Genomic DNA, 576,716 nt, shown 5'->3' with positions numbered 1-576,716 from the left:
ATCCTGCTGAAAACTTAGGAAAACTGTTGATCACTGATCTGAACTACCTTTACAGTGGGGCTTAATGGTGGCTTGTAGACAGATTGCTTTCAGAAGCATGAGGTGGTCACCAAGGTTACCATGTTTGGCACATGCAACATTTTTACATCAAACCATTTCTGTGGTTTAAAGAAATATCTTCTGCTTAGCAAAGCAGATAGATTGATTAATAAAATGGCAGCATCAGTTTATTACACTCCCCTTTACAAAAAGCACAATCAGCAAAAAGGTAGAACATCCAACACAAGGAACTGTAAACTAGTTGATATTTATTATATATCTTTTAACTGTAATATGATCATAAACAACATAAAGAAAGGTGTTTGATAGCATTGTTAAACATTGCTGGTACAATTGTTCCTGTTATATTTTAAATTTAAACCACATTGTGTTGTTTTATTTTTAAATATCGGTGTTAATGCCGTTAGACGTATAACTAAAGGTTATCATAGGGTAAGAATTTCCTACAAGTTTTGGTTTTGCCCCTTCTCAATTAAGATTTGTGGCTTCTTATGCTCAATGAATGATCGCTTCAAAGCCCAAAGACATGATGTAAATGGAAGCTCAGAGCAACTGAGGCAAAAACAGTCATTTTTACAAATTGCTTGTAAGACAAGTTTTGGTAATATTATGACCATTTTCTTTGGTTGTTCTGACATGTAGACCTCAGATGTTTTCACACCCAGCTGGTGAGCTCTGTAGGTGTATCAAGCCACTGAGAGTCATGTTACACACCAACGAGCAGAACTCATGCAACAGAAAAACGATTCATACTACTGATTTTGTATAGTTTGAGGCACTGTACATTAATTAGCAGTTAATTCTGATGATCATAGTTATGTCAATATGCCTCAGTACGATCTGTAATGTTGTCACTCGTTCTAATTAATATTTTACTCTCAGTTGGTAATCAGATGATGCATGCAGTACATGTCTAGAATAAGATCTGGAGGGGAAAAAATTCATAAAAACTGAGAAACAAAAAAAGTGTTAAAAAGGCATAAAATTACAAGCAATTCAGTTTCTTGACAAATTCTCATTCCTGATTGCACTTCCTTGTTTTTCTCCTCCTGCGCCTGAATAATACATGCTCTTAATGCTACATTAACTCCAGAATCTACTGAAATTCTTTAATTCTCCTCCAGTTTATTATCCTGTAAAGCAATTTGATGCTTTGATTTTCATTAGAATGAATGAAAATGCAACTGCAGTCTATATATTAATGGGTTTGAAGAAGACAAAACTTTAATTGAGGACAATTTGACAAAGTGTGTGTGTGCTACAGTTGAATAAAACAGGAGTTTAAACACAAATGTAGTCCAGCTCAGAGGGCTCTATAGGAGTGATGCCCGGCAGCCATTTTTATTTAGGAGCACTGATCCAGGGCAAAATTCTGCCTCTGTGATTTGGATGTTTATTGTTTATATAACTCTCTTTGTGATAAAGAACATAATTTTTATGAGCATACTACATTAAAGTGCACATCAGAGTGAATAAAGGTTTCTAGTGACAGAAGACAAAAGAGCAAAACATGGTTGAAGTAAGCTGTACAAGTTGGCCAATCTGTTACACTATTTGCTTTTATTTCCTGTACTCAAACAAACCATCTGTGAAATTAAATTTGCTGATACAATGAAATTTATAAGATGAATGCAAAATAAAAGATGTTGACAAAAATTTCATAGACAATATGTACTTTCCACATCATATGACAACCACAAACTTCAGTGGTTCTTTTTGGGAAACAATGTGACAGAAGAAAAAAAAATAATGTGTCCTAGTAGGAGTGGAATATAAAAATCTGAAAAGTGTAGTAGTGATATGTAATTTCCCATCTGAGTGAGCTCTGAGTAGAACCACTTCTTGCTATTTCTACAGCTCCAAGTCCATTTGTTTCTCCCAACTTTACTATACATAAATAGCTCCAGCTCAGTCGAATTAAAAGGAAAAAGTATCTGAAGGTCAATTTTTAGGTCTTGCAAAAGATTCTCAACTGGATTTATGCTTGGACTTGGACTCAACTATTGTAACACATGAACTTGTTTTAATACCGACCATTCTGAAAACCTAAATCATCTATCATTTTCTTTGCACTTCACATAAATGGGAAAGTTCAAGAACACATATACTTCTGTAAGGTGCTACATGTTGTTACAGTTTTCAGATGGTTTTCTCCTGAAATTTCTTAGAATATGGAACAAATTCTAATCTAATTATCAGTTTACCAGCTGACTACAGTTTGTGATAACTGTTTTGGCTTTTTTTTTCTATCTCTAAAAGATACTGTACAATCATTATGCTGCATAAAACAGAGCAATTAAAATTTTAAAAGCAACTACAAAGTCGCACTGAATTGTGAGTATTCTTTGTAACATCTCAGGTGTTTCATTACAGAGACTAAATTCACAAGAAATAGAAGAGAATAGTGCTATTCGTTCTTAGCCTGCACACAAATTATCTTAAACTGCATGATATTACCAATGCATAATAGTGGCAGAGAGAAAAATCTTGTTTTGATCAAATGAATCCAGGAGAGTATTGTGGCAGCATCAGGCGCCAGATGGAAGATGGAGCCACGATGGCACATACAAACAACATCAAATGAGAGCAATGACATGCTTCTTTTAACTCCCTCCTCTCAATAAGAATCGTTCATCAGGGAGAACCATCCCCTCTGGAATGTGTGATTGGAAATAGGGGGACTTTAAATCCCCGTCCCGGACACTCCACTGATCGTCAACACACCACTGGTCTGGGGCACCACTGGTGTGGAGCTGAACCGCTGAACCAGATGCCTCCATCTAGCCAGACTTCCCCATTTTTCTGTTGTTTAATAATAATAGTAAATACCAACAAATGCATGGAACCCCAAATCAGGCAGGCACATCACAATTTCACTGAGGCAGTGAGGCATCCCGAACCTGCATCAATTTGGAGAGATAGCATGAAGAGCTCCAAGATGAAACAGATGCAGGGCAACTAGTTTATGTGTGTGTGTCAGATGTATACATAAGCTAAAATAGGTGATAGTGTTCTCTCACAAGGTACAAGCTAACCTTTGCAAGGCAACAATCCAACTTTGTGATGGCCTTTCCTGCGATGACACGCATGGAAAAATCACAAGATTCAGATGGCATTCAGCCTCTTGCTCCTTATCTTAACGCCATTTCCTCCCTGTTATTATGACGGTAGCAGACAGAGAAGGAAACACAGAGCTCACCTTTGTTCTCATGATGCAGAAGGGAGCAAAAAGATGGATGTAAGTGTTACGCAGCCTGCATGAGAACCTGGGTTGCATAATTTTGCTGTAGTATGCGTGTCATAAATATGACTGATAGCGGTAGGCACACTGTTGAATTACATTTACATATAGATTTACAATCCCATCAACACATAATGAGCCTGGAGGTTCATGTGAGTACTAATGCTTGCACAGTTTCTGGGCTAATGTTTGAGCATTAAAGAGGGAGAATTACTGGTAAAAGGATGAGAAACAGCGTAAACGTTTCTGTCTGAAGAAAAATGTGACACAAAGTAAAACTTGTCCTTTTTGACAAGGGAGTTGTCTAATAATGTAATTTATTGTAATTCTGTGAGCAAAAGTTTAATATTTGGTGACAATTCCTTTGTAAAAAAATAGAGCTAAATACATGCTTTTTAAATTTTTCTTTTATAGGACCATGACAGCAGAGAGGTCCAATACAACTATTCACTTCTGTTTTAATTTTTATGTCAATAATTACACTGATTAGTGATAATATTATGATGAGAGGTGAAATGACTTACACGGATTGTCTCTTCATTATGGCACCTGATAGTGGTTGGGACGCAGCTGTGCTCATGAGTTGACATTAGCTTGGCAGAGTTTTAGATTTTCAGGCCATATGTGTGAAACTATGCATGATGGTCTGGTGAGGCAAGTCATTTTTAAACAATGATTTTCATTTTTTTTTTTTTTTTATCATAGTGATTCTGATCCCAACTTGGAAGCTTGGGCTTACAAGATGAGGCATGTATTTAAATAGAATAAAACAAGAAAATTATTTAAAAAGCTATCCAGTGGATCAAGAATCAAAACCAACTATGCTCAAACTCTAGTCAATAAGTGGAAATGAGGAATCCTGTTGAAACCAGGTCACAGTCAGGAAGACCAAAAAAAAATTCTGTCACAACTGTGAGGAAGAATGAACTGATAATATATTGACCCAAACTCCAACCATGAGTGAAAAAAATGTTTTCGGTGTTATCATTTATAGATTCTGAAAAATGGTCAGTTGAATCAGATAAAGAATCTGTAGAGGGAGAGGACAATGTGAGTGATGGCAACCTCAAAGAATTGGAGCTCATCACCATCAAGGGGTGTTGAATTAGCAGTGGAAACATGCAAAAAGTCAGTAAACTGCATATTTTAGATTACTGATGTCTACGGTATCCATACACATTTTAGAAACCTTTCTCTTACCACTGAATTTCAATAATCATTCATGTTCTATTCTGACTGCAACCTATCTGTGATTTCATCTTAATCATGTCATGTGATTTTCCCCAACTTAATTCACCTTACATAATTGTGGTGTTCTGACAAAACAAGAACACCACAATTCTTTAAAAGAATTCATATGTCAATGTGTAATGAAAAAAAAATCTCTTGATAAGCATTATTCCAGTTAAATAACTAAACAATTTTGTTTTATCCTTTGAAGACTAATATTTAACATAAAAAGTTTTCATGGAGTTAGCCAGCCTGTGGAAAATTGCAAAACACAAAAAAACTTTTAAAATGTAATAAACATTACAACTTAGCTGATTTTCTTAGCACAATTAACTACTCTTTTTTACAAAAGTTTAGGTAGAGTGTTGATTTCTATTTTAAGTTTTATCCCAGAGTGCTTCAGAAGCTAAATAGTAAATATGACAATTTCCGTACTGTAGATTCCTGCTAGGAACTTGTGTGTAGTTTCTTCATCGGACGGTTTTTCAGTGGACTTATTTTCAGTCCGGGAAACCGGAAGTTGTGTGCCTGTCTCCTTCTGGCTGAGAGCAAATGAGTTGCTGTAAAGACTCCAGTCTATCTGTAAAGGTGAGCTGCTGATTCAAAACTCTGGTTATAAAACATACTGTACGGTTGATATGAGTTGTGAAGCTGTAGCTTTTTCTTTAAACTTGGTTTTATTGAGTGTTTGAGTTGAAGTGCTCCTTTGTTTACATCCGACCGGCTACATGAGTACACGTGCACAGAGCGCAATGGCACGTGCTAATAGCTAACAGCTGTCAGAAAAAAGCAGAAAATTGAAAATACTCAGATATACATGGCATGATTTATGTGTTTATTTTATTTTTTTAGGACTGTCGTCATTTTCAAACAGGCTAATACGTTAGTAAGAATAAGAAAGGCGGTGCTTTAGCCTGCTAGCATGTTGTTAACCACTCGAAGTGGAAGCCACATTCAAACTAGCTCCATTCACGTCTACTAAAACAGTCATAGTTCATCTCAATAGCTGTACGATGGCCTTTTTGCTCATTGTGTCTCTCTTTGTTGATTATGTTTTAATGAAAAGTTATAACTTAGTTAACCCTCACATTCTAGAAGACCAGTTGCCTAAAGCATCATCTTTTCTGCTATTCATTCTCGTGTTTTATTTGGCTTGCACAGCAAATTACTTAATTAAAAGCAAAGCATTAGTGGATCTTTCAAATGATACTAATGTATGGAGTTGAAAAATAAGAAGGTTAAAGTATTCTAAAATGTGACATTCTATTTTATAATACTTGAAAGCAATTTGAAATCAGAGGTAAACTTTCATTTGAGACCAATTAAAGTGATGTAATTTCTTCATAATGTATGCCTACTGTAACAGTATTTTTACATTTAATGTTCCCTTGAACTGGACATTCCAACTTTTGCACCTCCTACTCAATAATAGAAGCTAAGTTTGTTTCATAAAGGTAGTCAGAAGGTACATTTGTTCATAAATGTTCATTTGTTCATATTTAAGTTCCATAGGAGCTGTAAGATGCATATCTGTGGGGCACAACTGATGATTAACTCTACACAGAAGTAAAAAATGTAAAAACTTTTTACATAAAATAGAAAATAAATGGAAGAAATATATACAAAAGAAATGATAAAGGAGAAAATAATAAGACCGATAAGGATTATTTAGCCCCTCCTGGATGTCCACTCACAATGTCTGTTTTGTTTATGCTTATTTTCTGTGTTTAATTGTTAATGCTTAGATACAAAGTACAAGAATCAGTTGTGATGACCTGAATGAAGTTGCCCACCCCCCTTCTTCAAATCAGACAAAAATTATGTCAAACATTTGGACTATGTTTGTGCTGGATTATGCAGCAAAACTTTTTGTTTGTGCGGTTGTCATTATAAAGATGTTAAGAAATGTTTCCTGAGGTCATTGAAGGTCAACTCCCCATCCCCACCTTATCAAATCAGACAAATTTAGTGTCAATCAACTCAACTACATTTGTGCAGCAAAAATGTTTATTACTGCTGTAGAGCTTTTGAGTACACTACATTTGTCTGAAAAACATCGTTGGTAGTTTGTAACTTTCCGGTCCCTGTGAGCTGCTGAACTTTCAACACATAACTGTCGCCCCTTACCAGGCGGTAAGACTCTTCTTTCTGACCCTCTAATCCCTGGTGGCCGGCTTGTGACCATGTACCGTGGCGTTTATGCAGTGTGCGCGGCCTGGGGGCCAATCATCTCCAGCCATCATGGCACAGACACGCAGGACTGGAGAAAGCAATGGGCCGGTGCTCTTTCCATGTCCACTCTGTGTATGTGTGACTGTGTTGTAGCGTGTGTGTGTGTGTGTGTGTGTGTGTGTGTGAGAGAGAGCTACAGAGATTTAAAAATATTAACAGCACAGTGTCTTACAGATTGTAATTAGAAGAATTACCAGTTTCTGACACAGTCATTCAGAACCAGGTGAGGATTTTGTCTTTGTTGTGTCTGAAATCAGCACCAGCCTGACGATGGATTTGGACCCATTACTGCTTTCTATCAGAACAAATCTGATGAGGAAGACTACAAGTTAAAGTCTTAGAGCAGCTAATCCACCCTGTCTCAGCCTTACTAACAAGGTCTTCTGGTTTCAGAACCAGAAGTTAGTGTCCTCAAAATTCTCCTTAAGTGTGTGTGAGCATGGCTGTGTAACAAATTTTGCTGGACAATAAATTGTTTTGGAAGTTATTGTGATAAATAAAAATGTTGTATTTGAGACCATTTTCAAGTAATATCCTGCTAATGGCACAATAATGCATTATCAAAAATAAATAAACTTAAATTTCTGACAAACATTTAACACTGGAATTGAAAGACATTTTAAATATCCAAATTAAGTAAAGAACAACAAATAAAATGGATTCTGTGAACAAAATTGCCTTTCAAAAAAGGAGCTAGTTGAGACCAAAGAACCAGATTGAAGTCTTTTGTCATCTAGTCTCTGGCAGGAAGAGAGAGAGATGGGAGAAAAATAATCATGCAAATGGAAATTATTGAGCTGGTTTTAATTCACCCATCAACCCATCCATTATCTAACACGCTTATCCTTGTGGGGTCAACGAGAGAGAGAGGCGAGGGACATTCTGGATAGGTTGCCAGTCCATTTCAAGTCAACACGCACGCACACACATATGCACATACACACTTGGGGATAATTTAGAGAGACCAATTAACCTAAAAGTGATGTTTTGGACTGTGGGAGGGAGAACATGCAAACTCCCTGCAGAAAGACCCCGGGCTGGGATTGTGCTACCAACTGTGCCATTGTGAAAACCCGGTTTTAATTTATCGGCTGTGTAGCTAATATGCTATGTAGCCAATATAACACTTGGCTATATTTTTTGTAACCTTCCAGCTCTTGTAATCTCATCTGCATTTATGATTTCTACTTGGTCAGAGCGCAGTTGGTGGGAGCTTTTCTTCATGGGTTTATGACAGAAATGTTTTTGAAAGAGGTATGAGTTGGTGGGAAGATGGATGCAACTGAATCTAGGGTAAACCTGGAAGGAAGCAGCAAGACTTGAGATTGGAGCAAAGATTCACATTCCAACAACTATAAACATATCACCAGAGCTTCAGTGGAATGGTGTAGATCATGGGTGGGCACTCCTGGTCCAGGAGGTCCGGTGTCCTGCAACTCTTAAATGTCTCCCTGGTCCAACACACCTGAATCCAACAGCTGAATCACCTCCCAAGTGCAGTCAGGTTCTCCAGAGTCCTGCTAATAACCTCATTATTTGACTCAGTTGTATTGAAGTAGAGATACATCTAAAAGTTGCAGGAGACCGGCCCTCCAGGACCAGGATTGCCCACCCCTGGTGTAGATCATATGTTTGAACAACAGGAATCTGAAGACATTTTAATTATAATAATTTTCTCTGACTCATTTGAAGTAATAGGAATGTTGTTATTGTCATGCCTTTAATAATATCTACATTTTCTTTGGTTTTTCTTTTCACAGCAGCTTTGGCCTCTGACTCCCCAGGTGTGACTGTTCTCCTTGGGCTGTGCTGCGTTCATGTGCGTGTCTGTTTTGATTGGCCTTTGGGGTAATGTACAGTGCCTATCAGGACCGTGAGGAGTTGGAGGACAACCTCTATCAAGAGGATGGCGACTCAGACGTGTCAGAGGCCAACAGTGAGCTGGAGTTCCACCTCTACAGCCAGCTCCACTACTCCTCAAATGCTGGGGAGCTGGACGAGCCACAGCCTGGAGCAGAGGAAGAGAACAACAGACAGGAAAGCCAGGAAGGTGGTGCACTTGAAAAAACTACAGACGAAGACACAAAACTGAGATGTACAAAGCAGAGCAACCCCAGATCCTCTACTGATGACCATTTAAAGACAAAGAAGGATGCAAAAAAGAAAAGATGCAAAATTGAGCCAAAAATTCCAAAGCTGTTGTCGTCGCGCTTTGAGGAGGTTATTGTGATCGACTCCAGCCCGGGCGTCATCTCTATCTCTGACAATGACAGTGATGATGAAGATGATGCAAGTGTTTGTGCTCTAAAGGTTAAAGGTTCACAGACCCTGCAGACATCCACTCCTGCACAACAGGTAGAGGAAATAGTAAGATACAGTGCAACATGCATTCTTACATTACACTTAAGACAAGAAGGGGATATTTCATCCTTTTTCGAGGTTTTCCTTTTCAATGTGTTCAGGTTAGTAGCTCAAGTGAAATGTGTGTAAAAAAAAGATAAAAAAAACAGGAAATGCAGCAAAACGATAACTAACATGTCGTTAGCTGTCGAGATGTTAGTTGTGGTGCCTAACATGAACAAAATGTTTCTTTGTTTTTAATGGTAGTCAGAACTGTCATGTCGGATCTTAGCCAATTTTTACCTCATTGATGTGAGACATGTGCCATAAATCTGCACCAGGAAAAGTCAGACGTGGTAAATGTGGATATAAACAATGTCTGGTCAAGCAGGGCTGGAAATTAGCTTCCAGGTGAAGAAGCTTTCTCCCATTGCCCGTTTCGAAGAACAGCGAAAGGGGCGTTTGACTGCAAACCAGGAATGTGTGTACAACTATATTATAAACACTTCAAAATCAGACAAAACTTGTTGCATTGGCTGATAATTAATAAAATCTGGAAGACTTGTTCTCCCAGCTTCATTTGTTACTTTGAATGCAGGATTTAACCGCAAATGGGTGTAAAGAGACACTTAAATGTATAAATCAATTGAATAATACAATTACACTTAAATTCACCAGAAAACATGAGCTGTAAACAGTATAAACTGATATTAGTAAAGTCATCTAGTGAAAAATTCAACCAACTCATCATACTTTTGACTTTACCTCCATGAAACGTCATTGAAACATTCCTGGCAAATGAAAAAAGTATCGCCCCCCACTGGGGCTTTTTCTGAGGTAAATAACGACCTTGGATATTTCCTGCTTCCTGATCAAGGGTAAAAACATTAATACATTAAAAGAAATGGCCCTGTGCATTAAATATTTACATTCCATTGAAACAGAAAGTCATGGATTTGTAATTGAAACTTTGTAGATATTCTGACCAGCTTAAAATGTTAAATATAAATTACACAATTGGCTCTAGCTAGTTTGTTAATATAAATGATCAAATGTGAGTTTTCTTTCCTCACTTAATAAATGTAGATTAGACTTTTTTGCTCAAGCAGTTTTAAAATAAAATTATGCTACTGCAATTTAAAAAAATGATTTTAAGGATTTTTACACATCCAGGGGTAATAATAAATGTGTAGGAGGCAGTAGAAAGGAACGTGCAACTTTAATAAAATAAAAGAAATCATTAAGGAATTTGCCCAGGAGTTAAAGTTTATTTTATTTTTTTTAATGTAATCCACTAACATTGTGTTCCTCTATTTGAACATTACTGTGGTGAATTGACATTTCTATTTAATGTCTGATTGCAGAATGGTGTCTAATGCCCTGATCCCATTTATTTGTCATTTTTCTGGTTATTTAGAAATCCCAGAAAAGAAAAGGGAGTCTCTTTGTTCCAGTGGCCGTTCTGTCCAGCAGCTCCGAATTCTCTGAGTCCGAGTCTGAATCAGAATCGTTGGATTCGTCTGATGTGGACAATCTGGAGAACTGGATGATCCTGGGTCAGGGGAGGCAGGACGGAGACCAGTCCATCTCACTCAATGTGGAAGGAGGGTCTTACAGCAGCAGCACAGGTGGGCCTTTTTTTATCATCTACTGTCTAAAGTGGGTTTCTTGATCAAACTTCAAACATTTTGATCCGTTTCTGTGCACCTGAATATGTTTGACCAGGGAAATGAAACCACTGAGTAATTCTGTATGGCTCAAATAATCCAGAATTACCTCGTCTACCTGCTGCACGTTGATAAGGAGCGGGCACAGCAGAAACCCTGTCTGCGAACAATCTGTGTGAATGCATGTTTGTATGTGCACCATCTGTGTCGGCATGTTTACAAACTTGTAAGCTCTTAACATTCCTGGCACCGACTGCGCCATCGCTCGCCTCTCCGATGCATCTTTAAGTATGCTTGTGCGCGTCTGGTGTTAATATGTGTCTGCGTGTGTGTGTGAAAATATTTGTGTTTATAAGATATTCCTGCTTTAATCAGCATGCATGTGTACATCCACGTGGATACCAACAGTCATAACGCTAATGCCAAAAACAAACAAACGGAAAAACACAACGCAGGAAAGGGAGCGGAGGGAGGAGAGGTGGGAGTAATCAGAAACTGAATAAAAATGTTCCCCTGCAAATCTCCTCAGATCTACACATTATCTTAACCTGCAGCCTCAGCAGCCTCTCCAGCTCTTCCTCTGCACCCTCCTCATCCTCCCCCCCTCCTCCTCCTACCTAACGCTCTCCCATCTCATTCTTTTATCCTATTTTCTCACTATTGTGCTCCTGCTCTCCCTTTTCTCTGTGTCTCCCTCACCATTTCGTCCTCATTTGAATTTCCCTGGGCTGATGTTTCTGCAAGAGTGCTCACTGCCTCCTCGACACACAACTGGGTTGAAGGAGGGGGTCTGGAGCTGGTGGGAAGGCTGCAGGTTTTGGCCTGGATTTTGGAAGGAAAGGAGGATTTTAGGTCTCTGTCTTTCTGCCTCTCGTCTGGCTTCTCTCTGTGATCTTTGGAGCTTGACCTCATGTCTGCACATTGGGGGTCATGGGTGTGGTGTGGAAGGAGACTTAAAGTGAGTGGATGGGGGAGGGCTTTGTCACAAAAAAAAAAAAAACGAAATAAAGGGAAGGAAATTAAGGGACGAGCCTCAGTAGTCCTGAACTGTGCCCCCAATTCTTCACTGCTGACTAATTCAAAGTCGGTCTGGGGTATATTGTATCTTCGGCCTTAAAAAAAGTGTGTTTTCTTATTGTTAACAATGATTTTACTTGGGCAAAGATTTTGATAATATTTGTGTTCTAGGAAGCTGCAGTCTTTCATAACCATAATCACACTCACTCTTGTTTACTTCCAGCCAGTCGTGCTGTAGTGAATACTCTCTGATGTCCAAAGTGTGCAGTGATCCTTTAAAAGAAGATTATTAAGGATGTTTATGAAACGATACAGCAATACTTGCTAAAAGCTGCTTGGCCTTTTTTCCACTGTCAACAGTAGGAATTATTTTCCAACAATGAATTTCATAGTTTTTCACCTGGTGCCCATCATTTTTTCTTCTGATGGTTAAATATCTTTGGGACTTAATTGTATTGATTTAGTTATATATTTCTGGATATTCATTGGATCTGCTGCTCTTGTAAAAGACATTGAAATTATATGTATGAATTGGCACTACATAAACAAACTGATAACAAAATATGAAATCATTAGGCTTGGTCACAAATACAACAGAGATAATTAAAATTGGTATAGAAACATAATAGTTCTATCGCAGGCCATTTTGACTCACCAAGGACCAAAAGGAGTATTGAATTACCCTTTTTTGTGCCTACTTTATATTTGTCTTTTACATTTTTTTTTTTTTTTACAAACAAACAAATTGTTCTTTATTGGCAGCAGGATAAAAGTGTTGAATCCATCTTTCAGTCACCCGAGTGGCAGTGGAAGGGGTACAACAGAACCACCTGTTTTTTTATCATTATTATTGGCATTTGAGTTAAAATGCCATCTTTGATGATGGCTCTTTTTTTTTATTTCTTTTACATTTTCCATGATTATAATGTTGATTAAAATAACTGCTCAGTCATTTGGTGTTATAAACCACTGGGGAAGAAACACTTCAGATCAATTCAGCTGTAATTTATAAAACATGAATTAAAAAAAGTGTCTTCTCAGAGTCTTTACAGGACAAACTGGTCCAATTCATATCCAGATATATTATGGAATCAAATTAGGATCACATTCGGTTCAAAACAATCATTTCATTCCAATACGATCCAGTCATTTAATCAGTTTCTGATCCATTTATATACAGCCCCATTTACTCCAGTACAGTGGAGATCATGACTGGGAAAAATGGAAATATTTCAGCTAATCTCATTAAACAGATTTTAGACAGATTATTGTGTGGATTAAATAATTATATATGATAACAGCTTTAAATTTATCCTAAACCAGACATGTGGTTATTGAATAAGACCAAACCAAGAACTAAAACTGCTACACTTTTGTAGTTCTTGCAAATGAAATAAAGGCGCCAAGTTAACAAACTATTTTCTAAAAAATCTGCATTTGGTTGGGGATAATCCCGTCCTAATGTGTTGAACCCAAGAATAATAGATTTTCAAATAGAACAGATTAAATTTATTGTCCCTGCAGTGAAATTGTGCTGCACCACAGATGCTTTTAGCTTTGGGTTACTTCATAAAAATGGCAACAGCGGCTACGTTTTCAAGAAGGTCCAATGTTTATTTTAAATTCAAATGTCCTGAATGTAACAGCCAGTAAAAATAGACATTTGAGCTTAGCAAAATATTAAACATAAATATTTTACAACAAAACATTTTACATGTTAAAAAATGTCTTTGATTTAGTGAAAGACCAATTAATGAGAATTAACATACAGCAGCAGGCATGGACACGTGTTGCATTTTTCTGCCACACAAACGGGGAAAATTATTATGAATTAGTGAGATTATATCTATACTCTAAATAATGATCCCCAAACATGATTGATTATTGCTTTTTCTAAAATTGACTCTAAACTGTCCAGTTTTGTAGTTATTATGAAATTTTCTTCATATAATTTCTGTTGTAAAGTAGCCTATTTAAGGTACTCAGTGACAGATTTATAGAGGAAAATATGGGGTTAAATTTTAATAATTCGTATTGTCACATTTGCTGCTATTATAATAAATAACAGTACATTTTGTGACTGAAACTATTGGGTTTTGTCCTGTTTCAGAGCAGAATTTTGAGGTTGCTAGATTCTTCTTTTGAGGATTTCTTTGTCCAAAAATAAATCATTTCAGAGGAGAAGAGACAGTTTTTCTTCTCTGATATGGCTTGTTTGATTTACAGTGTGACTATATGGCTTTGCACCCATGATTATTTTTTATGCCATGCTGAGAGTTGACTTTTGCTTACATGTATTGGTGACAGGTTCGCACAACAGTGACTAATGGTGTTTTGTACGCCTAAAGCCCATCTCAGCGCTACCATCAAATTGCATTCACTACACTTAGTCTCCCGCTCTGGCCTGTGGAGATTGAATCCGTTCATCCTCTTTCTCATTCTCTCTCTCTCTGTTTCCTACATGGTGACACTTCAGATACTTTTACAGTCAAAGCCTTTATTCCTTCAAGCCAGTTCTGTTTGTGTCGAAGGCCTTGACATACATGCACTCATGACTCGTGTGATTATCTGTCAGCGGGGCAGCTGTTGGTAGGTGGTTCTATGAAAACATGGTTGATTAAAAATGAAAAAAATCCAGTGAAAGGGGCCGAGTTAGGGCCGTCTGACCTTCCAGCAGCAACCGGACAGAACAAAAAAAATGTGAAACAGGGTTTCCCGAAATCCAGTTCAGTGCCTCTCCCGCCCAGAAAAGGTGTGCGCTTATGTCCCCGTGAAAGAAAGCGGGGTGTAGGCGGGCTGTGCTGCAGCTCAACTTGAATCATAAGTGGTTAAACTTCACTCAGTGGTCACACTTTTTTTTCCTCCCACAATTTTCTTTGCTTTTTTCTTGGTCCCCTCTGTCTTGGTCATTGCACACCAAACTTTGTTTGAGGCTTAGAGAATCAGCTATGGCTCACTATCAGGGTGGCCGATCTCATCAGACTGCTCCTGAACGTGTGTGTGTGTGTGTGTGTGTGTGCAAGTGCTGCGAAGAAAGTCTAGCTGAACTTGGAGAGGAGTGTTTGTAACAGGAGGACAAAGGTAGGTTCTCTCTGCTCTCCTCTTCTGTCCTTTCTTCTTTTTCTACTTCCTTCTTCTGTCTATTTCTCATTTCTTTTCTTCTTGAGTACTCTTCTTTCTTCTTCTCTCCTTTTCTTCGTCTCTTCTCTCTCCTTTTCTCTTGTCTTCTTCTCTATTTCTTCCCATGTCGTATATGTAAATGACTGCCCAGTTTGCTGCAGCAGTGGGCCTGTGTGAGCCTGAGACCCATGCTGGATGTGTCCATGTTGAGGTCACATGCCAGTATACAGAATGTGAATATGGATGTAGCTGGCTCCGCTCTGTGTTTATGGCTCTGATTGTGCATATATATTTGTGTGTGTGCGAGAGAGAGCGAGCGTGTCTATGCACAGGGCACTGGGATTGTAAAAATGCGATTACAGTGGCATGCTGGGTATTGTGCTAGGTGTCAGTGTGCCTGAGTGTGCGTTTGTGATGTGTGGGTGCGTGGGTGGGCGGGCAGAGGCTGCAGAAGGGAGACATGGATAGGATCAGCTCTTATCTAGGCTGCCCAGTGCCACACGAGGTGTAACGCCACACCCACGGCACCACACAGTGTGTTTGAACAGGCACACACACGCATACACTGTTGAAATCGCTGTGCCATAGTTTGACTTGTGTTATCCAGTTTTTACAGAAGAAATGCAAATCCGACGAGATTACTGTGAACAACTAATTTTAGAGCTAAAATAAATTGTAAAGATTTAATTGAAAATGTGATTCTTTCAGATTTTAATTTAAAAATGTTAAGTTTTTGGTTGAACAATCATGAAGTGTAATGGCAGCAGGAATTTAGGGATTTTTAATGAATTTCTATAGAAATGTTGACTAAGCTGCTCTACTTGCTGTATTTTTCTAACAATGTAACTCAAAATCTGGCATTTCAGTGGATCATTTTAGATTTTATTTGTGCTCAGATTTATTGTCAATTTTATTTTGCATGTTATGTTGATTAAGTTCAGTTCAGTTCTGGTCATTTATTGATTCCTCAGATTTTATCTAAAAAGAAATGGACAAGGATAACTGTAGAAATCCCTTATTGATGGAAGGGAAAAAAATATGTTCCAGACAAACATACATACATAATCAATGCATAAATAAACAGAAAGTGCAGTATCACTTGTTCTCATCATGTGGCTTAGTTTTATTTTTAATTTATTTGAAGGTGATTTGAGAACAGAAAAGCTAAAGTAAAGTCATAGATTTGTTCTGTCCAGGTGCTTCAGTGTCTCCAACAGGCCTGTACTTCTGGATGTGCAAAGCAATGTGCAGCTTTGTTTGTTGCTCCTCTCCGTTTGTGGCTGATGGTTCTGTTTGTATCTACTGACCTTCTGTGACTCCTTACAAAACCACAGATCTGGATGCAGAGCTGTGTTTTCTGATGCAGTGAAACGACACTTTGTTGTGTTTTTCTGTTTCAGATTTGTAATGCGCCGGTAACATTTCAAGTGGTTTGTGTGACGCTGTCAGCCACAGCAGTTGAAACTTGACTGATTTTCAACTTGACTGGATTTGATAACATTTATTTTGAGGATTTGAATAATTATAAATATTTATTATGGACTAAGAATTGCTTATTAATAGTACAAGGGGGGTAAAATTATAATTTTCTAATTCCTATTTTTCAAAGCAGAGTTATCCTTAAATTATCGCAGCTTTAAACTGTTGTGGATGTTTTGGCTGCAGCTGCGTCTGACCCGCTGCAGAACGTCTCGGGTGTCTGATGCTGATATACGAATAGTTTATTTATACCACATTTATCTACATCTGGATGGGACAAGTCATCCTGTCTGAAAGTAATTTCTGTCAAAATAATCTATGAAAATTTCTCAATTTATTTTTTTCTTGGAAACTTTGACTAAAAACACCCACGGACATCTGTGGTTGTGGCTGCAGGTGCTCATTTGTTTTAACTCGGCTGTTTGTTCTTCAGCGTGAGTAAAGGCTCGCATTTAAATATAATCCAGCAGAAAATACTCACCGCACACACACATGCATAATCAACATCAGTTTTTAAAGCACTAAAGCTCAGTGCATGGATGTCATATTGCTTTTTAATATAAGTCAGATGCAGGTTTGTTTTTATATTTGCTTTATTTTTTTTTAAATATAAAATGTTAAATATATCACATTTTCCCCCCTCTATGTTTTTAGGTTTAATGTTTTGTGTTACTGAGATAAGAGGATATTTTTCTAGCGAAACTAAAGGTTGGATGTGTTGTGTGTGTTGGAGTGTGAAGGTGTGTGCATCTTAAGACAAAACTGTGGATACGTGTGTGAGCCGGTGTGAGCCTCACCACGCCTGAGGTGAGCCCAATAACCGTGGCCTGGCCCAGAGGAACGCCGTTTCACTGTCTTTAGCTCTGAACACAGCAGGAACACCGTTCCAAATTAAATATGGGCTGAGTATTTTTTTTTTTTGGGGGGGATTTTTTTCCCCGTAATATTTTGCTGGTGTATTTTTTGTTTTAAAAGTCAAAGTCAAAAGTTTCAGAGTCCGTAACAGCCCCTGTTGTATATTCGACTAATTCAAAGACAAAAAGGAGTCGGGTGGATTATTCAGATGAATAAAAAAACGACGAACGAATCTTGCATAATAATATACGACAGAGTGTAGGCATTCAGCTAGCATAGCTCTTTTCTGGGAAAAAAAAACTCCTCAATTACTCTTCTTCGTCTAACCTCAAGTTCTTCTGCTAGTTCTAAAGCATCATGGGATATAGAGTCCATTCTGTTAAAGGCCCACAAATAGTCAGTTTTGAACCAGATACTAACTATAAAATGCTAACTAGATTTATGAAATAACTGCAACTAAAATAGTTACCTGATATTAAATTATAATATCCCAAATAATAAGTCCTAAACAAATCCTAGTTAAACCCAAAACAAATTCTAAACAGGCCCTTTCACATCTATAGCAGATGACTGTGTGTTTCTTAGTCGCTCTAGCCTGGAGGTAGGTGTAATAAATGGAGGTCCGCTGGGCCTCTACTGTAGTTAAACGTGTCTGTGTGCGATGAGGTGGCTGGTGGGAAGAAAAGGAAATCCCTGTCTTTTTCTTGAACCTTTATTTAAGCAGAATATCCCATGAGGATGACATTTTTAGAGTTTGTTTTTACTCCTCTGAACAAAAACCTGCACTAGACATCGTGCCCTCGAGCTACAGGATAAAACAGCCTAAAAGCATCACATGATTAAATCTAACTTCTCAACCTCAACACCTTAACCCCTCGTTGATAGGAATGCATCTCATATTTATGTACTTGTCTTTGACCTGACGTTGTCCCTCCATCTTTTCGCTCCCTGGTGGATTTTACTAACCAGTCTTTTCCTTTGGAAGGAGTCTAAGAGAAGGAAGGGAGAGAGGAAGAGAGGGTGGGGGACAAAATGTCAATTACAATTACCAATAATAATCATTATAATTAAGCAGTCACTTAATAGGAAATCAAATTATAGTGGAGCTAACAGTAGGACAGAGGATGGTCCCTTGGGACTGTATTAATTTCTGGTCTTTTCTTTGACTGCAGAACTTTGCCTTTATTGTCTTTCTTTGATTTTTTTTTTCTTTTCTTTTTTGGACTGGGAGGGGTTGTCGAGAGGGCTTTATTAACTGGTAGCCTAGGGTGGTGGTATTTTGGGGGGTTGGGGAGAGGGGTTGTGTATTAATATTAATAAGTTTTTGGGATGAGAAGCAGGAGGAAGAGGTGTGAGCGGAGGAGGGGTGACGGGGGGGGCCAAGGCAGTAATAGATCCACAAAATCTCCCCTGCTCTCTGCCCGTCCTTCCACTCCACCTCCAGTCTCTCACTTTTCTGCTCTCGTCTTCCTCTGGCGGTGCCATCGTGGGCGTAAAGGAGACCAGTTTAACAGTCAACAGGATAAGAGGGAGAACGTCTAGCTCACAAACATGCTAGGGGTTCGTCTTTGCCTCGGTATGCAAAGGGTGGCCTAATAATAGCTGGCCAGTGTTTTTCACAAAGTCCCAGCGGATGGCTGTTTGTGTGTGTGTGTGTATGTATGTGTGAGAGAGAGATTCTTGGCACACATTTACACAAGTGTAGCAGTTGTTTCTCTCCAGAGACTCTCGCCGGTGTGTATGTGGCCATTCCTAGGCTTCTCCCTGCGTCTCTTAATTAAGGCACTCCTCAGACAGAGACCAGCTGGGCCAGGTCTGGCCTCACTGGCACTTACTATAATTTTAGGCAGTCTTGTACTTGCCTCATCTTCTTCTTATGCTTACTTTCTATTCACCTGTTCTTTTCTGTTGGGGATTTGTTTGGCCCTTGTTTGTCTTATTGATTGAATTTGGGGGTTTTTAGCCTGTTTTATGGAGTCTTGTAGTCGTCTATTGGTGCTGGTGTCTATACTGAGAGGTTTGCCGTTTTCAACTCATGTATTTTCAATTACAATGTTTTTTTATTAGGATCTGGTAGAATATTAGGTAACATTTCTAATTAACTGCATGCAGGTGTTTAGCAACCTCTTAAATCATAAAACGGTTACTTTAGGATATTTCTACATTTTATTCAGTTAAGTTTTGCCTTATTAAAAGGTTTAAAGTCTTAGATGACCAACTCAATCTGAATGTTTGATTCTTCCTTGATTCCTTCATCCATAATCTGAACAGAATCCATTGACAAGAAGTAGGCTCTGGTCTTATTCCTGCTGCTGTGCCAGGCTTGGAGTGTCAGGATTTGTTCTGTTACCATTTTGTGGCCTTTAAAGTATTTTCGTCCAAAAACTTCTGTTCCATTTTTGTCTGTATGTTTTGTCTTTTGACAGAGGCTTAACGTCTCTAATACTGAATACCATTTTCTAGGGTAAACACAAATAATTAAGAAGCTGTTTAATGGAAAAGGTTTTTATTTTGTTTTTTTTAAAGAATGAGGCAAAATGTCTGCAACTCATTTAGGCTGCTAAGGAGTGAGAGTGAGACTTTCAGCTGATAACAGGAAGGCAGGTCATATATGAGTAAACTTGCTCTGTTTTGTAATTTTGAGCTCTCTGTCAGAGTGCATGGTGGATTTAGAAATCCTTGTTAAGTCAAAGACCTGCATTCTCCGAGGGACTATTCCGATGTTTCGGTAGCGCTAGTTGTGTCTGACGTTATAAGGTGCTAAAAACAGTTTAAAATGCAAACCTTGTAATTACTTTGTCTTTGTTTTAAAATGTTAAAATCCAGTTTTACATTGATTTCGCCCTCTTTCTCTGTCACACAAATATAAATATGTGATGCACGCTCAGGGCTTAAATGAAAACAAGTTAGTTTGCTGCTTTTTTGTCTTCCTATATTTTCTAAGAGAAATCTGGATTGTCCAAAATATGTATTAGTACATCAAAGTGCTAATACTTTGGGCTGTGCTAATAATAAGGGCTGATAAAAAGTAGTGCATTTTATCAGCCCTTAAAATGCACTACTTCTACTTTCTATACATGTTGAGGAAGCACAATAGTATCACAATCATTGTATCCTTGTAAAATCTACATATACTTTATTTTATTTTATATTTTATTATATCTTTGTGATCATTTATACACAGTACACTAGCAGTAAATCTACTATGTGGGATAAAGATGTACCAAAAAACCTTTAGATGTACTCAATGTTCAGATGTAGATTAAGTAGACCTGACTAAGCATGAGAAAATTTAATTGGCTATACTTTGAACCAATTTTATTAATTATGCTAAAAGCATCAAAATATATCAAGCTAGACATTTCTCTGTTTTTGCTAATTTTAGTCTTGTGACAATTGGTCATAAATAGAAGAAAGATATCAACAAATTCTAGTTATGTGCACCAAACCACATTATTCATTCTTGCAATAACATATTTCAACTTTAGATTGCTTTTGTATACTTTATGTTGATTAACAGCGATATCAAATGTAATTTATTAGAGCACTTAATGAGAATATATTAACTGGTAAATTCCCACCTCTGGATTGGGTTTCACTGCCTTTTAGAAACATGGGGTTTGGAGCTGAGAAGAGACGAGGGATGAAAGGGGTTCAGCCGAATTCTTTTCTCTGTATCGGAAAGACAAACTCTCCTTGCAAATCTGTTTAACTGGTTTAACTCATGAATTCAGCCGAAGTCTTCGCTCATGCTTGCGATCCTGTGTGCATGCACTCCTGTGCATTAGCACACCCTGGCCGCCCCTTTATCCGGGGGATTATGGTTAAATGAAATGCTGAGATTCTGGCGGCAGGTGCCCTGATAAAGCCAAAGTCAGCGCTGGGAAAGAAATTTAATTATTGGGGGATAAAATCAGAACGAATGAGATAGTTACTGAGTCGTTGGGGAGTTTAGTCATTGATATTTTTGCACAGCCTTCCAGACAACACGCAGAGTTCATCACACACTTAATGTGAGGCGGATTTTGTGTGTCTGCGTTGGAGCGTGTGCATGCACCGTGAGCCTTTCCAACTTTAAAAGGTTTTAGTGAAAGCTCAAACTTCATTTGGCTTATGTATAGTCTTAACATACTGCTTTTTTAAATAAGCTGCAAAAATAAAAAGCTGGATTGATGTAATCACCTTTGCTGCTTATGGTAGCCAGTTTACATGCTACCAAGTTTAAATTTATCATAAGACTCATCTAGTTTTCATCTGGCGATATTGATTAAATTTTTTTGTGTATGTATACACATATTTTATCTCTTTTGATTTTTCTTGATTTAAAGCAGTTCAAGTAGTTTAGCCACCTGCTTGAAATAAGTCAAATTATCTACAGTTAGATTTAAAAAAATATGTTTTAAGTTTCTGGCAATATAAAACCTATATTACCAAAAAAGTCTAAAAGTCCAAAATCAAATAAATATAAAGTAATAATTCTACACTTGAATCTGAATACGCTGCTCTTATTTTGAAAATCCTGCTTTTATTTTGAAGGCCACACCCTTTGTTTCCTATGTAAGCACCCTCATACATTCCCCAGCAATATGTAATTGTAAACCAGCTGTGCAGCAGAGATCGGTGAGATGAAAGTTACCCTAAAAACATCAATTCGTGCTAATAAAAAGACCTTTACAGTTCTGAGAAAGCCGTTGAATTAATTAGAAATATAAAAGTGGTTTGCTAAGTCTGTTTAAAAAAAAAATACAGGGCTGTTAATGATTAGACTAATTATGCAGGAAAATAAGAGGCCATGCTTGTTTGGCAATTGTTTCAGTAAAAATGCATATTTTATTTCTTAGATGCGATCCCTGCTGTTGTTAGAAGAAGTTAAAAATATTTAGTTTAATGTATGCAGCTCTGGAAAACAAGAAGACCATTGTAAAACTATCAAGTTTTCATATTTTACTAGTTATAGTTATGTTTGAGTAAAGTGACTAATTTTAATCTATTAACAACATTTCTTTCAAATTCCAAATGAGCCTTTTTTGTCACCTATTTTTTTTTTTTTGCCATAAAGATCAATGTTTCTTTTTTGTTTTGTTTTTTTAAAGAAAATGCTCTTTGAAATCCTCAGATGACACAAGGAAAACACATTTGTATTCATCGTTTTAACAAAATGCAACACCTGAGATGAGTTCAGAAATCACTTTTTGGTGGAATAGCCCTAATTTTTTGATCACGTCAGTGATGCATCTGCACATTGTTGTTGGGTTCAGGTGATTGCCTCATCAAAGCCCTGATGAGCAGAGCGGTGTTTGATTTGGACTCAGAGACTGGGACCGAGTCGCTCTCATAGATCTATTTGTAAAAATGCTGAATTTGGAACAAAATTTGCAGTGACCTTTTTTTTGTTCAGAGCTGCGTATTTGGAATAATTTTGTTCATCCAACAAGCCGGTCCTCAACAACAGTCACAGTGGCTTATGCAACCCTGATCTTATGAAAACTGCATTTTAAGTCTTTTTTCTTTTTCTTTTTTATGATTCCAGAGATTGTATTCATTGGAAAGTCACCACAATTAATATTTTTTCCCCCCCAAGAAGAGAAAAAAAAAAAACTACAAACATTGCATGTAAAAATCTAAATTATGAAAACAAACCCTAGAGAAAATGACAAGCTATTAAATTCAAACTAAATTAGAACATAATTATTTAAATTTATATATCTAAATTGATTTTGACTGAAATGATACTTTTTAGAGTTTTGAGAGATTTTAGGAGAGGGTATTTTTCTGGATTAGTATAAAAAAATCAATATTTTTTTAAAATACTTTGCATTTTGCAGCACAGTCTGTAACAGAATCATAAAAAATACATTTGTGCGATCTGGATGTGCAACCTAAAATAGCACTGATTATTGTTTTCCAGTTTTGTAGGAATCTGTTAAAATCGCCCGAGAACAAACAGCCGTTTGTAATCTTACAGGAATAGTTCTGTGTAAACAGATTAGCGTTTGCGTCGTTGTGTGCGGGCGTGCAGGTGAGAGCGTTTCTGTCCTCTTTGAGTGCAGACTGATCAATAGCAATTGGGTTGAGTGTCTCAGACCTGCTTCTTGCCTTTGAACCGCAGGCCTTTTGTAGGCTGACGCGGGGCCAGAAGAGAAAAGGGGACAAGAGGGAAAAGAAAAGGGGGAGATGGGGAGAAAATGGAAGATGTTTGCAAGTCGACGAGCATGACTGACTCCGTCAGCCAAAACTCCGGATATTTATTCAGTATTACTCACTAATCTAAAAAAAGAAAATCCTTGTTTTTTTGAGTCCCCTCTTTCCATTTCAGTCGTATTCAGGGAAGAGGAGAGTCTCTCTGTGGGAAAGTGTGTGTGAGTTTCTAAAAGGAGGAATGCCGTTAGGTGATCTTTTAAATTGGCTGTGATAGTACCCTTCTAAGTCTTTATGATGCATTAACAGGCTTGTCTCCTCGCTCCCTCTTGTTTACAAACACAAACACTCCCAGAGTATCTCTCCAGCACTATCCTTCTTTATTCCGTCTCTTTTATGACTTCCACAAAAGCAGCTTGTATTGAGCGAGCTTTGAAGCTCCTCTGGTATTAGCGGGAAGGCATTAGGCATAAACTCAAAGGTATATTAAAGCAACGGCCCTGTTGTTCATATAAACACACCAATTCAATTTGGCATGCCCCACGGGGAATGGGATTTCAGCAGCTTCCGAGAGCGGCAGCAGAAACATGAGGAGGAGGGGAGAGAGAGGCAGCGGTGAGGTAAGACAAGTAGATGTGGTATGAAGGGATCTCGGAGAAGTGCAGAAGCAGGAAAGGGGAGAAAGGGAAACGAGGAGGAGGGAGGAAAGGGAGAGAGGATAGGGCTGCAATGCAGAGATTAGCATACTGGAGGAGCATTGTGATTTATAATTTTTGTTGCATTGAATCTCATAATGGTTGGTTGTGTTTGTATAGTGCCTTGAAAAAGTATTAATATCCCTGGATCCTTTTTTAACTTTTGATAATAGAAGAATGTTATTTGGATTTCATGTTAGACAAACATAATTATTAAGTGGATGGGAAATGATACATGTTGAGAAAATAATTTTAGCTGGAAGGCGATCCTCTCTCCAGGACGCAGCCTCTTAACAGAATCATTCCCACAGCATGATGCTGCTACCAACCTTTTTTCACCATGGGGATTGTGCTTTCAGTGTGATGTACAGTGTAAGTTTTCTGCTACTGCTTTGCATTTTGGATAAAAACTCGTTTTTAATCTAACCAAAGCCTCTTCTATATTTACTCTGGGCTGTTCACAAACTATTGATTGGTGAATTAGTTTGTATTTCTCTTAATTCATAAATGCTGCCACTCTTTCATAAATGCCAGAGTTGTAAATTGTGGTAGACTTGTCAACATTGTATTCAGTTGTTCAATTGTGGTTTGAATCTCTTCAGCTATTTCAGAGTTACGTGGAGAACTTTGTTGTTTCTTCTTATTTTGCCTTACTTTAGTAGAGGTGGGGAGGAATATCTTGGTCATTTGGGAGTTGTGTCAAATACGTTTTCCATTTGGAAAAAAATGAACACTTTGCAAGAGATCCAAAAGAAATAGTTTCCTGCCTCTCTCCACCTGTTTGTGTTTCAGGCTGAGAATGAATTACATCCAGGCGGACTCTATTAACTAATTAGGGGACTTTTGAAGGTAGTTGGCTGAACTGAATTTTATTTGTGGAGAAACAAGACTTTTCAGAATTTTATTTGTAAACTAAGGTGGATGTATCACTTTTTTCACTTAACATTTATGAACCACTCTTGGTTCTACTTAAAAAACCCCAACAAAAAACAAGTTGACTCCTTCGGTCATTAAAACGGCGGCTTTAAAGTGTGGGAGTTGTATCACCATTTTTTTGAGGTTTTGAAACTACAATGTACAACTTTTTAACACTGTGGTATATCTAGATGCTTAAGCCTACAGCACACACACACTCACACACCCACCCAGCCACACACACACACACACACACACACACACACACACACCCAGAGACGCACACACACAGTCCAAAATCTTCATTCATGATGGGACTGCCAGCGTCTGCAGTGTGGTTCTCTTCTGCACGCTTGGACAGAGCGCACTGTGGGAAAACCCTGCATTTATATTATGCAGTCCAAGTTCAGATGGGCTTGTCAGGAAAGCTGCTGTTTTTATTACCTGTCAGAGGGGGAAAAAAAAAAACAGTGGATGGATGCAAAAGAGGGGAGCAAATTAAACGACACTAAATGAGACCCCCTATCTCTCTGCTCTCATGCCATTCCTCCCTGTGCCGCTGACACATGCAGACTCTGACAGCACGCTGTTGTTCAGCTCTATCTGTGGGCTTCCTTCAACTGGGGTTTATCTGTCAGTCAGATGTGGCAATTATTTTGTTCGTCACCAAGTTACATCTTTAGCCGGTTTGGAATCAGCTGAGCCAGGCGCTGGCTCTTGGGTGGGAAAAGAGGTCTCAGGTTCTTATTGAATGAATTTGATGCTGATTTGACATCTATAAATGAATCAAAGCATGAAAATGTGCATTAATATGTTCTTAAAGATGATTTATGCATCATTTGAGAAAGTGAGGGAAGACCTCGGTGTTTCCTCCCATTACTTCCCCACCCAGCAAAGGCTCTCCCCCTTCCCACCCCTTTCAGCCAGGCATAACCTCTGCCATCTGCCCACTCCCCTCCTCTTACCATCTTCCTCCCGTTTTCCGTCTCCTCTTCTTTTCTTCCTCCTCCCCCTGGACCTCTCAACACCTCCCTCCTCCCTCTGTTCATTTAGGATCTTTATGAAGGCCTTTTTGCTTGCATTCAGTGGAATATTAACTCTTGTTTTTAGAGATTTGTGTTGCTGTGACACAAAATGGAAGAATGAAGGATGCTGGCAAAAATCGTTCATCCAATCCAAAAATCCAATCCTTCATCAAAAGTAATCCATTACTTTTATTGAAAGTAATGGATTACCACTTTTATCACAAAAGTGGTAATCCATTTTGTAACAACTTCTAGGTGTTACAAAATAGATTACCACTTTCTTTCTCATATAATTTTCTACAATATTAGAGGGTGAATAATAACAAAGCACTGTAGTTCACATCTAATACAGAGGTGGGAGATGTAGCAAAAATATAGTTTTTAATCATGATTCTTCATGTAAAAGCATAGTTCCTAACCACAAAATGCATAAGAACATATAGAGAAAAGAACGTATCTGAAATGATTAGTTTGTGCAAGTTTGCTAACTTCTGATAAGCAAGATATGAAGATATGAAAAATTAGTGTGTGGAAATTTATCATTGCTATCATCTCAGTACTTGTCATTGTTTCATCACTTATAATCATCCTAACACACGGTTAATAATTACAGTATTCAGCTCAAACAAACAGTGGACCCAGCATTCATACTCTTATGCTTCATAAGGTGACAAGAAGCTGTTAGCAATTTACTTTATATACAAACACACAGACTCATAACTCTTTATTGTAAATGTCTGAAAGGAAGTTGCCTGAGATCTTTTAACTTTATGCTATAAAACAGCATAAAGTTAACAAACTGGTAAAAATGGTTTTTTTTCTGTCCTGCTGAATGTAAGCAGGTCTTCAGCTTCAATGATATTACCAAAGCTGGTAACAATCTAAGCAAACGAACTGGAACATCCTTATGAGTGCAAACAGAAGCTGAAAGTCAACTTACTTAGCATCAGATGCTAGTGGCTGCTGAAGGCTAATGAGTCAGACTTTTAAAAAGGTTTCCAGGGATTATTTTTTGTTTTATGATTTTGTGTTTTGAAGACATTGTACTTTTATATAAAACTCAAAGACTTGGTTTAGGTAAGTTGTATTAATATTCAAGGATTTTATGAATACAACCAATATTTAAGTATTTGAAATTCTTTGGGAACACCATGGAGTTATCAATTTACACCTGCTGATGTATTAGACTACCTGTTAATAAAACTGCACCCAAACTGACAGCAGCCCATGGCCCACATCTTCGTAATCCTGAGCATAAAGTCTAAACTACAGCTAAATAATGGTTGGTTCTCTTTGCTGATTAAAATATTCGGTCTGGATACATTGAAATTTTATTTTTATTCTTTAACAAAAATGTAAGACTGATTTCAGTGTAATTTTCCTGACTGTCGATAGCTAGTTTTATTCCTAGTGGTTTTAGAAGAGTTAAGGTATGAATTAACACTCCCTAGAACATGATCACTGAGACTGTTTGTTGTAAATGTTAACTGTGTCAATACAAGATGAAGTTTAACATGTCAACTTCAAATTATTTAGTTTAAAAATGGAAAAATTATGTTTTACAGTGACTGACCTCTCACACATGTGGAGTGACACCTCCTTTGCTCCCAATATAAATAATTCAGGACCACTCACAACAGGAGGGCTGCATGAAATATATGTTTTGCTGGTTTTATCTGTTTTAGTTTTAATATAGGGCACTTAAAATGAATACCAACAGTTTAAAGCTTTAAAGCCTCTGATGAACAGTAGTCAGTGACAAAACTCTATTTCTTTAAAGTTAAGAGGTGTATTTAAAAAAAGAAAAGCAAAGTGGAGTAGTGGCAAGATTTGCATTAAAATATGATTTTAAATGTTTGCCCCTGGTTATTTTCTTACATTGTGACTGTTAAATGTTGCACAAAGTTCAAACTGGTATTTGCAAAGTGCAAAGGACAGCTGAATGATTCATAAACTGTATTTGAACGAAGCGATAAAAGAGCCATATTGGGTGCCCCTCTTCTAATCCTCTATTGTTCGTTGTCTGTCCCCCGTCCCACAGAGGGGCTGCTCTAATTAAAGACTAATAATTGTATTGTTTTTTTCAAGCCTATTGAGACAGAGATTCTGCTCTTCAATCATTCTCTCCCTCCCATGTACCCTGGCCATGGAGGGCTATCTCTCTGGATGAAGTCTTAAAAACATGCTGTGAATAACTCTTTGGGTGTGTGTTTTTGCAGTTGTGTATGTGTGTCTGCTGGGGGGAGGAGGGAAAGGAGGAATGAAATGGGTAAATCTAAATTAAAACTTTAAAGCATCATTATTTAATTACCCCAAAGGCTGTGGATTTGAAGGATTGAAGGGTGGCTTTGTGTGTGTGTGTGTATTTGCTCACGCAAACATGTGCTGCTATCCAGGATTATTTCACTTTTTCAATTTGCCTTTTTTGCTCAAAGTGTGTGTGTGTGTGTGTGTGAACCTGTGTTATTGGTTATTGGTTGCCCAATCCCATTGCCCCCTCCTTCACCTCCATCCTGCACACACGTACATGCAGACACACATGCTGAAGCGCCGCCAGATAAAAAGGCATTATGGTAAATTCCACTTAATGACAAATTTTTAATTTGGGGAACAGGGCCTGGTGAATGGAGCTTAATTACCGGGGTCAAAGATCCCTCGGAAAAATAACCCTCTCGACGTGCCCAACCTGCCCGATAATGGAGCGCTCTGCAAAATGGTTTAGATTAACCAGCTCCGTTTATCTCGCCTCCTGCAATCCCCCCCCCACCTCCTCCTCCTCTGTATAATAACAAAAATAACAATCATGAAAATTCTATCTGCCTCCCAGCCCCCATCAGCCCGCTCCCCTCTCTCGCCTCTCTGCCCTCCCGCCCTCTGCCTGGCTCACTCCCGCAGGAGGAAATTTATCAAAATGAAATTGAGGTTGCAACTCAGTGGTTTTATTAAAATATATTTCCCCCTCACAGATGACAACAGACTGCATATTTGTGTTTTGGTGCCAAAGACAAAAGGGACAGCAAGAAAAAATGTGGTCATTGTTTTTAATGGAGGCATTTTGTCAACAAAAAGAATTACTTAAATAATAAAATGTACACACTTGTTGATTATTGGCTGTTTGGCCAGCTCACCAAATGATATGAAGCTCCACTCTGACCTTCTTTTACAAATAGAAGCTTGGCGTAAAACCCTGTGCTATATTGTTTTGTCATTTGGAAAAGTGAAAATAACTAAAATAAATAAATAAGTTCAAACTATTGCTCCAACACCGCACTTTTTCTGAGCTATAGATTCAGAAAATCCTTAATTTTACCAATGCTATTTTCTTCTAGAAGAAAGTATCAAAATAATTGCTGTATTTTTATACTATTTAGCATCATGTGTAAAGTTTTCTGGGTTGTATTAAAAGGTGTAAAACATATAATCTCCATGATGGTTTGTGAAGAGGACATATAAAAACACTGCAATTTCTCTGTGACACTAAGAGTGAGATGTCTTGAGAAAAGATTGTGCAGATAACAGGAAGGCTCAATGGTGAACAGGAAAGTTTCTCTTTTTTTGGAGATTTTGGTGGCTGTTTGAAAAGCTAAAGTTTTAGTAATGATCTACAATTCACTATAAAATACACACATACATCTGTTTTAGAAATGCTAAATGTGATAAATATGTCATAGCTCATCTGAAGCAGTGGGTACACCATGTTCAGACTAAAAAAGAGCTTTTCAACAACCTGCTTCCTGTTGTATTAGATCAGTGTGATCTAATTTTGTTCAACTACTGACTGTTTCATGCATTTTTTACTGTCACATAATATATCAGGGAACATCTGAGCATCTTTAAGGTATGTAAATGAGTTATATGGTTGGTCAGATCATCTGTGAACTACTTGTTCTAAGCCTGTCTTAATTAATGTCAGACCTGGGAGTATGCCATTAAAAATGTCTTGAAAATGATGAAGTGTTTTACATGTTTCAGAGAACACATTGTTGAATCTGTCCTGAATGGGTTAATAAAAAACTCTGATTATCAGCAGACTGATGATAATGTTTGTGTTTCAGATTAATAATCATTGCTAAGCGGATATTAAAAAGACACAGTGACTTCCTGTCTTCCATCAGACCTGCAGATATGTGCTGGCCTGGCTCTGGGTAACATTAACTCTGGTGTATGTGCGCACACACAAGTGCACACATGACACCACTTTTACTTTTCTTGGCATTCTTTGGTCCCTGTTGTTGTGTACCCTGATTGGACCGTGTGGTTGCCATGCGGTTGCCAGGCCGCGCCCCTGCTGTGTGGTAATTGGTGTCTGTGGTGTTGCCGCGTGGCGGCGGAGGTTTGACTGACGGCTTTGGCCACCTGCCCTGCCCTGGCTGCCAACATGGTGCGGAAGGGGGTGAAGAGGAAAAGGAGGAGGTGGCACGGGCGAGCAGAGGGTGAGCGCTTGACATGTCACAGGGGGAAGCATGGTGGGGGATGAGGGGATGCTTACATATCACATCATTAAAGATGAGGTGCACTGAAGTATGTTGTTTGATGTACACAAGGTGGAAATTAGATTGCAAAGTCATACATAAAAAACCCCACTGACCTGGGTGAAGGTATTGCTTCTCACAATAGTCATCCAAAAACAAAAAGTGGCTGAAATTCTTGAAATATTTAAATTTATCAGAAAAAAAAGTGCATCTGTTTCAATATTATATTTGATATGATCATGGCTAGATTATGTCAAATTAAGCTTGTTTTTGGTAGCTGAAAGAAATGAAGGGCAGTTGCCATAACAGATGGTGTATAAAGAAATGTAACAACTTGGGTTTAAGTTCGGAAATGTCCACTTTGCTTTATTTTAATTACTATGTAAGAATAATAATAATTATTGCACATGTTTATGGCCAAAAAAAGGGGAAAAAAAACAACTTGAGAATGTGGTGAGGCCCTTTAAGTACTATGTGTCAATTTATAGGTTTAATCTGATTTGTTGTGTGTTTTAAACTTAAAGAGCTCTATGTTTTTGAAACTGAAGCAATAATAGAGATATTCTTTTGTTTGGTTTCTTCAAGACAGCTACTGGTATTACAGTTAACGGAGGTTTTGAAAAGTTACTTTAAAAACTGCTAAAGTTATTTAAACTGTTCTTATGGTGCCATATTGACAGGTTTCTCTTGATCTACCCCACCCAGTGTTGTGCACTGCTGGTCAGTTTGCTGAATGTAGGCTACTAAACTTTTGTGTATTTTACCAATGCTTTGGATATGTTCCTGATTATGAGTATAGTTGGACTGGTATATTGTGGAAACTAGTCTTAGTACCACAAGCTACATGCAAGAATGGCCGTAAATCAAGACTGCAGGATGGCTACCTGCACTGCCTACCTAATTAATCAGCTAATATCAGCTTGCTAAATCTCTGTGTTAATCTTTAAAGAGCTTGACTGTAAAGTGTTAATATATGCTGTGCAGTAGGTACTTAGAAACTACTAAATTTAGCGGCTGTTTGTTCATTTTTAAGTAAATTGTAAATCATGCATCAAGATCAAAATGGCTAAACTAACGTGTTGTAGAATTCAAATGAAACAATCTACTTCAGGAACTTTAGGAATATGTACATCACTTTTGTTTTTAATGCTTAGATCATTTGACACTTTTAGATTTTTAAAAAATATTGAGATACATTGAAGGCGTTAGACATGTGAAACAACATGAGTGTCAGTGCTTCTGTGTTGATGTGCCACACCAAACTCCAGGCACAACATTACAACACTACTATGACATATTTTTTTGAAATTCAGGTTAATTTTAAGCTTTCTTTCTTTTTTTATTATTACCAAATTGTCTTGGATGTAAATATTTGACTCACTGATGCAATCTTTCCTTTGCCAGGTTCAACTCCAGACTGGATGTCAATATTTGATAATATTATTTAACTTTATTTCAAAGGGCCATGCATTCATTTTCTGCATCCTAATAATATTTTGTCCAGCTACATGCTTTCTACCTGCCCTTGATGTCTGCAAGGTATCCTTGATGGGAAATCTCACAGAGATATTGATACAATACGAAAGTGAGAGAAATGTTGCAGAATTGGAATTGATGTTGTACATTAAATGTTTAACAATATCATGAGTCCATGCTTGCCTGATATTGTGTGGCTCTACTTTGTTCTCAAACAAAAGTGTGAATGAAAAGCATTATTATACAGACACTGTAATTATGTGTCAAGTATGCAGAGAAGTTAAGAGTCAAAAGGACAAATGTCCAAATAAATGGACTTCATTCTGTGACAGAACTACTACATCACAGAACATTGACACTTTACAAATTTTTGTTATTCTTGCATTGTTTTTTTTTCTTTGTTTTGCATAGTTAAACTAATCTTAATATTAAACGATGACCTCTGTGAGCATACAAATAATGATTTCACTCACTAAACTCACTATTGTATTATATATGATATTAATAAATACCTCTCAAACTTTGCTACCCTTAGCAGCACCAATTGCCATCAAGAACGTTACATCGCTGTAGTGACATTTTGGCTCACTCTTTTTTTTGCAGCATCTTAGGCAGATTTCAATCTGGGCTTTGACTAGACCACTTCATGTTTTATTTAGTCATTTATTTTGAGACCTTCCGAGTTGGCTTTGCCAATGTGCTTTGGACACACTTCATTACCAAAATGCACCAACTAGTGGCTGGACAATCTCCTTCAGGATGCACTACTAACGGGCAGAGTACATGGTTCCATCACACATCACGGGTAGTCCAGGTTCAGAAGCAAAGTAGCCCCAGATCAAGTTTTGATTCTAGATGTGACATCCTTTACTTAAAATACAGCGGTAGGTTTATGATGTATGCAAAAAAAAATCCTGTTTTGTCTCATCAGAATGTTTATCTAAATGTGAGACAGGTCTTTCTGCTCTATTTGGTCAGCAATTGTTTTCTCATTTGAACTCTGCCATTGAGGCCATTTTGCCCAGTTACTTTCTCAGTTTTAAAGAAGGAACAGTGATCTGATCTTAGGCATGTGAGGTCAGTAGTGCTTTATCTGCTTGGCTTCGATTTCTTAGTGGACGTACTTGATGTGTCATTAATGCATTTTTGTAGCTGTCCCTTCTGGAAAGGTTCACAACTGTTTCTTGTTTTCTCCATCTGAGCCTTAGTACAGCCTTGTAATCATATCTATATCCTAGTAGATGTCAATATCTTTGACTCTTATGTGTTTAATTTCTTTTTATCTGTGTGTTTAGGTTTCTGGCATCCTTTAGCCTACTTTGTGTGGTCAGACGGTTTCTATTTAAAAGATTTCTTGATTGTACTTGTCTTGCAGTAATCAGGGCTGGCTGTGATAAATGATTAACCAAACTGTGTGGTTCATCACAGTTGGAAGATGATTTTAGTCTTTCACACACGACCAGTTGATTTCAGATGTTGTTGTCCCTAATGAACAAAATTGAGAAGTGTTATTTTGTATTTTCTCATCTTATTTTTTTAATCTAGTATTTAAATTTGTTTGATCTTAAACACATCAGTGACAATAAATCAAAATCAAAAGAAATCTGGAAGGATTCACATACTTTTTTTTGACTGCACTGTAGCTGCTTTGTCCATAACCTCCTGAATGTTTTCAGATGCTTCTGCCCCCTTTTCTCTGTTACTCAGCTTTCATGTTCTTCATCTTCTCCTGTCCCCTCTTCATCTTCTCATTGTTTTCATCTCACTTGCTCAGTTTTACGCTGATGTTCCTTATGTTTTACTCTCTTTTGCTGTGTTTCAATCTCACTGCAGGGAAGCCTGTATGGCAAGAGGTGCTGTCCCAGAAGAAATGCTTTTTTTTTGTGCTCATACACAGACACACACGCCCACACACCCTCACCATTGTCATGTATGCCGTTGCTAATCCTGCCCTGTCGCTTCAGTATCAAACATAACCTATGTTTGGGGTGAAAGGCCGCTGTTTTACTTCTCGTGTGTGTGTGTTTGTGTGTGTGTATGAACGCATACTGACTGGTGGATTAATGAGCCTGGGCGGATTGGCTTGCTGTGCCTGGTTAAGTGCTGGGACAAGAGAGTGGGAATCCAATCCAGGCCTCGGATTTGGTTTAAATGAAGGCCGATTTTAGGCAACAACAAACTGAACATAGACGGTCGGTCTCTGCCTCGTCCTTGGTTTATCAGACTTAAACCATCCTGTCTGAACCTTATCCTATTTGTGTGTGCGCATCACCCCAGGAGACCCGGGTGTTCATGGTTCATTAGCCACACGTACACTTCCGTTCTGCTCTTGCTGGTAAAAGGGACAGATTCACACCCACACATACGCGCACACACACTCAATTCCTCTGTTTTGTTTTGTTCTGCCGGCTCTGATGAACAGGCACGCAGCTTCCTCCCCTCTCCTCCTCGTCTTCTAGTAATCAGGGTACCTCTGAGACAGACAGGTAGCATCTGTCGCCTTCTCTCCCCTGATCCGGCCCTCCCTCCGTTTCTCAGTCTCCCTCTCTTCCATGCCATTGTGTTGCATTACCCTTGACAATGGAATGATGATATAATGAATGAGTTGTCCTCCAGAAATAGTCAGCCGAAGTCCCAGAAAGTGGAGTGAATTGGACTTTTTCTCAAATTTCTACCAGGTGACTCAGGTGCTGTTTGGCACACTGATGTCAGATGGCGATGGCAGCCACCTTGACATCAAAGATCGTTGGGCGTACACCTCGTAGTTGGGTGCTAGGAGTGCCTCCCCATTAGATCTGTTGAAATTGAGCAGTTGCGGTCGACACGGCGGAGGCCTCTCCTGAGTCTGTTCAGCTGCTCGAAGAAGCTGCTGCCATCTGCTTTTTCAGCTCCAGACTCCTTCATATCCGCCAGGCCACGATGGAACGAGGCTGTGATGGTTGGGTTTTGAACAGGGCCTCCGGGGTGATTAGCATATTTTCACCCTGTGTACAGACAACAGACCAACCCACCCACCCTCTCCTTTCCTTTCCTCTCCTTCACCCCTCCACCCATGTGTTTGATTCCTCGGCCGTGACAAAGAGCTTCACCCTTTATCTACGTGTGTGTGTGTTGGCTCGGTGAGATGGGGGTGGCCTTTAGATTAAGGGAAAGCTTCCTGCTCTTTATTTGGGGAGTCCCCCTGGGAGACGCCTTGGGAACAACTTTCGTTGAGTCACTAACGCCTACTTACATTCACACATACACGCCTGCACTTCAGCACACACACACACGCGCGGCCCCCACACACACACACACACAACCACACACCTTTCACCCCTCTTTTTTTCAGCTGCCCATTGACTGGGTACTGGTTGTTGTGTAACACCAGCTAAGCGTGCAAAGAGACATACACATGTCCCACAGAGGCCCCCTAGTCTGCTCACAGTATCCCAGCATTGGGAGACCTCTTTGCTCTCTCCTCAATGTAAACTCACAATCACTAACTGGAAGAAAATATCTTACTTTGCTGTGACAATAAAAGTAAAAACAGATGCACCTTTGTAGATATTTAAAAAACTAAAGTGAACTTCTGCTGAAATTACACATAAGCACCTTTATTGAGCTGGCAAATGCTGGGAGGTACACTTTGCATCAAGCCCACTTGGGTGAAAATTTATGAATTTTATTGGGGAACTATAAAGATGTAAAACAGTCAAGTCAGTTTTTGAAACTGAAATGATTAAACAATAGAGTCCTGAACATTTCTATATAAAATCGAGCTAAAACCACAATAGCCACAGGATCGTCTCAATAAATTGGAACCTCATCCAGTCCTTTATTTGTGATTAATTAAATTCATAAAGTGAAACTACTATATCAGAAAGCTTTATTATAAAGTAATGTGTTTTAAGCCTTTATGTCTGTTCAATTTGAAGATGTTGGCCTACAGCTAATACAGTTGAAATTCAGTTTCACCGAATATTAGAATACAAATGGAGAAAGGCTTTTTCTTAGAGTTAGGTTGTGAAGTTAAAACAGACCAAATTTCTTTTGTTTTGGGTCAGTTACCAAAATAATTTCTATTTACTAAATGCCACAACAGCAAGAGAAAGAATGGGCCAGAGGTTTATATAATGTCTTCAGAATCAGAGGTTTAGATCCATTTCCTCAGTATTGGGTAAACGGCATGACTTAGCTTTTGAGTTTTCTTCCTCAAGCTAATCACAATAGTTTATTTGAGTTCTGGCTCATTCCTCAGGACGTCAGGGCTTTGTGATGGTCACACCAGAACATTGACTTTGTCGTCATTAAGCCACTTTGTAACCACTTTAGCTGTATGTTTAGGATTATTATCCATATGGAAGTTCCATTTATGCCCAAGCTTCAACTTCCTGTGGGCTGTTTTAATTTGTTCCTTCAATATTTCTACATAATGTTCTTTCCATTTGACCCCACCTATTTAATTAATGACCAGGTCCTTCTGCAACATAGCACCCCCATAGCATAATGCTGCCACCCCCATACTTTACAGTTAGGATGGTACAAGCATCCCTGTTTTTCCTCCATATTTAGCAATGGTTGTTATAGTCAAACAGTTTCACTTTACTTTCCTCAGACTGCAGAAAAGTCTCCAAAAATTAAGATTTTTGTTGCTGTGTGCATTGGCAAACGGCAGTCTGGCTTATTGAATATTGTTGAATCATAAATCTTGGTTTGATTTGTGATATGTATCTTTTGCAGCTTGATTATTTTTAAAGAATAAGAATAGGTCTACATAAGAACATGTAAGAGATAGCACATCATTCACAGCCCTCAGAGCCTTTTCTAAATTGAGCCATTTAGGAAAGATAAGGCACTTTTATTGGCTTTGCATATTTTCAGAAATAAGGCAAAGTTCTTCACATGATCAAAAGCAAAATAAAACAACAACCAAAACACAAATAGAGCAAAGCAATAACATGATAAAAAACAAACTGCAGTTGATAATCTAGTTATAATTAATCAAATATAACTATTAAAAAATTTATTTTAGCTTAGATTTAAAGGAAGTCAGTGTTTTGGCAGTTTTTTGGAAGTTTGTTTCAGATTAGTGGAGCATGAAGACTGAATGATGCTTCTCCAAGTTTGGTCCTGGGGATGCAGTGTAGAATTCCTCCAGGAGTCCTGAGTGCAACAACAGGTCTTCAATGTATTTTGGTTCAAAGTCATTCAGTAATTTATCAACCATTTTTAGTGAGAACATGAGCAGCAACGTTCTGGATCACCTGCAGCTGATTGGTTGGTTTTTTAGGGGGATTTGTGAAGACACTCTTGCAGTAATCAATTAGATTAAAGCCAAACACATGCATGAGTTTCTCTAGATGTCATTGGGGACATTATTCCTTTAATTCTAGAAATGTTCTTCAGGTGATAAAAAGCTGACTTTTTAATTGGCTTAATGTGACTGAAGGCTCGGATCTGAGTTCATCACTACTTCACAGATTTACACTCATTTTAAAGAAGCTCTTCGTTATCTCAAATTCATCAAGCAAAATTGCACTTCAGGATTTGAATCACACACTGAGTGTTGGTGACAGCATGGGGTTGCTGGTTTTTGTGATGGTGTCTGTGTGTATTTAGAGGTGAAGGTCGAGGCAGAAAGAAACCCCATCCAAACAGCAGCCATTTTAATTTGTTTGACAGGGAAGAGAGGTGATAACCTCCCTCTGCAGCCGCTCACCCGGGGAAGGGGTGGGGGGGTTGCAAAACAAGGGAGAGGAGAGCAAAAGGAAGGAGGGTTGAGCTGCATAGCGATAAGAGGGCTGGTTAGAGAGAATCTGAAAGAGGACTAGAGGAGAGAGAAGGGTGGAAAGGAGAGTGTAATATTTGATTATGGCTCAAGGCTGTGTGTTTATCCAAAGGCTAAAGACTGCCAACCAGCTAATCGCGAGAGGTCGATGTGTGTGGGTGTGTCTGTGTTCCTGAAAGCATGTGTGGGTCATCGCTATCGGCACATAATTTTATGCCGGCTACATGTGTCTGTGTGTTTGTGCTTGTGTGAACGTTAGGATTTCTGGATGTCGGTTACAGTTCTGTGGGCCTGAGGAGAATACGACGCTCTCCCTCAGGGTGCTGTTAGTGCCACTCTCATACAGATGTGCCGGGCTGCCATTGTGTCAGTTTCACTGTGTGTGTGTGTGTGTGTGTGCGTGTGCGTGTGTGTGAGTGTGTGTGTCCCCTCTGTCACAGGAAGCAAAAGTCATCCCACAGGATTTAGAGTTCCTAACAGGGTTGTTTGGTTTTGTGAAGCTTATAAGTTGTGACTTGTTTTGAATCCTGATTCAAATGTGCAGTAACATATTTTTTAAAGATTTATTTACTGGCACCAAGAAAAAGTGGACAAAAATGTAGCACAACTGAAAAGGACGTACGTTCAGATACACCAGTCTAAAACCTGAAAAGTTTGTGGTTCTTTTGTGCTTCTCCTCTTTACTCTAATGCCTCTCAATAAAATCCTGCATGACCAAGTGCCACCTAATTACGTAGTTAAGAGTACAAATAGTCTAATGTCACCTTATAGCTGTTCTGCAGAGGACTGTTGGAGAATGGATATTAAAACGTATGTGACACAACAGCAAACTCTCCAAAACAGCTATCAGAGCATTAGACAATAGTGTGCTAACTCTGGAGGAGCTGCAGAGATCCACAGCTCAGCCTGGAGAGTCTTAGTCCAACATTGCACACATAAGGTCTTTATGGAGCAGTAGGAAAAGGAAGGAAACTTTCTTTTTTTGCCTCGTTTGTGGAGGTACAGATAGACTCATTAAGACTGGGAAAGAGATTCACCCTCCTGCATAAACAAAGAGCAAAAATGGAACAATTTAAGTCACAACATATTCATATGTAAAAAAGGTCTGGTGGAAAAATAGCTCAACTTGTGAAAGGTTGTTCTTTAAAGTACAGACTCGTGTGTACCAAGTCTTTAAAAACATATTTGCAAACCATATATTCTTTTCTTTCCGCTTCCCATCCAGGCATTACTTTGTGTTGGTCTGTTCACTAAAACCTGTCTGTATTTGACATTCAGTGTGACACTCCCCACTACTCATCTGGAGACCATACAGAAAACAGTTGTATATATCAAAATAATTAAATACAGTCCAAACTTGTTGAAAAAACATCCAACCCTCTGTCTCTTTAAATGTTTTTTTTTTGCATAGATGTTTGTGCTGCAATTAATTTAACATTTTTTCTTTTATCAGATGCTGACGAAGAAGAAAAAGAAGAAGGAAGTTGGATTGTTTCAGAGAAAGATAAGGAGGTTGGTGCTGATTACCAAATTAATTAATTAGCTCGCTTTCATAGTTTACTGTCACATTAATCTTCTTTTGTTTTCTGAGATTGTTTTTTAGTTTTCTTTGACAAATAAAAATAGTTTGCCGAGAGAAGATTCGTATTTGAATTTTTCCGATGTGTATGTTGTGTGTGAATTAAACATTTAGGTCTTCATGTAAAAAATGAAACGTCCAACTCGTAATCATTCTTTTCTTGTCATTTCAGGCTCAGATCTTTAACAAAGGCAAGGGTCACAGGATCGCAGTGCACCGTATGTCTAACCGATACTACACTGGGAAGAACGTCCACTGCAGAAACTGCAACAAGACAGGACATCTGTCAAAGAACTGTCCTCACCCCAAAGTAGGTTTGTGCTAATGTGCTGTAGCATGGTCATCTTGTAAATAATGAATGTAAAAATGCAAACAAACTTGCTAACTGTATTATGCTGATTGTGTTTCTGCAGAAAATGATGCCTTGCTTTCTTTGCGGCTCAATGGGTCACCAGGCCATTAGCTGTCCCAATAAGCACTGCAACAACTGTGGGCAGCCTGGACACCTCAGCAGGTCCTGCAACGAAAAATCTTATTGGCACAAGCAGTGCCATCGCTGCAGCATGAGGGGACACTTCTTCGATGTGAGTAGAGGGCCATGATTGTTGTCTTTTGACTTTTCTCTCGAGATGTTACACTTATTTTCAAAATGTTTTATCCAAACCAACATATTCTTATTTAAAAACACTGAATGGGTCAGAATATCAGAACCAGTGGAAAGTGCCTATTCCTGCTGGTATTGCTATGTTTTTGACTGAGCTGCTTTGATATGTTGAATTTATCTGTCATACAGAGTATCATATAGTGGTCCATAAGCATGTCTGGTGTCCCTAAGCATGTTTCAAAGTTATCATTGTTGTGAGGCTGGAGGACAAAAATGCAGCTTTTTGATGTTGCACATGGTTCCATGTGTAACATGGATGTCTTATCCACCATTCCAAATTCAGAAACTGGTGCATTTAGGACAAATCTCATGGTTCACACAACATTCACACGTGTGGGAACCGTTAAAGAACAATGTCCTGAGTTACAAGAAAGGGCTTCTGTGTCATGGTGCGGTTAAGACAGATGATCCAGGTGTTATCAGGCTAAAGTATCGCCACTCCATTTAGTGACGTTAAAAGGCATCTCTCTGAAATACATCTTCCAGTTTTTGCATGAGATCTTAATGCAGCATATTCATATGGATTACACTAATACATTAGTCAATAAGCTGAATTAAATACTGAATTAATTACCTTTGTTGATTTCAAACCGTCTTCTGTGTCTCTATGCAGTTTTCTGTTGTTTGACCTCCATATTCATACAGGCTCACAGTCATGTCTACAAATTTAGATATAAAGTTATTTTCATTAATCCAAGATTTCTAATTGGAAGTAACACATGTATGTTCCTGAAGATATTTAATAAAAATGAAGGCAGAAATTATTTATAGTCTCCTTAATAATCAATGGAAAGGCCTTTCCTTGGTATTGCAGCAGTCAAGCCTTTATTAAAGTTGCTGTAGTTTCCTGTTTCCACTGATATTTTCTGAATCTTTGAGGATGAAAGGCCTCCTTGCCTTCACCCTAATCGTTATCTCCCTCCACAGGACTCTGGCTGGTCCACTCAAAATCATTAATATTGCTTGAAGTCAGAAAAAAAAGATTGGCCAGAGCTAAAATAATACTTTAAATCTAAATCTACCAGCCTAACTGCACATGCAAAATACTGTTAAAATGGGCATTACGATTCACGTGCAGGTGTTGTCAACTAGATGAGCTCAATACCAGTCACATTTACCCCCTCAGTCTCTGTAATCTCCCCGCTTCTCAGTGGCCAGAGGTCAACTCACATTGCTGTTCACATTAATAGATACTTAAGGAATTACAACTTAGGTATTCCAGCTATTTGTGTGTCTGAAAGATGCATTTAAAGACCATTAATGACAATAATCATAGTGCTCCATCACTGGCTGAACTTGCTGTAATATTTGTGTATTTCTACACAAATACCAGCCTAGGAGGAGGAGTAACTGAATGGAAGAAACGGTCTGCCGCTGCTCTCTTTTTCTTTTTTCTGTCTCGCTCTCTCTCCCTCTTCGTCAGTCAGTCATGTACTGTGCTCTGTGTGATGGATGAGTAACCAGGTGAACACCAGAGGGAGAGGGTACACCAGGACACACACAAGCCAATTTCTCTTTCTTTTTTCCTCTCTTTCTGTCTCTCAAACTCTTCTCCGATCTCGCTCATCTTCTGAATCAGATCCTTCTGTGTGTCTCCCTCTTCTCACCTCTTCTACACATCGCACCACAAACGGCACAAGTCCAAAGATGTTCTCTGATATAATTACCTCTCACTTGCAATGCACAACTTTTCTTTTTTTTTTTTTCTTTATCTCCCCTTACACTCATAAATTACGCTGAACATATTAGTGTGTGTCTGTTTGTGAGAGAAAAAGAGTCAAGTCTCAGTCCCCTGGGCCTTGCTGTGTCTCTCATTAAAGACAGACGGTTGATGGAGCGCGAGTGTGTCGCTCTCCTCGCCTGTCGCCCTCGACAACAGCACACTACCCCGGCGGTTTGGAGGGATGGAACAAATAGGAGGGGGGATCCAAGCGGCGGGGACAAGAAGGGTTTGTTAAAGGAATAAGCTAGATTAAAGGTGGAGAAAGATGCTGCTGTAGAAACCCATCGAAGTTCTCTTCTGTGTTTGAGTCCAAACAGATCCAATTCCTCAACAAAAGAGGCTTCAGGATAAATTTAAATCCTTATTAATGGCATTTTATTTCATATGAAATTGATTGAGGACCTCTAGTGTGCAAAGACCAAATTAAGATTGGGCTGTTTCACCTTCAATCTGAATTATGTCCTCACTCAGTAGGTATGCAAGTAGATAAGTCCCACTGCCTGCGGCGACTGCGGCATTTTCAATTTCCCTGCGGGAAGCGGCGGTGGCGGGTACAGGATGTCGGAGTGCTTGGGGAACAGCGTGGAGAAGCCCCAGAGATAATGCTTTATCCACACCAGCAACAAAACAACCAACTGACTCACTGAGTGACTGTTTCTGAGTGACTGACGGCACACCAACACCGATACAGAGAGCACTTCTGAGTAGGTTTAGGGAAAGATGTGGGAAGAGACTGAGAGATTGAGTAGAAACTGAAAAACAAACCCTGGTATTATTTTCCTGTCTGTTACTCAGGATCTTTCAGTTCTCTCTCACACTTATAACCTGTTAAAAGAACAGATTTTTGTTTTCTCTTTCTGTATATCTTCTGTTTTTACAAAAAAGTGTAAAAACAGGATTGTCTTCAACCAACAGTTTTTGTGTAGAAAGTCTTTAAAAAGTTTGTTGTTTTTTTATCTCCTTCCAGGATTGTCCAGAGATCTGGAGGCAGTACCACATTACAGTGAGTCACTTTCTTAAATAATTCAACTCTGTCTACGCAAACATTGAACAGTACACTGAAGTCAAAAGTAATTTTGAACCCAGAATAGCTGCCAGGTTTAGTCCATATGCTGCAAAGCACAGGTGTTTTTCTACCAACAATTTCTGCACTTCTCAGCAGTGGAATATATAGCAAATTGAAAAGGGGCCTTCTTTGCATCAAATGTTTATTATTTAGAATTAGAAACAAGCCGTAAGACAGCACTGCATGTATTTAAAAAAAGCAACTGTTGTTCTGTCCATAAGTCCAATAATTACTGGCTAATTGGTAGGAACACTTTCTTATAAGGTCTCCAAAAAGAAAACAAAACAAACAAAAAACGTAATTGAAACCAGTAAAATAAGTCTTGGGGGAAACACACAAAATGTCTCCACCAAATATTAAACAATGCAATATCCATTCGGTTAGATTAAATGTGATTGTGCATCAGTGCTGGTGGGATTCACTGTGGTCAAACATCCTTTCTTAGAAACTACTGAACACAGCAACAAAATGAACAAAATGTGGGTCTTAGTTTTTCAGTGGAATAAAAATGGTGCAACATTTAAAGGTTTTACTAAGAAAATGTAACAAGTATGAATTTATCCTCCTTCATTCTGATGTCAAATTGCCTTTAGAAGTCACCTGACAATCCAGCTGTTTTCTGAAGACCTGTCAGAGGTTTTTTAAGAAAATGTTGGAGAACAAGCAGAATCATGAAGGCCAAGAAACACAGCAGAGGAGTCAGAGATAAAGTTTTGTAAAAGCTTAATGCATGGTTTGGTTAAAAACAATAATCCAAACTTTGAACATCTCATAGAACTATGTTTGGTACAACATTTGTAAGTAAAGTTGAAAATAGAGAGCCATTTTCTATTTTCCAGTTTGCTTCAAGCCACTTTGTTGACACAGCAAACGTGTGTGAATAAAACTTAAAATGTTAAAATATAAAAAGTTTTGGATGCCTGCAACGTGATACACTTGGTAGAAAACTCACTTTGGATCACCCTCAATATACAATCTCTGTAGAGAAACATGGTGGTAATAAGATCATAAGGTAGCATGAGTAGCTGGTCACAGTTGAAGTGAGGATGGACGACGCTAATGAAGCAATGTTTCACCCTCCAGGAGGACACAAAGCATAAACATACAGCCAGTCCTGTAATGGACATGTTAATTGTTTATTAGCTTGGCTTAGGCAAAGTCAGACCCAAAGCCTGTAGGGACTCTATAATCTAGAAAATGACTGTATGCAGATGATTTTCATTTCATCTCTCTGAGCTTGAGCCATTTTGCCATGAAGAATGAAAATAGAAATCAGTGATTTGAAAATCTGGTAAACACACAACCTCAAAAAAAACTTGGTTCTTGAGATAGCTCAACACAAATGCACACCATGTTTGTTAGACATTTTGTCAGAAACGTAGAAACAGTGTTCCATTTTCCTTCCATTTGTCAATTACTCATTGCTTCGGGTTGGTCTGTCACATAAAATCCCAATAAAGTACAATGAGACTTGTGGCAGTAAGGCAACGAGATATACTAGGTTTAGGTGTATGAATGCTTTTGTGAGGCCCGGTAGTTGTTACTGCAGCAGTTCCAATTAAAGCAGAGAACATGGCGGTGATGGTGAATGGGCAGACTAAGCCAGCAGCTTTCTGAACCCAGAGCTTTATAGAGCCAGCAACGCCAGGTCTAATCAGACCGGAAACATGTCGCATCTAAACACCTCAACCTGCTGGAAACAACAAAGGTGATGTTAAAACCAGTTCTTTTAAATCTTTTTGCTTTTCCTCAATATAGTACTCGAAACCCAGCAGTGTTAGTGATTTAAGATTTCATAAAATGTATAATTTAAAATTCTCCGTGAGCATAAAAATATCTCTCAAGATCAATTTAAATCAATACATTATAAAAGTGTCCGCACCTCTTTAAAAAGTCTTAAATTGATGTATCAAAAATGAAGTCTTTAAAACGTCTTAAACTCATTAGAAAATGTGTAAGTTGGCATTAAATAAGATAATCACGGGTCTTATATTTAATCTTGTATAATCTATGTAGTTTAATTTTCTCCCAGGACTCTTCTGTCAGGCAAAAGTTTGAGTTGCATGCAGACAATTACCTGCTAATAAACCCTTGCAAACTAGCTAGCTTTATTGCGTCCATCATTGGTAAATGTAAATTATCACCAGTTGGCTGGACGATGTTGCCACTGGCTCACCTCTGTTGCTGACCCCTACAATGCTATGTGCATTTGGTATGAAAAAGCTTGGCACTACTATTTGAAACATCCGCTTTTCTTTTGTACATTAAATCTCATTCATAATGGTCATAATTCATATTAAGTTTGAGTTGGTGAAACCTGGAGAAATCCTGATTATAGAGGTTGACCCGGATGGCAAACGTATTGAAAAACACGGCAAAGACCAAAGAAGCACTAACATGTGACTTTAGGTGCACCATGTGTGTGTGTTTGTTGTGAAGCAGTGTGTAAGAGAGTTGAAAACTGTGCGACAAACACACGGGCCATAAGTCAGCAGAAAGTTATTAGCTCTTTTCTGTGTGTCGGTGTGTGTGTTTCCCAAATTTAAAAAGATAACCAATTTTCCTGGCTTGTTTTCCTGGCGTGTGTGCGTGTGTGTGCATCTGAGCGAGGGGGTGATATAGACCTCAGCCTAAGAGAAAAGAGCAGCTTGTTTGTCAATTAAAAGACGTGATAAAGCATGAAATGGGCTGCCAACACCACGCGGGACGAAGGGAGCTGGGAAGACGGAAGAAGAGTGTGTGTTTGCATACATCTTGCTGTGCACTTGTGTGGATGTGTGTGTTTGGGGAGGTCTGTCACTCTCCTCTATGGAGATTAATTAGCAGGGGCTGTCTAATGAAAAGGCAGCATCGTTAGCGCCGGGGCGGCTCGGCGGGAGAGACGGAGTGAAAAAGAGGAAGGCGGAGGGAGCGGGACGGAGATATTCCAGGGGAGATGCTGGCAGACAGGACGACTTTAATTGTTGCTCGTGTTTTGGCGAAAAAAGCCCATTTTAGTTTCACCAAGAGCCACAGAGCAGAGGGGACAGGCCCCACGGAGGTCTCCTGCATCTTCCTCGACGATGGAGCCTCTCCTGTGTGTGTGTGTGTGTGTGTGTGAGAGACGCCGTGCTTTAACGGGTGGAGGATTGTGACCCAGGTCTAATTGAAGTATTTAAGCCATTTAAGCACTGGGAACAGAAGGTCGTTACAGATCCAAACTGGCATGGGGGTTAGGGGCCCCGCGCAGACACAACCACACTTCCACACATGCATACAAAGGGCTCCTTCTGTTTAAGACAGCCTCATTTTATTCATGATGCTGCTTATGACCCTGAACTCCCCAATGTGAGAAGGTGTGTGTCTGCGCGTGTGTGTGTGTGTTCGCGTTGGGAGATGTGGCTCTGTCACCTTCCGCTGGGCTCAGCCAGGTGTGAAAAGGCATTCTGTCAGACCTCCCTGCTACCGGGTCCATTTATCCGTCCTTCGTTCATGTATATGTGTGTATGTGTGTGTGCGTGCCCGTGCGTGCGTGCGTGCTCGTTCCATTTATCTTCCGTGAGTGTATGTGTTGTCTGCCTGCACCTGGCCCTCAACTAACAAACTCCTCCAAACCCCTCAGTATAGACCACAAAGCCCAGGGGCATTTACTGAGAAACTACGATACTGACACACATGGACACACACAAGCATGAGCGCACCTCCAAATATAAAGAGCGGGAAATGGAGTAAAAGAAAACCCGCAACATTTTCATCATGTCTCTGTCAAAGGGATCTGAACACTTTTTTTTCCGTTTTTTTTACTTCTACTTATTCAAAAAGACGTCTTCTTATTAAAGAACAGGTTGATTTCAATATCTCTTTTCGGCTGTCCCTCTTTTTCACAAACCCACACACAGAAACACGGCTGCAGATGGCCTGGTTTTACTTCTGTCTTTTTCATGCACCTTCTACATTGTGACGGCTGCAGACTCCTTCTCTCTTGCTCTTTTCATTCCCACTGAATACTGCAAACACTAACTGCAGATAGAAAAGCCACCAGAATACTCTGCTTCTTTATTCAGGCTGAGCTAGTCATCTTTTGGGTTCGCCTTCATGTCCCAAAAGTCAAAAATATTTGAAGTTGATGCATTTGGACCAACAGTGGCTAAATGTTAACCTGTCCAGGTCCTTCTGTATGATTGCATCTATAATGCCTGTCATTTCCTGTTGCTGAATCGGTTTATGCTTCCTCTGCATTTGCAGTGGGCTTGCAGGTTATGTGCAGAACGAGCAAAAATGAAGTTCATGCCATAAATGGCAGATTGAATTGCTTTTTGAAGGATATTTAAACATCACTCACAGAGAATGGATAGTATAGCTAAAATGTAAACATGATGCAATGATTAGTTTGAACTAAGTAAACCCGAAAACATGATACTAAGAAACAACTTTTATTAAATCGTTTGCTTTCAATTGGGTGTGTAGTTCCTCAGGTTTCATGCTATTAGCAAAAAATATTTAACAAAAATGGATGGTCAGTTTGCTTTAATTCAAAACGGAAAAGCATCAATTATTTATTGCCACTACAAAAGTAATGTGGATTCCAATTATAGACATATTGTCTAGCACATATTTATAGATTTCTGTTCTTATTTGTTTAAAAATCAAAGCTTAAATTCTGCTTAGATAACAAGTAGTGAGATAAATTTAAGTTGTCATTTGCGTGCAGAGATTTAGCTTTGTTACAAATATACACAATAATAAAAAAATGCAGATACAGCAACTCTTTTAGCAGCTTTTAAGTAAACTTGTTTATTGTGAAAAATGTTATAATTTAGGATTATTGCTGAGTTTTCTGGTTAATTACTCAAGCTATCTGCTCATGCGGTGAACCTGCAATCAGCCACTTAGCGTACCTACCACTCTAGCCTATTAGAAGGACATCTGTACTTTATCCTAAAATTTTACTTTTGTTACCTTAATGGGTGACACTCCTTTAGCTTAAATGCTACCACTTTCCAAACATCCAACTTTCTTCCCTGTAAATTAGAAAGAATGTGTGGGAGTGAGCAGCAGAGCGCCAGCAAGGAGCGACTGAACTCCAGAAAGCAGGAGTAACTCTGCACGCTCCAGAATCTTCTCTGGCATTTTATTAAAACAATTGTAAATTATAGCAATTGGATGGCAACATTTTAGTGCTTTTGAAACTGTAACGTTTTAAAAGTTTGATACCCATTTGGTTCCTATGCGCTGTTGAAATGTTTACATTTCTTGTTTTCAAAGGCTGGATAATTTTGGAAGAAGAAAAGTACGTATAGAAAAATGTTAACCTTTCCAAACTTGATTCCTTCTCCCATTTTCTAAAAGAAATGAATAAATATGTATAAAATGTGTTTTTAAAAATAGTTTGGTATTCAAATGACACCCTATGTTTTCAGTTTGCCACATCACACCGTGATTTAAACATTTAATCTTAAGTAATTTTGTTTTTGAGACACTGACTGAGAAGATGACTGTGTAGATTTTGTCAGAATTTCAAAACTAAGGCCATTTCTCTATATTAAAATCCAAGATAAAGCAGTATTTTAACTATTTTTTTAATTTTTATAAACAAAATAAAGGCGTCATAAACTATGCTTTGAAGAATCTGAATTTATTGTCGGATAATACAGCCCAGAATTGGCAAGTCGAAGTGTTGAAGATTTTAAAACGGAGTTGATTGCAGCTGCTCCAGATGCAAAAAAAGCTGTAGAATTGACCGTTTATCAAGCTGCTGAATTTAAAACTAACTTTTATTCTGCGAATTGAACATGAAGATCTTAAAATCGGATTACTTTACAGTTTCCAGCTAAATACTTTGTAGGTCTGTAATATATATATAAAAATAAAAAAAAACAGAAGGGAGAGTCTGGAACTGTATTGTGTTTTCAGAAGAAAATTCTGTTGGAGCATTGCGTGTGTGTGTGTGTGTGTGTGTGTGTGTGTGTGCGCGCGTGCGCGCGCGTCTGTTTCAACCTCTTTGAAATCTGCAGTTCTGTGTTGCCATGGTAAAACATTTACACTGTTAAAAAAAAGTTTCTGATAATCATTAGCACCAGAAACCGTTAAATGACCATTTGAACAAAAGATAAGTATCAAAAATGATCAACTAGGTTTTTGAAATCACATTTTTGACAAATCAAAGCATTAATTGAGTTAATCGCTTCCAACAGAAAGACGATGAATGTCGATGATGGACAAAAAGGCCAGAGTGTGGATTTTAGTGGCCGACTGTTTTTGTACTGACTGCATGAATAGCTCTCATGATTGTACATTCGATGCGTGCATGCATACATGCAAAACACATTAACTGTTTCAGCAGCTCTGTCCTCTGCTTTCATAATCCTGTGTGCAGAGTTTAGACTGAAGCGCCCCCTTCTGGTAGCTGGAGGAAATGGGAATTGAAACCTCTTTCAAACTACTTCTTGAAATCTGATTGTGGCTTCATCAAATATTCATCAGATATTAGCTGCATCTGTTTGGTGTGTTTTATAAGCTGCATGAATGTGAGTAAGGTATAGAGAGGAGAGAAGGCGGGGCGCTGGTGGACGGAGTTTATTAAATTGTTGGACAGAGACATGGAGACTGCCTGTGAGCACACAGCTGCTGATAGGTACAGGTATGTCTGCTTGTGAACATTGATTGGCCGCTCTTTAGATAGCAGCGGTGACACCTGTACGCTGGTGTTTATCGATCGGCAGCTTTGCCGACAGTGCTGTGTGTTTATTGAGCGGATTTTCTCATCATGCTCCTATCTGGGTGGGTGTGCATCGATCTTCTCCTGAGGGACAGGTGTGGATGTGTGTAATATTGCCCTTCTCCTGTGGAAAAAAAACTCTCCTGCCTGACTTTGAAATAAAGCTGTTTGAACTCTCCTGTTTCCCACCTGACTGCCCTTCTTCACCCCATCATTCACAGAGTTTTACCTTTTTAATACATTTCTGTCTCAGTAGACATGCTCAACTCACATATGCCCATTGTTAGGCCAAGGTTAGGACATTTTGTCCCTTAAATCCTCTTATATTCTCTCAATGAAAGTGCTGTTAAATTTCTAATAAGGGTGAAATTTATGGTAACACAGAAGGCTCTTCAGGTTGTCAGTGTTAAATTAAAGCACTTGATTCAAAGGTAGGTTGATCATTTCTTCGTCTTTGTGGGGTTTTGGTGGAACAGGATAAATTGGGGTCAGTAGGACTTTCAAAAAGTCACAGTTACACTCTTATTTTTTTCCAATGTAAATTGACAAAGGGGCAGATTGACCCAGAGTCAACCTTCATTAACTTTAACGAAGTTAACATTAACGAAACTTCATTCACCTTTTACGCACGAACCATTTCATATCCATGAACCAGTAAACTGTTTAATATTATCTTTTTAAGTATTTTTGAGGAATTTGTGACACTTTTATAAAGTTAATAAAATCCCATGTTTAATTTGAATTTATTGAATATAATTATCAGAAGATTTTGGACTGCACCATGTTTCCATTGATTGCAATTCTGATCAACTCCTACAAAACAGGACAGATTATAGCCCTTGATCAAAGCAAAATAGTACCTGTTAACTTCCTGTTTGCAAATGTTATTTATAAGTCCTATTAATATATTTTCTCACATTGGACTGAGTTGATTGCAGAAAATTACTTTAAATGATCAGTTTTCAAACTGGCTACAAGTTGTTCTCTTTGGCGGATGTTAATTTAAATCTGTGTGATGTTTCTCCAGTTTTATGAATGCCTTTAAATGTCTTCTTTTTACCGAATTTATGTATTTAGAGATATTTTACTAATCTTTATTTTTAGGTAAGAGAAAATATAATGCTTTATGTAACATGTAATCTGTAGTTTTAGATGATGTAAAATGATTCAGTAATTCTTTAATTGTATTTTCTGAGGGTTTGTTTTCATCAGACCAAACTGTTGGGAGCGTCCAGATGTAAACAGCAGAAGTTCTCGTCTCCTATTTTTATCTAAGTAAGATTCAATCACTGAATTCATCTGTCTGTTCCCAACAGGGGCTTGTGAAGTTAATTTCGCTTTCTGGGGACGGAGCGCCACTCGGTGGTCAGCCAGGGAAATAACTCTCTGTTTCCACAGTCTTAAGGAAATCTGTTTTCTTATTATTGTTAGACCTCTCACTGCATCCAAACATTTTATTTTTTGTGAAATTCTAAATATTTGCTTTTTGGTTCATATTTTACCATAATCTTTTTTTATTTGGATATATGCAAAAATAAATTATTGAAGAAAAAAAACAAGCACCATGTGAAAACAAATGAAAGAAAACTCTAATCACAGCTCTGTGTCCAACTGGCTTAATCACATTTTCTCGACCTGAACCGTTCTGGCATCAGGTCCTCTGTTCCTCTAGGTACAACGGTTTGACCTTCGCTATACTTTTCCCTGGTCCTCCTTTCTTTCTCTGGCTGACCGCTTTCATTCGTTCTTCTCTTAAGAATGTGCACAATTCAAATGGATTTCCTGTAGAAATCCCTTAAATCCGTTTCTGAGCAGAAAGCTGTTTTTGCTGCCTCAACATTGTAGAGTACAGACTGTCCTGTCTGCTCCTCTCTGCCCTGTCAAAAGCCTCTCAGGTCTTTATTCACCTCAGACTGAGGCACTAACAGCAGTGCATGCAGAACAGATAACAGCCTTGAAAGAGAGAACTTCTGCTGAGTTTTCCTCGCACGCTGCGGACATGAAGGAGCATTTTGGTGAAGTTGTGCCTGTTTATCTAATTAGTGAAGCAAAGCAATGTGATCAATAATTTCCATGATGGATTTAACCACCTCTGGTTTAAGGTTTATGAGACCATAAGTTGTTATTGGTCAACTTCAGTAATATTCTTTTCGTAAAACTAGTCTTCGTATGTAAAGTTTTTTCATTATACTGTTAACATAACTGTTATACTTTACGACTGGAAAATATTAGCACAATATGTTATATCGCTATAAAGCAATATAATAGACGTTGTTAATTTAAATACATAGTCCAGATAATTTCCCGTAGAATTAATCATTTTTCCGCATGTTGATGTAGTTTTAAGTAGTTTAACTATGACTAAAGAACTATCATGTTGAACGGCAAAATATTTACTCAGAATTATGTTTACAGACTAACTTCACGATCTTCTGTAAAACATTTTCAATGTCACTGAATGTTCTGTATTTGACAAGTCAAATAGTGAAACATCAACTTCTCATTTTAGTATAAGTGAAAATCTCCTGAACAATAAAAATAATCTAGTAGTGTGAATTTAAATGCACTTTTTGTGGGTGCACTAGAAATATGATCACGATTAGGTACATGGTTTTTGATTAATCTTGAATTGATTAATCAATTTTACTTTTTGAAATGTATTTTTTCTGTTTGATTCAACACAAAAAGACCTACATCTATCAAAGACCCTGAACCTCATGTTTCTGTTTTGTGTTATCCTAAAAAAGAAAACCTGAACCTGAAATCAGTTTTAACCCGGAAAAGCTGCATATTTCCCTCATTTCTTGATCTGGCTTTTATTGAGCTGAAACTATGAATTTAGTAATGTAGAAATAGTTAAATTCAAATAAAAAGGACAAACATAAATAAACATGAACAGATTGCTATCCCTTTGGAGGAGGACAGCATCCCAGCTCTCTTTTTTTCTCAGATTTTCTTAAAAAAGCTGTTGCATGCACATAGAGAACCATAGGAATGCAGCCACAATGCCCACTCACACACTCATGCACACACAGGTGCAGTGTTATCAGAGGTCTTGCAGGCTTTGCAGGTCATTGTGGCTTTGTGCTTAGCAGGATGGTGTTGATTTGATGTATGTTTGCTTGGCTCAGATGTAAATTTAGGGTTTAACGTCCCGCCTGGTACCGACGCAACTCTGTCCATCTGTACGTAGCACATCTAAATCCCCGTCTCCGGTGCCCACAGATGCCGTCTCTGTCTAATTGGTGGGGAATAAGTGGGCACCTCCATATAAACATTGACTCACGCTGGCGACAGCAGAGTCAGGCTTGTGGGCTCAGCTTTGAGCGCTAAGAATAGAAACCGTACAACTTACATTTGAATGGGTTAGCTTGTTTCCTCTGTTCGACCTTCCACGGTGTGACCAGATTATCGCCAGCTCCTGCCCTAAAAGAAGGTTTTTCTCCAGAGGTGGCACCCCACCCTGCTTCACCCCTGCATCATATTATCACCACAGTTCAGAAGCGCTCTTTTATTTTTTTATACCAGTGAGCAGAAAATCTGATTTTCTTCAGAGTTGCTGATTCTGGAGGAAAATTTGTTTTCAGGGGATGGGTGTTATCTTTGAGTAGGATTTAAGGAGGATCTTATTTTGGTTCTGAAAGGCAGCAAGAATCAGATGCTGATATTTATTCAAATTTATTTGTATAGCACATTTCAACAACAAGGCAGTCCTAAGTACTCGACATCATTAAAAACAAACAGCCACCAAATGTGAAACAAACATTAACCACTACATTTTATCAAATGTCATATCAGTCATTAATGCACATCAATGTTCCTTTTACTACAAATCAAAGGCAACTATAAACAGATAGGGTTTTAGCCTTCATTTAAAGGAACTCAATGTTTCAGCTGTTTTGCAGTTTTCTGGAAGTGTGTTCCAGATTTGTGGTGCATGGAAGTTAAATTCTGCTTTAGATGTTCCACCTCTTCTCCACCTTAACTACATTTTATTCTCTTCATGAGTAAAAAAATCTTTACGTTAATTTGCCAATGAGAATAAAGGGGTTTAGAATTGATGCATCCAGTGCATTTATTATGTTGTGTCTTACCTTCCAGGCATTTCTTCTGTTTACCTAATATATATATATATATATATATATATATATATATATATATATATATATAAATATATATATATATATATATATATATACTGGCATTCTTCTCTCCCACACAGCACAGGGGCGTGTTTGCTTTGGTATGAGCCCAGTAGTCCGATGTTGGGGAGCGGAGCTGCTGTCTATGATAAAACAGGCAGAGTTGGTCCCCTGTGGGTCCAGTCACATAAGCAAACCTCTCCCCATTGCTGCAATAACATATGCAAAACACTGCTGCTGGCCCCGGCCCCCATGCTCCCACCAGATCCCACCCCCTCTCCTCATACACACAAGCGTGTTTGCTCCTCGGATTTTGTTTGATAACTGTGTGTGTGTGTGTGTGTGTTCCTTCAGATTGTAGTTTGTAACAGTCTGAGCTTTGTGTTGGCCGAAGGATTATCACAGCTTTGCCACCAGCAGCCAAGGCAAGGAGCAGGAGTAGAGCAGGGCTTAGTCAGACGCGACATATGTGGAGGGACAACTGTGGGAAAATACATTTGTGTGTGTGTGTGTGTGTGTGTGTGTGTGTGTGTGTGTGTGTGTGTGTGTGTGTGTGTGTGTGTCAGTAGCGGTGCACTGGTGTGTTTGTGTGTGTTCACATGGGGATGATTGGCTGTCCGTGGCCTTTGGATCACTCACCCACACACACAGGTCCTAAAACTAGCCGTGAGTGTCTTTCCGGGATTCCCTCTACTTTGAGGGCAACTAGCGTCTCGGTTTCAACAGAGTTCAAGAAGATCCAAAACCACAAACTCTTGTTTGGGTTTAAATATTTTTTTTTTTGTAGTTCTCATTTCTGAGAATCCCTTATGTAGAAATAGGGTGGAAGATTAATATGGCTTTTTGAATAGTAGCTACTTTTTTGTCTTGCTGGTTAAGGAATAAATGAGGCTTAACTTTTCCTGTTTTAGGTCTGCTAAAATTAACCAAATATATTTTTATTATTTATTAAGTACAGGGAGATTTTTTTAAAGTTCTTTCAAACTTAGAGGATTATATAAGTTTTCTTAGTGTAGGTGACATTGTCTAAACTTTATGGTTTATGTCAAGTGCTTTAGATATGTTTCTCCAAACTTCTTTAAGCAGTTTGCTGTAATTTTGGTAAAATTTTCCCCAACAGAACTGTTGTACCTGAGTTTTTGACAGCCTCGCTCTCACGCCTGTAGTTCTGTAATGTTTAGCAGATTTGGCTTTATACACAAGATCCATTTGTGCCCAAGCTCATGCATGAGCTGTCATGCTTCCAGTGCAAAAAGAGACAAAACTGGTGTGATTTCCTTACGTTCCCCTTGGTTAAATACTTCTGATTGGCTCTAGAAATGTGGAAATATTTCAGGGATAAATGGTTCGTTCCTTGATTTAATATTGGTTGAGACAGACAGCGACCCACACACACGTTCGAAGAAAGCTTTTTGCCAGCATTTCGCAGAACTATAACAGGTTGGTGGGAGAATACGAGGGGATTTAATTTCTTCTTTCTCCCTCTGCTGTGCTTTGCTTCATTCAGTCCGTGTGCTGGATCAGACTACGTGGAGATAACGCGAGCCCAAGGTCAGGGAGGAAGAGACCTGCAGCCAATTTACATGAGAGATGAATGGGAAGAGGGGCAGGAAGGGTGGAGGTCGGGGAGGGGGGCTCCAGACCGGGACTGTGATCTCCTTAGGGTGCACACGCCTGTGTTAATATGTGTGTGTGTGTGTGTGGTTGCGAGAGGTCTGTGATCTCCTGGCCTTTGTGATGGAGATGGACCCGGCAGGCCCGACCCGATAATGACTCGACGCTCTAATAGCATTCATCCCTTCTACCGCAAAACTACTCAAGCGGAAAAGAGAGGGAGAGAGGGGAGGACAAGAATAAAAAAAAAAAAAAAACAAATGTGAGGGGTAGATGTTGGTTTGCAGGGGTGTGTACGGATCAGGGGGTGGGAGGTTGAGGTGCAGGTGGGAGGGGAGGTGAGCTAAGCTATGTTTAAGAAATGATGGGGGCCACAAATCATTTGTAATCTCAGAATCAGGGTGAGGGAGAGAGGAGGGGGACCATAGGTGATAGCGTGATGGTGTGTGCAGCTCTGGGCTTGTGTGTTTCAGAGAATAGCATTAGATGTGTGTGAGTGTGTGTATGTGAGACATTAGCAGTAAATGCACTCTGTCTGTGTCTCCTTTCTCTCTCTTTATCAGTGTATATTTGCTGTGCGCGCTGGAGCATGGAAGGCTTTGAGAACACTGGCCCATAGGGGACGGGACCCTGTGTCCAACACACACTCACACGCACACACCCACACACCCATCCACACACAGTTACTTATCATACAGGGTCATTACAGGCCTTTAACTATACCTTGGTAATCAGCGGTTCATATCACCAACCATATTCAGCCGTCCTCAACAATGGAGAGCATGGGAATGATGGCAGAGGCGAGGGGCACTGGCAGACAAATGGAGGGCTGAACCTCCATTTTATTGTTCCGTTTGTAGACAAAACAGATAGATGGAGAATTAGTGAAAGATGTTGGTTTTATACTTACAAGCAGCTTTGATTTCTGTCTTTCTTTCCTCAGACTAAGAAAGGTCCTCCTGTGAAGCAGCAGGGAGGCGAAGGTGCTCAGTCTGTTGCCTACTGCTACAACTGTTCCAAGAAGGGACACTTTGGTTATGTGAGTATCTTAATCTTTGTCCTTCCAAGTTGGATTTCCATTGTCTTGTAAAAGTATTTACACCCTTTTTTATGTAACAACCTAAAATTTTAATACAAGTATAATTTCTGTCGACGTACATTTGTGCACATTTTCCTCAGGAATGTACAAAACAAAGGATGTTCAATGGGGTTTTTCCCAGCTGCCCTTTCATCGGTCACTATGACACTGTGACGGACATAAACCGCAGACAACACAGAGTGAAGATGAAGGCCAAAGGTAAGTCTCACAGAGACAGTTTAAAAAGAAAAAGTAATAGAAACAATTAAAGTTAAGGTTAAAGACAAATTCCCCTCCAATCAATTTTTTCCTAAAAAAGTCCCCAATTATACCTTTTCATATTTCACCAGGATGGAGTATACAAGAGAAATCCTGGATCATTCCTCTTTGCACAATGTCTGTCTTGAGTTTTTTCAAATTCTCTCTACTTTTTAGCTCACCCTACAGGTTTCATGTAGGATTTGGGTGTGGAGGCTGAGATGGCCTTGAAATAAAGTTGATTAGGCATTTATTTCTGTGATTTGGCCAAATGTTTTGGATCATTTTACTCTTGCAGCACTTAAAGGGGAAGCATCTTCACTTCATGACAGAAGACTTTTGTTTAAAATCTCCTGCTTTCTCATTCCAGCAAGATTCCCTTGGTCTTTGGAAAGTAACAGGCCCACAGCATCACAGATCCCCCACCTAACTTAACAGTGGGCATAGCTACTGCTTAAAGTCACTGTCCTAACTTAGGAAGATCAGTTCACACATTTCAGAACGTAATGACATGCTCTCTTGTCTTTCCCATTTTGAAGAGTGGTTAAGAAGAATGGGTTTCTCTATCACGGCATATTTATACACCAGAAAAACAGGAAGCCATGGTGAACTGATTAGTAATGCCTCAGTTGCTTTATGTTAAAGGGATTGCTAGAAGTACCACTAAATGTGACAGCAGTCATTTTATTAAAATATAATATAAAATTGTTAAAGGAAGAATTTTTCAAAAATGTTCAGTGTGAGATTCTGAATTTTTTTAAGGCTTTCTACACATCTTTACCTGCAATACCAGTAAGTGTGGAGGATGCTTTGAGCCTGTATTTTCTCTGTACCATATCAAACAAAGATAACAATTATTTCAATGTTTAAATCCTTTTTTGTTGTTGTTGTTTTTAGATTTGGGAAGAAATGGCAATCTGTCTTCTGCATCCCCAGTCCCTCCAACCCCTGCACCACTAAGGAAGAAACAGAAAATCAACCATCACAACGCCAGCCCCCACCCTACGAATACGCCTCACCGAATGCCAAACAGCTACAGACCAAGTCCAAGTCACATCATCTTCAATGATGACGACTTTAATGATGCTACACCCAAAACAAAGATGGCTAAGTTTCCCAAAAGTGGTGGCAGTGCAAAACCATGGAAGCCTAAAAGAGCTGTTCCCACCACAAGAGACACAGTGCCATTGAGCAAGCTAGTTGTTGATGAAGCAGATGACTTTCCCAGAGGAGGACAGCCTCAAGGAAACAAGGAGGAGAAGATGAGAAAGAAGAAGGGCTGTAGAACAAAACAAGTTAATTCATCTATAGCAGACCATGTTTTTAGGACTGGAGGAGAGAGGAGTCAGGACTCAAAATCGTCAAAAAAGAATCAGACAGGACAGAAGAAAAGACAGAAGGGACGTTCCAATAAGACTGCTAAAAAACAACTGCGTGGAGCCACCTATTCAGAAGAAGATAACCTGTTTCTCATTAAACAGCGGAAACGCAGCAGATAGTAGCAGTGTGTGTTAGATTGTATCAGTTTATTTAGGAATATTTTGTTATTGAGTTTTAAATCATTAGAACTGAAGCCAGAATTATGTCTCTAAAACCCTTTATTGGATGTTTTTACAAGAACCATTTTTCATCCCAGTAACAAAAGTTGCAAGAAGTCAGATTACTGAATGCTAATTCTACTTAACAATGTGTAAACACAGGGAACCACAAGTATTTTAAACTACCAAATGTTGCATCCAGGACGTCCTTTGCAACAGTAACATTTATCACATAAAAAAATTTGTGACAGTTCATATTATGTAACTGTATACATTTATAACTCATACTAATATGAATGCTACAATCTGAATCTAGTTACTTATTTTGTGTTTTTGACAACGTAGTGTTTTCGTTTTCACCGTGATTTAAGTCAAAGAGCTCAAACAGCAGATATTGCTAAATATACAAACTGTTCATAAAATGGTTGCTTTGTATGATCAGATCAGTTTGACAGTTTTTCAGTTTCTTTTGTCAGACACGATCACATGTTGGTGATGTTAGTTTAGTTTTGTTGATAAGGTTTGGGTTACAGTGAAACATTTTCATGATTCCTGCTTGTTTCTACACTGTAAAGTTAATTCCCTGGTACACTCTGTAACTGAAGTACAGTACGATCCTCTGTTCTAAACACAGCTGTAACATTTCAGTTTGGGAAGGAAGTTTTTCTTTTTTAAAACAAACTTGGAAATGAGTTCTTTCGTTGTGAACTCTAAATATACCGTTTACTGTCAGTTTGATAGTTTATTCAAAATGAATGAACAGAATCTGAACAATTCCTGTGGCCTCTTGTTACAGTGTGACTCTGATGCTGATCTGCAAACAGTTCCAAAACAAGTTTTGGATTAAATGAATCGCTAACATCCTTTTAAACTATGCTGTGGAAAGTTTTTTTTGTTGTTGTTCTTGTGCATTTGTTAAAATCTGACTTGAAAGTGTTCATGCATCTTTGAATATGAGAAAAATGAAACATTCTCACTATTAAGACACTAAAAGTGACTGCTGTCTATGAAGATGACATGTTCTACTCAGTTTCTAGCTTTTTAGGACAAAAAGATTGGCCACTTTTTTATGTTTTTAATATACTAGTTAGCATCACAGCTGCTAACTGTGATGGTAAACATTGCAGGAGTGGACTAAGCCAGAGCCCATTGTCCTTTACGGATAAGCTTGCCACAATGATTGATCCTTTTTCTAACACTGGGAATACATTCCTGGGGTCAAGTGAATGTTGTGTAGTATAGTTGATTTGCTACCAATTTTTAGTTTCAGCACATTGTCTTACACACTTTTTAGCAGAAAAGTAATCTGTAAAAATTCAAATCTAAAATAAATGTTGATATTTTATGCAGTGCCCCCTTTCTTCTGATTAATTTAACTGATGATTTTTGAAAAGATAATATTTTGACAGATGAACAGTGTCTGTCTGCTAAACAAAAAACCCAACAGAAACTGAGATGCCTAATCCATTAGTTGGTCCTCTACTATAGGTATGTGTTTTAAGCTTATAACCTTGTCAAATTATTAAAGCAATCTATGAACAAAGATTGACTATCATGTTTTACAAATAAAAGTAAAACATGTCATGCGTATTTCTGTAAGACTCACTTTTCTGATACCCCAAATAAAATTTGTACACGTGATTCTTATCAGAAGTGAACGAATTGGTAGATAAAGAAACCTTATGTTTTTAATCTCTGCATAGCTTGAGCCATTTTGCAAAGAATACAAAAGGTTTGGGTCCAGTCTGGAGTGTTTGGAAGCGCTCAAAATGTTAATAGCTTTTCCCGACGGCTCCTGAACGCCTCAGTACAGACGTTGCTCGTGACGCGTTACGTCGTTTCCGCCCCATGTTCGCAGTCAGGTGCAGACATCCGCATCTGGATTTGTCGGAGAGCTGGGGGCTCGGTACCTTATCCTCTAAGAACCTGACAGTACGGTGTGTTGTGCCGAACCAGGAAGCGGGAAGAAAAGATGGAGGACGGTTTGAAACCAACCGGCGACACCAAGCTGGACCAGGCTATCCGGCAGTGGCTGCAGTATGACCGGGTGAGTTCACGGGGCTAGCCGCTTAGCTGACTCAGGATTCTGGGGTTTACCTGGCTGGCAGCATGGTTGTTTCCAACCACTACATTTAGGGGAACAGCCAAAAAAGCTAGCTCAAACGTAACCGATGAACAATGAATTTCAGTGTTTATGCTTTCCCCCCACCAAAAACAATTTGTGATTTCCACTGTTTAGAAAATTGGGTATTTTCGTTGTGATGCTGGCTAAACTGAATCAAAATGTGAGAAATTAACTTGTCAAGTATTTTATGCATACTGTTTTTCATTTTTTCCCGAGTAGGTAAACACATTTATGTATGATGTTATTACGGAATAAACTAAGAAAGAAAGCGGTCACAATGACCAGCTGAATAATAACGTGAGCTCAACCATGTTTATTAGAGAAACTGAACTCAAAATCTCAATTTGAAATCTTTAAATTGAGATTTAAAGATTTTAAATAACTGATTTATCTGACAAATCAGTTCAGATAAAGGTCTGATATTGATTTAAAAATTATGTGAGTTTACTTTTAAAGTGGGAAGTGGGTTGTCTAAAGCAGTGATTTCCAAACTTTCCAGCTTCTGACCCAGAAAATAAAAAATATGAGTCAGTGAAGACTCATTTTCACTGAGTCAGATTAAAAAGTGACATTAGCAGCCAATATGTTGTGCAGTATGTTGGTTAGTTATTTCCAAGACCCTTTTTAGGTTTTTATCAAATGTATTTTTTATTAAGGTTGATTTCTGAAAACAGCAAGTTTTTGAAAAGTTATTATTATTTTTATTCATTTAATCAAAAATGTATTCATCCTGTTAACTATCAAGCCTTTTATTTATTTTCACACAGTCTGTTTTTTGTAGGAAAGTAGCTCATTTTTAATTATTTGTTTATATAATTATTATAGTCACGTTGGTAATTATAGAAGGATGACCACACACTGACCAGCTGACCAGCACAGGAAGAGTCCTTATTGGTCCTACAGAGACATGCAATGCCACCAATTAGAGCAATCAGGGGACTCAGATTCATTAGTCTTAGCATAATTGTGTTAAGAGGGTCTCACTGAACAAGACAAGTATCACTGAAAAGACATTTTCATCACCTTTTTGGTGTGCCACAAATGATTGAAATGTTGTCATCTTTGTACAAAACTGAGAAAAATAAATATTTTTATACTATTGTATTTTGTTATTATTTTGTTTTAGAACGTCTGAGGTCAAATTACACTAAAACTATTCTGCTTGGTGAAATGTGTTTATGACTTTCACCTTTAGACTTATATACTATTTTCATCTGTTATAAGCTATCAAATGTTTGGGGGTTTAGGCAGTATTAAGCAAAGAAAAATTGTATAACGTCTTTTTGTCAGATTTGGAAAGTCACATGGCATTGCAAAAAATTTGACATAAAATGCCACAAACCAATTTTGTAGCGCAAACCTCATCATTACCAGATAAAAACCGAATGTTTTTCATTAAATGAGTTTATGTGTATTTCTGATTATAGTAAAAATATTTTGGGTTTATATTTCCCAGAACCCCAAGACGATATCCCTGGTGCAGGACATGGTGAAGGACGGATCGACGGAGGCCCTGAAGAAGTGTTTCTCCTCCAGGATGGAGTTTGGTACGGCTGGGCTGAGAGCCGCCATGGGCCCCGGCATATCCTGTATGAATGACCTCACAATTATCCAGACTACGCAGGTTGGTTAATTGATAAGCTACTGCTAGACATTAAGCATTCAAGTCACATGAGTGTCATGTTAAAGCCTAAAGCTCACAAGCTTCTGTATGTCACCAGTAGGTTCTTCCTGTATATTTACCAGAAACAGTCAGGCCTTTATTATTTGATTTGCATTACACTATCAGCAGGCAAGAAATGTTGATAATAGTCCTCTTGTAGTAATATATATATATATATATATATATATATATATAAAACATACAAATAGGAAGAGCATGGTGATGACCAATACAAGAGTAAAGTTTGTTAAATAACCCCCACCTCACTTTTTGTAGATCTTCATTGTGTTACATTACTTACACAACCCGGGATAGTGCGTGACTCTCATCACAGCTTCATTTCCATTTACACTGAGCAGTAAAACACCCTTACTCCACACATCAGTACACTCTCTCTAGAAAATTGTGTTAGCTTTCCGTTTAGTGGCTGTATATGTGAGTTTGGCAATAATTCCTGTGATTATTTTTGATCGGTTGGACTTTCAGCGCAAATCCTGTATTGAATAATAGTGTAGTAGAGGATTAAAGAGGTGAGGAAATGTAAAGTTACATTTTTTCCTTTTTCTTACTTTTTTCTTCTCCTATTAGACCAAGTCTCATGCTGCCTGTCACCTGATTTCAGCTTCTTCTGACTGACAAATACTTAACCAACAGTTCTTATAGAATAGAATAGAATAGAATAGAATAGAATAGAATAGAATAGAATAGAAGTACAAGTTCTCCCCATGCTGCATTCATGGACCCACAAATAAATGATGATGGGAGTTATACGCTCTCTCAGTTAATATGCTCTGTTGTGATTGCTTATTATTAGCAGGAATGTGATGCCATATATAGCGGCAGTTTGCTGCTGGACCAGTGGAAATAACTACTTTCATTTGGAGGCCCATATTTGAATATGAACTCTTTGCCAGGCCAGAAGACGAGTTTCTATCAGTGTTAGAACATCGGACTATCTATAAACTAACACCAGCTTACTTTCTCTCAACCATTCGGTCATTTGTTCTGATGTTTCAGGGTTTCTGTCGCTACCTGGAGCAGAGTTTCAGTAACCTTAAGGAGCGAGGCGTGGTCATTGGGTACGACGCACGCGCCCACCCTACCAGCGGGGGCAGCAGCAAGCGCTTTGCCAGCCTGGCCGCAGCAGTTTTCATCAGCCGAGGAGTTCCAGTCGACCTCTTCTCTGAGATCACCCCAACACCGTTTGTGGTACGCTCTTAAACATCTGTATTCTCTGCTTTGGGGGCTTTAATTGTGTCTAATATAATAACACACTAGCTGGTTAAAAAGAGATTTACCACATTAAAAGCACATTTTTAAGTCAAGTCAAGTTTGTCTGCTGTCAAGACTTTAGTGGGAAAGACGTTGTGAGGACATAAGCTCCAGGGCAAATTCCATTTAAAAAGTCACTCAGTTCTGGTGCACAGCAGGTTGCATAACACAGATTTCACAGGTTGTGTATAGGATATCGTCATGTTCTCTGTATTTTCTGTCCAAACACGTCTGCAGTGTAAAGTGCACACATTATTCTTTACCTAAAGTCAAAACCTCAACCTTTCAATCTAATGATTTATCTATAAAATTTATGCTCCGTGTTGGACTTTATTTTTATCATTTTTCTGTTCTTGTATGTAACAAATCTAACATTTTCACATTTCAATGTCAAATGTTTAGAAATGGACGTGAAGATCTATGAAATAGAAATCTAAAACAGTACAAAAAAAGAATGCAAGCCTGTCATAAGGCAGGTGCTTAAGTTTTATAATAAATTATTTTTATCTCAACTTTTCTGTTTTTGAAATGTCTTCTTTCTCATGTTGTTCTTTTTGCAGCCTTTCACAGTTTCCCACCTGGGTCTGTGTGCTGGCATCATGGTGACCGCCTCTCATAACCCCAAGCAGGACAACGGCTACAAGGTACAACTTACTTTGTCAACTTTACGTTTTGGTTTTCGTCAGAAGTGCATCAGTACGTTTTTAACGGTGTCATAGACCATCATAGTTCATTCTCTGATCTTTCTCACAGGGAAACAGATGGGAAAATAATCTAAAGAATAAACTTTTTCTTGCCAGGTTTACTGGGAAAACGGCGCCCAGATCGTTTCTCCTCATGATTCTGGAATCTCCAAAGCCATCGAGGAGAACTTGGAGCCCTGGCCAGCATCCTGGAACACAGAGGAGGCCCTGAAATCCGCCTTGCTGAAAGACCCCTTCCAGGATATTAAGACACAATACTTTCAAGCCATCCAGAAACACTGTCATCACAGGTACTCCATAAGTTTCCCACATGATCAGCAGCATGTAGCATTTAAAACGTGTAGTGTTTCATGTGGTACAGTGTATAGATGATTTAACTTGTTTCTTTGCAGAGAGATAAACAAGAAATCAGAGGTGAAAATAGTGCACACTTCTGTGCACGGCGTTGGCCACACATTTGTCCAGTCGGCTTTCAAGGCTTTTGATCTTCACCCCCCGTATCCCGTAGAGGAACAGAAAGATCCAGACCCTGAATTTCCCACCGTCAAATACCCAAATCCTGAGGAGGGGAAGGGAGTTCTGGTACGCACTGAACACTGACCCAATGCTCTCCACATGTAAAGAATTCAGCCACTGCTGTGTTGGTGTTCATTTGGTAATTTCTCGGTTTGGTTCGCAGACATTGTCGTTTGCTCTTGCAGAAAGGAAAGGAGCCTCTGTGGTTTTGGCCAATGACCCTGATGCTGATCGATTAGCTATAGCAGAGAAGCAGGAAAGGTTTGTGTTTTATATTTGACTTTAGAAAACCACTCCAAAAAAAAATATTTAAATCACACATTTCTGTAATAACATTTTTATGAATGCTGTCGCGTTTGTGTTATCACTAGTAAAGATAAATAGAACGGCTTAAAATAGTTTACATTTATTTTTTTATATAGCACAATCTCTCTGAAAACTTTAGGAAAAATCCACTTTTTACCTTGAGCGCATTTATTTAGTGGAAGAAAAAAAGTAAGAAATTGTTGCTTTTTTTTTTTTTTTTACCTCCAGGGGGTCTTTTTGTGGGCTCTAGTGTCCCTTATATGAAAGTAGGCTGACAGGAAAGGGGGAATGAGAGGGGGGAAGACATGCGGTAAATATCGTCTGGTCCGGGGGTCAAACCTGCGACGGCCGCGTCGAGGACTCAAGGCCTCCAAACATGGGTTTTGCGCCATCCCCTACGCCACCACGGCACGCCCCAAAATTGTTTTTAATAAAATCTCCAGTTGGACAGTTGTTACTCTTGCCAATGGCCATCCTGATTTAGATGAACACAACTGAAGCATTTTTAAATGTAGACCCAAATTTCTAAAGTTGATCAGTGTTTGTAAGATCTTCCAATTACTAATTGACAACTTCTTGTTTTTTTGGAGGACATGCTATAGAGACCCGTTTTTTTTAGTCACTAACCTTACATAGAAAACTCAGATGAAACCAAAAAAAATTTATTCAGTCACAAGAGAAATCCGACATGGAGAAATGCTCAAACAAACAAATTCAGCTACCCAAAAATTCCTCTAAGATATAAGTAAAAGCAACATTTTTATTTTTTATTCTTCACTTTTTAAGTTAATCTGAGTTTCTGAGAACTCAAAGTCTGGCAACCTAACATGCAGGAAGATTGATTCTTAGTCCAGTGAGCCAATCCTGTCTTGATTTTTTTTGGCCTCCTTTACCATCCTGGTCAATGTGCAAAATGTTAAGATGTATACTGGTACTCAACCAGGTACTGCAGTAGGATCAATTTTAATTTAATGATGTAATTCTGCCTTGGAGACTGAAATGGTTCTTCACCTTTAACCTTCCTGTCTCGTGTGGCTCAGTGGACAGTGGCGTGTGTTCAGTGGTAACGAGCTCGGAGCGTTGCTCGGCTGGTGGATGTTCCACTGCTGGAGTGAGCAGAACTCTGACGCCGCCGCGGTGAAAAACCTCTACATGCTGGCGAGCACCGTGTCGTCCAAAATACTCAGAGCCATCGCTCTGAAGGAGGGCTTCCACTTTGAAGTAATACATTCAAGCTTGCAAAACGTTTCTGGCCTCATTTGTAAAACATCTCTAGAAAATATTTGTAGACTCCAAGGATATCAGAGTCTATTGCATGAAAATACTTTCTTGTCATTTTTTTTAACTTTAATTTTATATATAGTTAAAGCAAGAAATCTGTATTCACTTTTTATCCTGTGTTATTGTATCATAGTAATTCTAACTGAAGTAAAACTGCAAAAGATCCTCTAAGACGATTTCTGTTTGCTAAATGTCAGGGTAGAGGGAACTTTTTCACAGTCAGAAGTTTACATACAGTTTCTTAGTCTTTAAATTTGTTTTACTTTGGTTAAGCATTTTGCTGTAGTGCATTAATTTACTATAGATGGTGATAAATAATCTATCAGAGTTTACAAAAAAAAACTACAGAGTTTAGCAAAAACAAATAATTTTCATTAACAGTTTAGTCTGATTTAATTTCAGTGAGAAAAAATGTTTGTTTTCATATAATGTATGGTTTGCTGTGATATATGTCAATCCACATTTTTGTGTTGTTTCTAAAGACTTTTTTCTTACGATGTTTGGACAGGAAACCCTAACAGGTTTTAAATGGATGGGGAACAGAGCCAAAGACCTCTTGGACCAGGGAAAGAGTGTTTTGTTTGCTTTTGAGGAGGCCATAGGTAGGCACAAACACAAACTGATGTTATCGCTCAGTAAAATGACTTAAATGTCTGAAGGCTTGTGTTTTATTTGCCCTGGCAGGAAGTGTTAGGATTCTTTTCTATTCATGAAGATGTCTTTTGAGTGTTTTGTTGGCTGCTTCATCACAGCAGTCATATTAAACTATGTTATCTGAGTTGGGAAATAAGGAAACTAGTGCTTCAAAGTGACATTTTGGTCAAAGCCTGTTGTAAAGATGTATTGAAATTTGAAAACAGCTTTCAGAGTAATTCATATGTGTTAATTTTCAATCAAATTATGCCCAAATTAATTAGCTTACCCTTATCTGCCTTTTTTTCAATTAGACTTGGAAAAGAATAGTTTGATTTGGGAAAGAAGATGAAAAGACTGAAGAGTTGTTGAGGAAAATCTGCAGACACAGGCAGGATTTATATTTATGGATCATTTCTTGATGTCTTCATAACAACAAGAACTGGAGTCCTCAGTGCTTTCTATCTACTGGGAATGCAAAATGTTGTGGATCTGGACATTTACCACTCAATTAATTAAAAAGTTTGTTTAATTAATTAGAAAAACCTTTTTATTTTATTTTATTGGAGACCAACAGACCTGGTCAGATTTTTGTATAATTCTTTTAACTGGGTTCATGTTTTTTTAATCTTGTTACCTGTGTAACATATAAAATGATGTTTTACTTGGGAGGAATGAAGTGGATTTTGTCACATCCATGAATGTGTTGCATCTGTATTTGCATGAGGGATGCAAATACAGAGTGCTGCATTTGACAACAGTGTGCAGTTGTCAAGATAAAGTAAGTTACTTTTCACCTTGATTCCATCATCTTTTGATCAATTTGATTTGCTTAATAATTCACTTACCATCTTGGGCTTAACGTTCAGTGCTGTATAAACTAAGAGCCCCCAAGTGGTCAGTTAGTAGCAAAATTATTCAAAAAAATAGGTCAAACTACCCTGATGTTGGAACCACCCCAAGTATATAGCATGCTGAGATGAGTGAAACATCATCAGTGCAGACAGTCTTTGCACAATGTAGCTTCACATTAAGTAATATAATCAGATTATTGCTGAAACATTTTTGTACATTTTTACTAAGCTGCTCAATGTGTGGGAATTAAATCCCTCAGTTGCAACGCTCAAGCCTGGTCAATCTTTTTTGACATGTTCAAAATATTTTCATGTTGCATTTGGTAGAGAATCAAATGTTATAAAGTTACAACTGGAGCGCTGTTGAGCAAAATCATCTTTGAATCTCACCTACACCAAAACATAGATGTACCTTGACCCACGACTAAAAATCTGTAGCTTCAGTGTAGCTGTGCTTACTTGTGTTTGAAATGGTTTGTCAAACACAAACACAGCGTAGTTTGGAGCATTTCCATCTACCATTATTATGATGTTGGAATTGGAATTGCATGCCATTGTACACACACAGTTATTAAAGGAAACAACAGCTGACCGCCACAGCCGGGTTGTCACACACGCATAGGAAATCGACTGCCTGTGTGTGTGTGTTTCAGGTTATATGTGTTGTAACTCTGTGTTGGACAAGGATGGCGTCAGTGCTGCAGCTATCGCAGGGGAGATGATTTCATACCTGGCCACCAAAAACAAAAGCCTCTCCCAACAACTTACTACCATCTTTGAAGAGTAAGATGTTTAAATCATGCTGATTTAACATTAAACTTGGTGCCATTTGGTGTCACTGCCGACTAACTCTCATTTTCTCCCTGCGAAATTGTCAGGTATGGCTATCACATCAGCAAGAACTCCTACTTCATTTGCCATGACCAGGAAGTAATCCGCAATCTGTTTGAACGTCTCCGCAACTTCAGTGGCAAGAAGGACTCATACCCATCAGAATGTGGCCGCTTCTCCATCTCTGCTGTTAGAGACCTGACCACCGGCTACGACAGCAACCAGCCCGACAAGAAGGCCGTAAGAAACCTGAACACAACATTAGAGCACACACTCAGAGCAGAATATATCCTGACATCATACTGTGAAGGTAGAAAATACTACACCATCAACAATCAATTATTGGCACCTCTGGCAAAGATGTGCACAAAAGCCTCAATTGTTAAGGAGGCTTCATGACCCCAAGAAGCCATTTTTTGCTGCAGTTCTTCACAAATTTTCTTTAGAGATAATTTCTTTTCTTATACTTCTTTAATTTTTTTTATACGTTTTTCAGTGTTGCTGTAGCCACAAATGACAAACATACTTCAGCCTTACTTGAATAGTACGCTCTTCTGTGTTTCCTATTTTGAAGATGGGTTACAAGAAATGAGATTTTGTTTCACATTTTATACCCCACAGAAACAGAAAATCTTGCAACGCTCATGAAGAATGCCACGACGTTTTCAATTTCAAATATAAAGTTTCTTCACTTGTTTAATGAGTGATTTGTCTGAAACTGTTTTTTTCCCTTTCTTTTGTTTTGTTTTTATTCAGCAAGATGATTATTTTGCAGTAAAAAACTATTTATTTTAAAGTTTTTTTTACAGGGATGCAACTTTTTTTTTTTATGGAGAATGCTATAAAAAGAAAGGAATGTTTTCTTACAAGAATTCTGCAAGTGTAGCCATATAACAGTGGATGTACCTGTCTTGTATATTTTTCTATGTTCTCCAAATGTCCAAAGAGTAAACAGTGACACAAATCCTGGTCTGAATGCGTTGAAATATATTTTAAATGTGTTGCATTTTTGATCTCCCTCACACTGCTTCCTGTCCTTCCTTCCAGATTCTTCCTACCTCCAGCTCCAGTCAGATGATCACCTTTACCTTCTCCAACGGCGGCGTCGCCACCATGAGGACCAGCGGCACCGAGCCCAAGATCAAATACTACACTGAGCTCTGTGCTGCACCTGGCAACAGGTAAGGCAATTCAGACCGCACTCTCAAGTGCATATTGTCTGAATATGGCAACTAAAATATTTCAGTGGTCATTGATTTTTGGGATGGTGTGCGAAACACTTTTCAAAACAATAAGCAAATTTTAAAAATATGCAAAAATATAAATCTTTTAATTAATCAAACATTTTGTTAAATGAAACAATATATAGAGTGTAACACCTGACTTCAGTTAATTATCATGTGATGATGTTTTTCAGTGATGTGACTCATCTGAAGAAGGAACTGGATGACTTGGTTGATGCCATTGTTGAGAACTTCTTTGAGCCTGTGAAGAATAAGCTGCAGTCCAAGCCAGAGTAGTTCTGATGGAAACTTCCTGTCCAAGCTGAGAAACGTCTCTCTGACCGTCGTTTCACATCTTAATTAAAATTGGGTATTTTTTTCCCCCAGTTGAATTAACTATTTTTTAAGTTTGTCCTAAGATTTTTAGATGCTGTACTAGTAATAATGACAAATTGTTTGGTTCATTTAGAAATAATTTGCATCAGGAAAGCAAAAATCTCACCCCACTTTAGTAGAATTAGAATGAGTCCCTCTGGATGTTTATGCCTAAAGCCACTAGCCAAACTTTTCTATAAAATCAATCAATCACTGTGGAGATAACATGTTGTAGCCAGTTTTTCTATTTGTTTTGCTACTTTTGTTTTAAATTAATTGCACACATTCCTCTAGTTATATCACAGAAGGCATAATGGAACTGATCAGATGTTTCAATTATGTCTATCTGTATTTTGTAACATTTACTTATCCTGTGTGTCCACAGAAACCAGTTACTTTGAAACATTCAAACCGGAATATAAACAGATGAGCAGACTTTAACATTCTGATGGCAGTCATCACTGCTTCGTAAAGTTGAATCCCTTGCAACTCGATTGTTTCTGAATTTATTTTTGAAATTGTCAGGAGGTTTTCCACAATATTTTTTAGTAATGTCAACAGATCCTCTCAGTTTTTGTGATGCCATCAACCCTAGCAGAACAAAGCAGGGTTTTTTTTCTTTGGTGCTCTTTCTAAAAAACCTAATTCCCTATGTTTCATCCATCTGTGTTTTATTCTGAGTGTATATTTGTCAGCAGAACAGAGATACTTCTGTAACTTTAAGTATACCTCATTCCTTTTGATCACAACGGTAAACTTGTGTTCCCTTGTAATTCCACAATCATTCCTTTTTTCTAGACTGTATTATGCTGTACATTGCCAGTATCTGATATATCTTCAGAAAACACTGTGCTTTGTATCAGTGCACTGCTGCTGATGTGAAAAGGTGCCCTTAAACACAACTAAATGCTGGGAACTGTTTTAGGCTTTGAAATTATGTCATGTTGTTAATAATAAATCTACCACTGAATGTTTTGCCCTTTATAAACACTGCACATGTGGAAACTAATTGCAGAGTTTGCAGATTTACTGGTGTTACAGCAAACTCTGTTACTATGAGATATTGTGACTCCAGAGGGCGATGTTCGCAGGGGGGAATGAGAATTCCGGTGGCTTCATATTCTGACAGCTTTTTTTTAGAAAATGCGACCTTAGTGGAACTTGGTGGATAGCCCACTGGTAAAAGTTCAGTCCATCTTGTTAAATCTGGCGAAAAATGATTTGCAGACAGTAGAAAAACAAGAAAACTCAAATTGATATACTTTAGTAAAGTATATCAGTTTGACTTTTAAAGTATGGACACATTTTCTCATAACAGCTATCAAAATATGTGACTGCCTATATTTTAGTCTCTCTTCCCTTCTCAGTAAATTTTTATTTTAGTTTTTTTTTTTTTTTTACTTTGATAGATTGTCAGAATTATGGGATCTTTTCTATAAATAACTTGCTATAAATTGTAATATGGGTGATGAAAGCTGTCAAACTATGTTCCTTTCTGTATTTCAGTCCAGGTTTATAACGCCACTCTGGAATCTTTAATGGTTGCATAATTTGGCGTTGGCCTATGGAAAACAATTTTGTACTTAAAACTTGAGCATTTTAGCATCACCTTGAATTTATTTGGCTCAATTACAGTATATAATAAACGCATTAGTGCCTTCATTAGACACTACCAGATGTATGTAAATTAAAACCTTGGAGCAGATAAATTAGTAACTCCCCCTGTGAGGATTTTCTCCGATATAAAAGTATGTCGGAGAGATTTTGTGTGCCGCCAGCCGGCGGCGCTGTATCTTTCAAAAAAAAAAAAAAGGTACTTAATGAATGTCTGCTATCATTTCACTGATAGGTGGCGCTACTTACTGTATTCATTAAACTTTAGGTGGAGCTGGAAGATTTTTATCCTACACTGCTTTCCATACTGTGTCGGCTTGCCGTAATCAACTTTATTAGTGCCTAAACGGCCACTAGAGGGAGACACTGTGTATTCATTCTTCTACACTCTGCTCATACCGTTAAATGAACCTATGTTGCGACTGACAGGGACTTTTCACACCTTCCTGTTACTTTACAGTGAGTGAAATCTCTGTTGAAATGTACTCTACTTTTATGAGATGTTCATTGTTTCCTAAACACACTCACATTGGCATTGCTTTCACCACCAATAAAAACAGTTTCTAACAACACAAAAATCTTGAGTGATGAAGTGTTGGGTCGGACATACCGTGAATGTTTATTAATTTACACCATCATCAGGCGCCGTGCACTTGTGCAGAGGAGGGAGGTCGGATCGGCCCTGTCGTCTATATTTAACTCGAGCTACAAACAGCGAGAGCCGTACGTGGAAAGGTCTCTCTCTCCTACTTCTGTGGCGTGGGTATGAGCGGGCTGCTCGCTGTCCGACAGCCCTCCTTTTAATGCGTTTCTGCCAGTGAAGGCACGCCGGACAGGAGGGAGTATAACAGGTAAGGTTGGTCCAGCAAGAGGAAGACATTAGACCGGCTTCAGATGATGAGATTGGGCTCTTTGTGGACGAGATTTATTTAAATCATTTAGAGGCTGGGGTGTTGAGGACTGCTTCTTGCTTAGACGCAGATTTATTTATTTTTATTTTTTATTTTTCTTTTATGGTAGATGACGTGAAATGTGTAGGTTTTTACTTCCGCTTGGTGTCTCAGTGTAGCGGTCTGAGCTGACTCAAGTTAAGGATTTAAAATAAAACAAGGTCAACCATGATGAGGTGGGTATAAGGAGCCGCATTGTGTGTGTTCTTCCACTCTTATTCACATGATTATTTTGTTTACATGGATGGTGTAATTTGATAATCTCTGAGCGCCCTTTGCATTTAAAATTAGACAACTCATCATACGCTTTCTCTGTGAAACAAACCTTGGGATATGTGCTTCTGACGCACAAAAGGTCATATAAGTTTCTCTGAATACATGTGTTTATTTGTCCTTGCAGCTGTAAAAGTCACTCAACTTGTTCTCTGCTGGGTTTTCTGATTAAAACTTTATCAGTCTGGCTTAAAGGATGAGCTGACTGTGCATTGTGTTATAATTATGATAGACCTGGACCTGAATTTAGAAGACTAGTTTATGCTGAAATGAATTTGCCTGACAGAAATTGCATCTGCACTATTGTGGATTTTACATAACTGGATGTGAATTGAATCTGTTTGCACTGGGAGGTACATGTTCAGATGATATTTGCTGTAAATCTTTGCTATATACAGTGCCCTGCAAAGATATTCTCTTTAAATATTCAAATTTGGCCCCTTTATGGAAGTAGTTTTTTTGGGGGGGTGAGGGAATAAATCTAGGTTAAATTTTTTCCTTTCACTTCACAATTAGGAACTGCTTTGTGTTGGTTTCTCACATAGGATCTCAAAAAAATACACTGAAGTTTGGTAGCTGTACCATGACAAAATATGCAAAAGCTCAAAGTCTAGGAAAGGTTTTGCAAAGCAATGAAAATAAATCGAACTTAACTGAATAAGGATTTGGAAAGATAACTAAAATTCACTCTAAATTTGATGTTCTGTGACTTTTCACTGATGTTTTACAGGTAGGGTGGAGACCACTGGTCCCTGAAAACCATGGATGGACTTTACTTTGATGTGAAACCAAAAGGAAGTGAAGCCCAGAGACCACAAAGCTCTGAGAAAACTCGACATAATCTAACCCCAAACCATCACTCGTGTCCCTCCCTTTCACGCCTCAACTCCGCAGCTCAGAGTCCCCAGAAATGTGCCGGGGCTTGGGAGAGGGTAGCACCATGGAGGGGACAGATGGACAAGGAAGAGATAAGATACCAACTGACAATGATTGGTTTCAGGGTAGTTCACTACCTGACCACCATGGCCATGCTGCCCTGGGTGGTGGCAGAGATCTGCAGGTCCTCCAAGAAGGATCCGGGTGCTGGGCCGCGTCATGGTGCAGGTGGTTCTCCTTCATGCAGTAATAAGACTGTGTTTCTGTGTGTTTCTGCATCCTGGGTGCGGTGTGTGTCCGTCCTGGCTGAGCGCCGTCTCTGGGACCCTCTGACACACACAGTGCTGTTTGAATGTCGTCCTCATCAAGTGACCAAGTTAATTCACAACAGCCAGGAGCCCAGTATCTTTGCCTGCCTGGTGAAAGACTCGCTGAAATGTGCCTGCTACGTCTTCCAGTGCCTGGACAGCACCAAGGTAGGCACCTGTGGGAATAAAGAGTGTCTTAACATGTGCAAATGTGTGCAGGGAAACATGAACACATATATATTGTAAGTGCATGTAGAGCATTTCTTTAACTTTTTCATATTTATTCACCTGAACTACAAACTTTAGATTGCTTTTTTTGAACTTTATTTGATCTACACAGAGGAGCGCACATTCAGAATCATCACAAATAAAAATCTTAAATGTGTGGGACTTGAACTGAGTCCCCTTTTACTTTGACACTCCTAAATAAAATCCAGTGCACCCAGTTGCTTCAGAAGTTACAGAGTTTACCTGCATGCAATTTAATCTTAGTGTATCTAAGCATGTTCTGTGAAGGCATTGGAGGTTTCTTGGAGAACATTAATGTAAAAGGCATGAAACCAAAGTCAGCTAGCAGACAGATCAAGGAGAACTTTTAATCAATGTTAGTTTATAAAATATAGCAAGATTAAACTTGTCACTCAGCACTTTTCAATTCATCATCTGAAAACAGAAAAAATATTATACAACTGCAAGCTGATTATGGAACAGCTGCTCACCTAACCTGTGGAAATAGAGAATATGATTCCAAGAAGCTGCCAACTATAGTGCTGTACTCCACAGATTTGGCCTTTATGGGACTTTGGCAAAAAGCAGCCAATGTTGGAATGCAACAAAAGTAAAAGAAGGTGCTGTGGTCTTACGGCTTTTTGTCCTGCATAAGAAATGCAGTTTTTAGTGGAAAACCATCACTGCACGTCACTCTGAACGCAGCATCTTCATTGTGAAACATGTTGGCAGCAGAATCCTTGCTATGGGGGTTCTTTTCTTTATTGATGGAGAGCTATAGCTAAATGCAGGGCAATCCTGGAAGAAAATCTGTCAGATTGTGGTGAAGATTCACCTTCCAGCAAGAACATGGCCCTAAACATAGCATCAGAGCTACAATGGAATACAATAGATCAAAGTATGGTTCTATATTAGATTGGTCCTGTTAAAGTCTAACCCTATATCCACATAAAAATCTGACTTTAAAATAGCAGGTGCTCTAATTCCAATCTTCAGCTATTTTGCAAAAGAAGAAAGAGCAAAGATTTCAGTGTCCAGGTATGCAGCGCTGGTGCAGACATACCCAGAAAGACTTAAAGCTGTAACTGCACACAACTATAAAACTATTGTTTTCCTTTCACTTTATAAAAACACAGCACTTTGTGTTGGTTTGTCACCAATCCAATAAAATCTGCTGAAGCTTTGGTTGTTACATGACAAAATGTGGAAAAGTTATAGAGGTTTGAATATTTCTACCAGGTGGTTCTTTAGATATATGCATTATGACTAGACGACCCTTTTCTGTTATTCCCTTGAATAAATGTCCTCAAAGTGTTCATTTTTCTCAAGTTTCCTTAAATCAACATGATAAAGACAAAGTAGGTTTAGGTCTGCTGCAAGTTTTGGTGAGACTGAACTGAAGTTAAACAGGTGATGGAAAAGTTGAGGACCCAGGCGCAGGAAGCAGCAGGTGAAAAACAAACACAGCTTTGTTGACTTGTTGAAACTAAAAGGACAAAGTCTCGATGGAGAAAGTAAACAAGACTAAACCATAAATGACAGAGACCTGAAATAGCAGAGTGGATTAAGGATCATGTCCCAACGTGGAGACAATGGCAATCATCAAACAGGCAGAATGTATACAGATGGGAGATAATGACAAAATAACAGCAGGTGAATGACTGCTATCAGTGACTGAGGCCAGATGGTAGATAAACATGGGCAACTGGTGTAAGAAATACTGACAAAAATTATAAACATGAGAATAACAGCACAGACCAATCAAACCAAGGTAAATTAGACTACCGTAATACCAAAGAGATTATGGGAGCTCTAGATTGTACAGTTGGTGTTGGAGGAGCTGTAAGTTGAGATCAGACCAGTTTCGGCTCATCCAGCGGACTTCAACCCTGTAACTGCTTGGAGACCGATGGACATATTGACTAAAACTGTAACTATCCTTTCTCAGATTTGTATTTTGCTTTTTGTTGGTGTATGTGATCTGATGAACAAACTCTCTTCATATCAACAAAGGGCAGTTTCCATTTAAAATGAACATCCCAGGGACCGTTTCTGAAGTAAATCTACCTCTAGAATAAGAAATAAAAAAATAAAAAAATCTGGTGCACATTTACATAAGACACTGTTATATTTCCTCCATCCATAAAAAAATATTTTTCCATACTGGTAGTTGAGGGAGCTGACAATAAGGTGGCTGGCAGAAGTGCCAATTTTCAATTTTGCATCATAATGATGTGTGTTGGAAAACATGAGTGGCCTTATTGTTTGGATGTTGCTTTGCAGTGATGCTACACTCCCCCGGATGTCATTTTTCTTCCAATCTCTTTTTTTTTTCCTCAACATGAACTCTGATAAGCCTTGAGCGAAGCAAGTGAGGCCTGTAGTGCTCTAGAGGTTATTCCTTGATTTTCTGTGACCTCTCAGTTGATTCATTTTGGTTAGGCCGGCCACTTCTAGAAAGGTTCACCACTGTTCCACACTCTTCTCCTTTTATGGATAGTGGTTTTTACTGTGGTTGACTGGAGTCCCAGTTATGCTTCCACATAACACCATGTTGAAGTCTACTTGCAAAACTCATTTGACATTATAAGGCATAACTCTAAAGGTGACATAAATTATGACCTTTAAACCAAATCTAAGAGGATGTTCCAGCTACTCTCCAGCTTCAAATGGGTACATATGCATTTTCATAAATCAAAGGGAGCACTCCTAGAATAGGTAATAAACACATCAACACAACCTCAAGCTGTAAATATTGATTTGTTTAAAAGATATATGGCATGTTAGATGGAGATAGGAATTAAGAGCAAGGGTCAGTGTGGCAGGGATTATATTTGTTCCTTGTGTTTATTTATATGACAAAAAGCTGGCTGGAGGTTCAGTGTGACTGCACTGGTATTTAATCGAACATCCTTCTGCACCTCCCCACCTACGCTGGGCTTTTATCCCATTCGTCACCACACATAACACTGTGTGTATACTAACACACTCTGCTGACCTCTAATCCTTTCAACTTTCCTCCACATGGCGCGAGTTTCCAAAAGCCTCTGTAGGAGCAGCAGAGCTGCAGCTGCTGCGGGCGTCGGGTCAGAGACATCAGATAGTATCCCATGGCTCAACATACCAAAGACAATGAGGGATATTAGATGCGAAGCTAAAGGAAAATGCAAAGCAAAATGTCAGTATGACCTTAATCCCTTACGTCCCCCTTGCTGCTCACATGATACATGCGCACATGCTCTGAGACTGGGGGTCATATAACAAATACTTGCATGCTTCAGCTGTGAGCACAGCCTCCATGTGCTGTGGAGTGTCCGGTAAATATTACTGAGCGTACACCGTAGCAGAAATAAACACAGACTTGAAAAGTCTTAGCATGCTTCTGGGCTTTCTTGTCTGAGAGAAAAGGAGAGTGCATCATGTCGCCCAGCCAGGATATGAAACCATGTTACCATGGAGACCACTTCCTGTCATAGTCTGCTTGGCGTGGAGTTTATGAGCGCGTGAGTGCTTGTTGTTCTAGCTCTAAGTCCTGTTAGAAATGTGAGGATGATGGTGGGGATGATGTCAGACTGACCACCTGTTGTGATCCGGTTCTGTCAAGCTGGGCTTTAACACACACAAAGACACACACACACACCCACGTGCACACGCATACACACACACACCCACACACACACGCACGCACATGTAGATCTGCTTTTAATGAAGGCAGTAATTACTAGGCAATGTGGGATTGCTTTGTTTTTTACTTTGTAAAATAGCATTATTAAAACATATTTTAAAGAATTTCTAACCCACAAATGATGTAAACATAAAACTAGTCTGGCTATTTGCACACCATAAGACTACAACATTTACTGTGGGTTTACGCCACAACTAAAGAACACAAACACAGTTGATAAATTGTCAGCATAGCTTTCACTTAACAAGTGAAGATATAATGTAGATAATGTTGGATTCTCACAATATGATGTCTTTGGGTAAAAATACCACAGTTTAATGGCATTGATGCAATAACGTAATCAAAAATATATAACAATGGGGCGTGCTGTGGTGGCGTAGGGGATAGCACAACCCACATTTGGAGGCCGTGGCCGTGGCAGGTTTGATTCCCGGACCCGGCTGACATTTGCCGCATGTCTTCCCCCTTCTCCTTCCTCCCTTCCTGTCAGCCTACTGTCATATAAGGGACACTAGAGCCCACAAAAGACCCCTGGAGGGGGAAAAAAAAATAAATAATAAAAAAAAAAATATATATATATATATATATATATATATATATATATATATATATATATATATATATATATATATATATATAAACAAGTGCCAATTACTATTATTAAAACAGAAAAATGTCAAGTTAATTGTGATGCTGCTGAAACTGTATACCATATAAATAACTATTCCATATAAAAATGTTTTAGATAATTTCTTTGCTACTTTGAGTTTGAGACATAAAGTGTCTTAAATTAGCATCTCTGCATCAACAAAGATAAATCTCAAAGCTGTCCAAAAATCCTGCTCAGTGGTCATACTGGTGTCAAGGCTGTTGGTAGAGTGTTTAACTAGAAACACATTACACACTATATCACATTTTAGAACACATTTTCTTTATTTATTCTTATTTAATTCTATTGAAAGAGACATGAAGACTTTCACATGTCTTGCAGGATGGAAGGCCTCCTTGTCATCACCCTAATCTTTAGCTCCATCCTCAGATATTCTAATCAGTACTCAAGATAGGCCATTAAAATGTATTTGGCACTTCTAATCAGTCTGCCAGGAGTATTAATTATATCCTTTACTGCAAGAATTGAAAAGAGGCAATATTTACTTGCAATGACATGGTGTAATTCTTGCTCAAAGATCATGTCAGTATAAATCTAATCCATTTCCACTTGAAATGATAAAAACTCCTTGGGTTACTGACTGCAACAGAAGCCCAAATCATTAGCACTCTGTCTTTGTGTTTAAAAGCTGGAGTCATGTTCTTTTCATACTATTTGGTGTATTCTTGTGTTTTTCCTTTTATCAGCATATAGATTTTGTTGTCTAAACTGCATTAGTTGAAATGTTGTGTTTCAAGCTCTGGAGGTTGAAACACCTCCAGAGCTGGTAAATACATTTTCTGCATGTATTTACCAAACATGCAGAAAATGTTCTCCATCACGAGGACATGTTTTGTTCACTGAACATGAGAACCACTACAACGTATAACCAAAAAGTTTGTATTACATTACAAACTGATCAAACTGCTACCAGAACATTTAGCTTTCTGTTTATAGTCTGCCCCTCTCTTGGGGTTATTAAACCGCTTTAATTTTCCATGAGCAGCATGACTGCTTAGAGAGGGCAGCTACATATAAGGACAACATTTAAGGAGTATTTATAAAGCTTTGGAATTTGCTTAGCGTGGGTTTTCCCAACAATGGCCACGACACACTCGTTTTGATCCAAAACAACAGCAAATGCTACATAAAACCTGTTCATTCATGACATTTCATGTGTGTGTCTTGTGAATAAGCAGCTTTTATTTTTGGGAAAATGCACAATCGAGTACTAATTTAAGCAATACAGCTGTAAACTTCAACTTCCTCCTCTGTCTCCAGAGATGGCAATCCTGTCAGGGGAGACGCGTTTACCCTTCTGCTGCACAGATAAAACTTAACCACTGGGTGTCACCACTGAAGTGTCCAAAGTCTCTCAGAGTAAATGCCTTGAGAAATAATAATTTTTTTTCTCTTTATTTTGCCAAATTTATTTGCAGTCTGCAATGAATAATTAAATATTGCAAGTTATTTAAAATTAAAAGCGGTGGTGACATTTGTGAAGGTTTGAAAATTTGCAAGATAAGTAAACATCACCAGGTTCTCTGGCTTTGTTGAATCAAAAGGCAATCAGGGAATGCAAAATTATACTGTTTTGTAGTTATGTAATTTATGTGCATGGTTTAATAATTCCTGAACTGTGTGTATTATGTGCCAGAAGTGCCCAGATGTAATTGACAGATTAGATCAGAATTAAACTAAGCATTAAAACAATGCTTATTGCTTGTCATGATTAATTACTGAAATAATTAAATATAATAATCAAAAATTGATCATATTCTAATTCAGTAATGTATGAAACATATCATTAAATGCTTTAAAAAGAAATTGTTTGACTCATCACAAAAAATATTGTTGTTGTGCATTATAATCTAACTAGAAAATTCCTGAAGAAATTTAACTGGGGCCTGCCAAAGTATGCCGGTCGGTTTGGACCCAGCGTTCAGATGCTAAAAATTAGCATCAATGCTAAGCTTAGCTCAAAAATTCCAAGGATGCATGTGGAGAATCACAAGAATGTTGACTAACATGGACTTGCAACATTCAGCATGATAAACCTAAGTGAATCAGCTAAAATTAGCCAAAATGCTAATGTTATGCTGTCAGTAGTATGTGGGGTATCAATAGCATGTTGTCTATACTTGACTCAAAAACATGGCTAATAAGTCAGAAAAATAGCTAACAGCTTATGTAAGCTAAAAGTTAAAAGCTAGTGAACTGCCTTGCTGTGTAAGGCAGTTCCCTACTGAGAGAAACAGATAATGCAGAATGATATTATTGCACCGCCTGTGGCGGTGCACTGACCTGAAGGGGATATTTAGGCTTTTAGTTTGAAAAGAAACGTAAGCTTCATATTAAATGGCCACAGTAATACAGTGTCGAACAGTGGTTTGTTTAAACCAATCACATAAAGCCCCAAATGGTTATTTACTGGCCTAAACAACCGGTAGTTCTAAATGGAAGCGCAACCCTCTGTTTTAACTGAGTGTTAGTTAGAACTACAGATATGGCGTTTTTGTAGTCCTTTTTTATTAGCATTAGGTAAAAGGCTAATGCCATAACCTGAGAGGAAAAGATATTGCACCCCCTATGGCGGTGCACTAACCTGACAGGAATATTGAGGCTTTTATTTTGGAATTTTCAGTAAGCTTCATATTAAATGGCAACACTAATCCCATGTGTAACAGTGGTCCAGTTAAGTCAGTTATTTAATGGCCAAAAGAGCAAAGACATGATGTAAAACTAGACAAGGCTTTTATTTTGAAATTTCCATTAAGCTTCATTTAAAATTTACACACTAATCCTGTGTGTAACAATGGTTGGTTAAAATCAGTTATAAAATACCCAAAATACAAGTAATTCTAAAGGCCAGCTCATTCCTGTAGTTCTGCCATAGTTAGAACTACAGTGATGTGTATTTGTAGTCCAAAGCAGCTCTCCCTGCTCTGGGTTCCGTTGCCATGGTAAATAATCCTCTCTGCCAACTGCCAGGTGTGAGTGAGACATCCAGGGGGAGACAATTCTCTGTTTGAGCCAGCCAGTTTGACTAAAAAAAGCATTGCAAACAACTCTTTCCTGTTCGGGAACCGTAATACATATTCGAAAACCGATTGAAGCGTATGAGAGGGCTACTTGTCGTCTCCGATAGTCCCACGATTCATATCTCTACTTCATTCACAGTATTAACAGCGACGAGATAAAGAAGGTGTGTGCCAAGAATCAGTGAGATCTGTCTGTTACCCTGGCGCATGATTTTGCTCTGAAGCACCTTGACAGAAAACCGTAAGCCCTAGATAATTTTTTAAAACATTTGACCGGAGCAGGCATGCGTATCAATATCATGACCGAGTTTGATACCAATCATGCAATATTTGTGAGCGTGAGGGCGAGTTAAAAAATGATTTGGGGTCAAAATGTCACTCTGAATCTCACTCTGGCGGAGCGGCATTTACACTATGATTTTTCAAAAAATCAAAAACCTTGGGTCGCTTAGAAAGAAGTTGTGGACAAACCATAATTCATATTGACGTGCTGTCTTCACTTTAAAAGAGATCACGGACATATCTACAAAATGAAGTTTGAATGGCGTTTCTACATGAAGTTATGACGTCACAGAAAATCCTCAAAAATAGGGTATTTTTAGGATTTAGTGGTTGCCTCGTCCCCTTGACGACGAGAGTTGCACCTGGTGAGCTCGTTAGTGATTTTGGGGTCGTTTTTTTTGCTTTTTACGTCGCCATGGTAACTCCAAATCCCACAAAAGTAATAGCTCCCCTCTTGGCATCGAGCCGCACGTTTTGATACCACTTTTGTGGGTGGGCTCGCAATGGTACGAGCCGCACTCACGGTGACAGAAGAAAAATAAATAAATAAAGAGACATTCTATTGGGTGTAGAACAATAGGTGCCTGCCAGTGCCAAGTCAGTCACTGCTCTCCTTATGCATTGCTTTGGGCAGGCCCCAATTAAAATTATCAGCATTACCTGTCAAAGTAGTAAACTTGCACATCAAATCTCCAGACCAATATTTGTCTAGAGCAGTCTCAGTCTACCTATTTTAATATGGAAGGCTGACAGATAAAACAAATTCACTGAATGATTCAGCATGAGACCAGATAATTTAAAAATAAATGGTGGAATAACTATATGAATGTTCAAGTATATTTAACTTCTATTTTTAATTCAGAACTTCAAGTAATCACTTATCCATTCATTAAGTCGTGGTACTCTTGGACCTCCATAATTCTACGACGCTTAACTTTTGACATTAATTCTTTTTGCAAGATCTTTCACAGAGTAATTACCCCTGAAAGGAGTTCATTCATTCTTGCCAGATTGGGATTGGTCTGCCGGCATGCAGGAAACACTGTTTATATACCCGCATACCGGCAAGGAAAACTGATATAATCCTCCTGAGGTAACGTTAACAGCGTTAACCACCCAGGGAAAAACATCTACCGCCTAAAGTTTTGAGTACTGCGGACAGGAACTGTCCAGCCCATCCCCAAAACACATTGGAGGGCAAAACCAGGTCAAGATTTCAAGACTGTGCTAGAAGAAAGCCGGAAGTTAATTCGTATGACGTCAAAATAAAAGCTTGTATACCACATTCATTTTATGTATTTATTACTTTGACGGATTGAAACCGGATATGAACGCTGGATTGTATTCGCCGCTTGGAGAACTAACCGCATGATCTTCCTTGGTTTTTAGAGAGCAAAATGAACTTTCCATAGAATTTGTATTGAAGTTCCCCACACGGCAAGAAACGAGCAACGGACATATTAGCGCTGAGGTCCAGTTTTTGGGACTTTTATGGCCGATGGGATGAAAGCGCGACTCCAGCGATTCAACTTGTTCAACAACAAACAAGAGCAGAAAGATGTGAGTCAAGTTATTACCGCTGTTAAGTTTGCGTGCATGCTAAGTGGACAGTTAGCTAACATTAACAGGAGCGGACCTCAGCTTAATGATCTCGCCTTCTTGTTGTTAGCCAGCCTTACTCAGCTTTCTTGAGGCAGTAAGTCTCTCCACAGTCTCCTTGGAAAAGGATACAACGAGGTGTCAGTTACATTAGCCCTCTGATATTGTCTTCTGGCACAAACAAACTTTATTCCACAGACAGTAGAAATATTTTATATTTATTTAGCCTCTAACCTGGCATACAGAGCAGTTTACAGGACAGAAATGTCTTTGTTCCTGTCTGTGGATGATGAAGTGGGTCAAGTCACGCTGCGACACTTTTGGGTGATTCACTTTTCACTTGTTGCTTATTGTTATTTTTTGGACCACTGAGGACGGAACAATCAGGAGCAGTTATGTAAAGGTCACACTGTAAACTGGTCTGCTTCTCAAAACTTCTCTTAACTTAGAAGGTTTTGCTTGAACTTTGGTATTTTCCTTCTCTGCTTAATCTCTACAGATATGTTTGAGAGACCACAGGACCTATTTAATATTTTAATATATATTCAATTATATATAGTTCTGTTATTTTAAAGATTAAATATGAAAAGCAAATACTCCACAACATAGATGCAAAACAAATTCAGTCAGAAAAAAATATTTTCAAACTAAACCTTTTCAACATTAAACCAATATTTACAGTAGGTGGCATATGTAAAACTGGTTAAACTTCTTCTAGTTACAATAGAAAGTGTTCACTTTCTTCTCGACTTTCAAATGGCGCAGGAGGCTGAGTAAATAGAAAACAGCATTAAAACAATTAAGCTTGTGTACAAACTTCAACATAAACTGTAGGTGTGTTTATCTGTGTCTCAGGCATTTCTGGCTAAAACGTTGTTCTTCATTCAGTGAAGCAACTCACGTGGGTAGTCTCTAGAAATGTTATTCAAGACAGCTACTCTGAAAAGTTTTTTTTTTTTTCTTCCCAAAATGTTATTCAATGGGACTGAGAAGATGTAACGAGTTACAGAGAAGCTAACAATGAAAACTGTCAGTACGGATCTGAAGATTTTGTCACTCATAATTTCTTCTGTTTGAGCTTCTTTTTTTTTTTTGTCACATCTTTAGTGTTTGAGATCTTCAGTCAACCATTCCTTAATAAATGTACTTGTACTTGTACTTGCTTAATAAAAAAACCTGCCGCACAACACATTTTTGAGAAAATTACCCAAACCAGGCTTGAATATTCAAGGCATCAATGAAATAGTAACATATCAAAATCTGCCAGTTTATTTTTGATCGGCTCTAAACAGTTCTTTATAGGTCAATCTTATTTTTCTCTTTTATCAACTAAGTACATTAAAGCTAAAAACTACCATAACTTTGCATCAGTAAGTGGATCATTAAACAGCATGTACTTTTCTAAACTTTTAACAAAAACCAGAAGTGACCTAAATTTTCATGCATAAATGAGGATAGTTGCCTATTTCTTTCAGTTTTTGGTAGCTACTAGCTCAAACAAAATCCCTCATCAAATCACATGCTGCATATTTTTCTATTTTGGGACTTGCAGGCTTAAGAAAAACAAAAAGCAAAATTGGGAATTGGCGGGTCAAAAACCTGATCGGTGCCTCACTAATATAGAGTGACTTGTAAAAAATGAATGCTTCAAAGGTCATAAAGGGGGTAGTGATGGGTGGCTTGTTTCCTTGTTTCTTCATTGTGTTGTTCCATATGGTTTGTGGTGTAGTCCTGTAGCCATCACACAAGATTTTTCTTCAGATTATTGAAGCGTTATAGCTGCTGGTTGCTCACTTGTTCCCAGATTCCTTGTCTTATTGTGGGCATGAAGATCCAGTATTCCTGGGTTCTCCCATCAACTGTAGGTGTGTGTGTGTGTGTATGTGTGAGTGAGTGAGTCATGGCAGCTGTATTCCTGCCAGGACTTTAATCCTGCAGCAGAAGACAGGTGTCTTTCTTCAGCATGTGAATCAGTCTATGTAAAGCTTTTAGTTCAGCTGTCTGTTGGTGCTGATAAGACATACTTTTAGATTTTAACTTTCCAGCAGCTCCAGGAATCCTTCTGCAGTACGGGCTGTTATGTTTGTAGCTGTGATGCATGTTTTACTGTTTGTAGGCCACTGAATGAATAATAGGTTGGTTTTTATGACTTCATTGCTCATCAGAATGACTTCTCTCAGGGTTTCACCTATAAACATTTCCAGTTGGAACAACTGATTTAATTTTTTTTTTTAAAGTCGAGCAAAGTCCAGTATGGACAACACTTTGGTCATTGAGGCAAAAATACTGTGAAAGGTTATTGAAGATTGTGTTTATTAAGTATTGTCCAGAAAATGATGGGTTAAGTTTTAGTCTGTCTTTTTCCTTTCCTTTCCTCACTCCTACTTTGTCACCTCATGTGACCGACATGACTGTACAAGACCAACATATGTCTTGTTTCTTATTTGACAAACCATTTATGTTTCCCATCAGCTTGTCATTTCTAACTACTATCTGATGCTCCGAACTTTCACCCCATTTGGGGGGGAAGGGGATTTCCTTTATTCTGATGTTCATGCAGCAACATAATTTTTTTGTGTTTTATGACGGGGTCATTTGCCTACCCTGCACCATTTTAAATGTTTTCCTTTTCTTCTTTGCCTTTCACTCTCTGTTAGTGATCCATCTCTTCTGTTAAATATACATTGAACTTTGAACTTGGGTTTGTTCTAGAAGGCACAAGACTCAGCCACATGATCATGGAAAGAAGAGAACGGGACTTTTTTCCTTCTCGTCATAGTTTTTTTTTCTGATTTTCTAGGCCATCTGATTTGTTGTTGGGATTTTTTTCTGTCATTTTCATATTTTTTTTCTTTCTCTTGACCTCACCAGTCAGATGTCTATCCATTAGGCTCAGTCACACCAGCTATAAAATCATCAGTAATGCTTCCCCTCCCTTTATCTTTTTCATTTGTTCATTTTTACAAAATCACTTCTTAAAGTTCTCCTCAACATTAGTTGGCATTAGTGTAACATTATAATTAATATGCATTTAGGTTTAAAACTGTTGTCTCTTCAGTTTTTCTACTTGTGTGATTCCCCTGCTTGTCATAAAAATGCTCTTCCTCAAATGTAATTATTGCATAAGAATTCCCAATTCTTGTGTAAATCTAGGAAAAAATATGTAATTTCTCAGAAATGCAGTGTGTCTCTCCACATAGATTACATAGATTGTGCTATATCAATAGATGTATATGGGGATGCAGAGGTAAAATTTTTTAAAGCTATTGTTTTAACATTGTTGTAAACTTTTCTAGCACGTTCTTTCATAGTTGTTAAAGACTTGACTATTAGAGAACGTGCCAGAGCGACCATGATTCTTTTGACTGCTTGGAAAATGTGGTATTAATATACCACCCTCCCCCACCTGTTGCTGCATTGGTGGTGAAGGTAAAGAAGCACACTCAATACTTTTATGAAAGACTTATTAAAACAATTTAACATTGTTTTAGGACTACAAGCGGTAAACTATGAAGAACATACCTGGTAACCACTAGAAAGCCAGATTATTACCGGTTTACATCACCTTCTTGGACATATGTTACTCTATGAAGAGCAGAATGACTATGGCCATGTTCTAACAGCAGGAGAATGCAACTCTATCTACCTTTTTTTTTAACCTATATGTGACCCATGTCTGACTTTTTCATGACTGTCTGAACAATCCTGTTCTGATTGTTTTCATCTCCTGAAAAATCTGATTTGTGCCACTTCCATGTGCGGTACTGAATTAGGTACGGTACATATCTGATTGTTTTCAGTGTGTCTGCAGTCATTGATGTGAGAGAGGCATCATAATTCTGCACCAGAAGAAGCTAAACACAGTAAATCTGGAACAATGGCTGTAAATGAAGATTATGAAAGTTATGAAAGAAGCCTGAGTCAGTGAAGCACATCACATAATCCCACCTCTCTTGGCTTTGACTAAACATCCAAACATACTTCTCTCCAGAAATTACAGTCAATGCTTCACAAAAGGCAGTTTTTATTACCTGTTCTTTGTTTATATTAACTTCCTTGGTCTTGTTGTGATTTTGTGAAAATACTGTCCACTTCCATTTCTGAGAAAACTGTAAAAGTGATCCATAAACGGTGGCATATTATTACTTCTGTAAACAGTGCTCTGCTGTGTAATGTCAATGTTCTACCTTGGCTGGTTATGTCGGAGTCATAAATTGTTCACACAGAAGTCTGATTGTGATCGCATTTAACTACGTAGTATGAATGGCCATTGCAAATTACAACAACAAAAAATAAATAAATCAGATTTTAGCAAAAAATCGGAATCGAATATCAAGATTCTCTGTTTAAACGTTGCTTAATATTCTCTATATTATGGTTGATTTGTAACTACTACAGTCTGTTGTGGCCATTTTAATTTAGTTTTTTTAATCAAGTTAATATCAAACACCTGAAAAGTTGTGCAAAAGATTATTTCAACTATAATTACTATAACTATATGCATTTTTGATTTGGCAGCATTACATTTAAGTACTGCTTTTCCATTTTAATTTAAAGCAATTAGCTCTTGGCATATACAGTTTTTTTTAGTTTGTATTTTTTTTTTTAACTAAAAACAGTGAAACTGTAGTAGTTTAAGTTAAGGTTATCATACTGTGAACATCTCATACTGTCCTATGCCCAAATAATACATTTACTTCCCTTTTGAGTTTTACAATAAATGTCGACTCCATTTTTGTTAAACATTCACAATCTGATTCAAGAGACGGGTGTAAAAAGTACAGGACCTTAGCCAGTCACGCTGCATATGAGCAGCACAGTGAGCAGCATGACTATTACATGAAATTGTTACAGCAGGGACCTACATCCCTGCTTCCTGGATAGTAATTGGTTAAAGCAGAACGCCTACATTTGAAAATCCCTTGAAGCTAGCAAAATTAGCAACAGTGGCCGGAGAACTGAGTCAATATGCTATTCACAACTGCTATAAATTTAGCTTTCTTTTTGAGCAACCATTCAGAGGCAAAGTTACAACTAAAACATTCTGGAAAAAAGCAACATTGAAAATAAAATCAGGTAAATAAACATCTACTAAAGTTAAGAAGTCAGTAGTTGTCAGGCCTGGCTAATCAAAAGCTGGTACTTGTACTGCTTCTTGTCCAAATTTTATTGAATAATTGACCTCCTGCCAAAAGGTGATTTTGTGGGTTAGTTAGTTTTGTTGTAGTACTTGAAAAATTATTCTACATTTGTTCTCATTACTATCTTCTCATATATTACAATCACCTCTGACTTGCCTGTTTTGGTAAACCCAAAAGAGTTCATTTTGTTTATTGCACTGAGCTGAAACTTCTCCATTTTTGGCAGCGCTGGTGTAACTTCCTTCCTCTTGAAATTAACACTACGCTAGTTGTACTTTATTCTCTCTAAGGGAGTTTGAGCTTTTTTCAGTATAGCTGCACTGTGAGTGGACAGATCTGTGGGTCACTGCATGAGCTTGAGCCCAGATGCCTTCCTGTGTGAGATCAGCCTGGTATAAATGTTCCACTGTGAGAAAAACAGTCGACTGTAGCCGAAGCTGCCATCCATTTCACTTCACTCCTCAAATGTATGCATTGAATGGAGCATTGAATGACACGGATGAAAGGCCATATGCAGGGCTGTGAAAAATGCATTTGCCTCTTACAGACTTCACTTTTTGCTTTTTGTGAAAAACAAATGTCCTTCTTGTTGAATCATAAATTAACTGATTAACTACAGATGCATTCAATAAATTAGAACATTATTGAAACGTTTAATCAACTCATTTCACTAAATGAAACATGTGGATCTTTTCAAGCCTTTATTTCTCTCAATTATTATGATTTTCCACCCACAGAAAATGAAAGTGTAATTGAAAATTAGAATTACATTACACATGTTTAATACAGAAATGTGAACTTAATGAAAATGGTGATTGATTCCTTCTTACAGGTTCTTGTTTTAAAATGTATTTTAAGTCTTATAAACAAATCTCTTTGGAACGCAAGTTCTAAAGTTATTGAAAATGACAAACTTTGTAATAATAAGCATCATCTCACTTTCCTCAGTCAAGTCAGTGTTCACTATTCAACAATAAGACAGGGATACTAGGCAAAAGTTGCATCATAGAAGAGTTTCAAGACCAAAACCACTGCTGACTAAAAATAACACACAAATGACACATTTGGCTAAAGAAAAAAAAAAAAACCATCTTGGTTATTCTTTAAGATTTTAGGGAATAAAATCTGCTGGACTGATCAGACAAAAATGCACCCTGTTAAATCTGTTTTAAAACTAATTTTTCAGAATCAGAATAACATGATTATCTGGGATTGCTTCAGGGCTTGTATGTCTTGTCATAATTGATCATTGATGGTCTTAATTTCAGTCAAATGTCCAACAGGACCATGTTTGTTTAGACCGTTTCTCTTTTAGAAAACCACATTTTATATTAACTTAGACTGTATTTGTCTTGTACTGAGTTAGCTTAATGATCTGAAAGATTTAAGTGAGAATAAAAACAAGAACAGAAAAAGCTTTAATAGGGCAAATTTCATCACAAGGAATTTTCTGAGAGCTCCTGCTCACTGGAATTGATTACATAATCAACTGGAAAGGACATGAATTGCCTCAAGGCTGCAACAAATGAATATTTTCATTGTTGGCTGTTGATAAAACTGTGAGAACATACGAAATGCTAACCACAGCTGCTTCTCAGTGCATACTTTAACTGATATTCCATGGGTTTTTTTTAAAGAGGAGATAGAAATGAGTCAAGGTGTTGTTGAAAATAAATGTGAAAACTAAGGGAAGAGGAATAGGCTGGTTGAGGGGAAGGCAAAACAGAAAGTCTGTAAGTGGACAAACAGACCACTCTCCTCTCAAGTAGACACTTGTGGCAAAGAGCTGACAAACAGGGTGTCTGGATGTTCATGATGAGCCCAGCCATCTTTGAGAATGAGCAGATGAAGCTTTGGTTTATGGAACGTAGCATTAGAAGAGACGTTCAGTCAAACTTGTCCAATGCTAAGATTAGTGGTTGAGTACAACATGTCTTCTAATTCAGGTCTCTGTGTGTAACTGAGATACACACACAGAGTTTCTTAACTTTTTAATAACATAGAACAGATAGTTTTATTATCTCCATAACAATGGCTGACTGGTTGTCAGAAAGGTCCTTATTTTAGCTCACATTGTTTTCTCTACACTTTATTCAACAGTTCTGTTAATGAAGCAAACATTTAGACAAGCAACATGGCTGTCATAATGATAAAAACATACAGGCTTGATAATTTGTCATTCCTTCCGGCTGTGATGCCTGGTGTGTACCACATTGTTAGGCCCCCGGCACCCACAACAAAATCCCTTCAAATACAAGATGCATTTCTCTGTCTGATGTCTATGTGCAACCCCTAATATAGCCCAGCAATTTCAACAGCTCAGAAAAAAAAGTAGTGATAAAATTATTTTGAGACATCCATAAAGAAGGAAGACCAGTAGTTGGGCTCTGTTGGAGGTGACAGGCAGAAAGAGATGGGTAATAGGACAGGAGATGTCCTCTGAAGAGCTGGCTCTTCAAGAGTTTCTGGAAGCTTGACAAACTTATCTTGTAGTGCTCAGTCATTTCACCAGCATGCAATAAATAATACATGCAAGGAATCTGGATTTTCTTGCGTGTGTGTGTATGCGTGTGTGTGTGTGTGTGTAGACACTGCTAGCCAAAAATCCCTTCATGACCAGATCGGGTAGTTGTGATTAGTAGAGACACATCTCTAAAGACTTGTAGCTGTAATTGCAGTCGTGGTTTTAAATAATATTGACTCAACAAAGGTGCATACAAATAAATGCCACAGACTTCAGGATTATATTTGTAAAAAGAATTGAAAACCATTTGTAATTGTCCTTGACATCTTGATTTTGAAAGTACTAATCTAACTTCAGTTGTTGTATTGGATTTCCAATTACACAAAAACCTTAAGCATTCTCAGATGTTGTCATCTCATTGTTAGAGAGGTGTTGGTTTGATTACATAAAAAAAATAAACTGGCTTGAGCACACCTCATACCGAGACAAGATGCAGCAAGACCTGGCTCTCAGTCTAAAACGTACTTGTTGCTCAGGCTTTTCATCCGACTGACATTCCTGGTGTGACTCAACCACTGCTTCTGCTTAGCTCATCTACTTCCTCCCTTTTGTTCCTCGGTTTGGTACACTGCCACTGTGGTGGTATTAAATTGGACCAAAATAGGAGAAGCAAAAATGGCAGCCAGATGTTATTTTCTGATGGCACTGGCAGCCATCTGTTCTAACTCATTCATATGCTGTTTTTTTTTATGTTTTTGCTGGTGTAGATTTGTTGCAGACATTTTCTTTTCAACAGAGTTACTCTATTGTTAATTATGCTAATTTAAATGCCAGCAGGCCAATAATCCTTAACTTTGTGTTACAATGAGTATTGCTTACTTCTGCATCATTGGGTGTCACTCTTTACACCACCAACAAACCATTTACTGAAATATTGTTTTATATTTTTCTTTATGAGCTTTGTTTTAAGTAGGGAGATATAAGCTACATTTTTGTTGTTGTGAACAGAAAAATATCTTTGGAGAGAGTTTAGTAGAAACAGTATATTGAAACCAAAAACAATCTGTTTCTAAGTAGACAGTTATCAGCCTGTCCAGACAGTTATCAGTCTGCAAGATATTTGCACATAGTGTACTTCACAACATGCCAATGTTGATGTTCTCTGAATAACAACAGAGCATAACACATCTTGCAGAATCTGACCTAGATTTATCTTCATTGTTCAGTCTCGGTCCACAACAAAGAAATCCATTCAGTTTTGCTGTCTGAAGGAACTCCTGATCACGGAGACAGAGTTCAATCATCAGCTGTTTATAAAACTCAAAAGTTTCAGCACGTCACACTAATGTTTATATATGGGCAGATAAGTGTGAGCTGGAAGTGGTGCTGTGTGCCAGTTAGTAGTGTATGTAGAGTGACCTGTTGGTTCCACTTTCTGTGTGTGTTTGTTTTACATCCTCAAATTTCCTTTGTGGTTCAGTTAGTCAGTAGTAGAGTGAGAAAAAGTTTATAGAGCTTAAAGACAGAGCAGGATCAATTTTGAGCCAAGTCTGCCGCTCTCTTCACAGTACTACTATTAACTTAACTTATTAAAAGTTAAAGTACAAAAATGTCTGGATGATGATGTGTTAAATATTCTGCTCTCCGATTTCTTATTCTGTATAAATCACATGTGGAACATGGGGAAACTAACACGAGCATGGGAAACGTTTGTCAGATGAGGACCAAACACACTCCCAAGGAAGGACAAAGCCAGCTTTGTGACGAAACGTCTAATTTGGCTTCTCTTAATACAAGACAATCTTGCAAAGCCCATTGATTCCAGGAAATCATAACCCTTTACTGTGGTAGGCAGGTTAGTGCACATTGAAGTGAGGCAATAAGATTACTGCCCCCTATAGGTCAGTTTTGTGCTCAAATTGCAAAGCCCCCCACTTTGACTTGCCTGGTGTTTTTAGCAGCCACATCATAAAGTCAGCGGCATTTGTAAAACCTCCTCTCACAATTTGTGTAGGTTTAATAATTCAGCCTAAAGTCCATAGTTTATTGCAGATATTTCAGAAAACCTTTGCTTATCCTCAACTGAATGAATATGCGTTCTGCTCTTCCTCATTCCCTACATTTAAATGCAATATACCTGAATTGTATTCAGTGAGTGTGTCATTAAGGTACTTTAGCTTTCTTTGTTTGTGTCTGTGCTTTAGGTCCCTGAGATCATCAGTACGTTGAGGCAGGCTGGCAAAAGCTCAGCACGCAACAATGACATCAGCCCTGACTCCATAAAGACGTCCACAAGTTCAGAAGGCAGTGATTCTTCAGAAACATGCCTCTCCTCAGTCTCTACTACATCAAACTCCATCGCTCCCACCTCTGCTGTGTCTCCAACAACGTTTGCTAAAAAGTTTGAGGTACTTTTCTGCGGCAGAGTGAGTGTTGCTCACAAGAAAGCCCCACCCGCTTTAATAGATGAGTGTATTGAGAAGTTCAGTCAGCTGCATGGTTCAGGGACAACCGATAAGGGAGGTGGAGGTTTGGTGGATGGGCTCAGGAGGGCGTTTACCTTCCCATCCTCTGGACCGGGAAATGGTTCTGTTTGGAACGGTACAGCAGGAAGCACCACCACTGGGACGAGTTCTGCTCTGGTTAAGAGAGACTCCAGCTTCCCAAACCTGCACCTCGATGAAAACGGCCTTTGTCCAGAAATTTCTAACAACAACACTACAGATTCGATCACCTGCTCGACGACGGTGCAGCCGACCAGCCTGCAGGAGAACCGGACCATGCTGTTTACGGTAATTTTATTCTATGAATAATCCCATAAAATCACACTCATTGAATATTGTTGATCATGGCGGATGCTTTGTGATCAATTATTGTTTTTCCACCTGTAAAATAAGATTAGGAAAAATGGTTATTTCTAATATTTTGAAATTATTTTTAAAGTTTGTCATTATTAAGAAGCTTTTTATTATATGCTGCACAAAAGTCAGAAATTCTGACTAAAATTAATTTCACGTTTTCCTCGGTAGAAATAGCGGATCATATAGCTGTGGGAATAATGCACTCTCCTCTTGTTGATCTGTAATCCTACCAGAGCCACTTGTTTTGACCGTTTTAATAGAATCTGTTTCACCGTTAGATTCAGCTGATTCATGTCTTTAGGTACTATAATTGCCAACCTTAACAATATATATATATATATATATATATATATATATATATATATATATATATATATATATATATATATATATATATATATATATATATATATATATATTTTCTGTCTATTTTCTAGGTTGATTAAAAATGTAGTTGTCATTACAAAATGTCTTTTGTAGAATAAATATGCGAATATATATTTTAAATGGCTTGTAATAAAAAGCAACCAAACTAAAAAGAAGTGCAGCATATTCCCTTCCCTTACCAAATAAGGTAATTTTCACTGAAAAAGAAACATCTTTTTTCTATAGATTATATCAACGTTTGAATTTTGATTATTTGTTTAGAATGTGTCAGATTATGGACAGAAAACACAAAAGCTATTGTTGTGGTTCAAACCTTTTGATTGTGAAATTTTAAGACCTTAAATATCTCACAGTTTTAATGTTGCTGATGAAAAACCCCCCAACATATTTTTAGTTTTCTAAGTTTACGCCATACCTGTCATATGCTTGCAACACGTTTCTGAGAGGATTTTTGTAACATTTAAGAGTTTGGATTCTGTGAACTCAGTTTACTTGAACTTGATAGAAAATAAGTGGCAAAGAACAAAAAACATGATAGAAAATAATATCGACTCAGCAGGAACAAATGCTGACTGGTGCTCAAATCTGCCAAAGCAACACTCCTCTGCCTGACCTTTACTTGCTTCCTCTGGTATTATGCTAGCATGGATTTTCCAGACTGTATTCCAGACAGGAAATGGTCATCACTGGCAGAGGAATCATCATAGTACTGCCCATCTCAGCACATATTGGACTTCTTCTTCTTGACATTCATGATTCACCCTGCCTTATCTCATTGTGTGATCTCACTACTTCCTTTTTTGGCCCAGGTTTGAACAAGCTAATCAAATAATTAAATTAGGAACAGTCTCAGTATGGGAATACGGTTTAATAGAGAAGGAAACTGGAGGAGGAGGACAAACAATGTAATTAGAAAATTTAGCAAAAAATGTATTTTTTATTTTTACTTTTTGTCCCAAAGTCACTGACTTAGGTCAGGTTCTAGTGTCCATATAGAACAATCTGTAGGGAGGTTTCTGCTCTTTAGATTCATGTGAATCGTGTGACAAATTGCCTTCTTATGTGACATCATGGAAAATTAAATGAAGTCAGCCAAGATATCAGAGAGAACTGCAGAACTCCACAAGTCTGCTGGCTCAATTTCCATATCTGTTAAGATCATTTCATAATGCCGTGAAAAGTTATTTGCTTGCTACAGATTCCTTATATTTTCACTTTTTTTCACACTTGCATGTTTCAAATGATCAAATACATTTTAGCATCAGACAAAAATAACCTAAGCACAGTAAGTGCATTTAATCATATTTTAGGATTTTTTTTGTAAATTTTTTGATGCTCAATGGAAAAATTGTAAAAAATGGCAAATTTATGGATTTCTAACAAAAGTGAAAAGAACTTTGTTGTTGACCTGATAAATCAAAATTCTCATTGCGGTGACGAGTTTGTTTTTTTCTCATGATAATAAGTGATAAAATAAATCCCCACCCTAGATGAAAGAGTGTTGTATGAAGATATAGAAGCAACAGTTTCAGAAATGAGTCACAAAGATGAAGCTTGTGCTCAAATAGTTACAAAGTGGCTTAAGGTAAAAAGTCAGTGTTTAGGAGAGTCCATGATTTCAGCACAGCTGGAAATGTGTGAGCACAGAAAGGTGTGTGTGTTATATGTGAGAGAGTGTGAGGGTGTTTACTTGACAGAACTGGGAAGAGGAATGGACCAAAATTCCAGCTAGATGTTGTGAAATGTTTATGGAAGGATATTAAAAAACATTTAGCCCAGGTGTTGAAGTCTAAAGGTTATCCTAACAAATATGTTTACACGTCTTCTCTCATTATTCTTTCATTTAGCTAATTGAAAAGTTTAGGGCTTTTCCTGAAATCCAGAAAAATCCAGATTTAATGTCAGGATGTGTATATACAGTATACATATGTGTGTCTGGTTTCAACTCTTTAGCATTTACACAATACCCCACTTCTGCACACTAAAATATTTTTCTGTGTTTCTTATTAGGTGGGCAAGTCCCAGATCTTCTTGGTCAGTCCAGACACTAAGAAAGTTGCCATAGAAAAGAGTTTCAGAGAAATCTCATTTTGCTCTCAGGTAAGAAGCTCAGAGTTTTTACCCAAATGTGCCACATTGGGTCTGTGTTTCATTTGAAATAAGTTTTGCTTCCATCTCTTTCCAGGGAATTCGTCATGTCGATCACTTTGGCTTCATTTGCAGAGAAATGGCAGAAGGCGGAAGCTGCCATTTTGTGTGCTATGTCTTCCAGTGCACTGATGAATCATTGGTAAGGAAGTCTTTACTTAGATCCTTCATTTCTGCTTTCTAACACAAATAATCAATGACCTCTGATAATATATCTTCTTTAGTTAGTTATGCAGTGACACATCATTCTGGGTTTCAAATATAGTTGTAAAATATATTGGTAAACATGATCTGTACAGTATTTATTTTAATTTCACTTTTTTAGGCTAATTTCTGGTGGGGTGGGGGGTTTTTCTGTTTGCATCAACTAAACTCCGATGATCTTCTGTTTTCAGAAATGAATTGTTTGATCACAATTATATTTTAATTAATCATTTGTCAAACGTACGACAGAATGGGATAAAGGTCCTCTGTGTTGCTGTTGTAGGTGGATGAGATCATGTTGACTTTGAAGCAGGCGTTCTCTGTGGCTGCCCTACAGCAGAACGCAAAGACCCAGAGCCAACAGTGTGACAGCTGCCCCATTCAGCAACTCCACAAGCTGTGTGAGAGAATAGAAGGTAGCAAATATGTAGTCAAGCAATATATTCAATTATATTTGATAGATGAAGAACCAAACATTTTGAATGCACAACAAATCTGAAATAAAAAGACTCTTTCTCATACTGTCTGTTTATTCTTTTGCAGGTTTGCACCCTTCCAAAACAAAGCTAGAGCTTCAGAAGCACTTGGCCACTTTAGACAATGATGAGCAGGCTTCAGTCTTTGAAAACACTATGGTAAGATGTCTGTGAATCTGAAGGACATGTTGTAGCGAGAACACAAACCAGTCAGTCGGCAGGTTGTTTATCATGACTCAATCAAGTGTTTCCTCCTGTGGGGTTACACACACACACACATCATACATTATTAGAATATTTCAGCCAACCAGTGCTGCGTGCTTACTAGTTTCAGTTGGTTTATGCTTTTAACTGTCTTTGGCTAAAAAAATCATTGGAATTGTTTGATTACATCCGTTTCAACACAATTTTTAGTCTTTCCTGTGATTATGTCACAGTTCAGCTGTAGAGGAATGTGGATCCTCATTTCTCTGTGGTACAGCTGACATCTGCTGGTGATCTGGATGAACTACATCAAGAACTGCTCATTGGGATTAATACATTATAGGGGAGCAGAAGTACTCATACCAATTTGACTGTTTACACATTAAACCCACACAATGGAATGTTATGGACCAACACAAAGTGGTGCATAATTGTGAAATGGAAGAGAAGTTTTTTAAAAAATGCGTGATATATTTCACTGATTTGTTATCATTCACAATGAATCAAGACGTTTTAGATTCTAATTTAGTTCTAGACTTTGACTTGGTCATTTTAAAATGTGAATATGCTTTTATGTACAACACAATATTATAGCTCTGGCTGTTTGCTTAGTGTCGGTGTCCTGCTGGAAGGTGAAGCAAATAACCGAATATTTTCTGTCTTTGATCGTATTTTTAAAATGGTGACCAAATAATCTGAAGGTCATTTTGACAAATTATAATTCACAAGCCAGACCACTTGGACATTTTCAACTTTGTACATTGCTTAGGTAGCTAAACCAATCAGGAAAAAAAAAAAAATCCCATTTGGCCATAATTTCCGAACTGGATACCTTACACTCAGTCGTCCCAAAATCCAGGAACTGACGGCGTGTTGAAGAATTATGGTGCAGCTGGACCACGAACGCACAAGCAGAACATGCAGCAGGATTTTCCTCCCTCTGAAGCGAGTGCTTGTGGGATCAAGCCCCTTGTTCAAAGAATCTTGCCGTTTTCTGATTATTTCACTTAGAGAAATATTCCCTGATTTCAAAACTTTACCTGAAGTGGCGCTTGTAATTCTAGTCTCTGGTCTGGCAGCCGAGTGCTGGTTCAACCTCCAAAGCAAAAGTCCAAAACTTCAGGACAAAAGCCTTGTCCAGCAACCTATGTCTCAGTATTTTTGTGGTTCTGTTTTCTATTTTTCATTGGTAGATTGAACAGTGCTTTTTAAGAGATATAGAGCTTGGGATATTATTTTATAACATAATCCCTGATCCCTAACCTGTCTGCTGTGTTTTTTGCTTTTCATGATGCTGCTTGTTCAGTAATGTTCTCTAGCAACCGTCTAAGCTGGATTTATTCTGATGTTAAATGACTTCTGAAGTCAAGTCTTTATCCTGGATTTTTTGTTGAGATATGAGAGCAAAAGTTTCTGAATGCTTTCTGAGTGCTTTAACCTTTTGGAACTGCGTATCATCTTCTGTGTGTTTTACAGTTGTGCATTATTTTGTCCTGTATGCCATATAAAATCTCCAATAGGATACAGAAATCTGTGTTTGTAATGTTATAATGTGAGGTTTAAATATCTGTAAACATTGTAGTTGTGCTGGGGGCCAAAAATAGAGAAAACGCTCATCCATCTTGTATTTCTGCTTGTCAAACAGAAATGTTTTCAGTCAGAATTGCCAAATAAACCACATGTTCTTTGTTAGCATGGTGCTTCTATCTTGGTATCAGTTACATGGTGACTATGTAAATATGTAACAAAAAACAGACTATTGCTTTAATTGTCTTTTGCAAACCAAGCTGAAGGAACAAAGGAAATGAATCCTGTTTTGATTTATATTCTCCCCATAACAATGTCATTGAATGTTCAGTGTTTTTATTCCTGCTGTTTTACTCAGATAAAAAAAGCTCTGTTTATATGTCTGAACTAAATACTTCCTATGGTTTATAAAATATTACTCTACGTAACTTTAAATCTGTATTTTGCTCTGGTGTGTTCAGCGGGCTCGTCCTAAGAGCGATCAGGAAGAAAATGAACTAGTGATGTCCTCCCTAAGGAATATGTATGAGGAGAAACAGAAAGCTCATCAGCACTCTTCTCTTGACAACAGCAAACAGGTATGACCTGCACACCTCCTAATTCATTTTTCTGATGTTGGGAGCAGCATTTTGGATAGGAAGGTTAAATTTGGACCTTCCTATTTTAACTGATCATGATGCGAGTTTGCTTGTTTTTTTTGTGGCCAATGTTTGTTTGATCCATGCTGTGTGTGCAGGTCTCTGAAGATGCAGCTCCTGCACCTCAGGAGACACAACAGCAGAGCAGCGGTCGGCAGCGGCTGGAGCAGTTCAAGTCCAGAGCAAAGCGCTCTCTTACAGAGTCCTTAGAAGGCATCTGGAAGGTACTAGATTATATTCTGCCTCATTTAGAAAGCTGTTTTGGACAAGTTTGCACTTATAATGTTTTCTTTCCCATTAGGTAATACAGTTTAAGCTTTATTTCTATATAAATGCTTTTTCACCATTTTAATAAACGTTAAAATAAAATTAATCAAAACTAGAAACAACCTCAGAGAAACGTGGAAATCTTCATTGACCAGGAAACGCCTGATTGGTGCATCTACAATTTTTCTTCTAGTCTTTGAATCTAATCCAGAGTTTTGAAATGATGCTAAGGTAATGTTTGATCTTGTGATCTGTCTTATATGTATTATTCTTAGAAATGAGTGCATTAATTCATAATATGCCTTTAGAGATTTATAGCACATGTGAACTGATGAACGTACTTAAAGTGATGTCCAGAGCGACTCATTTCTGGTTTTTGTAGGGAAGCAACAAGGCCAAACCTCAGAGGGAAAGCAGTCAGGGAAGTGAGAGCAGCTCTTCTTCTGGTGCTGTCAACAGTAGCAGAGGTCAGCCGTGCTTTGAGGACCCCATAACTCCCTCACCTCATCTACGACCCACCAGCCCACTCAGGTAAACCCACATGAAGGCTAAAGTTTGGTCATTTGTAATGTTTATTGCATGTAGTTTGAAGCATTTTGCTCATATGTGTGAACTAACTTCTATTTTCTACCTGGTGATTATCTTAAACAGTTTTTTAGCTTCATATGCTTACTGAAACATATGAAAGCTAACTTTAGTGTCCATGCCATCTATTTATCCCTGCTGTCTTTCCTTGTCATCTCCTCAGAGGCCACAACTCCACTGGAGACTTGAAGCTTCTTGTCTCGTCTATTCCTCTGTCTTCGTCGTCCTCCTCTCTACCCGGTGATCCCGAGCCGCAGAGTTTCCGCCGACGGGCCAGCACCTTCAGTCATTCCCCCACCCCATCCTCAGTGCTCGAGGACTCCCCCCTATACATGCAGACTCATTCGCCTCAGGAACTGAGTGCAGCTACGAAGCCCAAGCTCGTACGACACTACTCTGTGAGCACAGACAATCCTCACCAAAGCAAGTAAGGAGTTCATGTTTTTATATAGAAACTATAAATTTGTGTAAAGGAAACTTAAAGCTATAAAGATGACCATAAATTGGTATTTGTCAGGAAAAACCGGAACAACTAAGGTAAGTGTTGCAAAACCAGCTGGCTAAGTATGCATCAGTCTGTCCATTTTTTTTTTTTTGGTTTCTTTTTACTGCTGTTTGGAAGCACGCTAAGCAGAGATTGGAATTTGTTCAGCCAACTGGACTTGTTCTTCAGCATTGTTTTGGTTCATCTGCAAACTGTGTCAAAGTAAAGTTAATGACCTTAGGTTTGACAGCAACAATTAGATTTTGATATTATCAAGAAGTGTGATAATTAAGTGTTTAATACATTTCCAAGTTTCCTCTTTCTAAGAATGAAGACGTTTGTAATTTTCTTTGAAGGTACTCCTAAATTATGAGATACAAAAGCTAAAAGAAATTCAGAAAATCAAATTGAATGATTTGTAAAGGGTGCATCAAATATTTATTTTCTCCACTGTGTCTGAGAATAGGGCAGGCATAACATGACCTCTTGACTTTAGTCATCAGCTGCATCTCTTTTCCCCTGAAACTGCTGCAAACCCATTTCCTCTTTTCTTTTTTACTTGTGAAACCTGCTTGAAGCTATATCACACTAACAAAGCAACTGCACAACATTTCACCTCTTCCTTTTTTTTTCTGTGGTGTAGAGTCAATGGGTCACGGCTTCCTAGTCCTTCAGAGCGGGAAGTTTCTAGACTCAAACTCAAAACTATTCAAATTTTCTCAGTTAACATATCTTTACTGGGACAGTAATTAGGGTCAAACTTGGCTGGAAGTTAGTATACTACAATTTAGTAACATGTACTGTAGTATATTAAATTGCATAACTGAATTTGTCAGTTTATAATACTTTACTATCAGAATGTCATTAGATTACATATTTGGTATATTTAGATCTTTTCAGTTCTGAAAAAAAATCAATATATTTTAATATAAAGGACAAAAATAACAGAAGAAACTGTTTCGTGTGCATTTCATTGTATTCTGATGTTTTATGAATTACAAACCAATTTCTAAAACTGAATTATATTTGCTGTAAAAGTTAATCATCATTACTCTTCAACTATCATATGTTTGAGGTTTGTATATTGGCAGTACAGTATAAATATATTTTAAATAAATTGTAGGATCTAATTTTTTTTAAGTATCTTGCATCATATTTTTATTTCCTAATAAACGTTGAACTTGATGTCCAGTCTGTTTGCATTGCAACACATTTACAAAGTTGGAAATCATCTTTATGTATTCTATGAAATGGGATTACCCTAAGCGTTTGATTACTTGTTCTTACTTACATAAATATTAAAACAAACCAGATTTGAAACTCTTCATATCATCTTCCTTTTTACAAATTCTAAAAAAAATTTTGTTAAAAGGCCCAAAGTCTATGACTCTCTTCTTTTTTATTCCTTCTTTATTTGCACCAATTTTCAGAAATCTCCCAACCGACTCCACCCTTGCTCCTCTTCCTCCCTTTCCTTCATGCCATTCTCCTCTCCTCCTCCATCATCCTTCCTCACCTTCTGCTGGAGCCCGTTTCAATAAAAGAAGGTGAGAGTGTGGTTTTCAGTTTACTTCTCTGCAGTATCATTTCATTAACTCTTTCTTTAAATGCAACATATCTTTGTGTGAAGTGGGTCCATGTTTTCCTTTCCTCATCTGTGTTTTGCCTCCTCTTCCATCACGTCCATCTCAGTCCTCTTGGTGGTCTCCGTGCCCGTCTGCACTCCTCCTCCTCTGTCCCTAACTTTCTGAAATTTCAATTTCTGGCTCCTGTCCAGGAGAACGATTGTCCCGAGCCCAAAAGCAGGTACACATATACACTGAATCATCATATCTATGTGGGTGTGCCAAGTGCTCCATGAATCCCTTCTCTTTCATAACTCATATATGTGTAAACTGTAATGTTTTGTCCCGTCTTACATAATGACAGCTTATGTTTCCATCTGTAACCACACTTGTGTGTTTGTGCTTTCAGGGATGTTGCAGCTCTGTCTACATCAAGAGCAGCTTGTGTGGCCGGTGACAGTCCACTGCGAAACCACAGACACTCGTGGAGGCAGCAGATCTTCCTGCGGGTTGCTACTCCTCAGAAAGGCACAGACCCCACTGGTAGGAACTCACAATATTTAATAAATGTCCTCTTTCTTCCCAATGTAATTTCATTATTTTCTTGATGTAGACAATATTTTTTATTTCTCTTATTGTACAAGTTATAAAATCAACTCTTTTTCTGTCTAAAAATGTTAGTCAAAATGGTAGGAGAAAGAAGAAGCACATGCAGGCTGCAATGACAAGACTTTTCCACTCTGTGTCACCCTTTTGTTCAAATTAATGAAGTGTTTTTTTTTTTCATCTTTACCGGAGACTTTTCTGTACCACACAAAATCCTCCATGAGATATTAAATGCACAGATGATATTTTTTACACTATTGTAAAGTAAGGTAACACATTACGACACTTTATGGAACCAAAAGAACTCAGAGCAGTTATCTGCTCATACATCGACGTAACCTGCTGAAGTATCAGAACCGAAGTTTCATATAGACTAGAAGCAAATGATAGAAAATATCTTTAAATCATCACTTATAGAAATAGGCACGAATCGTACCTCCACAACGTTTTTCTGAAACTTTTCCACTTCTGCGAGTTTAGTGTCCCATTTTAATGGACAAATTAATTCACAAGTTAAAAATAACAATCCAACCCAGTTTTTGGTCACTTTGACGTTAGCAAACATCATCAATTATATTTGATAGTTTGCACAACAAATTATTATTACCTACTCAATCAAAATAAATGATATTCTAATACCTATTCCAAATATATAATTCATAAGGCAGCACAGTTTCTACTATTTTGGTACTTTGTCCTGCAGTACTGGTGTAAAGGACTGCATACTTGTTGACCAGTTAAAATTTACGTTTGGAAAATTACAGGACACATAAATCAGACTCGTACTCTTGAATAAACCCAGCGCATTTAATAACAAAGCTCTTCTTAGAATGGATAAAGCTGAGACTAACCAGCAGCTTACACTTAATATCTGAAAGGTTTATATGAATTATAGGATTAGCATGACACCCTGCAGGGCACACATGTTCAAATCTCAAATCCCAGATAATCAAATTCATTCATTAGCTTCTCTCTTCTTAACGAGGGTTAAAACTGAAAGCATATGTGGAAGGTATTAAAAATCTCATTTTGATGAAAATAAAATAATCAAGTATAAAAATTGCCAGTTTTCCATACATATTTCTTTTTTCCCTTCCTAACTTATTCTCAAACTCCACTTTTTCAAACTACAAAGGATCCCTGTATGTACTCCATACAAGGACATTAATCTTTTGACTACTTGAGCTGCCAAAATGTATTTTTCTATGCACAATTTATGCTTAAAATAATCAAAACAAAGAGTTGCCAACATGCAACCCAACAAATGAGTTTAGTGTCTCCAAGGGTGACTTGCATTTGTTTTATTGTAAACAAATGCTGACAGGTGATTTATGTTTCTAAGTTGTCGAGGGTTAAGTCAACAATCCTGTCTTGTATTTTTAGTCAGGCAGAAAATTTGACAGCACTGTCAAACCCCAGGCTACTTCAGCACTGTTCTGTTAAAGTATTTCTCATAATTTTAAGCAAGTAATTTGTTTAATATTATGCCATATCAATCACCTGTCGCAGAATTTGTTCACAATAAAATTTATGCAAATCATCCTTGGAAACACTAAACTTATTATTCTTTAACTTGCATAATATTAAACCTTATGTTTTTTTTAAAAACAGATTCTGGCAGCTCAAGCTGTTGAATTGATGTTCTTAAGCTGAGTTTGGTCTAAGCACTTTGTATTGCCTTGTTGCTGAAAATGTGCTATATAAAAAAAATTATCTTTACCTTTTTAAGTAGCTGTGACAGGTTTTGTCATCTCTGTTTGAATTTGCACATTGCCATAAATATTGTTTTTCCAACAAAAATAGCCCTTTTAAGCACTTTTTTTTTTAAATGCCCGCTAGAGATGCCATAGACCGTGGTGTTGATCTTTTCACGTTAGTTGTATGTTTACCAAACAAACACGGTAATTAGAAGTAAGTCACAACCATGTAATTATGACAATAAGAAGGGATGGGATTCTGCTGCTTCATGCACATTCTGGTGGAGCCATGACTGTCCGAGGTTAAATAATCCTGATTTTTGTTTTTCAGTTTTGCTTTAGAGTTATTTATTAGAGAATCTCCTCACTAGATGTTGGTAGTATTGTATCGTTTGCTCAGAGAGAGTCTTGGGAGCTCTGTGATAATCCAAAGAAGGTTTTGTAATTGATATTGTGATTCCAATGTATTAGTGTAACAGTTTCATGTGCTCCTGATATTGTCCAATCTCACTGTCAACATGTCCAAATACAGCACGACCCCTTACAAAAAAATATCAAAAGACTGAAACGGAAACTTTGCTGTAAAATATACAACCTTCCTGTTGTCTCCTTTAAGTCTTGCTCTCTTTCACTTTCTCACAGCCCTGATAAACCTTCGACGTGTCTCAGCATGTCGGAGGTGTAGAAATCGCAGTTTTCTATCACCACAGAGACTGAAAATAATTCAATTTTAGCCTTCCTCCAGAGCTAACAACTTCTGCTCCAAAACTGTTGTCATGACGATCTGGTCGCCGTTATATACTGTGCGCTAACTCATCAGACCGTATAGTAGTTATTGAAAAAGAATGCAATGGCTTGAACTAGGCCATTACAATGGAAAGATTGAAAACTTAAACAAAGTGGATAGTAAGAATATTGACATTCATTTATCACATTGATTCTCCAGCAGAATGTATTATTTTGTGCAATTTGTCCGTCTTGTATTGGCAACACAGAAAAACAATCCATTTCCCCTGTTTGAATTAGTACAATTTTAACGCCAGCAAAATATTTGTAAATCTCTGCTGTTCTCAACAGCTAACCTTGCTAACATGGCTACCTCACACTGTTTAGGGTGCTTTACCTTTTCCAAACCAGATATTTACCTAAAATATCCAAGAAGCATAGTTAAAATGTTCACTTCTAGTTCTTATATGATGGAGATAACATTATTTCTTGCATGAGTCACTGTGTAAAAATCCCACCACTTCCTGCAGTGCCTTTATGTTACCACTGGGATACATCAGCAATTTTTATTTCTACGCATGATGACTTTTACATTAATCACAACTATAAATATTTTGTTTTATGATCACCTCCTCTAATGCAGCCATAAAACCATTTATACCAATATGAAGGTTGTTTTCTGCAGAGCTAATTGTGACTTTAAATGTCCTCCCCATGTCTTCACCACCATTCACACCCACGCAGGATTTTCTCTGGGGTGGTAACTTTATCTAGCGAGTACGTTGGGGAATGTGGGACTATTGTGTCCTTTTTATCTGGCATCCCACTGCTGTTCATTAGGGAGTAGGGAGGGCGTGCCTGTTTTCTGTTCATTACGCTTCCCTCCTTTAATGAAACCGGTAAGGAGCAGGGAAGACATCTGTCTGCAGAAATAAAAAGATCTGAACCAAACATTGAGTTTTGAGTCAGCAGTAGGAAAAACAGAGCTTTTAGCGGGTCACTGCAAAGGACTTTGTGCTGGCTGAACGCAGCCAACTTGGTTAAGTTGGGTGTGTTTTTGTGAGCTCATGGGTGTGTCTAGAGAGTGTGTGTTGGCATGGGATAGTGGTACTTCAAGGTCATGTTGACAGTCCACACACAGACAGCGCCAGAGGAAAGCACCAGTCTTGTTGACCCACTTTGTATGTTTTGTGTGTGTTCAACAATGTTCTGGCAATGTTGTTTGCCCAAGAAATGGCCTGTGCCACTTTGCAGAAGTGAATGGGTGTGTTGTATACAGGCATACACAGAGCTTTAACGATAAATAGGATGAGAAAAACTATGCGTTTTTGTTTTTGTTTTGTTTTTTTAATGCAGGCGAGCCTCCAGCTATGAAGGATTTTTTCACACTCCACTCCTCACAGAGGTTCTGTTGCAACAGTGTCACTGTCTGAGTTTGTCTAACAAATGCATACCTCTATATCTCTCACAGGATCTAAATAGCTTTTATCTAAATTTGTGTGTTCGTCTGCATCACCCCTGAATCTGTCTGCACGTTTACTTCTGCAGAGCTATAATTCTTTATAGTGATGGCTGGTTTCAGCATGTCTGAGAAACTCTCTGATGCAGACATAAAGAGATAACTGTGCATAAATTGTAAACCTGGCACAGAGTACACAGTTGCAATCCTGTTTGTCTATCAAGGTTTCTCTGTTTTGAAAGTTGTTGTTTTTTTTCCAAGAACTGTCTTGCATTTTATAAAATTTCCTCAGAAGAACTTAAAAAAAAAAAATCAAGATCATATATGCATACCTGTCTAGCACAGAGATAAGTGTGGGTGGATGCTTGTTTGTGCGTGTAGATGCCAAGGTAATCAAACTGATCATGATTTTCCTAAGAACTAAATTATGAAGCGCCATCTAGATAACTGGTATGTCCCTCCTCTAAACAACACAAGGTATTTTGAGGGGTGGGGTCCACCCAGCACTTTGAGTCACACAAACCTTTTTTTATTAGAAGTGTCCTTCCGCTGTGTTAATTATCCTCGCGCTTCAAATTTTACTCTCTTGTGCTGTCAGTTGTAAACCGCTCTATTTGTTTTTTTTCATTTTTTGATTCTTTGATTTTAAACATTTCACCCCAGAATCAGTTTGTCTTTCCTCAAAATATATAGCTTTTAAAAATAATAAATGGACAGGTAAATCAACCCCAACACTCTCCAGAGGATAGATCTAAAGCACACACAGGTGGGTCAGTAAATAGATGCAAATCAGCTATTAAATGGTTAGCAGTGCAGTTTTCTACTTCTAGTTGCAGTCACTTACATTTATCACCAGACTTCTGGGATTTTTGCATAATGAGATGCGTAATGATTGCAGCTTAAAATCACAAACTAAGATCACACATTACTTTTGATTCTAGAATTAAAGCGATAATTTTTAAACATATATTTTGTTTTCCATTTCAGAGCGGGTGGATCCCTGCCTAGATGGGGGTCTGATATGTGTGGGCCAGGCGTCAGGAATAGGAAGTGGAGACTCAAGCATGAGAGCCGTTCCAGAGGAGGGGACGAAGAGGAGCAAAGTGGAGCTGAGGGAGCTGTGGAGGAAGGCCATCCTACAGCAGATCTTGCTGCAGCGAATGGAGAGTGAGAACCAGAAACTGCAAGGTGAGATGGAAGCATGGACAAGTTAAATGTTACCTGGACGTGTCTTAATGAACCAAACCTGCTTGATATTTGCTCATAGATTTGCAAAAAATTCTAGACGGCTGTTACATAGATACAGCAGCACACGATGTGGAGGAGGGAATCTATATGTAAAGACAATTCTGGCCTTTTTATTGGAAATAACACCAGCTTAATATACAAACTTAATAATATAAACTCATTGCAAATGTTAATGGATTTGAAATTATGAATTTATCATCATAAATTTAATAAGATACACAGAGAAATGGGCTGGTGATCAGAATCAGCAGATTTTCTAGATTTTCTACTCAGTTCTACCTGACTTGTTTGGCAGGAAATGACAAAATTGTAATAAGTAAATGCATCATACATAAACCATCTCCAATCAGCAGCTCAAAACTTACCAAAATATTATTTCATCTTAAATACCAAAATCTATTTAAACAAAATCTTTTTACAGTATCAGCGTCTTAAAGTTGCCAGTGCTTCATTTATAAAAAAAAACTATCATTCTATCAGTCAAAACAAATTATTCTTTGACGCATTGCCTGTTAAGATGTGCATTAAATAAGATTCTGTAATTAAGGACACACCTTTTCTCGTGTAAAACCTGCCACAACCACAAATTAATAGAGCATATTATGTTTTGTTTGTGACGTTGCATGTGTTTAACGGGAAGTAAAACTTCAAGGTGTGCCAGGTGCTCCACCTCTTTGATGACCGAGTTGGCATGGAGCTACACTTCAAGTAGCTGTTTATCATTGCCATAACTACCTGTCTTACTTGTAAACCCCTAAATGATACACACCCATCACGCAAATAGAAATGATCACCTCCGCAGTCGGGTGGAGTCGGAGATATTGGCATGTTATTAAAAATAAAAACTGCTGAGTCTCTGTAAGCTAACAAATTTTCTACAGTCGTACGCCCATGTTCGCATTTTTACCACATTCAATCTTCCCGGCACAGTGCTTGTTTGCTTTTTCTTATTTTGGAGCTCCACCTTTGTGTCCTATTTCTGCCTGTTAGTCTGTGTGCAGCTCAGTTCGTCTCTCTGCCCTGTTTTTGGGTCAGCTATGAATGCACATGTGTGCGTCCCTCCTTCATTATGTGTGGATCTTTGTCAGCTCCTGGGTGGGGTATCCTGTCTTGTTTTGTGTTATCAAAGGCGGAGTGTTCCGGCAGCAGAGAAAGGGAACGAACCAGAGAGTAGGAGGCTAGGAGAGACTGGAAGGTGAAGTCACTGCACGCCAGCTGGGCTGCTGCCAAAGAGCGAGTCTTGATGGACTTGATTCTGCTTGCTCCAGGCAGATAAGACAGACAGCCTCTATTCTTGCTCTGGGTGTGTCAACCACCAGCTCCTTCCAGTCTTTTATTTAATTTTTTTATTGTCCTCTTTGCTTTCCAGGTTGTCTCCATTGCATATCTCTCTTTGACTGCTGATTTTTCACTTTATAATCAAAATTCCATTGCAACTTTGAAAAATATGGAATTTGATTTTGATGTTTTACAAGTCTTGATAAGTTTGGGAAAAGAAAATAGAGCCTATATATTCATACTTTATTTCTATTTTCTGTTTTAAAAGTTATATCCATCTGTCTGTCATATATCTCTTCTTTCCCATCTACGGTCCCGCTTACTTTCTTAAGCTTTCTCACATGGTTTTTCAGGCTTGTTCAAGATATTTTAAGCTTGAACTCACTCAATATATAGATCTACATGGCATTTTAATGTGTATTTTATTGATTTTTAGTTTTTGTACATCACAAATCAGTGGGAGAAAAACTACTGAGGCTCCTAGTTTGTGTTGCAGGTGTTTGAGATTTGATTCCTGAACATAATCCTTTCTGATGATTGTCAGTGAAGGCCATTAGCATCATGAATCTATTAGGCCAAATACTTACTAAATACTACTTCAGTCTGTGAAATTATGGTCTTTGAATGTGAAAAATTTGAAGGAACTTTTGAAAGCATTTCAGAAAAACTATTTAAACTTTCTAATGCTCTTAATCCGGCATTTAATATACTTATTACATATTTTTGGTTACTTGTGTTAAAAGCAGCCTACCAACGTGGTTGTGGTGTGACCTCAGTTGTCTCTGGATGTTTTTAGCTACAAGTGTGTGATGCAGTGATGATGCTATAATACCTTCCATTTCCTGGAAGATATAAAAGGACAGTTTGTAATGCAACACGCTACACTGTCTCCATCCTGTCCCAAAGTGCTCATATCACTCCTCCAGATTCCCGGCCAAGTCGCACTGGGTGTACGCCGCACATGACTGGAAAGAAGGAAGGAGAGAGAGCACGGGTCATGACTGACACAAATGTGGAATTATCTGAGTGAGGAGAGCGAAGCAGAAAGAAACAGAAGCAGAGATGAATTGTGAAGAGCCTGGGGAGTCAGAGAGGAAGGGTGCGGTCAAAAAAGAGAGGAACAGCAGAGGGGTGTTGGGTGTTTTCTCACCTTCTTTGATCAGGGTTGTGAAAATGGTAACAGAAATCATAGTTTTGTGTTTTTTTTGTTTCATCAATCTGACACTTCTGGGCTTGGTTACACCATGCAAATGAATTTCCCTCAGCAGGAAGAGGTTGTAGCCATCTAGCTATAATGACACTAATGTTCAATAACATACAGGAGTTAAGTTTTCTTTTTTTTTTTTTTTTTTTTGCTTGTTGGAAATTACAGATATCCGAAGCATAATATTACTGAGTCTAACTTTTCCAGAAAAAAAATATTTGTATGGCTGTTAAATAATGTTTCTACAATTCAAAAAATGTACCTTCTAATTATGAAGATGTGGCATGTATCAGCTTTGCAGCCACCACCCAGAGCTTTCTAATAAATAACATTGTGTTATTGTCATGCTAAGTGTGAAGCCAAAGAGGGACGAGGTCAGAAAAAGAAATGAATAAACGTGTGCCAAGGCTGGAAAGAAAAACAAGATATTCTGATATATCAGACTAATATAACCTGAGTAAATGCAGTTTTAAATGATGATTCTGACAAAATGTTTATACATTTATTCCAGATGTAACTGGACCATGCAAAATATTTATGCTTTTTTACATGTCAGTCTATCAAACATTTTGTTGGAGATCATCAAGATGAGTTTTGGACCCTTGTGTTCTTGATCAGCAGTGGTTTTCATTTTGGATGTTTTCTTTTTTTTTCATACTGATCGTTGAATCATGAATAATTAATGATAGCAAATAAGAATTTGTTTACAGTAAAATCCTGGGTAGAAAATATATTTGCACCACTGATCCAGCTGGCGATTATAAACTCTTCCAATTACATAAAGGTAGCAAATATTTCCTATCAGGTGATCATGTGACAGCACAGACAGCTCTGACTGAATCAAAGCATTGGTCTGTGACTGGTTTGGTGTATTCAGAGATTTACGTGTGTTGTTTTTGTGTTTGCTCCACAGCCTCAGAGAGCGATCTGCAGAACAAGCGCCTGAAGCTGGACTATGAAGAAATCACTCCATGTCTGAAGGAGGTCACTGTGGTGTGGGAGAAACTCCTGAGTACACCTGGCAGAACAAAAGTCAAATTTGACACAGAGACCATACATGCTGCAGTTGCACAAGGTACTCGATTGACTTCTCAGATAGATGCATACAGCAGTGCTGCATGGAACTATTTGTTCAGCCCTAAAAGCAGCAAACATTCGCAAATATTGACCTAGACGTGATGTAAGGACCGTGCTGATTAAGTTTCTTTTCTCCTCGAAACTCATCTGAGTCACTTCAGATTTAGAGTTTCTGTTTTCTACATACCAGGGCGCAGCAGAGTTCTAGATACTTATTCATCTGTATTCTTCATACTTTCAGCACCTTTTTATAAAACTACCCACATGGTGAACATTTTTTTTCTTCATTAGCAAAAGAAAAACCCCACAGTATTTATGTAAATTGAATTCTAAATATTATTGATTTATATTTTGTATAGCATATTTTGCTAGATGATGTGGGATTGTACAGGATATGAATGGGGAGACGGGGAGACAGTGGTGAGGTGTGCAGTCGGAGTCAGAGACTTGGTTAAAGTACGGATCTCCTCTGACTCTTTTTGTTTTGGAAAGTTGTTTCTATTTTGGTTGAAAGCCTTGATTGGCTACATGTTGTCACTTATGTGACAATTACCTTTCATTCATTTTACACATTTTCTTTTCTTTCTTTTTTTACCGCCTTTAGCTGTCTGGGGGTCAGTGCTCTGTTTTGTCCATTGTGCAAAATCATAATCTCTTTTACTTATTTTTTTTATTTTCTTTTAATATTAGGAAGATTATCTCTTGACATTAAAACTAATCTGAACAGTGGTGGACTTGAACTCATGCATGACAGCTAGAGAGTGGAACCTTTAGGAAGAAATACAATAAATGTTAATATAAAAATCAAACAAGTAATTTGATTTTAAATAAGTCCCAAAACTTCAGCAAATGTGAAAATATTTCCCTAAAAACCTTTAGATGCACTAATATCTCATATTAGTGGTGCTGGGTGATAAATCAATTTTATTAATCAAATTTTCTGTTTATGAAGATTACTTTTTTTTGAAAACCTGGATTCATAGTTCAGAGTGATGTCAGCGCACCAACTGTCTTGTTTTACAGCTTGTATTTAGTTTAGAATTCAAAGTTGAATCTGAATTCAGGTCAACTCCCAAAAGGAATGACTAAAATAAAGGTAAGTTTTTCAAAATACTTTCTGAAAGGCAGGGGGGAATAAATCCAGCAAGTTCAAAATAGGAAATTGTATCTTGCTCTGCTCATCTCAGTCGTGTTATGGACATGTTATACAAGTACAGGTCATAAACCATATGTTACAGTCTGATGTCAGATCTTGGTCTCATTAGCATTTTTAGGCATATTTGTCCCAAATCTAAGCATCACTTTTCTGCCTGTTCCTGACAGGTGTGCCAAGACAGCATCGAGGTGAGATCTGGAAGTTCCTCTCTGAGCAGTATTTACTCTGGCAGACGGTTCCCTCTCGGCCCCCCTCCAACCACACTCCATACAAAGAGCTGCTGAAGCAACTCACCTCGCAGCAGCACGCCATCCTCATAGACCTCGGTAACATAACCGCACCAAAAGGAACATTTTTACAATCACATATATATTCAGTACTATATTTATTTACTTTCACACGTCTTAAAATGTGCCTTAAGTCCTGCTTTTACCTTTTTTCAAAAGAAGAGTTTTTCTGCTAGAGGCAAGAAGTCTTTTTTTTTTTTTTTACTATCCTGAAAATTGATGTCTTTTATTAGTTTTTCAGAGTTTTGTTCCATAAATTGTAGGGGTGCAAATGATAAAAGACATCATGAAGCATCATTTATAATAAAACTTTCAAGATAAACCAACAACTCTGTCTTCATCTTACGATCACATGAGGTCTAAAACATGACATTCTCTTGTTTAAACACGTCTTCCATATTTTATTACTTTCTGCACGAAGGATTTCTGCTGCATTAGAGTTTGTAGTTGTAGTGATAAACAGAAGATGAGGAAAATCTGAAGGCGTATAAACACTTTTGCAAGGCATTGTATGTGTTTACTTCTGTTTGGTGCTTTTCAAAAGATTTGATGTGGACAGTATAAACAGTATTGGCAGTATTTTTCTTTAACTTCAGTCTAACAGCAAAACTACATCTAACACCTACCACCCAAAAAGCCACACATGCGTATATAGTACCTACACCCCACCCATATATCACCCTCATACTTATGTGGGTGCCACCCACACATCTATCCCTGCTGCATTTAACCTCCAGTGTTTTTTGTTTTTCACCTTGTGTCAATCATCTGGTTGAGCAGCAGATAGGACCGTGACAACGTGCGAGTCGCTTTACCGGCACAGCCTGTTGAGGAGGTGTGATGTGTTGTGAAGCTCATTGTTTATGATATTGAGGAAGCAGAACAATATATCAGTCAAAGCACTTGACTTAAAATGCAAATTTTTCTTGGAAACAATTCAAGTGTGTGAATTAGAGTGCTTTGACATCTGATTCAGACGCTTTTGTATGATGTGGCTGCGGAGTCGTTTTATGGTATGTTCAGAAACGTAAAGCCCTCTGAGCGCATTCCTCACATACGAACTCACAGGTTCCTCATTTTATTCTTCTCACATCACAAGTTTAGGTCTTCAGTCTTAAAGTGGACATGCCTTCTGATTTCATAGTATATTTTTACACAAGTCCATGTTTAAATAGCTTTCCCTAATTAATAAAATCATTATTTGAAAGATGCTTTTGGGAGTTCCTCGGGTTCTCTTTGTTTTTTATTAAAACTTGGAACGATTATCTGAAACATTTAAATATCGGGAAAATTAGAGGAAATCTGTCACGGAGCAAATACTTTTTCATGTATCTGCTCTGTTACTGAGCCTCTCATAGTTTCCCAGTTAAAGTTTTTAAACAGTGGTGAGTTAATCATAGTGTGAGATGCCGCTTGTTTAGTTTGCAATAACAGCATTCATTTAGTGAACGCTTGGTCGTTTGTTGCAAATGATGCATCTGCATCTAAAAAATACTTCTGACATCAACATGTGAAAAGTTCAGCCCTTTCTGCTGGACTTTTAGTGGAGCTGATCTGTTGATTATTTGGATTAACAATCAGATAGTGAAACGTGATTAAGAGGAGATTTTATTTTTTACAGAATTTGAACAAGGTGAAGCTAAATTTATGCCACTTGAGGAGTTCTGATTAGAACATATTTGCAGACAAATAATGTCTTTATCTTAAATGCAAGATATATATTTTTACAGTTTTGGTTTGATTACTTTTCCGAATGTTTTTTTTTTCCAACAAGGGGCCTTTTTTTGAGTCTGTATAATTCAGTTAATGATTAATCGATTATTAAATCAGTTGATGGTTATTTCAATAATCAATTAATCACAAATAATCGGATTAAACATTTCAGTCTGCTGGCCTTCAGTGCTCAGCAGCAGGCAGAGTCACTGCTCTTTAGTCAACACAGCAGGAAACAGTTCTGGTCTCTCCAGAACTTTCTCTGGTATCTTTTTTAATAACAATTTGAAAGAAACGGTTGGTGGTTTTAAAGTGGTAGCTTTTTAAAACCTTTGAAAGCCGTCCACTCTTATTAATATTTTGTGATTAATTTTAGCTCTAGTTAAGGCGCTCTTAAAGGTTCCTTTAATGATAAATAAGATGGTGATGGGTTTTTTTTCTCCTCCAGGTCGTACTTTTCCCACTCACCCATACTTCCAAGCGCAGCTGGGAGCAGGGCAGCTCTCGCTGTTCAACATACTGAAAGCTTACTCACTGCTTGACCCCGAGGTAATTTTTTTTTTTTTTTTTTTTTTTCTCCATGCTCCTCAGTGGAATAAAAGTGAATGTCAGGTTTCATTTTTCTTAGAGGCATAAAAACTCTTGCTTACACTTTATCTTATTGCTGTAGGTGGGCTACTGTCAGGGCCTGTCCTTCATTGCTGGAGTTCTGCTTTTACACATGGGGGAGGAGGACGCATTCAACATGCTCAAATTTCTGATGTTTGATGTCGGGCTTCGTAAGCAGTACAGGCCTGATATGATCATCCTGCAGGTAAGATGCAGATTATTTCCCATCTTTAATATAGTAAAAAACATCACTAAGATTTATGATGGTTAGCTTGGGTAGAAATTTATTAGGATTGATTCTTTCTTTTCAGAGCTAAGCTTGTAAATACACTGTTGGTGTGCTGGGTTTTTCTTGTTCTTGAGCGTCAATCCATTAGTGTCGCTCTGACTGCACTGGTAAGATTGTTAGATTAGCATTTTATTTGATCCTTCACTTGGACAAAGATGGATGCAGATATCACCCCACAGATTACAGCTGATTTTATTTTATTAACTGATCCGATTTGTTGGAATTGTTTGAATTTGTTTGAATAAAAGTGCTGTAAGATTGAGGTTTAACACCAGGGATGAACATTAAACTGATGCAGCTCAGAGTTTTAGACAAAGCCTGAAAACTAACTGCACCCTGGTGGCACTTTGCACATATATGTCAATAAAATATGTCTTGTAAGATTTTTTTTTTGTGAATGACAAAATTCTAATGACATCTGCAGCACTGAAAAAACACCGTCATTAACCGGCCTGCATTAAAGCACCAGATCTATTAACAAAGTTGGCTTCTCGGTACTTAAAGCGTTACCTCCCCCGGTGAAGTTGTGACAGCATCTGTTAGATATTTTCTACGTTGGTCATGTGATTTTATATATTTGTGATACAGTGCATCTTTTTGCAATATCTTCAGTTAATAATCATTAACAAGAGATACTGTGTGTATTTATTAACTAATAATAGTTTGATTACGCCAAGTCAAGTAAAAGGCTACAAAACTTCTAGCATTATAATACAACAAAACAGTTGTGGAACGATTTGATAAACAGTAATTACATTAAACTAATTCTAGACAATCTTGTTTTCTCAGGCTGTTTTCTTCCTGGAATTTATATTAAATATTAGACCTAGATGAAGGTTTAAAAACTCAATGTTTGGCTTGTAATTGATTCACTTTTAATTATATGTAAGGTAAAGGCATAACGTGTTGTGGGTCTATCGGTTTTCCTCCTTCAGATTCAGATGTACCAGCTGTCTCGGCTGCTTCACGACTACCACAGGGATCTGCACGGCCACCTGGAGCAGCAGGAGATCGGCCCCAGCTTATACGCCACCCCCTGGTTCCTCACGCTGTTCGCATCACACTTCCCCCTCGGCTTTGTGGCCCGTGTCTTCGGTAAGATCTGAGAGCTTCATGCTAATGCACTTAGAGATTCAGCCCGCACTTTAACTGCTGGTAATCCTCTTGCTGTGACTTAAGATAACCACATTTACTGAAGAGTAGAAACCTTGTCAGGGAACAGAGAACTTAGATTTTACTTCTCTCCTCTGTTACCCGTCAGGATAAGAGTTTTTGATGGCAGAGATGAGCCTAATGTGTAAATAATAGAGATGTAATGATAGATCCAGATCACATTGGGTTAATAAAAAAAAGTGATTTTACTTTTGGGAGCAGTAGCCATCAGCTTTTTTGTTTTGTTTTTTTATATCTACAGATAAAAGAAAAGATTCTGTTTATTCTATGTGTGACCGGCTCATTCAATCATATTTTCAAATCAATTTATATTTATTGATGCTCTCATTGATCCAAAAATTGAGAAAATACTAAAATTAGCAGTTTTGGGGAATATGTGAAAATGCAATGACAATAAATACATTTTTATCAAGATAAATATGTAGGAGTGGAATCGAATGGGAGGAGAGGTACAGAGCCCAACATACGATATCTGACCTAGCAGTGTGGTTGTTTGTTCCGTTTCTCTGTGTTCCTCTGTGACGGGTCAGGCCCGGCAACATGGCCAGGCGTTGGAGGGCATTGCCCGTCCACAGAGTCAGCCGTGCCCCCCCTGGACTGGAAGCTGTTTATTGTTTTTACCCGGATGAACATGTAATACAAACAAAACCAAAAGAGTAACATTTACCTTAGAATGGCCACCTTTCTGTAATTCCTATATCAGTTTGATACAATAAGGGCTTCCGCACTTCCCATATCTGTGTCCTCTGTCACTGTTTTCAGCTGTTAAAACAGCTTAATCCATTGTTAACACGTCATAGCCTGTTTTTCCGAGCCACCTTTAAACGCAGCATGAGTGCTACGATGCTCGCACTGTGCAGCAGCGACGAAGACCTGCTGCTGCTGTGCAGAGCTAGTCAGGGTTGTCTTAGAATCATGGCAGCAAAACACAAAGAACTTTGCACAGTTTTTCCCCCAAACTAACCGACTGAGTTGAGTAATGCGGTTGGATGCAGGTAATGTTAGCAAAAAGTTGGCTAGCTAATAACAATATAATATAATACAATATAATACATCATCAGACATCAGACACATTCTAACAAGAACCTGATAATTCTTTTCCAGACAGACAGTTTATTTATGGGATTAATATTGCAAGAAGATCTTGTTAGATCCATCCATCCATTTCCTTCCACGTTTCCGGGGTTGGGTCGCAGAGCAGCAGCCTAAGCAGAGAGTCAAAGACTTCCCTTGCCCAGCCACTTGGGCCAGCTGCTCTGGAGGAATCCCAAGGCGTTCCAAGATCACAGTCCCTCCAGCATGTCCTGGGTCTTCCTCTGGGTCTTTTCCTGGTGGGACATGTTCGGAACACCTCACCTGCATCCAGCAGGCATCCAAACCCGATTCCTTTTGACGCGGAGGAGCAGCGGCTCTACTCTCAGGCCATCCCAGATAGTAGGAGTCACCTCGACGCTCTACTCTTGTTACACACTCAGAAAATGGGTCTAAAATGTTAAGAATGCTTGATGAAATATTACACTAAATTGTTAGAGTAGACTTTCAGTAATTGTCTCTTTAAGAATCTACTCTTTTTAGATTTTAGCCTCAAAGTGAGTTACAGCGGTGACGCAGAGTGATGATTTTCAGCGTCACTTTTTGACTTTGATATTTTAACACCCACTTAGTTTCCATCTCTTTTTCAAGCCTTATCTTTTCTCTCCTTCATTCCATCCTGAGTATTGTTGTCATGCCTAATTTGGCCGGGCACTGCGCCTGAACCAGACTGGCTGTCTCCTTGAGCTCATCTGAGCAGAACGATCAGTGTGTGTTTGTGCATGTTTGAGAATGAGGGCCACCGCGTGTTGGAAATCGCATGCTGGGCTCCACACCTCTGCTCCCATTTCTTATTCTCATCTATGATCTCATGCACTTCTGCCTAACCCAAAACCACACCCTGATGTATTCAAAGAAAGACACAAAAAAACAAAAGCACACCCTCACTTAGCTCTACAGATTCACTCTAGCATATATTTATGTTTGCTTTTGCATTTACTCTATTGACGTCAGATGATTATTCTGTTTTAAAAACAAGACTTTAAGTCGCATGAATACGGTAAGCTTCACTGTCACCACCTGTCATGATTTGTATTTATTCAAATCCGTCCTAAAAAGTTTTCACGTCAGAGCTTTGGTTTTTCCCCATCTGTATTGTGCTGTATGTCTTTCTTTTCCTCTTATTTAGCAACATTTGACCAGCTTTTTTTTTTCTCTCTTTACCAGATATGTTGTTCCTCCAGGGTTCAGAGGTTATCTTCAAAGTAGCCTTGAGCCTGCTGGGTAGCCACAAGCCTCTGCTCCTGCAGCACGACAACCTAGAGTCCATAGTGGACTTCATAAAGACGACGCTACCCAACCTCGGCCTGGTGCAGATGGAGAAAACCATAAACCAGGTGGGAATAAAGACACTAACCTGGCTCAGTTTAAAACACAACTGCATCTCATTCATCCTTGAATTACTTTCAACTTTAAAAGTTAACATTTTCACTTCATATTGTTTTCATTCTTCCCATAAAAACTGATGCGGACACACCTTAGTAGCCTAGACTACTGCGGAGGAATACAGCATTTTACTTTAGTAATTTCTACAGCTCCCATGAAAAGATCAAACAAGCAACAAGTCAGGGCATGTTAATATCTGCATGTTCATGTCCATGTGTGCAGGTTGTTGCCCACACAGTCCTGCAGAAATGTATCCACTCATCACACCTCACCATCATAAAATTGCAGCAAACAAATGTTGAATGTTTGCTGTGCCTGGATAGAAACAATCACAGTTGAGCTAGATTGGGATGAGACTGCAACAGATTGTCAAGTTCAGACGTTTTTTTACAGAACTTGTAAAAAAGTTGGACCAAGTGATTTAAAGCGACTTATAGACAACTACAGAAACATAAAGTGAAAGAAACGTTTCTGTGTTTTAAGTTAATTAGCTGATTAACAATAAGATACCAATGCTTAACTTTTCACAATATTCTAATTTTCTGACACTGAATTTTGGGTGTTCATTATCTCTAATCCATAATTATCAAAATTACAATAAAAGCTGCAATATTTCTCTCCTTGTGTGATGGATCTGTAGAATAAATGAGATTATTATATAGTAATATATATCGCAGCTAAAAAAATCCTGTGTTTTCGGTTGTACCTGTGAACAACGCTAAATCAGTTTTGACTTCGGTTGCACAATTCTTTCTCTATCAGCCCCCAAATAAAAATAAATGTAACCAAAATGTATGGATCCTCTAATTAGTAAACCATGACTTTCTGTTTGTCAGGCAGATAAATATAACCTGAAACAGATCCTCATTCCTTTAATTATTAGATTAAATAAAGACCAATTTGTATCTTTCTACGACACAGTGAATAACATGTTAATGGAAGTAAAACACAGACACAGAGTCACCAAGTCCTCCATATAACAACAGTTAGACATTTTACACAAAATCTGGGCTTTACACCGAAATATTGGTCAGTACAGTCAGAAAACAAAGTCAAATCAACACAGAAATATTTCACCAGACACAGTCAGCCCTCACCGTCCCCAGACCTAAATCCTACAGATACAGGGAGGATAGCTGAAGAAAGTGGAGAAGAGAGAGATTTTGTTACTCTAGAGGATCTAAAGCAGGGGTGTCAAACTCCAGGCCTCGAGGGCCGCAGTACTGCAACTTTTAGATGTGCCTCTGCTGCACCACACCTGAATAGAATAATTAAGGCTCTGATAACTGATCTACACAAGGTGGAGGTAATTAAGCCATTTCATTCCAGTGTTTTGTACCTGTGGCACATCTAAAAACTGCAGGACTGCGGCCCTCGAGGACTGGAGTTTGAGACCCCTGATCTAAAGAGAATATTCCTAGAGGAAGGATTCCTTTCTCTTTACGCTCCAATGATGTGAAATTTCATAGGATGAGATTAAATACTTTCTTGTTGTATAAAGTATTAACAGCAGGAGCTCAAGAACATTAAACATGACATTGGTGTAACTATTACATGTAACTATTTGTCTGGTTTCTGTTCAGGTTTGTCTTTTTATTATTACATACAAATTTAATGGGAAAAAAGAACATTAGAAGAAACAGCATTTAGGAGTTAGAAGTGCAAGGTATAATATTGTAAAGATTTAAGCGTGATTTAGAAAATAAACTAAAGCTGCACACAGTGACAAGCATTTATTCTTTACTTTGATGACTCCTTATATTGCTCAAAATCCACCAAATATTCTCCTCTCTCACGTTGAGCAATTGCTGAAAGTCATCATAATAAAGTAATTTGTGGGATGTAGAACCAGAATTAGTTCACCACAAATTTGTTTACACTTGAGATCAGAGCAGATTTACAGTTACAACCTTTTTTAAAAGGTTAGACAGACTATTTGTTAGACTTTGCAAAAAACTTTGCCAGTTTTAGACTTGTTGTGGAGTTTGCTTAAGTCTTAAAGCAAATATTTGTGAACAATAGGACAGTAAATATCACCTGACTTTCAGTGTTGACTCTGAATCACTCTTGATTGCCTCCTCCGTCAGTTTTGAAGGGATTAGATGGATCTGTGAGTTCTTGTATCTTGGCTTACGTCATTTTTACTGTGAAAATTCCTGCAGCGTCTTATTGTGTTTGTTTTTGTCATTTAATACAGTTAACCTTTTAAACTTGCCTCAGTTCCATCTCAGCTCTGAGTGACAGAGGCTCACCTCAGTGTGAGCCACACCCTGCTTTTCCAGCCGCACTCAGTGCAGCTGTTGGGCGTGTCAAGTCATTTAAAGTCAATGTCATTCCACCGTTTTAGAATATTAATCTACAACTCGTCAAGCAGCAGAGTTGGTGCAAAGTTGATGCTTTACTTTAAAGCTGTTGGGTATTACAAACTTAACCTAGCTTCAGGGTTACCTTTGAAATTTGCATAATGTAACAAACTGGTTTCTCACTGGTTATTTCCCTCTACAGTTGGTTCTCCATTTCACATTGCAGCCGAGTTTGTAAGTAACTAAGTTTCAACTTCAGCACAAAATGCACCCGGCTACAAGAACTACGATGTATGCAACTTTTAGTTTGGGACGCTGGTTAAAGTTGTGATGATCAGTGAAACTAGAGGTACATTTTAATGATCCAGATTTGTTGTACTAAACAGATCATTGTACAGGGCTCTGGAGTCGGATCAATTTGGTCGTATATGCAGCCAGATTTCTCAATGTTGCGCATGAAAAAAAATGGTGCTACCAGTCCTTGGTGTTAAAAAAATTAAATGTTTTAAAGCCAGCAGCTTCGCCAGTTTCACTGGCCAAGATGCACTAAAGCCGAAAATATAGTGCACTTCATTTACTGTAAAGTGTTGTGTCCAGGTAAGTATTAGTTTCTCCTGTATGCAAAAGTCAGGAAGTGCGGGTCCATTTGCATCTCAGTTCCTACAGACGAGACTTGAAATAGTGAATGTAAACTCGGTTTATAAATATCTACATAATGAATAAACGGCGCTGCGTTCGTTTTGTGAGCGAGACGTTGTATCTTCTGGAAACAATATACATAAAAAACAAAAAAAAAACCACATTGGTGAGTTCATTAGAGAACGGCTGTCAACTATTTCTATGAAATATTTTCATAGCCAGACAGATGAGATGAATTAATCATATTAAACAATATGATAAAGTAAAATCTGAATAAAGTTACACTTGGGATTATTTGTACTTCTGTCAGATTTAGATTTAAATTTGTTCAAGCCAGGTAGGAAATGAGCATCTCCTTATATGTTCTTTTATTTAATGTATCTTGAGATGTAATTCTGCTCTAAATAAGAAACTATTTTCATTATTAGTCATTAACAGATCAATATTATATTCATTTGACAGTGATTTAAAAAGTCTTATGAAAAATAATTAGACACACTAGTGCAAAAAGTTAGTGTAAAATCCTGGTTCATAAATTTTACAAAGAGAAAATATAGTTATTTATGACTTTTACCATTTGTCTCCATTTGCATCCACATAATTTGCATTTGAATTGGGGTGATGGAAATCACATAAAATCAGGAGAGGAGAAATAAAATAATACAAAGGTACAAAGACTGATTGGAGTGAGAATAAAACACCTTTTTTTAGCAGGAAGCTTTTCAGGCCAGCTCTATTGAAGGTGCTGCTTTTATCAATAGAAAATGTATAGATTTTGTTAAAAAAATATTATTCAGTTTGTTGCCCCTAAAACCTGTGTTGATCCGTCCAAACCTGCATGATCACATTAAAGGTCTGGTTTTCATAGCAGGTTAGATCAGGTCCATAGATGTGTTTCCTTTATATTTTGATATGCAGTTAACTTTAATGTTCAGATGCTTTTATTGCTATTTTAGATGCTCTTTTTCAAATGTTGAATAAAATACCTAGACTTTGTATAAATGGTAATGTTGGTGCCAAAGTGTTTAGCGTTATTCTGAGGAAAGTTATCCAGAGCTGCTAAAGCCCCACCTCTCACTCAAACTGTGCCTTCTGCATAACCCTATTGACTAACAAAGCAAAGCAGAATGGGAATAAAACTACATTTCAACTTTAATAATCCAAACAGTTCCTAAATCCTGAGGATGATGAAGAGTAAAGCCTTCAATAATATGTGCCAATATGCCTTGAGTTTGCTGCCCTAAAACACCAAAATACTGCAGCAATGCCATATTTCAATTTGACCCATTTTTACTGTTATAAACTGAAAGAAATTCATAGTGTAGCATATCATAGACAGTTTCTGTAAATAAATGTACCCTTTGTCAATAATCTTTTGTAATTCCATATATTTAGGTATAAATTTGATTGCCTGCTATTAGTAAAACGTTCAAGTTTTAACGTTTCAGAGGGTTAGGGTTTGGTTTGAGTCTTTGGTAAATTGTTTTTGTTGTTGTAGCTGTATTTTTTTTTTTATGTCGTGGTTTTCGTTTATTCAGGTTTGTGAGATGGATGTGTCCAAGCAGCTGCAGGCCTACGAGGTTGAGTACCATGTGCTGCAGGATGAGCTGCTGGACACGCCCCCAACCCTCAACCAGCAGCAAAGAGCTGCACAGCTGGAGAGGACCAATCAGAGCCTCCGGCAGCAGAACCTGGACCTGTTGGAGGAGCTGCAGGTATGCTGACATGCAGAGTATGTGAAGATCCACAGTTGAAAGCTATGTGTATTCAAACCCTTTCACTCTGATATGTTTAAATGAAACCTAGTGCAAGTAAATTGCTTTCAGAAGTCACCTAATTATTTGGTTTTGTCAGAATCACAGGATGCAAACCCCTGACCTGAGCTGACAGGTCAGGAAGCGACAGTTATTTAGTTGTACTTCATTTTGACAGACTGTCAACAAAATCCCATCATAATAAATAATTGAACGAGGAGCAGCAGGAGGAATGAGCTCTTTTCTGCACCAGACACACTTCAAATCATTCATAACTCTTCAGCGCGCCGTCAGTGATGCTTTTAGTTTTGTATCCAGAGATGACACAATTTTCAGATTTTCTTTCTATAGATTGAATTTGTTACGCTCAGATTATAAATTGAAAATTGGTGCGTTAATTGTAATACATTAAAATGATGATAGCCTTCATATTTTTTCATCACCATTTGAAATAACGGTTAAATACAGAGAATATTCTGTTAATGCAACCTCTGGCTAAGGAGAGCACCTGTCAGAGACGAGGCCACAACTTTTCTTCCTCCCTACACCTGTCCAGGACTTTGTGCTAATCTGATATAAAATCCCAACAAAACCGTGAAGTTTGGGTTTGTAATATGATCTCATGTGAAATGCCCGAGAGGCGTGCACGGTTCTGCTAGAGAGTTTGTTCTCCTGTGTGCTGATCTTTCAAGCTACTGTTCTCTGATCCCGTTTAACGCAGGTGTCCCACGCTCGGGTCTGCAACCTGGAGAGTCGGGTGGAGGCCCTGTCCCAGTCAGAGGGACAGCTGAAGCAGCAGGTTTCTGCTCTGGAGGAGGAAAAGAAGCAGCTGGCTAACACCATCGCACACCTCCACAGGCTCCTCACCGAGCTGGGCATCAACCCAGACCTTGATGGGCAGACGCTCCCCTAAGCTCCTGAAAGACGAGACTTTGACCAAAGTTTCACAGTCGAATGGCAGCACAGCGGACTCTGTCTGGTTTAAATGTTAGTAGCTGCATGTATAAACAGGCAGAATGCAGGAAGAGCGACAGTTAAAGCCCTAAAGGAAGAATTTGTTAAAGTGACTCCCAACTTCTTCTTTCACTCCTCCATTAAATGAGAATAGGATGCAGGATGAGAGGGCTTTCCTTTCCTCTTACAGATGTAAACAAACTCCCAGTCATCACTGAGCCTCTGCTGTTCAAACAGAAAACCACCAGATAGATCCTCACCTGTCTGTGTTCACAAAGAACACGTTTCACACGTGGCTTTATTTGTCCGTGTTGGATCTGACCAGAGTAAACTGGCCAAAGAACATCTTGATGCTTTATTTGGAAGAACAAAGACTCCACTACACAGTATTCTGAGACATGATCGCTGTTACACAAAGTTGGTCTCAAAGAAAACACCAGAACAGAGCGAGCTGCTGGTGATTAGCCTCCTATTGCAGTGTTTTCAGTTTATCTATTACAAAGGCTGAATGTGACGTTATCAAAGCGACGGCAGGTTGGGAGGTGAGCTAGGTTCAGCTATTTTTGATTCTTCCTCGGCACTTGTAGTTCCTAGCTTCCTGACCGTGTGCATTCTAACTTCATTTAGCGACAGCAGCTCACAGGAAGAGTGATACAATATATCCAGTCCATTTCACATCCTGTTTTTCACCTCTGAATACACTTCGCATCGTGTGCGAGGATGGAGGGGATTTTGAAACGGCAGCGCTCCCCGTCCAGGACGGGGGAAGCCCTGACAGGCTCCTCTAAGTTATTTCCAAAACGACGCTCGGGTGTGACGCCCGCGCCGCTGAGACAATCTGTAGGGTGTAAATGTTTTACTGTATTCTCCCGATACACTGAACTCCCCGGAGCCGAGCTGCAGCTTGGTGCGTCTGTACGTGAACGTCTGAATGTTAATGTTTCTTGTGCACTTCACTGATCCAAAAAGAAAAGCTGTTTATCACTTTGAAGATATTTTTTTGCTTTTACTCTTTTGCACATATTTTCTGTTTTATTGATCTATTGTCAGTCTGTACTTTAAAATACAGCTCATTATTATTTCAGCACACATGGAGTCTGCGTTCTTTTTGTGCCCGAGGTTGTCTGCTTACAGTCAAGAGTCATGGATCAGATGTAACATGTCAATTGTCGTAGGTGTTCTCCTGTCTAAACACGTCAGTCACTTCCAGTGCCGTGGCTCTGATTGAAGCTTTTTGCATATGAAAACACACACACACACACACCCACACACACACATCACTGTAGTTCAGGAGCTCCTGCAGAGGTGTTAAAGAGAGCATGCTCAGACAAGTTGGCTCTCTTGTTAGTTTGCATCTGCTGTAAATTTAATCAACGTAACAGTGGATCAGTTAAAACAAGCCTGTGAGTTTGTCATGTATGAGAATCTGTTCTCCTGTGAGCCGGAACGCTGCGTTCCTCAAAGTCAACTCAGATGTTTTCAACAAAATATTTTTTCTGGATGCCACTAAAATTCAACATCTTCCATCTGGTCAGGATGAACTATCTGACTTTTAAGTACTTTATGTGGGACATAATCACATATTAACAGATCTTTATTTTTAAATGGGTTCAGCAGTGATCCAATTAGGCTCCGCACTTTCTCTTTAGAGTAAACCTAATGAAAAATGTTTTAGGTTTTCAGTAACTTTTGCTTAAGAATTGACAACTTCCTGTGGTCCCGTGTTCATCTTGCCGCCATGCACACTTGATGGTGAAGGAAGTTCACTGCGTTTTGATCCAATGAGGTTCAACCAGTAAACACTCCAGGTGTCTGTAGTGGGAAATACCAGATGTGTAGGTGGAGGGTATTTCATGACCACTGCCGAGTACGGTGGAGGATCTGTGAGGCTCCGGGCCATTCCTCCTGCACAGCTCCTGGGAACCTGTTGAACTCTACGACTTATTTAAAAAAAAAAAAAGAACTCATGGTTTTATGGTAAGTTACGGTTTCTGCCAGAAAACTGACAAAAGATCATCAGGTTGCAACACGCAAAAATTATTTACCAGACAAACGAAAAAACAAAACAATCCTATTCCATGCCCATTTCTGTCTGCAAACTGAAGTTCTGCAGACAGTCTGTGGGTTGAGACTGAGACCGTGGACTTTGGTAAAGAACCTTTTCCAGAAAAGGTTCTTTACCAGAAAAGGTTTATGTTGTTGCTGCTGAGCACCAACAACATAAAAAGGCTCATCCGTGATTTTGTTCATCTTTTCCAAAATGAATCAAAGTAGAGGTTGACTCTTTTTTTTTTTTTTTTTTTTTTTTTTTTTTTGTCAACATTTTTCACTGTGGCATTAGGCTACCGCCAGAAAAATACATTTTATTAGTGATGACATTTTGATTCAGTGCCTATAAATCTCTGATTATGAAAGAGTAAAGGAAAAAGCTCCGCTCTCTTTACCCATCGTTTTATAGTCCTGCTACTGTAAAACTGAGTTCTGCTCTTTAGTCGCAATCAGCTGCTGCCTGTTAAAATGCTATGAAGGCTGACTGCACACACACACACACACGCACGCACGCACACACACACACGCACACACACGCAGACACGCACACGCCCTTACACACACTACGTATCTAGTGGAGCAAATGAGCAAAAACAATGCGGCCCACGCAAAGGCTGATGAATGAATTTGTTTCACTCCCCAAAAATAGCAACAAGAAAATCTCAAAACATTTTGTTGATAAAAAAGTGACAACATTTGATAAGATTTTTGAACTTTAATAATTTCTTCGCTGTTATGATATAAACTAGTGTAGATTTATTTATTATGTAATATTTCAAGTCTGTCTTTCTTATTTTTATTAAGTCCAAAACTGAAAATTCAGTGTCTCAAAAATAAGAATGTTGCTTAACCATATATATATATATATATATATATATATATATATATATATATATATATTTTTTTTTTTTTTTTTTTTTAAAGGGTGAATTATAAAAGGTAATTCCTAAAAAGCTGGTTGTGCTCAGAGGTCTGTAGCCAAGCATATTCATAGGAAGTTGAGTTGAAAGAAAAGTTACAACTGTAGTCTTGAGAAAATAGTTAAACAAAATCCCTTGAGGCTGAAGTCAGAGTCAACACACTCAAACACAACATGGGCTCCACGTGTAGCGTTCCCCCTGGCAAGCCAGGTGTCTTACCTGGAATCAGGAGAAGAACTGAACTGGTTTTCATTTAAACATGAGGCTTGAATTTCATTTGGAAATGAGTCTGGAGGAACAGTTTGTGTGTGTTTTTTTAAAGTTCTGTGTGAAATTTCCACCGTCAGTGATGGTTTGGTGTGACAAAAAAATGTTGAACTTTTTCATACCAAAATCTTTTATAGCTCTATGGTTTACAGTTCCGACTTTCTTCTTCTGCTACTGCCTGACATTTCCTAATTCTTCACTGACGTGTTCAATATTTGCAGCTCAACATGAAAATGAGGACAGGGACCCGGATAGACCTCGTTACTCCTGACCTTTGACCTCTTATGTCAGACCTGATAGAAGCCTCATACAATTGAGATGATGCTGTAATTGACACCGCCAGTGAACCCAAGAAGGTATTTTGTATTTTTCAGGCACCTCATCTCTTAATCCAAACCAAACACTGGAGCCAAGCGGCGTTTTCCATGAAGCTGCAACAGGAAGAGTCGAGTTCTTGACACAACATCCAGAAGCCGGGCACACCTTCCTCTGAGGGTGTGACTGAATAGCATGACTGCTCCGTTTGGGGCCCCACCCTTCAGGCCACCGGAGGCAGCCTCCATCATGCACAGAGCAGCTAATCTGCAGGGATCACTTGGTTTATCTTCAATTCGCTCACTCTGCTTGTAACAGCAAACAGAGAGTGTATGTGTATGTGTGTGTGTGAACACTCACTGTATCATGGCCGCTGCTGTTAAAAGTTGAAAAGGCCACAGGAGGATGCTGGTGTGTTTGAGTTTCAGCATCTGTGGGCAGATGCTCTTCGTTCTCTGGTTGAGCGATCAGGACCGCCTGCTGTCCGGAGTGCTGCCTCCGCTGTGTGTAAACACTGCGCTGACTCTGAATGGTGTGTGTGTATGGGTGAGTGTCTGCACACTGCCAGGACCTGAGCCGGTGCTCCAAGTTTAGCTGTATTTGATTTGGCTTCAGTTTTCCTATCCACACTTGCTCAGCCCATCCCTCCGCTGCACTCTGCTCCACCGAACGACTCCATCCAGAAACCAATACTCTGAGGAGAAGGACTGCTCTATTTCCTATCCATTACAGTGTAATTAAATATTTTGCATTGTTTGTGTTTAATATCCTGTTTTGGTTTAGTGTGGCTTTGAGGTTGTTTTCCATTTGCACTCAGTAGTGGGAATTTCCAAGTTCCCAGTCTGGAGTATCAGCTAAAACCCAGAGATGTCTGAACCTGGACAGGGCAGTACCGTCACGTCCACCTTCATCATGTTTTACCTGCAAACCAGTGGATTCTTCAAACTGAGCGGTCCAGCTTCCAGCTCAGCAGATAGCAGATACTATGCAGCAACCATGAGGCTCTGGCCACTGTAGGCCAACATGTAAAACATGGAAATGTATGTTTCAGAGCTACAACTTCACATCATAATGATGTCATCACAACAAGACATGGTGCAGGCAGCATCATACTGAGGGTAAGCTCTTATTCAGTAGGGACACAGAAGCCATTTAGAGTTGATATAAATAAATAGATAACATAGTCATGTGCTATAATAGCCTAGTCAAAGCACAGACATCCAATACTTGAAAGGGGGATACTTGAAAAATGTGCAGCCATCTTCACACCTCTGCTCTTGTTTTTTCAAGCAGCCATATTAAATTTCAAGACTTGGGTTGGTAAAAATCCTCCAACTTTTGAATTTAAGATCCCAACTTCAGGTTTAGTTTATTTCTCCCTAACTCAGAACAAACCAGATGCAACGTTTTTTTCCAACTCCAATGAAAATATTTAAAGTCGGATCAGTTCTCTTGGAGTGATTAATGTCTTTGCACATTTTCGAAGTAACTAATCTTAAACTGCAGCTTAGGAAGTATCTTCGGATCAGTTTCTTTTGTTAGCTGCAGCTAATTAATGAAAGATTATTCTGAGTTGCAGTCAGTTGGAGAGCAACAGAAAGCAGATTCACTGAAAAACTCTAAGGCACTGATGCAGCACTAAATTCTGATAACTCTCCTTCAGCTCCTGAGCAGGTCTGGCTGATATGATGTTAACCACAAGAGCTCAGATCTCTGACAGCTTCTCTGTTCATTTTCTGTTTCTTGTGGCACACAACGACAGTTTGTAACTGCGCCAAGAAAACACAGCTGCAACAGGCAGCTCTGTGAAGAAAACAGAAAAACAGAACCACTGCCAAAGTTTTCTATTGGAGTGACTACGTTCCAATTCATAGGAGAATTGTTTATGTCTGCTACTTTCTAAATCAAACATTGCTTGTGTGGCTCAATTTGATAAAATATCTCCACAGGATGCTGTCTTGATTTGAATTTAAAGCTGCAGGTTACAGCTGATTGAATCAGCACTTATGTGTCGAGAGCTGATTAAGCTTTTAGCCTTTTCCCATGAAATTTGCCTAGTTTTAGCTTTTGCCTTATGTATAAATTTGTCACTGTTTTTTTTTTTTTTTTTTTTTTACAATTTGAGATCACTTTCTCTGCTACAGAAAAAATCCTGACTTCTGGTAACGACTCCACACTATCCAACTTGAAAACTCTTTCCTCTTAATCACTTTTCGTCGTCAGTCGTAAAATCTCTTCCAATGGTTTGACACAAATGAGTAAAGAAGTTTCATTTTTATTTTCTAGTAGTAACCTGTGTTGCTGTGTGATGAATAACTGTATTTCAACGAGTCACAGCCAAAAACCCATTGAGAAAGAAAAAGAGCAGGTTGTTTCTACAAAGTGTGGGTGAGGATGTTGCAAATATAATCCACCCTCATGTCTTTCAACATCACTGTGTGTGTGCTTGTTCCATACCACACACACAGTGCAATGCTGTGCTCAGTTAATTCTGACGTAATCTATCTAACAAATTGTGACATTTTGGCTGTGAGACCCGATAAGAAAACAAATGTGAAAATGAACAATTTGCTTGCTAGCTGTCACATGGTGCCACTTTTGGCAGAAACAACTGACATCAAATTAGTGAATCTTTCATCCATCCATTTTCTGTTCACCCTTGTCCCTAACGGGGTCGAGAGAGAGTTGCTGGTGCCAATCTCCAGCTACGTTCCGGGCGAGAGGCGGGGCCTGGACAGGTCGCCAGAGACATACAGAACAAACAACCATTCACACACACATTCACCCCTAGGGAGAATTTAGAGAGACCAATTAACCTGACAGTCATGTTTTTGGACTGTGGGAGGAAGCCGGAGAACCCAGAGAGAACCCACGCATGCACAGGGAGAACATGCAAACTCCATGCAGAAAGATTTGAACCCAGGACCTTCTTGCTGCAAGGCAACAGTGCTACCAACTGCGCCACTGTGCAGCCCGTCAGTGAATCTTTTTTTTTTTTTAAAGTGAAATTAAACATGTTTAACGTACAGATCAAGGCTCTTGTTTATTGTTTTGACTTGATTATTTTGATATTTTCTCTAAGTCATTTAGAGCTAGATTTGCTGGTGTTTCTCTGATTGTTATTATAAAATGTCAGGTTGTGAAACAGAGCCCCACATCATCATGCTGCCACCACCATGTTTTTGTTTTTGACTAGACTTTTGTACAGGTCTAGCAGTTATCAGACCTTGATGAGAAACCGGATTCAGATTTCCTTAATCGCAGTTCATTTATAAGAATGGAGGCGATTCCTCTTACAAATTGGGCCTGGTTGTTCAGGATAAGTTTTTTCTTTTAATAAAATTATTCTGTAATCACTCTCTATTTGTTCCTTTATCTTTCTTAATTTTAATATTTGTTTGATGATCTGAAAAATGTGACAAACATAGTCAAAGCTAATGAAATCTGAATATTTTTTTCACATCTCCGTTTTTGTATTTGTGGCTTCATAGTTTATAATCTCAAGCATTTGTTAACTGCTAGCTGCTTCGTGTATCAAAGATCTTTTGCTAATGAATACATTTAAAATCTAAAATATTATACTAATACTAAAAAAAGAATTACACTCTTAATTATTAGCAGAAACTTTCCCTGTGTTATTAAGTGCAATTTGTTGCATTTTCCCTGAATTCCCTTTAAATACAGGGTAAAAGATAACCAACAAACACTCTGAGTGATTTAAGTTCCTGTTTTAGTAAAAGCAGAATGTGTCAGCTGTGCACACGTTCCAGCAATAATGTTGCTTAATTAAACAGCACACAGTTTACACACTTATTGTTTTACACATTACATTTTTTTCTAGTTTGGCCATTGCACTCTTACACAGTTCTCCTTTTATCAAAAATTAATATTTACCTCAGTTTTGTGTGATAACTTAAAAGTTGCCACAGTCTTGAGGGTAGCGTAATCTGACAGTTTAGGTTTCCAAATCCAAACCTCAGTTTGATCTGGTCCTGGTCCTTAAAGTCCAATATTCTGCAGTCACAGAATAAAAGCACAGTAATTTTCACAGTCTTATTTATTTTGCATTACACAACTGATTGATCTGTTATCATGTTTTATCTTTTTGTTGTGTTTTTCCCCCTGCATTTTAAGCTTAAGATTTAATTTCTTCCTTTTTTTCAAGCTCTTTGAATGATTGTTTTTATTGGAAAATCTATAGCTTAGAGTCAGCCTCAAAAACTTTCACTGCATGTGACAAACATGAGTTAACAGTTCAGTCCTCAGGTCAGCTTTTCCTGTATTTACCTACTGGATAATATCAATTACCTACACAAAGACCTCAGTATGATCCAAACTTCTGCCTCAGTGTTGTTTATAGAAGTCTTGTTTTACTCAGTGGGGAAGTTTGATTTAAATAAAAGGCACGTTAAGAACAGCATTTGCAACGTTTTATAAAATAGCTGCAGAATAAATTGTATTTCGTCAAAACTCTAACATTCTCATGTGAAGCACAACATTGTTAGGAAACGAACACGGTTGCATCCAGAGAGACGTAAGAGGTCTCTCTGGATGAGACCTGGATGATTTAACTGATTCCCTCATCTCTGAGGGGATCAGTAAAATCAAAAGCCAAAAAAATAAAAACAAACAAAATAAAAAAAACAACAACAAAAAAAAAAAAAAACATTTCTGGTGGTTGTTTTTATGAAGCTGTCATGGTTTGGTCAGACAGTACAAATAAATTGCTCACGCATTAATGAAGAAAAAACTCCTTTTGCAACTCATTAAATGTACATTTTCTCACTACAACCACATTTTTCTTGAGGTTTTATGTGAACAAAAAAGTAAAGCATAACCTTGAAGTGCATAAAAATTATCTTATTTTCTTTAACTACTATCTATCAAAAAGCTGCAGTGTGTGTTTTTATTAAAGCCTCTTTACTGTGATGCCTGTGGATAAAATGCAGTGCAATAATTTGGCTTCGGAAGTAGAAGAAGTTAGTAAGCATCTCTTCTGCTTCAGAGGTTTGAACATTAATGAACAAAGAGAATCAAGAAAACCAAGGAACTCAGCAGGCTGGTCAGAGAGAGAGTTGTGGAAAAGTTTAACACATAAAACAATTTCCTGAACTTTGACCATCTCACAGGGCTCTGTTCAAGCCATCCAAATAAACTAAGAGAGCAGTTCGTATGAGCATTAATCAGCGAAGCAGCCATCAGTGGTAACTCTGATGGAGGAGCAGAGATCCACAGTTCAGGAAGGAAAAATCCTAGAAGGAGAAAAGTGCTGTGGTCAGTGAGCAAAACACTCTATGAACTGAAACTGGGTACTAAAAAACACCATCCCTATCAAGAAACATGATGGTGAAGGCATCATGCTATGGGGATAAGTGTGGAGCGGCCTAGTGAAAGTCCAAACCAATTGGGAATCTACAGAAAAACTTGAAAGTTAATGACTCTCTCCATCCAGTCAGACTAAGAGTGAGATCATTTTGGTCTCTTGAAATGGAAAGCTGGTAGAAACATAAGCTGGAAGCGAATTTGATGAAAAGTGAAGAAGATCGGGGGATGTGAGAAACTTTCAAGACACTGTAGAGTTTATGATATCCACCGCCGTCTCCCCATCCCCGCTGGCGCCGTTGAGAATGAAGCTCAAAAATGGAAATAATAAGGCGAACAATAGCTGGAGTTGTATAAACAGCCCTACAGAGTCTGAGCTCAGAGCAGAAGGCCAGCCGGAGTTTGAATGAGGCCGATTTTAGTCATCCTGCTGAGTCACTAACTGCTTCCATGGACCAGCAGGATGAGCAAAGAAAACTGATCCGCACTGGAAAACTTGGGAAGGATGATGTTACACTATTTGTGCGCGTGTGCAGGGGTGTGCATGCGTGTGTGAAAGGGTGTTTCTGTTTGTTGTAGAAGGTCAGGCGCCAAAATTTGGGTGTGACCACCACTGTCCTGTCAGCACATCAAGAGTCCACATAACCCCTCCCTTTACCCCCTCCCCTCTTTCTCTCTTTCTCTTTCTCTCTCTCTCTCTCTCTCTCTTTCTCCTTTCCTCAGAGCCAGGGCGTAACCAAGACTATTTGTCAGTTTCTCAGATCTGTTAAAGGAGACGGGGGCAGAGTGTTTGTGTGTGCACAAGTGAGAGAGGAGAGAGAGAAAGTGAGGCCCAGCAGCAAGCAGGTTTTCTTGAACAATAAAACTGTTGGTTATTTTGAACTGTGGAGAGGAAGCACTACTCCCTTCAGGGTGGGGAGACGATTCATGTGGCCCCCACCCAAAACACACAACACACACACACAGATACAAGCTCAATAATGTGCACACATAGAGACTGATCCATGGTTGAGCCTCCGGAATGGATTTGCGGCTCCAAATTTTATGTATTGCTTTGCAAAGAAGCGACAGAGTTCTTGCCCGAAGTCTGAAAATTCATCCCATAAAAAGAGCAACATCTAATTCAGCAGATCGCAACTGAACCGTTCATATTTCACCGCCTCAAAAACAAGAACTGGTTAATTTTCCCTGATCAAAGATGAGACGTTCACAAAACCCTGTCTAAGTATCAGATGGTTTTATTAGCCTTGTTAAAAATATCATCATCATCACATGGTCAAGTTTTGAGCCATTGTGTAGAAGGAGTCATAGAAAGCACAGAGTCTGATTTCAAAGTGGCTATTTTGTATTTTCCAGACACACAGAATCATTTTATAGCACAATACAAACAAAACTATGTTACATTCAGTTGTTTATACAACTCTGGAAAAATTTAAGAGATCCTAAAAGGATCCGTTTCTCTGATTTTACTTTTTATAAGTAAATGTTTGAGTAAAATGAAGAATGTTCTTTTATTCCATTAACTACTGACAAAATATCTCTGAAATCCCAAGCAAAAATGTAGTATTTATTTGCAGAAAATGAGAAATGGTCAAAATAACAAAAAAGGTGCGGCGCTTTCAGACCTCAAATAACTCAGGAAGAGTTCATATTTCCATATTTGGGGGGAAAACCATGAGGTTTTCTATGGGGTTCAGTGCAGTGCTGTCTTAATTTCTTCAGAAGCTGTATGTCAAGTGACTTTAAAAAAATTAAACTTTGTAATTTGACACCTTAAAATAGACCTTTATCTCTTTAAGATGCTCCTGCTCTTTTTGACTCTTCACTTTCAGTACTTCATCGCAACATTTCTCCATTATGCCGTTTTCTCAAACATCAATGAATGAATCAAAACAACACTTCAGGTATACGTCTGATGAGGGAATAACATTATAACATGATACAAAGCTAAAAAAAATCAACTTTTTTTTTACAGAGGGGGCAAGAAAGACAAGAATAATTCATCTTACAGCATTTTTCACACCTTTATTAGGGTCAGTAAATGTGAAGAGTGCTGCATGCGTAAAACATCTATAAACCTGGAAAACCTGCATTTCATGTGTGAAAGATCAAATTAAGAGTCACTTCCTGAAGTTGTGCGTGAGCAAACAGGCCTCTCCAGAGTTCACTATCTCCAAAAAACATACTAAGCTGATATGTCACCGAAAGCATGAAACTCTACTGCAACGAACTGTATCAGTCAGTTTGGAAAGCTGCCAAATGGATGATGTGTGTGCTTCACTCAACTTTTGAAGGGCTTTGTAAAACCAAACCTGCAGGAAGTGCAGCGTATGCATGCAGGATGGATCTTCACACAAACATTACCTGAAATATTTCAGAGGCACGACTTATTCAGTTTTCTAAACTCACACCACAAACACCATAAAACTCGTCGTAGGAATTTGTAGGAATTAAAACATTCAAGAACCACCAAGTACAACCAAAACAAGAACTAATGGAGGAGTCATGAGTAGGTTTGGGTAGATAGCCAAAGAAAATTATACTCATATTTGAAAATGTGGGTTATTTTTTTTCTTTTTTAAGAGTTCTAGCTCTGTTTTCTCATTCCCTGACGTTGCACAAGATCCAGTCAGCACACAGAAAGTCAAGTACTAAGGCCAGTGGTTCCAGGTGTCAAGCACAATGTGGTTCATTAGACTCATTAGAAAACACTTACAAACAGAGGCACAATTATTAAACATCTATCTTTATCATTGTGTTCATATTTTAGTATAAACATGAAAATAAATGTAAAATTTTACTTAATCTCTTGAGAAACACAAGAGAGCTGTACATATCTTATGACATTTTTATGTAGAACTATTTTATATTTCCCCTCTATGTCTTTTTCTGTCTGATTATGTGAATAAAGGCAACTAGAGCTGAATAAGTAAAGGCGATATTGTGCTTTATGTGTTGTTAATAATACTTGTGAGGCATCTTGGAAAAATCTGTTTTATTGCTATATGTTCACAGATCAACACAGATGATTTTAATGCAAATAATGCAGAGTTTCAAAGCATAAACAAAATGTTTAGAACCTCTCTCTGTCATTTTAAAGTTGAAAATGGAATTTATAGAAAGCTTAAAGTCGCCCCAATCACTGGGCTTGTCTGAACCGGCGTTGTTCAGTTTGCAACTTGCTCTTTTGCATTGCTTCAGCTTATATAGTCTATTCAGAAATATTTGTGGCTGACGCCCAGCGCACACACAGGGAGAAGAACACCGTTTCTTATATGCAAAGCAGAAGAGGTGGAGCTTGTGTTGATGTGATAGCAGGTGTGCGTTTGGGTGTGCATGTGTGTGCGTGATGGAGGAATGGAAAAGAGAGAGAGGAAAGTGAGTTTTATTTTGTGGCAACAACAGCGGGATGGAAGGTTATTCAATCAAACAAGCGAGCTGTTTGAACAATAGAAACTGGAGAGCTGGGAGTGGTTTCAGGGCACATGCCACTTGGCTGGATTCCTGCTCTGTTACTTTGCCAAGGAATATTTAAGAGCCCAGTAAAAATAGATTATTTTCTCAGTGTTCTGTTTAGCTGTTGAAATCTTTGTTGCTTGTTTATGTTGCATTTAGTCAGGTGTAATTTTGCAGCACAGAAGTCAGGTTTATTTACGCTCTTATTACGGCTCTGGATCAGACTGGGGTCCAAAATAAAGCCCAGATAATCTCTTTGGTCACTGAATGGGATAAACAACACAGCAAAGAAATGTTAATGCAGACCAGCTGTGCAGATCTTCCCTCTCTGATTTTAATTTTAGCATCTCATTGATCCAAAATCATTGGAGTCCAAATTGCAGCAGTCTGCCACACATGTGGTCTGGAACAAAAATTCCTTAAGGCAACAAAAACACTTTACAGACCTTTTCCAGACCATTTCATTTTAAAAAGACATAATTACATAAAGTTTATGTATCGACATATTATTTACTAGAATAATAAAATGTTAACATTCTTTGGACAATCTTTCTCACTTTGGCAAAAGTGCCTCATCTCAATTTGATGCTGTCTAGAGCCAGAAATTAGACATGAACAGTCACCATTAAGAAGCCATACTTAAGGTTTTAAACAACACAGTTTTGCAAGATAAGCCTGTTTTTAAAACTAAAGTTGACAATAATCAGCCTGTCCATCAAGCAGGAAGCCTGACTGCTTGTCCAGCTGATATCAGCTGCACAATCATACTGCTAACTTTGCTGTATGTTTCTACTAAAGTCTATATTAGAAAATCAAATAAATACTACAGATGGTTTGATTCTAACTTTCATAATCGATGTTTCTTTTTTTGTTTATGGCTTACTGCCCAGTGTGACACATCAAACGGGACCAGCTCAGCACTTGTCGCTTTCAAAACAAATTTTTTTTATGGGCTTATTAGCATATTCAGCCAACAGTAAGCAAGATCCATAATGTTGTGCACACTGCACACATTATGGTGCAACTTGGCTGTGAAGGCTAATGTCTGCATCTCGGTAGCACTTTATTTTGACGGGCTGTGAATAAGACTGTCATGACACCGTAATAAACCTGACATAACACCTGTCATGAAAAGGAGCAAGTCTTTGTGAATAATTATGACTGTTGTCATAAAGTGTCATTCGGCAAATCATGACACTTTTAATACAAAGTTGACATTATTCAAAATGTCTTTGTTATGACAACTTGACATTAACCAAGAAATCATGATCTGACATGAATTTGTTCTAAAAGTATTACAGATTAAACTTTAAAAATTATGTAGCTTTGTGTTTTTAAAGCTAAGGTTTAATCAGTAATACTTGACAACAGTCATAATTATTCACAAAGACCTACTCATGTTCATGACAGGTGTTATGTCATGTTATGTTATGATTATGTTATGTTATGATTATGTTATGTTATGTTATGATTATGTCATGTCATGTCATGTCATGTCATGTCATGTCATGTCATGTCATGTCATGTCATGTCATGTCATGTCATGTCATGTTATGTTATGTTATGTTATGTTATGTTATGTTATGTTATGTTATGTTATGTTATGTTTATGACAGTCTTATTCACAACCCGTCAAATAAAGTGTTACCTGCATCTCTTTAGGAGTTTGTGAATCGAGAGCTATTTCACTGTTTTTAAGTTCTCCACACGACTGATCTAATATATTTGAACTAGACAATTTCTTGTTAAATGAAAATGGTTTAAATAAAAGATTGATGAAATCTTTATTCTTTTATGTAGATTATTTTATTCATGGGGGCAGGAGGAAGGCATCGCCCAGGGCCCCATCAGTGTCAAGAACCACCACTGGTTATGGATAATATATATCATTTTCAGGAATATTTTTTTTGTTTCTGTTGGGAATAGAATAGATCAGATCATGTTATATGCTTTGGTCACTATTGGTTGGCTTCTTCATGTCTGACTTTGCAGAATTAGCAGCAGCATTGAGAAGTTCTGAATTTTGGAGCAATGTGATGCCTAACCATGTAGAGAAACCCTTTAATCTGAACACAAATCATGTCCCTATTTGCTCCTGTGTCTCAGGAAGGTTTTGAATACATGGATTGTTTAAAGTCACCGCTAATATCATGCAGTAAACAGGCCAACACTGTTTCAGCATCAAATAAATAGCATACAGGAATACAATCAAAATATGCACTGCATGTCAAGAACAAAGACATTTACAAAGGCTTCTCCTAATGTACTGCAGTTTTGTCACAATTATATGAAAATAGGCCATTTCTGGATTGGCAGGAAGTATTCCTTATAAAACTTCACTCTGTTGCAACACCAAGTTCAAGCAGTCAATCTGCTCCAACTTTTTCATGTTGAAACCTCAAATGCACATTTTATGAGATTTTATGCTATCGAGTGTAGGGCGTAGGAGATTTTTCAAAGGGTTGTATTGTTTTTGCTTGTTAGAATTTGTTTTTAGCTCCACACATTTTTCTTTACTCTCAGACAATGCATGCTGATGACATAATGCTGCCACCACCATGCAACTTTCAGAAACAATTTTTCCAGAATCAGTGAATCGCACAGAAACATTGATCACGCTTTTTCTGTCATTTGACAACCACAGCTAAACAGATCGTGTATGAACAGACACCTGCATGAGTCATTCTTATTCACAGACACAGAGCCGCTTTGCACAATCTGAACTGAACGACTTTCCTTCAGGCTGCCTTCATCGTTGCATTGGTTTGATTATCACCTCAAGGCAAGCTCCGTGCACGACTGGGTATAGAAACTATCAGGTGCTGCCCCTGAAACAAACGTGTGCCCAGGCGTTTATGTAACATGATCTCGGAGGATGGGGATTTTAACACACGCCTCAGCAGCCGCTGATGTTTCTCACATCTGCACCTCAGCTGTCGGAGAAGAAAAGGCTTTGTGTTCTCTTGTTCCTGCAGCCTGTTCAGTGATGCTTATACAAGCATTTACAGGTATGTCATCAGAGCTTCTTCACCTGTGCTCCAGGCCTTTCATCCTGATGCATCTGTCGCTGGGAAACAGGTTGCATCAACACAAACCAATGTCCATAATTCATTTCAGTCATTGTTATCAGTGTGAGATCAAATATAAGTTAAAAAAAAAGGGTGGGGAGGGCTGAGAAAGGTGTGTCTATAGTCTGAGTGTTACAATTCATGTTGTTATTCTGAGATGGAAGTTTTAACGACTGGCCTCAATGAGACATTCATTTGTTGCTTTAAGGATGGATTTTTTTTTTTAAAAAGGCAGCCGTTATTTGGTGTCAGTGCATAATTTTTGCTTCCTACAAAAGGAGTTCTGTCATACATGACAGTCTGCAGGCAGAGTGTGAAACACGGTCATGTAAAAGCATCCCAGCCTGTGACTGCAGGTCACTATGAAGTGATAACTGGGGTTTATCTTTGCTGTCCAGCTTCTGCTCGAACACAGCTTTCTTCTCCACAGGCAACACCTCATGTTGTCTTTTAATTAAACCGTCTGACAGCTCATAAATCTCCTAATTATAGAGCAGGGATCCACCTATCTTATCGCAGCAAAAAGCGTGAGGCCAATTAACATAAGTCATTCAACTCTCTCTAAATGATGGATGGGTCCCATCAGTATGATTAATAATGGCATGGCATAGTTCAGGTAAAACGCACGGCTGGAATAGTTTCTGGAATCCTATGTTCTAAAACAAATGATTTTATTTATAAGTTGCACGTGTTCATATCACCTGAACTTTGTTGCATTTTGCCAGATTACGCTCACAAACATCAGTTCCTTGGATTGGGATGTTATTTGAAAGAGCAGCATGACGTTGTGCGTAGTGGCAAAGGGAAACGAAAATGACATGTGGATTTCAAACATTTGTGTCAAAATAAAAATCGAAATAGTGTGTAAAAGAACCTACTTCTATACACTTTTACCGCTTCACTCCGTCACCTCTAAATTAAATCTGGTGCTTCTTTTTAAAAGTTACCTAATTAGTAAATACAGTCAAATGTGTATAATTTACACACAAATGTTTAAGTTTGAATCAAGGCATTTTGTAAAGGTCTGAGAAGTTTGTTAGAGAACATCATGAAGACAGAAGACGACAGCGGGCAGGTCCGGCATAAACTTGTGGAAACGTTTTAATCCGGGTTGGATTAAGAAACAATACCAAGTATTGAACGTCTCAAGGAGAAATGCTGAATCCCTCAAGGAAAGTGGAAGCTGCATGCCTACCAAGTCAGGAGCATACACTCTTTCTGAGAGGTCAAGCATAGAAAGTAGTGATCAGAGAAGCACCTGATAGCTCTGGATGAGCTGCAGAGGTTCACGGCTCAGGGGGAAGAATCTGGAGGTCCAGAGGATTACAATTCTGGCCTTCAAAGCAAACTACTGAGAGAAAAAAAAGTCAAGGTTAAAAGAAAATCAGTAATATTCCCAAGTAGTTTGCATGTAGCAAATTTAGCATAAGAAATGGCCCAGTCAAAGTACAAATGTTTACCATATTGAGAGTCCATTGGAGCAAATACTTACGATCCAATCTGACTGAGTTTGCACCATTGTACAAAGAAGAATGGAAAGTTTTAGTTTCTACATGGTCGAGCAGGAACAGTCCCCAAAGCTCTGGCTGCTGTGATGAAAACTGTTTCTCCGTTATATTGAGTCCATCTGCTGCAAGTCTGTGACTGGATGAATACTCCTGGGTTTCCTTATATAGAAAACAGTTCTACCAATTTCAATAACAAACTGAACTTGACTGCATTGTTTGACAAGTAGGATCAAATAGGAAACCATGTAATTGCCTTGAGACTTTATTTATTGTGATTTGGGCTAAAAGTAAACTGAAATGAATTCAGTTCTACTTCACTTCTGGTTTGTGTTGTTCACCCAAATACTCACAAATTTGTGGTTCTTCTATTTTGACTCTGCATGCAGAAGGTTGCAAAGGAAAGGACAAGCATAAATGTTTTAAATGTTCAACTCCGTGCACGTCGTGTTAAAACTCTAAATTGTTGAATTTTCAACAATCAAAGCAAAATCTTGAGTTCCTATCTCATCTCTGAACAAGACACCGATAGGTATGATGTTTTTCTTTAAGCTACAATAATAGCCTGACACCCTCTCAGTTTCAAATCCAGAGTGACAGTCGCCTGCTGGGTTCAGTTAAATCCTTCAAACATAAAAAACTGTTTTTAAAATAAGGGACGGTCACACATGGATACTCCAGCAACACTTTGAAGACCTTTTGAAAGTTTTTGCTTTATTATTTGCTTGATCTGATCTGCACTACTTATAAAAGTGATAAACATTTGCACAGAACTCCTGAAAACAAACTGATGACTGTTTGCTGCACCTGGCAGTGTCAGTGCAGCCAACAAGAGATAAAGAGATAACATTTTTGTGTCTCTTTATTTAAAAGCAGTAGTAGAGAAGGCAATGTTGTGACAACATCAAAGCACGTCAGACAATCATTACTGGCATGCAGAGCGCAATGATCATCAGGAAGGAGCTGATCTATAAAGATACACTTCCAAAGAAAACAAAACATCAGCATCCAGTTACTTTTGGTTAATGGGGGAGAAATGTTAAAATGAGTAGATTTTAGAGAAAATCTTCAAAACTTTTAATTAAGACTAGATTATGAAGGGTTAAAAGAAACTCCACTGTAGCAAAAAAAAAAAAAAAAAAACCTCTAATGAAAAACATAAACAATTGTCCCGTATGAAAGCATAATTTGCTTGTTTGCTTTTGCAGCTGCACCTGGAAGTCGTGCTGGGTGCCATGTGGAATGAAGTTATCACGATGTCTCATCACACTTTAGTGATTTCCAGAGAACTGATTTTCCTCCCCTCCCTGTTGTTTTTGTTTCCTCGTCTGCCTGTGCCATCCTCATACCTGAGCTGTTTTTGCTGACTAACTTTACCTGACAAAGAACTTCATTCGAAAATTAGCATTTTTTCAATAGGATGAATGAGTTCAAGTTTTCATCTCAATTTTGTGGATTCTTCAGGAGTTTTTCTGCTGGTCCAGCTTGTTGTCAGTGTGGTGGATCATCCAGACGTCTCAGACAGAAGATAACCGGGTCTGATGTGGTTCCTTTGTCTGATTGTCTGTGCAGCCAACATTTAAATGTAAGTTCACTGCCAGACACAAAAACAAAAAAAAGACATGGGAGGTATTTAATTAAATTTAGGAGCAGTATGTAGAGATGCGTTTCTTTCAGAAAAACAATCCCTGTGCAACAGGATACACCTTCAGAGCCGATTCACAGATTGCATGTTTTTCTTTCAACATAGGGTGTGATTTACCTTGGGGACTGCAGCTTTCTTTGACTTTGACCCAGCCCAATGTTGGTATGCCTGTATGTTAGTTGCACTTTCATGAACTTAGCGCATCACATGTGAGCCAATGCAGAGTCAAGCTCAACCTATAAACTACAATCTGTCTCCACCTAGCAATTATTAGCTCTTGCCAAAAGAACTCATTTCACTAACATGGTGTGCAGCACCGAACAGCCCTGTCGGTACGTTTTGACGCTATTATCGCTTCACACTCCTGCCAAATACACACATATAGAAAATTATTGGCACAATTAACGGCCAAATCGCCCACAATGGAACTTGAAACTGACAAAAGTAACAATTAAAAAAAGTACTGAAAATTAACCAGTGAAAATCAGAATTGCATTTGAAATGTGGTTCAACAGAAAGATAAAAAAAATAAAAATAAACTAATGAATCAATCAAATTTCAATCAAATTTTATTTGTATAGCACATTTCAGCAGCAAGGCATTTCAAAGTGCTTTACATCAAATCAAACACAAAAACACAATGCAACATAGAATCAACAATCAAAACAGAACATCAAGTCAGATTCCGTCAATAAATTTGCAATTGATTACGTTTCAAATACAACTCTAAACAAGTGGGTTTTTAGTTGAGATTTAAAGGAAGTCAGTGTTTCAGCTGTTTTATAGTTTTCTGGAAGTTTGTTCCAGATTTGTGGTGCATAGATGCTGAATGCCGCTTCTCCTCGTTTGGTTCTGAACGAGAAGACCTGAAGAGGTCTGGAAGGTTGATACAACAGCAGCAAATCTTTAATGTATTGTGGTGCTAAACCATTCAGTGATTTATAAACTAACAACAGTATTTTAAAGTCTATTCTTTGAGCTACAGGGAGCCAATGGAGGGACTTTAAAACTGGTGTTATGTGCTCTATCTTCCTGGTTTTAGTGAGCACACGAGCAGCAGCATTCTGGATCAGCTGCAGCTGTTTGATGGATTTGTTGGACAGACCTGTGAAGACGCTGTTGCAATAATCAATGCGGCTGAAGATAAACGCATGGATGAGTTTCTCTAGATCTGGCTGAGACATTAGTCCTTTAATCCTGGAAATGTTCTTCAGGTTATAGAAGGCCCTCTTTGTGACTGTCTTTATGTGGCTTTGAAGGTTCAGGTCAGAGTCCATCACTACTCCCATGTTTCTGGCCTGATCACTGGTTTTTAGTTGTAATAACTGAAGCTGTGCACTGACTCTAGATCGTTCCTCTTTAGGTCCAAAAATAATAACTTCAGTTTTGTTTCTTTTTAGCTGGAGAAAGTTTTGGCACATCCACACATTTATCTATTCTAAGCATCTGTTCAGTGATTGGATGGGTTCTGAGTCACCTGGTGACATCGTAATGTTGAGTTGTGTGTCATCGGTATAGTTATGGTAGATAATATTGTAATTATCAATGATATCTGAAACTTTAGACTGAAGCAAAATGGGAAATGTCAAACTACTTGGGGGACAAATGCATTTGTGTTTATTAGTTTCAAGTTATTTGGTCATGAATTTGCAGGTAATAAAAATTTTGTCCTCATCTGGAAATACAACTAAAGTGTCTTAATTTTCATTTTTACTTTTTACAGTTGATCACTCAGTCTACAAACCTTTATCCTGTAGTAAAGGACCAGCTGGGTTCACTGGGGTTTAAATGTGACATGAGACAAAGGCCCACTCCTTAAAATGGGAAAGACAAGAGAGCATCTAAACAATATCATCACCATCCCATTTTATATATACATATATATATATATATATATATATATATATATATATATATATATATATATATATATATATATATATATATATATATATATATATATATATATATATATATATATATATATATATATATATATATATATATATATATATATATATATATATATATATATAGATATAGATATATATAGATATATATATATATATATATATATATATATATATAGATATAGATATATAGATATAGATAGATATAGATAGATATAGATAGATATACTAATTATCATGAGACACATGATAATTCAATCTGGAGAGACTCAGACAGAGAAAATGAACAGCGATTAAAAAGGTTTATTGACAGACATGAATTTAAAGTTCTTTGGCGCTCGGGCCCCGGCTGTGGTCATCAAGCTGTGAATTGCAATAAGCTCGGATGAGCATTCCCGATGTAGGATAGGAATGTCATCCCCCCGGGACCCGACCCTGGTGGTGGAGGTCGGAGAAGGATGCGAGCTTGAGGATCCGGGCGAGGGAAGGTGGAGGGGTGGAGGAGGGTTGAGCGCGGTTGGGATGCGGAAGACGCCATGGATGGAGGTCCTTTTCAGCTGGGCCTTGGAAGGCGATTGGACGTGACGTGGCTTGGTCCAGCGTTGATAGGACAGCGGTGATGGGCGGGATGCTCCGATAGGACGAGCCAGGTGGGGCTAAAGAGTCTTCCAGTTTGAATTTGCGCCCAGGCTTCATTTCATACATGACAAAGACGTTTAAAGAAAATAGAAACATTTTTGCTTTAATTTTCATAACAGATTGCTGTATGTTTTAAAGATGCAATAATCTGCTTTTTTAAAACATTTAAAGATGCAGATTACTGGAGACTAAAATCCTAAGTTTGTGCTAAACCAGGTTTGCAAGCAAACATCTTGTGCTTAAATCTTTGATTTCATACGTTTTCTTTCTCCATGATCCAATCAGTCCTCATTTACATCACAGTTAATCGTAACAGAGACAGACCTTCACAGTGGGGCTGTTTTCAGTTGAATTTCTGTCTCTCTTTTACTAGCAAACGTAACATGATATCACAAAGGCTCAATCTGCTCATCTTTCATTTTCTTTTTCGGATTCTCTGGAACAAGGTGGAGTGGCAAGTAACATGAATGTTGACGTAACAGAATTTCAGAAATGCTGTCATGGCATCATTAGTTAGAAGGCCTAGAATATTTTGGGACAGATTCCACTTCAGAGGTGTCTTTCTTAAAAACTGTCTGTCACACACAATTTAATAAAGACGTGAGGAATGTTCGGTAATCAGGAAATTCATAGCTGTTTGTTTTATTTTGTACATTTAAATTAATTCAGATTTCAGATTTGATGGTAAATGCAGGTGCAGACAAGGTGTAGAATTATAATGACTTTTATCAATTTATCTTTGAGCGCTTAGTAACTCAACTTTTAAATTTGATTTGTAAAGTTTTATACCTTACCTCTGTATTTAACTGTCTTTATTAGTAGTTATTACATAATTTATAACAAATATATTATTTCAGAAATTGCCATAAAATAATATACTGTCATGCAGGTTTGTATATGATCATTTCATAAACAACATTTATTTTTTATTGTTTGTTTTTTTGTTTGTATTAATAGGTTAATAATAAAAACTATGACAGCTGCAATCAATTATCTTGAAATACTGATCATCTTCATTTTGAGTATTTTTTTTTACTTATCAAAAATAAAATAAAGTGCTTTAAATAACCACTAAGACATTTTATTTTGAATTATTTTACTATTTAGACATGGAAGTGTTTGTGTTTTTATTTTTACAGTTTTATAGTTACTAAGATAATCAGCTAAGTCTGGCTATCTTGCTAAGATGTATTGGCAAGTATCAAGTAAGTACAAAGTCAAACAAACCCAGCATAGTCATATGATCCCTCACTGTTTAGCATAAAGTTTAAAAAGAAATCTGAGGAATGAATCCACCTCATTTCCAGCAAGGTATTTGACACCAACAAACAAGCCGGTGATGGATGGGTCACATTCTGTGGAACTCATCCGGGGTTTTTTCTTCCTTATGTAAGACTAACATGAGCTAATCTCTGCAGGAGATTGGGTCATGATTCCTTGAGCACCAGACAAATCCCCAAAAATGTGTTTGTTGCAGTCAAGGTTTGTGAATTTGTGCAGCTAAGGTTTGTTTGAGAGATAATTCAGGCTGTTGAGCTGGTTTCTACCTTAACTTCTGGTTTAATGAATGCAGTTATTAATGTGCAGCACTGGACTGACGAGACAAAGTCTTTGTGATTAATCTTAATCCTTATCACCAAACCTCTCTGCAGTGGTTATTACATTACACTTGCGGTGAGCTGCAACATAATAGTGTTTTCTGGACTGTTTTACTGTAAAAATCTCTCTGTATCAGATGACTTCTCTTGGAAGGAAAACATGTTTTGCTTGAGTAAATTAAGCTGAGAGACATGACATGGGTTTCCAGTCATGGATGTGTTTTTAACAGAGATTATCACCTTTAGTGAGCAGATAAACAGAGAGGATTATGTGAAGTATCACTTAATGTTTAATCTAGAGTTACAGGACCTGGCGTTGTTTCATTTTTGTCGCATTTATTTCACTGAAAGGTATTATCAACAGGTAATGTGGTCGTAGTTGTCACAGTAGTAATCCTGACTGTCACTGCTGCAGATCGCTGCTGCTAATGTGACGATTGCAGATTTTGTTCATCATTTTGGTCACTGAGGTCACGTTTTCTGGGCGTATGCACAGAGGTGAGGTAAAAACTTGAAAAGGAAAGTTCACAGGAAAACATTGATCTCCCGACTGTCGCATTGTATTTTCATGTACTGTTTTAATAGTTATACTTCTAATGTAGATGTTTCTGCGGATCAACTAAAAACAATGTGGAGTTAGTCATGCAAAACATTTAACCTGAATAACAGGAAGCTTTGTGTGCACACTCATCTCTCTAGAAGTCACACTTTATACTTTCGTATCAACATCACTGCTGGCAGGACAAACCTGAAAACGCAGTTCTTGTCATTGATAAGTTGCTTGGTAATAGTAAATGGAGGGGTGTGCAGAAGACTGACATGACCGAGTCTTCAGGAATTTTTATGACTGTTGTCATCAAGTGTAATTTGGTAAATAACGAACCTTTTCATTCAACTTTGTTTTACAAATGTTAACGTTGCATTAAAAGTATTTACCAAATGAGACATAACAACTGTCATAACCATTCACAAACACGCCTTCATGTTTATGACAGCGTCATGCCAGTCTTAGGTGCGCCCCATCAAAGAAAGTGTTACCAGTTTGGGTACCTAATTTTTCCAAACAAAGGAAGCCCTGCAAACTATTCATTTTGTCATGTTATAACTCCAACTTTCAGAGTACCTTACTCAGATTTTATGCACTTTTAAGTATAGATGATGTAGAAGAAAATGTTTTTTTCTATTTTGCTTTTTAAACTTCAACTTTCAGAGGATATTACTTTGATCTTATGCACTTTTAAAGTATAGATGATGTAGAAGAAGAAAAAGTTTTTTTAAGAAACAAAAGTCAGTCTCTTGAAGTTATTTTGTTCCATAATATAATAACTGGTCATCTGACAGATTCTTACATAGTCTTGGTTCTGGGCTTTGACTGGTCCATTCTAATATATGGATGGATTCTGATCTAAGCCCTTCCATGTGTGGGGTCGTTGTCCTGCTGAACGCTGGAGCTCATCCCAGGCTCAAGTCTTTAAACAGGGTTTCTTCCAGGATTGTCCTGTACTTAGCTTGATTTGTCTTCATCAACTCGAACCTTCTTCTCTGTCCAAACTGAGTATTGCTGAGTATTCAGTAATATCACGCTGAGTATTCCCTCAGCATGATATTGCCACCACACACAGCTGGCATAGCTGTGGCTATCACACATGACATGTCATGTGCAGACCAGAAAGATTTCTAGACCAGTGTTTCCCAATTCCAGTCCTCGGGGTAACTAATTTCTTTCTTGTCAACAGATTCTTGCTTCAGCTCTTTCAGGGTTACCTTTGACACCTTTGGCTGCATTAGTACTGTATAATCTGTTATGACAGCCAAAATAATTGTCCCACAATCTTTCCATGTTCAGATGTTGAACTGGTCAGAGCTCTGTGAGATTTTCAAAGCTTAGAATATTATTTCATATCCTTATTCTGCTTTAGATGTTTGTACAGCTAAGGTTTTATCATGCACAGATACAATCTATTTACTGATCAAGTGGCTTCTAAAGGCAAGAGGCTGGTCTTTATTTTATTTAGGGGCACCCGAGTAAGGCAGGTGAATAGAAAGGTACACTTTTTCATTTGTAAAATAAAATATAATTTTTCTTCCACTTCAAAAATTGACATTTTATTACATAAAATTGCAATTAAATATATTGATGCATGTTGTTACAGAGTGACAAAATGTAAACTGGTAAGAATTGAAGTCCAATTTCTACGTTTGTTTATTTAACATTTGATCACATACAAAGAAAGCTACGTTTAGAAGACAGCTTTAATTGGAAATTGAGTTTTCAGCATCCCTTTTTGTTTCTGACTGAAAAGATAATTGGGCTAAAAGTTTGCTTTGCTTGTCCTCCTTCCTCAAACAAGGAAGTGCACTGCAACATTTTTATTATCACAAAGAAAATGTAAGAAACGAAATAAGAATTTTGATTGTGTCTTAGAGCATTCTCAAAGCATGTGAAAAGAGACAATAGAAGAAAACGTAAAGAAAGAAAGGAAGCTTGTCCTTTGTGCAGACTGCAAGTCGACAGTGAAGCCAAACTCACTGAAAACATCACCACACCCAGTCCTCCAACCGACACAGAGGATGGCCGAGGCGATGCGTATGTGTTTTAGAAAGACATACGTGGGCTACTGAAGAAGTCATCCAGAAATAACAGCAGCCTGTTTCAACAATGAGCTTTGCGTGAACATGATTCTGATGGAGAAACTGTGGGGGGAGTTGAAGATTAAGGTGATGGCAAAGAGGCTTTCCAAACTCAGGAACCTGGAGCTCAGCATCAAAGATAAATTACCAATTACAAAAGAATGATTTCGGGATGTGCTCCGGTGGCGTAGAGGGTAGCGCGCCCCACATTTGGAGGCCTTCAGTCCTTGACACGGCCGTCGCGGGTTCGATTCCCGGACCCGATGACATTTGCCGCATGTCTTTCCCCCTTTCCTGTCAGCCTACTGTGGTATAAGAGACACTAGAGCCCACAAAAAGGACCCCCATGGTGGGGAACAAAAAAAAAAAAAAAAGAATGATTTTATTACTAAATTAGTTTCATTAAAAATGTTTTTTCCCCTCTTGAGGTTAATACTTTTTTATTTTATTTAAATTTTTTTAACAAACTTCTCATTATAAAATAAAATAATTTTAAACCTGTCAGGGCTCTGAATGATTTTGGGTTCAGCTGTATGAAGGGGGTTGAGGTGAAATTTAGTTCATATATAAATTGATTTACTGTCTAATCTTATTCTTATTTTAGACATTCTCTCAGTTGCAGCATCAATTTGTAAAAGTTTAGCTGTTGAGTTATTTTAAAAATAAACAAAATATGCATTTAGTTTTAGTTAGATATGTAGATAAATTGACATGAAACATACTCTTTAAGTTATCTACTTTTTCTTCCACTGTTTGTAATAAATGTAGCTTTCCACAAAAAAATATTTCTTTGACTGTAGAAATTTGTTTTCAAATATGTGTAAATAACAGTAAAGACAACAAGGATCAGGACTGAACTTTGGTGAGAATCATATCATTAATATCTGTTCCATATGAGTTTGATGATTGTCTCTTTACTTCACTTAACCTGTAACTCTTAACTCACAGAACAATCACACACCAAGACGCTCTCAGTCGTCTCATGCATCTTATCAGATCATCTTGCTTTGAATGTTTTGTCATACTGTACTTCTTGAGAATTTTTTTTTTCTTCTTCACCTTGCACCCTGTGAAGGATTTATATGTTAAGGTTGCTTGTGTTTTTCAGGTAAAAATATTTTTGAATAAGTGCTAACTTGTCAGATATGTGACACGGCACCTCCAGCACAGATCCGTGTCAACACTCTGGGTTCAGCTAGTTTACTAGACGCAGAAATACTTTCACTTTGCATGTCATCAATTTTTGCTGTGCTGTTAAGAATATTTTATTTAAGTGTACATGTAGCCTGATGGTTTCACACCTCTCACCCAATTAGATACCAATTAGCTATTAGGATGTTATTGATCCTTTATAACCTTTTTGTATTTATTTTTGTAACTAATTTAGCTCTGTAGTTGCAACCATGTCCTCCACTCTTTGGCTGCCAACAAGTTAGTGTATTTCCTGTCACATTTTTTCTGTCGAAACGCTGTCTAATGCCAGCTCTTTACCTGGTAGTCGTGTTTCTGCCCCGCCTTTAAACAGCATCATAATTCCAGTAAGATGTTTTCCATGTCGTAATTTCCAGCCATCCTCTTCCTGCTTATATCACACTAAGCTTTTTGTGTTTGAGTTAGGATTACCAAAATTATTTTTGTTCTCTAAATAATACAAATAATTAACTACAATGTCAGAACATTAGATATATTTCTTTAGTTTTTGGTAGAGTTGTCTTTAAACTGTGAAAGAAAGAAGAAATTTTGGCCCATTCCTCCCAACAAAACAGCTGGAACTGGATCAGGTTTGTTTAAACTCTTGCACCAGTTCTGCTCTGCCCACAAACAATGACTGATATTGGGGTTTTGTGACGACTATTCCAACTCTATAACAGGTTTAGTGCTATTCTTAGAGTTAATTTCTGTTTAGAAAATCAAAGCATGTCCTAGCTTTAGCACAATCAGGTCATCTATTTTGTGAAGCGCACCAGTCCCTCCAGCATTATGCTGCTGGAAACCCAGCATAATGCTGCCACTCTCGTACATCATAGTTGGTGAAATCTGTAAAAAGTTCTCTCTCTCTTTTTCTCCCTCTCTCTCTCTCTCTCTTTCTCTCTCTCTCTATCTCTATCTCTATCAATACTTTAACAAATAGAAATAATTCAAGTTATCCTAACTGGTTCAAAACAAAAACTACTGGCCTCATTTAATGTGAGGGATATGTGTCCTGATGATAAAAATATCAGAGGTGATTTTTTTCTTCTTTTTTTGTACTATTTATTATGCAAATATTTGAAATAGATATTTACACTTCTCAAAAATATATACATTTCACAATATCAAATAAAAACTTAAGGAAGCACAGTAAACATAGAACGCTACAATGAAAGAACTTAACTATTTATATTTATTTACTATTATGTAAACCCTACCTTCCCAATATTTTGCTGTGCAGCTACAACGATATTATTTAAACATGTATGCGATAACATGTTGTCGCCATGGAGATATTTTATTTTATCGAATTTAATTTAATTTAATATCAAGCACATTTTAACTGATTATGGTAATATTAGCCAAATTAAATTACTAAAGAAATTAAATTAAATTACTAAACAGAAAGGGAAAAAATATATAAAATGAAAAAGTCTCCAAAAGAAGGATAATTTACATCAAGTAATAAAAAATGTAAAATAAATAATAATAATAATAATAATAATAATAATAATAATAATAATAATAATAATAATAATAATAATAATAATAATAATAATAATAACAGTAGATATTGTGTTAATAGGCTTTACTGTATATTTTTAAGACATATTTTATCACAAAGTATTTATCTTCAAGCTCAACTTTTCAAAACAGCTGTTATTGGAGTTATTAATCAATCAATCAATCAATCAATCAATCAATCAATCAATCAATCAATCAATCAATCAATCGATCGATCGATCGATCAAATGTTTTTGTATGGCACATTTCAGCAATAAGACAGAACTTAACTGTAAAGGTCAAAGTGCTTTTACAAAAACCGCCGCAGGATGACTGAATATTAACAACACAGTTGAAGTGTGAACTACGCACACATCCATAGGCACCGGACCCGGCCACCCCGCCCCGGTCCCGCCCAAACGCCCGACCCCTTGAAGCAAACAGACAGGATCATATGACGGCAGCCTAACCGGAGCGGCTCACTCACGCAGCAGCTCAGTTGTCACAGCTACACGCAGAGAAAGAGGATTTTCGTAACTTCCAGTTTTGTGGAGCCATCGATCCGCTTTTTTCCCCGAGCCTGATGTCAGTGACACCGCGGGGCGCCGAGTGTCGCGGTTTTTTCTCCGGAGTTGCCTAATTGAGTTCCTCCACTCACTGAGAGGTCCGCGTTTTGCCCTTCAGCAAGGCAGCTGTGAAACTAGCGTCTCTCCGCAGCGGGAACAGACCGAGAGGCAGAGCGGAGAAGTAAGTCTGATGTCCCTGCAGCGGCTCTGTTAGTGTTGATGCTTAAAATCACAAAAACTTGTGGCTGTAGCAACAAACGGGTTAAAACGAGGAGAATATGTGATTTACATCTACAGCCGGCGATTCATATGATTATTTATGTGTCATTTTATGGTTATTGACTAATTACGCTAATTGATGTTGCTTAAAATATTTATTTTTTTGTCTTGCATTGGGGTAAAATCGTTCTTGTATTCAAGTTTTTTTTCTATTAACTTAAAAAATTTGGATCAATATGGTTTTTATTACCTGTATAATTTGAAAAGATAATTCCGAGATAAAAAAAAAAAGAAGTATTTTTGAAAATCAGTCTATAATAGGTTTAAGATTCATAATACTTGCCTGTCCTATATACAAAATATATTTTGCGCTGCCCAATAAAAACATCCCGTTGCAAATCAAGGCAGGACAAATTTTCTTTAATTACATGACCAGATTTGAGATCTTAAAACTTTTTATTTCATTGAACTGCATGAGAAACATTAAAAGAGAGTGCAATGAAAAATATTTTGTTGCTAATCAAAGCACAAAATGACTTTTTTCTCCATCCTTTCTTTTAAATGTCAAAGTAATATGAATGCACTTTAGTGCAATTAAAAAGCATTAATTTTGATCTTATTGTATTCCTGATGGCTACTAGTTTAAGAAATCCAATGTCTGTTAAATTTTTGCAACTTACATACCATCAACTTTCTTTGGTCTTAATTGACTGAAAATAATGAAAATTCACAATAAATTAGACCAGTGTATTAATGTAGCCGAGATCAGATAAGAAGGAGAAACAATAAACAGAAAACAGTGCAAAGTGCAAAGTTTACTTTTGTGTATCATCTTTTAATATTTGACATTTTTTACTTAATGTTAATTACATCAGCAATGTTAACTAAATTTGTCTGCTAATTATCAATAATTAAAGTAAATTGAATGAGTGACAAATATTAAGAAGAGCTGTGGAGAGAGAATAAATCTGTAACTGTGTCACACCTGAACCGTCCTCTTAGTTTAATTAGATCTTTTACAATCTGCATCTCCTCCCCTGTGTGTGTGTGTGTGTGTGTGTGTGTGCGTTTCTCTGTCTCTCCCTGTTTCCTGTGCTTTGTTTCAAGGCCTGGGCTTGCGTCACACATTCCACTTGGCATATGAAGCCCTTATCCTGTTTAGAGCCTGGAGAGAGAAAGAAAGAAGGGAGGAGAGAAGGATGTTGGGGGTAGAACGGGTGTAACGAATACAACATCTCTCCTCTTTTCCCAGCTTCTTTCCATCTTTTTTTTTTCTTTCTACTTCAGTCAGGAAGCATAAAGAGAAAACTCTTCTGTCCATTTTTATTGATTTCTTATTATTTGCTGAAAATATCGGCAGCACACACACCCACACGCCCTGAATACCCCACCCATCCCAACGCCTCCTTCCCTGAATCAACATGCTGATGTTATCTGGTGGAACAAAATGCGCTAGACTGCATGTACACACACATACATACACACACACACACACAGCTGCTCAAAGGCCATGTCCTAGGGAACATTAAGGCTAAACATTAAACTCCTGGATACTGAAGGGTTGGTGGTTCTCAGTGGGAACTTACGGGAAAAGGACACTGTGCTCCTCAGACAGCCATAAACTTAAAAAGCTGTAAGTAGTTACACAACCTCATGCGTGCCAGCACACTCACACACACATGTTTATGTCATGCTGAAGCACACACACACACACACGCCCACACGCACACACACTAGCACTTATGTTGGTGTGTTTCAACCACTGGAGTGAGCCAATACGACTATCCCACCGCCTGCCCCCCTCCCCGTGTCTGAGGTTTGTTGAAGTTTTGTCATATTTTGGTTGAAACCCACCTCATTTTCTTCTCATTTTCTGTCTCAGTCTTGTTCTTTCCACTTCCATTTTGACATAGTTTGGTTACAGCGGCTGTTTTTTTTTGTGTTTTTTTTTTTTGTTCAGTCCCCCCCCACCCCCCCCTGTTCCCCTCTCATTCTTGGGGCAGGGAGGTGCAGTATGTGGTGGAGGGGAGGGAGTCAGACAGGAAACCACAGGCCCCCTGCAGCAGCACCCCCCATTTGGCTTGGCTCTCCTGCTCCTCCTCCTCCTCCTGCTCTCCTTCACACCCCCCAACCCATCACGGAGTGTGGAAATAATAACAGTCGGCCTGAACTCTGAGGGGCTTCCGCTTCTCTCCCCGGTCCTCCTCTCCCCTTCCCCTCTGTCCTCAGTTGTCTGGAAAGCCTCAAAAACTGCGCTCTCTTTGACAAGCTCAACTTGAGGTGTGCACGCGTGTTTTGCCTTTGTCAGTGCTTGACAGCTCCGGTTGTTTCTTTAAATGCGCGCTCATCCACAGTTTTGCGTGTGGATGTGCGTGCAAGACGATGGATCCTGTTTCCTCTCCCCTGCTGATGGCCCCCTCTGGGTTCCCCCCCTGAGGTCTGCAGGCCTGTAGCCAGAGAGGAGCAGAGAGGATCTGTGTGTGTTCGTGTGTGTGTGTGTGAGTGAGTGTGTTTTTTGGGGAGTAGGGCCTAGGCAGCTCAAATGAGGGAATTGGAAGCCAAAATAAGACGAGAGAGGGGCCTCAAACTGAGAGGAGTCAGAGTTTATGTTATTTGTGAAGTCAAGGAACCAGAAGTGGGAGAATGATGATTTGGTTTGGTGCAGCTACCAGTTGCAAAACCTTGTCGGCTGCAAAAACATTTGAGCGAAGAATCTTACATTCTAAAAATAAATAAAAAATAGCAAGTTTGATTTAAAGTTTCCTCTTGCACCACATGTCAGTGTATTCCCAGCCCGGGCTCTTCACTCTAAGCTGAGCTGTGCATCATGGGTATTCAGGAGTGTGGCTTGGTGAATTTGGCTTCAGTGTAAAAGTGCTTTGAGTGAAAAAACAGCATATTAATTCAGTCCTTTAAAAAAAGGAAAAAACTTCTGCAGAAACATTTCTGGTCACAAATACCATGGAGAGTCATGGTTAGAGCAGGACTACACAGTATCAGGAACACAAACAGTTGCTGAACATTAAGATTACAATAATGATTATGATAAACCCAAATTGGGTTGTTTTCCTTTGTCCCCATCATTATAACCATCCTCCAATTTTCTGTAAGGTTTATCATCTCTGGCTGTAAGAATATATGATATCTGGGGCAGTTAGTCCCCTTCAGAATGGCCAAGTTTCTTATTGGAGTATTTGGATACGAAGGCATGACTTTTAAAATATGATATTTAACTAATTATTGCATCCAATCAGTCCTTTGCATTTGGAATTTTCCAAAAATTGAAAATGCAAACAGATGAAAAGTTAGCCAACACTCCTATGACTGGAGCGTTGGAAAGTACCCGAGTTTTTCAATGCTGCAGATAAAGCTATTAAAATGTTGAATCAATCAGTCTGTACAGTCTGGCGTCCGTTTAATGAAACATGTTTGTGTGACCCAGGTTTCTCTTTATCTCTGAAGCAAATAACAACTAAGCACTACTACACTTTATGAAGTCAACCCACTGCTGTTGAGCCTCTGACCTGGAAAGCTAAGCTAAGCTAAGCTAAGCTAAGCTAAGCAACCAGTTGTCCAGTGAAAACCCTTTAGGACCTTCAGTGGTGCAGAGTACCATGCATCATTTCTGACTGTAAACACTGGACAAGTCGCGCTGAAGTGCAACTGGACAGCCAAAGGAAGTTTCTTTAAAAGTGACTGTGCTAGGAAAATAACTATTAAACACCATTTGGAATAAAATGGTGCTAAAAAGTAAAGAAGTAGCCTCGGGCCCTAATCTCATCTTCATGTAAAGAGCTACCATGATACTTGTGATACTTGTTCTTATGGTTATCGTGCCATGAAAATCTCATTCTGGCCAGGTGCCTAATTGGTGCTGAGAGACACAGAGAGCAACTCTGAAGCAACAAAAGCCAACAGGCAGAAAGTGTGCTCTTAGAAGCTCACAAGAAGTGGACCGTTGGATTATTGGCTCACCACCTGGATGAGTAAGGCAATTAAGACTCTGTCTAAGGGCTAATTGCAATGTCAACAGCAAAGTGTGAGTCAGTGTGTACTTCAAGTTCCAGGTTTGCAGGAGATGAGGCAATATTGCTGTAAGCTGCAGAGAAGAAGTTTGGCAATCTGGCATCAAAGTGACAGTCATGAGCTAAAACAGCAGAGCACTGACATGAGGTGATGCTGATGGGGAAAGGAAAAAATAGGCTTTAAAGTAAAGGAAAAGTCAGAGTGAGGAGCAGGGAACTCATGGCTTTCAGTCTGTGTGTGTGTGCATGTGTGTGTGCGTGCGTATGGGGGTGGGTGGGTGTGCTGCAGTGTGTTCTTGGACAAAGACGTTGTCTGGAGGTTTCTGGTCTCTCTGGTGATCTCATCATCTCCAGTCTGCTGCCATTAGAGCATGTGTGCGTGTCTGTAATAATTTAGCCTTTTAGTGATTTAGTGTGTGTGTTTTGTTGAGCTTGCAGAAAGTTTTGTGTGCTTCTGTGATCATGTAAAAATGCTTGTGTGTGTGTGTGTGTGTGTTTGTGTGTGTGGTTGAGTCGGTAGCCAAGGCCTGCAAGCCGCAATATTTTCCCCTTCAGTCATGTTTGTTTTATATCATTCATAGAGAAGGAGAAGAAGAAGAAGAAGAAGAGCAAGGAGGTGGTGGGGGGGGTGGATTAGATGAATATGGCAGCAACATGAGTTTTTGTTTGGAGAGCAAATGGAGAGGAGGTGGAGGGGAAGAGCTGGAGCCCAAGTGTGGAGAGGAGATGCAGGAAGTGTTTGCTGAGTGGGTTGGGGTTGAGTACACAGTAGCTTTACTGACCTAGAAAGACAATATTTGCAGACATGCTCAAACACACACCCACTTGTGCACAACAGGAAAAAAAATTTTCCCTCACACCATGACTTAGGCTTGTTATGACCCACTCCTAAATTATTCCCTTCACCTTTTAAATCATGACTGATTTCTGCCTGGTTTCTGTCCTGCAGAAGAAGGAGATTAAAGTCTTTGACTCATACCTACTTAAAGGGATCACTTTATTTTGCTTTTGTTTTTATTTACCAACATTTGAAAACGACACACATTATTCTCAGTTATGTAAATGTTCTACTCAGGAAAAAGGACAATGGTATGTTTTTGCAACTGCATGAAGTTTTTTCTAAGAATTGTACCTGCATTTAAGCCCATAAGCATTTGTTCCAGTTTTTTTTTCTGTTGAAAGATGAACCTGAATAAGGAATGGGTTTTAAAGAAAAAAGAACCATTCCACAGCTTGCACACATATCAGTGAATGCTGTTAGGGGCGCATACTGGAGGTGCAAATGTCTCCAGGGCTGTTCTTGCACAGGTGTTAAGAGATAATTGACATTTACAGTACGCACTCTGAAGTTCCACAGAGGCTCGGCGTCACATGTGTGACTGTTGGTATGTAAAAAAACTAAAACATTTCAAAATGTGTTGTTGGAAAATATAATATTGATTTGATAGATGGAGGTAAAAAAAAACTCAATAAGCAAATGAAGTTTTGAGAAAAATGTTTAAATGCAGAATTTTAAAAGTAGCTAATACTAAATTAACAAAATAAGAAAAATAATTAAATAAAATCTGCATTTATTTAACTGATTTGGAAAGTATATTAATCACTACTTTAAAAAAAATAGGATAAATAACTATCTTTGAAATCTTTATCTTTCAGTAAAATTGCAATAGAACCACTGGTATGTAGTGATTATTTTTAAAATAAAGAGTAATTGGGAATAAATTTTATTCACTAAAAATCAGCATTTTTGCAAATTAAAGAAGAAAAAGTCTCAAGTTTGCTTTTTTGGGTTTGGATGAAAGATGTGCTCAATATTTCTCTGCTGAAATTGTGATAAATAGAATATTTACCTACTCTTGTATAAATATTTTTTGTTGTTTTATTTCATCAATGTTAAGCCAACACTGTAGAACAAGGTGTTGTTGTTTTTTTTCTACTCACACTAAAGAACCGACTGTAGCACATTTAAAGTTTCTGGTTGTCGCGGTAAAAAGTCCCTCTAAAGTCCTTCCTTTATCCATTTCCTGTTGTCATGATCTGTTTGTGCTTTATACTTGCCTGTACTGTCAGCGCCGCGTGTGATTCACAAACCACAATAGGAAAATGGTTTGACCTCTGGTTGAACTGCCATACAATTCAAACCTGGATTAGAAAACACGCTCCCACAGCACGCAGACACACACTCACACACACGCACACCTGACTGCCAGGCTCTTTGTTTCCCTGAAGCCGGGCAAAGGGCGAGGCTCCACTCGTCATGTTCACACCCTTCCTGACCCAGCTAGCAAGCATCCGTCTCTCTCCCCATCTGGAGCCTCGGTGTGTGTCTCTGCCTTCCTGTATCTGTCTGTCTGGACGTGATGGCTGGTGTTCTTACCCATTAGTTAATAATTAAAGGCTAACCTGTCCCAGACTCTGGACTTTAATCAGGTCATACACAGACACACACACACACACACGCACAGAGTCCCTCAGGGTACATTCTTTGACAGTTTCTGTTGCTTTAATGCTCCAGTGAACACACACACACACACACACACACGCACGCACGCACACTTACACCCCATCACACTCAAAAACTCCCATTTAGGCCCAATCTACCAACCCAGCTGTACCTGGCCATTTGAAGCCAAGGTAACTGAAGCCAGAGTGGAAACCTCACACTCTTTTATCCAAATACCAGGCGGTTCTCAGCACATGCAGAGTGTTAATGTGTGATCTGGTGTCTGAAGTTTCCAGGCACATCAAACCTGCAAAATGTCTTCTGTGGTCCCAGAAACCTTTTTTTCTTTAAGCATTTTGTGTTTTTTATCCCAATATATATCAAACTATTAAGATGTTATGTGACTTAATGTGTATGAACCAATTGGCAAGTAAGGATTACACAAATGAAATATGTAGAATAAAAGGTGTGTGCATGCTTGAATTGTCAAAGTTAAATTTCATTAGACGAGAGGATTTTAAACTTTGTATTAGAAGTACAGCCTCAGTTATTATTTCTAATAAATATTATAGAGATTCAGATTGACGGGATTGATCTCTGGTTTTTGAAAACCTTTGACTTCCTGATCTCAGTTTTAGCATATTCTGATTCTCTTATCATGTATTTATTTATTTTTAGGTAAACACCAATTTATTGTAGATTTTAATAACCTATATTGATTGACACGGTTGGCATTTCAGAGAAAGCTGTCATCATTCCCAACTCCAGGATGACAGGACAACTTCGATGCACTTCTTTACTCTGTTCTGAATCCATTTTTTTCAGCAAATTCTTTTGCAGTAGTTTGTTTCAATCACGGATTGAAATGGTGAAACAACTCGTCTCTTTCTGTGTTAAATTAGTTTCGACACAGAGTAACATATTGACTATAAATAAAAAATAAAAGCCTAATAAAATATTTTTTTCAAGGTGTGGTTTTCCGTTTTTTTTTTATTGGTCTTTTTTGCTTTTCAGAAACAATTGTGGTTGTCGTAAATAATTCAGTTAGGCCTTAACAAAAATTTTAATGGATTGTAGCTTTTACACAAGGATCATGGCTCACAGATGTTTCTATTTATCTGAAGCTTTTTTTCATGAGTGCAAAAGGACGAGGATATCTGACAGTGTGAGCAGGATAAAGCGTACCAATGAATGTGTGTTTTATTTTGTAGGAGCCTGGCCAGTGCAGCCATGCTGATGTATGATTACCCTCCAAAGACCAACATGGAGACGGTAAGGCTGGCGTGTTTTGCAAGCATCATTTTTAGATGCTTTTTTGTGTTTCCATCTTGCCTGAACATGCTGCTGATGCCCCTTCCATCAACCCACATACTCCAACACACACACACACACATGCACGCACACGCACACACATGCACGCACACGTGCACACATGAAAAACAGCTACACATACTCCTGCTAAGAGTCTAGAGCAACTAGTTCCCACATTCCTTCTCTTCCTGGACAAACAAGTTGCATACAGTAGAGATTTGCATACAATGCCTGCACATTCTGCCAGGCTAATGAACACACACACAAATGCACTGTACTTAACAGTTATCTGCTGGTGAGCAGAGTGCTGCGTTTCAATTTTTTCAGCTGGCTGTGGTTGTTTGTGCGGCAGAAACATGTTTTCCATGTTATTCAAGGCAAAGCGGAAATGTTTACCTCTCTGTTCTTTTGTTTCCCTTCGCCACTTCCTCCTCCTGCATCCTCTCTTCCCCTCCTCGCAGTCATTCCCAGAGCCATACGGGGTGATCTTTCACCATCCCAGTGCCTTCTACAGGGTGCCCATGCAGCCCTTCACCCCATGCAACCCCACGCAGAGCCAGCAGGAGCCGGTGGACCTGTCGGTCAGCAAGCGCTCCTCCTCCACCTCGTCCTCGCCTCCAGCATCCTCCCCGGCCTCGCCTCCCAGCTCTCCGTCCTCCACCTACAGCTCGGCGAGCCGCGCTTCTCCCTGCTCCCCGCACTCTCAGCTCCACTCGTCGCCCACCCACTCCCTCCCGCCACCCACTCACATGATGCCTTACCCACCCATGGTCATCCAAAGTCCCGGGGTGATGGTGTCGCCGCTCGTGCTGCCCCTGCCCCTCATGTACCCGTCACCAATTCCCCTGCATCCGTCGATGATCGTGAGTTCGCCGGTCCCGAGCGATGAAGGTCATCTTCCCAGCAGAGAACATAAGTATGGTGAGACCTGTTTGTCGCTTAATCTGTATTCTGCTCGACCTAGCCTTGCACCCACAAACATCTGAATATTTTAAAGGGATTAGACCTTTAAAGGTAAAGTAGCTAATAATTGTGAAATGGAAGCAAAGTAATGAAAAGGCCGTAAAAGATTTTTCCAAGTAAAAATTTTAAAAGTGCGGCACACATTTCCATTTTGCCTTGGTGAGTCAATTTTGACTCTGGTCTCTTAGAAAAATCCAAGGAAATTTGAAAAGCACTTAAATTCTTAAGCATTATACACTGCAAAAACACACAGTGTACTAATGTACACTTGAAACAAGCCCAAACTAACTTACAAGTAGCATTTTGATAAGATATAGGAGCTTTTTTAAGTCAATAACTTCTTAATATTGATGAGAAATAACTAGTTCCACTGGCAGATTATTTAACTTATAAATAATGGAAAGCATCTTGTTACAAATGAATAATCTGCCAGTGGAACTAGTGCCACAATTAAAGGAATTATTTACCTAAAACTCTCTTCTAGATCTTGCTGAAAAGTTACTTGTGAATCTTGGTTTCAAGAGTATTAAGATATTTGCTAAAGCTAGGCTAAAAATATTCTTAGAAAAACAAAATCTGCAAGATTTTGTGTTCGCACTGTAATGGACACACTGCTTCTGCCCTGCCTGAGGTCCTCTTCTGTTTCTTATCTATTTCGGTCTGAAATACATTTGCATGACACTTGATGTCTATCTTGAATACATGAAGCTAACAATGAGTATGTTAAGTGGCAGGGCTGGGTCATGACATGCTGTTGTAGTGTCACAGTTGGAGGTAAATTCAACTTAACTTAGAAATGCTTCTGATCAAAAAAGATAAAAGGTGACATATATATATATATCTATTATCTTTAACTAGCTTACTTTAAATGTCTTCTCACGAAGAAAATAGTTTATTGTGATAATAATAAGTTGGATTCAAACAGAAGTCAACTGGGTTTTGCTATTGCCCTAAACTGGTTCCTTCTTCAACGTCTATATTTGTCTCTTACTTATAATGAGGAAGCACTTTTTTCACTCTGCTCTTAGAAAAACAATTTCAGCAAATTTTCAGTTTTTTATTCTGGAAGATGTTTTATTTTTGTCCTGTTGCCTGTGGTCTGCTGGAGGGCGCCACAAATTACTCACTTCTCTAAATCTTTCACATTTGACAGGCACACACTTGATGAAAATAACAAAATATTAGAGCTAAGCACACAAAAACACACAAAGAGTTTACCAGGGGCATTCCTTTGGAACTACCTGCTGCTGAAAGTTTCATTATTGGGTATTAATCTTGGATTTACCTTCTGGGGATAACCATTTATGTGTGAAGAAAAGTTTCACAATATGTAAACAGAAAGAAAACTAACAAAACTGTGTATCTCTTATGTTTCACCAGTTCACTCTACGAAGCACGGGGAGGTCCATGACCTGCACAAGCCAATCAAAACCGAGCCTCAACCTGATCTCTCCCAGGAAGCACTGAGCAGCCATGAGATGAAATCCTCCGTCATCAGGATACCGCACGAGTACGAGTGAGTGACTCACACAGATGCCAGCTAACTGCATCGATTCTGAGAAAAAAACAACAAAAGTTGCACAAGCTGCTTCGTGTTCTTCCCCTTTAGCTTTATATGGAAGTGTTGTTCATAGACCTGGTTTCAACATTATCCATGTTGAGATTTGTTCAAAGCCTAGATGCTGTCCCACAAGTAGAGTCAATAAAGGTCCTTGACACTGAAACACAGGACATAGCAGTTTTGTTCCTTTATTAGTAATGGGTTTGCAGCAAATACTACAACAAAGATTTCTGCTGGGAGAAAGGCAATGATAAATAATCAGAAAAACAAAAACTGGTTTGGATTAATAGCGAAAAATTTGATTTAGGTTTCAGTCTTGATGAAATTTACTGATGAAAACCAGAAGTTTTGCAAGCAAAGCAGGCCTTATTTGTGAGCTGCTCGCTGTTTACATTAGTGCTCCCCTATTTTCCTTCTAATACCTGCACTCACTGTATGTTCCTTTGTTCAAATAGATTGTATTTGCAAGATAATATTCTGATTACACAATGTATCAAATCTTTTGCATACTGTACATTTCATCTGCCTTTCCTCTGTATCACAAGTATCAAACTCCAGTCCCCAAGGGTCGCTGTCCTGCAGTTTTTAGATGTGCCACAGGTACAAAACACTGGGTTGAAATGGCTTAATTACCTCCTCCTTGTGTAGATCAGTTCTCCAGAGCCTTAATTATTCTATCCAGGTGTGATGCAGCAGAGACAAATCTAAAAGTTGCAGGACTGCGGCCCTTGAGGACTGGAGTTTGACACCCCTGCTCTATATGAATAATCACTCTTTTCTCACTTGGCACACCTCTTCAGTAAAAAACACCTCTGACAAATGACAGCACTTTTCACTTTTACTGCCAGTAAACGTACCAATAAAACTTCCTTTTTTTCCTTTTGGTTCATATTCTGTTGCTCTTCTGTAACAGAATATAAAAGTGTCACTTTTAGGATTTTTATAAGGAGGGCTGTAAAGATGAAAGATCTTCTGCTTAACAGCTTTTGGAAATCCTATACTTATTGTAATGTGCTATTATGAATAGTATTGTGTAAACAATCTGTTGTTCCTCTACGTGGATCATCCTTCTTTCCTTTTTTATTCTCTTCCCGCTCACCAGCCACACCCTTTCAGTAGAAATACTGATGAAAATTTATACTCTTTTCACTTTTATTGACAAAAACGGCTAATTGTGTTTAAAAAGATTGTAAATATAAATTTTTCTTTTTTGCTAAAGCAAAAATCTGACTTTTATTAAAAAGGATTCATTCATTAGGAGAAAAATTATTGTTCCCTTATTAACAATTTCTACAAAATAAATAAAAATAAAGAACTTTTGGTCCTTTTTACTATTTTTAATTTATCAGAATGTGTTGAAACTCATAATTTTATTCCATTGACGTTCTGCTTCTCTGGAGTATAAATAAGATGCAGCACAGAGGCCCATTGATTTTTACCCACTCTTCAAAATGGGAAAGACAAAATAATCTGCAATTCAAGGCAGATTGAAGGCAAATTACTGCTGATCTTCATAAACTGGAAAATTGCAACAACTTGCCCCTGTCTACAGCCGGAGCAATGATTAAAATGTTTAAAACATCTGTAGTTGTGACGAAGGAGAAATATTTCCGTCCAGGTGCTTAGGAAAAAAGACTTTTCTTGTCCACCATGGTGTAATCTGCAAAATTGGGCAGGGACTTTTTACCCAACGGTCATTTTAAAGATGAATGTAAGAATGTGTCATTATTGGGTTTTTAAGTTGGATAAAAGTCCAAAACATACAGTCAAATCAAGACAGGAATTGTTCACTAGATTTAAAACTACTGTTTCTATGACAACCTCCGTCTGTCAGAGACAAATGCTACAGAAATAATTTGGGTTAAGCTGAATGAAAGAGTTGACCCAGGATGTTCTGCCATGATTGTGCAAAGAGGAATTATCAAAGTTAATTTATTATATGCCCTTTGTACACATCTTCAGCAGATCGTGATAGTGGAGAGGCTGTACGTGTGTCCATGTCACTTCTCGTAAACTTCTTCCCTCCCTCTTCTTCCCGCTCCTTATTTTCCACGCTTCCTCTGGTTTTTTTTTTTTTTTTTCGGAACTGTCTTATCTTTCGCTAACTAGAGGCCTTTTTGTGCCCCTTAAAGAAATAATTACAGGTTTTCTTGCACAGGTGTTAGTCAGAAAGGTACACTGGCAGTTGGTTCTCAACTACTTTTTTTTGGGCTGTTTTGTTTCCGTGTGTAAGTTGAGAGCAACCCATCCGTTTCTGTTGTCAGGGTGGCTGCCTTTACAGGCTTGTTCTTGTAGCCGTGCCAACTGAGAAATAAATGGCCCCTTAAGAGGGCATCAGTAGGTGTGACTTGATCTGTCAACATCTCCTCTTTACATACACACACATATAACCTATAATATAAACTATAACCAAGCTGTAAATATGTCAGAGCTGTCTAATAATGATGGGTTTTGGCCCTGTTCTTTTGAGCGGTGTGTGTTGCAGAGCAATTCTCTGGATTCCTCTATGCAAAAATTGATTCACATTTTAACACTCAACACCTGCTCCCAACTGCCACTTACTTAAATACACACCTAGTTCTTCAGGATAAGGTACAAAAGACACACCCTGCTATATATATATATATATATATATATATATATATATATATATATATATATATATATATATACTGTATACATATATATATATATATATATATATATATATATATATACATACAGTACAGACCAAAAGTTTGGACACACCTTCTAATTGAATTCAATTAGAAGGTGTGTCCAAACTTATATATATATTTGACATGTATCCCTGCTCTGTTTTGCTCACTTTTAGGATTTTTATGCACCCAGCTTTGCAGGGCTGTAAGGACCAAAAGATCTACTGCTTCACATCTTTTAGAAATTATTGTTTTTCTTATGCATGCGGTCAATCTCTGAGAGAATCAAACTGTGACAGATATAGTATATTCTTATCGTAAAACTACAAAGCAAAGAGAAATAGATGAGGAAAAATGTGCTACTCCTCAATATAGTAGCGTCCAACAAAATCAAACGGCTGTAAATTTCAACATTTTGAACCAGGACTCTGGTGCCCTCTGTTGGCCACCTTAGGTAGAACGGGAATAACATTCTATTAATTTCCCCCCCCTTTTTTTTGTCTGTCTTAGGTGCAACAATCCATCAGTGATAGTTCGCACGAGCTCCAAGCATCCTCTACCAGCTGAGTCGCCTGACACGCAGAAAAAGCGGCGAATTCACTGCTGCGACTTCTCTGGCTGCAACAAAGTGTACACCAAGAGCTCTCACCTCAAAGCGCATCGCAGAACACACACCGGTAAGAGGCCTCGCTCTCAACACTCCAAGAACATCTTGAACCTTGAGGCGTCCTAGGAGAGCTTTTAATGTTGGAGGGAATAAAGTAAATACCAGTATTTTACCTTATATTTATTTTTGTTTTGCTCTTTGTTAAATTTACATGTTTCAGATCGGCAAATACATTTAAATATCAAAGATAAGTTAATACAAAAAAAACTGTTTTGAAATGATGATACCAGCTTGTGAGAAAGTGTGAAAAACTAACCACTTCCTGTTGACAATTAATTAACGGAAATGAACCTCATTTTATAAAAACCGAGTTCAGTTTCTCAAGTGACACCCAGGCAGACCAGTTACTACCAGGTCTGTAGAATCTATGTAATAAAACAGAACCTGTTTGACGACATGAGGTAGGCTTACATGTGTTAAAAAGCAACACACGACTTCCTGACGCTGCTGTTTCTATGTACTGTTGACCAAAACCTATTATATCGATCCCAACTGCAGCCCCGTCTCAATGCCAGCACCAGGTGTTCAGTCTAATGTGACCTTCCTCTCATGCCTTTGTTCTCTTCTTCTGTTTTGTGTAGGAGAGAAACCTTACAAGTGCGTGTGGGAAGGCTGCACATGGAAGTTCGCCCGTTCAGACGAGCTAACGAGACACTTCCGCAAACACACGGGGGTCAAACCGTTCCAGTGTCCAGACTGCGAACGCAGCTTCTCCCGCTCAGACCACCTGGCTCTGCACAAGAAACGCCACCTTTTAGTGTGAAATCCTCCACGCCGGCCAGGCGACGCGTATTTTAGGCCGAGGTTCATTGTTGGGACTTCACCACTTTGACTTGACGGTGTTAAAATGGCCGACTGAAAGGGATTGGGGGAAATATTCCTCAGGGTGCATGTTTTGGACCCTTTCACCTCATTCGTAAGAGCTGGTAACGCCTTCCTCCTCTCATTTAGACATTTATGGTTGTTGTGTCAGACCTCTGATCAGCTGTGGAAGGTCCTGAAGGGCTGCAGCATCTCAGCTGGCTTGAGAGCACCGCCCTTCTGTCTGCAGAAACAACCTGCCTCGTCAACCAAGTCTTGGCATGCTCCGACTCTTTAGTGCAACATCAGTTCTTCGTATTTACTTTGTGGGCTTGGACACACTTTCATACATGTTATTTGCTAGCTAGTACAATAAAATGTGAAAACCTTCCAGAATGTATCACATCACACCCACTGTGCATTGTGTCATACACCGTAAGCTTCTTATTTTTCCTGTTTTTGTCGTCTTGCTTCTTCAGCGCAGCTAGCTGTGACTATCGCTAATGCTAATTACTCCGTCAATGGCCACCACGTTACACCACACACCATATCTGCCTCTACAAGCTTACATGATGAAGTGAAGACAGGTAGCTAAATGCTTGCTTTCTTTTGGAGACACACACACGCTCACACACACACACACACACACACACACACACGTGCAGAGCAAGAAAACATGCACTTACTAAAAGCAGCTCAGTCTTGGTTTGGTCTGCTTTTGCTTGTTAAAAAGTGGGACTGCAGGTCTCATTCATTTTTAGGAGTGAAGTGTTTATCAATGTTTTCATTCAGAAATGTGAACGTAGCTGCACAGGGGCATTATTGTGTGAGTGAGAAATAAAGTCACCCATAAAATGGTTAAAGGGTAGAAGAACTATTATGCTTTGTGTATTAAGACATGTTTTGATGTATTTTTAAACTCTTCTGGTTTTTGATGTGACACCGTGGTAGCCTTTTTTACAATATGACACTTTTTATCGTGCCTTTCAAAGTATTACTTTCTCTTGAACGTTTACACATTTTGTTGTGTTACAGCCTGCTACGTCCCTGTATTGTAATAGGATTTTATGTGATAGAGCAAACTAAAATGTTGAACCTTAGCTTTTAGTCTTTTGCAGTGTGTAACAGGGTTTTATATCAGTCCGTGCTGATGAAAAGCACTGCCACAGCATCATCCTACCACCACCATGCTTCACCATGGCGATGATGTGTGTAGACGGTTTTCCACCACACGTTATGTTTTGCAGTCCTTCCACTTTACAAAAACGCACTACTTTTCCGTTGCTCTGTTACATAAAATACATTAAAATTCATGGCTGTAATTTGACTAAATGTGAAAATGTTCAAGGGTTATGGGTACTTTTGCAAGGCACTTTGACAAAAAAATGCAAAGTGCAAAGCATGGAAATTTGCTCTTAAATATTGGCATTTCGGAAACAGTTCGGTTTCATTTAGGCATGACTTGCAGAAGATGTAATTGGAAAGGAAATTTTGTGATTTTTTTCTCTATATTTATAATCATAGGATACACAGTAACAGGTTTTACTGCAATGAAATGCCAGCAAGATTTTAGAGCACATTTTTCTACACCTCCTGGAGAACAAAATAGTTTAAATAGCATCTTTGTACATCTCCAATGTGCACTTTATATCTAAGAATATATTTGTATATAAAAATAGTATCTTATATATCATTCCCAAAGCCAAACAATTTAAAATCACACACTTTTTTCTGCTTATAGAGTTGCTGATTGGTTTAATCTGAAACCTTTTACAGGTGTCATGGTTTGTTATTTTTTTAAGTGGTGCAAAGTCTCATTTATTCACATGTACACAAATATTATACTGAATGTAGCAGCTCAACTGATCTGCATTTGCTCCCTGATACTCAGTGCAGTTCTTTGCCTTGTATATGTTTTTTTTTAATCTATGCACATGCAAGTTGTGATATAATTGATTTTTAAACTGAAAGGGCAATTAATGGTTTTTATTACGCATGATTTTTGATACTCTACTATACATTTCTGTCATGTTGTGTCTTTAATAAACCATATTTCTTTTTAATCTAAGCGGTGGCAATTCAAAGGGAACTGTGTTAAACTGTGAACATATATTTGTACATTACAGGTCTATATGTAATTTTTGCATTTTTTAAAAAAGAATATTCAATATTCCTACCACTCAATAAATATATTGGTTAAAAAATGGAATGGAGTTCTGTCTTTCTACTTCCCTTTCTTTCATTCTTTCTTTCTTTCGTCCCTTCATTCTTTCTCTCTTTCTTTCTTTCTTTCTTTCTTTATTTTTGACAGGCATCAGTTCTTTTGAGTTACATACAGTGCAAAGAAAAATAGACTTCTGTTTGTCTAAACCTAACCAAATGTTAGCTATGTTTTAATTTCATCCTGTTTAAAAACCCTTTTAACAAGTCAGGCTGTTTGTTTAGCGATGAAAAAATATTTAGAAGCAATACATTTTATTTGTACAGAAGAAATGTCACCTTCTACATCCACATTATAGTTTATTTAGAATTCAGTTCCTGAATATTTTCGAACATATTAAGATCATTGTAGTACAAAAATGATAAAAAACATACTTTTGCTTTGTTTCTCTTTGCCCTGTAATTTTTTAAATTATTATTTCAAGTAAGAACATATATTTAAGTTAAATTTAATTTGTTACTCATTCATGTTTGACCACAAAAAGAACAAAAATGTTGTAGTCTAATACATAAAAGCAGGGGTGTCAAACTCATTTTTGTTTTGGGCCAAATCAAGATCATGAATGCTCTTAAGGACCAGTGGTGCCACAACAATGTATTGATAAAACCTGTTCACAAACTGTTAATTTATGAATGAATTACTAAAATTAAATATTATTGAACATCTTTTCAGTCCCTCCAGGATTTCTTGATTCGTTCTGTAATATATTTTTTTTTTGCAATAAAAATCAAAGTGTTTGTGGTACTAATTTGGAAATTGTGATATTTTCACTTATTTATGGCAGTAAATGTGACTTTTTATTATTTGGTGTATAGATCAAGGACTATAATCTGATATCAGTTAAGACTGGGGAAGCTGTTTATAAGTAAAAAAGTAAACAGATAAAAACTACAGTGGTTTAAATGATAAAATAATATTTAAGCACACTTATTGTTTAGTCGAGAATATAGAGGGCCACATTAAAGGCTATGCTGGGCCAGATTTGGCCCACGAGCCTTAAGTTTGACACGGGCAATAAGCAAAAATTTTATGAACATACTTTTTCTCTTTTTCATTACTGGTTTCAGGATAGTCCAGTTACTAAAACATGCAGCAGCTCGGTTTACTTATGCATTAGGTCAGCTAAAGCAATAATATTTAGCGCAAATAAACTGATATGTGTAAAAATTCTAGAAACACATTCTTTTTCTATTGCCGAATTTATTAATAAAATGAAAGTAAAAAATTGGGCTCGTCCGGGATTTGAACCCGGGACCTCTCGCACCCTAAGCGAGAATCATACCCCTAGACCAACGAGCCACGATGTGGACGTGAATGGAACAATTTCATCTAACATGCAACCGATCGCTGTATGTCCAGTATGATGTAAGTGCTTAAATAATCCCTTTTAGCAAAGTAATATATTATCTTGTCTTGTTGGTTCTACTGTACTGAAGTAGTCGAACACATTCTCATTTACTTCAAACAGTTAAGCTAAATGAAGACGAGATGATTCACTCCTGTCTGCTTGCATCACTCTTAAACGCAGGTTTTTAGTAATAGACATATGATAATTAATATAGCGAACTCTTCGCCCCACACTAAATAACATCGAAATTAGCTCTTTTTTTGCTGTAGATGTTCGAGCGTTTGGCATTATCTTAGATACTTGGGGTGTTGTGGCCGCAGTGAATCATCTTGACCAGCGTGACTCTCTGACGCTGTCACAGACCCCGGCCTGCCGACGTGGCGGGGCGGAAGAAGAGCCGCTGGCTGGCACCAAACGGGTGAGCTGTAGCTGCTGTCTCTTTCTGGGAAAACAAAACACTGTTTGTGCTTTTTGTTGTAGAATTTTATATGTTTACCTTTTTCTGAAGGACGCTAACTTACAATTAAATAAACACTTACGATAGTTGTCACTGAGATTACGTCTCAAAAGAGTTACTAGTTTAGAGAAAGGTACTTTTTGAATGACTCAGAAATACTTTGTAATAATATTTGTTTCCAAATTTTTCTCGCCCTGCTGTTAAAGTTGTCATGCTGCAGTTGTAATGTAATGTAATCCGTGTTATAAGAAGTTTTATCTTCTTTCATGTTTGCATTTATTCACAACATTTCAATGGTAATTTATATATAGACATATAGATAGTCACATGACTATTTTACATATTTTATCTATGTTTAAACACCACTTCGTTATACTTATTGCTTCAGGAAACATTATGTGTTTATTGAAACAGTTTGGCAAGCCCTTTATTATTTTAGTCGTAATGAAACTATGTATTAATGCAGTTAACTACCGTATTATATTCAGTGTGTAGAACTTAGAGTGAATACTCAGTTGCTTAGTAACTTTTTGTATTCTGCAAACAAATAGAGATTATGTTGAAAATGTTGGGTGATAATAGTAAAAATGCGAGTATACTTTTTCCTGCTCTTTTTTTGCTGTAACTAGATGGCGACGTTGTTCCCCATATGTACACTGGCTATTTAAAACTATTTAAACTTTTTCACATTTTTTATGGTACAGCCGCAAACTTTCATCCAGTTCATTGGGATTTAATGTGATAGACCACAACAAGGCATTATATGACTCTTAAGTGGAAGTAAAAGGATACCTGGTTTTCAAATATTTTACAAATATAAATCTGAAAAGTGTAACGTGCATTGGTATTCAGTTCTTCCTTGTTATTACCTTATATAAGTTTTTAATTAGATATAGGTCTGCGCTTTGACTGGTCCATTCTAAAGTATGATAAGCTATTCCATTGTGCCCTGTTGTATGTTTAGGCCCGCTTCCCTGCCGGAAAGCGAATCTCTGCGTTGTCACAAGACGTTAGCATAACAGGTTTCCTTTTAGGATTGTCTTGTATTTACCTCCAGCCATTAACTCTTCCCAGCTTACCCATGTCCAAGACATAATGCTGCCATCACCGTGGATCATGGTGGAGACGGTTTGCTCATGGTGATATGCAGTGTTAGTTTTCTGTTTTAGTATCTTTCATGTGGTTCAAAAAGTTCAAGCAGATAGCTTTGTAGTTGTGTAAATTTTCAAAATATGGACTGACTTGTAAAGGTGGCATTGGAGTTTATTTGGGGGTGTTGGGGTAAATGGTGCTGAATACTAATGCACATCACATGACATGGGAGCATTTTCTTCCTACTTCACTATTATGAAAAGTTTAAGGGGTATTAATATTCTTGTAGACTCTGTAAGTAATAATTACTTAATAGAAAACTACAACTCAGCGTCATTAACAACAACTGTGTGACACTTTAAGTTGTGGTTCTTGCTAAATGCTACTGCTGTGCAGGTTTGTTACACTAATCTCACATTTTAATATTTGGATTGTGAGTTTACGACGTACATAAAGAGTCATAAATAGATTCGATTATATCAGTTGCTCGTCTCAGAAGAATCTTCCCTCTTCCAGGTCACCATGTCTCAGGCTGCCCCCTCTGACGCAGAGCCCTGCACAGACAGCGGACCCCCGTCTGGACCTGCTGCCCTCGCTGATCCTGGCCCTCATCAGGGTGAATCAACACTCCATGATCATCCGACGCCTCCGCTGCCGCCTTCTCTTAACGCAGAGAGCACAGATTGCCATCATGAAGCTCAGCAGACTGCCGTGGAAGACACTACGACCGTACCTGAAACACCTGAGGGTCTGTCAGAGCCCCCTGCTGGGAGTCAGGTGATTGAATGTGACCAGGCAGTGAGCCTGGAGCCAGATCCAGAGAGCTTGGAGGGAGAGGAGAAGGTTTGTGGTGAAGGTTTCCATGCATGCTGTTGTAGCCTCTTAAAACATAACACTTTAAAGAAAGCAAAACAACTGTACAGTAATACTTGGAGTTTCTACCTTCCTTCTTGCCACTGATCTTTGGATTCGGTCTCAGTCGCTGTAAAGTTCATTTAATTAAAGCAGTGTTTCCCAACCCTGGTCCTCAAGGCACACTGTCCTACATGTTTTAGAGATTTCCCTGCTTTAATGTGCCTGATTCAACTGATTGCAGTTCAACAAACGCCTGTTAATCAGTCATCAATTGAAATCAGCTGCACTGAAGCAAGGAAATACCTAAAACATGCAGGGCAGTGTGCCTTGAGGACCAGGGTTGGGAAACACTGAATTAAAGTGTTAAAAGTTCTTTATCTCTTCATATTTTCAGCATTTCTAAACCAAAGCTTTTCCAACACTACCTAACAATGACGCTTGTTAAACAGTGTTTTACTTCTGCTGTGTTGTGTATAGTTGTGTCTCCTCATGTGTGCAGGTGTCAGTCCAGCAGAAAGACCAGGGCTGGGGAGGCTGGAGTACTTGGGGGAAATCTCTTCTGAGCAGTGCCACCTCCACCGTTGGTACGATTTCCTGCTCCTCAGCTTCGTCTCCCTCACTTCTGTTTCTTCTTCTGTCCCACAAATTTATTTTTGCCTTTTGTTTCTGTTTGTTTCTAAGGACTTAAATTTCTTATTCATGTCACCATTTAAGAAATATTAAACTTTCTGACTGGTATTAAGAAGTGTTCAATTGTATCAATTTTTAGACCTTGGGGGAAAATGTTGGTTCCGTTTGAAGAAAAGTAACCCCACAGCATGATACTTCCTGTACCATGCATGGCTGATATCGTGGTGTTTCTTAGGTGATGTTTAGTGTTGCTTTTGTTCCAAACTTGACTCTTTGAACTGTAGCCAATAGTCTATTATTTTCATTAGATCATAACACCTCCTCTCAAAAATGTTCTGAGATGTAGCCAAACCCAGATGTTTTTTAATGGAGGAAAACAACTCTAACATGCAGTGAACTCGATTGTCATATTTTGTTACCTTCCTAAAATAATGGCCTAAGTCATTATGTGCCAAGCCTGATTCTGGAAATGAAAATTACCCCCTTTATATTGCCACAAAAAAACAAATACTTTTGGCAAAAAATGATTATTTTAGGAAGGTGACAATTTAGAAAGCCACATAAATTCCTGCAGCTCCTTCAGTGATGCTGCCGGTTGCTGCACAGCCTCCCTGACCAGTTTTGGAGAAATATCCCGCTTTTGTAATATCAGGTTGACTTATAATTTTCTCCTCTCTCCTGGTCTTGCTATATATTGAAATTTGTGTCTTCTTTGAAACGCTACACATCTTAAACTAGATTAAATCATTTTCACTTAGAATTTCCCAAAAATTGACACTGAGATTATTATTTAATCATGCAGCTGGAATTTGCCTTGTTTATTTTAAATGTAATTTTCAAAAAGGTCTTTCAAAAGCAATTATTAAGTTTGATTGTGTGCTGCTCCTGATTCTCAGAGCTGGTAAAGCAACATGATGTCAAAAATAACATTCTAAACTAGCATCTGTTTGTCCTCATATGTCGCTTGCTTCAGGACACAGCCTGAGCTCCGTTAAGGTGAAGGCAGGTGAGGCTCTTCGTCTCCACAGGACCTCGGTAGGAGAGGAGGCGCTAGAAGAGGAGGACGAGGGAGAGAATAAAGAGGGAGTAGACCCGAGCAGAGCCAGCTTAGAGGAGTCAGCCCCTGCTGCTGCACCCAGTAGGGGAGTTTTCTCCACAATCACACACGCCGTACAGAACACTGTGAGTGAACAGACACACTGCAAAATCTGATATGTAGGTATTCACTTTGGTTAGAAAACTACAAAATCAAACATAAATCTAATTTAAAAACATAAACTGTCCCTTTAGTGAACTTTTCCCTCTGTCTTCAAGGGTAAGTCGGTCATCAGTGGAGGACTGGATGCCCTGGAGTTCATCGGGAAGAAGACCATGAATGTTCTGGCTGAGAGTGATCCAGGCTTTAAAAAGACCAAGACTCTGATGGAGAAGACCGCATCTCTGAGTCAGGTTTGCAGCCATAAAATTATCTGGACCCATAGAAAAGTAAAAAAAAATGTTTCCCAGCCTGAGGAGAAACTATGGGGATTCAGGGATGTTTCTGTAGTTTTACCAAGGTGACCCCATTGTGCTGAAGTTCTGACGTGACTTTGATTCTTCAGATGTTGAGGGAAGCCAAGGAAAAGGAGCGTGCACGCCTCAGCAACCAGCCGCTGAGCGCGCCCACAGCTCACTACGGCATTCTCTTTGATGACTACCAGGGCTTGTCCCACCTTGAGGCCCTGGAGATCCTGTCCAATGAGAGCGAGGCCAAAGTAAAGCCCACCTTTCAGGAGTAAAAGTCATGTCGCAAACACATTCTGTTTTCACGCTGAGCGCTTAAAGTGCTGCATCTCTTTTTAGGTCCAAGCATTCCTCTCTTTCCTCTCGGAGGAAGAGCAGGAGGAGGTGAAGAAGGAGCTGATTTTCATTAAAGAGATATTCCTAAAGCAAGAAGAAGAAGAGGATGAGGAGAAAGCAGGAGGAGAGACGAAGGATAATGGTGATCTAAGTTCTCAAATACACTGTTCCACCCCCATATGTGAGTGATCCAGAGCAGCCGGAGGTAGAGGCGGACTCTGAGCGCTGACCCAGGATCAGGCAGTCCTTCATTTTTTATTGCAGACTTCTTGAATAGAGGAGAGGCACATGAAAGTTTTAGCATATTTTTGTTTCATAAAACATCCTCATCAAAACTCCCAAACACTACACATCTTAAACTAGTTTAAAGCATTTTAATCTAGTTTAGGATTGAAATGATTTAAAGACATTGTGCCATCATCATTGAAACATCGCAATGTAGAGTGTCTTTACAAAAAAATATTAAATCAAATAATTTTAGAAAATAAAATATATGTAAAATATTTTTAAGTTGTTAAATATTATTTACAATATTTCCCTAATCATTATGGCATCATAGTAATTAGAATAAATAACTTAAAAGTTGTGTAAATACCTGATAGTAAGTTAATGTTCAATGGCATTTTCATAATTTCATGCTGAATTTAAAAAACTGTCTAATTGTGAGAAGATTTTCTTAAAGACGTTTTCTGACTTACAATAAGCACACACACCTGCTTTACTGGAAAGACATGTTCTCTCATCTTTCCCATTTTGGAGCGTGACTAAGAAAAGAAAATCTCTGATGGACTTGAAAATTGAAGTAACTTTTAGTCACATTTTATCTTAGAATTGTTGGGGCTTGTCTGTCACAGTGGCATCAATGATTTGGGTAAAAGTAATTATCTCTTAAAGGACGATATGTGTTGAACTTTTTTGTTGAACTTATGCCACTGAAATAACAAATTAATTTGTTTACATTTTATTTATTTAATCTATTACACATCTTTACCCTTTATTTTCTTAAGTAAACTAAACAATCTGGCCTAAGTAAGTATATGGCCATCTATAGCTCTCAGTGTTTTTTACTCCAAACATTTCTGTTTAAAGTGAAAGTTACACTTTTTCTGTTTGACCTCATACAGTCACACACTTATATTACAAACATCTATTAAAACCTCAATAGTTTTATGCATTGCTGTGTTTTCTCGTAGAAATGTAATTGAAAAAGAAGGAGATTTTTGTGAAGCAACAAAATTATCTTCCATGTTCAAAAGAGCTAAAAAAGCTCAATTTCCTATTACAATCCTTATTAGCATATTTTTTCCTGATTAGGTTAAAGTTCTCCTTGAGTGGACCTTGAGTGTTGACACAATGCCAGGTTTCAGTCTTATCATATACCACCAGCCTGGCATCCTTTTAATGTTTTAAAGGTCTGAGATGTGTGACGAGCCCCTTCAGGCAGTGTCACAGCTGTGCACAGTTCAGAGTGGGCACCTGGAGGGTTATACATGCACACGCTGCCTGATCCAGTGTCAGTGTTCAGGGGCTGGCGACACATTTACATTCACCTTCTTAAGGAACGTTGACAGCAATCAGATCCAGACTCTGACTGTGCATGTTCGCTGAGCATCTTCCCATCCCATCGTAATTTTAGCACAGAAAGTGAAATTAATTCAGCATGCAAACAAGAATCAACTCTCAGGTGAAAACATGTTAATCCCAGCATGAAGAAATCAAAGCATTAATCCCAGAGTTTGGGGAGCTGCATGTTTCATGTATCACCTTAATGTTTTGCTGTGTACATCTAAACGTGTTGAAACGAGTGTCTGTGTTTTGTCAGCTGCTGACGGCGAGGAGTTTGTTAGCGTTCTGACTGAGCTGCTGTTTGAACTTCACGATGCTGCGACTCCAGACAAACTCAACAAGGTGACGCAAACATGCATACAACTTCACTTTCAGTCGTATTCACATGTGTGTATCTGCAGGGCTATCAGTATTTGTTAGAAAGTTTATTGGCTTTAATGATGATTAAATCAATTAGTCTGGGGACTTTGAGTAAAGTTCAAATCTCTGATATCAAGACACAAACACAGGATTAGCATGGCCCTGTTGCACCATTATATTTCACTTGAAGATAGTTTTAAGTAAATAACCCTCCTGCTTGACCTTATGACCGGATAGTGTGGCATACACAACTTGATCTCAAGCTCAGCCAGTTTGACTCGGATTCTTTAAACATGTCTGCTCGGATTAAGAGTCACTCACCTCGGCATTACGCTTTTTTGGAGTCTCTTGTTGATTCAGCTGATTATTATTTGGCCACTAGGTGGCGATCAAAGGTTGTTTAAAGCTCCTTGAGCTTCCAGTCCAAGATGGTCAGGTGGTCAGTTCATTTTTGTTTCAAAATGAAACACATATTTTAGATAAACCCACAGACGTGGCCATTTCAGAAAACTCTGACACCAGGTTAAGACACAACTGTGTTTTGTTGTAAATTATTACTAATTTCTTTGTTTAAACTTTAAAATCTTTTGAGAAGTTTAAACACATTATTTACACAAATGTTTTTTTTTATTGATTTGTTTGTGAAATTTCATGAAATGTCTAAATGTGTGTGAGAAATGTAGTCTGAGTTTATTGTTAGATATAGAAACAAGATTAAGTTTTATATTTTAGGGCTTTTTTCTTTGCCCTATTTTACTCAGTTTTAGCAATTTTTCATATGTTGACATGAAATTGTTAATCTGCTATTACCTTTAAAAATTATTTACAATTTACAATTACATTAGAAAAGGAGCACATGAGTATACTTCTATATACTTTTTCTTTTGATCTGATATACTGACAAATAAATACTATTTGTCAGTTTCATGTTGAAGAAGTTTTCCAGTGCTTTAATGAGGAATTGTTGCCCCCATGAGTGAGTGCTGCTGAAAAAAGGGAGATTATGCTCCTTACTTTGTGCAGGTCTCATTTTTTATTCTGCCCTCAAATCTCAATTGATTTCCCGTGTTTTCTTTGGAGGGGGGGGGGGGGGGGGTTCGGTTTGGGGTAGCAGAAGAACAAGAATCACCACTAGAAACACTTCAGACATTATTCCACAAGGCAACAAGTGTGTGATCCTCATCACACAGTTACTCGGAAATACAAGGATAACTGCTAAATATTAGCTAAAGCCATTTTGAGGAATGTTTTTCTCAAACCAGAGCAAATACACATTTATCTACAACCCTAATGACATCCTGCTGCAGGCATTGTGGAAAAATAAAGTACCCTCCTTCACAGATGCTCTGCATAATCCATGTTCTCTTTTATAGGCAGGCATTAACGTACAATCGTGTTCATGCATCTCATTAGCATCCATCACTACAGTGATTTCTCGGCACGCAGAGCTGATGGGTGGTAATTATGCATCTGCAGGCTCGTATGAGAGCCCATGAATGGGTGAACAAAGTGGAGCAGCCAGGAGGAGTAACGTTTTCCGGAGAAAGTGCAGAGGATCAGAAGGATGTTGGCTATAACAAAGAAGAAGAGAATAAGAAGAAAGATGAGGAGGAGCTTGAGGACAAGAAGAGTGATGGGGAAGAGAAGGAAAAGGAGCGTGACCTCCGATCTGTTGAGGTGAAGTCATCTTAACATTAAGATTTTAATGCTGAAGCTTTCCTCCCAGCTGTCACAGCCTGATTCATTTTCAGTTGCTCTTTCAGAAAGGAGGATAAATGTTATTCATCTTCCTCTATGCAGGCCATCTACCTGTCATCAGTGGGCAGTCTGGCAGAAGTGACGGCTCGCAGTATCGAACAGCTCCACAAGGTGGCAGAGCTCATCCTTCATGGTCAGGAGCAGGAGAAGCCAGCCAGGGACCAGGCACAAATCCTCAGCAAGTACGAGTGGATGAGTGGGAGCGCAACTATTTTTGCTTTTGGTCTTTAGATTTTCTTGACTGCAGGAATGGGAGCGTTACGACAAAGAATTAAAATCTGTGATACTGCTTTGCTTATTGCCTGGGTGTACCAGGACATATATATTTATATTTGCTAAATAAAAATTGATGCTTGTTTTCTATTCCAGGTTGACATCTGCCATGTGTAAGGAGGTAGATTGCTTGACCAAGCGGTTCTCTGGTACACTTCTTCTAGTTGGGGTAGGTGGGAGTTTGTGTTTGGTTTGGACTTTTGTCATTGTTACTTACAGGGCTGCTGAGGAGTGTACCCACTCACAGTTCGTTCTCTGTTGCACTTGAATGTACCATCAAAGTGTAGCCGTTGGGAAATGTCCTCTCATTGGAGGGCATCCTCCTGATGTTTGGTAGCTGCTGATTGAAAGCTGCAGAAAGCTGAATTTGGACTTCAATTTTCCTCTGGTGATGTTTACATTTGACTTATTATCCTTCTAAGTGACTAATTAGCCAAGACTGTGTTCTTTATTGACCTTAAAAACATTTTCAGGTTTTACCGCAGATTTTGGTACAAATCTATGTAATCTAATCATCAACATGAAATTACTTTTAATTATAAGATTTTAGCGAATCATTTGAACCTTGCTTTTTACTGGATGGTTTAATATTGATAGATTTTAAAAGCTTCACCATGACTCCTTCTAACATTTTTCTCACCACTGTAAGGCGTTTGGCTCGTCCGTATGGAAAATATTATTCTTGAAGGTGTTAATTTTATAGCTCACTTTTTGTTCTGTATCCTGTCAGTACATGCCAAGGAAAAACTTGGTTCACTGAGAGCATTGATGATGCTGTCAGGAGTAATTAGTTTATGATAGCCTTGAGCCTCAGTGGTTTCTGGGATGTTTCTTAAGCGCTCTGACCAATTTCTTTCTACTGGAGGTGGTTGTTTGCATCAGATTCTTGAAAGTTGAATACAACTCAACAAGGATGCAAAACACGCATCAAAACTGGTTTTAATTTGGTTTGACTGAGCAGGAAAGCATTCAGCTTCTGATATAGCCTTGATCACAAGACCATATCAGACTTAAAAGCTGACTCATCGTCAATAAACCAACAAATTCAAATGAGCTCTACCAGTTCTTCCAATAAAAATGGTCAAATACCCTGCCCGAGTGATGCCTGAATATTTTTGTGGCTGTATGTGTAATTTTGAGCATGTGGATTAGAAAAAATTTAAAATAAATTCAAACTTGTGTACTTTTTTTTTTCCCCCTCCAGGGGTTTTTTTGTGGGCTCTAGTGTCCCTTATTTGAAAGTAGGCTGACAGGAAGGGGGAAGGAGAGGGGAAGACATGCGGCAAATGTCAGCCGGGTCTGGGAATCGAACCCGCGACGGCCACATCAAGGACTGAAGGCCTCCAATTGTGGGTCGCGCTATCCCCTACGCCACCACAGCACGCCCAGACTTGTGTACTCTTTGAAATTGATTGGAATTTGTTGCAGAATCAGGCTTTATTGAAAAAAGAATGACTTAAATTTATCATTTAGGTACATGACAGTTATCCATAAACAGATCAGAATTACCGTCTTTGAATCTGTTCTCGTGTTTTGCATCCATACAAAGAACATACAAAATACCCTGGAGACACCATGACGATCGCTTGATTTATCAGTCTTGTAATCTCATCTGTTTTGCTGTTTTTCTTTCAGCCACAAAGGAAAGCAGAAGAGTTGAATCCACTTGTAGACAGCGTCCTGCAGGAGGTGAGATCTGCTTTCTTAGCCGTTTTAATAAAAACCAAATCCGTCAGTCTTCGGCGCACGGCATCTGATAGAAGATGACACCTCACAATAAACCTGAGGGTTTATAGTGCTGATATGAGACAAATGTAACTGCTGCTGGCATGGAGCGACTGAGCTTTTGTGTCTGTGCTGCTTCAAACACGACTCATGATAAAATTATGCTGAAACTCTATGGATCTTCACCATTTATCTGAGGCTGATCTGCAAACATGACAACATGACTGTTGGAAAATAAACAGGGATTTTTCAATACTAATCTGCTCAGTTCATTTTTCATGTGCTATTATGAACTTACACACCGAACACTGAAGTTTGACAGCAAGAGTTTGTGTTTGTATAATCCCTGTTTTTACAGACATTTCCAAAATCCTGCTGTGAAAAGGGATTTCACCCTAATTTCAACTAAATAATAAAAAAGGGGGAAAACTAGTCAGGTTTTTTTTTTTTTTTACTATTGCCAATATAATCTGCTTTTAAGAATATAGCTTTAAAGAGGCTTAAATAAGATGGGTTTGGTACTGTAATCCTGTTCATATTGAATAAAAATGCATTAACACATATTAGATCAAGAACTTTTGAACCTATTGGATTTTCTTTTAATACAGTCATAGGCTAAATAAACAAACGTAGGATCTGTTTTATGTATTTTACTTGCACTTTGCATCCTTCCCATCCTATACTAGTGTTCTTTTTCCATTTTTGCTGCATTCATAGCTCTTTCTGATTGATGGTGGTGGTGAAGTATAAAAAGAATCTTGTCTCGTCTCTGCAGGGGACCAACAGCACCAACTACATCCATAATGCATTTCAGCTGCTGCTGCCAGTCCTGCAGATCTCCCACATCCAGAGCCAGCACCGCCAAGCTGCTGCAGAGCCAGCAGCACAGCCGCAGCACTGACTCCCTCGGTGCTCCTGCTTGTCTTAATGTACAGTTGTAAAGTAAAGCACAGTGCTTTTATGTGCCATAAAGCAGGAGATACGCTGGTGGGAGGATAAAAGTTCCTAAAGGAAGCAGATAAATGGACTAATAACATACAACAATGACCCAGATGTGTTTATCCGCTTTTTATTTAATAAAGCAACCTGTAATGCTGATAAAATGCTTTTATGCTCAGTGAAGACCAGTTAATGAGGAGCAACCAGCAGTGTGACCATAGATGGAGTCCTGCTGTGGCACCAGCCTCTCCCTGTACACAGATCACACTTTTCTCATTGTTTAAATTTACTACATGTATAAAATGTGCTTCTGTGGTAAAGTACATGAACTTCTCTCACTAAGAGCTGATGCTGTCCTACAGCTTGTGCTTGTGCTGATTGTAGTTAATTAATTCGTCTTAAAACAAGAACAAATCAAGGGACAACAGGCACATAGGAAATTGGTAAATACATGAACACAATGCTCTGATTGTGGAGTGGTCATTTTCTAGTTTTAACACTATTGTACCAAAGAATTAGCTTTTTGTTCCCATGTCTCTACTGAATCGTTGGAAGATGGTTCCCCTGCTGCGGTAACATTTTTTGAAAAAAAGTAATAAAATATCGGGTTCATCTATGCAAAAGCTGAAAATTATAAACCATTCTGAAGAAAGGTGATTTCCATTAATATCAATCATTCTTCATAATACTCACATTTATGAAAAAAGACATGAATAGAGAAGTAAATCTTAACTGTTTTCCTCTGGATTGAAACTAAAGATTAGCATTATTGAAAATTTACATTATATTTGTTATGCTGCCTTTTTGTTTCTCTTGTTAAATTACGGTATATGTGAAGCAACACTACCTTGAGTTTCGTTAACGTTATGCTTGGATCCCATATTATATCCATTGAATGTTTGAAAAAACACTAAATGTTTATTGTATTCTGTTTTGGTGCTGCTGCAAATAAAAAAATGTGTTAACATCACTGGGAACTGTTTTGACAGAAATAAACAATAATGCTGATTAAAAATGGAGCTGAATCTGCTTAGCATAAGTAAACAGAGGGGCATCTAACGCAACTGAAATAATCAAACAAATCATACAAATGATTTATTTATCACAATATAGTGTGATTTAAAAAATCCTCAGAGAATAATGCATTATTGATTAAAATTATATGAGATTTTAGCATTTTTCATGATTAATTTTCAAATATATTGCATATTGTTGGAATATTTAGACAAATAAGCTGGTGCACTTTTTAGTACATAAATGTGTATAATACTGATGCTGGGAGGAACAAAATGAGGATATAATTTGGGTAATTAAGGGGTAATTTTTAACCCCTTAACCTTAACAGAACATTTTTCCATTGTATTTTCCGGGGGTGAGGGTTAAGAGGTTTAAATAACCTAGACCTAGATGCGTATTATGGAAAACTGTGTTTGAAACAAAGAATGGCCTGTGAGATTTAAGTTTGGTTGACTCAAATGTCCATTTGCTTTGCACATAGTGTATATTCACAGAAGCAGAACTGGTATGCAGTCGTTGTTAAATGTTTTCTTATTTGACTCAAAATGTCTGCTGGGGAATTGGCTAGTTGCATATCCAAATACGGATTGTTCAGCATCTGGTTTACTAAGGTTTGTCTGCAGCTCATTACTGCTGCTGCTATAGTACAGCCAAGATTACAACCATAAACATCTGCAGCAAATTTCTACTATGTGTACCCTACTCTTTCCACATGACTTATTTTATATACTTGCAATGGTGTTGCAAGTAACTGATAAAAGTACTGCTTCTGCTCATGAAAAAATAAGTGAACTATTTATTGATGAATAATGATTTAATGGATGAAAAATAAATCAGTTGCTATTTTTGTAACATTATTAACATTTGCACAAGTTATTGCATTTCTCAAAACAATAAATACAAACTGCAAACCCAGTCGATAATCTGCAAAAATGTGTCACTTGCTCAAAATGGATAGTTCAAGTAGGGAGTTCATTCCTCAGGACCAAGTGCTTATGTCAAGGAAAGTGTCGGTGTCATCGAAATGAAAAGTCCTGACAACAGGGTTAAACGGCTGTGGCCGGTTTTCATTATGACAGTAAATTCTTGAAGTGTTTTCTACTGCAGAAAAAGTCCCGTGTTCACAACACTCCCTGAAACGTCTCAAAGAAAGCACCATACAGTATTTATTTGTTTAGCCATTTGAAATCTACAGTTCAGCTACACATTACTGTATTTAGTGAGGTAAACGAGGACAAGATGCTGAATATGTACAGCATGTTTCACTGCATTCACTCTTTGCAGTTCAAATTTGCTCACAGCATTGGTTAAAGGTAAAGTACAAACACATTTACAACAAACACACTTTGTGTAAAGCTGTGCACTATTTTCAACAATATGAAGAGTGATAGCTCAGGTTCACCTGAGAGAAACTGTTCAGTTTTGGAGGCATTTTCAGGAAACAATGGTAAAGAAATGCAAGAAACAAATGCATTTCGACCACTTCTTTGACATTTTTGTTTCTACTGACTCAAGACTGTTAGTTTTATGGGGAATTGTTATTCAGCTTTCAAAAGTATAGACATGACAAAAGCAAGTAATGTTATAAAACAGCAGAGAATTGTATGGAAGAAATATACGCTGGCTCATCCTGGACTTTTACTGACTAAAACAATTTGAAAAGAGACATAGAAAGGAAAAGAGTAGAGAATGTATCTTTCATATATCAGAGTTAAGGCTAACCTGGACAATGACTTTCTGTCTTTTCTCAGAATCAACTAAGAACAGGGACCATACTAAAGCAGAATGGTTTCTAAATTAGCAGGGGATTTAAGATTTGGTTTTTTCTGTTGTTTGGCATTTGAGTCCTTTGATTACCTCTGAATAACTTGCATAAAGCTTCAAACAGGCATAAATGGCCTGAGTGGGTTGAAGGGCTTTAAGAAGTCTTTTTGGAGAAGCAGCATATCACCCGCTGGTCCGCTTTCAGATGGCGAATCTCAAGCAACAACATCTGTACTCCAAGTGTCTCTAATCCATTGACATGTCCAAAGAATGGCTTGTAAAATCCATCAAACTTCACTGGGGAGGTTTTAATAATAAACACTGGTGATCTTTGCATGCTGTATGTGTGTCTACAAAGCAGGCCTTGAGGTGATGGAGTCTCTTTGCTTTCTTGCCTTAGTGTGACTTAAGACAACTTCTGTGCTCCTTTTGTTGCACGTCTGTCAGCACGGCTGTTCTTCTATGAGGGAGGAGGTAGGAGGACGGCGGCGATGATGAAGGATTTTCTGAAGGTTTAACCATCACACAACTTATAATCAATACTTGTTGGTTAGATTGGATTTTACTTTTATCACATTTCCACTTTAATTCTTGCCTGAGAGAAACAATAAAGTGTGATTGATTTGCAGCTTTAGCACCTGCTGTCATTGCAAAAGGATTTTGAAAGAATTTTTTTTTCTATGGTTATTAATGAAGCCAAACTATAAAATAATACATGTTGAAATGGATTATTTCAACATGCATTTGAAACAATGCATGAAAAAAACAATGACGGTATTGAGGTTACCTGTATAGCAGCTAGGTGGATTTCCATTCAGCAAAGTTTCAATGTTCTCTAGAAGAAATCAGGTTTTTTTAATTAAAAGTTCAACAACTGTACACTAGCTGTCATTTAAGATACTGTTAGTAAGTCATTGTTAAAATTAAAACTTTTTAACAGCAAAAGCAATGTCCAAAATATTCTTTATTTTTACAAACACATTTTTTCCTTCTGAAGATAATATTAAAATCACCCCCAATCCTGACTTTAAACAGATATAAATGCTATGGTAAGATCTTCCAACCTCAATATAATTAAGTTTTTTAAGCAATTCTCCATTCACATTTTTTTTGTTATTGTTTTGAGAGACCACTGTATTATGATTAACTTGAAAGTATGAGCGTCTCTAGGAAGATCCAACATTAGTGTTTCCTTACCTCTGCTTTCAGTTTCCAGAATGGGCGAAAGTCCTGGCATCAAAAGACAACCAGGCATCAAATGATTGACAACCTTGTAAATTACTTTAAATATAAGCTGCATTTTTGTTAGAACTTACCAGGCCAAGACTGAAGCCGATTCAAATGGTACCTCATTTCTGCTGGGTAATATATTTGTTAGAATAGCTCAATAGATGCAATAAAATACAGGTTGAAGATTGAACAAGTAGCTTTGAGAATTTTAATTCTTGCATGAAAATGCACCAAAGCAATCGAGAGGAACTGTAATAGATACTATATTTTTGTTAAAACTTACCAGGCCAAGACTGACGTCGATTTAAATGGTACGCTGTTTCTGTTGGATAACATATTTGTTAGAAAAACACTTTGGTGTAAACATATTCTGTCCTCTGTCCAACTAAGCAACATCAAAACAAATTAATATTACTTTGGAAAGTTTGTTTTTAACAGGACAACTTGTTTGAAAAACAAAGCCACAAACTGCTTTATATCATAAAAGGTTGCTATAAGTATTTGTTTTAATCAAAAACATATTCTGAAGGGAGATAGTCTAGCTAGTCTAGAATGGCTGCTGCTTTCTGAAAAATGCACCAAAGCAACTGAGAAAAACTGTAATAGATAGAGAATTTTTGTGGTGCCTAAATGCAGTACCTACTTGGTAGCTAGCTAGCTAGCTAGCTGAATACATAGGCAGGTAGGTTTCTTTACCTTTTAACTGCCAATTGGGAGGCTGGTACTCAATGGGATGCACAATAGTTTTATCTGTGGAAGAACATAGCTTATTTTGTCTGCTTTCATCAAAATGTAAAGTCAATTAATGTGCTAAAGTGTGTTTTCCTCTCTTACAGTTTAAGCGTGTCCCCAGATAGATTTTTCCAATCACAGTTGCAACAACAATCAGGAACACCACACACACCAGAACCAGAAAGGTCCACCTGTAGCTGCACCATCCTGGAAGGCAAACAGGGACTTTTAGATGATTGGTTCATTTACAGAACATAATTAATACACATGCATGGAGTGAAAAGAATCTCACATCAATAGAGATCAGAAATAAAAAATGAAAATGAAACGTGTTGGGGTTATGGAAAAGCTCGATGGAAGGAGAAGGAAAAAACGCTAGCTTAAATGACCTCCAATTTTCCTCTTCCACACTGGAAAATATGACATGGCTCAGGCTTTAAGTGTAGGGAGCACTGAAGAGCGGAACGCAAGGAAGGATAGCCAAAATCAATACCAGAGATCTGGAGGATTAGGATGTAGTGTGGTCTTGGAAAGATCAAGCAGTGCAAAGGGAGGGGAAAGACACAGCAGAGATTCAAGTCAACACAAGGAGAATTGAAGGAAATTTGTCCTATTTAAAAAATGAGTCCAGAGAGGACTGAGAATAAGGGCAGTTTGGAGTGAAATGAAAACAGATAGATTTGTTTCTTTGTCTCTTATTGACTCTTCTCAGCTGCACTGAGTCCACATGGAGAACTGAGAAAAAAAAAAACTAACTCCCCTTTATCCTTACACCTACCTCCATCTGCCTGTTTCCATGACAGCCTTTCTGTTTCTGTTCCTGTCAAAACAGTTTGATTGGCGAGCCAAAGGAGGCAGCGGCTTTGATTGGCCGAGTTGGATGATTGATTGAGAGGAAGACAGCAGTAGAAAGCCTGTCCCTGACTTGCTTTGTCACCCATTGGGTCTTCCTCCTCTTCAGGTGGTTGGAGGTACAGGGACCTCTGACCGCTGTAGCCAAACAAAGTATGATTCACGGCCTCGGTGTCGTTCACTTGAAAGACAACTGACACCTCCAGAAGTACCACCAGAGCTGTGGATGAGAGCGGAAATTATCTCTTAATTTTAAAATTAGAGTCTGCAGTCATGGTTGTGGTAGGTTAAAATATACAGAGAAAAATAGATAATGGTGCACTGTCATGGAAGGATCAAATTAAATGACTCCTGTTTTAAGTAGCTAGAATCATCAAAATAATTTCTATTTGATACATCCCAGAATAATGAGACAGAAAGGACTGAGGCTTTAAGATGCCTTTGATAAAACATTGACTTTGTTGTCCTTAAGGCCCTTCATATTCGGAGGGGCTCAGCACATATTTTATAATTTGACAAATCTGGGCAAATTAGTAAATTTATCCCAATGATGGCTGAAGCTTTTGTTGAAATTAACTTATCCTAAGAGGCAGTGGTAGTTTTTGAAGGAAACTTTAATTGTTTTCTGTTCAGGCCAGCACAATGCAAAGCATTTCAAGATGGTTTAACTTGAAATTGAAAGTTTACCTCCTGCCTTGAAAATGCAATTCAAGTCAACAAGAAAATTGTTTTGGTTTTAGCTCAGAAATTAAAGCTCATGAAGTTGATTTAACAAGAGACAAGTTGTATAAACTTTGTTTTTTAAATTCATTCATCTTGAAATGTGAGTTTTAACTTAATTCTGCAATTTAAACCAAATAATTATTTCACAATATGCAAGAAAAATTTGCCCTCACCAAGTTAAGGCAAGTGTTTATTTTAATACAACTATTAGATTGCAAAGCTTGAGCATGATGTCCTGTTCACACTAAAATGTTTTTGAGCAGAATTCATTTAAGAAAATTCATTATCAGATCAGAAATTTTGTTCATGCAATTTAAAACAGGAATTTAAATTATTCTAAAGTAAATTAAAGAGTTATTTTAAGTTAATAATGTGAGTGAAAATAATAGAGAAGTGTGTGCTCTTTAATAATACACAAGACTCAGATCAATGTAACGCACTTCCATCTCAGGATACTGAAATTTGCTGCAAAGCATTCTGGGAAATAGTTCCCACTCGTATCTTTTCCTTCTTTCGGTTTTTTTAAGTGTTAACCTAAAACCTCTAGTTTATTCAACTCTTGGAGGTTTGCCAAAATTATTTAAACATTAACACAACTTGCTGCTGTAAATTCATCTTTCAGAAACTAATACATTTAGGTTTGAAATCAAAACCCACAAAATTTGTTTGACTTAAAGAGTAGAAGATAGTAGGCACTATGAAATGAGGCTCAAATGTTTTACAGTGCACAAAACAATTAGAAAGTTTTCTCTTGTGATTCAGCTTCTAACTTAAATTAGTATTTTCATATTTTTATATAGATTTATTTCTTTTATAAAAAAGAGATATGTTTTTACAAACATATCTCTCTACTAATTATATCATTAGTAGTAAGATATGATGTTACTAAGACTGAAACTGCACAGCAGCATAATTAAAATGGGTTACCTGGTGATGAGAGGTGGCTGCGAAGTTCCTCCATGTTCTTGTCTGTTTCACACATGAACAAGTCTGACCTTGAATCTCCTTGGACATTCTGCGTTTCAGGATGTAAACCTGCTGTGTTTCCTTTGCCCTCTTGTGCACAGATCTCCTCCAACTGTTCAAGTTCTGGACTTGAAGTAGGATTCCAGATGGCCTTTCTTTTATCTTTACTCTTTATTGGCTGCACATTTCCCCCTTTCCGTTCCTGATGCATCGGTTCGTAAGGTCGGTGGGGAAGACAGTGGAAATTCACCTTTGAAACTGAACAGATGGAGAGAAGGGAACAGTTAAAACGACGATCTCCCAGCAGCAGCAGCAGTAGGCACAAAGTAGGAAAACATCACATGCTCTCAAGTCAGACATCAGAGGAGGATCTTAAAATGGAAGTTGTTTCCGTCAGTTTGTGTCTTTCAGGGAGAGACTCAAGGGAAGAGCAAGAAGGATGAACAAGGAGAGAAACCACTGAAGGCAAGCAACATGAGAACAAAGCTTAAAAAAGGCACTTGTATAAATAACTGTGCTTTCACACAACAATAAAAAAAACATCCTCACACAGCTGCCAGTCATGGTGGATCTAATTTTTGACTCTTGAGCAGTGGTTCTCAAACTTTTCAACAAACAACCTCAGCAAATAATAATGAAGGGAATCTCAAAACTGTAGCACAACAGGAACTGGGGCTTTTAATCCTGTTGCATTTGTCAAAAAAACAAGAAGGATATGAATTAAAAACATTTTTACTGGATACTTTTATGTAAACTAGCAAAGTAAAAAGGAAGTACCCGAGAGTTCAAATGGAAAAGTTGAAGGTTTATCTCAACAACCCAAACGTCAAAATCCAAATAAACTAATTCTTAGCACGGCTGATGGTTTTTAGCGGATTTCACCATCTTGTAGGACAAACAAGCGAAACCATGGCGACATATTCAGGAATATCTGAGACAGAGAGTATTAAAACAGTTATTAAAGAAAGGCAGCATGGTTTTCAAAGAAAATGTGAAATTTAATTTTGTGACAAGACCATACCAGATTATGAGTGTTAGAACCTATGAGCAAATAATATGAGCAAATAAATTTGTAAACAGTTTCTCTGGAAGCTGTGCTGCAGTAAACCCAAATTAAACATACCAATCCTGCTACATCTGAGAAAACCAACAGCTACTGCATTTTTCTTTAATTCCTGTGCATATGGTAAGACATCAAGTGGCTTATGTTTCAAAAGTAGATGGCTAGCCCAGTTCTGTAAAAGTGTTGCCAGTAAGTCTGGAGCAAGATCTAACCCAAACTCTGGTCTGGTGAAGAAAACCCAAACAGAAAACATGTGAGTAGCAGAGGCTAACCTGCTGCTTCATCACATAAATCCTCTGTTTTTATCTCATCTACTTGTCTCTGATTGCCACAGTTCACAGCGGTTCAGAAATTTTGTTTTGCTTATCAAAAGAACATCTACATATCGTCAATCTAACAGCGGAGTACTGCTCTGTTCTGCATGTTCTCCACACTCACAGGCGAGAAGAACACCGTAGTACTTAGTTTGCTGCTGACGCCCCGCTCCTGTTCTCTTTTGAGTGGCATCTGACCAAACCACAAATGGATGTGCTGCAACAGTCTTTAAATGTTGCTCAACTCTGCATTCTGCCAGGAAATGGCTGATACAAGCATTTATTAAGAAAACAACTTTAGTCACATCGAGACCAGCAGTGGGCATTGTGACTAAGTTTGAAACCCTTATCATTAAAGTGCAACCAAAATGAAAGACAAAAACTTTTTTTTTAATGTACTTGGACTTTTTTAGGTTGTTGAGACAAAGTGAAGTAAAATCCTCTGACACCATGTTTTTTAAAAAAAATATGTGTTGCAATATTGCTTCCCATTTTCACTTAGATTTTGAAATTCCCACGTTTTAAACTCTAAAATCAAATGGGAACAATGCAGGACAAGTTGAGGGATTCTCACGCCTGGTCCTCATAGTTCAAAATGACTGCCATGTGTTTAAAACTGTGTATTTGCACTGCTCATTAATTCCTTCATGTGCATAAATAACTTCCTGAGAGTTAGTGTCTGAATGCATGAAGTACAAAGAAGTTGTAGGATCTTGTGTTGCTAATAGTAGTTGCTCATCTGCATCTGGAACACAGTTGATCTTTGTTAGGTGATGTTTCGATATCCATGTTCTGACTTTAAAGTTAAATAAGAAGTCGTTGGCGCTTGTTCCTGGTTGAATGCTACTTGTTTCAATTTATGATGGAAGTTCTTCAAACATATCAATCTGCAGAAGGAGGAGGATTTCTATTTAGAGCAGAGTCAGTTTGTAGTAGAGTTCAGTGTTCTTGAACGCCTCCACTTGTGGATGCTAATTAGCTCTGTATTTGACTTGTAAACTTTTGATACAAACATTTGTTATGACTGCCACTAAAGATGACACAAGTATCACCAGTAGTGCCTGGACCCCAGTATGAGAACGACAGCTTTAGAGAGAGACTACACGCAACGCCAAGAACACAGAATAACATTTTTGATGTTAGCTTTGAACAGGTGAAGAAGAGGATCTGACCTGACCCAGTACACAGAGGCATGTGGACAATGTGAATAGTGTTCAGTTGAAGTTGTTCTGGTTGACCCACCTGAGTATATCCTGAATAACTCTGGCAGGCAGATGATGAAGGCGAGGAAAACCAGTAGGAGAAGTTTAGTCACAGCAGCTCTTGCCATGGTTGTACAGTCAGGTCACACACAGTGGTTCACACGAACCACACTGACATGTGGCTCGTAGCAACTCCTTCCTTGTTCAAACACGGAATCTCCTGTGTTCACATCATGTCTGCACCCATCAGTGTCTCTCTCGCAGTTTTCAAGGAGCTCTAATGATTTCGTTCATAGATTGTGCCGTTGAAGGCGACTGAGCGGGTAGGTTATACAGAGCAACTTCACTTCCTTTTGCACTTCCTGTAATCTTCTCAGAAAGACTTAGAAAAAGAGAGAAACAGGATTTCAGATGTTTTCTGCCAGCAGAATGTAAGTACTGGAAACAAATGTCTCTTTTTGAGTCTTAAAGATGGCAAGTCTGCTTACAAGAAATGTTCATTTAATTAGGATTTTTGGTCTAGTGTTTAGAGGTACTACTGTCATTAGATGTTTACATGCATCCACGGAAATAGCGTAAATGCAAACTCAAAACAATCATGGTAGTGATGTAGCTTTTTTTTTTTTTTTTCTTCTGAAACCCGGGCTACAAGTCAGTTTGCATTGGATAAAGCATGCCTCATTGCCTCTGCTTTCATTGTGGAAATAAAGGAGGTAAGAAGCACCGGTGTGCTGTTAATCATATGCATTGATCACCAGATCATCAGCATGCCTGAGAGCTTCAGAGAAGTGATTGTGTTTTTATAGCTGCACATCAATCTAGGATGGATTTTACAGCTACTGGCAAGCAGTTGAAGCTCACTTATACTATAATAAAGAAGATTATTTGCAACTGCAAACAGTTAAAGACAGCCACCAATTTCCACCTTACTTGGATGACCATGACCTTCTCTATAAACTAAAGCATGCCTCAGATAGTTAAAATTGCTAATGCCACAATCTATAGAATAGCAATTAAAGAGGCAGTGTTGTGTGCTTTTCAAGTACTAGCGCCATTTTACAGCATAATCAATTTGCAATGTTAAGTTGTTATAAAAGTGCTCTATATGCATATCATGTATGTCTTAAAAGAAAATTTACTCAGTACTTTAACACCTTGAAATTGGGACTGTGTCTCTTTAAAAACTTCTTCTCTTTCGGAAACTCCCCCTTAGGGAAGTTATCACAACATCACTCCTGTATTAACCCTTTATCAATGTTTTACCAACGTTGTACTGAGAAGAAGCTCGTATAATGAGCTCAGCAGGTGTGCCGTTCCACCAGGTGTTTGATAATTGCGGTTGGTGAATCTGACAGGAAGGAATGTGGGCGTTACGGGGAAGGGATGCTCTATGAGGCGAAAGCTCAGAAGCTTGGAAACTGAAGCTGTGAGATGGAGCCGCGTCTGTAAGGCGGGGCTAGGTCCACCCAGGTGTTTTGTACAGCTGAATGGTCGTCACAGAGATTAAAGAATTTCTCAAAAATGCATGAAACAATCAAGAAAACACTCCAGGTATGGTTTTGATGAGAGAATAATATTATAACATGACGTAAAACTCAAAAAAGTAAATTTAACATAACACTGCCCCTTTAAATGAAAAGTATAAGAATCAGTTTGCTTTAGTGATCAGCAATAAGTCCAGAAATCTACTTAGCTTAAATAATAGAAATTGTGCAAAAACAAATGTGCAAACCCCTCCACAACAATGTCCATACAGCCATACACAGGATGGGATGGTTATTCCAGATTACTGTTACAAAATGTGGTTTTACAAGCTGTTGCTTTGTCATGTTTGCTTTGTTTTCTGTTTCTGCATTTTGGATTAGTTTATGTTAAACAATCACACAGTGCAATGTAGTGTTGTTTATGAGAAGTCTTTTTATATTTCATGTGAGATGAAATATAATCAAATCAGGCTGTTGTGGTCTTATCACACCTATTGTTTTGCTTTGGGAAAAACAACTGCAAAAGGTGTTTTCATCTAATTTTGTTGCTCATGAAGTTCTAAAAATATAAGTAGAGCATGCTTAAAACTTGTTTACATGTAACATTGATGAAATAGAGCTTTTGTTCAGCTCCTGTGAGGAGAGCAGGGTACCCAAACAAATGCTGTGGTTTGATAGAAATCAGTGTGAAAGAAAATGATGAACTTCTTCAATCATAAACATCATACTACCATAAAACAACTCTGAATCTCTCAAATTTATATTTTCCTTTGTTTGATCTAACTTGATGTACTGTTGCATGTTTGATGTTGAGGCTTGGACCTTGAGGACCTCTTATCTAGGCAGGTTTGGACAAACTCACATACTTAAATCCATAAACCGAATGATGAGTGTGGCTGGAAGGTGGAGCAGCATATTTTGTTGGCGGCAAAAACCTACATTAACTTGAAAGCTAACATCATCGATAGCAGCAGTAGCTCAGGGAAAGATGCTGCTCAGCTGCCTAGAGTGCCAGAAATCTCATTAGTCATAACTGCTTCAGAGGACATTGAAGGTTCAAGCTAGCAGACAGTGAATTAATGAATTAGCTTTTCATATCTATAAATATCCCCAGGAAAGCATACTTATATTTGGAGAACTCAACTCCTCCTTGCAAACCTCCCATAAAAGATTACAGGTTGGTGTTGCATGATCATTTCAGCAAAGATGTTGAAAGTCAGGTTTTATCAATGTTTTTGGTCAAGATAAAGCAGATTTCCGTCAGTTTACAGTCAGCTTGCAGATTTCTTCAAAATATTCCAAAGAAAATGCAGCTTGAGAAGCTGAAATAGTTTGTTGCAATGCTTTGTGACACGCTACTGGCTGGTATCCATGAGGGCCGTTTATTTTGCCAGTGTTGATTGGCCAACAATAAGGAACAGACTTTAACTTTTGTGGTAATGCTGAGACAGTTTTCACTGTGTAAATTAATGCATGTTAATATAATTAGTGTTTGAACTATTAGAATAGGCAGTTGTAACTGTTTTTTGAGAAGCTGTCAAGTATTTTTTGTCATCTTTGGTCCCTAACACGCAGAAATACCTGGGATCCACAGAACCTCAGGAGTTGCTAGTCGATCTAAATTACTCCAAGAGCACTTCAGTATCTCACCCTGGACTTCATCAAAGAAGCCAGAACAAATAAACCCCTGCAGGCCTCATTTACTCCATTACAGTTTAAACATGTAAGGGGGCAAATACTTTTTCACAACACTGCAAGGCATTTATAGAAAATATCTGCAGTAGAGATTACTCTCACTTGAAGACCGTTTCAATTATTCATTAGCCCAAACAGGTGCTTTGCTTTGTTTCACCTTAATCTGTCTTGCTGCACAGTTTGAAGCACCTGCCATGATCAGTGGACAGCAGACATCTATCATTTCCAACTCTGCTGTCAGAGGGCGTAATGAGGAACACAACACAGCTGTGCAAACTCCTGCAGGATAAAATGTGTGTGTGTTGGAGCTTTGGTGTAATAATAAGAGCTAAACATTTCTCTGAGGCCAGAGTGTTTTCTGAGTGGTGAAGATTAATCACAAACCCTGTTGGATGTGTTGATGGTGTCGTTTTGGACATGGTGCTCCAGGATGTTTCTGGAGTTCTGCATCGCAGCAGAAACCCAGTACAGAAATCCAACAGACTGGAAGAGACAACCTCATTTTAGGGATTTAGCACGCGATCTTAAAGCAGAGGCGAGGTTGAATAGACTGTCCACAGCATTGTATGAAGAATTACTTTTATTCTTTACATCATGTTGTCAATGTGTTGTTGAAATGAATCATCACATCCGCTGTTGTTCAACCTGTACAGGCTGGAGGAAAGTTAAATCACCTCAGTGAACTCAGTTTGAACAGATTCCCAGTTGGACTTTAGCTGACAGCTGCATTGTTTTAGAAAGATTAATTATATAAGAATTATTTTGATGCATGTCATCCTAAGTTTAAAGGTGTTACATTTAAATGAAACTAAGCTATGAATCTAATTGCCTAAGAAACCACTCCGTGCTTAAATATTCATATTGTTTTGTACAAACCCTTTATTTTATATGTACTACCATAGGATAAAATAAATTAATTTAATCTATTCTTTGGTCTACTCAGAGTTAGAGTCTTGCTTTGGTCCAGGCTGAAACGTCTATTGACTTGACTGACATATGTTTTCTTTTTATTGATCCCTGTCTTCCCATTAGGTTATACATCGATGAAGGTGACCCAGTCTATTCGACTCAACCTGCTATTAAATTGACATATGAGAGTGAAATCCATTTGTAAATAAATTGATGTCATGGACTGTCATTTAATTTAGTAGAGACATAAAAGATTCAGATACACAGCCTTGGACATTTCGGCTGCCAAACTTGCAATTAAATTACTTGGCCCCTGTAATGCTTATTTGTGCTTTAAGCAAGACATTAATTTAAGGTGATGTAGAAGCGATTGATGATCACATGTAGGTAAACCAGGTTTTTTTTATGCAAGTGTTAAAGATACTTCATGTTTTATTCATTAATCAGCCACAATTATGATAAATAGGTTAAAGGACAGAATAAAAAGTATAAATATTGGGAAATAGAGTGAGTATATCTATCTCTTCAATACAGGGAGGGCGGAGAAGGATGTGGAAGAGGAGGGCTGAGAATGAGGTGATTTAGAGCTGTGTCAGCAACAAGGCGTCGTCTGGCTCTCCAAAGACGAAGCCGCTGCGAAGCTTTATGACTTTTTATGGAGAAATTATGATCTTTCATGACAGGATTATCATTATGAGTAATGCTTCAGAGGTGATGAAGAGTTCCAGACTGCTCTAATCCATGTGTCTGTCTGAACCACGGAGCGTCATTGTTCTCATTCTGCTCTTCCTTTTTACCCCATCAACAAATGAGTGAATTAATGTGCAGTCTAGATCCTGGCCTGATGGGCGGATTATCATCTTTCAGCCTGTGCTTTAAGATGAAGACATCTGGGTTGTTTTTGTTTTGTTTTGTTTTTTAGGTTTTGTTGGCTCTAGTGGCCTTTATTTGAAAGTAGTTCGACAGGAAACAGGGTAATCAGAGAGAGGAAGACATGCGGCAAATGTTGCCAGGCTGGGAATCAAACCTGCGACCGCCGGGCGTGCTGTGGTGGTGTAGGGGATAGCGCGACCCACATTTGGAGGCCTTGAGTCCTCGACGCGGCCGTCGCGGGTTCGATTCCCGGACCTGGCGACATTTGCCGCATGTCTTCCCCACTCTCTCTCCCCCTTTCCTGTCGGCCTACTGTCATATAAGGGACACTAGAGCCCACAAAAAAGATCCCCTGGTGGGAAAGAAAAACCCCAAAACCTGCGACCACCGCCACGAGGAATAAGGCCTCAATACGTAGGTCGTGCTTGGCCCCTGCGCCACCACAGCACCTCGAACATCATTTTCAATGTGGAGGAATGACATCAGCACTAAATTGGACTAATATGAGGTGAATTCCCAGGCAACACCAGTCCTGTATCTCTCTGCGTTTCTCTCCTCTAACCTTTCCAGTGAGAAAATGCCATGTCAATAAAAGCTTTTTAACACAAGAAAATAAAAATCAATGTGCCCCTGCTGCACCTATTTTTTCCTCTTGAGCTGAGTGCTTCTGCTTCAGCGCTCAAGCTGTTTGCTTTGCAAGAGTCAGGTTAAAAAATCCAAATCTAAAGAACATTATCTACAATTTTGCATACTTTACACTGACATTAAGACACAAATGAGTTAAAGTCCTGAGGACGGTAATATATGTTAACTTGAAAACTTCACAGTTTAAAAAGGTTTATTGGTCACAATTCACACCATCAGTTTTTATGGTACCGAGAGGAAATCAAGGCTTCCAGGCTGTGTTGCAATAAAACGGCCAATAAAGATCCCATCATAAAAACAATACAAACACAGTCAATCCATTTATATAAAAAAGGCTCAGTAAAAAACAAAGATGACACATCAGGCACTGGATCTAGGTTGGCCAGGTAGATTATAAAACAAAAACCTTTTTTTAATTTGCCAATCAGGAAGTTTAATGCTTGAAAGATGGAAATTTAATGATGAGATAAAACAAATGCTGCCTTTCAGTTTCAAAACATTCCCATTTAATGCCATAGTTTGTCATATTAATACTATTGTTGTTGTTTTGTTAGGATCCTGAGTTGAGTTGTTTCATTTATCGATTCCAGTTTTATTCTGTTAGCTCATTTGTCCCTTTCTTTGATTAGATCAATCTTGCTTCTGTTAAGTTCTGTCCTTTGTTTCTTGTCTCTAGTTATTCCTTGTTGTTTAATTTTTTTCACACTAAATCTTTAGCATTAGATTTATTTCCTAGTTCTTTGTGTACTCTCCTTTATCCCTGTGACATTTCCTCTCTCTGTCTCTCCTCATCCTGCCTTCTGCTCTCTCCTCTCCAAACTGCAAACCATTTTCTGATCAGCCATCTTTTCCTTTTAAGTTTTTTTGGTTCCTAATTTTTTTATTACTCATCATCTCATTACATGAAATATTCAGTAGGAAACTATCCACCATTTGTACTTATGATGAAGCATATATTGGAAATTATATGAAAAAATCTTGCGTAGTTTTACAAATAGTTGAAGAACCCATTTGTTTTTCATCCTATTGATATCTGTAGAGCTGTCATAGATTTGTTTTGTTTTCTTTGTTGTTGTGTTTTTTTACCATTTTCTTTAAAGATGTACCACAGATGTTTTTAAAGTTCGGTTTACTCTAGTTTTGTGTGACTCAATAAATCCAACTCTTATGTTGATTATATTGCCATATATTTAAATATCCTTACTGAATTCAGCTCAGTAGTTTACGTTTCTGAAAACTTTGTATAACATAACATTCTCATGTATTCTGGCTTTGATCTGTTTTTCTTTAATCAAGCCAAAAAACTGTAGCAGGAAGTCACTCCCTCTGACTACTGACTCCCAGCAGTAGTCAGCAAAAAATTATCATCGTCAGTGACCCCCTGCTGGTAGAGTATTTATTTAAAATTATTTAAGCGCATTTCATACTGTAGACAATGAATAGAATAAAGAAAACTACCCCAACTCTTCTGTTGAGGATAATCTTTGGGTGTTTGAGTCTGCATACCATTTGAGTTTTTTGTTTTTTTCTTTTGGCTTTTGAGAGGCTCCTGGAGAGATTTCATAACCAGAAGTGAAGTCTGTTGTAACTTCCAGAAACATTTACAACATTTTACTCCCAATGGGATGAAAATTTCCAAAGAGAAGCATCTTGAGCTGATGTCCAAACCTGGATTGTGGTTCCAATCCAGCATAGCCTGTTAGATCGGGGAGTTTCTCACCTTATCTTTAAGTTTTTGGCTGCTGGATAATGATAATTTTGAGTATTTTGTTCCCCATAAACATCAGTGACCCATGTCTGTTGCCAGCTTCCTAGCAACATATTTTTTGTCTTTGAGTCACAAATATGTCCATATTACTGCAACATTCCACCTACAGTTTTATAAATATATGATTAACTATTTTACCATCACATTTTAGCTTCATCGAGTTTCAAATTACCCAAATAACCGTCATCTTATTTACCTCTCAAGCAATGAAAATCAAGTTTCCGTCAGACATTAACATTGAATACACATCTAAGAAAATAAGATGTGAATCATTCTTTTTAGCAGAATTGCAGATTTAAAATTTCCGAGGCAGACAGGGTTTTTTTTTCCTTTTTGCGTCATCTCCTGTTAGTAGGTGGCATGAATTTAATTGTGTGCTTGATGAGACAATTTCACCCACTAGATCTAGCCCGTAGGTTTGTCTTCAGTCTCCAGGCTTTCTTTGCCACTTGTTAAATGCTTTATAGTCACTGGACAAGTTAATTTGTCTTCCCCGCAGTCCGTTCACCAGATGCATGCTAAAAGCTCCATTGTGTTTGAACTGTGGGATCTGATGGCCATTCATGCGCTGATGAGCTGCAGCGTCAGCCTCCTCCAAATGCTCCCCCTCCTGTAATTAAGAACCTACTGCTGATTAATGCTTCGTCTACGTCCAACAAGACCTCTCCTCGCCCCGATCATTACTCCTCATTTTCATTCTGAGTTTGTCTTCCATTGCATTTCCTTTTATCCAAAACCTAAACCAAAGTTATACTCTAAGATATTGAAGTACAGAGACCATGTTGACAAAACATCTACACACTTTGCTGTAAAAAATATTAGAAATACTGTTGTTGTTTTTTTTTTGCAACATCCATAAGTTTTATATCATCTAACAAAATTTTATATCAGACAAAGATCAGCAGAGTAAAAACAAAAAAGCAGCTTTGAAATGATTTTATTTATTTAGAGAAAAAGATTTAAATCAACCTTACTTCAAAGAGCAATACGTTATGGTTTTTTATAGCCACTTCCCTGTAATGAATGAAATAATAATTTTGAAACAGCAACGCATTTAGTCAGATTATGTTTGTCTGAAACTAGTCTGATGATCTGAAACAGTTGTGTGACCAAAAAAGGTAAATCTTGTAAAATCTGTAAAGGGAGGATCTGCAGTCCTCATTGATCCACTCATTGAATATCTTTGATGTGTTTTATTTCCTGACCACTCCTGATAAAAAGTACCTTAAGGTTAAATGCTGCTAATTTTTATTTCACACTTACAAGTATATTTAGTCATGCCGCTACATTTGCATTCAGGTGGGTTCCCCATAACGCATCTCTCATTTACATATTTTCTTGTCAGCTCTAGGCTTGAATATATAGTGTGTTGTGTATTAATACTGTTGTTGTTTGGCTTGCATGTTTACATTGTGGGTTGAATTTATCCTGTTTACTGATTCCGTGGGTGGAAAGAAATTGTCTCTTTTTGTCAAATACTGCTTTAGAAAGTTGTCGTCTTCGTTTGTAGTGGAAAATGGATCATGAATCTTGTCCTGCTTGTAAAAATATGCTGCATTTCTGTAATACTGATGAAGGAAAAACCTGCACATACCTCCTCTTCCTTCTATCATTAATCACTGTCAGGTTTATTTCTGTTTTTCTGCTGAACAATAGCGAGAGTAAACCAGAAATACATCACTGAAACAAAAGGTTGAGAATTGATCTGGAATTGATCACTAGTCTACCAGCTCATTAGACGCTTGAATAGGGGTTTGGTGGGCAGAGTCTGCTTTTTAATTAAGATTCAGGCCCAACATTTTGCTATGTGTTCAACCACAGTTTGTCTGTCTGTCTGTCCATCCACCTGCTCTAATGACAAGCTTTTGGATCATCGTTAGTGGAAGTTGTGCCCTTTCTTTCTCTGATTGATGAAATAATCTGTTTGGTAATGCACATCCTAACACAATGGCTAAAATGCTCACACTATTAAAGGCGGTAATGTTGTGCCAGAAGGAAAAGTATCCAGAGAAGAAAATCTGACAATCAGTCTTGGTTTTCACGATTTCTTTAGCAAAGTATTTATGTTTTAGACAAATGGTTTGAAACGCCAGTTGCTGACCTTAAATTAGCTTTAAAAACTTTTGAAATTGAGGTGCATTTACAAATAATAAAGCTCAGTTCAAAATGACAAATGACTAATGATGATATTAGCGCTACGTAACATAGCCCTGCTTCTTAAATTACCATCTCTTGGAGGTTACTCTAACTTCCTTTGAAGCTACAAAGCAGTTCTCTGGAACTGGACTGCCTTTAAACTTTGAGGAAATGTATGTTTGAAATGTACCAGTGTACATGGCTACATCTGGTACTGATACTGATACATCTGGTACTGGAAATGTACCAATACATTTGATACATTTCCAGATCATTCTGGCTACTCTGTGGGGCATAGTGGACATTACCCTGGAACTTTCACAGAACACACTGGACACTTTCTTGAAATTTGCTGATTATTTTTCAAGAAATTATTATTAAAAACTCTTCTGGAACTTACTGGATATTTTCCCAGATCATATTCAATATCCTCCTGAACAATTTTGATCACCTTTCTAGAATTTTCCCAAATGCTCCTGGAATTTTTCCTGGAACTTATTAGGGAGCTTCCTTCACCTTTATGGCTGCCTTTCTGGGATTTTTTAAAAAAAATAATATTCACTGCATATCTTTTCAAATATTTCCTGCAATTCACTGCACACATTTCTGGAACTTATTAATTTTTTACTTTCTGAGAACGTATTAAGTACATTCATAGCTCTGAAGCATCCCAGAACTTCCCTAGAATTTCCCAGTTCTTGGATAATTTCCACTGTTTATTTTTGTTATAGTTATTGGTTACATTCCTGGAACTTTGTCCTCATTCACTAGTTATTTCTGGAGCTTTTATACCAGGCACTTCCCTGGATATTGACCAAAGGATTCAGTTTTTCATCTTAATGGATCTATATGTAAAATTCTGCACCAGAGGAAGCATATTTCATGCATCATGTTTGAATTTTTTCCCTCATGTACAGATGGTAAACTGACACAGGCCTCTATACAGTGATGTCCCTCACAGAAGACACTCCAAGCTTTTTCACACCAGTTTTTTGCCATCTGTAGCTCTGGTTAGCTTAGACAGAAGGTGCAAAGTAAACCATAGTAAGAGAAAAAAAGTGTTTATCATCCTGGAAATCTTTTTTAGCATGTCCTTTTACTAAATTTTACAAACATTTTGAAAGAGGTGAGATGAAGATATCATGGATACATCAGATTTATTAACACTTTACCTGGGAATTAAGTGATCATATTGGATCTACTCTCTAAAATAATCAATGTTTAAGCTGTTAATAATCACAGTAAAAAAAAAAACTAACTAAGCATAAACAAACAACCAAACATGGACTCATACTGACTGGATTCTAACTGTTGGAGAAAGCACTTTTAAGTTTTATTTAGCTGGCAAAAATCTAACTTACATGATCAAATGGTTTCTCTCTTTCTCACTGACTGATTGACTGACTGTCAGGAGTCTGAGAAAAGGTTTAAATGGTCGCAACACGTTCCAGTATTACTGGTGCTTTGGGACAGATGCTGATTCCTTTTTGAGAACGGCCCTGGGGCTTCTTGCTCCAGATGCAGTCAGGTGTCTCAACCTTGACCTTTTTGGTTGTAAAGGATCACCAGCCGTGGCTGGTGAGAATACTGGAAGGATGTAATTCAGAAATGTAAACAATCTGAAAAACTATCTTCCAGAAAGCTCAAAGGATGCTAACAAACTGGACCTTAACAGACTCAACGACACAAATCAAAGGTTTTGCTGGGTCTCTGCTGGTCTGAGGTTCATCATTGTGTCTGAACCTCTGGCTTTCAGTGCAACCTCTTCTTCTTCACTTTACTGACTTAGCTATCAGAACTACACAGAAGAAATTGTTTTTGTCATATCTGTACTAGAAAACTAGATTCTACTTTATTTTACAGTCTGTAAGATATAAAAGATGAACACTGTCTGGGGGTACTTGAAGTGCTCTGAAATATTCTTACCTTGAGGGATGAACAAGGTCACATTCTGTTCACAGTTTTAAGAGATTTTCAGTATTGTGCACAGAGTTTGTAAAGATCCACAATCAAACAATTTCACAAAATGTTCCTCCAGAGTCTATTCTGCTATTTTCTTACTAGGAAAGCCGTTTGCACAGTAAGAAATTGAAACATAGATGATGTTTTTTCAGCGTGGCCTATGGCTCTCAAGTGGCCAGAAATGTGATTTTTAGTGTAATAAACTCCACAGTTTATTTTTGTCAAAAGGACTCTTTTGACAAAACCAACTGGCCCAGTGTTCTTTCTGACCTCCATGACATTGTCTATCACTTTGTTCATTAATATTTCACTTTATCTTCTGAAAGCCTACAAGCCTTACATGCTGTCAGGAAAAATGTCAGGGATTTAATCACACTGTTCTCAGCTTTCTCAACACTTTGACAGAAAATGTCTGAATACTTTTTGAATTGTTTGAGCATCACCTCAAAGAATTCATCACAAGATCAAGGGATTGTCTGCTCCAGTGTGAAAGACTTTCTCTGTCTCTCTGGCTGCTCTCATTTCTGTGGGAGCGATGAGTTCTCGTTGACTCATGGCTGCGGGGCAGAGTAAATTATTAAGGCCTGCTCTTTATTTGTCCATAAATGCTGCCTCCCTCTGCCTTCCCATCTCCAAGTCCCACATGTTTTAATCTTCCTCTCCTCACTCAACACTCTGCCCGTTTAGGGATAGACTGAATAGGAAAAGAAGGCACTGCTTTCCTCCAGCGTGGATGGAGGAAAATACAGAGGATGGGAAAATACCAAAAAGACAAATGAAGGGTGTGGTGGTGGACAGGAAGGAAGAAAAAAAATGACATGAGGAAATTGGGGAAAAAAAGAGCTTTGCAGACAGAGGTCCAGAACTGACAAAGGGGCAGTTTGGAAATGAATCCCCCTCTCAGGCTCTTTGTAATCCGCCACACCTGCAGGCTGCTGTGTTTTGACACCGATGTTTGCCACAGGAAAACAGGCACTGGCTTTACAACAACCGCTGACTGGACTCTGTGTGTTCTGTAAGCTTCTGCTCGCAAACTGAATCGGAGAGGCTGCCGTCATTCAAGAGCTGTTAAACTACCAAGTGTCCCAGGGAGGAGAGAGGACTGAAGGAGGAGACACAGAGAGCTGAAAGAAAACAGAGTGTTGTTTTTATTTCCATCAATAATTCAGGATATGTATCATCCCCTGTTGTGCACAGAGGCAAACTTCATGCCTCAGCAATTTTAACAACGTCTGACAAGCCCACACATGCTTGTGTTCCCACACACCCAAGCGAACAATAACCTGAGGATTAGGAACTGTTTGTGTCTGTCTGCAAACACAAATATAACTTATGTAAATGTAGGATTATTCCCTGAGGACGTCTGGCAATAGAAAAGATGTGTTTTGTTTATTAGCACGCTTTATTTAGTTGCTGATGTTGCTTGAATCCTACAGGCAGCACTTGCTTTATCATTTGAACCAAGGTCTTTATCATCTGACCATCTCTTTTGTACATATTAGGAATGTAGTCGTTCTCTCCTGTTTGTACTGTATTGACCTTGGTCTGATCTGAAAAGTACTACCAATGAATTGGACTACACAACATAGTTTAAAGATGTACCTTCTGCATTTATGTCATGAAACTGTGTAGTTATTTTGGTTTTGTGGCTTCATATTTTAAAGCTACTAACCTGAATTTAACAAGAAATCAGACTCATTTTAGATTTTTTTTTCTTTAAAATATGTCACCATCTGCTTTATTATTTTGTGGTAAATTGTTAGCAAAATCTACTCTCCAGATGACAATCTTCCACACTAATGTGGAAGATTGTCATCTTCCACACTAATGCAAAGTTAGCCTGGCATGATGATCCTCATAATGAAGGACATAATCTTGTCCAACTGTTTTGTTTTTATCTACATTTAACAACAAAGCTGGGAAAGACAGTTTTGTCAGAGATTTTAGACATTGTTGTGTACAAGTTTTCAAACGGCTCACTTGTGCTCCTCTTGTGTCAGAAGAAGCTTCCTCTTCCTGTTCAGCTGTCAATCACTCCCAATTACAAATGGTTAATGTTCATCAAGTACGGCTGCAGAAATCAATGCAAGAAGATACATTAGACAGTCTTCGCTTATTAACAGTCCTTCAAAATATAAGTAAAATATTTCTTGGCTTCTGTAAAATCATAAATCCAGCTGTGTTTTGTTTTTGTCAAAACTAATAATTGGAGAGTTGCACCATTTAACCTAGTTCCTAAAATCAGTTCAGCCATGTTAAAAATAATACATTTATTCATAGTTCCACTCACATCTGCACCCTGTTTTCTAATTAGAAGTAGTTTATTTTCTAAACCAACCCCAGTATTTAACCACCTCTTCTTCACTCACTGGATTCCTCCATTACCTTCATGCAACCCGTTCCCTATTTTGTTCCTGTTCTGACTTCCTGTGCTCTCCTTGTGTTTTGTGAGTCCTTATCTAATTATTTTTCATTAAATATTTTTAATCAACTCTCCACTATTTCTAAATTTAATACATTTTGGGCTCAATTATCACCTCAAAATCATGACAATATGCAGGTCATGATGCGATTCACCAGTCAGCATATTGATTATCTAAAAGCATTTGTAACCTACTTTAAAACTGTTCAGAAATCTTCTTTAGTCTTTGCTCCCATGAAGTGTATTTTATAATGGCTGGGTTCCCAAAGTATCTGCTTTCATTGACATATTATTATGCCTTTGTCATCATGACACAGAAAAGCAAAACTCTGGCTGAAAAGTGGCCCATTTAGTCTAAGCTTGTACTTACATTGAGTTTCAATCTTTCCAGCCCCAGTCATTACTGGCAGGATTTAGCAAAGGTTTTTTGCCTTTGGACTGTTATTGCACAATCAAAATCTCCCAGTAAAACTAAATGGACACCAAATACCAAAACCTGAAACTGTATTGGGAGAAAGAAGGGAGAAATGCATTTGGCAGTGAAAAGGTTCTGGTGATCTTTTGTAAAATCTTGATTTTGTTAAATCACATTAGCTATAAAAAGTGTTCAGTCATGTAAGCTAAGGCAGCATCTGTGCTGTTGTTTCAGCTAGACTTATCTGTGCAATTGTCTAAAATAAAAGTAGAACAGGATGCAGCTTCTCTATTCATCTTTGCAGTATTTCTCAGAGTACAAAACATTTAATTTAATCTATTTGTTTGTATGGTTAGGGGTCTTACGCACTTATTCTTACATTCAGGTGATGAGCTGAATTGAATTAAGTATTCCTAGATGACAATTTGGATATGCTCATTATATTGGAAACATTATTGGCAAACGGTACATGATTTTTGTGTTTTTAAATTTTTAAATCTATAAATTGTGGTGTGTGTATCTATTAACCCCCTAATTTTGAAACCTCTAAATAAACGCCGGTGCAACAATGGATTTTATAAATAATCTAATTAGTAAATAGAACCCAAATGTATGTAATTCAGTCTCTAGAAAATAAATCTGTTGTGTAGTCATACTGATCTGTATTTCCATCACACAGCTGGAGCTGGAGCAATGCGCTGTTCAGTGTCTAGAAATGCAAACTATCAGACAGTACAAAACATTTGCAGATGCAACAATCAACAAAGCCTGGTTCTAAAATACACAAAACAATTTCCAATTTTTCTTTTGCAAAAAAACCCCCAAAAAAAACTAAGAGGAAAAACTTTTCTTTCCACTTCACAATCAGGCTTTACTTTGTGTGTCACACAAAATTCCCAAACAATAGGTGGAAATGTTGTGGTTGTTGTAATTTGATAAAATGTTAAAAAGAAAAATCAAAAAGCATGGCTACTTATACATGGGATTGAATAGTGACACATTTCTTTTGCAATAAATGCTGTACCTTAACAAGTGCCTGCAAAGGAAGAAAAACGCATTAAAACAATTTAAAAATAGCAACGTCTACTGAGGCCCAGAACTTCACAGAGAAGTTGCATGGACCAGAGTTTTATTTTTTTAAATTAGGGATTCGAATGACTGTTTGTCACTGCTGCTAGCTTCATCCTCATCATCACCTCATCATCATCATCATCCTTCACCTTCTCTGGCTTTAGAGCTGCCCTACAGATGCACTTTTACAAATGTGGTTACATTTGGCCATTTTTATTTTCCCTGCCTGCTGTCAGTTCTCCCCATCCTCTCAGGCAATTAGAGGGGAACCAGAGCAGGCAAGCCAGACCCGAGTCATTATGGTGTGTCCGTGTATGTGGGAATGCATGTGTATGAGTGTGGGTATCTACCCAGGTGATGTGCTTAAAGGAAGAAGAGAGAAGCTATTTTCTCTGCACACAGAAAAGAAAGCATGGATCAATGTAATTGGACAGTTTGGTTCACACTCGGATAGCACAAAGAGTGTGGTGTGTGCGTGTGCGTGTGTGTGTGTGTGTGTGTGTGCGTGTGTGTGTGAGTGAATTTTGGCCTCCATTTAAAGACATGCACCCTGAGACTTTTCTGCTTTGCATTTGTGTTAATAAAACATGGCAGTAAAGGTGTATCAAGCGGTGGTTGGGTGCAGAGGGAGGCCTCAGCTCTGACACAAGATCAAATAAAGACTGCGTGTGTTTGTGAGTGCCTGCCTGCGTGTGTGCGTGTGTGTATGTGTGTGTGTGCATTGTTGTGTATGGTTGTGTGTCCTGTCTGTTTCTATGTTGCCCTGCCACAGACTGGCGACCTGTCCAGGGTGACCCCGCCTCTAGGCACCAGCATCTCCCAACCCCACTAGGGACAAGGGTGTAAGAAAATGGAAGGATGGATGCAACAAAATGGGATGTAAACAGAACAGAAAGGGGTGAGCAACAGGAAGGAGTTTAATTAATCCTGCTTTTTGGGTTGGCTGCTGCTTGCGCTGTGTTTGATGACAGACCGGAGACAAAAGGTGGAGAAGATTCAACTAAAACATCCATTCTTATTTTTTTCATCTCTACTATCAGTTACTCTTAGGGGAAGAGACTTCACAATCCGTTTGGAGCTTAAACCCACTCTGCCTGAATGCAGATGAAGACAAATACACACTCACACACGGATCTCATCGAAGGCTTTCTTTGATCTGCGTGGTTTCACTATTGACTGGTGCGATGGGGGGATAAGAGAGAAATTAGCAGCTGAAGGTGGTCTGGATTGTAATCAAATCCGGCTCTGCATTCCCTGAGGAAATGCACATATGTTGTGCTCATATGCCCGAGACAACCATTTTTTTTTCTGTCCTCATAACTTTCTTGTTGAAAGTAGTTGGTTTTTGACATTGATGCCAATTTGAAGATGAAAAACTGTGCTCATTTTTGTGAGGGAAAGACGTTCTAGACCAGGGGTCTAAAACTCCAGTCCTCCAGTCGCTGTCCTGCAGTTTTTAGATGTGTCACAAGTACAAAACACTGGAATGAAATGGCTTAATCACCTCCTCCTTAATCATTAAGGCTCAGTTCTCCAGAGCCTTAATGACCTAATTATTCTATTCAGCTGTGATGCAGCAGAGGCACATCTAAAAGGTGGAGGACACTGAGACCTCTGTTCTAGACAAAGGCAGAAAGATTAATCATATTAAATAAGTGTTCACAATGCTACGGTAAAAAAAAAAAAAAGCTAAGGTTGGTATGGCAAGAAAAAAGAGCCTTTGGAACTTGATTAGTTGGGTTTTCAGTGGGGTTTTGTTTTGATGCAAAGAGAATCCAGTAAGACACAGTTGAAAAAAGATATTTAAATACAATGCATAAAAAACATGTAATCTTTGCTTGGCCAGCTGACATTAAATCAGGATAGTGTTTTCCTGTTTTAGATCAGGTTATCACCAAAATGTTCTCTATGTGTCTGTTCAGGAAGCAGACAGGTTCTGTGTTCCAGAGATAAAGATTTTTTGATGTCAAACATATGTGCTTACCCCTGAAGAAAAGCAAAACATCTTATAAAATGGCTGATAGAAGCTAAGAGAGTGAACGTTATTATCCACAAGCAAGTTCTGTACGAAAATGGACTGAAAGCCCACTCAGAGAGGAAGTAGCCATTACTCCAACATCTGACAACCAACATAAAGTCAGTTGGGGAAAAAAAACTTAATTTTTTTCAAGACATATCTTGTTGCCTGATTAAGATAAAATGATTACATTTAAAGAAGAAAGAGGGAAGTTCAGAAGCCTGATAACTCCATATTGACTGAAGTTTCAAGCTGGCAGCATTATGTTGTGAAGTTGTTTTGTTACAGGAGGGACTGGTGCACTTCACCAAATTAAATTGCATTATCAGGAATAATTATATGACGACACTGAAAACACACCTCAAGATATTAGCCAGAAATTTAGGGTATACAATAAAGTCAATTATTGGAATAGCAGTGAGTTATTCCAGTTTTGTTTGGAGAAATTTAGCAAACTATTGTGAAAATGTTGAGGAGGGATACAGAAAATATTTGACCCATGTATAACAAGTCAAGACAAGTTTATTTGTATAGCACATTTCAGCAACAAGGCGGTTCAAGGTGCTTTACATCATAAAAACACTAAAATACAAAGTTATATAACGCACAGTCAAAAAGTGAAGCTAGCTTAGCTGTTAATTAACTAGCTAGCTTTTCTACATCTGTCAATTTAAAAAAATCAGTTTGAAAGGTTATCCTATCAGAGACAAAATAATCTAATTTAAAAAATACTATATAGTAATATCTCTGCCATTATTCTGACAGAGAGAAAACTCTATTTAAGTTGGGGTAAATTAAATAAACATTATAATCTTTGATTGATTTATCTGTAATCTCACTTACTTGTGAGGGTTTTGTCTGTTGCTCCTTCATGTGTCATGTGGGGGCTATAATAGTCTGGCTCAATGTTGAGAGATAATTATTTGCTTGGCCAGTCTGAGGCTGCTTTAAATCTCAAGGATGGACTACCCGACGGTTACACAAACAAAATGTGGGTGCGTATGTGGTCTGAATGAGCTGCAGGCTCTGTGACTTGACTGTTAAAGTGCTTTTTTTGTTCTGTGCATGCACACAGTGAAGGTATGTTAAAGGCACAGCTCACACATTTGGTCAGATCGATTCATCATTGTAGAACTACGGTTTTTGTGGGGTTGAGCCTTCAGAAAATGAGCAGCAAGTTCGGCAACCACATATACATTCACATAAATGCACTTGTTCTTTTGTGTGTCACAGTACAATAGCGGGGATGGGGAGCAGGAAATTGAGGTTAGGAAGGAGACTGAGGACAAAAGCGAAGAGAAAGGTGGTGAGAAAAGGGAGGCTTTAAAATAAGAAAACTATCTGTTGAAAAGAAAAGGGATAAAAGAGAAATAAAATAGAGAGGCATTGAATGAAGGACAGCGGAGGATGATAATGGGTTGAGCATCACAACAGGGCCAGACAGAAAATAGTCCATGTGCTGGCCCCATAAAATCTTTTTATGGCAGCTTTTCCCGGGTGATGGGCATTTTGTTTTTATTTGGCTTAGTGTTGGTGATTATGTGGGTTTCAGAGTGTGTAGGTGAATGTTTATTGAGTGCAAAGTGTGCAGGAAGAGGACTGAAGGCAGTTGCAGTGCCTTGCAAAAATACTTACCACTGGAACTGATTCAAAGTTTGTCACTTTTCAAGCACAGTCCTTGTGTTTGATTGGGATTTCATGGGATAGACCAACTCATAATTAAAAGTTATTTTGAAAGAAAAAAAAACAGTACAGAAGGCTTTTATAAATGTACACAATAAAAACATGAAAACAATCTCCAGCTCCTCTTTATCAATACTTCAGTGGGTTGAAATATTGATAGATCAATTGGGTTATGTCTCTACTAGATTTATACACTTAGAGACTGAATTTTACGCCGAGACAGATTGGACAGAGCAAGTCTGGAACAGGTGTTTTTAAGTCTTATCACAGATATGCATCTCAATTCAGATCTGAGCTTTGACTAAGCCATTTTAATACAGAGATATACATTGTATCTCTGGCTGTATGTTTAGGGTTGTTGCCCTGCTGGAAGGTGAACTTTCACCCCCATCTTAAGTCTTTTTCGGGCCTCATCCTCTCTTTATCAACTGAAAGCAGCTTCTCTGCCTCAGCTAAAGAAAATCATCCTTTCCACCACCATGTTTCATTGTAGGAATGGTGTGTTGAGGGTAATGGGCAAAGTAAGTTCTACACTAAAATAATGTTTCACACGTGGGCAACAAAAAAAACTTTAATTTTGCTCTCATCTGACCAGAGTACCTTCTTCCATTGCTGGGCCACCACCAAGGCTTTAGGCAAACTTTAAATTGGATTTCTTGTAACATTTTTTTTTTTTTTTATCAACAGTGGATGTATTCGTCCCACTCCTCCATGAAAGACAGAATTTACACATGTGCTGTGCAGCTAATCTAGAGCTACTGCACATGTACATGTTCAACTTGCCACTCTTCCAAAAGAGTTCAATAAAACACAGTGAAGTCTGTCGTTGTAATGTGACAAAATGTGAAAAGGTTTGTGACAACAAACCGTTTTGTTTGCGGGCCATTGTGTTCATGCTTGAATGAGCAAATCTTTGAGGAATAAATGGAGCCTTCAGTTAACAGGATAACTTATAGCGTTTTTGCGCCTGTTTGTTCTGTAGAGTCATAAAAGTGCACAGAAACGTTTTGAGTGATGGACTTTGACCACCCCAGACAGGAGACTAATAACACAGGCAGCTGTATGAGGGCTCCTGCCAAGTGACCAATGATTGCTTCAAACAGAAGTGGGCTGAAGGTAAATAGCCCATGGCTTCATCCGTCCCCTAGGAGCAATGCTCCCAAATTCCCCACAGTGGGATGACATTTTTGTAATGAGTATTGCAAAAATGCTCTGGTTAATTTGCAGTGCTCAATAGCAAGTTTTCTGGATAACTCTTTAATACAGGGGCGTTTACATTCAGCAGCACATAAATGAAACGTACAATCCATTTTCATTTCCGAGAGAACCCATCTCGGGGAATGAGAATGGATCGAGGCCAATGCAAAATTTATACTCAGACAAGAATAAAGTCATTAAAATCAATGTGCATGACAAGTAAACAAATTAATAATTTAGTTCTTCAGGACTAGCGATGAGAAGCATCCAGCCAAAGAGCAGACAAATCCTTTGAGAATCTGAGGGAGCTAAAAAAGACCAAAGTGATGCAGAGGAAGCTTGGCAACATCAAAGACCTCTTTTCCCAATCTTCTCACAAGAGGAGAGAAACCAAATCACTGCAGGGATGTGCAGGAAGATTATTTGCAGTGAAGAACAGCGGCTGCTACATGGCAGCAAATGATTGATGCCTGTAAACAGAGACGACAATGTGCCAAATTTCTACTCAGTTCATTTAATAAGATTTTCTAGCAGTATTTGTAGCTTGTTTATTTCAGTGGGAGTGTATTTTACATGACTGTGTGGAAAATACTCTGCAGTAAACAACTACTTAGAGCTTCGCAGTAACACAAAATTGCCTTCCCTCCACCCAAAATGATCGTTTTATTCAGCACATTAAATTCGATCACAAGAGTGCCTGTAACAGACAAAATTCAAAGAACTAATACAATTCTTGCTCAGTGTTCATTTTATACACAAACATTTTGGCGTATGAAGATGAGCTGCGCAACATTTTAAACCAACCATGCGTCAGTTTGTACCACTTTGGGACTCTTTGTATCCACTCTGATAATTGATAATTTAAGGTAGTTGTAGTATTTACTCATAATCTACTGAGAAAAAAAGTCTAACTTAAGTTAGAGATGAAATGATAACACAAGGGCTCACCTGGAGTGGTTGTTAGACTAAAAACGTATTGTTCCAATGAAATATTTTTATGTTAGGATCTTTTTGCAGTTTGAAGTTTCCAAACAATACAAAAGTCCACAACATCTGGAAATTTCAAACTAAAATCCTATGCCAGAATCCTCAGGATTGATTCCTTGCTTCTTCTGAGCTTTTTTTTCTTTTTTGTTGGTGCCTGTTATTCTGTTGTTTGTATATGGAGTCTGTGGTATTGATTTCTTAAAATAGCAGGATGGTCCAAATAACAAGAACACACTGAAACCAAGCAACAGCCCTGTTCCTCAGACTCTGGCAAACAAAAGCGGCCGGTTGAGTTGACCCTATTCAACCGCTCCTTTCAGTCTGCCAAACCCGAGTCTGCAAGGGCAATTTATGAGAAACACAGCTCCCATCTGTGTAATTCACAATCTGACCTCGGCTGTTTGACTTATTGATTTTTGCCAGAGTGGGGTTTCTGAAGCATTTCTGCCACCCTGTTTGTAGAACTCAGTCCAGAACACGATGTCTTCCATCTCTGGGCCTGGAGTGCGTTTTCTACTTGTCCAGAAGTTACTGCGGAAAGGGGAGACGGTGTTCTGGTCTGGATGCCCTTAGGTGTCTGGATGTAGTGACTCCCACAGGAAACACTGGTCTCTGATCATTTATTTCCTATGTATAGCTGCTGCATTGCAGATGGAGACTGGAAAGGGGAAGAAATGGTGAGGAAGAGTAGTAATGGATGGTGAAGAGTAATGGTTTGTGAAGACTCAGAGAAAAGGCAGTTGGTGTAAAAGCTTTGAGAGTACATGCTCAATGGTGGCTGAAACTCAAATGAAATTTTATCCTGAAGACACTCCGGTGACATGAAAGTGGCTGTGTTCTGATTGCAGTATCTGGTGAAAGCAGAGTTTGAAATTGCAGCTTTTTGCAGCAGATTGCTTAGGAACAAGAGGAAGAACAACGTGTAAAGAGGAGAGGACCTGAAAGGCGGGAATGAAAGCGGACGCATCCTTCAGCTCTTTATATTTACGAGTTTTTGATAAAATTATTGACATTGCATAATAATGCTATTATGCTGAGAAAGATTAATCATTTCAGAACTTTTTCCGCATAAAATATATCTTGTGTTTTTGATAACTAAAAGATTAGCAAAATTAACCCCTTTATACTAATTCACTATTGGAGAACCATTTGATTCAAATACATTCAGCCCTAATGGGTAAACGCCTACCAAAAGTAATTAATTTGAAATGAATTTATTTTTTTTTTTCCTATTTCATCCCCAGTTTCCAGAGAAGCTACTAAGCCTGAAAATCCTCATATTCTACAAAGGCATCAATAAGGAGAGTGTTACTAAACAATCCACATATCATGCCACAGTTAAGACATTCAACTTTGATTGGAAAACATTTTGAATTATGTTTTTCTGTTACTTATAAAAAGATAAGATGGAAACTCATCAGGAAGGATGCCAAGTGCCTGACAGTAACGCTGAAGGAGCTAAAAAATTTCTGGTTAGTACAGAGTGTGATCTACATGTGACAATAGTCTCCATGTATTCTTCATATGACTGACCAGAGGAGATGGGTTCAAGACAGAACCTTTTACTTCCTAATAAAATGTAGCTAAAATCTCCCAAAACAAAAAGATAGATCTGGACTAAGATATTTTTTTCCAAATAGAGTTTTTTTTGTCAAGGTGAATAAAATAGATCTGAAACATCCCCTACTGTTTTTATAGTGTGTATTTTGGGTTGGTAGCATAAGAGAGCTTCAAGAATTGAGGTGGTCAGCTGCTGTTGGCAACCACCATGGCAGATAAGTGACTCTTGACAGATTTCCATATAGACTTTAATGTGGAAGGGGCTCAACTTTGCACATTTGAGCCACAGTTTGACTCCAGAAATCCATGACAAATTTTGCCACAGATGGTGACAATCATCTTCAGAACATTAGCTGGTATTTAAAGAGTCATGAATTCAAGATTTGCCTGTGGTATTTGTATCTTGTTGAGTGGAAATGAATGTCCATGCCTGACTGAGATGGCAGAGCCCAATATTCAAAGATCATTTTTATAGAAGCAGGGTTGAAAAAGAGAAAGGTTCAACAATGTGAATGTATTGCAACAGATAAAGTCATCGCAATATTTAGCTAGAATATCACCATGATTTTCTAATATTGTGCATTCATCCAAGCTGCCAACTCCTCCGGTATGGAAATGAATGAAAATGGGAATATAAATGAAGGCAAATGTGTTTACAGAATTTATTAAACAACTCATTCTCTAAATGTGTTTATCCAATCCACCCTTAGCTTTTGTTGATTCCATATTCTACACCAAAATATGTGCCTTAAATCCGAGGTGAACTTTTGTCAGTTATTCACCAAAACTATCAGAAAAAGGTTGAGATATGGAGAGGAAATACATACTGAGAACTTTTGAACTCTGTAATTGTGAGATGGAATTGTGGAGGAACCTCCGAGTAGAGCTCCGTCGCTCTCTCTCCTCTGTCTGCTCTTTACACTCCACTCTCAGCTCGCTCCCTTCAGTCGCGGTTAACGGGCGTGCGGTTGCCAAGAGAGACGCGCGTCAAGAGCAGCGTGCAGCTTTTACGGTAAAGCGGCACGGGATCGTCCCCGCCATTTCCTCGAGCTGAGCCCTGGAATGTCGAACAGTGGCTCGGGCTCTTCCTCGCGGAAGGAGTTCGATGTGAAACAGATCCTCCGGATCCGATGGAGGTGGTTCGGTCACCCCGCGGTTCCTCCGCCTCCCTCCCCGCCACTCGGAGACTACTTCAGCGCGAGGAGAACCGGAGGCAGCGCAGCGGACGGTCCCTCTATTAGCGGCTGCAGCAACTTAAATTCATCTGGCGTTAACCCGAGCGTGGGTTGTCACAGCGGGCTGGTGGCCAGTGGGAGCGCAGGGTCTAACCTGTGTAACGGCAGCGGTAGAAAGTTTGCTGATCCAGCGGGGAGTCGGGGAGGTCCGGCTGGAGCTTCTGGAGCCACGGGGAACTCCTGTACCCGCTCCCTCAGCCAGCCAGAGTGCAGAAGCTCCGCCGCGGCGCTCTCCTGGATTTCCCCACCGCCTCGTCGCCGCGCTCGTCCTGTGACAAACATGGAGCCCCCCGGCGAGGCCCCGTTGCCCCAGCTGGTAGTTGAGGCTTCGGCTCCTGCTGGGGTTGAAAATGAGGTGGAGCCGGCGGCGGCTTCGGCGGGAGCGGCGGGGACCGAAGAGAACAACCACCCGGAAACTGACTCCAGCTCCTGCAGGTAGGATGGGGATGAGAGGGTTGCTTTTATTTCTCCCCCAAAAAGAAGTTGCCAAACACTAAAGTAAAAAACTTTGTTATACTCTAACCCATTTTTGTGAGACTTAAGAAGAAAATCTTAGGTAAAAAGTTTTGACAAGTGAAGACAATTGTATCGCCCCTAATGTACTTAATCTAATGACCACTGGCGGTTCTTGTATAAATTGGGACATGGGAGAGGGTCCTTCATGTCCATCCCTTTCTGCACAAACCAAACATACACCTACTCCCCTGACAGTGTATTCTGCAAAAAATGAGAAAAACTTTATGTGACTCCTCAGAAACATAAAGAACTAAATAAAATTGATCTGACAAGCAAACAGATGGCCAGACACAATTTCAGCTTTTTGTGTCTCGCTGAGTGAAATGCAAACTTTCAGAACATCTAATTATTATTTGCAATTTTAATTAGGTTTGTTTGTTTGTTTGACTGTATTTGATAGTTCACTCAGGGCTGCTGTTGAGCGATTTATTTAATTTTGGTACAGCTCTGTGAGTTACTCATATGATCTCCTAGGCCACCATTTTGGTGACTCCTGGAATAAAGACTGATAAAATATGACTTACAAGTACACACAAAACATGCCTTCAATCTACGGTGACCCTAATACCAAGAAAGTGTTAAAAAATGAAGAGTGGCTCTCATGGTGTGACTGGTCTAAATGTGTACTATTTTCAACTAAAGATGCCTAATGTAGTCCACACACTGAAACAGCCCTTCAATTTAGCAGCACCTGTGGTGTACAGGCAACATTTGGATAGAAACATTTTAAAACAAAATGCCTTTTGAAGCACTTCTTAGGTTGGCATGCAAGGTGTAAAATGTGGAATATAATAACCAACAAATATATTGCATTCCAGTTCCTTACGAAGAAAACAATTCAGAAACACTGCAGTGATGATATATTAGTGAAATCTGTGCAGGCTTCCGTAGAAATTGGAATGGTTGAATTTTGCCTCGATCAGCTCATGAGTGATTGATATGTCACATAATGACAATAAGCCAATGTCACCAGTTCAGTAAATACAATACAACTTAAAATTACCACCATTCTTACACTTCTTTTTGTTTTTTTTATTATTGCTGTGATTCTACATAACACTGGTGTGTAGAGCTACACACCATTCTAGTGGGAATGTCGTTTAATTAACTGTTTCCATGGAAAACAAACCCATTCATTTCACCTAAAATTATGGTGTCCCTGAATTTAGACAAAATGAACCCGCAAACATCCTGAGGTAAAGAGAAATGAAGCATTGCTGGTGTATTAAATTTTCTATACATTCACAAACCTCCTAGCACACATTAGAAAATATAAGTGGTTCATGGTTCACCATCCACGTACGTACACGCACACGATGTGACATGCACTGTTTCAAAGAGCTTTTCAGTGGGAGCGAACATTGATGCATTTTTAAAAATGTGAAAGTCTGATCCTTTTTATTTTAAGCCTCTGTCTTGTCACTGTTAATACATCTTCCTCTAAGTTAAGAGATCTCCAGTTATTTTTTTAGGTAGGATTTATTGTTTTGTCTTGGTGGATCACCGTCTGTGTCGAGCAAAGCTAAGAGGAGAAAAATACACACATTTATACATACACAGTTTCATCTGATGTTGAGCATCCATGTTGCATACAGCTGCATGTCCACACATTTATGGTTGCCATACCAACAAAGCCATTCATTTTTGGTTCATGCATGTGTATCCAATGAGAGTGTTTTTTTTGTTTGTTTATATTTTTATGCCCCTGTGAATGAATGCAACTTATCACTTCCCACAGAGGGCATCTGTGTTTGACGTGATGGCCAAGAAAGCTTGGTGGCAGAATCCCAAATAGGATCATGGGAAGGGACAGGCACAGAATCCCAGAGTACTCTGATAGCTCATCTTTCTCCTCCGGGTTTCACACCACACCAAGCATTCACCCCCATTTATTGTCCGTGAGCCTCATTTACTTATCATCTCCCTCCTTCTGTCCTGTGTTCATCGCCGCCCACCATTAGCTATTCATTTGCCCTCCTTTATCCCCTCCTATAATGTGGTTGGACATGCATATGCACGTTTATAACAAGGACAGAGGAACGGAGGGAGACTCTGAATGACTGCAGAGGTGAGTAACCTTTCCTTCTGCAGAGGTTTAAAACAAATCCGGCTGTGTGGTGAGACGGTCTCTGTTTTCTCCTTTTCCCCCTCCATCTCTCTGTCCATGTTGAGTGGCTGCCAGACTCCGCTAAGGGGACTGGAAGGCAGTGTTCCCCCACTTCAAAGCCACCCCCTCTGGCAGTATTTAGCCACGCCATTCATCTACATACACACTTTTAAAAACACATGCACACACAGACTCGCACACTTGAGGGTAGGAGAGTGAGCCAGAATACGTCCTCAAAGGGTTTCTTGTGGATGTGGGAAGAGGGGAAATGGATGGATGGAGATATGAGGTGGAATGAAGTGAGTGAATGATGAGATTAGCTGGAGAAGTGGAGACAGGACCCAGAGCAGACAGAGCCAGAGTCAGAACAAAACACACATCAGCCTACTCAAGTAATAAATATCCCCTGTGCTCACCATATGCACTCAGTTTTTTGTTATTAATGGTGGTGTAAATTATTGCATTAATATGAGGCACTGATAATTCAAAAGCAGCATTAATGATTTTACTCTGGTATAACTGAACATGAAATGTTTCCTGTTTTAGGTTAGTTAGGTTAGGATTACCAAAATTATTTCTGGTTGCTAAATACCAAAATAAGAGATAATTATTTAAGATTTGTTTTTGGTCATTTCATTAATCCAAGTCAAATGTTCATATAGATGTTATTAGTATTTGGTGGAACAGCCTTTGACACTGTATGACCCTTAGAGACAATACTGTGCTCCAATTTTTTTATTTATTTTATTTTATTTTTTCCCCCACCAGGGGGTCTTTTTGTGGGCTCTAGGGTCCCTTATATGACAGCAGGCTGACAGGAAAGAGGGAGGGAGAGGGGGGTAGACATGCGGCAAATGTCGCCGGGTCCACGAATCGAACCTATGACGGCCGCGTCGAGGACTCAAGGCCTCCAAATGTAGGTCGCACTATCCCCTACGCCACCACGGCACGCCCAACTATGCTTAAATTTTGACAGAACTGGTGTAACTGAGACAGGTTTGTTGACCTGTTTTTTATCATGACACTAATTTTGTACATTAATATGATTTGAAGTAGATGGTAGTTGCTACGATGAACAGCCAGGATACCATTTGGTAAGTTCTTGAACTTGTGTAAACACAGACAGAGCTGGTTCCAAAGGAAAAACGTATAAATGCTGCGGCAGAAACACCACCTGTCACTTCTACCAGGCTGAGAGCATCAACAGAGGCTGGGGGTAATTTAAAGGTTCTTCAGACAATTTGTTTTCTTTCACAGTGAAGATAATTTGATCCAGAGATGTAATGGCTCATAGAAATCTGTTATTAATATTTGATATTTTTTAATAGAATTGCAAATATGTAAAGTTGTTCATCTCAAAAAATTAACCATCATTTAGACGAGCACGCTATATAGTACAGATGCATGTTTGAAGGAGTTTTTAAGACTTGATTTCTATATCTCTCCTTTGAGCCCCTTTTTGTTTCATCCTAGGAGAAAATTGCAGCGTGTGACTCAGTCATTTCCAACATCCAGGGCTATAGTCAGATTCACACTTTTATTCTTCAGATGTGCCAGAGTGTCATTGCTCTCCTAACTGTGTTGCTGAAATTGTTTTGTCCCTTGTTCTGTTGGGTTTTTTTGGTGGGTATTTTTATGCTTCAGGGTCTGTCCTTTCTCTTTGCCTGTTGAATTTCAAACTGAAGCACAGCTCGGCTTATGTCGGTCTTAAAAGCCACCATGGCTGATATTTCACAGGGTTACTGCAGTGTTGTGCAGTCAAACACCCAGGTCTGTTCAGCTTCTGATCAGAAAATAAAACCGTTCCTAGAATTTGAAAATGAGGTCTCTGGGTAGAAAACCTTTTATTGGAATAGATGCAAGGGAACGGGTAGAGTAAATCACAGCATATCCTATTGGCTCAGCTCCTGCAGTGAATTAATTGTCACGTTCTTCTTCTAAGTGGGCTGAATTTATCTGGACATTTACAGCTGGTAATTGGACCATTAAAGAGCTTTTGTATGCTCCTGGCAACATATGGTAAGCCTGCAGAAGAGTGACTACATGTGAGGAAATGATGCAAAGGAAAATGCGTTGACCTCAAGGCCACAGACCAGCTGGCGTGGATTCCTCCACTCTGCTGTTTGGTTCTCAAACAAAGTAGAATCAACAAAAAGCTCATCCAATTTTGTCTCATTTTATTTGTTGCTTTTTGTGCTAGTTTTACTTTTAATATTTTTTCTTTGCTTGCATGTGTGCCCACAGGACGTCTAACAGCAGCGCAACCCTCTCCTCGTGCGTGTCTATAGAGCCATGCACCTGTCCAGAGGAGTCGATGTTTACCGCTTTGTCGCATGCTGATGTCACCTTCCGCAAGATGGAGGGCTACCTGAGGACGAGGCAGCTGTGTGATGTCATTCTGGTGGCTGGAGACCGACGGATACCTGCACACAGGTATCTATTTTTGATCAAAGAGTTTTGTTTACACAGTAGAGAGATTACGGTTAATATTTTTTATCAGAAAGATATAAAGTCCATAAGAAAATATTAGCTATTTTCAAGGAAACCTTTCTTACATAAAAAGTAGTTGATACAATGCCTTACAAAATGTTTTATACCTTTGAACTTTTGTGCTTTGCAGCTACAAATTCAATGCATTTTATTGAGATTTGATGGAAAAATTAAGTCTCTGAATGTTGAAAGTCGGTAGAAACAAGACTTGCAGCTGTAATTTCAGTGAAAAGGGGATTCTACCAAGTAATGAAAAGGAAAATGACAAATGTTTTTTGTCCTTTTCCTTCTACTTCATATTTATGCCCCATATTATTTTAGTGTAACCCCCTAATAAAATATGTTTAATAAAACTTTGACATATTAAGATATGTCAAAGTTAAACACTTCAACATATTTCAACATTAAAATATTTTGAAGTTTGTGTTTGTAACATGACAAAATCTAAAAATAAGTTCAAAAGGTACTAGCATAGGGTATGAATGTATTGTATATAACGTCTAGAAACAGTGTATCGACACATAAGCAAACATATATACAGACTGGCTGCAGGAGTATAGTCATGCTCTTAAGAACTGCTGTTCTATAAAAGTCAGCTGAGTCATGCAACAGTCACCATATACACACAAATGCTCCTGGTCCGTATCCCTCTGCTGTCTCTGTAGCCACTGATGTAACAGCAGGGTCCAAAAGAACTCCTTCACCAGCAGGAACACCACCTTTCTCTGTCTCCGCCTCTGCCTCATTTAATTATGTCTTCCAGGCACAGATGGTGACAAAGACCTATGCTCTAATGGTGTTTGTGAAAGAGTGTGTTTATGTCTCTGAAGATGTTGGTGAGAAACGTACACTCTGTTATGTCTCTGAGTAAGAATGCAGGAATTGGACATCTTTTCCAAAGGATGTTTATTTAGTCAGTAATTCAATGTATGTGCACACTAAAACTTATTTTGTGTCAACACAACATGCTAAAATACAAAGATTGTCCACAGGTAAAGAAAAATAAATGCAGTTATGAGATTTTTCTCTGCATGTAGAGCTCAGTGTTGAGCCTTCAGTGCTCATTAAAATTACCAATAAAAACCAAAATTACATTTTGTATTACGCATTCTTTAGTTATGATGTTAAATGTTACAACACAACTGTCTGCTGAAGTGCTAGACTAACATTAGTATGTTTCCACTTTGTTTTGATATGACTCATTAACTGGATTCCCCAAATTTTAGGCAGTTTCAACAAATTGTGTGTGGACAAAGCTCGTGCTAAAAACTTCTCTCCTGTTGAGTAAACTTCTCATTTCTCTTTGAGCATCATATACTTTAATGGCTAATGTTTCACCTGCTTTCTCATAGACAGCGGGGCATATTGGAGCACAATGTAAGGAAAGCAATAAAACACAGACTAACAGAGACCACAGCAGCCAATGTAGTCTCTCCTTCACTGTCAGCATCATCACAAACTGCAAATAACGCATGGGTTTCTAGGAAGAATACAGATTTGTTATATTAGCAGAATAATACGCCTGGGCTTTAGAAAGGATTTCCCTGCTGTGCACATGAAAGTTAGTCAGACTTTTAAACAATGTCTGCATTGCTTCCTGGGGTTGTGGCAAGGGAGTGGAGTCTCGATCAGGGAGTCTAATACCGATCTTTTTTTTTTTTTTTGCTCTGATCCTGACACCAAGTTGATAACTGGGATCAGAACGGGACGTGCCTGACTTTACCTTCACCCCGATTCTTTTAAGATTATTGTGTATTTTGTCTTTACAGAAATAAACAATCATTTAACACATAAAGAAAGTGGTTTTGAAACCTTGTTTGCTTAGATCAACTTTTTGGTTCACTGCTGCTCTTTAATTTAACAAAGACAGCTGACTGATTTAGAAGAAGTACATTTCGTAGATTTACGATTATCTATTTGTTAGCTGTTGAAGGATTACCCTCAAATGTGGCTCTGCAGAAGATTAGTTTTAATCTGGATCAAATTGGCAGTTCAGCGGACTGCCAGAGAGGCTCACATATTGCGATACCTGGAGCCATGCCAGTCATCATGACTAACAGCAGTCCTTCCTGTAAACGTACATATTTCAGTACATGCAGCGAGAAAAGTCACAAGATTCAAGTCAGTCCCTCATGACTTGCTTGTTGTGTTTTTTTTGTTCCCTTCCCTGTTTGAGTGTGAATGTGCGGTTTGGTGCAGGGGGGAAACACAGACAAAATGTCAGTTTTCAGTTCTTGCCCTCCTTTCCTGAAGTCAGCTCGCCTGTTTCCTGCTCTCCTCTCTCTGCCATTTTGTTTCATCTGTTTTTCTTTTACTGTACTGTGACGCAAAGTCTGACCGTCCTGTCTGTGCCGTCAGCGGTGCCCCGTATTTGTGTTTGTGTGCAAATAACCAGCTGATGTGTGTATACTGCTTGTGTCGCTCGTAGCAAGTCAGAGACCCACATAAAGATTAAATGTCTATTTGTGAGTGTGCAAGTCAGGAAGAGAAGAACAGAAACACCTGTCTGAAATTTTGGCTGAGCAACTACCTGCTGACTGTAGTGTATTTTGACATCTTTGTCTGCACAGCGCAAACCTGGACCACACATGCACACGCACACCTTGCTTCAGGCTATCTGTCAAGGTCTCAGTGTCACTCTCAGTAATGAGATTATTTTCATGTGCAAGAGTATGCACACACACACACGCACACGCACGCACACCCACACAGTGCATGCACACATATTCAACGCTCCGTGAAGTCTAAAACGCGTACGGTCATGAGCGGTAAAGGCACAGCAAGCTGCATTAATATGAGCACAATTGTCTTGTGAGAGCCTCTCTGCAAGTGATGATTGTTTTCATTATCAAATAATCTTTTTTTAATAAGTACTCACATCCATATGAGTGCGCTGATCAATATTCAAATGTAGGGGGAGGAAGGGGTAGGAAAGTCTGAGAGTCCTCTTGAGGGTGTAGGTGTGATTTTTCCGCTCTTTTGCACAGCACTCTTCTTCATTTATACAGCACTTATCCCCCTGAGGCCTGTTCTACTTAACTTGTCCTTCACCCCCATTTGTGGTGCACACTTTCCGACTTTGAACGTGTGGAAGAAAACATGTTTCTTTGGACTTGTTTTTAGGTCATACATGTAAAATACACAACAGTGCATAATTTCTTAATTAGCCTTTAATTAGCCTAGTCCCCCTGGATTTTTATGGAATCAAAGGCCTTGCTTATGTTTAGTTTAATTTTTTAAAGCAATGAAATCATACTGGATAAACTGAGTTAGTGCATTGAAAAGGTTTTCACACCCCTTTCTCTTTTTCATTTTCTTTCATTACCACCACAGACTTTATTGTTATTTTATGTGAAAAACCAACATAAAGTACTTTGTAATTGTCAAGAGGATGAATAATTATACACAGTGCAATTATACACACTGCATTTTCAGTTCCAAGTCTCCACAGCATCCCCCACAGCTTAATGCTGCCATCACTGTGCTTCATTGTTGGGTTGGTGTGATTAGTGTGGTGGCATGGTTTGTTTTCCATTATACATAGCAATTTGCTTGAGGGCCAAAAATTTCACCTCTGTCTCATCTGACTAGAGAGCAACTTTTTCCACATGTTGCTGTCCCATGAGAGGCTTGTAGTTTTCAGTGGCTTTATAATAGACAAGATTTGTGGGGCCTATAACAAATGGACGTGAGCCTGAGATCCAGATCTGTGCAGCTCCTGCAGAGTTACAGTGGGGATCTTGGCAGTTCCGTTGATTCTTGTCGAACCTGTTATTTAGGTGCATGACCGTATTCTGCTGGGTTTGCGTTTATGATGCACTCTATTTTCAGATGGTGGACTGAACAGGGCTCTTTGAAATGTTTATTGCTTTGGAGATTTGTTTTATCCCTGCCTTAACCATATCACTGACCTGTATGCTGTGCTCTGCTCCTCGGTTTTCATGTTGCTGTTTGTTCATCAATGTTCTTTAACAAACCTCTGAGGCCTTCACTGCATAGTTGCATTAATACTGAGATTCAGTTACTAACATCTGGACTTGAAAACTATAAATTTTCAAGTAATAGACCTTTTGCTGGTCTATTAGATACTTGGAATACCAATCGGATACATTTTTGCCTTGTTGTAACAAGACAAAAAGTGAAAAAGTTCAAGTTGTACGTGTACCAGGGTAAGACATCATATTCCTACCCTATAGTAGAAAATACTGGAGACAAAAGGCCTTCAGAAGCTCTGCTTATGGGCTTGTCATGTTGTGTCTCGTCTCCTTGTGTTACAGTCTCTGGGTTGACCTTTCCCTCTCTGTTCTGCAGCTTTTCTCTTTCACGCCAGATTCATCCTGTCATCAAGGTCAGATCTGTCTGTTCCTCAATTACAGCTGCCTATCTCCTCTGAGTGATGCCCTTTTTCTCCTCCCTCAGACTCGTTCTCTCATCTGTGTCTGACTACTTTGCGGCCATGTTCACCAGCGATGTGCGAGAGGCCAAGCAGGAAGAAGTGAAGATGGAAGGGGTGGACCCTGAGGCATTGTGGGTCCTGGTTCAATACGCATACACAGGTGCATAGCAGACTGCTGTTTTTTAAAAATGTTCAACTTGGATTAAATCGATTTTATGGATCAGTCTAAATTTTTTGCCATCTTGTTTGACAAGCGTGATTCACATCATCGATTTATTTGGACTTTGAATTCAGATTAACTTTATAGCAAGAGTGAGGGCGAGGCTAAGATATTTTCTTTGAAATTATAAGAATAAAGTCGGAAAATTAGGAGAAATTGAAAGTATTTTTATAAGAACTCCAACACAAAAGATAAAAAAATTAAAATGAGGATTGTTGAGCATCTTGTGAAGTTATACTTTGATGTATGTTTTGCAGATGATACTTATCACTAACACGGCTTTGAAACCATCATAAAAGCAACTGCCTATTTTGAAGGAAGAACCACACTTTCGATCTTGATAACTCACTTGATTTTTGAATTTATTCTTGTGAAACCAACTTTTGTCTCAGAATTTTTTTCTGTTAAAATTGCATCTTAATTCTGTTAATATTAATAATATTTTCCCATAGTTAAATAGCCTGTCCATAATATCAATATCAACCGTACAACTCTCCGAAGTGATTGAAATAAAAGGCAAATTTTGGAAATATTTCTGTTATTTGCTTTTTTGTTTTTTAGAAAAGAAAGCAAGAAAAAAAAGCAAAAATTTGTCCTGGTGCAAAAAGGTTATTTTGCCATATTTTTAACTTTTCATTACAAATTGGACTTCTTAGGAAACTTCCCAGCTGTCGGTAAATTTAATCAGTGAAAGTGTCTTGTAGGCCGTCTCGAGCTGAAGGAGGACACCATCGAGTCTTTGCTGTCGGCCTCCTGCCTGCTGCAGTTGTCATCTGTGGTCCAAGCTTGCTGCTCCTTCCTTGTCAAGCAGCTCCACCCCTCTAATTGTCTCGGCATCCGTTCCTACGCCGACGCCCAGGGCTGCCATGACCTGCAGAGAGCCGCTCACGCCTACACCATGGTGGGTGCAGAGCCGCTTGGCGCATATGGTCTGTGTAGCTCCACAGTCAGTGAATTGATGGCAAGAAATGAATGAACAGACTGACTGGGAAAGTCTCAGAATGACAAAGGATGACCTTAAATGAAAATAATGAAGCTCACTAGGTTTTACACAGCTATTCCTCTTACATCTGTGCTGCCGTCCTTTGTGAAATTTTGCTCCTGGTAACAAATTAGCTCCTACTTCAGAATACATCAGGCCATTATTGCCACAAAAGATGTTTTTCAGCTTATAGTTGCTATGGTGACTGTGAAAAATCACCTTCCCTTCCCTGTCCTGATTATTCTCTTTCTTTTGGTCTTGTTCTTTTATGCTTTTAAACACACTTTTTGTGTGTATGTTTTGGTTACTGGAAAAGTTAAGGTTCAGTGTAAAGCTAAAAATCTTTTTCTTTTTCTTTCTTGTCTTTGCAGTGTACTCACATAAACAGTGGGAACCTTTAGTATTTCATCACTCACTTCCTTCTTGACTGTATCTCTGTCCATCAGGAGCACATTCTGGAGGTTGTTGGAGCCCAGGAGTTTCTTGTCCTTCCAGTGGAAGAGATGGAAAGGCTGCTGACCTCTGACGACATCAACGTGCCAGATGAGGAAACTGTGGTGACCTCTTTGCTGAGTTGGGTCAGTCACGATCCTGCCACTCGGCAGCGCCACCTACCATCACTTCTGGCTCACGTCAGACTGCCGCTGCTGCAGCCACAGGTTAGAGCTGCAAAGAACTCCTTACATGTCACACAGCAGTCTAAGGTGAAACTATTTTAAGCAGCTGCAATGAAATGCACACTAATTTAACTTTTCTATAAATGATTATTTTGTCTTGGTTCCTGCTTTGAAATCCTTATCAACTACATGTACCAAGAAATGTCTCAAAAGGTCACAGTCAGCATTTAATCAGGGGCTTTCATGAGATGATTGATTCATCCAGGGTTCATACATAATCTTGTAGGAACCTTGTAAGTGAATAGATTTTCAGTTTCAACTGAAATACATTAGATCCTTATTGGAAAAAAATCTATGATTTGCAAATATTCTGTGAAACTAGAGCCTTTTTTGTGGCCATTTTATTCTCTTTGGGTTGCATTGCATGTTTGTATACATTAAATAGGAATTAATCAGTTTTTCTTCTGACCTGCAGGATGTTTTCTGTGACCTGATTTGTTTCCTTCTCCCTTTTCATTACCTCCTCTTGCTTACAAATGGCTTCACTCTCAACCCATCTCACTAACCTCTTCAGGCAGTTAGAGTGACGATAACAATTACGTCTGCTATAGATTGATTCTACTTGTTTGTCCAGTGGGTGAGAATGCATTTAGTTTTTAGTCTGTCCTTGCTGTTTTTCTCTTGTTGCAGAGACTGATGCTTGAAATTCTCAGCAGAACTTCATTCATTGCCTGAGGCTGTAGCTGCTTTAAACCTAATTAATCCTGATATCACTCATGCAGCCAAAAAATAATCTCTCTTCCTCTCCTCTAACCATCTTTTCTTCACTGTATAGTGAAGAAATACTTGCAGAAGTTTTTCATACCCCTTAAATTTTTTCACCTACAACTGCCAATTTTAATGAGTGTTATTGGGATTTTTCAAACCAGTAACAAGAAGTAAATAAATGTCATGCAGGTCATCTGAGTTATTTCTCTTTAAAATCTAGAGATTGTCTTTCAACTAATATTTCCAGGTTTTTCAAAAGCCTAACCCTGACCCACTATAGCCCAGTCAAAGTTTAAACCTGAACCCAACAAACACAATAACATGTTTTGATCTAAGCTATTCTCTCGTAGCTCTGCCTGAATATTCAGGGTCATTGTCCTAATTGAAGATGAACTGTCGCTAATCTTGTACAGTCTGGGAACCCTAATTCCAGGCTTCCCCTTTATTTAGCTGCATCCATTTTTACATCTTCTCGGATTGTCTTCCCTGTTTCTGAAGAGGAAAAAAATATCATTTATGGTGCTGGTAGCACCACAAATGATACTACCAGCACTATATTTCTCTGTGTGCTCAGGTTAACATTTACAGATTGTGTTAAAAATCATAACAGTCTATTTACCAATATGTTTGGTTTGATTCTAAAGCCAGTTGGTTGTGCTGTATTTGATTTAGCACAGAAAAGTTTTAATATAAATACTTTTCATATTTTTAGTTTCTAAACCTTCTCAAAACCACATATTGTTTTCCTTCAACTTTGCAATTAGGCACATTGTGATTGAATGCATGCAATCACAATGCATTAATTGTAGTGATTAATACATAAACTAAAAATGAAATACATTAGGGTTTGTAGTTGTAATGTGAAAAAATGTGGAAAACATCAGTGGGTATGAAGACTGCAGATGTAGCTTAGATTTTATACTAGATCGTTTTTTTTTTTTTTCATCAGAGCTGCCTCTTCTCATACATCCAGCTGTTTTTCACCTGTGAAGTATAATGAACGAGTGCATTAGATGGATGACTTTGCTCCCCTCAGCTAAACCCACAAGTAGCAGTAACATGTTATCAGGGGAGAAGATTGATGGCAAAGGGGTAAAGTGACAAAATGGTCCTGGAGCAGAAAGAGCGACAGAAAGAGAGACACAGAGCTCCAGGCTCATTCTGCCTTCTGCACTTCATCACGTCGAATAGCCCCTTCCTCTCCCAGCACCATTTCAAACCGATAACCGCATTAACATTCAGCAACCCCATGAGCTGTGAAATGCCAATAAAATGACGTATAAACTCACGCAGGCTCCCTAATCGATACTCATCAACCAATTATTCAGCTTTCTATCTGGACTACCACTTGATTACTCATCTAGACGGTGTCAATTCCTCGGATTAATACCTCTGATCTCTGCTCCCCGTTACCTCTGTCACATACACATGGAGACACACTCTGGATCTAATCTTCTCAGGCAACCATCTGTGGCTTGGTGCTCCAAACTGTAGTGTGACAGTTGGTGTAATTTTCATCTTTCTTTTTTTTTGAGAGAGAGAGAGACTGCTCACAAAAAATGCAAAAGTAGAGCGATTGCTCCAAAACATGCTACAAAAACAAGCTGTTATGTTTGGGGAAATCAGGACAAACGTACCACTACTGTACTCAGCCCTACTAAGAATGTTTAAAATCTCTTAAAATATGTTGATTTTTATTAGCAAATCATCATTTCATACTGTAGATTTAAAATAAAATCACAAACCACCTCCTTTCTGTCAATGGTCACGCTAGCCTCCTCATGTCAGTTGGACAGCACTACAAGTTGTACAAGTTTCTATATTTCACGTGGTTGGATTATCCAGAGAGATGCTTCAACAGCAAATGTTCTGGGCGGCATCATAAATCCTCCTCTGGGGCCCGACTGGAGTGCTGTTGCAAAAATATTATTTTTGGTCTCACCTGACCAAAGCACATGGTTTCAGATAAAATTACAGTAGTTTAGCAAACTACACTGGTTTACATTTGTGATGGTAGGATGCATGCCTCAGAAAACATTCAGTTCACATTGTTGCTATGGAGACTTGGGCTGTATTAGAAAATTTTGTGAAAATTATAGCTGTTTCTTATTTCCTCTTGTTCTCATCAGCACTTCTATCAATCTGTGACCTTCAGCATTTTGAGCAAAATTTTTTCCGTCCAGTACTGGTGTGAGACTCTGTCCAACTGACTAAAAAATATACATTAGGATGTAAAATCCAAGTTAACATAACTTGGGTTATATCAATTAACAATTATTGCACTCCAAATAATCCTTAGCAACATAAATATTTCACACACTTATGTTCTGATATTGTCATGTAAATATATTGTGCAGCTTCAGACCAGATCTCTTAAATCCGGGAAGTATTGACCTACCTCCATAGTTTAATGTTGGATTCCTAATTTAAAAATCCACCTCCACCTTCCTCCTGATAACATGTTCAGCCTTTGATTACAAAAGTTGAGGATGATTTCATTTCGACTTTTATTTTTTCTGTAAAGCAAGACAGGGAGGAAAAATTGGAGACTCCTAAAGCATGAAAAATGCACACAGCTGCGGGATGTGTGTTTCTCTGCGCATTAGTGCTTGAGTGCGCTTGTTTTGAGTGCATGGCGCCCACTCTGCCTCCTACATGTGGAAGCCGCTTTGGAGGACAACGCAGCTTTTCCCTCTGCACACTGTGAGGTAGAGAGACGCCATGGAGGAGAAGGTGGGACGCCAGTCTTATCTCGCCCTCCACATTCAAACCTTCACAGCATGATGGATAAATGACCAGAGAGAAGGACAAACATGTTTTTCTATATCTGTCCTTCTGAGGCACATGCATGCACCCCCCCCCCTTCCCACACACACACACACAGAGTCACACACAGATGGATGAGTAAATAGGGCTGACTGTAATTTGTCGCTCTGTGATTGTGTGCAGCTGAAGCATGGTTTGACCCTGCCGTGTAAGCTGCTTATCCATTTACCATGCTTGTTTTGCGCTTCTACACTTCTAGCTGTGAAATTAAATTTCCTATTCAGTGACCAAGTTTATTTACGTGGGGCGAGCCTGTTCTTCTGTGTGCATAGATATGAAGGAGGAAAGCACACACTGCAGGAAAAATCTTGATCACATACAGTGCCTCTTGGGATAATTATTCATACCCTGTGGACTTTTTCCACATTTTGTCACATTATGAATACAAACTGAATTGTGAGGAAAATGACTCATGGTGAGTAGAGTGGTGTGTATTTATAGTGTGCTAAACTCTGATACCCCTAAATTAAATCCAGACCTAAGAGTCAACATCAGAAATCACATAATTGGTAGGTATTTGTCCTTTTATGTGTGTTTTAATCTATATATTCTACAGCTTTTCAGTGAAAGTTTGTTAGAAAACATTAGTGAACAAACGGCATCATGAAGACTTGAAAACAGCAGAAATATCAGGGAGAAAATCCAGAAGATTAGAGCAGAGTAAGAATGTGGAAGATCTGATCAAATTAGATTGAAATTTGTGGCTTGCATATAAAAACACATTTTGAAGAAAATGGAAAACACTATTCCTACTGTGATACATGGTGGTGGCAGCCTCATGCTGAGGGAATGCTTTTCTTTAGCAGGAACAGACAAACTTGTGACTCTTAATGAGAAATTGTATGGAGCTAACTAAAGAAAAACCCTTGAAGAAAACCTGTTGGGGGTGACAAAAGAGGCAGAATGGTTTATATCAGGGGTCTTCAACCTGCGGCTCCAGGACCTCAAGTGGCGCTTTGAACATTCCACTACGGCTCTTAATAACTCTGGCTTAAAATAATAATCAACTTGTGTTTAAAATTTACTTGTAATAATAAGTGTTAGAAGCTTTTTTCATGTAATAAATTGATTTTCCATGAAAGAATAAAACATTTCTGTCTATATTTTCTGGGCTGGTAGAGACATTGCCTGAAGCTGTAATTTCTATGAAAGTTGTGTTCTCCAACAAATCCATGTCACACTGAAGGATTTAAGAAAATCTTACATCACAACTTTGTAATAGTTTGTGTTAGTAGCTCACGTAAAATCTAAATAAAATATATTTCGCAGCAGCTGATGGTTATAATCAGGAAAAATCTCAAAGAATATGAGTATTTTTGCAAAGAACTATGCGTAAACATAAATTAGAGTTACAAGAAACTGTTTTACTCCCTGTCATCTCCTGGCACACGCACCTATCTAAATGTAAATCATTCAATAGTTTCCTTCAGGGAGTACCTGAACCTCTCCATCCTGCTTCTACAGGAAGCAATTTCCTCTGGATGTATTTTGTGAAACCGCCTGCTGAATTGTAGGGTTTCAAGCTGCTGGCCCTAGCTGTTTGTGTGTGATGGGGGTATTGACTACAGAACTGATGAGTTGCTGAGAACAGATTAGTGTTCATGTGTGTCAGATGATCTGTGTGTTTGTCAGAGAGCTGCAGCCGCTGATAGTTTCTCCTAATCTCCCAATCAATAGGAGGACAGCTTTCTTTAGCTTCCCAAACCTCCTCAGTCAGTGAGAACATGAAAACCAACACGTCCTTGCATCCCCCCCTTTGCACATGTTTCCTCAGTATCTGTTACATGATACTGTGTGTTGATGTGTGCATTTGTTCCTCCCACATGTTCAGTTCTTGGCTGACCTGGAGTCCAACCCTCTCCTCCGTGACAGCGTGGAATGTCAGCGTCTTCTGATGGAGGGGATGAAGTATCACCTGCTGCCACAGCGCCGGCCCCTGCTGCAGAGCCCTCGCACGCGGCCCCGGAAGGCCACGGTCGGGGCCATGTTTGCTGTGGGTGGTATGGACGCCTCAAAAGGTAGAGCAATCACTCACAAATACCCAGTTGCACAATGCTGAGGTGATGAATCTCTGCTCTGTTTCCATGAAGGAAGCATTACGGCCCACAAAACAAGCAACTCTGGACCAAATCAAAAACACCATAAAATACAAAAGGCTAAAATTATATCCTTCACAGCTGGTTGTAAATTAAATCTGTTTAGAACTTGGTGTATTTAAGAAAGAAATGTGCTCTTCTGAAGTGGATCATTGTGCAGCTAACAGATTGCATTGGTTTCCAACTCTGAAGAACTAGACATTTAGTTGTCATCAACTTAAATAGCATCAAAATTTTAGGCTAGATATCTCTGCTTACAAGCTCGAATGTAATTTTACACCATAAAGCATCATTGAAATTTACAGTTCTAAAATATTTTCAGCCAAATATCTTCTGGAGAAAAGTTTTATTAAGTTGTATAATGAGGTTTATATCCACATTGACCTGAAATGTGTTTGGAGTTGTGAAATTAATACTTTCAAACCTCAAAGCACTCAGCCAACTATAAAGTGTTGTGGTGCTGCTAGTGGTACAAATGCAATGCACAATGTAGAAAAATGGAAATGTTTCACTTGAAATCACTTGGTAAAACTTGGACACATTCGGGTTTTCCAGGAAAGCAATGATCCCAGCAGACATCAAAACTTGCTGTGACGTGAATAAAACTGGCCAACATTAAGCTACTAGAAAAGCACCAACCTTTAAAGAAATAATAAAAACTGATTTTATTAGTCACATGTGGATAAATAATGTAAAATAGTAGAAATCTTCATTTCAAGGAACTTCTTTCTCTGATTTGTTTGTGTGTGTGTTTGTTTTCTCAGGTGCCACAAGTATCGAGCAGTACTGCCTGCGTCGGGACACGTGGAGACAGGTTGCCACCATGAGCGGACGGAGACTGCAGTTCGGTGTCGCTGTCCTTGACGGCCGTCTCTACGTGGTCGGAGGCCGAGACGGACTCAAGACCCTTAACACCGTGGAGTGCTACAATCCACATAGCAAAACCTGGAGCGTCATGCCTCCCATGTCCACACACAGACACGGCCTAGGTGAGCTCATAGAAGCTGATTAAAGGGTCTTTCAGTCTTTATTCATATTTATTTATTTATTTATTTATTTCCCTCAGCATTGATTGTAAAAGTGTCTTTCTTGCTTTGTGAAAAACTGAAGTCAAAAGTCACAGTCCAACCAGATCTTCACATCTGCATTGTGTAAAAATGATTAAACAATTCACTGTTGCAACAATACAACCGAGCCTTCAGTTGGGGGAATCATTTCATAAGGAATGCTGTGCAGCTTCCACATTAGGACTGAAACAATTAATTGTCTACTAATTTACATAGTAATAGATTAATCATAAACTGGAATATAAAGACTCAAAAAGGCCATTTGCTGAAAAAATCCCTTCAGCATATTCACAGCATTAATTAATAAAAACAATTGTACAAAAGAATTTACATTTTGCATATAAGATAAAAACATTTGTGTGTAAGCACACTGTATGTCAGCTAAAACCCCTCCAGTGGCATATTTTTAGCTTCACCTGCTTCAGATTTACTAAAGGAATGCCATGTTACTGCATTTTAGATAATCAAATGTTTATTTTCTTACTTGAAGAAGTAATTGAATAACATGTTTATTTGCATCTTTTAATACATTTATAATATTATAGAAAAAAATTAAGTGTATGAATGAAAAATCTGCAGAATGTCACCTTTTTTTTTTATTCGATTTAATCGTCAGAATAATCTATTACTAAAATAAGTGGGGATCCCGACACATCTGGTAGCACAGATGTGCAGGCGGATTAATCCGAGCTGAACGCGTCAGTGTGCCGCTACCCCTCTGCAGCTAATGGCCTAGTTTTGGTTGCCGCCACACAATCTGGATTCACTGCCCTTTTTCTGAAGGTGTGAAGTCAGAGAGCTTGTTGGGGATGTTTATCCAGATGTTTGGTCTCTGCTTGTTACTGCAGGTGTGGCTGTTCTAGAGGGACCCATGTACGCAGTGGGAGGCCATGACGGCTGGAGCTACCTCAGTACAGTGGAAAGGTTTTCTATTATTCTCACTCCTAAACGTGTCAACAATTACAGAATAAGCCACTGTGCTGTAATTAAAAGGACTTATAACAATGTTTTTAATTATATTTTGACGCTTATTGATTTATTGTTTTCACTCCACATTCAAGGTGGGACCCTCAAGCTCGCCAGTGGAGTTTTGTTGCTAGCATGGCTACACCCAGAAGCACAGTGGGAGTGGCTGTTCTCAATGGAAAGTAAGTGAAACCTTTGTGTATGTATTATGTTATTTTGCTTGGCTGCATATGAAAAAAATCAATGTTGGAAAACTAGTCCTGAGATCTCAGGTAACATCATACCATATGTGTGATGGAACAGTCATTTTTAAAACATTCACAAATAATATTTAAATGTTAAATTGTCTTTAGCATCTTATATTGGTGTCATATTCCAGATGTGAATTAATCATTTGGTTTGAGACACAATTTCTTTGCCATTCTCCTCAATAGATGTTTTGCCAAACTTGTTTACAGTTGAGCATCTTCTCAGTGTTTCTGCCCAGTACTGCAGCTACCCATATGTTACTTGCCAGTAGGTCATGCTACAACCATGGGGGAAAAAAACTAATTAAGAATTAATTAAGTAGCATCATCTGCTGCTTTTGGTTTGGAACATGTTTGCCAACACCTCTGCTTTCTGCTCTGAGTTCTGAATTTTGCTGACATAGATTCAGAAACTACTGAATGAACATGCAGGTCTTAATAGCAAGATTTACTAAAATCAGGGCTTCCACAATAAAACTGGTCTCCTCTGAGCCTGATGACCCCTTTTGTTTTCAGTATTGGCTGCCTCAGTGAAGCTTTTCTTTTTAGATGCTAATTAATGTAGAAACAACAGGTTTGTGCCAGCCATGCTCTGGAGTAGCCAGTGTGGATGTCTGCGTGTGCTTTGGTGAGTGTGCCATGCATGTGTTGTGTTTCCTCTGGGCTTTTTGCCTGATGGAGCTCATTACTTGCTTGACCGGCTCTGTCGCACTTTCTTCTTCTCCAAAGTGTCAACATTGATAGCCGCGGACGTGTGTAGGCGTGTGCGCGCCCTCACACACACTTTTGTTTATGAAGACAGACAGCTTAGGGGTGTGTGGAGCGTTGGAGCGTTGGCTTAATGTTTTTGCTCAACTCGTCTGTTTTTTTTTTTCTTCCTTATTCCAAAACTCTTCACACCTTTTGCCATCTGTCTTGCTGTCACCAGCTGAAAAGGAGGGGAGAAAAGTGAGAACTACTTTGTGTGTGCGTGTCCAGAACGGCTTACTCTGCTCTCTGTTTTCCTCAGGCTGTATGCTGTTGGAGGTCGTGACGGCTCATCCTGCCTGCGATCAGTGGAGTGCTTTGACCCTCACACAAACAGGTCAGGGAGGCTTGAATTGCCCTCTCTTGTTTTATTCCACTCAAGAAGCAAGTTTCTCTCTAAGGTTATCTACCTACATATCCAAATGTACAGCAACATGAATCCTAGAACAGGCTATTATCACATAACCTCTGTTTAGGAACTACTGCCTTTAATCTCAAAGAGTTCACGGTTGATGGTTCATTAATGGATGTGGTGTTGTTCTTGTAATCTACCTGCAGGTGGACTAGCTGTGCTCCAATGGCTAAAAGGCGTGGAGGTGTGGGAGTGGCCACGTGGCACGGTTTCCTGTACGCCATCGGAGGTCACGATGCTCCGGCCTCATCCTTGGCGTCTCGCTTAAGTGACTGTGTGGAGAGGTGAGGCTGCCTTTAACTTGTGTGTGTTTTGTCTTATTGGTTCACTATAAAAGTATGACAAATAATGTTAAGGGAATATAAGGTTTAGTGTTCATTGGGGCTAGTGATTATATTAGCAATAGATTATTCTGATGATTTATCGATTAAACAGGTCAAGAAATTGGCACATTCTGCAGAATTTTCATGAACCAGTTAAGCCGTTTTTTCTACAATATTATATTGTAATTTATTTTTTTAAAATAATGCTTTACTTAGCATCAATACAGTGTATTGCTGATCTGTTTATTATTTTTTTTTTTAGATTAACCTATTAACATTTTTGTTATTTTCAAGAATATAGATATATAGTTATGGTTTAATTAGTGCTTTGTGTTTTTGAGTCTGCAGTTAATAATTAATGAAGTATTGGATTAGTTAATAATTATTTCAGTAATATATGATTAATGATTAATCTGATTGCTGATTGTTTCAGCCCTACTATCCATGATTCGTGGTTTGTTTTATACTGAGATTTTCTGATCGATTGATGCTTTCAACTTCGACATTTCTTCTTCAGTCTCTCATTTTCAATCACCATTAATTGAGGAAGGATTTTAACTTCTCCTTCACACTTACTCTGCTCCTGCTCTAGATTAGATTACTTTCACGGTTCTCCTTGTTACGGGTATTTCATGCTTGTTTTCCAGGCCTTAATTATCGTTTAAAGACTCAGTCAGCTGCTCCTGCATGTAAACAACGCTCCCACTGGCATAGTGTTAAACATAATAGCATAAATTATGCTGGCAGCACAGGGTCTAAACCAGCATGAACAAATGCACCTACAGTGTTTGTAAACAAAAAAATAAAATAGAAATCATAAGAAGAAAGCAAGTAACAGCAGAACATTTGTAGATTCTTTTTGTAGATTCTTTTTAAAGTTTTTTTAAGCTAAATTGTCATAATTTAAAAAGTATCTTCGGTTAGGAAGATACATTCTTATATTTTGTAATCACTTTTTGAGCTAATGCATTGCTCTAGGGTTATTTAATCGGGAATGATTAAATATCTGACAGTAAATTAAGAAACATTTCAGTATTGCGATCTTTAGTCTATGACTTCTTGGAATGGAGACGTTTTTGTTGAGAATGGAACAAATTCTAAACCAAAAAAATCTGAGCAATAAGTCATTGATGAAATTAGACTCTGCAGCTGAAAGCTTTATTGGTTAGGTTTGCAAATATTCTGCTAGTGATTTAAAACCTCTGTGCTTTTTAAGGATACAGAGTACTTATATTACGGTACTAAAATCCTGTTTAATATGGGATTTAAATGGCATGTCAAAGATTACACCGAGAATTTCTCCTTTCTTATAGGAAGCCAATTAATGCCACCCAGAATAAATGACTGACTAAGCAGTTTCTTCTTTATAGACTGCAGCTTCTATCTTGTCTGCACTTAGAAGAATAAAATGAAAGGTTTTAATGTGTTAAAAAATGTCTGTGGTTTTCCTAGCTGATGGGATTCACCAGGATCTGTGGAACAGTAGTAGACTCAAATCTTGCTTGTTTACAGATACGACCCTCAGACTGATGTTTGGACCACAGTGGCCCCCATGAGCATCAGCAGGGATGCTGTTGGTGTTTGTCTCCTCGGCGACCGTCTCTATGCTGTGGGGGGTTATGACGGCCAGGTGTACCTCAATACTGTCGAAGCCTATGACCCTCAGACCAATGAGTGGACCCAGGTACTGCAGATTTATGCTGTTATTTTTTAGCCAGGAAAACAACTCCAGCAAGAAATAAAAGGAAGACCGTGTGATTACGTTCTGGAGTTATGTAACTCTTTCTTTTTTCCTTACTTCTATATGTCCTACATCTCTGTTTTGTGTCCTTCCTTCTTTCCTTCCTTGTGTTAATTTGGACAAAAATGCTCTGATCAGATTAGATCAAACATGAACCTTAAAAACTTCATAAAATGCTATTGATGGCAGAACATTAACAGTGGACACAAAGCAGTATAATGATGCTTTTTCAAAGAATAATGAGCAAAAAAAAAATCTCTCTTGTGGCACATTTTAACAAAATGCTGTAAACATCCAGTATTTTGTATTGTCTATAAATTCCAATTAAAAACATTGAAATTTCAGGTTGTGAAATAAGAAAAACATTCAAGGGGTAAGATTACTTTTACAAAGCTCTTTAAATTCCTAACCCTGTACATCATCATGATTTCCACCAGTGAAGTTGTTTACAAACTCCTCTGTGATGGATCTTGACATGTTTTCATTCTTACATAAATGTGTGTTTTCTCCTAGCTAATATTGTCGTTGGCACTGCAGCGGCAGGAGGCAGAGAGGGGAGCTCTTAGAACGTGGAATGATCTCATCCAACAGTTCTCTATTACACTTCAATTTATACCCCATCTTCCGCAAATCCTCCAAGGATTCCCAGCAGAAAGTTTCCGGAAACCTGACATTTTTGAGATACACACCACACTGAGAACATGAGAGGTGTGGGTGGGCGGAAACAAAACACACAGAACTGTTCAAGCGCGCAGACAGTAAGGGGGATAATGTGAGATTTGAGGGAACATGTTGAGAACAGTGAACGTGTCCCATATGTGTTGTCAGAAACAGAGAGGAGCAAAGCAGTGGGTGTGTTGTCTGTCTGGATCCATTAGCATCACTTCTGCTTATTTCTGCACAAATCTGCCAATCGAAGTCGCTCTGGGTAACAGACAGTAGGTTTATGTTTAAATGGAGAAGCAAACACAGCGTAGGAACGATGGATACTATAAGCAATGGGACAAACACAGATGAAGGTATTCAACATTGTTTGGGGTTTTCTAGGGAATGTTGGCAATCCTATCATAATACTTCACTCTATGCAAATATGTGGTATGAAAATAGAAACTATCCTTGACTCATTATTTCAACATTTATGGTCTAATATTAATTCTTTCTCAGATCACATTAAAATTAATTTTCTCAGAAAGAGAGGTTAATCTTTAAAAGTGAAAACTTAACTATGCACTATTTAGTAAATTCTAAACGTAATATTTACATTTATATTGATACTCATTTCCCTTAATATAAATTTTCTGAAAAATTCAGTAAGAAAATCAGGTGAAAAATGACACCACTCTGCCAGTTAGTTTGTTCTGCCATTTAGTCTGAAATAATTAATAAATTTATTAATAAATAGATAAATATTTATTTATTTCTATGTGTAAAAATAAATTTAGACTACAAAATCTAGAAGTTTGAGTCTATGAAACGGCTTCAGAACACAAGATGCCTCTAAACGACCTGCATCATCCAGACGGATGAACGAGAGTGTGTGTGCCTGCAGCACTTGATGAATGAATCACTTAATTAATCACCCAAAGAAGTTGAGACCAAAATACATCTCAAGACATCCTGAACAGACATGAAGAAGAATATTTTATTCACTCCATATATTGGTCCTTTTTAGTTGTCTATAACGAAGATTTAAAAGAGACGTTATGTTGGTTTCTAAGCCAGTCATCTCTGTGTAAAAGCTGGTTTATGCACATCATTAGCAGTCAATTAAATGTCATGATGACAAAAACAATGCTTTGAGGAAATTTTATTAATGCTCCTAAACAGTATTTTAAAATCATTCGGCTACTTGCCCTTCTCTTGCTGTTGCTAACGACTGTGGTGGTTCATGTCCTCTTGCAGGTTGCCTCTCTGTGCCTGGGCAGGGCAGGTGCCTGTGTGGTGGCCGTCCGACTGTGACAACAGAAACACAAGATGACAGACTATCTGCACACAATGTGGCTCACAGGCTGAACTCACTGGATCTGCTGACGCTGAAGAGACTCTGAGTGCAGCAGCTCCCCTCAGTGAGAAGAGACAGTGGTTTCTGATCTCTCTTCAGGTTTTACTCAGTTTCATCGTAAAGCTCACCAATCAGTCCATTTTTAGAGATAGATTAGGGCAGGTTGGGTTTCAGACAAATGATAATTATCTGAAAGATACAGAGCAAGTGTCTTGTGGGTTAAACTCTTCCCCTGCCCCTCCAGTCTTCATATGTTTGATATAAATCTGCACAACTGCTTTCTGCTTTTGTTTCTGCTTACAAAGACAGTGAGACCATCAGGACTGCCTCTCAGCTTTCCCTACAAAATCTGATCGTATGCACTGGTGCTATTTTTAATAAGCAACCTGTTCTTTTTATGCTGCGGTTGGCAAATATACTGCTACTCCGGTTTGCCCTGCTGACAGATGAAAGTGAGAGTTTGACGTAATCAGCACAACCTCATAAACAGCTATTCTGTTAGAGACTGTGAGCCACTTCATTAGTTTCATTTGGAATCCACTGAGTTAAATCGGATGTTTCTTAATGTTTGGCACGTTGCATCAGCTCTGATTTTCATGCTTTTGGTGGATTTTCTTTTAGCAAGTTGCCTGAGAACGCTTCCCTGTCTTCACTTTTTCATTTATTTTTACCATCATGTTTTCGTTTTTATGCTCATTGAGCACTGTTAACAGCCCAGCCTTTATCCCTACTGGGAAAATTGGTTTTTCACTTTCCCCATAGCACAAGACCAGATATTTACAGCCTAAGTTCTTAAACAAGGTCAATTGAGCTCTTCATTTTGCAAGCCAAGATGTTTTTTTGTTTGTTTGTTTTGTTTTTTGTCATCAGCAGTCTGTGTGTGTCTGCTGGTGTTCTGTGTGTACAGTTTGCAGCGAGTGTTTTTTTATTTTTATCTGAAATGAGAATCTTTTCCCCTTTCCTCGCCTCTCCTTCCACATCCTCAATTCCCTGCAGTTCACTGCTGCACAGACACACAGAGATGCTTGCACCATTTTGCTTCGCACCAGTCCCAGATACCCAGGCAGGAGGAAACGGCAGACCTCGTAATGAGGCCAAAAATTTAATAACGTTGACTTCTTTTTTTTTTCTTTTTTTTTTCGTTCTGCTCCAGATAAAGCATCGCACATCACTTGTAACACGAAACCCGTATAGCACAAACGTGTGCCACGACTACTTTATGGCAGGCATGTAATTGAATGTTTCGTTTTGTCTCATGTCTGGTATAAAGGTGGGGAATTGACAGTGAGAGTTAGCGTAGATATCCTGCTTGCACTCAGATCTGGAGCTAATGCACCACAGAGGATGCACTTCACACTCATACGTCTCAATATGAACAAACACACGCCTGCAGCTGTCAGCCCCAGGAGCCACTGAAGACTGGAAGGCCGCCCAAATTCGCCAGCATGACATCTGAAAAGGCTGACATGGGCAGACTGCCATGATGTTGATACAAGGCTGATAAAACACTGCTGCATTATTCCACGTGTCTCCCCCTTCAAAACCTGCCTGCTGTCTATTCAGAGTAGCTCTCTTTACCTCTCAGCAGAAGTTTGTCATCTCCGCTGTGTGAATTCAGAACGAGGCTAGCCATGAAAACGGATACATTCCAAATCAAGCTGTAAATACAAATGTATACTGTGTACATAAATAAATATAAAATGGTGATACTGCATTATGTTGTGTTTACAGTACTTTGCAAAAGTATTCATAAACCCTGAATGTCATTTTGTCACATGAAAGCCACAAATTACATGCATTGTATTGAGATTTTAATACAGAGGACAAATTAATGTACAGCTGGGAAGTAAAAGGAAGAACAGATGAATGTTCCAAACAATTTTGTTTTGTCCAATAAAATCTATTATGTGACCATGTCAAAATATTTAAGGCATGTGAATACATTTGCAAGGAACTGTATTTCAAACTAAATATACCATGTGTTGTTTCTTATTGTAAAATGAAATCAGAATGAATGTATGAAAGCGTTTGTTTGCATCTGCTCGTCTCGAGTGTTGCGCCTCGTTGTGGATGTAAAGTAAACGAGCTGCTGTTCGATGTTTTTATACAATAAAGTCAACCTGTGATTGAAAACTTGTTTGTCAGTTTACTCCTCACAGCACCACTCTTGTTTATAGCACAGATGTTTCTGCAGGCAGTTTGTATTTGTCACAATCACTATAAATGTCGCAGAGCTGTAAAATCTGTTTGTTTATACGATACTTGCAGCTCTAGGTAGATTGCAGACGGTTCTGCTCCACTGATGGCCTTTGCAGTTCGCTGATTTTCTGGCTGTTGGAGTGAGGCTCTGCATTAATTTTCTCTGCCTGCTGGTTAATAGATCCTTGTTACGCTTAAAAGTGTCTCGCCTAACTTAAAAGCTTCAGACAAATCAGCTGCAGGTTGAAGTGTTTCCTAACTGTGTGAGGAAGAGGAATGCTCAGAATTTATAGGTGCTTTAACCTCCAGTGCAGCGACCGGCAGCCAGCTGAGTGGCTCTGTTATTTATTGCAGGAGAAGTTTAAATCATCAGTGGTTCTGAAAAAGGGCTGCCGCTGGCGCTGAGAATTGATGCCACTGACCTTGTCTCACGGCCTTAACAACACCTGATTTTATTACACCTGACAGAAACAAGAGGGAAACAAAAAAATTCTGGACTGCCAGTCTGCACGTTCAGCCTCTGGATGTACATCTCCTCTGACACTTCAGATATTCAGCTACATATTTTACCACAGGTTTACTCATCTGTTTTGACGGGCTGCTGGACTCATTTAAAAAGTCAGTTTCTGTGCGTCCCAGAGCGCACTGTTCGGAACCTGCAAGTTTCCACGAAGTCAAAAACAAAAACTCCAAACATTTGAAGTTTTGCATTTGTGAATGAAATTTTAAGCCTTTTTTGTTCAATCTTATTAAGTATATAACAAACCTACACAGGCATCCCTAATCCAGATAAAATACATTTTTAATTAAATATTTAGGTAGCCTGTAAAAGTGATCATGTTGTCCAATGTTTGATTAAAAAGTCAATCAAAACATTTAAAATACCTCATTATTTTGGACCTAGTAGGTATGGTAGGATTGGAAAGCCAATATAGATTTAAAAGCAGACAAAAACTAGTTGATTTCTCCAGCAGCAAAGAAGACAAGTTAAAGGTCATCATACTTTTTTGGTGGCAGATGAATTAATCCTGCATCATGACTCATGAAAGGAGGGAAGGACAACTGCGCTGAACCAAGTTAACATCTTAATGTGTTACCATCCAGAAGCTGCTCTCTTTTTGAACTGATTGTCTTCCTGGCATGTCCACAAAAAGGAGCTTTTTTCATTATTATAATTTCTTTGGTCTATTTTTATCTTTTTGCCTGAAAATTGTTCCGCTGCTCCCCTCTGTGCATCTTAATGGGATCTGAGTCTACAGGGTGTATTCTGCTCTGGCTTGGCAGCACACACAGAGGAATGTTTGTGTCACACATCTGTTTTTCCTCCAGCTGGTTTTTCATCAGTCCAGCTCCCCAGGTTGTACAGGGGGGAAAAATGAAATACCAACCATCCATCAAGCTGTGAGAAAGCGCAGAAAACATCTTTGTAGCATTTTCTCTGGTTGAGGTCAGGGATGAAACTACAAATATAGGGTATCTGATGACTTCATTTTGCTTCACATAAACAAACTGATTGTCCTCTCAGCTTGTCGAGTGCTGTTACTCACTTGCTTTCAAAGAGCATCAATGAACACTTACTGGAAACATGGAAAGAAAACATGGGGCAGAACAAGCATCAGGACGTCTGGCACACTAGCTTGTCAGCAGCTGTACAACCCTGCCACCTTGTGGGTCAGCGGGAACAATACCAGGTAGTTTTGTCTTTTTAAAGAAATCTGTCAATTTTTAGAGTGGCGTTCTGTTGAGTACATGTCGATAGCTGTGAGAAAGATGGCTTTCTTGTAGAGATCTGTACTGTAGATTGATGACGGTTGGAAAGTAGTTAACATGAAGACAGAGTTTAGTGCTGTCCATACTTTTCTTAATATTCATGAGGAATACTAAGATGCATCATCGTCTCTAGTTGATTCACAGTTGACCCCAGAACAGAACCAGCATTCTTCAACATGTTGTTGAGCCATTTTAAGTTCTTGGGTCTAATGCTACCCCACCAGATGAACTAAGAAGATCCCACTGTATTTAACAAAACCTTGGATAAAAGTATGTAGGCTACTTACTGTCCCTTTGTGGGATGTAAACGTTTTAACATTTGTGGATACCAAGGACAAAAAACAATGGCCTTCAGAAAGACACATTATTATTATTATTATTATTATTATTATTATTATTATTATTATTATTATTATTATTATTATTATTATTATTATTATTATTATTATTATTATTATTATTATTATTATTATTATTATTACAAACAAATGTTCACTGTTCTGAAGCTTAGCCTGTTTCTTTGTATGGCGGTATTTGATTGGCTACTCTCTGTTGCTATGACATCGCTGTGATAGACGCTTCGAAGCGAAGCATTATGGGAAACAGACAGCGCTTTTTCTGGGGATGATGTTTTAAGAAGATTCGTGTGGATATATTTCATCGATATGAAGGTTAGTAGTTACAAAAGAACAGCAACAAAAGCTTTTCTCGTGATTTTAGGAGGAGTTTTTCTTCTTCTTTTTTTTCACTTAAACGGTCGTCAACGAGCTAGCTACTCATGTAGTTTCAAGCTATCGCGTTAGCTCAGGTAAATGTTGCCTTTCGCTTCTGTATTTTGCCGCACATTTCTATTTCTACTGTAATGTCAGAGGCAAATCATGCAATGTTAAAACAGTTGCATCCTGTGCTGGGACTGCTAATGTAATCTGTAGCAGCTGCCTTATTTTCTTGTAGAAAATAAGGTTTTATACATGAAGAGATTACAATGTGTTAAGTCTTAAATATTGTTTATAGAACCCTCAGTTAAAGAGAAGAAACACGAAATATTACATATTGTTGTTATTTAATTCTATTTTTAATAATAGAGACAATAAAATACATCTAATCATTCTCCGCGTGGGCCCTCTTTATGCTTTACCTTCATTATCATATCTGAAATAAGGAACCGATTTGCAATTTTCAATTCAGCACTTCAGTAAAGGGCCACAGTACTTTAAACATGATTTCCCCCTTTCCCAGACTACACATTTTATCTGTTTTTGGTCGCGTGTACATATTTAAAATGTCACAATAATGCATGTATATGATACAAATAGCTTGAAAAGCTACAGAAACTAAGTTTTCAAATGATTATCTCACTTATTAAAGGCTAAACTGACCTTGTGTTTATGTAATTGCCCACTACACCAGCCACTTAGCATCTGCATTAACATGCAGTATGTTGTTTATATTGCTGTAGAGCAATCTTTCTACAGGCTTGTTGGAACTGTTCTAATTCACTCACATCTGGAGGTTTTAGAGCATGAATGGCCTATTTTATGTCTTGCTGTTGCATCTAAGTATGATTTAAATTTAACATAACAAATCCCTCCAAAAAAGTAATTTGAAAAAAAGTTCCCTACCTGGATTTAAGATAATTGTAAATCTGAAGAAGATAGTTATTCAGAGGTATGAAAAATTATTTGAAAGTTAAAAAGTCCTCTTTGTGTCCACAGAGTTTTTTCGTTCTTGCTGACAAAGCCTGGGCAGGATCTTATGTTCTGTACAAGTGGCAGAAAAGTCTTGGAAATTACATTGCTGTTGCTGGGTGAGAAACAGTGTCTTTAAGAAAGCTTTTAACATCTGAACAGGTGAAGGTCTGACATTTTTCTGCCATCACACAGACAGGATAGCACAGTGAAAATATTTGATCGACATGGACAGAAGTCGACTGAACTCAACCTGCCGGGGTGAGTTAGAGAAAGTCTGTAGGATCCCAGTTTGATCTCCTAAAGCAGAATGTTAACTTCCTCTGTTTCTGATGTTACCTGGTAGGCGCTGTGTCGGGATGGACTGGGACAAGGACGGCGACATTTTGGCAGTGATTTCTGCAAAGTCCAGCTCCATCTTCCTCTGGGATGCCAGTGTCAATAAAACATTTCATATAGACAGTGGCATGAGGTATATCGAGAGATAACTCTGGGCTTGTGACCATGATCTGTTACAAATAGTCCAATGCTCTGAGTTTGTTTTCTTGTTGGTTTCAGCAAAGATCAGATGAGTTTCCTCCTGTGGTCAAAAACTGCCCCCCTGCTGGCTGTAGGGACGGCAAAAGGAAACCTGCTCATCTACAATCAACAGACGTCACGCAAGATACCCATACTGGGTAACGGTCACACACCACAACCAAATTTTCAAGATTTTGTGCACCTTTTTGTCTGTTGTATTGATTGTGTCTCTTTTTTTCCTGCTTGTTGCTGAAGGTAAACACACCAAGAAAATCACATGTGGGTCCTGGAGCTCCCAGAGTCTCCTGGCTCTGGGAGGTGAAGACAACAATCTCACTATCAGCAATCATGAAGGAGACACAGTCAGACAGGTAGTCGACCTGTGTGTCTCAGTGTTGCTCCGTCCTGACAGCATGAGGATTTTATGATCACAGTTTGTCATTTTTAAAGATTATGGAAGCAATACGAAGAATTTGAAAGTTAGAATAAAAACATCCTGCTGATTTTCCTGATCTTTTGTCAGATGCCGCTTCGAGGTGAGCCGGCTGAAATATTTTTCTCAGTGATGAAAACTGATGAAAGGTCCCCTCAGGGGGAAAATACTGTAAGTTATTGTATGCATCTTTGATATTTTTGTACAGTAATTCACACTAACTGTCTTTAAATCTCATCAATTCAAGTATAAAGAAGAAATTTGTAATTTTTTATCTTGTGGTATATTTTTGTTTTCTGCAGCTGAACCTAGTTTGTGGCTGTTTCTTTTGTTCTCTACGGAGAACTGACCTCAGTTAGGTTTTTCAGGATGTCGATTTGGTTAATATGAAATTCATATACAAAGAAATTCACAATCAGGTCAAAGGAAAACATGCAACATGTGAAAGTAATACAGACTACACTTCCTGAAACTTTATAATTTCATATTAATCATCTGACTGTATAATTACTGGTTCTTCTGCTGCCAATACTTTGTTGCTTAAAGACTTTCTGATGATCTTGCTTCAGTTTTCTGTCAGAGATTTTTTATCAAAGGTTTCTTGATATGCCATGAACTCTCAGGAGAGTTTGCTTTAAAAACCTCAAGTCTTCATCTTAACTGCACAAAGGACACATTTCTAGTTAACACCTAGTAAAGTTGAGCAAACTACACAGTTTTTGTTGGTAGCACAAAAAGGTGATTTTTCTCATTTGTTTAAGATGAGAGTCTGTGTTACACCATCATAAAACTAAAGTAAAAAGTTGTTACTTCATTTTAATTTGATGGGCTCCTTAGGAGTACTAATAATTGTGCCACTAGTAATTTTGTGAAAAACATTTATTTCTTAGCACTGGAGTTATTTATTCAATGTAAGACTGTGCAACTAAAATAATATTTTATCTTTTTAAACCTCATTTATTTCCATTTTACTTGCACTGATGTTCAATTTACCCTTCCAAGTTTCATTTTATTACTGAAATGTTAGATTTATTTCCTTATTTTTTATTTTATTCTTGTCATTTTTTGCAATTTTCACTTTTATTCATAAAGTATACATCTTAATGTTGTCGTGTTAAATGTTCTCTCTGTGCTATTCTTTATTCAAACCCACATGTAAGTTTCTGTAATGTTAGTGTTACCCAGTAAATCAGTGCTTGATTTTCTACGTCCACATGATGTCCTGAATGATGTTTAATCTTTCAAACGCTCTGCTCTCAGGTGAGTATGTGTGTGGACAAGAAGATACTGACGCTGTTCAACATAAATGACCCCAACAACCCAATCGAGCTGGCCTTTGAGCGGCAATATGGCAACCTGGTGTCTCATCGCTGGTACTGTTCACCACTCTCCTTAACACCGAGGTGAAGGTGTTTGTGCTAAGATTCACTGCTTGGTTTACAATTGTGCAGGTTTGGTGATGGGTACATACTGATTGGCTTTTCCCATGGATACTTCCTGGTTATTTCCACCCACATCAGAGAGATAAAGTCTGAGCTCTACCAGGCTCGCAACCATAAGGATAGTCTATACAGTGTGGCCGTCTCAAGTACACTAAACAAAGCCGCTTCCTGTGGAGACAACTGGTATGCATTTATTTAATTGAAGTTTTCTTTACTTAGTGAAAGGAAAAACAGAACATTTTGTGCCTCTTTTGCAGTATAAAGATCCATGAGCTGTCTGATCTCAAAGACATCAGCAGTGTCATTCAGTTGGAAGATGAGACCAAAGGTTACCCAGTCCTTCTTTTCATCCAGTGAGATTTTGTAGGACTGTGCTGAGCGTCTCACCCCATCTTCTGTCTGTCCTTCTGCAGGTCTGGATCAGCTGAACTGGACAGATGACGGCCAGTTGCTGGCCCTGTCCACTCAGAGAGGAACGATTCACGTCTTTTTGACCAAGCTACCGATGCTGGGAGACAGTTTTGGCACCCGGCTGGCCTTCCTCACCTCCCTGCTGGAGGTCACTGTCTCCAACGAGGTGGAGAGGGTGAGAACACACTCATACACACCACATACACATGCGCACACACCCACACACATCCAGTAATCACTGAAAAGACATCAGTCTAAAATAGGAATAATCGATCTAAAACTGGGTTACAAGCAGAAGTGGGTAGAGTACCCAAAAACTTTGCTCAAATAAGAGTAGCACTACTTCAACATATTTTTACTCAAGTAACAGTAAAAAGTAGCCATTCAGGAAATTACTCTGTAAAATTATTTGGTAAAATGCCTGCTGAAGTACTGAGTAACTGATCAAAACATCAATTTTTTAAGAGTAAAAGTACTTCATAATAAAATTACTCAAACGTACAGTGTAGTAAAAATACTCCAAAAAGGTTTTTTTTCCAAAAAGTTGCTCAAGTAAATGTAACTGAGCAAATGTAACGAGTTGCTACCGGACTCTGGTTGCAGGAGAGTCCTGTGTCCATCCAGGTGGAGGTAGAGCCCACGTTTGTTGCCGTGGGACCGTACCATGTGGCTGTGGGGATGAACAACAAAGCCTGGTTCTACGGTAAAATCACATTATAAGAGTGGGTCTGTGTCAGCTTTCTTTTTTCTTTTAGCTTCCCTTCAAATCTTTTGTGCGTTACATAGGTTTGTCAAAGATAAAGGACGTTGAGTATTTGGGGACCATAGTCAGCATGTGCCTCAACGCTGACTACGCTGCAGCTCTGTTTGAAGGAAAAGTACAGCTGCACATGGTGAGACATCTGCTGTTTGGGCTGAGCCTCTCTCATAAAACAAGCTCCAGCATAAACATTCACATGTCTGTTTCAGATCGAAGGCAGAGACACAGAGGACAGGAAGCAGATGAAACTTTTCCCAGATGATGACAGTAAAGGCCGGATCCTTTGCCACGCTCTCACTGCCGAATTTCTTTATTATGGCACTGACGTAAGGATCACAGGGTTCTTATCAACTAGGCTTTCTCAATGTGGTTTTCATTAAAGCTATAAAAGGAAAAGCACGAGCCTCTCCTCCAGTTAGTCACGCTGAGTTGTTTCCCCTCAGCTGGGTAATGTGGTGTGTGTGCTGTTGGAGGACTGGGAAACCGTGAACAACTACAGCCATTCAGTCAGCGTGAGGAAGGTGTTCCCTGACCCAAACGGCACCTGGTTGGTGTTTATCGATGACAAGAATGGAGGCTTCTTGTTCTCTCCTGCAAATGTCAGTATATGTTTACCTCTTAAACTGAATGTACACTTGAATAATTTTAACTATATGCCACTTGTTTAGTATTTATTTCCTTATTTTGAACATATAGACATCAAATGTTTGAACAATTGTTGGAACAATAACTTTTTATTTTCTGCTTCTGTCTTAAATTGTTTAGAGTTTTGCATTATTTGACACACAAAAATAAGCAATTGATTCAAAATTAGTTCAAATAACAAGGCCTGAAATTGACTTCAGGATTTATAGGTCTAGAGAAGTCTGAAAAATAAAAGTAAAGTGTAAAAAAAGTTTATTTTTCTTCAAGCTAGGTAGTTTTAGGAATAAATCATTTTTTGTTTCTCTCTATTTCTTTTAGCTGCTTGTATGCTGGTATATACGTGCACAATCATGCACGTATAAATACGTAAGGATAAAGAAAATAACACATTAGGGAACACCCTTTTTAGGGCGTAGCTGAGACAGAGGCCCAGAAAAGGAATCTATTGTTAGGTGCCATTTTGCTGTGTTTTCCCATAAGGAAACATGGCGACGGACCAACGCTGCAATTTGTTTTTAATAAAAGGGATTGATTAATTCAACACGCTGATTCTTCTTGATCCAAGCTGAAGAAAGGATCATCTCCAACACTTGCTAGCTGATTTTCTGTCTGCCATATGTAATCATGTATGCCAATAAATGAAAGTCTAAAAAGTGTGACATTTTGAAAATGGAGATGTTCAGGAGTGCCGATATTTGGAGGACTTTTAAAGATGGTTTTTGTGTGTTTATTGGTTTACAGGCAACATTGTCCTGTTTCGAGCTTCCCAACTTTTCTCCCACCATAACAGGAGTGCTGTGGGACAACTGGCACGCAGACAAAGGTGTATTTGTGGCTTTTGACGATGAAAAGGCCTACACCTACGCTTTGCATAAAAGGACAGTATATGGTAAGGCGATGGCACGTCTTAAGATCAGACACACGGTCAGTTATGGCGAGACGCTCGTTCACCGTTGCTGTCGTCGTGTTCAGGTCCGCGGGTGGAGCTGGTGGGGAGCACTGCTCTGCTCTACTCCCAGAGGCCTCTGCTCTTCTACAACGGCGAGCTGACCTGTCAGACGACCAGCGGGAAGACAAGCGAAGTAGTTCTGCACACACACTCGTTTCTCAAAACCTCGCCTGACAAGCTGAAAGACTCCCCTTCAGAGCTCAGCAAGCAGATCAGTCAGGCGCTCCAGCTCAAAAGGTTAGTCAGTCGGTCGTCACTGGAACACTTTCCTGTTTCAAGTATGTTTAGATGTGGGAATGTTTCATTTGATTAAATGCTGCACAGATGGAAGAACTTCCTTTGTGAAAAGAGATCATCTAACAGCCAAAAGTTTGGCAGGGTGAACTTATCTATAGTTGCTTTTTAAGTAACGAATGTAAAACGGTTGTTTCTGAGTCATCAATCAAGCCCAATAGAGATGAACGGACCGGTCCAGCAGAAAGTTAGAAGATGAAAGCAAAAACAGAATAAAACATTACGAGGAAGCAAGTAACGTCAACACAGACAGTTGCACATCCCGAGATCTTTGGAGGGGGTTTGATTCAGGAATCGACAGAAATCTGCAAATTCTGGTGAAGATGTTTAAAAGGAAACTAAAATAAATGTATCTTTTTAATTGTAGCTCTATAATATCACACTGAAAAAAGTAGAAAATTCCTCACTTTTACTCGCTTTTAAGCTTAACTGTGGGAAAATGTCCATGTTAAAGGATCTTGCTGTAACAATAACAGGTGGATGGACAGACAATTATTAAGCCCTGCTGATCCACAGATGAAAATCTGAGAAATAATATTTCCTAAAACGTTCTACTTATGTCCTGGTTTTCTGTTTTCTTGTCTGATTTTATGGCAGAATTTAAATAGACTTGAATCATACTTTTATAATAAAAGGGACAGTTCATTTTACTGAGCGATGCATATAACACCGATTTCCCAGAGTGCCTTTCTCCCACCTGTGCACTTTAACCTTATGTGTCTTACATTAATAAATGACCAACAAAATGGTTTGATGTGTGTTTCCAGGTTCAAGGAGGCTTGGGCTCTGTGCAAGTCTGGAGGCAGTGAAGCTGACTGGGCTGAAATAGGCAGAGCCTGTCTGATCCACATGGAGGTGGAGCTGGCCATCCAGATCTACCGGATGAGTGGCAACGTGGGCATGGTCCTGTCCTTACAGAGTATCCAGGTTCGACCCACTCCTCCTATCAGATATCGCCGTCAACAGCGCAACACATCTCCCTTATTATGAATTGAAATCTTTTCAGGGTATAGAGGACAAAAACCTACTAGCAGGACATTTGGCCATGTTCTTGGAGGAGTACAACCTGGCACAGGACCTTTATCTGTCCTCCAGCTGCCCAGCAGCTGCTCTGGAGGTTTGATCACATTCAGTTTTATGATCAATAGGTTTTGGTTTTGGTATGTGGTGAAACCTCTGTGTAATAAATGTGTCATAAACAGTGAAGATCACATGATGATGTGTTGTTTGTATTTAAGATGAGAAGAGACCTGCTGCACTGGGACAGCGCTCTGATGTTGGCCAAGAGGCTCGCAGAAGAACAGATTCCTTTCATTTCCAAAGAGTACGCCATCCATCTGGAGTTCATGTAGGTGCAGACACACACATCTCACACACACTGAACGCACCATTTAAAAGACTGAATCCGAACTGATTTTAAATCTCTCTCTTTCCAGTGGTGATTATGTGAACGCTTTAGCACACTACGAGAAAGGTTTGACGCAGCAGAATCAAGTAAGTTCAATCACGACCTCAAACTTAAGGCTAAGATTTGAATAAAGAAAAGCTCACATTAATTAGTTTCATTTTAACAATGATTTGGTACATTGAAGCTAAAAGGAGCACAGAAAATTATGGAGTTATGCAACAGCTAGTTATTGTTTTCAGAAACTTTATATAAAACTTAAAACCTACAGATGATGAAGTTTTTGAAAATGTACACTGCAAAAACACGCAATCTTACCAAGTTCTTTTAGTCTAGTTTCTATTGAAAATATCTAAAACATAACTGGCTACAAGTAACTTTTCAACGACATAAGAGCAAGTTTTAATTCTTGACAAAAAATTACTAGTTTCACTGGCAAATTATTTCACTTACAAGAGGAAATTATCTTGTTATAAGAGAAACAATCAGCTTCGTTCCAATTTCAGTTTTCTTCCCAAATCTTTCTTAGTTTTCAGAATTATTTTTTTATAGAAAGCCTTAAGCACAGCGGCAAATAAGTGAACAGTGGCACAGAAAAACACTGCATTAATTAATATGTAAAGTTCAGGCACAGAATAAGAAATTCAATGAATTTTATCTTTTTGAAGCAGATAAAAATCTCCTTCCCAACATTTGACGTCATGGTTCAAATCTATAAAATGTGAGCCTTGCTGTTTGTAACTGATGAGGTCCAAGATATGGGTGCATAATAAAAACAAATGCTTTCTGCTCTGTCCACATTCTCCTCCTCCTCTTTCGGTGCAGTTCCAGGAGCATGACGAGGTGTGCCAGGCGGGAATAGCCAGGATGTCCATCAGAATGGGCGACATCCGGAGAGGAGCAGCTCTGGCCATTCAGCACCCAAGCAGATTCCTCAAGAAGGAATGTGGAGCCATACTGGAGAGCATGAAGGTAGAAACAGAGATATTTATCTGAAACACTAGAGGGAAGATTTCCTCTCTGGTGAGTCTCTGGAGTTAGCAGAAGCAGATCTGCTCTTATAATAGCGCTGTTGTAGAAACAGCAACTCCCTGAGCTCATGCAGTTTCCCTTCATTTAAATGAGATATTGTGAGTACATTTAGGGAAGAAGGTTTTCTTTCTTTTCGTAAAATACAACCAGAGTTAACATCTTAATTCTCTCTTAAGACTAAAGTTGTTTGTGCATCAGATTGCGAGGAAAAATGACCGTTTACTGAAACAGACGGTCAATTTGTAGAGCAGACGAAAAGAAGGGAGGAAAGTAACCTGCTGCAGGACTTTTACAATAAACAAGTTACAAAAAACTAATTCTCACCTGAAATTAATATTTTTGCAGATATTAGTCTAAAATAAGTTTTTAAACTTCTGGAATGATCAGATGTTTGTGTAATAAATGTGCATAGACAAACTATAATAATTTTAGAACCTGAAACATGCTTCCTATCTCTGAACGAATAAGATAATGTTCATTCAGAACATTATCTTTACAAACTCTGTTATTATGTGAGGCAGATTTTGTTCTGAAGGTTTTAAGGCGATCCTCGTCAGGATAGAACTTGGAGTTATCTTTAATTAAGATAATAAAAATGTATAAGTTTATTTTACATTTGATCAGTTCTCTTTATCTCATGTGTTTCTAAAAAATGCAGCATTAATTTTGCTTAGATGTCAGATTCACTAGTTCAGACTGTGAATCTGTTTCCTCCGATTATCATTTCAGCACCTTAGTCATTAAATGTCATTTTGAAATATCCGCAGAGATGGTTTTTTGACTGAACTTAATTGAACTTTTAAAGTTTTTGATGTCTTGATTTCTGTCATCTTTGTTTTTCTCTCTCATCACAGCAATTCTCTGAAGCTGCTCAGTTGTATGAAAAGGGGTTATATTACGATAAAGCTGCGTTGGTTTACATTCGCTGCAAGAACTGGTGAGTCACACCTTCAGCACTCAGTATTGATTTGTGTTTTCACTTCAGTCTCCTCCAACTCTTTCCTTCTGTTTCTTCAGGGTGAAGGTGGGAGAGCTGCTCCCAAATGTTTCCTCTCTAAAGATTCACCTCCAGTACGCAAAGGCCAAGGAGGCGGACGGCAAGTGGGTTCTTAGCTTCTCTATCTTATTCCTCCGATAAGGTCGAAAAGTTCAAAACAAATCTGATGCAAAACATTTTGTGTACATCAGATATAAAGAGGCAGCTCAGGCCTATGAGAGCGCAAAAGACTGGGACAACATGATCCGTGTGCTGCTGGACCACCTGAACAATCCGGAGGCTGCAGTTCGGGTCGTCAGGGAGACTCAGAGCATCGATGGAGCAAAAATGGTTGCCAGGTGGGATAAACAAGCCTAAAGATGGACGCACAACCAAAAGCTGCTGCGTTTTTTTCATTGATTTAATGATTCTACACTTCATTTGCATCAACAAATTTATCCAGAGTTTCAACATCAGTCAGTTTAGTTCTTTAAGGCACAGTTCTTAAAAACAACTGTTCATTATAGCAGCATTAACACTCTCTGACAAACTACACTGGAATATTGATACCTTCGATATTAGCCGTTGTTTTTTTAATTTTTATGTGGTGAACTCCAAAAGTAATTTGGGATATTCAAAATCACAATTGATCATTTCAGCTCACAGTCATTTTGTGTTTTTGATGCCTGCGTTCCCGTTGTTTGTTTGTGCCCCAGGTTCTTCCTGCGGCTGAATGACTACGGCTCAGCCATCCACTTCCTGGTTCTGTCTCAGTGTAACGATGAAGCTTTCCAGCTGGCTCAGCAGCACGGACAGATGGAGGTCTACGCAGACATCATTGGTCAGTTACGCCGTAAACTTGTGTCCAGATCTTGCAGCTTAACTGTTGATGGGTTTTTAATGCTGTTTGCAGTCGTCCTTCTAACTTGGGCCTCTGTCATTTTGGACTTGCTGAATTGTATTTGTGATGGTGCAGGTTCTGCAGCCACGCAGGAGGACTATCAGAGCGTCGCTCTGTACTTTGAGGGAGAGAAGAAACACCTTCTGGCTGGCAAGTTTTTCCACAAGTGCGGGCAGTACAACAAAGTAAGAGGCTGTGACTTATTTGCTCACTCATTATTACTTTCATAAAGGTAATTTTATGTTCTCCTTTTAGGCTCTAAATCATTTCCTTAAGTGTCCAAAAACCGAAGACAACCAGGCGATTGAGCTAGCTATTGAGACGGTGAGAGCTGTTTGTCTTTAAATGAGTTTTTAAGTAAAAAAAATTATTATCCGTTCAGCTAACTGGGTGCTTCTGGGTGTTTTGTTTTCAAATCAGGTGGGACAAGCCAAAGACAACTTTCTGACCAATCAGCTGATTGAATATCTACTGGGAGAAAGTGACGGGATGCCCATGGTAATAAGGCATTTGCATGTAAAAGATACATTGTATAAGGATATATCTTTTGTTCATGTCGATCTGCAGTGTTGTACCACCTTGTTTTCATAAACTCTCAAGCGATCGTTCTTTCTCATATTTAGTTAAAAGCCATCTGTATTTTCATTGTAGATGTCCCTGAATTAATCACACAGACGGAGTACGGTAGTTTCAGTGACTGCTTGTTTTCTGACAGTTTCGTGTCACCACTACCTTCTTCCTTTGAAATGGAAAGTCTTTCTTCAATATCGTCTGAAATGTCTCCTCTTTCCCAGGAGGCAAAGTACCTGTTCCGTCTCTACATGGCCCTGCAGCGATACGGCGAGGCCGCTCATACCGCCACCATCATCGCCAGAGAGGAGCAGTCAGCAGGTACATGCCTCACTGCTGCTGACCTTTCAGTAGCAGCAGAGCGTTGGGGGGTTTTTTGGTGTGTGATTGCTTTTTGTGTGTCAAAACCACAGGGAACTACAGAAATGCCCATGATGTTCTGTTCAGCATGTACACAGAGCTGCAGGCTCAGAAGATCAAGATCCCGGCAGAGATGGCGACCAACCTGATGATCCTCCACTCGTATCTGCTGGTCAAGGTGACGGTCATCGTCCTCCAGCTGCTGGTCGTAGAGGAGCAGCTCAAATATTTTGTTGCTGTAGCGTTGTTCAGTCAGCATCTGTTTTTCTGCAGACCCACGTAAAGAAAGGAGATCATCTCAAAGGGGCGCGGATGCTCATTCGCGTCAGCAACAACATCAGCAAGTTTCCTGCTCGTGAGTTCATGTTCTCACCTGAACATCTTCATTAGTCCAACTTTAGCCGGGATATTTAGTTTCCATTCCATTTTCTGATTACAGATTTAGCACTGATTATTTTTAATCTTGATCTACTACATAAAATCCGGTCAAATATTCCAAAAATGTGGTTTTGGATGAAATTATAAAAAGAGAAAGTTTAGTGTTTGTCATTATAATCAACATGTAAGAATAATGATGCAGCTTTATACTTGGTCCACACATTGTCACTATTGTTCTGTAGAAATTTTAACATTTTTTTCATGTGAGGGAATATATTTACTCATAATAGTATAGTTCAATAATCAAACCTCTATCTTTGTCTTTGAAATTTGAAAAAGTGCCTTGAATTTAGTTTCTCCATTCATCATCTCTTCTTCTTTGTGTGTGCGTGTGTGTGCGTGTGTGTGTAGACGTCGTCCCCATTCTGACGTCAGCAGTTATTGAATGCCAACGTGCCGGACTGAAGAACTCGGCCTTCGGCTTCGCAGCCATGCTGATGAGACCGGAGTACCGAAACCAGATCGACGTCAAGTACAGGAAGAAGATTGAGGCTTTGGTTCGGTGAGTCATTTATTGTTAAAAATGTTTTCCTATGATAGATTTTTTTTAATCTTTTACTCATGGTGTTTAACTTCTGCTCTATTTGGCTCTAATTTCTAAGTGTTTTCTCCTTGTTTTTTATGCTCTCAGTCATCCTGACACTTCAGAGTTAGAGGAGGAAACGACTCCCTGTCCTTTCTGTGGCTTCCAGCTGCCGCAGAACGACCTGATGTGCATCTCCTGCAAGAACAACATCCCCTACTGCATCGCCACGGTAACGGAAACCTGACCGCTCATCTGCATTTCTTTAAAGTTAGACAAATCCATCTATTTACTCCAAGTGATCTTTTTATCAGGGCCGTCACATGCTGAAAGAAGACTGGTCCATCTGTCCTCACTGCGAGTTCCCTGCACTCTACTCTCAGTTCATTCTGTAAGTAACAGATCCTTAAAAGCACAAAGACAAATCTGAAGTTTATACAAATTAAGTACATTTCTTACACTCACTGTGGATCAGATAAAAGTATTTTGTTCCACTTTTCAGTCTCTAAGGCAGCTCTGATCATAATTAATGTGTATCTGTTACAGGCTGCTGGAGACAGAGTCTGTGTGTCCCATGTGCTCTGGGAATCTGAACGCCAAACAGGTGAAGAAGATCACAGATTGCTCCAAATATCTGCACAACGACGACCTGGATCAATGACCGCGCATGTAGCTGACCTCCAAACCAGAAAAGCAATTTAAAGATATACATGTAGGTGTCTGTTTTAGCTAAAATGACATAAATTAATGTTACCTCCAAAGGGTCACGGTGAGAATTTATATTTTAAAGAAATTTATCTTGTTGCTTTTGAGACATTTTTGTTTTATTGTTGTAGTTCATTCTTTGTCATTTTGCAGCAGGCGTGTGAAACATGTTCCTGAACGAAAATATGGATGTTACTGAAAAGACTGAAAGGTTATCTAAAAAAATAATAATAATAACAATACCTCAGTGTGACCCAATGGTACATATTTGTAAAAAAAACTATTTGCTTATAATTTAAATATGAATAAAGTTGTTTCTAAATATTGAGTAGTTGACTGTTAATGTTCAGATTTAAAGCAGTAAGGCTCATTTTCCTGACAGTTTGAATGTAAAAGTCTCACCCTTGCATCGGATTTTAAAGCTATAAAATGTTTCTGCAGGTCCAGCATTCCACCTGGACCTCAGCTGGCTTCTTTGTACCTAGAAATAAAACTCCCAGCATGTCTTGGCAACATATTCCTCTATTAGAAAATTGGAATTTACAAAATAATATCCAGGAGTAACAAAGACATTTCTGCGTTGCAGTCGAGGCAAACGATAACAGTCTTCCTCGTCATGGTCACATTATTTACATCTGCAGCAGCCGAAGCGGAGCCTAAAGGCAGAGGGAATGCACACTGCTCCTGATGAGACACACCTGCAGATGTGGACAGACAGGCTAATTATGTGCAACATCTGTTCAATATGGAGACACTGGAAGTTAAAAAAAAGCAGCAGTCACTTTGCTGGAGCAAAACGATTGAATCCCAGCCAAGTTCCTCCTCGTCCTGATACTTGTTAACGTGTTGATTTAAGTGCAGAGTGGCGGTCAGTTAATGGAGTCCAGCAAAGAAATTAAGTTCTTTCTTCATTTCTTTGCTTTGCCTTTCCCCTTGCCTTTGCCCTTCCCAGACTCTTGCTTCTTCTCCTTCGTCGACTCTTTAGTTGTTTTGGTCTTCTTCTGCTGCAGAGAGAAACCGAACAGGTGAATAACCAGAAAGCAGAACAGAAAATCTTCTTCAGGTCTGAACACACTTACTTTGATCATGGCGTCTGCTTTGAGGCCCTCGGCTTCGTCCCCAGACTCCTGGTCATCTGGACCTTCGTCTCCTCCGTCAAGATCCGCTCCTCCTCCTCCTCGCCGGCCCTTCTTCACAGCTTGGAGGGAATACGGCGTCAGGTGGACCTCCTTGTTATACGCCCGAGTGAAAGCCGCCTTCACCTAGTAATACAGATCCAAGTCAACTAATGAGCTAATCTGAAGTTGACTAATCTCATCGATCAACTAATGATTAATTTACAATTGGCCATTTTCTTAAAAACGTAAATTTTCTCCAGTCAAGCAGGCCAATTGATTTTCTATAACATAAAGGCCTAAATTTTCATAATATACTGAATTAAAAGAAAAACATAAAATTTTAACATTATTTTGTATTAAATACTTATTGCATTAACAGATAATTGTGGTTTTCTCACATGATTAAATTTAGACATATTAATAAAATACAACAAAACATGAACCTCTTAGACTGCTGAATAGAAAAATAAAGGCTGAAAAGAATAAAATTTGTTAAACGCTTATTAATTCCCCAACAACAGAAAGATAATCATGAAGAACTACAACCCTCAAAATCAACCTTTCTCACTGGCATAATATCTTTTCCACATTTTTTCTGTTAGATCCTCTGATTTTCTCTCATCTCATCCTCGACTTTGTAGCAGTCATTTTTGAATGAGAACTTGATGGCGCTCCGTCTTGCGGCTCGGCTGAATGAGCGCTATTAAGGTGAAACATAAGGAGCTTAATGAGTGTTTATATTTCAAAACAGAACCGCGTAAAGAGCATTTTGTGTCCCACATCGGACTCTGATTGGTCCGTTTCTCTTTCACGTTCTGGTATGGCTCCAAAATCTTTCGGTCAAGTGGCTTCATTAAGACTGACCGGCGGCGCCCTCTGTTGGATGGCGGCCAAACTACAAGACTAAAAAAGAACGGTCTAAGCAGATATTATTGGTGAACTAATGATAGAAGTAGATTAATTGTTTGTATCCCTACCTAAAAGCAGAAAAAGAACGGTCAGGATGGAAAAGCATTCAGAAACCATTTTTGAAAAATTAGAGTGAGCCTCTTCAGTCGTCCTCAGCTCACCTTGGAGTCCAGTTTGGAGTAGGGGTCGGGCTGCCCGCCCCACACACTGATCTCCATGATGCTGTCTACGTCCTCCTTAAGGAGCTGGTAGTCGTCCAGCAGCTGCACGGCCTGCGCCGCTCCGTCCGCTCCGTGCCTCTGCAGCGGATGCAGCAGCGCCTGGCGCAGGTAATGCGTGTAGTCCAGGTTCACCGCCTGTCTGCTGCTCAGGGTCCTGCAGGAGCAGAGAGCATTAAACACCCCGCCCAGGGAGCGCGATGGACGAACAAATGGAGCTTACTTTAAGCTCATGTGTGCGGTCAGCTCCTGCACGATGCGGGAATGTTTGTTGGTAGAGGAGTTCTTGCCCAGCCAGCTGGGGAAGACGGGGAACTGAGACATGTAGCCTCTCATGAGCTCGCCTGGCAACACGCTGGCAAAGATGGCCTGAAAACACAACCAGACCCAGAAGCATTCATATTGGTGCACTAAATTAATGGAAGGAGCTCAAGCTACGGCTGGACAACATGGCTGAAAAATGTATCACGATTCAAACGTTTCATATCAGTCGATATAATTGATTCGTTTTTAGTTTTAAATATCTGAAATAGTGAAATTGGTGGCGTGATTTCTCATGTTTTATCCAGTTTCCTCTCCAGAGAATTTTTTTTTCTTCTCACGCCATGCTTTTTTAAATTTTTCAGCAGTTCTGAGGCACAGTGGCGAAACCTGAAACTGCAGCTGCACAAGTTACTCAGCAAGTTGTTGCTAGGTAACCAAAGAGCGAGTCAGTAAGTCGATTCAGTTCAGGATCAGAGTTCAGTGAAATTATTAAATTATCTATCAAACATATTATATATTGATATTGATCACATATTTATCAAAATATATGTTGTTATTGATTTATTGAAATAGTGGAATTCTATATAAATATGCATGTAGAGACGCCAACACATCACACTCTGACTAAGACTTCTGCAACAGGCCTTCATCTTAGCTTTACACCGAGCGGAAATAATCTTTTATTTCACAAGCCGTTTCTGGAAATATAGTTATTATTTGATAATATTTAGATGGATGTCAAATAATTTGCTACATTAAATTAAGTTTCTAAAGAACATTTCAGCATCTGTCTCAGACTGACTCCTGCAGCTCCACCTAGAGATATTCTGTCGCAGTCTCTAAATAACAAACTCCTCCAGAGATCAGACTGATAAGTTTGATACATAAATATAATTAATTAGCTTATCAGTTACCATCAGAATATTATTATTTAATAAGGCAGTCCCTATAGTTTACAATATAACACTTGAGACGATTTGTAGACGGTCGTTACCTGAGTGGGAAGTAGGGACCAGTTCTGACTCGACCGGATCCGTCTGTCCACCAGGTCGCCGTCGGCGATGGAGTCGGCGGTCTTACTGAGCAGCACCAGGTGGGACTTCATGTCTCCGCTGTGAGGAAAGACGAAAGCAGAAACATCAGCTGGACAGCTGGACGCGAGTCTCTGCAGACCAACGCAGCGTGGGGAGTCTCGCTCACCGAGCCGCAGCCGGACGGACGTGCAGGTAGTTCTCCTGGACAAAGAGCGGCGCCAGAGAGTAGTCATGGAAGAAGAGGTCGGACTTGTCGATGAGACCCATGTGGGCCGTCTCTTCTCCCGAGGCGAACACCTTCCTGCAGACGTCGAACGGCCCCAGCTTCATGTCCTTGCGGGCGCTGGCCGCGTCGGACTTGCACCGGTCGTACGTCATCACCTTGTCTTTGGCCGACCACATGCTCAGGTTGTGAATCACCTGGAGACACGGGCGTAGTGACGAGACGGAAATATCCCAGGCCTCACAGAGCGAGACGCTTTGAGCTCCTTACCTGTCGCACGTCCTGGTTGGAGGCCAAGATGATTTCATTGAGAGCCGGAGGAGGGATCTTGATTCCCTCTTTATAAGCAAGAGACATCATGGCTCCCTGGAAAAAATGTTAATTAAATCAATAAAATGATGGAACAAGAAAGATAATACAATCACGAAAACACAAATTTCTATAATTAAGGTCATTTGTATGCATTTATTTTTTAACATTAGTGGACACGTTGCAGTGAGACGACAGAGGGAACCTTGATCTGCTCCACCCGCGGCCTCTGGAAGCGCAGGTCAAAGCAGTAATTGGCCAACGATCTGATCTTCTGGTGGTTGCGGTCGTTGCACATGCAGATGATGGGAATCTTTGAGTTTTTGATCAGGCCGATCATTTCCTACAAGAGGCACAAAGTCGCTGGTCAGAGAAAAATAATCTTAGAACAAGTAAATATCCCAACTAGTTAGATTTCCATCAGGCACACAGTAATTTTCCAAACAATCCTTATTTTTAACTTTTCCATAAACTCCAGAATCCGATTAGATCATGAGAAAGGAGCTCCAGTACCTGGATTCCTCCTCGGTCTTCATTTCCAGCCATGCCGTCCACTTCGTCCATGATGAGGACGTGCTTACTGCTCACCGTCTGAGACGTTCCTGCAGGACAGACAGAAGAGGCTCAGAAAGGTTTGAGATTTGTTGAAGAAGAGGATAAATATGAAGAGCACAGCTGGTGTAAGCTGTGGGGCAGCGTTCAGTTTTCATGTCGCAGCACTGTAACATATATATATATATATATATATATATATATATATATATATATATATATATTTGCTTTATCCACATCACACAGCTCTATTTAGACATGGAGACAGGAAATAAAGTCTTCATATTTTTCCAGCTCTATTTCCAAACTCCTCCAAACCTGGAAAATATTCCAGACTTTTCCAGGTTGTGAAGCAGCTCCTGTGAAAGGGCAACGATGCCACTTTCTGATAGCTGTACTAGCGAATTATTAGGAAACATTTGGAGCAAAATTTTCAATTTTTTTTACAAATCAGCAGCTGTTTTATAAACAAACATTGACCTTTGTAGAAGTTCTCGATGCTGGTGTTGTTGAGCGACTCCGCCACGACTTCCTTCAGGCTGTTTTTGCTGCGAGTGCAGCTGGCGTTCATCTCCACGTAGCTGAAGCCCAGCTCCTTCAACAACAAGCGAACCCACAGATTCAAACAGGAAGTGCGACCAGAGTCTGCTGGTTAGACGCCAGTGTGTGCCCTCCGACTGACCTCACAGACCAGGGCAGCTGTGGTGGTCTTCCCCACCCCTGGAGGCCCAGAGAGCAGAGCAGCTTTGTATCCTGATCCGTCATCCTTCCCTCCTCCAAATTTACCAAACCTCGATGCTGTTGAACAGAAAGCAGATCTAGAACCGACACGTTTCTGCCGGACAAGCCGGCGTGAGGTCAGCCGGTTCTTCTGCTACCTGCGGGTTTGTCCGGTCCTCCGCTGTGGTGTCTGTGCCAGTTCTGCAGCCAGCGGAGCAGCTTGTTGGCGCAGCTCTGCTCCCCCTGCTGGCCGATCACACTCTTCAGAGAACGTGGACGGTACTTGTCCACCCACAGGAGACCGGCAGCGTCCCCCTGCGGGGAAGGGGGGGAGGGTCCAGGAGCTGAGGAAGAGGAGGATGCATAAGGAAGGCCCAGCTCCCTCCGGGCCTTCTGTCCAGTTGGAGTCCTGCTGCCGCTGGCTCTGGCTCTTTGTGCCTGGCCCGTCTTTGAGGGGCTCGGGGTCTGGGGGGACCTGGAGTTCCCCTTGGAGGGGGAGATCTTCTGAGCCTTGGGGGTGACCTTTGAGGTTTCACTTGGAGGAGTTCTGGTTTTTGAGGCTTTGCACTAAAAGATGCAACAAAACATCCAAAGAAATAAAGAGAGATGGACGTCATTAGTACCATTTAAAGGTTAAAGGTTAAAGGTGAAATCTGCAGATTTGGCACAAACAGAGCAGGAGGTCACAGTGGGTGAATAACATTTTATTATGTTTTATTCTCGGTACTAATCAGTTGCAAAAATTATTTTTGTGGAGTAAAACACCACATTTTGCGAACTATTGTGCAGCTTTTGGTAAATTTCCATCAGGAGATTTTCATATTAGTTTAGCTGCTTTAAAGGGCAGTTTTATGTAAAATTGACTTTTTTGAGCTTTACATTATGTTATAATGCTATTCCTTTACTTATTTGATTGTGTTATAAAATGGGACTACGCGATTGGAAAATACATAATCCTGCCTCTTTAAGCCATATGGTAATAAAAGCCAGGCTGATATTTATTACTGCTAATGTCCCAAAGTAAAAGCCTTTATACTGTTAATTATGGAGGAGTTCTGACCTCAGCTTCTGCAGCGATCTCATACTTTGACTTCTTTCCTGGTTTGGTTCTGATCAACTCCAACAGGCCGTCCTCATCCAGGATGGTGGTGCCTAAACTCTCAGCCTAGAGAGCAAAACACACAGAGGAAAACTCGTAACTTTAACATAAATTAAACTGGAAGATTTCTGTAATTTATGCTTCATGTTCTTTGATAAATCGGAGGATTATTTTTTTTTAATAGACCATAACATCCTGTTGCTTTCAAGTACAAAAACAGGGCAACTGGAAATTATTTCACCAATTAATTTCCCCTCAGTAAATGTAAATGTAGAAAAATTAAGGGCTTGAGTTTCACAAATATTTTAGTGTGAGATTTTTATTTGTAAAAAATGTTACATGTCTTAGCAGATGTGTTACACTTCTTCCTACTCCTTAATAAAAGTTTTTAACTTTTATTTATTTTATTTTCAGTTCAACTATCAATTAACAGTAATAATAAGGCCATATAATCCCCATTTTGAATTTATTTATTATGATTTAAATTATTACTATTAATGTATTATTTTAATTAAAATGATTATCTTGATTAATTTATTATTTTTTTATTCATTGAATACAATTTATTGTTATGATTAAGATTATTATGATTGTTACTAGTAGCAGTAGCAGTTATTTTGTTCCATGTAGTAGCAGTAACCCTTTTGTTTGTTTTATGTTTCGTCTTTATTTAAATAAAATGGTCCAAATAAACCCTGATAATATGACGTAGGCTGCTGGCTGGCTGACCTTGTCCAGTTTGGACGCTCCACTGTCTCTGCCCAGCACCAGGTAGTTGGTCTTCTTGCTGACGTTTCCCGTCACTTTGCCTCCGTAACGCTCAATGAGAGCTTTGGCGTCGTCTCTCTCCATCGACTCCAGGACTCCAGTCAGCACAAACACACACCCCTCCAAACAGTTCTCTGCTCCCTAGAAAGATTTTTAATATTTTTTTAACGTGAGTAAATTTGTTTTGAAATAAAGACTGAATGAGAAGCAGCCGGTTCCTCGTTGTGGCGCTCCACCGTACCTCTGGGATTTCCTTGGATCCCAGCGCTCGTGGTCCGTCTCTGTTGAGGTAATTCCTGAACGCTAGAGTGTGCATCTTCTTCTTCTCTGCATCGTCAGGACTTGTACTTGTGCTCTGGTTGGGAAGCAGAATAAAACCTGAAATGAGTGGGTCAGAGTTCAGCCTCTTGTGTCACAGGAAGCAGCATTACCTCGGGCTTCTTAGGAGACGTTTTCAGCGCCGTTGGTGTCGTTCCTGCTTTGGGTGTGAACTTCATGTCCGAAATTGATGAAGCACGCGGCTCTTTTTTCGGAGAGATTCTGTTTTTCCTCGGTGAAGTGGGCGTTTTGCTTTTCGCGCCTTCATCCTTCGCCTCGTCCCGTTTCTTCATCATGGCCAGCTTGGAGCTGGCTCTGACGGCAGCGGGACTCTTCTGGGGCGACGGACTGATAGCGTCCTCCGGAGGAGACCGACTGGTCTTCGACGGGACGCCCACGCTGCTCTTCTTGGGGGTCGTGCTCGGACTTGGTTTTTCCTCAGAGTTTTTGCGAGCCTTGAAAAGGTACAAAAACATATTTACATCTCCTCTATAAGAAGCCAACATGCCTTTTAGTGAACACTGCAGTGCATTACTTTTTTGGGCTGTGGCTCGGTGTCCAGCATGGCCAACGTTCTGGCAAACTCCTCGTCCTCATGGACTTGCTTTTCCACCTGCTTGAAAGAAAAATAGCAAAATCATAAACAGGTTAGACTATTGTTGGACCTCAGTGCAGCATTTGACTGAGTTTTAATCTCCAATATGAAATTCATTAAATTTTGTGAAGGTAATGAGAAAGTGGGAAAACATTTAAGAGGGTTTGCAAATTGCTACAGTTCAACAAAACATATAAAGTTAGAAATTGTAAATTTGTTGGAATATATTTCTGTTGCCAGAAAAATCCCTACACTATAGCATCTAACTACTGATGGAGGTAGATGGGCTCGTAGCTGGTTAGGGAGGTGCTTAAAGAAGTCGCATCCTGAACAGGAACCTGCTCACTCTGGTTCATGTAACCAACATGCGCATGCAGCTGCAAAGAGCTGCTCTTTAATTAAAACTATGTCAGGAGAACCTAGAAAGGAAACAGAGTTTCTGACATCAACAAGCTGCATCTGATGACAATAAATTGACAAAAGATAAAACGACTTGTTTAAGTCCTGAATGTGTTTTTTTCTCCACCCCCCCACCCCACACTTTGAAAATACCCTGCAGTTGAATTAACCTCTTACCTCCATGTCCTCCTCCATCTGCAGCTGCCGGGCCAATTCCTCGTCGCTTATCAGGTCGTCTAACTCTTGAGTCGGCTGAAGGAAGACAGGAGTTTTACAAATTTAGTTTCCTGCAGAGTAATAAAATCATTAGAAAAGACATCATGGAGAATTCGAGGACAGGAAAGTTGGCTTACAGCCTTTCGTTTGGTGCTGGCTACCAGCTTCTTGTCTGAGCGGTGAATCTCTCCGCTGCCGAAGTAGTCGAGTACAGAGGTGGGAGTTTGCTTAGGCGGAGGGGGAGGGGCTAGTTTAGGGGTTGTAGGAACTTTGGGACTCTTTATCTCAGTTTTCCCCCGACTCAAAGGAGGCTTAGCAGGAGACTTGACTCGCTCTTTGGCTTTAGGACTGCAACTGTCTTCTTCTGACTTTTTATTAGAGCCGTTCTGTTTGGACTTGGAGGCCTTCAGACTCTGAAAGTTGTCACTGTCCGAATCTGCGGGTTCAAGAGACAAGCAGAGCTTTTCTTTAAAGGCCAAATACATTAGGTGGAACTGAGAATATTTTCATTTGATGGTGTCTGACCTGTTTCAGAGACGTACTGCACAGGATCCTTCTTAGGAGGCGGATCTGCTTTGCTGGTCACAGTTTTCCCTTTGGAGGATTTCTTAGCCTTCATCACTGGCTCTTCCTCGTCTGAATCTGAACAGAAACAAGAATGACATGTTTTTCATTTATCATCCAATTTTTGGAAAATGTTCCTCTCTTAAGGATGCAACTCCTAGAACTGGTCCCCCATAGCTTTATGAAAACGGTAACAAAGAAATCTGCAAAAGTTTTATTCGTCGTTTTCTCAAGGATGAACAAGGATTAAGATTAGTATTTTTCTAGCAAAAATCTAAATATGAGAGAAAATATGTTACTCTATAGCACAAACTGTAAAGTGTAATCATAAAGGCAGAAATGGAATATCAGGAAAAAGTTACACCAAGATTTTAACAAGTTACTAATTTAAAATAACTAAAATATTCCACCGTACTGCTCCTACCTTCAGCTACAATCACAAAGAGTTATAACAAAGTACCAAATATAAATCAACTAACAACATTTTGTTTCCTGCATTTTTAATAATGACAAAGGTTGGGAATTTGTTTGTTTAATTTCCTATTTTGCTGGTTTCCAACTAGAGCCTCACAATATATCAAATCAGAATCAGCATCTCTGCATCAGAGGTGATGCAGAGTTTAAAGATAAACATGCTAACGCTCAGAGGACAAATAACTGTGAGGAAAATAAGCATCAACATCTGCAGTTACATGATTTTTGAGCAGTTCTGGTGATTCAAACCAAATACTTCTATCAAAGAACCGTTAGCTAATTTTATTTTTTGAGGAGTTAAATTTAAGAGACAAAAGTAAAAGTGGTCAAACAAAGAAAAACCTGAAATTGGTATTGGCAGGAAATAGCCTAAGTAGTGCATCTGTAGACTATTAGTCTATATGTTCATTTATGATATAAATGATTAAAATATTTCGCATACCCGATTCTATAACTTGGCGTTTCTTTCTTTTCTTCTCGCTGCTTTTGTGTTGCTCTTCATTTTTGGAGCTTTTGGCCTGAATAACAAGAATAAAAATATTGTGTAATGAAGAGGGAAAACAGGATTTTCCGTCATTTTACATGGTGGGGGATAATATCTTCTTGCCTTAGAGCCCTCCTTCTTCTTCTTTTTCACATCTTCTTCTGAGGAACTCTTCTTTTTCTTCTTCTCGTCTGGTTTTCGGTCTACATTTGGCGCAGGCTTACCTGATACCGGTCCAAAGAACCGCCTGATGTCCTACACACAAACACAGTATTTAGTGATGCAGATTGAAACACAGCGGAGTTGTAAACTTTTAATAGCTTCACTAGATCGCTGTGATTGTAAACACAAGACTCTGATGCAGAGACTACAGTGAAAAGAGGCTGGAGGATTAATTGGTGAGCTCAGGCGCTCAATTTCAGTAGCTTTCACTTTCTGACTAAGATCCTGCACATAAACGCATCATTTTTTCTAAACAAAACAAAAGCACCAACATGTCAACATTTAAACAGCTTTATCCTTATTTTTAGTGTAAAATAAATTGACGCGGTTTAGCTGCAGCTAAACCCGAGATCAGCTTTATCCACATGACTTCGCAGGTATTTTTCGCCTTGTGGAGAAACTTCGGGAGTTTGTGCAGCTCCAGGCCTGAGCGAGCAGACTTCAACTGTTACCTACCATGCTGGACATGCTGCTCTCGCACCCTGGTCGCTGGTTTGGTGCAGAAAGGTCAGAAAATCTTTCAGCTGTTGGCGCGAAGCACTGTGGTCGCCAGGAGGTGACGCACCGATACAGGATAGACGTGCGTCAGCACGTCATCAGACGTACAGAGTTTATTTAGGAATTCTAAAACAAAACAAACCGTGCAGTCATAATAATAAAAAACCCGCCATGGTTTAAATTTAAATCACATTAACTGATATTGCTGCTGCGGTTTGACAGAGTTTTCACTCACACGAAATATGTTAAAATGACCACCATATTGTAATGTGCAGCATCTTCCCAGTTAAAAATTTCAACAGAAAGAAAGAAAGTTGGTTTTGCTTCAGTTCCTTGCAGACCCAGGGCTCTTCTTCAGTCTGCTACATTGCAATACAAAAACGCATCAATTTCTCTTTGCCACTTTTTCTAAAAACTTTTGCAATTTATTCATTTTTGTGCCTTAAGATCTTTAACATCCGTACTGATCAAAATTCTTCCATGTGTTTCTGACCGGTTCTTTACAAGAACCTTGAATAATTTGAGTTACATTTAATTTCCCTTTGACATCAATAAAATATTTTTTAATTGACCTCGACGGCATATTATGCGGGGTTTAAGATCTGAGGAAGCTGATCAGTGTCAGTAAAACCATCAGGTTCAAAACAAATCGAAAGCAAACATATTATCACACCCTCAGATATGTACTATATTAACATATTTGAAATATTGGGCTACAAATAGATGCTGAAGTGCATCTGTTGATTTACTAGATCAGCTCTTAGATTTAGACAATTTAAATTACCATTACTTGGTCCACTTAACAGCATTTTACCTTCATTGCACCTCTTGCAATAGTCCAAATATATATATATTTTTTTTTTGCAGAAAGACTGGAGAGCACCATTAGGCCTTAAAAACTCGATTTTCAAAAAAATATGTTTCATTACGTTTTTTCATTTATAAAATATTAAATATATCATTGTATTACGTGTATTACAATTGCTGGTATTTTGAGATCAACTTTAATGGGATATTCTGAACAGCAGAGGGGTCACCATTTCTTCAAAAACATGTGCAGCAAACACCCTTAACTGCCTGTCAGCCAATCATGTACGATTCTTGAACAGCAGTCAGGAGCCGTGCAAAACCATTGAGAGGGTTACAAATGGCCCGGGAACCACACTTTAAACACCTGGCAGTGGCACTGATCTGTCTTGATTTTCACAATTCCTCTAATCCGGTCTTTCAAATCTTTTTGAGGAACTGTAAACATATAAATATATCATTTCTTGACTCCACACCCTTTTATTCATGTTTATCCTTATTGTAGCTGAATAAAAACAGAAAACAAATATATAAAGATGTTTGCTTTATTGGTCATAACAGGAAAAGTGAATATTTTATTCAACATCTTGCTCCACCACGGTGGTTTTCTCGCTGACATAAATGCCGTCCAGGAACTTTCTGATGTCCTTCTTTCTGACGGTGGTGGCCTGCTGGATCAACGCCGCTGCAGTGAAACAGGAGAGCAGCAAATCAGAGCAGAAACTTACTTTAAAACATGATGGGAAGAATACCAGTACATGCTTGTTTCTCAGAGCCTGGTCTGAAGAATGAAAGCAAAGATTTAATCATGAAAAGGAAAAGTGACGCACAAAGCAGGGAAGATTTAGAGTCAAGCATTCAATGATGCAAAGCATGCGCAGACAGGTAATAAAAAAAACAAGGTGAAAATACAGGTAAACATCCCGTTAAATAGTTTGACAAGAGAAAAGTTGCTTTAAAATTGAGAAATAAAGGTAACTTTTAAGTGCAAGCTTAGAATTGAAATAGTACCAAATCTATTCATTTGTGCTCTTGATGTGCCAGGAGCATTTTGTTAAAATTTTTATATTTTATGAAAAAACTCAGCCCTAAGTTTGCCTGGAGTTTTATGCTGGGTTTCGTCAACATGTCACATATCAAGAGAATGACTTCAAATAGACAATATAGCTGGATAGACTCCTGAATTTTATGATTACTGGCGTTTGACAAGTTTAAGGTAGGAAGCATGCAACAGATAAATGTGCAGCAGAAAGAAAAGCTCCAGGAAAACAAACAAGACGGGTAGAAAAAGCAAGAAGCTCCCATGCAGGACAGACCGACGGCATCATCTAACCTCTACACCAGCAGATGTTTTCTCTACTGGTCTGCTTCCACTACTGTTCCCTTCTCAGACACGTAAATGCCGTCCAAGAACTTTCTGATATCCTTGTTTTTGACTGTGGTGGCCTGCTGGATCAGAGCAGCTGGAACAGAGGAGGAGCATCACATCACAACACGATCACTTCTGCCCAAACATTTCTGATGCCTTTTGAACATCTGCAAAAAGAAACTAAACCAACACGTCACACAAACAAGCTGAACTTCATCAGACCTTTTGGTGGCAGGAGAGAGCGACCCGACGACGCATTACAGCCATCAACAGAACTTCTTACTGCAGTTTATTTCATCTTGATGGACAGAACGGCTCTGAACAGTTTGATGACGTTAATGAGACACACCTGAGTTAGACACCAGCTCGATGTCGTTTCCCTCCAGGACCAGCTCATCCTTCTGGGCTGCTGACAGCGCACAGTTAACTCCTGGAAGCAAAAGGGAAGATCATTTTTAATATGTTACCATAAAACCAGATTTCATTTATTTTTTGTACTATATTATAATTCAATAAGAATTCTAATGGTAGGTGACAAAATCAGTACTGAAGAAATGATATTTTCCTCATTTCATATTAGCTTTGATCGAACAATTGGCTCTGCGGATATTATGGTTTAAAAACCAAATATAAAAATATTCATAACTTAATGTTTATATACAGTCATTCTATCAGAATGAGGCTTTAGGACAAACATTTTAATGAGGCAATAAAAAAAGAGAGCGCTAAGATGTCAAAGACCTTGTTTGAGAGTTCATAATGTATTGCTACATTAATACATTACTATATTTCATAATTATAAATGAAAGGTAACTGTCTTATGAAAGTGCAAGAGCTTCAGTCCTGTAAAGATTCAACAATTTGCTGATCTGAGGTTAACATGAAAGTTCAATCTTTAGCATTTTCTTTAGCATTTTCTGCCAATAAAAGAGCAAATGTTTGGTTAATATTACCAAAGCATTTAGTAATAAAGGATTGGGCGATACAGATTAAGAATAAAATCTCAGTTTTTTATGTCAATTTCAGTTTCCAATTTTAAACCAATATTTCCCACTCAAATTTTTAATAAACAACAAAAAAAGACATAAAATATGTAATATTTGGCATTTACTTCAATAACTAAAAGAAAAAAGAAGTTTTAAAATATGCTTGGTAGATTGTGGGTGAGCTAACATCATTATGGAAACCCAAGCAGCAGATTTGTGGGATTAAAATTTTTTTCTTTTAAATCTGAATTGTCCAAAAATTAAAGCTTCAAAAACAGAAAACTTGATAAAATCAGTCAATTTATTGCTCAGCTCTGGTTAAAGTAACCATGTTTGGATTTTAAAGCTGTGTAGAAGAAAACTGAATAAGCAGTAATACTTTGGTTTTCTCAACAAAAAAAGGGAGAAAAACAATCAAAACTGCCCAACACTGTTTTGTTAGTTTACATTTACCACCAGTCTATTTAACCCACTGAATGTGATCATTTTGCATTTAAACATCCCTGCCTTACAAAAAATCTGGCCAACAACCATTTCCATCCTTTCCACTAAGTGGAAAGGACTGTGACTTTTCCAAGCTGACAGGAAGTGAACATCTCAGATTTTCACATGCTCCAGAGTCTCCACAGTGTGAAGCCGACTCACCAGGCCTCATCCTGACACGGCGGATGTACTTCTCTCCCAGAAAGTTTCTGATTTCCACCAGAGACCCACTCTCCTGAATGACCACGTTGATGGGGAAATGGGCGTACACGGAGCGCATTTTATACCGGAAACCCTGCAGCAGACAACAGGAGCAAAGTCAACAATCAAACAGAGTTACGTTGTTAATTTAGAACAAAGGCAGCCCAATATTCATTTGACTGAAGCAACTCCCAGAAGGTGAACCTCACCAGAGTGACACCCTTGATCATGTTCTGGACGTGGCTGCAGATGGTGCGCACCGTGGCCAGCTCCTTCCTGTTTCCCCACCATTTCTCCACACGAAGCTAAACAACACAGCACAGGGATCAGTTTTATACAGCCTCGCATGTTAAATTACAGTTAAAAATGCTCAAATGGTTGATTACTTGACAATAAGGGGGTACAACCAAACAAAAAAGTCAAGTTAACATCATGCTCAACATTACTTTTTATCTTGTAATTGAAGCAGGGATGCACCCCAGCCTTAGCTCCATTGCTAGTGGTTAAACTTTCTATGAATATACTCATGCAACACTATTTCTGTAACAGATTGTCAGTCATAGCTACCTTCTTCTGTTTCTTGCCCAGCAGACTGAGCTCCAGGTTGATGTGGTTGAACTCCCTGGTGAGTTTACCACGGGGCCCTTTGACAATCACTGTCCGCCCCTTTAACCTGACTTCCACTGGCAAACAAAACAAAAGTCAGTTTAAAAGCATTACAACATATTTATTCATGTTCATCGGTGCAGCATCAGCAGCTTCTTACCACTGTCAGGCAGGTCGACAGTCTGGCTGCTGAGAATGGTCTTCATTCTACACACACGAACAAAACAAGAGTTATATTTGAATCTTGTTTCAGCACTTTAACTTAACACTCAATAACTTAGGCATCTGCAAAGCACGGAATGTATGTAAATGTTCTGATAGGTGTAATATTAGCATGTGGGATTTAAGCTAGAATCCAGCCAGTCTGGATTTAGCCACACTGACTGAGCTAATGCTAACACAGAGCTACGCTGTTCCACATACCATAGTTCTAATAAAAAAAGACAATTTTCACTCCAGAACAGTCACACAAACTACCAGTTGTTCAAACCCCTCTTGTAACCGAAACAGTTTAATCAGACGTCGCCATTAATACAAACAGACCCGTCAGGCCGCAGACGGATAAACTGTGGACAAACTATTATAATTTCTCCACAGAAACTAAAAACAGAACAAAAATATAGTCTATATTGTGAAATTTAACACCCTCGGTGTCTTGATGTAAAAAATAAATAGAAACGTGTGTAAATAGACTCAGATGGAGATAGATGAAAACTCCGAAACAATTTCACAGCTATCCTCACCTCGCCGGTAGCAAAGGAAAGGAGGACGGAAGGGCGTCATGACGCAATTGTAGGAACCCCTCAGCAGCCGTTATAATCAATTATCGAACTCTGTAATTTGGCGTCTGGAGACTCAAACTGTGACTGAAAAGTATATTTTGGGATGAAGTAGAAACAACAGGGTGTATTTTTTGGAATATAAATTTGCGAGAGTCTTTTATGAAAATCTACTGGCTTTATTTACAAACCTTAAAATAATGAAAGCCCTATTTACATTTTCACAGTAAAACTTTCAAAGTTAAATTTTCACTATAGCAGTGTTTTCTGTATGTGGATTGCTTAGATTTAAAAAATTAGCAAAGAAAATAGAAACAGATTTTAAATCTGGAAAATATAAGAAAACGCTTAAAGTGAGCAAAATTACACACAATACTCGCGCTGTAAACTGGAAATGGGAATGCTTTCCACGAATAGCTAAAATCCAATTTGGTTAATGTTTTTAGTTGAGTCGAAGTTAAATAATTCAGATACGACTCAGATGTACTAAAACTAAATACGTGCTGCTATGGCTAGCAAAATCACTTAAATTGACAAAAGAATTTTATTATTATTATTATTATTATTATTATTATTATTATTATTATTATTATTATTATTATTATTATTATTATTATTATTATTATTATTATTAAAATGCATAATCTTTAATAATTTATGGTACTGTTTTTATGAAAACCTGGTCATATTTCCCAGTCGGTTTTCGTTTCATGAATGCAGCATAAGACAGAAGCAGCTGCTTGTCGAGGTTGGATCGTTTCTAGGGATTTTACTGTCATGGCGTTATTAAAACAGAGTTGCTGTGTGACGCGTCGCTTTTCCACAAACTACTTAAGGTTAAGTCCCAGATCGATCTTACACGTGAGTGTCTGAGGAAACCTGAATATGTGAAAATTATTTCAACTGCTTTCTGTCTGCTAAGTTAACATTCAGAATCGGGGTCAGTGGGTCTGGAGCTAACATTAGCTAGCAGTCTTTATTTTGTAACTCCACTGCTCTGCTGTACTGCTGACAGCTTATTTATATCAAAACAGACTCTGTCTGTGGATCCTTAAACTTTTTTTCTGGAGAATAATTGATGTATGACTAATTGTGAACTGACCGGAGTGACTTCTGGTTACAGGTGTACACAAGCTGTCTGAACACTTCACCCAAGTCCTCTGCAGACACAGAGGACAGGAAGAAAGATATTCAGAGCCAGGACGGCCCCGGGCTGCAGGACTTTATATCTGGGGAACTCTCTGAGAAAAGCAAGTGGGCAGAGTACAGAGGCAACCTGAAGAGACAGAAGGGGGAGAGGTACAGTGTTTAAAAACAACCATGAACTTTTTCCACATTCGGTGGTGTTACAACAACATGCTGGTATTTTATTGAGATTTTATGCAATGGACAAAAGCAACTGGCTCATTAATGAAAAGCAGAAAGAAATGACATACAGTTTAATTGCTTAGATATATATGCATGAAATTGATCATTTTGACAAATTAAAGTTTATCAGACACATGTAAGTGAAATGATCGTTATGTCTGTTCTCTGCTGTTAGGCTGAGGCTTCCTCCATGGCTGAAGACAGAGATCCCTATTGGAAAGAACTACAACAGGCTGAAGAACACACTGAGAGATCTCAACCTGCACACGGTCAGCAGCAGACTACCCACATGCTTCGACTTTAGAATTAAGCCAAAGCATAAAACGTAGCTGGGAAGCTTGTTAAAAATGTCTTCACAAGGATGCATCTGATTAATGTCACAGTTCAAATTCTGCCAAGATAGGAAACTGTGTGCAATATTTTTATCCAACCTTTTACTGAAACTATTAGATTTACACAGCAAAGACAGGCTTAAATAATCCTGTGTTGGTTCTTCTTTTGGAACAGTGTCTGTATGTGTTTTCTCAGGTATGTGAGGAGGCCAGGTGTCCAAACATTGGAGAATGTTGGGGTGGAGGAGAATATGCCACCGCTACCGCCACCATCATGGTGAGCCTCCACCGTCATGTTAAAATGAAGGACGTTAACTTTTCTTTTTAATATCTGAAGATACTTATTATTATGAATGTATTAATCCATACTTTAAGGTACCTCTCAAATACTTTAAAATGGAGCAGGCTGCTCTTTTGAAGACTTTAACAACTCCTGCCACAGAGTGTTTGATCAGAAATGACCTGTATAGTAATTTATGAGCTCAATAAAGTTTCCCCCACAAGGACTTTCTCCATATGTTAGTCATTTGAAGCTCAGAACTCTTCAGCAATTAAAACAGCTGAATTCAGCAAAGTTAACCTTTCTTACATTGATGGAGAATCTGTTATTGATGTTCCATTTCAGGTGTCTATTCCTTTTTCACTGACACATAGATAATTTTTCTTTCTGTCTTTCTTCTGGTAGCTAATGGGAGACACATGCACCCGAGGGTGCAGGTTCTGCTCAGTGAAGACGGCCCGTCAGCCGCCTCCTCTGGACCCAGATGAGCCTTACAACACAGCCAAGGCCATCGCAGCCTGGGGGCTGGACTATGTGGTTCTGACATCTGTTGACAGAGATGGTAAAGTTTCTTCCCTCAGTGTGTCTGCACCACACCTGGTGCTGAACCTTTACTGGTCCTCACATCTATTAACTCCTTACATTTTCTGACTTAAACATCCACTTTTATCTATTCTTTTAAGCCCATTTGTAGAGTATATTTGGAAAAGCTTTCAGGAAAGTTACAGCAGAATTTTCTGCAGTAATTGGGCTTTGAGTACAGAACCTGGAAAAAAAAACACAGATTGATGGATGGATGGAATTTTAGACTTTAATTAGTAATATCTTTTCCCTATACTTCTACAGACCATAAAATACATAAGTCTCATATACAATACAATTTAAATGTCTACAAATTTGCTAAACAATGTGCTTTTGAATGATCAATCGGTTTTATTCCCGCTGTTTATTTGCAGATATCGCTGATGGAGGAGCAGAACACTTTGCTAAAACAGTTATTAGCCTGAAGGGGAGGTAGATTATTTTATTTTTTATTTTTTTAGATTTGTTTCAGATGTATTTGCCATTAGATCTTTTTAAATGTATTTCATTTCATGAGTGCAAAGTTGACAAGCAAGCGCTTTCGTCTTTTTCATGCAGAAACCCTCACATCCTGGTCGAATGCCTGACCCCTGATTTCCGTGGCGACCTGTCAGCGGTGGAGAAGATTGCCCTGTCAGGGCTAGACGTTTACGCTCACAATGTGGAGACGGTGCGAGAGCTGCAACGGTATGCACACTGTATACTTCTGTAATTTACCATTTCATAATACTAATAAACTTGTGGGTATTATCACAAAAAGAAATAGTTGATTAGAGGATAATCAAACAGTTTGTTGAGATTTAATATGAGCTACATGAATTTATATTTTTTTATATCAATCTGAAACACCAATATTACAATAAATCACTCTGCCTGTTAGGCATGTCAAAACAACAAATTTTGCTGGATGATAAATTGGCCCTCTGATTATTGCAATAACTGGTAATATTGTTGTTTTGAGACCATTTTCAAGTAATAATGATAAATGACAATAAAGTTAAATTTTTGTAAAGAACACCTCACACTGGAACTGGAAGATATTTTAAATATCCGAAATAAAACACAACAACCAAAAATAAAAACCAAAGACTTAAATAAAACGGACTAAAATGCCTCTGTAAACAAAATTGCTCTTCAAAATATTTTTACCATCAGAATGTAAATGATCAAGCTCATTTTATACAATATGTCAGGCTTACTGTCCTTACTGTTCTTTTGTTTGAGTCGATAACATAATTACAATGAAATGGAAGACAACAGAAACGTCTTGATTGCATTAAATTCAGACCTCTGCTAGCTAAAACAGCCTGACCACCAGGTGGCGCCAGATTCATTCCTCAGCCTGAAACATTTCTCCACCACCCGCTCCAGGTATGTTCGGGACCCCAGAGCGAACTTCGACCAATCCCTGACTGTCCTGAAACACGCCAAGCAGGTCAAACCCGGCGTCCTCACTAAGACCTCTATCATGCTGGGACTGGGCGAGAGCGACCAGCAGATAGTCAACACTCTGACCGGTCTGTGGCAGCTGCAGATAAACACACACAGGTCTGTGTAAGCGCTTGTCTGACTGCTGCTGTGGTGACGTTGCAGAGCTGAGAGAGGCAGGAGTGGACTGTCTAACCCTCGGTCAGTACATGCAGCCCACAAAGCGCCACCTAAAGGTGAGTCCTCCGCACTGCAGAGGGAGTCTGGTCAGATTTATTGTTTGCACATGGATGCATAATTATGAGGACGTGTGATCGGGTTTAGGTGGAGGAATACATCCCCCCTGAAAAGTTTGCTTACTGGGAGAAAGTCGGGAACGAGATGGGGTTTGTGTACACAGCCAGCGGACCACTGGTTCGATCCTCCTACAAAGCAGGTGAGCTGAATTATTAATGCTGCAAAAATATGAAGGAAAATTAACTTAAGTGCAGAATTGTTCAGATTAGATTTCTTTGAGAATAAAATTGTAAGTGGTAGATCTCTCTGCATGGTTCTGGCTGCTTGTAACATCATTTAAAAAAACAAGTGAAGTCTGTTTTTTTGTGCATGTTTTCCTTTTGTGTGCTGTTATTTGAGATTTAATTGTCTGGAGGTTCAGTTTCGCTGAGATCTTAGATCAGACCAGCTTGTTTTTGTTCCCAGAGAGCTGCAATATGAGCAGCATTCAGCGTATCTTCAGAGGACCTGGAGTAAAGTCTGGTTGTGCAACAAAACAGCTTATCAACAGTTGTTTTTACAACTAATAATACAGTATACTTTGCGTTGTAAAATGTTCGCACCACTTGGACTTTTTTACAGTTTGTCTCACTATAGTACCAAACTTTAAAGTAGCATACTGTATTGACATTTTTTATTTGAAAAACACAAAGTAGTGCTTAATTTCTAAGTGAAAGAAAAAGAACATTTAGAAAATGTTGGCCATCATTTATATTTAGCTTCTTTTACTCTGACATCTAAATTAGATTCAGCGGTAGAAAAACGAACACTGCACATCTACCTTCTGCTTCACTGCTATAAAACTAAAGTTTGTCTAGAGCTTCAAAATATCTTATAAATATGGACTGAAATACTTTTATTTTGAAAAGACACAATTTAATTAAAAAATAATTTCTATTTTCAGATTTTAGAACAAAATAAATCAAATGTTTACAGAGGGAATAAGTGTTTTGTAGAGCATTGTAAGTCCTTTCCATAAATATGAAAAATAAAAAATATATAAAAATTATTATAGTAAATTGTATTTTAAAAGCCTTGTTGCATCGGTGTGTTCCTAAAGTAGATATTCTCTCCCTTTTATTACAGAAAAACAGTAAAAACCACCACTTCCTATTCCGTTTATAATTACACGATACTTCTTACAGTGTGTGGTTTTATAAGAGCCACATGTGGCTCTGGAGCTGCAGGTTACAGACTCTTGCCTTAGAGTAAAGATTAAGAACCGAGTTAATCTCCTTGGCTAACCTTTAGTCATTTGAAGCTCAGAGGAGGTTTGGGGGAAATGAGCCTCCATATCTGAACAGTTCAAGTAATAAAGCAGAAAATTAAAAACTATTTTTCCTCCTAACAGGTGAATTCTTCTTGAAGAATCTGCTGAAGAACAGAAAAGCAGAAATCACAACAGAACAAGAAGCTTCTTGAAGTAGCTCATGCTTTTTTTTTTTTTTCCTCTCCTAATGGCACTAACAGTCTGTAACAGATCAGAATGATCCATTGTTTTCAGCAGGAAATTCACTCATTAGAACCAAGAAAAACAGAGACCAGGAGGCGTTCAACTTTAGCTGACTTGTGAACTAAAACTTGCATCAAAAAGAGTTTTTTTTTGTTAGGACACTAGTTTTTCCGTCTCCACCTGTAGCTGCCCTGAAGGACTGCCTTTTGTTAAAACGATCGGAGAACTAGATGAGACTCGTAGCCAGCTGGGAGCAGAAGCTGCACAGCATAGGGAGTTAAAGCTCTTTAACAGGAAGTCCTGTTTTCTGCTTTCTGTACACTGAAATAAAGTAATGTGTGAAACAAACGTCTTTTATATCAAGTAGACAGTCCTGATACATTGGTATCAGAGGGAGCTCAGAAATGAGATTTAAAAAGACAGATTTATTGCAGAAAAGTATAGCTATATGTAAAGATTTAGATTACAAGTTTTCAGTACAAATTATAGACTCACATTTTATTGCATTGGCCCTTCAGGTGAACATCCTGACACGGAAGATTAACATACAGCAACATGATTTATAAAAATAGTTGTTTTTTTAAAAAAGATTATATAAAACTTTGCATTTAAGGACAGTACTTCATTATATAGTAAATTATATAAGAAAGGATTTGTGTTTATAGTGTTTATATAAAAAAACCAGGTCAACTGATGTGTGTCTGTGTGAAATACTGTTCTGGGTGTGATCTAACGTTATCGTTGCACATGGAATGATTTAATATAAAAAATATTTGATTTGTAGCCACTTTCAGTCGTCTGTCCAGGTAGCAGAGAAGCTGCAGGCCTGCTGTGTGGCCAGCAGGTGGCAGGATGCCACTCAGGCCCCTCTGCTGTTGAAATGAAAAGGTGGGAGGAAGGAAAGTTGCCTGCTGCTGGGGGGAGAATCCGGCTTTAGGCTTTTGCCTTCTTAGTTGGAGGCTCAGTAGAGGCGGTGCGAGACCCAACGATTGCAGGGGTATAAGGGATTCGAGCAGAAGTCACTTTCTTTCCAATGGTCTCGATCTGCAACCAGAGAGGTGAAGTTAGCCGTTTGTCTGCAGAACCTTTGTACCTTAAAGTTTCTCCTAATCGCACGAACAGTCTGTAACCCATTACAATGATCCATTGTTTTCATCAGGAAATTCATTCATTAGAATCAAGAAAAACAGACCAGGAGGTGCAGAACGATACAAGGTCTTTAGTTTGTTTATAAATAAAAATTTTAGGGTATGTCTCCAATATTGGGACAGACGCATAATCAATATCAATACAAAATATGTCTAATAGAATATGAAAGAATATTCAATCATTTCAACCAACTCCGATCCAGAACCACACAGCATTCTGGGGGATGTAGGCAGAGGAAAGACTAGCAGCTCAACCTCTCACAGCCAGCTAAGCAAGGTGGGTGGGATCAACTGACTCATTCTTTGGTTACCAAGCAACTCACTCATGCTTTGGTTACCTAGCAACAGCCTGATGAGTAACTTGCAGCAGCAGTTTTATGTAACTGCTTCAAAATAAAAATAAAAAATTGCGCAAAAAGTAAAAATAAGTCCATCAGCTCAAAGGAGACTGGATTAAAACAGGAAACTGTGACGCGAGTTCGGCAGTACTCGCGTCACAGTTTTCTGTTTTAATCCAGTCTCGGCAGTATTTCAGATATTTAAAACAAAAACTAATCAACAATTATTGACATAGCGTATCGCCCAATCCAAGACTGAAAACTGCAAAAAACACATACTTCTGACTTTTATTTTAAAAAATAAGGAATAAAACCACCAATCAATTTTCAATCTACTTCAAAAATAGGTTCAACATTTTTAAGGTCTTCCAAGTGGAGTCCAATGAAAATAACGTGACAAATACGCAGAGCATGTCCGCTCACCTGAAAGCCGATGCTCTGCAGCTCGGCGTGGAGGTGGTCAAGGACTCTGCGACCGTCGAATATGAATGCCGGCTTCAGCATCTTCTTGTAAATCTTCTCATAATCCAGTTCCTGTAAAGGCGTCAAAACGACATCATGAAATCCCAAGTGCACGGTTGCTAAGGAAGAAGAAATGTGTAAGAAGTGTAAGTATGATCGTGACCCTAAACATGTCCCACTCTGTGCAGATGACCAATGCATGAGCACTCTGGCAGGCCTCATAAGGATCTGACGTTATAGTCACCAGCTCAGACACTGAGAAAAGAAACAAAAAGAGGGATTTATTATGTTTCACCATCACAAAACTAAATCACGACTTCAGAAAACAGAAATATTTATCCTTATTAATTCATTATTAAACAGTAGAGCCACGATGTTTCAGTTTTCACTGTAAATATCTTAAATAACATGATCCATCATTACATCTCACAGAGTTCATACACTTTTCCCACAATAAAATTCAAGCATTTTTTGATTTCAAAGTTAAGTTTTCAAACTTTTCCAGCACCAGACTTTCACAATAAAAACTAAAATTTGTATTATTATTAATTTATTGTGATAATATTCTAAGAAAGTAGACTAAAATAACAAAATTTGATGTGTTGAAAATGTTCTCACACTCTAAAGACCTGATTGGTCAGAGAACAAAACAAACTCAATTAAAAACATCCCCCAGTTTCAATAACTAATATTTAAAATCAAAACTACTTTTATTTCAATCAAACAGATCAATAACTCATTATGAATAATGAATATTCATTACATTAAACAAATTGTGTTAAGGCAAATAACCTACTTGCTACCTGCTCATAAATAATCACTTTCTATAAGGAGTTTTTTTTCCCCTAAAAGTTTATTACAACTTTGTTACAAAACACCAATTTGAATATCAAACACTTTCAAGGACTTTATGCAGAAATCAAGCACTTTCCGAACCTTGAAAGCACCTTTTTGAAATTCAAGCATTTCAAGCACCCATATGAACCCTGAACACAAAGAAAAGTTTAAAACTACCAATTTGAGGAGCTTTATAAAGCTTTCAATGGGAAGCAGAAACAACTAAATTAACCTGAAAGGTGATTCTAGAACAGTCATTCATATTCATTCAACCCGTGTGTCAATTTAAAATGCCTTTCCCAAACATTGATCATGATTTCAAATTCAACAAACAAAGCTAAAGATCCAAGTGTCTCAAAGGACGAGATCTCAACAGGGCTACTCAAGTTGAGTGTTTATTAATCGTTAACAGTAAATCACACACAGTGCTGCAGGTCCAACAAAGCAATGAACTCTCACTCACTCTCTCTCTCTCGCTCGCTCGCTCACTCACCTCTTTCTGGGTTGTCCTCTGAGATGCTGGGCTGGGACAGGTCATAAATGATTTGCTGTTTAAGAACCTTGGGGTCATAGATAAACAGCTTGGCCCCCTCATCCATCAGATACTTTGATATGTAGATGCTGGATGACTCTCTGGAGTTGTAATACACACACAAACACGTCAACAGTGGTTAGGGGTGAAGTTCACTGCAGTGAGCTTTGGCAAGCTGCCAAGTGGAGAAAAAGTATCAGCACTGACTGGGCATGCTAACAGCAATGAATGAAAGCTTTAGGCTTTCTCTGCTGTGCCTGGGTCAAGTTCACACTTGCAAAACAAGTCAAGCCAGTTGATAAACTCAAGAAAACGAGAAGAGACTGACCTGGTGTCACCTGTGTCTTTTTTGAAAGAGAACCCCAGCAGAGCGATCTTTTTGCCGGTGACGGTGTTGAAGAGGCAGTCGATGATCCGACAAGCAAATCGTCGTCTTTGGTACTCATTCATGTCTATCACCTGAGAGGAATCGTGTTCAGAATAATAAAGACGAAACAAATGCAGAGAACTAGACCCTCCGTTTATAGAGGTGCATTTCCCACCTGCTGCCAGTAGGACGCCACCTCTGGGAGATTGAGGGCCTCGCACAGATACACCAGGTTGAGCACATCTTTCTGGAAGCAGCTCCCACCAAAACCTGAACAGGGCATCAACGAATGCTTGTGGATTAAAAATAAATACCACCTTCTAAAGCTGCAGCATTTACTGTTTGGGATAATCCTCCAGCATTTTCTGTTCCAAACATGTTGTGAAGGGATTTCCAGAAATATTCCAGAGCCTTCTCTCCATAAGGAAAGTAGAGCTCTGTTGACCTGCACTGCAAAAAACACAATCTTACCAAGTATTTTTAGTCTAATTTCTGATGCAAATATCTCAGTACACTTGAATTAACAAAACTATCTTACAACAACATTTTTGAGTTCATAATTATTTAATATTGATGAAAAATTGCTAATGCCACTTGCAGATTGTTTCACTTATATCTTTATAAGTGAAATGATTTGCCATAGGAACTAGTTAAAACAAGATCCTATATCTCGCTGAAAATCTACATGCAAGTTAGTTTTGATTTATTTCAAGTGTACAAAGATATTTGAGAAGATTTTGTGTTTTTGCAGTCTGAACAGTGCCTTCCTGTTACTCAGCCTCAGGATTGTCCTGCTTCACAGACACACACGTTGCGTCTTAAAAGGTTTTGCTGCGATTCTTACCAACGCTGGCTTTGAGGAACTTGCTGCCAATCCTCTGGTCCATTCCGATGGCCTTGGCCACTTCCTCCACGTCGGCTCCTGTGGCCTCACACAGAGCACTGATGCTGTTGATGCTGCTGATTCTCTGGGCCAGGAAAGCATTGGCTGCCTTCAAATCCAAAACACAACCAGACGTTTCTTTAAACATTCAGCCAAAAAATTAAAACATTTTTATTCCTTGTCATTGCAAAAAAAAAAAAAAAAAAAAGTAGGAATTGCAACTTTGGATGTCCCTTATTTTTCATTTATCCAAATTATTTGACTTTCGATAGAGTATTGCAGTACATCAAAAAATTCTAGTCGGTACGGTAATATCAATGCGTGCAGGGTCACAATTGCAACGGAGTGTTTTCAATATTTGAAGAGCCATGGATTCACGTTCTGCATGCCGACAAAATGCTGGACATCATGAATGAATTTTCACTGATGTGGATCTTAGATTCAGAGATGCTGAAGTGTGAGGGAAAAGTAGGTTTATTGCAACTCATTTTAATCTCGCAATATTCAACGATGATGTCGCAATTCAGTATTTTCCTAATAGACTTAAGAAATTGAGGGTTTCTTGAGCTTCACATAATCAAATGAGAATTTTTTTTCACCTCTGACGTCAAAGTGTTGACTTTGGCTAAAAACAGAATTTGAAAACATTTTGGTGACAAAGTTACTGTGAAAATGGGTTTTTGTTTATTGCTGTCAAAGATGAAGGACTTCGAAATAAATACGACCAAATTCATGAAAACTTTTTTTTTGGCTTAGATTGAAGGTTTAATAAAATAACATTTAAGAAATTACTAGAGCTTTTCTAATTACAAAAGTCATTAATTTACTGTAAATCATAAGTAGAAAGTATTTTTTGTTGCACTACAAATAGGTTTGCATTTGTAGCACATCTGTACTAAAATCTGATTTAGGACTGGAATTGGTTTGAATGGACTAGATTGATCTGAACTGAATTAGACCAGCTTCTGTTGTAAAGTGCATTGAGATTACATTTGCAGTAATTTAGCGCTAGAAAGTAAACATGAAATGTACTGAACACAATTTCTGAGTAAATGGTTTTGGGATAAACCACCAGTATCCATGTATTCTCTATATGGTCCACTCACCAGTTTGGAGAGCTCAGACGACCAGGTGTTGGTAGTGATGATTCTGGATTTGGGCACCCAGTGTTCATACACAGCACAAAGCGCTCTGATCGCCCTCTGACCCTCCGGCGTCTCGTCCCCACCTATCAGGACGCGGTCGGGCTCCTTGAGATCCCGCACCGCCGTTCCCTCTGCGAGGAACTCTGGGTTGGACAGTACCTAAAACGACGCGCTCACACTCAGAAGCAAGACACAAGAAGAAACCCGGACACCACAGAGTTGTGTGTGAAAGTACACACCTGCAGGTTGAGGCTGGGTTTGGTGTTGGCGTCAAATATCCGCCTGATGCTCTCGGCGGCTCGCACGGGAACGGTGCTCTTCTCCGTGACGATCTTGTAGCCATCGGAGACCTCTACGATCTGCCGAGCGCACGACTCGATGAACTTGAGGTCGGCGGCGCGACCCTTCCCCATTCCATAGGTTTTGGTTGGGGTGTTGACCTGCCGAGACGCTGCAGTTATGATGCGAGCCGATTAAACAGAAGGGAATCTTACACACGCTGAGACTGCGTGACTCACGGAGATGAAGACGAGGTCAGCGTCCTTGATGGCTGAGGGAATGTCTGTGGAGAAGAACAAGTTTTTCCCTCTGCATGATTCAACCACTTCTTTCAGTCCCGGCTGAAACAAGAGGAAGCGGAGGGTTCAGTTAGTGCAAGTTTAAGGAGGGGAAAGTGTTTCACAAAACACACGAGAAGCTCATGCTGACCATCACTAGTCATGATGATGTAACAGTGTGTGGTCGGGGTTGACGCAAGGAAATTGCGAAACAGTCTGGAACTAATTAACGGCTGACAAAGAAACGGAGCTACGGTTTTACTGAAACACGGACTGTAGCAACAACCAAATCTTACTGAGTCAACTCTCTTCAGAGACAAGGTGTGGCTGCAAATAATAATAAAAATTAAAAAAGTGAAGCTGAACTTTCATGTCAACCCTGTATCAGCCACACCTTATTACAAAGCATGTCAAGGGTGAAAAAGTGTTAATAAGCTGTGAGCTGCTGCTTTCTGTCCAAGTTCAGCCATAAAACTCAATCAATCCTCGTCTCTGCGCTCCGAAACCGCTGATACCTTCCTACCTCGTAAATGGGCAAAGTGTCAGAGTTCCAGGCTTTAATGCGCGTCTCGTTGACGTCCACGACGGTCACCGTGATCTCCGGGCACATCTGAGCGATTACGCTGCATGTTGGGCCTCCTACGTACCCGGCTCCGATGCAACAGATCCGTTTGATCTCAAACATCTGTTAAAGACACACCCACAAAGGAACCATATGGAAAGTGCATGAGAAATATATACTTTCCTTTGCGAACTCACGAACTAAGGCTGCATGTCTTAGCTGTGACTATTTAAAGAAATGTTTTGTTCTGCAGGAAAGAAGAACAACCGATGTGATTACAGACACCAGCAGAGTGATGTTAACATCAAAGAGATTTCTGACAAGCTGGAACCAGACACCATTTTAAATGTGGGATTAAACACTTGCAGTAAATCAGTATCAAATGCAGAAAACTGTGACAATAATAACTGAGATCCACCAATCAATTGGTCGAAGACTGAAATAGAACAATCTTCCCTCCATTATTATAAGAAATAAATAAAAAACAGAGGTTAGACTCACAACTGCCAACAAATGTTTTTTTTTATTATTTTCTATTAACTTAGAAACCATAACGTCCATCAAAGAAGCTCCTGAATATGTTTTGCCTTTAATGTGATATAGTCCTTCGACAAAAAACAAATTTCCATTCCATTCATTAAATGAATCAAAACTGAGAACTTCCACCATTTTAAGAAATAAAACACAAATGGATTGGAGCATCTCTAATGAATAGCATTTCATATATTTCAAAGCCAATGTGGGTAAATTCTCTATGCAGATCTTACGTTTGTTGGGAAATGTTTCATGTTTTCAGGTATCTTCATAAATTTAACTAGTAATGATTAAATCTAGAGAGACACCAATTTTCTCTTCATATTTTCTGGTGATAGCCAGATTAAACACTGAAAAATCAGATTTTTTTCCAGTCTTCTTAGTTGCTAAATGCATATGTATTAATTAGTTTTATTTTGTAACCAGGTTGCTGTGTATTGCAAGAGGGACCTTCTGCCCAGGTCCCTCTTGAAAATGAGACCTCGATCTCAACAGGGTTTACCTGATTAAATAAAGAAAATAATAATAATAAAAAACTAAAATAGCACATTTTAATAAATAAATGCATCCACAAAAAATCATGTAGTGTGATGTACATGTTGAGTTTATTAGAAAAAAACAGACAAAACTCTTAAAAGGTTAACACATGCCGTGACTCATTCATTTGTAAAATCTTAGAATTGCATTTTCTTTTAAACTTAAATTGATCTGTTAAATATCTTGAATCCTATTTAATCTATTTGGTGTATATTGTACAAAAAGTGGAATTGGTAAAACAGTCAGGAAAACCCTGATTGATGCATCTCATGACACTTAAGTAAATTTCAGAGTGGATAGTTTCTAATTTTCCTGCAAATGGCGGATGTTTTAAACATGAGCAACCTATTTTTCGTAATCAATTTAAAATAATTTGTTCCAGCTCTGTGCCATGTGAAACTGCATTTTTAAATACACCGAAACAACTGAAAACTAAAGATGAAGTACAAATAAACAGTCCGGGTGTGTTAATGGAGTCTGCTTTAAAGCCCTTTGAAAAAGAAGTTGTTAAGCAGCCCTGCAGTGAGTTACCAGCCGGACCGTCACAGCCTGGGAGGAAATAAAGACGCTTTTATCATCGCAGCGAAGCCACGTCTGCCACTGGAGGAGAAAAGGAGACTCCTTCATCAGACACACCTTAGAGATTTATTTCGACATCTGTGAAAGCTCACAGTCTGCAGAGGACAGTCTCACATTACAGGAATAACCCAGTTCCCTTCTTCTCTAAATACGCAGAATGTGCGATTTAAACCCCCCAGCAGCCTTGAATGAATGAATCAATAGGGCTAGCTAGCGGAACCCAGCTAACAGATCCTTACCTCTGCCAGCTCGGTAATCTATTAACTTCAGCACTGCAGAGGTTCAGCTCGGTTCTCTGGCAGATGAGTCTCTGGGTCCAAATAGCTGCGAGTTCCGGTTTTGTTTGATTCCACAAAGGTTCGTAAACCTGGACTAAAGCAGCGGGATGCAGGAGATATCAGTGGAGCGGAGTGCCTGTGGAAACTTTCTGAGATACAGCCTGAAGTTTAACTGAGCGGAGGGAGGTTCCTCGGCTCCTTCACTCATCACTCCCCGACGCTCCTGGAAAAGCCTTCCGGAGGGGGACTTTCAAAGTAAAAGCACAAATTGTTCACATTTAAAAAACCTATTGTGTTTATTGAACATTTTCCAAGTGATAACAGTCCAATAAAGTGCATACAAATTATTTCACAATTACATTGAAGGAGGCTCATTTCCCACCTATTTGGTCATAAGAGCCTTATGGACGCATCTCGTTTTTCTTACTAGAGGGTGGACATTTATTGTATGTATCCTTTATCATTTATAGAGATAAGTTTATTTTAAGAACTTTGATTTATCATTGTCACTATAAATTCCAATTAATGATGTTTGAAATCCCCCAAACTGTCTGTATATTAATGTTTACTATTTTCTCCGCTGTTTGTTCAATGCAAGTATTAATGAATATTAATACATTTGAAAATATGATTAAATGCAGTTACTGAGAGGCGCAAATCCCCCTTTTATGTGACTAGTGTATTTGTGGAGCTAGTTTATCACAGCTATAGTTACCTAAGAAAAGATTAATAAATAGTTCTTATCACCACAGTATAAGAATTTATAATTTCTATTTATACTATTTGACAAAACATCACCTATCCCTCTTTGTTAGCTTACAACTACAGTGTACTGTAGTTTAACTCATATTTTATTTTAGTTACTACCAACATGTACTACAGCATAATTGTCATGCTGAAAAAAGGGATTCATGATTTTTTTCCACAATCAAACTCTAAAGCCAAACATGTACCTGGTGGTCAGTGATCACCCCCTTATTCTAGCATGCCTTTATAAAAATCCAAAATAACCAATTGGCTGTACATGTACATAATTTATGCTGCACTTTGTAGCACTGTTGCCTTGAAGTAAGACGTTCTGGGTATGATTGTTCCCCCAGGGTACTCCAACTTCCTCCCACAGTCCTAAACCAGTGAGGTTAATTGGTCTCTAAATTTAAGCGTTCATGGCAGTTTATTATCAGCATGTCTGCCACTACAACCTTGTTGCATAAGTCTCAAGGATTTTAAAGCTGTTTTATCAAGGTCTCAGAGGTTTGTTAGACAACTTTAAAGAATAAGACACCAAGGGAAAAGATTGTAGAAAAACTTACAGCAGGGTTATCTCAAGTCAGAGTACCAAAGAGTTACTCTTTATCATTTATTGGAAATAATAAATAACGCAAATGAGGGAGATAAAAAAATCTCCATAAATTACTGTCATAGAATGACAGAAAATGTTCCTGGGAAGGATTTTACCACAGCAGTAAAAGATAGTTAATGTATCTAGTAAAGACTGGTACATGTATTTACCAGTGGAGACAGCTGTATATTTGGATGACCATGTCTGAAACTACAACCTTGTTGCATAAGTCTCAACAGGAGTGATAAGCTCTTAAAGGAATGATTACTTAAAGCTCAAAGGAAACAAGACAGATTTTAGCACTAAATGTTGTAATGTGGTAAAATGTGTCAAAAGTAACACAAACTTATTCCAAAATATTTAATTTAGTTAATGCAAAAAAAAAGTCATAAAATGCTTATGCCCATATCCAGGTGTCTTTTATTAGAAAATAAATATAAAAGATAACAGACGGTAGATTGTCACTTTCCAAATGGGATGGTTTTATTTGGAGGGCTCCACGGTGGAGGAGGACTGTCCCGAAGTATTTCTTGTATTACTCTTTCGTCTTGTCTTCTCCTCTGCTCTCGATCCTTTTTTATCTGTTTGAAAAGCAAACAATAGTGAATATTTCTGTACTTATTCGGTTAGATTTTATTCAGTGTTGCACTTACCAGCCAGTTTTCATAGGTCTCTATGGCCATCTTGTCTTTTTCTTCCTTCAGGTACAGCTCTTCTTCTGCCTTTGTTTCCATTTCCTCACGCTCCCTCTTGAGCTTTTCGTGAAGAACATCTTTCTTTTTGTCACACCTTATTCAGGTGAAGAAAAACAGGTAAAACAGATTGGGTTAACATTGACCTCATTGCAGAAGGTGTTTGTTTTAGAAGGGGTTAAAACAGGAACAGGATTATCTAGCTGAGTGCGCCACCTTGTGGTTGTTGATTTTTCACAACCACAGAGACGAGAATGAGGCAGGACAGAAGAATATCTTCAGCAGATGTGAGGATGAACTGAATGGGATGGAGTGGCAATACACTTCCAGCAATCATTTCAGTAAAATTATTTTAAAACCAGAGACAGACATAATGTAATTTATACTAACCAGTCAGAAAAAGCATATTTGCTTTCTCTCTGCCTTTCTTCTTCTTTTCCCTGCTTCTTCAGCTTCTGTTTACTTTCAGCCACTTTCTGCTTTCTGTTTCTGTCTCTGAGCAGCTGATCATGCTCACGCTTCCAGTTCTCAAACACCTTTGTTATTGAAACACTGATCAGTATCAAGCTTACACATTTTCATGTCTCTTATAGTTTCAAAATAAATTAAAAATAATTTGTATCTGCACCTGTTTGGCAGATTGTCTTTTTTCTTCATTTTCTTCACTCTCCCTTTGCTGTTTTCTAATCATATTTTGTCTTTCTTTTGCTTTGGCTTTGAGGATTTCTGCTTTCTTTTCTTTCCAGGCTTCAAAAGAGGCGTTGGCATCTTCCTTTTTAGACTCCCTGTCCTGTTTATGGGCAGACAGATGGCCACTCATGTAATGTTAATAACTACATGTTCATATTTACTTTAGAGATGGTAGAATAAAAATCACCTTTTTCTGTTGTTCCTTCATAAGCTCTTCTTTCTTCTTCAGCTGCATGTTCTCTCTTGACTTTTCTTTTTTCTTTTTGAGCCATTCCTGTTGTAAGCACAGAGGGTTTAAATCAATCAAATATGTACTCCAACACTCCTTCCAACCCTCCTTCCATTTTGACCTAATCATTTTCAAAATGATTTACCACATTGCAGTGTCGGGGGGACCTCTGACTTGACATTCTCCTTCACCACATGACAAAAAAAAAAACCACACCAGAACCTATGGTGACTTAATATGCTGCAGAGACTCACTCTGACCTGGTAAACTGCAGCTCTGATAGATTCTGCTGCTTGAGGAGAAGACTCCTGTAAGGACAGTTTCCGGTCCAGAACTTTGAGTGTTCCCAAATATTTTGACTCCACCTTTCTGGAGCATGCACTCTGAGACCTCTCAGTAGTTTTAGAATGAGGACTGGTAGTCCTAACGCCAGAAAAAAAAAAAAAAGGTCAATTACTTTTTCAGTTTCCTTTATGCAGCAACATTAGTAAAGCCTGCTTCACTCACTTGGTGTCAAATGACTTTCCAGGGGCATGAGAGGTTTGATCTGAGGGATCTCCTGCATGTCCCTAAGAGGAAAATTTAATTAAATCAAATGTAAGTGTAACAAAAAAATATCCATCACAGCCATGTTAGATAAAGCCCAGATTGACTTACATTAAATTCTTCAAATGATGAAGAATAGGGTCTCTCTGGCTCCTTGCTGTCGTCGGATATAAAGCCTTCTAAAACAATAAATCAAATGTCAGCTGGAAGGGTGAGTTGTACCACTGATATGACGCTGCAGAGTGTGTCAACACTTACCTCTGGAACCAGAATCAAACGTAGACCTGGTGATGAATTGTGACTGTTCACTCTTATTTGAAAATGACTTGCTGGGGCTACACGAAGCTGTCTGGTCTCCGTCTGTCCACTGCAATTAACAACACAAGAATTAACCGCTGTTTCCTAGAAATCACATCTGTATCACAAAAAAGCATGTTGGTCAACACTGGGTGTTTTAAATGTACTTTGTAAATATATAATTCTGTTTTTTTAACCCTAGTTGGAAGAAAATTATCAAACAATTATCATCCTACAAATATTTATGACTTAGGCAAATGAGAAAAAAAAGAGGGAAAACTATAAATTATGTAATTTGTGTTCTTACTGCTATGTTGCTGGATGCATCAGTTGAGATGGGAATGGACATAGAAGACGTTTGAGGTCTGCTGAAATCCTGAAATTCACTTTCCTCCCCCGTTTTCTTCTGTGAAACGTGTGACTTCAGCCCAAGCATCCTTTGCCGAGGTTTGGGTTTCGGTGGCTCCATCTCTGGAACACTGTCTGAAGAGTCAAACAAAGTGTAAATATAAGGATAACTCTTTACAGCCTTGAATAAAAGAGCTAACTGCAACAGACCAGTTGAAACAGTGTTGCAGAGGTGAGGTCCAAACACTGGTGGCGTCTCAGAGGTTTCTTCCACACCAGGATTTGTCTTATCTTCTTCTGGACCAGGCGTCTCCACCACACTTCCGTCAGATGGTAACCGCAAAGAAAGAGAATCATCTGATGTCTTACATGACAGACTTGAGGTCTGTTTTGTGAACAGACCATTTGTCGGTTTTTCACTAGATGGATTAATTTCCGAGTTTTCAGCACTAAGATTTGTTGAGTTCTGAGGGTACAGAGAGGCTTCATTATGGACATTTCCATCATTATGGACATTTCCATCATTATGGACATTTCCGTCATTAGAGGACTCAGGTGGCTCGGACGCTGATGTGTCTTTTGAGTTAGAGCTGCTTCTGTGGGATTTCAGGAATGATACTTTCTTTGGCTTAGTGGGTTTGTCTTCATCTGAAAGCTCAAAGGCATTAAATGTCGCTTTACTCCTTCCTGCTTTGAAGGCATCAATCCTCTTTTTTCTTGATGTTAGAAGTTTATCCAAAAAATCTGAAAAACAACAAGTAAAAGACAAAGTCATACACTGGACTAATTAATTTTATCTTACATATACTACTCAGTGGCTTATTTGTTTTCAAAGAAAGCACAATTAAAAGTTAAGAATGTGTTCCCACAGTAGGATTTCACAAAGTGTCACACATGTCAATGAGAAGATACTTAAACCCATGTTGAAAACTGATCCTAGAGTGTGAATAAGGTTTGCATGAAATATATTTATAGATATTTATATGCTTTATTATATTTATTTATAACTGAGAGTACCACTGAAATTGTATTATATTCTAGTACATAATGAGAAATAAAAAAATATTATGTCTTAATGTGCTGATAGCATGAAAGTATTTTGAATGCCATTTTAAGCTCAGTTAATTTACCATTAGTACACAATATGGGAGACCAATTTCTGACAGATACTGCTGTGGATGGTGAAGATAAAGCAAATGTCTTCATATATTGTTTATCTTCAGAGTTCAACTGATGTAAAACTGAGTATTTTCCTGTTTGAATTTTCTATGTGATAGACACCAGTGTATTGTTTCCACTGGTGTGATTGCTGGAGATTTTTAATGGTAAACTTTTGCAAATCCAGCCTGTCCTCATCTCTTTTTTCCACATACAGCTGTACGCTTACCATCTTCATCCTCGTTAGTGTCATCAAAATAAAAGTGTTGTGCATTTGCTTTGCTTGCCCTGGAAGACACAGCAGCCTGAAGTTCATCCTACAACACAATTGTTGGAAAAGGAGTTTACAGGGCTGATGCTTTACTGGTATAAAGCCCAAAAATACATATAAGCTCTTACCTGGAATGTAGTTCTTTTCGATGTTTTCGGACTTTTTGCATACGCAAGTGTCCTTACCTCCTGATCTGTCATCATGTAAACCAAACTGTGGAGAACAACGCGCTCTCATCCGCATTAGCATGCTATCATCAAGAGTTTTGCTGATGCTAGTTAGCCTCTAAGCTACTTTCTGTTAGGCAGTACTCAACATTGTACGATGAAGTAACTCTGTATGGAAAATGACCGTACGTCGTTACAAAAAACACGTAACAATATAAAAAGGCTCCATGTAAAGCCGAACTAGCATTGCTGATTGAGCTAACTGAGTTGTCGACGGTAACCCAGGGAGACGAGAGGTACAGGTCAACACTGCGCATGCTCGAAAAATTAACTAGTTAATTTGAACTATTTTAATTAATTTATAGCTGTAGGACCATAGCTGTAGTTTATTCTGTGTTTGATACTTTAAATAACGTTTTGCCTACATTGACATGAATATCTGGAAATCAATGGTGAAAAATTAACCAACCATACATGGTTTTAGACTGCATGAGAAAGCCAGACTACCCGGAGAAAACATGTCAGGACTCGAACAGCTACTTTTTGCTGGAAGTGTTGCAAACATTTTTGCCTAACATTCAAAGACTGGGATCTCTCTGGAGAGAAAAAAACAAAACAAAAATATAACAATATATTTTTGGAGAAAGTGATTTCTGTTTTTATTATAAATATGTATACACTTTTGAGTGATTAATTGAAAAATATTGTTGTATAGGAGCAATCAAATTACAGAAGAAGTCTGATTTTTTACTTTTTTATTTAGTGACCATAATATATTGAATTTCCTTGATGGTACCTACAGCATATGAAAAAGTATTTGCTCCCTTACAAATTTCTTTCCATTTATACTAACTTGTCACATTTAAATGAATCCTATAAAGGAGATGTAGGCCTTTAAGAAATACATGGAAATTTATGCTCTTTAAAAAAACAACAACAAAAAAAAAACAAAAAAACAAGACAAGTAGTTCAGATTTAAGTCTTGATTGTTTATTGTAAGAAAAGTGCATAGTTCAAGCCCTTATAGTCTATTTATTATTAAACATTATCATTTGAGGTGTCATATGATAAACAATAGTCAGAGACGCAACCCAGCTTCTACCCTTTCCTGCATATCACAACCTAATGTTAATATGATTCATAAAGCTCTTCCTGGCCATCTTGACAGCTACTCTGGAAAGCTACAGAACAAACAAAGAAATTTGCTGGTATTGAAATAAGGGAGCCACGTGTCCAAAGGCATTCCAGCTGAACACCCTTCAATCCTACTACAGTTAATGTAAGAGTCTCAGAATCCCAAAGCCCAGATAAGAAAGATGTTCACAAACTTTGATAAAGCTTGAGAAAAAAGCAGCAGGATGTCTTGGTTTAGGTAGTGGCTGTGGGCTGATTGCGTTTGAATGTGTCATTATGTAAAACAGGAAAAAAATATTCAAGAAAAATAGACTACTTCTTCACTAAATATTGTTCCCAATAATTCAAATGTCAACCAAAAAAAAAAAAAAAAGCATGCAGACTGCTCACTGCATCCATTTTATCAAATAGCTTTGTATTGGAAAATATTTTGTAGAAAGTGCTTAAAATTAATTTCAGAACTATAAATTTCCATTGGCACCACTTAACCATACATATTTAGTCAAATGACTAAATATGTATTTAGTCAGGGTATACTTCTAAAAAGAAGTATACCCTGACTGATTTGTTGGTACAGTTTAAGAACCTGATCTAAAGTGGTTTGCTGTAAACAAAAACAAGGTTAATTCACAACTTAGAAAACACTCCAAAAGGAAAATCCTGATTTAAGATTTGAGCTATTCAATTTATTACAGGTAAGTCTTTCATTGTATAAAAGACAAACTCCTGATATATCCTTACTGGCACAGATTAAAGTAAGAATTTTAAACCCTACTGAGTGGAATGTCTTAGAGCGACCAAGAAAATCCCCACTACTCCTGACTGAGAAAGACTGGAAACAGTAATGAAAACCACCTAATGGGAAATTTCCAGCATATCCACCCTAATCAGGCAGCACATTCCTTCATTCAGAGTTAATGTCGCAGCTCTAATGGTGTGTTAACACCACAGCTGAGACCTAGGACCAAATTCAACCTCACACACACATCCTGATTTAAGACTTTGTGAATAAGCAATATACTGTTAATTAGGATCCTGAGTTGTAAAAGAACATAAGTGGTACTTAAGCTGGAATATCCTTAAAGGGTCAGTTTTCTGGATTACTTACAGTTAGTGACAGACTGCTGATTATGAACTTGAATCATAATCCAATGGTGAATGTAGATTTCAATCCTAACAAAATATACATCTATATAAAAAAAGAGAAAAGCCAAAGAAAGATTAGAATAACCAATTATACCGTTTATATTTTTCTAATATATGTGTGCAAAAATTATTTTTAGCCTCTATAGAACATGATCACAACAACAATTTACTGATTTTGTGTCAGGCCGGTTTTAGTAACATTGGTCAAAGAATAAAAAATGTAACCAGGTAATGAAAAGAAAAATATATGTGATTTAAGGCCGACAGGAAGATGATGTTGTCCTGCTCACAGTAGTATCCAACTCAGCATGCTCAGTCTGAGCAGATGGATGATTTCCTGGTGCTCTGACTCAGTGTTAGTCCACTGGTGGTGCTGGGGGCTCCCTTCTTCCACTCTGCAACCCAAGACAGTTACCAATAAATTTTCTGAAGAAGACAAGGAAGCACATGCTGAACCATTTGAAATTAATATTTATACCCCTTCAACTTTGTTTTTCACATTTCTCGCCATTTCACAACCTCAAACGCTAATATATTTTCATAAGATTTCATGTGACAGACCAACACCAAAGTAGTCAACTGCGAAAAGGAAGAAAAATAATATATGGATTTTACAAATAAGGTATTACTAATGTGGAATGCAACTATTGAGCCTCCTTTAATATGGACAGAACCAAATAAAAGGCAATCCTGAAAGAAAACCTGTTAAGAGCGGCAAAAGATTTGAGACTGAGGCGACGCTTCATCTTCCAGCACGACAACAACCCCAGACAAAAATCCAGAACTAGAATGGAAAGGTTTAGTCATGGCTCTCAAACTCAGTGAATTTCATGCCTGGGGAGTCACTGACTTCTCTGGAGTAACCAAACTATAAGCTTTTATTTCAATTTTGACCCTAGCTGAAACATTTAATCGTTTCAAAAGTTTACTATAATGCTTTAATCAATTCCATACATTTAAAAGTCTGGCTGCTTCAATGGAGATGATGGCCACAGAGGACAGTCATCCTGGGTCGGTCCTAATCTAATCTGTGCTTTATTCATATTTTCAGGCTTTTCTATGCATAGAAGAAGAAAACCTGTTGCCCATTGTGTCTATGGGGTTCCAGAGTGTCCCCCTTCAGTGCAGCTTTCCTATGAATTTTCAGGTATTTGTGGCTTATGAGGAAACCTAAATATCCCTCACATGTTTGTTAAATATATTAGACTACAGAAACAAGTGCAGCTGGTGGTACTTGGACTGCTTTTACTGATGCTCAGAAGAAGATTTTTATTTTTTATAACCAATGTAAGTTTATCAGTTCCAAGTTTGAAAATGAGTGGGACTTGCTAATTAATAGGTTCAGTAATCAGGCTGCCATCAGCAATAGAAACTGAAAGCTACAGTAAATAAATTGTAGTGCAGTTCTGCATAAAGGATGTAAAAAAAAATATCCATATACATAGTAGCCAACAGGAGGAGCCACATCCCAATTGATTGGCCATATAACAGTGTTTGAACGGTCCAGTCAAAGTTCAAAACCAAACTCATTTGAGTATGTGCTCACAGATACCCTCCATCCAATCTGACTGAGCTTGAACTATTTTGAAAATGAAGACTCAAAGCTATAATACTTTTATATAAAGTATTGATTCAGAGTTCATGAACAGAAATCAATAACTTAAAGACCATGTATCATTTTCTTTCCACTTTATGCAGTAATTCGTGCTGGTCTATTGCATGGTGACAGCTGTCCCTACTGTCACAGAGACAGAAATGGTAATGGTTTTCTGTTCTTCCTTAATATTCCTTTACATATTGATTACTGAGTAGTTTAGATTTATATCTTTAAAATTATTTCCATTAATCTGATTCTTGAATTATTTGGTGTGCACACATTTAGTTAATTTTATTTGGCAGTTCTTTGTATTTTTTATTAAATGCAACAAATTAATTTCTTCTTTTTGAGTGACCAGTTTCCTCTGGACCTGCTGCTGAAATTATACAGATGAGCTCCAGCTGATGTCCTTATATGGCTGTCAAACTTCCTCAGCAGGCCATTCCATTTGATCGCCAGGGGAAGGGTAAATTTGGTCTCTAGTTTAATTTTACCATTTCTTTAATGTTTCTTCTTTTTGAAAGTTAGTTCAATTCTAGTATTTATTTAATTTAAAGATTGAGTAATGTGCTGAGAAGTATTTGTTTAAGTTCTTGTGTGTTTAATTACCCCCTTGTGTGTGTTAGCAGTGGTCTGATCAGCCACTATTTAAGTTTCCCTCATGTCTTGTTTGTTAGGTCAGTTTTGTGCTCGAGTTTGTTGTGTTACCACCCAATTTATCATTTTTGAATTATTTTTGGACTTTTTTGTAATAAATTAAGAATATATTTTGAAATTTCTTCAACGTCTCTCTGGCTGGTCCATGTAAAACCGTCACATGCATACAATCAAAATAAAATACATTGTACTTGTAAAGTTGTAAAGTGACAAAATGTGGAAAAGACACTTGTGCTTTCCATACTGTGGAAATGTGAAAACTCAAAACGTAGAAACTGATCAATACTAACATTGTGAGGTCCAGAGGGCTTGCCAGAAGCACGGGCTCCTCTGAGGCTGGATGGGCGCAGCAAAAACAAGACCAGAGCCACCACCACCCACCCCATCAAGACCATAGGCAGAGTCAGGTCACCTCCTCCACCCACTGACCCGCTGGGTCCGGGCACTGTGCAGAAACAGAACAGTAAGCGTCAACAGCCATGTCTTCACTGTAGTGCTTTCCAGTCTGACACGGAACGCTGTAGGTGGAGGGGATACGTACGTTCCTGAGGACACTCGATGTCAGTACAGTACGACTGCGATTGCCTGAGCTGAAAATAAAGAGGAAACATTTTATAAAGTCTAAATATAACTTTATGCCACACAACGTTACAATAGTTTCTGTTATACAAAATAGCGACTCATGATTCCTCCAAGGCCTGACTAGGAGGAAACGCTAGTTGAGATATTTACGTCATTGAGGCAACACCCCTTATTGTGATAAGCAAATCAGAAAGCTGAGAGTGGCTTTCAGTTCTCAGCCAACTGCAACCTGCCATGCAAGTTACAGCTGAGCACAAAAACAAAAAAAAGTCACATGGAAACTGAAACCATGACTAGAGGCATAACTTTTAGTACAAATGCCAATATCATCTTTGACAATGCATCCTTCACTAATGTACTAAATTAACAAACATGAAATCAATTTGACTTTACAGACATCACTGAAGAGCAAAAGACAAACACACAACAGGAACCAGGATGCATCATCCCGGTCACTCAGTGACGCGTTGTATGCTGATTACTCCCTCTGGGAATACTTTCATTTACGAACCAGCTGTAGAAACTCACATACTTTATGGCATTTTCACTGGATAATATGTACCAACAACAGGTTTCACTGTCAATCTGCCTCAGCCCTACAGATCAACCTGCCACAATGTATAAATCAGAGAGAAATCCTGTCAGTTGTCCTGCTTACCAGGTTGATGAGGCGCCTCATAGCATACTCCTGAGAGCAGATGCACTCACACGGGTCGAAGCCTCCTTCAGCCATTTCTCACCAGCAAGAATCCACCTTGAAGCAGAGGCTCTTCAAGTAAGTAGGGCATACATGAACAAGAGGTAGAAATCCAATGCTGCCTCTTGTTAGTGCTGTTTTGTTGCGCGATAGACACACACACACAGAGAAGGGGGAGGAGACTCTTCTGCTAAGGAGAGTCGGCAGCGGTGTTTTTATCATTTTGTTTTATACTCAAGCCAGATGGGAGATTTTATCTGCACTTTTCTGTTGCCTATTATCTTTTATCTTAAATGCTAGTGGCTAGTCAGCATATTTATAAAATTGATTCCCACGTTCTCTAACCCTTCTCATATTGAAAAGTAGCTTAGATAAAAGGACAGAAATAAGAGGTTTCTAGAACCTGACACACTTTGCATAAATATAAATGTAAAGTTACATTTATTCTACAGAAATTAGTAGAACAGCTACCATCAATGGATCAGTGATTATGATTTAAGACAATTAATCCTGAACTGAGATTAAAACCCAGGAGACACAAAGCAGCCCAAGAGGCCAGAGGTCAGATGCTGCAAAGTAAAACAAGCCAAAGTGTTCAGAAGATGCATTATAACACGCTCTGTATGGTTTTTCCCCTGTTTTTGGATGATTGTTTGCGAAGTTTTAGGAGATGTTCTAAGAGTAGCACCAGATGGAAGTGTTTTTATAATCCAGAGCTGAAATTACCAACTGAGTCATTTAGTTTCAGTTACATAATACCTTACTAAAGCATTCATGCTTAAATCTTTCACATTTTATGTAATTATAAACATAAACTGAAACTTTTCTTTTTGAGATTTTATGTGAAAAACCAACTAAAAGTACAGTGGAAGGAAAATGATCCATGGTGTCTTTAAAAAAACAACAAACAAACAAGAAATCTGAACATTGTGGTGTGAATTTGCATTCTTTCATGCAGAGTCCATGCTTTTCAGAATCTCCCCATGATGCCATTATAGCCTGAAATCTTTTGGGAAATGGCTCTGTCACTCCGCACATCTACAAACTTAAATTTCAACCTCAGTCAGTTTTTATGGAGACCGTCTATGAAAATTTATTTGCAAGTCTTACCACAGATTCTCAAAAGCTTTCAGGTCTACACTTTGACTCAGTTATTCTGAACATGTTTTTATCTGGCTGCATGTTTAGAGTCGTTGTCCTGATAGGAGGTGAACCCCATCGCTAGTCTGAAGTCTTTTACAGCCTTTAACTTGTTCTCTTTCAGGATTACTTGCATTTAACTTCATTCATCTTCTCATCAACTCTGACCTGCTTCCCTGCAACCTGCTAAAGAAAAATATCCCCACAGCATAATGCTGCCACCGATATGTTCCAACCTAATGGTGAAAAGCAGGCCGCACTTTTCAGATCCAAGTTTTCGAGGTATGGAAACTTTTTTAAAGCTCTGTGCTTTAGTTGAAATTTCGATGTTTCGAACATATGCATGTAGTGACAAAGACTTTCAATGGGATTTAAAAAAAAAACATGACTAGCAAGGAAGTTAAATAAACTTACGCTTGCTTTTCCAATGTAATCTTTGGACACAGTTGTTAACACTGTATGGAGATTTGGCCAAACTCTGTCTGAAAATTCACAACACGTCTTGAAATAAGATAGTTGCTCTGAAACCTGGATTTCCTTGAAAGTTTTAGCCCCTACCATTTAAACAGCGCAGTTCCGCAGGTGGCTAACTTTGCTCGCTTAGAGCAACTTAAAAGCAGACCAACTAGTCACTTCGTCTTAGCACAACTAAAACCCGTGCTTTTCAAACCACAGCTTCCACTTTCTACTCAAAATCGTTCTGCTTTCACCGTCTGCGCTCTCAGGAAAACATTTAGCAAACTAGCTTCTACCGAGTCTAGCCAGAGGAGGAGAAAACACCCTGTTTTGTTCCATTTTCCTTTCTTTTTACTATTGAATACTCTCGATTAGAAACACAAGTGAACAAAACCAAGGAAGGACAAACGTCTTACCTGAGCTTGGATGTCCTCAGCAACGACTGAGTGCGTTTATCGGGCCTGTGCTGCTCTGCTGCAGCGCCGCTGATGCCGATATTCTCCGTCAAACCACCGCCGACATGTCAACCATCTCTGTGTGTTTACTTTAACGCTCAGAACCTTCCGACCATACATGCACGTGGTGAAACGCGCTTCAGTCATTGGTCCAAATATTTGACGGGCAGGTCTCCAAGTCAATCAAAATTATCCAACCTCGAACGTAAACAAACAGTCCAACTGCTTCTATCTATCTATCTATCTATCTATCTATCTATCTATCTATCTATCTATCTATCTATCTATCTATCTATCTATCTATCTATCTATCTATCTATCTATCTATCTATCTATCTATCTATCTATCTATCTATCTATCTATCTATCTATCTATCTATCTATCTATCTATCTAAGTGTATTCTTAATATCAAATTCAAAATAATGTAATAATTCCAAAGGGAAATGAAATGTTAATTTTAATTTGAGGTTCATAGAAGAGTTGTTGTAGGTGTTGTAGATGCTGATGAATCTCCTGTTGCTGTCTGTATTACTGTCTATCCAAAGAAGCCTCTGACTGTAGACAGCCGTTTTAAAGCAGCCCTATGAGGAGTTGTCTAGACAGGGTTGTCTGTATTATTCTTGTGCTTATGAAGAATGCTTATTTCATAAGCACATTCCCATCACTTTATCATCAACATATGAGACAACTGTTAAAACCTCCACAAATTTTCTGTGCAATTGAGTGTAAATGCCTTGCAATAGACAGAATAGAACAAAAATATCTAACATTTTAGGGAAAATTCAGATGTAGCAGCAGCAAAGTGTCAGGCAATCGAAGCATGGAGATTTTGCACAAAAATTACAACATAAAAACATAATTAAGAATACCATACAGTGCACTAAAGGCAAATTTAAAATATAAAGTACTGTGCCTGTATTAAAAATAGCATTATTTGCCCCAAAGACATGAGCAATTGAGCAAATTTTTAAAATTTTCTCAATTGCTCATTCTGCATTCAAAAAAATAACAAATGATTTACAAGAAAAAAATAAAACAGCATACAATAGGAATGTTATTTAAAAAGAGAAAAACTGCAAATTGCAGCAGAGATGTAAACCCCGCAATAAGTCAAGTTTTGACACTCTACAGCCTGGATACATGTGGCAGTTTAGTCAAGGTCCAAATTAAAGAGCAATTTGTCCCCAAACTTTACAGACTGTTCACTCTTGTTACAAAATAACAGAACATGACGCTGCCACCACTGAATTTCACAGTGTTGATGATGTTCTCAGACTTCCCAACATTCCTGTTTTCTCTTAAACTTCAATTACTTTTTATTTAATTTGAGAATACAACATGTCACCAGAAGTTAAGGTCTTTAAGCATTTGCAAACAGTCTGATATTTCATGTTGCTTTTGGAGTAATGGCTTCTTCAGTGGCCTCTTTTTTTCTTTTTTGGCTGAACCTGCAAATACAAGTACCAGGTGAGCACTGCTCAAGGGGCGGTATTATATAAAATGTATGTATTTTTTTTTAGCTTTTTGTCATGTAATAATGTTATTCCCTCATCAAAAATATACCTGGAGTGTTGCTTCAATTCTTTCATGCATTTTTGAGAAATATTTTAATCACCTGTGGCAACTATTTGAGGTTGGTCTTACAGAAAGCCTCCTTTTCCACACAGCTCCTCCTTGGAGCTGCAGTTTCTGCCTCACAGAGGTCCTCGAGACTAGCCAACAGCAATTAGCAAACACATGGTGAAACTGTGCATTTTGCTGAGCTCATCATACAAACTACTTCTCAGTGAAACCCTGTAAGAACTGTTGTTAAATGCGTAATTGAGAAACATTGTGATAATGCCTGAAGGCAGAGGGTCAGAAAGAGCAGGAGCTTCTTAAAGAGACAGAGCCCCAATTTCAAAGCGTTAAATTATAAAAGTAAATTTCTTTTAGGTTATATTCGATATTTGTGGCATGTTTAGAACAACTGGAAAATACATAATTTTTTTAGGTAAGCAGTTAGGCCTTCTTATTATCTTAAAATGAATAGGTGTAATCAAAAATAATAATTTTGAACGTTGGTTAAGAAAAAACAACAATAAATGTACAGACACTCAAAGGAAAATCGGTCAGATATAAAGGGCTGCCTTTTCCCACCACTGTAGACAGAAATGTCCTGATTGCCAATTTGAAAGGAGACCGTACTGTCTGTGTGTCACTGAGGCTCATTAATGAAAGTTCTAGCTTGTGCTCCATGCTGCAGCTACTCTCTGTGTGCATGTTCTGGACTCAATGACTGACTGACGCTGACTCTGCGTTGGCAGGCGACGGCAACGGTAAGCTCTCTTTCTGTCTGAGCTGAAATGAAGTGCTAAATGGTACAAGCGAAGGAGTTCCTTAAGTGTCACTAGCAGAAGGCAAGGCGACCCCCACACAGACAACACCGGGAGAAGCCCCGGGTGCAGCTCTGAGGCAGCTCAGCAGACAGACAGCCATGGCTAACATCGCGGTCCAAAGGATCAAGAGAGAGTTCAAAGAAGTTCTCAAAAGCGAGGAGGTTTGTTTACTTCGCCGACTGCTTTCACTTCCTCACAACTCCTTCATTTGCTTTTTATTTCGACTCTGTTGACATGTGAAGTGACTGTACGGTGCTTGTGGAGGACGGGAATCACCCGACGAGGTGTTGGTTATGTGTTGCATCAGGTCAGGCCCGAACATCAGAACTTAAGCTAGCGTTAGCTTCACTAAAATGCCAGGAGCGTGTCAGGTGGGTGTGTTCAGGAAACACCGGGGATTCACAGAACTACGGGCCTGCTGTTATCAGCTGTGCCCGTAAACATTGCTCAAAATTAATTAAAGCTGTTTTACACCAACTGTAACTTGGGTCCAATGGATTACCACGACTCAACAAATAAGCCGGTGTCATCTCAGTTTAGCTGCTTTGAGCTACTTAAAGGCAGCGATGTTTTGAATCTCCATCTACAGTTAGCATTAGCATCTCATGTTGTGCTTTCAGCCCCTTACCAGCTTTGTAATCAGCTGGTTGTGGTCGCTGTGGGAGGTTTATGGGGTGAATGTTGTGTATTTCCCTTCCAGCAAAGTTTTTGTTTCCTCTTTTTTAACTTTAAGTTGCTTTATTCCACTAGTAAACAATAGGTTTAACCACGACATCCTTTAGAAGTAGGAAGCATACTTTAAATTTCTCTAAAAATCAGCTGAGTCAGGTTTGTCAGAGGCCTCACTTTTTGCATATAGTGTTTGTGTCAAAATATTTGTTTTTTTCCCCCGTAAAACATTATCTTTCTGTTACCTCTCCCAATATCTAGACAAGTAAAAACCAGATCAAAGTTGATCTGGTAGACGAGAACTTCACAGAACTGAGAGGTGAAATAGCAGGACCACCAGATACACCTTATGAAGGTACACACCTGAAACACAGATTTTTTTCTGTAAAGAAAACACTTGGCTCAATATATCCTGATTAAAAATGTTGTTTCTCTTGTTTGTTTTCTCTTTTAAGGTGGCAGATTTCAGCTTGAAATAAAAATCCCAGAAACCTACCCATTTAACCCCCCAAAGGTGAGTAGCTGAATGTTTTGATTTGAACAAATTGTAAGGCCTTTACTGCTTGTTGAGTTTTTAAATATCATAAGGGAAAAGCTGAACAATTGGTCTTTTAAGGATTTTAAGATCCAAGAAATGGTTTTTATTGCTTCATGGTGGCTATCCTGTTCAACAGGTTTTTGATTTTTACATGCTAGTGTTGCTGGGTATCACCAGCAAGCATTTAAATACCTTTCATAGCTATTCTAGCAAGGTATGGACTGTCATGAGAATCTAATAGTATGAGTACCTTGAATAAGTACTGCTCATACTCATCCTGCTGTATGAGTTTATCTTAATATAAACTCAGCATTTCAAAATAAAATCTGTAAAATCATCTAGAGCAGAATATTATTCCTCTCAGTTGCTCTGCTCTTTAAAATCTAACCGGTTAATTAGGCAGACTGCCTGCTTGGTTTAACATTTACGCTGTTTTCATCTTGTCAGCTGTAGTTTTAAAATTGTGTTTCCTTCGTAGGGGTGGTTGGTGCTGCTATCTTGTTTGATGATGAAATAAAACTTAAAAAACAGTTAATTTAAAGAGAGTAGTTGTCCTGTTTTAGGGTTAGCTAGTGCTCGGGTACAGATGGGGTCAGTGTTGCCATTCTTTCTGTCACACAGCAGGAGAGATTTCTGGTCATTCCGGCACTTTCTCTGTCATCTCATTTAAACTAAACTACTAAAACTACAGGAACTTTGTAGTGTTGAAACTGTAACTGGCTTATATTAGTATTATTATCAGTCTTTGTTTATGACAAAGTTTAATCAGTTACTGACAACTCTTCTTATTTTGGGTCAAAAAGTCCTTCAAGATGGCTAAAGCTATGACAAATGATTTACATTTTTAACAGTTAAAAAATGAGATTTAAGTTTTGAAGAGAAATGAAATGCAGTAGTTTCTGATCTTATTATTATTTGGTATGGAAAACCTGAACTGAGATTATTTGGAAAAACAGTCCTAAATATTTATTCTAAGTGTGCTGTTGTTATGGTCCTCGCCTTTTGAGCACCCTCTATTAAGAATTAGGGGCAGCTGGTGTTTATGTTAAAAGAAAACATAAAAAGGGCCTTGCAGGTCTGCCTTATTAATGGAAAGGCATGCAGTTTCTAGGGTTTTGTTTCTTTTTTTTTTTTTGTCTGTTCTCATCAGCAAGAATGAATATGTCCTTACCTTTGTAACCTAGTTTAGTGACTGGTTCTTGCCAAATCTGCTTTTGAGAAGAAGTTGTTCGATGTGTGGCTCTGATTACTTTGAAATTGAGAGAAAGCTTAGGAAGTAAAATCAACAATTTTAATTTTCATTCTTTAAAAATGTGAAGTGTCCTCTGCATTACTCTTCTGTTGTGATCTGGGGCTGAACAAAATAATTCCTTCGGACACACACGTCCCCTGCACGACCCGTTGCCATGAGAGACAGGTTGTGTTGATACACAGCGAGTCTCGGATGTTTCTTTGCTTGATAACATTTTTTTTAAGAAGACATAATTTCTCATATTGTAGATGCAACTATAAAGAAAGCTATATGAATCAAAAATAATATCTTATTTTAGAACTTATTCTAAAAAAAGAATCCATAGGAATGAAACTAGATACACTGTCACCATTTATAATGACTCATCTGTCTTCCTTGACTTGCCGTTCTTCAGGTGCGCTTCATCACAAAGATCTGGCATCCTAACATCAGCTCAGTGACCGGAGCAATATGTCTGGACATTTTAAAAGACCAGTGGTGAGTGTGTAGAGCTAAACGCTGTGGTCTGTGGCGTTCAGAAATCAACTCGCGTTCACGTGTTGAATCTGTCTCACTCAGGGCAGCTGCTATGACCCTGCGGACCGTGCTGTTGTCCCTACAGGCTCTTCTTGCTGCAGCAGAACCAGATGATCCACAAGATGCAGTAGTTGCAAACCAGGTGAGAATTACTTTCCATTTTCTTTTCCTTTCGGCAAAAATCAAGCTGCTCTTTAGTTTAACTTTTTTTTTTTTTTTTTTTTACTTTGAGAACAACTTCTTACAAAACTGAAAAGCTGGATCTTTTTTTAAAATTGATTTCTGAATTTTCTGTCTTGAATCCCCAGTACAAGCAGAACCCAGAAATGTTCAAACAGACAGCAAGGCTGTGGTCACACGTCTATGCCGGTGCTCCAGTCTCCAGTCCGGACTACACGCGAAAAATAGACAAACTCTGTGCCATGGGCTTCGATAAGGTTAGAGACACTTCTCTGGTTCTGAGCACCGAGTTTAAACATATCCTCACATAAACAATTTTAGGCGAAAGCAAATTTTTTTTCATTAACTACCTACTGTAGTAAACAATATAGACATAACATACTTCCCTGATTACATTCTACTACACACAATTGTTTAATAGTCTTTCTAACATTCAGCCATTTCATTTCAGGCTAAATATCTAAATATCTAAATATATATATATATATATATATATATATATATATCTTTACACAGATGTATATTTTTGAATTCCAGTAAGATTTTTTTTCAGGTGCCTGAACAGATGATAATTAAGTTGTGCATAAAGGAGAATTAAGCAATTACATTTGAAATAAAGTAGATTTTTTTGAGTACAAATATTATAAAGGTATGACAAAATGCTCTCAAATTAAAAATGTAAGCTCTTGATATTTGACATTTTAATTCCTGCTTGTGTGCTTGCAGGAACTTAGTGAGGAAATTTGAGTGATTTATTGGACAAAGTGAAGAGAAACTATAAACAAAAGAGTCAATCACATCACACTAGGATCAATTCAGTACCAATACTCACCTTGGTATTAATGGTAACGATATTTAGATTGATATGCCCAGGTCTAGTAATAAGCCTTAAAAGAAATGAACTTTAATGCACCAGAAATCCTGAAAATTCCTGATCTTTTAGTACATGCATTATGGTAACTTACACGCAGTTAACAGGCATACCTTGTTTTGTTGGGTTTTAAAAATTTGATGCATCAGCTAAAATTACTTAACTAGCACTGAAACAAGGAGCAAGAAACTTTTGTTAATTGAAAACAACATGCATAAAAGTATTGCAGTAGTTTAATTTTGGAGCACACAGACTTGCATCTTCATGCTTGTCCTCTCTCGTTTTCAGAATGCAGTAATAGCGGCCTTGTCTTCAAAATCCTGGGATGTGGAAACGGCGACAGAACTTCTCCTCAGCAACTAGGACCCATCCAGGTGTGAGGATCCAAAAAATGAAAAAATAATAGAAATAAAAACTCCCATCATCAGAGCACCTCAGCTCCTCCGGGCGCCATGCCAACGTCACATTTTGCTAAGCAGACACAAACCCCGTCACATTCAGCACAGCAGGCTGAAGCTTCTTTTATTAGAGGTTTGCTACAAACACCAGTAGCATCACAGTTGCCAATATGTTCACCGCTCTGTTGCCTGTCCATCACATCAAGGATTTCCCTTTTATTTCCTCTTAAGTGTGTTTATAAGCCCCAACAAACTCAGCCCCTCATTTTCTTTCCATTTCTCCCCCAAAAGAAACATTTACTTTGCCCATTTTCACCATTTGCACTTTTATTTAGCTCAAACAGTTGTCTGTCAATTTCTGCAGGGTAAAACATGAGGGGAGCCACACACGCTGTTTTCTACCTACCACATGTTTATTTAGTAGGGAGTTGGACTTTGCATCATATTCTCTCCTACAGAATCTCAATGCTGTAAGAGCTGGATATAAAATACTTGACTTGGATAGTGCTGAGCATTGGGCGGTGTGCCGGGTTTTTCCTGAACTGTTTGATGTTCTGATCCACCGCAGGAGTTTGGTAGCATGCATTTTGTACATTCAACTAGGAAAAGCCCAGCACATCCATATCCTCCACCATTTGCACACATGCACAAGAAACAAGAGTTAGCTGTAAATAATGTGTGTAAATTTAAATCTATATTGGGGATATTCTTTTTTTTTTTTTTCTTACATTGTAAAACTAGTTACTCTAAATATGAACTATGCCTACTTTCCAGTTGGACTTTTCATGCATTTATGATCCATGAGAAGTCCAACAAAATGTCGTATTTTTTTTTTAAAGAAGTCGTACCCTCCAAAATCCCGATCTGTGCAAGTCATAACACGCCAGCTCCTCTGCTATGCCACAATGAAATATTTTTCTAGTCTTTTATTCTTGCATGTTTTTTTTGCCTTTTACTACAGTTGGCCAAATTGTTTAGTGGGAGTTAGTTCATTTGAACATTTCCTTTAAAAAAAAAAAAAAAAAAAGTCACAAAAACCACAAAGTAAAGCCAATTTGAGCTTTGTTCTTCCTGCTCTTCGAACCGTTTTTTTTGTTTTTCCCAGAGCAGGCGAGCGACCGTTGGGCACGAGTGTCGAGATTGATTTAGGTTTGTAAAGCTGCAGTGGTCGCCTGTTGCAACCAGATTAAACATTTATTGTGTAGTTGATTTTTGAGGGGATGTTATTTTATTTCTGAGCCACTCAACCCTAATGTTGACCATATGTACACTGCCTAGCAACAAAAAAGTATTAATATCCAATTTGTCATTTAAAGCAACAAACTTCAATGTGTTTTATTTAAAAAACAAGTAGAGCATGACTGAAGTGGAAGAAAAACTTGTTTTATCTGATAAGTTTGACTTTTGCATTTCTGTTTAGTCACAGTCAGTACTTTGGAGAACCAATATTTATAACTACAGCAGCGAAGAGGAAGGAGACGGGAAAATTGCACAGCAGTAGCTCTTGAATACTTGAGCAATCCCGCTGTAGTATTTACTCCCTCCATTACTCTTTGCAGAAGTCTTGTTTGTAGAGTCTGAACATAATTTGACGCTTTTTCACAGATTTTAATTTAATTTAGATCTGGATTGTGTGTTTAGGTCTATTGTCTTTTTCAGTCAAGTCTTTCTCAGGACTGTCCTGCACTGATCTCCATCCATCTTCTAGTCTAATTAATCAGCCCCATATTTTACCATTTTCTTCCGGGTGAGGCGCAGTGTTCGCATATCTGCTGTTTTTCTGTGTGGTTTAACAACAGTAACTTAATACTTGTCCTATGAGTGAATTCTTCCACCTGAGCTATAGCTCGTCCAGATGTGTGACTCTAGGCAGGTGCTTAAAAGTATGCAATAGCTTGAAAGATTTTTGTCTTCACAGAGATTAAAAACAATCGTTTCCCTTCCATTTCAGAAGTGTTTGAAATCTGAAAATATTAAGTGGTGTGAATGCTTTAGGAGAGCTAAATATAGGTTATGTCCCAAATGTGCTTTACTATACAACAACAAAAAAAATTCCTTTCATTTTATAAATGTAGAACTTTGTTCTTTTTAGGGACACTGACAAGCTTGGCAGAAAAGTGTTTGGATTTTATCAAGGCCACTTATTTAAAGGTTTCTTTTTAATTGACCTCCAGAGGAGCAGCGTATTAAAATTTGAGTTATTGTGCAAAAATCTCTGCTGCTGACAGTGAGACAAGTTCAGAGGCAGGCAGAAGGTACAGTCTGCTTTATCTGTAAATAGACGGACTCGTAAAGCGCACCAGTGTCTGCTAGATCTACATTTTTGTCAGAAAGGGGCAGAAACGAGACGAGCGGCCTCCTCCATCCACCCCGTCTTCCTGCTGTTCTCACCATGTACAATGTTGCACGATGACGAAGGGGGGCTGTTGCATCTCAGTTTCTCCAATTTAAATAGACTTGTTTTTTATTTTATTTTATTGGAAGCAAGCATCAGCAGCATAAAAAGCATGGTTATTTATTGTGACGGTGTCATGTTTTTGATTAAAAAAAAAAAAAGTGGGGAAAAAAAAAGTTTGCTTGTTTTTGAAATTGCACCTTGAAAACAGGGATCCAAGACAAAATCTACTGCACCCAAACATCTAAAAGCATTTATTCTTTGTGGGAAAAAAAGGTTGAATATAATGAAATGCATTTCTTTTTAACTACATCCAAAATAAGTCAACACAAAAGGTTCCCGTTTACTTGATGCTTGAAAGTAGGACTTGCCCAACGTAAGAGTGAGAGTTCAAAAAATTTAATTTGTTGGGAAAACCATAAGGAAAACAAACCCTCCAAATGTGTGTCCAAATAATATTGATTTATGCATTCAAAAAGTGGATTTTTTTGTTTTGTTTTTAAAAAAAAGACCAAAATCCCTGATGGACTGAAGTATTGTGGCAGCAAACCGAACTTGCCCCACAGGAAGGCCATCAAAAAGCAACTAGAACTTTTTAATCCGCCCTTCTGATGCCAATCATCTAAACAGTTTATAAAATCTGTCCAATGCATTCAATGTCACCTTAAATTCCTGCAAAGTAATTCACATTTACAAAGTTCTTTTTTTTTTTTCTTTTTCTTTTGTGTGTATTTACAAACTCAACTAGTGAGCTGGAAAGAAACCCTGCAGTCCAGACACGAAGGAGGAAGACATTAAGACTCAAACAGCAGAAGATGTTGGGTTTTTTTTTTTGTTTGTTGTTTTCCCAGGGAATTTAATAAGCAAGAATCATTATCAGATTAAAACGCTTGTAAAATGTCCATCCCAGTTGGTTTTATTTTTTTTCTTCTTAAAAATGGCTCCAAAAAAGAAGCGAAGAGCAACAAACAAAAGGGGAAAAAAATATGTTTTTGAGTAAGACCTACATACAGAGCTTCAAATCAATGACTACAGGGTGTTTAAAATCTCCTAGTATGATGGTGTGTATGTGTGTGCGTGCGTGCTTGGATATTGTGTTTATGTTGAAGGTCCATAATATCTCCAAGAAAGCTGTAAGAGTCAAAGGAGCTTGCATGTAGAGTTGAAGGTGTGACGATTCAGGCCCGTCCTCTACAGTCTGGATTTCATCTTTGCCTCTTTACCTGAAAAACAAAACAAAACAGCAAACCTCCACATCAGAACATGTTTTATGTTCAAGTTTTATGCTGGCTTGTGCATTAAAGCAATAAAATGGAGATCCAGCAATAATGGCAGAGCAATCATTTGATTTTTACAGTTATAGTTAAGCCTGTCACATTAACAAATTTTGCAAGTCGATAAAACTCTCTAGAAATTATTGCGATAAACTATAATGCTGTTATTTTGAGACCATGTTTTCTGCATTGTAATGGCAGAAAACATTCTCAAAGATCAATAAACTTTAAATTCTTAAACATTTAACACTGGAACTGGAAGACGGTTCAAATAAATAAAATAGAAACAAATAAAATTAATTATGAAGTCACTGTAAACAAAATTGTCCTTTAAAAAAAATAAAAGGGTTAGTTGGAACCAAAACACCCGATAGAAAATCTTTTATCATTCAGGTTTTGGTAGAATGAGAGAAAAACAAATCATGCAAATGAAAATTATTGATTTTGTTTTAATTTATTATGCAATTAATTGATTTATTGATTATTGCAACAGGCCTAGTTATAATAAGAATAATAATTTAATAAATATCTTAAATGCTTAATTTATTGGTGGGAGAAAAAAGCTGATATTAATTGGAAATTGTGAAATTACAGAATTAAATAAAAGGCCTCTTCATGGTGCAACTGCAAATTAAATGAATCATATTTTATGTGACAAACTAGCATGAAGTAATTAACTGTGAAGTGGAAGAATGAGACGGTTTTCCAAAGCTTTTACACATCAAAATCTGAAAATGTGAGGCATTTGTTTATAGAGGTAATATTTTGGGGTTCGCCAACCAGCTGTTCACATTTACAGAAAAGTCCAAACACTTAAAAATGTAGTACTTAATTTTAATAAATTTTTTGGTGCACAATGAGACGAGACTGAGAGGATTGAGCAGATTTCTGTGGATCTAAAATATAAAAACAGATCAGCTGATGTTGCATTAAGTCCTTATTGCCATCTGATCCCACATGTTGTTCATCTCTTTTTTTTTTTCCCAGTTGCTGGCTTATAAACTCTTGTGGAAAACTAAATGTTTGATTCTCCTAAAGGCCACAATATTAAAGTTCTTTTTTGGAAAGTAAGATAAATGTATTATTCCTAAATATCAAAAACAGAATCTAAACCGAGTAAAAATTTACGCAGTGAAAACTACAATTCAACCTCTGTACCAAAAGGAAAGCTAATCTTTATGGATCGGTTTACAGCAACTGAAGTTCCTAAAACAAAACTTCTTAACTGCATAAATGAAGGTGGATGTGTTTTCACACAGAGCACCAGTTCAGTCTGATGTTTGTGGTCATCTTACATTCTTCAAATTGTTTAGCGAACTTTCTCCATTTTGTAAAAAAAGGAAATAAAAACAAACATGGTGGATCTTTGGCATGTTTAACATACTATTATCTGAATTTTCTCCAAATGCAGATTTAAATTTATGCCAGCAGGTGGCATAGTCTATCATGGAAAACATGCTGTATATGAACAGCATACTACACTAAAAATTATTATACTTATTGATATTGATATTTTCCCACAGCAAATCTGTTAACTTCAAGACATTAGCGTAGCATTCCCGCTTCATACATTTACTGAAACTAGATCTCTCACCAGAATAGCCAGTATCATAACTAGCTTCTCTTCCAGTGGTGACATTTTGGGTTACAATTCTCTGGATGCATTTCATTTTTCATACTCAAAAATGAAAACTTCGTCCATTTTGAAATACTAAAGAGAAACTATCAAAAAAGACAAACTACATAAAATAAATGGGGTGTGTTTTTGTTTTCCTTTTATTGCAGGATAAGAAAGTGAGTTCTTCTGTTACCTCTGCAAGTCGATCTGTCTCTTTGTCCCCTCGTCACTCTGCTGCTGCGACTGCTTTGACATTTTGACGTTGATGGAGTCTGTGGTGGTATCGGACGCTCTCTTCCTGCCTTTGCCTCCTCCGCCTCCTGCTGGTAGGGCTCCGACTTCCTTCAGCGCTGCTGCAGCAGCGGCTGCTGCGGCTTTGGTAGGACGGCCGCGCCGTCTCACAGGCGACGCCTCTATCCCAGCGTCGGCCACTAGCTTCTGACTCGGCTCGTCCTGAAACACACAGAGTATGAAGTTGAAAGAGAACATGGCTGCTGGTGGAGAGGCGAGAGGAGGTTTCTGTGCAAGTTTACCTTCGTCTCTTCTTTCTTGATGACCGGGTTCTCGTTGTTCTCCTGCGCTCGACTTTCTGACGAGTCGGTGCTGTTATTGTGTTAAAACCAAGCAGAAGAAACGCTGTGTTACTCTTTGCTTTGCAGTGTGAGCAGACAGATGCTGTTGTGTGTGTAGGTGTACCTGTTTTTGTTGTTAGCTGAGACCAGTGGAGACGAGTTGGTGCTGGTGTTACTGGTCGTGTCTGGAGCTGTAGTGGTCTTCTGGATGATCCTCCGACCCGGAACGGTCAGAGTTTTGTTGACAGTCGCCAAAACTGGAGCTGGTTTGGGCTAAGTAAGAAAATAAGTCAATATATATAACTGGATCAGGTTTCAATTCATGTGGTTATTTTTATTCTTACTCGATTTTTATTATGAACAGACTAGTCTGTATGTTTTAAAGTTAAAGTGTCATTGCACTGCAATAGTAATAATAATACTCATGTTGTGAGATTACCTTTCCAGTTAGCAGCATTTGTCTCATCTCTCCTGTCAGGTACTCCTTGTCGTTTTTAAACTCCTGCTATTAAAAAAAAGAACAACGGGTTATGCTCAATAAGACCCCAGAGGAGAACATTTTGTTTCTGCTTTTGAAATGAGAGATTTTAACATCAGAAGAAGAAATAAACAGTAATGAAACTAAAGAAAATAAACAGGTTAAAATAAAATATTTCGCTGCATACAGGGTTCCTACACAGGCCAGGGAACCTGGTAGAGTGAGGAATTTGATTTTAAGGTTTAAAGGTTTGGGTATTATTAATCTGATTACCCATCCATCTATCAACCCACTCAGTTTTTCAAGTTTCATGTAAAACCTTTCTACTGTAGAAAAATCTGAGATAAATTCAGAGACAACTTTTTTTATTTTTACTTCAAAAAACGGAACAAAGGCCTGAAAGAGTTTGAGTGACAAAAAGTGAGGCAATGTAGCTGACCACAACATTTATTGAATGTGTGTGAGAATGTATGTATTGCCTTGTCTTGTACGAGGAAGAACTTTGAGGGAAGGACAGGCTCTTTCTGACACTCCAGGTGACAAGCGGTGCTCTTGTTGGCGATGACGAAGAGAGCCACATCGCACACAATATAAAGCTTCTGCAACCAGAACGACACGACAATCACTGATTCGCTCCAAAAATACGACAACGTCCTTTCTGTGTTTGCTGTTTTCTACACTGTGTCATGTAGACACAATTGCAAATGCATTTCATTGGGATTTTGTGTAATACACCAACAAAGTGAAGTGAATCCTTCTGCAATGTGCTGCGTACCTCATTGGCCTTTGCATCTTCGGGACACTGAGCGTCTTTCGTTTGTTTGATGTTCTCAACCATCTTCCTAAGAAATGCGTGACTGTTGTTCTCGTTCTTGGTCATCAGGACTTCCAACATGAACCACAGACACCTAATGAAGGAAAAGAAGTTAGATAGTGAGTCCTAAAAAAAACAACTAACATTTAGATGTACTCAATCAGAAGGGCAGCCTCACTCTTTGATGTCTTTGAGTTGTTCATATTCATGTGGTTTTGTGAAATCAGGGTCGTGGGCCAACAAGTGGATCATGAATGGAACCACGTACTCAGGAAGAAGAGAGACCAGTTTTTCTGACGAGAGAAAGAGTAATTTACATTAGAGTGGATATGTTTGTAATTTATTAGAAAGCTCTAGTGTGATTTCTAGACATGAGGTAATCACATCTACTTATAGCAATCTGATTTAAAAAGGATTTTACTCTTTGATCTTCAATTCATCTGACGCTGCTACAGGAAGCCGCCATGTTTCTGCATGAACACTCACCCTGAGCGAGGGGGTTCTGTTTGATGTATTCCCTGCGGACGGAGATGTTTTTGAGCAGGCACTGTCGGGCGTGGGCACGGCGCTCCTTCACCGGGTCCTTGGCACACAGAGCGAAAACGGCCAGATACTCCAAGGGCAGCAGCAGTTTGACGAGAGCTAAGTGCAACTTCTGAGCGAAGATCTGACGGACCTGGTAGCACTCATCCTGGCAGAACAGACGAGATAAACACCAGGTGTGAACTTGGCAACTTAAAAGATGGCTTTCACTAATAAATTTCAGTTGTTTCTCTTAAGTCAGATAATATTAGAAATAAATAAATGTCCTGTAAGTTAAACTGACATTGATGACAAGGCCACAGAGCTGAAACTGCTCGGGTGTGATGATTTCATGGTAACACGGCTCTTGAGCCAACTTCATGATGGCCGAGCCGGCAGCCAGCCTCAGGCGGGACATGTCCGATTTACTGCAACACAGGAAGCGATGAGGGAATAAACAGTCTCTCTCTTACACACAAGTAAAAGCGAATCTGTAACAGATAATTCAGAGGTACCTGATCTTCTTCTGCTCCGTGAGGTCGCCCTCACTAACCAACATGGCCGACAGCAGGCGGAGGGTGGAGTTGGCCGATTTGGATTGGTTGTTCTTCATTCCTAGTAACCAGCGTACCAGGAGCTTGATGGCCTGAACCTTCAGGAACAGGAAGAAACAAAATCAGTTTCTTCAGCTGTGTGAAGTAAAGAGTAACAACAAACTAACAGCCATTTATTACAAAAATAACAGCAAATGAATTTTGAACTTTGGTGGTTCTTGGAATAATTAATATCAAGAACAGAACATACATGTTTGCTCCTCTTACCTTTGCTAAAACTTCAGGTGAGACCTCCTCATCTGCGGACCACAGCTTCCCGTTCTTGTTCCCTACCGACTGAACACACAAAGATGGTCACAAAAATCTGATGTAATGTTTTCTTTGTTCAAACTGTGGCTATTAGGAGTTTACACAACTTTGCTAATAAGTTGGGTTTTTTGTAGTGGAAAGAATCTGAGTTTAAAATTAAACTATAAGTAATTTCAGAACTTTTTATAGACAAAATAATATATGCTGGAAATTTAACTGAAAAACACATTAGAGGGAAAACAAAAATTAAGGTATCAGTCAGAAACTAATCTAAGAGGCGTTCAAGAACCCAAAAAAGAGCCAAGAGGCAGAAATTCCCAACAACCTTGTGGAACAAAGTGCTATCTGATAAAACAAAAGACAAACTTTTGGACCACACATGTCCAAAAGAACCTCATATCTACTGTGAGAGACTGGCCAAATATGGCCAAGTTTAACATATATGTTTGTTTCCAGTTGAATTGTACAGAATGAAAATACACTTTTGAGATCCACTACAGTTCAACAACCACTTCAGGTACTTGTAAGTGTTTACATTTCTTTCTTACTGTCGATAAACACACACACAGTACATACAGCACCAGAGGTCTCAAACAAAGTCCATGTGTAATTCCTGGATGTTAAAGTTCAAATGTCAGCTCCACAAACCCTGTCGTTCATCAGCAAATCCTTGACGATGAAGTTAGCCACGATGGATTTCATTGGTGAGGCGAACTGATCTGGAGCCAGCATGGATATATGACCCAGAGACACAAGTGGAGTGATGAGCTGCTCGGGAACGTCTGCATTGAGACTGCGAGACAAAGGCTGTGGGTCAAAGAGGAAACTGTTAGTTAAAAAACACAGATTCAGGTGGACAGAACAGGAGTAAATAAAACACTGGAGATCGTAATTAATCATCAAGAAGTGTTAGCTTACCTCAAAAATCTGGGCCAGTTGCACTTCCTTGTTGTTGAAGATGGCATGAATGCAGTGGACAGCCTGCTTGGCCTGGTGAGGCGTGCCCCGCTTGGCCTTCTGATGCAGGATGGGAATCAGAGTTCTGAAGAAAACATCACAAAAAAATACATTATGAGTAGCAATAGCATTGAAGGAATACTCAGCCCTTTACAATAAACACTAAAACCTTCATTCTGCCTGCTGTGTTTGCGATGCAAAGATTTCAGACTCGACTTCCAAGACCAGGAAGACCTTCATATTTTTTATTTTTTAAAATATAAAACTATAGAAATTCACTGAAAATTCAGAGCACACATATTTCTACAGTGTTACAAACGTTGACGTGTTCAGCACTTCTTTTACCAGATGAACATCAAAACATCACAGTTTGTGCCTCTTGTACATCTCTTACGATCTTATCTGCTGCAACTCCGTCTCGATCTTCTGGCCAGTGTTACGGAAAATCTGAATGGCTGCTTCTGCCACTTTGTCGTCCTCCATCTTTAAACACTGGAGCAGAGACTCGTAGGTCTCAGCTGAATGGAATGCTGTGGGGTGTGTGAATGACAGGACCTACAAGGATGAAAAACATTTGAACATTTTTTGATTAAGACGACTTTGCTTTAGGTTTTATTGCAGTTTAAGAAAACTTTAAAAGTTAATTTTAGTATTTATACCTTAAGCAGCTCCAGACCAGAGCGGATCGCTGTGTCAGGGGTGACGCCTTCCTCCTCATCATCAGCTGTCCCCTCAATGGACTTATTTAGCAGCTTGACCAAAGCACTGTAGGAAAATTAACAAAATAAAACTGTTAAATTATGTTGATATGTCTCATAATTTTATGGGGATCAGGTGAAGACTAAAACAGCATAGTTTGTTTAGTCAGTGTGCGGTCTCGTAGTATTTTTCCATAAAATAAATGGGGGGGGAAACAGAGTGGAACCTGCAGTTTTCCATCACCACCACTAGGCGGCTCAGTAAATGAGACCAATCTGTTAAAGGACCAGCATTACACAATACCCAATACAGACAGCATTATGAAGCACTTGGTTATCAGGTAAACAGATGCCATCTATTTTAGTTCTCTCAATGAAAATTAACTCATTTTAATGTTTTCACGCACAATTTACCAACTCATTTCAATTATGTAACATCTTCAATTAGAAACTACTTATAATCATCTGTTTTATTGAAGTTTGAAAGATCAAATTCATTCTATGTGTCAAAATAGAAAAAATATTCTCATTCAAAGAAATGTTTCTGACCTGATGGCTTCAGAGTCGATGTGAACCGGGGCGATCCGCTCCAGCAGGAACTTGACCATCTCTAAGAACGGATTGGTCGGCTGTTTGGGGAACGTCAGCTTCCGAGTGATCTCCCTCTGCACAAAACATCTCATGTATAAGCTTTTCAAACTATTGTTTTCAGATATTAATTTGTTATAAAGTTCGTCAGTGATGAAACAAGTCAGCCCTTTGGTTACCCAAACATAAATTCGCAGCCCTAACACTTGATTTGCATCACACCAGCTGACGTAAACAACTATGAGTTGTGTTAATTGTGTGTAGATTTAAGTATGCCTCGTGCTCCCTCACCACACAGATCTCCGCCTGCTTGCAGGAGCATGTTGGACTGATGAGCATCTCCAGCTGAATTCTGAGCTTCTCATCCTCACTCAGAACCTGATTAAATTTCTTCATGAAGTCCTGAGCCTTTCCAGCATCTGGCAGATTCTCTGCAAACACCAGCATCACATTAAAATAATAATTACAAAAGGTCATATATTGAAATTGGAAGAAAAAGGAAGAAGAGAACACCTACGATAAATGAGTGGACTGATTTTATATATAGTATTTTGAATTGAAAGAAAAACGTTTTGACTGAGGTCACAAGGAGTACCTTTTGTAAACCACTGGTCAAAATGGTTGAATTATGTTCAAAATGTAAGACCCCATTTTATATATTTTTAAAATTTATTTTCCTTATCTAATAACTTTGGTGTGGATTATGCCTTATTAAGAATGATGGTGAACAATAACTGTGACATAATAACATCCAATGCTTTGCAAAAGTATTCCTTACCTAGAAACAAGCTGAAAACAAATACACACCCAACTTTTCAGAAATTGTATTTGTAAAAGTTCAGAAAACCCTAATATTATTATTACACTTCACATTATGCATTACTGTATATTGGTCAATTGTATAAAATACATTGAAGTGTGTGGTTGTAATGTCAAAAGGAGGTTTTTTAAGGCAGTGTGTATTTGTGTAAATTTTTGGCCAACTTACTTGCAATACTCATGAGCTTCCCGAGCATCGCAGTGTTATTGGCCTCCGACTAACAAGAGGGGAGAAGAAAACATTATCCTACTTCATTTTATACATCCTGAAAACAAAAACTGAAAGACAAAGGAAGCATCTACCCACCACTGGCAGCTTGTGAAGGTCGAGCAGCTCTTTTACGAGACTTCTGAGCATATTCTGACACTTCCACATTTCGTTTAGAGCCCTGAAAGAAAAGGCCAGTGAGAAAGAGAAACGACAGCAGAGAATCAATAGAACGTTCTCATCATATGTACTTGCTGAGCTATCAGTGAGGTATTTTCCAGACAGTTTACTTGTAATTTCAGATCAATATTGACGTGCAATACGTGCACGTATGAATGTGTCAATGTTTGTGTAGTTTCCAGATGGACGGAGAAAATGCAGCATATTTACTCACTTTACAGCGTTAGTGTCCAGACAGGAGTAAAGGTAATAGAGGCATTTCATCTTCTCCTCTGTGTCAAGACTGTGAGGCACCATGTACTGGGCAAAAATCTTCTCCACCAACAACCTGGAAGAGGAAAGTTTCAATTCATTCTTTAAACACTGAAAATAAAAAATAAAAAACAGGAAATCATTTTGGAGAAGGAATTTAAGCTCCAACGTATCTCTCTGATGTATTAAAAACTTTGAGTTGCAGTTGCATTTCCTCACAGAGACAAATCATTTATTTATAGGGGGGGAATTCCACTTTAATGAGTCGCCTGCTTTACTTTGTATAGCCAATGGGACAACATTACTGTATCATTTCACAAGGCTGAAACAGATACAAAATGACCTTCGACCGCTGACCGATATCTCTACTTCTCTCTTTTGCTCTCTTCTCTTAAGCTCAAACAGGCTTTTCTATAAAATTTAACTTTGGGGACTGAGATAGCCACAGAACAGCTGATGTATCTGATAAGCTGTCTCTGTGCTGCCGTACATTTTGGCATCTCGTTGTTATGGAGACTTCAGGTCAAAATCCCTCTCAGTGAGATTAGCTTCCCACTCGCTGCTTCTAGTGGAGTGATAAATATGGGTTCTTGTTTGTCATATTAATATGATTATTACATTTTCTAATTATTCCTCTGACTGTAAATTTAAGAACAAATCTTCTAGTAGCCATGTCTTAAATTAATTGAGGTCCACACACAACCTTATTTAAATGCCATGTTCTCTAGTCGTTCCCATTGCGAAGAGGAACTAAGAGTAAAGGGCTTCAGTGTCATGTATTTGTAATATTCATATTATATTTGAATTTATATATACATTTATATTTGTCATAAATATATAATAATAGGCTGACCAACAAAGTAAAATGCTCTGAGATTACAGGTTAATTTAATATATATATATATATATATATATATATATATATATATATATATATATATATATATATATATATATATATATCTATCAGGTTATTGATATTTTAGTAAATTCTCAAATTACAACATTTGTGATTTACGAATGTGTCTTTTTTTATACATATTAAGAGACATATTAACACACATATGTGCCAAACTAATTATAAATACATTAATTCTATTCCATTTGTTCAGTATTAAATAATTTCATGTACACCGTGTGTTTGTTCTCACTTGTCATCAATGCTGTTCTGATAGTAGATGTGCAACAGTTTGTCTTTGATCCAGCTGATCTTCTGGGCCGACTCCTTTCCAGCCTCGTGATGCAGACAGTATTTCTTATAAAGCTGAGCCAGGCCCATCATGGCCTCTTTACGCACACGCCACTGCAGAAGGAGGGAGTAGTTAACATATTGAAAAAGGAAATGATCAAACTAGGATATAAAAATCACAGGAAGGGAGATAATCTTGTGTTTGTAACCAATAAAATATTAACACGTTGCACATTAATGTGGATATGTTGTGATTTCAGAATGCGAATGACTCGTACAGATCTCAAAGATAAATTGCTGCATTTTATGTAGATTATTATTGTTGGTCAAATAAACCCCAAATGAGTAACAGCTGTCTTACTACTACAATGAGTGAATCGTTAAGTGGTTTAAATTTCCTACCCTCTTGTCCAGCGTCCTTTCCCGCACGAAGCCCAACAGCTGGTCATTAACCAAGTTCAGGTCTTTCTTTCCAGCATTGATGATGGTGACGATGACATCATGTCTGATGGCTTCCTCTGGGTCGTGAGAACGCACTTTCAAATATTCTGGACCAAAAAAATAAATAAATAAGAGAGATGGGACATTACTTTCAGTCTAACCAGCCAGCAGGAAGACGATGGAGCCATCAACAACAACCCGAATGAATCAGAAGTGTTGCCCACCTGTGAGGTCTTTCGCCAGGTCGGGATGGTTCATAAGGCAGTGGCTTGCAAATTTTACACACTCTAATCTGACCGGTACGTGGATGTCGTTGAACCTACAGAAGAAATTAATCTCATATATCAACTAAAGAAGATTCAGTTAAAAGAGAAGATGGTAAAAATGAAGAAATCTGCACAAATAAAAATAATCTATTATGTTAGGAAGGAATATAACAGGAAAGTGTTGCATGTCAGTTAAGTTTCTCAATTCCTCTATAGACTCTCTTATGTTTGTAAATCTAACTTCATATCCATAAATCTCTTTAACAAATGGTCATTGCTGAGGTTGCTCACCGTCCTAAGAAGCACTGCCAAAGCGGTCTGTTCTGTGATGCCAGCTCTGAGTCTTTGGCTCCAAATAACTTCGCTAGCAAACGTACAACAGCCAGACGCTCCTCTCCGTCGTTGCTCTGTAACAAAATTGCACGGCGTCCTTTAATATGTTTAATCATACTTTTAAAACTTGATTTTAGTTCCACGTTGCAAACAGCATCAAAATATTAACGCTAAATAATAAATTTACTGTATATTGTGCAGTTCTAGTAGGAAGATCAGATGAGATCAAAATTGTCTGAATAATCTGGGCTTCATACAAATAAAATCCTGAAAAAGCGAATCCCTATAGTGAAGTTTGGTCAGGGGACAATTAACACAAAATGACACAGAAAAAAAAGATGGGTGATACATTGATTTTTTTTTTTAAATAACAGCATTTTCTATGCTTTTTTTAATCTGCAACAAACTTCCAGAAAACTGCATATCTGCTGAAAAACTGAGTTTTCATTGCTTTAGCAAATCTTCCAATATTTTCATTACTTCTCTATATTTTGCCACAGTATCATAAGGTTATTTATGTATTATGTTTTTATCACTTTGAATTGACTTGCTGATGAAATGTGCCAAAGGAATAAACTTGACCGGTATTTACTCTGGAACAATAAAATAAGAATATGTTTGTGAACATATCCTTCAAACAGTTTTTCACCACCACAGATAGATAGAAAACCTTTTTACGAAGGAAACAAGTTCTGGATCAAAGAGTAACAATATGAAATACAGTTACTCTGACAGAATCACAGTCTATCAAAAATCAATATTACTCATCAAAAAAACTAAAATAAAATCAGAAGGGAAAATTATATAACTGTAAGGTTGATGTTGGTTGGAGATGAGGTACTGTTGTTGTTGTTTTTTGGAGTGCTGCACAGTGTTCACCTTTAGCTTGAACTCCAGCTGAGGCATGACAGAGGTCAACAGCATGGGGTCGATGGCAAACAGCTCCTGGATGAGGTCGAAGACGTGCTCTGAGAGGTCACTGACCGAGGACTTTCCCATCACTAAAACCTGATTGAAGAACTGGGGGAGAACATGACACCACAGAGCAAGAGAATCGGATGAATACATTGATTAGGTACTCTACAACGTTATTTGAAAAAGAGAATTACAGAACAAAACCAAGGGAAAAAAAAACAAGCAGCTTCTCACATTTGCAATGCACGCCTCAATGGTTTGGACTGTTCTTTTCAGGAGAGTCTTGGCGAGGTCGTATGCTTGCTTGTTCAGATTCTGAGTCAGCAAAAAGATGAATAAATAATTGGTATAACTATAGCAAGAAGTGTGTTTGCTTAAATTTGAAACCAGATTTTCTAAGTTTTTTGTCTGCATGTTAGCACTGCATTTTGTTTTCATTACAAGATTTCTATCATAAAAAGAATAAAATAAGAGAAGTTTTACAGAGAAACCACAGAGAGCTAGTAAAAACATTTCACATGGTCAGAACAGAAAACAATTAAAACTATTACAAACAACATTAAAGAAATAAACTAAAAATATATCAGTGCCTCTCATTTACCTATTTAACATAGTTCATGTTCAATTCAATATTTAGGTATTTTAGTGTTATTTGAATTCTGATATACATAAGTAATTCTTTCTAATTTAATGCAGGAAAAGTAATCATGCAATATGTCACAGCATGCAGTGGTGTGACCACAGACTCACCTTGTGTGCAGGTATGAGGTTTATTAGGATTGTGTCCAGCAGCTCCTGTGTGACTCCGTCTCCCTCCATGATGATAGAACTCATCAGATCCATCATGTGCATCTGCACCTTCTGGTTGTGGCTGTTGCTGATGAGCAGAAGAAGACACCAGCTCTGACGTGTTAATGCCATTAATATCACAACAAGGCCCACTACCTCACACCTGCCCAGTTTATCAGTTAATAAGGTTATGGTATAAAGTGTAGAACACACACCGATGAGCTAAAATGTTCAAAACGACCTCTTTCATCCAATATAACGGTTTTTTGTGCTGCCAAAGTAGCTGCTTTTTGTCAAATTGGTGCAAACCAGCTGCTATTATGGCTTTGAAATCATCCATGGAAAAATTTGCAATTTTATGAATCAGAGAACAGGATGTGCCGTTTAATATGTATTAAAAAATGCTTCTTAATCTTTTGCTCCTTCAGCTTAAAAAAAGTACATTATTGTGCAGTGTGTATTTCTAGTTTGATGATTTTGGGTTACACGAAAACAAAACAAACAAACAAAAAAAAAAGATTTAACACCATTGTTCTGCATTGATTGCAGATTCCCGAGGGTAAAAAGTGATGTGCGAAAAGATAAAAAGGAAGATTATCAGTTTTGTTAAAAAACAAAACAAAACAAAACAAAACCTCATCTCACACTCTGGTACCCAGTAGCGTATACTATCTTGTCTTCAAGTCGACAGATGCAACCAACTTACTTTATAACAGAGAAGAGCGTTTTGAAGAGCTGGATGAAAATCTCATTGCAGTCCTCCAGTTCAAAGCAGATATTATATGACTTTACCCACGCAAGATTCTGTTGCACAACACAAAGAAATACATTGATTTATAGTAACTTTCAAAATCCAAATGAAACATATTCACTTGAACACAATCAGTAGCAAAGAAACACTGGAATGCTGAGACGTATAAGTGCAGCCAAGGTGAGAGATTTACCTCCAGCAGGTAAAAGTATCGGTTGAACTGAGGGCTCTTGGTGTCTTCTAGTCCTTTTAGCTGTCTGGTGATGAACAGAAAAATGTCCTGGAGGAAAAAAAGTTTTTAGCTTCTCATTAAGTCCTGTGGTTTTATAGGGAGCAGGAGGGCTTTACAACGTGGTTAAAAGAAGGTGCGTGGATGTGCTACAGAACAGTAAAACCTGAACGTTCCTTGGGCCATCTGGCAAATGTGCTCAATTATCTAGTAAACAATGCATGCAGGTTTTAATTATACCCCACCACACATAAACAGCTGTCCTTGCAACAAGCAGACTTGGATTGATTTACACGAATGAATTATTCTAGAAGATAATTCGGACCTTCAGCTTGTCGTGGGAGGTGTAGGGAGCTTCAGGAGCGTATATCCTGAAGATGTCAGCCAGACAGCAGGCCACCAGCAGCCGAACATCTTTATTAGGGTTCCTTAGGAAGAACTCGGAGGCAAGATGGAGCGCCAGACCCAGATACTGCTGCTTCTCCTCCTCAGAGTCTTGATCCATGTCCATGTAGGTTTTTACCACCATCTGTTAAGCACATCGACAAGGGCGGTCATATGAGAGTCCGTCTAGCCAAGGCTCTTTAAGAGTATTTATGAAATATTTGATTTGATTTTGATTTGTGCCAAAAACCACTGAAACACAGAAAGGAAAAATGCCACTGATGAGTAACTTTTCAACTGTAAAGTAGAAGCTCAATCAGTTACTGGCAAATTATTAATAACATTTTTTTAAGGAATATGTTAGCTGATTTATTGGGTACTTTATATAAAAAAAAACCCACAACAAAAACCCAGAGTGATAGGCGAGATATTTAAGATTTACAAGCACTTTGAGAATCCTGTGACCAGCTCATTGTTAGTTAGCAGCTCATTCAGAGCTTCCTGGTGGTGCTGTGGTTAAGGCCCATTTATACAGTACTGAACGATACTTGATAACATTTGATCTTCTCTGGTTCAAAATCATAAATACTCAGTGACCAAAACGGAACAAAATGATTTGACACTAAAAACAGTTTTGTTTTTTTTTTCTTTTTTTTGTCTGGCTGCTGTGGATCATCAATTTCAGTGACCTCTATATTAAGAAATTTAGTCATCATTAATTTCATTATTTTCTAAACTCTGAAAGTTTACAACACCTTGTAACACGTCCCCTCCCTGCAGTCTGCAGCAGAGTGAATGTGTGCCCATGCAGATGTGACTTAAGTCAGCCAATTTCAGCTTCAGTCGCCTGGCTCTTTAATGCCTGCGCTGCCATTCAAAAACAAACATGGCCGACAAGTTGTCTAAAAATTGCCTTACAACTTTATAAATTAAAGTTTTTACATTTCTTTCATATTCAAAATAATCTGAAGTATGGGGGCATTTCTAAATACCCCATGAAAAACAACTACCGTATGTGTGGGTGCTTTCCAGCAGGGAGAGAGGAAAAAATAAAATAAATGAATTATCTACCTTAACTTTTAAAGCAGCTCTCTGTGGTCTTCCCTACATGTTTGACTAAATCTGCCTGGCTGTGTTAACATGCAGAAGAACAAGTAGTTTTACTTCCATTTTAATCACATTTAGTTGTGCATATAGAGGGAACATATAACTAAATTCAAAATTAACTAGGACAAATTCCTAGATCACGTACACTGTTGAATAATGCTATCCATTTTAAAGTTGGTCTATTTCATTTCAACTAAAACCTGTCAAACAAACTTTGTTTTCCTCTTTGGAGCTGCACTGATTAAACAGACATTTAATCTTTATTTAATCGTATATTTGATTTTCTGACTAAAATGTTTTTTCCATTTGTGAATACACAAATAAGGGTTTTATTTTATCACTTGTCATCAGGCCGTAGCTGGGATTTCATTCATATCAAGACAAGACCTGACTGATATGACAGAAACAAACGAACTAACTTTGGGTTTGTCCCCTCGCTGCCCACAGAGGTTTCATTCACACCAGTCCTCTGAAATACAACTCGTTAGAAAGAAATGCTTCGAGCTGCAACTTCCTCTGTGTGTGAGCTGAAACATGGCTGTGAAGCTCCCAACTGCCTGTAGGTGGGGGATGGGCCAGCAGCTCCAACAGACTGCAGAGCGGCACACTCACGCCTACACACAGGCATTATGTCCACACACACTCCTATCCTCGCTGAGTAAAGCTCTCAGAGCAGAAACTCTCCTGTGGACCTTTTGAGCAGGAGAGTTTATACATCTGGAGTCTAATGCCATCGCTCTGTTTTAGGAGCAAACCAACATTTCAGTGAGCAGATCAGATAAACATTTGTCCATATTCAAACCACAAAGCCCCTTCATGCAAGCAGCTCTGATAACATCTGAGGAACTGTAACGAAACACACTTTCCTGTGCAAGAATGAGGTTGAAGTGTAACACAGCAACCCTTTTTTATCTCAGCAGGTGCCATTTGAACCTTACAAATAGAATCGATGCAGTTTTTCCATGAAATTACAAGACTTTCATGTTTCTCTTTAGGTGTCCAGTGCAGAGACTTTCCCCTCAATGTGAGCAGGATCAGACTTTTGTTTTGAGGACTTTTTTTAACAACCTCAACAACAGAGGTGTCCATTAGTCAGCTTATGGAAAAAACAAGCAATGTGTAAACCCTTAGTGCTGACTGATTACTCAGTGTTGTGCAAATAATAACTATTAGGCTACAAGTGTGCACACAATTTTCCTGATATTTCTCTGCATCTGGTTGATCTTTAACCTGCCAGCATTTCTTTTTTGAAAGCTATGATAGAAGAAAATACAGCGTTCATAATGGTTCCTATTTTGCATGGGGCAGAGTTGGGTGTTTATAACAAGCAGACAAAATGATAATTGAGTTTTTAACCATCTGAAATTTGCAATTAGAGCTAGCAGAATTACTAAAACAGGTTGTGTGTATTCCTCTGAAATTGTACCTTTGTTAGCCACTTTATTAGGCACACTGAGTGGATTTAGACATCTAGACATGGTGAACATCACTTGCTAAAGGCCAAACTGAATGAGTTTGAAGGTGGTGTAGTTGATACAACTGATGCTTAAAACACAACACGTCTAACCTTGAGGTGTTGCAGATTTCAGAAAACTGAGATTAAAACTCAACAAAACTGGGCAGAAATGTTTCGTCTTAAAGTCAACTGAAGATTCAAATTGTAGGGTCAGAATTTGGCATAAAACAACATAAAAGCATCGATCCGATCTGCACCATGTCAGTTGTTCAGCTACAACCAGAATGAGGATTTTCATCTCTCATGACCACCTCTTCTGATGACAGTGAACTATAGCACATATCTCAAACCATCTCAAACGTGTTTCTTGAACATGATGACCATAAGTTCACTAGACTTCATCAACACAGACTTTCACAGTTGCTAGATCTCAATCCAATAGAGACCTCCCGGAGGTGGTGGAGAGTCTGACTTATATTCTAGGAGCAGCAAGACTTTGATCCAAACTTCTCAATTCGGTCCAAAGTTTCTGTGGAATAATTCAGACACGTTCATACATCCATTAAGGCTTTTTTTAAAGGCAAGGTGCTCCAATCAAGGATTAGCAAGATGTAAAGTTAAAAAGACAAATCTTCCACCATGTTCAACGACAGACTGCTCAGCTTTACTCTGGTCAGCCTTCTGGTTATGTTACATTGAATTGGTCTCTGCAGTTGGAGCTCTGGGCTGAGAATGTTGTAACACGCAAGTAGACAGTGACTCATTTATTTTGGTTCCAACTACCACTACTATTAATAATTCAAAATGATGTTTGTCTTTGTATTTAATGTATTTAAACACAGTGTTAACATATTCACAAGTGAATATTTCACAGCACAATTTCTGTCACTGGTTTAATGAGGTGTAAGCAGCCAAAAAAGAAAGAAAAGTTTCTAGTTTGAACATTAACTGTGCATTTAACACACACTGACTGCAGCCATACTGGATTTGAAAATCCAAACTGCTTGGCCTTTCCCGGTTGAATTTCCAACTTTATGCTACATTCTTGTCGGATTTCTGACTGACCACTTGGAAAATTAATCTATGCGTCTCCTTCATTCAGTAACAACGTCTACACTGAACACATCATGTATAATCACTTCACTGACAGGAAAAGGGTCTGAGATTTTTTTGTTTCCCACTGGAAACAAAAATGGTCAATGGTCAGGTTCTGACCAATGGTCAAGACCATTTATTTAAAACTAAGAAAATCTGATCAGATTTTGTTTTTCAGAATTGCAGTAATGACCCATCCAAACTGATGAACCGTTCCTTTAACAAGGCCCAGTCAGCCACAACCCTAGAGTATCAACATTCTCACTTTGCATATTTCCTCCATAGCTAACTTCCCATCCAGCAGTTTGCAAATGTTGAGTCAACTGTGGAATGATGCTTTGTGTAGATTGAATGCTGATTGGTTAAAAACAGACGCCGAGACGTGATAAGAATAACTAACAAAGAGGAAAAAATAAAACTGTCAAAATATGGATTAAGTGGAAATTTTCTGGAAAGATTACTTACACTAAGTTAAACTTTGTCAATTATGACATCAGTAACTTGTATAACAGAATAACAATACTCCCAATTTGCATTACTAAGCTAGACAATCATCTACTTTAGCATTTTGAATTACATTAGCTGTTAATCTAGCCAGACAAGTGGTTTGTTTTGATGTTTGCCTGTTATTAAACCACAACTTCAACCTTAAGTCCAGAGATTTTCCCTGCTCTCTGGAGCAGAGGTTGCTGATATGGGACATCGTTTTTTTTTAGCTGTGTATAAATGGAGATATGAACAAATGAATCTATGTGATGACAACATGCAGAATTTATTTACAAGTGAAATAGAGCGACCATCGTCATCTGGTAATCTTACAGTCCCCAGTAGAACAACTGCATGCTTTAGCTCATCTTAAGCAACCAGCCGCAACAACAGCAAGAAGTAGTGAACTTGGTGAAAGCAAAAGACTTTTACCCGTTTCACTCGCATCGAAAAATAACAACTTGCAGAAACACAGCTTTCCAAAGAGGAAAAAAAGAATTACAAAGCCTTATAAAACATAAAAATAAAAGAATGAGGTACATGGCAGTTTTAAATCTATATCTTATTTAGATTATGAAAGCCTCAATTGCATCAGCTAGTGGAGAGTTGCACTACTAGACTTATTCTCTTCTGAGAAACTAAAGCATATTGAAGATCTCAGAGTATGAACCTCCATCTACTGGCAAACAACATGTACAAAAATATTTGCTTAAAAATTTTCGGGCATCTACTCCTGTTTAAAAAACCCCCAGTCTACTTGTAATTAACTGTGTTTTAGCTCACAAATTGACAAATCAACAACTTAAACACCTAAATGCCCCACAGAACATTTGCTGCTATTCTAAGCAAGAGCAACTTAAAAATAAACACATTGTGGTTTTCTAAAAGCTTGTCTTGAACACAATCAGGAAAGAAATTCGACAATGCTGTGGAATACACTTTAGTGTACAGTGGTGATGGATGTTTGCATTGGGTTTCCAACAAACCTTGACCTCTGCAATGAAGCTGTCTCTGGATATGCCAGAAAGAAATTAAACCAACTCCTTCCATTTCAGCTATTTACACCTTTCTCTACAGCTGCTGCTTTTGCAATAAAACAACTTGGCTAAAAAGCAATATAGTTCCTTGACAACTTCAGCAAATCATTTAACCCCAATAAGATGATTTAACATATAAAACATGTTCTGATATATAATCAACAACCTGACCAAATAAAGAAAGTGGATGTACAGCACTTCTATAAATATCAAATGCTGTAATTTCCCCCAGCAAATTCATAGTTACCAGGTGAGAGAGAGCAAGACTTGAAGCAGATAACAATAAGGCTTATAGTAGTACAGCAAAGTAGTTCTGTTTTATTATGAACTTTCCAGCCATAAAATGTAAATAATCAGTTAAATAATTAAAATAAACAAGGAGCTTTTCGCTAAATAATTTACAGGCACAATCTTAATCTATACACTAAGCCTGCACAACATCGCATTATCAGTGTGCACAATATTCATACTGCAGGACTGTTTGAACGACAATAATTGTTGGCTGGCTAACATATTCCAAGTGTTATCAAATTGCATTTTTCAATTTGACATCATTTGTTGACTACTTCAGAACGGCATTTATTTTCTAAAGGAATGTTGGAAATAAAAAAATACAGTAAAATACTGATATATATATTTTTAGTGGAAAACTACCATCACCTGATGAGTGACTAAAGTATCCACATGTAAATAATTTCTACTAATACAGAACATTTCCTGCTTAGACAGGTTAAAAAAGTGATTTATAATATAAACTAATGCAGGGTTAGCTTCATGTTTATATCCTAAATCAGTGTTTTTCAATTCCAGTCCTCGGGGCCCCCCTGCCCTGTATGTTTTAGGTGTTTCCTTTCTGCCACACACCTGGATTTAATCTTTGGGTGATTAACAGGCTCCTGCAGTACTTGGTGGCTGCAGAAGATGTCATGCAATCATTTGAATCAGCTGTTCTGGTATAGAGGCACATCTAAAACATGCAGAGCAGGGGGGCCCTGAGGACTGGAATTGAAAAGCACTGTCCTAAATGAGTCAAACTTCTCCTGGTTAAGGTCAGTTAAATTATCCTAATTATTTTTATTTGCTAAATTCCACAACAACAAGCAAAAGAATATGAGTTTTATACGTTCATGTCTTCAAAATCAGACATTTACATACACTTCCTCAGTATTGCTACTGCCCTTGTACAGCATGAATTTGGTCAAATATTTTGGGTTTTCTTTCACAAGCTTCTCACAATAGTTTGCTGGAGTTCATGTCCATTCCTCCTGCCAGAATGGCTGCAACAGAATCAGGTTTGCATGCGTCACTTCCACACACCTTTTCTGATCTGTCCACAACTTCTCTATCAGATTGAGATCAGGGCTGGCCATGCCAAAACATTGATTTTATTGTCCTGAAGCCCCACAACATGGTGCGTTACAGCTGGGTTGGTGTTCCCAGTCTTACAAGAGAAAGCCTTTTTCATTCACATGTAACGATTGTCATTATGGCCAAACTATCATTTTCTCAGACATGTTTTTAGGTCTTTCGCATGTTTTTTTTCTTTTGGAGTAATGGCTTCCTCCTCACTGACTGAACGTCCAGGTCATGTTGATACACAACACATTCCACTGCGGATGTTAACACTGTATTATCAGCTTCAGCAACATCTTCAGAATGGCTTCATGTTCTGGGGTCAATCTGCACATTTTGGACCAAAATACATTCATCAGAGGGACACACAGCGGTATGATGGTTGGACATTCCCACCATGTCTATACTTGCGTGTAAGTATAGACATGCTACACTTACACGCAAGTATAAGTATTTAACTTCAGGTTCATTGTTTGAACAGATGAACCTGGCACCTTCAAGCTTTGGTAAATGCAAAGAATGAACCAGAGTTGTGCAGCCAAATAACTATATCTTGTTTGATTTGTTTAGACCTTCCCATCATGTCAAACAAGAAAGCAGTTTGTTCAAGGTGTGGGCTTAAAATACATGCACACGGGTGTCTCCAACCTACCATGACATCATGATGTGGGTTTTCCCTAATAGTTTCATAGCTAGTAATCATTCTGTATTACTAGCTTCTGATTTAAAATAAATTCATAAATAAATCTCTGGCACCATTATTGTGGAATTCAGCAAATAGAAATATTCTTGATAGTTTTAACTGATCTAAAATGAACAGTTTGGTCTGATTTAACTTCAGGTGGTGAGGGGGAAAAAGCGTCTCATTGTTCTGTGTATGTAAATTTCTGGTTTCAACTGTGTTAAAAATGCCAATGGTAAAATAAAGAACTGGAAGTTCCTCCTCATAATGCAAAACATCACAACTTTGTATCAGGTCAAATGTTATTGACTAGCATACAACTTGATTATTGATCAGTCTGCATATTCATCACTAACAGACAACGGAAAATCTCAAAAGAAGAGAGATTAGTAGACTACCAACAAAGGTTTACAAAGTTAGGGAAGTATTGGTATTGTGCGAGAGGCTGGATGCTTTTGACTGGAATTTGAAGTAGTTTTTGAACAGTATGAAACCTTATCAACATACCTTCAACCGTTTGACCACCTCATCGTTGCTTATTTTGTCCGTAATCTCCTTCACTCCAGGAGGATAGACGATCTTTCCGTCCCCCGCAGGCTTCTGCTGTTGCGGGAACTCCATGCTTGTTGATGTAAGGTCCACACGGTCTTCTACTGGCCTCTATGGGTCAGAAAACTTAAGTTCAGCACAACCATGCTAGTGAACCCAACAAAACCTCGCTTTTCGCATAATTCCCCAGCGATAATCATCACTTTTCCTCGCTACACCGGATACATCCACACTTGTATATCACATAGCTTTTCAATCTAGCACATTTATTTGATTAAAAGCTATCACTGAACCGGCATTGGGTATATTATTAGCTTGAATGCTAAGATAACACAGCTAAACATCAGCTGAATATTTTACCTTAATGTTTTATACAGCACCACAGAGACATAGGAACTAGTTTCACTGCCATTTCAAGAACATTGTATGTATCTGAAGAGCAATGTTGCAAAAGTCGTTTACGAAAAAGACAATCGATGTATAGCCACTGCCATACAACAGTAGTTAGCATTTTGCGGGAAGGAAGTGATGTTAGCCGCGCTAACTGGTTAGCCTACTCTACTAGCGTAGGCCTTAAACTATCCAGGTACCCATCACATCTAAGTCCACAGACAATCACAGAGGAAGTCAAGTATCCCTTTATCTTTCTTCAAAACACCAACATTCGTGATTGGTCCTGGGATTTACAACTAATGCAACTACTTTGAGAAGTTTAAAAATACAGCAATTTTACTTGTTACAATCTTTTTCAACTTCCAAGCATCGGTCCTTACAGCCGCTAGTTTACAGACAGGGCTGCTGGTGCTACCGTCGCCCCTGAGCCTCCTCAATCACCAACAACTTGCCCCAACGGATGGATCTGAAAAACCCAACTATTGCAGAATTAATCTATTTTTAGATAAAAAGCTAAGACCCCAAACCCGGAATACGCCTCCAGCGGCTCTCTTTAGCATTTACCTTCCAATCGGGCCGTTTTAATTCATTAGTCTGACTCAGAGGTTTAGTTTTCGGCACAAAGCTCTCCGTCCGTGTTCAGTCAATGTGCGAAGACTGGGTGCAGAGCGCCCCCGCACGGTCTCAAAGCAGTACTACAACTCCGATGGCGGGAGTCGGAAACAAATAACAGGCGCCATAATCGCGGATCTGGACTCTTTTTTAATGTGTGTCTTTCTGTTTACATAAAATTATAATGTCAAAATGAACGTATTTCAGTCACAACTAAGAGTAACTACAAGTTCCTAGTAAATTGTTCACACCAGTGTTGCTACTACTAAAACTATTGAGTCAAGCGGCGTTAAAATGATGTTTGTGAAAACAGCGGCATCAACTGGTGACAGCCATTTTCAATACTATGGGGTGCGCATAATTTTCGTTCCCCGGATTCCCTATTTATGTCCACCCTCAATATCGGCGGTGTGAAGCGTAAAATAAGTTGTCTAGAAACTAAAAGAAAAAAATAAATACTGTCTCAGATTATCAATATGTTGAAACCATGTTTTAAGTGTTAAGTTGGTGTCATGCAAGTATACAACTAATTTTGATTAATCGTTTTAATATTTTATATTTGCCAAACGTTAACAACAATAGAATGACACAAAAATTAGCCAAATCTGCAAAACAAAAGAAAACATTATTCATCAAAACCTATGTATGTATTTCTATATTCATTGTAATGAATAACCTGTAATTTGTATATTGTTTGGTAAAAATATTTTATAGAAGCATTAAACTCTTGAATCTTGTTTTCCGGGAAAACAATGAAACGCCTCCGGGTTTCTGACTGTTATTGAATGCATCCCGTGACGTGACATGTCATGTATTTGCAACTGCCTTGTACTACTTTTACAGTTATGGAATGCATATTTTGCTTTTGTGGTAATAACCTTTTTTAAATAATGTGGTCTGTGTTTTAGAAGTGCTCCTAAATGGGTTCCTGAAGTGTTCACTGATGATCTGCTTCCACTTCCACTGATGGATACATTTGTCATTGTAGTTTTTAGGGAATATTTTAGTGGCTTCGTGGTCTTTTGAGCGACGACAGGAAAGAAAAGAAAAGCGAGAACTCCAGCTTTTATTTTGAAGTCACTATTTCCAGCCATTCCTTCCAGACATGCAGTAGCCAAGAAGAAGTTGTCATTTCCGACGTAGCTATTTCCACCACTTGGAGTGCTGTTGGGGACCAAAACCTTGAATTTCTCCACTCCAGTGGATATGATAGTAGCATGTTTTTACCTTCGAGCCTCTCTCTTGTGACTACCCGGTCTCTCGTTAGCTGTGCTAGCAGCTAATGAGAGAAGTCGGTGGCAGTAGGTCGGCTAAGGTATGCCTCGGAAAAAGAAAAACGGCCAGAGCCCAGCCAGGCAGCCCCACAGGCCACCCGAGGGAGGACGACCCACGGGCTATCCACCACCTCAGAGATATGACTTCCATCAGAGCAGCGCCGAAAAGGAGAACATCCTTAAAAGAATGCAGGAGATGTTTTCACATCTGGACCCAGAGGTTATACACATCGTGCTCTCTGAGTGTGACTTTAAAGGTACCAAAAACAAACGGAACCTTCGCTGTCCGACCTGCTGGTTCAGGTTGTAACTAGGCTAACCGGTTAGCTTCCTGACTAAGACTTAAGAAGCAGTAGTGGTAGGTTGAAGCGTACAAACACAACATTATTAACTGGACCTTTCTCATGATAGTACCAGGTCAGTAATGTAATAAATTACAGCTTAAACGTGAGCTGCAGTAAGTTAAATAAACCTATGCTCCCTCTTCCACCTGTTGCCACTAGAAGCTACATAAATACTAACGCGTCACTAGAATATGAATGACGCATCATGTTTGTTTCCTTCCCAGCCCGCCAAAAACAACATTTAGTGTTTATTTAGCAGAATTTGTTGTTGTTAAGTATAATAACAACACAGAACTCTGTTTAACATTGTCTATTCTTGATCGTTGTGGATTTTACATTTAACTAGAGATGTTAAATGTACATCTCTAGTCAGAATTTCTATAAAAATTTAAAGACTTTCATACTGATCTGAGCCATTTAAAATTTATTTTTCTTTCTTGTATATTTGGAGAAAAAGTGACAGGTATTCCAGGTGAAGACAATATGGACTTGAATGTTTTTACACAATATTTTGTGACATAGCAATCATAATACATTATTAATACTACAAACAGGACACTGACTCTTCTTGACATATTAAAACCCTGTAGAACAAAGAGAACTGTTGTGGAGGTTAATTAACAGATTGGAAGAGCAGATAATTTAATTTCTGACCAGCAAGTCAATGATCAGGGCAATGTTCGCCTGCAAATCTCCCTACACGTTTCTGCATTTAACACAACTTGTTTTATAGTTAAAAGCAACAGGAAATTCTTATATTCTTTGTAGAATCAAATGTAATTTTTTGCCACTCCAAAGTGACTGCACCTTGCAGTTTTATTTAATCAGTAGCACTCAGGATTTAGGAAGGCAGTTGGTTGAAATAAATTGCAGCAATAAGGTTATTCTCTAACATACTAATTTGGTAGCATTTGCATTCGGTGTATAGTGTTTCAAAATAAATTTGATAGAGTTGGGAATAAGAGCACAAGTTTTATTGTTTGTGTTATTTAACAACTATGGTCAACATTTACTCCTTCACTAATATTTGTATCTGTGTCTGCCTTAGTTGAAAATGCAATGGACTCTCTGCTGGAGCTGTCTGGTGCAGCTGAAGGCGTGATCCCACAGCCTCCTCCTGTCTCTGGCTTCGAGCGCACTGCTGCAGCGTTGCTCAGCCCGCATCATTTTTCCCAACTGAATCCCGATGGACATCCCTTCGGGACGGGATATCGCTCCTCCTCCCTTCCATCTACAAACCTGCTGACGGAGGACCTGGACCTGCTCATCGATCAAGAACTGGAGTCGCTAACCGAGCAGCAAGATGTCAAGGATGAGGCGCCTGGCAGCGCATCATCGTGTCTCCCTTTATTCGCTCCTCCTCCTGTTTCTCAGCAGGCGCTCCCAGAGCTTCTTCAGAGCAGCATGGAAGCTGCATCCAAGGAGCGCTTTACCACCCAGACATCCCTGTCGGGTGGACAGGTGGAGGATCAGTCTGGAGTTTCCTCTCCCCTGAACCAGCTCAGCACATGGGGAGATGAAGTCATGGAGACACAAAAGGATATGCTGGATTTTACACACTTGACAACAGAAAGCTCTGCAGACAAGTCTAAGACCCCGTTGGACCTAGCAGCGTCTGGACGTCCCTCTGCTTTCCAGGTGTATAAAAAGCAGGAAACATCTAAGACTGCTCCAGAATGGACCACACCCACATACTCAGATTCATTAGCCACCGGAGCCAGATCCAAAGCGAGTCTACTAAATAGCAACCCACATGGCTATGGGTCATCATTCTGGAACTTGGGTGTACCAGAGTTCTGCCGTCCGGTCCAAGGAAGCCAGAGGCCAGCCTTTATCACCCCCGTGGCTCGGGGACCCTCCTGTTGGCTGAGCCCTTCCAGACTTGCCTCCCCCTGGCTGAACACGGGCCCCATCAGTCAGTCACCTCTCAAACCTTCTGCTGTCTCCAAGTCTTGGGCCCTTCCAGCGGCCCTACAGGCCCCTGCTCTCCACAGCAGGCTGCAGTTGCAAGGAAAGGTGCTTGTGCTGCTTCGTGGTGCTCCAGGCTCTGGCAAGTCAACCCTGGCAAGGTAAACATGCTGTGATACTCTGACTCTAGTCACCGTAGTTGTATGTGTGTATTTTTTTTTAATTACTGCTATTGACTTGTGACTTGGATATCAGAGCTATTAACTAAAACTATGACAGTGTACTGTCTTGCCTCTTGTGCTCTATGCCAATAAATCAGATTCTTACATTGTTACTACAGTTAAACATAAAATTCTTGCTTTTTTGGCACCTCAGATGAGAGTTAAAAAAGACAGATTTATTTATTTTAACCTACAAGTTCCTTTACTATCACCAGACATAAAGCTGATTTTCTTCACCTCTGTTCTGGCTCTCTGGAACAAAACTTATTCTTTAGAAAACTTGGTGTAAAAACTGGTGACAAGAAGCAAACTATCTTCTAGGACCATCAGGGTTCAAGCAGGGACATTTATTCAGCCAGACATAACCTACATGCAGAACAATGCAGAGAGACAATCCAGGAATTTACTGACCGAAGCGTTCGATGACCTCACCTTGTATACCTTCTTTAAGGTTATATTAGGTGGTATAGAAGAAGGTGTTTACCTTTACCATTCTTTTTTATGGCATAAAATAAACAAATAATTAAAGAAAAATACATTTTATTGCATAAAAAGCCATAAGACAGCGTCAACTGTAGCAAAGAATGTCTCTAAGCTAAAAAAAATACTTCTCACATCAACGTGTGGAAAGCCCAGTCCTTTCTGCTTGGTTTAACATCAATGCAGTGTAGAGCTAATCTGTTTAATTTTTTGGATTAACTGATTAATAAGTGGGGAGTAAAAAGCACTTAACAGGAGATTTTTTTTCAGACAATTTAAATCAGGAGATGCTGAAACTATGAAGTTCTGGGTAGAACACATTTGCAGACAAAGGTTTAGCATCTTAAACTTAAAATGTATTGTTTTGGCTTCTACTGAACCGATGTCTGAACCCAGTCTTAGTCAGATGTGACTAAGACTGATATTTTCAGCGAAACACACACCAGTTTAGTTGCTTAATTGTACTGGTGAATTTCTGCTGCAGCAGTCACTTGAATGTTGCATCAGCCATGAACATGTGCGTCTTTGCAGAGCCTTGTTGGAGCATAACCCAGGCGGAGTCGTGCTTAGCACTGATGACTATTTCAACCACGGTGGAAGGTACCAATTTGACCCCATGGTCCTGGGGCAGGCCCACGAGTGGAACCATAAACGAGGTCAACATTCACATGCATGTTAATATAAAGTACAACAGTTTGTACGTCTTTTGATTGAATGTGAGCGTTCTATTTTTTTTTTACCCCAGTTTCTGTTTTTCCTGTTTTGCAAATGGAAATTTTTTCACAGCCAGGGAGAGTTTTGAGCATGGCATCAACCCTATCATCATTGATAACACCAACATGCAGGGATGGGAGATGAAACCCTACGTGGTTCAGGTCAGTTAGCTTGCAAAGAAGTTAATAAAACAGTTATTTTAATCACAAACACTCACTGCACTGTGACAAAGAGGTTACAAAAGGTGGGAGAGTTGATTAGTGAAAGAAAAGCTTATAAATAATGGATTACTTACAACTGTGGTGTAATCAGCAGTGTGCTGTCTGCTTTAGGCGCTGAAACACGGCTATAAGGTGTTGTTCAAAGAGCCGGACACTTCGTGGAAGTCCAAGCCCAGAGAACTGGAGAGGTAAGAGACAGTAGGACGTCTGTCATTTAGTTTATTATGAACAATGCCTTCAGTGTATTATAAGCCTGGTGGGCCACCACCAGGCTTAGCATTATTAATTTATTATTATTATTTTTTTAATGATTGCCTTTTTAAAACTTTTTAGTTGGTGTTTAGGTATTACTCATCAAGTCCTCCTAAAATGCATAACCATGAAATGATTTTTTATTTTATTTTTTTCAAATTCTCTGTGAACTTTAAAAAAAATGTTTAACTCAAAAACATGGCAGGAGGCTGGATGACTGACCTAACGCCCAGAGCTCTGGGCAAGTTTTCTGGTGGAAACACTGAATGTTTGTAATTTTCCTATCTGTGTGTGTTAATTTGCAGGCGTACCGCCCATAACGTACCTGTTGAAACAATTCGCCGGATGCTGAATGGATACGATCGCTTTGTAACGGTTCAGTCCATTATGAGCTCACACATGCCTGAGTTTAAACCAGCTCTTCTGCAGGAGAACTGCCACTCACTGTGAGTGATTATTCAAAACATTTCACTGTTTGTTTCACAAAACAAAACAAAATAAAAAAAAGCTATGAGAATGATAAAGGCATTAAAGTGTAAATCCACCAGGTCGTCAGCATTCCAGCATCTAAACCTTCTCTGAACATGGCCTGCCTCTGAATGAGTTCATGAAGGCTGAGTACCCCTCGTCCAGAATGCTGAGTCATACACATTTCAAGACATTTTATGTGACAAGCCTATTCAATGTAGCATTGCAAAGTTAAAAGGAATTGATAGTTTTAAAAATAATTTAATTGAACCCAGTCCTTCCTCTTTGGTTCTGGTTTTATGTATTTTAGAAGATGAACCTCCACTTCAGTCTTCCAGCATTGGTGTTTACATGGTGTGTTCAAAGTGAAGTGTAGAATTAGTTTTTTGTCAAACAACGCTTTGCATGTAGGCCTGATATGACATTTTGTTTTCCCACGTGTTTGCTTTGTCCCAATAGATGGCTTGTGGCCAAGTTCCTGGCAGGGTTTCTTATGGCTTTCTTTAGGCTCTTCCATTAAATCCAAACTCAAATGCATGGCAAATATTTTCCCTGTTGGCAAATTCTTCTGCCGGAGCTGTGGATCTCCAGAGTCACCATGGACTCCTTGCCTGCTTCTCTGACTATGGCTCTTCTTGTCCACGCTGTCAATTTAGGACAGTCATGTCTTGCCGGGCTTATTAGTTGGGCCATCCTCTTTTCATTTTCAGATAATTACTGAGCCCTATGAGTTGTTCAAGCTTTGGGTAATTTCAGAACCAAATCCTGCTTCCTGAACTTCTCCACATCTGTTCTCTGACCTTTGTGTTATGTTCCTCAGTCTTTATGATGCTTTTTGTTCACTAATGTTTTCTAAAAAACCCCGAGGCCTTCATGAATCAGGTGGATTTATACTGAGATTAAATTACAGACATATGGACTTTATGTAATGACTAAGATTTATAAGGATAATTGGTCACAGACTTATCTGGGATGACCAGAGTAAAAACGATTAAATACAAATGGACAACCTTTCTCACAAATCACTGTGAAATAGTTTATTACATAAAGTCCCAATAAAATAGATTGAAAACAAAAGTGAAAAAGCTTAAAGCTGCACTAGGTATATTATGATAATTATGGTGTTTTTTTTTGTTTCTTTTACTTTTACAGGATCATTAGTATGGCCATCGATGACAGCAGATAAACAGTTTTCCTGGAACATTAAGTTGCTTCTATGTCATATTTAGAACACTGAGCAGCAGATAGATGAGCATTAGTGACAGCGCTAAGACTCGTCTCTTGGCTCTGATTGGTTGCTTTCTGCAGATAGCACCGATGATGGTATCACTGGGAGAAGCTTGATTTATTTATTTTTTCACCAATTATTTTTCTCATACTGTCATGACATTATGATTTAAAAAAATATGTAAAAAAACAACATCTAGTTTATAAAAGTTACACACCGCAGCTTTAAGGAGTAAGAAGACTGACAGTTTCTTTTAAGCAGATAAATTGTAAATCTCATTTAATCTTTTTAAAACTTGTAGCATATTCATGTACATTTGTGTTCATACATCTACAACATCCCATCCTATCTTTTTTGCAGGCCTGCGGACACGCCCTGTCCAGACTTGGTAGATCGGTCCAGACTGAATGAGGAATGTAAAAGTTCCCACCCTCAGCTTTATTCTTCTCTCCCTGACGTGTCGTCCATCAGTGGCTCCGAAGACGCTGGAATGCCTGACGACTCTTCTTGTGAATCCACCGAGTCGCTCGACATCCAGCTGCAAGGAAAAGAAACCAGCAGGCCAGACGCTTTTGATGCAGAGGATATTTATTCGGGTCAAGTGGATTCTGAACTGAATCCCACTAAAAGAGAAGGGAGAATCCCAGATTGCATTGTGGAATCTGTGATGAATGAAGACCACTCTGATGAAGTTCCTGTGGCGTTCTCTGAATCTATTGCACAAAGAGTGAAAAGGGAAAGAACACAAAGGTCTGTTAAAGATACCAGCTCATCAGACAAGGATACTTCAACAGATGAGCAAGCAGAGGAGGAGACGGTGGGGAAAGGAGAAGAGAAGAGGAACTCTGAGATGCTTGATTTTGTTGGAGACTGGCCCTCTGAAGAGTCTCTTCAGCAGCGACCGGTGAAGAGAGGAGAGAGGTGCAAGGAAAGGAAAATAGGTGATGATGAAAAATCAAAGATTGTAACATCAGGCCCAGATATAACAGAGTTGCAGAAGCTTCTTGACCTTATTCAGACCGGTGTGGTCACAGATCAGATGAGTTCATCCTGCTCGCTCTCTCCCAGCTCCGGGGAAGAGCTTGAGAAACAGGATGACGGTGGCAAGGTGGAAAAAGTTAACAAAACTGAAGAGAGGCAGCAAAACTGGAGCAAATCTGGCTTACCTGACTGTGTCCAGGACTGGAAGGCAAGACTGGAAGACTGGAAGGACTGTTGCGAAGGAATCGAGAGTGAAAACAAAACAAATACCAACACCGAAAGGATCTCTGATTCTTCAGAAACTGGAAAAGAACTACTGGAGCCAACAGATGTATGCAGCGATCAAGTTGGAAACAAAGACGCAGATCTGAAAGAAATTCACAGATCCCAGGGAGCCGAGTCAAATATGAAACACGTTAGTGAGGGTCCTGAAAGTCCAGCGTCTGAGTTATTTGCAGAAGCAGAAAGTTGTGGCAGCAGTCAGGAGAAAAAGCAGCGACAGGGTCGGAGATCCGGGACGAAGTGCAAGTTGGCCCTCACCTTCTCTCACAACTCTTCCATGAATGATTCAGACTGTTCAAACACTGCGGTTGAAAATATGGACACCAAAAAAATCTCAAATTCTGATGCCAAAGCGATCAGTTCTGATCTGAAACCGAATTTGGACCTGCTCTGCCTGTCCCGCCCTGAGCTACCAACCGCCTTCGCTTCAGTAGAAACGAGCTGCTTCTGTCAGACAGAACCGCAGGAATTCGCTCTTCTCTGGCGTCTCAACCGTCACCATGGCTCTGATGGCGCTGTCGTGGTTGCCAGCGGACACTCCGGCGACGTCCGGGTGTTGGAAGGAAACTCTTCTCGTTTTGTGCCATGGCTGTCCTCCACAACTTCTGCTGTGAACTCATCCATCCTCATGGAGGTGCCATACCGGGTGGTGCACGAGAAGGGCACCCAGGTGGAAGAGAAGGAGCTTGGGGTGACTCAGAACCGGCTGGAGAGCTTGCGCATTCTCAGCCGCCATTTTAAACTCGTTAGTTTTGATACGTTAGAGGATCTGTATGACAAGTGCAGTCAGGACTTGGAATGGACCACCAACCTCCTGCTGGACTCTGGAGAGAGGTTCTTCCGGGATGAAGATTGTGAGGACATCCAACCCTCCAGCCAAGCTGAAGCTTTGAGTGCGGTTTCAGACACTGGTGAATGTCTGGAACCAGTGAGGGAGTGCAAGTCTAAAGAAGAGCAAACTGGGGCAAAAGAAGCAGCACAAGAGTTGACTCATGAGACAGAAAGGGCATCAAATGAAGGTAACAAAAACTCTGACATACCACTTGGAAGGGAATCAGTTTCAGTTATGGACGATGAACAATCAGAACCAACTTCTGACCAAGAACCGGTTCCTCACACAGAACCTCCCCCTCCTGAAGCAGTCAAACTGGAGCGCAGCTCCGACACTGACCTCTTGGTTGCAGATGCTGATTTCGAGGACGGAGCTTGGGGCGGCAGCGAAGACATCTTAGACTTTGAAACTAAAACCACAGACGATATCGCGAGCATGGATGAGATCAACCGACTTCTGCAGGCTGAGCTGGAAGAGATGGAAAGAGAACAAAGTCAGAGGAAAGCAGAGAGGCAAAGCCAACATCTGAACATCCAAACCGTGGAGCTGAAACTCTCCACAGAGCTGGCGCTGCAGCTAACGGAGCTGTTTGGTCCTGTCGGAGTAGACCCAGGTAATTTACATGCAGGGAGTTCACTGTGCTTACTTGAAGCTGAAATAACCATCTAAAGCGCAGGTTAAGAGTACCTGTGGCATGCAAAAGCATTTATATCCCTTGAAATATGTTGATAATAAAAATATGAAAAATGTGGTGTGCATTTGTACTCTGGTAAACATTCAAGAAGCCTATATTAACGCTGTAGGAGCTGCAGAGATCCACAGCTCAGGTAATAGACTATTGTCTGGACAACTAATATTAATACACTCAACAAATTTGTCCCCCATTTGAGAGTGGCAAGAATAAAGTGATTACTAAAACATGTGGAAGAAGTTTCTCTGGTCAGATGAGACCAAGACTGAACTTTAGACCTACATGTGAAACTGACACAGTGCAGCACCTGGAACTAGAGCTGCACAATATTTCAAATTTCAGTTGTCATTGTCTTATCAAAGGAAATGTAATCCATTATTTTATGCGGCATACTATCCATTCACACTCTGCACACCAAAACTAAAGTTGGCCATTTGGGTGACTTATGGCTGAGCAACCAGATGTGTAATTATTATTGCTGAGATAAACCTCAAAAGTGGATTGAAAGACAGAAAAGGGCCATATGTGTTGTTTCTAGCTGATATAATCACAAATGCTTTCCTGATATCAATCAGCTCGACTTTGTAAACAGCATCCCTAAAGTGAAACATGGTGGCGGCAGCATCATTCTTTGCAAATGCCGGCCAAAGTTGATGGAAATATAGATGGAGTTACAGACAAGGAAACTTAGTTGCTGCAAAATACTGAAAATTAGCTTCCTGTCAGGTTCAGTGACCAAAACAAACAGAGTTACAATTAAATGGTTTAGTGGAAACTATATTCATGTGTTAGAATAGCCCAGTCAACACCCAGATCTAAATACTGTTGAGAATGTGATTTTCAGAGACAATCTACATCCAGTCTGACTGAGCATGTTCTGTTGTGCATAGATGAATGTCAAAAATATCAATAAAAGCTGTAAATTTACTGTGGTCACTGCAGTAAAAGGTGGTCAGTCAAAGTTTTAACTCAAGGGGACATGAATGCAAATGCACACTTTTGTCATATTTTTAACTGCATAATTATGAAAACTATGTACACTACAACTATGTGTAGTATTCTGTGTATCTGCCACATTAAATCCCATTGCATCTTATTGGTTGTCCGTTAGGCACATGTTCAGCCGATGACTTTGCTGTGCTGATGGACCTCAATCTGGCTAAACTTCTCCACCAAAAGTGGAAAGAAACTATTCAGGTTAGATTAAATCTTGCAGGAAAAAAAGCACCAGCACTTCTGTCTAGATCTACCATTGTGCATCTGTTTCTCTTTTAATAAATATACTTTATTTTTCAGGAAAGACAAAGACAAGCAGCTCTATCTTTCCAGCTGCTCGAGGAAAGTAAGTAGCAGATATTTTGAAGCAACAAACTAAACACAAAAACTGTACCTGCTAGTATTTTGCAGGCTTAGTGTAGTTTTTCTTTTATGGCTCTTAAATGTGGATTTTTAATTGCTTACATGTTACACAAGAACGAACACATCCAGGTAGTTCCCCGATGAGCAAAAATGGCGACGTGTCACTGGCCGGCCAGCCAGACTCCAGCGCTCGGATCCCGTTTATGGATCACTGGAATGTGTCTCGTCCACACGTCTCTCTTAGAGACATCATCAAAGAGGAGCAAGCTCTGCAGTCAAACATGCAGAAGGTATCGCAACACCACAAAGGTGTTTATAACACATGACCCTACGGTTGTTCCTTCTCATTTCCATTAACTCTGTCTGGCCGCCTTTCTTTCAGACCAGACAGAGTCGCGTTGACCTCCACCGCAGGGATGGAGCTACGTTGTTGAAAGAGAAGCAACTTTACCAACTTTTCCCCACAATCGACAAACATTTTCTGCAGGACATCTTCAGAGATCACAAGTATGAAAAGAATATGTTCATTCTTGTAGGGCTGTTATGCAATGGTAACATCATATAAACTCTTTAAAAGACAGTCATTTTCTTTGCCATTTATTCTTATGTAGGTCTGCAACTGACAATTATTTTACTAATCAATTTTTCTATCAATTATTCTGGTAATCAATTAATCGGACAAAAAAAAGTTGCACATTCTGCAGATTTTTTATTTAACTATTTAAGCCTTTTTTATATATTAGCCATACATTAAAAATGAAAATAACAAAATAATTAAATAATTTTTAATAATAAGAACCTAAAAGTTTTATTGCATAAAGTGCAATAACCTAACATTTATTTAATACACTTGGTTATTTGTAGCATCTATAGCTGACATGTGAAAACGCCTAATTGCTGCTCTGAGTGTGTTGTTCTTTCAGCAAATGCCCTTTTTATAGTCTGTCTACTTCAGCTAATGAATAATCAATTATTAGATTAGTTGGCAATTATTTCAATAATCCATCCATTAAGATTAATCGTTTCACTCCAGAAATCAAGAAAAATGAAAGCTAAAATCCCTGATCCTTTTTACAACCGTAGAGGACAAACGGCATTTCCAGTATTCCACCAAGCTACTGCTCCGTAACTGCTGTGAAGTCATGTGTTGTTTTGTGTTTTTATTTTTTGTTCCTTTGCACAGTTACAGTCTCACCCAGACTGAGCTGTTTCTACGCTCTCTTCTCAACGAGGAGGAACCTGTGAAGTTGGTTGTTGCACCGGAAGCTCCTCGATTGGACCAGCACAGAGTAGCCAGCAAGGAAAGGGAAAAGGTGCAAATTTCTTCTGTTTAAGAGCTTTTTATGAGCATCTTTCGCTTTTTTTTATTTTGATTTGGCTCTTGAGGGGCTTGTTAGAAAACAAACACCCTGAAGACCAAAATATTCATTTATAGTTATTTGTCTTGTTTCATTATAAGCCACTTTACATCTATTCATTCTTTGAATTATCCCATAAAAAGCTTCATTATTGACGGAAAACAACACAATGTGCTCCCTTCTGTTTTCGCTTCATCCAAACAGAAGCAGAAGTCGTTGGAGTCTGCTGTCCCCAACTATCAGGATACAGATGATCCGGAGTACGAAGACTTCAGGGCTGAGGCCAACCTTCAGAGGAGGCGACAGCTTGAGAACTTTGCGAAGGCTGCAGAAGCTTTCAGGCAAGGTCGCAAAGAAGTGGCTTCATTTTACGCACAGCAGGTAAAAACAGGAGGCCAAGAAACGGATTCATGAACAGTATCTTGCAGCAGTTTATATATATATATATATATATATATATATATATATATATTTTTTTTTTTTATTTAAAATTTTCTTCTGTGGGATTTTTTTTTTTTTTTTTTTTAGTATGTCACAAATGAAAATGTTGGTAATCATTGAACTATCCATCTAAGAGTAACATTTTTATTTACTTCCTGTTTTTTTATCTGCTCTTGCCTTAGGGACACTTGCACGGCCAGCGGATGCGTGAGGCCAATCACAGAGCAGCGGTTCAGATATTTGAAAGAGTCAACTCATCACTGCTGCCCAGAAACATCCTGGACCTTCATGGGTTGCATGTGAACGAGGCCTTAGAGCATCTGGCTCAAGTCCTGGAGGAAAAAACTGCAGGTTAAACCAGTGTTTTGAAAGTTGGATGGGATTTTCAGCTGACAATAGAAAGGTGTAGTAGTGTGTGAATGATCTGAAATATTGCAGGTTTTTTTTCTTTCGGAAAAACCATTTTAGAAAAGTAAATTTATGTAAAATGTGTCATGCAAGTTTTAGCTTTGAAATGGCATAAAGATTGCAGGAGTAGCAATCTGCACAAAAAGGTACTGAGAGAATTTGAATAATTTATTGCATTTGCAAAAAACACGGTTTAAAAAAAATATTTTTAATCATTAAATCTTAGCATTAAGTTTTGTTATAGTCCCTGCTCCACAGTTCTACAGTTCCGACTACGTTGTGGTGCGAGCGTGCTCCTGTTAACTGTACTTTGTGTGTTTTGTTTCTCTTTGGCCTCTTTGTGAACAGAGAGCGAGCAGGGTCTGTGTCAACCTCAGCTCTCTGTCATCACAGGAAGAGGGAACCACAGCCAGGGGGGAGTGGCCCGCATCCGGCCCGCTGTCATAGACTACCTCACCAACAAGCACTACAGGTACGGATACACTCACACGACACACACACAAAATCATGCAAAAGGAAGAGAGACATCTTCACCCATACCTTCTCCCGTGTGTGTTTCTGTCAGGTTCAGTGAGCCTAAGCCAGGCCTCGTGTTGGTCTCTTTGAAGTGAAAAGACCCGTTTTCTACTGCTGCGAACCAGAACTCTCTTCATCTCTTGCTCTCGTTTTTCAGTGCTACAGTTTACATAGTGCTTAAAAGCTCAGTAAATATTTGTATTCCTTTGATGCAAATACCCCTCTTCATCAGTCCTGCACCTACTAAAAAGACAAAAAGTCATATAATTACTGAAAATAATTTTAATCCTTGTCACCTTATGTGAAGGAACTCCATTGGTATTAAACAGAAATAAGTTAATATCTGCCAGTAAAATGGTTAAAACATTTACATTTTATTATAAAATTTTCTATGGTGTATTTTTACCTCCTTTCTGTTTTAGATAATCGGATTTTGAAGTTTTCAGACTCTGCAGAGTCGTGTTTGAGCTCTACTGTTCATGTTTTGCCTATCTTTAAATCAGTTATGATGCTGTGTGCATAATGGAGGCTTCCCTTGCAGTGTTGATGTAAGACGTTATTTGGGATACAGTTAATGCCTTAAACTTCATGTTCTTTTACATGGTTTTTACAAAGAAAACAGCTTTAAAGAAAATGCAGCTTTTCTTCTTTCATTATAGTTTTAAAGACACCACACGCTATGTTTTAAGCTTCACAGATCCGGCTGTGTGAAACAGATTGAGCAATCTCTGCCGTTGCTTCTGAAGGCAGCTGCGTCCTTAACAGAACGTTTTTATAACCCGTCGTATTTGTGAGAAAGGTTAGCTGCTAACACTCAAACTCAGGTGACCCGGTGTGTCGGCCGTTTTCAGCTCATTCCTTGTAGGTTTTAAAATGTCTTTTGCCAATTGTCCTACCAGCTGTCTTCCAGAGGATGCTATTTTTAGTTTTAAAAAGTTAAATTGCCTTCTTATTTTTCTAAAAGCTGTTCACTTTTGTTGTTTGTAAATATTATTGTAAGCACACTAAATCTAAAGACAAATGTATTTTTTAGCCAATGTGTCTATACAATTTTACAGAGCATGATATTTGTGAAATAAATCTATTTGTTTACATGTACTTGTATGTGTTTTCATTTCTGGATGTGTTTGATTGTAGTCTTCTTTCAGAGGGTTTCTGTTAAACAACAGGGCCTTCCACAACCCTTGTAAAGATTCATAATCTTTTACTGCAGTTCGTTACACAAAGAAGTTCACGAAAAATTTAGCCTTTAAAAATCTCTTTTTTTTCCCAGTAAAATCATTAGTCCCATAACTTTTGATGGTACTACCAAATCACTTAAACTACATGTAGTAAATTACTTATTATTTATAAGTATAATGTGACAGACCCTCTATCCAAGCTGCTCTTTGTCTTTCCTATTTCTTAAAATAGGAAAGACAAGGAAACATGCAATAGTGAAATTCCACTGAACATCAAATGAAAATCAAACTTTTTCTTTTATCTTTATTCACTTAGGCTTAAAAAAATCAAGGCAAGAAATAATCCTTTTTTTACAAATGTACCCATGCATGGGTACATTTTGTTATTGGCACTCCAAACAAAAGATTATATATATAAATATATAATAACAAAGCCAATTTGTCTTTTCCTCTAAATGCAAAAGTACAGTAGTCTCTCACTCTAAAAGTAGATTAAAAAAATTATCTCTATCTTAGTTTTGCTTCCAATGGCATGAATATCACATGTTAAAAGTTTACAAAACAAAAACCATGCCACTACTATTGGCGCCCCTAATTATTCTACTTACAATACATGCTTTTCAGTTTCCCTGGATTAAAAATATCAGGTGAAATGGAGTCCCGTTTCTCTTAACTACCTTTTAAAATGGGGAAGACAAGAGAAGATGTCAGTGGAGTTGGAATAAAAAAGGCTACTATTAAACAGTTACTTGTTACAAAGTTACAGCAAAAGTTACAATTTCTAAAGGTCGTGACAAGCAACAATCTTGGCACAATAGTATGTGCCAAGATACACTGTAATCTTGCCACCATGCAACATATTAAGTCCAAAATTAACATACCTCCACAAGCTCACAGTTTAAAATCTTCAGCAAAAAAGTGTCATTATGGGGTCACCAAGTAACTTTATATGTTTTTTTTATCTTTGACTTGACTTAATACAAACCTTTCAATTTGCAAAGTACATTATGGAAGCTCTACATTGAGGTACATAATTTAAAATGTGAGAGAGCAAAATTGGGGATAGCAAAGACTCATCGCCTCATTTAGGAATTCAGCACATTAGAAAAACATTGGCTTCATTGTTTCATTTTAATGTCATACCAACATTTCTAAAAGAAATGTGTGAAAGGACTTTCACAAGTTGTGTGCCACAAGAGCATTATAGCGACTACTGCATGAACTCAGAGAAAAATGGCACTTTCTTGGGATTTTAACTTGTACGTGTAATTTTCGCTGATACTTTTCATACACACTAAGTAAAAGTGTTAATTAACTTTAGGACTTGATATGCGGTCTTTAATACAAATACAGCACTCTGTGAAATACCTCTATAATCCAGTAGATGACAGTAATTCACCTTTGCAAAAACAACACAGTAAAGCAACAAATTCAGCAATTTTGTAGATCAGTTTTCTTTTACTTCAATGACAATTTCACAGTCTAATTGTGAAATTGTCTAATTGTGCTACAACTTGTCTCCCACTTTGAAACATGTAACTGAGACGAACAATATTAAAGAGAGGACAAACGGCACCCGGAAATGCATTTTCAGTCCTATTTCGATTGTTTTCTGGACCTTTTACACATAGTGCAGCTACTTAGATGCACCAAGTCTGTCTTACTAGAACAACAAACTATTTATTATGCAGCATTAAAGGATTGGATACCATTTATATAATTTGACATGACAGGGCTGGTCCCCACCAATTGTTTACAGCTTCCTCCACTGTCAAAATTTAACAGACCCAGTTTGACCACTGACACTCAGATGGAAACACAGAAGTGGCCTGAAATCAGTAACTCAAACATCTATTTTTCTCCACTCACTTTTTCCTCTAGTAAATCAGATGTTTTTAATGGAGACTTCCTAACACCTGTAAAGTGTGACTAATTGAAGATACCCATCTAAAATGCAAAATAAGGTGGTTTTATTGTAGACTCAAGACCTCAAGTTTCTCTTATTTATTTTATGATTGTATGCTGGAATAATTATAACATTTAATTGGAGTTTTAGTCACAACACATTAAATTTCAGAGAAACAGAAGGAATGCTGTTCCTTTCAAAACTAGGTGTTTATGAAAATCGTTTTTATTCCTGCTTATTTAGTCAGTTCTTGTCCTTATTTATTCTTCAGAGGTGCACAGAAAGTTTGATGTTTTTGTCCACATGTCTTGGATTAGATTTAATTTTAGGAATTAATATATCCACTTATCAAATGTTATAATATTTACGCAACAGAATTTAGGAAAACCTGGAAAAAATGTACTACCAAACTCCCAAATTGTCTGAATTAATAATTTACCTAAAGAACATGGGAGAAGTTCAGATTTCCTTTCAAATATTTATTTTGAGTTAATTCTTACAAAATTACTGTTGCGATTTTAAAAGCATTTAATTTTTTTCAACTTAGTGCCTTTAAATAGCAACTAGTATTGCTATTAGTAGTTTGTCTGGTCACTGAGAACATCAATAAATATTTTTAAAACATGTATTGCTCTAGTACCTATCATGTTTTTCAAGTATTTCACCATTACAACAGATATTGTATTTGCAAACAGCTCTGTAGCTGGAATTGACTTTTTCAGTTTGTTTTGTTGCATCAAAAAAAGTGAAAAAAATAAATAAATAAATAAATCAGTTTGACTGCACAGAAAAAGGCAGTTCAATTAACTAGTTAGTCTCAGAAAATTTTATCTGTAAGTTTTTATTTAAAAACACCAACAGGACAGTTTGTGCTTTCTTCTTGGGAAAGTGAAAGGTTTCATACCAGCGCAGGGTCAGAATTCAATATGGCTGCCAGCTTAGCGACAGCTGCAGTAAAAACAGGAGATTTCCTTGAAGTTGTGATGATTTGTCTTCAATCTTTTTTAGACACAAAATTATGCAACCATCTTCAGGAAACATGTTGCTACTGGGTCTGAAAGTGAAGCATGTCAGACACAAACACATTGTATTGCTATTAGTTCGTCTGGTCACTGAGAACATCAATTAACAAATCTTTCTGCTCTGGGTTAGAAGTCAGTTCCAGTTTAAGGTGCCAATCATGGAGATAAATGTAGCACAGTTGGTTGTTTTGGGCTCACTGTAATCTGCTTCACTTCATACTGGAAGTGATTAGTAGCTTTACAACACAGCATATTTGTCCTTATTTATCTTGTAAATACTACCAAAATTTCTTTTGAGTACAACTAAAGGCTACTCACGTACCAACAGCAGCGCTTGCACCACAGTTTAAGAACCATTGATCTCAACTAATGGATGAATATGAATGAATGGCCTGTTTTTTGTTTTTTTTAGAAAACTTGGAAAGCCCTTATTTGTAGAGAAATTTCTAAAATAACCTTTCAAATTTGCTGGAGAGAAACTCAGTCCTGGTTTGACCTGATGTCATGGTTAAGCCCAAAATTACTCATGCCCTTGTCTGTTATACTTTAATACTTTCAACCAAGAAGCTTATATCTGAAAGCAAAGTAAGTGGATGCCTCTCAGAGTATGATAAAATAAAATTTAAATCAAGTTTGAACCTATATATCTGTTTTATTTACATTTTAGTGAAATAAACATGCCAAAAGTTATTGAAACTTTTCTCAATAATCAATGAAAAAATCATTATTGGCATTACAGCAATTCAAACCTTATTATTGGCAGGAGATATTTTGGATGTTTTTATTGATATTTCTATTATTTATCTTTGGCTGTTAGTCAGAAGAAACATGCTGGTGTTAAAAGATGACTTTAAACAAAAATTTGATCTGCCAGTTGTATGAATAATTTCCGTCTTATCCATATGTAGTCCTTTACAAACTTAACTCATGGCAAGAAAACTCTAAAAATGCCCTTTTTTAAGCTCTTGCAAATATAATAATGCAGCAATAAATTCAGATTTTACTGTATTTCTACATTGATCTCTGTTCAGACAAACAGTCAGTGGCGATCTATCAGCTCAAAAAATGCAGGATGTCGAACAAAAAATAAACTCCTGAAAATAAAGGATAAGGAATCAGTTTTACTTATGTTTGAGGGTTTGAGGGTTTTTGGCAACATGTGGACAAAAAGATAATTTCATATGAGATATTTATAAAAATATTAGCTCAGCTAGTCAGTGGTGGGATGTTTGCTTCACTTGCACTGCTGTTTTTGTGTCTAAACATCTTAGTGTGCGCCAGCTGTCAGAAGCACACCCAAAAAGATCCAAACTGTGAAGAGAGATTAAAAAAGCAGCCGTATTGTATGAAGCACAGCTGCCGTGGGGGAGGCGAGCAGCAGATCTGTCACACCTCCACACTCCAACAAGCGGATGTGTTTTACTTTGCCTTTTCTCGCACTTTCTGACTTCCCTCCTCTACCTATGACCGATTGTCTTTCAGCGGCTGCTTCTGTATTTTACATCTGTGATTATAATTATCTGCCACTTTTCTTTCCTGTGTTGCTGTGAGGTTCAACTTGTTGTAGCTCAGTTATAACAGATACTTTTGTTGGAGTTTAAAGTCGGTCTTTTCAACACGGTGACGTCTCACAGGCAGCAGCCGACATCCGCCCGTTAAAGATTGGGGTGGCTGACAAGGTAGGCCCAAACATCCACTTTTCTTTTGTTGCCTTTTTTTGTTTACTGTCTTTTAAATTTGGTCTCAGTGGAACAATAAGTTCTTGATACCTTTATGGCAACAGGTTTGATGTGTTTTTTTTAATCTGACAATGAAACTTGTTTCGGTTTGTTGATCTAACTGAAAAAAGTAAAGGATTTTATACTAAAAAGGTAAATTGTTTGTTCTAATTCTAATCTTATCAAAGGTTCTCAAATATGAGATCACTGAGCTGAAATGTGGAAAATCCACTGATTAATTTGTCCCATCTGCGCGATGGCAAATCTTTCCATCTCGATGACATGGACGGTGGTTTTGAGGTTGTTTTTTTTTCTGCTTCACAAAAGTGCACCAATATGGTAAAATCATCTCAGAAATGGTAAGCGATCAGAAGAAATGTACATTTCTGAAATACCATAAATGATCAACCTGTAGGCCAATAATTTCTGTCCCTGGGTTAGAGTGCCACAGCCTGATATGTGGCGTAGACAGCAGAATGAACAATGGGAGGTTTTTGTGCAAAAGAGATACAACAAAATAGGTGCAGACAGTGAAACATGTGAGCTTGATGATGAGGTTCAGAAGATAAGCACCTGTGTACGTTTTCGAGTTCAAACTGTGGATTCTGGGTCACACCCAAGCAAAAATTCTTTACTTCCGTATAAAAATCCCTTATGTTGTCACAGATTATCTAATTTGGAAGAAGTGCTGCTCACATATTCATGGTAAATTGTGTGTTTTCAAATGTTTTTACGTAACGAGAAACTCAAAAAACCATCAAGCGGTCACTAAAACATTCAACTTTCTAGCTATTGTGAATGTCTTGCAATTCTTCATGTTTCTAACATGTCTTTCCTGTTCCCAGAAAACTGTCCCAATTCATTGATATACATCAGGACCGGCATATTGATGGTCAATGAGAGGACCGAAGAGACTGACCATGCTGCTGCTGAGAGCAAGAGGAAGGAAGTGAGATGAGCCAAGATGGCCTAAAGAACCAAGAGGTTGCGTAAATCATCCGCTGGAGAGGTGTGGGCTGCATGCGAGACCTTTGAGACAACATTGATCAGTTCAGTTCACTGAGAGGAACTCTACTTGTTTCATCAGTGAATGTCTGAGCATAGCCTGTGATGAAAACTGCCAGCAGCGTACAAAACCAAAGCACACGCTCGAGGACCTTACATCCTGCTAACCTGACAGAAAAACCTTGACTTTTTCTTTGAAGAACCCAAGACAACCTGAGAGGTTTGTTAATCAGCGGCAACCATGAACGGCCTGACTGAACTGTCCGTGAAGTGTGTTCTGGTTGGGGACTGCGCGGTTGGCAAGACGGCTCTACTGGTCCGCTTCACCTCCGAGACTTTCCCAGATTCGTACAAGCCCACCGTGTTTGAAAACACGGGTGTTGAGGTGTACATGGACGGGGTCCAGATCAGCCTCGGACTGTGGGACACGGCGGGCAACGACAACTTCAAGCAGATCCGGCCGAGATCGTACCAGCAGGCCGATGTCGTCCTTATGTGCTACTCAGTGGCCAACCCCAACTCCCTGGCCAGCATCCAGCGCAAGTGGATCGCCGAGGTCCGAGAGAACCTGCCCAGGGTGCCAGTGCTGGTGGTAGCCACTCAGACGGACCTGAGGGAGGTGGGAGTTCATCGGGGCAGCTGTATCTCGCCGGCGGAGGGGAAACGTGTGGCCCATGAGGTGCACGCCAAGGGCTACCTGGAATGCTCTTCCTTGAGTAACCGCGGCGTACAGCAGGTGTTTGAGTACGCTGTGAGGACAGTTTTTAACAAGCACAAGAAACGGGAAAGGCGACGCATGTTCAGCATGAACCAGTGCAAAGTGTTTTGACCTTTGACTTTGATCTTGTTGCCGTTTTTTTTTTTTTTTTTTTTTCAGATATGCTGTTCAAACTCAGTCAGCCATGACGAGATGTAAGGACCCAAACATGACTTTCTGACATACTAGGCTGTACTTCACTAATACCCCCCACACCCAAATATCAAACATATTTAAACTGAGAACACTGAAAAAAATTTTTACGTCACTGACCGAGAAACCAGCATGTGGGGTGGACACTGTTCTGCAGGGATCAAGTCATAAATGTTTGTTCTTGCAGTATGTTAAACAGAACATTGTTTTTTGTATTTAAGGAGAAAATGTTGTTTTTGTCTCAGTCTAGGATTTACTTTAGCAAGTGATCTTTTTTTATTGAAATTTTAAAGAAATATGCTTCTCTACTACCACAAATACATTAATGCAGCATTTTTTGGATATGGTTTCCTGAAGCCGGAACAATGTCATTCCAGATATTTCTAAATCAGGTTTACTGAAATTCAAGGTCCCATTACTTTGTGATTGTGTGAGCTTTGTTCAGTCAGAAATAATTTAAAATGTTGGAAGTAGATTTTAGCTAAGAAAGCAAAATGAACCTTTTTGGGAGTACGTTTTATAATTTTATTTCTAGAGAAATGTTTTGTTCAGGTGTCCTAAAAATAAAATGTTTTTCATAGATACACCAAAAATTAATCAGATTTTTGGCAGACTCAGGTTTAAAGTAATATTTTGTTTTTTCGAACATGTTACGTCTGAATCGAAGCAATTACATCGTTTTGAAGTGGCCTAGTCAGAGTTCTGATTTATCCTCAGAATCTGAGGGGGAGCTAAAGATTAGGGTGATGGCAAAGAGGCCCAACGACCTCAGAGATCAGGAGCTTAAAACTAGAGATAATTCATCAAAATACCAGAGGAGACATGCAAAGAGCTGGTTAGCAATTATAAAAAGGATATTACTGCTTAATAAAAGTAGTTTAAAAAAAAAGTAATATCTATAATTTACAGCACACCATTTTTAAATAAAATATTAAAACTGGTGAACAATTTTTTGTATTTATACTCCTTTTCCATGATTTTGTTATCTTTTGAGAAATGTCCGTCTCATTTCCGATCATTGACAAACTTCTCTGTTGAAGGAAAATAATGTTAAATCTAACCATGGCAGAGGTGCTAATATTTTTGAGCTGTAAATCAAAAATATTATGTTTTAAAAAACAATAATTTTATGTACTTCTGAACCAGCTAAAGAATAAAGGGGGAAAAAAGTGTTTCTTTTTAGAAATATTTATCTATTCAGTTATTTTTGAAAATGACATGAAAAACCACAAGCATAAGATTTGTGATATATTTAATTTTCTTTCTACTGTTCAAAATTCTTCCTGTCTTCATGAAACAAGTGACAAGCGAAAACTTGTCACTAAGATTTGAGTAAATGCCTGAACTGATGTTCCTGCTATACATTGCAATAATTCCAATGCACAAGAATGAAAAGAAAATAATTTGTGGGTTTTCTGTGAAGTCTCTGTGTCTTGCTTGGTTTTGTTGGATGTTCTTGGATTGAATTTCAACATGTAGGAACCAAACACTGTAAGATGTTAAATTCAAATCCTTATTGTAAACACTTGGTTCAGTATTTTCTTGCACCAACATTTTTTATGATATGAATTTATTTGTGGTGCAAGTCTTTAACATATGAATATAACATGCATTGTGGGATTTTAAGTGGTTTTATCATCTTTAAATAAAACTTGTGTTGTTCTGAATTAGGGCTACAAATATGTTTTATGTGTCTGGCCTGTCCGGCTGTTAAATAGAAAATCCTATCCTGTATTTACTTGCTTTTTAAAAAAACCCTCTCCCAATAAAAGTAATAATAGTTCAGTGAAACATTACAAAAAAGGAGGATTGAAACATGTTGCTAACATTATATTTTCTCATATGTCCAGATAGTTAGCAGCTCAGCTGTAAAGAAATGAAACTATTGCTCTTTTTTCTCCGTATCTTAAAATATTCATGCAATCATAAACATGATTAAACTGTATCTCAGCATTAATGTTTAAGACATTTTCATTTGCTTAAACACACGTAAAGTCAGGAGAAGTCAAGCAGGGAGATTTAGTTTAGAGATAAGCTTTATCTTTTTAGGTTTAGCTATGCAGCTCAAATCAAGTACTGGTTGTCCTCCAGTTATCATGTATGTTCAGGTATGTTACGTGTAAAAATGCATGCAAATGTTGCTATTTAAAATTTAAGAAAGTTAATTACTACCAAAAGTGTCGTTTTCAGAACAAAACACACTCATAAAAAATGAAGTCAACCAGGAAAAAGGCTCAGAGAAACCATTCCTTCCCCCTCATGTTTTCTCCCGCTCTTTCTCTGCGTGCTTCTGCGTCTTCATGTGGTGTTCAGAGCCGCTGAGGATGAGAGACACCTTCAAGACTTTTCAAGGATATGCTTAAAAACACCTAACCACATCCCAGTCCACACATGAGCTCTCATGTACAAACATTACACACACACACACAAACACAAAATAAAAATGCATAGCAACCCTCAGCTTCATTTTTGCTATTTCTCACAAATTTCTTCTCTTAGTTGTTTCTGCAGGGCCGCTTCAGTACATTCACAAAACATTCACAAAACCTGGACCATCTGAACAGAGACATTTAAAACTAACAGATCTCAATGCTGTAATGATAGCTTTAATGTTTTATTTACAATCCACAATATTATTAATTATGGCTCCACAATTATTTCTGCTTCAACTCATTCTGAATAAGAAAAGAGAAGCGCTAGATTTTTAAAGTTCAGCGTGTTTGGCTCTCTGCTGTGGTCACATCTTTTATGTCTCATTATTCTCTCTGCCACAGCTACCACAATGCCTCATCCCTTTATCTCGCTGTCTGAGTGCCTCTTTCTCACACACACACACACATACACACATGTACACACTGTCTCAGGCATTTTACTGAACTGTGGGTGTCGAGCCACTTCACGGTTAGCGGTAGTTCCTGTGCTGACATCTGAAGGGCCTCGGGGGATCTATGTGAGGGGCTGGTGAGTCGATCTTTTCTTCATCAGATCCGACATTTTGACAGAGCAGCAGCCACAACACAGATGCAGCAAATAACTTTGATAATACTTGCCTTTCATTTGCTGCTGCAGGACTACAGGACCTCACTGAACCGTCAATTTAGAGAACGCTAACCAGACCTGTTTGAGACTTCACGTTACCATGGTGACGAGGCTCAATCAGTTAGCCTTGTGGGTTGTCTTGATTGGTATTTTACCCACAGCCAATATGTTTTCAGTGTTTTAACAATTAAACTTTTAACAAGTTGTAAAGTTCAAAGTCAGAGCTTTTTTTTTTTCTTCTTTTTAACACATTTTCTTGTTTCATATCTAGATGTGGTCCAGTGTTGACTTACAAATTACAGTAGATTACAGTTTCTAGGCTTTCTAATTTTTCTTGAACTTTATCATTTGAGTACATCAAAATTTTAAAACGTAACATGAAACATAAAAAAATCATAAAGCTAGCATTTTATTGAACACCTAACCAAGATTTTCTGAAATATATTTGAAAACTACAGACTTATTAAATAAATGAAAATATTATTGAAAAGTCAATTAATTTCAGGAACCTTGTCACTAAATGAAACACATTATATACATTAGTTACACACAAATGACTTTTTAAAATACGTTGTTTCTCTTAATATAAAGATTTTTCACTTACAATTAATGAAAACCTGGCATTTAAAATAAGAATATTTACTTCCATCCATGGCCTTGTTCACTAAACCAGATCTATTTGGGTGAAAATCAATAATTTATCAGTCTTCATTAGTCTATTGAGCAGAAGAAGGGTCCAACCTGCCATCACAAGGCAGACACAGGCAGAGCTATCGGCAATTTAAAGCAGTTTATTATTTTACTGATCCTCAAAGTGCTTCTATAAAAATCACATGAAATTATTTGAGAATACAGTTCACATGCACCAATGCACAATGTGTTTAGGGAACTTTAGTTTAATTATTATTATTATTATTTTTACAAACTTTGACTTGTGTAATGAGGAAGCTGGAACTGAACTCACAAGTGTCTCAATTGTCCAGTGACTGATCCAGGTCCACAGCTACCAGGTTTCGGACTTACCTCAGAATTTTACTGGACTTTCGAGCAGCTGACTTACATGCTGTTTTTACAGTTTCCAATCAACTTGATTACCCTGATGTTGTTTTCACACCAAATTTGTTTGGACTGCTTTAAAAAGATGGTTTTAATTAGATAGTCTACTTTGTTGGGGCAGTTGTGGAAGCTCAGCTGAACTGTGGTTCAAGCCAAACAAGTGAAGTCCTGTCCAGAGGAAATCATTGGTGTCAGCTTGTTTGCAAAAAAACCTGGGTGCAGTTTGTTTACTGAGTGACTGCAAACTGACTATTAAACAAACTGATGTCTTGGCTAGTTGTGGAAGTGGCCTAAACAACAGGTAGTCTGACACATGAATTTCCCCACTGTGGAAAAATAAAGAATTTTTCTATTCTATTCTGCTAAAAACTTCACTCAGATTGAGTAATGAAAACTTAACCATCTTGATTATATTAAATAAGACTTGGTGCCAAACACTTGAAAATGGATAACAAAGTTTAGACTAAGAATAATACATTGTATAAAATATTTTGTCTTTATGGCTTTGAGACAAAGATAAATGTCAAAAATGACTAGCAGTAGCTTGTGTTAGCTGCTTAGGTAAAAAGCTAATGCTAGCTTGAGTGACCACACTTGTTCTCTGGTGCAAACTAAAGCTAACCCACTGATATTAACATTAGTACACAGAATCATTTTACCATCCGTTTCTTATTCCTCCTGTGGAAGAGATTCAGGATAGTCTGGGTTTCAATGCAAAGCCCCTTCTAGCCTCTTTCACATTTTGTGATCTAATGTTTTATTAAAACTCTCCCTATTGGAGATCGAGAAATAACTCAGCAGTTTTTACTGTGTAGACGACGTCAACCCTCACAGAATCATGCAGCCTTCATTTAGGGAGAGGATAGCCTGAAATAAAACAGAAGAAAACAACTCTGGTTATCATTAGAAATTGCTGAGCACACAGTCATCTGTGGAGAAGTGTTTTGCACATCCTCAGATGAAGACATTTACGTCACATGTTTGCAACTGTTTCCGTAGCAGGCAAAACTTTTGGTTTCTCGAAGATATATGCGATATAAAACAATCCTGTCACACTCTAACTAGTAAGATGACCAGTGACTATAGAGCTCCACTTTAAGGAAGAGGTTGGATATCATCTCTCAGATGCATGACCTGCTGTTACACACTGAAAATTAAACAATCTTAGCAGAAAGTTGTTTAGATGACAAGGTATAGCCTTAATATTCTTAATATACTGTATATAAACACTGATGTTTTCAGCTGGTAAGGCATAATTGAATCTTAATATTTAGTTCTAACTTTGCTGCTTTGTTAGCATTTATTAACTGAAACACAAAATAAAAAACTGGTCATATTCATGTTGCTGTTGAATTACTTTGCTCTCTTCTAAAAACATCGGAGATGAAAATGTGAGACCTTCATTATTCCAAAGGTACAACATTCAGAGACACGATGAGAGTTTATGAAAGCTTCACAGCCACTTTCATTTAAACTTTAATGCATCATATTATTAGTAAATGCTAATAACATTAGTGAGATTTAAAGTTCAATTTGCTCCCATTTTTTTTTTAGGCAAGACTAAATTTCTGTTTACATGGAGCTTGAATAGAGTGAAGTTTTTATGAATCACTCTGTTGAAGCAACTTGTAGCCTACTTGGATTTATTACTACACATTGAATAACAAGAATTTCGATTAACCGAACAAATTGGCAACAAATCTTCAATGAATCTTTCTTTTCATTGGCAAATCCAACTCGCTAAAAGTGATGTTTACCTAATGTATTCTTTTCACAGCGCTTGTGTGTGCACACTCCAAGGCTACTAGCACCCAGACAAGTTCTGGTTTCTTTTCTGTTGTGTAAAAACTCGAAGCGCTTCTTCTTGTTGTGTTTGTTGTATCATGCTTCTCATCGATCAGCACACAAGCTTATAATCCAACCATCACTTAACACTTTTTTCCTGATAGATCATCTTGTTTCAGACACAAAAACATGCAAAAAATCGGCAAAAAGCTTTCTCTGGTTATAAAACAAACAAACAAGAAAAAACAGGTTATGGTTTGCAGAAATTAATTTTTGCCACTGACTTACACTATGGCTTATTTTCCCTTACAAACACACACACACTCATGCGCACACTCTCTTAGACGCACACAGGAAACACCTGTCCTGTGTGAGCTTAGTACCACAGAAACTGACTGACACAGTAACATCGCAATGTGCAGTTTCTCTGCGGAATCGGAGCACATTGTCAGTAACATTTACCAGTATTTTGTAATGTTGCAGATTTCTCTGCTTTTATTCTTGTAAATAAACTGATTTCAGGTAAAAAAAAAAGTGCTGAGGCTACAGAGGTGACATATTAATTATAGAGGACATGTAAGGTCAGCTCTGGGACAGTTGTGTCCTGGATTTGGTAGAAAATTTACATATTTTCTATCACTTGTATATCAAATTGGAGAAAAACAAAACTAGAACAATGAGTTAACTTTTTTTTCTTTTAAATTTGAAAGAAAAAGCAAAAAAAAAAAAAAAAGAGACAGACTTTATATAAAAAATGTTGTTCTTCCTTTAGTTTGAAATTTCAAACAAAAGCTTCAGATCAGCAGAATTTCATTCAGTTAAAGAATCAAGAAACTCAAAGTCTCCCTCAAACCACACTCGTTTTGCTGTATATTGTATGAAGATAACTTTTAACTTATCTAAATATAACTTAAAACAGCAGCAGTACAAACTGGTCTATACATGCAAAATAAGCTTAAAACTAAGCTGGCAGAATGGATTGTAGGAGGACCACTAGTTGGCCCTCCTAAGATTGTACAAAGCCTCATCCGTTTCCTCTCTTGATTTTACTCTTTGTTCAGCTTACAACATTTATCCTGCTACTCAAATTTGGCTGAATTATAAAAGGCCACATTTAGAAATTGTGGATAATTTGTAAGCATTTTCATTTTGTTCTGGAAAATAATTAACATTTTAATCATATAGTAAAAGGAATCCATCAAATATTACTTAAACCCTTTTATTTTTTTCAAAAACAAACAAATGAATAAAATCTTAATCTGAAGACAAAGAATACAAGCAAAAGTATTATTTTGAATGACTCTTATATATCCTGTTTTTGCAAAATGTCTAATAGGACCAGTAAGCTTTTCCTTTTTACATAATCTGCTGACAGAAGGAAATTAAAAATCTTCTTGTAATTGCTCAGCAAAATTGCAAACAATCTTATAACACTGGAACAACTGATCATTAATTGAGAAAATATCTTCAGAGATGTCCGTGTGAGCGCGTATGTGTGTGTATGTTAATTTTGAATGACAGGACGTAATGTCGCTACCTGTGTAAAGCAGTCCGGCTCTGTGTGTGTTTATGTGTGTCGTGCAGCTTGTGGTCATGTACACAAGTGGAAGAAGAAGTTGGGCATCACATTTCACCTGGAGACATTGTGCAATGTGATATCAAAGTATGTGTGTGTGAGTGTGTGTGATGTCCCAGGTCCTGTTCCGCAGCAGCAATTACACATAGAGAGAGACAGATGCGATCTGCGACTAACAACCAGCCAAGCATTCAGAGCCTCTGACAGGATGTCAGACTTCAGGAACGTTCTGCGGTCTCATAGGGTTCTGTCTCACCGGTGCAGAACCAAGATCCAAACTGAGTGACGCTCTGGGTCTGGACCCGGCAGGTCTTGGTGACCGCTGCGCTAAATAATTGATCACATTGCGAGAAAGGAGCAAAAAAAAAAATGAGGAGGACAGCAGTGATGGTTTGGATAAGTCTTTTGGTGCAAGGTTAGTTTTGCTGAAAGGTTTATCTTATTGTTGATTGCCTTGTTTTTCCTCCTTTGTTGTTGTTCTAGATTCAGAAATGAAAAGGCCTCTCTAGCATAGTTTTTTCTGTGTTTTACCTCTTCTTGTGTGCTCAGTGTCCCATGGTGCTCAGGGTCATTATGCCCGGAAGCTTCTGAATGACCTGATGGAGGACTATTCCAACGCTCTGAGACCTGTGGAGGACACAGACAAGGCCCTCAATGTCTCCCTTCAGATCACACTGTCACAGATCAAAGACATGGTGAGTACACAGAAAACTCAAGAAGACGTCATCCACAAACAGAAAACCACAGGTATAAGCCCAAAAGTGTAAGAATTTGAGCTGGATTATATAACATTTCAGGATTTTATCAATTTTTGGAGCCAAAACTGTGACTTAGTAAAATGAGTTGTTGCAGACTTTAGTAACTGGAAGATCGCAAGTTTGATTACAGTTTCCGTCTGCTGCATGTCCTCAGGCAAGTCACTGAACCTCAGTTTGATTATAAATGTGCAAATGTTCATATAAACATAACAAAAAAGAGAGGGAAAAGTGGCATTGTCATGTGATAGTGCAGTTTTCACTTTACTTTATTAGAAATAGCAATGTCTAATGAATAAACAAATAATTAACTTGGGTGTCATGAATCAATTCTTCCTGTAGGTTATTGCTACAGCTGGGCAAAATATTTGATTTGTTGTGCAAGTAAACTCTATTGTTTCACATTTGTTTGTTATTTTACTGATAAACATAAGAGTGTGTTTAGAAGAAATACTTTTTTATTTTTTGTTTTTAATTTTTATTTTGGAAAATACAAGGTGTACCAAGGCTCTTGCCCAGTGACTGCTGGAGATAGGCACCATCAACCATACAGGGATAAACTGGGATGGATGGATGAATAGATGAATGGATGGATGGATGGATGGATGGATGGATGGAGTCACTAAGAGTCATCAAAATATAATACTTTTTTTTTTACATGAAATAATAAGAAAAGAGACTGAGAATAATAAATAAATGTTCAACATAAAAACATATGGCTATGGCTGCTTTAAAATAACAATTAGAAATCAGACAAAATGAAAGGAAAAAATAAAAGATTTATGTTCTCTTCAGCACATAATTCAAACCCCCTCAAAACTTTAAAGTTGGTAACATCTCTCAAAGGAAACGTAAATATTTTTCTTTGATGATGCCGGTGCATCAAAAGTTTCTTTGTACATTTACGTTTTTGAATAATGCAGAGACTGGAATGTACTAAATATAAAACTTGTTGTGTCTGCAGCATGGTAGATTGTAGCTGTAACATTTATATTTATTGTACTGTTCTTTGTTTGAAAGCATTTAGTAAATTTCAGTTTAGGTTGTGGTTTATAGTCTGAGTTGTGTTTGCTTTCTAGATTGAGATGTCTTAAATTGTCTGTTTTTTAATGGAAATGCCTGTGTTATAGGATGAAAGGAACCAGGTTCTCACCACCTACCTGTGGATAAGGCAGGTCTGGTACGATGCCTACCTGAAGTGGGACAAAGAGGACTACGATGACTTAGAGATGATTAACATCCCCAGTGATTTAGTTTGGAAACCTGACATTGTTCTCTACAACAAGTCCGTAATTTGAAGCAAAAAAGATGAAACAGACATTAAATAGTGACTAAAATAAGAAAACGCGCATCCATAAATGTGTCCTTTGTTTTCATTCTATTAATGTAGAGCAGATGAGGAGTCCTCAGAGTCGCCCAGCACCAATGTGAAGCTTCGTTATAACGGAGAGATCGTGTGGGACTCTCCGGCCATCACAAAGAGCTCATGTGTGGTGGACGTCTCCTACTTCCCCTTTGACTGGCAGTCATGCAATCTCACCTTTGGCTCCTGGACCTACAATGGCAACCAGGTATGTGGAGGCAGGACACTCAAAAGGTGGAGGATATTAAAAAATAGAGTTCTTGGAGATCAGACATTAGAAATGTAACCTTGAAGCATAGTATTATCATGATCTCTGTCCATTCTGGGAACACACAAAGAAATGGAATAATTTTCCATGCAGGTGGACATCAGCTTGGGCATGGACAGCGGCGACCTGTCCGACTTTGTGGAGAACGTGGAGTGGGAGTGTCACGGCATGCCTGCAGTCAGGAATGTGATGATGTACGGCTGCTGCTCGGACCCGTACACAGAAATCACCTACACTTTGCTCCTTAAGCGCCGCTCCTCCTTCTACATCTTCAACCTGCTCCTGCCCTGCTTCCTCATCTCGTTCCTGGCTCCGCTGGGATTCTACTTGCCAGCCGACTCGGGAGAGAAGGTGTCCCTGGGGGTCACGGTGCTGCTGGCGCTCACCGTGTTTCAGCTGCTGGTGGCTGAGAGCATGCCTCCAGCTGAAAGCATGCCCTACATAGGTCTGAACCAGTTTTTATCCCTTTTTGCCTGTCTTTAGGTTGAAATTCATTTGGGAGTTAGCTACAAATGTAGAACGACCATATGTAGTTAAATAAAAATTTTAAATGAGGTAAAAAGGTAATTAAGAAAAAACCCAAAGGAAAAAGTTTCCTAAGAATTTTTCAGTTGTTTGTGATTCTCTTTAAAGATTCTGCTTTTATTCAGAGGTCATTGGATTTAATGCCAGTTAAACCCAACTGCATTGGGTTTAACTGGCGCATTTTAGATATGGATAATTAAATTATTTTAGCACCGCTCAAACTAAGGAGAAGTTAGAAAGAAGAAAAATCTAACACACACATTTAAAATTAATTATCAGGTGAGATTAATAAAAGCACTATATTTAGAAACACATATGTGCTTATTATCTGCTTAAGGGTTGTTACTTTCGAAGGGTAATTTTAATCTGACTAACAAGACTCAACACTGCTAATTTTTAAAAATATATTCTGATTTCTTGAATATGACTGTAGATATGTAAATGTATATGCTTGCACTCTGATGAGAGGAACAGAAGGAGAAATCCTTTAATGTAGTTAATGAAGTGCTGCCAAAACCTTTTCATCGTCTCACACAGTCCCAGCTAAAGTTATCTTTTTACCAAACTCCACAGTGTTTGTTATGGCAGGAAATAGTTTTCCCCGGCAGGTCTGCCAAAGACCCCATTAGATTCTGTTGATTGTTATAAAGACTTTTGACATATTTACTGAAGTTCTCTAATGTGCTCTTTGGAGCTTTCTGTTTTGTTATTCTATCTAGAATCAATAGTAATGCTAAAATTTAGTTGAAACTGTCGAAGCTAATGTAACATTTTTACACTAGCTTGCTTAGAGAGTTGTTTTTTTTTAAATCATCTTTGTTTGATAGAAATATTGATACAAATGAGATTTTCAACTATTGTCTTTAACTTCTGGATATTGTGGAGTATTGCACTCCCTAAACGTATAATTTTCTCCATCCTGTCCTGAAGGGAAGTACTACATTGCCACCATGACTATGATCACAGCTTCCACGTCCCTCACCATCTTCATCATGAACATCCATTTCTGTGGTGCAGAAGCCAAACCGGTTCCGCAGTGGGCGAAAGTGCTAATCATCGACTACATGTCAAAAATCTTTTTCGTTTATGAAGTGGGGGAGAACTGCACGACACCGGAGAGCAAGAGGACCCCGCTGTACCCAGAGGAACCTATGGGTGATAAGGGTTGTTACTATGATGACAGCTGCCATAATGGCATCTACCATCACGACGGCGAGTTGTACAAGTACAGCAACGGCCAAGCTGCGCATCATCACAACAAGCATTACAAAAGCCATGCGAATGGCAAAGCTAACGGTAGATATCACTATTACAACAACCACAACAACCGTGCTTCCACATTGGAGCGAGGCGAAATGAAACAAGAGCCCACTCAGCACTACCACCACATCAGACGGGAGCAACTGGATTATCAGGCTCCTCTGCACCTCCGAAACCTTCAGCACCTGAATGGGGGGGTTAAGGAGCAAAATCTCTACTCTTCAGAGAAAATTCAACTCCCATCTTGCCCCTGCTGCTGTCCCTCCCTCCAACATAAACAGGTGGGAATTTCTTTTTAAAGAATATCCACACTCTTTGTTGAGTGTTTGTTTTAACTCTTCTGTGTTTTTCTTCAAGGTGGTAAAAAACATCCAGTACATTGCCAACTGCTTCCGAGAGCAGAGAGCCACATGTGCAAAGGTAGCAGAGTGGAAGAAAGTTGCCAAGGTGATGGATAGATTTTTTATGTGGATCTTCTTCGTCATGGTCTTTCTCATGAGCATTCTCATCATTGCCAAGGCATCCTGACAAAGTCCTCCAGCATTACTAGACTTCAGTTTTACTACTTTCAACAACTTCAGCACCTTAAAAAATTGTATTGCTATCAAAAAGACAATGAATGGGGTTATAAAGATGAATTTTTCCCTCTCATCATGTTGCTGCACACAGATTTAACCACTTACTTGACCTAAAGCCTCCTCCAGTCCTCTTGGGTAGTTAAAGTCAGGTGTGCTCGCATGCGTCACAACGTACTGGAGCGGTAAGACAATCCTGGCTCTTCCCTCGAACATGCATGGACTCTGCATTATTGACGAGGTAACAGTCAGACATCCAGCTGTAGGCATTGTGTTTCTGACATTAAGCAATCAGATGCTGTTTCCAAGTTTGATCTGTGTACAGTCATATCTAATAAATTAGAAGACCATTGAAAAGTCCATTTATTTCAGCTAATTATATTCACTTAGTGAAATATTATATTGGCTAAATAAAAGATTGATATTTTTAAGCCTTTATTTTCTGCTAATATCTAATAAAAACACAACATTTAAGGTTAAAATATTACATCAGACCAACAAAAAACACTTTTTTAATTCAGAAATGTGGGCTTAATGGAAAGTACGTTTAAGGTTGATATTTTCAAAAGGTAAAACAAGCCCCTTCTGAATGCATTCTAATATTTATTTTATTGAATATGACTGCATTGCCAACTCAACAGACACTGGATTGGCTGTGTGCATAATCAAAAATGGTGGCAAGGTCACTGAGGCAATCTGTTTTTAGTGAAACACCGAACAAAGCAGAAGTACCCATATTTACTCCTTGTTATGAATTTGACAATTCAGTCTAGCTTTTGATATTTAAAGGTGATACTCAGAAAGAAATAATAGATTTTCACCAAGTTCTATCTGAGTTATTACTTTAAAATCAAATCTACCTCCCAATGCACTTTTTAATGCTTGGATAAACTCTTTTAAAGGGTTCAATCAAAAATAAAAGTCTGATATTGTTCTATAAAATGCTGTTTTACTTGTTGTCTTGGGATTCAAGCTCATACCCACAAGATACAAAAATACTGGTGACATCAAAATAATCCCCTCTGTCATCTTTTCCTTAAAATGTAACAGTTTCCAGAACTGTGATATTTTCAAGACTAAAACCCATTTATGAGACATTCATCTTTCAAGTTTTGGGGTACCTGTATCACCTGCACAGAGATGCATAGCGATCTTGCTTTTTTCTTCTCATAAATCAAGCAGCAGACATGAAGGTGATATCTGAGGACCAACTGCAGAGGTTTTCAAAAGTAGACATGCAATGTCCACTGCAGGGACACTGCATGACCTAAAAACACAAAAGAGCTCTCACTCCAGTGCAATGCCCAAACCACCACAAGGATAAACAGGGGATTAGGGTATTATAATCCAGTTTTGGATGCAGCTGCTGAATCTAGAAGAAGAAAAATTAAATAGACTGAATCCAGAGCCAGGGTGACGTCACTATGAAGAACCTAAAAACTAGGCTGAAAACCTCAAGGGCATAATTTCCATCTGAAAAGGATTTTAGCAGCCTATAAGGAGTATTCTCTAGGAAGCCTATAAAGAGGGCTAAAATTGGGAAACAATAAAACTTTACAAACTCAATGAAGTAAAAAAGAAGCCTGTTTGCTGTATTTTATGGAGTTGGGTTGCTCTCAAGGGAATGCCTACAATTGTAGGCATGCTACAATTATAATAAAGGATTTAGTTACATTTTTATAGAATATAAAATTTATTATATATATATATATATATATATATATATATATATATATATATATATATATATATATATATATATATTTATTTAAACAGGATTTTACAAGAAACCCAACTATGTCAAAGGTCAAACATGAATTTACTGGTCAGTTGAGGGAGGAAGACTTCTTGAAATAATCCCATCAGAATTAAAATAGTTGAATGTAGATTTTATTGTCAAATAAAGGAATTAATATATTTTCAAACACTTGTTGGACTCTCTACATCCCCAGAGCCTTTAGCGGCTCTTTACCTAATTGTTTAAGTTTCTGCTACAAAATAATTATGTTCCTACCGCACAAGAAACTTGTAATTTGTATGTTTTAAAATCAACTTCAACAATAAATGAGAGGAACAAAACTGAACATAATAAAAGAGAATAATAATCCAACATCAGACAGAATTGTCTTACGTATTGAAAAGCAAATTGCAGCCAGGAAGAATAATCATCTCTAATGTCAGAGGAATACAAACTTAATATTTTAGGCCCAAGCTGGAGCTCATTATTAGGCCTATAAATAGGTGTCCTCGTTTCAGACTGAATGAACATGCATCTTCCTGCAATCAGTGAAGGTCTCTCTCTATGTCATGTCTTAAAAGATCAAATTCTCTCCGATAAGTCTGAGAATGTATGAGAATATGAATTATTAAAGATGAAAACCACAAAATTCTTTTATCTGGTTAATAAATGAATGACTTCTTTAACAACCGCCTGTCTAACCACCAAGCGTCGTAACAAAAAGTGTCAGCAATCACCATCTTAAAAACTTTGTCTCCATCTAGTGGAGACAAATCAAGCTTTGGTAGACATGCTTTTTAAACGTCTTATTGTCGCAATGCTTCTACAGACATCAGCTTATTTTATTAACTTTTTCTGTGACAGATATACACAAAGTAGCACAAAATAGTGCAGTGTAAAGAAAAATATAAATAGTTTTCATTGTTACTTTACAAGTTAAAAAAGATTACAAAATGAGGCGTTTGTGGATATTCAGACCGCTTTTACTTTGATTTGCCCAAATATTTACTCCTGAAGTCATGTAAGCAGCACCACCTGGTTTCACTGCTTTCTTGCATTTACAAAACTCTCATTGTGAAAAACATCTTCTTGTCAGCAGTCACCACCTAATATCATGAGTTGAAAGTTATGATCCAGGACATTAATTAATTAATTGCCTGAGCCCCAATCTTGCACTTCCTGAGGTTGCTTTTTTTCCTTGTGTCACATTCCTGACTGCAGGCATTTAAACATTGTAAAATGTTTTTAATTTTAAAACATTTTATAATTAAAAATTGCTTGTTCTTTCTTTTGTCGTTGCTATTTCGTGGTAGGAAGTTGCGTTAACATTGTTAATGTTTCTAATATATATAACAATCAGTTTAATTTATGTTCAGGCATTGCACAACAGTGGTATGTGTGCTGATTCTGGGTGTCTGATCCTCCTGTGCATTGATTTTAGTGTTTCCTTCTCAGACGACCAATCAGCTTGCGTTTTTGATAAAGCAATCTATTGATCCCACCTGCTAGAATCAATAGGACTTTGGTCACACTCAGCCCAACATACAAACACATACAAAAAGCAAAGCATAACTAAACCAAACCCTGTATGTATTGACCAGATGTTGGCTGGACTGTGACTTCTTGCTGTTTTGTGAGTTCTTAGAAACTTGCTGTGTCGGGTGTTTAGGAGACAGACTATTGAGCCACTTGTCCTCCAGATTGATTCCAAAAACTCTGCTGATGATGATGGGCATAGTTCACAGTGACTTTCACATGACATAAGGTTAGGACACACCCACAGAGATGGCACCTAAATGGCTGTGGAGAATTTTTCTGTCCTCAGTTTGTGGATGAAAATGATCAGGAACAACATGACGTCTTTCACTAAGCAGTTTTTCATCAGCGCTGCTGGTAAGACATATCTTTCGTTCTTCTTTTCTTAATCTGAAAACTATGTTGAACTCTGTTCTTTTTGTCTCACCAGGCAAGAAGTCAATTTCTTCTTCCACAACCATCAGAATGGTTTTACTGGGGAGGACTGGAAGCGGCAAAAGCTCCACCGCTAACTCCATCCTTGGTCGGAAGGTCTTGGACTTAAAGCTCAGCAGTCCCTCGATCGGCCAGCGCTGCCACAGGGCCAGTGGAGAGTTTCGTGGGCGGCAGCTGCTGATTCTAGACACTCCTGGTGTGCTGGACACTCATCAGACTCAGCAGGAAGTCCAGCGGGAGCTGAGGAGGAGCGTCAGCCTCCTCTTTCCCGGACCTCATGCTTTCCTGATTGTTATTCAGATCGGAAGATTCACTCAGGAGGAGAAAGAGGCAGTGCGACACATCAAGGAGGCAATGGGCTCCCACGCTTTGAGCTTCTCTGTGGTGGTTTTCACCCACGGAGACCGTCTGGAGGAGGGGATGTCGGTGAAGCATTATCTGATAGACCAGTCTAGTGAACTGACTGAGCTGGTGGCTGCATGTGGGGGTAGGTACTGTGTCTTCAATAACCAGAATCTTAGCAACAAGGAGCAGGTCAGCGAGCTGATGATGTTGGTTGACAGCATGATGCTGAATAACGGAGAGAGTTACTACAACAGCAGAATGCTTCAGAGAGCAGAAGAAGATCTGACTTATCAGCTGGTAGAGGAGAGGAAGATGTTCACTGAAAGGAATGAGCTGCAGAAACAGAAGCAGGATAACACCCTGAAGGAGTGGTACGAGAAAGAGCTGGAGATGGTTCAACAGAAAACTAAGAAGGAGTTGGAAGAGCTGAGGACAAAACTGGAGCTGGAGAAAGAGAAGGAGGAGAAGCAGGTGAAAGAACGAGAGGAGGCTCTCAGGGAGGAGATTGAGAAGAAGAAGTTGCAAGAGATCACAAGACTGACAGACATGGAGAAGAAGAGGAGGGAAGATATTCAGGAGCGGCTCGATCAAGTAACCAAAATGTTGGAGGAGCAAGTTGAGAAGGAGAAGAAGATGAGACGATTCATGGAGGAGAAGATCCAGAAGGACAGAGCAGAACATGACAGGAAAGAGAGGGAGAAAGAGCTTCAGCACATCCAGATGGAGCAGGCGCTCAGACAGCGAGAGGAAATGACGAGAGAGGCCTTGGAGGGAGAGCTGGACAACCTCTGCCAGAGGCTGGAGGAGCTGACCAGGAAGGAGGAGGAGAGGAAGAAGCAGATGCAGGATCTTCTCAGACAGGAGCGGCAGGAGAGTCAGAGGGAACTGGACCTACAGATGGAGCAGCTGAGGGTGGAGAAACGGCGAACCGAGGCCTTCAAACGGGAGCTGAAGTTCCTGAAGATCAAGATCGAGCAGCAGAAAGAGTGTGAAGAACGCTTGAAAAAACTCCTGGATGAGAACCTGCTGAAGGAGAGGGAAAAATGCAACAAGGAAATCTCCTCGCTGAAGAGGCTGTGTGGCCAAAAGTGTAGCGAGATGCTGGAGAAGATTTCTGAACAGAGCCCTCGCAGAGTGCCCGGTCTGGTCGGATACGTGCAGGAGATGGGACTGCTGGGTCTGAACGCAGCACTGGAGAAAGTTGGAACTCCGTGCTGCATTCAATAACAGCTTACAACTGTGTTAATGTAAAAGCTTGCATGTCCTGCTTGATGTGATAATAAAATGTACTGCCTGTAAAAAATCAGCTGCCAGACTTTTTACAGATCAAGAGACTGATTAAAGAAAATGGCTCGAAATCAGTCAGATTGGATGCGAGGTGTCTGTGATCATCAGTCTTTGTTGCTAAATTTCCTCAGATTTGGTTCTTGACTTTGACTAAGCTCTTCTAACATGCTTAAACTGTGATCTAAACCAATCCACTGTGGCCTTGAACATGTTAAAATTGTCACATATTTTTCTTCGCTTACACTCTGACCAGCTTCCTTGTCTCTACAAGAGAAAAGAGTCCCCTCATCATGATGGTTCCACCACTGTGTTTCACCATAGGGACAGTGAGCCGAGTCTGATCTGCACTGTTCCACCAAATGTAGTGAGTTTTGTTTAAGTTTAATTTTATTTTGAGGTATCAGAATAAAGGGGGCACAGTACAAATGCAGGCTAATTTTTTATTGGTCTTCCACAAACGTTCTAATAAAATACATCAAATGTAAATGAGAAAAAAGATGAAACACAAAAAGCTTAAGGGATGTGAATACTTTTCAAGACTCAACTCACTTCCTCTATTTAACAGAACCATTTATCCAGAGTCAGGAAGATGACTACCCACGTGAGAGTAATTTCATTCCAACAAATGGATGTGATTCCTGTGTGCGTCCTAAATCAGCAAATGCACAAACTCTCAGAAATGATGGAGATAATCTGATTATGAACTCCCCACCCTGGGCTGTGTGCTGTACTCCCTGTGTCCATCATTTAAATCCGTACTCAAACCAAACCCTGTTACTGTTATTTAAAGAACACGCATCTCCCCTGGGCTGATACTGTTTTTTTTTTTTTTACACAAACTGTAGGCATTACTGCCTGTTTATTCTAGGAACAATAAAATCAGCTTTAATCTGCACTGCATCCCCAGATATGTTTTAATGTCTGAAAATGTGTTTGTTTTTAAGTATACTTTATTTGCTGATCCTGTGGGTGCAGTTCGGAAGTGTGATACTCAGACAGTGTGTCATATTCCCTAAAGTAATAAAAAACATAGATTGTGTATGGGTTTTTCTCTGTGCAGTGCATCAGACAAACAAGAAAATCTAGAAAATGTTGCACATTTTGATGGTTTTTCTTGCAGCAGTTGTTCCACAAAACCTCAAATTTAAATTCTTACCTATTTTTTTTTAACAATATTTTCCAATTTTGTAATTTACTCCATCATTGGGCTTTGGAGACAAGATGAACACACTGCCGTCCATCCATCCATCCATCCATTTTCTGTTTACCCTTGTCCCTAATGGGGTCGGGAGGGTTGCTGGTTCCTATCTCCAGCTAATGTTCCGGGTGAGAGGCGGGTTCACCCTGGACAGGTCGCCAGTCTGTTGCAGGGCAACACAGAGACATACAAGACAAACAACCATTCACACACACACTCACACCTAGGGAGAATTTAGAGAGCCCAATTAACCTGACAGTCATGTTTTTGGACTGTGAGAGGAAGGCAGAGAACCCGGAGAGAACCCACGCATGCACAGGGAGAACATGCAAACTCCATGCAGAAAGACCCTGGGCTGGGAATCGAACCCAGGACCTTCTTGCTGCAAGGCAACAGTTCTACCAACTGTGCCACTGTGCAGCCCCAACACACTGCCAACTCTGCTAAATCAAATGTACTTTATTGTTTACATTTGGTTATCTTCAGTGTTTTTCGCTAAAATAAACTGTTTTTCAATTATTTGATATTACAGTTTACATTATATTATTCAACCTGAAGCATTTGCATGAATGATCATATCAATTTTAATTTCAGAGATTACAGGCTAATAAAACAGCAGCGTTATAGAAAATATGCAGTCTTTTTTAATAAATTAGGATATAACTGAAAAGTTAAATTATTTAAAAATCTCTGTGAAAGACAGTATATAGATTAAATACACACATAATCATGTTTTTAATAATGATGACTTTCCCTCATAGGTAATGAAAATACAATGTATTAGAATATTTAATCAGACCCATAAAATATCATCTTTAATACAGGTAGGTGTACCTAAAAATGATTTGCTTATAGATTGTTATTTGTAAAGAATAGTCTTTATTGCTTTTAACAAACAATAACTGTTGTGAAGTGTTTTTTATTCTTAGCCATCTTTTTCGTAAAGCAGCAAAAGGAGAAGTTCTGATTTGAAAATGAGTGGGAAACTATACATAGCAGTTATTTCTTTCATTGCTGAAATTGCTCACTGGTCTCCTGTCTCATGTGACCACCTTCTCAGAGCCGTCTGGGCAGTCAGCTGGTTGTGCCTGGCTGTCCCCTGTAGATCTGCCGTGCGCTCACAGCAGCAGCAGCAGCAGCAGCAGCAGCAGCAGCATAGATTAGTCTGGACTCATCATGCTGCGCCATTCCCACTGTAACTGCGTGCGGCTTTTAACCTATTAATATAGGTTTTGCAGTTTGCCATGTGGTCCTTTTTGGCTCTGGACAATGAATAACACCACCGGCTTGGCGCTGGTTGGAGCGGGCAGCCGGGAAGACCCGCCGGCGCACAGAGCTCTCACCGGATGCGTCCTGGTGCTGCTAATCATTTGGACGCTCGTGGGCAACATGACCGTGTGCGCGGCCGTGTATCGCTACCGCCACCTGCGCGCCAAGGTGACCAACATCTTCATCGTGTCCCTGGCTCTGTCGGATCTCCTGGTAGCGGTGCTGGTGATGCCGTGGAAAGCCGCAGCTGAAGTAGCCGGCTTCTGGCCGTTCGGCGACTTCTGTAAGACATGGCTGGCCTGCGACATCATGTGCTCCACGGCCTCCATCCTCAACCTGTGCATGATCAGCGTGGACCGATACTGGGCAATCTCCAGCCCGTTTTGCTACGAGCGCAGCATGAACAAGAGGGTGGCCTTCGTGATGATCGGGGCGACGTGGACAGTGTCCGTCGTGATCTCCTTTGTTCCCGTGCAGCTGGACTGGCACCGGGCTGAAATCAGTGACCCCGGCGGGCGCGTGATTCCACGCCTGGAGAGCACCGAGGGGAGCTGTGACTCGAGTCTGAGCCGCACTTACGCAATCTCTTCCTCCCTTATCAGCTTCTACATCCCCGTTGTGATCATGATCGTCACCTACACCCGGATTTACCGGATTGCCCAGACGCAGATCCGGGTAATATCTTCCTTGGAGCGCGCGGCGGAGCACGCCCAGAGCTGCCGGTCACACGTGCCCGAGCTGTTCCCGCACATGTGCACAGACATCGGTGCCAGCTCCTACCAGTCCCGCATCAGCATCCACCCTGATTCCCAGTGCCCCAATCAGTCACACCGGGAGCTCAGAGTCTCCATCAGGAAAGAGACCAAAGTGCTGAAGACTCTGAGCATCATAATGGGAGTTTTTGTTTGCTGCTGGCTGCCCTTCTTCATCCTGAACTGCGCTCTACCCTTTTGCCCCGGACCAGGGGCCCCTGGAGCCCACCGCGGCCCCTGCTGTGTCAGCGAGAAAACCTTCGATGTGTTTGTGTGGATCGGGTGGAGTAACTCCTCCCTAAATCCGGTTATTTATGCGTTCAACGCAGACTTTAGAGACGCCTTCCTTCGCCTGTTGCGCTGCCGCGGAGGAGGCTTTCTGTCGGCGGTGAGTACAGCGGTGGAGACCATGCTGACGAACAACGAGGCCAGGCAGCAGAGGCGAGACAGCACCCTGAAGGCAAAGTTGAGCGTGTCCACGAACACGCGGGGGAGTCAGGACAGCGGAAACACCACGGTGGCCGTGTTTTATCACGGAGGGGCCACGATGGAACAAGGGACGGACACGGAGGAAAGATATGACAAAGACCGACTGACACAGATACCCAGATAATTTTAAAATCTCCAGCCACGCTGATCTTCTTTTAGTCTGCTTTAGTCGATATTAAATCATTTTGACCGTCAAACAAGTTCTTTAAGGAAAGGAAAATCAATTATTTTCACTTGATAGCCTAGAAGTACGGGGGACTAAGTGTTACAATTCAAATAGCCAAAAAGATGTAGTTGTAATTTAATGGGTTTTCCTTAACTGATTAAAACTGGAAACAAACAAGTGAATAACTATCCTAACACTTTTATGCATGAGTTGTCATAATCATGCAAAAAAAAAAAAAAAAAAAAAATGCAGATTTTTTTTTTCAATCTATTTTTGACACTTTTAGTTTAAGAAATATGACGGCTAAACCAGTGCAGCAACACACTTTTACATTTTCTAACATAGTTCACTTTTATGAGAAAAAGAAACTAACCGTAGCCTACATATTTCCCACCAGAACAAGACAAAAATGATATCCAACAGGTAAAAAAAAAGACTTGAATAACTGTGACCTACAATCATAAAACATTAGTTATTACAATGTGTCAATAAAAATATATTTACAAAAAACTGTTCAAAAAAAGCTTTTAAGATTAATTTTATGATGGTTCCATTTATTATTTTATCGTCGTCTCCAGCAGTAATTTATTTTGTTTGTCAGCTTTGACCATCAAAGACCAACAGTGCTCCAATCAATAACCCCTTTGAAATTCTCCTATTGTTCTGTGGGCAAATCTACAAAATGGAAGATTGATGTTGACCCACCATTATTTCACCTCTAATCCACCTCAGGAGGTTGTAATAAACCTGTAACTATTATGAATTGTTAACATGCGGCTACAAAGCAAACATAGTGAGTGTGCACAGAACTCAGACATTGCATCATCCTTTTGGCGGCATGCATCACATTAGTGACACAGAGCTCAGCCCTGGGGAAACTCCATAAAAGAAAACCTTTGCTGGTGAAGACCGTTCATCACAAGCCACCCCCTCTTGATTCCACAGTCCCAGCTGCATGATCTGAATGCTCACATGGTCTGTGATCTGAGCGTTATGATGTGAAAGGAAGAAGTGACCAGTGGGTCGTTTGTGGCTTGTCGTTTATAATGTAACAACAATGTGAGAAGAGGCTAACATCATTTGTTTTAGATTGGCTTGCTGTGCAGGTTAAACCAATCGGATAGGTGGGCCACTGTGGATATTCTAATGGTTTCTCTGAGCATTCAGACACAGTAACCATGAAGCAATTAAAGGAACAATGAATGAATAATGACATGCTATTTTAATAAATAATTACTTCAGATTATGAATAATGGATTTCACATTATTTTATTAGCCATTCAATACATAATACATTGAAGTTACTACAAATTATTTTATTCCCCAAATTGCATTAATTTTTGTTTTTATTTACCTTATAAATATTCACCTAATTAGTTAATCTTTTATTACATCGCCACACTTTTGACGATGATGTAATTTTATAAATAGGGCGAGGTATTTCTGCTCTGTGATCTTTATATTCTGTGATCTGGGGTTTTTAAAAGCATTTATTTAAATGACATTTGGTAGCCAAGCAGGACCAGATGCTCATACTGGATCGTTGTCCTAAAGTTCATGGTCTTCTTGTCCCTGACTTTTTCCAGTATCACTGCTCAGAAACTGGAAATACTATCCACTTAATTTTTTTTGTTCAGCCATGAAGAGTAATGGACAGAAAGAGAGAGATAATAAGCTTAACTCACACATAGACAGTCATTGAGGACTTGTTAAATTTCCACCAGTTTAATCTATCAGGTGTCACATTCATTTGAATAAATCTAAGAATAGAACTTTGAAGAAAGTTTGACATCTTAAAGTTTATGTTTTAAAACTGCCAAAATTTTTAATACTGGACACAGTCACACTGTATATGGGATCTTGACATTTTTATATATTTTGGCCTTTCATTTGTGGTTAATGTGTGAATTTTTTTTCTCCAGTCATTTTTATGAATGAACAGTACAATGTATGAATTAGCAGTTTTCTAAGCTACTTTGTTATTTAAGTTATTTCCCTTTAAGATGGGGGTTGGTAATTCTGGGCCTTTTGGGTCAATATCATTCATGTCTTCAGGTATTTGATTGCTTGAAAACACAAATGAAAAGAGCTTTTGTCAGCTCCTGCTGTAATGCCATAGAAATACTTCAAGCGTTTGAGTCAGGTGGAGCAGGGGACACGTCCAAAACATAATGAGAACTGAAATCCCTCCAGTTCTTCCAGCAGGTCCTAAAACAATCTGATAATAGTGTGAATACTAATTTAAAGTTCCAGTTGATTTTGTCCACATCCTGTCTCATCACATTGGTGTAGGTGGATTAGTGAGTGAAGTGATTATCTGGCTGTTTGATCCCCATCTCTTCAAACCCCACACTATTCCTGACACAGTTCTGTGAAAAAGTATTGATATATCTTGAACATCAAATTTGGGACATTTAAAGGTTAAATATATTTTGCTGTGACTTTATGTGAACAAGACATAGTTCTGTGTGCCAGTCTCAAGTCTTTTGCAGCCTTCAGCAGGTTTTCCTCCAGGATTACACCAATCAACTCTGACCACTTCCCCTGTCTCTGCTCAGAAGACTCTATTTCAACGTTTGCTTCTTGACCTGATTTCTCAAGTTTCTGTATTTTATTTAGGCCTAGCACAACACACGCCACAGTGCTCAGACAGTTATTAAGATACATATTTGAAATCTGTGTAAATATTATGGTTGCAATTAACAATTATTTAGTAATCAATAATTCTATTGATTGTTCTGATGGCTAATTGATTAATATGATAAAAGAGATAGTTCATCCTGCAAATTTTTCATTTAACCACTTAAGCATTTTTATACAACAGTAGAAATATTCAAAAATGTAAATAAACAAAAAACCCAACAGTTTTAATTTTTTTCAGTAATCAGTTAAAGAAGATAAATTGTTGAATTAATTGTTTCAGCCATAGTAAACTTCTGTCCACTTTATGGTCCTGCATAACTTTTTGTTGCTCTGTTGTGTAGCATTTCAATAAACTACAAAGATATTTGTTCACTAAATGCAAAAATGTTCAAGTTGTATGAACATTTTTGAATTTGCAAGGCACAATATTCAGAGAGGAAGTAAATTCCTGTGGAGTGTGATGTATGTTGTAAAAGTTGCTGAATATATGATTAAATAAGTGAGAAAACATTGTAAAGTGCTTTCAAAATAAAATAAGGTTGAAAGAGACGCATAGACCACTGACTATTATGATTAAGCGTCAAAGTTTGTAAGAATTTGGAAAGATATTGATTTAAAAAATTAGTTATGTATTGCAGTTCCGTGCAAGTTAAGTTATTTGGATGTACTTGAATGTTATCGTTAATTTGAGTTTTTAACTATAAAACACTTTTATGCTCAGACCTCAGAGATGACTGTGGCTCAGTGGGTGGAGTAGTTGTTATGAAATTGGACAAATGGGGGTTTAAGTCCAGGCTTTTAATGGGTACCACGGCAACTCAACCTCTTATGATCCTCATATTGGTGCATGAATGTTTGTGAGTGGGAATGACTGAATGGGGTGTCATTATAAACAGTTTTGAGTGATCAGTGTGACCAGAAAAGCACTAAAAAAATTCAGTCTATTTAGCTTTCCCCGCAGAACATTGAAACCTTTTGATGCCATCTACTCATGAGCTTTTTAGTAGCTTGTGTTCACCGGTGAATTAAAGCTTACCTTTGCATTCCCGTCCCACTCATGCAGCAGGACGCATTACAGGTCATTTCTTTTTCCGAATCTGTAGAAATGGGATTATATAAGTGACTCACATGGGTACCCATCTGTTGAGCCGTTTGGTAGCTGCACTGTGCACTCTGTGTACCCTCCTCCTATACCCTGAGAGAAACCGGCATGAATAATTTGTACCTTAAGGTTGTTCTTGTGGAAGCTGTCCTGACCAGTGAGAGCATAGAAGCTTTTACGCTGACAACACTCAAAAACACAAGAAGTGATGCCACTAAGAGGCTTCGGCTGGAAAGTGGAGCGAAGAAGTGCAGCTCTCTCAGGCGGCCCACAGATCAACTCTCTACTAATTAACAAAGTTTCAGTTTTCTTTGTTAGACCTCTTTGTTCTGATAAAATATGAAAGATGGTTCTATACTTGAAATAGGACAGAAATATTAACGGATACTTTAAAAATGTATGTTTCTTATTATTTTCTGGTATTTCTACATATGGTACTTATTATGTTACTGAGGACAGACACAAAAAAATCACTTTTACTAAACGCTTTTGTTTCAACTCAAAATAGACAAAAATAAGTTATTAAAAACTCATAAATTCACCACACAAGCTAAAGAATAAAAGTTATTTTTACAAAATCTACTTTATGGCTTTCCTGAAGGCCTCCAGATTGTAAGGATGTTACCAAACATGACAAGAGTTTATCTGCAAATGCAGTCAAAAAAGTGCATTTCAAGCAAAAAGACTTACGTCTGCTTACGCATTGAGAAACAGCAATTTCTCAAATCCTTTTCAAAACAAAGTTCACAGAGATTGATTTTTACAGGTTTTAGTGTTAAGAGAGTAGATTCCAAATTTCTCTTGGACATTATTCAGTGCCATTATCCTTTAAAATAAAATGTGACTATTTCATGATTTAAATCATAAAAGTTGGTTTAAAATTGCTTTTGGCTTAGATGAGTGTTGATGTGTTTTGAGTCACCAATGGGCAGGTTTTATTTTTCTGAAACGTGTTCAAGGTTTCCCCCAGAAAAGTACAAGTAAAGCCTGGTGGCCCGTCAGGGATATAATACACTGAGGGAAACCCTGGTGTTAGTATTGAGAAGTCAATGACTAAACAGAACAATGGAAATGATGGCACCATGTGGCAACCACCATCACAATTTTATTAGGATTTCTGTTTAACTTTCTTCCTACTTCAACTGTTGCAGCAACAATTAGTTGGGAGATCTGAAGCCCATCTTTTATAAAGAGAGTTATTTCTACCAGGCACTGAGGATTATGATTTTTTGTTCTGTGTAATAGAGGAGTGAGAAAAAACTGTGCACTAATGTTGAGCACATCTATTCACGTGGCTTTCACTGTGTAATGGGCCTGTAACCTACATCCTTCAGCTGCAGGCATGCATTGTGTGTAAGAATGGTCACCATACCAAAGAGGATTAGTTTTAAAAAAGGGTCAAATGCAATTTAAAAGTGTGCAGATGTTGCATGTAGGTTACCTAGAGGCAACATCTTTACAGAAAGGAAGCAGCTATTATCAAAAATGGTACTGTGCAAATAAAAATAGAAATAATGATGAGGAATGGCTTAAAACAAAAACATATTTCTATTGTTACAACCTAGTTAAAGACAGCACTTATGTCAATTCATTTCTTCATAAAGAAATCTTACTAAGCCTTTCTTAAGAAACTCCTGTAAGTTGTCATGTAGTTGATCTGAGATTTATTAAAGCTCTCATGTGTTTCAGACACAGCACAGAGAGGAAACGGTAAACTTATTTGTGTATTTAAATTAATAAATATTTAGTTCATTCATTCAATTACATTTCAATTTCTATTGATTGTATGATGTTGACTTTGGACCAGTCCCTCATTCTGAGCCTGATTCAAGTAGCATCAGTGAAGTTATCATGACTTCATTGTGACTACAGAATAAGAAAGCCTCTGTTAAGTTTTGCGATCCTCTAAATAAAGGATAGAGTCAAAAATACTTTCATAGGATTTTTTTTCTATCTACAGAGAGCTGGAAAAAAATATAAAAGGATCAGGAGGAGCTTACAACACTTTTGGTTTTAAGATTAGGGTTTCTACATGGTCCAGCTGGGTGCCGCTGGCTGTCGGCTCTCATTTCTACTACTGCCTGAGGAAGCTGAATTATTAGTGCGAGGCATCAGAAAGCCTGCCATCCCACTCTAACAGTGTCCTTCTAGCTTACTAAAAATAGCCGACACAGGAACACACTCGGAGGGAAAGAGCAGAGTTTGTGAACCATGGATAGTACATTCAAGTGGGAAGTGGCAGCGGCTGTCAGACTTTCATTCACGCAAGTTGAACAAAACAGTTCTGGCTGATAAAGAAGTACCAGAATTATGAGCAAAAACACTTCAGATAAAGTGTATGGCATAAGATTAATGAAACAAAACAGAACACACAACATGAATAAATGTGTAAACCCAAAATTTACCATCACAGTCACTGATGCTGGCATTTAGACAATAATATTCTCTCAGTAAGAGAAAACTGATTCCTGCTTCTTGATTAATGGCCAATGGCAGGTCTATCATCTGAACAGGCGACCTAATAATTTCTATTTTTTCCACTGAGACATATCACACCAAATATTTTAGTTCTGACTGTTTTTGATGTCAAATCAACTTTACAGAAGTTTTCATCAACTTGACATGGTCATAAAAGTTATTATTATTGAGCTTTTAATTGAACTATTTAAAAAAAATACAAATATTTATTGGTGAACTCATCATATGACAAACTAACACTTAATGCTAGTAGGCTTGTATTATGTTTCTGAAATTATCCTGAGCTCAAACCTACCGTTAGAATAAGTGGACCGTTCGTAAAAGCCAAATTGATACCAGAAAACCGACAAATTTAAATGACCTCTACAATTTCTGGTGAGTAGACTTTAGAAATATTCAGCCAGAATTACACCGAAGAAAATAATCAAGTTTTTAAAGGTTATTTAACCACATATTGTAATGGTTGTACCTTTATATCTGCATGATTTTAAAAACTGATTGCAGTTGTTTGTGATATAATCCTTTATGTTTGGAGGAAGGCATTATGAAAAGCTCCAAACTATTATGGTTTTCTTACAGTATGGTCATAAGACTATGATCATATTGGGTTTATATTCACTGACCAGTGGAAAACCCACAATGGACAGGGAAAATTAATACTGATATTATTTTACTCATCACATTAATCAGTCGACCTGTGTATTCTGTCATCAAAAAGCTTTAGGACACTTTATGACCAGGACACTTTATCTAAAATGATCAGTGATGAAGGCGTTTGGGTTCAGGTCAGCAGGGTGCCAGTACTGCTGTGCAGATGCGTGCATATGGCCGCTGGTCCCACAGAAACACCTCTGGAACAGCAGGGTGTCCTACTTCTACACTTCTGCTTACTTCAAAGACAAGTCACAAGAAGGCCTGGGTGGTGAGTTCCCAACTTGTACTTATTGAGGGATTATACAGAAAGCTTGCAGACAAGTGAGGACCACACCACATGTTGTAACGAGGGATTAAGGAAGCAACGTCACTCTTAGCCATTTGGATGCAAGAAACACAAGATTCTGATTATTTCACCTGACTTGAGGACAAACTGGTCTTTTCTGTAGTTTTTTTATTTTTTTTATTTGACATTTTCTGATACAGCAGCTGGTTTTAGTTATTTTCATCCTTTTCATTTTATTTTATTTATTTATTTATCACCATCATGGATAACTTAATCTACATTTTGATAATTCTGCATTTTTTTTATCGCTGTTCTGAGTGTGAGGTCATTTTGTGTCTTGTCTTTGTCTGTCATATATTAGTTATTTATTTTAAATATTCTCATATCTTCAGTGATTTCTTTTAAACTAGTTAAGCTGACATTCTTTTGAGGCTGTTTCTGTCTCATGTTGTTTTTAGACCATTTGGGAGTTCAGTTCCTAGAATACCTTCATACAAGCATATGTTTCACTTCAAAATTTCATTTGTCTGTCTTATACCTCCTGGTGTTTGTTGACCTCTGCTGGTGGCTCAAAACTTTCTCTGATCTGATGAACATGAACACAGCTTGAAAGACTTAATGTTTTTATATGCTTTGTATTGAATTAAAGCCAGAAATGGATACCTTTCTAAAACCATCTCTGCATCCAGAACACAAGTTTATAAATGATGATTCTTGGAAAGGTGAATGTTCCAGAAACAGGGTATGATTTTGATTTTATGGTTAGTTACGAAGCCAAGAATCACCCCCAGATTCTTGGCTTCGTCAGACCATTTTAATCCAATGGACTGAAGGTGGGTGATTATATTTAATCTATGCTCTTTTGGTCCAAACACTAATATTACAGTTTTATTTTTTTTAGTTGGAGAAAATTTTGGCCCATTCAGACATTAATCTGCTCAATACATTTAGTGAGTATTTGATTGTAGATTGTAGATTGCTCTTGTGCGTTAGAGCAAACCGCTGCCTCAGGCACACCCACTCACTGGAAGCAGAGGTCACACCCAGCACACACACTTCAAACCATGAAACTGAGATTGCTTTATATGGTGAGATTATAAATTATGATTTATAATCTAATAAAATCTCCACAACTTTATAAGTGACATATTTTTTTGTTCCTTGACCTTTATGATGGTGTTTATTAACTTATGTTCTCTAACAGACATCAGACGTTAAAAGGACAGCTGCGTCGTATTGCCATTAAAAATTAAAATTAAAAAGTGGGGCACTTTAAGTAGGTGAATTCTAAAGGAAGTTGGTGGCATTCAGTTTGTTTCAGGAATATCAGAGAAAAGGGGGCTGAATATCATATTTTGATGTCTTTGTTAAATTTAAATCCAATTATCACTTTATTTTCTTTCCCATTCACCTTTAGGTACAACTTGTGGTCAAGAGTTTTTACTGATTATGGGATGATAATAAGGGGAATGGGGAAACATTATCCACACTGTTGCAGCAAAGGCCCAAAGCTCCATTGAACTGAAGTGCAAATTAACATATCATACATATCACATTCTGCAGACATTATGCATGCATGGACCTGTTAATTGTAATATCGGCCATGTCCCAGAGACAATAGGGGGATGGCATTATGTATATCTATGCATACAACACAAGTATTGTATATGCAGCCACCACTACACAACCATGGTCCCCTGACACATGACCAATTTACTCTCAGAACATTTGTAATACATCTATAATCTAATAATTCTGGATTAGAAGTGCTCAGTGTCAATCTTCTGCCACAATACCTTTTAATATTTTGATATGAGAAGAGCTCCAAATTTGTTTATGTATATCTGTTAGCTATGTATAGCTGCTTCCATAGCTATACAATTGCAAATCGATTTACCTTAGGAATTTTGCAATTTAACATTATAGTCCTTTTTGCTGTAAGAAATGCAAGATTGGCTAATGCATAATTTTTTTATGTTTGAAATTAAGTAGCACTATTGCTTAAACATATGGCTGGACAAATAATAAAATTTATACTAAGTATAATAGAAGCAGCTTTAACAATTTGATTCCAGAAAAGTTTTATATCTGGACAATACCACAACATTTGAAGTAAGGTCCCTTTTGCCCACATCCATTCCAGAAAAGCTCTGAGGAGCTGGGGCCAATTTGTTTGAGGTTGGGTGGAGTTACATATGCATGGTGGAGAATTTAACAGATTTATAAACTTTATTTATATAGCACCTTTCAGCCAAAGACAATTCAAAGTGCTTGTACAAGAAAATTAAAAACAACAACAACAAAAAAAATCAAGCAGATTAAAAATAAACATTAAAATTTTGAATATAGTGAATGAATGGAGTAAAAAAAAAAAATAAGAGTAGGCAACGTCAAATAAGAAGGTTTATAACCTTGTTTTAAATAAACTCCAGGTAGGGGCAGTCTTACAATGACCAGGAAGTTTATTCCAGAGTGTTGGAGCATAAAAACTAAAAGCTGCTTCATCATGTTTAGTTCTGACTCTTGGAATAGTTAGAAAGTTTGATTCTGATGATCTTAAAGGTCTGAGTGGTAAATATGGTTGAAGAAGATCAGAAATGTAGTCTGGGTTTCTATTATGAAGTGCTTTGTAAACCATTAAGGAGATTTTAAAGTCTATTCTTTGAGCAACAGGCAGCCAGTGCAGGGATCTTAGAACTGGACTGATATGCTGATCTCTTTTTGTTTTAGTTAGGACTCTTGCAGCAGCATTCTGGAGAAGCGGGAGCTGTCTTATTGCTTTTTTAGATAATCCAGTAAAAATGCCATTGCAGTAATCGAGTCTACTAAAAACAAAGGCATGAACTAATTTTTCTGACTCTTGTGGGGACATGAGTTGTCTAATATTAGCCATATTTTTTAGATGGTAGTATGATGTTTTTATGATAGATTTGATGTGGTTATTAAAGTTCAGATCAGGATCCATAATCACCCCCAGATTCTTGGCTTCGTCAGACCATTTTAATCCAACGGACTGAAGGTGGGTGATTATATTTAATCTATGCTCTTTTGGTCCAAACACTAACATTTCAGTTTTATTTTTTTTAGTTGGAGAAAATTTTGGCCCATTCAGACATTAATCTGCCCAATACATTTAGTTAGTATTTGATTGTAGATTGTAGATTGCTCTTGTGCGTTAGAGCAAACCACTGCCTCAGGCACACCCACTCACTGGAAGCAGAGGTCACACCCAGCACACACACTTCAAACCATGAAACTAAGATTGCTTTATATGGTGAGATTATAAATTATGATTTATAATCAAATAAAATCTCCACAACTTTATAAGTGACATATTTTCTTGTTCCTTGACCTTTATGATGGTGTTTATTAACTTATGTTCTCTAACAGACATCAGACGTTAAAAGGACAGCTGCGTCGTATTGCCATTAAAAATTAAAATTAAAAAGTGGGGCACTTTAAGTAGGGGAATTCTAAAGGAAGTTGATGGGATTCAGTTTGTTTCAGGAATATCAGAGAAAAGGGGGCTAAATATCATATTTTGATGTCTTTGTTAAATTAAAATCCAATTATCACTTTATTTTCTTTCCCATTCACCTTTAGGTGCAACTTGTGGTCAAGAGTTTTTACTGATTATGGGATGATAATAAGGGGAATGGGGAAACATTATCCACACTGTTGCAGCAAAGGCCCAAAGCTCCATTGAACTGAAGTGCATATTAACATATCATACATATCACATTCTGCAGACATTATGCATGCATGGACTTGTTAATTGTAATAACGGCCATGTTCCAGAGACAATAGGGGGATGGCATTATGTATATCTATGCATACAACACAAGTATTGTATATGCAGCCACCACTACACAACCATGGTCCCCTGACACATGATCAATTTACTCACAGAACATTTGTAATACATCTATAATCTGATAATTCTGGATTAGAAGTGCTCAGTGTCAATCTTCTGCCACAATACGTTTGAATATTTTGATATGAGAAGAGCTCCAAATTTGTTTATGTATATCTGTTAGCTATGTATAGCTGCTTCCATAGCTATACAATTGCAAATCGATTTACCTTAGGAATTTTGCAATTTAACATTATAGTCCTTTTTGCTGTAAGAAATGCAAGATTGGCTAATGCATAATCTTTTTATGTTTGAAATTAAGTACCACTATTGCTTAAACATATGGCTGGACAAATAATAAAATTTATACTAAGCATAATAGAAGCAGCTTTAACAATTTGATAACAGAAACGTTTCATATCTGGACAATACCACAACATTTGAAGTAAAGTCTCTTTTGCCCACATCCATTCCAGCAAAGCTCTGAGGAGCTGGGGCCAATTTGTTTGAGGTTGGGTGGAGTTGCATATGCATGGTGGAGAATTTAACAGATTTACATATTTTTGTTATGTTTCTCCATATTGGTTTCCAGTCTATGGGATTTTGATATACTAGGTCATGTTTCCAGTGGGTTTGAGGTTTACTGTTTGGGTTTTCCTGAATTTTATATTGACTTCTAACAGATCACATTTCAAGGTGGGGATACAGTTTAGCATGTTCCAACACGATAAGCCACTGGAAACACAATCATTCAGCAGTAGACAGTGATATAATGTATGATAATCAGTAGAAACACTGTATCTTGAAACTAGTTAGGCACTGGGCCAACGCAAGATAAGACCTCTGACAGAATCAGGGCACTGTTGTCTCCAGGAAGTAGGAGGATTTAATAAGGTCATTCCCAAAAGCTTATTACTCAAAGTATAAAGGTTAGCTCACATACACATACATATATACAGATATAGAAATATATGTGTGACCATTAATCAGCTAAATATGATAACTAGTATATAGCTGAGAGGTACGACTGACAACAATCTGAGGAATACATTTCAGTTGTTTTCTAGCTAACGTGCATAAGGAACCAGGTATAAATCTTTAGATTTTTTTTTACTCTATATAAGCTTTGTCCTCTTGGAGAAAACTTTCTGCATTGTTTTCATTTTAATGGTTAAAATTAAATGGTGGTTGATTCACAAACTTTAAATCGTTCTATTTTGCAGACATGCTTAGGCGTACTCTCTTATTTTGGGGGATTTTTCTGATCTTGGAGCATGGAGAGCCTATAGATGTCTTTCCACAAGAAGGTAAAGTGTGGCTCATGAGAATAAACATTTATTTCCTTTACATCTTTTAAAATCTGACTTTACTTTCAGTAACTGAACCAACTGACCTCCCTGGAGATATTATTGAAGAGACAGAGAACCTCACCAGGACAAACTTTGAACAGCTGCAGAGAATGAGCGACAGATTCAAATACATTGCACGGAGCTGTAAAGAAATTCTGGATAATCACAATGAACGAGAAGGTAGGAATGCTTGACCTGTTGAGATATATTGCTTTTCAAGCCTAAACATTGTTGAATTTATTTAATTTAAAATGTAATAACTTCCAGAGCATGTTTAGAATAAAAAGCCAGCAATAAGAAAATCTAATTACGAGTCACTGGATCTGGTGTCATGTTTCCAGATGGGATATACTACCTGACCACAGCTAATGGGATGAAGTATCAGACTTTCTGCGACATGAACACTGCTGGAGGCGGCTGGACTCTGGTGGCCAGTGTCCATGAAAACAGCATTTATGGAAGATGCACTGTGGGTGATCGCTGGTCCAGTCAGCAGGGTAACAATCCAAATCTACCGGATGGAGATGGAAACTGGTCCAACAGAAACACCTTTGGCTTGGTAGAAAGTGCCACATCTGATGATTACAAGGTACACAGGTTATTCTTGAGGAAGAACAGTACTTCAGAAAGCAGACTGAACATTATCAACATTATATTTCCAGTCAGCCCTGTTGCTTGTGTAAGAATGCAGCAATAAGTAAGATTTTCTTTCCGCTGATATGTGACTTGGACTCCTCCGCACTGATTGGAAACTTGTAACCATTAAACTGGTTTTGAAAGCACTGACTGGTGTTGGGAGTCAGAATGTATAGTGCTGTGCTCTATAGTCATATTTAAATTAAGATATTATATGTATTTTATTGGTGTTTTATGCAGTTTTTATAAGTTATTAGAGTAAAGGAGGATCAACACATGCCACACTTTTTAGAGTATTATTTGAAAAAAATATAGTCCTTAATTGTTGCTTGACAATTATACAGTATTTTGTCTTTGTACATCCCATAAAATTCCTATGCCATAATGACAGATGCAGTTTGTGATTCCAGAATCCAGGTTACTACGACATTGCTGCTGAAGATGTGTCTGTGTGGCACGTTCCCAACAACTTCCCGATGGAGCACTGGAACCTGGCAGCTGTTCTCCGCTACCACACTGAAAACAGCTTCCTTCGTCTTTATGGGGGAAACCTCTTCAACCTGTTTAAGGTAAGGCACAGTAACTGAAACTGAAATTGTTTCTGATGTTCACAAGCCTACTAGTCTACGTGCATTACTGACAAAGTTATCACATTCTCGCAGCAATTTCCAGTAAGGTACAACATTGGCTCGTGCTCCAACAGAGGACCAGCGATTCCCATTGTGTATGACCACGGAAACAGGGAGTCCACCAGAAATTTATATGGACCAAATTCAAGAAGTAAATAGAACAAAAAACCTTTTTTGATTCCATGTAACTAAACACTTAATCTTTAAATTGTATTTTCATTTCTGTTCCACAAAAAAGAGGAGTTTGATCCAGGTTTCATCACATTCAGAGCTATAAACAATGAACTAGGAGCCATGGCTATCTGCTCTGGGGTCAAACCCACAGGGTGCCACTCCGAACATGTGAGTCTCAATGGCTTTCTGTCTGAGTCTGCTGCTATTCAGATGATTCAGGATGTAGCAATGCTGTGTTTTTGTATGTTCAGTACTGCATAGGAGGAGGAGGATATTTCCACCCAGACCAATGTGGAGATTTTCCATCTTTTGACTGGGACAGGCTGGGAAGAGAACAAGGCTGGAGTGCCTCCAAGGAGATGACTGAGTCTGCAGTCCTGCTGTTTTACCGCTGAGGAGCTGTATTTAAACAACTCACCACTAGATGGCACTACACTACAGCGTATTATATATATATAGCTGGAAGTTTGGACCGACTTAACCAGGTAGCAGTGAGAAAATTAAAGAGGAAACAAAGTATTAAGGACTTATAGATAAAAATAAATATATAATGCTCCAATTAAAGACTGACCCCTGAGAAATTAAAATAAAGTGTTAATTAACATTTGCATAAAGCTTAATTTTAATTCTTATCAGCACATGTGCTGATAAGAATTAACTGCCAAGTATCTTATGTAAGATTAATTGGAAGAGATGTAAAGTACCTTCAAACTATGTATTGTAGAAAAACTTGCTATATTTTCAATAGAAAATGGTACTTTGTTTTTTCGGATGTGAGTGTATTTAAACAGATTTTTGATGAGCCTAGAGCAGCAAAACAAGTTTCTCAGAAGTTGTTCATTTTTGTGCTACAATACAATAAAAAGAGAAACCTTTTAGTGAATAAACATGCAAATGTAAAGAAAGTCAAACAGGATAAAAAAAAAACAATGGCTGGATTGTTTTTTTTTTTTACAAAGCTTCTGTGTCAGGTTATGCTACTGCAACAAATGGCTGAATAAGTTGAAGTTCACCTCTTTTTTTTTTTTTTTTTTTTACATATCTTTACTAGTGATATTTTGAGTGATTGCTGCCAAGTATCTAATGTTATATTGCAAGTAATATAACTCAAAACTCTACCTGAAGTGGAAAACTTGCTTCCCATCATCCTGAACATGCAAACTCTAGCACATGTCTTAGTGGCATTATTATGGTGTGAGAGTCAAAGCATATTCAAGTATTAAAATGTCAAATATCTCATTTCAATTGAGGAACTTTAACAAATCCAGAAAAATGCTGCTCACAAATGCTGTGCTTCCAGTCTGATGTACATTGAGCTAATTTGCACAGAATAATGGACACAACTTGACAGACAAAACCAAAAATACTTTCCAAATGATTTCCAAGCTACGCACTACTTGTGTTTATCCATCACATATAATAATAAAATATATTAAACATAGTTTAATATGGTTGTGGTTGTAATTTTACAAAATGTTGAGTCAGAGGTTTTCAACACTTTTGTAAGGGATTAAGAACAGGCAAACAGGGTAAAATGTTTTAATGTTACAAAAGAAAATATTTAACAGGTGATGAAAAGGAAGTACAGTGAGAACAAAACCAAACATAACAAATCCTACCAGGGGTCCAATTTGTAATAATTGTCTGCGATGAGTTGCAGGGATGATCTCTCACATAGAGCTTGGCAACAAGAAGGGAAAAGATGAGAAGTGTGAGGTAAATATTGTGTTTAATAAACAAACATCAGTCAGGAAACTGACATTAGTCTAGGGATGAAGAGAGAGGGAGAATATAAAGCACAATGTACATGTGTAGAGGAGTTGATGGAGGAGTGAGGGGTCATATTCATCTGTTACACAAGGCAGCCCCAAACAGGAAGGAGCAGGAAGCTCTATATAACATACAGATCAGGATCCAAGTCTACGGTACAAAAAACTTAGCAGCAACATGTTAACATCTGAGACCAAAGGGGCTAACAAAGTAGTTTCATTTAGAAAAAAGTCACAGTATGTTTTAAATTTGTTAAAAAGGTAAAAAGAGTTCTCTATGCATCCGCTAGGGTCAATGCTACTCACAAAGTCTGTGTGGAGTACATAGGTAGGGAAATCTATACATTTATACTCTAATATAAAGAACCTTCTGGTAATGGCACAGTACAAACTCTCAGGAAACGCGACAAAAATATACAATGTCTTCACGTCACATTTGCAGATTAAAATGTAACTAAGGTCTCTGGCAAGCACAAAAGTTTCAGTGATCAAAAACAAAACAAAACTTTTCTTACACCAAAAATAAAGGACACCATTTTTGTTAGTCAGCTAGCTTGACAGAGTATGTCTTTTTAATACAAAAATAAGGACAAATATAAATTAATATATATTAAAAGACTCAGGCTGATACATGGGGATCTAGTGAATAAGTACAGGTATTTATGATACAATAAATACTTGTCATTCATGACTCGGGGGTGAGGGTACACAAACAGAGAGCTGTGTAGTTAACCAGTTTTTTTCTGCAGGTGCAGGGGTGTGTCTGTGTGCGTGGGCGTGTGTGTGTGTGTGTGTGTGTTGTTCAGTAGCCGCAAAAACAACCAGGAGATTGAACGCAGCTGTGTGTACGATCATGCACACAGTCACAGAGGATTCAGCAGGGCTGCTAATGGAGCCTGTGGTGGTTTCTGAGTTGCGTTTGTGTGTATGTGGGGGGTAATCGCTGCCCACTCCGTGCCATGCTTTAAGGCAGCTCCTCCTAGTGGTGAGTCTGTAGTACTACCATTTACAGTTACTCCAAAAGATGCACAACTCAGAGACGGGACGCAGGACGTCTACTGTAAAGTGGTGAGCCGCCGCTTCTCCAGGGAATAAAAACATTGTGGCACCACTGGAGATATCACAACCAACAAAAAGAAGTAGATGAAGAACAAAGTCTTTCTTTTTTTGTCTTTTTCCCCACTTCATAATAAAAATAAGTCTGCTTTTTTTTTTTTTTTTACTTTACAATACAATTCAAAATTCCCCCAGAGGAAGCATCGGTCATCAGTCCAGCACTGACAGGAAAAGTAGCTATTTTTTTTATTTGTTTCACTTGTGTTTTTCTTTTGCTTTTTTTTTTCTTTTACTTTTTTTGGGGGGTTTAAAAAAAATCAGGGTGCTGGGGAATAATACTCCTGGGGCGTGGAGAGTTTCCTCACGGGGAACACGAACAGATGAGCGATCAGATAAGGATGGCAGGAGCTCTGTCAAAAAAAAAACCAACAAAAAAACCCAAAACACTTCTCTTTTGTTTTACGAAGAACACTTTGTACAGCCGCACTTGACAACCTTTTCCACTTCTTGGACAAAAGAAGATCCATCAGTGCACTGGAAGGTGTATTTCCTGCGTTTGCTACGGAGGGGGGTGCAGCAGGTGCCCTGTCCCTCTGCTCCCCCCGGGCAGCTGCCTCGACACTCTAGACGGGAGACCTTCTCCTGGGTTTGGCACGCCGCGTAGCCTTGCTGTCTCTGGTAGACATCTCTGACCCGTTCCCCTCGGCAGGCCACCTCTGCAACAAAATACGTCATCAAGTACCCAGAGTTTTTTTAAGGATGCATACCTATCTATTGTTTTCTTGCAGGAATAGAGTTAAACCAACACTATTCTGTATGTCACACAAAAGAAAGCTATGAGAATTTTATATTCAGTGAATTCTAGAGAACATATTAATAAATTGTCTTGTCAACCAATATCTCAAAACTAAGGGACGTGGCTAATTTTAAAATGCTATTAGTTATGTTTAAAGCTAGAAAGGTATTGTTGTCAATTAATTTCAAAAAGTTCTTTGTCTTAAAATGAAGTGATATAAATAACAAAAAGGAAGTATAATTTAAATTTCAAAAGTAAAACAGTGTGCACTACTTTTAAATTAAGGTGTATTTCAGTGGATGGAGTAAAACTAAGGAACAATTTGGATGGGGAGTTGAGAAAATGCTCTACTATAAATAAGTTCAAAACAAATTACAAGACAACAAATCATTAAGTATTAAAAAAAGTAAAAGACGGCCATAAAAAATTATTCTGCAACGACTGAGAAAAGGGTAGGCTGATACAAGATTTTTTCTTCTTCCTGCTCCATTTTCACCCGTTTAGTAAGTGTTGTAAATAACAGAACGTGTTTGTGAATTAACAATGACATTTGTTAAATGGAGTGAATGATGCAAACACTGAATGTTTGGTAACAAGAAAATTATGCGATTTGCACTGGTGCCATCCATTCATTACAACCCTGAAATTTACAGAGCTCCATAAAGCTATCCATTCTTTCACAAATGGCTGAGGAATCAGTCATCGGACATACTTGGTTTTATACAACAACAACGCTTGAACTCAAGGATTTGAAGGAGTAAGTAAATGTTTTTGACAATATTGTGTTTATTGTGAAAAAGGTTTGATGTAAAGAACTGAAAAATTGTAACAAGATGTAGAAAAGAAAATTTATCCTTATGTCTGCAAATTAGTTTCAAGTTTATAAGCGATGCTTTAGAATCTTTATACACTATTTATCATACTGGTGAATTAAACATTTTGTATCATGGATGCTCTTTAGACATTACGTTTAATCTTCAGTTTTTGACAAGACTAAACTAAATATTCTATTTTATATACTCGGTGAATAAAGAACAAACTAATTCAAGATGACAATATAGTAATACGTCATCTCACCTGAGTAGCCCCCCGTGTGGGATTAAGAGGAAGCTCAGAAGATGCTAAATTTAAGAAGTGGAAATGTTAGCAGAGTTAGTACAGAAACAAGAAACAATGTTAGAGACAATTTAAGACATTTGGGTAAGATTGGATTAGAAGAAGTTTAGTTAAAAGAAATGCCTTCAATAAAAAGGCATCAATAGGGTGTTATTGGACAAACAATCTATTGTTAGCAATCACATACATATTATTATGTTTCATGATCATTATTATTAACCTCACTTTACTGACCTCTGTCACATGCCTCCCCTGTGTATCCGCTGTTACACTCGCAGTATGCTTTACCCAGGCCTGACACTCGACATTTGCCGTGTTTGCAGCGAGACAGGCTGCAGGGGTTAGCTGTATCCAGGTCCTGTACATCACAGAGAACACCAGCAAAACCAGGCTGGCAAACGCAGGAGTAGGAGTAGGAGTTGATTGGAAGGCAGGTACCATGAATACACCTGTATGTTGGAGGAAGGAGACAGTACAAGGAGTAAAATTGAGAATGGATAAGACTTTATGCTACAGAACCTGAATCGCACTCACTTGTTTCCATCACAGGGATTGCTAACTTGCTGGTCACACAGAGCCCCTGTCCACCCAGGATGGCAGGTACAGGTGAAACCTTGGTGACCCGTTGGGTGGCAGTCGCCTTGGACGCAGGCACCTCTCCGGCACGGCTGGCAGCCTGGTTCCACCCCGTTTCCCAGCCACTGTCTGTAGCTCTGCAAAGTCCCTGGACCTGGAGAGCTTTGGTCATGCCCGGCTCCCAAGTTCTGGAGCTTTCCGTTGATGTAGAGGTTTCGGAGGCATCCGTGGAAGCTGGTGCCGTTACGGCCTCCGGAGCTGAGCTGCAGTGCAGAAAGGCCACCAGAAACTGATGCCTGCTCTGGCATTCCTGTACAGAGAATCACCACAGGTGGATCTAAAATCTGAGTACAATCTGCATTAAATGGAAAGCAATTTTATGCTAAATAAGAGTTAAATTAAAGGGCACTAGATACAAAAACAATATCAGACATCCAAGTATCAAGCCATGTGTGACCCAATGTTATAAATATGGGACAATCCAGATCACAGTGCTGGGGATAATCTAAACATCTCCAGTGCGTCTGTAAAATAAGCACAATACCAAAACAGTGGATGTAAATATAATAATATGAAGTTATTTATTTGGGGGTTAGTCCTCTGTACAGGAGAGCGAAGCCTCTCAGTGGCCCATTGATAATTCAACCAAACGTTTAGTTTAGAGACATCTTTTGTTGTTTTTAGTTTTAAAATCAACTGTATCTTGGTTTTGAGAAACTGTCATGTTATTATTATTGTTATTTATCTTCTGATGTTGTTCATGCAGTAAGTTGTTAGTAGATCAGTGACTCTTCCTGACACATCCACAGACATAGACAGTGTGAGTTCCTACCTCCCAGGTATAGAGGGGAATCTAGGTTGAGCGTGGACTGTTTGCTGATGGAGCTAATGGATTTGGGTGGTCCGCCATCAATGGACAGTGACAACGTCTGGTCAGCTGCTACTAACTCCACAGAATGGAAACTACCATCATTCACCGTCTCCACGCTGAGAAAGAGAGAGAAAGAAATTGAGGCAACATCTCTCATATTACAGTCTCTGGACGTTAGGCATGTTTTTGAGCAAAAACCTGTATATCGCAGAAGGAGGGTAGGATCCAGTGTCGTAGCTGACCCTGAGGCGCCCCCTGTACAGCTCCATTGCTATGTGATCATTGTCACCCTTGTACAACAAGACGCCGCTGTCCTCATCAGTAGCAATCTGTAAGCACAGGTTCATGTAGCTGTCAATGACATTTCTTGCGGCAGTGAAACATAAAGCTTGTGTTTATAATATTTTGGAAATTTCACAATTATTAATTACAGCACAAAGATATTCACACTTCTTGAAGTTTTCCATGTTAAGTCAAGTCACAACTACAAATTTGGGTTTATTTTATTGAACGTTTCTATCTGTCATCTTTAATCAAATTCCCAACTGCTGCTGAAGAAAACAATCCACATAGCATGATGCTAACACCGCCATTTCTCATTGTGTGTGTGTGTTCAGGAGGATGTCCAGTGTTAGCTTAGCATAAAGACCAAAATGACTTATCTACTGGTTTGATCTCTGCAGCTTCTTCATAGTTAGAATGTAATTGAAGTAAGTGGCCTTGCAGTTACTTTTAAGTGATAATACTTTTATCCACTCAAAAGTATTTTATCCCAATTAAGGCTCTTGTCATCCAGTTTGCTAACCACTTTTTGGACGTTTTGCAGCTATGCCAAACCCTCTCCACTGGCTAAACTGCGTTCTGCTAAATGTTCAAAGCTTGGGATACTGTCTCATAACCTCACCCTTGATAAAATTTGTCTATAACTTTGTCCCTACCGTAAAGAAATAAGCTGCATTTAATTTTGTTTGTAAATGTGCACCACACTTGAGAATTTTCTATCAAAAACTTGTAATCTATGTAATCTTTTTATACTTCACAAACACAAACTACTTTGTATTCTGTTATAAAATATTTGAAAGTTTGCAGTTGTAATGTGACAAAATCAAAATATGTTAAGGAGTATTAATACTTTTACAAGGCTGTTTAAACACAGGCAGGGTTCAGAATCGTTTGTAGGTCAAACTAAAAATTTGGTTCATTTTCTATTTAGTATCTTTTAATACATTTTAGATGCATCTTTCTCCCTGAGAAAAAATGTCCATGGATATTTGGAGCAACAGTAAAGATCCGTAAATGAAGCAAAAAATAATTACTAAATTGAAAAGAGCGCAGTCTACCTGTAAGCTGATGTTGGTTTGTGGTGAGAGGAGATTGGAGGGAAGCTGCAGGTAGGACTCCCGGTTGACAAAGTTCACACTCACGAGCGTTTCACAATGCTCGCCCTCGTATCCATGGAGACACTGGCAGCGTGGGTCTGTTCCCACAACAACGCACTGAGCTCCATTTAAGCAGTCATGGTTGTCACAGGGACTGGTTCGAGGGAGGACCATTGGGGGAGTGAACTCGCAGAACAGCCCACTGCAACATGCATGTTCACACATACATTACACATAGTACCATGGCTTGAAAATGCACTCAGTTTTTGTGTAAAAGCAGCTTTTTTTCCACAAAACACAAAAAAGAATTTATCCTGGTCCTCTGTTACACTCCTGACTCACCAAGCAAGGTGATCATAGGCCTGTATTTGCTTACAAAGCTAGTGAATATCAGATCCTTTATTGTTCTTATTATTTTTTTAAAAGTCTAAAAAGTGGGATTGGGTATAGGTGGAAGCAGAAAAAAAGAACATGCCCAGAGTACCAATAATGCAAAAGATTTAGATTTAGCAGGTAAAAAACAACAAAACAAAACAGAACAAAAATCAATACACTGTTGGGAAAATCTTTAGGAACATCCCAGTAAAGAGTTGACAAAAACTAATATGCATCATAAGCTGCATTCACACTGCAGTCTGAAGTGACCCAAACCAGATTTTTATTCAGCCTGTATCTGATCTTTTCATGACAATCTGAACAACACAGATCATATTTTTACAAATACCACACAGGACACTTGGATACGCGGCTATAAATCAGAGATGCATCTGATCTTTTCAAATGAGACCACAGAAATGTGAACAACCTCGTAAAAAAAAGTCAGATTTACATGAAAACTCAGATTTGAGCATAAAGGCGGCTTGTGGTGTGAACATAGGCACAGACTATGATACGGTTAATGGCAGGGAAGATAATTTACATTGTTAGTCCTTGTTGAGATGTATTCTTTACCTGTATCCTTCTGGACAGATGCAGGTGTATCCGTTCACGGCGTCAATGCAATGACCTCCGTTCTGACACTTGTTCTCTTCACAGTCGTCATAGTCCAGCTCACACTGCTCACCTACATACCCTGGAGTGCACTCACACCTAAAACGTGAGAAGATTTCTGTTAAATTATTTCACAGCCTATACAACAAACAATGTTCAAACTATACTTTAGATTCCTGCATGAAAGCATCTTTCAGTCCCTTTATGTCTTTGCAATTCAAAAGCTGCAGAACAGAACACCAGCTCTGTGTTTGTGCATGAATGGCTGCACGGTGCACTCACTTGTATCCCCGAGGGGTCAAAATGCACTTTGAGTCGTGCTGACACGGGTTAAGCTCTGGGGTGCAGAAGTTCAGTTTCTCCTCACACAACTCCCCTAGAAACACACACATGCACAAATGACATCAGCAACCTTCATTTTCCAGAGTAAAATCAAACTATAATATGACAGACATCTTTACTTTACAAGTCGATCTACGGTGTTTATTACATTCTCTGCATCAGCGTTACATACAGCAAGGCATGTCTTGTGTGTGCGTGCGTGTGTGTGTGTTTGTGTGCCGTATGAGTGTTCGCTTTAATGATGGATGGCTCTCTTGTGGCCAGGACCAACACAGTGGTCTGATAAATGATCTCATTGTGTAAAATGTCATCCTACAGATGATATTCCAGAGTGTGTCCTGATCATTAGAAGTCAAGTGAATCCCTGATGAGGCACCGGTGAATAATCCAATACTCCTGGCAGCAGAGGGTTCACTGAGGGAATAATTACCCAGCTCTGTGGGGAACTGGGAGCCTATGCATGTGTATGTCTATTTATGCTTCTTTAGTGTTCATAAAATACTGTAGAGTATTTAGAAAAAGTAATATTTGGAAAGTTAATATTAATATTAATCTAAGTAAAGATTACCACATAACTGTGAGGTAAATACTAGGTACACTGCATGAATGTTGACTGTTTTCTTTCCATTTGAATATGCACAGCTCATCTAAAACATGTTTTAATTTGGGAGAGGCATTGACAAGATCCCCTCGGGTCCGCTGAGATAGTATGGAAATGTGAAACAAGTCTTTTCTGAAGATGCGTGATCAGACTTTGATCTGAATGTCAGGATGTTACATCAACAACTTGGATATTTTCCTACTCGTCTCCATCAGAGTAACAGCCACTCAAATCCCAGGACTCAATACATGCATGGTAATAATCAAAGCTCTTCGGTTCAGTTGTCATCAGTTTGATTTGTTGTAGAAGAAAATCAGAGTACAGCATCTCCCAAAAATACCCGAGAAGTTTTTCACATTTTGTCATCTTACAACCACAAACTTTAATGTGTTTTATTAGGACTTTATGTGAAAGACAAACACAAAGAGGCACATCATTGCAAAGCAGAAAGAATGTCAGGACTAAAGTTTTGGAGAAGTTATAGGATTATAAAACAACACTTAAGATATAATTAATATTGTGGACCCTCAAAGAAATGTCCATCAATCTAAGTTGACCGGTGGGTGAAGAAGAACATTACTCTTCCCATATTAACTTTGAGGGAGAGACAGAAATTAAAACTTGAGGGGGGAGGAATTTGTTGACGGAACAAATGTTAACTGTGCACTTAACATATCTGCCATTTATGGACAGAAAAACAGAAAAGCTATTGTTACAAAAGGTCATAAAAAATCCAGAAAAATCCAACAAGGCATGTAGGAGACAGTAAACATGGGGAACAAAATTTATTTAATGTACAAATTGGCCTACGAAAAAAAATAACACTATTTCTGGTAGAAAAGTAATACTGCAAATCACCACAAACACAAACAGTGCCATGATAAAATGTGGTGGCAGCATCATACTGTAGGGATGATTTCCTTTATCAAGGATAAAGCTGGTCATTGATTGAAGATGACTGGAGCTGCAAGAATAGCAATGCTGATTTAAAACAAGTTGCAAAATCTGAAGACCGGGGTGGAGGCTCCCACTTTTCAGATTTTTATTTCAAAATACCATAATTGGAAAATCGAATATTCATTGTTTCCCTTACTCACAATTATGCTCTGTATGTCAAGTTTTAAACTTTAAAACTTGACTGTGGCTGTAGCAGGGCAAAGTGAGGAAATAAATTTAAAAATCCTTTCAGGTTTATTTCTCTTATGCCTGTAAGTCTGACTAGAAACAAAAAAATTATATCTTTTATGGAACTTATCTTTATTTCAGATACTTAAATAATAAAGATAGAACAAACCAAAACCAGCAACCAAACAATTGTGACACACGTCTCTATTGTTCCACCTTTAAAAAAGATAAAGATCTCCAGAGCACAAAAATGCACTGCTTTACTGCTGCCAAGAAGAAACTTTGCACACATTGAGCAATCTGTTCTGCTGTGGGTGACATTTCTGTGGGTTGTGGACATAAAGCACAGGGGACGGTTGAAGTTAGGGATGGTATCAAGGAAGTAAAGAAGAAGAGAGGGGAAAGAAGGACACAGAGAAGAACAGACTAACCTCTCTCCACCTCATTGGTAGCAGCTGCAACCACAAAGAAAGATGACAGATGAATAAAAGAAAAGCAAGACAGGAGAGAAGACAGCAAACAAACATCCAAAGACAGAACAGCGCCACAAAGGTTAGCAGTCAGAGATGATCAGCACATTGCAAAAGCAGACGAACATGTTGCAACAGACCAGAAATAAAATACAGACAGTTACATAAGTTCTCACCAGAGGTTTTTATTACCTCATCATTTACATATGTTTCAGAATATTTTACAACTTTTATTGATCTTTTAAGAGTAATCCTTATTGAGGTGGGGAGAATATACAATTTCACAGATTTTAAAGTGCAATAGCTGGCCAAAGAAGTTTGGATTGATGTAAACTTTATCTGATCCCTTTAGATAAAACATGTAGAATAAAACATGTACATATTTCCTCACAAATATTTGTCTGAATGCTCCTGAGCAAAAAGCATGACTTGAACAGTCTAATAGCATAATCTGAGTTTTTCCACAAGTTTCAATCATTTAGCTGCTGTTTTTTTTTTTTGTTTCCCACCAGGGGGTCCTTTTTGTGGGCTCTAGTGTCCCTTATACAACAGTAGGCTGACAGGAAAGAGGGAAGACATGCGGCAAATGTCGTCGGGTCTGGGAATTGAACCTGCGACAGCCGCGTCGAGGACTGAAGGCCTCCAAACGTGGGGCGCGCTACCCTATACGCCACTGGAGCACGCCCCTTTAGTTGCTCTTTTGAAGTGAACATGAAGAAAGTCCGTCTAGTTCTCCTTCTTAATTATATATACATAAACTCAAAACTGCATGTTTTAAAATCCTTCCACTTTTGAAATGCATCATTAAAAGCCCAGAATTATAAGACATTGATGCCCTTGATAGTTATGTAGGAACTACATATCACTATGTATGGTTTTAATATTTAACTTCTAAGGGGGATTTACATGAATATATAATGAATATATAATATTATATTACCTCATGAAGCAGATAATCTATTAAAAAAAACAAAAGCTTTTATAATTTAAAAAGTAGAATCTATCAGTTTTATAAAACTGTTGCACAATCTGAAGATTTCTCCAGTGTTTTTCTGTTTGAGGTCAATAACTAATTAGTTGTACTTAAAAAAGTGAATAAATGGACATCCATTGATGGAGGAAGCTCTTTGAAAGCAACGTGTTACCTGTGTATTCTGGTGAGCACATGCAGGTGTAGTTGTTGATTCCGTCCACGCAGGTGGAGTTGTTCTCACAGTCGTTATCCTCACAGTCGTCAATGTTGATCTCGCACGTGTCGCCTTCGAAGCCCTCCGGACACACACACCTGAAGTTACACATGAAGTCATGCAATCAATCACAAGTAAAAAGATACTTACACACACAACAACAAACATGTAATAAATTTGTGATTCATAATATCCCAGTTGAATTATTTTCCATGACAGTTGTGTATCTGTACATTATTCATAAAACTCATTTTATCACATTATTATCATAAGATCTGATGTATTTTACTGGTCTTTCATAGTGAAGACAAACACAAAGTAGAACTTAACTATGAAATGAAAGGAAAACTTTTTTCACAAAATGAAAATGTGGCATGCATCTGTATTCAGTCCCATCAGTTTTCCTGTCAAAACTGAGGCAACGCGTCCCTACAGCATGACACCACCACTACTATGTTTCTCCATTGAGATGTGTTCAACTATGCAACAGGATATGCGCACGTCAGAAAGTTTCATTTTGGTTTCATGTGACAAGAGCACCTAGTTTACTTATCACACATGATTTAATGTAATACAGCAACATTTACTCCAAAGATCTGTGTCACAAATGGTAGTGTGTCTCAGCTAAGTAACTAGTATCAGTTTAGACACACACACACACACACACACACACACACACACACACTAGAAACAATCATATTAATATCAAAGAATGTAAAAAGAAATAGAAAACTAAGGTTGTGACAGAAATATGGACGAAAATTTGTGCTTTTAGGATCCCACAACCGGTCAGTAAAGGAGAACTTTAACATTATTTAGTGCCATGCATGGGGATGAGAAACATCGTCAAAGTTATTTTAACTTTACTGCAAAAGTAATGTTCTACAAGTTATACTGATGTTGTACTGATTCGTAAATATACATGTACCTTTTCTGACCCTACCTTACCCTGGTAAATGCCTGCTCTGGGTCAGACTGATCTTAGCTTTGTGGAAAGGGGAAGTAGTTTTATGTCACAGCACACTTTGTGAGACACCAGGGCATTATCAGGCAGCTGTGAGGATCAGTTAGTTCTGTACCAATAGACATATGAATGAAGTGATGAAACAGATTTTTGATTTGTTCTGTCTGTAATTCCACCTGATAAAAAAGGTTGTCAGATTTTGATTTCCAATATTTCTACAGAGGTTTAGCTCCAAGACTTATTACAGGACAGCAATCATATGTAGCTTTTGCATTAATTTGGTGAAGGATTTACATTTTTCTTTCATTACTTGTAATGTTTTAAAAATGTATCTTGCAGTTAATATTTATATAAAGCATCCTAATGCTCTACTACTGCAAGCACTGAATTAATGGAGATTTTATGTTTGTTGCATGAGCAGTTACTCCATAAACCTCCATATTTATGTCCCATCTTAATCCTTACAGGGTCACGCTGATGCCTGTTTCCAGCACTCAGTGGGCGAGAGGCTGGTACACCTGGATCAGTCACCAGGCAATCACAGGGACACACAACCATACACCCACACAGTCAGACCTAAGGCCAATTTAGAGAGAATAATTAAACTACCGGTAACATAAAATGTCTTTGGGTGGTTGGAGGGAAGAAACTGGAAGCATGGAGAGAACATGCAAGCTACGCAGACAGGCTCCTGTCGGGATTAAAATCCAGGGTCTTCTTGCCTCAAGGCAACAGTGCTACCAACTCAGCTCAACTTTAAAATTAAGTAGCTCCAGCAAAAAAAATCCTAAATGTGAAAAAAATTATTTTGAAAGTATCTCACCAAAAGTGGCTTCCATCTCCTTCCTTCAGATGACAAGTTCCACTGTTCTGGCAGGGATTACTGATGCAGGCATGAATAGGCTCCTCACAGTTTTGTCCCTACAGAGATGCACAATGATTAAATTGGTGCCTCCAATGAATATCAGACCTTCATGTAAACAGGTTTTGCATGTAAAGAGTTAAGAATACAATTTTATTATCTTCTCTCTTCCAAAAACTATTTGTGCATGTATTGTTTACCTTATTAAAGACAAATGGTTCTACTTCTGTGTAACATACATTGTAACTTCCAAAATGTGAGTACCTTAAATCCATAGGGGCAAGTGCAGCGGTAGTAGTGCACAGGATCACCGGAGCATGTGCCGTCATTTTTACAGGGGCTGGACAGACAGGGGTCACACTTGGCCTGGATACTCAAATCCACTGGGCCTGTGTGAGGCACCAATCCACACAAACAACACACACACACATACAACAAACAAACATTTCAGACTTAGGCATGTGGAGTAGGTGGGAATATAGACATTTATACACACTTTTGTCACTGGACATTTTTATGGCCTTGCACAGACGAAATGAAGGTTTGTCATTCTTCCTTCTATGGATTTTTAATGCCATTATGATTTCAGTAATAAACATGGTGCAACAGATGCTGCTTAATGAATAGTTTCGCAATTAAAGCATATGTTAATCAATTAAAGTGAAAAGAAAAATGCCTTTAAACCCAACATTGTAAAAGAAAAAAATTATTTCGGTGCTAGATGCAGATTTCTTGATAAGATCTCAACTTGAACTCCTACAAGCGAACCGTTCCTTCATGGACGCTTCCTACAGCAGTCTGCATGTCTACTTGTTGGGTTTAATACAATTCTGAATTCATTGATTTGAAGAGGTGAGCGAATCCTTTTCGCAATAAAGAGTAAAACAAAAAAAGTTGGTATTTTCTGTGCAGGACCATTTTGGAAACAGGTGACACATATCCCAAACTCTAATGACAGAATATCAACATTTAACAGCTAGAGGTTACAGTGGTTGGAACAACATCAGGGTTAAGAGGGAAACGAAGTGGTTCAATTTGGGTCGAGTTGTAAGACTGAGGAAAATGGGGCTTGGACAATCTCAAACTCAGGAACCAGGGTTGGGAGGAAAAATACTGGGGATTGGCTACTTTACCTGGCACTAGAAAACCACAAGGCCCAGGGACTTCTACAGTGCGTCAGTCAGATTAGGTCAAAAATAGGTTTCAGTTATGTATTCAAAGTTAATGTGAAATCTTTAGGTTGAAAGGTTAAGGTCAACAGCATCACTTTTGAGTAAATAAATAAATAAATAAACCTACAATCTCGTGTAAACCTTATAAGCTATTTTAAGCATTCAAAACGTCACACAAATGTTCTAGGACTAAAGTTTTTGTGATTGTAAACTGAACAGTCAAACCTATGTGAAAAAAAATAATCATCTCCCAAACCTAAAAACTAATTTTACCACTGGTGGCAGCAAATGCCAGCAATTTGTTTTTTTCACCTAAACAATGATATCAACAATTAATAATTGCTTCTGGTAGTTACACAGTTTTTCTTTGACTAATATTACTTCTTAAGCTGGTACCCCTGCGACCCTGATAAGCTGAAGAAAATTGATGGATGGATGGATGGATGGAGGATGGATGGATGGATGGATAATATTACAATTTTTGGTTTCTAAAATGTGGGTATTTCAGTGATTAATGCTAAATAAAACTTGACTCAAAAACAGTCTAGATATTGATTAATATTAATTGATCTGATAATAATTTGAACATAGCATGTGTATAGCTTCAGTTATTTTCAGCAAATCTATGTCTTATGGAAAAACAAATATTTATTTGGCATAAATATATACTGTTACATTGAACAAAACCTTTTAAGCAGCGATACAATCAACTTCTTTCTTCTCAAATAGAATAAATCTTATTAAACTATGCAAAACATATATTAAAACAGACATTTTAATGTTGTTCTCTAACATGTTCAGTTTTTTTTGTTATTGAGCTTCAGCTTTTATTTGGCAGTTTGTAATTTCCATGTCAACCTCCTGTCAGTTGCAGGTCGGTTCCCGGGCACAACACAAAGAGGCTGTTTTAAGATTAATCATGTTTCTGCTTGTTATTTGTTTTCTACAAGGAAAGCGGCAGTGTGTTAAATGTGCGTAGTGGTAGGTTTGAGTTTATTCCTGCATCATGGTAGTGAGAACATGAGCATTTACCTGTGCAGGTGAACTTCTTGGAAGGTGTGGTGAGGAGCAGTTTGTCTGTCATGTCACCGGGCCCAGCACAGCGGGCGATGCCGGGCTCCTTATAGCCGCTCTTGACCCAGTCGGACAGCCACTGCAAGTGGCAGTCACAGTACAAAGGGTTGGCACCCAGAGCCCTGTGGCATGAGTGCAAGCAAGATTGAGAGCAATATTCATCACGCCTAATGTGTGATTAGTTAGATGGTGCACAAAAGCTGCACACAGATTATCCTTTTGTTATAATCTCTAAAATTGTAATTTGCTTCCTTAAACAAAACTGAAAACACTACTCATTCAAGATTATTGTCATTTTTTTAAACCAACTACAACTATTAAAATCCTCAAAAAGGAGCCATGAAAATGGGCTGACAGAACTGGAAAGTATTTGATGGTAATTTATCATAGATCTAAAACTGTTAAAAAATAATAATGTCAAAATGTAAGTATCAGTTTTTTTCCAGTCATAGAACATTGAATAAGTAACATTAATTAAATTACTGTTTGGGTTTTAAAAGGGTGATGTGCTTATTTGCTACTACTGGAATCAGACTTTTCTAGATTAACAAAACAGGAATAAATTAATTTGTTGCTGAGCTACTTTACACATAAACTTGACCTCAAAGACCAGATCATGTGAGTGTGTGTGTGTGTGTGTGTGTGTATGAAACTTACAGATGAGAAAGTGAAGACAGGTCTTTAAAGGCGCCTTCTGGAATCAGGGATATGTCGTTACCATGAAGAGATCTAAGATAGCGAGTGATTTAAATTCAGAGAGGAAAAACGTCACAGAAATGTCGACACCCAGATGTTGAAAGCCTTTAAGCCACTTGCCTGGTTCAACGGCATGTTGCATGCAGATACTCACAGCAAACGCAAAGACTTGAGCCCATCGAACGCCCTCACTGGTATGCACCGCAGACGGTTGTAGCTCAGGATTCTTTAAACATAGAAGTTTAACAAAGAAGCTGTTCAGGATATGCTAAATTGCAGCAAGACTTTCAATGTTTATGCAGAAAGAGCTTGTTGGTTTCCTTTTTGGTTCTGATCCATCAATAAATTGACTCCACTGGACCCCTAAAGATGTTCTGTGCTATCTGAGACCAACAACATTAACCCATTGGAACCCAATCCAACTTTCAACTTTCTATCTGCAAAAGCAACCTAATGAAAGAGAAAACAACTTTTACAATAAATCTTACTTTGTTGTAAATGCTTTTTCAACTTCTTCAGGCAGAGTTTTAATAAATAGACTGATGTCAGTTTTATGTGAGGCTCTGATCCGTAGCATCCAAGCAAAGGTTAACAAGAAGTGCATTTTACTGCATCTCTGATCAAAATTTCCTAAGCACTTAAGAACAACAAATACACACACACACACACACTTTCATGCTGAACCCCCACACACTTGCACTCATATTGCAAAGGGACAGATGTGAAGCCAGACTCACAGTGTAAGCAGTTCGGACATGTTACTGAGGCTGTGGTTGGACAACGTGCTGATCTGGTTGTTACTCAAATCACTGTAAAGGAAACAACAGATGCATAAAACACACACACACACACACACACATAGAGGCACACGTGCGAAAAGGAATCCACACAGCATACAGATTGTAAACGGCAGATAATCTCTGTTTGTTTTCATTTGTTCTGACAGCTACACCCTCGTTGGGGCCAAACCAATGAGATTCAGCACAGAAATCTCACACAGCATCAGTCTGTTAGTGTTGGTCTTTAAAAGTACAGGAAATATCAGCCAAATCACAGTCCCCCATCTATGTTTGTGATAGATAGCTTTGTGGATTAATGACTTTCTGTTTGCCGAGTTAATGTTAGTCAAACTTACATGAGCGTTAAGTGTTTGTAATTGGAGAGCTCCACTGGAACCTGAGTGAAGTGGTTTCCGTCCAAATATCTGTGCACACAAAGAAAGGAAGAAAAAACCTCATGGAGGGGATTCTGATACAAAATTAGAGTAGATCAAGATAAATATGGAAAATTAAAAAGGAAGGTTGAAAGTGAAAAACCGAACAAGGATAAAATTACATGACAGCCACAAGGGAAATTCCTTACTTCCAACAGTGTGAACAGTCATTACAGTTGCAGCCATAATAAACACTGAAATGCAATATTCCCACTGTAGTCTCACACCTTTCTTTATTGAGGACACATAATGAAACATAAGTAAGGTTTTATATCTGTCACTGTATGGCTACAGATCCAGATGTAATATTAAAATATTAGTCAATATTTGGAGAGCAATGTTTCCCACAAAGGAATGTGTTAAATATATATATATAAAAAGTTCCTTTTTTTTGAGCTACTACAGACTTTTTTTCTGGAGTAAATGAGTGGATTTACTTGAGATTCACAAATAAACTCCTCTAAAGTCAAGGGAAGAGAGATTTCATGGCTGTCCCCTTTATATTCCCATGCAGCTTGAACATATTTTAAAACTCAAGTCGAGTTTATTTGCTTCAGCAGCGAGGCAATTACCATGTTGGGTTTGAGCATCATACCATCACCAATTATGAAACAATAAATAAACATTATATTCGGTCAAATGTCCTCATCAACATCCTCAAGCAATACACATCAAATATGTTGATCAATGTTCCAGTTACTACTAGTCAAAGGAAACTGTGTTTTAAGCCTTGACTTAAAGGAACTCAGTGTTTCAGCTGTTTTGCAGTTTTCTGGAAGTTTGTTCCAGATTTGTGGTGCATAGAAGCTGAATGCTGCTTCTCCATGTTGGGTCCTGAGAGGTCTGGAAGGTTGACACAACAAAAACAACAGCAGCAGCAGAAGCTATTCAGAGATTTATAAACTAACAAAATCATTTTAGAGTCTATTTTCTGAAAGTTTCAGTCTGGTTTTACAAATTAAAGTGTCTTTGATTAACTGACCATTAGAGTGTTCTCCTCCATAAAAGCAGGAGCTTTTGTAGTTTATTAGCATCGCACATGCAAAAGTGTATGATGTCAATAATTAAAGACATCAGCAATCATCTTAAAGAAACAACTGATGGTAACTATAAAGGTTATAAGTCCAATTCCAAATAATCTGACATCCATCAGTCTTCAGGGAGAAATATTATTCCCAAGTGAAAAACATTCAAGGTTCATCTTCCAGTGTTTCCAAAAGTGACAGTTTGAGAAAGAATGACCAAAGGTTGAATTGTGCATTGCTCAGATACTTGTGAAGCAATGCCCTTTGTAGGCCTGAGTAAAGTAGAGATGTTTGACAATAATGTACTACATAACAGTCCGAACACCTTGCACTACCTATCAAACATGGGGGAGTGTAATGGTACGAGGCTGCTGTGCTGCTGCAGTCCCTGAGCACCTTTTAGTAATGCAGTCGACCATGAACTTTATAAATTAAAGTTCTCTGCAGTCAGAAGAGCGGGCGTCTCTCCAACAGAAAAATCTCATCCAAAACTGAGTCGTCAACATGACGATGACCTCAAACTCAAGAGCCACAACTTTAAGACACGGCGTAGAAAAGAATCAGGGTGATGCAATGGCTCAGTCAAAGTCTGGTTTCACTCAGCTTTCAGTCAACCTGATAACTAATATGAAGCAATGATCTAAAGAAGGAAGGGCCAAATGTTCGTCACAATGGGAGACTGATAAGGTCATGCAGAAAACAAAAACTTCTACAATGTATTAAGTCATGATTTCCCCATGGCTACTCTGGCAATCATGACTGCATGTTTGGTTGCTCCTCTGGAATTCAGTGTGTTTTTTCTGTTTATCGTTTCATGTGGAGCTTCAATCAGTTGCTCCCTTGGAAGAAAACTATGAAAACATTACTATAGGATTCAGTAAGGATCACAAGAAAAAAACAAAAGAAAACTCAAGAGAGGAGCTACTTTGGTCTAATTTTTTATCTAATATTATCAAATGGATAATGTTTGTCCAATGATTGGGTAATGGACATTAAAATATAACATTGGATAAGAATCAATTTATATTTTTTCTTTTTCATTGCATTCACTTTCAGATTGATTGTGGTAAATAATCTATTACTTGTTATGTATTTTCTTGCACCTTGTTTTCTCGGTCCAAACTTTTTGGATGAACTTAAGATAAAAATGAAAATGAGTACAGATTTTTGATAAAGGTTTCAACATTTAACATTCTCATATTTTCAGACACCTAGGGATTAACAACAGCCCCCCGGCGAGCCTATGAGTGAGTGCAGACAGTCGATGGATGGATATTTTCCAATAGTTGTACTGCTATTACTATTTTCATTGTGCAACCTTTTGTAACTCACAGTTCAGTGGTCTCTTTTGGGAGACCTTTGGGCAGCGTGGTGAGACCTTTGTTGCTGCAGCGCACCACAGTGTCCAGACAGGAACACTCGGCTGGACACCTCAGAACAGGAGAGCAGCTGTTCTCGTTGTTTCCTGTTGTATTAAATTAGGATCGTTATAAAAGAGATGGCAGAAACAGCAATAATGAAGAATAAGTCGCTCCACCTCACCATCTTCACAGGCAAAGTCCTGAACAGCCACATCCTGGATGGGAATCTCCTTCAGGAAATAAGGGTTTTGGCAGCGAGGATTCCCAGTCACGATGCGTTTCCTTCTCAGCCAGTCGCCGAGCCAGGCCAGGTGGCAATTACAGTTGAAGGGATTGGCCAAAAGGTTCCTGGAAAATAAAATAGTTAGTACCATATGAACAGATGCCACCGAGCAGAAGGCTGAGAGAGTCACGCTGCCATGTATACCCACAGTGTGGAGAGAGAGTGCAGTGTGTCGAAGGCGCCGGGGTTCATGGAGGTGATCTGGTTGTCGTAGAGAGAAAGGAGTCTGACAGAACTCAACCCCACGAAGCTGCTGTTACTCACACAGCTGATCCTGTTGCTTCTCAGCATACTGTTCACACAAATACGGTCATATTAATACATTTAGTGCAAAAATAAAAACAGACTACACATTTGAGCAGAGAATATCAGTGTGTGGAAGCTTATGAATATTAGTTGGACTCGATTGTGAAAGTATAAACAACCCAAGAATGTTCTGATATTTTTTTCCGTACTGAAGCAACAACAAACTTCAATGTACTTTATTTACATTTTATGTGATACATCAAGGATCTGCAGCTATTGTTTGGATATAACAACAAACTCAAGTTTTCAGTTTATTATTCTTACAATATTTATGTTGAATTTTCACAAAGAATGACACTCAAAGTGATAGAAATATGCTTTATGATAGATATTTAATGTTAATTTTAAAAATTACAACAAATTTCCTATTAAAAGATATTTATCTATAATTACAAGTTCTCTTTTTTCAAAAAACTGTAACATTTGAGGCCTTAAAGGATTTTTATGTGGCTGGCCTGAGAGTAAAAGTGATTCTTTAGGCTGTAAATGTTGTAGGCCCCTATGATAGACCAACACAACTTCCCCACACCATGATGCTGCTTCTACCATGTCTTACTAAAGGGACGACTTGCTTAGGGTGATGTGCAATGTACATTTTCATATACATTTAATGTTTTGCTGGTACACAAGAAAGTTTAACTTAATTAGTTGACCAGCAAACGTTTTTTTTTGTTGTTTTTTTTACATTTCTGCTTGTTGCAAACAGCAAACAGTGCTTCTTATGGTCTTCTTTTAAAAGTGGGTTACTTCCTGCCACTCATCCATTACGCCCAGATTGCTAAACTTTACAAGTAATAGTCCTGTTAGTCTGTAGCCCTTGCTGCAGCTACTCCAAGAGTTACAATGGGTCCCTTGGCTGCTTCTCTGATTAATGGTCATTTTATGGAAGGTTTGCAGCTATGCCATACTTTTTCCTTTTCTGGATGAATGATTGCAAAGGGCTCAGTGATATAGTTTTACAAGCTAACCCTGCTTTGAGCTTCTCCTGTTCTGTCTGCTGCATCCCTTGGTTTCCATTATCACTAATGTTCACTAATAAACCATCACAGAACAATTAGACTAATGCTGAGGTTACATCACGCACACAGCAGGATGCTATTTAATAATTAGGGAACTTTGAAATACAAGTAAAAGGACTGGATTTTATTTTTGGGTATTTGAGTTAAGGAGGATGAATTAAGAGCAAACCATGTATGATTTTTCTTCCACTTCAGAACTGAGCAGTATTTTGTGTTGGCCTATCACAAGAAATATCCAATAAAACACCACATAGTTTGTTGTTGTCCTCTTAGACAGTATATTACTATGTGTGTGTGTTTGCTCACAGTGTGCGGAGGCCACCGAGTCCCTTCAGCATGCGGTGGTGTATGTTCTCCAGTCTGTTGGAGGTCAGAATCAGCTCGTTGACCCCTAAAGCTCCTTCAAAAGTCCCCTCCTCAATGTCGCTGATACGATTATTACTCAGATTACTGCAGGGGGCAGTAGAAATGAGAGATTATGGTGAAGCAGCAGGAATGTAGTGAGAAGAAAATACAATGTTTTTGTAGTTGTGTTTTTTCTGTTTGACTGGAACATGACTTTATGACATCAATTTCTGACTCACATCTTCCTTAGCTGAGGCAACTTCTTGAATATCCCCGTTGCCTCGAGTACCGTGAACTCATTGTTGTTCAGACGCCTGGAAACACATGAGGTGAAAGGAGAATCCAAAATAATGAGTAAAAGGCAAGTAAGAGGGGATGGAGGCTGAGATGAGGTTTCTTTTTATTAATCACACTGAAGTCGAGAAACACAGGGTGACTCACAGCTCGGTGGTGTACTGAGGAATGTGATCGGGGATTTTGCTCAGTTTCTGGTTGGAGCAGTCGACCGTCGTGCCCTCACAGCGGCACTTCTCAGGGCAGGCAAGGTCGGCGAAGCAGTCACCTCCAAGCTTGCTGCGGTAATCCTCATTACCTGATCACAATCACAGCCAAGATGTTAAAGAACACCATTACTGTGTGGGAAGCAAACCCTGACATGGTTCCCGTCAAAGATCTCTGTGCATATCCAAGGTTCAGGGTGTGGTTCAAAGGGAAAAATTTTGAAACGTTACAGAAAGAGCTGCTTTTGCTATAAACTAAATATGTCAAAAAATGAGAGAAAATGTGATCACATGCAATATCTTGCATCTGTAGATGCTGAAAATGCATGGATATCACCTAAAATAATGGAGACATCTTGCACAAATAAGGATACTCAGTCTATAAAAATAAGGACAGAGACACACATGCACCCACAACAGAACAAAGAATGTGGAGCTTTTCTGTTCTGTCAGGCCAAAATCTGACTATTAGGGTAAGAAACCACAGTCCAGACCAAACATAATCAAAAATAAGATCACAGAGGAAGGATGTTCATACATAATCCAGAATGTAGTTGTCCCACACCCCCACAAAAAACACCACATGCACAAACACACAGGCGGGCAGAGACAGGAGTTTGGTTTCTCTTGCGTCTCGGCCATGCTGCAGGGATTTGCAGCGCCGTTCCATGGTGCTTGACAGAACCATGTTCCCCTTTAGGAACCTGGCAGCCACATGGTTAGATCAAGCACAAAGGAACAACCTGCCGACTGACTGCTCCTCCACTGGAACACAGGGGTTGGAGGGACAGAGGCAGTGGAAGGAGCAGATTAGAAGGAAAGAGGGTCAGACAGGAAAGAAAAGGGGATTTCCTAAACGGATTCCCAAAACTTTCAAATGCAGGGAGGAGGAACGAAGATGGATGAGGTAGGACTTAAAAAAGTGGACAGTGCCTTGCAAAAGTATTAATACCTGTTGTTACACACTGTTGTGATTTTACAATAAGAAATCTAAAAAGAATGCAAATTAAATTTGCATTCACCCCCTTTTAATCTGAAATTAAATCCAATCCAACCAAGTACATTCAAAAGTAACCAAAATAGTAAACAGAGGGGGAATCTGGTCTGCACTATGTGATTTAACATCAGTTAATGAAGCTGTTTGTTGAAGGACTCCAAGGTTTGTTAGAGAACAAACAGCATCATGAGGACCAAGAAACAAAAAAGACAGGTCAGGGATAAAACTATGAAGCTCTACATGGAATAAGATAATAAAAATGTTTCCAAGATTTGAGCATATCACATAGCACTGCTCAGTCCATCACTTGAGAAAGGAAAGACCACAAATCTACCAAGACATGGCCGTCTACATCAACTGACAGGGCAGGAGAGAAGAGCATTAATCAGAGAAGCAGCCAAGATGGGCACACAAACTCTGGAGGAGCGCTGCAGAAATCTGGACTTTAGAGTGGCAACAAGAAAGAACTTTGTCCAAAGAAAGCCACTGGAAGTCCTGCTAGCGGTTTGCATCATGCACAAGACAACACAAGCAGCGAATTGATGCGAACAAATTTTTCCTGTTTGGCCTGTGTGCAAAATTCAATGACTTGAAGATGAACTAGCTTTATCGCGAACACTATGGTGACACATAGTGATGTCGTTATGCTCTGGGAATAGTTTTCTTAGCAGGAATGGAGACATTTTTTAGAGTCAGTAAAAAGATGGATGGAGCTAAATACACAGCAATGCTGGATAAAAAAAAAAAAGCAATTATAGGCTGCAAAAGTTTTGTGACTGGGTTCGCCTTCTAGAAGTACTGATGACCAGGACACTGACCCTTGAGAGTTGGGTCCCCAGATTTAGTTTAACGAACATCCATGTATTAGAAAGGCTCATTCAAAGTCCAGACCTAAATCCAACAAAAAATAAAAAATCAGTAGCAAAACCTAAAAAGTAATGTTTGCAGATGCTTTTCATCTGTTTGTACTGAACTTAATCTATTTTGATGGAAAAAAATTAATGATGTTTCTTGGAGCTGTAATTGTGCAAAGTGGTTCTATGAAGTCTTGACCTTGGGGGTCTAAATTAATATTCATGCTCCTCTTTTCAAAGTTTCTTCTGTAAAAACAAAACCAACAACTGAGAGCCATTGTTCTTTTTTTTTTTTAACCACTTCACACTTATACATTTCCCTTTCTTGGACTGTTAAATGGATTCCAATAAAATTTATGAAAGGTTGTTTGCACAACAAACATTCATGTATTTTATTTTATAAATTACATAATGTGAGAACATTCACTGATTATTCATGCTTTTGCAAGGCACTGTACTTGGGAGAGAGACCAGAGTGAAGGGCAGCAGAGAAAGGGGTTAAGTAAAGAAAATGGAAAAGAGTAAAATAAGGATAGCTATGCAAGACGAGAGCACAGAAGGAGGAAATAAGAAAAATAGGAAAAGGAAGCAAAAATGACAGAAGAAAGGAAAAAAATAACGGCAGAAAAATTATGTTAATATATTAATTTGTAGCAGAAAATTTCAAATGAAAAACTAAAACAGAGGAAGAGAGATTATTAAAAACAGAGGAAAGTGATTTTAAAATAAAAGCAGAGAGTGTGTTAGAATAAAACATCTACAGATGTTTCTACATTTCTAGAACAATAGGAACAGGAACAAAGCAGCTACGGTATTAAAGAGTGGGAGGAGAGTTACAGCAGCAGTACAAGAGAACCCTGACTTCTGGGTACAACACACACTCACTGATACCGTCTCACAAAAACAGACACAAGAAAAATACATGAATGTGTCAACATGTAGACATGGAAATATAATCTCATTTTTATCCCCGGTAATCAGACAGGAGGAGTCACAGAAAGGTCAAAGGTTGCAGGTTAGCTCTGGGAGAAGAGGTGAGGGATTTTGAGAGCCGCGTGTATTTTTGTGTGCGTTTCTTACTTACAGCTGACATGGTGTACTCCTGAGTGTGTTAGAAAGGCAGTAGGAAAAAGAAGAAGGGATTTGACTCATTTGTTATATCGGAGGAGTAAGAGAAGTGATGGAAAACGGTGTAGAGGGAACCAGTTTTGTGCTGTTTCTGTCTCACAGGCAGACGTTCATTTAAAGCAATGAGCTGTGAGTGGTGACAGTCATGCAGGCTGCACACATCTCTCCTGATTTTCTCGAAGTCAAACAGGTTTAAGCCCTTTTCCTGTGAGAAAGTGACATTGAAAGTACACATAACCTCAAGAAGGAGCCAACTGTGCGAACATTAAACTTCCACCGCTCTGAGTGCAGAGCACCTGTAAGTCGTGAACATATTGCAAATTAAACTCTGGGATATTAGATGCATTGATCTGAGCTGCAATATCAAGGTTACACCAGAGAACAGAGCATGTTTCTGCAACTTTACACTCTCACATGTTGTTAAATTATTCAGTGTTGCCCCCTATGTGGTATCTGTGCTTTGAAACCTCTGTCCTCCTGGTGAGCTTTAGCGTTAATGACTGCAGTAAAAACATGCGCACACACACACACATGCACTCACACACACACACACACCCACACAGGCTGTCTTAAGCCACACACACTGTGATGCTTCAGTGTGCGGCTGTGGTAATGACCGCCTTTAGCCCTGCTACTGATCTCATATGCAAGTCAAATTTGCATATTTCCCAACACCCCTCTGAGCATGGAGACTGCGTGACCTTTTGATGTTCTGCAGTGAGAGAAACATACACATGCTCACACACACACTCACATACATCAGTTGTCATTAGACTTGCAAAAAACAAAAACAAAAGAGAGAAAGTTTACAGCCCTTTTTAAAAGTATTGAATACTCAGTTAGCTTTTTTTTAAACATTTTGTCATGTTACAAACACAACCTTCAAAGTATTTTATCAGGACAGAGAAACATAAAATAACACGTAACTGAAAAGTGGAAAGAAAATCTAATCTTTCATACGAGACCCTGAAAAGTGTGGTGTGTTTTTGTCTTCAGAATCCTGACCATGTATGCAGTTAAAGTCCTTTGGGCTAAATCTTTTGCATCTAGAGATTTTATTATTAATATTAATATTTTTTTGCAAAACAGTTGAGTTGAATGAGTTTTGTACTTTGACTTGACCATTTCTGTACTGAAACATGCTCTGATTTAAATCCCTTATACTGTAGTTCTCACTTTATTTTTAGGGTTGTTGTCCTGGGCACAAGGGGAACTTCCACCACTGTCTCAAGTCTTTTGTGGACTCTAAAGGCCTTTCTTTATCATATATCCAGCATTACCCATCTTGTGTTTTGTTTCCCCAAACATTTAATTTTGGGCTCTAGGGACCAAAGTAGCTTCTTCCACATCTTTGCTGATGGCAAAGACCTAAACGGCTCATGGCAAACTGTAAATAGGACTTATGATGCTCTCCAGAACAATCCACAGTTGTTTTAATAGCCCAGCTGTGCACACAGGGACTCACTGTGCTTACTAATTAGAGAGGGGTGTGAAGGTAGTTGGTTTGACTGAACTTTATTTAGGGGTATCGTATTACAAAATGACTGAAAATGCATGCCACCCTTTTCATGCACTTTACATTCCACAAGCTTGTGGTTGTAATATGACAAAATATGAAAAGGTTTAGAGGTGAAAATATGTTTGCCAAGAACTGTATATGCTCAGAGTACAAAGAAACCTCAAAATGTAAACTTTAACAGGCCATCAAACAGTTAACTAATTGCCCCTCTGTCGAGGTTATGGTTACAAACAAAGTCGGTGCAAGTATCAGAGTGTGACTACCCTGCGTGATTAAGCATGGTGCTTTATAGGTAAACCTCATAATGACAAGTTGAAGAGAGGCTCTGGCTTTAAAAGGTGTCAACAAGGCAAACTGCACTGGGTGAATGTGTCATGAAAAAAGTGCAAACCCCACGCACACATGCTGGATGTACAATACCTGGGATGAAATACTGCTCTCTAGCTAATGGAGAGACAGAGAGCGGGGAGATAAAAATCAGCAAAAGAGTAAAAAGTCAGAGTAGAATAGAAAGCTCATGGTGTACAGTCGTCTCTTTGTGAATGTAGAAGTACTGAGAAAAGCCCAGAAAATGCTGAGATCAGGGAATTTCTGGTTAGCAGAGAGAGGCCGAGGGAAAAACCCAGCAGGAATACACAGAATGAAAACAGAGGGGAGGATTGCTGGCTTTCTCGTTGTTTTTTTTTTTTAATGTGTGGTTGTCTTGGCGTCCATGTCTAGTTTGTCAGAAAGAAATAGCCTCAGGACACACGTCAGTGTGTCCATTGCTTTTATGAGCATTAGCCTTGTGCTGTGCCAGTGATTTGTACCTGAGCAGCGGAACTTCTTGCTCTTGATTTGGCCGATCCGCTTGTTGGCGAGCCGCCGAGGGCTGGTGCAGCGGGCGCCGCTCGTCTCAATGGGATTGTCCTGCAGGTAGTCAGCCAGCCACTTCAGATGGCAGTCACAGATAAATGGGTTTTGAGCTAAATGACTGATTCATCCCACAGACAGACATGGAAACACAAACATACAGAAATATAGAAATAAGATGTTGAAGCAATGTACAGACATATATATGCATGCAGTCCACATTTTCTTTAATGATTTACTGAGCGAAGAGCAACAAGCACAAAAGGAAGTTAAAGTAAGACTTCTGGTAATTTCAGGTGGGGAAGGTGTGAAGTAGCTACAACTAATTATTGTACAACTGACTCCAAAAGACAGGTGCTACTGAGAGAACGAGACATTCAGAAATAGCACAAATCTTAAAATTTTGACATGTCCAGACTCAACCTTTAAGTCTTTCACAGCCTTGTAAAGCATAAAATACAAACACTCACTATGAATTTATTGCAGATATGTGAACAGAAGACTGGAAGGTAGGACATGAAGAATGAATGTAAGTAGAAAACAACAAAAAAGGATGGAAGGAAGAGAAAAATGGACACAATAAAGAAATTGAACCAGGATACAAAGAAGGAAGAAGGGACTGGTTGAAAAAGGGTAGAACAGAAAGAATGAAAGAAGGAAGAATACAAGATCTAAAAAGTGACTCCATATAGCCCTAACTCAGACAAAATACATTTACATCTTCCATTCCGTTTTTGCAATACAAAATGGTAAAATCAGTTCATACTTTAATTTTTTTATGCAAGTTTCTGCTTAGTGTTATCCCAGAAAAACTAAACTGGCTGATGAGTTGTAAAAGTTTTTATCCCAACAACATGCAGTTTGCAGTTATATTTCAAACTTTTACAATAAAACTTAGCATGTGTAGCTTACATAGATAAGTAAATAAGACAGAGCAAAGTGACAGATACAAGAGAGTGACAAAAACTACAACCATAAACTGTCTGCTACTTCAGCACCATGGACAGTGAATCAAAGATTAGATTGGATAGCTTCGTTTACTGTTCCTCATTTAGAAAACTACACGATGAATTAACTCTGGAAAAGTTTTTCTTCTTCGACATAAAAGAAAATATGATCTGAAACCTTTATGTGTCACAAAATTAACAACAAAGAAATCTTTATGAGTAGAAACATGCTTTCATAACACTGGATGTATGTGCCTTGTGAGAGTACATACAGTGTTTGTATTGCTCTTAGAGAGGAGAACGTCCCCTTTGCAATGGTCTGGAGCTTGTTGTCATACAGAGAGAGCAGATTGAGGTTGTGAAGGTCCTGAAATGCGTCAACCCGCAGACATGCTATCTTGTTAGCATTTAGCAACCTGAAACAAAGAAGGGACAAAATGATGGAGAAAAAAAAAAAGTAGAAAAGAATCTTGTTATCGTTCCAGCACAAATCTTTCAGATCCTTCGGTTCACTAATGACGGCTTTTAGTCAAGATGTCTCTTCTCAGGTGGCAATGCTTGAGGTAAGCACTTTTTAACTGAATATCAATGAGATGCAGATGTGACCATAAAGATCAACCAAACAGTGCCTGGGTGTGTGTGCATTTGTGTGAGTACTCACAATAGCTGCAGTGAGAACAGTCCTTCGAAGAGTCCCTTGGAAATCTCAGTGATTTTGTTCCCATAGAGGACCCTGCAGAAAACAAACACACCATTTATATTAGATTATAATATCCTTAAGAGTAAACACTAGAGAAAGCCAAAGCAGGGTTTAATTTTCCTCATGATTAATGAACACATCCTGAGCAATCTATCTATCTATCTATCTATCTATCTATCTATCTATCTATCTATCTATCTATCTATCTATCTATCTATCTATCTATCTATCTATCTATCTATCTATCTATCTATCTATCTATCTATCTATCTATCTATCTATCTATCCATCCATCCATCCATCCATCCATCCATCCATCCATCCATCCATCCATCCATCCATCCATCCATCCATCCATCCATCCATCCATCCATCCATCCATCCATCCATCCATCCATCCATCCATCCATCCATCCATCCATCTATCTATCTTATATTGAATTAATACTTTTACATAAAGATATAAATCTACAAACACCTGCAAACAGTTTTACAGTTTAAACAAAACCATGGAGCTTTAACAGCAATAAATTAGTAAAATCAATAAAGCAGTGTGAGAAAACACTGAACCTGTGCCAACACTTTCAACTCAAGTGAATCACACATTGTCGTCTCACTTCCCGTGTGAGTCCCTACGACTGTGTGAATAATCATAACTTCCAGTTTGGCTTCAGGTACAGTGAAAGGTATTAAACCAGAGTATCTTAAAACCATGACAGTGGAAACGCCAACAGGTCAGGGCTGCTACTGCTACAACAATAACCCATAAGCTACCAGTCATCTGTACGCTGAGGTAGGCGGTGTTGGATGGGAGTCTGAACACACGTGCTACAGTTGAGCCATGTTTCATTGAGCTAAGTGAATTTTCCTGAGAGGCCTGCTTCAGTAATGTCTCACAGACACATTAGTGTGTACTTTCGGTTCACACACACACACACACGCACACACATACACACAATTTATGAATCATTCGCATCCTCTCTACCCACCCACTAATACACAACAAATGCTCAGAGCTTTAAAATGTATTATGTCAGTATGAAGGTGTGTCCCAGTCTGTCTCTTGTGAATGTTTGATGGGTTGGTAGAAGCTTTAATTCAGGTTCTAAGCACTTATAAATTATTGACTTTGGCCAGTTTTCACTCTAATGTAACTGGTAACATTTTATTTGACGGGTTGTGAATAAGACACCGTCATAAACATGACATAACACCTGTCATGAACATGAGTAAGTCTTTGTGAATAATTATGACTGTTGTCATAAAGTATCATTCAGTAAATCATGACACTTTTAATACAAAGCCGACATTATTCAACTTGACATTAACCAAGAAATCATGATGTAACATACATTTTTTATAAAAGTATTACTGATTAAACTTTTTGCTTTAATAACATAAGGCTACATAATTTTTAAAGTTTTTATGCAAATAACTAAAAATTAAGAGAATATATTCTTTTGGATTTCATATACTTGTTATCTTTTTATCTCTTTTGTTCAAATGCAATTTTTCTTCCATATTTTTTGGTGACCAATGTCATGCAAACATGCCTTTGAGACTTAACATGTACAGTTTTTTACTCATAGTTTTACTTACAAAGAGTTAAGGGATCGCAGACCCTGGAAGGCGTCTGAGGCTAATTCTGAGATCTGGTTGTTGCTTAAATCTCTGCAAAAAAAAAAGAAAAAAGATGAATAAATAAAAACATAAACAAGAAAATTAAAATCATAATCAGTAGAAGCATATAATGAGGAAAGATCAAAGATGTGGCAGCGACATAAAGTTTTTTGTTTATGCTGGACGAGGTGCAGCATAGGAGGCTCTTTTGATCTACTCACATTCTGCGTAGCTTCTTATAAGGAGAAAAGGCCCCAGCTGGGATCACCTTGATGGCGTTCTGCTCCAGTCGTCTGGAACCAAACACACACAAACCATTGAGAAGAGACATTAACATTCCCCTATCACACACTTATCTATGCCATATTGCAGGCTGCTGTTCACTCCCAGAGGCTCTGCTTGAGGGGAACTTTTCCAGATAAGGCGCTTTGATGACTGCAGAGTCGTGGTCTGTCACATATCTCTGATCTTTTGCCCTCTTTAACATATTCACAGTGAAATGGGCATCCAAACACACAAGCAGACACACACATTTGACTATCTGGTCTGTGTTTTATCAAGTGCCAGTCGGGCTGTCCATCAGTCGCTTCTAAACAAGCCAAAGTGTGAACGAAAGGACGGAAACAGAATGAAACTAAAAAAAAAACAGAGGGCATTTGACTGTGAATTTCTCCCCTGAAGGCAAAATAGATTTCTGTGGAGAATAATTACTTAATATCAGCTAAACTCTTTCTCAGTATTTGCAGATCTTAATGATTTTGTTCATAAGTACAGCTTTAAATGTCTGATTTCACTCTATGACAGTTCACATCACTTTAAGAGCTACTTTAATTACTTCAACCTACCTAGGCAATTACAAGAGTGAACTTTAAAACAACATTTCTTTTTGCTACTTAGTTAAGATGTTCACCCTCTCTTATTCTAAGACAAGGTGAATATAGCTTGTCTTGGAGCTCAGATTAATATTTTTCCTGCTTCTTTCTTCCCTCTTGCTGTTTCCTTAAGCAGGAATACACTGCATGACCAGGCTTTCTCATTTCACAGATGTGTGCTTTTATTCCCCCCACAAAGACAAACAGCGGCAGTGAAACAAAAAGGTGGTAGAACACAAAGAACGGATATTGAGGGACGCACAATGAAAGAGCAGGAGAAATATCACTGCACCTAGTGTGTCTGAATGAGTGTGGTGTGTGTGGAGTGCAGCAGATGTGTGTGCACTTTTATCTGCATGTCTTACATCTCAGTAATGGTTTCAGGCAGGTTGGTGGGTATTTCTGTCAGACCCTTTCCTCTGCAGTCCACAATGTTGTTACTGCAGGTGCAGGACTCTGGGCACTGTAGCACACTGCAGGAGGAAGATGATGACGACTGATGACCTACACAGAGACAAGGAGGCACCATTATCCGTGGATAGAAGGTTATTATGTTTCATGTAAGTCCCAAAAGGAAAAAAAGATGCAGATGAATAAGGAGTACAAAGAAGAAAAAGTCCCAAAAAATAAACGAAACAAAATGTGACCTTGTCTTTGTGCAATGTCATTTTTAATCACAGCTTTCAAGCAAAGCCATGCAAAGCAGGAGGGAGACTTACCTTCTTCTGCATCTTGACAAGCATGAGCAAAAAAAAAGAAAAAAAAGGGTAAAACAAAGCAAACAAGAAGAAGAAAAAGGTTTTCCAGTGTAAAGGAGCAAAACGAGAAAGAAGTCAAAGATGCGGACACCAAAACGGTAAGGTCAACCTACCTGTGCACACAAACTCCTTCTTTTGCACCTCAGCCACGTTGTGCCCCCGCAAGTGAGGAGGGGCCATGCACTGTGTGTACAAGCCCAGGCGGGGGCGCTGTCGTAGCCACTCGGACAGCCAGGCTACATGACAGTCGCACTGCAAGTTGTTGGAGTGAAGGCGGCTGGGAAGAGGTGAGGAAGAGAGGAGAGTAGCAAAGAGGAGGGGACAAATGATCACAGGATGGAGAGAGGAGAAATAAAAGGTGCGACAGGGTACAAAAAAAAAATATTAAAATAAATATAAATGTGCACAGATGAGAGGAATCTCTTCCTTCAAATCGTAAGCTGGGTACTTACAAAGTCCTGAGCTTCGGCATGTGGTTGAAACTGGCCACAGACAGCCGGCTGATGTTGTTATTGTTCAAAGTGCTAAAGAGACAAGAGGAGAAAACACAACATATTCATGCACATGCAATCTAGAATGCAGTGAAATGACAAAATCCTCACAACAAAACACATTTTCATCTAAATTTTTTTTCCAAGCCCGTTGTTTAGGAGGCAGTTCAGGAACTCTTCAGAGCCTGTATCACTTTCATCACTGCAAAACAATAATTTAACCCTATGAATTTAATTAGCAAAACTTAAGGAATAAAGTCAAACATAGATAAGTGGACACTATGTATTTACTCAGGTCTTATTTCTTCATCTGCTGCTTTCAAACAACAGGAATTTAATGTAGCCATTCAAAATGGTCTTGACTCTGTAGCTCTCCAGGCTTTCTGAATGTCTGCCAAAGATTTTCTTTAAACCAAAACTGCTCTTTCACTCTATTTAACCCTCTGTGTCACAGATAATAAAACTCCAGAAGTGGACAGTTAAGAGTAAGAGAAAAAATACAGAATAAAGGTTGTTGATGCATAGCAGACAGTCGTTATCTGGTAATTATTATAACAGAAGAAATAGAAAATATTTGACAAAGCAAATCTGGTTCTTCTAAATATTGCAATCTTGGTCTTGACATTCACAAGAAAAGGCTAACTTCTTTAAATGTGACGGCGCATTAATGCCACAGCTGAAACAATAGGACATTGTTTCTGTCCAGGGGCTGCAGAGGCTCTGCAGTGTTTAAAAGGTCAACGAGAACATTAGTTGTTCCGTATCTCTGTGTCTTTGCTGCTTATTCATCAATAAATCCTCTGCTGTTTTCTGCAAGAAATAAATAGAAATTGAAACAAATAGTAAAAAAGTAAGCTGACTCAACAAGCAGGTACTCACAGCACTTCCAGGTCACGTAACGCTCTGAAAGCTCCATCTTCAATGCAGCTAATGTGGTTGTAGTCCAACTGTCTGCAAATACACAGAGAGAGATAAGATAAAAAGTCCAGAAAAGAGCTGAACAGGGAGAGATGTTTTAGCAACTGTGATGTCTACAAGTATAAACAAAAATCGACTTTTTCTCTCGTCTTCTTCTTTCTGAGCTCTTGCTGGTTCTAATGTCGTTGTCTTTGCCCCCATTCATGTTTCCTGCTCTTTTTAATATGACATTTAGTTTGTAGGTAGCTGACTTTCTGCCTCCCTCTCTCTCTTCGCTCACAAAAGCTTTACTGAAACAATTTAATTAAGACACAGGGACTGTAAATCATGTGCTGTCACTGGTATTCTGACGCACATACATAATTCTCTGTCCTTTTACAATAATTGCACGGCATTTAAAAAATAATAATCTGATCGGGTGATTAAAAAAAACCCAGGAAGTAGTGAATTGGTGGATGAATCAATATTTATAGAAGTACTGCTGTGTAATGAGTGACAAAAAATAATGATCATGACAATAAGTGAATGCAAAACAAAGACAGAAAACAGCAAAATGCCAACGAGGCAACACAGGCACACACACGCCCACGAACACACCCCCACACACACCCTGACGCATACGCACTCCCCCCCCCACACACACACACACCGACACAGCTGCTGACACGCAGCAGGTGCCAGTCAACACGGCAAGCAGGAGGCATATGACATTTAACACAATGAAATATTGATGCACGGTCGAGCGAGCGCTGTGCACATTAGCAGACATGGTGAGCAGGAAGGTGCAGATGTGCACAGATGCATGCACAGGCAGCATGATGTTGGTGGAGTAACACTTACAGGTTCTTGATTTCCACAGCTCCTCTGAATGCTTTTCTTGGAATTCCCTGGATCTGGTTTTCGCTCAGGTCACTGGACAAAGACAAAGAGAGGAGAGGAATGGGGGTGGGGGGTCAGTGAAATGATTTGGCAGGGAGCTAAGTCAAGCTGTCACAGAGCCACTTGCTTTGAAGCACAAGCACTTGATGTAATCACCAAAATGCAGCAGGGGAACTTCAGAGCCAGACAGATCATTGGCAAAATTGAGGTCGTTCCGCAGAGACCCCTCACTCCACAAACTACAGTCATCTGTCTCTGTTTATCTCACAGTGTGCATGTCTCTACAGCCAGCTGCTACTCAACTGTGCACTTTTAACAGTGAGAGGCAGGTAGAGGAGGCTTTAAAGTCAGCCTGTAGGGGGCACTGCTGACCTCTGTATCCCTCACAGGTTCCTGCTTCTCTGATCACTAATCTTCGCCACCGTTTCCCTCCCTGCTTTTAAGGAGCAAGTGATGAATGTCAGCTTGGGTGACCAGGAGCGTTAGGGTTTACACAGATTTAATTTTCAGCCACTTTAACTAAGTTGCAGCCTGCATGACTCAGAACATACATTTACACCCAGAAACAGGTGTCTTTAAGACTAAAACAACCGCACTGCATTCAGTGGCCAGGATTTATTTTAGAAATGTGTTCTAATTATTATATACAAAATAGCTCAGTATCAGTTTGATTGAATCCAGTAAGTGTTTCAAAACCAAATTTTAAGAGCTGCTACAAATTCTCATTTGGCCTGAGGTCTGGACTTTGACTGAGCCATTGTAACAGCTTATGCTTGCGGTTGCTGTCCAGCTGGAAGATCAACCTTGGACTCGTTCTTGAGTCTTTTTCAGCCTCTAACAGGTTTCCTTTCAGAAAATGTGCAGCCTCATCCATTCTCCCATAAACACTCTCCAGCATTGTTGTTTCTTTTGGCGATAAACGAAGCATGATACTGCCAGAACCGTGTTCAAGCAGCCACACTAGAGATGTTATTTATCGCTGAGGGAAAACAGGAGTATGGGGCTGAGATCCAGAGAACAGCAATGTATTGCAGAATGTCACTTTAAAGTACAAAACAAATCAAGTTCTGCTAAGATTACATTTAAGGAGAGATTACATTTAAACATGTTGAAGGAGAGATCTTGATTGTGTGTCTCTGATATTATTCAGTCATCTCCTGACAGACTACCTGACCTTTCACCATTGACCTTCCGGCTCTTGACCTCGTCTGTGACCTCCAACAATGGTAATCGGCTACCAGCTAATGCCCATTCACATTCCTCAGATTCCAAACTTTGCGGTCAGTTAATCAGCGCTGCAGGTATCCGTCCCCCTGCCTCCTCCGCTCTCCACCTGCTGCTACGAACTTTATTAGAAGTGGCAACTTTGTGTGGAGAATAAAGACAAGAAAATATTAGAATAAAAAATTCTTTATAAGTAAAATTTCATACTTCTTCTTTGGCTCAACCTTTCATAGACTCTAAGACTGCAGAAGGTTAAACTTAAAGAGGAGACATCTGGAACAAAAATAAAATGTAAAAAAAAAATATCTCAGAAAACTTTTGAGGCAGTCTTACAGTCTTAGTGCAACTGAGGACTAAAAGGAAATGAAATCAAAGAAAGCTAAATATGAATGTTTCACCTGAATACTGAGCCATATGCATTAAATGAATCAGTGTGAAGATTTTAAAATTTGTGCATTTCAGTGCAACATTTTCTTTTTCTCTCATATCAGTCATTGTAAACTCTCAAGTCTATTTCATGGATTAAAGAACATGTACTGAAGCCCCTTTAAAATGTTGTGGAGTAGAGATTCTTAACTTGCAGACTAAACCCAAAGGTGCTTTCAAAAAGTTTTGCAAAAAGGGAGTAGATCGACACAGCTATTACTTTTGCTTAAACTTACAGAATCTTAACATAAATCTTGTTATTGGAATCTCATATTTTAAGAGCTAAAGTATTTTCTCCCTTGACATTTTTTCTTTTTGTCATTCCTAAATGTTCTCAATCATCAAATCCATTTTCTTACCAGACAAATGTAAGTTAGATAAATTAATAAACAGTTTTCAACCATGTTTTCTTTTGATCAAGGTAAAAAAAAAAAAATTCCAAATGAATATGGCCTTATGTAAAAACACAATTAGCTCCCTAATAATAACTGGTGGTGCCATCAAGCATTAACTGGTAATGAGTCATGTTGGGTTTTTTTGTTGTTTTTTTTTGGCCCTTTCCTGTTTGAATAATTGTCTTAATTCAGCCACATTGGAGGATTTTTGACCATTAAAGTGATGGCACATCATCTTTATTGATGTCATCTTTATAGGCTTTGACTAGTCTGCACCACAATATTAATTTCTTTTGAATAAATGTCACAGTTCACTCAACACAGTCCTTTCCACTCTTAGATTCATGAATGAAAAATAGTCATACTCCCTTTACAATCATCAACCCAAAACTAAACAAACACAAACCACAAGCTCACCACACATGACACTACATGTATACAACTTGTCCATTCAGCTTCCTCTCTGATATATTAGCAAAAACAGGTTTCAGTCTAACAGGAGTTATGGTTGCATGAAAGTCTTACCGTATGAGGCCACAGGAACTTTGTTTACAAGCAGACTTCTCTTTAAAACACACAGTTCACTGCTGTTGAGTATTGCAGTGTAGGAATGATAAATACAATTAACCTCTGACAAGCTGAATCACAATGTTGACATTCCTAAATGAAAAGTCTGAGCAGTAATTCAAGCCAACATGTGAATATAATTTACTATAGGTAATAGCTAATTTACTAGGACTTAAAATCATTTCAGGCCATTTTAACTGGTTTGAATCTTTTGTTAAATAATCAGAGTAGAGAGACTGTGCATTTTTTTAACCTTTGTTTTTTCCAAGTATATATAAAATATATGAACATATCAATATTTACTGACACTGTCAACATGTGATGCAATAAATAACAAATGTGTTCATGCAGAGGTTGCCCCTCAGGCCTTATGGACTTGATTTGTCTCCCTCCTCTTAATGGTAAATCATAAACAATGTTCTCTGATCACAAACACGGATTTCTGTTGTTCCTATGATGTCTGAAATCAGAGAAACAGCACATCCACATGCCAACACACAGGTTCTCATGCATAAAGCCAATCTTCAGAGTGGCAGTGTATTCACTTCCTGAGGAGCTGCAGAAGGCCCTTTCATCACTGAGACCACCACAGTTGGAGAGCAAATACCAGGTTTCACCCCAACTAGGAAATTGACTTCTCATGGACTTAAGGAAGGATTTTCTTTCTCCAAGACACCTGATTCTGTTTTATCTTGTTAAATGTTCAACCCACTGCTGTCTTCCTCTTTTCTTCTTCAGCTTCCTCTCCTTTAACCTCTTCCTTTTCATCAACACCCCTCTTCTATCCTCCCAAAACAGGTTTGTTTTTGGACTTCCCCAAGATTTAACCCCTCACCTCTGCTTCTGTGCCTTCGCTGGGCAACTGGCTTTATTAAAAGAGGCTCCAGCTGAGCCCCAGAATGCATGAGTGTGTGTTCGAAAGGGGGCAAATGTATTAAGGCCACACAGGAACTATATCAGCCTATTAAGTTAAAAACACTCTCAAAGTGGAGATGCACACGTCCTCGTTCAGAAACAACATTAAATTAAATCCCGTGGCAGCTGACAACCTATGCTCACCATGGGAGGTGAGAAAACATTTTTATAGATGCAGACTTCTTAGCCACACTCTGATTATGCAGTGATTACATTTCTATCCAGTTCTGGACAAATCCTTTGTCTCCACAGTTCTCTCTAGTGTTACCAGATGTATTTAATTTGAGACCTTATAAAGCAATGGAAAAACCCCTTAAGAGTAAAGACATGAGAAACCAATTGAATTTTATTAAGGGGCATTGGAGGAAAGGGGGCTAAATACAAATGCGCTCCAAAGATTCCTAAAAGCCAGATTCTTTCCTTGCCCATTTAAAATTTTCGATCTACCCTGTGATATATATTAATTCAATAGCATTATCTGTATGTATTTATATAGATTTGGCTCTATAGAAATATATTTATCCTTGCAAGTTCGAAGACTGCGAATACTTTTACAATCCCTTCCACAAGAGTAAAAATCACTTTGGATTAAAGTGACCTGATCCAGTATAACAGCAGTTTTCACTTTCTCTTGCCTGATACAAAGCATTACTGAAAGCCAGAGTTTGCTCGGCAGAGGTGAAAAGAGGAACAGTCAATCAAAGGAAAACTCAAACTGAGGTTAAAGCGATTACACACACTCTTTGTGTCGACTCTGACCAGGTGTTGCTGCAGCGCTAAATGGAGTTGGCTTTTATTTAGGAATTTTCAGGAAGAAATGTGTCTTTAACAAAAAGCTATTTTGGGATTTTAAACTCATGTGGTTAAGTTTTCCATACCCTCCCTCCCTCCTCTCTCTGTGTTTTTCTCACCTCTGGTGGCCAACGATGTGAGTGTGTGTATGTGTGTGCCTGATAGAGTCAGGTCTCCAGTGTTAAGAGCTTAGTGCTGATTTTCTAAAGAGTCCTTTTAGAGTGAGAGGGGCTTTTGACACCCTTCGTGTCTAAGAAGACCTGGCCATGAAAGAGCTGCACTCAATTCTCACACATGGACCCCTCATCCCTCCACCCTGTTCTTTCACTCTCACTCTGGACACACACACACACGCACACACACACACTGTTGCTCACTGTTGTACAGTTTCTGAATCTCTTTTGTATGGGAATTACTGCCACGAGATTCTTCCCGGGTCCGCCAAACTGCGGGCTCCTGTGGAAGTGCATGTGTGGCAGGGTATGAGCTGGCAAAGCAGTAAATTAATCATCTTGTTTAAATCCCTTTCGGAGAACTTAATCCTATTAAGTATACAAATGTGTGAATGGGCGAAGATAAAGCTGGAAGAAGCGGAAAGGAAAAATGGGGAAAAAGGAATGGAGAGTGAGGAACAGGTGGTCAGAGTGAGGAAAAATGAAGGTAGAACATGAGGTGGATGTTGGAGTGAGCAGTGAGAGTGACAGGACGAGGAGCAGGATGACAGCATGGCAGTGAGCTTGTTTGTGTGTGAATCCTGCAGCTAATTCAGGCTGCAGTGCCATTAGTAGACCCCCAAAGATCACACTTCTGTAAGCAATTAGAAGCAGAAAGACTCCCAAAGAAAGAGGAGAGCGGAAAAGTGGCTTCCCGAAGACAATACAGAGAACTAAATACGCAGGGCTGGGACCGGCACCTGGGAACGTCAGGGAATACACTAGCTGTGTAATTGTGTGACGGCGAAGCACGACTTCTACGGATTAACCATAAGTGCACTCGGGTCCTGGGAGGTTACAGCCTGCAGGATTCACCGTCATGATAAAAATACAACTCGATTGTTTTTGTATTTTTGTTATCCTGACTTTGCTCCCTCCAGGCTGCTCTTCTCAAGCGTTTACTTCGGCCGCTCTCCTCTAAACTAATATTGACTTTGCTTGTGAATGACAGATCTGCAGTCTCCCTCTGCCTCTCGCCCCCATCTCATTGTCTCTTTCCCGCATTCAACATCACGCCTCACACACATACTTTAAATGCCAGGTAACATGGTTGCTATGACAACCTGACCAGGGTGGACACCTAGGGGACATTTTGACTTGACAGAGTGGATGTCCCCCGAGCGTTTGGTGGCCAAAGGCAACATGAAAGAGAATTGTGTGTGTCGGCGTGTGTGTCGGCGTGTGTGTGCGTGTGCGAGAAATTTGTCTTTTTGAGTTTGTCACATCACAAAGTTCAGTAATTTTCTGTGAAGAGTTTGCATTTGAGGAAATCCTTTTTAATTTATCTATAATTTGAATGATAAAAGTAAATTAAAATGGTCTTCAGTGCCTTGCTGTAGCATGATTGTGACTTTTCATAAGGATGTTGTTCAGCTTAGAAAAGAGAAACAGACTTTGCCACTATTTGTGAATATTTAAATATCCAGTGATAATGGGCAGGTTTCCATGGATATGAAGACTTTCAGCTGAAGTTGGTGCTGTAATATGTGTAGTCTGACTAGGTGTTACCCTTCCAGTATCTGACGTTTTAATCACCTTTCCACAACCTCACAGCAACATGACATCTGTCACCTGCATTTAAAATGATTATTACTGATAAAACACAGTCACCTCAACATGAGTTTGTAGGGAATCATTTCTAAACAATAGTTGTTTTTATTCAGTTGTCTTTATGACTTTGAGTGATAATATGGCAGCTGTTTGCTTACGTAAAAAGCAGCACACCGGATCATGTGACAGTCTAGACTTTAGCATTTCATAAAATCACAACGCTCCTGTGTGTGACTGATGTCTTGAGAGAATTGTGATGTAAGGAGAGTATCCCTTTCAAAATCATATCTGCGCTTGAGGTACACAACAATCACCGCAGTTATTCGTTTAATCTGCAAATGGTAGCAGAAGAAGAATCTATAAAAGCACTAAGATGACTTTACCTCTACAGCTGGACTTTTAAAGGTTGATTTTTGTAAATATTCTCTTTCTTAATTTAAATCATGTTTGTAGAAATGAACCAGCTTTAGATTATGCTGTGATTCCTCCTGTGTGGTAAGGACCAATCATGCCTTGTGAGTGAAAGTAGAAAAACAGAGATGTGCCTCAAACGTCCTAACTGATTGTGTGCCAGTGTTTCTGTAAGGAGACACCGTTCCTGAGTACAGTTGGAATAAACTTGATAAGTTTGATAATTTCTCCACTTTTCTGCCATCTCGCAACAAGTTATTTTTTCTACAAGAAAATAGCTATTATAACTGAATAGCTATTATAAACTTAAATGTTGACTTGCTGTTGCTTATACAGTATAAATGCTAGCATTGTGCAGCACAGTTAATTGCTGTAAGATGTTAGAAAAGCAGAAGGTTAAAACTTAAATAATATAAAGCTTGAAAATCTGTATATTTATATTTTGGCAAAGACAAGTAGCAGTGAATAAGTTGAGTAGGGTAGAGTCCAAAATGTACATTTTAACAATTTAACCTGAAGAATGTAAACATAAAACACATTTTGTTGGAGACATACTCATCAGAAATAATTCAATTTAGTTAGTGTGTGCCAATTGTAACTTCCCTAAGTCTTATGAGTGATATAAGCGCTCTTTTACTTCCCTACCTTGCCTGGTATTTTCTGTGTTTCTTGTGGCAGAACTGGTCTTTTCTGTACAAAGAAGAAAAAACATTGTTGCCTTCAAGCAGTCAGATAACTGGCAGTCCACAGCTACATGTGCACTGAGTTCTTCTGTGCTCCAAACAGCCAAAGAAAACCTTAGTCACCCCAGGAACTTGTATGGCATTTTAAAATCAAGCTGTTTGAAAGAAAAATGTTGTGGTTTTAAAGTTGTAATTATTAAAACCTTGATAACGTTAACCGACCCGTGCCTCCCTGGTAACATAACACAGCTGAAATGAAACAGATCTGACACTTTTTCTGTGTGTGTGCATGTGCAAAAGCCAGGCTGGCTGCACGGCTCTCCAGCCCAGGAACAGATTAGTCAGTGACCTGAGGCTATGACATCATCTGAAATGTTTACACACATAATTATATATAAGTGAGAAATACATGTGCCGTAAAAAGCCACATACGCAGAGGCACACACACCACACAGAGGGAAAACTGACAGGGGTTTTCAGTAATACAGTAATTGCATATGAGGACATTTAAGCAGCACTTGGTAATTGGGACCATCTAATGATGGTCCTTAGATTTAACGCTGCCTCAACAGAAAATTCAGCTCAACTGAGCACCTGTGATGTTTAGTAACACCATTATAATGATTATTTATCTAAACATGAATGGTTGTTCTTTTTTTAAAAAAAAAAAGAAAAAAAAAAGAAAACCATATATCAAATTGACAAAACTAACATTAATAAATACAATTTAAGGGTAAGGATAAAACAGTGTGCTGATCTGCACAAGTTTGGTACATGCATGTTGTGTCTGTGTCACACTGGAAAAAGGTAAAAGGTAAAGGTAATTTTATTTATATAGCACATTTTCAGCAGCAAAGCAATACAAAGTACTTGCTATCTAATCTGGTTTAAGTAATGGAAACATCCCAGTTTTTTTAAAGCAACAAAGACACACAAACATCTGTCAAGTTATTGTGCTTTTCAGGATTCATTCAGCTAACTGAGCACACTCATTAAGAGCTAAACTAGGCCAGGACAATAAATCAATATCAATATATATTGTGATACAATATATATTGTAATCAATATCAGTTGATGATATGTCTGATAGAATCTTAAATATTCAGTATATAAAACATTCACTGAACTCTGATCCAGAACCGAACAGCATTCTGGGGGATGTAGGCAGGGGATTGGCTTTAGCCTCTCAACCTCTCACAGCCAGATAAGCAAGTTAAATCACTTTTTGTTTACCCAGTAACAACTTGTTGAATAACAGTAGCAGTTTAAAATTTTATCACTGTGCTTAATAACTGCTTAAAAATAAAAAACAGTATGAAGTGAAAATTGTGGGTAAAAGATGAAAGGTCATGTTGCTGTTTGGTAGAGTTTAAAGCCAAAAACTAATCAATAATTATCGTTATGGGCTGCTATGAAATGCTTGTATCCTGATCGTCCAGCCCTAAGGTAAACCATAACATGTCCTGCAGAGTCTGAAGTCACATCTGTGTGTCATAAAAAGGCCGAGAAATAGTATTTACACCGTTGACAGCAGGCTTCCAAATATTGCTCATTGAGATTCTACCATTTGAGGAGCAGTGGGTGGACCTCAGTTTGTCAGATTCCTTGCAGATTCAATGTGGTGCTAAGGCAGAATTTGTTTTGCAGCATAAAGCAAATGAATGGAAGAATTTCATCTCAGATTACCTCTTACCCACCACTGACTCTTCTCAAGAATATTTAACCTCTTTCGTGTTTTCCCTCAAAGCTCTTCTCTTTATTCTCACTACTGCTTTTTTATGTCTTACCTATTTTTGCTCCTTCTCTTCTGTATCCTCTCCTCCCTCTGCCGCCCTCTTTTTGCCCTGCTCCCTGGGTAATGAGTCTAATCCATCAGCCAGACAGTATTAATCGTATTCCGATAGCCGTGTGTTCACTTGCGGCTCTCTGCTGTCTCCGTCTCTACGAGTCAATAACCCCCGCTCTAACACCTACACACTGACTATGACATTTAGGTTGTGTGTTTCCATGCGCAGATGTCTGTGTGCAAATTTTTAAACCAGCTCAGCACCACAACTAAATTTATTGCAGTCTTTGTCTAGAAGAACGTCCAAAACACACACAAAATGTAGACACACACCGCAGCTAAAATGACCACCGCTGGACATGGTGCCAGACCACTCCATCACCACAAACTCTCAGAGGCTGACATCATATCCTTTTCCTGTTTGCTTCTCATGTTGCAGTGTAATAATAAATAGAAAAGATTAATAGAAAATGACAGGGCTTAAATGTGTGACTGGGGCAATTTGTGTGGATTGGTGTACTTGTGTGTGTTTGAGCGCGTCAGCCTGGATATTTTTTGCCTTAAGAGATTTTTATTTTATTTTTGCCACATCTTTGACCTGATCTACCACAAACCCTGTGACCCAATAGTCTAAAATGAAAAGCAGTCTCCTCCCTTTTTCCCCATCTCAATCCCATTTTAGGCCCAAAACATCTGAAATAAATAATAAAAAAAATCAAACCACGAGATAATATGTCAATCTGGCGTCTAACTGTCCTTTGTGATTTCCAACCATAGCCTCCCTCATCTTTTCTCATATAATTTGCTCCTTGCATCAACTGCTCCACTGTTGTGACAATTGCTTTATCATAGAATCACTTTTCTGAATGCATCGATAATTTCTTGCTATCTCTCTTCTTGCACTGCTGTCTGGTTGGAAGACCTCAAGCGTGTAAATTTAAAGAGGTAAACATGCAAGAAATGTGTATGTGAATTCCCATTCCTTCCACAGATTGCATGAGTTTAATCCGTGCTGTTAAAACTATTTTCTTAATGCATATTTATCGTGTGATTGAGAGCTGAGGTGATGGTCTGTGGTCAGGGGAGAAATCAGCACCGAGGAGCAAAGTAAGCCGATTTTAGACATGCACTGCAAGCCATTAACCTAACAGCTGTTGAATGCCTATGAATGAGTTTCTTTGTAAAAATTCTCAACAGCATTGTTCCCCAATTGTACTGATGACATTCCTGCATCACTTTAAACAAGTCTGAGCTCCTGCAGTCACATTAACAGCTGGTAGGCGCAGCAGCAACAAGTCTTAAAGTGACATTTTATTTGTACTTTGGAGTGATAATAAATCAGTAAATTGCAGCACTTTCCAAAATGCTGAGCAGTTCGGTGCTAAAGGAACGGGCAAAGGCAAAGCATTATGTCCTTGTTTGGGAAGGACTTAAAATTTGTCCGTTTTCTGATTGTGTTTTATTGTGATGTAAAAAATCTAAACCAGGGGTCTCAAACTCCAGTCCTCGAGGGCCGCAGTCCTGCAACTTTTAGATGTGCCTCTGCTGCACCACCCCTGAATTAAGTCTCTGGAGAACTGATCTACACAAGGTGGAGGTAATTAAGCCATTTCATTCCAGTGTTTTGTACCTGTGGCACATCTAAAAACTGCAGGACTGCGGCCCTCGAGGACTGGAGTTTGAGACCCCTGATCTAAACAACGCTAAATTATTTCAAACTTTCCCACCTTAAATGTGGCATGTATCCTGTACAATTCCAATGAAAAATAAAAATCTGTTAGATGGGAAGAGTAGCGGAAAAAACTGGTGTAATACCTGGATGTATGAATGTGAAAGAAGATAATCATCATAAATAACCAAAGGGACTGAAAACATAATGCGTGTAATGAAGCTACATGTTTTTCTTTATGAATGGAGTTACTGAAATAAGTAGACTAAATACTACAGTGTTGTTGTAACACTGACCCATAGTTAAATTTACTTAATTTCATGCTGTACACTGCAGACCTAATGTTTGCAGCAGTTAAAATTCACTTTTGATGTAGCATAAGTGGTTGGTTTTCTTAGTAATTCCAATAAATGGCTCATTTCTGTGATGTTTTTAATGAGCTTAATGTCTCTATTTAGACTAATTTAAAACGTATTTTAAATATGCCATCATACTTAACACAATAAAAACCATTGTGACTTATTTCCACAGTACGTTCAAAGCAAAGGCACAATTAAAGTGCTAAATGTACTAGATACTGCAATTTAAAAAGTATGTATTATAGTCTACGAAGGCTTTGGTGTTAAATCTCACCACATATAGACAGATTGAAATGGTTGGAGCTGTGAGGAATAGATAAATGACTAAATGTCAGTTCGATGAAACTGTTAATGTCACATATTTCATCTAAAAAGAGCTGTGGTTTATCTGGCATTAAATATTTATTTTTTTTGTGTGTACTGGCATGTGAAAAAGAGCAGAGAAAAGATGAGGGCGATGTGTTCCTCACCCTGGTTTCACGATTCACAGTTTACAAACCAGAACAGTAGAGAGACGTCCCTCACACACATACACAGGCCCTACACCTACACACACCTAATTCAACACTATGTGCGGTTTAGTCTTTCCTGTCTCTTGTTTACACAGCAACATATTTTACCATTCCTTTGAGCCCTCCTGTGGGTACCAATACATACATGTAGAATGATATTTCACAACATTCTACATGTTGAACCACATTGTAAATCTGCATTTTAACATGTACATAGGTTTATGTCAAAGATTAAATAAATATTGTTACATTCAGCATGCTAGGTTCTACACTTTGATTGATATTTTCCAGCTTTGCCACAAATACTTTGTCTAGGTCTGGACTTTGACTAGACCATTCTAACATATGCTTCAGTCTAAAATAGATTAATTGTAGCTCTGGCTGTATGCTTAGAGTTATTGTCCTGGTGAAAGGTTAACCTCCATCACAGTCCCATGCCTTTGGAGGCAGCATCAGATTTTCTGTATCGGTGGGAATCGCAGACGTCCATAAAATCTGTCCAACTCTGATTTATGAACCTAAAAATTACAATGGATAACAGCCAACAGTGTCAGGGATGCTGCTTTTTTAAGAGAAGCTAAACATGCGTGTCTGCATCAAAGCAGAGCGTGAATTCCTCACTTTGGACATAGGTGGAAACATCAGCAGGGCTGAAGTTAGTTACAAAGCTGGACGGCTTACTGAGAATGGAGCCACAGAAAAATGGTCTGATGTCCCTGTCTGTTTCCTTCAGCTTTAACTGTGATAGGAAGCAACAAGTAGCAGCTTTGACCCTCAAAGGAAGCACATCTGCTGCTTGTTGGCCATAATTTGGAGTCTGAACCAAGAGAAATTAAAGAAGCGTGAATCATTTTTAGTCTTAGTAATGGTAAGTAGTAACCATGAGGAAGATGAAGGGAAAGTTTAAAGAAAAACAAAGTTTTAAAAATTATGGGTTAAAAATGTTAGCATTGCTTTGAGCTTTTTAGCTACTCTGTAATTTCCAGCATCGCCAGTAAAGATGTCCTTGAAATCAAACAAGTCACTGTTCCAAGAAACCAGGTGAAATTTTATCCTGAGACTGGTCAGGAAGTGGAACCGACAACACAAGTTTGACCCAAGGTAAGTGTTCAACCGGTGATGGTAACCAACAGGATCCTTTTCTTTCAGCTTCTAGTTAGATTTGCACAACAATGACATGAAAAGTAACTTCAGTCATTCAGTATTGTCAAAAGTAAAATAACTGATCTGTCAATCATATTCCTAATAAATTTGCAGGTTCTTTGTGTAGCAAACACAAACTGGTGGATTCTGTACTAAGTGACCACGGCAGGCAGGTGTTTCGTGTTATTTAGTGGTATCAGACTACAGGAAGGTAAATGCTAATGCATTTTATAGGCTTTAGATTTTTATTAGCAAAACAAATGGGAAAGTGTCCCGTCCTTCCACGCTACAATTACGCACTACTTGTGTTGGTTTGTCACATACAACCTCAATAAGGCCTCGATTTCTGCAGTGCTTACTGAAGCAGCTCATACAGGCAACGTCCAAACCACTCATATTTCTGCTTGATGTCTCCCTTTTTTATGACGTTCCAGTCCTTCAGAGTTACAAATATTTTTCCAATCAAATCTCTGATGTGTAGTTTTCTCATCTGACACGTTTCTCTTGATTTGATTGAGGAAAATAACTTGATCCTCATCAGTAGATTTTGTTCCCCAAAACTATTGAAAGTAGCATTTGGGCGGTGTCGATCACTACAATTTTAGAATGTAGAAGCACATGAAATAAGTGTGCAGCTCTACAGTTAAATCGGAGCTGAAGTATATCCTGTTTCTCCCTTCTGGCGCTATCACCATATGCGTCACTATCTTTGTGCACTGTGTGTACGTTAGAAACGGAAAGTGTTTCCTCCCCCGAGGCCTCTCACTGTGTGAAAATGAACCTCTCGTCAATCGTCTACTCTAGGCTGTTTAGGGAAATGAGGGATTCATCCGTCAGCCACTCGGGTGTATGGGGGCGACAAGTCTGCTGCCGTTTGCAGCGTCTGACCCAACACCTGCACAACGCTTTTAGACCAGAAGGGGAGGATGCCAGAGAGCAAGGACAAAAAGATGCAAGAACAACATTTGTGGCAATCAGAAAGAAAATCCAAGAGCTTTTTCAAATTTTAAAGAACAAGCTGGCAGAACGACATAGTTCTTTTCTTATATCACAACTCCACCTCCTTCTTTTCTGCTTAGATCCAAATCTATTCAAGATGCCTCCAGAACCCTCCCACCTCCCCACTTCATTTCCCCCCAAACTTCCTATTTGCCAGCTCCCGGCAATTGCTGGCTCACTGAGATATTCCTCTTCAAATAGTTTCTCTCCGTCAATGTTGTCTTTCTTTCTTTCACCACGGCCGAGGCTTGGGTCACACACACTTGTCACTCTGGACCAGCTGTCATGCACCATCTGTCCACTGTCCGCTCAGCACACACACCCCATTTACGCACATACGCACACACCCTGTTGCTAAAATGTGGTGGTTGCTAGCAAAGATCCTGCAGCCAAAAACAATTTATGCTTATTCTCTTTGTCAAAATAAATACTGTCTCTGGGATTAACAAAAAGAAGATGTAGAGAGAAATGGATAACAATCAAGAGAAGACAGAATAAAGGTGTGATCACTTTGCAGAAGAAGAAAAAGAAAAAAAAAAACAGGATATAGAGCTTTTTAAATTTTTAAGAATGATTTCAACCTAAACAGTGTGTGCGCTGGAGCAGTCAACACTGCAGTGTGCGTGTGTACTGCATTCCTTTGAGCAGTGGGATGGAAAGACTGGCCATGAAAGCAAACAGTGTTGGCAATTAAGTCGCCTGGACAGCAGCCAGGCAACACACATGCATGCACGTATAAAAATACGAATGCTTCCACAAAGAAATGTCACAAACAATCAGAATAATTCAACGCCTGGACCGCTTTAGGAATAGATTCTGAACCTGTTTGTTGGAAAAAACCCTGACTCGTTACATGGCATTAAAAAGCTTTTTGTTTTTCAAAGTTTGACACGGTGGATTTAATACACTAGTCAGTTATGATTATGCCCCACTTGTCTGCCAGGAACCTACTGGTTCTGTAAAAAAAAAACAAAAAAAAACTTTGTCTACATGTAAACACCGAAAGATAAATGTGATGGTATAATCTGTGGTGCTCAGTGTAAGTAGTCTCATTTAAATTGGGCGATTAGGAACAATTTAGAATGACTTTGCTTCTGCTCTTCCAATTTCTATCACATCTTAGGCATATCATGTCTGTTTGACAGTTTTTGTTAGTTTCAGAGCCAAGTTTTCAAATGAAGAAAGATTATTACTTTACTATTCATAAGTTGTATACTTTAAATAGTTTGATGATGTAATAATTTAATAAACCTTTTTTGCTTAGTTCCTTTGGTTCAGTCAGTTACTTGTGCTATTCTGTTAGATCAAAATTAGAAGACAAAATGTTGTTCTTAACCTGAGTTTACTCATGAAGTTGGTCTCGACTGCATACAAATTCTACATTTACCATTTCACCAAGAATATTGTTTTTGATGACTCTGGTATTTCCCAGATAGTAAGAGAACAGGGCACCTCAAGAGAAACTGTTCAAAAAGTTTTCAAAAATGTCTGCCATGGAAATGGAGGAGGACTTAATGACCCCAAGATGCCACTCTTTGTTGCTCTTTCTTAATAATAAATGTATTACATAATTGTTTGTACTTGTTTGCCCTTTTGGATACTTTTCCAGCCTTATGTTTATTTAGACTTTAGTTGTTGCTCTCATTGAAGATATAGACAAGTTGTGGTAAGGAGCTAATTTCTTCTTGCCACTCATGGAGCTCAACACACATCTATCTTGAATTGGATGCTCACTTGACTTTCCCATTTCAGAGAGGTTTAGAAGAGAAATGTGCATCTTTGTCATGTCGTGTTTGTAGCAGTGTAGCATTGGGAAAAACAATTAAAAACTAATCAAATTTGAATGTACTGTAAAAGTGAAGAAAACAATTTAGATGCCTGAATTTTCCCGTACTAAACAAGTATGCTCATGGATAATTTTTCTAGGATTAGGAAAATACAAAAAACACACACACACAAAAAAAAACAATGTGTGGTATTGCTTTGGCAAAACACACTAAGGACATGGTTTACAAAGGTTAATGTCAAAAATGAACGTATCCAACATGTTTGATTAAATCAATACTACACCTTCAATTAGACCAGACTGAGTTATTTCTCTAATAGCGATTATAGTAGTAGTGATTTTAAATTGGTTTTATCTTCTAAAAGTGCTTCATAAAAAAGAAAAGAAAGTGTTTTTGAGCATCTAGATATAGCTATATACTTGGCCCTCATGGAGATTCTGATCAGGCACATTTGGGCCAGCTGGGGCTAGTTTGGATCTGCACATCAAATTTCTACAGAACAAGTTTAGACACTTCAGTTCGCAGGCTGCGGCTGGAGTCAGACCTGACTGATGCCACTGTTCCACTTACTGACCACAGCACAACATGAGCAGTTTGGTTTGAAATACAACCCGCCGTGCTACAACAGCCAGGATGAGGGTTCTGTCCCGTATATAGAGGACACATGTTAGTGAGGGCTTGAGGAAAACAGAGGGGTTCTGAACGTGTGGAGTGCTGTATAAGAAACAACTGGACACATTGGTACACCTTTTGAAAGCTACCGCTGTTAACTAAATTAGATTCCCAGGCTCTCTCTGAGTGCGTGTGTGCGTGTGTGTGTGTGTGTGTTGGTGTTTGTGGGTGCAACAGGAGTGTTATATTAGTTGGTGATGCATTGAACAGCTGTGACACACGTCCACCCACGCCTCTCCACAAACACACAGAAGTATGTATATAAATATATATACACACTTGCATACACATAAACTGATTAACATTTCGGAGCGCTAAACTCTGGCCATGACCTCTTAGAGACCAACTGACACGACGACTGTTTTTAAATGCGTAAGTATGTGTGTGTGCATTCACTAGTGAGTGAGAATACAAGTGTGCAGCAGCAGCAACCGCATTCAGCTTGTGTGTTTGTAATGGAAGAAGTAGACTGATGTAATGAGGCTGTTATAAGGGCGAAGCTTAATCCTGCTGAAGACAGACATAGACCTCTCACCCCTGCCTACACACAAGTGTGTATATGAACACATACACATAGTTTAGACTTATTTTTTTCTCGTAAATCCCTTTTCTCTCCCCTTTCCTTCCTATTGTTTTTTTGGATCAAACATTGCCTATTCTTTCCTTGCACCCCCTCCAATTGTATTCATCTCTGCCTCTCCTTCTTTTCAGTCTTTCTTTGTTCACTCTATCCACTTCATTTAATCATCTGAACACAATTTTCTGATCATATTCCCTTATTCGCTCTTTTGCCATATGTCTTCCCACCTTTCTGCACATATTTTCTTTTCCCCCATCTTCACTTGAATCTTATATACAACTCTTTTTTTCTCTGCTACCTGCCTTCTTCCATCCCGTTGCCCCCACTTACATTTAATTTTTCTATAGGAAGTACGTGTTGCTGTACTTTGAGCTTTGCTTTCCCTTTATTTCTTTGCAGAGATTGAAATCTTTATCTCAGTTTAATTGTCACATGGCATCAGATGGCCATAAGAAAGAAAAAATACAATTTTAAAAAGGGCTGAAATATAAAATTAAGTTGAATGTATATGGAAATTAAATCTGAAATACTTTCTTTCCAAAAATGGAAAGCAACGTTATGACTTGCATAACACTTGCACTTTAAAGTTACATAAAAAAAGCCAACATGCAAGAACACAAGACATTTTGATGTGAATTTTTAAGTCTGTTTTTTGTTTGTTGTTTTTGCTTCCTTGAATTGGTTTGGGCCTTCTTTGTAAAAATAAATGCTCTTTCCCTCTCTATGCCTCTGTGACTCCTGCATGTGGTCACACCGAATACCAAAAACAGCATGCATGTGATTTTTAAGTCTGCCACATTAGCAGCAGCAGCAAAATAGCACAAAAGGTACACACACAAATATGATCTAGCTTAAAAGAACAACTGTGGTCTCTGCTAGGCTCTTTTTTTATAAGGTGGTTTTAAATTGCCGACCACAATTTACTGTATTAAGGTTGCCAAAACACATGCCAAAACACATCGTATGTGGAAGGCGATTTTATAAATGTAAATATGAACAAAACTAAACTAAAACAAAGTTGTTTGAGTAGTAAATGTTATTTGGTCACTGAATGTGTTGAATTTACCGTGTTTGGATTTGCTACTTGAAGGATGCATAGGATTTGGTGATAGTTATACTCTACCTTTACTAAAGTATAATTTTATTGTAACTAATTTCACTTCTCACAAAATACAGAAAAAGAGAAAAAGTTGTATTGAATTAATTATTTATCTTGAAGGGTCATAATAAAATATGACCCTTAAAAGTGTAAAAAAAAAAGTGAATGGCTGTCACTATAGTTACCAGTCTTCTTACAGAAAATGGTCTAGTGCACAAATTCACATGACTCTCTTGCTCCAGTTTAATACATTTATAGTTTTATTCAAATAAAAGTAAATGTTATACAAACTAGACATCACAAATATAAATCACAATTTAACAAAAATGCTGAAATGCCAATGGTTCCATTTTCTGGACCCGCTTTGTGCCGTATCCATTAGCAACAGGAGGATGTTATTTGTAGAATCAAATAATCTCCACATAAATGTGTACAAACAGTCTTTTACTGCAGCATAACAAGTGGAGACATTGTCAATATAAATTAAAAACTACAATAAATTACATGTTAGGCTACTGGAAAATAATATTAATGCTTCTCTTACCAGGTGTCATTAAGGTAGCCAGCCTGTTACTTTCATACATACTGGTGGTGCTGGTATATCAGTCCTAAAACAAACTGTGATATGCATTCAAACCTTATAGAAAGACATTGAAATGTATTTCTGTTTTTATTTAATCTCACAAATTTGCTGATAAAACAACAAAAGTAGTTGGCTGCTTGGCAACTGTTTATGAACAACAGTAACATGTTTTACTTCACCAATTGTGGTTTGTTCAAGAAATAGCTTCAATGATTTACCACCAAAGATGAATAACACAGAATAACCCCGAGGAAAAATAACACGCAGAAGTGTTTTACTACTTTAAACGACAGTTTAACTTCAGTAAAGTTTGGATTGTCTAGACCTAGGGTGTCCAAAGTCAGTCTTCAAAGACCGATATCGTGCGTATTTTAGTGCTTTTCCTGGTTCAACACACTTGGATTAAATGGTGATGAAGAAGAAGCTGAACCATTTGAATCAACTGTGTTGGACCAGAGACATATTTAAACTGACAGGACATTGGCCATTGAGGACTGACTTTGGACCAAACAATGCAAATAATTCATGGACACTACTTCAGTGTTTGATTGGCAGGTAGTCTACAGGAAGTGCAGAACAGTGGCTTTAAAAAAGTACCTAATGACCACTTGTGCAATGATTTACCAGAATTACATGCTTCCATCCAGCATTGAGCACTTTCAAGGAAAATGCTGCAACTCTAACCACACCGATTTTACTCATTTTTCCAGTCACAGTTATCCTGGGAGTAGAGGACTGGAGATGTTGGTGTTGGGAAATCCTTTTAGTTCTTTTTTTAACCACAGGGATCTAAGGAGGCCCTGGTGAGGCCATACAGAAGGCGCTAGAGCAGGCTGCCTGAGTAGAAAGAGAGCACTCTAAACACTGACAGGCAGCACTTGAGACAGGCTGGAGATTGAAGGAGTCCTACTGAGCTATTGTTACCAGGTATGCAGGTTAACAAGACACAGCATCAGTCTTTAACTTCTATCTTTTACTTCACCCTCTGTGTTCAGACTCGCTCTCACACATGCACTCAGACACATCCTTCCACAAAATCTTTTATTAACATACTTTAGTGTTTCTGTTTATTCCCAGCCTTCTTCCTTCAAAGATCTTATATATCTTAAGGAGAAATAGGAAAATATTAAATAAGAAAATGAGAATAATTCACATTGAAGGAAGATGATAATTACTCATCTCTAATAATGACTTTTCTCCTGCTGACAAACTTTATTTCTCTTGACACAGAAGAGCCTGTTTCTAAACCTTTTAGCTCTTCTTTCTGCTTAGCACATTTCTTTTTGTCTTTTTATTTTCCACTTGTCTCTGCTGTATACAAACATTTACCGCTTTAGGTTATATCTTATAGTTTGTGCTCTCAGACAAGACAGCTTATATAGTCAGTAAACAAAATCCTAAACAAATGGACACATGAAACCTGAATTATATGTCTGAGGCATAAATATCATTGTGCCAGAAAGTCTGACATACGATCTACGTTTTGTTTCAATACTGCAAAATTACATAAGAAAAAACAAACAAAAAAAAAAACATTAACCCTTGTATTATGCTCAATTTGGTCACCACATAGATTAGGAAAATCTGACAGTGACAAAGCTCATCATGATGCTGCAGGTTATGGATTCTACAACCTTGATCACAATAAACATCCACTATTCATAACAATAATGCTTCAGTGGCTCATATATTTCATAGACGTGACAGAATTGTGTTTTGTACAAAATCACCTTATTTTTTGTTATAGATCTTCATTACATGGTTTTCAGTAAATTATGTTTGATCAGGAAACAGTTTAACAACAGTTTTATCCATCAAAACTATCTATTGTGGCATAACATAGACAAACTAACTGGAGACACCAATTATTAGTCTAACACAAAGTAAATCCTTAACAGTTTCGATTACTATTCAGTTATTATTGATTGGTGCTGATAATTTTGTTGGTATTGCTAACTGTAAAGCTAAGTTGGTGGAGATAAGGAGCATCTGCAGGAGCAGGAAAGCTTAATTTACTATAACGCTGCATCATTTACCTCTTTTGAGTTTTCAATTATGGTCTGTCAGATTATACACAATGATTTTTACACTTTGGGAACTTGTTGCAAAAACGCCATTTATAGGGCATTTTAGCAACTTGGAACATACACACAGAGGCTGCTACAGCAGTGCCAGCTGCGCTAATGCTGCCAACTCATAATAAGAGTTGCTATAAAGGTATATATATATATAAATCACCATATTATGTGAAATTAACTTTTCTTTAAATCTATTTGGCTCTACTTCCTTCAATCTCTTGTGCACAGTGTAATGTCACCTCTGGTACCTTATAGTCAATAAGCATTTAATGCAGGGGTCTCAAACTCCAGTCCTCGAGGGCCGCTGTCCTGCAGTTTTTAGATGTGTCACAGGTACAAAACCCTGGAATGAAATGGCTTAATTACCTCCTCCTTGTGTAGACCAGTTTTCCAGAGCCTTATTGACCTAATTATTCTATTCAGCTGTGGTGCAGTAGAGGCACATCTAAAAGTTGCAGGATATCGGCCCATGAGGACTGGAGTTTGAGACCCCTGATTTAATGCAAAAAGACATTTTTAATTACACTGATACTGAAAGATTTGGATGCTGGATGCAACAAATTTTTAAACCAATTTCACAATTTTTTTTTTAACCCAAAAATGTCTTAGATTTGACAGCAGCAGCTTTTGTCAGACTTCTTTTCACTCACTGTGTCTAAGCCCTTCTATTTTTCTTTGTACATCTCTCTCGTCTTTCCCTCCATCTCTGGTGTATACAAACATTTATATCTTTAGGCTATAATTTCAGCAGGCTTTTACTTCGAGCCCTTAGAGGAGACAGTGTAAAGAAATGTACCCTGAGGCAAGTTTATACAGTCACAAAACACCAATGGACACATCAAGCCCAAAGCCTTAACCTACAAGCCCAAATGCAAGCTTGACATAAATATTATTGTCAGGTTTTTTTTTTAAACATTTTTAAAGTTAATTTAGAGATACTACTGGTGTCTTTCAGACACTAGTGATTACACATAAACACACAGCAATGAAGGAGGGAAATCCCTAATTATTGAGTTTGCTACCCAGTGTTGACTCCTTAGAAATGAAAGAGTATTTTCTTCCTTATAAAATTTTTTTTAATCTGTCTGCAGTCTCTTTCTCTCGTCTTCCCTTCACTTCATTTTCTTGCCTGTCTGTCTGTCATTCATGCCTGGCTACCATTCTGTCATCAGTGTCTTTTGCAGTCTCTCTCTAAAAGCTCTTAGCTTCCCTCAGGGCTCAACTTATGATGACATTACAGTACACCTTAAATGTCTCTCGCTCTGCCTTTTTATCTTGTCATACACACACGAACACACGCACACACAGACAGACACGCTAATGGATAGTGGCATACAATATGTGCACTAAGTGAACACAGAGCCTCTGGAAACAGAGCAAGGGAGCATTTGGAAAAGCCTTGGAGATGTTTGTCACACAAACAGATGCATCAGATCAGTATCTTTAAAAACTCATAATGCCTTGGAATAGCATTTATAAAATTTAGACTTATTCACTTTTTGTAATTCAAGAACCAAAAACATGATAGTATTTTAGTGGGATTGCTTTTAGTAGACCAACGTAAAGTCACGCATAGTTATTCACTATTCACTATTCCTTACAATGAAGGAATTTAATAAAAGTGAAAACCTGAAAATGTGAAGCAGTTTTTAGTTTTTACTGATACCCCATTAAGCAGTCCAACTATATACAAGTAGTAGAATTTAATTTAACACCATGAAAACATATTTGAGGTCGACTACATTTTAAAAGGTTCAAGAATTTGTTTTGTGAGTTTCTGTACGTGCTCATAGTTGAGTAGAATCTATAATCACAAGATATGGGATGTTTTCTGATCTAAGTTTGCTCTCATAGTGATACCGTGTTCATTGTTGTTTTTAGGTTATCACATGAAAAGTAAAAAAACAACAACAACGTGGTGATTTATGCTGAGGGTCATCATCTTTTGAAAGAACTGTTTGCATCCAAGGTTTTGAGAAATAAAACAAAATGAACACCCATTTAAAGTTTAAATACAATTAATCTGGAATTCATTATAAGGATTTATTTACTGAAAATACCAATGCAAGACAGGGTTTGGATCAACATTTACTCGATCTTTGGCAAGGCTGTTTTTCTTTTTCTAAATGTGATGCAGAGATAGTTATTATCTGTCTGTCCCATATAGTCACAATTGAGCAGTGTGCAGTCATGTGAATCAAACAAAGCCATGATGACTCAAAGATTTTTCTCAAAAGATAAACTTATGAAATATGACACTGGTATTTGCTTAAAATTTGATTCCATATCGCTTTAAAAAATGTCATCAGATTGTTCTTACAGTGTATTTTTCACACAGTTGAAAACAGATACTTTCCTACACAATAAAAAAATCACTTTTTAGTGTTTAACATTAAATTAGACAAAATCTTTCCTGTTTTAAGATAATATGCATCATTACATTAATTTCTATTTGCTAAATATCAGAATAATAGGCAAAAAAAATTCTTAGATAACATATATATCAACTTTAATCAAATTCAGAAGTTCATATGTGGTAGAATTTTCTTAAAACATCAAATTTGGGTTTCCTTTCAAAAGCTCAACACTGTTGAAATTTTGTCACATTTCTTCAGGTAGAACTTTTGTAACCGAGTCAGGTTTATGGGTCGCCTTGTTCAAAGCAGCTTTTCAGCTCTGACCACAAAGTGTTTATGGGATTTCCTAGGACTTTGTGATGGCCTATCCAAAACATCTTTTTGTCCTTAAGCCACTTTGTAGCCAATGTGGAGATTTATGCTGAGGGTCATCGTCTTTTGAAAGAACCGTTTGCATCCAAGGTTAAGCTTCTTCACTGATGTCTTGAAGTGTTGCTTAAATATTTAACCATAATGATCTTTCACTTGATACTGTTGTGTACTAGTCTCATCTGCATTAAAACACCAACACACCATATTGTCAAGCCTAACCTGTTTTTCTCCAAAAGGCCTTTAAGTCCATGCGGATAAAAATACTCTCCTATTACTCCAAAGCAAGTTTATCTTTATGACACTGAAACTATCTACCTCCTGGAAAGTATAATTATTGGTGCAATACTTTTTAGCCTTTCATATAACTAAAATTTTATTCAAGGGTAAAAACAGACTTGGGGGAATAAATAATCTGCTTCCTGATATTTTTGTTCATTTCTTTTGATTTTTATTAAAACGTCACACCAGGTTTTTTGAAGGGTTTTAAAAACAGAATCACAGGTGTGTCTCCATTTACTTAATTGTTGTTATTCAACCTATCAGGCACTCACAAAGCCATGACATCATTATAAAAACTCTACCAAATTGTTTCTCTTTCATGTTATTGGCATTTCTGAAATAAGAAATAATAACCATAACTGACCTAAAATAATCAAAGTTTTGTCTGGACAGTGACAAAGTTAGATTATATCTTTTTATGCATTGTTTTTAAATATCTGGTTTCAAGTCTATTAATAGATATCAGACAGGGTGGAGACATTGCATTTAAGAAAACCAAAGGTTTCTCACATTTCATACAAGTCACCCAAACTGGCTACAAAAAAAGCACAGAAGTATACACATTTTAATTTGAACAAATTAGGCAAAACAAACAAGAAACCTGCTATATGTAGCCCAGACTGAGCTTCTGTGTGGAAATGTGCGTCAGAAATGCATAATCGTCAACTGTATCACACCTTACCATGGGGAAACTCCCACAGCACATTTCAATTACTTATGCACGAGAGTGTGTATGCGTCGGTGTTTGCGCCTGTGTACATGCATGCATAAGCGTGGCGGGGCGTTAGGAACTGCTCTATTGACGAGAGAATAAAGTCATTTTTCAATGCGGGGTTAAGCGCTGCATTATTGCCGCCTCATTTGGCTCCTGTGGGCCACCATAGCCCTCCTGTCTGGTTTCCATGGCACAGAGGGAGAACAGAGAGCGGAATGTCCCTGCTTACCAGACTGCAAGTTCATCCATCAGCTCACACACATACAGTTTAACACACACATACACACGCCCTCTCAGGGGCAGGCAATAAGGGTTTATCCCACTCACAGTCAACTTTCCCACAAAGTTGCAACGAATCAAGAGCTAAGTCTCATAAAGCCAGGCAGTATCACATTATATGCCATTTTCTTTTTGGGGATAAAAAGCTGCTCACAGTGGTTTTCTGCTGTAAGATTAATTCCACAAATCTAAAATTACTGGTATGGCCTCACAGTAGCCTAGTTATAAAACAAGGAAATCTAAAAGAGGCCATAATGCCACTGAAAGGAAATTACCTTATTTCTCTTCAGTCTATGTTTACTCCAGTTTCACGCCTTCCCTGTATGTGTGTGTGTGTGCGCAGAGTGAATAGACTGAGCTTTTCTCTGTATTGGGCAACACTGGTGTGGTGTAATTCACAGACATTGTAGGAACTGTTTGCAGTAATGGGATGGGACGAGCCGGCTTAATGTGCCCATACATCTGAGTGTGTGTGTGTTTGTGTGTGTACTTGGGGGTGGGTGCGTGTTGGCTGTTGGAACAAGCAGCAAACGTGAGCCAACCATGTCAGTTCACATGACGATCCCTCCACTGATATCACACAGTGCAGACAGAGAGCAGCGTCTCTCTAAAGACAGTGAGATGGATGAACTGTCCTTTTTCATTTTTTTTGTGAACTCTGCCAGTTTTTCCAGCCTCCTCAGAGTTGAGCAGAAACATCCTATTGGCTGGCTCCGTCTTTCTTTTCCCTTCTTTCTTTTGATACTGTTGAGGTCAGATTTCTTTCTTCCTCTCCTGGTTTTACTGTAAACATCTCCATGTATCACTGTCATATCAGCGCATTCATCTTCTTTAGATGGGCCGGCATTCCTGTAGAGCACTATTCAGCCCCATTCACATGCTCATGCTGAGCAGAGTGTGCACGGCCGCTGCATACACAACCACACATGGCAACCAGTGCTATGAAACCCATAAAAAACTGCTGTGCCTGACGCTGTGTGACATTTTTATTTTCTTAACCCCATTTATCATGTAGAGACAAAATAATTTATTGCCATAATTAAAATTCAGCTGTATATAGGTACAGTTAAGCCCAAGATTATTAATATATCAGTTTTTATTTTACCAGGTTTGTTTTCTGCTTGGATATGAGAGAGGCGTCTCTCAAAAGATAACAAAAATATTGTAAAAAGAGAATGAATTAAAAAAAAAGAAAATTCTATAACTGCTAAAATTTTACACCACTTAATTTTTGTTTACAATTAATCAAACAGGAAGTTGCACTAATGTCTTCTTCATAGATTTTTGTGTCATTTCCCTCAGTTGCTCTCGATGTAGCGCCATCACAGGCGAACAGGTTTTCAAACGGTTTGATTTGTTTGACAACAGTAAAGTGTAAAAGCGAACCGCATCAGAGGAAAATGAAACAAACGTTGCAATTTTAGTCTTCAGTCAAACTGAATTTATAAGTTGTGAAAACACCTTTAATCTGCTTTATAGCTGTCAAATCCTTTCTTTTAATGTTTCTTTTAGATTAGATGTTGGCAGGACCAAAAACCTAAAGTTTTTTTGATCTATTTTGAATAAAGACAAACACAAGCCAAACTTAAATAGTCACAATAATTTGTCCATAAATGTCCACTGTTTGAAAAATGACTACTTCTTTATGTAATGAAAAACGACAATATTTGTGGCCTTCACATTTAGCTGCTCTTCCTTTTTAAGAGAATAACATTCTCAGATTCTTGATGCTCTTGTTTTTCTCATTGACGGTAGTTTTAAACTATTTTGACATGTATTGCTGCATTTTGAAATTGTTTTGCAATCTATTTTAATTTACAAAAAAAAAAAAATTATTTAAACAGAAAATTCGAGGTGCTTAGGGGACAATATTTCAATCTTTTCCATTTGTATTTTTAATCAATAAACTAATAAATAATAATTCACTTTGGTCATCCTCATGTCTTAACCTCATTTCAAAAGTGCCTATAAATCACATGCCATGCAGACCCTAACACAGTGGCAAAGGGGGGCTAGAGGAACAGAGATGATCCATTTGGACCCCTCTCCCCTTCCCCGGCCTCTAAAAAAAGCCTGGTGTCACATAGTGAGATCTCCTGTCTGCTTTTCCCAGACTTTCTGACGAGGTGTCAAATCTTCATGGCTTCACCTGACACAGAAGCTACATACCAAACATCTTCATTCCAGTTTGCATGTATTTGTAGGAGCCTGTGTCACCTCTGTTAACACCTTCCTATTTGCAATTTCTCTATTTCTCTTTCATGCAAAGACTGGACAGACAAAATAAATCAAGACGCAGCCTCATAGTGGAGGGGAATGGTTCCCCGTTTGCCATGGCTTTCCTGATCACACTGAGAGGCATTTGGTTCAAGCCCATTGCCCCGACAAATCAAAACGCCTCGTGTAATGCCAACATCACACATCTCTGGCAGCTGTATTGCATTCAGTGAAAGGACACATAAGTTTATTAACTCACACACAGCATGAGATGCCTCTAACAGCAACAGGCTGTGCAGGCGTCCTGCTGCTGTGATAACATAACTTTAGTAATCAGAGCGTTGACACAGTCTTACCCAGCCGTCTTGTGAGCTAAACAAGTTCATTAAGTTGTTCATGGCTGGCCTTCGCATAAACAAAAGTTTATTATAAGCAGCTCTGCACAACATGAACACAGCAGTTCACTTCCTCTCTGTTGCCAGGAAAAAAGGCAAGACGAGACAAAGACAAAAAACAAACACAAGCAGAAGATGAAGGGAAGAATTGTTTTCCTGTAATCTATGCTTCATTTTACAACCTTCTGCACAAAAAGTGCCAAGATTTATTTGTTTTCAGCGGTTGAATTTGATCATACTCCATTTATTTAAAGCTCAGATCAGACATTTGGCCTTTACAGCTACCCTGAGGTTGAGAAAATATCCAGAATTGACACAAGGAAACAAGAAGGAACAAAATAAAAAACACAACTTCATCTGAGAAACTATCAAAGCATTTCAATAATCATCTGTGGGGAAATTTCTGAATTCTTGTACTTATGGTTTGAACTGCATTTTTTCTGCTGAGTTTAATATTTTCTTCTTCTTGTCAAGGAAAAAGAGAATAAAGGAAAGCCTCCTCCAAATATGTGTCCTGTTTGCAGTTTTCTATAAGCAGTGAAATTAACACTACACAGATGAGACCAAGACTGAACTTTTTGGGCCTACATGTGGGCGCTATGTGGTGTAAAAACAGAAATTACACATTCCCCATGATGAAATATAGTCCTGGCAGCATCAGGCTTTGGGGATGCTTTACTTCAGCGGGGATAAAGACACTTGTCAGAGTTGGTGGGAAAATATATGGAGCTAAATAGAGAGTAAAACCAGGGTGAAAAAAAAATCTAGTGGATGCAAAAGATTTTAAACTAGGACAGAGATTCATCTTCAAGCATCTTCTAAACATGCAGCCAGAGTTTTGATGGAATGATTTCAATCAAACCATATCCACATGTTAGAATGGTCCAGACAAAGTTCATATCTAAATCCATTTCAGAATCATTGCAACACTTGGAAACCGATCCGTGCAAACACTCTCCATCCAATGTGATGAAGCTTAATGTATATGAAAAATATGTCTTTGAGGTTATGATAGCACAAAATAAAGTTCAAGAGGTTTGAAAAATTAGAAAATTAAATTATTTTTACTTTTGAATAGTTAATAGATCAACTGTTCTCCATACGTCTGGATTTTTTTTCCCCACTGGAAATAAACACAATGCAATTTCTCCGCTCAATATCATGACATTTAATAAATACTTTCTTCCAGAACACATTCATAATTTATTGAGAAATTGGATTTCTCTACAGCATCCACATCCTGACCTTCTTGCCACCAGAAGAGGTTCTGCCCTTTTCCTTGCACTCCTCTTAGCGGCCTCACCGAACAAACAAGAGATGGGAAACTGTCTCACTCAGGAAAAACAGCATCAGCCTTTTCGAGACATCTCACAGCAAATAAACTGATACCACAGGACTTTTCCTCCTAATTTCTCTCTGGGGATTTCAGAGTAAGTGATGCTACTAATTGACCAATCAGATTGCACTAACACGCTGTCAAAGAGAGTTAGGATCTGCTGCCAATCACGGCCGGCTGAGTCGTCTCCCGGGGCAACAGTTAGCCAATGACCTACAAGGATCTGCCTTGGAGTGGTTGCAGTTTCCCACCAGAAGCCAATGCACAAAAATGCAACCTTTTTCACACCCCCTCTCAGCCCCCCTCCACCAACACACACACACACACCCCCATGCACACGCACGCACACGCACGCACACACACACACGCACACACCAGAAGAGAAACTGGAAAAGTCTGCAGTGTCCAGCCAGACAGGACATCATTCACAGATGATGAATAATATGCATTTTTCCTTCCTCTGTTTTCCTCAGAGTGTGCACTGCTACTAGAAAACCATGTTACACAGGAATAAAGACTTTTGCTGTCCATTAGTGGCCAGAAGCTTGAGGGCAAACAGACACACACACACGCACACGCACGCACGCACACACCCACACACACACACACACACACATGCCCACACACAGATTATGTCTTTCTATCTTCACAAGGACTTTGCACTGACTTCAATTAATCTTTCATTAATTTCTGTTTCCTAAGTCTGACATTAAATCGAACCACTGGCAAAGCCAGGTCAAGTCTGACTCTAAACTTCAGCTAAACTCAATTCACATCTTACTCCTAAACCCTAAAAAAGCACTTCTTATATTATGGAACCTGAGCTTTGGGCTGCTTGAGGAACAGTAGGTCCTCACAATGCAGTATTTGTTAGCAAAATGGATCTTACAAGGTAAAAAAATAACACACATGCACACACATGCACGGAAAAACACACACTGAAAGCTTTGCGCATTTCAGTGTCTTTTAAGACCATCTTTAATGTTAGAATATAAAAGTCACAGGAACCTTTTTATGCTGGCAGAGCGATATGCTACGGTTTCCTCATTTTTTTCATTCCTGTCTCTCTCTCATCCATCTCCATCAGTATGCAGGCACAAAAACGCTTGTTCTCATTTTCATTTGTCAACCTCTTTGACTCCAACTTTTACTTTCTTGCTTCTTTTTTGAGTAAGCCAGTGCACATTATATTAGTTTAAACTGATATTATTTTCCTCATTTGAAAAAAATGAATCATGATGACAAAAAGGAATTTGAACAAAACAAATTGTTGGAATCCTACCGATAGGTGGCAAAAAATCCAAAATACTTAGAAGAAGGAGGACACTTGCAAAAATGATTGTTTAACTTTTTGCCTAGGACACATGGCCAAAGATTAATTGCAACAAGATCTGGAAAAAATTTTACTCAGGACAAAATACAAAGCCTTTGTTTTTGTATGTTCCAGCACACAAAGCAACAGCAGATGTGCAAAAGCAGGAAAAGCAATAAAATCTGTGATAGTACATACTCTAAAAGGTGCTAAATTTAAAACAACCCAATGTAAAATAAGGACTTGTTGTGGTAAATCAATCCAGTTCATGTGGACCAGGTTAATTTGCCACAGAAAGGTTAGGTCATGGGTTGGGGTCTGAAACAGAAAACCGGGTTGGAGAGGCTAATGAGTAACGTTAAGGCTGTTAAAGTGGGGATTGGAAATAATAACAGATTAGTAGAAAACTAAGAAAACATTAACATTTGGGTTATAACATATTTATATCCATCCATTTATTTTCCTTGCTCGCTTTACACCTGCATCATCACCGGGGGGCTGGTGCCTGTCTGCAGTCTGAAGTGCCCTAAAGTACCTGGATAACCAATTTGTTCACAGAGAGATTATGACAACACAGTAAGACTGTTAGATTCAAACCCTGGATGCTGGTCTTGAAAACTGCACTACAAGCCACCCTGAAATATTTTTGTTGCTATTTTTTTTGTCTAAACAGATTTATAGTGACAAACAAACCAATTTAGATAACAATATGCATACTTAATATAAAACACTGTATAAAATATTCACTGTCTGCATTGATTTGATCAAGAAAGCTAAATAATTCTGGTTAGTGTTCCAAGCTTGCAAGTTAAAGGCAAATTTTATTTAGTCAAGTTTATTTGTATGGCACATTTCAGCAACCAGGCAGTTAAAAAAGGTCATAAAGACATCATACAGTCATCAATTATGAAACAAGAAATAAATATAATATTTTGTCAAATATTATCAGTTGTTATTGATTAAAGGCAGCTTTAAACAGGTGGTTTTAGCATTGATTTAAAGCAGTGTTTCTCAATTCCGGTCCTCACGCCCCCCTGCCCTGCATGTTTTAGGTGTTTCCCTTCTGCCACCACCTGGGTTGAATATGTGGGTGATTAACAGGCTTCTGCAGCACTTGATGGTCATACAATCATTTGAATCAGCTGCTCTGGAGTAGAGGTACATCTAAACCATGCAGAGCAGGGGGGCCTGAGGACTGGAATTGAGAAGCGCTGATTTAAAGGAACTATGTGTTTCAACTGGTTTGCAGTTTTCTGGAAGTTTGTTCCAGATTTGTGGTGCATAGAAGCTTCTCTGTGTTTGGTTCTGGTTCTGGGGATGCAGAGCAGGCCAGGACCAGAACCAGAAGATTTGAGTTTTCTGGAAGGTTGATTCAACAACAGTAGATCTTTAAAGTATTGTGGCACTAAGTGATTTATAAATTAACAATACCATTTCAAAGTCTATTCTCTGATCTTCATGGAGCCAGCGTAAGGACTTTAAGGTGTTCTGCTCTATTTTTAAAGTTTTAGTAAGAAAGCGAGCAGTTGCGTTATGGATCATTGCAGCCGTTTAACTGATTTTTTTAGGCATACCTATGAAGATGCAGTTGCATTAAGCAATGCAATTAACACATGGATGAGTTTCTCTAGACCTTGCTATAACATCGACAATCCTTTAATCCCAGAGTTTTCTTCAGGTGATAGAAGGCCGACGTTGCAACTGTCTTTATGTGACTCTGACGGCTCAGGTCTGGCTCCATCAATGCACCCAGATTCATTTAGTGAATAGAGTCATCCTGTTAAAATAATAAACACAAACCACTGACCTTACCAATATCATAGTAATGTCAGTGTAACATTTTACAAATTCCTGTTTCTGTAAGGATCAGTGAAATTTTAGCAAGTTACTGCAACAATCAAAATGGCTACCTTTTGTCTTCCTAACCCATCAAATCGGGTCATAATTTTAGCCCAATGTTTGTTTAAAGCTCCTCAACCTCTGTCACAGCAGCATAAACTCATCATTTTGGTTAAAGACGTCATCCAGCAGTTTTTTGTTGTTTTTTTTAGTCTAAGCCTTTGTTGTGTCTTCAATCAAACTAAACATAACTGGGACATTTCTTCTTCTTCTCTTCATGTTTCTAAATTATGACTCCACTAAAATCTTCCCTTTGGTCCCTGGCATTTTTCTCCAGACGCACTGATAAAGACGCCACTGTATTTTGTGTGACAGCAGGCTTCTTCTTAAAACCTCATGCCCCCCCACACACACACAATTCCACATTCACACACAAAGGAACACGCACACAGAGTGTGACCACAGTGGTAATCAGAGATTGACACACTCACACACATATGCACAGCCAGCTTGTTAGTATGTTAATTTTCACTATGCATATAAATGATCATTTGAGCGCAAACAAACACACACAGCGGCCATCTGCTCCATCCTGATGTGTGTGTTTGGACGGATTTCTCCATTATTGCTCTCTTTGTGGAGCCACAGAAGCAAATATACATTATTTTCACTGCATGAAAGTATTTGTATACAAACACACAGTTAAAAAACACAAACTGAGACTCATAAACAGGATCATGTGTCTGTGACTTCACTGACCTCTGTTAATTTCGAGAATATTAACCCCAATCTTTATGAAAATGATTCCATGCTACAACCTGAACTTCCATTAACCCTTCATAGTCAAATGTGATTATGCATTTTCTTTTCATTTATTTATTTATTTTTTTGAGGAGATTTGCTTTTTGAGCCTACAAGACGTTTACTAGAAGCTTACAGAGGCTCACACAGTCATACCAGCCGAAGAAAAACCAGAGCCCTGGGATCAGCGGAAAAAAACTCTGAGCATGACGATAGCTGACATTCCTGGGAATGCTGCAATACCTCATAGGGCAACAACACACATATGCACCCACACGGCAAGAAAAGATGCTTGTGTCATGAAGACGGAGAGAAGAGTAATCCCATTTTAATTTTTCCAGTGGAGAAGTGGATTACGGAAGGATTAGGACAGTATCATGACAAGATTATAAAACACATGAAGCTCTGCTGCTCTAAGTCCTTTACTCTGTTCTGTCTTTTGTGTGAGTGTGTGTGCAACTGAACAAATGAGCTCCACAGGATGAATACGTGTAGAGCTTTTTCCCTTGGGTGGAAAATATGGGTTTATGTGTGTGTGCGTGTGTGTGTGTGTGTGTTTGAGGGGGGAAGTTTTCTTTTTAAGGGTTCAGATGTATGTCTGATACCACATATGGGTCACTGCTGTTGTCCCCGTGGGGTGTAAGGCAGGGTTAGGAATTAGGGTATTTGGGTGGGGGAAGATAGCCAGCATAGGGAGCCTTGCATCAATATTTTGAACAAGGTTCACTGGACTTTTGATTAACGAGGCATTCACTTGCAAGAACAAAGCTCTGGAAGAGCCAGGTTCACTCTCTTGTGAGTTTCTGGTGGTTATGATGAGCAAATGATAGATTTAGAAGACTCTTGCTGAACACTTCCAACCTGGTTTCCGCTATGAAATTGTGTTACTGTATCAGGCCCAACGGAGAGCTGCGAAGTTTATGGGCAATGTGAGAAAGCAGCAACGAGAGGTCAGACAACGTGTTGTTATTTTTGGTCCGGGGTTCTTCGGTAACTGGATGCAGCCAGACAGAGGGTCAGGTTGTCAGACATGGTGGTCTCTTAAGATGTAGGACGAGGAGAGATTTTAATTACAGCCCACCAACACTTTACTGTACAGCACAGAACTCCATGGATCCACTAATAATGGATCCATTATTTTTCAGCTCTTTATAATTTTTATTTATTTAAATGTATACTAAATCTACAGTTATTCACAAATGATTTTAGGACTGCTACATACAACTGCCTGTTTATTTTTTAAATATTTAATGAAAGACCTCAAATTTAAGTGTCTTCTTCATTTTGAATATTTTCATGTGAGGCAGGGGGAATAATAAAACACTGCTGTAGTTGTTAGTGAAGCCTAAAATTAATTCTGAAAAGTAAAAAGGCTCTAGTAATATTTTTTAAATAGCTCCATAAACTAAAATACTTGGAAGAAGCATTCCAACTACTTCTACGTCTTGTGAAGAAGTAGTGGTGGTACTAATGTTTGAAACATATAAAGAAGTTAGAAGTTAAAAACACATATTACAGTATAAATTGTAAACTACTGGAATCAAGCCAAGCAAACTGATGTTTCTGCACCTCCATTTTTATCCATTACAGGTCACATGGGGCTTTGGGGTGACTCTACTTTTGCCAGGAAAAGGGGTCTCCAACACCCCAACTACCTCTGCACTCAAGCTGGAACAGGACGCAACTCCTGGCAAGAAGTAAGTTTGTTCTAGTTTATCCACCTTAGGTAAAAGAACAAAGTATTCTGTTCTTGCAGACAAAAAAAAAACAAACATTAAATGAGCACCATACTTTGTAATAGGTACAGCTGCCAAATATTAAGCCAAAGCTAATCCCGGATCTGTCTCATAACAGCAGAACCTGTGTGTTTCTGCGCAACTTGGTAATGGACTCAATCATTGAACAATGCAAAACAGAACCCATTAACTAAATAAATATATAAATAAAAGAAAGAACACCTAATAAAATGCCTCTTCTAAGAAATAAAGGTGAAGATGAAGAAGTATAAAGATCTGACCAGGATCATCTAAGTACAAAAAACAAAAGTAGTTTGGTCTGCACACCAAAAAAAATAAAAAAACTTTGAAGGAAAGCAGAAATGATTGTGTTATTCTAATGCCTTCTGTAATTTACAACAGTTTTACGAAGTGGGTTATAAAAAAAAGGAGAGAATGTCAGTTTAAAGAGACAATAAAAAGAGCATTGTGCCAGAGATGAAGAATGATGTTGGCACTAAGAGAACAGGGCATGTTATGACATCAGACATCATTAACCAATTAGCCTGGGTGTTGGAGCTGAATGTTTCCAGCAGTCACTAAAAGCCTCACCATCACTGACCTCAGGAAGACGGAATTTAATAATGATCTCTTCTTTCTCCTCCTTCAACCCCCTCATCCTTTTTTGCAAACAGCCACCCCAGTAACAAATATCTTGTCCTCTGTGAACTGCCAGCCTCCAGTTAGTGTCAAGATGAGCAAATCTGCCCATCTGGAGCACTCGGCTAGAAACCTGACACCCCGGCTACTTAAACTTTATCAAGACTCCTCATTATGTACTGATCGCTCCAAAACAGAGTAGCTCTTAGCTTTTATTAGTTTCACATCAAAATGAAGAGGAAAAATGATGTTATTCTGATTTGATTTCAAGAAATGAGAAGATCTTATAAGCTACCTGCCTACAATAGATCAGTTCCCAGTTTACATAGCATGAATAAAAACAGCCATTTAGGTGTGTTTGTTTTTCGTTTTATTTCATTGCTGAAATAAAAAGCTTCTTATATGGAGACATTGCATACAGAAGCCTTTCAGTATTCCTGTAAACACAGTCAGTGAAGCTTCCACATAGAAGGTGGGTGTGTGTGTGTGGTGGTAATGGTGAAATAAACTTACCACCTGCTACTGATAGCTCACACACACACATATCTTTCTCTCACATCTGCCACTGCAGTCCCTTGTGCTTTGCCAGCACCGGAAACTTTCTGAATAATAGTCACAGCTCCAGGCAGGGCTGCATACAATTTCCAAGCTTTTAATGGCCGTTCGCCTCACATCATTAATACATATCAATCACCATAAACACACACCCCCACACATTTAGATTGCTTGTACTGCAACATTTGTCTTGGTGAGCTGTGAATAAGAGATTTGAAACCTTTGGCAATGGGCATTCAGGTGGTAAAAGTTTAGTAGGGAAAGTGATCGAGAAGAGGAGTCACATCGCGGAAAGAGGTGATTAAAAACCCAACAAGCACAAAATCAGGAAAACTTAATTAAATACAGATTTTTAAATTGCAAATTGGAGCATTACTGTGATGAAAATATGCTATCATCACTATATTACCGTCTATTATACACAAATACATCAGCGAATATCCATCCAGCCATCCATCCATCTGGTAAGATAGAGTTAGGTTCCTATCCAGCCTTAATTGTAATTTCTGAAATTGTTTCAAACTGCTTGTGACAGTATTTGGGGTGACAGTTAAAAGGTTAATAGTTAACAGTTGAGACACTTAAATTATAATTATGAAGAAAAAGTGGTGGAGTAATTAATTTAGTCCATTTTTATGTTGGTGTCTGGAGCTGAAGGTTTTCAGGGAAATAAATAATATAGGTAACTATTGGTGTAATTCAATAGCTATATGCACTAAAACACAGAATTGTGTATGATGAGCATATCTTGGCAGGAGTTCTGCATAAAACACATGAACAGAAAATCATGAGTGGCTGTGGAGAACAAACAGCAATAAAAATGCCCAAACCTCTCTTCCCGTGCTCTCTTTTATCTTTACATGCTATTTAACCTTGACCTGAAACCTCCCATAACTTAATTACTACTGTGGAAATGACTACCATATGCAGAATTGTTACACACACACGCCCATGCAACCCCCCACACATGCACGCACACGCCCCCACGCACACACACACCTGCACTGTTCAATTAGGACCATCCATTCTGCTTCACCAGCAACACTCATCACCTTCAGGCATCAGCTGTCTGTCTTTTTCTGCCCCATCAACTCCAAAAGAGTTTGAAAAAAAAAAGCTGAAAAAAAGAACAATCAAATGATGGATAAGAAAAAAGTGGAAAGTGAAAATTCAGAACAAAAAAAATAATGAAAAACGCTTCCCTTAAGTTGCCGTCGAGCTGTTTTCTATTTTGACATTTGATATTAAAATGAGTATCTGGAAGCAATACTTCAGCTACTCATCTGGAGTATCTCATATCTTCAAGTCCTCTCATATCTTTGAAATATAAAGTATGTACCCTCTTATTCTGAACTGTCCAGGTGCTTCACCTGGACCAATTACAGCATTCAACAGCGAAAGAATATTATAAATTATTGTTATAAATGTCACTGTTACATAATTCGGCATATTTAAGGATCGTCTGGCCCTCAATATTCTGTGACTGCATAACCAAAATACTTCACTTTGACTCATATTTTTTACTATATGAAATTATTATTATTATTATTATTATTATTATTATTATTATTATTATTATTATTATTATTATTATTATTATTATTATTATTATTATTATTATTATTATTATTATAATGATTATATTTAGTATAATCATAATTATAACTGTAATTTTAAATGCCTCAATGATGAATACGTCTTCATCCGTGCAGACAGAGCTCTTGCAAAATGTTTTATGAGAGTAGATTATGTAATTTTTTGATTTATTTCTGAGATATTTGTGTAGAAGTTGTGTAAATGTTTCACCAGTGGAACATATCTGTGGCATACAAGCCATGCGATGCTAATGCTGTACAATTTGTCAATGTCTATACAACAATTTAGCATAGCGGGTGGCACAATGGTGTGGGCTTTCAAAGGTGATCTAAAGAATGCTTTTCCTAAGGTAATATATATTCCTCCAACACTAAAACTCAAGACAGATCCACATTAGTGTGACGGGGTGTAATGTAAAACAATTTCATGAATATGTCTGGAAGCAAAATCTTCTCCATTTCATTGTCAAGTATCAGTTATGCTACTTAAAATTTAATTTGCTTTTATGTGCTGTGATTGTAGCAGACATAATGTGCATCTCTAACAGTTATTTTCTGTAGGATTTGAAAAGTTTACCTCCAATGTAAGAAGCCTTTTGCAAGTAAAAAAGAGTTTGAAGGTAAAAGGAGTCACTGAAGTTCAGTAAAAACTCCATAAAAGCCAGCCAAGCCAGCCCAATGGTTTTTATCACCGGAGAGAGCTGATTAAATGAAATGAACCAGGAGATGGGAGCAATGCCATCATTAAAAAAAAAAAAAAAAAAAATGCAGATTCACAGTATTCTTCTCTTAGTCTCCTGCCAGTTGGAGGATGACACACCTGGTGAGTAACATATACACATATGAGCATGGAAATTCAGCTCAAATGAGGCGTGCTGAGCTTAAAACACTGGACCTACAAACCCTCAACAAACCTGCATGGGACTAGCATGCAGAACACACACACAGATATAGAGTGTCAGTATCATCACTCTGAGGTTTTGTCAGAACATGCAGGTTGCCAGGTTGTGATTTGTTGTGAGTAATAACCCTTCCCTTTCGTATCACCTTACTTTTTTTTGTTTTTTCCTCCATTTTCCATTGTCCAGGTGCTGAATGACAGTTGCTGCTAGTAATCTACTCAAGAAATCTGCAATGATCCTCTAATTTGATGCCACTGTGCACTCCACTGTGCTGATTGAATCTTGTATTTAATCTAGACGCCTTGAGTTTTACACAAGTCTTCATGATGTTTTATTTCTATGCTTGAGTCAAAAAATAAAGTTGAAAGAAATGAAGGGTAACAAGAAAACATTATGATGGATCTTCTATGTTATAGAAGGTCCATGTGTCATTTATATAATTTTTTATAATAATTTTTTAAAATAAAAACAAAATTTTGATTTAAAACACTACTTACAGTTTGTAAAAAACAAAAGGCTTTGAAAGAACATTAATTAACGAATGAAAAGGTATGTTTAATACCTGTTTAAAGGTTACTTTCAAAAGATATGTTTAATCTGAAAAATGAGCTTGATGGGAACACGTATTCTAATCGACTAAATCCAATGAATAAACTAATAAGAGGAGCATAACTCAATGTTTAATTATTGTGAAGTGGGAAAAGTGACAAATTATACACGACAGTTTTAAATGGTGGTGGTTAAATATTTATTGGACATTTGTTATTAAGTAAGGATTCCTGTGTCAGATAGAAGAGTGTTTTAATTAATTGTAAACACAATAATGAACAAAATGCAGTATTTTATTCTTGTTTGAGGTTTTACATTTCTCTCTTTTCAACAGAGAGTATATCTGGTTGAACTATTCTGTTTTTAGTTGTATCTTTTCCCTCGACTTAATGGGGCCATTACATATTTTCATTGTGTGTCCTCTCGGATTCCCTCAACCATAGAAAGTACTCCTGATCCAGTACTTCAAGGTTTTTATGTCCCCTTACTGGATGCAGCCTCTCAAGGAGCCAATAACTCGGTGCACTCTGTGCAAAGTCTATAACCTGATGCAATCGGCTGAGCTTTGTTAGATTAACATTTTACCATTTGGTTTTATGATCAACCTCATTCAGTTACGTTGCATTAGAATTTGGCTTGAACTGGACTCTATGTATTTGGCTGATCTGTGATTAAATGGATTTGATTTAAATTTGGACCAAATTATATTCTATTAACTGCTTATAAAATGGACTCATGACATGCCTTGAGGTTACATTTGTTTGGTAAATGGTGTTATTTAAGTAAACCTAACTACAAAGAAACACCAATCTCTCATAGTACAACTCAGAAACAATAGACAATGTAGTCAGCTGATGAGACGTCTAGGAAAACACCAATTACCTTGCAGGACCTCCAGGCATCATCTCTGGCAGAAGTCTTGTGTGAACTAAACATACCTATGCTAACAGCGTCCCACCTCCCCAGAGTCTTGCTTGTAATTATGGCAGCTGTAAAACAGGCTGACATCATAACATCAGGCGCTTGTGGCCTCTCTGTATGTACATTACTTTACTCGTGTGTTTCTCTGCAGCTGTTCTCTGTTTGTAGCGACACATTATAGGAGGTGCCTCCCAAAATGATAAACTAATTGTTATGTCTCCTCAAAACTGAACAGAAAAATACCCCAGATCAGCACACACAATATCCCTGTGTGTGCAGAAATTTTGCTAAATATCTAAACAGTGAACTCATCTGGCTGCTTCTGCTGGAGCGAGCAAGATGATAAAAGTGAAACACAGGATGGAGAAAATTTCACGACGTTCTCAAAATTTAATGTTATCAGGTTTTCAGCTGCTTTATTGGCCAGAAATGTGGAGAAAATTAGGAAGAATATCAGATGATGCAGCAGAAAATGCACTGACACAAAAGTTACTCTCAAAGTGTTTCTGTGATTTGAATTTCACCGTTCCAAAAAGACTGTGCCCAGCTGAAAGAAGAGCTTAAACCTTCCCTCATACAGCTTTTAAATCTTCCTCCTTAAATTAAAACTTGTCTTCCAATCGGCATTCATAATTCAGGTCACTGATGTCTAACGATGAACCTCTGATGCAAGAAAATGGGAGGGGAAACCTGCCAGCACACAGTCACTCTCTTGTTCCACCCTAATAATCTCCTTCAAGATTCCCCCCTTGTGTTTAAAACTGTGCCAATAGTCAATAATTGAATTTACCCGAACGATAAGAATCTGTCTTTGTCTTGGCATCAAATTTAACCCCATAGAGTTTTGCAATCTATGTGTTCGTTTATACAAACAAGGAGGAGACAGGGTGGGAAGCCTGCTAACCATGTGAAATATTTAGGAGGGCCAGAAGGGGAAATCCACTGTGTTTTGTTTTCATGAAAATGTGAAGAGACAGAAGAGCAAAGAGCTTCAATAAGAACCACAGACCACAAAAGCCCTGCTTTGACTTGGCCCATTAAAGCCCATTTAGATACATCACATTCACATGGCAAGAAAAAGATTGACAGCAAAGCTAGAGAAAATGAGGAAAAAAAGAGAGAAAGTGCTAAGAGGAATATGTAATATGAAGTCCAAACTTGTCTTTGCATAGTTTATCTGATTGCTCCTTCAGATAGTATCTGTTTTATCCTGGATTACCCAACCTTCCCGGCATTCTGTGTGCGTGTGCACTCGCGCGCGCGTGTGTGTGCTTCCCTTTGCCTGACACTTGCTGAGAGGTCAGGGCTCTCTTGAGCAGCCGTCCAATTACGGGGAGCACAGTGTTGCCGTAGAGATGAGAGAAAACTGTAATTGGATAATGACACATCGGGGTTGGAACCTGTCATTAGGCACACTCACACACACAGACCAGCAAGCTCATGCAGGGACACACACAGGTCGGGTAACAACCTTTGATTACAAACCTGCTGATCCATCACCAGCCCTGAGCTATACACAGCCACGGTGCTGAACTTTCACTTATCCTTTCTGTCTGATTCGCACATAATTGTTTATTCATTTACTGCCCCTTGGAAAAGAGTCTCCACCACTTCAGCATGTTCACATTAAGTTCAAACTTTAAAGTATTTTAAAGTGTGATAGACCAATATAGAAAGTAATGGATGATTGTCGAAGAAGAATTACCTCAGAAATTTATTGTTAAAGAAGATTAATGAACAAACGGTAAGTTAATTTTACTTATTGTCCATCTCTTCCAATCGCAGATTAATGATGTACGGTGAAAAATATAGAAAACTACGGTGTAAGCAAGATAAAAAGAATCATAGTGATATAATGAGTGATGATAATCATCAAACTATAGTAGTTTTTGTTGTTGTAGTTGTTTTTTTTTGTACTAGAAAAAACCAACCAACTCTCAACCTGAGATGGAAGGACAATATGCAGTTTGACAAATAAAAAGAAGTCTGGCAAGTACGTTAACATTATTATTATTATTATTATTATTATTATTATTATTATTATTATTATTATTATTATTATTATTATTATTATTATTATTATTATTATTATTGTTATTATAATTATTGCTGGATTTAATGAGAGAATGATGAAGATCAAGAAACACAAGTTAGTGGAGAAGTTTAAACCAGAATTATGTTCAAGAATAACAACTAATGAAAATAGTAGCGATCCAGCCCGAAGTTTGCTGTGAGCCACACTGGGGATGCAGCTCAAATCATACAAGTTAAAATTTTAACTTTTTAGAAAACATCTAAAATATTTTTTAAGGGTGAAAGCTGCTAAAGCACATTCATCCTGGAACCAGATGTGACACCAGGCTGTGGCATCATCAGGCGTTGGGGATGATTTTCTTCAGGAGGGACATGGAAAATGAACACAGTTGATGGGAAGGGGCAAGTACAAACTTAGTTTGTAACTGCAGTCTAACATGGTTTTACAAAGTATTGTCTCAAGTGGTTGAATAAATTACACACAACCACATTATATAAAAAAAGGCAGTATCATTGATATCTGTTTTTACAAGTATGCACTATTTTGAGCTGGACTATCACATAAAGTCCCAATAACATAAATTGTAATTTGTGGTTGCAAACATGACAAACATGTGAAAGAGGCTGATGGGTATCACCACTGTTGCATGGTACTGAATCAGACCTTAAAGCAAAAGATATATTGAACAATTCGCTTCACTTTTTAAAACAAATAATTATATGTTTTTAACTATTTCAAAGGGACAGGCTTTGTTGTGGGTTTGTTTCTGGCCCCAGTCCTCACATCCTACAAACATAGTGCGTTTTAATGAGCCTGGGTCGCCGTGGTCACTTCAAACACACTCGGCTTTTAGTGAAATAATGTGAGAGGCTCTAAACTTGTGAGCAACATCTCTGGGAGCAATCACTGGTCAGCTCCCAGTTTCCTCTTCTGGTTTCTTCTGCTTCATTACCATGGATGAGGGTCTTGCATAAGCCTCTCCAATCGAATGTGTGGGGCTTTGAGGACAGAGAGCCAGGGAGGGGGCTGAAGAGGGAAAGTAGGCAACGAAAAAGAATTAGGAGAAGGTACTGTAAAAAGAATAGGAAGATAATAGCAGGAGGGCGAAACACGTACAAGCAGAGGAAGAAAATGGTGGTGGTGGGGGGTGCACAAAAAAAGACCAAGTGAGCATGAGAGGCGATGGAGGGAGGGCAGTGAGCTCTTCTTTTGTGGTTGTTGCAGAGTGACAGGGGTGCCAATGGAGTGGCCAGCGATGACGGTCCCACTGGAGAATGCAAACTATGCCAACAGAGTGGCACTAATGGAGCCAGAGAGGGGATGCAGTTGCCTGCCTCAGAGAGAGGTTATTGTGCAACTGGACAAGGCAGCTTGACACTGAGCCAAGATGGAGCATTGGGGCTTGAGGTGGGGGTTTAGAAGGGAGGTTCCTGAGGAAAAGAAAGGCGGCCATGTTAGGTCTGCTGGGTGATTGACATAAACTGAACTCTTCCTCTCTTATTTGACTTGTGAAGCTCAGTGAATAATACCTAAAAGACTTGATTTTTCTTGTGTTTCTTTTATTGTTCCTATCTTATGTGGACAGGTGAATACAGTCATATAATAATAATTTTATAAATGCGATGCTACGTTGCTTTGCTTATTAAAGGTACAGTTCAGGATTTTTAAAATGCAAGCAAGCGCAAATAATAAGTCTGCCAGTCAGCTGAACCTGCTCTGCAAGAGCACCTTCCAACTCGTCCATTTTTGCTGAAACATGGTGTGTGCGATCTGCACCAAGTTATAAATTTCACCAACCCATTCTCACTCCCTACTTGTCATATATTGACGCATGGCAAGGTCCGTCATCGTCACATGTTGATGCGTGGGGTACTCCCTTCGTGTCATTAATTAAATTTTTGCCCTAAACCTAACCAAATCGTCGGGTTTTGAAGGTTCGGCAGCGGATCCGAGAACCCTTCGCATTAATAATCCACGTAAAACATGTGACTTTCCGAAATTGTCAACATGTGACGCTGAGGGAGCCGTCCCAACTCGTCAAGTATCGACGCGAAAGGGGTACCCGAGGTGTCAAGATGTGACGCATGGTCAGTATTCGAGTGAGTAGGGAGTGAGAATGTATTGATTTCACAGGTGAACAACCAGGCGCTGTAAAATTAGTGAGGCCAACTCAGTCACTAGAAAACGTCTTCTCACATCTAGACCAGACTTCTGATATTTTGTAACATCTTTTGGCTTTGGTGGGCCTCCTCTAGATTAGCAACGTCCCCCCATCGGACCAAATCTTACAATACGTTCTAAGAGTACCCCTGCCTCTCAGACCAGCTATTGGATTCCTTCCCCAGTGCAAACCAATATGATTTATCCTAAATAGAGGACAGGAGAGGATTTAGGTACTGCAGGTGAGATATTAAATGTTTATTATGTTTTACTGGAACTAAAATTGTCATTCCTTTAAGTCTCACAATAAGGTAAGATAAGTTACTGACTCATCAAGTCATGACAGCCCACAGCAAGTATGGGTCAATACTGCTGAGTAGCTGCTTGTTTGATTGGGGTGAGAAGAGAAGCGTTGCATGATGAATCGTCCTGATTGCTCTGTAATCCATCCCATAATTCATCGATCAGGTGAGCTCATCTGTCAATACACAACCTCCAAAGTCCCTGAAGATTTCTCCTTTTAGAAAGGAAGGTTCCACTGTCTTGTATCTTCTCAGCGGTGCAAAACCTGAATTCACTTCGGGGGGAAGTCATTCATTCAAAACAGAAAATGTGAGTGGAAGCAAAGTAAGGAGACCCAAGATTAAGACTGGGATAGTTGGGTGGTTTTGCCACACACGGTGACCCCTAATCACACATAAGGTTAAAATATACTTTGATGATCAAGAAGACCTCACAGACACACAGATTCTCACAGACACATATTTCACTCTGTAACTACCTGCTTCCAGGTAAGCTCTTCCTGGCTTTGGATTGGTATGTAACCCTCTGCCAGTAATCCAGACTCAAGTTACTCACTCACACACATAAAACACCTGGGCACTTCTCTCACAGACTCGCAGGCTCCGTGCTTTAGGCTACCTGCCATAGACATTAAGGACTGACATACCTTTCTCCTATCATTTCCATGACTCTCTGCCTTGTTCCCCTCCTTTCTTTACTTCGCTTGTCCATCAATCTCCCTCTAGACTGTGCACTTTTTGCTGTTTTCACACACATCCATCTCACAATGGCAAAGACGCCTCTTTCTTCATCTCTGTAAATTCCTCACAGTGCTTATTTCCACACCATTTAAGAGAGCAAATATGTCTCTAATCTTTCCTTTAAATTCTCTTCATTCATTCTGTCTGTCTGTATACACCCCTCCTCCTTTGCTGTAAGTTTTTCCAGGCGCAGCTTTCACTCCCGGTGTGACATGAGCAGCAGCATCACTGCTGGCAGCTCCATTATCCTGGATATCTCATCGGTTGACATTGACGCTCTCTGACCCTTTGCCCCACTGCTCTGAACTCTGACACCCGGGTGACAAGTGATTAATGAAGCCGCATGCAACCAGCCAAACTTTAGATAGACAGTTTCATGTTTTAACATCATCTGCTGAATTACATATTACATGAATATGCAGTTTTGCATTGCCAAATAAACTGAAATTCAAATGTATCTCTTTTCTTCACCTCTGCTTTCTGTATAAAATTTGCTCAATCTGGCAACACAATCATAATTAGTCATTTGCAAACTCAAAACTCAAAACTCTTGTGCTAGTTACAACAATCTTCTTGTGGAAGTTGTCACTGAGGAAGGAAGACTTGGTTCCATTGTGTCATTTTGATCTTCCAACCCCGCTCTAAAGACTGCAGGCTGGGAAGTTCACTTGGTCTACTGGGAGTTACTCTGAATCAACTCTCCAATTTGTATTCCCATTTCTTAACATTGTTTATCTTTTTACTGTTTCTTTCATTTCATGCCCTGTTTAATTGAAACCCAGTGTATGAGTTTTGTTTTCATTTTATGGGTAACATTTTTATTAAATACGGAGATAAAGTAGATATCCACAAATACCCCCAAATATGAAGTATAATTTAATTGCATGTTATTATAAGGAAATGTTATATCATAATACTGTAAATTCACATTTGCTCTGCTACTGTTTTCATTTTGGTCAATGGTCTTTGATAAAATAAGAGATCAAGCACACTTATAAAGCCAAAATACCTCTAACTGACCTCTTTCAGATAGATTTTTTATATATATCAATTAACCAAGTTTCTTTACAGCATCTTTTGACTCTTGAGTTGACAAATGATTTTCCAACAGGGGCTCAACTACATCTTTTCCAATGTGAATGCACATTAGACAGATTACATATCATAACCATTTTCATATATCCCTTTTCTATTCAGCAGTTCATCAAATTCTACCTTTTACATTTAATGCTGCATTCAAACTTAACAAAACTCTCCATTATTCTAATAAAGTTACCTTAGTGCAGTGCTCTCATGGTAAACCAAGTTAAATTTAGCAAGCCAAAGATATTAAATCCAGCAGAGTTCAGGCCAGAACTCACGTCATGTTTTATGGTACGCAGTTAAAGCTGAGGATGTAATGCAGCTTAGCAAAAACTGAAAGAACAAAACTGCACACAGCAGTAAAGACCACAAAAAGCACACAAAAAGAGCTGTATACACATCCTTTACATTGTTGCTGTGTAAAATAATTTGTTGTTCTGTTGCCCCCCAAAACAACATCAGCGGGTCTTTGAGCTAGAAAACTCTTACTAAAATAACTCAAGAGTTTATCAGGCATTGTGATCGGATGAGAATGACCAAATCACTTCATAGGAATGAGTCGCCCTGAGCGTTTCAGATAGGCGGTCATGTGATTCATATGATGGTGAGTCACCAACACCTCGAAACTGTTGTAACTATTAGCTCACACTCAAGGTAATTCATAAGCTGTACAAGCATAACATGGAAACATTTGAATACCAAGACGTTAAACAGCAAGGAAAGAAACATACAATTACCTTTCCCACTGTTTTGACTAAATACAATGTGTCTGATCCAAGAGTGCTAATGAAAACATTTCTTGAACTAGAAAAAACCTGTGTGTGTGTGTGTGTGTGTGTATTAAAGAGCCGTTCTCTAATTAGAGTGCATGTTTGTGAGTTTTTATATCTGCTAGAAACAGGAACCAAGGGTTGCAGAAAACATTCCTGAATCGTAACGCAATGTGCCTGTAGCTATACTTGTTTCTTCAATGAAGAAAGAAGAAATATCTGAAGTGAAGCAAAAAAGTGACAGGGTGGAAATGTATGAAATTTTATGGCCATTGTTTGTAATCTACCTCAAACTGTATCTTAGAGCTTTGAGCTAATAAATTCTATCACTAAACTTTGATTAAATTAAAGAAGGTTTGTGAGCTTGTTAGTATTTTTTTTAATTATTGGTTATTAAGGTTTATTTTATGCAGATTGTGCTTATTTGTATAAACTTCTTCAACTTTCTGTATGAGAGTAAGCAAATGGAAAGTGTGGATAAATGTAATTACAAATGGTACAAGCCTAAGAATCAAGGCAAAGCACAGGAAGTAAAGAAGTACCTTAAACGTTTATTTATTAGCTCAAAGCTTTAAGATACAGTTTGAGGTAGCTTACACCCAATGGCCATAAAATTTCATACATTTCCACCTTGTCTCTTAAAATATATGTACAACAAGTCTTCCAATTATTGGAAATATATTACATTATTCACTTGCTGCTCAATAAGCTATTTTAATTACGTCAGATTTTATTAAACAATAGAATTTACTTCTTTGCTGTTAATTTTTGTCAAAGTTTTATTACTGAAAATTGCATTCAATTGTATTGATGATCTCACTGATAAAAACTGCAAGTCATAACATTTTGCATAGACAAAATTCTTCCAAACATACTTTAAATTTTTTTTTTACAAATGGTTTAATGTTTCATAACTTTTTGGGAGGGAGGCGACAGTCCAGTTCTTTGCTTGTATAAATCACCTCCTCCTTAGATCTCCCGTCTGGAACATTCTTCACCTTTGACCAGTCTCAAACCCAGAGGTCATCATCACTATGGCAACAAAAACGCTTGGAGCACCTCTATCTTAATTAAAAAACATTATTTACTCAGAGAAAATTTCATTCTCTCTACCTTTGACCTCTCTCTTCCTTCTCCTTTTTCCCCCTCTCTATGCAACCAACAAACTATTGACACCATAGAAAGGCCCACATCCTCTGAAGTTTTCCTACACTTTGGTGTCACACCAGTATCCAGGCTGTAGCACTTGGCAGAGTCTGCATGTGAGTGTTTCTGTGAGAAAGTGTGTGTGCGTGAGCGTGTGTGGAGTGGGGTTAACCTTTCACAGAAGACAAAGCTACAACGTTAAGACTCAGTGCTTTGTGGCAAAGCGTCATCAGGAAAGCGTTTAGTAGAGGATTAGAGAGTACTATATACACATCAACAAACACACAGTAAAAATGCACTTTAACTCATTTATTCAAACTCTTATTTAATGCTAATGTAATGTGTGCCAATTAACTTTTTAAAATGTTTACTCTTCATAAGTAATATTGCTAGGGTACCATAAACAACTTTTCGTTGCAATTCTTTCAACATCCCTTCTTTAAAAATGAAATAAAACTCAAAAGAGGCTAAGATACTGTTTATCCAGATAAATTATGTCCAATAAAATTGGACATAATCAAAAACTGAAAAGCAGAGATTATTAAGTAAATGAAAGCTGTTTTTGCCATTTTATAGTTTTGTAACTGTGAATGAAATGCTAATAAAGATAATACTAACAAAAAAGGGAATAAAAACTGAAGAAACTCAAAGGTTCAGATATGCATTAAGCATCTTCTCTGCTTTGTTGCAGATTGTCTATCAGAACAGCACAAAAATGAAATAATGTACTTTTTTGCAACAAATCATATTAAAATGAACAAAAGAATAAAAAGTAAACACGTATCTAAAATTCTGATGAGTTGAACAAGGTTAGATATTTACTTCTTGTCATCTTCTGCATTCCTTAGCTGAGTTCTCAGAACTGGCAAACATGAAAAGTAGCATAATGTTGCAAAGCCATGAAGCAGACTGCTGAATCTTCTGCAAGCACAAGGTTAGACACTGAGAGCTTTAAAATAGTGCTTCATGAGCTTCTATCAAAACAGTGATTTGATAGTCTTAGTGTTTTATTGCCTGAAAGGAAGGATGTTAGCTACCGGCAGGAATAGCATGTTCAGTTTGATTACAGGGACACAGAGCTGGTCAAAAATCAAGTTCACTCTTGGTATACTGGGTGCATACTTGCTGCTGTTAACGATCCATCTAGACAATTTAAGCTTACTTATCCACAAATCAGTGTGGTAACTATTCAGTAAGTTTCGAAACCATATTCCACAAAATACTCAACATACTGTGCAAAGTCAACAGTTATACAGCAAAGATTGAGGAGCATATTAAAACTGACATAATCCTGAGTTGACAAGGAAATAGTTAATGTGATTACATGGTTATGTGGACTGGAGATGGATTAACCGCTTTCCCATCATGATACTTCAGTTGCCATGAAAATGTCCCAGTCAGCCACAACATTAAACATACAAAAGGTTATATGACTGACTATTATGTTACAGGGACTAATGTAATTGTATCAGGTGTTTGTGATGTATTAGTGAAGCCGATAAACTATAAATTCCAGAAATAGATACTCTTAAAAACAAAGCAAAGACATTAAACATACATGTAGATGCTGATGAAAGCATGTTGATGTATACCACCAAATCACTATAGCACAAACAATGGAAAAGTTTAATTATGCATGTGAATGTGTTCTGTGCACTGTGGGGAAGATGTCAAGATGATGGAGGGAGTGTTGTGTACTGGGAAATGTTCTGCTGAGTAACTTTAGGGTCTGTGGCTCTTTTGGATGTTACACTGAAAGGCATTAGAGTTGACGCCTCTCTACTTCACTCATTCCCACTTTTAATTGGTTTCTTTTGGTCAGAAACTTGTAAAGAAACTTCTCAATTCTGACGTATTCTTGAAAGTTTTGTTTTTCTCTTTTTTTTCTCTGCTTCAAATTAGAGCTTTGTAAAACCTCAAATATCTTTGCTTGTAGCACATCTACTTAAAATAGTCCTTTTAACAATTTTTTTTCAAAAGTTTGCCTTCCTTTCCTTCTTGAAGGAAATTCTCACATAAAATACCAAGAACAAAATCTTCTTAACCAATTTATGGTTCATGTTGCTTCACACTTTTAAATTAGCATAAGCAGAACAAACCTAATTAGGTCTGTAATTAATCCAGACCTAATTAGCAATTGCAACGGTATGGTAACTAAAAGTGACCATATTCTCCCACCACACACACAAATATAATCCATATTTAAACACACGGAACATTTCTGAATTCATAATCATTCATATCCACATATTATAATGTGAAAGCTGTGACTTATTCTTGTTTCCTCTTACCAATCATTCCCTTAATTTAAACGGGTCCTTAATTTTAACTTAATTTCAACATGTTATCTTTTATTAATCAAAGTGTCAGGCTCTATTTTTCCAGTTTATTTTTAAGTTATGTAGTGAACCATGATTTAAGTGGATACAATCTGTCCCTTAAAACAAACAAACTCATTACAGATATTATTGGAAAATGACAGAAAATGTCATTTTCCAATAATGTTAAATTTTCTACTTCAGGGAATTTGCTAGTAACAGCTATCACTAATGGTTTTTTATTACAGTCGGATCCCTAAAGCATTTAAGAGTGACAATGAAGTAAAGAAATGTGGGATAGGTCTCGAATGCAAGGTGACCGACCAGAATTGCCAAAAGTTCACACTTGTTCTAACATTTATTACCTTTTTAAAGCTTCTGATTCATTTTTTAACTATAAAACAACATCTCCGTGGTGTTAAAGGTCTATTTAATATACCTTTAAAATGTTGGAAGGAGATGTGCTAATGAAGCTAAAGTAATAATTTTGCATCTGAATCAAAAATAATTTACACCTGTTGACCAACATTGGGTCATGAGGTCAGCTTGAGGTTGAACTTTCCTTGCTCAGCTGCACTTGCCTGCTCAGGATCATCAACCAAAGGTCACAAAACAGCTCAAACAGCAGAAATTCTTGTATGAGAACCGATTTCAACAAATTGACTTGGTTACTCTACATCAAATGTTAACTGAAAGCCACTATTTAAATCAGAAAAGCAACAGGAAATCACAAAGCAGTGTTTTCAAGAATCAGTTTTCTAATTTTTGTCTTTTCATTTTATGGACATTGCCTGGTTAAATATATCAAAAAATATTTTAAGAAAATAAGAAAAAAATATTTCACAGTATATAATAAGCATTGTCCTATTTAAAGCATAACATTAATCCTCTCATAATGTAAAATAGATCAGTAAGCGACAATGAATAATTAAATTATTGAATTTTCTTTTTATTTCCTTTGGGTTTCTTGCTAAATGTAGAAGTTTATCATAATTTTATGTTTTTATTTACTTGGTTTAAGTTCCACTTAACCACAGATTTGTCTGCAAATCTGTGGTTAAATCGTTTTATACATTCAGTTTTTTGCCTCATTAATCTTACCAAACATGGAGAACCAACATCTACTTTTATCAGAACATGGATCCAGAGAAACCCTTACTAGTTTATAAATTATGGATTACTTATTCTTCTTAAACATGGAGGACCAATATGTAGTTTTATACTTTTACCATTCTCTCTTTCCTTTGGTTTTGTAAAGCATTTTAAGCTGCATAGTCCTGAATATGTGCTATATAAATAAAATTACCACACTTTACCTTAAATTGACTTTGTATTGTGAGTTTGTTTTGTCTGATCTTAAACCTAATACAACAGGTTTCGTGAGCTAGCACAATTCTTGGTTAAAGTGCAGAACTTAAAGTATTGCCAGTCCATCTTATTTTACAGAGTCCCTCTAATGAACTGGCACAGTTTGATCTCCCACTAAAAGTGTCTCATTGCTCTCTTCTTTTCCCCTCAGAGCAAACAGTCCCAGCTGTGGTCCTCAGCCCTCCTGCTCCCTACACCAACTAGAGTCACACAGTAGCAGTACTATCCCTGTGTCACATTCAGACAGAAACACAGAGGACATTTCGGTACTTCCAGAACAATATGTCTCCAGATGAGTGTTTGTAATGGAGTCAGGGCCCTGAAGTGCTGCGAACGATGAAATGAGCGTCTAGTAACTGAGTTCTGGACACAGGTGTTTGAAAGGGCTATCATGAAGAGGATTCAGATCTCGTTCTAAATGTTCTCTCTTCTGTTCGTTTGCAGTAATACTATCAACAAGGAGATTTTTAAAAATATTTTAATTTCAGATTTTATTCCTTCATTTTCATTTAATTTACTTAAAAAAACCATTAAACCAAACAACTTCAAAAGGACCATGAATATCAAGTGAAAAAAGGTTTCTTTGATAGTTTGCAGTATCGCTTGTGACATACTAATATTGATGTTTTTATGGCATTCGACATGTAACCCATTGACTTTGACTATCTGTGGAACTTGAAGATATAGTATAGTAATACCTAATCAATAATTTTAGTACAAGACTACTGAAACCACTTTCTGACTCTGGTACCTTTATTAATTTATATTAAATTCACTTGTGGTTTACATTACTAATGTTAACAGCATTTAACTCACCAACAAATATTGCTGTTTTTTTCCTGCCAGCAACAGATCATTTGTCCTTCTCTCAGTTGTCTCAATATTCTGGTTCAACACGGTGTTAAAAAAAGTTAAGAAAGCTAATACAATATTATGTTGGTGCGTCAAATAAAACATCCATAGTTTTATTATGTTTTTCCCCAAACAAATATCTGACATCTAGACATCAGTTGTCAAGGAAACCGAGATTTGTTAGATTAACAAAAACAAGATATTTCAGTTTAAACCTTTTTAAAAGTATTCTTCAGGACTGAAACATGGACAAATATATCACTGCATTCCCTGATTTTCATTTTTTTGTTGTTTTTTTTAATCAAGGTAAGCTAAAAATATTCTTAAATGATTTTAAGAATATATTTTTAATCTACAAATTAATAGCTTTAATTCAAAGGTAACACCAGTGGGAGTTCACTTATAGGAGCAACCCAATTTCAATAAATAATTCAATATCAATTGTGATGTTTTGGAAAACTAATCTATCAAACTTATTATGTGAATATTTTTCTATTCAGTTCAGTTGACAGCAAAAATCTCATACCTTCACAACTGCATGTATTCAGGATCAAATCAATCTCAGTCATGTGTTTGTCTAAGCAAACAAATGTACAGAAATCACACCTGACCTCATTCGTACAACAACTCAGCTCTTAAAAGGCTAAACCACTGAGTTGTGCAAAGGTTAAACCCATACGGTACGCACTCACAAACACACACATCTCAAAGCCACAAAAAAATGAAAACATTTTCATAATAGCAGGTTCAGCAAGTGTTCATTTATAGCTGCACTGTTGCAAAACTGAAAGGCAGTCAAGTTAGCACATACCTTAAGCCCTCAATATGAAACCCAACAAGATTGTATTTCAGAGGTTCTCAGGGACTTCTTTTGTTTTCTAAAAGTGAACAGGCTAAAAAGTCTAAACAATAGCAGACAAGAAGTTTTTTGTTAGACAATAAAAATGTGTTTTAGCTTTCACCGAATGGTGTGTAAATGTCATTTTTCAGCAGTTTGATTAGTTTTTAAATTCATTTTTTCTGCGCTGATTTAATTTTTTTTTGTCAGTGAATCTTAGCTGAAATTAAATATTTGTACATCATCGATGCTGAGACAGCTAACATAAAAACGCTTGTAAGTGACATGTTGAGGAGCGCAATTTATCCGCGTTGTATTTTTACCTCAGCCCACACGCTGAGCAAAGTGCCAGCTCTTGGCCTTGAGAAGCACACACACTTGCAGAATCACAGACGCGCATGCAGACACACACCCTTAAACACAGCAGGTCAAGCCCAGCCGACCACGGCAGCAGCCGCAGAACATAAACAACTTTCACACACTGTGTGAATCAGCTCAGCATTTCAGCATAGCTTTAGATAAATATATTCAGCCACACATATAAATATATGCAACCATAATTACTCCCCGAGACCCGCAAATGACCGTGACGGGAAGTCAGTTCCCACAGTTTCAGCAGCGTTGCAGGCCCAGCCCAACAGTACTGGGAATCCAAAACTCGGTTCATGGAGAAGACTGGGACAGTCTGGAGAAGGTGCTCAATGAAAACAAACAGCGGTTTGCCGGGTTGAATGCAAACCAGAGCCTTTATGTGTGCAACTGAAACTATTTTATGGCGAAAAGGTAACCCAAGAGGAAAAACCAGTTTTGAAACATCTGATTAGACCAGACCTGGGCATTTTAAGGCCCGCGGGCCAGATATGGCCCGTTGGGCATGCCTGTCCGGCCCGCGTCCCCCCAGTCAAAACAAAACACCGTATTTTCGTGTGCATGCGACACAGCTGTCTTTTATTTTGAAAGGGCTTGACGCACCGTTTATGAATGCACGTACGTAAATGCTAACGCACAGCAACAGGTGATGCTAGCAGCCGATTACACGATCCCCACAAAATGTCATCTCACGGTAAAAAAAGAAAAGTTGATTCCGAATTCTGCATTTTTAACAAGGCATGGACAGCGAAATATTTATTTATTGAAGTCAAAGGCAAGGCCGTGTGTTTAGTTTGTGGTGCGCAGGTGGCTGTGTTAAAGGAATATAATATCCACCGTCACTATGTGACCAAACACAGAAGAGATACAAGAACTTTTCAGAGAAAGAGCGCGTCACTGAGTCGTCTGTACTCGTAGCCAAGTTGCAAGCTCAACAAACACTTTTTACAAAACGCCTGGCATCTAGAGGAGCTGCAGTCAAGGCAAGTTTTGTCATATCCCACAAGATTGCTAGGAAGAGCAAACCTTTCTCTGACGGAGAGTATATTAAGCAGTGCTAATATGTCCTGAGAATAAAGACGCTTTTGAGAACATCTCCCTCTCCCGCCGCAAACGTAACGAGAAGGATTGAGGACATCGCGACGAACCTGGTGCTGCAACTGAAAGACAGCGTGAATGATTTTGAGTACCGGTATTTTTCCCTGGCTTTGGATGAGAGCTGTGACATACGGGACACTGCCCAGCTGCTCATCTTCGCGCGGGATCAATACAGAATTCAGCATCACGGAGGAGCTGGCAGGCATGCGGTCAATGAAAGGGACAACAACAGGGGGTGAGCTCTTAGTAGAGGTAAATGCGTGTCTGGAAAGCTTGGGTCTGAACTGGGACAAACTGGTGGGCGTGACAACAGATGGGTGTCCAAATCTCACAGGAAAAAAAGTTGGTTTATTAAAGAGAATCCAGGACAAAGATACTTGAAGCTGTCTATTCCTTGTAGTATTTCAGTTTTGGTTCTTACAAGTTTTCAAGTCATTACAGTTTCATTTTGTAATTACATTTTGTAATGAGTTATTTTAATGTTACCTAAAGTGATATTAGTTTTGTGTGTGTACCTCTTTAAGTTTCTGCTGCATTTAAAGTACTTTGTGGTACTTGTTTTCCCATTCATTTGCATCTGATTGGAGGTACTTTTGTGTTAGTCCTTCAAGTTGCAGCACTGCAGGTTCGTCAGGCTTTTTCCAACACTTAAAACCATTTATTGCTCATATATGCAGTTGATCAGTTGATTAATATAACACACACCATTTCAATTGTGGAGAGATTAAAAAGTTAAAAATAAATTCACATGTGATATTTTTTTAAACTATTAATTTGATAGTATTAATTCTCACTTCAGCCAAACCACAAATTAATTTTTATTAATATTTACTGAATATTCTTCTTAACAAAAGAATATGATTTAAATATTTTATTACAACAAGAGGTATGAGAAAATGAATAATGAGTCAAGATTAAATTTGAGTCATTGCTGGATCGGCCCTCCAACATATTTCAGATTTTTCATGCGGCCCCCTGAAGAAATTAATTGCCCACCCCTGGATTAGACCGTCTTCTGTCGGCCATTCTCACTTTCTCCGCTCACAGACTAAAACACACACCTCTCTCCCAACGGGCAGCAGCTGTTGGGGTGATAATCTCCATTAGCTACTGAACTGGCTGCTATGGACAGTGCCATGCTAATTTAGTTTCTCACTCTCCTAACACCTTCATCCAACCGAGACCTCCAGCACAATGTCACAAAGAACTGATTTTTTTTCTTTTGCATTTTACATCGAATTCATCAAACCCACTGGACTTGAATTTGTTGGTGTTAAAAATACACAAACTCATTTAAACCATTAGCAATCTTTTGAGCTTTTTCACAACAAAAAGCTACAGACTTTCAATAGAAATTAAATGAGCGACAGACATAAGAAAAAAAATAGCAGGATGACTTACAGTCTGTGAAGCTTTGTCGTTCCCAGGAAAAGTAGCTCAGGAAACACGGCCAGATTATTCCGATTCAGGCGGCTGTAAAAATGCAAAACAAGATTAGATACCTGCTTGATACCTAACAGTGAGCTTAATATATAGATGTGGATAACTGCTATTTTAAAAAAATGTTTAGGTTTTCTTGATGCTAATAATATTGCTAATCATTTTGTTCAAGTTTATCAACTTCAAGGCACACTCTGGTTGTAGTTATAGTAGTCGCAATGCAGGCATGAGCTGGTCTTTTTGCATTTATTCAAAAAAAATTATTACAATTCCTCACAGATCTAAATTTAAAATTATTTGTATTCAACAAAGAAATCTGTTTCTGATTGGAAGTGAGACAGGAATCCCTCAAAAGATAACAAAACAATGCATATATGTACATATGTTGTGTACAATATACAGGTCTGGAAAAAATTACTGCACTGAACCCCATTGAAAACTTCCTGGTTTTCCATCAAATATTGATTTCTGAACTCTTCCTGAGTTAAAACATTAGTGTTGTTGTTTCTAAAAGAATATGAACTTGTTCTCTTTGCATTATTTGAATGTGCTGTACTATCTTTTTTGTTGTTTGGACCATTTCTCATTTTCTGAAGATAAATACTACATTTTTGCTTAGAATTTCAGAGACATTTCGTCAGTAGATAAAAGAATAAAAGGATAATGTTCATTTTACTCAAACATTTACACATAAAAAGTAAAATCAGAGATCAAATCAAATCATTTGAAGTGGTCACCTATTTTTTCCAGAGCTGAATGTACTAACATTTTATCAGTTGTTAAATCAAAAGTAATTTTTCCCATTACATCAATCAAACCCTTCTTCTATTGCTGACCAACTTTTTGCACTTAATCACTCTCATCGGCCTAATATTCTCTATTAAACTGAGATTCTGGCTCAGCCACTCCAAAATGTTATGACAAAAAGAACCAACATCTATCCCAAAGTCAGGGGTCATAGTTCTTTCCAATGGTCATTGGGTGAGGTGGAGTACTCCCTGGACAGACCACCGGTCCATTACAGGCCAACACAGAAACACACATCCACGTTCAAACACACTCCAAAGACGACAGTCTTGTTTTTGGACAATGGAAGAATCCAGCAAAACTGTCAAGAACATGCAAAGCTTCTTGCAGAAAAAACCCAGACTAGAAATCGAACCTCTTTTTGCTACAGGGCAAAAGTACTAACCGTGTCACTGTGGATCCCCTGAAGAAATTTATTGTTCAAATATAAAAAATCACTTTGAACCTAAGTTTAATGGAGGTATGAATAATTTTGGGATTACCTGTACATTTATGCAGTTTCCCTTGCTGAGAAATAACAAAATCACAGCTGTCACAATGATTGAACAGTTTCCTCAAAACAATTTCACCTGGCTGGGTTTTGCAAAAAATAACAAATGCAAAACTAATGGACACAATTTCATAAACGCATGTACACTCCTTGGAAGTGTACATCTGAAAAAAAAAAGTTATCCATGATTAAATGGGTTGAGCAGAGCCGACAAACAAACACTAAACCTGCGAAAGATGAAGGGAGGAAAGGGGGGAGAAACGCGAAGGGAAGGGGTTCAGCTGACGGGGGCGATGGGGACCGTTATTTCCACAAAGACGAGGGAGAGGAGACGATGTGGGAAAAACAAACAGGCAGTCTGGCTGGGCTACCGAATGTGTGAAAAAGACCCCACTGAGTAAACAAGGCCCTCACAGGGGAAGAACCCACAACAACTCATCATCACACTCACACACACACAGAGAAGAGTTGAGAGAACTCAGGCGAGTTTAATAATCTGGGTGCGATCATTTAACCCCGGTTGAGAGGAGTGAAGAGGTTTGTGTGCCAGTTCATGTTGGTGTGTGTGGCCGAGTCTTAAAGTGAGTCAGAGCAGAGTAAGGCAACAGAGTGACACAATGAGAGACTGCCTGCTGAAACAGTTTAACCCTGACACACACACACACACACACACACACTTACACACAAACACGTGACAGGGCCAGCAACGGATGCTCTCTGGACTGCTACTGGACACAAATAAAGGGGGGAAAGTAAATACGAGAAAAACAAGAATGAGTTCAAATTGAAAGAAAACCTGCTAGAGGCTGAAAACAACGACATCATTCAACAGCAAGAGCTACGCTGGAATTATTTAGATCAAAGCATTCATGTGTTAAAATGGCCTAATCAAAGTGCAGCTCATATTTAAATTAAATGAGAGTTCATATGAGTACAGCTGGTAGAGATATACCACAGAAGACTTCAGCTATAACTAAAGATTAATTCTGAGGTGAGAGTACAAGTGCATGCCACACTTTTCAGATTTGTAAGAATCAGAAACAAACAAGTTCAAATGCTGGTGTAAGGTACTGTATTTAAAAAAAAAAAAAAATCTTCAAGTTGATACAACAAAACACCGACTCCATTCAAGAATTTGTAGATCTGCCAATTCTCCTCTGATCAACTTTTTCCTTTTCCAACCTTTGTGTTTCACCTCTTTTTACTTCCAAATGAGCCAACCTGGACTCTCCTTAAATAACATCACACTCCCTGCATCCGTCTTCCACCCCAGAGTGCACAGACGTGCAAAGACACCCGCGCACATGCACCGACATCCATGTTCCACCGTTACATCAGAGGCTGCTTAAATATTTAACGGCCAGCAGAAATGATGTATCTAAATTATTCACCAATCTTCCGCTAACGCTCGCTCTCGCAGCTAAGAGCTCCACATGGTCCCAGAGAGAGAGGCCCACTCCCCTCTGCAGCTCCTGCTTGGCCATCAAAGCCCGTTAGTGGACTAGACATCCCCCTGGGAGGGTGTGTGCTGGAGTGGCGATGCCAGAAAGGTGGTATGAGCTCATCCTCTTAAAATAGTCTTACAGTGCTGTCAGATTTGGAGAACCAGATAATGAAGTAAAAACACCGAAATCAAATCTTGTCTTATTCCCTGAATATCGGGGGGGTTCAATGAGTTTATTGATCTGATGAAGTATTGATCTGATACCTTTTTTTTTTTTTTTTTTTTTTACAGTATATAGTAAAACAAAATATTAGATTAACCAAACAAATGGATATTTGAACTTTACAAATTTGCTTTCTCCTGCTCACAAAAACTTCCCTGAGGTCATGAATTCTTAAATTTAATTATTGATAGTTTCCTCTTTAATAAGATGCCTTTCATCTGAATGAGTATTCAATAATGTAAAAGTATCAAAAATCTCCCAATGATACAGAAATGAAATGATACATTCACATCAAGTAACTCCACTAACGGTTTTTTAGTACTGACTTTTTGTTACATTTATTAATTATTGCAGTTTCTGTCAATTCTTTTGCTATTTCTATGTAATGTGTTGTGATACATTTTTCGACCCCTAAATACAAATAATTTCTTTTCACAGTTTATCTTATGCCATAGAGGTCTTGTGGGAACGCATTCAATCCGTTTTCAGTAAAATGGAGCATAATTTTAATTGCCTCTAAGGGTACCGACAACCAATGTATTTCTATAACTTGCTTAGAAAGCTAATAAATGTTTCTGTTTGATTTTGCTATGTCACAAAGATTGTAGTGAGCAACTAGTTTCCCAGCAGCTGGAGAGCAGAAATCATGTTGCATTTCCTTTTTCACATATTGGATTTATAAAGCCTGGAATGTACCTTCAGACCATTGCTTTACTTTCTGATAATTTTGTTATAGGCGTGTTTATATAACCAACGATAAACAGATGTTGTATTAAGTGAAGTATTTGTTTGTGCAGCCGTCATGGATGAGACCATCCAGTGTTTTGCTTTTTTTGCATAATCTGGATCATAGGTTTCTTCTATCCTGACCTAAAAATACAATACTACACACTAAAACTGTGACATCAAATATGAGACGAATTTTTAACATTTCTTGACTTCAGAAATGTTAAAAATTTCTGAATTTTTAACATTTGTTTGAATGAACAGAGGTTCATTCAAACAAACCTCTGCCTAAACTCTTCCAAATAGTCATGAGTGGAAATGGGAATCTGTTAGTAATTATTCATGCCTTTCAATGAAACCATCCATAAAACCCCCATGATGCTAAGGTGTAAATGTACTGACGCATACAAAACTGGGAATTTAACAAAAAATTCTTTATCTATAAAAAAATGCAAATACAAAAATTAAGATTCAAAATCAGCTAAACATTTCCTTTTTCTTTCGCTCCAAAAAAAACAACAACAAAAAAAAAAACACGGCATGCACTGTCAAAAACTGTATTGCTCCATGTCTTTGCAATCCTTCTGCCATCAGTGTTTTTTCGAATACAATATAAAGCTCAACAGGAAGTAAGCTTTTCAAAATAAAACTAAATTTCACATTAAAACTGGCCTGAACAAATATTAACCTTCTTTACTAAATATGACAAAATTAAAAAACAAAGTGTCGTACAGATAATTTAAACATTTATTATTTATGGCTCTAATAGGTCAGGTTCACATAATTAGGATTATCTCTGTCATGTAACATTTTGATATATGCATTTTTAGAACTTATTTAATCAAAAGAGATCAGTAAAGAAGAACTAGTTTATATTAGAAGTATGAATCTAGCTAGGAATGTGAACTATTAAGCCTGTTGGCTGAACTTAAACAAGTGTTTTTAACTGTGAACTTCTTCTAAATTAAATATCTGTAAAATTATTTTTCTATGACAATTAATGTGTCCACAAATAATGTTGGCACTTACATTTCACTTGTTTTATAATATTTTTTGAGAAAGATATTGTGCAACAGATGACAAGAACTATTTGCTCAGTTGAATCACTTCCTTTTCCTTGTTCAGAGCTAAGTAGATGCATTCATTTAAGAAATGCTTTCAGTTTTAGTCATTTAATGTTTATTTGAACACACAAAGCTCAGCCAACACCGGATACCTTGGGATTTTCCTTCTGTGTTGTTTTGCGCTGCCTGTGCCGAGCTGAGCCTCTTTGTTTCTCAACCTGAAAGAATGTATCTTTGTCTTTTCTGGGCGTGTGCATGCAGATGTAGTAAACAGCCACTTCCATACTCATTTGTCACTTGTCAAAGTCTGGCTGAAAGTGAATGAAGACTGAGTAGCCAGTGGTCTGAGGTGTGAGAGTGACTCCAATGAGTTAATGTCACACTGCAGCGTGGCGATAATCCTCACAGTCATAAACAGATGCTAGGAGGCCAGTAACCGCACAGTAAACACACTCATTCTCTCTTAGGCATGTATACAGCGCCACGACGGTGTGCCGAAGCCTGGAGATGCAAATGAAGTCATAAATACGCCGACACGTGAAAATTGAGTAGCTCAACAGCACAACTCAAGATTCTGGGTGGGGAAAAAAAAAAAAAAAACTACCTCAACCATCATGTATGACACTGAAAATGCTGTTGAAGCTTTAAAGCTCGTAAAGAATATTTAATACACACAGACACATGCAAACTTTTGTGGATAGCTCAATGACTTCACCTAGAGCCACTTTAAACTAACTATCTGATCTGGTTTTCCATCTGTTCCAGGAGTATGTACTGTTGCCTCACAGCTGTACTATCTAAAATGAACAAAGATCCATTATCTGGCAAACACTTACTCCATCCTATCTCACAATCTCCTAATTTAAAGTTCAAGTAAGATGAAATCTTTGCCTGTAAACACAGATATGCTGAGACCTCATCTTATCACCTGACCGTCAAATTCCTTTGCTATCAGCCAAAAATCCAACATCACTGTAGGGCTCTTCCTGTAATTGGTGCGTGCATAGCTACATGGGCAAAATGTGCAAAAACTAACCACAGATGTAAATTATCTACTTTAAAATTTATCCCAGCAACACTATTGTAATTTTCAAATATAGACTTTAGAAGAAACTTTATTAAATATCCACTGAAATTAGTTTTTAAGGAAACATACACATTGAACAAAATATTAAACCTTTAGCTGCTCTGCTTTTTCACGTGTTATTAGCTGGCATTACCTGATTAGTTGGTCAGGCGTCTTTATTTCAGAATTATTTCTGACACATGAATAGTGTTGTGCAGCCACTGGTGGGGAAGGGCATTACAGTGTACACTCTAGACTCCAATCAGGCTTAGAAATTCTGGTCTCTGACAATTTTTAAGGGTTCTCATTAGAAGCTCTTTAAAGAATAAAAACTCTGAAGGAAATTTTAACATTAAATTATGTCTGTGTAACCTGAGGGTGCCTTTTTGAGTGTTTCACACCTAATGGTCCTTATGTGTGGAAGATTTCAAGGTTCCCTGCTCATTAAAACCAGAGTGAAAAGGATGTAATTATTCAAACAACTTTACAGCTAATCATTTAGCAGTAATTCAGGACTTTTCTCTGAAATCCACCATCTAGTTGCAATTCAGTTTTTTTTCAGGCTTGTACAAAACAAGCACGAGATTTACCACTCTAGTTCCTGCTCCCAAATGTCCTTTTCTTCAACCTACTCTAAAACCTTTCTTTAATAAAATTTGTCAATTACAAGTTATTTGAAAAATGGTTTTTTCCTGGCTGCTATCCTCATCTTCTTACTACTTTTAATTATTGTTCTCTTTTCAAAGCACGTGGACTCTTTAATCTCTCCAAATTTAAACAGAGGTGATGCTTTAATCCTTTAACATGCAAATGAAAGATGTCAGGATCAGGAGCTCCTCTCTTTCCTATTTTATAACCTCAGGGTTTGAGATAGGAATTTGTGACATGCCTACATAAACAGAACAATAGAAGGAGAAACCCAGATGGTTGACAACGGTGCAAAAACATGAGAAGAGGTTAAAGAATGAATGACAGGCGAACGGAAGCGTTAGAGGGTTTTTGGGGCCCCCCAAAAACCAAGATAAAACCAGTACTGACAGAGCAGCCTTGCGTAAGTGAGTGCCTCTATGTGAGTGTATGCATACACACATGCGTGTGTTTATATGTGTGCATGAGTGTGTTGTGACATGCCTGCCTCTCCCCCAACCCCAGTCTAACCCTCGTCCCCCGAGACAACAGGCCCACACCTGACCCAGCCATGCACTGCTTGGCCCTCCAGAGCCAGTTGTAGAAAAGGATGAGAATGGGAACTGTTTTCCACCCCTGTGGGGGGCAGTCACTGTGGATCCATCAGCCCAGCTTAAGGTCTTCTACTCTGGGTAGCGGTGCCCAGCAGGCCCCTTCTATCCCCCTCCAGCCCCCAAAACGACAGAGGCCTTTGAATTGACCCCCGGACTCCAGACTCCAGAGACGTGCCTTTGTCTGGCATCTGTGGGGGGGTATTGATGACTGACTCCATCTTTGTGTTTGTGAACATGCCAATCTAGAAGCATTGCATTACAGCACTATGACAGGACAGCCATGTTGTATGACAACATGTCATTGAGGAGACGTAGCGTTGCTATTTGAATGAACATGTGCTTTAAGCTTCTGTTGCATATGGATGTATGACAGAAGACATTTACCATATTGTACCATCGCTTTATATCATGGATTTTGAGTCAGATTTCTTTCTTGAACCCAGGCCATACACAGTTAAAATGTTTCCTTCTTGTCCACTACTCTGTGCAGAAATTTCTAGAGCTGCATTGCCTGCAAGTGAAAAACTAGCACATTCCCTCTAATGGTCCATAAAGCTCCCCGCTCTTTCAACAAAGAGCAGCAACAGAGCAGAGAAAAGAAAGGCATGAGACAAAATCAGTCAGGAAATCATAATAGACCATCCGCTTCATCCCCACAACCTTCAAAGAATTTAACCAAAACAGCAATCAAAAAGATAAAATGCTTTCTTTTGATTAGTACTTGTTGCATATTACTTGTGTGTATGTGTACAGGGGAATGCAGGTATGCTTTTTGAATAAAACGTTTAGATTGTAGGCTCCAGAGAACAGTTAGACTTAGTAAAATGAGTATTAAAACTCAACACTTTTGCTGAGTTAAGCTTCTCACTACATCTCTAATTAATAAGCACGACATTAAAAGTGAGCAAACCAAAAAAAAGAAAAAAGAAAGTGTTTCACATCAGAGTGGCTCTGAACCCAGTCATGGGCTTAGAGTGAGAATTATTGGTATCAAAATCTGTGAGAAAATAGTTGTGGGTCCACCATTAGAAACTTTTTCATCTGCAACCTATGTAAGCTTTTTTTATTTAGTTACACAGTTTCATTTTTCTTTTCACTGTCCAGATATTGTAAAATCTAACTTGTTGTGGGTTCACACAGCAACTATTAACTTTTCACTCTTTAGTATGTCTCCATGTCCATGACTTGCATAACTATAATGGATAATCAACATTATTTTCTTAATCTAAGAAATATGTGTTTTCCCAGAAATTTAAGGATTGATGGCGGCAGCACCTGGTCTGGCTCTATCACAAAACCTTCCCATAATGCTTTGCTCAGATCTTGAGAATCAGATATTATATTACAAACAGGTCAGTTTGGGTTATGATGCTCAAATCAAGGTACTAATTTTGTACAACAGGTAAACAACTTTTTCTTTGAGATTTTTCTGCACAATTTGTAGCAGTGATCTAAATGGGCCAAACTATTAATGAGTGGAATCAAAGCATAGAGTAAAAATATTGAAAAACATATCTAGGATTGCAACTCAAATGTTTTGACAAAATTATGAGAGCATAATATTATTTTGTAGCTGTTTTGTCACCGTGTTTAAGCAGCGTATCGCAACTGACATACAGAAGCTTTGATTAGAATAAAATATATGTGACTGTCAGGCAAAATAATAGGAATTCTTTTAGTGTGCTACACATCCATAAATCAATTGGAGGCCATGCGTTGCTCAGTAACAGCCATGTGTTATTTAAGTAGACGTACATGTTGTTTATTTAAATTTTATCTCGGCCTTTACGTGAGACTGGCAAATTGTTATTCTTAGATAATTAAAATTATATTAGCTGCAAAAATTTATGATTTACACATCTCTAGATTTCATAGTTCTACTATAAATGACATAATTTTTCTAATCATTTGTGAATAACATCCATTCATTTATCATCAAGTAATTTCCCCATCGTTGTGGGAGAAGCAGAGAAAAATAGAAGGAATATATGTGTTGCATAAAGTACTTATTTTTATATGCGCATACACTTCTAGGGCAATGTTTGTAAAGAAAATGACCCAGAAATATTTGGTAACATGACAAACAGTGAGGTTAAAGTGGACAACAGCTTCACTCACAGTCTCTCCAGCTCCTTCAGGTCCTGGAACGCTCCTCTCTCAATTGTGGTGATTTTGTTCTCCATCAACTGCCTGTGAAAAAAAACATCAAAAGGGGGGGAAGACTGTGAGAACTGGATATAAAAAAGGGAAGAGGAAGAGATGGGTTGATAAAGAGACACACAGAGTGTCAGAGCTGATGGATGCATGAGACCAAACAGAAGGAGAGGCATGGCGATATTGACCTGCAGTTAAGAGAGAATAAAAAGGCAGAGCAGAAACTGACAAAAAGATGGAAGGAGATTGACAATAGAGAAGAGAGGGAATTGAAGAAGAGAAAGGAGTGATCAGTTGCATTTGGTGTGAAAAAAAGACGGCAGTGTGGAGGGGATGGAAAGTCAGAGAATGTTGAAGCAGGAAAAGAGAGGGAGAAAGACAATCAGCGACAGGTCGATAAGCCCTCAGAATCGACTTTAAAAGTAACCCATCAGTTAGACAGAAACTCATCCATCATCCAATTTACTTGCTGTCCAACCACAACGCTGTGACCACTCATTCCCTTACACCAGCACAACTCCAGCAGGATTGTGCTGACCAAGACCAACAACAAGACACAAACATTTAATGTGCTGTAAGCACAAAATGATTAAGGAACGGGGGAATAAACGTGAATTATTCAGAGAATTTTACACTGAGAGATTCAAAACAACCACTAATTATGCTAATGCAATTTGTGGTCATGTGTGGCTCTAGGATCGTAAAGATCTGCACAATTTTTACATCACTCTGTGGTTATTTTGCATCTATCTATTACAATTTTCCAGTCATAACTTCTCTTTTCATATCATTTTACAAATCTTTGTGGTTGTTTTCACTCCAGCTCAGATTTACATTTGTCTGGAATCTAGCTTTGAGTTTCTGTGGTTTTATCACACAAGTTTATGACTGTTTGGATGGTGACTCACATTGCCAGTCAAATCTATTTAAAACTGTGTAAGCAACTTGTCATTTTGAAGATTGATTTTTAGGTTAGTTTAATTCAAAATTCTGGTTGTTTCCATTTTTTCTCATCCAACCATCCATTATCTATACACGCTTGTTCTTGCAGAGTGAGGGTTGGGGTTTCGGGAATGATTGTCTATCTCGAGCTGTAACGGGGCTGGGAAAGCCCTATGCAGGTCACCTCCATCTGGAGAGAATGGAGCACAGGCTGGGACTCAAATCCAGAACTTTTGCTTTGGTTGAGACACGTCAAAAACAACAGGACACCGCCCACTAACAGCTAAAGTTGGACACTTCCAGTCAAATCAGTTACCTTCTCTTCTGCATTGCAGAAGCTTTGGTAATATGTGAAAACAGATATTGACAGACACTCTCCATTCATTCTGCCTGAGCTTGAAATATTTTGGAAACAAGAACAAACAAAAAATTCAGGTTGTAGATTTGCAAATCTGGTAGAGGAATACCCCAAAAATACTTAATAAAACTGTGGGACACAATTTTCATATATTTTATTTCTGAAAAATTATGAAATCATGTACTTTATATGCTTAATTTAAATGTGAGTGCAAAGTGTGAAAGAATTCAGCAAGTGCTATTGATGTTCATTGCTTATTCATTTGTAAAATCTTGGACATGATGGTAATTTAAAAAGACGTATAATCAATAATTATTAGAATATTGCAAATAAGGTGAACGCAGATGAAATGTTGGTAATTAAGGACATAATCCCAATGGAATTCCAGTAATGTGTTTTAAAACCATTCACATTGCCGTTCAGTGGTGATCAGGCTTTCCCAGCAGCAAATCAGAGCTGGGGAACTCTGAACCTGGTCTGATCTTAGGTTTGGAAACTTGTTCTTACTTGACTCTCTCTCTCCCTTTCCTTCCCCTCCAGCCTTCCCTTCCAGCAGCTGCATTCCTCTCTCCGCGGTTACACCTAATGACCGCTATCTCTTTCCATTCTTGCCCTCCATCATTTCCTCACCAGTGTGTTAATCACTCCAGCACATGGACCCCGGGGCCCAGTGGTTAAAATAAACCCCGCCTGACACTTCCAACTGGCAGATTAACACGACAGCATTAACAGGTGCCAGAGAGCTGCTCTTTGTTGGTCGCGTAGGCTGTGTGCTCAGCGGAGCGACCGGTACAACTGGATGCAGTGCTGCATGCGGCAGGGCTTCTAAATGCAGGACGGGATAGGAAACTGTTTAATCTGCGTTGCAATGGACTGTTTGGAGCAAATGAGAGCACATCGGAGCTGTGAGTGTGAATATCATTTACTTCTGCCTTTGCAACCACCTCCACACTTTAACTTCAACCTCCACTTTTGTGCATATATACAAAAAAAAAAAACAAGCAAATAAAGACTTGCTCACACACACAAACACAACGTATATTGATGAAGTGATAGCTACACAATTCCATCCAAACATAAAAAAAAAACATGTAGCAGATGAAAAATTCATAATTACAACTGAAACTTTTACGGCTCTGAAAGAAAAGCCACGCTGTGACAAAAACAAGAGCTGAACAAGTCAACGTTTAACTCAGAAAATATATTTCTATTGGAGCTGTAGGTATGAAATTCACACCATATGCGAGAACCCAAGACATCCACACCGATATTTTATCAGCTTACAACTGATAAAATATTGACCAAAATCACAGCAAATTGGTCAATATTTTATCTGTTACAAACTTGGCAGGTGGAATAAATACTAAACTCAGAGAGAAAATGAGATGCAAAAATTCAAGAACCCAATAAAATAGATGAAATAAATGAAATCTGAGTATTTTGTGAACAATCCTGCCCCCTGTCAGTGCAAAGCAATATCAGCAGGCTTAGTCTTAATTCATGACCCATTCAAAGGTTTTTTATTAGCAAAGTGTCATAAAAGGAGCATCTCCTGATGCATAACAGCAAACTCTTCCAAGATATTCATAAAATTTGCATTGGTTTTGGCCTATTTCTAAAGGTTCTCACGGTCACCATCGAAGCTAAATTTCAAAAAAGCCTGGAGCTCTTCAAAATATTTTCCACAGAGGAGTCAAAAATATAATCAGTGCTGTTCAGTAAGAACCAAGTACCACAGAAGAACCTGGAATTAAAAAACCTTAAAGAAGACAGTCCTGATATACTCTACAGCTTCATTTCCACTGAGCGGTGTGGCACGAGCCGATACGGTTTGGTATGATACTTTTTAGTTTTTGTTCTGGCTTGTTCACGAGAGCATTTCCATCACCAACTGGACTCTCACTGGGCAGGCAGGATTGAAATAAAATACCTTACTTTGGATAATACTAGAGCAGCAACAAACGTGATCCACTAGTATGTCTCAAAACATTTTTCTGTCCCCCGATCAATGGACTATGTTGGGTGACGCCAGTAGCTCCACCTTAAACATACCGCTGTTCTTAGGACCTTGTGCAGATATAGTGCGGTACGGATCAGGTCTTTGAGAAGCTTTTATAATGGAAACAGACAAAATAGCGTACTGAACCACAGCGACCCGTGTCATACTGCTCGATGGAAACAAGGCATATGTACACTCATTGCACAAGACTCCACTCATCCACTCATTTAAAGTTTACTGCAGAACATTTGGACAGGCTAGTAAAGCCGCAAATTGTGTTTGGCAAAGAAGTGGCACAGCACAGCATCCAAAAAACACTACACAAACTTTAAAGTTTTCAGATATCAGTCTCATGATGTGGGGCTGTTTCTCTGGATTTGGTGCTGGGTGATTTCACATAATTGAAGGAAAGCAAAATAAAGAAATTTACAGAGACACTCTCGATAAAAAGCTGAAGATGAAACATAGGAGGATTTTTCTCCAAGATAAAACTCCCAAACAGATTTTGTTCAGACAATTTTTTTTTTTAAAACCGCTAGAGTGAAGATCAGAGTGCATAGAAGAGTCACCTCAGTTCTTTTAATATTTATGTGAAAGAATGGGTCAAACTTGAATGCAACTAGTTTCTAGTTACAGAAAACTTTTTGTTTTTAACATATCTAGTAAAAACAAATGCTTTTTTAAACTATGTATTACATTTCAGTAAACATTTCATGTCTCATTATTATCCAGAACATGTTTCATACCATTTATTACCCAGAACACAGTTCATGTACTAACTTGTTTTGGGTTTTTTTTGTGTGGATTACTTGGGTTGTTACTTACATCTGGTATGAATTTCTATGTCAAGTGGTTAATTACGAGTTTCTTTCTCTCTTTTTTTCCTTTTGCTTTATTTCTTCATCATTGGTGTTGTGCATATGGACTGTAGGGCAACCAGACCCACTACAGCCTTTGCCTAAGCAGTCAGGACAGGACATGTGAAAGAAACATATAATTTACCTATTCACATTTGCGCAGAGAAGAAAAACATTAACACTTAAACAAAATCAACTTACAGGACTCTCAGATGCCTCAGTCCTGCAAAATCCCCTTTGGTGATTTTAGTGAGGTTGTTTGCATTCAGATCCCTAAAAAACGAGAAAAGGAATTAAAATAGATTACATAAAAACAGAAATATATAAATACATTTTCTGTTGCAAACTATGATCTTAATTGGGATTTGAGTGTCAGAGAGAACTCCCCCCTCTCCCCAGAAATATTGTGCCGCTGCACTGAAACTGTTCAAACAAGTTTCATCAGGGGACTCCGCCTGGTAAAACGAGGCCCGTTTAAGTCAAAGCCCACTTGTCCAAATCCGTTTTTGATTAACTCGCTGGTCTCCACACAAACCGACGTGGTCGACGGAGGCTCTGGTAGTGCAACAGTGCGAAACCACCAGCGAGACCACAGCGGCAGCCCCTCCACCCCCAACTTCAGATCCGCGATCTGACTTACTCTGACATTCAACACATGAAGTAATAAATCTGACTGTTTTTATGTTTATTAGCCGCCACATCTTGTGATTTTAAGTGTACTTTGACTCGACAGTTAAAATATTTAAAGCCCTGCGGTTTTCAGATGTGGTCCTTCATGCTTAGCGCGCTGAGTAGCTTTGGTAATGTTTTGGGATCATTTGGGTAATTATCCATCCTTTTTGTAATGAAATCATTATATGAACAATGTTAAAATAGAACCCAAATCTTAAAACTAGCTGTAAGGAGGATGATCACATTACATTTTTTGCTACTTAATAAGTTAATTTTAAAAATCATAATGCTAAAAAAAAAAAAAAAAAAAAAAAAAAAAAAGTATATTACTCAGGGACCAGTATTCCTTAAACTTACAGTCGTTCAGTGTTTCGGGGTATGTTCCTGGGCACGCTCCGCAGTCCTTGGCCGTGACAGTCCACCGTGGTCCCGGTGCAGGAACACTGAGGCGGGCACGGCTGACTGTCTGCTCTGCTTATCAGGACCAGGACGAGGACGGTCCCCAGGAGCAGAAGCCTCGGTGCAGTCTCCAAGGAGCGGCCAAGGCCAACGGAGCGCACAGCTCCCACCATGACTGCGGCAGAAAAGTGGGTGGCCGATACGAGACCCGCAGAATACGGAGAAAAGCCTCGGAATTTCCGAAGGAGCTCACCAAACTCCGCACGCAACGCACTGTTTCTTTTTTGTGTGTTCTGCTCCTTCCTTTACAAGTTGGTTTTTCTAAAAGAAAAATAATGTTATTTTTTTACATTTGGGTCCTCTGAGTGCGTAAAGCGTGTGAAGTAGGAGTTTGATCCCACTGAGTTACAGAGATGAACCGGGTCTGTGGCTGCGCTACAGCGGCGCAAACTTCCACATGTCCCCGGCATGCGGTGGCCAGAATCCTCCGGCGACGAGGTCTGTGTTAGTTTCTCCTAACCAGGAAAATGTCTTGATCCTTAATGTGATCCAGGTGCTTTCGAGCAATTACACTTTTCCCGTTAACGCACACTCCAGGTGAGAATATCTTTGGTTATTAATTCACAGCACGCGTCCGGCGCTAGAGCAGCGGTTGCGCCAAGTTCGTCCTTAACACTCTGCAGTGGTGGAGATGATTCCGATGGGCTGGGATGTCAATTGGAAGTAAAATGAGTGCCAGAAACCCGGCGAGAGACCAGCGCGCAATACTATAATCCAACTATGCGTGGTGCGTCAAAGCGCTGCTCTCTGTAGTGTGTGAGAAGGAGAAAGGCAGGCAGACGGGAGCGGGCACGTCTGCTACTGCGTCTGTTTAGGCATCTCTCTCTCTTTCTCTCTCTCTCCCTCGCCGCCTCGCTCACATACACGCGCGCGCGCACTTACTGCGTATTCCCTCAAGGTAACAGGAGGTTTCAAACAGGCTGTTGGTCAAACAGCAACAGTTTGACCTCGGAAGGAGACAAATTCCCACTGCAGTGTCCTGATCGCCTGGTACCATTTAGTTGATTAGAAGAAAGCTTGCTGCTGAAATTTAAGTTGGAATAAACGACAATAAGCACCTCCGGAACTGTGAATGTCCACGATTAATTGATTTAGAGTACACGGTGGTGGATTGTCATACATTTTAACCTACTGTGATTGTCGAAACATTATTAAATAAGAAGTCATTAATTTAAGCTTAATTTGTGCATGACTCAAAAGGGGTTCATAGACATGCAACTTGTAACAAAAAATGTAAATCATCACTGACAATCAACTCGGTAGTCCATTGTCAAAGGCCATTGACATTGTGTTGACTTGGTTGCCACAGCATATGAAGCTGCCTGTTAAGTGGTGCTGGATTAATTATCACAATTTATGACATTATGATGTATGTATGATTGGTTGTTACACAAAATGGGGCTGGTTGTCACAGGATGAGGGTTGAATTTTGGTAGAACAGGTGTGTCAAACAGTGTCCAGCAACATTTCAATTCATCCCTGGACCAATATAAATGAATTATATGACAGAATTACATCTTTAACATTCATAGAGGTTGTACCAAAGCTGTACTTAAGATTACATAATTATTTCATTCAGGTGAGCTGAAGCAGAGAGTCATGTAAAAGTTGCAGGATGCTGGTACTGGAGGCCAGAGCTTGACAGCTGTGTCAGAGTGATGTGGTTGGTCGTCACAGGGTCGGATGGTGGTTGCCCACCCGCTTCGGATGTTATGATCCCATAGAATGGCGATTATCAGTGGTTATCAGCCCCATTGAATGGCCTCAGTTGGTCCCTGATCTGCCTGCTATCAGGCTGTTATTAACCATTCTAACCATTCTATCGGTGATAACAGCCGCTTGTCGCGAATAGAACCTTTTTATTTTTTATTTTTTACCTTTTTTTAAAAACCTTTATTTATAATTTCTCTGCAAATTTGAACAGGATATTAAGAATTTACTAAAAATACAAAAGCCAAACCTATCCGTCATAAGATTTTAATTAGGTATTGTAATAATCGTTACAGTATTTAAAAACAACTCACTAAAATCTAAAACCGGAGGTTTTTTTTCCTCTTTTGTTTATTTTTGTTCGCTTTTTTAAAGACCTATATTTCCAATATGCCTTTGATTTCTTTGGATTTTTTCCAATAATTCACTCAAAATAAATGCCAAAATTTAACATACTTGGATAATTTTATTGGATCTTTACAAGACGTGTTCTCTCAATTCATGCCGTGTTTTATATATATATAGTATATATATATATATATAATATATATATATAGTATATATATATATATATATATATATATATGTATATATATATATATATATATAAGCATATAATGAAATTAAAAGGTATATTCTAGAGTTATGTAGTGTTATGAGTTGTCCAACCTCATAGCCTTCCACTAGGTGGCTGTATGTACATCCGTAGTTGCTTGCAATCTTATCAATAATGATAAGAAGAAGTTATCTTATAATCTTATTTTTAATTAAAAAAGTTAAAAATAAAAATACGGATGGATTTGCTCATATGATTATATGAAAATCTGTGTTTGTACCATATGAAAATGTTTAATATTTTTATTAGTAGTAATAATAATAAATTACGGATTGCACCCGACAAACATTAGAGAAGAAGAAGAAGCTACGTCATTCGACGCGACACTTTCCACGGTCGGAGCTGGTGAGTAGACCCTGAATCTGTCAAATAAAAATGTAGTAAAAAAACCTCAAAAGACCGAAAGTCTACATTTATAAATCTGCTGATGGTAGTTCTATGAGTTAATGTTAGCGAGTATGTGGCACAGCATGTGTTTGTACAGATTTAGACACGTTTTTAACCCTACTTGGTAGAAAAAAAAAGGCTACTTTAGCTCGCTAAAGTAGCCTTTTAAAAGCCAGTCAGGTTCAAATGTAGCTGTCCTTCATACCTTTAATAACAATGTGCTAAAATTTTGTTTCATATATCTTAAAAAACCGTATACTTTTCAGTATACTAGTTTATATCAGTATATTGATTTAATGTTAGGATTCTGTCATACAGTTCATTACATTTCATCGTTTCCCACAGTGTATTATAAACCCTGAGGCCATCATTCTTTATTTGTTGCCCCACCAGGCTAAGCATTGTTTATTTATTTAAGTCTTTGTAAAACGTTTGCATTTTCTGTGACTTTATAGTTATTGTTCATGCTAATTATACAAGCTATGCCAATATAAAGTCTTTGTTTTCATTTTAGATCCGGCTCACAGACACAGGAGTCACTCATTGAAGATGAATCACAGTAAGTGACAGAAATTTGTACTCTTCTATATTTGAACAACAGTTCTCGCCTCAAGTAAAGAAACTGTGCGTTGTTTTCTTGTTGTTGTTGTGGTTAGGCTGGACAGGGATCTTCGAATAATTGAGAGACACCATGGTGTAAAACGAAGGGCTCCTCTTCGGATGACATTTTCCAGAGAACACTGAGAGATGTTGACCAGGAACTTAGAGGTCAGCTGATACGACGAGCACAAATGAAGCAAGGGAGAGGGCCACTCTTCTCAACCTGAAAAGAAGATGTAATGGTAACACTACTTCTCTCTTGACTGTATGGTCATTAGCAAAATTGAAGCTCAAAGGTCTTGTGGTAAACCTAAATTTAATCTTTATGTTATCCCTGCACCATGCATATGTTCACTCTAGGTACTTAAGCGCCTTTATGCAGTGTAAGAAGTGACTGGTTTATTCCAACTTGTCCTTTGTCATGGGTATGTGCTTTTGATATGTATAAGGTTATTTATCTTTGGTGTATGAATATGTTTCTTGGGTGTATCCTGTCTTTCACCTAATGCCCGTTGTAAATAGGCACAGATAAGTGAGTATTGTAATACATCCATTTTCTAATGGACATTCAATGATCTTATACATTACGGCAGATATTAAGTCTTTCAGAGCGAAGGTGAAACATTAACATGTTTAACGTTGAAAAATTGTCTTATAGTACTACTTGGTTCTTTGCTGGAATAATGACATGGTGTCTCACTGTCCAAAATGTTCAAATCTGTATGTTCAAGATAGTGTCTAACATATGATATAAGTAGTTTTTGGTTTTTATAGCCATGGATCTCCATTGTGCAACATCTTCAGGTCTGTGAAATCATTCACTTCTGTTTTCAGCAAAATTGTAAAACAAGCTTTTATTGGAGATGTATTTTGTGTTGTGCTATCTGTCATTAAACATGTTTTTTCAAAATGTATTATGTATCACTGGGACTGCAAAAAAGACACTTCTAATTTGGTCACAGTTGTGACATTTGTTTATCCGAAAGCTGTCAATGTAAGCATTTCCTGTAGTTTGTCTTAAACAATTGATAAATGTATAATGCATCAATAAAAGCTTTTGTATTGAAAAGATATTGTGTCAAATGTGAGTGCTTTACATAGTAACAAATATTTGGGTATCAAACGAACACATCAGTGAGCATGTTAGCTGAACTCATTACTGTTGCACTTCAAAAATTTCCACATGGTAGCACAAATAATACCCTTTAGCAAAAAATGAGTAAGATCTTTCCTTTTAAATAAACAAATTGACCAGGTTAGAAGACGACACGTTCAGGTAAAGGCACTTTCTCCCTTCGCGAAATCGTTGGGACAGGCATGTTGATAGGACACAGCTGGAGAAGATTCCATTGTGGGATGCAGTAGTTCCACAACGTCACATGTTACTATTGGTTATCAATGGGTGACACGCCACGTGACCAGTTACACACTTTTTGCCGCTTAATGAAAACTATTAATACGATTTGACATTAGGATTTCATTCTGTCTGATAAGTTCAGTTTATGACTGGAAAATGTGATTTACTTACTTTAACAGAATTTGCTACCCACTCAGACTGGTGAGTTTAATCATGACATCGCCCCGTGTGTCAATGATGGGGCGCATTCCATTTCAAACATTGAACGTTTGCCGCGACAATAAGGCCCCGTGTGTCAATGATGGGGCGCATTCCATTTCAAACATTGAACGTTTGCCGCGACAATAAGACCCTGTGAGTTGTAAGTGCGAGGATGTTATAAAGTAATGTATATGGTCATTGAGAGTGTAATTGTAGTGTATTAAACTATGATCAGGACTTCACTTTTTTCTCATATTTAGTTTAGCTGCACTATTACAGATAGTATGTGTTAACAAGGAGACGCTGTATGGGAGAGTGATGCAAAAGAAGCCTTTTCAGCAATTACGCCTCAAACAGAGCCGCTTGAGGTCTGCAAAAGCACATTTGGACGAGCCAGCTTCATTTTGGAATAAGGTCCTGTGGACTGAAGAAACAAAGATTGAGTTGTTTGGTCATAAAAAAGGCATTATGCATGTATGGGGAAAAACAAACAAAAAACAGCATTCCAAGAAAACACTTGCTACCCACTGTAAAATTTGGTGGAGGTTCCATCATGCTTTGGGGTTGTGTGGCCAATGCTGGTACTGGGAATCTTGTTAAAGTTGAGGGTCACATGGATTCCACTCAATATCAACAGATTCTTGAGAATAATGTTCAAGAAGCTGATACAAAGTTTAAGTTATGCCGGGGATGGATATTTCAGCAAGACAATGATCCAAAACACCGCTCCAAATCTACTCAGGCATTCATGCAGAGGAACAATTGCAATGTTCTGGATGGCCATCCCAGTCCAGACCTGAATATCATTGAACATCTGGGATGATTTGAAGCGGGCTGTCCATGCTCGGCAACCATCACACTTAACTCAACTGGAATTGTTTTGTAAAGAGGAATGGTCAAAAATACCTTCATACAGGATCAAAGAACTTATTAAAAGCTACAGGAAGTTACTACAGGCTGTTATTTTTGCAAAAGGCTGATCTAATAAATATTAATGTCTTTTTTCTGTTGAGGTGCCCATATTTTTGCACCTGTCAAATTTTCTGTTAATGCATACTGTACATTAGTCCAATAAACCTCATTTCAATACTGAAATATTACTGTGTCCATTAGATATATCAAACTGAAGTAGCTTTTGCAAACACCCAAATATTTATACATAAAAACGATTAAGATTAATAGGGGTGCCCAAACTTTTTCATATGACTGTATGTTGCCGCTTTCTCAGGTAGGTTACAAACAGTTATGTCATGATGCCCCAGCCGGCATACCTAGGTGGGCCCCATAAGGGAAAAAAGAGGGCAGACAGTACAGGTCCCAAAATGGTTTGTCACCATTTTCCATAGTGGCCCATATATTTTTTTTATGTAAGCAGAGACAAATCACATAAGACTACATGTCAGAATTTTCTGACATACAGTTGGTGTTATTCAGACTCTCTGTCTTTATATTCCTGCCTGATCCGTCCCGCTCTGTGCTTAAATTTTAATGTAATATCTGGTGTGAAGGACGTCAATATTCGTGTTGCCCTCCAGAAAACGCAAACATCAACACTAATATTAACTGCTCTATAACATTTTAAACAACCAGGAATGTACATGTCCTTACAGTTGCAAAACTAAATGCAAATCTAACAGTAAGATAATTCTCACTAGTCTGTGCAGCCATATGAGTGGTGGAGCAGTGGAAGGAGCGCTTAGACAGCAAACACTCAACCTGGATGCTGGTGTGAGGGGTCTCCTAAAAAAGTAGTCAATCATCCAACTGCAGATGATACATTATGGTGCTGCTGGCATTCTTACTAAAACCAGGAAGGTAAATCAAATCATCCAGTTTGTAAGTCCCTACACAGGCTACAAATAGTCCATATTGTAAGTTTTGAAATCTGTCTGAAATATCACAGAAACACTGACATAGCTCTTAATGAATTTTTAATACAGAGTAGTGCCCTTCAAAATAATGTAATTCTTGGATAACAGTCAAATATTTCTCAAATATGAACATCACAAAATTTTTGTCCACTACGTTTTAGTTATTTCATTGTTGTGCTCAAATTTAAAGATATTATGTAAAGCAGATTATGCAGCATCTCAAGATTAAGAGTTAAATTCAAACTGTAAATAAAGTTTAGTCATTAACAATGTCATACTGAACAAGAACATTAATAAATGTGAAAAAGACTACAAAGCTGTAATGAGTAAAATTAAAATGCCCTTGATTATATATAGCTTGACTTAAAAAACAGATATGTCTCAACAATATCAAAAACAATAAACTGAGATGTTAGAACAAAAAGCTTATATGAAAATCATCAATGAACTTTTTATACTGGAATATGTGCTCTTCACATAGAACAGTAAGTGGCCACCAATCATGAAGATGATTCACAATCTATGCTGTTCTCTCCTTCGTCAACATTGTCGTCATCATCCTCTTCATCCTCTCCATCGTCAATGCTTTCATCATAGTCTATGTAATGTAGATCTGGAGACATAAGTGCTTGAGAATAAGAGTTAAACTCTGGTAGGTGATGATTTGGAGGAGGGGCACCAACTTCGATAAACCTCTTGAACATGTTCATTGCACTGTACATTTTCTTTTCTAACATGATAATGTTTTGATGAAGTACAGCTTTTGAACCAGGATCTGCAGTATCATTTATAGCTGAACTTAAATGTCCATGTTGTTGATGAAGGTGAAGAATGACAGTGTTCATCTCTCTCTTAAGTAGAAGCTTTTCTTCAGTTGCTCTAGTCTTCAAATGCAGGGCTTCTATTGCTCGACTTTTTAGGTTCTTTGGAACAACACCATGATCTTCAATCTTTAAAATAAGAGAACAATTGCAAGTGGAACCTTGTTAAATGTAGTAGCAACATAAAGTGAATAACAGCATGTAGAAAGTTGAATAAAACCTTTAGATCAATTCTACTCACTTGTTCATCAAATAATGTGTACAGCTGGGAGGAGGCATCACACAATTCTCAAAATTCTAAATGTGATGGAAAGATGCCAGTTTGTGGAGGCCACTGCAGATTATTGTACTCTAACAATCTTCTTCAGTTTCCTGTTACAGGCATTCACTTGCTTGGACAGCCTTATAACAACTCCCTGTCCATCTGTAAAGAAAGAAGAAATATAAATACTAGTAAAAATAATACAATCAACACAATATGAAAACATGATACAATAGTAATTTATGGAAGTATGTTAAACATAATAAAAGGTTAACATCTGAAATAGTGTTTATCTCAATTTGGATGTTGTGAACACAAGTAGTGGCAGCCAATTCTACATAAGATATTCAAAATGACACTAAAGTTCGCATAAGGAAATCTCAGTTTGTAGGTCAAAATCTATTACTGCCAATAATTGAATGATATTTTAATTGTACTCTTAAAAAAGTTATCCTCAGAATATAAAGACTGATAGTTCTTACAGTGACTCAATATCTGCCGTAATGTATAAGATCATTGAATGTCCATTAGAAAATGGATGTATTACAATACTCACTTATCTGTGCCTATTTACAACGGGCATTAGGTGAAAGACAGGATACACCCAAGAAACATATTCATACACCAAAGATAAATAACCATACACATCAAAAGCACATACCCATGACAAAGGACAAGTTGGAATAAACCAGTCACTTCTTACACTGCATAAAGACGCTTAAGTACCTAGAGTGAACATATGCATGGTGCAGGGATAACATAAAGATTAAATTTAGGTTTACCACAAGACCTTTGAGCTTCAATTTTGCTAATGACCATACAGTCAAGAGAAGAAGTAGTGTTACCATTACATCTTCTTTTCAGGTTGAGAAGAGTGGCCCTCTCCTTGCTTCATTTTGTGCTCGTATCAGCTGACCTCTAAGTTCCTGGTCAACATCTCTCAGTGTTCTCTGGAAAATGTCATCCGAAGGAGCCGCCTTCGTTTTACACCATGGTGTCTCTCAATTATTCAAGATCCCTGTCCAGCCTAACCACAACAACAACAAGAAAACAACGCAGTTTCTTTACTTGAGGCGAGAACTGTTGTTCAAATATAGAAGAGTACAAATTTCTGTCACTTACTGTGATTCATCTTCAATGAGTGACTCCTGTGTATGTGATCCGGATCTAAAAATGAAAACAAAGACTTTATATTGGCATAGCTTGTATAATTAGCATGAACAATAACTATAAAGTCACAGAAAATGCAAACGTTTTACAAAGACTTAAATAAATAAACAATGCTTAGCCTGGTGGGGCAACAAATAAAGAATGATGGCCTCAGGGTTTATAATACACTGTGGGAAACGATGAAATGTAATGAACTGTATGACAGAATCCTAACATTAAATCAATATACTGATATAAACTAGTATACTGAAAAGTATACGGTTTTTTAAGATATATGAAACAAAATTTTAGCACATTGTTATTAAAGGTATGAAGGACAGCTACATTTGAACCTGACTGGCTTTTAAAAGGCTACTTTAGCGAGCTAAAGTAGCCTTTTTTTTCTACCAAGTAGGGTTAAAAACGTGTCTAAATCTGTACAAACACATGCTGTGCCACATACTCGCTAACATTAACTCATAGAACTACCATCAGCAGATTTATAAATGTAGACTTTCGGTCTTTTGAGGTTTTTTTACTACATTTTTATTTGACAGATTCAGGGGCTACTCACCAGCTCCGACCGTGGAAAGTGTCGCGTCGAATGACGTAAGCTTCTTCTTCTTCTAATGTTTTGTCGGGTGCAATCCGTAATTTATTATTATTACTACTAATAAAATATTAAACATTTTCATATGGTACAAACACAGATTTTCATATAATCATATGAGCAAATCCATCCGTATTTTTATTTTTAACTTTTTTAATTAAAAATAAGATTATAAGATAACTTCTTCTTATCATTATTGATAAGATTGCAAGCAACTACGGATGTACATACAGCCACCTAGTGGAAGGCTATGAGGTTGGACAACTCATAACACTACATAACTCTAGAATATACCTTTTAATTTCATTATATATATATATATATATATATATATATATATATATATATATATATATATATATATATATATATATATATATATATATATATATATATATATATATATATAAAAAACACGGCATGAATTGAGAGAACACGTCTTGTAAAGATCCAATAAAATTATCCAAGTATGTTAAATTTTGGCATTTATTTTGAGTGAATTATTGGAAAAAATCCAAAGAAATCAAAGGCATATTGGAAATATAGGTCTTTAAAAAAGCGAACAAAAATAAACAAAAGAGGAAAAAAAACCTCCGGTTTTAGATTTTAGTGAGTTGTTTTTAAATACTGTAACGATTATTACAATACCTAATTAAAATCTTATGACGGATAGGTTTGGCTTTTGTATTTTTAGTAAATTCTTAATATCCTGTTCAAATTTGCAGAGAAATTATAAATAAAGGTTTTTTAAAAAAGGTAAAAAATAAAAAATAAAAAGGTTCTATTCGCGACAAGCGGCTGTTATCACCGATAGAATGGTTAGAATGGTTAATAACAGCCTGATAGCAGGCAGATCAGGGACCAACTGAGGCCATTCAATGGGGCTGATAACCACTGATAATCGCCATTCTATGGGATGTTAATCGCCATTCTATGGGATGATAACATCCGAAGCGGGTGGGTTGCCGGGGTATCCAAGTGTGTCCTGCCTTGTTCCAACACAGCTGATGTAAATGGCCAAATGACCTCAACATGTTTTTAAGTCCTCTAGAGGCCTGGAAATTAACTCTGTATTGAAATTTAATCAAACATGTAGGACACTGGTCTTTGTAACCCTTCTTTGGACACTTTCATAGAGTAATATGGTTGGTTGTTACAGTGTGTGAGGCTGACCCTAACAGGATGACTCATGGACATAAGGCAGTTGGATGTCACAGGGTAGTTTTGTTGTTACAGATAAAGAATTACAATTTTTAAAATATATATTTATTTTATTAAATATTCTCTTTTGAATTATTCTTTGTATGAGCAGAAAAATGAGGAGAACTTGAAAAGAAATTATAGCTTTAAAATTATAGACTTTATTAAATCAAAGCAAAGATAGAACAAATTCCACAGTACAAGACTGTGGTTAAAACTCTCAAAGGGAAAGCAAAAGCAACTGATATCTTAAGAATTAATTTAAAAAAAAGAGCAACTACATACAGATTGTACAAATCTGTATGTAGATCTATAGAATCTACATACAGATTCTATATGTAGATAGAATCTGTATATAGATTTGTATTCTACCTACCTAAATCACCTTTTTTTTATTGAAAAGGTGATTTATTTCAGTAACTCAGTTCACTTAGAGATTGATGTTTTGAAGCCATTATTTCTGTTCATTATGAATATTTTCTGTTTAAAGCTAATAAAAACATAACCTTTAAGATTAGAATATTATGTCAGACTAAGAATAAAAATACAGAAATGTGGGAAAACTGCAAAGTATATTTAATACCTGCGAGCTAAATGTTCATAAAATAGCATTCACACAAAGTCTTAGGATGTGATTGATACTGTAATTCTAAGAGTAGAAGTTAGCTTCACTGATTAACTGAGGTCTTGAGCCTTGACCGATTCAACTAATCTAATTTTTTATTTTTAAAACAGTGGTAGTGTGAGCTCCCCTATCTGAATTTAGTTACTTAATTCAGTTATTGATTTTATTATAATTAAGTAGATAAACAAGTATATTAGAACAAAGATAATCACTGGTCACTATTAGCTAGTGACCAGTGACTTAGCACTTCATGCTAAGTTCTCAGTTAAAAAAGTAAAACAAATATCCAGAACCAGTACTTACTCCAAGACAGAATCCTTACTTATTTTGGGCAAGCTTACTCTGTGCAAGTTGGTTTCAGTGTTTTAGCTCCAAGTCATCAGCAGCCAAAGATACATTACCAACATCCTGGATTGAATGTTTCTTTATAGAGATGGAAGAACATTGCAGAACTACCAAAGTCAGCACAGCACTCTATCAATCAGAATTTCATGCCGTACTGGCCAGACAAAGGCTGTTGCTAAGTAAAGTCTAAAAGTCATTCATGTTACCTTTGAAGTTTCCCAAATGGTACCTGACTTTTAAAGTATGAAAAGTTAAATTCATTGAACTAATAAAACCAATATTGCACTATTTACAATGCCCTTATAAAAGTATTTCTTCCCCTTGATCTTTTTCCCAGTTTTTCCCCTTCCGACGATTAACTTTGAAAGATTTCATTGGTACTTTGTGAAACTGACCAACACAAAGCTGTGTATATTAAGAAAGAGGAAATCGTTTTCTAAATGTTAAACAAATAAAATCTGAAAAGTGTGGCGTGCAATCATATTCAGACCCCATATTTATGATCCTCTTAAATAAAATCTAAGAGGGTGTGCGATTTAATCTCAGTATGAATGAAGCTGTCCTGTGGGGATTTCAGAGACCAAACAGTGTCATGAAGACCAAAGATTATAACAGACTGATCAAGAGGAATGTTGTGGAAAGGTTTAATCATAGTTGAGTTCTAAAAAATTTCCCTGACTATGAACATCATTTGAAAATGGAAAGAGTACGCTGATCCACTAAAACTGACAAACGGGACAACCAGAGCATTAATCAGAGAATCAGACTACAAGCTCCAGGTTGCTCTGCAGGAGCTGCAGGTGATAGAATCTGTTGACAAGACAACTCCACAAAAATTACTTTTACAGAGTGACAGGAAGAAAGCCATTGTTGGCTGTGACAGATCCTATTTGTGAAAGAAGGTGGTCTGGCCTGAAGGAGGGCTGGCATGCAGTCTCTAACAAACAAGTTGGTTTCAGCTGATCTGATGTAATATTCTAATTTTAAATGTAGTGTTTTTAATGAGCTGTAGGTTGAAAATTATTTTTAACCAACAAAGGATTTAAAACATCAATCGGATTGTAATTAGTCTATAATGTTGTAGTTAGTGAGCCGAGTTACAAAAATGGATTAACTTCTTAATTTTTTGAATTACTGAAAAGTTGCACATAATATTGAACACACCACAACCACAATGAAACACGGCAGTGGCAGCAGCATGCTTTAAATTCAGGTGTGACCGGGGAGATGGTCAAAGTGGAAAGAATGATAGTTGAAACTAACAAGAAAACAGGATGTAAAATACTTGAGAGTCAGAGGTTCACTTTTTAGCAGGAAAATGGCAAAATAATTCATGTTAGACTGGTTCAATCAAAATCCATAACTGAATCCAATTATAAACCTGTGATAAAACAAATTTATAATGATGACTCAATGATGTCTATCATTGCGTTCAGCCTAATTGAACCTGTGCTATTTTCCAAAATAATCAACAAAACCTTCTGTCCATTAAAAAAAAGGCTGATGGAGAATCACCCCTAAGATTTGCAGCTGGAGTTGCACAAAAAGTTGATTTTACAAAGTTTTAACATAAGCATACTGAATAAAAATGCATGCCACATCTTTCAGATTTTTATTTGCAAAGCAATATAAAAAGACATTTACCCATAATATCAATAGTGCACCCAAAGTGATCGTAGCCATTTTTTCATCAATGGCTGAACTGATTTATGAATATTCTCCTGACCTGGAATGTTCTTGTGCAATGGATTTCCTATGCCTAACAAAATTAAACCCATCTACCAAAAGTAGGATGAGTTTTAACAAGAAACAAACTTAAAGCATATGATAGGATGACAAAACTGCTCAGAACTGTGACCCAGCTCAAGTCTGAACCTTACCGATCACTGCTTGAGAAAACCTGAGAATGTACTGAAATTGATTTTCTTGATCCAAGTTGGCTGAGCTTAAAGGTCTCTGCCAAGAGAAATGGGAAAAACATCCAGAGGGCAGGTGTGCCAAATCTGAAAACTTTCCATTGGCACAGCAGCAAAGAGTCCACGAGCTGCTAGGTTTATAAAGTTATCGGCTGCTTGCTCCCAGTGGTGAAAAGTTTACCTCCTGATTATTAGGATGTCCTCATCATTTACATTACTACTGTATTCATTATTTTTTTTAAAGTAATTTTTTTTAATCAGTTTAAAAGAAATATAGCATATCAGAGTTAAATTGCATTAACTTGACGAGAAATAACCACTTGTTAGTCTGTCCTGAAGCCTTCCCCTCTGCTCACGCTGTTATGCATTTGAAATAGAAAAGATTGAGATGATAGTGTGTCACAGCTGAAGGAAGAGAGAGGATCACAGGAGTCAAAGTACCACCTTTATCTCCCACAAAACAACCAGGCTTCAGGGCACAAGATGTGTTAGGACATGGCCTAATCTGACCTGCCTATCCCTACCCACCCACCCACCGACACACACACACACACACATCGTGATGTTTCCATATCCTAAAGGGATGCAACATCAATCACTGAGTTTCTATAGTGTTAGCCGGAGCCTAACCCTGTTTCTTAAGTCAGTATTTACTTTAAATTCAAGATTCATGACAAACTTTAAAATGCCAACATCATTCCGATGAGATGATTGTCTTCACCAGCACAGCCATTGATGTTTGCAGTTGTGGGCCCTGTGACAAAATGTTACTTATAATTTGAGTTTGAATACTTTTGCAAGGGACTGTAACACCTTGTATATAGTTGCTGTTTCTGTCCTCAGGGGTGGCATTCCCTGACAGAGGCACACGTCTTTCTGTAGGGAGTGTATTTCGGCATTTCCACTGAGCCCATCATCGAACAGGAAAGGTGGCAAAGTGGTTTGAAGCATCTTTGTTTTTACAAGTCGATCCGCTTATGATGGTAAACGTTATAGTTAGAATTGTATTAGGAACACACTTTCTCTATAGATTATTCCTATTCAATCAAATGTAAAATACAGGCAGGTTTTAATGTGCAGAGTAAAAGTATATTCACAGTTTAAGAGCGCAATAACAACAAAGTGACTCTCCAGGAGCAACTGGTAGCAGTCTTATATGAATGCAAAGTCAGTTTTTGGTCATACTAAGGCTAAATTGACGGTTTTGCTTTTGAAAGTCAATATGCAGAGACATTTTAAATGAATTGGTCTAAGAGCTTGAACTCATCTGGTCCATCTGAGTGGCTTCAGTGAACTTGTTTTTCAAGGTTTTTGCCAAAGATTTTATGTTACAACAATGCAGTATGTTACATTTGTGTGAAAAATACATTATATTAGAAGGTTTGTATTTTGAGGGAACAAAGACGGAATAAGGCTGGTCCAGCTTTTCCAACTCGACTGCTGAAAACTCACTCAGAATCATTTAATTGAAAATAGTTGATGTCAAATTACACAGAGAGGTGGAGGAATTTGAAATGTTTCCAAAAAAATTTTTTTTACCTGCTGTTTTGTTGTTGCTAGTGTCAGGATATTAAAATGTCATGAACCCTGCAAGAACAAAGATCTGTTATTCCCTGAAGTGAGACAGTTGAACAACGCTAGCATTGTCAATGAAGACAGGTGCAACTTGACAAACTTGATTTACATTTCTGAGACGAGGAAAGATCTTCAACCATAATGTTCCATTTTTAGCGCACAGCACAAAGACAACGCAATATTTTGAAATATGAAGAAAGTAAATACATTAATTAGAGGACACCTTTGTAGAAAACCTGAAAAACTTCATTGATCAGGTTCTGTCACATCCTTCGTCTAATGTGTCATTTGAAAACAAATAAACCAGAAAGCGTGATCAAAAAAATCTAATCCTGAAACTGGTTTCATATTGTCTCCTGTCTTGCCATATATCTTCACCGGCCACTATATGAGGTAAACCTTTTTTGTACCAAGTTGGACCTGTTGTACTACCAGGAGTGGCATTCATTGTAGTCTTATGCTGCTGTGGCCAATCCGATCCAAAGTTCAACATATTATGCATCCGGATGTGCTATTGGTTTTCAGGAAAGGCTCCTTCTCTTCTGATCTTTGACATAAACAAGGCATTTCTGTATTCACAACTGTCACTCACTGGGCATTTTCTCCTTTTTGTTTTGCATTAAGAGCCCCATGGACCAGATAGTTTCTGAAATGCTATGACCAGTCTGTTTGGCAGCAGCATCTTGGTTAAAGTCACTTAATTCCCTTTTCTCGACATTCTGCTGCATGGTTTGAACCTCAGTAAATTATCTTCCTAAAGTCTATATGGTGAAATGCGTTGAGCTGCTAACACGTCATTGGTTCGTTTGCCAATAATAGCGTCAACAATGCCATGTTAATGACACGTGTAATTAATTAAAAAATGAGTGTATCTTTGCATAAAGAAAAAAGTACTCTTCTATGTTTTTGTGTTGTCTAAGTGACAGAGTCTGTTACTCTCATTTAGGGAATTGAAAACAGTTCATTTCTCTGTGTTGAATTTCTTAGTTCTTGATCAGTTGATCCTGTTGTGTTCTCCTTTGGCTCCCTCTGGATTAATTTAGCCTTCATTGGTCACACCTGGTTCCAATAACACTCATCGACTTTCCTAGCAGTCAAAAGCCTGTCCGTTCCCTAACCCCCTTGCAAGACTCTGTTGTTCTGTTCAATATATATATATATATATATATATATATATATATATATATATATATATAATGAACATAGAGTATGTAGTCATGTCACTATATTATTTAGGAAAAAAGGTAAATAATATGTTGATGTCATCTTGACCTCTTCATTGGCGTTAACACTTCATTTGCATGGTGTTGCTTGTGATTAAATGTTATTGCTGTGATACTTGGATCGCACTTGTGTAAACAATTTTGCACTGATGCACATATCTTGCATATACTTTCAGTAGTCATGTTACATAATGTTTCTAAATATTTTTAAAAAATGTGTTTAAGTCTGGCTTATCGGGCGATCAAATTATGCATGGCACAATGTTAATAGATTAACAAGGTTAAAACATAGTGTTTATAAGCGCAGAAATCTGTTAACCTGAAGGGAATCTATCAGTCGACTGTGATTCTGGCTCTGCTAATTACAGCCTGTTGATTTAGGAGCAGTTTGTGTTATCTTTGGTTTATAGCTGGGCAGTAAACCTGAAGGTGTGGGGGAAGTGTGCCTCTGTGAGTGAAGAGGTCACTTGAACCACCTGGACTGGTGGACAGCTGCTACTGAAACACATCCTGCTCAGAGAGGGTTTTATTGTGAACAGACATACATTTGAACACAACTTTGGTCATAGCCACAAGTTTACACAACAATACAGGATGAAATTCAAACAGCATCTTACTTCCATGTGTTAATAACAGCAGTTTTACATCAAAGCTTTTGAGGATTTGTGTTGTGTATGTGTGTTTTGGTTTCTAATTACATCCTTAAAAACCAAATGTGTTTTGCTCAATAGATGGATGCACAGCTGCAATGAGGCATGCACGCTTTCAGACACTGAAACACCCACACTGTGCCACGCCAAAACATACAAAACAGCATTAACAAAACAAAACCATTTCCCCTGAGTTCCCAGTTTCATCTTGATGAGATCCTTCCATATGTGTACTGAAAGTTAGGCTCTTAGGTGTGGATGTGCGCAGTTACCTTTGTTGCGATGGGACTAGCAGGCTGTTGTGTCTATACACACCCCACCGCTGAGGCCTCACGGAGAGACTGAGGAGATGAATAGGATCTCATGAATGACTTGCGTGTTGGAAACTTTCTATTCTCCTGCACATGGAAAAAGGTGTGTCCAGTTTCACACATCAGGTGAATGTGTCTGTATTAGCTGTTGGGTTTTTATAGGTGGAAATAAATATTCATTGCATTTCAACAGGAAAACAAACAGAGAATGCTCAATGTCTCTGGTATGGTATAATGTCGATGAAAGTTTTTATGCAGAAGCAGATTTCGTCAAACTGAGTCCCAGAGCAAAACACACACGGGGAGCCTCCACTTCACTTCTTTGTTCATATTTATCTATCAGCATTTTAACTTGCTATTGTTTGTTTCCTCAAGTATGTGTGATTTTTTTTGGGTGATAAGTAATACATTTCTCAAATACTCTGGTTGAATTATTCTATACTCAAGGCAGGAAAACTGATTGAGGATTTCTTTTGAGTTGTAACATTTCACATCCTTCAGCTTGTTCATACCTCTCAAACTGTCCAGTGTTTTGATGTTGCAAAAATAAACTATACAATGTATTTTATAAAGATCTCACATGACACACCAGCACAAACCCATCTACTGTATAATTGTGAAGTTGAAAGAAAATGATACAGTTTTTTATATATTTGTAACAAATAAAATTGTAAAAGGTGTGATACATATTTGAATTCTGCCCACCTTTTGCTACAGTTGCAGTCTTTTTGATATACCTCTACCGGCTTTAAACATATTATGGCAGACATCTTTTTTTTTTTCTTTCTCTGCAAAACAATGCAAGTTCAGTCAGAGTGGATGTCAAACATCTGTGAACCATACCTATCAAATGTATTTAGACCTCGACTTTGGGCCACTTTAACACATGGATATGTTAATGCTGTCTGTTTACAAATTAGACAAATTCTGACAACAATGCCTTACACTCAATTTTTTTTAAATGAGAGTAACTGACGTGAAATACAAATAAGAAAACACTTTGTCCTTTTTTTATTGTACTTATATAAATTTTGAAAATGACTGGCGACCTGTCCAGGGTGACCCCGCCTCTGGCCCGGAACGTTAGCCAGAGATAGGACCAGCACCTCTCCCGACCCCATGAGGGACAAGGGTGTAAAAAAATGGATAGATGGATGGATGGATGGACGGGTGAATGAATGAACTTTGTGATAATTGTGGTAATAAAGTGGCTAGAAATGGTTGAAGAGTATGAATTATGTTGTATACTTACATGTACATATTTTTGATCAGATCTAGCTTTTTCCTTGGAATCAGGCAAGAAAAATGTGATGCCAGCAGTGTTTCCAGGAATACTTTGTAACCTCCTGGATCTGTTGCTGGTGCATCTTTGCAGTAAGTTTGGTAAGCCAGCCTGCGCCAGGAAGGTTTACCACTGGTTCACATTTTCTTCACTTATGGATAATAGGGAAATACATTTGTAACAGTTTCCAGACTGATAAAAGACAATAACTTTGTTTCTTATCTGTCCTTGAATTGCAATAAATTGGTAGGATTTCTTGAAATTACACATCAGGCAGTAACTTTCCAAAAAATGTGATGAATCTCAGGCAGCTTACATCTCAACAAGGGAGACAATTACCTTTTCACAGCTTTTCCCCATGATAAATTAAATCATATTATAATATTGGATTTTGTGTTTGCTCTGGTTATTTTCTTCTGATACATTTTTTTGGGGATCTGAACCAAAATTAAAGAAATTTGTAAAGAGGAAAATACTTTTTGAGCACTATTTGGCCTGGTAAGATGGAATTTTGTAGCTTTGTGCAAATGTCAAGATGCAACCTTTTGCGATTTATAAAATGTTAACAGATTAAAGTTTATATCTCTATGTATTGGTAAGAAGTATTGAGCATAAAAGTAGAATCACTAGTCATTTTCTATTCTAAGCCTCTAAATGAATATTACTGCAGTGCCACAGGGATAATATTAATATTAGAATATCAGGAATCTTAAAGTAGCTGGTTGCAACCTTCCAGTCATATCCTTAAACAGTGCCACAGATTGTTATAACTGGGCAACACTCTAAAACTGAAATTGAGCAATTTCAGTTTGGGTCCAGGCTTCAAATCTTGGGGAAATTTAAACTCTTGCAATGCGGTAGTCAATATATATGGACATAAACATACAGAAATAACACTTAAAAAGTTATTAACACGAAACAACCCGATCATTCTTTGCCTTCCTAAGCAATTGAGCTTGATTCTCCTCTCCCTTCAGTGAGCTGGAATTTTCTCCTTGAACGTAACCTGAGCCTGTCAGCGAAGAGAAGGAGAAGTTATGAATGATGGCATCAGTTTTCTGCGCCGCATTAGAATTGCAGTCTACCAACGGTGATAGTTTGGCAATGGGGGCGAAGGAAGTGAACAAAGCCATTCAGTACATATTGGCCACACTTCTAAATATTGAGCTACTGAAATTGGAGCAGGAGGAATGTTTAAGACATTTTGCAGGCTGAAGATAAATAACAAAAAATAAAAAAATGCTTTTTCAAGGTAATTTTGAATTTTGGTGACATCCAAATTTGGTGAATTTTGGTCTTTTCCACCTCGTTAACTTATCTTAAAAGATTCTTGCTGCCTTTTCAATGTACTAAATTTAAATGTGCCGCATTGAAGTTACAGACTGTGTCAGTAGCTGATGACAAAGGTCATCTGTGAGTGTGTGTGTCAAAGCCACCAGGGATATTTACAGAGCTGCTGTGATGCCTTGAGAATAAGAATGAGTTGTTTAATGTCACTCTTGGTCATTATCAGGTTACTGATCTCAGCTGGACATTGTTGCAGACATCAGCATTGTCAAATGAAGCTTGTCTTGATAATAACTTGGAGATGTTAAGGCTGCAAAAAATGGGTAAAATAGCTTCTGTTACAATTTCTGGCTGCACTGACTTTCATAGTGACTAACTGCCTGTTTGTATTTTTAGACAAATCTCCACAGAGAATCACCTTTGGATATGACAAAGGGTTGTTTCCAAGCAACATGTTTTTACTTAACAATAGCACGTGTTTTATCATTGTTTTTGAAACCTTGCATGTTCTACACAGAGTGAAACATGCACCAGATAAACAGTTTGAAACCATTCTTGGTTTATTTTGCATTACTTTCAAATGAGTTGTTCACAGATTGTTTTATATCATTACAATCCTGTTGCATAATTAGTTAACTACTTAATTAAAGTAATGCTGTCTAACATCTTTGTTTAAATGTTGTTTTTACATAGTTTTAAGCTATTTTTTTCACATTTGCCTTGTTTTTACTGCACACATATTGGCGCCCCGTAGTGGACATAAATAAATTGTATCTCTAATTACAGCAGCATTTCTACATGATCTTGGTCTATGAACTGATAAACCCATTGATGATCATTACTATGATATTTTTTTCCCTTTTATCTGATAAAATTTCTAGAAATGACCTATCTCCATCCATTTTTCTGTAAGAGACTAGGGAATTTTTATTTTAATTTTTTTAGTCAAGAAGTTATTTTTTTTTTGTTGTTGTTATTATTATTTTTTAAACCCTACATCACATTTGATTTAGGTGTATTGGAGCAGGGATGCATCTAAACATTGCAGGACAACAATCCATGAGGCCTGGACCTGAAAAACCCTGAATTAAAGTAATTTCTTGATTCTCCAACATCTGGCAGAAAACAGGGCCGAGTGTCGCTATTGAACCTGAACAAAAAAATGTGTTTAAACACATTTAATTTATGACTTAATAATTAGTTTTATACAAACCAGGCTGATTTGGATGACATTTTTCTCAGAATGAATTAAATCCATTTATTCTCTGAACAAAAAATCAAATATATTTTATTGTGATCAACAAACACTTTCCAAATATTGTACTTTTACAAAACCTACAGGTCCATGTGAAGTGTTTCAGTTTGGTTTTGGTCAGGATGAATGATGCACGAGTATCTGAACAATATGACATCATAGCTTCTCGTCTGACCTACCCACAGTAAATCAGGTGCAACAACAGCAACACCTAAGCCCATTTTTTAAAGGTGGATTTCATTGATTGTGTTGTATTGACAAAAACAGGCCTGTGATAGTAACAAAAAGATTTTGATTCATTTTTATGCTTTTTTCTTTTTTGCATTTATGAAGCCATTTCAAAAAAGGACAAACAGAGTTATGTGACAGGGGTTGTGTTAAACTGCATCCATAAACATGTATGCCTACCTATCAATCAACACAATATAGTTTGAATAAGGAAAATAATTCTGTATGGATATGGGACCAAAATGTGTCTTAGCCCAGGGACCCACAATCCTATTACATCCAGCCAGGACGATATGCACTATTAATCCTGATTAGCCTCTCTGACTTTATACATCTGATGGTGTTTTGCTTTTGAAACCTCCTTATGTTCTACTATGAAACTGGCAAATGAACTGTGAGGTGCAACTGTGTACACTAATGCAGGTAAGTACGTCTGTTTAGTAATGACAGAGGAAGCAATCCAACTAGACTTGATAATCGTACATAGATTGCCTTGTGGTGCAACAGCAAAGTCTCAGCCGTTCTAATCCCTTAGCACAATTATCACCCTCTGTTTGTGTGTTTAAGCACAGCTACTCTGCCTGTGGTTTTCCACAAATGTGTACCAAAACAACTCAACTGCCATTATCTTAAAATTCCCTGTAAGTGCAAGGTAAACACATGTGTGACACTAATTGTGCCAGCTGGCCCTGAGGAATAGCATTGTTGTGACAACAGATTAAGAATATGTCTGAAGCCATTCCTAAACCTGAAGAGAGTTTAAGGGGGAAATTGAATGTATCCTAAATATATCCCCCGTCTTGCCAAATTGGGTGATGATGCAGTCGAAGTGGCAGGAAGCAGGTAGAAGCCAAAAGGAAACAAAGTGGTCCAAATCTTTCCTGTTCAAACAATTAGAAGATTATTTCTCTTCATTATGTGTCTCACCCTTCCTTCATTGTTTTTCCAGCATGCTGAATCAGAGTACATGGAGTTAAGTATTGCCATACAACACTGCCGCCTGACACACTTGCATTCACACATAAGCACGCACAACCATTCTGGCAACATCGTTCATGCTGGAGTTATGTCATCTGTGCACACTATCCTTGAATTTGTTAGATTTGTTCTTGTCGATGTTTTTTGACAACAAATTTTGCAGTTAAATCAACATTGTGTTGAGTCATTTTTTAATTTAACTCTCAGTTATTTAAACAAGAGATTGAGTTGTTATAACTACTTCAAGAGTTACAATTACTTAACCAGAGGTTGGTTTTTTTTTCTTCAGAAAAACTTCTGAAAGAGTTAGATTAACTCTGCAAAATTTGCTGTAGAGTCCAGAAAATATTGCAAATGTCACAAGAAACCTTGATCCCAGTTTGATCAGGGGAAAGCTACAGCAAAAGAGGTGAGTGAAAGTCTTAGCTGTTTAATCAAAAAGAGGATCAAATACATGAAGTATACAATTTGCTGGCAGGCTTTTTTTTCCAAATGAGGATTTATAGATAAAGCTTCTATTTGTTGTATGTAAGAAAAATGTGCAGATTCCTAATTTATAATAGAAATAAAAGGTTTGAAAAAATTTGCTTTACCTTGCTTAACCATGCTATAACAAAATTTCCAATTGAACTAACATTTAAATGTTGAATGTCATACCTAATAAATTCTAACAATTAGCTTTACGTGTTTGTCACAAAATGGTTTCAATATAATTTATCATTATCAAGAAAGGCAATATAGTTTTGCTTCAGATAACTAGATAAAACTCACTCTACTAAATAGATGTAGCTGCATTAATGTAATAGTTTTATTAATATGCCAATTTGCTGCTCTGACATCAGTATCAGACAGATGGAAATACAACTTCAGTAACTTTGTGTGACATAATAATCCATTAATCAAAATTATATTCAAGATATAGTCTAAGTAAAAAAAATACACAAAGTTAAAATTAAAAAGTTCATTCAGGTTTAATGGAGGAAAAATTTAAATACAGTGAACCCTCATTTTTCGCGAGGGTTAAGTTCCAAAAAGAACCTGTGATAGGCGAAATCCGTGAAGTAGTCACCTCTATTTTTTACAACTATTATACAGCATAATTAAATACTCTACATTGAAACCAAAGAACAAAACCTGTTTTCAGGACCAAACTTTTTCTTTTAACAAATAGAATGCGTTCTTACAAATAACTACAGTAAAATAATCATTTTAGTCATCAATACAAAATACAGTAGGACAAATTGGGACAAATTGTAACTCGCGTATTTCACTGTTCCTCTGCCTGTGACGCTGCAGCCTCACTCTGCTCTCTAATGTCTTTTTCTTCTGAAGCCTGTGGTGCAGGTGTGTTTTTTCGAGAGAACATAGTTATTAGTAGTTGTTGTCACTCTTTTTTCTTCTGGGCAAAAATATTTGCCAAAATTTGCCAAGCTGTATTACGTATGTTTAAATACCATAACGTTATTGGCACACAGGTAGAGAAGAAGCGCGGAGACTCTTCAGCCAATCAGGACGCAGAGCACAATGCACTGTGGAAAAAAAAAACTGCACAAAAAACTCTGCGAAGCAGCGAGGCCATGAAAGGTGAACCGTGTTATAGCGAGGGTTCACTGTACATATCTTGCAACAAACAAGAATTTGATTTGTGTCTGGACTTTGACTGGACCGTTCTGAATATGCTTAGCTGTTCTATTCTATTGTAGCTCTGGTTGTGTTTTTATTTATTGTGTTTCTGTAACATGAATCGCTGCCTCACTTTCAAATACTTTTCAGTCTCTAGCCAGTTTTTGCTGCGGATTGTCCTTCATTTTTTACCGTTCTTCTTCATATAAGCCCTGAACGGCTCCCCTGACCCTGCTGAATGAAACCATCCCCACGTTATTATGTTTTCTTCATTGTCATGTATTAATTTTCTAACAAATCAAAAAGCCTCATTTTGGTCTCATCTGACCCGAACACCTTCTTATATTGGCTATATATTTTAAACCAAATTTTGTACTACATTTTTAAACAATTGTGTAATTTTGCCATTCTTTCAGGTCAGAGTTCATATGAATACTTCAGCATGTTGCTGTCTGTAACCTGAGCATTTTATTTTGACTGTTTGGGTTGTCATATAGTGCATGCTTAGAGTCAAACTGAGTATTTTGTATGAGCTACAACAAGTCAGATTAATTGAGGTCTGAACAGCAGGGGGGGCAGAGGGGTGTGTTATGACACCTTTCTAAGGAGGACACATTCACAAACCTGCAATACACAGATTAATATATACCAATCTGCCAAAACAGTGTGCCTCAGAGTGTTTCCTCCCTTTTTACTGCTTAAACAGCCATGACTTGTCATGGCATGGACTCCACTATACCCTTACAGGTGCTGTGGTGTTTTGCTTCAAAGTGGTTTTAGCAGATTTTTAATTTCTGCAAATTGTGAGGTTATCTTGATGGCCTGGCTTGACCAGCACTTCGCTTGACTGGATTGAGATCTGAGGATTTTGGAGGCGAAGTCAACACCTCATTTTTAAAAATATGTATTTCACTGCACTGACAGATGGAAGCAGCAGACATTTTAATCTAAAGTGCAGTTGAGAATGTGAAAATCTTTAACATAACTGGAAACAGTGCTTGTATAATTTACCAAGGTGTCCAAAATTTGGCCACCTTGGTAAATTGAGCCAGGAGCCAATTTACTCATGGCTAAAATAGATTAGTATTTAGAGTTCCAGTTAATCTTTTAAAGCAATTCTAGACATGGAAAAAGCACTCACCTTTAAAGTAAATATTTGCCAAACGTGATCTGTTGCTGGCCTGCCATTTTCTTAACGTGTCTGTTTTGGTGTATGTGTTTGTGGAGTAAAGTCAAATTTAATGATGCTTTTCTCTATTTACACCTGGCAATCTTTCCTAAAATCCAGAGACACACTGAAGTACTTAATCCAACATATAAGGGTGGCATTTTAAAAACACTTTTCACGTGTGGTTTTATTCTCAATCATGGCTGCACACTCCTTCTGCATTCTCTGTGAGCAGCAGATGGTAGGTCGGTGTTCTTTTGCCAAATTCACCACTTGATCCCGTAAATAATCACAATAGAACCTCACAAACACCTCAGCAGCTAAAACACTGAGACCTAAGCAGCCATAAGCAGTGGAACAAACACAAACGAGACAACCAGGATGCAATGACGCAATCAGGTGAAGAGGATGGCCACCCCTCTCCTCTCTTTTGAAAGCTCTGTCTCATCTCGTTTAATTCTCACTGGGAAGTGTTGCCAAACAGTTGCCATGCTGCTGTCTTTGTGCAACAGTTAAAATGCTTATTGAAGCTGAAGTTTAACAGTGGGAAGCTTTACATCAAAGTCTGACATTCACCTTTTATATTCCCTCCCTTTTGATGCAGGATAACACACTCACACACACACACACACACACACCCTTCCCGAGAATCAACAGTTCAACCAAATCAAAATGTGACATCGGTTTAGGGTCTTCTGAGAGTCTTGAAAGCACACACAGAAACAAATGAGCAACTCCTGCAGTTTTCTGGGTCCCTGGTGGCACTCTTTACCTCCACAGGACACTCCCCATCTTTTGGCACAATTAGCACAATATACAGAGCAAACTCACAAAAACAACACACACATGTATGCATTTTGGCATCAACGGCATCATGCAGTAGATGCTTCTGAATGAGCTGCTTTGCTGGTAATGATTCATAATGTGACAATTGAAAATCACTCTCAACACATTCATAACCACTTAGAGCTGCCTATGAATATTCACAGCCTGGAGAATCCACCACATACAGGATTCAGCTATCAGTCTAGACAACCACACATGTCCACAATGGTCCTTTCTCTGTTTTATATATTATGCATTTTGTACCGCTTTAGCCTTCAGACAATGTTTTGTTTAACATGATGCATTAAAAGTAATTAGAACTGTGGAGAATAATTTGCGGCCAAATTTCCGCTGCTAATGTTTTTTTGTCTGTAAAGGAAATTACTTTCCAAGACTCTGTTCCAATGCGATACAAATAATGTTGATAACAGTTGAAATATGTGTCTGTTGTATGAGTGTGTGTTGTAGTCCATATGGAGCCTTCATGAAAATTATATTTTAGTCCCATGAGAGTAGTTGGTTATTGCTTCTCAAAGGATTTAGAGTCGTTTATCACTCACTGACGCTGGTTTCAGGCTTAAGCTCTATCCAACTTCCTTATATCACCTGACTGGCAATATTCAAGCTGTCCTGAGGGTTTTGTAGCAGCTACAGAGTTGAGACTGACATGAATGTATATAAGCTAACTAATCCATGAAGGTTTTACAGATAACTTAAACATTATTTTCCAGCAATACCATTCAAAGACTTAGATTATGAACTATGTGATAACTGTAAAGTCCCGTCAAACTATCCATAACCTAAACAACCTCTCAGAACATGGTTGAAATGCATTATGGTGCTATGTTCTTAATACTCTTCAAACAGGTTTCTTTAAATCTGTATTTTTCAATCCTGGTTCTCAGAGACTGCTGCCCTGCATAGTTTAGATGTGTCTGCTCCAGCACACCTGATTCGAATGAGCATAGCTCCCCCATACCATCAGAAACATGTTAATCACCCATTTATTCAGGCCAGGTGTGCGGCAAAAGGGAAACATGCAGAGCAGAGGTGGACCAGAATTGAGAAGCGACTTAAAACATCATTAAAAGCTTTGAAAGTCACTAAATGTTTCAGTTAAAGTTGAAATTTAAATAAAATTAATGTTGAAATTTAAATAAAATCACCTCAATAGTCATGAAACTCAGCACATCTCTGGTTCTGCTGTAAGGAGATGCCCCTAACTAGTTGCACGTTTTGTGCAACCAGAAGAAGGTCGTCTTCCAGTGTTGCCCTCGTTTTACCTCCTTCCATCTTCCATTGGCCTTCTGGAAATAAATCCATTTTATATGTTGTTTTTAGCATTTTTGTCTGCACTTTTGTACTTGATGCTGCTCTTACACCTAAATTTCTCCTTTGCAGGACAATAGATGCCATTTCTATTTCTGTTTCTAAAAGTTTTGTAAAGATGAACTGCTTTTGCAAGGCACTGAGACATTATTTCTTGTCCCTCTAATTCTTTCTTTTTTCCTTCCCCCTCAATGGATCAGAAGCAAATTTATTTTGTTTAGCATATTTACATATTTTCTTTCACTACATAATGACATTTTAACCGGCGTTCTCCCACATCTCACTTTGATGTTTCTCCCCAGTGTAAATGTTGCTATGCGGCTATGTGACAGCACTGATCCATTACCGCAGCACTGCAGAAACAATCTCATGGCATGGGAGGCAGACAGACACTTTCTCAGGTTGACACTGGACTCCATCTTATTATGACTGATCACGGGAGACAACTTTTTTTTTTTTTTGTCGTTTGATCTCATGCAGTGGACAATTTTCTCAAAAGGAATGCCAAAACATTTGGGTTTTCCCTTTAAGTCTCTCACTAGTGAGTGAAAAGCCGACAACTAGAAAAAAGGGCTGAAGAACAAAACAACGTGAAAGGTGAAAGGAAAAGGACACAGAGAAAAATGAGTGAAAACTTGAAGCAGCAGTTCCTTTAATGATTGAAAACAGATGAGAAGAGAAAGGTGATGAAAGATCTGGGAAAGAACCATTTGCAAATTAGATTTCCAAAACAAGCACGTTTCCATCTTTTGCCTGAAAAACTCAGTGGAGAAGCTGGTTGATTGGTTGGTCATTTGTATTTATATAAAAAAAATAAAATATTTTATCACAGGACCTCGACTGAAAAAGGGCAAAAGTTGTGTTAAAAGTGTCAAATACTGTAAATCTGTGGTGTGCAACAACCACAAAGAATAACACATGCAAACTCAATAAAAATGACTCCTTTTATTTACATCCTTTTCTTTGATCATCTACAGCACTTTGTCTTTTCCCACTAGCAGCAGGACATGACTTCATAGATCACAATAAGTGGAATGGATGCATGTGTGTTAGAGACCTGTGTGCAAGGCCCTACTGTGTGTGTGATCTTGTCTCTCTGTTGCTTCCAAACAAATTCAGACCACATGTTTTTGTAGCAATGACTTTAAGACCAGAACTGGGAAAGCACCTTGCAGCCCCTTTCCGCCTGCCGCTGCCTTCCAAGCACCGCCACACAGCTCCGTCCCTCTTCCTCCACCTTCTTCCGTCTCTGTCCCGCTTCCTACATCTCTCGTCACATCCAGACCATTTGTCTCAGTCAGCACAACTCTGTTTCCTTTCTCATCTGTCACATCTCATTTCTACACTCCGCTAGAGGAGAAGCCCACAACAGCAGCAGGAGAGGGTTAGCTCAGTGTGAAATGGATTATTGGAGAGTGGGTACATGTTAAGAGTATATTATGTGACCTAATGCCTTGGCTTAGAAAAAAAAAATGAAAGAAAAGATTCAGGATGAAATATGAATCATAAAAAATTTGATTTGTCCATGGATAAATATGCAATTAGGAACCTCCTCAACACTTGTGGGATGATGCTGAGAGTCAGAGAGATGGAGATAGAAACTTTCAGGACTGTGACGAAAACAGAAGACGGAAGGAGCAGGCCGAGGGAGGGATGGAATAACAAAGAGAAACAAAGCCGAGCGGAAAATGGAAAAAAGGAAGGGAATGGGTGGTGCTCACACCTTTTTCTCTGCTGTGCTGAGATACAAAGAGTAAGTGGCATCTCCACGACAACACAGACACAAACATGTGGGTTTAGGTTAACACAACTTGTTGGGACACAAATTTGTTTAACATGGTCACACTAGAGTCTCAAAATTTAAAAGGTTTCTATTAACAACTATCCATAAATTCAAGACTGACGTGAAGCTAAGCCTCGTTTCGGTTGATGCACTCCTTCTGATTAAATTATGGACTATCCTTAACAGATATAATAAACCAAATCTTGTTAGTGAAAAACCCCTGTAATGTGTAGCTTTTTAATTCTTTTTTTTAATTATTGGCATCATTATTAGACACAGCTATTTTGACCATTTTTAACATTAAATAGAAATTTGGGAAGTTGTTATGTCTGTCCGTGTTCAACTCCATTTCCCCATTTCCTTTAAATAAAATTTAATGCAAGCTCAAACGATGACAATTTTCTGTAGCAGGGAAGGGAAAACTGGGATCTACTTCCCTTGGGTGGAAGGGAACAGTTTGAACAGTTTTCCCTTCCCTGCTACAGAAAATTGTCATCGTTTGAGCTTGCATTAAATTTTATTTAGAGAATTAAAGGAAATAGGGAAATGGAGTTGAACACGGACAGACATAACACTTCCCAAAGTAGGTCCTGTAGTATCCAGCAAAAAAAAAAAAAAAAACCCAAACAAAAAAAAAAACTGCTAGAGGCTGCAAAAGACTGCAGACTTCTGAATGTTCACCTTCCAGAGGGAAAACAAACCCAAACATGTAGTCACAGATGTAATATAACATCAAAGCATATAAATGCATTAGAATGGTCCAGTCAAAGTCCAGATGAGTATCCAAAGTCACAATCTTTATATTTTCATTTGTAAAAAATATACATGAAATGCAAATTAAATGAGTGAAACATTTTCCTTCAAAACTCTTCAAAAATCCAAGGACTATGAATATTTTTTTAACATAGGAAGAGGCTGGCATATGCAACAGATGCACACATACAGACCCAAAACATTGATTCACTGTCCAATGGCATCCTGACACCAAAAAAACTCCATGTTATATTTTTTGTCCAAGTTTGTGAGCCTGCAGAGAGAAATACCTTGGCTGTGATCCTGTTTGCGTGTGATGGAGAACTCAACAAATTTCCAAACAAACATTCTGGTTACAATTAAGTGCAAGAATCACTCAGACAGAAGTTCTGCAAACAGAAAAAGTGGGAATGAAAGAAGAGATAAAACAAAACAGCTTTGCTTGCAGGTTATACAGAAAACAATTACCCTTGCTATTTATCAGACTTCTTTCACAAGACCAAATTGTAAAAACACCAAAAAAGCTGCATGCAGTCTGTAATCAATTAGTCAGGATAGATGCAAGATTAATGCTGATAACACAGCAATTCCAAATCACAGGAAATTGTAATTCCCAGAACAGAGAAGAAAAAGTGGAGCCATTAGGCTGAAGCTTTAGGGACTCATCAACTCCAAATGGCTGCAAACACATTGATTTCCACCTGCTGCAGCTGAGTTTAAAATGAACATTAATATAAGCCCTGACTCATACACTGAGAGTGCCCAAATCTCCTGAGATAATAGCCCTGATCTATTTCAATCTTGCAGCAGCAAAACAAGGTAAAAATAAACATCCTTCTTCGTTTCCTTGGTTCACTTTGGCCTTTAAATCTCACGGCGCTCGAGGGCAAATGTAGGACATAATCCTTGCTACGAGACCTGGCTCAGCCTCGGGGCTTTCACCAAACTGGGAATGACTGACAGACTTCCAAAGGTGTCAGGAGCGCATCATTCCATGGCTTTGAAACATCTCAGCTGGCTCATCTTAAAGCTGCTGCCAGCATGTTCCTTAAATTTTGTATATTTCCAGATATTCTGGTGTATCTAAAAAAAAAGCTTTCTGTGCATCTAAACATAAAGAAATTCAAAGACAATTTATGAAACTTCAAGTCCTTCAAGTCACTTATATTGAAAGCTGGTTTGTAAAATGTGCATGTTTTAGACAAACATTGGAATATTTAATCTCCTGCTGCTTAAAGTGTCCCCACACACATCAATATCTTATTATCACTTCAATATTTCAGGCTGAAAGTTTAATGCTTTAAATACAGTGTGCGAGTTCCCCGAAGTAGTTAAACAATTAATAGCTGAACCCAAGGTGAGTGATTTTAATTTATGCTCCATGCAAACAGAGCAGTTGTAGAGCATAACATCATATTCAGCAGGGTTGTTGTTGGATCATTGAACTGCCATTTAAATAGCTCCCAGAACGTTCCATTTATACTGCATCACAAATTCTGTTGGATTGTCCAACAGAATTTGGTACCAAATGTTTGTGGTACCCTTTATTTGTGAGAGTTTGAATCATACATACAAAAATCCTCCTTGAGCATTGTTTATTTAGAAGTATTTCTTTGTAGACTAATAAAATGCAAGTGTCCAGTGAGGCAACATGTTCAGTGTAAGCTGACTTTGAATTGACGATTTTGCTATTCCTGTTCTACAATATTTTGTCCAGGATTTTAGGTATGAAAAGGGAATCCATTTCTATATATAAAAAAATCAATTCCAGAAAAACATTTCTTCACTTTGTCAAATTGCTTCCATGGTTTTCCTTGCAGCTGTTTCTCTCTCAGTCAAACACCTTCGTTTGTTGACCAACACAAGTCAGAAAACAACCTCCTCTCTAGGAAATTACAAGCTGCTCCATCCCATCTCCAGCGCCACACCCAAACTGCTCACGTCTGGTACAATCTGGATCCCCCTCCATGCTGACTTGCTATTCCGAGAACAGTAAGCCATTACTCGCCCTAATAACGTTAACCAGCAACATATTTGCCCTTATCCAAATAGTCCTAATGTCTCTCTTTTGCTTTCCCATACACAACCTGAAACCAGAATCATTTGTGACTATGTAGCACTTTGAGCCATGTAAATACTGGAAAATAAACCTTATATTTTCTGACAAGCTTTCCTTTTTTGGTTTGAAAGCTACATGCTACTATAAAATCTTTTACATTTTTAATTTACCAACTCTCAGAACAGTGGCAGTTCTTGCATGAATGGTCTCCAGGTGGGTTAGTTTTTGTTGTGTGCCCCCGTCTTCCTCCATGCACTGAGGATGAGGAGCTAGCTGGTGCTTCACCAGACATGGACTTACTTTGATATGAGTTTCAGCTGGACATGCAAATAAGCAATCAAATGTGCTTTGGGTGCAACAAGGCTTAAAAACAATAACCTAATAAAGAGATTCACTAAAAATCAGTTGATTTTCAGCTCTGGTCGGAAACACAAATTTTTTTCTGGCGAGTGAAATCACCTTATCTAGGCATTTCTAGCTAGATAAGGTGAAAAAGCCCACCTCAGTGTCGATGCTGTGACAGAATAAAGACAAGTCAAGGAATAGTGAGGTTTGGGTTGTCTGTTAAAACGGAAACTATTTTCTACAATATTTGGAGAACATACTGTGCTATTCTATAATTTTAAATTTTTAATTATTTGGAAAATATCCACAAAAAGATTCTTAATTAATTTCAGCCACTCAAGACTCCTAATACAATGTGCCAAACAAAAAACATAAAAAATAGATGGTAAAGACATGCAAACCATAATGTATCAAAACACCGCTACAGTGACTTCCTTCCTCTTCACATCTCCGTATTTAGAAGTTTTATAAAAAGGAAAATCAGAGAGTGAGTGTGACGCTTGAACAAGCCAAGTAAAAAGAAAAGCTTGCAGGGCACAGAGAGGTGCACTGACTGATGAGAGAACACCTGCAGAAACTCAAACTCCATCAACTACAACACTGAAGTTTGCCTTAGTCCTCTGTCATAATCTGTTAACCTGTCAAATAAACATTTCTCTGATTATAATCTTGTGTAACTGTATCTATTCAGTGCTAATTTACTACGATGTTCATGTGATGTAGATATTCCTGGCCCATTCAACGTCTGCGCAGAGGGGCGAGCTCGTGTCCATCAGAGGAGCTGTCCTTCTTGTCTAAACAGTTAAAAGATAGATGTCTCCTGTAATCAGGACACTGATCACAAGATGATGTTGCTATGATTCACATCAGCTCATAAACGACTGGCCGGGTCCCAATGGGAGGTTCACAACACCAGTACAGCTTGTTTTGATGAATCATTTGTACCCGGAGCACAATTTTGTCTCACTGTACATTTACAGTATGGACTAGTTCCTTGATTAACACAAACATAGAATGTAGATATTAAATCTCAGGAAGTTTTATTTCAGTCAATGTTGTCTATCCATCTGTAGAGGTAGAAAGTCAGGTCATGTTTTTTTCTCATTTTGTGAAAAGAAAGGAAAGATGGACACATTTTCAAACTGACTATCCATCTGGCAGTTTGTATGATTAACAACACCCCTGACTTCACTAAGATAAATACTTTGGATAGGCCCATCCAGGAAATGCTGTTTAAGAGCAGTTCTTACAAGAAATGTTTTCAGAACTTTTTTAAAAACATTTTCTTTTTATTTTTCTTTCCTTCCAGTCTGTGGCTGCAAAACAAGGGAGTCGAAGAAAACAAAAACTGCTGCCACAAAATGAATTCACTGATTTACATGACTCAGTTGCAGCTGGTGGTGGAAGCAGTACAAAGTAAACCAAGAAAACATCATGAACTCAAAAAAAAAGCTATGGATAATGGGGTCATGTTCGTGCATAGTCATGCAAGCAAGCAACATTTTTTAAATAAACAAGCTTCAATTCTGGTAAATTTTGTTGCCACAAATGCTTGTGGGAAATTCTGCATTCAGGGCCTTCCTTTCTGAATGAAATCTTCTCCTAGTATAATATTGAATATATAAAGAGGGAAGAAGCAGACATTGTTGTCCTTTAATACAGAAATAAACCCCATACAACCTAAGAAGGTGAGTGGTGTGGCAAAGACTGAGCTGCACAAAGCTTAGCAGGTGCAACTCTACGTGTCGCAGCTGTCTGCTGTTATATGGGCTCAGTGTCAAATTATGCTGAGCAGCACAAACAGGCTTGTTTTGTGGTCTTGCTTATGTTGGCTCTTTCCTTTTGTCTGGCCAGTGAGAGATAAAAAAACACAAGTTAAAGTGGATAAAGTTTCTAGTTGAAAGGATCACTTCAAATACATAAAGTTCTTCACAGCATCGTTAACTCAGCTGTGGTTCTTTATCGTCCATTTCAGGCTCATCCGCTTATCAGGATTTAAGTAATTTATCAGTCCGTACATCTGCCTTATTTTAAAAATGTATCTTTCTAAATTTAAAGCAACCAAGTGGAGACCATTACTAGACCCTGAATCAGCAGCACCGCTCCAAACAGTCGGAGACTGAACATGTTTAGTTGTGTAGCCAAATAAAAGGAGAATAATTTCACTGTCCACCATAACTATGTCACTCTCAAGTCCCATCCAGAGAACCATGTCGTATCCATCTCTACTGCTAAATGAATCAATGCTGTCTGAGTTGTTCATGTTTTTTTTTATTTTCATTAATTTCTTAGCCACAGTGACCAGATTCCTGGAAAGGAGTTCTTAATGGGCAAAAATTTCAGGCTCTATACTCCTTCCTGAGGACATTATTGCTGATCAACCAATAAGTCTATCCATGAGAAAAAACAGACCATTCATTCATCAGCCGGCCTTGTCCTCCATTCATTTGTCCGTTCCCGGAGACAATAGGCTGTTGTTGTTGTGTTTATGGTCCCTGTTAGAGAGTCTCTCTCCCAGGCCCGGCACTCTGTGGACTCAGGGAGCCTGTTCACTCTAATAAAGTTTAACAGACTTGCTTCAGTCCCAAAGGTCCACCGAACACTCAGAGCGACAGCGTAGCAATGCTGACTTCCATTATCTCAAAATCCTATGACCTAATTATATCCAGTCTAATCAGCACTCAGTCCTCCGCGGTGTGGTATTCATTACAGAGACGTGGTAAGGTGACTGACAGGGATGATTTAAACACTGACGAGTTCAAGGCCTGACTCAAACAAATTACTTAATCATGAAGTGATTGCTTCATTTGCAACACATAGATCCTGCGACACATGGAAAGAATTTATCCCTAAATGAATATTTTCATCATGTGAGAGTCGAGCAGTTTGAACTTTGGATAATTAGAGTAAATTTAAAAATGTATGCCGATGCACGGGCGTCACTGTGGCAACGTATCTGATAGCGACTCAAAACTGAGCGCATGACAGAACCCTCCCACCGCGGCAGACAATAGCTATGCATTGTGGTTGCCGTGGCGTTGACACTTGTAATCAGGACAAACACAGAGGGATCAGTGCTGTGTATGGGATCGTGTCATTGGCTGTTTCATGTATGAGCTTTTAAACATGGCTGCATGATTAAAACTGTACAAACACACCCTCACAGTTTTCTCGCTCAAGCTCTCTGCTGGCACTGCGTCTGCAGGTTGTTTTCAATCCCTCACCCCCTTTAAATATGTTCCTCCTGCTGCAACTATAATTCTCCCAGTCTGACTCTTTTTTATGTTTAGTGTCTGTTTGTCTGTGCTAGTCTTCGAGAGCTGGGTGGAGTAAAAACAAGATAAACGCTCTTCAAGTTGAATTATTGTGTGTTGGGAAAAGGAGTTTCGTCATCTGTGCACAGATTTTAGTATTAATGGGTCTTAAGGTGCCGGCAGCCTTTGATATTTCAGCAATCTATTAAATTCAGAGCAGGCCGTACCCATTAAACTTTAGTACAGTATCATATTTGATGTATGTAGTCTGTGGATAATTTGCAACCATGTGTTACAGCTTATAATTCAGTTACAGATTTTAAAAAATTTTTTATCTTGTTTTGTCTTGTGTCGTGATAAAAGAAAGTAGGAGGAACCACCATAAAGAAAGAATTTCTGCAAGCAATATTTCTGTTGACATCTTTGTGACTCTCAAAGTGCGACAAACAAGGTTTGGAGTTACGATCAACAAATGCTGTCACAGTGTTTCTGTTCATTTCAGATTTTGGTTTCGCAAGCCAAATTACACAGTGACCCACCAGCTCTGAGCAGTTAACTCTCTGATAGGATAAAGTAGTGCCAAGCAGCAAATAATTGTAAAATGAACGAAAAGTGATTCAGATTGTAACACAGCTGAATTCTGTGACATGCATGTGGACACAAACATTTTTACTATTTACTGGATCTAAAAACAGGAAAGTGGTGGGGGGGGAAAAAAACAAGCTGAAACCTCCAAAACACTTGAGGCATAGATTCAACTTAAACCTCCGAGTCAACCACACTAAACATGCAGCCAGAGCTACAATGGAATGGTTTATATGTAGCGTTTTATATATAGCATATGCATATGTTGAAATAGTCCAGTACAAGTCTAGATCTAATTGCAGTTGAGAATCTGTGGTAAAATCTGTGAAAGTAGATTAAGTTTAAACTCTGACCTTCCTGAATCTGATAGGTAATTTCTGCAGATGGCAGTAGGACCACAGGGAGGAGCCAGAGGGGTGAGATTTTTATCACAGATTACCTGTCTGAAGTTATACTATCACAATATAGTTACAACTTCAACAAATATGTAAAAAGACACACATTGTCATTCAAGTCACCTACTGAAGTTTGAAAGAGTTTTTTTAAAAGGGAAATTAATAGGATGTAATTTTTTTTTTCTTTTCTTTTTTTACCTTTGATTTCACCAGGAAAATTCCACTGAGATTAAAAATTTCCTTCATAATAAAATCCTGGGCAAGATTGGCAGCAGCACACAGTTTTACAAAACCACTCTTTTCAGTATACAATTTGGACATGGATCAGATAAAATCACCTTCAGCAAGCACCTAATTTTTGCCTGAGCACATAATATAGTAATTTGAAGTGACTAACCCAGTCCCCCACTTTGTCAAATTGCAAAATGTCCAATTCAGCTCAGTACCACAATACAGGCTCATCACACACACTCCTCTGTTGTAAGCTCCACAAGTACAGAACCCACTGTTAACTCAACCCCCAAACTCAAGAGACTTTCATTTTAGGGCAATACTCCAGCTCTAATTAACAAAATCACATTAATGTCTGCCAACCACTTTTCAACAGTGTTTAATCAACATGAGCAAGTTCAATCCATGACCCATGAAAAGACACAGTCTGAAAGCAGAGTCAGTATTAACTGTCCATGACTGCACTACAAATAAGGGTAATATGAAGATTTGGCTAACGAGTTAGACGAGCAGTTCTTGGGTATTTTCCATGGAAGTATCAAAGCTAAAGAAATCTTTTCTGTTGTTTTCACTCATGGTTCATGGTTTTTCATAATGTTATATGACAGCTTAACAGCTTGCAAATGAATGAAATTGTTTACAGTGTGATCTACATCCTGAGTTAGATTTGGAAAACATACTCAAACATTTCCGAATACCATTGGCTCGTTTGTTATTCTATTTCATCCTATTTTGTGTGCAGTTTGTACAAAACTTCCTACAGGACATGTAGATTATTTTCATAATATAAGGAATTAAAGGCTTCCTTAAAATTAGCTAAAATTAGCAAAGCTTAAGAAACATGCAAGGTCAGATATTGGTACAAAGAAAATAAATCAATATTGTCACCTTCCTAAAATAACTGCCTTAGTCATTTTTGCCAAAAGCCATATAGAGGGAAAAAAATTAAATGAATAAATTTTTTTTGCCTATAATAAAAGATTTAGGCAAAAAAAAATCTCTTGGCAAAAAATTACTTAGGCCATTATTTTAGGGTCTGATTAGGATAAAACATCTGTTAAGAAAAATAAAAACTGCAGTGTCGTCAATACTAGTATGAAGCAATTGCAACCCATGTCGTCATTATCAAATATAAATTTGGTTGCACTACACCTTGCTTGTGCCAGGTTTGACCCTGTTTTGTCTTCAAAACTGCATTAATTCTTTATGGCATCCATTGAGCAAGGTGTGAAAACATTCCTCTGAGATTTTAGTCCATACTGTCAGATTTGTCAGCTGTACGTTGTTGATGTAATTCTACTGTTCCACTACATCCCAAAGGTCTTGTGTTAGGTTGAGGCTTGATGAATGTGGAGGCCACAGAAGTGCAGTGAATTTTGGCCCTGTGAGCTGTAGCCTCAGTTTCATGTTTTTACTGGACAGGAGCGGACCTCTACTTCTGTTGGTGGAGCTCGTCTGCTTCTAGGTTCAACAAGATAATATTTATCATACTTTGGTTGCGACACGTGATTGGTTGAGCTACTATTGCTCTTCTATCATCTTGAACCAGTCAGTTCATTCTTTTCTGACTTCTGACATCAACAAGGCATTTTCATCCACAAAGCTACTGCTCACTGAATATTTTGTTTTTTGAACCATTCTCTGTAAACCTGATAAATGTTGCATGTAAAAATACAAGTAGTTTCTAAAATACCAGCTAGTCCATACACCAACAACCATGAAAGGTTCAAGATTATCTAAAGGGGAAGTATTATGTAAAATTAATTATTTTTATTTTATATAACATTATAATGCTATTCCCTCATCAAAAACATACAGTTTTGCTATAATTTTTCATACATATTTAAGAAATCCTTGACTCTCCTATATCAGCCATACAAACACTTGCTCTCACAAAGCGTTGCCTATTTCCCACTAAACTTCTTTTTGGAGCTGCAGTCTCCAGCTGAGTTTCTGCCTTACAGAGCACCCCTCCCCACCGTTCTCCCCACACAGCTCCTTCACAGTAGCGGGAGCAGCAATTTGCAAACACCTGATAGAACTGTGCAGATCATATCATAGGAACTACGTCTCAGTCCAACACCCCTAAGAAACGGTGTAATGAGAACCATTGTTGTGATGACATGTTGAGCAAGAGCTTCATATAGAGACAATTTCAAGGCGTCAAATTGCGAAGTTAAACTTCCTTTAAGCTATGTTTGATATATATACCATTTTTATAACAACAGAAGGTAACATAATTACTTGGTTATGGAATAAAATGGCATTGGAAAATGCACAAAACTGTACCTGTAAATCCCATTTCCTTCCAATTTTGATGTTCTGTTTGAACTTCAGCAGGTTGTTTTCACTACGTCTAGATACTAAGATGCATTGAGTTGCTGCCATGTGATTGACTAATTTAAACTATTTGAAAAGTGTCAGGTTGAAATTCTAACTTCTTCGTGCTTAAATATTTTTATTCAATGTCAAGAAAAAAAAAATCTGTATTTTTAATTCTTGACCAGTAGAAAAGGAGAGATGTAACTATGTCTATGTTTTTGTATTTCAAAGGTCTTTCCTATGAGTATGTCATGGACTTATACATATATTGAGTAAATCGCAGGCAGTGGGAGTAAGATATGTGCAGACCCAAGCAATCTAATATTTGATAAAATTACTCAAAGCATGCATTTACAAAAGAGCTCTGGTTGCTTTCAAATGGCATATCCTAATCTTTAACCACCATCTCACAAACACGTCTAGAGAAAACTCTGCTTCTGTTCTCTTTTAATAAGGCGCAAATTCTTCATAGAAATAAAACCCACGATACAAGAATGCTGAACAGATGTAAAGAGAGAAAAAAAAATCTAAGAAAACCCAAAACAGTGCTTTATTCTGACACACATACTGTTGGGAGAACAAAAGACGTTCAACCTGCACGTGAACACATAAGCGCTCACAGAGTGAGAGTGACAGCGCGAGTGGGTGAGCGGAGAAACAGAAAGAAAAGTGTCTTTGAAAGTAAACAAAGGCAGAGTGATCAGGATCAGATTGATGCAGATCAAACAGTTGTGTTGAAGTAGGAGGAGAGAGGCCTCTGATGGAGACATCAAACAGAACTAACGTAAACCACATATCAGCCGGACATCTCTCACACACGCACAGACATTCACACACGCAAATGGGCAATAATGCTCTGCAGATGCACACAAAGCATCAATATGAGAGCTGGCGCAAACACTACCAGGATGAACAATAAATCCAACGGACATAAAAACAGGTAGGTTCTGTCAGAACTGTCTACACTCTCAGACCAATGAAAGACACACATCTGTGAAACAGGAACCACCCACATGAAAGCCCTATACCCCTATACACACTCTCCAGGAGCCAAATAGTTTACAAATGCTTTTTAAAGATAAAATATCATGCTCACTTCTTTCCAGGAAAATATAATTATAGAGAAAAACAACAAAAAAATGAAGAAAAAGAATGTTCTTCAGCCAAAAAGCTTATGAACTTTAAAAGAATATTTGAACTAAAGTTTGAAATCATCATGGATGAGTTGCTTGTTTCAGTCAAAACATATTGCTGGAAATGACTGTGCTACGCTTGTGCTATAATGGATTTGTAAACTTTGCATGACTGTGTTCTGTTCTGCATGCAAAAAAAAGTTTCAGACTCATTATACCAGACACTTGCCAAAAGCACAATGTAAAACGTGAACACGGCAGCGATTATGTGGAGTTCATTGTGTGAGAGAGAGAGTGAGGTTACAGAAAGGTCAGAAAGAGGACACAGCAGTGGCAGGAACAAGAAGATAAAGGTATGAGCTCCACCCAAGCTTTGTTCTGGCAGCTTCGATATTCCCAGAATGCATTCCTGGATTTATTCTCAGCTCTACACGTGGAAAAGAATTATGTGAGATGTATTTTTAACATCATCTAACAACTGTAAGAGGTGGGAGTGGCTGTTCTATTTCATTTTGGAAAGCTAGAAAATTTTAGATTGAATCTGATATCTTCATACATCTTATAAGATGTATTCTTCTTGTCTTAAAACAAATAAACCAGCTGTTCCAAATGAAATTTATGAGTCACACTAATCTCTGTTGACCAGAATTAATTTTCAGCTTGACCAGGTCTAACCTTTAACTATCCATCCTGAAAGTATAAAAAAATCTAATCTTTCCTTGTCAGTCGTCATACAATACTAAGAGGTGCCAGGTCTCTGACAGCTACATTTATTGGTTTGGAAGCCGTTACTGTTATCTAGTTACTGAACATTTAGTATAAGAATATAAAACCAAGGTCTGAGTAAACGCAATTTCGAGACACATCAGTGGTTCATTAAAGGTGCTGCTTTGAACAAGCTATAGGATAGGACTGTGGGCTATACAAAACCTGTTCATTTCATTTAATACACAAAACATAGCATAATTTATTTATTATGCTAACTTGCTGTTGTTCAGCATGTTCATGCTGAACAACAATACAAAACACACAACGCGTCATTATGTACTTACCTCGCCATCATCTGCAGAATTGCGACGAACAGTAGGAACAGAAAACCTTCCTGCAGTCCAAGTATTTTTGGTCAATCCTGCCTTGTACTGTTTGTAGTTTTCAGAGTCCTTCCTGAACTGATTTGCACAAACTACAACTTTCTTTGGCAATATCGTAGGGACATTGCAAGCAAAAATAAAACGAAGCCACGCAACTCTGTTCTCCATGACTGGGAAAAAATGCACAGACATGAGCTCTGTATTGCAACTAAATATTTTTCTTTCCCAGCAGCCATGGCAGCTAAAGTCTTAAATGAAGTTGGTGGAGCTCCACTTTGGTTGCCAGGTGAAGGGCTGGTCTTGGCTTGTGGTTGCTAGGTAACAAATTGTGACTCAACAATTTAGAGGTTTTTGAAACAGGTTGTTTTGCATTACCCCTTATTGCTTTGTTTGTTTGTTTGTTTGTTTTGTTGTTGTTGTTGGACTTTTTCTAGAAGCAGGAAATACCCACATGGTGGTACAGTAACATGCCATGCATTTTGTATAAGGCAAAGTTGGGCTGGGATCCTACTTGCAACCAAGCCAAGACTATACCTTTCTAGCCTGGTGATTGCCTTACTACACAATGCTGCTTTATTCTCATCTCCCTTCACTTCTCAGTCTGGTCTTTCGCCCATTGAGGTGGATTTCTCAGGTAGAATTTCAACCACGGCAATCAGCAAACGGATGTGGAGTTTTAGAATTGCAGTCTGCCTGTAGTTTCAGCAGACTCAGCAGTGGAGGAGAATGAAGGCATTGGTCTGTGCTAGATACGCTTCCAATTATTGAGTTAACATCAATAATTAACTAGTTCAGATCGGCACTTTTCTCAGTGGAGGATGGTTCTTTATAGCGCAGGCAATTGCAGGAAATCTTTATAGAGTCGAACAGGACAAATCTTAGCAAATGGGTAAAATTTAAATCTTAAACAGAGGCCATGCCTCCAGCAAGTAATTGTTTCTCAATAGCCAAAGGTCCAGGTAGCTTGTTTTTCTTAGCCCCTATTTCTCTTTCTGGTCTTTCTTTTCTATCAGTCTGTTCATTACAGCTTAGAGCGCATTGAATAGTACTCTAATTAATTTACTGACCAATTTTGTGCTGTAGTATATGTGCATGTGTTTATGAGTGTGATCATGCATGAACAACAACCCAGTCAGGATGTGTGTGTAACATGTGTCCGGGTCAGATATGCCTGTTTGCATGGTCTTTGTGTTTAGGAGTTTATGAGTGCATTTGATGCACACAATGTTGCTGGTTTTGTTCTGTTTAAAGGTCACCAAGAAACACAGGAAGCAAGTGGATTATTGTTGTAAAGAAAAACATAATTCGATGGAGTGGATGTCATGAATTGTCTGTTTGTGCAAGAATTGTCTGCTAATACAGCCGAGTTTCTGGCTCCCGCTCGTCCTGTTAATGTGATATTTCACCCTTGACTGTCCTCCTGAGAGGCACCGTGTAAATGATCTTAAGCATGCTGTGAACGTGAAAGAAGTCATGACTGGAATTAAATCCAGCATTCAAAGACGGAGATGTGGGAGAGAAGGCATCAAGTCTGGCGTCTTGTGGAAGCACAAAGTAAACTAATTACATCGGAATGGCTGATTAACCAGCTTGAAGCTCAAATAACTCTTCGATAGGCAGACTTGCTCAATAAATAAATAAGCAAGAAAAGATCTAGAGTCTCATAGACACAATTCCACACATACCACCTCTGTTGGGTTATTTTACAAGGATTACACTGGCAATTACATACATTGCTTTTACTAGCCGTTCCCACATTCCACTCTCTCCGTCTCACTTTTTTGTTACACTTTCTTCCTGGCTCTTTGCATTCTTTCATGAACCCCTTTTGTCCTTCCTCCTTTCAGAATCAGATGGAGAAATTTATCTGAGTGGAGAATGTGCAGCTTGCCTGCATTACCATTTCAATCATGCTCTTAGATCACAGGAGAAAAATAAGTGTGCTTTTGCCTTTTGCTCCTCCAAACTGTATGCTACATCTCCCCCTTTGCTCCCTCTTTCTCTCTCCAAATGTTCCTGACCCATAAGACCCAGGCCAATAAGTGAATGATAATCCCTGCAGGAGCAGTCGGCTGGAGGGCTTTTGTAGTTTGCAAGGCAGATTAACATGGTGGCTGAGAACAGAGTGCTTTGTCTCTCTAAAAGCCATGGATTAGATGTAGGGACTGGCACATAAAATTAGGGAAATCTTGTGCTTGGATGTACTTGTGTGTGTTATCATGCATGGGAACCAATATTCAGCAAAAAAAAAAATAAAAAAAATGTGAAGAAACCGTAATTTTTTAATTTGTAGAATAGGAGGTATTGTTCCTATTAGGCTTCATGCCCATTTAAAATGTTTGACTTTGAAATATATTACTTGTCTTTCATGTTTAAATCACATTTTTTATGTAAACATACGAAGTTGGAAAAATCTTTTGCATAATTTTTTCCACTGAGCTCATAGATAGATAGATAGATAGATAGATAGATAGATAGATAGATAGATAGATAGATAGATAGATAGATAGATAGATAGATAGATAGATAGATAGATAGATAGATAGATAGATAGATAGATAGATAGATAGATAGATAGATAGATAGATAGATAGATAGATAGATAGATAGATAGATAGATAGATAGATAGATAGATAGATAGATAGATAGATAGATAGATAGATAGATAGATAGATAGATAGATAGATAGATAGATAGATAGATAGATAGATAGATAGATAGATAGATAGATAAATCTTTATTGTCATTGTCACAAGAACAACGAAATTTAAAAAGTGCCATCAGTCAGTGCATATTGATGTGAAATTCACTCCAGAAATGTGAAAATAATTCAAAACAACTTAGATCATAAATTCAGTTAAAAGTAACAAAGAGGAACTGAACAGTGAATGCGTACATATTGACAATTGTTACTGAAATTCCTTAAGTAGCTACTAGAATAGGTTGTTTTTTCACAACATGTTTTCTGTTTGGAGAAAACAGTGGCATGTGTTACTTTTGACATTTTTCTACCCAAAACTGTCTATGAATGTTTTTTCTTTAAATGAATTCAGGTTGAGTGAGTGGCTGAATCATTCTAGCATCTTCATTTTCCATTCTTTGTCTGTATCCATTAATGCTTGCAGGGTCGATGAGGTGCTGAAAGAGACACAGCAAGCTACCTTTTTGCTGTAAGGCAGCAGGCCTACCACTTGAGTCAATGTGTAATATCATAACTTCATTTCTTTTCCCTCTAAAAACAGCAGAGTTTTGTGGTGTGTAAATGGTAAATCCACTGAACTTGTATGTTGATATTAACCCAACTATACTAACAAAGTTTTGACACTCATATGCCTGAGGTTAAGCACCTTGTCTACTTCATGTGGCAGAAATAAAACCATAACTTTCTGATTTCAAAACAAATTTTTTGCCCACAGGTCTGCAGCTTTACAAAATAAACAACAATCTGCCAGTGAGCAACAGCCCACATCATGATGTTTTTATCTCCAGACATCACTGTTCCTGGTGTTTTTGAGGGCCATATACAGTGCAGTTTCTCTGTCAAAACAGGCTGGCAGGCAGGCAAGTAAGAAAAGTTTATTTATATAGCACCTTTCACACTGTGTGTGCTGTTTCAATAAATGAGTCAAATTTTGTTCTCTCTTAACCAGACTATGATCTCCCAGTATTTCATTGACTCCTCCAGATGTTCCGCACCCACCTATAAATAATATTTAATTCAACTCAATTCAGTTTATTTATAAGGCTCTTATTCACAACAAAGTGCGTCCCCAGGCACTTTACAAAAAGCACAGCAGACCTTACTTATGTACAGAAATATAGGCTCAAAGAAAAACGACATATAGTTGGTTTAGAATATTTTAGTGTTTAGTTGTTTTTTGCTTTTTTATTGCAGTACAGTGAAAGGCCGTGATCTTCCTTCAGAAAGAAGAAACACTTTTTTTGTCTAAACTAACAGATTAGACCAAAAATGTTTTGTTTTAATTTGGCAAAACCCAAAAGTCTATAAATCAGTGAGGAGCACCAGGACGGTGTTTTGCAACATGATCTGCCCATCTCCAACTCAATTGAACACCAAAGTATTTCTCTTTCTGTTAGGAGTGACCATTTACTCCATTTACAAAAGGAGTAAATGGTCACTCCTTTGGATTTAAATCCTACAGACCCTGAGACAGGAATATAGGGAACATGAAACCATTTTTAAATGTTTTGAATTGAAATCTGAAACATTCAGCTTTCTTATGTGGATTGTGTAAGACAATTTGCTTTAAGTTTTAGTTTGGATAACAAGTAACATTTTGTCATTCTACTTTTAGTAGAACGTACACAGAGAAATAAAATTAGTGAACTAAAGCTCTCCTTCAGATGTAGGAAACCACATAGCATATGGCACCATTCCGTATGCCGGTGTTCTGTCAGATAGCCATACATGTCAGAATAGCATACATATGGTAAGAGCGCATGCGCACGCATGCGCATTCTGCAGGAGGTCCGCCATATTGAGAGGAGTCGTCAGCTTGTCATACGCGAGAAGAGACACAATAAAAAGTAACTAAATAAATTAAATTTAATGCTGCTGCAGCTGCAGTAAACTACAAAACACGTCCTAAAACACGCCCTGTTTAAATTCACATCCCCCACTTAATATTTTTGGGTTGGATAACATGTCTGCTAACTTGGATAGCATGTCGTGTATGAAAACGCAATTTTTACCCACACTGAAACTGGGGCAAAACCAGTGTTTCACTTTTGAAAAAAATCCTTATCTACGTCATGATTCTATGTTGCTGATTAAATAAAATCATATGGTAATGACAATGTATACATGTCTGAGCTAAGCGTATGACTATCTGACAACGTATGCTGAAACGTATGCAAACGTATGCTGATCTGACAGATATAGCCATCACTTTGTCATACGCGTATGACGATCTGACAATGTATGGCTATCTGACAGAACACCGGACAGCGGTGGGACTCACCAAGAAATGGCATGACTACTTAGTCAGCAATGTCTGTTCACCAACCTCTCTTCAGTTACCATGGCAACCACACACCACACTCAGTGATGGATGGTGGTTGTCTCCACTTCTTCCATTACTTCTTTTGATTTCAACATTAATAGCTGCATCCAAATATAAGTGCAGTGCAGCCACCACTTTATCAAAAAGCATGTTAGCTCCCAGTATCTCTTAAAACCATTGCTATGCTAAAAGTCAAAACCCAAAACATGAACAGAACTTGTTTGTCCGTTATGTGTCCAGTCATGATACTGCAGTGGTGAATTTGGTTCTAATTAGCCAGCAGTGTCTTGGTAATTATTATTACTAACCTTTATTTCACCAGGATAATCCCGTTGCGTTTAAAAATGTCTAAATTAAGTTAAGAAAATCCTGTATAACTTCTTCTCTGCGCAGCTTACATCTCCAGACATAAAGCATTCTGTGCCTAGTCAGCTAGTTTCCTCCTCTGTTTTTCATTATTCAACTTCTTATCCAAACAAGCTGGCTATTACCTTTCATATATTGTCAAGGTTCCTCAAGCAAGAGGATGTCATTGGATATATAAAATTGTATCATTTATGTATTTTGGACAAAATCCCTGGTGGAAATGTTAGAATAGCATATAAGACCTCACTCATTTTAGTCTTTGTCAACTTTTTTCTAAAGCTTTAACAGTCTGTTTTAACAAACTCTCAACATTTATACAACGGTAACATACTGTATCTATCAAGAAACAGGTTTAACAAAGGGTTTACTGTAGCTTAGTTACAATTAAGACTGAACATTGCAAATAACTTTCATTATCACTTTCCCATTATGGTGGTTCTTAAAAAACAGAAAATCCTGTTGAAGTGGTGAGCCTACGATGAAAGACAAAGATGTGGAAAAACAATAAGCATGTGAAGTTACAAAGTTTCTGTCAAACAAGGCATTAGCACGTTTAAATAAATACACAACACATGATTTGAGATGACTAAAACTGGCCCATGATGAGTCCCATTCATCACACAGCCACAGAAACACACATGTAGAGCTTCATTCCACCCTCTGCATCAACAAACATAGTCCCAGATTTAGAATCACAGAAAAATGCCAGCAATGAAAGGATGTTATGAGAACAACCACCACTGCCAGTGTAACTCACCACTCTCCTCAGACAACGGGCCTCTTTGCCTGGAAATGCATGTGTGCGTGGAAATTAGCATTCAAGCATGTATACTCAAACAAATATAAGGAACTGAGACTGCATGTGCAAAGTCTCTGTTCAGCTTCAAAACGGACTGCAGCACATCAGCTGCTACAGCTTGCTATGCTCATACTTCCCCAGCACTCACATCCGCTAACCGCTAAATAATTTGAAGACGCTCTTGGGAGCAGCCCATTAAAAATGAAGTGACCGTTAAGGTTCAAGTGCAACTTTATTTTAACTGCCTGTTTGCCTGGTAAGTTGAGATGCAATTTGAGGTGAACTTAGACTATGGAAAAAGTCATTATCTTTACATTCAGTTTAGCTGCTGCTGTCACTGGGAAAACAGTTGGTTGCCTGCCTCCAATCGACTGTTATTCGTATTACCATTGAATTTATGTATCCAAGATGCAATTTTCCTGTGGTTTTAAGGCTATTGGCACCTTCAACCACTTGGACAGTTACATAGGCTGGAAAAATTATGCATGAGAGTGTGTGAGAGAGAAGGGTATCATACACAAGAGTATCGTTACACAAAGCTATCATCCCCTGCCACTGTAACACACACATATACACGCACACACATCCAACACACACAGTCACAAGACCAGCTGTCTTTACAATAAAGTGAGGAAATGGCAAAAATTTATTCTGAGAAGCAAAAAGTATTATTTTCTTAGAAGTAAAGCGTCAAACTGCAATATGACCTGGATATAGGGAAAACAAGTTAAACATTGCTGTAAATTAACTTTGGCAAAGCCTTAAAAGTCTCAGTGTGGACCCTGTTTTCACTCTGCTGCCTGCATAGAAATGCATTTCTAAAATTACATGTGTGGCTTGTATCTGCTTGAACCACACATTCAGGACCTGCATTTTTGAGGCATTGCAGGGTTTGTTATAATGTAACATGATCCTTTAATGCTGTTGTTCCCTATGATGTGAAATCAAATAGATCCACAGCACACTGTTGTAAGAGGTTCAAGATTACATAAACTAAATTAAAGATTGTTGAGAATAACTGTATGTGAAAAGAAAATTGTCTTTTTTGTAACTTGAGAAATTTTATATGAATGATAAATGCAAAGGGTGAGCAGCAACATTCCTGCAGCAGTGTGCTAAAGAAATGAGAAGTGGCTATTAAATTAATCTTGAACAATCACTGCCATATCAACGCCTGGATCACATTTGTAATGATATGCTTGAATGTGTGCAATAAAAATAAAAGTTTTCTCAGGTAATAGTGAGAACAGCTTTATTTACTCAGCTGGCTGAATTAAAGTGTACTTTGGCTAACTTCAATGGTCCTTTAGACTTTGAGTTGTTTTAGTCATTTTGGTTACAGTATTTGAATATTATTATATTTTTGTTTATTTCTGAAGTATTCTGATAAATTTCTTTTCTTTTTTTTACTGTGTTTTCATTCCAGGTCTTTTGGCCATTTTAACCCTGACTGTCAGGGTTTCTTCTTAGCAGTTTTTAATTACATTTTCTGATCCTTACTCCAGTATTTGTGGTTCCTCTTCGTTTAAAGGGCAGTATAATGTATCCTTCAGGGACACAGCGCAATCATGTAGCACGATCAAGTAACTATGTTACCTCCAGTTGTTATAAAAATGCTGTATATTAAACATAACTTAAACAAAATTTGACTTCAAAATTTGACAATTTGAAATTGAAATTACCTGCTCTGTAACAAAAATCTGAAGATATCATTCTAAGTCATGTTTTTCAAGCTGTTTCAGGAATCACGGGCAATCAAGAGACAAATCCTCGCTGTACAAGTTGTGAGTTCAGTAATGATGTCAAAGAATCAATCATTGCTATTTTTTTTTCATGATGAAACAGGCTCCATTTGACAGCCTGTCATGACTCTGGTGTGTTTCTGTATTTTCTGTGGGACTGTGCATCTCATATCTTACTGCCTAACTCTCTACTGAAACACTGCTCAGCTCCAGGATTTGACTCCCACCAACCTCACAGGTTTGACTTACCGCTTTTTAATCTGCCTCTGCGCCGCAAAACTCCACCACTGCAACCAGATCCAGAGAGAAAATCTTCAGTCTCACTTTCCAAATGCTGTAATATTGTAAAGGAATTTTCTGTGCCTTTTTATTACTTGTGTATTGTGACTAATTCTGCACGTGGGTCAGAAACATTTGTAAGCACATTTTCAGAAATTGTTCTTTATGTTTTGTTAAAATATGGTTAGATCTTTATGAATATATACATTTTTAAAGAAGAAGCAGGCCTGTCATTAAATGATATTTGATGGTATGTCGTTGTGGAACTTTTTAGACAGTACTTTTTGATTAGATTGGGTTTCTTAAATTACTTAATAACAGTAGGCAGAATATAAGTCAAAATACCTCATTTGAATATAGTCTTAAATTAAAGATCAAAAACTGGATTTAGGGATCCTCAAACTACTTTTACTTTAAAAATATACCTTCAGTCCTAGTTAGAATAACTTACATGGAGAGCTCTGTCCCTGACCTGCAACCATGCACATGTTCAGGTGCTTTCTGGAATTGTTTCCAAATTGAGAAGTCATAAATCTGAAATTAAAACCTTAGCCTTCTGAAGCTGACATGAACGAAGCATTTCCTCTTCTAAATTTCAGGTGGAAAGAACAAACTGTGGTTGCCTCAAAGGTCTCTTTGTCCAACTAAGAAGTCATTATTGTTTTAAGTTCTACATTTACATGTCTGCACCAGTTCACAGAGAAGGAGAGTTGTCCAGAGAAAACCAAAGAGGATATGACTGTATGCTATTTAGGTTAACCTTGGAGATCTTTGAGAAAGCCATTGAACTTCGTTTTACAATGCAGTACCTACACACCACTTCAGGATTGGCTCTTAACCTCCAGAACACCCATTCTTGTGAGATATTACCCACATGCAAATATTGGTCGCATTCCAGAAACTCAGTAATAACAGTCTTGATATCTGAGCTCTGAAGGAAAAACTTTATCTGCCAGACTGAGGCACAAGCCCTAACTGTGGTCATTTTCAGCATTATTATGAGGTTTGTTGAATCTGAGGCAGTCTTTGAGCCCTAGAGAGTTTCAGAGCATTTTCACTTCTGCCAAAAGTTTTTGTAGTTAAGGTTGTAAGTGGTCCTAAGCCAAAAAAAAATTCACTTCCAGCTAGGCTCAAGGCACGTGTGGTGCATTCAATTTGTTTCTGAAGTTAGATTGTGGATCTAGGAGTGGCGTCACACCTGAACACACCGTGTTCTAGTTGGAAAACAAGAGGAGTTTACAAAAGGTTGTGTTGGAAATTACTATTAGGAGAACAAAGTACCTGTATCTACTTTAGTCATTCAATGGCAAAAAGAAGTATGATCATAAATACAGATTGTGTATTTATGAAGTGACAAACCTCCAGTTAGGACAGGACAAGGACTTGTCCTCTGTAGTGAGACCAGTCAGTTAAGTGCATTGACGCAGTGAGGCCTGGGCCCCATAAGGAGAAGTGCTGTTTTTGGGTTAGGGTCAGGGGTCAGGTTTAGGACTAAGGTCTGAAATGAAATGAGTTCAGGTTAAGTGTAGGATTAGGTTCAGGGTAAGGGTAATGGAAGTCAATGCAAAGACCTTATAATGATATAAAAAAAAATCACTGTGTGTGTTTGTGTGTGTGTGTGCATGCGTGCAGGTGTGTGTGTGTGTGTCTTTGGTTGTTTACATGGCCGCAGGCATGTTCTTATTCAGACATCCACTTGTTCATTTGAGCAATTCTTAGTAATGAATTCAACACTGGCTTTAGGTTTCCACCTCACTGTACCAGCCAGAGATGTTAATCAGATAACATGACAGGGATCTGCACAGTGTCTGATCTGGACCAATCTGCTGTGTTTACATATTTTTTTTCCCCTCTTACAGGCCAGAGTGGGAGGAAGCATGAGAAATCTTTATCACATTAATAATATACTTGTCAGATTCCTACAGGACAGGGTGTGTGATGGAGAAAACAGACCCGGAAAGGAGAGAAGCAACGCAGACAGAGCTGCATTTGAAAGGTTCTGAATTGAATAAACAAAGAGAATCGTACTTATCCTGTATTTTTTGGCAGAAAGGAACAATCCAGTAGCTGAACAGCAATGCTGAAGCCCAAGTGCTAATTATATTAATACGTGGCTGTAAGAAAAATGTTAAACAAATGGTGTGAAATATGCTTTAACTCTGCCTTAAGTCTGACACTCTGATGCTTTGTGGTGTAAGTGTGATTGATGAGCCAACCCTTTGTCCAAGGTTGTTTCCATGTTGAAGTGTGCCAGGTTATTATTTTCAGAAGGTTCATAAACCCTTTCTGCACAGTGTTGGAGTGTTTTCCAACGTTGCCTCACAGCTAGAAGGTCACCGGTTTGATTTTCAGTTTGGGTCTTCATTTGTCTGCTTTTCATGTTCAAAGCAGGCTGTTCTCCAGTTACACTGGTTTCCTCCTCCAGTCTTAAAACACGCACGTCAGGTTAGATGTTGACTCCACTTGCCCTTAGGTAATGTGTGTGCGTGTCTTCTCTGTCAGATTTCAAACATGTTCAAACATTTATATAATAACAGGGACCTTTGTTCATGGGTTTTTAAGAAAAACACACATTCGAGAGCTTTATTTGAAAAGAAAGATAGTAGTGAGGACATGATGTATTTAAGTGATATTACTTAAATTAAAGCTTAAAATATATTTTTTCTTGTGTAAATGTTACCATAAATGTTTCACAAAAGTTAGAATGACACTTTGAAAAAGGAAGCATGGTGAAGGACGATTTAAATATAGCACTGTAAAACCACTGATCGATCACAAATAACTGCTAAAACAATTTTATTTGGCTGCTCAGTGTTAAATAAAAGTCTATTTAATTAAACAAACATTGATAACCAAAAAAACATGTCACAAAACAGTAAGTCGATGCAAAGAAACCCAAAGTATCTGAAAACAATATGACTTAAACACCATTATGAAACAACGTTTTTAGGAAAATAAAATAAATCCTTGAATAAACTTCCTTTTCCATCATTTTTATGTATAAATCTTAGAAATAAGGATAACAGACTAAACTTTTACACATAAGCTTTGTGGCAAATCAAAACCACTGAGTAATAAAATGGGATTTATATAATTGCAAAAGTATATCCAGTCTATCACAAGTCAGTCATAGATGAATTTTAATCTTTTTTGGTTTTATATTTTGGTCATTTATGACAGTTCATTTCAATTCTATCCTGTACTAAGATTAACTTTCCTCTCCACAAAATGTTTTTTGTTTTTTTTTTATGTCAGTTCAGATTTCAAAACTTATTTAAATGACAGAGTAATGTGACAGAGAGTCTTTTTGACAATCGTAACAACTTATTCTAAAAATAAATCATATTTTTAAATCAGAAGAATTACCATGGTTTGTAATATTTTTGAGAAAAAAACTCAATGGAAGTATGTTTTTTTACATATATATGTATAGTGAATTTGGCTGTCTTCCCTGAATCGGTGCAGTAGCTTTAATTTGGCTCAGATAAACACACCCTCATTATTCCTTTATATATCTCTCATCAAACATTTTGCTTAATGTACTCTGCCTCCCTTTCCATCAATATCATTGCTCCCCACCTCATTCCACATCCTTCTATCAACCTTCCTCCCATTAGAGACCTGCATCAACATTCCTCCTTGTCTCATCCTCCCATTTGATCACCATGCAGAGCCAGGAAAGCGCTGCGGCTGACCTCCAGATACCCTGAGCAGTGCAACTGTGGGTGGGTAACTCTCACTTTAACGACTCACAACAATTTAAAGGAAGTACAGATACACACGCCTGTCATCAGACTGACCCAGCCGCACATAAACATGAAGGGTCCTGCAAATACCATCCGACACGGATGTGAAAGGCAGGAATGTTCAGAGCTCTGCTGTTGTTAGTGCTGCAGAAGGAACATTTAGGATAACTTATGGTTTTTTCCTCATATTAACAGCCAATAACAATGTATCATTCTCCTCTTTGAAATGCAAAGAAAAAGTAAACAATGATCAGACAAGCTGAAGAAACAAGAAAAAGCTTTCTCTCCAGTAGGTGTCATTGATGCATAAATTGATAAATTGCTGAAAATCTGTGAAATGACTAAGTCTTCATTTTTCAGACACAGTCAGATGCAACAATTTCAAAAATCCTAACAATCCTTTTCTGACATCATCTGGAGGACAAACCCATCATGAAAAGGCACCCCTTCCACAAATGATATAAACATAGACATACAGTGCGTTACGAACACATACGCGCAGATGTTTGTTTGAGAACATTGGTGACTAGCATCAGAAAGACCAACGAACAAAACTTCAACAAAACTTCTTCAATCTCTAAAACTGGAAGTGGCAAGTGGAAAACAAATTTCAAAAGAAAGCCACAGAAAGTGAAATTTAAAGTTTACATTAATCCTTTTAGATGACGCTGCAAACATCTGGAACAAGGTTCTCTGATCAGATCATGCCAAAGTTGAGCTTTCCGACCTACATCCAAAGAACTGAAGTGAAAAGCTAACAGTGCACATCTACTTGAACACAATACTTACAGTGACACATGATGGTAGCAACGTTGTGCTGTGGAATGTTTCTCCTCAGCAGGGACAACAAATCTGGTTAGACAGGAAGAAGGATGAAGCTATGGGTGGAAAAAATGGCGTAAGAGGGTTCAAAAGACTTGAGATAAAAGATTCTATTTCAACATTGTTAAAAACAGACACTCAAACAATGTATATTTATTTTTAGAATGGCCCAGTCAAAGTCCAAACTTAAATCCAAATGAGAATCTTGAAAACCGGTGTTTATAGATAATCTTCACCTAGTCCAGCGGTCTCAAACTCCAGTCCTCGAGGGCCGCTGTCCGGCAGTTTTTAGATGTGCCTTAGTTAAAAAACACTGGAATGAAAAAGCTTAATTACCTCCTCCTTGTGTAGATCAGTTCTCCAGAGCCTTAATGACCTAATTATTCTATTCAGGTGTGGTGCAGCAGAGGCACATCTAAAAGTTGCAGGACTGCGGCCCTCGAGGACTGGAGTTTGAGACCCCTGACCTAGTCTGACTGAGTGTGAACTATTTTACTAGGAAGAAATGGGAAAATTCAAAAGTCTACATGAACAAAGCTGGTAGAGACACAAACCAAAAGCAGTGTGGAAACAGCAGTGTTGAATGCAAATGTATTTCCTTTTTTCACTATTTATTTATTTATCTATTGTTAATAATATTTATTTGTAAAAGATTTGAAATTCATGTGTTTCAAATCTTTCATAATTCATGTTTTTCCCTCTCGACATCATTTAAGGTTCGTGCCGGTAACTTTACAAAATGTTGCATAGTTTTGCAAAGCACTGCAAGTCCTGAGAAATCAGACTGGGTTTATACATTTCTGCTTAGTCAAAATGCTCCATTCAGTAAAAGCTAAGTGACAGATGCTGTCAGACATCAGACGCTGCTGCTTCTGACAGTTATGATGGTTTTCTCTTTTAAAGGTATTGCAACTTGATATCCGAGCTCTTTCAGAAGCAAGCTGCAAGGTGAAACTGCACTCCAACTGCTGCTGAAATGATGGTGAAATTAAAACTCTCTTGTGACAGTCGTCCTGCTCTTTGAGGAGCCCTCTGGGACACGTTTTATGGAGCTTGCGGGTCGTTGTTTGGTGGGGTTTGGGCTGACATGAATCCCCTTTCTGCTGCTGGAAAGCAGAGCAGCGCTGCGTCAGAAGCTCTGGGAGAGTTGATGGAGAACTGAAGCTAAAATAGCGAAAAACTGTTTTCCTGCAGGCAGAGCTTTACGAGGCAACCAGTCGTCCACTTCATGCCTGGCTGACACTCAAACACACATCGACATATTCAACCTCAAGGCTTGTGGGGTTCCTTGAGTGATTCAAACCAGGTGATTAACAACTTCATTATCATTTCCTTTTTCCCTCACCAAGACATGCACGAACACCCACTCACACTTTGTTTGACCCTCAGTGTTCAGTTCATATCCTCATTCTTTCTCCCTGATTTTTACCCACTCTGCTCCTACATGTACACACACACCCACACACGCACACAATTAAACACCTCTCCTGGCCTTTTGTGCAAATCCCTGCATTCCTTTGCTTCAAATAAAGCACTAATTAGCTGATTTCAAATCAAAGGGAGATTTACAGAGCTCACTCCACAAACTGTCACACCGGTTGCTTTCACATTGTTGAGAAAGTGCGCGCGATCTCCGGTGTAACACAAAGCACAGTAAAAGGAATCACGAGTGATAACTATTGGCAGGAGGGGGCGCGGCTGGGTGACAGTGCGGCGCTGTGACATGAAAAACAATCCTGCAGGGTTTCGCCTCGACACAACTGCTGTCAACAAGGCTCAGAAACAGATTCAGAAAATGATTTGAAAAAGAATAAAAAGGGTAAAAAAGTTTGAGACTAGGTCAGAGTCGTACAACCTTGTCACATGCCATTAGCAGACTGGTTTCCACTTTGTGGCCCTGTCACTACTTACTGCTCGTCTGACACACATAAAAAAAAAATGGATGTGGGGCTTATTTGTCCTGAAGCTAAATAGTCAAACATGTCAAAGGGAAAGTCTACACATGACAGAAAAATCTGTGCTGCAGGTTGTCATTGTTTACTGTGCAGGAATGTCTCCTTCTACTGTGGAGTTATTCATTCCTTTATTTTGGTTTTAACTTGCTTTATTTTTTTTCAACAGAGAAAGAAGTCTATATATTTATACATAAAAATATATGTAATCTTGTTTATCTTCAAGTGCTGGCCTTCATTGGAGGAAATCTTGCATGTTACTCAATAAATCATTATTTTCTGTTCAAAATGTCTTGTGAAACTCTGACTAAACTCACATCTGCTGTATCTCTGACTTTGAGTGAAAAACAAAGAAAATGTTGAGACCTGACAACTGTGGGTGGAAAAATTAGTTTGTTGAATGATTTAAACCTGTGAGGGTATGTTTCTGAGGAAATTGTATACAGCTGAATAAATAACAACAATTTCCTATGCTGTATTTTATGTTACAGCTCTGTGACGGAATATGGTTTTGTTTGTTTTTTTTTTTTTTTGTTTTTTTTTTTGGTTCCCCTGCTGTGGAGAATTTAATGTACCCCAATGAGCCTTCTTAAAAGTCGGTGCGTGTTTGTTTCCCTCATGGCTGTTTGCTAACAGAAACCATTATTATGGCAAATGCTTTCCCATTTTCCTACATGAAGCTGAAGAAATGTGTGTTGCCTCATAAAAAAAATCATTTAGAGTTTGCTCTATTTACATCTATTTTAATGTAAAAGTCATAAAACAATAAAATCGTTGAACTTTTGATCAGAGCTTACCTACTTAGATCAGAAATAAAATTCTTTATTTTTTTTCTTCTGAAGATGTAGACATATACAGTAGCAGTGAAATACATTTTTAATAGTAAAATCAATGATTTACTATTTATTTTAGTCTTTATCTTTTAAATTTATGAATAATTTGTTACACAAATTGCGTGGGGAAAATAGGTGGTATGTATTGCTTGATCAGTGAAACATATTGCAAGTACAGAAAATATTTTTGTAATAATCCATCCAACATCAAATCTAACTAAAAATATCCTAACTCTGTCATTATTATGGTTTTATCCCACACTATGATCAATACCCACCTGTAACCAGCTTTTTCTTGACTCAACCCAATCAAATGAATGTTTCCTCGTCATAATTCTCTTGATTCTTGGGTCTCAAATCATCTACACTACAGTGGACAGCTTTCTAAAAACCTTTTTCTTGTGGTTCTTCTGTATTTTTATGTTATAAAACCACACAGGCCACTAAAGTGGACACTAATGCATCATAAAATGCACTATCAACTACTGGCCATCAGCTGCAAATGCAAGAAATTATTTTTGTTAAATCCAATATGGCAGACAGACAAAAAAGCATGCCATCTGACCCTGTCCCTCCTTCTACTGTAGACGACTCTTGCAGGTTAAGAAAACATTGTGACATCAGATAACCCCTGAAGAACTATACTACTGATGTATTTTTCAAATAACAACCTTGTATTTGGAGAAAATTATAATCGATCACCTAAAAAAAATAATTTTACAAAATATTTTTTACTACCTTTTATATGCCTTAAGAAAAAAAAAAAAAAAAATTAAAAAACCTTGACGCAACGGATCATAATTCATGCATGAAAAGGTTAAAATATGAGCCTGTTGAAGCTTTCACTTGTGCCTGTTTTAAATTTTTCTCTCCTGTAGTGTGAACATCCTCTGAGAAGCAACGTAAGTCCTGGTGACATGAGTGTAGCACGTAAATAAAACCAGATGACAACTGCATCACTCGGCTCCCTTTTCCCACAGTCGCACTAACTGCCATAAATCATTGGCATTAGCAGAAAAACAAATGTTTAATGAAGTTTACCCAAATGCCTACAGAAAAAAAATGTAATTCAAAACATGACTAAAAGCAATGAATTTAAAAAAAACAAGTAGAGTAGGGTTTCGTGTCCTAGAGGTTCTGGCCAAGAAAAATGTTAGCCGGGGTGTTAGAGACCCATAAAACACACTGCAATGCTCCAGGCAAAATTGAGGCTGACATTTCAGGTTAATCATACTGGTCCTTCTAAATTTTACAATTAGAGCTTAACAGTTATGTGTTTCTGCAACTAATTGTTTTCTATGGATATTTCTTCCTGTTACTGTGTGATGTTTTTCATTTGTGGTATTCCTTAGTAAATACATTTTTAGCCACATCAAATTATTGAAAGTGGCTTAAACATTATAAGATGACAGCTGTAAGTTATTTGGTTATAGTTAACTTAACTGCAGTTAATCTTAACTTAACTTAAGATCTACTGCAATCTTCCGACAGGTATAACCACACCAGATTAAACCTTTATGTAAGGATGGAAGAACTTAATAGATGCATACATGCAAAAACCTTCTAGTGACTGCTAAACAAACACTTGCAGCCATAAAAATAAGAGAGGAAACACCCATCACCCCCATCCCACTCAGTGAGTCATTGAAGACTAAGGAGGCGAGTTGAGGATGCTGGGAGGAACATGAGGTTGAGGTAGTGATGGAGCAACTGAAACCCGTCATGGGAGGAGTGAATATGGATCATTTATGGATCACACTCATAACTGACCTGCAGACACTGGTTGTTAAATGAAAACCGGCCACCTGGCACCCATGCGCTGACCATCCCCCGGGTCAGAAGTCAAACTGCTGACGGCACACAATGGAAGATTAAAAGGAAATCCTGTAAACCGTCTGCCAGGAGAGGGCGTGTTTGTGTTGAAGATGATTGCATTGCTTCATTCATAATTAAACTATCTGCAGCAGATGCCAGAACAAAGCGTCCGTAATTAACTGAATAAAGAACATAAGACTCAATTCGGCTCTTATGCTTTTGGGGATTTCAGAGACTGTAAGCTGGCTCAACTGATGGGAGTCTGCCCTGCTCATGACTCACCAATGGGCCGGTTTTTGACAAACTGCTTTCCAACAGCTTGTCTGGAAAGTCGGAGCAGGGGTATTCCAGAACTATAAATGCATCATGTAAAGACAATTGCAACGAATCAGATTTTAATTACGTAGGTAAGGAAGTGATATCAGATATCTATTTGATTGGTCACAGGAGCATCCTTTGAAGGGGTGTTTTGTGTTTGCAAGGATTACAACCGACTACACCCTTGCTTCCTCCATTATAAACGGCATTGGAACCACATGTCTGAGTCAACGTATGAAAAAGCCCACCCTGTGTCTCAGGAACTGTGATTTTGTACTTTTAGTGAAGTCGTGTTTGCAACTCTATCCAGATTTAAAGAAAACATACTCAGAGACAAAACTTACAATATAATTGTATTATTTTCTTTCTGTACAGTTCCCTCCATCCATTGTCTGCTGTTTATCTGAGATCAGGAGGCAGGGTAACAGGTCCAGGACAGAAACCCTGACATTTCTCTCTCCCACTGACACTCAGTGGATATACAATCCCTACAGGAGGTTCTGGGTCAGGCCCAGACTCTACTCTGTCAGGCGTTCTCTCTGACAAGAAAAGCAAAATCAGAACTTAAAATAGATTTCAGAATCTTTTAAGATTCTCATATCCTCATCCAACACAAAGTCAAACTTGAAAATATTAAAGCTAATTCAAAGATAACATTTCCATTTGCTAACTGCCAGAAATCTGAGTGAGACATTTTTTTTTTTAGAGATTTTACTGAATCCAGAAGTTTCCATGGAAAATGATTACTGTCTTTTGAGGAAAACCCCAGGTGAGAACATCATGGCTTTGGAAATTTCTCATAGTTTAAATGACATATTTGAGTTGATTGGAGGAACACCTGGAATATGCTGCTCTCTAGTTTGATGTGATTAGAAAGTCAAAAATATTCAGACAAGACAACAAAGAGAATTGTAGAGCTACTCGATTTATAGCAGAATGTTTTCCAAGATCCTGACCTGGATCTGAACGAAAAGAAATTTTATCTCAAAAAACCTCCTGGTAAAATAATGGTTAAACAATATAAAGATACTCTAGAGAGACAGTACTGCTGTTCATCTGTACTGACACCCAAATTTCCAGAGATACTAATTTTATTTCTACAGCAGAATAGAGTCACTTTATGGAAGAAGTTGCTTTTATGCCATTCTTTTTACATCCCCTCGACAATCTGGTGCTTTGCTTAAAGTTAGTTTGCTTCCAAATATCTAATTTATTAAAGCAGGGGTTTTCAAAGTATGAAAGGGTGAGCCCCCCTTCAAGGAGCTTAAGGCCTGCTGCGCCTCCCCCCACCACCTTCAGCCCTGCTCTGGCCAAAACCAGTGATGTCATAGTTACTTTGAAAAAGTAACTTTAATCGGACTACTGATTACTCCTTGAAAAAGTAACTTAGTTATATTACTGACTACTTGACTTGGAAAGTAACTAAGTTACTTTCCAAGTCAAGTAGTAACTAACTGCAGGAAAGTAACTAACTGCAGGATTAAGTAACTTTTTAGTTACTTTCAGCAGCTGCTAACAACTGCTGGCGGAGCGCCTCCTGTGAAAATCACATTGAGCTTTGCCAATACTTAATTGTAAGTTATTTTATAATGGTAACATCAACAATGTGTCTCCACTGATAAGGTTGAACTGAAGAGGAGATTGTACAAAAAAACAGTACAAAAAATAAAAAACATGAGTAATTTGTGTGGTCCACTGTTGTCTGGAAAACTCTAAGAAGAATTTTAAAGCCCCCCTCCCCCCAGCCTCCAGATTCTGCGTTACGCCCCTGAGTTTGATGTCGCAGCACAGAGCTCCTCCTGCAGCTCCACAGCTCCGATGGCTGCGACACTAACCGTAATATTAATAATTATAACGGTGCTAACTTGCCATTATAACTATTGCCAACTACGGACACGTTTATTCGTGGCTGTTTTCACGTTTATTGCGCTGTTCATATTGGTCTCGATGTTTGCAGTTTTCTGGAGCGCAACGCGAAGCTCGATGTCATTGAGAGGTAATAAATTAAGTTGACATTTACAAAGACATAGGGGTCGGATCATCCGGGAAATGATGAACAGGGAGAGACGGAGTAAAACTACCTTAATGACGGACAAATTCTGGGATTTATTGTGAGTCTCTGCTTATTTCCAAGCCCAAATGAGCAACTTCATGTTCAAAAACGAGCCCAAAAAGGCGCAACCCGCCGCTCATTAAATCTGCAAGCGACTTTAAAAAAATGAAGCCCAAAGCCGCTTATAATAATCGGACTTGTCGACAGAAACTCAAAATAGTTCCAGTTTTTCCACCAACAAAACGCGCATCTCCCTCCATTGTTTACATTTCTGTCGCATAGAGACGTCGGTCACTCGACAAGACGCGTAGAGGAAATACGATTAAATAACAAAAGAAGACAGTAACGCACAGTGATTTTGATAAGTAACTGTAGTCTGACTACTGGATTTGAAATAGCAACGCGTTAGATTACTCATTACTGAAAAAAGTGGTCCGACGTCAGTAACGTTACTGACATCACTGGCCAAAACATCCTCTAAGGGGGGAAACATTTCCACTGATCCCCGCTCCACACGCGCACCCCACAGTACCAACTTTTTCCTAAATCCACAGAGTTGATCGTGTGCGTAAAAGACGTTTCTCTCACATCAGTAGACAGCAAGCAGATAGCTTTTCCGGTTTATTTTTTCCCTCGCACCGCGCCTCCCCTAAAGTGCTCTGGCGCCCCCCCGGGGAGGCGCGCCTCACACTTTGAAAACCGCCGTATTAAAGCACCTTCCAGTTGTGTCCATTTCAAATTTTACACACTGTAGCGTGAAACGAAAACATAACATGATTTAAGTTCAGACTTTGAACCACATTTCATTGAGAGTGTTTAGTCTCAATAATTGAATCGATGAGTTGTGAGTGATCTTCACAGAAAATTTTTCTTCCACATTGAAAAGTTCAGTTTTCTTTTTCAGCTGTGAGGCACAGTGAGTTTGGCAGCTCAGTCCATAAAAACATGTCTGAACTTTCGAAGATTCATGGAGCTGTATCTATCTTCTGTCACATCATCAATAAATAGTGCTGAACCAGTGCTATTGGAAGCCATGCAAGCTTTTTTTTCCACCAACTCTTTGTGTTACAAATGTGCTATTGATTAGAAACTCAAGATGAAAATTAAAACAGACTTTAAGTCTTTTCAATATGTAACTAACTTTTCTATTGTTCTTTTCAATTAAACCTTTTTATAGTCTGTTGCTGCTTTCTATGCACAAATATACACATCTTATGCATTTTGTTTTTAATTAAGTAGTGCATTAAATTGATTTTGAATCTGACATCTTTTAATCTGAGTATTCTGTTTTTAGTAACTATACAGAGTTATATTTATTGTTGTAAATATGTCCTTATTTTAGTCTGATTTTCTATTTTTTTCTGGTTTTATATATACTTCTAGCTTAGTTTGGATATGCATGCTTCCATTTACTTAATGCTGGTACAACCAAAGTTTCCCACTTTGAGGCATTATAGTAAATGCTGTTATATTCTTTAGTGTGGAAAGAACTCATTGAGGTCCAAAAGCCCCTTTGTGAGATTGTCCTAGTCTAGACAGAAATAACAAAGTAAAGCAGTAAAACACAGAAGGTATTCAAATTAAGGCAGTATACTTGAAAAAAACTTTGATGAGATGACAACTTTTTGTGGATAATCACAGTTTAGCAAGACAATGGATAGATGTCTAAGATAAACAGCCTGCAAAGAATTGTAGTTTTTTATGCCATTTTAAAAGTAGTGAGTAGAGGCAGCGTACATCAACACTGTTTTCTCAGTACAAGACTTAAAAGATGATGCCTTTGTGTGATCTAGATGTGTAGATATAATGGAAACAAACCAAGAATTGCCATATTACAGATGATATGTCAATGATACAATCCACAGTCAGTTTATCAATGTGAACTAAGGTGGCCATATAATATTGTTGAAGGAACATCTCATTTCTGTTGGAAATGCGAAAATGTTCTAACACATTTGAACCAAAGTGTCTGTTGATATGTTGCCATTCTTACACGTGTGAAAAAGTTATAAAATCTCTGTCATTAAAACTACTTTTTATAAGTAATTGTATCTAAAATTTAAAAAAAGAAAAAAAAAAGAGGGCAATGTAACATCTGAAGTCCAAACAATATCCCAAATAGGAAGAAGATTCTCTCTCATAAGTGCTTTCAAACTACTCGTCTCATATTAAAGATGTACTGGATATGATTTCTAATGCATTGCACCAACATTTTAGCAAAGTATATTTTGAAGAAACCTATTAGCTCCCCAGTAGAGAGTTTATATTTCCACCGTAGAACATATTTCACAGATCTGGTAAAAGTATTCTCACTATACACTGATTTGTTCTGATTAATTTTGAAAATGATTTAAAAGTTTCTTCCACTTAACAACTTTGTGTTCGTCTGTCACACTAAATTTCCAATAACTGAAGTTTGGGGTTTCACCATGTGAGAGGGTTTAACAGTTTTGCAAACATCTACATGCATTGGAGATGACAAGCACTTCTGCAGGATATGTTGTTTTCATTTAGATGAAGGTCAGTTTATGTCTCTGAACTCAAGTTAGTTGCAGATATCCAAGCTGGGAAATAACAGCTTTTTCCCATGTTGAGCAGCTGTGGGCACAGAGCCACATACTTGTGATGTATATAACCACACATGCACGCACTTTAACCTTGCAGTGATATGAATAAGGGTATGCAAAACCAAAAACAGATGAAACTTTTTGCAAACATGCAGAGAGAACACCCATCAAGTTCAGAAACATCAGTCTGCAAGTAAAAATAGTGGCAAAATAACCAAGTGAGCGCTCACACAAAAACTATTTTTTAAATGTTTCATTAGTGAGTCAGATTGTTGGAAAGCAAACATGACTCCAGAGTTCAGTCCTCTTTTAATCACTCAGACATCACACACAAACCCATAGAAGTCGTGTGACTAAAACACAATAAAATCTCAACGCTCTAAGTTTCCTTTAAAAAGGAATGCGGTGTGCCTATTATATGGTTTTTAATAATGCCTCACTTTTTCTACTTTTGTCCATATTTGTGATTTTTTTTTTTTTTCAAAATTTGGTCATTATAGCATTTTTATACTTAGTATCTGACTTTATGCACAAATAATTTTCACATAAGCTCAGTCAGTGAGTGTTGATGTTTGTCTTGGTCTGTGTTTACACACGTTTAGTTTATTTGGAAATATATTAGTAACTGTTAGTAAAAGGAGGTCTTCAATAAATAATAATAATAATAATAATAATAATAATAATAATAATAATAATAATAATAATAATAATAATAATAATAATAATAATAATAATAATAATAATAATAATAAGCACAAACCAAAACATAAGAATTGTTCATGCTTTCAGCAAAATAAATATTACTACAAGTATAATATGCAGTGAAGTATTGAAGGGTTTCTCAGCTCAAAAACAAGCTGAGACAAACCAGATTTTGAAGTGTAAACAAATGCGGTGTAGAACATTACTTTTTATCAGAACTCTGCCATGTGAATGATGTATCCAAAATCTAAAATATCACTTTGCAGTCAACACTTGAGCTTCAGCTGAATTTTCATTCCTTGCTCTTGGTGCTCCGTATGTAGTTAGCCTCGAGTCATGAGGTCATGTTGTTCACACTTAGTTTTTAAAATTTTTGTTCTTTGCTTTGAAGTGAAAGGTTGACTAAATACTCTGTTTAAAACTATGTTCACAGCAAAGAAGAGACTATTGACTGCTGCAGCATCAGTCTGGGTGATATTATCTATACTGTGTGAGCTGACAACAGTTCATGTTCAAGATTTAATAATGCAACTGAAGAACAATTCAAATGTGGACCTGCTGATTTGGATCACATTGGATAATTTTTTTAGCCAGGTTCTGCTAGAGGCTCCTTGCTGTTCCACGGGACTTTTTCCTCTCCACTGTCACTGCATACATGCTCATCATGTGGTTTTGCTGCAAAGTCAAAGACACAACACAAGCAGCTCTCCACTGCCGCCATATAGTCACCCACGGGTAAATGCTGCAAGTCAAAGACTCAATGGAATCCTTAGATTATTGAAAACTTTTTTCACCAATTTGAAAAATAAATTGAACTTGAATGCAATGTTTGCCGACTGGAATGAACTGGAAAGTGTGTTCTTGACTGGATTGAACTGACTTGAGATGACGTGTGTTCTGAGCTGGCACTATCTAAATTGACTAAATTTACCTGAACTCGATTGTTCTGCTTCATAACCCAAGTGTGTTTGAGCTTACGATCACCAAGTTCTGGCCAAACATTCTCCCTTTAGATTGTCAAGTAGAAAGCAGAATTCATGGTTTCATGGTTGTTTTACAGCAAAGAAGCCAAAGAACACCATACAACCACCATCCACCTCAATGTTTGACTGTAACACTGATGCTCTTTTTCGGAAATGCTGTTAGTTTTACACCACATGCTTGAGACACCCACCTTCCAAAATATTGCTGTTTCTTGGCAGATGTGGGATGGTTTTTGTGTTCCTTTTTTCCACCAGCGATGGTTTTCACTTTGTAACTCTCCAATGGACAGCATTCTTGCTCAGTATCGTTCTCATAACACAGACCAAACTGAGGGAAGTGAGGCCTACAGTGGTTTCGATGTTGATTTGTTTTTTTTTTATTACCTCCTTCAGGAGTCATGGAAGTGCTCTTTAAGTGCTCCAGGGAAGGTTCACCTCTGTTCCATGCTTTCTCCCTGTGTGGCTAATGGTTCTCACTGTGGTTTGCTGGAGCCCTAAAGCCACAGAGATAACTTTCTAAACCTTTTCATACAAATAGATCGAAATGACTGGTTCTGTGTGTGCTCCTAAGGAAAATAAAGATATTATGATAAGAGGGTGAAATGTGACAGTGAGTCATATCTGTTCTCAACTAGCAATAAACCAAACCTCATAATAAAAACATATGGACCGTAACACTGGCCTTAATGCCAGATGTCATAAATGCTGTCTAATCTGTCTTTTCTGATCACATTCAGGCTCTCCACTGTTGCGAGAATTAGCACATGAGATTTTAAAAATGTCCAAGGGGGACAGTTTATGACAAACCTAAGAGCACAAGTGAGACTGCCAAAGAGTCATTAGCAAACAGGAAACTTCACAAACTCTAAGCAGACAGAAGCAATGTGGTGAAAAAACAGCTTGTCAGTTTTAACCTTGGATGACTGTCTCCAGAAAGAAAGGAAGAAAAAGAAAGAAGCACACAAGGTAAATTCAGAACTCTTAGGTTAAATAAAATCTATCCTGCAGGAGAAATACCGTCTCCACAGGTAGTGGATGACAAGCCCATATGGTCCAGTTCAAATTGGTGCCAGTGCAGAACATTTTTTTTAAAAGACCTTTTTGTGCCACATGTGTGAATAATGGCTAGCGGTTTTGTCACCAAGCGTGTGAAGCGTCACATTGCGGTGACACATTTCTGCGACAGCTCCCAGCAAAGGCAGTGCAGCTGTACTTTGACATGATAACTAGTGACAAGGAGAGGGAGAGGCGAAGGAAGGAAAGGCTAGTCCACTTGCAGATAGCAGCTGTGGGGCTTACTTCATGGCTTCAAAAAGTGCTTTTAGCAAGAGTCTCTGTAAATCTATTTGTGTAGAAATGGGAACTTTATGCGCCTTGAATTAGCTCCTTGGTGTAAAATTGAGTGTTGGTCTACTTTCTCACTGATATCAGCAGAGGCAGTAAACCTTTGCCCCAGATTTATATGCATCGTCTGAGTTTGGTCTGAGTTTATTTGCACATCGTCCCGTAATCCTTTTGTCTGATGCTGGGGACACATCTGTCCCTTCAGTCTCAACTAAAATGTCATCTTTTTATCGTCCTAATAAAACGTATTGGCCACTATAAAGCTTTTAGACATTTGTGAAGACATTTATACAGTAAAACCGATTGGGACATAGGCCATGTTGTAGGTTTAAGAAAAGGTCACTCCTTCCAGGTAATGAAGCTGGATAGACTCATTGTTCATCTTTACAGCTGTCAGTTTCCAGGCAAAGCTCAACGCATCTGTCAGCCTTTTCTTTAATAGGAAAAACAGGCTCTCTGCTCAGTCATTGATTTAGCTCCTCCATCCTCACTATCTCCACTTACACCCTGAGGTTTGATCAGCACAAGTTAAATCAAATTTGCCCTGAGTGTATCTGTGTATGAGTAATAAAAAAACAAAGGAGATATTGGAAATCAAAAAAAGCACATTGGCACACTGTGTCTGTTGTTGTTGTTGTGTGCGGTTGATTACTTAAACCCTGGTGCATTTGTTCTTCTTCGTTCGTTCGTCAAACAAGCCGCAAATTGAGCAGCTGTATTGTATCCTCTGAAAGAAAGAGGCCCATTTGTTTAGATTTGGCTTGTAGTGCGCTTGGTTCTCACATACAGCCCCCAGCATAGCCAATTTGATTACATGGATATCTGTTGCTCTGCCTTGGTGAATAAAACAAAAATACATCAACAAAAGAAGTCAATATGCCCCACAGAACCTCAAAGAAACATCTCATTCTACCAAAGGAACGTTCAAATTGAAGATCTTAATTTTTAAATGAGTTTTAATCCGAAAACTTCAGTTATGCATCGCGAATAAATTTTCTTCTGGCTTTGTTGATTTTTGACATAATGTTTCTTTCTAATGCTGATTTTTATTCTATGAAATGTTTATTTAAATGGAATTGATTAGTTAATGTTAATACTTTGAATACTTTCATCCCAAAATATTGTACTTCTGCTTATACAGAAGTACAAGCAGAAGTACAGTTTGGTGGTTATATTTTTTTTATTTTTGAGCATAAAACTGCCAAACTTATTGTACACATAAAATTTGCTAAAATAAACTGTGCTATTAAACGGTCGGTAAATTAAACAGAGATTGAGAGACCTCTCCCACAATACAGGAGGGAAGTTTGTCTTACAGTTCTGCTTTACATTAATGTGAAACATTGATGAGAGATTGTGTTATGTTTAACCATACTAACAAAAAGAAAAAAAAAACAATGTTCTGGTGGACGGAGTGTAGCAGTGGTCTTGGTACAACCAAAAAAGCAAATTTGTTATCACAACAGAACTCATCTTATCTGAGCTTTATCATGGGTTCAGGGTCCTAACACATACTTGGCTTCTGCAAAACTCTGCATTGACAGTCTAATAATGTTGCATAAAACTCCACTAAGGAAATTTGTCTTAGCTGAATAAAATGACTGGTTTCCTGTTAAAACCTGAAAAACCTAATCTGGTCATGGAGACTGAGAGATCTTTCACAGCTGCTTTTACTCACAGCTCAATACCCAACATTTGTCAGCAGGGATGTTTCTCAGCACGCAGCCTTAATCAGTCCAACAAAAAAGGTGATCTTTGCTCTCTTCAAAACTTTGAGCTCTACGGTGTTACTGGAGATATACTACCATTCAAATTATGACGGAGTACCAGGAGCTGATGCAGTCAGAAATTTTTGATCTCACACCATGTGGTCATGTGCTTCAGGCACACCCTACAGATACAACATGGTACTCATTGTAAATGAGTACTATGTTTAAAGCAAAATAAATTGCTTTAAAGCAAAATAAATTAAAAAACATGTCAAGTAAAACTGAAGGACTGCAGCTATTTTATGTCAAAAGTAATTAGTTAGAATTATGCATATATTTTTATTGAAAAGAGCTGTTGTACATTTTGTGAATGAGAATGCTTTTGCATTCCAATTCAATTTGTGATTAAAAGCAAAAGATCAACAAAAGGTTGATTGCTTTACTGTCAGACATTAATATTGACAGTTTAAAAATAAGCATATATCACAAATTTTAATTTTGTTCATTTATATTAAAAGTGTAACCTCTAATCAACACTTTTAATAAGTTCTCTGTGTCGTCTCTCTTAGCTTTTTCTCAACATTTTCACACTCAGTGAACACATTCTCGTTTATTTATAATTCTTATAAAAATTGTTAAAAAGACTTTTTCTTCTTTACTTGAATATGTGGACATACATTTTACAACAATCTTGTTTGATAGGCCCAGATGACATATTTTGTTACTTCAACCACAACGTCAGGGTGTTAATCTTGATTTTGTGTAATAGACCATCACAGAATAGTTAAATAAATAGTAATAAAAACTTTATGTAAAATCTAATTGTATTCAGTTCATTTCTTCTAATAAACGTAAATTAATCCCAATGCAACCAATTACCTTTAAAACAGACTTAATTAGTTAGTACTGTCCATATGTGTGTAATTTATGTTCAGTATTAATAGTGCTGTTCTCTAATTACTGCAGAAATTTGTTAGAGAACATTAGTGACTAAAAACATCACCAAGAAAACAAAGAAACATTTGACAGATCAGGGATAAGTTAAATATTACTAACCACTTAGACAGACTGGGCAGAAAGGAAATTAATCAGAAGACCATCACAAAGGTCAGTGGTGGTGACTCTATAGGAGCTACAGAGATTCGCAGGTCAGGTTAGATAATCTGTTTACGAGGTTCAAGTGTTCCTCCAAGCTGCCATGTAAGAAAAAGTGGCAAGAAAAACGGCAACGTATAGTGGAAGCCACAAGAAGTCCAGTTTGCATTTACCAGAATCAGGGGACGCAGCAAACATAAAATAAGGTGCTCTGGTCAAATTAGACCAAAATGCACTTTTTGGCTGACATGCAAAATGCTATGAGTGGCAGAAAACGAATGCCTGACCCAATTAAAAACCAACCTGCACCTTGCCCAATAAAATGCCTCGGATTTGCTGTCAGCAGCTGGTGAAAAGCTCCTCCAATTGAGTAGATCTGGAAATTTATTTTTAAATTTCTGGTTCAAAATGACATTTTACAATTCACCATTTAACTATGATGACATGATTTGAATACATTAGAGTGGGCATATGTATTTGCGTATGCATGCAAGTGGTGAATGGATTTGTCTGGTTATCCGTGATTGCTTTCGGAAGCATTATTAACCTCGCTGCACAAGAGCTGCAAATGAAATGTCAAACATCATATCAGTTAGGAGGAAGATGTCCTATCCTTCTGTCTCCCTCTCATACACACACTCAGACTCTCATTGACTGCTGAAATTAACATTCTTCATGTGGAAGGTGTGTAATATCAATACTTGGGGAAGGTGACTAGCAATTACATGACAAATCCATTACGTGAGTTTTGTCTGAAACTCAATAGAGCAATGTGTAAGTGAAGGTAAATGAATGTCATCCCGAGCAACCTGACCTCTCTCAGGAAGTTCACACCGGGCTGTCAATCAAACATCCCATCAGCCTTTGTAAGTCATCCATGTGACATAGGCTTGAAACCTGCATCTATCATTATTATGCCCTGATACTGTCATTACACTAGACTTCTCCTCGTTGCACCTTCCCCTTCTGTCCTCCTTCCTGTGGAAAGGCTCTACAAGCTTTCATTCAGTGGATATAGGAAAATGTACACTTTGTTTCAGGATGTGGAGCTTAAAGACACCACTTCCACAAATGATGTGAAAGTGGTCTGAGTGCTTCATACCTACACTGTGTTCATGGCTATCCTGCAAAGAAATTGTGTCCAAAGATTGCACAATCAGTGGAAAATCAGAATTACCATTTCCCTGATTTGCAGGAAATGTTTCATCAGGCAATGGCAGATGCAATAACTCCAATAGGATGCTCAGATGTTTAATATACAGTACTCAAGTATGTGGCCCAGTTCAACTTGTCTCAGTGTTTTTGTTATGCTGAAGAACTATCAATTTTAGCCCTAATATAAGGCATTTTAATGTCTCAAATGCACACAATGAATTTACAATATAAAAATTTAAGACATTTCATTGTCCAAATTTCAGTAGCTAAAGGGTATCCTTTACTGGTTTTAAGCATCTCTCAAAGAGAGAGATGCTTTATGACACTGGGGAGATCTGTTATCAGTTTATGATCGTGTAAAGCAAATTTACACCGCCTCAAGACTTTTTTTCACTCTGTAGTGACGTCATTAGGTTGGAGCAGCAGCTTATCTACAACTGAGAGGAAGCGGTAAGATAATGTCCTCAGGAAGGCCCGCTCTGTCCTGGGATGCCCCCTCGTCACACTGCAGGTGGTGGGAGACAGAAGGACTCTGGCTAAAATTGGACAGTCTATTCCACACCAGAAAAGCAGAGCTCTTTCAGTCACAAACTGCTGCTTCCAGCAGCTGCTAGACTCTATAACCATCTCTGCTCCCAACAAACCTAAACTCATTAAATGTTTACATCCATGCTGGTACTTGCACAGTTTTTCTCATTTTAAACAAAGTTCCTGCTGTTTTTTGTTCCTCTTAGCTGATCTGTTTTTTTTTTATTTCTTCTAAACAGTCTTTTCTAAATTGTACTTTTTATCCACATATACACATACCGTATATTGTAGAACAAAGAAAATTAAATGGTCCCACTCAGTTGCAATGAATGTACTTTTTTTGAAAAATACAAGATTTCTCCTATCTTGTAAAATCAAATTCCCCATGATGGGACAGGGAAAGATATTTCTTTTCTGTTCTGTTCTGTTCTGTTCTGTTCTGTTCTGTTCTATTGTATTTTATTTTATAGTGGCAATATGTGAAATTAAACTCTCAAGCACTGCCAGCGATGTTTGCCTTCTTGCACATAAGGAGGATTTGTCAATTTAGCAACTTCACCATCATATTGTTGATATATTTAGCAAGTGTACAGCAAAAGAAATAGTGACTTCTCCTAAACTGAGTTTTGGAAACACTGACATGAAAGTTCAAATTGTTCACGCGTTTCCCAATGATCACTAAACTGGGTTACAAAATAAATATTTTTTGGAAGTTGTGTATGTTTTTTCAAATGATTTAGGACTATTTTGCACCAGTAAATACAAATATGACATCCATTTTTTTCAACCAGGTCAGGTTTTTATTTGATTTAGAGAAATCCAATCTTCTGACTAAGTTAATTACATTTTTGTGACTTTATTAGTTCATTTCCATTAACATTTATCATCCAAAAAAGGTTTTAGGAGAAAAGAAAGGTTTTTTTTAACAGAATGTGTTAATTAAATGTTACAAACTTGGATTTCTGTACATTGAATAATAAACACTTATAAGGGTAGGTAGATATAAATTGAACATTACATCTTCATTGTGGAAAATTCTCCACCTCCTTCATGTCCCGATGCATTCTCTCCTTCTGCTCATCACTCATTGATCCCAGATTCCCAGGAAACCGATCCATATGTGAGAACAAGTAATGCATTTTGATGTTCATGTTGCATCCATAGATCAGAAAGGTGACCTGATTGAGCAAAACCAATGTGATCAAAGTAACCCTAAAACAGTTGAAAAACCCCAGACATCTTTTTGGATGTTGACCAGTGTCATCACGCTGATGTGAGCCACTCCCCTGTTCTAAAGCACTGACAGACGGCCCAGTCCTCTACAGAAGAAATATCTTCTATTGTTTTAAACATATTTAGACTGTTTTCACTTACTTCCTGCTCCTTCAACAACAACATTCCCCCTTCCTCCAACAATATTCTTAAGAATTACCAACATATTGTCAACCTTGTAAATTAGGTGATGACATCATAAATGACATCTACCGATTTTTAGCTCAGCCAATAGCTACTTTACTTATCGAGGAGCTAGCTTTACATTCAAGTAACTACATTCAGGTGTGTTTTCCAGTAGATGTTCATCAATGTTAAATGACGTATTTTGAATTTAAGATTTACCCACCTGTGTTTGGTGACCTTACGTTGCCCCCTTTGATCCTTAAGACAACTTTATGCCAGAAACCCTAAATCAGTCTGTGGACAGCATAAAAAAGAAGTTTCATCCCAATCAAAGCCTCCTGTCTTTTAGAGTACTCACTGCCAAGAATCCTTACCACACAACTGATGAGTTACTGCTGCTGGATCCACAACGCAGATTCTTCTGAGGGTCAGCACATGTAACAATCTCATCGGATGATGGAGGCTTACATTCCTATGCAGGAGCGCACCCGAGCTGCCAGGCTTCTATCAGCGTACGCCTGGCTCACGGGTGGCATGGCAGAGTTCACACTGTGATGTGAAGCAGAGAAAAACAGACTGTAAGAAGAGCTGTAAGAACAAGCCTTGATTCATCTGGATTCATCTCAGCAGGTAGACTGCTGGCACGTGTTTACACAAGACTGCAGCAGAGAAATTCTACACCTCAGCTTCCCCCACATGAACATGTGTGTGTGTGTGTGTGTGTGTGGGTGTGTGTGTGTGTGTGTGTGTGTGCGTGTGAGAATGTGTATGTGTGTTTAAAGCATATTTATGCATCTGCACCATAATGAAATGGCAGGTTTGCAGCAGATTAGATTTGGTCAGATTGTGGGGGGCCTCCAAGTGTTTGGTTCTGCTTACTTTACTCACAGGTATGTGAGAGTTTTTGTCTGTTTGTGTACATGTGTGCCTTTGGGCTTATGAGAAGAAAACAGAGGCCTTGCCTGTCAGGTATTTAACCTGAGGGCATGAATGAGTGTATCAGTGTGTATCTTCCTGCAATTGTGAAATTATAATGAGAAATCCCACCTGTTGTTGGCTCTTAAAAGCACGCTTCATGGTTCAGTCATGTATTTCAACATGAACATCCACAGGCTGGAATAACACCATGATTTTAGAAAAGTCTTATTGAATTCATATATCATGTTTGCTGATTTATCTAGTCAAGTGAACCCCGAGTGTGGTTGGAATATGTAATCCTTCTAAGCATGTAAAAACTGTTTAAATCTTTAAATAATTCATCTGCTTTTAGGTTTCATGGTAGACTCTTTAAAGTCTGATATTTTAAAGTCTGATCTGATATTTTATAGTAGTGACAAGAATTAAGTCTAAATGATTTTATTTATATAACTTGAAGCTGTTTACCCACGTTAATAAATATTGTATTGATCATGAATTTACCCCAAATTGACTGTGCTGTAAACAACCATCCTCCACTGCAAAGAACTCAATGAGATGGCTGTTAATGTTGAATCCATATTTGGAAAAGTGACCAGCGCAGACTTGGACAACTTCGTTCACTTCCTTTGCTAAAACTACAGGCAGGTTGCAATAACAAAACAGAATAGAAAATCAACACCACCCTTCACAAACCCTCCTCCTGTTCACTGATTGGCCTGGTTGAAATTCATCCTGAGAAATTCAGCTGAATGGAAGAAATCCCACATGGAGCAATGAAGGTAGATGAGAATTGAGCCGAATTGTGTAGAAAAGCAATGGCCATTTTAAATGTGCACACAAGTTAAGAAAACACTATTGTTTAGACATTGTCTTATGGGAATATCATATGGCAAGCTGTGCATAGCAACAGTGTCCCCTGGGAGATTTCCGATAATCTGATTTGTGTCTACTGAATGCTTGACCAGACAACAAGGTCAAAATTTGTCAATGTTATAGTTAAAAATGTGTCCAAAAAGACCCATTACAACTAGGTTTATTTTAAGATGTTTGTGATAAATACATATTATATGAATTTCAAGATGTATTATCTAAACGTTACGTGTGGGCGTGTGGGGGTGTGTGGGTGTGCATGTGTGTGTGTGTGGGCGCGGGCATGCACAAGTGTGTGTGTAGCAGGAATTGTTCTCCCTCTGGGATGATCTACCCACTTACATCAAAGCAAACTTTTAGGACAAACTGTGAAGTGTCCTCTGTTTCGGACTCCGCCTGGAAAATCCCATACACTGGAACACAGTCACCATGGGAGCTGAGCGCTATAGTGTGTGTGCGTGTGTATGTGTGTGTAACAGAAAGGGGGCAGGGGAGTCTTTAAGCCCATTCAGACCTCTTTATGTGGGTCACAAATAGAATGGTTGCCTGTTTCATAAAATGTCCTACATTGTACACAAGCTTGCTCTCAGACTGTCTTTTTTGCTGCAGACAAACACATAAACATGTTTGTAGGGCAGAGGTTTACCATGGTGGACCAGTGGGATGACTGGTCTGCTGAAGTACTTTGCTGTGGTGATTGTTGAATCTGTTTTAAGGCTACTGTGAAAGAGGAGGTCAACATTCATAAGGTTACTTTAAACGACTTGATGGGTGGGGACACTCAGTTGGTTTCTAAACAAAAGAGGAGTTTAAAGGGAGCAAAAGTCAAATCTCTGTTTTGACTTTTTGAGGACACGTCTTTGCAAATTAAATAACTTATATAGCGGGGTTAGTTTATTCCAAAGAGCAAAATGTATAAGGGATGTTTACATTGGTTAACCAAAGTATTTATATGCTGTGGAGCTTTTTTTCTGTTTGTCATGGTACAGACGCATTTACTTGGGTTTTATCAAATACATCAAAACAAAGTAACACACACATGAAATGTTGAAGACAAAATATTCAGGGTTTTAACTTTAGAAAAAAGTATTGCATCTGTATTCAGCTCACTATTCTGATATCACCTGAACTGAAGGAATGGGCAAAGAGGCATTTATCAGAGAAGCATGAAAAATGCCTCTCCGATAAGTACAGAAGGCAGCCAAGAAGTGACTCTAGAAATGTTGCAGAGACCTGTAGCTCAGGTGTGTGAATCTGCTGACATCCCCTTTATTATGGAAGAGCAGCAAAAAAAGGTAATACTTGAAAGAAAGTTCTGAGAAATAGCATCCGAGGACAAGTCATGTAAAAGACACAACCATGTGGAATAAGGTCATTTGTTTTGACCAAAATAAAAACCAAATATAGGTTTGGTCCAAATCTATATTTCCCGGTAGAGACAGACCCTAAAGGTGTAACAACTTAAATTTCAGCAAAATTCTCTAGTTTCTGGGGAATGGGACACAAATGTAGGCCACACTTTTCAGATTTTTATGTATACAACATATACAAAAAATTTTTTAAACAATATAGCCCTTTTTTAATGTTTATTCTGCGTTACAGTTATGAGCTCCTCTTCGTTAATTCAAGGCACAGAAATAATTCAACACTCCACTATATGTTCACTTCCTCCTTGTGTGAAGGAAGCACTGCTTCCTTCCAGAACAATAAAAGATGTGAATTTCTTCTTATTTTATGCAAAAATAACTTTTTCCAAATTTCCAATTTTTTTTTAGAATTGAAATTATTAAAGCATGAATAGATGTTGGGAAACACTTTCAATTTTAAGTGTTTCAAGGAGAAAAGAAAACTCCACAGAGTGACTATCCTACTCTCTGATAGTCACGAGATGAACGAGGAATCAGTGTTTTACTGTCGGAATGTCACCACAGAAGCATCACAATAAAATTTGCATTTTCAAAAAACACATTTAATCTCACATAACAACCATAGTTGCTATTTACGGTCTCACAAAAAAATCCTTGCTGTGTCTTGGTTGCAGTTCACTTTATTGCTTACATTTTTAGTGGAAATTCCTTATGACGCTGTGGGTGCAGCTCAGTTATCCTCCTTTTGCTATGCTGCCTTGAGTTGGCAACCTTCAGCATACTTCCAACTCTATGTGATATATTTTTTCTTCAAACTAATTTGCTAACTTTTTGACTACAGTCAAAATATATTATTTTTAAAATACAAAAAAATCTTGAACATTGTGATTAGGGTGAGATAAGGCCTTTAAGGAATTTCCAAGGCTTGCTGATAAAAGAACTGCTGCTGCAAAAAAAAGGTCTTTGTGATACTGAGTCTCCAAGGGAACC

The 576,716-nt window shown here is 38.3% G+C and overlaps 23 protein-coding genes, 2 long non-coding RNA genes and 1 other non-coding gene across 53 annotated transcripts; 15 read left to right on the top strand and 11 right to left on the bottom strand.

Moving 5' to 3' along the window:
• The first annotated feature begins 4,992 nt into the window (after positions 1 to 4,992).
• zcchc7 (zinc finger, CCHC domain containing 7) lies at positions 4,993 to 58,962 on the top strand. 2 transcript variants are annotated; one of them, XM_044115012.1, is made up of 10 exons: positions 4,993 to 5,119; positions 8,524 to 9,118; positions 10,521 to 10,731; positions 39,186 to 39,244; positions 39,484 to 39,621; positions 39,725 to 39,895; positions 42,666 to 42,701; positions 56,161 to 56,256; positions 56,397 to 56,514; positions 57,451 to 58,962. In XM_044115012.1, exons 2-10 carry the CDS (start codon positions 8,615 to 8,617, stop codon positions 58,050 to 58,052), a joined length of 1,935 nt encoding a protein of 644 aa, XP_043970947.1. In that variant the 5' UTR covers positions 4,993 to 5,119; positions 8,524 to 8,614; the 3' UTR covers positions 58,053 to 58,962. The 2 variants fall into 2 exon arrangements, with proteins under 2 accessions (XP_043970947.1, XP_043970948.1); XM_044115013.1 differs by having other exon boundaries at positions 4,994 to 5,119; positions 8,527 to 9,118.
• Positions 58,963 to 59,895: 933 nt separating this feature from the next.
• Positions 59,896 to 70,883, top strand: pgm2 (phosphoglucomutase 2). Its single transcript, XM_044114785.1, has 13 exons — positions 59,896 to 60,138; positions 61,673 to 61,840; positions 62,897 to 63,088; positions 63,712 to 63,795; positions 63,952 to 64,145; positions 64,248 to 64,437; positions 64,535 to 64,632; positions 65,718 to 65,898; positions 66,467 to 66,560; positions 68,099 to 68,228; positions 68,324 to 68,516; positions 69,324 to 69,457; positions 69,694 to 70,883. The coding sequence occupies exons 1-13, from the start codon at positions 60,064 to 60,066 to the stop codon at positions 69,794 to 69,796; spliced, it is 1,836 nt and encodes a 611-aa protein (XP_043970720.1). The 5' UTR covers positions 59,896 to 60,063; the 3' UTR covers positions 69,797 to 70,883.
• Positions 70,884 to 72,147: 1,264 nt separating this feature from the next.
• On the top strand, positions 72,148 to 126,069 carry tbc1d1 (TBC1 (tre-2/USP6, BUB2, cdc16) domain family, member 1). 4 transcript variants are annotated; one of them, XM_044114699.1, is made up of 23 exons: positions 72,155 to 72,339; positions 73,442 to 74,063; positions 93,189 to 93,776; positions 96,243 to 96,332; positions 96,418 to 96,522; positions 96,868 to 97,000; positions 97,128 to 97,219; positions 99,253 to 99,369; positions 99,528 to 99,653; positions 100,079 to 100,227; positions 100,445 to 100,708; positions 102,196 to 102,312; positions 102,458 to 102,571; positions 102,740 to 102,873; positions 107,806 to 108,006; positions 111,462 to 111,623; positions 112,949 to 113,107; positions 115,230 to 115,330; positions 115,452 to 115,595; positions 116,615 to 116,774; positions 119,112 to 119,281; positions 123,811 to 123,987; positions 124,748 to 126,069. In XM_044114699.1, exons 2-23 carry the CDS (start codon positions 73,473 to 73,475, stop codon positions 124,937 to 124,939), a joined length of 4,086 nt encoding a protein of 1,361 aa, XP_043970634.1. In that variant the 5' UTR covers positions 72,155 to 72,339; positions 73,442 to 73,472; the 3' UTR covers positions 124,940 to 126,069. The 4 variants fall into 4 exon arrangements, with proteins under 4 accessions (XP_043970635.1, XP_043970634.1, XP_043970636.1 ...); XM_044114701.1 differs by lacking the exons at positions 72,155 to 72,339; positions 73,442 to 74,063 and adding an exon at positions 83,107 to 83,340; XM_044114700.1 differs by lacking the exons at positions 102,196 to 102,312; positions 102,458 to 102,571 and having other exon boundaries at positions 72,148 to 72,339.
• Positions 126,070 to 153,460: 27,391 nt separating this feature from the next.
• Positions 153,461 to 170,421, top strand: klf3 (Kruppel-like factor 3 (basic)). 2 transcript variants are annotated; one of them, XM_044114077.1, is made up of 6 exons: positions 153,461 to 153,746; positions 161,464 to 161,524; positions 162,025 to 162,484; positions 163,907 to 164,042; positions 167,255 to 167,421; positions 167,993 to 170,421. In XM_044114077.1, the coding sequence occupies exons 2-6, from the start codon at positions 161,483 to 161,485 to the stop codon at positions 168,172 to 168,174; spliced, it is 987 nt and encodes a 328-aa protein (XP_043970012.1). In that variant the 5' UTR covers positions 153,461 to 153,746; positions 161,464 to 161,482; the 3' UTR covers positions 168,175 to 170,421. The 2 variants fall into 2 exon arrangements, with proteins under 2 accessions (XP_043970012.1, XP_043970010.1); XM_044114075.1 differs by lacking the exon at positions 153,461 to 153,746 and having other exon boundaries at positions 161,429 to 161,524.
• A 1,239-nt stretch (positions 170,422 to 171,660) lies between these two features.
• Positions 171,661 to 171,732, bottom strand: trnap-agg. Its single transcript has one exon. It is a non-coding gene; the product is annotated as a tRNA-Pro (tRNA).
• Positions 171,733 to 172,124: 392 nt separating this feature from the next.
• Positions 172,125 to 184,242, top strand: fam114a1 (family with sequence similarity 114 member A1). Of its 8 annotated transcripts, none has more exons than XM_044115095.1 (13): positions 172,125 to 172,199; positions 173,847 to 174,107; positions 174,685 to 174,769; positions 175,789 to 175,997; positions 176,130 to 176,264; positions 176,417 to 176,569; positions 176,658 to 176,796; positions 178,477 to 178,562; positions 180,057 to 180,257; positions 180,381 to 180,520; positions 180,708 to 180,780; positions 182,247 to 182,300; positions 183,112 to 184,242. In XM_044115095.1, exons 2-13 carry the CDS (start codon positions 173,853 to 173,855, stop codon positions 183,235 to 183,237), a joined length of 1,656 nt encoding a protein of 551 aa, XP_043971030.1. In that variant the 5' UTR covers positions 172,125 to 172,199; positions 173,847 to 173,852; the 3' UTR covers positions 183,238 to 184,242. The 8 variants fall into 8 exon arrangements, with proteins under 8 accessions (XP_043971030.1, XP_043971026.1, XP_043971023.1 ...); XM_044115091.1 differs by having other exon boundaries at positions 173,847 to 174,173; XM_044115088.1 differs by having other exon boundaries at positions 173,847 to 174,173; positions 176,658 to 176,835.
• A 1,193-nt stretch (positions 184,243 to 185,435) lies between these two features.
• LOC122829447 lies at positions 185,436 to 193,452 on the bottom strand. 2 transcript variants are annotated; one of them, XM_044114005.1, is made up of 10 exons: positions 193,179 to 193,452; positions 190,521 to 190,817; positions 188,797 to 189,090; positions 188,121 to 188,225; positions 187,983 to 188,036; positions 187,570 to 187,608; positions 187,373 to 187,414; positions 187,254 to 187,286; positions 186,844 to 186,891; positions 185,436 to 186,562 (listed from the first exon to the last, which is right to left on the bottom strand). In XM_044114005.1, the coding sequence occupies exons 1-10, from the start codon at positions 193,264 to 193,266 to the stop codon at positions 186,453 to 186,455; spliced, it is 1,110 nt and encodes a 369-aa protein (XP_043969940.1). In that variant the 5' UTR covers positions 193,267 to 193,452; the 3' UTR covers positions 185,436 to 186,452. The 2 variants fall into 2 exon arrangements, with proteins under 2 accessions (XP_043969940.1, XP_043969941.1); XM_044114006.1 differs by having other exon boundaries at positions 187,373 to 187,411.
• Positions 193,453 to 216,561: 23,109 nt separating this feature from the next.
• On the top strand, positions 216,562 to 242,879 carry klhl5 (kelch-like family member 5). 2 transcript variants are annotated; one of them, XM_044114779.1, is made up of 14 exons: positions 216,562 to 217,632; positions 222,065 to 222,253; positions 226,730 to 226,866; positions 227,631 to 227,827; positions 228,355 to 228,567; positions 233,951 to 234,137; positions 234,980 to 235,204; positions 236,131 to 236,206; positions 236,344 to 236,430; positions 237,506 to 237,580; positions 237,802 to 237,939; positions 239,491 to 239,662; positions 241,622 to 241,716; positions 241,821 to 242,879. In XM_044114779.1, the coding sequence occupies exons 1-13, from the start codon at positions 217,025 to 217,027 to the stop codon at positions 241,676 to 241,678; spliced, it is 2,361 nt and encodes a 786-aa protein (XP_043970714.1). In that variant the 5' UTR covers positions 216,562 to 217,024; the 3' UTR covers positions 241,679 to 241,716; positions 241,821 to 242,879. The 2 variants fall into 2 exon arrangements, with proteins under 2 accessions (XP_043970714.1, XP_043970713.1); XM_044114778.1 differs by having other exon boundaries at positions 241,622 to 242,879.
• Positions 242,880 to 246,256: 3,377 nt separating this feature from the next.
• Positions 246,257 to 260,125, top strand: wdr19 (WD repeat domain 19). The gene is made up of 36 exons (XM_044115248.1): positions 246,257 to 246,361; positions 247,406 to 247,497; positions 247,574 to 247,639; positions 247,725 to 247,850; positions 247,937 to 248,055; positions 248,153 to 248,268; positions 248,421 to 248,501; positions 249,591 to 249,703; positions 249,782 to 249,955; positions 250,030 to 250,100; positions 250,186 to 250,358; positions 250,787 to 250,886; positions 250,970 to 251,076; positions 251,153 to 251,269; positions 251,387 to 251,542; positions 252,330 to 252,477; positions 252,561 to 252,774; positions 253,599 to 253,758; positions 253,838 to 253,948; positions 254,070 to 254,179; positions 254,268 to 254,325; positions 255,062 to 255,208; positions 256,123 to 256,205; positions 256,286 to 256,369; positions 256,457 to 256,603; positions 256,961 to 257,085; positions 257,221 to 257,330; positions 257,401 to 257,469; positions 257,566 to 257,643; positions 257,940 to 258,036; positions 258,129 to 258,253; positions 258,349 to 258,430; positions 258,865 to 259,015; positions 259,145 to 259,268; positions 259,351 to 259,427; positions 259,583 to 260,125. The coding sequence occupies exons 1-36, from the start codon at positions 246,356 to 246,358 to the stop codon at positions 259,695 to 259,697; spliced, it is 4,032 nt and encodes a 1,343-aa protein (XP_043971183.1). The 5' UTR covers positions 246,257 to 246,355; the 3' UTR covers positions 259,698 to 260,125.
• Positions 260,126 to 260,245: 120 nt separating this feature from the next.
• Positions 260,246 to 270,812, bottom strand: rfc1 (replication factor C (activator 1) 1). 2 transcript variants are annotated; one of them, XM_044115250.1, is made up of 23 exons: positions 270,684 to 270,812; positions 270,129 to 270,260; positions 269,964 to 270,039; positions 269,009 to 269,125; positions 268,621 to 268,919; positions 268,445 to 268,519; positions 267,809 to 267,889; positions 267,387 to 267,728; positions 267,197 to 267,310; positions 266,917 to 267,096; positions 266,149 to 266,253; positions 265,247 to 265,655; positions 265,051 to 265,166; positions 264,849 to 264,963; positions 264,330 to 264,418; positions 264,022 to 264,159; positions 263,778 to 263,873; positions 263,451 to 263,704; positions 263,245 to 263,362; positions 262,210 to 262,355; positions 261,930 to 262,143; positions 260,821 to 261,003; positions 260,246 to 260,745 (listed from the first exon to the last, which is right to left on the bottom strand). In XM_044115250.1, exons 1-23 carry the CDS (start codon positions 270,693 to 270,695, stop codon positions 260,650 to 260,652), a joined length of 3,507 nt encoding a protein of 1,168 aa, XP_043971185.1. In that variant the 5' UTR covers positions 270,696 to 270,812; the 3' UTR covers positions 260,246 to 260,649. The 2 variants fall into 2 exon arrangements, with proteins under 2 accessions (XP_043971185.1, XP_043971186.1); XM_044115251.1 differs by having other exon boundaries at positions 267,809 to 267,886.
• A 1,249-nt stretch (positions 270,813 to 272,061) lies between these two features.
• rpl9 (ribosomal protein L9) lies at positions 272,062 to 275,492 on the bottom strand. The gene is made up of 7 exons (XM_044115247.1): positions 275,338 to 275,492; positions 275,139 to 275,254; positions 274,781 to 274,876; positions 274,533 to 274,665; positions 273,251 to 273,331; positions 272,866 to 272,995; positions 272,062 to 272,217 (listed from the first exon to the last, which is right to left on the bottom strand). The coding sequence occupies exons 1-6, from the start codon at positions 275,381 to 275,383 to the stop codon at positions 272,889 to 272,891; spliced, it is 579 nt and encodes a 192-aa protein (XP_043971182.1). The 5' UTR covers positions 275,384 to 275,492; the 3' UTR covers positions 272,062 to 272,217; positions 272,866 to 272,888.
• A 1,193-nt stretch (positions 275,493 to 276,685) lies between these two features.
• Positions 276,686 to 281,728, top strand: lias (lipoic acid synthetase). Its single transcript, XM_044115246.1, has 11 exons — positions 276,686 to 276,817; positions 277,080 to 277,255; positions 277,500 to 277,593; positions 277,853 to 277,933; positions 278,342 to 278,498; positions 278,893 to 278,950; positions 279,077 to 279,205; positions 279,890 to 280,035; positions 280,112 to 280,182; positions 280,271 to 280,382; positions 281,574 to 281,728. The coding sequence occupies exons 1-11, from the start codon at positions 276,734 to 276,736 to the stop codon at positions 281,642 to 281,644; spliced, it is 1,179 nt and encodes a 392-aa protein (XP_043971181.1). The 5' UTR covers positions 276,686 to 276,733; the 3' UTR covers positions 281,645 to 281,728.
• Positions 281,729 to 282,080: 352 nt separating this feature from the next.
• On the bottom strand, positions 282,081 to 290,654 carry ugdh (UDP-glucose 6-dehydrogenase). Its single transcript, XM_044115245.1, has 12 exons — positions 290,396 to 290,654; positions 288,468 to 288,629; positions 287,906 to 288,007; positions 287,627 to 287,827; positions 287,349 to 287,546; positions 286,204 to 286,351; positions 285,535 to 285,629; positions 285,321 to 285,451; positions 284,954 to 285,093; positions 283,787 to 283,878; positions 283,585 to 283,695; positions 282,081 to 282,719 (listed from the first exon to the last, which is right to left on the bottom strand). Exons 2-12 carry the CDS (start codon positions 288,627 to 288,629, stop codon positions 282,609 to 282,611), a joined length of 1,491 nt encoding a protein of 496 aa, XP_043971180.1. The 5' UTR covers positions 290,396 to 290,654; the 3' UTR covers positions 282,081 to 282,608.
• Positions 290,655 to 292,170: 1,516 nt separating this feature from the next.
• map9 (microtubule-associated protein 9) lies at positions 292,171 to 296,887 on the bottom strand. Its single transcript, XM_044115243.1, has 13 exons — positions 296,136 to 296,887; positions 295,966 to 296,053; positions 294,789 to 295,322; positions 294,538 to 294,713; positions 294,192 to 294,300; positions 294,045 to 294,112; positions 293,895 to 293,956; positions 293,648 to 293,810; positions 293,346 to 293,432; positions 293,097 to 293,258; positions 292,859 to 293,004; positions 292,430 to 292,565; positions 292,171 to 292,357 (listed from the first exon to the last, which is right to left on the bottom strand). Exons 1-13 carry the CDS (start codon positions 296,208 to 296,210, stop codon positions 292,238 to 292,240), a joined length of 1,926 nt encoding a protein of 641 aa, XP_043971178.1. The 5' UTR covers positions 296,211 to 296,887; the 3' UTR covers positions 292,171 to 292,237.
• A 255-nt stretch (positions 296,888 to 297,142) lies between these two features.
• smim14 (small integral membrane protein 14) lies at positions 297,143 to 304,149 on the bottom strand. Its single transcript, XM_044115244.1, has 5 exons — positions 304,000 to 304,149; positions 301,949 to 302,044; positions 301,250 to 301,298; positions 300,999 to 301,153; positions 297,143 to 298,849 (listed from the first exon to the last, which is right to left on the bottom strand). Exons 2-5 carry the CDS (start codon positions 302,021 to 302,023, stop codon positions 298,811 to 298,813), a joined length of 318 nt encoding a protein of 105 aa, XP_043971179.1. The 5' UTR covers positions 302,024 to 302,044; positions 304,000 to 304,149; the 3' UTR covers positions 297,143 to 298,810.
• Positions 304,150 to 306,187: 2,038 nt separating this feature from the next.
• ube2kb (ubiquitin-conjugating enzyme E2Kb (UBC1 homolog, yeast)) lies at positions 306,188 to 312,051 on the top strand. The gene is made up of 7 exons (XM_044115337.1): positions 306,188 to 306,579; positions 307,349 to 307,442; positions 307,543 to 307,601; positions 309,272 to 309,354; positions 309,436 to 309,535; positions 309,702 to 309,830; positions 310,733 to 312,051. Exons 1-7 carry the CDS (start codon positions 306,517 to 306,519, stop codon positions 310,805 to 310,807), a joined length of 603 nt encoding a protein of 200 aa, XP_043971272.1. The 5' UTR covers positions 306,188 to 306,516; the 3' UTR covers positions 310,808 to 312,051.
• Positions 312,052 to 314,068: 2,017 nt separating this feature from the next.
• Positions 314,069 to 337,398, bottom strand: pds5a (PDS5 cohesin associated factor A). Of its 5 annotated transcripts, none has more exons than XM_044115332.1 (33): positions 337,100 to 337,398; positions 336,101 to 336,253; positions 328,319 to 328,522; positions 327,958 to 328,044; positions 327,720 to 327,817; positions 326,975 to 327,101; positions 326,459 to 326,539; positions 326,189 to 326,329; positions 325,268 to 325,383; positions 324,935 to 325,029; positions 324,672 to 324,817; positions 324,232 to 324,383; positions 323,043 to 323,156; positions 322,748 to 322,829; positions 322,610 to 322,658; positions 321,913 to 322,052; positions 321,583 to 321,698; positions 320,995 to 321,100; positions 320,730 to 320,890; positions 320,297 to 320,420; positions 320,027 to 320,185; positions 319,337 to 319,405; positions 319,031 to 319,167; positions 318,820 to 318,943; positions 318,480 to 318,684; positions 318,172 to 318,286; positions 317,955 to 318,087; positions 317,659 to 317,778; positions 317,141 to 317,206; positions 316,826 to 316,974; positions 316,663 to 316,732; positions 316,323 to 316,582; positions 314,069 to 314,460 (listed from the first exon to the last, which is right to left on the bottom strand). In XM_044115332.1, the coding sequence occupies exons 2-33, from the start codon at positions 336,212 to 336,214 to the stop codon at positions 314,457 to 314,459; spliced, it is 3,864 nt and encodes a 1,287-aa protein (XP_043971267.1). In that variant the 5' UTR covers positions 336,215 to 336,253; positions 337,100 to 337,398; the 3' UTR covers positions 314,069 to 314,456. The 5 variants fall into 5 exon arrangements, with proteins under 5 accessions (XP_043971267.1, XP_043971271.1, XP_043971270.1 ...); XM_044115336.1 differs by having other exon boundaries at positions 317,141 to 317,203; positions 337,100 to 337,396; XM_044115335.1 differs by lacking the exon at positions 337,100 to 337,398 and adding an exon at positions 336,916 to 337,010.
• Positions 334,556 to 352,217, top strand: n4bp2 (NEDD4 binding protein 2). Of its 2 annotated transcripts, XM_044115329.1 has the most exons (17): positions 334,560 to 334,607; positions 338,251 to 338,678; positions 339,814 to 340,834; positions 341,906 to 342,030; positions 342,161 to 342,249; positions 342,421 to 342,497; positions 342,867 to 343,007; positions 344,618 to 346,965; positions 348,155 to 348,240; positions 348,340 to 348,385; positions 348,517 to 348,692; positions 348,785 to 348,909; positions 349,586 to 349,715; positions 349,965 to 350,141; positions 350,384 to 350,552; positions 350,958 to 351,081; positions 351,175 to 352,217. In XM_044115329.1, exons 2-17 carry the CDS (start codon positions 338,465 to 338,467, stop codon positions 351,218 to 351,220), a joined length of 5,094 nt encoding a protein of 1,697 aa, XP_043971264.1. In that variant the 5' UTR covers positions 334,560 to 334,607; positions 338,251 to 338,464; the 3' UTR covers positions 351,221 to 352,217. The 2 variants fall into 2 exon arrangements, with proteins under 2 accessions (XP_043971266.1, XP_043971264.1); XM_044115331.1 differs by lacking the exon at positions 338,251 to 338,678 and having other exon boundaries at positions 334,556 to 334,607.
• Positions 352,218 to 356,654: 4,437 nt separating this feature from the next.
• rhoh (ras homolog family member H) lies at positions 356,655 to 360,558 on the top strand. The gene is made up of 2 exons (XM_044115328.1): positions 356,655 to 356,913; positions 357,798 to 360,558. Exon 2 carries the CDS (start codon positions 358,199 to 358,201, stop codon positions 358,784 to 358,786), a length of 588 nt encoding a protein of 195 aa, XP_043971263.1. The 5' UTR covers positions 356,655 to 356,913; positions 357,798 to 358,198; the 3' UTR covers positions 358,787 to 360,558.
• A 959-nt stretch (positions 360,559 to 361,517) lies between these two features.
• chrna9a (cholinergic receptor, nicotinic, alpha 9a) lies at positions 361,518 to 371,409 on the top strand. 2 transcript variants are annotated; one of them, XM_044115326.1, is made up of 7 exons: positions 361,518 to 361,828; positions 366,873 to 367,018; positions 368,209 to 368,363; positions 368,469 to 368,649; positions 368,803 to 369,154; positions 370,165 to 370,775; positions 370,852 to 371,409. In XM_044115326.1, the coding sequence occupies exons 2-7, from the start codon at positions 366,923 to 366,925 to the stop codon at positions 371,020 to 371,022; spliced, it is 1,566 nt and encodes a 521-aa protein (XP_043971261.1). In that variant the 5' UTR covers positions 361,518 to 361,828; positions 366,873 to 366,922; the 3' UTR covers positions 371,023 to 371,409. The 2 variants fall into 2 exon arrangements, with proteins under 2 accessions (XP_043971261.1, XP_043971262.1); XM_044115327.1 differs by lacking the exon at positions 361,518 to 361,828 and having other exon boundaries at positions 366,764 to 367,018.
• A 3,018-nt stretch (positions 371,410 to 374,427) lies between these two features.
• Positions 374,428 to 377,285, top strand: LOC122830176 (immune-associated nucleotide-binding protein 12-like). The gene is made up of 2 exons (XM_044115325.1): positions 374,428 to 374,700; positions 374,774 to 377,285. The coding sequence occupies exons 1-2, from the start codon at positions 374,604 to 374,606 to the stop codon at positions 376,348 to 376,350; spliced, it is 1,674 nt and encodes a 557-aa protein (XP_043971260.1). The 5' UTR covers positions 374,428 to 374,603; the 3' UTR covers positions 376,351 to 377,285.
• Positions 377,286 to 378,566: 1,281 nt separating this feature from the next.
• LOC122830175 (D(1) dopamine receptor-like) lies at positions 378,567 to 381,098 on the top strand. Its single transcript, XM_044115324.1, has one exon. The coding sequence runs from the start codon at positions 378,878 to 378,880 to the stop codon at positions 380,240 to 380,242; it is 1,365 nt and encodes a 454-aa protein (XP_043971259.1). The 5' UTR covers positions 378,567 to 378,877; the 3' UTR covers positions 380,243 to 381,098.
• Positions 381,099 to 392,279: 11,181 nt separating this feature from the next.
• On the top strand, positions 392,280 to 394,692 carry LOC122830174 (intelectin-like). The gene is made up of 8 exons (XM_044115323.1): positions 392,280 to 392,388; positions 392,524 to 392,607; positions 392,677 to 392,829; positions 392,991 to 393,238; positions 393,696 to 393,854; positions 393,948 to 394,065; positions 394,153 to 394,256; positions 394,340 to 394,692. The coding sequence occupies exons 2-8, from the start codon at positions 392,526 to 392,528 to the stop codon at positions 394,481 to 394,483; spliced, it is 1,008 nt and encodes a 335-aa protein (XP_043971258.1). The 5' UTR covers positions 392,280 to 392,388; positions 392,524 to 392,525; the 3' UTR covers positions 394,484 to 394,692.
• A 1,108-nt stretch (positions 394,693 to 395,800) lies between these two features.
• On the bottom strand, positions 395,801 to 500,800 carry slit2 (slit homolog 2 (Drosophila)). 7 transcript variants are annotated; one of them, XM_044115322.1, is made up of 39 exons: positions 499,884 to 500,800; positions 499,056 to 499,127; positions 494,663 to 494,734; positions 485,445 to 485,516; positions 429,683 to 429,754; positions 428,804 to 428,875; positions 427,886 to 427,957; positions 427,547 to 427,710; positions 427,395 to 427,406; positions 427,041 to 427,179; positions 426,025 to 426,096; positions 425,783 to 425,854; positions 424,145 to 424,216; positions 423,756 to 423,899; positions 422,494 to 422,657; positions 422,105 to 422,128; positions 417,128 to 417,278; positions 416,926 to 417,000; positions 416,648 to 416,791; positions 415,165 to 415,308; positions 414,915 to 415,081; positions 414,705 to 414,837; positions 412,270 to 412,338; positions 411,872 to 411,943; positions 411,289 to 411,360; positions 411,096 to 411,167; positions 410,397 to 410,560; positions 408,457 to 408,581; positions 408,154 to 408,251; positions 406,325 to 406,464; positions 402,924 to 403,017; positions 402,603 to 402,740; positions 401,613 to 401,853; positions 400,471 to 400,601; positions 400,234 to 400,388; positions 399,360 to 399,711; positions 399,060 to 399,274; positions 398,787 to 398,830; positions 395,801 to 397,629 (listed from the first exon to the last, which is right to left on the bottom strand). In XM_044115322.1, the coding sequence occupies exons 1-39, from the start codon at positions 500,096 to 500,098 to the stop codon at positions 397,537 to 397,539; spliced, it is 4,599 nt and encodes a 1,532-aa protein (XP_043971257.1). In that variant the 5' UTR covers positions 500,099 to 500,800; the 3' UTR covers positions 395,801 to 397,536. The 7 variants fall into 7 exon arrangements, with proteins under 7 accessions (XP_043971257.1, XP_043971250.1, XP_043971251.1 ...); XM_044115315.1 differs by lacking the exon at positions 398,787 to 398,830; XM_044115316.1 differs by lacking the exon at positions 398,787 to 398,830 and having other exon boundaries at positions 427,395 to 427,400.
• Positions 500,801 to 506,770: 5,970 nt separating this feature from the next.
• On the bottom strand, positions 506,771 to 508,690 carry LOC122829454. Its single transcript, XR_006370356.1, has 3 exons — positions 508,472 to 508,690; positions 507,790 to 507,972; positions 506,771 to 507,677 (listed from the first exon to the last, which is right to left on the bottom strand). It is a non-coding gene; the product is annotated as an uncharacterized LOC122829454 (long non-coding RNA).
• Positions 508,691 to 528,315: 19,625 nt separating this feature from the next.
• On the bottom strand, positions 528,316 to 541,613 carry LOC122829534. Its single transcript, XR_006370388.1, has 2 exons — positions 541,302 to 541,613; positions 528,316 to 528,739 (listed from the first exon to the last, which is right to left on the bottom strand). It is a non-coding gene; the product is annotated as an uncharacterized LOC122829534 (long non-coding RNA).
• Between the last annotated feature and the right edge of the window lie 35,103 nt (positions 541,614 to 576,716).

This window comes from Gambusia affinis, linkage group LG04, assembly GCF_019740435.1.
Source record: "Gambusia affinis linkage group LG04, SWU_Gaff_1.0, whole genome shotgun sequence".
In the NCBI taxonomy this organism is placed as follows: domain Eukaryota; kingdom Metazoa; phylum Chordata; class Actinopteri; order Cyprinodontiformes; family Poeciliidae; genus Gambusia; species Gambusia affinis.
The sequence above is the reverse complement of the archived record's forward strand: the minus strand, read 5'-3'. Positions and strand labels throughout refer to the sequence as shown.

What these genes read in the sequence shown, in the direction of transcription:
- LOC122829447 (XM_044114005.1), bottom strand. Translation starts at nt 193,266, where the DNA reads ATGGCAAGAGCTGCTGTGACTAAACTTCTCCTACTGGTTTTCCTCGCC. An exon ending in CAGCCACCTCTCATCACCAG is followed by an intron (nt 189,091 to 190,520) that starts GTAACCCATTTT and finishes TCTCATCCACAG; the next exon opens with CTCTGGTGGTACTTCTGGAG. An exon ending in TCGACGTCAGTCTTGGCCTG is followed by an intron (nt 187,415 to 187,569) that starts GTAAGTTTTAAC and finishes TATATTACCCAG; the next exon opens with CAGAAATGAGGTACCATTTG.
- n4bp2 (XM_044115329.1), top strand. Translation starts at nt 338,465, where the DNA reads ATGCCTCGGAAAAAGAAAAACGGCCAGAGCCCAGCCAGGCAGCCCCAC. An exon ending in TCCTGTCGGAGTAGACCCAG is followed by an intron (nt 346,966 to 348,154) that starts GTAATTTACATG and finishes GTTGTCCGTTAG; the next exon opens with GCACATGTTCAGCCGATGAC. An exon ending in TTTCCAGCTGCTCGAGGAAA is followed by an intron (nt 348,386 to 348,516) that starts GTAAGTAGCAGA and finishes ATGTTACACAAG; the next exon opens with AACGAACACATCCAGGTAGT.
- LOC122830174 (XM_044115323.1), top strand. Translation starts at nt 392,526, where the DNA reads ATGCTTAGGCGTACTCTCTTATTTTGGGGGATTTTTCTGATCTTGGAG. An exon ending in AGATGTCTTTCCACAAGAAG is followed by an intron (nt 392,608 to 392,676) that starts GTAAAGTGTGGC and finishes CTTTACTTTCAG; the next exon opens with TAACTGAACCAACTGACCTC. An exon ending in ACCTCTTCAACCTGTTTAAG is followed by an intron (nt 393,855 to 393,947) that starts GTAAGGCACAGT and finishes ACATTCTCGCAG; the next exon opens with CAATTTCCAGTAAGGTACAA.
- rhoh (XM_044115328.1), top strand. Translation starts at nt 358,199, where the DNA reads ATGAACGGCCTGACTGAACTGTCCGTGAAGTGTGTTCTGGTTGGGGAC.
- ugdh (XM_044115245.1), bottom strand. Translation starts at nt 288,629, where the DNA reads ATGTTTGAGATCAAACGGATCTGTTGCATCGGAGCCGGGTACGTAGGA. An exon ending in ACACTTTGCCCATTTACGAG is followed by an intron (nt 288,008 to 288,467) that starts GTAGGAAGGTAT and finishes CTCTTGTTTCAG; the next exon opens with CCGGGACTGAAAGAAGTGGT. An exon ending in TGCAGAGCATCGGCTTTCAG is followed by an intron (nt 282,720 to 283,584) that starts GTGAGCGGACAT and finishes CTCTGGTTGCAG; the next exon opens with ATCGAGACCATTGGAAAGAA.
- LOC122830176 (XM_044115325.1), top strand. Translation starts at nt 374,604, where the DNA reads ATGGCTGTGGAGAATTTTTCTGTCCTCAGTTTGTGGATGAAAATGATC. An exon ending in GTTTTTCATCAGCGCTGCTG is followed by an intron (nt 374,701 to 374,773) that starts GTAAGACATATC and finishes TTGTCTCACCAG; the next exon opens with GCAAGAAGTCAATTTCTTCT.
- tbc1d1 (XM_044114699.1), top strand. Translation starts at nt 73,473, where the DNA reads ATGGATGGACTTTACTTTGATGTGAAACCAAAAGGAAGTGAAGCCCAG. An exon ending in CTCTTGACAACAGCAAACAG is followed by an intron (nt 99,370 to 99,527) that starts GTATGACCTGCA and finishes CTGTGTGTGCAG; the next exon opens with GTCTCTGAAGATGCAGCTCC. An exon ending in GCCCGTTTCAATAAAAGAAG is followed by an intron (nt 102,313 to 102,457) that starts GTGAGAGTGTGG and finishes CGTCCATCTCAG; the next exon opens with TCCTCTTGGTGGTCTCCGTG.
- wdr19 (XM_044115248.1), top strand. An exon ending in GCCATCCATCTGGAGTTCAT is followed by an intron (nt 254,180 to 254,267) that starts GTAGGTGCAGAC and finishes CTCTCTTTCCAG; the next exon opens with TGGTGATTATGTGAACGCTT. An exon ending in TCCCCTACTGCATCGCCACG is followed by an intron (nt 259,269 to 259,350) that starts GTAACGGAAACC and finishes TCTTTTTATCAG; the next exon opens with GGCCGTCACATGCTGAAAGA.
- klhl5 (XM_044114779.1), top strand. Translation starts at nt 217,025, where the DNA reads ATGTCGAACAGTGGCTCGGGCTCTTCCTCGCGGAAGGAGTTCGATGTG. An exon ending in ACTGACTCCAGCTCCTGCAG is followed by an intron (nt 217,633 to 222,064) that starts GTAGGATGGGGA and finishes GTGTGCCCACAG; the next exon opens with GACGTCTAACAGCAGCGCAA. An exon ending in CACACACAGACACGGCCTAG is followed by an intron (nt 235,205 to 236,130) that starts GTGAGCTCATAG and finishes TTGTTACTGCAG; the next exon opens with GTGTGGCTGTTCTAGAGGGA.
- lias (XM_044115246.1), top strand. Translation starts at nt 276,734, where the DNA reads ATGGCGTTATTAAAACAGAGTTGCTGTGTGACGCGTCGCTTTTCCACA. An exon ending in GAGATCTCAACCTGCACACG is followed by an intron (nt 277,594 to 277,852) that starts GTCAGCAGCAGA and finishes GTGTTTTCTCAG; the next exon opens with GTATGTGAGGAGGCCAGGTG. An exon ending in CCGCTACCGCCACCATCATG is followed by an intron (nt 277,934 to 278,341) that starts GTGAGCCTCCAC and finishes TTCTTCTGGTAG; the next exon opens with CTAATGGGAGACACATGCAC.
- klf3 (XM_044114075.1), top strand. Translation starts at nt 161,444, where the DNA reads ATGTGTGTTTTATTTTGTAGGAGCCTGGCCAGTGCAGCCATGCTGATG. An exon ending in CAAAGACCAACATGGAGACG is followed by an intron (nt 161,525 to 162,024) that starts GTAAGGCTGGCG and finishes CCCTCCTCGCAG; the next exon opens with TCATTCCCAGAGCCATACGG. An exon ending in CAGCAGAGAACATAAGTATG is followed by an intron (nt 162,485 to 163,906) that starts GTGAGACCTGTT and finishes ATGTTTCACCAG; the next exon opens with TTCACTCTACGAAGCACGGG.
- slit2 (XM_044115315.1), bottom strand. Translation starts at nt 500,098, where the DNA reads ATGGTGGGAGCTGTGCGCTCCGTTGGCCTTGGCCGCTCCTTGGAGACT. An exon ending in CTGCACTCTCTCTCCACACT is followed by an intron (nt 415,082 to 415,164) that starts GTGGGTATACAT and finishes TTTATTTTCCAG; the next exon opens with GAACCTTTTGGCCAATCCCT. An exon ending in TACAAACACTTAACGCTCAT is followed by an intron (nt 411,944 to 412,269) that starts GTAAGTTTGACT and finishes TTTCCTTTACAG; the next exon opens with TGATTTGAGTAACAACCAGA.
- rpl9 (XM_044115247.1), bottom strand. Translation starts at nt 275,383, where the DNA reads ATGAAGACCATTCTCAGCAGCCAGACTGTCGACCTGCCTGACAGTG. An exon ending in TGGGCAAGAAACAGAAGAAG is followed by an intron (nt 274,877 to 275,138) that starts GTAGCTATGACT and finishes TGTGTTGTTTAG; the next exon opens with CTTCGTGTGGAGAAATGGTG. An exon ending in CCGTGTCAGGATGAGGCCTG is followed by an intron (nt 273,332 to 274,532) that starts GTGAGTCGGCTT and finishes TTTTGCTTCCAG; the next exon opens with GAGTTAACTGTGCGCTGTCA.
- map9 (XM_044115243.1), bottom strand. Translation starts at nt 296,210, where the DNA reads ATGATGACAGATCAGGAGGTAAGGACACTTGCGTATGCAAAAAGTCCG. An exon ending in CTGCAACACTGTTTCAACTG is followed by an intron (nt 294,714 to 294,788) that starts GTCTGTTGCAGT and finishes TTGACTCTTCAG; the next exon opens with ACAGTGTTCCAGAGATGGAG. An exon ending in AAATATGCTTTTTCTGACTG is followed by an intron (nt 292,566 to 292,858) that starts GTTAGTATAAAT and finishes CACCTGAATAAG; the next exon opens with GTGTGACAAAAAGAAAGATG.
- fam114a1 (XM_044115087.1), top strand. An exon ending in AGACCGCATCTCTGAGTCAG is followed by an intron (nt 176,265 to 176,416) that starts GTTTGCAGCCAT and finishes TTGATTCTTCAG; the next exon opens with ATGTTGAGGGAAGCCAAGGA. An exon ending in TAGACAGCGTCCTGCAGGAG is followed by an intron (nt 182,301 to 183,111) that starts GTGAGATCTGCT and finishes TCGTCTCTGCAG; the next exon opens with GGGACCAACAGCACCAACTA.
- ube2kb (XM_044115337.1), top strand. Translation starts at nt 306,517, where the DNA reads ATGGCTAACATCGCGGTCCAAAGGATCAAGAGAGAGTTCAAAGAAGTT. An exon ending in AAGTTCTCAAAAGCGAGGAG is followed by an intron (nt 306,580 to 307,348) that starts GTTTGTTTACTT and finishes CCCAATATCTAG; the next exon opens with ACAAGTAAAAACCAGATCAA. An exon ending in ACCCATTTAACCCCCCAAAG is followed by an intron (nt 307,602 to 309,271) that starts GTGAGTAGCTGA and finishes GCCGTTCTTCAG; the next exon opens with GTGCGCTTCATCACAAAGAT.
- pds5a (XM_044115332.1), bottom strand. Translation starts at nt 336,214, where the DNA reads ATGGAGTTCCCGCAACAGCAGAAGCCTGCGGGGGACGGAAAGATCGTC. An exon ending in AACTGGCCCAGATTTTTGAG is followed by an intron (nt 320,186 to 320,296) that starts GTAAGCTAACAC and finishes TTTGACCCACAG; the next exon opens with CCTTTGTCTCGCAGTCTCAA. An exon ending in CAACTCAAAGACATCAAAGA is followed by an intron (nt 318,088 to 318,171) that starts GTGAGGCTGCCC and finishes TTCCTTCATTAG; the next exon opens with GTGTCTGTGGTTCATGTTGG.
- pgm2 (XM_044114785.1), top strand. Translation starts at nt 60,064, where the DNA reads ATGGAGGACGGTTTGAAACCAACCGGCGACACCAAGCTGGACCAGGCT. An exon ending in ATAGCAGAGAAGCAGGAAAG is followed by an intron (nt 64,633 to 65,717) that starts GTTTGTGTTTTA and finishes CGTGTGGCTCAG; the next exon opens with TGGACAGTGGCGTGTGTTCA. An exon ending in TGCTTTTGAGGAGGCCATAG is followed by an intron (nt 66,561 to 68,098) that starts GTAGGCACAAAC and finishes TGTGTGTTTCAG; the next exon opens with GTTATATGTGTTGTAACTCT.
- zcchc7 (XM_044115012.1), top strand. Translation starts at nt 8,615, where the DNA reads ATGTACAGTGCCTATCAGGACCGTGAGGAGTTGGAGGACAACCTCTAT. An exon ending in CATCCACTCCTGCACAACAG is followed by an intron (nt 9,119 to 10,520) that starts GTAGAGGAAATA and finishes CTGGTTATTTAG; the next exon opens with AAATCCCAGAAAAGAAAAGG. An exon ending in GTCTTACAGCAGCAGCACAG is followed by an intron (nt 10,732 to 39,185) that starts GTGGGCCTTTTT and finishes TTCTTTTATCAG; the next exon opens with ATGCTGACGAAGAAGAAAAA.
- LOC122830175 (XM_044115324.1), top strand. Translation starts at nt 378,878, where the DNA reads ATGAATAACACCACCGGCTTGGCGCTGGTTGGAGCGGGCAGCCGGGAA.
- smim14 (XM_044115244.1), bottom strand. Translation starts at nt 302,023, where the DNA reads ATGGCTGAAGGAGGCTTCGACCCGTGTGAGTGCATCTGCTCTCAGGAG. An exon ending in TGAGGCGCCTCATCAACCTG is followed by an intron (nt 301,299 to 301,948) that starts GTAAGCAGGACA and finishes CTTTATTTTCAG; the next exon opens with CTCAGGCAATCGCAGTCGTA. An exon ending in AGCCCTCTGGACCTCACAAT is followed by an intron (nt 298,850 to 300,998) that starts GTTAGTATTGAT and finishes CTTGGGTTGCAG; the next exon opens with AGTGGAAGAAGGGAGCCCCC.
- rfc1 (XM_044115250.1), bottom strand. An exon ending in AGAAGAAGGAGGGCTCTAAG is followed by an intron (nt 270,040 to 270,128) that starts GCAAGAAGATAT and finishes CTTGTTATTCAG; the next exon opens with GCCAAAAGCTCCAAAAATGA. An exon ending in CCAACCAGGACGTGCGACAG is followed by an intron (nt 263,705 to 263,777) that starts GTAAGGAGCTCA and finishes CCGTGTCTCCAG; the next exon opens with GTGATTCACAACCTGAGCAT.
- chrna9a (XM_044115326.1), top strand. Translation starts at nt 366,923, where the DNA reads ATGGAGGACTATTCCAACGCTCTGAGACCTGTGGAGGACACAGACAAG. An exon ending in TGTCACAGATCAAAGACATG is followed by an intron (nt 367,019 to 368,208) that starts GTGAGTACACAG and finishes CCTGTGTTATAG; the next exon opens with GATGAAAGGAACCAGGTTCT. An exon ending in TGAAAGCATGCCCTACATAG is followed by an intron (nt 369,155 to 370,164) that starts GTCTGAACCAGT and finishes CCTGTCCTGAAG; the next exon opens with GGAAGTACTACATTGCCACC.